At 42.5% G+C, this 511257-nt stretch overlaps 6 protein-coding genes and 1 pseudogene across 13 annotated transcripts; 5 read left to right on the forward strand and 2 right to left on the reverse strand.

The window, feature by feature from the left end:
* The first annotated feature begins 53686 nt into the window (after nt 1-53686).
* On the forward strand, nt 53687-155891 carry C1qtnf7 (C1q and TNF related 7). Its single transcript, XM_059275825.1, has 3 exons — nt 53687-54242; nt 148512-148757; nt 154805-155891. The coding sequence occupies exons 1-3, from the start codon at nt 54230-54232 to the stop codon at nt 155434-155436; spliced, it is 891 nt and encodes a 296-aa protein (XP_059131808.1). The 5' UTR covers nt 53687-54229; the 3' UTR covers nt 155437-155891.
* Nucleotides 155892-180432: 24541 nt separating this feature from the next.
* Cc2d2a (coiled-coil and C2 domain containing 2A) lies at nt 180433-260123 on the forward strand. Its single transcript, XM_059275826.1, has 37 exons — nt 180433-180547; nt 183332-183392; nt 185957-186040; nt 188251-188374; nt 197378-197466; nt 197792-197893; nt 199121-199222; nt 200304-200477; nt 201708-201870; nt 204504-204640; nt 205495-205626; nt 213283-213492; nt 214772-214878; nt 219498-219638; nt 220671-220827; nt 221356-221603; nt 223727-223904; nt 224423-224579; nt 227299-227446; nt 228856-228994; nt 230838-231041; nt 232848-232940; nt 233940-234031; nt 236715-236882; nt 238480-238585; nt 240028-240137; nt 241529-241625; nt 243107-243205; nt 244994-245170; nt 248776-248979; nt 251040-251129; nt 252453-252566; nt 254354-254488; nt 255157-255279; nt 256636-256694; nt 258481-258658; nt 259910-260123. The coding sequence occupies exons 2-37, from the start codon at nt 183354-183356 to the stop codon at nt 260096-260098; spliced, it is 4869 nt and encodes a 1622-aa protein (XP_059131809.1). The 5' UTR covers nt 180433-180547; nt 183332-183353; the 3' UTR covers nt 260099-260123.
* Nucleotides 260124-263059: 2936 nt separating this feature from the next.
* Fbxl5 (F-box and leucine rich repeat protein 5) lies at nt 263060-303809 on the reverse strand. 2 transcript variants are annotated; one of them, XM_059275828.1, is made up of 11 exons: nt 303705-303809; nt 294117-294332; nt 290516-290611; nt 288329-288515; nt 285607-285789; nt 283077-283202; nt 280939-281087; nt 279971-280053; nt 278351-279073; nt 269701-269849; nt 263060-263838 (listed from the first exon to the last, which is right to left on the reverse strand). In XM_059275828.1, the coding sequence occupies exons 1-11, from the start codon at nt 303705-303707 to the stop codon at nt 263762-263764; spliced, it is 1992 nt and encodes a 663-aa protein (XP_059131811.1). In that variant the 5' UTR covers nt 303708-303809; the 3' UTR covers nt 263060-263761. The 2 variants fall into 2 exon arrangements, with proteins under 2 accessions (XP_059131811.1, XP_059131810.1); XM_059275827.1 differs by lacking the exon at nt 303705-303809 and adding an exon at nt 302575-302752.
* A 38637-nt stretch (nt 303810-342446) lies between these two features.
* Bst1 (bone marrow stromal cell antigen 1) lies at nt 342447-355582 on the forward strand. Its single transcript, XM_059275806.1, has 9 exons — nt 342447-342625; nt 344031-344157; nt 345181-345316; nt 345852-345934; nt 349285-349361; nt 350299-350391; nt 351275-351361; nt 353412-353471; nt 355271-355582. The coding sequence occupies exons 1-9, from the start codon at nt 342447-342449 to the stop codon at nt 355374-355376; spliced, it is 948 nt and encodes a 315-aa protein (XP_059131789.1). The 3' UTR covers nt 355377-355582.
* A 27609-nt stretch (nt 355583-383191) lies between these two features.
* Cd38 (CD38 molecule) lies at nt 383192-422072 on the forward strand. Its single transcript, XM_059275042.1, has 8 exons — nt 383192-383494; nt 410576-410705; nt 411731-411866; nt 412434-412519; nt 416624-416697; nt 418147-418239; nt 418568-418654; nt 420435-422072. Exons 1-8 carry the CDS (start codon nt 383256-383258, stop codon nt 420496-420498), a joined length of 909 nt encoding a protein of 302 aa, XP_059131025.1. The 5' UTR covers nt 383192-383255; the 3' UTR covers nt 420499-422072.
* A 2638-nt stretch (nt 422073-424710) lies between these two features.
* On the forward strand, nt 424711-426206 carry LOC131920549 (DNA-(apurinic or apyrimidinic site) endonuclease 2-like; annotated as a pseudogene).
* Nucleotides 426207-490598: 64392 nt separating this feature from the next.
* Nucleotides 490599-502433, reverse strand: Fgfbp1 (fibroblast growth factor binding protein 1). Of its 7 annotated transcripts, XM_059275831.1 has the most exons (5): nt 502254-502431; nt 493757-493859; nt 493528-493603; nt 492133-492299; nt 490599-491707 (listed from the first exon to the last, which is right to left on the reverse strand). In XM_059275831.1, exon 5 carries the CDS (start codon nt 491685-491687, stop codon nt 490944-490946), a length of 744 nt encoding a protein of 247 aa, XP_059131814.1. In that variant the 5' UTR covers nt 491688-491707; nt 492133-492299; nt 493528-493603; nt 493757-493859; nt 502254-502431; the 3' UTR covers nt 490599-490943. The 7 variants fall into 7 exon arrangements, with proteins under 7 accessions (XP_059131814.1, XP_059131812.1, XP_059131816.1 ...); XM_059275829.1 differs by lacking the exon at nt 492133-492299 and having other exon boundaries at nt 502254-502433; XM_059275833.1 differs by lacking the exon at nt 493757-493859.
* Between the last annotated feature and the right edge of the window lie 8824 nt (nt 502434-511257).

Genomic DNA, 511257 nt, shown 5'->3' on the forward strand with positions numbered 1-511257 from the left:
GTCTTTGTCTCTATCATGAACTGTAAAGCAAAATATATTGCTAACTCAAAAGAGCAAGGCATCAAATAGTGTGTCCTATGCAACATCCACACACATGTATCCACAGAGACAAAGGAAGGAGACAGAGTCTCTTGAGTCTATAGGAGGAGAACCCTCAGAATCTTAGAGAAACAAAAATGACATTGACCCCATTGAAGCATTCAAGATTCAAAGTACTTTACCCACAAATGTATACATGGATGTTCACTTATATTTATGCTATTTCTGGGGGCCCTGTAGCTGACAGGAATACTCACTGCCCCTACAACTGCATGGATGTATATATAGGCTCACTGTGGGTAATTTCAAAGCAATCTTACTGTTGGTCTAAGATTCACTCTTTTTTTTTTCCGTTGTTACTGTTTTATAACCCACCAAACAACCAAAACTCCATTAAATCATGATATTAGAATGAGAAAAACCTTTCTGAAAATCAATAACTTTGGAACTAAATGATAGATCTGATCAGACACCAGTCTATTTATTTTTAAGTGTTTTGAAGAGGACCATAAAACTCCCTGGAATGATGCACAAGGGTGCAAACAATGGAGTAAGAAAAGAATGAAAGGAAACAATAGTTTCCTAAAATATAAAATGGATGGTGAAAACCTTGCGGTAGAGATCCTGCTGCTGATGCTGTAAGAAGCACTTTGTAAAGGTGTCCTTCAACTAAAGAGTCGGAGGTTCATGTGCTCTTTGGAAGACAGTCCCTGATGCTTTATACTAACTAACCTTCTGTGAAAATTAAACAGCTTTGATGTTCACTAGCTTTAAGTGAGCAGAGCCAATTTTAGCAATTCATCCCTAAAATCAAATGGAATTACACAAATAAAATGGGTTGACACAAGTGTTACATCCAGGAAGACATTTTGTGGCAGGGGAAGCAGTGAGCAGTAATGTAATAAGCAGCTTCTAGTCTCTTCTTGATATTAACTACATGTTTTTCATGGCTTTTTTTAAAAAAGGAGTACTTCCTAACTGTAAATAAATGATGGGGTGTTGCATAATCTGTTTTTAAGGAAGACCTGGAGCCAGAGGCAGTGAACCATGGCAGCCAAATGCATTTGCATCCTCAGGAACATTTCTGTCATGCCAATATGTGACTATCTGACAGAACACAGATGTGCCCTCACATCCTCCTTGTTGGAAAGAGTTTCATCACCACCAGGAGTAGTTGGTTCCTGAGAACCCCAGTTGCTCCTTACGTAAGTAATCTAAGGGGAGGGAGGAAGGGGAGGGAGGACTTGGAAGGGAGGGAGGGGAGATCCACTCCAGGATCTTTGTGCTCTTCCAGTCACAGGAGCTAGGAACTAACACGAGTCACTTGTACACTCCAGTCTCAGCATGTTTGAGAGGACATGGTTAGTCCTGCAACTAGATAAAGAGTCTCTTTCTAAGTTCTCTTTTGAAGATGACTCCATGATCAAAACTTCCAACCCCACATGCATCTCTAACCCACAGGTCAGAGCATCCTTCTCTCTCAAATTCCACAAGGACCTCTTAGGCATGACTCAGGACCGATTACTCCTCAGAAGCACACTATTATTTCTGGAAATATATATGGCTCTCTAGCAATGAAACAATGTGGTCTTTTCCATAATGAGAAAGATTTCAAAGGAAATGAAGTCTAAACCCCCCTCCTCTGAATCCCACAAGTTTAATACTACATATATATATATATATATATATATATATATATATATATATATTCTCTTAAGTTTTACCTGCATATTTTCATTTGGTTTAGGAATAGTTTTCCTAAAATTAATTCAATTTTAAAATAGAAAGTTTTAAAACAAATTATTTTATTGAAGTAAAATATAAACTGGTAAGAAACGCAGGATGGGCTGATATACAAAGCATATGATTTTGGCTACACAAGTTTCTAGGAACACTTTCATCCTACTCTTACCCTGAGCTCTAGAGAGGGATACAGGACCGGGACTGACTTATCACAGGTACTTCAGGTCCCTGGCAGAGGGACTGGGTCAGGAACAAACATTGGAACTAGGACAATACATGTCCTGTCTTCTCCAGGAAGACATTATAGACCTAGAGAGGTCGATAAGCCATCCTCTCTCCTCATATGGACATCTGATCTGGAGTGAATTAACCTTGAGAGAAAGAGAGATGTACCATGGGAAACTAGGTCCAGCCACAGAGGCCAAGTGGCCTTGGAGTTCCCAGGTATCAGACACAATACATTCCTTCTTTGGATGAAAGCCATTTGATTTCACTTTGAATGCTAGAAGGAATAGCTTACAAATGAAAGAATCCTGAATATAGAAGAAGTCCCATTGCACTTGAACATGAAAGGTAGGAACGCTTCTAGAGACTTCAGAATGATGCATAATCAAGACTCTAGAGCTTCAAAGATGTGCTCCCTGCCGGGTGGTGGTGGCAATCTCAGCACTCAGGAGGCAGAGGCAGGCGGATCTCTGTGAGTTCGAGGCCACCCTGGGCTACAGAGTGAGTTCCAGGACAGGCTCCAAAGCTACACAGAGAAACCCTGTCTTGAAAAACAAAACAAACCAAAAAAATGTGCTCCCCAAGCTCTTCTGTTTTCTGGAATCAAAACAGACACCTCAGTTTGATCTCTGCTTACATGGCAGAGACTTGTATGTTTGTGGATGCTCAATGTGCTGTACTGGGTTCTACATTCACTTCATCTTCGACTTCTCTGTGATGCTGGTGCTCTGATAACTGCCATTGATTTATAGATGAGGCAAGTGAAGGAAGGCAGCACTCATAACTACTTCCAATACCTCCTGTCTACTAACAGCCAGTGCTGGCCTGTGGTTGCAGGCATGACAAGTCATGAGTGTCAGGATCCCCACACTAGCTTCCCCCAGTGAACACCTGCTGAACACTCGAACACCAGTACTGCTTCAGTCAAGGGTTAGGGTTGCCCAGGGGTCATGTTCTGCAGACTTATAATCTAGCTCCTGGTTCAAACCTCCCACAGCTGCTCTGGCTTCCTTTTATCTTGATCAGTACTGTGTACTGAAACAGGTATGCAAAATAAGTTTTAGATCCCATTGTCATGGACATAAAAAGTAACCTCGCCTGTGTGTTTGTGGATGGCTATCATGGTAAGCTATCTTTCTTGGTCTTTAGGCATCATCTGATTCTATTCTCTTTCCCTCCCGGGTGCTGGCCAGGCCCTTCACTAATTGTGCTTTTCTCTGCCTTCAGATGTGGGGCTTGTTCTACTGAATATCATATCTTGGGATATGATAAGACATGAGAAAGGAATACAGGGTGATAAGTTCAGTGAAAAGTCCATAGGACACCTGCCATGTAGAGTTTGGTAAAGATCGTGGTGAGTCCTTATACAAAACAGTTAGAGAGGTCCTTAGTGTTTTAGTTTCATTCTGTTTCTGTGGCAAAAATTAAGATCAAAAGCAACTGAAGGAAGAGATGGTTCATTTACCGTTGTAGGTCACATTTCCTCACGGAGGGAAATCAGGACAGAACTTAAGTAGGAACTTGAGCAGAAAACCACGGAGGAACATTGCTTGTTGGCTCTCTCACAGACCCAGACTTTCTGTATAGCCCAGAACCACCAGCATAGGGAATGGAGCCAGACACGATGAGATGAGCTAGGCTCTGCTACTACATCAATTAACATTCAAGACAGTCCCCCACAGACTTGCCCACAGGCCAACCTGATGTGGGAATTCCCTCAATTGAAACTCCATTCTCAGGCAACTCTAGCTCAGTGGTTCTCAACCTTCCTAATGCTGAGACACTTTAATACAGTTCCTCACATTGTGGTGACCCCCAACCATAAATTTGTTTTCATTGCTACTTCTTAACTGTAATTTTGCTACTGTTATGAATCATAATGTAAATATCTGATGTGCATCCTCTGTGAAAGGACTACAGAGCATGTGATATTGGACTGAGTAGCAGCTTGCATTGTGATGTAGTACTTTTGTAGCTCTTCCATCCCCAGAGGCTCTTCCAGACTCTCAGGGGATGCCTGGAAAGTGAATAAGGGACACCCTTGAAAATCAAGAAACAGATTGCATTGGACTCCAAACCCACGAACAGCTCATCAATTAGAAGGGCTGTCCATGTAATGCCCTCTTCCCAGAATCACAAATAAGAACCATTTGTTGAAAGAACGTGGTGCTTACAGAATTTTCAAGCTTAGTTTCCAATGGAATCACATGATCATTTGCTTTCCCCCAGACCCCAGCACAGTGCCTCACACATAGAGGTGCTTAGTAAAAGTTTCTGTAATAATTTAGGGTGTAAACAAATGGGTGAGTGAGGTTGGCCTATGTAAATCTTCCTCAGAATAGCTTCCTTAAAGGAATGTTATCATTCCCATTTTATTAGTCTCAACAATGCTCTCAGAGCTTCCAGTAATTGGTCACGATTGAGATATAAATCCAGATCATTCCAGTCCAATCAAACCTGCAGGCTTTTGCTCTACAGTCCTCTCTAGAGACTAGTGTTCTAGGGGATTCAAGATCTTCCTGCTGGCAAGTAACAAAGGTTTTATATAAAATTGAGCAGAAAACAAAACTGAGTACTCTTTAAATACATTATTAGTTTAGTATTGTTCACAATATTAACGTGTACATTTTCCTTAATAAGACAAAGGTTATAAATTAGCATGGATTATAAATTATACATGATAGGGGTCTGGGATATTATTATTAGTTAGGTATCAGTTCCTGATGACAATGAAAGACTGATCAATATAGCACATTTTGTGCATTACAGAGCCATTTTAACCCAAATAAATGAAGCTGTTAACATGAGGTAGCACTTTTGAATACCAGAGAAGGTAGGTTGGAAAATAAGATTCTAAAATTGAATAATTATATTCTAGCTTCCCTTCTATACACCTCCTGTACTATCTCTGCATGTTCAAGCACAGAGGTAAAGCATTTGAAAACAAATTGCCTCTACACTGAACGCACACATAGACTTTTATTGCCATCACTCCATGGGAAACACAGTATAACAACTGTGCACCATGGTTGCATCACATTCAGCTCTGGATATCATCTGGAGATGGGTTCGAGATTCTGAAAGGATGGGTCGTAGTAGAGAACACCCAGCAGGCAGGCGGGCAGCTGTGGTGACGGAGCAGTGGCTGAGAGCTTACACTTGATCCACAAGCAAAAAGCACAGAGAGACTTAACTAGGAACAGCATGGACTCTTTTTTTAATTAGATTTTTTTCACATTCTGATTTTAGTCATGCCCCCCCAACTCTTCCCAGATCCTCCCCATCTCCTCACCAACTCAAATCCATACACTTTCTTGCTCCCTCTCTTTAGAAGCAAGCAGGTATATAGAAAAAAAGTAATAAAGTAAGGTCAAATAAAAATAAACAAACCTAAATAGGACAACACAAACAAACAGAAAAAGAGCCAAAGAAAAAGCACACAAAAAAACCCCACATATAGATGCAAAGACATGCACATAACAAGCACAGAACTCCCCTAAAAACACAAAACTGGAAACTGTAATATATAAGCAAAACCCTATAAGAAAAAAAGCCCAGAAAAAATATTATGAGACAAAAAAAAACCTACAAAAAACCCTGAGTTTGTTTTGTGTTGGCCATCTACTGCTGGGCATGGGGCCTGCCTTTCAGTTCAGTGTGGCTTGTATACCCAGTGAGACTCTATTTGAAAAAACTAAGTTTTCCTTTGCAAGTGGTCATCAATTTTAAGTAGCTTCTTGGTTAGGGATGGGGCTTGTGTCCATTTCTCTCATCACTGGGACCTCATATGGTGTGGACCTGTGCAGATCCCATGCATGCTGCCACAATCTCTGTGAGTTCATAGGTGCATCAGTCCTGTTGTGTCTAGAGGCCTTGTTTCCTTGTTGTCTTCCATCCCCACTGGCTCTTACAATCTTTCCACTTCCTCATCTGCAGAGTTTCCTGAACCCTGAGTGGAAAGGTTTGATGAAAATCTCCTATTTAGAATTGAATATTCCAAATCCTCTCACTCTCTGTACACAGTCAAGTTGCAGGCCTCTATATTTGCTCTGTTTTACTGCAAGAGATCTACTTCTCTGACAATAGCTAAGCAAGACACTGGTCTATAAGTATAGCAGAATGTCAGCAGGAATCGTTTTATTGTTTTATTGCTGTGTTCCTTTAGCAGAACAGCAGTATTTTGTTTTCAGTTAGGTCTCCTATATAGTCTCAGATTCTTGGCCACCCAAGCAGTGTCAAACATGGATTCCATCTCATGGGGTGAGCCTTAAATCCAATCAGATAGTGGTTGGTTACTGTGGTGTAGGCTTTTGAAAACTCAAAGCTCACTGCCAGTGACACATGCCCTCTAACAAGGCCACATTTCCTGCTCTTTCCCAAAACAATTCCACTGGATACCAAGTATTCAAACATATGGCGACCATTTCCATTCAAACCACCACAATCTCTTCCTGTAAAATTATATTATTTTATCTATTGACTAAGGTCTGCCATTGTTGGTTAAATTATAAGATTAATAACAGGAATCTTGATCTCCTTCTTTACTGGTGAATTTCTAATGATTAGAGCAGTGTTTTGCTGTAGTAAATGTGTGTGTTTGTGTGTGTGTATATGTGCATATATATTATATGCTAATAAATGGTTGGTAAGTAAAAAAAAACTGATGGGCAAAAAAAAGTTAACTCTAATACTGTATCATAACTAGACCTTTTGACACCCTCTTAGGCTTTTCCAATGTCTGTCATCTCAAGATGATGAGGCCATGGCTTCAAATGTAGACATCAAAACTTCATTTAAAGCAGAAGAAAAGGCGAAGGATACACTGTAAATTCTGCAGATCTCAACTTATTTTTCATTGCTGGAAATGTGTCAAATTACTTTATTCTAGTTCCAAGGATAGCTGGAAAATCAATCATTTTATTCTTAAAACCTGTGTGTGAGGCCACGGGAAACAGGTTGGGTTTGGAGCATGGATTAGTCAGGCTATGTGAGGAGCATCCATTCATTAGGAACAGACTTGAGTCCAAGAGGAAGGATTGCCAAACAATAAAAAGGTATATAACACCTTTGGGGAAAAGTAAAGATTTTACGTTTCCTAGAAGACCTTCAGGGTCATTCATTGCCTGTCATTCCAATTCATTCTGAAGAAAGAGATGATGAGCAGAAGTAGGCACACGGAAGAGAGCCCAGACATAAAGCAGAACACCATGTGATGTCATGGTCTGGCCTGGCTCAAGACAACAGCTGGAAAAGTAGTTTTTTTCTCAACAGCCCCCTCCGAAGTTGAATTCACTCCCAATAGGCTTTAATTAGGAATAGCAAGCAAACCTTCTTCCCAGTCCTAGATAAAACTGTTTTCCCTGCCTCCTCAGCTTAGCCCTCTTGAGACAAGATAAGAAGCAGCTGGCAGTGGGTGGGAGACAAAATACCATTTGGCCAGACGGCTGGGGCTGAGTGCATTCTCACTGGGGGTGCAGGAGACTCCAAGAAGTTATACAATGTTACTTGAATTTGAGTTCCATGACCGTGAAAATATAACTAAATGAATATACAACCTCCTGGCCACTTGTATGTATGAGAGCCTAAGGACAGGATTGCACAAATATTCCCATTAACACCATTAACAAGCATGTCAATAAAACAGTGGTTTGTTAGCAAGGCTCATTAAAAGCATGACTTTTGAAAGAAAGGATTTTGCAATGTGTCCTACTGAGAGAATGGATGGTTTTGTCGTGCAGAGAACTTGAGTTGGACAAGACTCAGCTCAAACCTCTTGCATGGGGTCTGATGATTCACTCTCCCTGACTGAGAGCTGTGATATGCGTACCTGGTGCTGACCACTGAGAGATGGGGGCAAAGGGAGCTTGGAGGGAGAGAACAAAGTCTACATCATGGGTTGGATGAATCTATTTGAAGACAAATTACCTGGAAACTTGTGCAATGACAAGACTCAGCTCATTCCAGAGCCAGACTGTAAAGACAAGGAAAGCCTGCTGGCTTAGCGGCTCTCTGGGCTTCAGCAATCAGGGTGAGTGAGCCTAGGCAATGGTACCAGTGGTCATTTGGGCATCTTTACCTCTGAGAAATTGGGTCTAATTTTCCATGTGACCCTAACTTTTCTCAACAAGACCTTAATTATGGTGATACTTCATGGCCTGGTACACTGGTTTATGGAAGTAAGGAAAGCCATCCATAAGTGGACACTAGGTTTCATGGCTCTTCCATCTACGATTCACTCTTCCTCCAAGGTGTACTGGCAGACAGGCTCTGTGTCACCTCACTAAACTTTGTAGCATGTAGAATTCCTGCCAGTTCTCTTTTAAAACTAAAGAATAGTCTATTCCTTCTCTGCATCCATCCATCCACACAGGGGGAGGATGAGCTATTACCTTACCCTGCAGTGTGAAAGCTGTAAGGGGTAAGGAGTAAGGCTTTGAAATAAGACCTGATGGTAAGACTCATTTCCAAATGCCCCTTTATTTACAAAATAAGAACAATACCCTTTCTGCAATTGCTCTGAAGACCCTAGATCATGTGCACAGTTCTCTAGGCACAGTGTTCCTAGGTGTACCAGGTACTTAAGCAATGGTATCTATACATATTCTTATTGCCACTTTACTTAGCTATCCTTTATTTCATTCTCTCTCTCTCTCTCTCTCTCTCTCTCTCTCTCTCTCTCTCTCTCTCACACACACACACACACACACACACACACACACACACACACACACATTCACATTTGGTGTATAAATTGAAGCACTATATGTATATTAACTGCTTTTTTCTTGAGTTGCTGATAAATTTTATGATACAAAATATGGGCTGTACATGGAAATAAAGCTCTAAGCTGTACTGAAGACTGCTTATCTTATGTAATATACCCATTTGCTTCATCACAGATGAAAGAATACTCCATTACAAGTCAGGATTTATGACTTTGCTTCTGCCAACATTGTGTGACCTGCACATGCGTAGTAGGAAATGCAGTATGTCCCAACCAAGGATTTGCATGAAGTGTCTCCTTTTCAATAGCAAAAGGGAGGGAAACCATGCCCCATCCTCTGCCCTGAGGGAGTCAGGAAGGCTTCACTAATGGGTGGTATCAAGTTAAGAGCACTGACTGCTCTGGCAGAGGACCCAGGTTCAATTGCCAGCACCCACATGGCAGCTCACGACTGTCTGTAACTCCAGGGTCCAACACCCTCACAGAGATATACATGCAGGCAAAACACCGATGCACATAAAAATAAATTTAAAAAAAAAAAAAAAAAAAAAAAAAAAAAAAAAAGAGAAAGAACTCAGCAGCAGCTTCATGTCTCAACTCCCATTAGTGGGCACCGGTCACTTCGACCCTCAATTTGGTAAGCTTACAGTGGAGCCCGTTGCTACTTCCTCACACGAAGTCATTCTTAGGCCAGGAAAGGGTTAGAGGGACCTGAGAAGCTGAAGAAGGTCATCAGCTTACAGTGTCATAAAGCAGGTATCATACCAGGGATGGTAAATGTTATGAATGGCCCCCTTAATTTCTGACAACAGACATTTCCACTCCCATTTTACTATACAAAGAACCTGAAGCTCAGGAACATTAAGTAAATTGTCCATGGAAGTAGAGAGAGTGGACCACAAAGGTAACATTGACCACAGGCTTTTAGAGCCCTAAGGCTTGACCATCCTGTACTGCCTACTCAGAGTGAATATAGACTTCCAACTTTCTTCACACAGCACAGTGAGGGACTGTAACCCCCTCTTCTTGGTCCTGGTTTTTACTTCTATAAAACCAAGAGCTTGGATTTGAAGACCAAAAATGAATTTGTCCACAAAATCAAAGGTCAAGGGATGGGGGTATAACTCAGTGATAGGGTTATGCTTCTAATGTGCAAGGGTCTAGATCTAACCCTCAGAACACACACAAAAATAGTAATGGAATTCTCTGATCTTTTTCTTCATTTCACACCAGTTCTTGCTCAGTGTTGTGAATTCCTGCGTTAAACCCCAGGAAAAAAAGGTAACATTGTATTGTTTTCTAAAACATAACATTAGGCATGGATGTGAATAAACTTTAAACCTGTCTATTAGTAATTTAAAAATAAATGAAAACAGTTAATAAACGGCCAATGAATATTTGCACAAAGTACTTTTGACTGTCATCACTATCTCATCCGATTCTGAAGTATCTCAACACGTATGAGGAACATCCTCAAAGTCTACTCCTAAACGACTGGAGGATGAGAAATGTTTTAGTTACTTTTCTGTCGCTGTGACAGAATACCTTGAAGAGAGGACACATAAAGCAGAGAGGGCTTCTTTCTCTTTTGGTTCTAGAGGGATGTTGTTCATCGTGACACGGAAAGTACCACAGCAGAAGATGAAACCACTTGGCCATCAGGAAGCAGGAGAGAAGTGGAGGTGGGGTCAGGCTATAAAACTCAAAGCTGCCCCTCCCCCCCAGTAACAAGTCTCTGTTTTCTGAAGGTACCATAACTTCCCAAGTGCCACTAGCAGGGGATCAAGTATTCAAGCACATGAGCCTGTGGGGGACACTTCACATTCAAACCACAACAAGGCATAGTAGCATAAACCCTGAAGCCAGAAAGCCTGCAATTAAGTGCCAGCTACTCCATTGATTTGACATCTTTGAGCCCCTGGTCCCGACCTGAGAATTTTAGAAAGTGTACCGACTTCATGATAGCTACAATGCAAATTATTTTGGAAACATGTCCAACACTATACAGATTATGTAAGTCAGTATTAATGAGGCAGTGTTCTTTTATCATTTAGACCGCAGATCCAGTGAAGAGTAGATGAAAGGTTCCAGGGAATGCTGTTTTGCATATAACTTGGTTACTCAGAAAACCTTTTTGGAAGCCTAGACATTCTGATCAAACAAGCTTGAAACGAATGGGGCTGAAGAGGTTGCTTCCTCAGACAGAGCTGAGAGATTTTCCCTGGGACTTGAGCTGTCATCAGGACAGGGATATTCTACCCAAGCCACCCAGCTGCTTAGCGTATCCCCAAAACGCTAACACTCTCTGTGCAGTTGAGTGACACATGTGTTTTCAATGTCATGCAACTTTGTGCTATGACGAACAGTTCCTATGTGGCAAAGGGATTAATTTAATTTGGAATATTTGGCTATTGGTCAGTCTCTCTTCCCTCTGCTGCCTTTAGCATATTGGAGATTGGTCTTCCAATGGATGCCTTGGAATCTTTTAGAAAATGTATTCCTTTAGGACCCTTAACCTTCCCTGAGAGAGCTGTCAATGTTCTGTCCTGTTTCCATTGCTCCATTGAGTCTCATTGCTCTTACTACTTATTATCTGTGAAGTCACCACAAATTGCTGAACCAGCAAATACCGAGTCTGTTCCCAGGCAAGAAAAAGGGTGTGTTCCTGCAGTTCCTGTGTTTCTGTCAAGCAGCCAAACAATCTTTTTTATGTATGTTTATGTTTTAAGTCATCTAGTATATGTTGTGATTCATTAACACTGAACTCTGACCTACAGCACTTTATTACATGCATGAAGGAAGCTTCACTACCACACATACTTTGTCTGTGAGGGGAATTATAGGCTTTTGTTTTCTTACAACTCAGCTTGATGACAATTGTAAAGATTTTTTTTTATTCTTTATTTTATGTGCATGAGTGTTTGCCTGCGTGTCTATAGGTACACCACATGTGTGCAGATGCCCGTGGAGGCCAGAGGGTATTGGATCCCACAGAACTGTAGTTATAGACAGTTGCGAACCTCCCAGTGTGGGTACTAGGAACTGAATCTGGGCCCTCTGGAAGAGAAGTACTAGCTCTTAAATGCCCAACCATCTCTCCAGTTCCTGTGGACCTTTTTAAACCTTAAATTCACTCCAAGTATGCAAAACAAAACCCACCAATTAAAAAGCATGGCTCTGAGGTGGAGCGAGGGTATTTGTTTATAGTGTGAGAGCGGAAACAAGAAGACAAGAAGGCAGAGTTCTAGGAACAAGTGACTCAAATATTTTGCTGTTCGTTGCATAGTCATGAATGGCTGTGAAAAGGCCATAAACACTGATGATAAAGTGTATGTCTGATGTAGATTGATGATAGTGTGTGTCTCATGTAGCCCCTACTGAGCTCTTGATACTATTGGTGTGAATGTTTATATTCCACCTTAAGCCAAACTTCTGGAGAAGAGATATTATCTCATTGCTTTTTAGGTTTTTTTGTTTTGTTTTGTTTTGTTTTGTTTTTTTGTTTTGTTTTGTTTTGTGTTTATCTTAGAACATTTTTCCATCCATTGCAGACTGAGTCTACCTACAGCATCCAGAAACCATTTTCCTGGATCTAGGAATAACTGTCATTTCCCAGATACCTGTAACTTATGTCTGGCTGATGCTTCCTTATTCCCCTGGGAGACTTTCCAAAACTACACTCAAAATCTCAGCCTGCCTTCACTCTGTTCTCTACAGATACTTAGAGCATTTTCGTAGATGAAAGTCATCTTATACAGAACCTTTGTCACTTTCATCTATCTCCTATTTTTTTCTTTTCTTAATGAAATTCATTTCCAGCCAGACATGATAGTATACTACCTTATAATCCCAGAACTAGGAAGATAGAGGGAAGAAGACCATAACCTCCAGGACATCGAGCTAATAAAAAAATCATGAGGCTGGAGAGATGGCTCAGTGGTTAAGAGTGTGGCTCTTCCAGAGGACCCCAGTTAGGTTACCAGCAACCACATCAAGCTGCATGCAACTGTTAACTCCAGCTCCAAGTGATTCAATGCCTTCTTCTGGTGAAACATATGGTTAAAAAAATTCTTCCAAAAATCCTTCTCTCCCTTTTGACATTTTTCCAGTTTTTCTAGCTCTTTGCCCCTCCCATTCTTTCACGTCACATCCTTTTGAAAGGTGGTTTACACTTTCGTCACTCATCTTGTGACTTCTCCCTTAAACCTCCAGTCAAGCTGTTTTCTTCATGGTCACCAAACTGTCACTATGTGGACTCATACCATCCATTCCTGTTGGTGGTTCTCCTCCTGCTGAAATGCCCCGATGGACTTCCATGAAGAACAAGTTATCTTTTCTGGTCTTTAATTGCTCTTTTACTCCATTTGGTAGAAGCAGCACACATCTGTACACCCAGCACTGGGGCTACAGAGGCAGGATGCTCTGGCAAGCTAGTCTACCTGAAATTGTGAGTTACAGTTTCAGTGAGAGACCCTGCCTCAAAACATAAGCTGGAGAGGCAACTGAGGAAGACAGTATGATGTCAACCTCCATATGACCCCACATGGAGCATGCCCACACATAACTACACACAGTGAATAAATCAAGCCAGTAGTGAATAAATAGTGGAACAGGGATTTGACTCTGTGTTTTCTAATTCCAAATGAGCTATTAGCTATTATACTGTATTGGCTCAATCTGATAAAATGTAAGACATTTTGGCAGTCAACTGCTTAAAAGTTTTCAGTGTCTCTATACGGTCTGCAGAAAACAACATAAAACAAATTCTTCCCAGACAAAAATGTAGGGCATTTCCTGATCTGGCACCAAATTTTCTTTCTAGATTTATCTTTTTAAAATAATGTCTCTTTCAAATGCTATGCTTCTGATGTTCCTCCTTCGGTGTCTCTCTACTTTGTGACTTCAATTTGAGATGCTATTCTTTCAGTACAGAAGGTTATAATCATTCTTCTGTGTACCTCACATGATAACAGTGGTAAACAAAAGGACCCAACACACAAGGCCTGTTTGAGAGCAAAGCATAAAGCATATGTTCTGCATAGGAATAGATTCTTTGAAGAAGAGGTAACATGGCATCTTTCCAGTTGGAGTTATGGTACTCTTAATACTCCAGTGATGTCATAGGGCACTAATTGTGCCTGTTACAAGGTTCTGTTGTAGTTGGTAGTGACGGAGGAGCAGGTGTTAGTATCCTATTATTCCTGCAAAACTGTGAAGAACTGTAAATGTGCAAAGTAATCTCAGTGTACCTAGAGTTTCATGCAAGTATCATTCAAGAATCAAGTTCTTTCAATTGAAAAAGTCATAGAAAACATTTTATTGATTACTTAAAATATATATATATATATATATATACATATAATATGTAAGAGTTGTGAATATGTTCTATCTATATATAATAAACTTATGAGACTTGGAATGATAATGCTCCCTCAAAGCCACAGATTATTTAACAACCCCACACCGCAGTCCCAGGCCTGGGAAACCTTCCTTTGAGTTGTTCATCAGGGGAGTCCAAGATATTTCCAAAACAATATAGTGTATTGCCACTGCCTTTGGCTTCCTACCAAAACTTAAAGGGAAGACCATATTGCTGAAGATCCCACACATTTTATACACAGGATGTGGAGGAATCCAACTGGAACTGACCTGAAAGCACCCTCCTGAGGACTAGCTCTCACAATACTAGAGGGTGTTATACAGGCTGCCACAGGAGAAAAGTGGTTCAGTACTTGTACCAAGCTTTAAAGCCTATGAACCACAACGACCATCATGGTAAGCTACTCCTAAGGGCACAATAGTTGCACTTATGTCTTGGGAGTATCCAACACCTATCTAACTGGACTTAAGACACAATCAATAGGAGGGAACTTGTGCCTGGTTCTAGCCAGTTCCCTATGGCTGGTGAAGCATGAACCCTCTAGGAGGAGCTGCTACTGCCTCTTTCCTAAACCAACATGGATTTCTAGCTGGGTTCTAAAGACTTATCCTTACGTCTACAGATAAGTGCAGCTCTCACCCCTCCTTAAAGAAGATGCTTTTGCAGTAGAAAAGGCCACTGCAAAAACCCAAAACTGCCAAAATGTGGAGAACAACTGACCACAGGATTCCCAACTGATAACATGCACACTGCAACCCCTGAATGTAAGTCTCAGGGAGCATCAAGGAAGAGGGCTGGTGAGAGCAGAAAGACTGTAAGACACGGAAGTATCAGGATGTCTGCTGTGAGATGATGTCTTTCACACATATACAGGGAAGCTGCAGCTGTGAAATCTGGGCAATAAGGTGAGCTGCACAATGTCCACACCAGTCCACGTGCCAGTGTGAATGGGGGAAGTATCAAAGGCCCCACCCACAGATGAAAAGCTGTAGACTGTGACTACCTGCTGAGAACAGGAGAATCAGTCTTCAGGGATGAGCCCCTGATAGATTATCCAATCCCAAATGGTCAACCCTAAACACATATACATATGAGCAACACTAAATGAACTCAACAAAATATGTGTGCACATGCATCCATATGTGTGTGTATGTGTTAATCATATTAATTAAGAAGTCATGAATTTGGAGGAGGGTGGGAGGCATGGGAGGAATTGGAGAGGGAGGGGTAGAAATGATGCAAATATAATACTCACACGTGAAATTCTCAAATTTAAATTAAAAATAAATAATGAATAAATGGCAGTAGGACCCAGACATTCCCAATGACTGGTCTTCGGCCATTTCTTCCATAGTTCTTTCATCTAGCCAATAATTTCTCTAAGTTTGTTTAGAGGCCCAACTGCATGTTTCAAAAATAATTTTGAATGCTTTTGGTCTTCCACAAAACTTCCTTTTCCAAAGTTTCCAAATCGTAAACCATTTTTTTCCTCTTACCAACCACAAAAGTTATTCCATTTGTTAAAGTTTTTGTATTATGTGTGTGGAAAAGGAAGGCATTTCTTGACAACATCACACTAATAAATATTTCAGAAAGTGAGAACAACATGATATTGGACCAGAAAATCCTAGCCCTCATGCCTCCACTTGGGAGGAATGTTCTTATGAAAGAGAACATGATCACAAGGGAGGCTTAGATTAGAAAACAGAAGAGAAATCATGAAATTGGACTTTTCACATAGTGACTGTATGGTGTCTTTGGATAACTCCTCTGAAAAATTAGAAAGGAAATCTTGCTTGATAGAAACTTCTAAGCCACCAATATGCAGACCAGGCAAATGAAGCCATGGGGATAATGCAGTTGCTTAAGCAGACATCAAGGGGCAAGAAAAACTATCCGTGGTTAGTTAGGGTTTAAAGAGCTCTAATAATTGTACATGGACAGAAATAGAAGAATAAACTTGTCAAGAAAACTAAAAGCTCAGGGTTGGAGAAACTGCTCAGCAGTTAAAAGCACATACTGCTCTTGCAGAGGACCTGAGTTGCATTGAGAAGCTCACAACCACCTGTATCTCCAACTCCAGAAGATCCAAGACCCTTCTCTGGTCTCCATGGATACCTGCTTTCACATGAACATATATACATACAAGTTGAAAATAAAATGAATCTTTCAAAAATTGTAAACAAATGTACTGTATTATTTGAAATAAAAAGAGGAGTTGTTTCAAGAATACAGAGTTCTTCCACTGTCAGATGAAATTGACAGTTGAACGTTCTTTGTAATTCTCAGTTTAGGCATCAGTGATGACCTTGAGCAAGCCCCATTCTTTGGAATAAAGGTCCAAGCTAGATTAAAGTTGCTGATCAATGAGATGAAAGGCTAATTAAAAATTATTTAAGAAGGGTGCCTGAGGAAGAAATACAGCAGCATGGCTTCGGTTGCAGAGAAACCCAACGACAGCCATGATCCTGACCTCTATCATGCTGCCCCTTTCTTAAAGCAATGAAGGTATCCTGTCTTGTATTGGTGTCTTTCTTTCCTCTTCCAGATACTTAAAAATAGAACTGAATTCTTTATCATCTTTTACTAAACACACTTTGGCTTCAGATCATAGTAGGACCTGTAGTTGAGCCTCAATTGGCCGTTAAAGAAGAAACCAGGCGGAGGAGGAAAGGAAGGAAGGGATGGCAGGGAGAAGATAAAGAAGTTGTGCACACGGATCTCTTCTGAAGGTGACGTAATGCTTAGACATCAACAGTCAAAAGCAAACACTAAGCTACTCGCTGCATAAATTGTACACATTACAATGATTTCTTCACACTGTTAAGGAAAAAATATTTTTTGAAAAAAAAACAAATTCTTTTTATGGATAATTACTATGATAATAATACATGATAGAAAGCGAAGTCCTGAAAAGCCAATGTAGAATGGACCACAGTCTTACTTGCAGCAGAAAGAATTTTGTGTGGAAGCCAAGTTCATGAAAAGGTGATAGGTGACAGAGCAATGTGATTTATGCCGTTACCATGACCAGAACTCTCTTTAATGTCCCCAGAGGGCTTGATTTCTGCACTTATGGACACTCTCTCCATCCAGGGGCTTTCCCCTGTGCACCTGTCTCCAGATCCCTCTGGAATAACAGGTCATTGTGGTTTATAAGGAACGTTGAGTCACTCTGGAAGGTCCCTGAAGAATGCACTTGCCTGTTTGGAAAACTCCATCCCTTATCTCATCGTTTCCAAAGCCATGAGTCTGCACACAAACAAGAGAACACATAAGCCAACTTTCAGACTCCTTGGCCCTTCTCCTCTGATCCCCATCACCATACCTCTGCACATGCAAGTTTAGAAAAGTGCCTCATAACTGGGATGAATTAGTGAAAATCATAAATTATATTCCTTTTGTTTCAACAACAAATGAATCGGGAAAACATTGTCTGGCAAGCAGAATTGTATTTACTGTGTGTTCCGATCATGTGGAGCAGATTAAAAACAATCACAGAATGTTTCAGTGTCTAATTTCTGGAGAAGAAACAAAAGTCAGAGTTACTCTTCCAGCAACTTTGTAAGAACCAGTGTATTCGGTCCACACTCCTTGGAGACTGCTCCTTCTAAGTTGTCAATACACTTCTGCCATCTATCAACTGCCTGAGAAAACACAATGCAAATTAGCCAGTTGTTTTTCTTTAAACAGAAAAGGGCATGTATAATGCAGTGAGGAGACAGTCTGGAATGTGAATTGAGGAGGCTTCCAGTGGTTCACCTTGACCACAGCCTCCAATTCACTACTCTGCTTTAAATGGCTTCACACTGGTTCCCAAGCTATGCTTCATCTTGTTAATTCATCTCCTACCACGTGCCTTACTTCAAGACTTCAGTTCCCTCAGATACAGTGCTAGAAATCTCTGTCCATTTCTAAATTTAATTGTTTCCTACTTTAAATCAGCAACTTGGAATTCATTGTTTCACCAAAATATGACTACCCTGGGTGACTGTCAGAATTTACCCAGTGCAAGAAAACCTACTTTGCCCTCCACACATTGGAGATGTATTGGTTTGGAGAAGAGAGACAGCAGAAGCAACCCAATGGAAAGAAAGCTTGTGGGCTCTGTGGTTTGTGGTAAACATGACCTCTATCTACACTGACATGTTCATCCCCATCTTCTGCAGATAGAGAAAAGGATTGTCCCAGAAAGGAAGAAAAGAGACCTTGTGCTGTATCTGACGTGACCTACAAAGCATGCTTTTTGGCTCCCCAGTGACCTTGGGCATCTCAATGTTCATAAACAGAACATTTCTAAGAGAGGGGTCATTTGGTACATCATAGAATTGGTTTTCTTGAACCAAGGAGCTACAGTTTTCAAGGAGCAAAATACACTTATCCCTCATCTATATGGGTACTGCTTGGAAAAACAGAGGTCTCCTCTACCATACTCATGGGCCAAGCATGTGGTTCTGCACTTGTTTAGGATATTTTTTTATGTAATCTCCAATGTTCAGATTGATTTGATTCAGTCTTGGGTAGATGCGTTCAAGGGACCAAACCCAGACCTACAGCAATGATCCCTTAACCCTCTCGCCTTTTTGAAGATTCTACCATCTAACTGGCAACCCATCCCTTCCTTTCCATGGGGACTATGATCAGGTGAGTGTAAGAGTTCAGGTCAACTATTACATAGGAAGACCTTGCAGAGCCAAAGTTCCATCTTTTCAATGATGATGATGGATGGAATACTTGCTATTCAGAAATAAGAGGGCCCCACCCATCCAAAAATTTATTTCTGATGTCAATAACCATCACACACACACACACACACACACACACACACACACACACACACACACACACATACACACACATACCATGAGGGTATGAAAAGGTTCAGCTTTTTGAAAGCTCACAGTCACCAAGGTGGTCTGAAGGTAGAAAGCAAGGAAGAAAAGGAGAATGGCCCAGAAGCTTTCACTGCAGCTTTTTGGGGGTTGAATTTCCTACTAGCTCCGAAGGAGGAATGACCTGGTGTTTCTTCTCAGTCTGCACAGATGAGAAGCAGACAAGAAGAAAGGTGAAGCTTCAAATAGTAGAAATGGATTCAGACTACAGAACTACAATACATCCTATGTTCAAGACTTTCCAAAGGTCTTTCATTAGCGTCTCCCTTCAAGCCTTTAAAGCAGTGGTTCTCAACCTGTGGGTCACGGACCTTCAGGGGGGTTGAACAATCCTTTAACAGGGGTCACCTAAGACCATCGGGAAACACAGATATTTACATTAAAGTTCTTAACAGTAGTGAAATTACAATTATGAAGCAACAACGAAAATAATTTTATGGTTGGGGGTCACCACAGCGTGAGGAACTGTGTTAAAGGGTCACAGCATTAGGAAGGTTGAGAACCACTGCTTTATAGCAATCGATTAGCTTTTGTCACAGATGAACAAGTCAACAAGTCAATATCCAGACAGGAGCAGAAACTTCCCAAAATCAGACAGCAGCTAGTGCAGAACCAGGAATGTGACCTAATCTGTCTAGTGTCACAGCCCATCATTTGATTTTTGGCCTTGACTAGGAAGCCAAGACAATCTGATAATGCCACCTGACAACCATAAGGGTGACAAATTTCCCAATAAGCCAGTCTTAGGTTGAATCATCAAACTATCTCCTTGTTAATATTTCTACAGAGTGTGACAATTATATTTCCAGTAATAAACTTAGTAGAGTAGAACCCAGAGCTCAAACAGGCAGCATATGGGACAAAGAAAATAAGGCCACAGGATACCTACTCACAAGTGAGTCCCTTTCCTAAACAGGTGAAGGAAGCCAATTCACATGTTTTTTGAACGCTTTGGACTTTGTTTTGGGAGTGAGTAAAACACAAATGTAAGTGCTTTGAGCTGTGTGCCCACAGGGCGGTGGGGGGAGAGGGGCATAAAACACATAGAAAGTGTGCTGATTGATAGTCCTGCAATTGTCTGAGCAGACTCACACAGTTTGTTCTGAGAACTGGGAAGAAATGACAGCACGTACTGTTTTCTTTTCCTCAATATTTGCAAAGTGGTGACGTGCTACAGGCCTGGCCTGCGGTCTTTTGGAAACGCACGAAACGGTCCTCATCCTGTCACAAGCCTTTTCCTCCCTGACAGGCATAAGTGGATGAGCAACTGCCTTCCTGCTGGCCTCTCGAGGGGCTGAGTCAGTGTTGCAGGCAGCATCACAATTTCAGGATGCTGTCCGCCGAGAGGCTCAACCTCAGAGGCAAAGCTTTACCCCCGAACTGTGAGGTCACTCACCACACTCCTCAGACCAGGGTGAAAGCTCAATTGTTGGAACTGGGTGGATGAAGATGTTACCAAATTTATGGTGCCTGGATTTCAAGAAGTTGTATATAGCCTATTGGGGAAGCAATGAGAATCCCTCAGACATCCTCCCTGGCAAATAGTAAGTTATGATGCTGACCTATGTTGACAAGTGGGGTTCTATTGAAGAAGCCTTTTAGTACTCAACGTTGCGCAGAAGATCTGCGATGGAACAGAAGGTTACACCACATTCTCCTTGAGCCACTGGAGCACTGTTATCAAGGAGCATGCTCACAACTGTGCTGTATTGAGAAGCGACACCATGCCACAACTGGAGGTCCCTAGTAACAGCATGCATGTGCAGGTGAAGTTCTGAGACCGCTCTCTCAGAAATAAAACAAGTCAGGACAGGGAGGAGGGACTGTGTGCATGTGTGCTGTGGTCTGTGTCTTTGTCATTGGTGGTAAGACAGCAATTAACTTTCTCAGGATGCCTCTATGCCCTGGCAGCTCTCTGGCATGAGCCTAACTTCATCGTAATGGAAAAAATAAGGTTCAAGAAACCAGCCCGGGCTGTCAGTGATGACAGATGACTTAGAAGGGATTTTATATTACCCAGGTTAGAGCTGTAATTGAATAAAAGCAAAGGTTGGAGATGGCGTCATTCTGGGCCTTGAATTCCCATCAGAAAGTGAGCCAAACAGCAGATTGAGCTAGACATGTTTAAGATTTCATAATGATTTAAATACATAAAATATCACAGTGATAATGATTCAGTGCCTACACTAAGACCTTGTATCTGGCAGGTATGCTGTATTCGTTATTTAAAGAAAGACTTAGTAATATATTTTTTTAAGTATTGTAGTATCCCCAAACCACAGAATGTTTCCAGACTTAAACTAATTGATCTTTAACAACATCCTGTGGATGCTCAAGAGAATTGATGAAATACTCTCTTCTTAATAGCAGAGGAATCTGAGATAGGAAGAAGTTAAGTGATTTGGAAAGATAAAATTCAACCAATAAATCATGGGTGAGGTGGAGAGGAAACTTCTCTCCAGCTCCCTACTTCCCTTCCAGGGAGCACGCTTCTCTCAGTGATTCATCAACCCCCTGAACAGAAATTCACTGTAGCAAGGCCCAGTGAGAAGCTCAACTTATCTCTTAGCTTTCAGGTTAGAGATGGTATCCAGGACAACTTGCTTCTCACATGGCTAACCTTCCACATCTACGCCTTCTCATCAGACTGTTGTACTCCTGAAAAAATATCCTACTGAAATAGGAATTTATACTGGATTATTGGCTTTACAAATTCTGTCCATTCTGGGTAAATGCCAGAGCCCATCAGCCCAGCCTGAGAATATAATTCTTTCTTTCTTTCTCTCTCTCTCTCTCTCTCTCTCTCTCTCTCTCTCTCTCTCTCTCTCTCTCTCTCCAGCAGAGCCAAAAAGAATAGGAAACAACTGGATGGAAAATGACCATGGGCTCTGTAAAGAAAGATACTGTCATGCCAGCATCCACTTGTCATCGTCTTCTGCAGAGGAGTGAAGGGGGTCTGACAGAAGGAAATGCGCACCCCCTGAAAGTGCTGCTGGATCCCCGAGGACCCTGAATATTTTCAGACTCTCCGAGAGATTCTTCGGAGAGAATGTAAACATTACATCATGGAATGAGCTTTCCTGAACCATGTGCTGTCCATTATGAAAGAAATCACCTCCCCCCACCTGTGTTTGAGATGAACTCAGCATCCAGATTGAGTGAAGAATGATAATTCAGGATTTTTAACAGTGTTTATCTTATGATTTGTTTAGTTCTCCATAGTAATACCCAGAAAGGAAAAGGTATCAGAAGGGAAGGCATGGGACTCCCTTATCCCAGCAATGCTGAACTGGTTGTATTGAGAGCTGTTCCTTATTATGGCTACAGCAATAGTTGAGCCGTTTGTCTCAAACCAAATAATTGTTCCATGCTGGAAATTTAGGACCCTTCAGATAAAGCAGAGATTCTCAAAATCTTTGGTTCAAATCTGTATTGAATGCCCGAGTTTGGCCAAAGCCGATTTATCTGAAATGAGATCTTTCGTGTCTTCTAGGCTTAAGGACTAAGGGAAACAGATCTGCATGGGCCTCTGCAGTGCTTGGTACATACAAAGGGCACAAAAAAAGCTGTTTCTGTTCCTGTTCACTGCTGCCACAACTTGGATATATGAAATGCCACCCAAAAGCTAACGTGTCTCCACGAGCTGACTTGGTTCCCAGATGGTGGATCCAAGCATTGAGCAGTTACGGGATGACAAAGCCTTTGGTAGATCCATAGATGGCATTACTGAGACATTGTAGAAAGGAAGAGGTGGGGCCTGAAAGGAGCAGCTCATTTGGGGGTGTGTCTTTGAAGAATGCATCTAGTCTCCTGCCCTTTCCGTCTCTCTATGTCTGCATCCTGGCTACAGTGATGTGAATAGCTTTTCTCCACCATGCCCTTCTACCATGTTGTTTCTGCCTTGCCACTTGCTTAAGAATTCAGTAACCTAACCATGGACCAAAGCCTCTGAAGGTGTGGACCAAAGTGAAATGTTTCCCCCTTTAAGTTCATTTCCTCAGATGTCCTGTCAAAGTGATGAGAAGGGCAAGTGACTCCCATGAAGTAAGCGATTTCCTCTCACTGGTCTAAGGAAGAAGAAGGTGCTCCTGATGACACAGTGGTTAGTGTCCTGTCAGAAACCTCGCAAGGAATCCATTCTCTTCTTGTAGGGCAAGGTGACCTGAGAGGCTTCTGTGAGCCGTGCTGGTATAACATCCCAGAGAGCACAGGAGCCACATTGAAGTCCTTAACAGTTACTGCCTCTTCTCATCTCTGTTCTTGTCTTTCCACAGTAATGAATGACCATAGATCCCTCCTGCCTGTGGCTAGGATGCTGCCTCTGTTGGTTGAAAGGGATCAAGCTATCCTCTCCTCTTCCCCATGAACCTATATGGGAGCTACAACTGGCAGAGTAGGAGAAGGCCCTGGATGCCACCTCCTACGTCAGTAGGTCTTTAGCACTAGGGTGCTCCAGAGAATATGGAGGAGGCTATGTTGGTAACAAGTCATATTCAAAGCCACATACTCATTATTTCATGTGTTATGACAGTCATGACACACATTTACTATTTACAGACTAGGTTAGGATCACAGATCTGACCTATAACTTTCTTCCATGTGGACTTGCAGAACTTTCCTAACCAATGTGTTTCTCAATGTCCTGTCATGTGAAATAGGTGCAAGACAAATTGTCTCATGGGGTTGTAGTTAATATTAGCAACAGCTTTAATGCTTATCAGGTGCTTCTGAGAGAGTCTGGCATGTGGCGAGCATTATGAATTGCACTTTTCTAAGACAATTACATAAAAATCATGGACCTACTCTTGGACCATTTTTAACCTCACAAGAGATTACATTGTTGCTAGATATACTAGTCTGCTCCAGTGTCTACCACATGCCAGATACTGTACAGGGTACTCAAGACACAAAGATAGGCACATAACGGGTCCTAACTATATGGGGTTAGGGCATCGGGGGAGACCCACCTAGCTGGAATTGTCTCCATTTGACTCTAAAGTACCATCTGCTGTATGACCTTGAGTAAAGAAATGGTACTAATCTTAAACAAATAGTACCCACCTTCTGGGATGATGTGGGCTTTGGGTGAGAGACAAAGTTCCAGAAAAGGATCCTACACGAGTTGACATGCTGGCAGCTCCTGCTAGGTACTTACATCAGAGTAGCAAATGGCACAGGAACAGGAGACCCAAGGTGCCATGGAAGCACAGTGGACAGGCATCTAGTACACAGAGATGGCATCCAGGATGCTTTCTGAACAAATGAATGTAGATAACTGTTGAAGGACAGCTGGTTACAACACTCAAGAACATTGTGAACAGAAAAACCATGATAGCTAAGAAATGTGCTGTGGTGTTTTCCAGCCCAGGTCAGGTAAAAGGAGATTGAATCACACTGGAGTTCAATAGCTAGCCTGAGTTAATTACCCACAAGAGATCAGGCTAACTTATAACATGGAGCCAAAGGCTACAGATTTATTTACAACACTGGAACTTCTGGATAAGGGTGGGAGATTGTCCCTTGAGCATCATTCTTTCTTCCACCTGTATTTGATATGAAACTTGACATGAACTAGTTCCCGACTGGGCAGATCTGGATCTGAATGGTCCAGATTTGAGCTACCCCATACTACTCTACGCTGTCTCTCAAAACAAAATTAGCTTGGCCACGATACCCAGCAGGAGGGTCAGCAGAGATTCTGCCTAAGAAATCAGTAGAGCTTAAAATACTGGCAGCCGCGCCCCAAGCCCAGGAAGATCATAAAGTCAGACCATAGTGCCAAAACCAGTTCCATTTCTCAGACACCCACTGCAGCAGAGAGGCTGGCTCTTCAGCAATGCTTGGGGCGCCGATAGAGACAACACAAAGTTTTCCGTAGCTAATGACCCAGGAAACCAAGTCAGTCCTCAGACTCCAGCCTCAGCAGCTTTAACCTACAAGTCACATATCTCTGCAAACCTTTCCTATCTCTCTGGTAGGGGGGGAGGGTGTCCAGACACAAGCTTCAGTTGGGAACAAATGCAAGAAAACAAAACGGGGAGGAAGAGGAGAAGATTCAGAGCGAAGGTTTTTACTATCCTTTAGTTCTGTGGGTCTACACAAAAGCATGCTGGGAATTTTTTCCATCCACATAACAAGTTTACAGAGACCATTATGATGTGTACAGACTTTCAGTCAAAAGTTTGTCCCTTTCATCACAGTATCTCACCCATCACTTCATTTGTAATGTTGAGGTTACCCCAAATTCTGCTCTGACACTGTTGAATGCCTTTATTGGAATATATTAATTATGTATTATTATGGGTTTCACTGTGATGTTTTTATACATGTATAATGTATCTTAATCATATTTGCTTCCCCACTGCCCTCTCTGGTCCTCCACTTCCTACTAATTCATTTCCTCTTCACAAGTAGTCCCAACTCAACTTTTTGGTCTTTTACATCAGATGAGTTTTATTTGGGTTGTTTATAGGAGCACGGTGAGAGGAGAAAATTGCTTTCTTCTCCCAAAAACCATTAAGATTAAGCACTTTCAAGGCACTGTGGGCCTCATGAGTCCCTTCATCCCATGAGTGTTGATGGGCCCAATCTTGTGTGGGCTCAATCTTGTGTGGGCCCAATCTTGCCCAATCTTGTGTGGGTTTGTGTAAGCAATCACAGTCGCTGTGAGTTTAAAAGTGCCACAACCATGTCATGCTCTGCCCTGGCTCTTGGTGATATTTTTCTTCTTTAGGTAAAGTCACCCTTCTCCTGGGATGTAGACCCCAGCGTATTTTTTTGTGTGAATGTCAGCTGGAGCTCAGATACGCTGCAGTAACAAATACCACCACCACCACCCCCAAAAAAATCCAGCAGCTTGAGGCAACAAAGTTTTTTTATCTCTCACACTAACTGCACTGGAGTACGGATGACTGTCCAGGTTGACTACCCTCCACGTGATAGTTCAATATTTCCCATTTGTGTCAGGATGGACTTCTAACGCTGCTGAGGTGGAAAAAAAAAAAAAAAAAAAAAAGGATTTCACCTGTATTACTTGATTTGCCTTGAAGTGGTTTCATCGCCTCTGGCTGTCTAAAATCCATGGTTCCACATACCAACTACCCACCGCTCTCTAGACCTCCACTCAACCCCTCTTTTGGACAAGGATTTCCAGGCTGGCTTTGGATGACAATGTCTTGCTTCCTGACCCATATTTCCTTCTCCTCTGTGAATATCTACCTCACCCCAGCTCCCAGGAGTACCTCACTGTACATACAGAGTCTCCTGGTCAGCAATGGCTTCACCATTCATTTCCAGCTTGTCTTTTCTCCTAGTTCAAAGCCGCAACACCAGACAGAACAAGTTGTAGAAGAGACAGGAACTCTAGAAGATGGGGTGTCACAGAAGGTGAGTACCACCCAACGGAAGGACAAGAAGCAGGTTGGAGGCAGAAAAGACCTCAGCAGGAATGTGTTCATTGGGCTGGAGGCAAAAGTTCATGTCTGGGGAACCGTGAGTAGAAAGACAAAGCCACAGTCCCACAAAGAAGACCTGAAGTGACAGGCTGACAAGGCCAGATTCCTATCTTCAAGGGAACAGAGAAATTCCATAGACTTTTCAAGTGATTCTGTGGAATGCAATGTGGTGGGGAGGGGAGTCCTAAAAGGCACCAAATGAATCTCACTAGGTTAAAGGGGCCTGCCACCGGGGTCTTGTAACCAGAACTAATGCAAGATGGAGAGATCCAGAGGACATCAAAGAGTGGTCGCAGGACATAAGGAAAAGGGGCACAGTGGGTCAGTTGGCCTGTGCTGCACTGCATAACCCGATAAACTCTCTAAGTGGACTCTTAGGCTTAGCCTTGTTAATCCTCACAACAGCCATGTGAGTTAGGAATGACTACCCTCCTCTCCAGTCAAGAACCCAGGCTCTGAGAGCTTTGAGAACTCGAGGAGGGTCACACAGCTGATTACGAATGGAAATGGAGCTCCAGTCGGTACTCACTCTGCAGCACTTGGTTGCACAGGTCGCCATGTGGCGCAACACCTACATGGTAACCACAACAGCAACAAGAGGACCTCAGCAGGGAGGCTTGCTTCTTTAACGGCCCCATGCAGCCCCAATTTAGGTATATTCTCCCTCCTCTGTTAGCTCAAAGGGAGGTCTGGCTTGGTCAGCTGCCCATCTGTAGTTTCATGGAGAATATTTGGAACGTTATTTCCACATATTCTGTTTTGTCTATTTCTCCCCCCACCCTTGTACCCCACCCCCACCCCGATCTCTGTCATTAGTTTTCAATTTTAAAGTTTCCCTTGCCAAGGACTCCTCTCTTGTTTGCGCTTCAGTTAATATGATTTTCTAACTGGGGCCTCCCTGCACTTGGTGAAAGAGGAGGGGGCCCCCCTTTTCTTGAATGAATCTATTATTCACATAATTAAACTAAACAGTTGTGTCCCTCACAAGATGCTTTCTGTCTCCCACAGTAATTTTCTCATAGCGTTCTGTACAGTCTGTCATTCTGGTCCTCTCTGCCCCTCTTCTTCCATCTTGGGAAATCCAAAGTCTTGCCCCCGATTAGCTTTTCTAACCACTCTGGTCAGCTCTTAAAGTCAGGTGTTTTTAGTTGGTCTGATTTTAATCACTGGGTCCTAGAGAGAGATGTGAGAGAATCTCTGGAGGGGTGAAGGGAGAAGGGCCCATGGGCAGACAAGCTCTAGAGACCAGGAAAAACAAAGGAGCCAGCTCCCCAAGTGCCCCCAAAAGAGAAAACAGCACTGGGAACACCCTGATTTTCACCCCATAGAGGCCAGTGTAAAATGCTGACCTACAGATATACGGAAGAACAGCTTTACATTGCTTAAGCCACTGTGCTTAAGAAGATAGCCTATTCACAGCAGCTATTTATAGGCACTTAAAGAGCTTATCAAATTATTGGTATATAACTCAACACACATCGGCTGATGGTTAGACTGTGATCATTTTCCTTATGTCCTATGACCACTCATTTCTTCTGAATCTAGAAAACCACTATGGTCCCTCAGGACATAATACACATTGATTTTAAAATCCTGCCTCAGTAAAATGAAATTCAAACAAACAAACAAAAACCATAGTGCAAGGCCTCCCTTGGTTACTAAAGATTGGCCACAAGAGGCTGTGCTAAAACTCTTCTGTCTAGCTTCCTAAGGTAGGTCTCTGTTTCTCTACTTCTGTGTTCTGTAAGGTACAGTGCATGCCCCCCACCCACCCACAGCTTTCTCAGCATCCAGGAACTCGTTAGAATAAGGAAGGAGAAGCCTGTTCACTTGCAATCTGCATGCTAATAAGTTTCCACAGATGATTCGACTGCACATTTCAGCCTGATGTGCCACTTTCTACATCTAAAAGTGATCCTAAAAATACTTGAAATGATTGATTGCTTTGCAGAAGTCAGTCAGCATCTCTTGACTCTGGGAACAGAATTCCTCAAGCTAGACAGCAACTTAAAATCATCTCATCAGATAGCTTTCAAATGAGTTCACCAGAAGAATGTAATTTTAAAGGACATCTCAGAAGCTCAGAATATGGAAAGATAGAAGTGGAGAGGGGTAGGTCCACAGGATAGTACACCTGTTGTTTCTACCTACTATCAACCTGTAAGAGTCTACCTTACCATTTCTAAGCAGATTTTTTGGCTAAATCTTTCTTGATAAGTGGAAAAACCTGTAAAAAAAAAAAAAGAAAAAGAAAAAAGAAAAAGAAAGAAAGAAAGAAAGAAAGAAAGAAAGAAAGAAAGAAAGAAAGAAAAAGAAAAAGCAAAGAAAGAAATTTATAGCTCAAACCAATTACTAAGTAAAGGTGGATTACTGTGGAATATTAGTTTAAAATGTGTTGCATTAATTTACACTGTGGAATTTGTTTAATGATGCAAAAATGCCTTGCATTCTTTTATGTTACATTTGTTTAACTTTGTGAAGCTATGTTACTTTGCCTGTCTAAAACACCTGATTGGTCTAATAAAGAGTTGAATGGCCAATAGTTAGGTAAGAGAGGGATAGGAGGGGCTGCCAGGCAGAGAGAAGAAGTAGGAGGACATAAATAAATAATAAGTAAATAAATATAAGTAAATAGAGAAGTGAAGATGGAGGAGAGAGAAAAGAAGAAGAAGAGGAGGATACCAGGGGCCAGTTACCCAGCCACACAGCCAGCCATGGAGTAAAAAGGAAAGAAAGACATATAGAATAAAGAAATGTAAAAAGCCCAGAGGCAAAATGTAGTAAAAGACAAACAGGATAATTTAAGTTAGAAAAGCTGGCTAGAAACAAGCCCAGCTAAGGCCAGACATTTATAAAAAAAACTAAGTCTCCATGTATTCATTTGGGAGCTGGGTGGCAGGCCCCCAAAGAGTTAAAAAAAAGTCTACAGTGGATCTAGAAGCCCAGAAGCTTTCTTCATGGATATGCTAATCACTCACCAGGTTTTCACAAGCACATGAGTGTTTCCTCTTAAGAAGCAGTTTCTCCAGCCCAGACTCTCCTGCAGAGATCCTGCCAGTCCTGCAGAGTCTACTAGTGGCCAGGGTCAATTTTGTAGTTCAAAATTCATTATCTAGCTAACTCTTCCCAACAACAGCAGAAGCCAATGGACTCCACAACCTGATGAATCTGCACATTCACAGAAGAGTTTATAAGTGACAAAGGGAGGCAACTGAACATTAAAAGACCTTTAATGTGACAAGGAGTGGGGGGGGGGGCTTATTGTCTTTGGAAGGAATGAAAATAATTCATTGTGAAACCTCGAGAATACATGAGCAGGTATGAGGATGTAACCCTCTGAGCTATTAAACATCAAGGATGGCGACTGTCTCCAGGAAAGAACTGGTTGGTGATGGGTTCACTAATGAGATGCAGGTAGCCTGTACTGAACATCTATGACAGTATTTCTCAGTCTATGGGTTACAACCCCTTTGGGTATTGAATGACTCTTTCATAGAGGTCATCTAAGATCATTAGAAAACACAGATACTTACATTACTACTCATACCAGTAGCAAAATTACAGTTATGAAGTAGCAATAAAAATAATTTTATGGTTAGAGGTCACCACAACACCAAGAACTGTATTAAAGGGTCACAGCATTGAGAAGGTTGAGAACCACTGCTCTATGAGGTAATGAGTCTCTATTCTTTTTTTGTTTGGTTGGTTGGTTTGGGTTTTTTTGAGACAGGGTTTCTCTGTGTAGCTTCGGTGCCTCTCCTGGATCTTGCTCTGTAGACCAGGCTGGCCTCGAACTCACAGACATCTGCCTGGCTCTGCCTCTTGAGTGCTGAGATTAAAGGCATGTGCCGCCACTACCATTACCTAGTGAGCCTCTACTCTTAAGCTTGATCCAGTCACAATCCATTTTGGCCCAAGAACATTTTATATAACTTCGGGCATATAGATATATAAAATAAGTATGCAAACCAAACATTTACTAACAAATTATAAGGAAATGTATTATAAAGCAATTCTTTGATATCTAACAATTTTGTCATTTATTAAATATGAAAGCAAATTTATATGCTAATCAAATAAATGTAGTTGTTTATTTTTCCATAAAGAAGTAAGTAGGGGGAGGGCTTAAGAGTTTTCTCAGTCATTAAGAGCACTTGATGCTCTTGTAGAAGACCCAAGTTCAGTTCCTAGCACCCGTATTGGGTAGCTCACAACTTCCTGTAATTCCAACTCCAGTATATCTTCCTCCCTCTTCTGACCTTTGTGGGCATTGCACACAGATGCACACCCTACACAGAAAACATACACATATATATATAATTAAAAATAAAAATAATAATTTGAAGAATGAAGTCTTGGATAAATATTTGATTCTGCAGAACATAAAATATCTTCAGCATTTTCATACTTACTCTATATCTTGATTTCAAATTCATAATACAAAATGGTAGTCATGTGTTTAGGGCCATTTCAGAAATAACTGGAAATTGCGTCCTAATCTTAAGCCAAAATTAATTTAGTGATGTTTATGAAGTTCAGGTCAAACTGGAATCTTTAAACCAAACATCCTAATGCAATACAATCTGAAAATATGGTAATTTGATACTTTATTCTGAGGAAGGATGGTGGAAAAATATTAACTTTGTTCTAATTAAACCATTATGTTTCTATTAGAGCAGAAACTTTGTGTGTACAGTAAAAACACGGCAGATAATAACATCCAATAGACTTGAGTTCCAGGCACTATTCAATAGCATTGCATGACATGAGAGCATGCACATTGCAAAGTGCTCAGATCCAAGGCCACAGAGACACTGCACTGTCACAACACAGGCACACACAGTCAGAAACATCTCAGAGCCATTATGCATTTGATTTTGAATTCATTTTTGGTCGTCGCATATTCAGAAACCTTTTCCTGTTGCCAGATTTTTTTCACAACCCAGCCATTTAGTTATGTGGCTGAAAATGAGGTCACAGCCCACAGTTTGAGATGCTCTGTGCAAGGGTGTGTTTACAAGCTTTGCATATTTGATCTTGACAGTAACCTAATGAAGGAGAGTTCAGTTCTACTCATGTTGAGATATATTCTCCATTCCAGAGAAAAAACAGAAGCCAAAGATCACATGGGCAATAAACAATAGCATGATCTTCCTGGCCCCAAACCCTGAATCCTTTCCATTAAAGCTTCTTTTTTAAATCAGACTATTAAGAATAAACAAGTCTGTCATCTCCTAGAAGCAGCCAGGCCTTAGTTCTGAAGGCTGCTAGTGAGGTAAAAGAGTTTCCTGTCACATTTACCATTGTGCTAGCATAAGCTGTCCATTTGCCTTCTCAGGCCTAGGAGCATCTCTCCACCACCAGGGCTTAGCACAGTTACCAGCAACGCATGATAAAGATAAGCTGGATAAAGGATGCTCTGAGTGTTGGAGTCAGCCTCAAATTCATATGTTAAAACTTAAATTTCAATCAGTTGGTGGGGACAGAAAGAGCAGCTTTGGGGAAGTGACTTAGTTATAAGGGCTCCACTTCACAGATGCACTTAGTGAAGGAGATGGAAGGGAGAATGCTCTGCCCTTCTGCTGTGGGGAGGGGAGGATGTTGCTCCCTTGCACCATCAGAGGCTGCAGGAACTTGTCATAAAGAAAAAAAGGAACCTTTCCCAAACACTGAATTTGCAGCTGGCACCTTGATCCTGCACCTCTTTACCTCTTAGTCCATGAGAAATTACTGTCATTTATAAGCTTCTGGTATATGTTCTGATTGCACATCAAATTAATAAAAAGTAATGAGAGCCAATGTTTATTATAGGTCAGACTTAGTATAGGCTCTGCCATTTCACCTTTTTCTGATCCTAATCTCCTACTTAATAAACTAATAGATGAATGAATACATGCAACAACGGTAGAGAGGCATGTGAGCAGGTGAATGGATAGACGGATGGGTCAATTTTGCATGGGTGCTTTTGATAGAAGGTAGAGAATCTATCAATAGTCTTCAATGTTTATTACAACTTGACCTCTTGTTGTAATTGCAAATACAGTTAGCAGAGTGAGGGTGTGAAAGCACCCCTGGGTGGTTTTGATCCCACCATTCTGGGAACTATTAGGCTCCCCCAGGAGGTGCTTTAAAAATACAGTCCCAAGATGAAGTTTAATGAGGCTACACCTGAATTCCAGTGTCTGGAATCTACTGTGGTGTGTAAAGGTCACTCTTCTGTGGCTTTTGAAGATTTTTTATTACATGTTCATTTTTTTTTTCAAATATTTTCTTCAAGTCTATTTCTTCACTATTTCTCACAATAGCTCTAAATATGCATATTGCAAGGATAATATTTTAGCTATCTCTTTACTCCACTCTGTAGCACAGAATCTGCATCACAGACTGTTTGGGTAAATGTGGAGGAGGTGAATGAACTTGATTGCTAACAGAATACATGACGACCGAGGACTTAGGAATTTATAATCTCTCAGCTGATGCTAAGGAAGACCCTGGTGTCCCCATGCCTTGTCCTCCTCATCACGAAGGAAACAAGAGGTGTGAAATAGACACAACTTCACCTTGGCCATTTAGGGGTAACTGGGAGGTCAGAAGTCTATTCACCCAGCAGAACTAAAAGCCACTGACAAGGTGTTAGTGAGTTGTGGCTGCTTTGTGAAAATCCTCAAATTGCTGTGTGTGACAGTTATATTCACCATCAACTTCCCTGAATTTAGAATCACCTAGGAAACGTGTCTCTGGGCATGTCTATGAGGGTGTTTTAGAGAGGCTTAACTGAAGAAGGAAGACATACCCTGAATGTGAGTGGCATTATCCCATGGGCTGGGGACCAAAGAAAAAGGAGGGCTAAGCACCAGCGTCCATCACTCCCGGCTTCCCGACTGCAGATGTGGTGTGACAAGGTGCCTCTTGCTCTTGCTAACATGCCTTCCTCACAGTGATGGATTGTACCCTCAGACTGTGAGCCCAAATAAGCCCTCCCCTCCTTAAGTTGCCTTTGTCAAGTATTTTGTCACAGCAGTGATAGAAATACCCTGCTAAGGATTTAAGCCATCATTCTAGAGGCTGGAATTATTTACTGAGGGAATTCACATAAACTGGTGAAGTTAGAGCTCAGCTGACAAAAAAAGGTAATAGCTAGGGAAAAAAGAAAGAAAAAGGAGAGAGCAAGTTGTTATTAGATTGAAAAATAACTACGTCTTTTCCTACAAATGTTTAGCCATGTTTGTGTTTGTTGAATTTTGTTTATGTTTAAATCTCAAATAGAAGAGCATTCATTATTTCAAGAGGAGGAACGTAAGTGTTGACACCACACAGATGCAATTTTAAGTGGATGCACTCTGATTAGACAGGTAAGAATCTGTCTGGGCCTCTGTGTCCACATCCACAAAATCAGATTTCCCATGGTACCACTTGCAAAGAACTGCAGTGAGGACTGAATGAATTGACTGATAAATGTGCAATGTTCAGTTCTGTGTATGGTGTGGTGTTACTACAGTGACTACCCGATGAGATGAACATAGCATCCAAGACATTGATGAAGCTAGCCAATGATTTACCATCTCATTTGAGATGGGTGTTTTACTTGATGCTGAAGCATGCATTCATTCAAAGACCTTTCTCAAGCTTTTATTAGGGACCTACCCTACTCTGGGATTGATATCTATCCTGCTTATGGCAAAGAAGACAGGGTATATTAAAAATTCAAGCACTGAACAAAACAGAATATGAACAAAAATCTGTGCTCTCAGGGAATTTCCATTCTAATGACACTACTTAATTCTCCTTGTGTGCCTCAGTCTCTCCACCTGTAAGACAGTGACGAGAACTGTACAGGGGATCTTGGCTGATAGCTCTGGCTTATTACTAACTAGGTCTTACAACTTAAATTAACCCATTTCTATTCATCTACATTTTGCCATGTAGCATTACCTCTCTTTCATCTTGCACCTCCTGTTTCCTCTCCGTGTCTCACTGGCTACTCTTCTAACTATCAAGCATGTCAAAAGCTACCCAGCATAGAGCATGGAATCCATAGGACTTGTTCAAAAATAGGTATGTCATTATTCTATTACTAATACTGTCACTATTAGTGTCACTGTAGAGTATGACCAACCTTCTGTTCTTGTGGACCCAGCTATGGAGCACACTGGAAAGAACCTCAGTCTTTTATAAAGAGGCTTGGGAGTTCTAGTAAAGTCACTTAGGAGAGTGCTTTTACACTTAATAAAGGCAGAGCAGAATTTAAGCAAAACTTGTGCCCCAAATTGACACTCTAACTCTCTCCACATGTTCCCCAGCTCCCTCACCACATACCCTAGAGAAAAATTTATTTTCCAGGCACTGACTAGCATCAACAGTTATATGATAGGCTTGTTCTCCCAGAGTCATCTAAGCTCTTAATAAATGAGCTTCCCTACATCTGTAGTGATGAATGAGTGAATTAGCAGTACCTCTGGAATTTTTACTCCCAGCATGACCTCATGAACCTTGCACAGAGCCCAGACAACACTGAGTAAAAGAAAGAAAGATCTTCAGGGGTAGGCAGTGTACTTTGATTACACATTTGGGATGGGAGTCCTCAGCACTGACTTTCACTGTATGTTTTAATACCAAACAATAAGACACTCGGATGTTCTGAAATGTAAGCAGGCATAATTTTGTCTTGTTTCCTTAAAATGACTTTTGAAAGTCTACAAGTTTGGTTTGCATACTTCTTGCCAGTAATGAATGTTCTAAACCATCTCCCTAAAGACTATTTGAAATCCCTTTTAATCTACAGATTAACACCTAGTGGGAAATTACATTCTTTCCCCCAATAAAAGGGACAAGCAAGACAAAGATCAATATTATATGTGGCAGAATTTCTCAAAGAGCTAAGTTCAAAGTGAAGGCTGAAAACTTCAGGGAGAAAATATGCAAAGTATACAAGAAGAAAGCTGAAAGATTTACAAAGAGAAAAAAATGGATTAATAAAGTCTATGCCAGGGCAGGAAATCAACCTCAATATATTTTATTTAAGCCTCTTGGCTCCCTTGTTTGACTTGAATTTCAATGGCTTTGAACTCTTTGTCTTTACAGCTTCTAAAGCTGTTTCTTACAGAAGGAGGAAGTGGGGTGAGAATGGGTTGGGATTGCAGGAGATTCATTAGTTATTTCAATTCCTAGCCTACTTGAAGTTTCTAGATTCTTGTCATGCATCTTTGCTGCACTTGGTAATGTACTGAGGAAGTTTATTAAAACTTGAGGCACCTCACCATCTTAGGTTCCTACTGAATTAGAAGCCTGGGTAGAGGTGTGAATGGGGGAGTGGGGGGAAAGCTTGGGTTTCCAAACAGATCACAGAAACTCTTAAGCTGGCTAGATGCCATAATTCCACCGTCTGCCACCTCAGCTAAAGCCCATGTTCTCACTTTGGTGTGAAAGCTGAAGCAGAGGGGAAGGATAGAGTTCACGCTAGAACTCTGAATTTTTATTGTGCACATGTAACATAGGATGTCACTGTTTCAACTATTCTTAGGTGGATCGTGCCACTGTGTCACCGTTCACCACCATCCATCTCCAGAACCGCTTGCCATCCCTACCGGACTCAATGTCTACTCAACCGTAGCTGCATATTCCCTCACATCTTCTGGAATCCACCATTCTACGTTCTGTTTCTACAAGTGTGAATATTTTAAGTAAAAAATAGAAAAAAAATTCATGCACTATTCATTCTCTTGTTTCAAGCTGACTCATTTAGTTTATCTTAAGGTCCATGCATGCTGTAATATCTGTCAGAATGTCCTTCTTTTTCAGATGGAGTAATATTCTGAGTGTACATGACATGCCCGTATTTCATAACAGAAAGTCTGAAAGTATATCTGGTTTGATTTCCTGCCCTAGCATAGAGTTTTATTATTTTTCCATTTTTGTTTTTAAATTTTTTTCTCATACATTTTGCATATTTTCTGTAAATGTAAATGAAACTGAAATTTTCCGTTTTAACTTTGAATTTGGCTGCTTAAGAAATACACACACCCCATCCAACGACTGAGGGATCTGGATGCAGAGATCCATGGCTAGGCCCCAGGTGGAGCTCTGGGAGTCCAATTAGTGAGAAAGAGGAGGGTTTATATGAGCAAGAATTGTTGAGACCAAGGTTGGATAAAGCACAGGGACAAATAGCCAAACGAATGGAAACACATGTAATATGAACCAATGGCTGAGGGGTCCCCAACTGGATCAGGCCCTCTGAATGGGTGAGACAGTTGATTGGCTTGATCTGTTTGGGAGGCATCCAGGCAGTGGGTCTGGGTCCTGTGCTCATTGCATGAGTTGGCTGTTTGAAACCTGGGGTCTATGCAGGGTCGCTTGGCTCGGCCTGGGAGGAGGGGACTGGACCTGCCTGGACTGAGTCTACCAGGTTGATCTCAGTCTGCAAGGGAGGCTTTGCCCTGGAGAAGGTGGGAATAGGGGGTGGGCTGGGGGGAAGGTGAGGGGGGCGGGAGGGGGGAGGACAAGGGAATCCGTGGCTGATATGTAGAACTGAACTGTATTGCAAAATAAAAAAAAAAAGTAAAAAAAAAAAAAAAAAAGAAAGAAATACACAAACAACACATGCACATAAACACACACACACACACACACACACACACACACACACACACACACAGAGGAAAAATACCATTTCCGTATAAACATACCATATACAGTAATTTAGATGTACTCGCACTAAAAAGTGTTGGCTGTCTGCTGTTCCTCTCTAACTGGTGCCCTGTGTTTTATTGGACAGCCCTAACATCCACAGTCAGCAAGCCACAAGTGAGAATACTCCTATTTAGAACTCTGAGTTGCAAGGGTTTTTGCCTTTGCACCATACCTTGAAGATTAACTTGTAGCAGGCAAAGGACAGTAAAGCACCGAGCCCTATGGCTCAGGAACTTTGCCTGCTGCATCACACCCTCTCCTAACCCTGCAACCACCATTTCATCTTCTAAATATGGAGGCTGGGGCTCTGGAAGACCTCAAAGAGTTCCCGGCCTCATGTGAATGGACTTAGGCAGTGACTGGGCTGGTCAAAATGGAGCTCTTTAAAGAGGAATATCTAAGAATTGCTGGGATATGGTCTTGGTTCACTTCTCTGTCTGTTCTGTCCTCTGGAACATTCTCTGGGGAGGGGGAAGGAAGGGCAGAACTCTTCCTTATTTCATGTCACACTATATCTACTGCCTAGAATAGTCTTCTCTAAAGCACATGGGTAGTAACTTGCCAAATAGCAAAAAGACAAAGAAGTGACTAACTCTCCTCCCCTGCTTGAACCATTTCGAAGGGGTTCCTGATTTATCAATTATGTTTGGATGAGCCAGGCAAAGAATCCCAAACTTCTGGTGAAATCTGAGTTTCACAGATTGCTCTCTCCAGCATGTAAACAGAACTCTGTGTGTGCTCAAATGTTCAACACACAGGCTGCCTTCTCCCAACTTCTCTCTCCACCACCCTAAGAAGGCAAGTCCAGGGAGCTTATGAACCCTGCCAAATCCCCAGCTCCTAGAGCAGAGTCTGGCATACAGTGGCCTCTTGATTAATGAAGACGGGATTTCTCCTGGCAGATAAAGAAATGGAAATGGAGCCTTCCTCCCTCTTGGACCAACACCCTACTCCACTCATCAACATTTACACACAGTCATCTCCCTTAATCATCACCCATGTGACTTTAGGCAAATGGAAGACCATTATTTTCAGGGGAAAAAAAAAACAAGTTGAGAACCCAGTTACTAAAACCCAGTCAATTATACTTTGGGGTCTGTGTGATATTATGTATTAAGAGTAAAGCTTTCCAATTATCTCTTTGGAACAAAAGCTCAGTCCCCTTCAATCCTTCTACCCCACCTCACACTGGGCAAACTTTTACAACAATGGGCATCTATAGAGTATTGTGGGATTAGCTTCTGTCTCTGTTAGGATTTCCATTGCTGTAAAGAGACACCATGACCATGGCAACTCTTATAAAGGGAAAACATTTCATTGGGGTGGCTTTTCGGAGGTTTAGTCCATTATTATCATGGTACGTCATGGCAGCATACAGGCAAACATGGTGTTGAAGAAGTAGCTGAGTGTCCTACAACTTGGCTTGCCCTCTCACCTGGCATAGACTCTCCACTGACCTCTATGCAGCAAGTGTGCTCAGCTTATTGTCCTTTCTCCTGCTCCAAACAGTAGAACGTGATCTTCTCCTATATGTGTTCCTGCACCTCACCATCAAGAGAGTGCAATTCATCGTAAAAATTCTTCTCTGAGCTACATTAAAATGCATAATCTTTCTCTTAATATAATTGACTTACTTTCTGAAACACTAACATCTCTCTTAGAATGCATTTACCAATCTCCATCTTCTTCCAGTCAAACCCACCCCTTCCCTGCTCTCTTCAGAAGCGTCTGAAGACACCCTCACTTTCCCATGAATCTCTGTCTAATCACTACATCTCCCCACTGCCTCAGAAAGGAAGATCAAAGAAAAGTCTCTGATACTCACAGGTGCTAGTGATTATGGCGAAGTCCTAGAACACACCAATAGCAGGGTCAGATGGCTGCAGCAAAGGAAAAGAGGCTATTCCTAAGACTAGACAAGATGGGTTCAGTCTAGGGTCTGTGTCTGTCCTGCTGAGCAAACTTGCACCGAGAAGCCCAAAGTCTCAGTACTTCCATGTGCTCATGTGCAAGTGAAGACAGCCATGCTTTACTCATACAAGTTAGATGAGACGATGGAACTGAAATTATTCTTATTTTGCAAAAACTATACAAATGTATAGATTGCTGCTGTTCTTCAATCTGGACACTTGCACAATGAAATCATCATTCCATCTTCACCCAGAACTGCCAAGCAATTTTCGGTCTCTTTGGTTTGTAAGCTGTTGACAAGCACACTGGAACACAGGTGTGGACAATGAGAAACAAAGACTTCAAAAGTGGTTCAGCATCATCACCATATCATGCTGCACGGCATTATTTCAGGAAGACGACTTCCTTCCTGTCTATTCCCTCCAGCAATCTCCTTCAGGGTCCTGTATGAAATGATCCCTCATTTGGCTGCTTGTATCAAAGATAACCATTGCTGCCATCTGTGATTATTGAAACCTGATAAAACTCTACCACCACATACTCTTCAAATGGGAGGGGCTTGAGGAATGGCTCAGCAGTTACGAGCATTTACTGTTCTTGCAGAGGAACTGGATTCTCTTCCCAAAATTCACATGGTGACTAACAGCTGTCTGTAACTCTATTTCCAAAGGATCTAATGCCCTTTTTTGGACTCCTCCAACACCAGGTATGTGTAGACAAATTTCTAAACAGTCTTATTAAGAAACACAGCCAAATACAGAGGTGCAAGCCATAGAGATCAAAGCAATAGCCACCAACTAACCTTAGCTTACCACCTCCCTGTAGCTTCCCAAGAGAGATTCTTTCTGTCTAACCTGCGCCTTTATTGCCTTCCTGCTCTGCCTTCTCATTGACTCTAAGCCCAACCACATCACTTCTTCATCACTGCCTGTCTATACAGACCTCCAGGTCTCTAATGGTTGGTACTGGGATTAAAGACGTGTGTCACTATGCTTGGCTGTGTCCTTGAACACACAGAGATTCTGCCTGCCATGTGATCGCATTAAGGGCATGTGCCACCACCACCTGACTTCTGTTTATGACTCGCTATGACCTCTGATCTCAAGCCAAACTTTATTTATTAACATACAAATAAAATGTCACATTTCAGCACAAATAAAATATCACCACAGGTATGCATGTGGTGCTTATATATCCATTCAGTCAATGTTCATACACATCAAAAATAAATAAATCTTTAAAGTAAGAAAAAGAATAAAGCACATCAGGGCTAGGTAGATGGTTCAATGATAAAGCTCTGACTGTGAAAGAATGGGGACCTGAGTTCAGGCATCCAGACCCCATGGAAGAGCTGGGCATGGAAGAGTTCACCTAGAACTCCAGCATAGTGGGGAAGGAGTCACATAGATCCTCAGAGCTTGCTAGCCAGTAAATCTAGCCAACCGTTCATCCTAGGTTCAATGAGGTGGAGAGTGATAAAGGAGGACACCCAATGTCAACCTCTGGACTCCACATACATCTTCAAACATGTCCTTGTATAGCCACACACACACACATTCACACACCCACACAGATGTATACATACAACACATATGGAAGAATTAAACATGTTGCCAGCAGATAAGATCACACAGGGAAACGCAGGGTTAGACTCCAGAAGGAAATCTTGCTGTCATGTTTCCCTTGATCCAGCTTACTCTGACACAGAGCAACACCAACTAAGACAATAATGAGTGTTTATTGACACAAAATAAGCATCTATAATCCAAATATACAAAAGACAAGAGGCCCAAAAGCTGGAAACCTCTTGCGATGGTCGTGATATTACAAGTGGAAAATTCCATACCTAACCTCACGTGATAGGCCACACTCTAATGAAAGTAGAAATGTGGACTAGGAGCTGGAGAGATGGCTCTGTGGGTAAGAGGGCTTGCTGTACAAGCATGAAACCTGAGTTTTATTCCCAAATACCTGTGTAAAAAGCCAAAAAGGGCCCTATGTATAATTTCAACCCTTATGCTATAAACTGGAGCAACTGGAGACAGCAGGGTAGCTCAACCCTGATGGCCAGCCAGTCTAGCCAAAATAGTGAGCTTCAGGTTCAGTAAGGGACCCTGTTTTGAGTAAATAAAATGGAGAATAATGGGACAGGACACATGACATCCTCTTCCTCAGGCCCCTGCATATAGGAGAGAGAGAGAGAGAATATTATATTACTTTCAGGATATGTCTACATAAGGTAGATGACACATAATGAATTTGTGGATTTCATCCCAAGTTATCTTATTATAGACATGCAAATATTCTCAAATCCAAGACACTTCTGGTATTAATCATTTCAGGACACTCTGTCTGCACTTCTTTTAACTGTTGTGTACTAGTCAGAGTTCTCCAGGGAAACAGAACCAAATAAATGGAGGGAGGTGAGGAGGAAGAGTCAGTCAATAACTTAGTGTAAGAGACTAGCTCATATAATTTTGGGCAAACGAGTTCAAATTTTGTTTGTCAGGCCTGTGGGCTGGAAACTAGAGCAAGACATCTATAGTAATGCCTGAGACAAAATTCCTTCTTTACTGGGGAGATCTGTTTCTCCACTCAAGGCCTTCAACTAATGGAGTGGAGGCTGCTCACTGGTTTAGTCATTTCATAGAAATGTTGATTCTATCTATAACATACCTTCCCAGAATCTAGATCAGGGCTTGGTCAAACAAGTGGTACTATAGCCTAGACAGACAGATGAATAAAGACTACCTGTGTATTAAGTCTTCATAGACCTATCAATGTGGAAGTCAAGTCTCTTGCCCTGATGAAGGGCACTGATGTCATTGCTTTTGTCATTCCTTCCCAATATGCTATGGAAAGACATCTTTTGTTAAAATAATAAAACTACACACACACACACAAAAAAAAAAATTTCCTAGGAAAAAGCCCTCAGGGCAAGTCTGGCTAAAGAGAATTCCCTGATTTCCTAAATGGAATATTATTGGTGGGGAAAAAAAAAGAACTTGATGTATTAATTGGCTTTCATCACAATAACAAAATATTTGAGATGACTAATTTATAAAATAAAATGTTTCTTTTGGCTCATGGCCTTGGAGGCTCCATTTCAGGATGCAATGGTTATATCCTTTTGGAACTGTGGCAAGATAGGACACCATGGGGAGAGGGCTACAAGGGCGGAATGGAACAACTCATCTTATGTCCCAGGAAGGAAGAGAGAGATAAGAAGGAAGAGATCAGGGGCCCACAGTTCCTGCTGAGGATATGCCTACAATGATCTCAATGAAAATAAGCTCAGGAGACAGGCACATTGGTAAGCTTGAAACATCTTCTTCTACAAGGCCTTCAAACAAGAACCCTACCCTGGTTTCATTCTTGTAAGACTCTGAGTATAGAATCCAGCAGTCTCCCAAACCATCCTGCCTCTGATTCTGACCTGCAGAGCTGTGAGCTCATGTCTTGGACCCTTTCCACCCCCACACACATCCTAGATTCCACCTCTTGAAGGTTCCATCACTTCCCTGGATCCCCACCCTTGGACCAAGCCTTTAACACAGGGGCCTTAAATCACAGCAACTGATTTCCTTGCAGTGCACATGTTTGGTCTTACTGCAGAAAATGTAATCCCTTGGCCAGCATATATTGACATTATTTGGGGTTTTGTTGGAAAAGAAAAGCCCCAGATTCCACCTACAACTGCTAAGTTGAAGTCATCCTAGCAGGAGCCTCCAATGCATTCATTTTCTAAATCTGTGGAACAAATTATCATAAACACACAAAGCAAACCAAGTCATGAGCTCACAGCTCTGCGGGTCAGAAATGGAAACAGGATGGGGTGGGAGACTGTTGCATTCTATACTCAGTCTAACAAGTATGAAACCAGGGTGAGGTTCCCGTTTGAAGGCCTGGTAGAAGAAGATGTTTCAAGCTCACCAGTGTGGCTGTCTCCTGAGCTTCTTTACATTGACACTGCTGAAACAAGATCTTTCTTCAGCAGTGGTAAGAAGACTTGCTCTTTGCTCCCAGAGGCACATTCCCTCTCAAGGTGCTGCCCTCATTCTCAAAATCACAATGCATATTTAGCAAACTGCTTTAAACCTTCATCTGCTCTCAGTCTCTGTTGCGTACTGCCAGAACCTGGAGGAAGTGCTCTGCTTTTAAGGACTTCTATGATGAGATCAGACCATAGATCATTTACCTTCAGGAGTTGACTGTGTCGTACTGTAAGACACGTACTACCTTCATGGGCTCCTGTGATTAAGGGTGGACACACTAAGGGTTCCACAAAGTCATTGTATAAGATAATTTACTCATTGCTGTGACAAAATACATTAAAAAGGCAACTTAAGGAGGGAAGGATTTACTTAGGTTCATCTGTTGAGGGTGCTGTCCATCAAGTCAAGGAAGTAGAGGCAGCAGGACCTTGAGGTGGCTCGTCAATTTGCATCTGTAGTCAGGAAGTACAGAGGGATGGATGCTGGCACCCAGCTAGCTTTCTCTTTTTATTCAGTCCAGGACTCCAGTCCATAGAATGCTGTGGCCTACATTTAAGGTGGATCATGCTACCTTAAATACCCTAATCTAGAAAATCCCTCACAGATGTGCCCAAGGACTTGTTTCTGTAGTGATTCTAAATTCCATCAAGTCAACAATCAAAATTAACCATCACCATCAACTGTAAATCCTATGCACCATAACAATGGTTCCATTAAGCACATTTTACTGTGGGTTTTCACACAAGCAGCTCTTGAAACATGTGACACAAAAAACCCTTCACATTCAGTTAATGTAGTTTATTTATATTGCACTTCTGTGTACCTTGTCCCATTAAATTCTCCAAATTGCTTAGTCGTGGTGGGGGATGCATTTATCTGAGCATAGAGAAGCTGGGGCTCAGAGAGTCTGTGCCCTACCCAAGAGGTTAAACAGAAAATACACAGGCACACACAGGCATACACACACACACACACACACACACACACACACACACACACACACACACACACAATCTAGTTTTGAACCCAATCTTCTGGTTAAAAGCAAGCACACTTCCTCCCTCTCTTTCTGTCAAATGGCATGTCTAAGTATTTCTGAGATACCAGTCTTGGTCAGTTATTAGAAAAGCAATTCTGTCACTAAGTTCATTTTTACTGAAGTGCAGGAGGCGAACAGAATGATTCATTAATTTGTTCAGTAATTATTCAAGGGGGCGCTTGCTGCTGCTGTGTGACAGGCTTGTTCTTTGGTGGCTGAGACCAGCGAAGCTGCTCTCTCTGCTAGAGTGGCATGTCAGCAGTCAGCAGTCAGCTGGCAGCGGCAGCTGAGCCCTGCAGGAGCTGGCAGCACAGGGTGACTGTGACTGGTCTGCAGGTTTGGGAAATCTCTGCAGAGAGCTTTGCAATTTGCAGCGTAAATATGACCAGGTGGCATTTAAGTCACCTTTAGAGAGACAGTCTTAGATAAAGGTACTTTCCTCTGAAATGTCTCAGCCCCACCCTGGGAGCGATACGGACATTCTCAGTGGCAGGAAACACAGATGAAGCCACCACCTTCATAGGGAACATCAATCACACACTAGCCCGGAGCTTGGCTTTGGGAAGCCTCAGTTGGAGTAAGGTACCTTTGCTGGATGCTTCTGCTCAAGGGTGTTATCCTAAGACACATCAAGAAGTTCTAAGGATGACCTCAGGAAAGGAGACAGCAGATATCAGCAAACCATTGTGTAGAAATGATCTTAAATTCTCTCTCACAGCCCCAGGCTCTGCTGTCAGTCACTGAGCAAAAGCTGGGAAAGCAGGTGGCCCCAGAGTGGGCCAAGAAGAGGTGGCCTGGAGGAACTCCATGCTGCCAACTTTCTGCAGTGTCCCACCTCATGCCTGGAGGCCAGCTGGGTTTGGTAATGGTGTGACCCCATCCAAGCCACAGACTTAGACAGTGAGCCAGATCTGTGTCTCTGGTGAGCCACTTTCTCTCGGACATTTTAACAGTTCAGATGGAAAACTCTTGGGGACCCAGTTCTTGAAGCCTGGCGAGACAAATCATCAAGTTAAGCGATGCCGCCTACATACTTTGTTTCATCTGGAAAGCTTTTCCAGTCTTTTTTTAAAGGAGTCTGAGCATCTGGCCACCAGATGCCAGTCAACACTCTCTGAATTACGTTGGCAGTTTAGCCTGGGGGTAATTTAATGACCAATCCTCACTGAGGTTGGTGCTCTGCAACTTCTAGACTGAACTTGGATTGTTATGCGGCATTTAAATCTAGGACAATGGAAGCCTTAAGGAAGAGGAGGTAAAGGTGAGCCCAGAAAACTGTCCTGGGAACAAAGTGATCACAGCCAACAAAACTCCTATAATTTTTCATTTAAAACACTGTTCCTAGAGTAAATAACTTGAAATAAGTATATAAAATAAGACCATCTTACAAGTAATAATTTAAAACAACTACCAAAATGCACTCCATTTCAAGACTTTTAACATTTATCAGAAACATATTTGTGTGCAATGAACTGAACTCATCCCAATTGACGTTTCAAACTCAATCAAGTCTTGATAATTGCCAAAGATTGCAGCATCCACTGTTTTGAAGAGCACACGTAAGCTGGAAGAGAGAGTCCAAATTCTCAAAATAATTGCAGAAATTATTTTTGAGAACTTATTCATTCGAAATCAACTTTCTTTCACATGTAACAAAAAAACAAACCTGTCACATGTACAGTTCAGAGCTGTAACAACTGTCTGCCATTTTAACCCTAACAACAATCAAGATATTAAGTGTTCCAATGACTCCACACTTGCCCTGGAGGTTCCCAGCTTCCAGCCTCTCCCCTACCCCAAGTTCAGTCAACCCATTATGTCTGATTGATCAGTGTTTTCTTTGCTACAGTTTCATGTCGTTGAGTCATTCCAGCAATTCTCCTTTTTTATCTGACTTCTTAGTGCTTTCATTTATCTGGGTAACATATGGCAGTTATCTGTTTTTTGTTCTGAATAGTATTAATTGTAGAGATTTGACACAATTTGTTTATTCATTCAACCATTACTGAAAATCTGGGCTGTTGACAGTGTTCTAGCTGAATAGATATAACGTAGATAGATGTAATATAGTATGCTGTAGATGGATATATTTATTTCCAGATTTTTTAATCATTAACTGGGCTGCTACTAATATCTTTAATTAGTTTCTTACAGATGTATTCTTTCAGTTGTTTGCAGTAATGTTATGGTTTGTTTATGAAGTACTACTTCCTACGAGGGCACTAATCCTGAATGAGGGTCTATTCTCACAGCCTCATCTAAACCTAATCCCATTGAGAACTAAGGCTTCAACATCAGAGTTTGAGAGAAAATATAATCCAGTCCATATTAGCCTCATAATAGCAAATTGCATTATATTTTGCAAGTTAGTGTATGAGTAAATATTCCTTTCTGGAAAAACAACAAGGTGTTACATAAAACTGCTTTAATCTCTTTTCGGGAGCAGCCACTGTTGAGCCAAGGAACTCTGAGAGACTCAGTCTCTTAAATTTCTACCACTTCCAAATGCCATCAGCCTGGGGACAAAGAATCTTTTGCATAGACTCATAAAGGTCACACGATACCTGCCTATAGCTGTGTGTGGCATTTGTCATCTCCATTACCTCACAAAACCTTCCAGAAAGCTACATTTCTCTGCTCTGGGATGTTCTGTATGTTGAATGTGTTGCTCTGATTGGTTAATAAATAAAACACTGATTGGCCAGTAGCCAGGCAGGAAGTATAGGCAGGACAAGGAGAGAGGAGAATTCTGGGAAGTGGAAGGCTGAGTCAGAGAGATGCTGCCAGCTTCCGCCATGACAAGCAACATGTAAAGATACCGGTAAGCCACAAGCCATGTGGCAACTTATAGATTAATAGAAATGGGTTAATTTAAGACATAAGAACAGTTAGCAAGAAGCCTGCCACAGCCATATAGTTTGTAAGCAATATAAGTCTCTGTGTTTACTTGGTTGGGTCTGAGTGGCTGTGGGACTGGTGGGTGAGAGAGATTTTTTCTGACTTTGGGCCAGGCAGGAAAACTCTAGCTACATTTCTCATCAGTGTTTGAGGTTGAATTTATGTTGACAAGTCCCAAGAAAAGAAGTTACCCAAGAAGGCTTCACCACATTCATGCTACCATTATTGTAAGTTTGATGACATTCAAAATTATACACTACCATACACCTCATGTTTTTGGACTGTTAGTTTTTCTCACAAATGCAGTCTAGCGTTTTGATTTGAAGAATCAAGCTTACACCACAAGATATGATGTAAACTTAAAGAGCCACTGTTATCAATGAAAATATATGATGTCAAGCTTTAGCTCCTTCTAAAACAAATTTGAACATTTATCCTCTCACAGGTTTATATAACCTTATGTCTTGGCCCTTCATGAACTAAAAGATTCACACTTCATAACCAGGAATAATTTTGTTCATGAAGGCAAAATAAAATTTGAGCCAAAGATCCTGTCCATCCCCAAAACTAAATCCAAGAAAAAATGTTTTCTTGACTGTCTTCCCATTTCCCCTTTCATTCTGGCAACAGACTGCGTCAGAATGCAATCATTTCATTTTCTCATCATCTATCTCTTCTTTTGTCAGTATTCATAACCCATTAGCATCCTGCCCCTAACATCATATCTGGTAGCACTTAGCAATTGTTTGAAAATATATAAAAACAGGCACTTATACCTAAAATTTGTCTCCTAAATTTGGCCACATTTTCGCAGCATAACCTTCCAAACAGTCTCCTTGTCTTGGTACACATAATAAATAAACCCCAGATATTATGTGAGGCATCATGGATATCAGAAAGTTACAAGAAAGTTTAAAACATGATCCTAGTCCTTGAAAAACATATGCTTTAGGACAGAAAAAAGCACACAAGGAGAGCTATGACACGAGGCAGAAAGTGGTAAGTATCCTCTGAGTGAGATAAATGACCACAGCTTGAAAGAATTGAGTGTCCTTGTAAGCAATTGCTTATTCAACCAAGAGAGCTAGGCAAGCAAGTTAGTATCCAAGTATGAAATAAAGCTTTTATTAATAGCTGAGATGGTGCCCATTAATACCACCTTTGTGCTGGGAGTAGAGAAGCTCTGAAGATGGTGTAAGAGCACAAGACCTGTGCTTTGACTTAGAAGTAAGCATTGTCTGTCCCTGCTTCCTGTTCCAAAATGTGTAAAGATACCAAGCCTAGTTTCTTAATACATTAGGAACACCAAACACTTAAAACAGAATGAAAGATTGGTGGGGTCATCCCCTGGAAAGATGGCTTTCTTGTATCTATAAGAAAACAAAGTTAAAAGCCTACCTCACCTGGAATGAACGTGACAAGAGGACTGTCTCATCCCCCGAAAGATACACAGTTCCTTGGTGTAGCCATAGAGAAAGAGAGTTCATCAGAGGGGCTATCGATCCCCCATTGTGATCCACTCACAATCCTTCTCTGATAGAGGACAACTGGGCAGGAGCAGGAGAATAATGCAAAAAGAAAATGGGCTGGAAATGAGCTGTGAGAAAAGGGGCAGAACTGCCCTCCCTTTTCTTTGAAAGTTATTTTCACTGTCTTTGCATCATGAAGAGCTTCTCAGGAGTGGAGCATGCATTCTGTCAAACAAGTGTTTGTTGAAAAACTCAGAGAGTTTTACCTATCAGTAGATTGAACATATCCCTCCTGCATCTGTGTCCTACAGTTTGAATGTGTCCCCCAAAGGACTGTGAGCTGGAAACTTGCTCCCAGTGTGAGAATGCTGTAGGTGCTGGAACCTTGAAGAGGTGGAGCCATGTGGAAGATAGTTCACTATCTCACTGAGGATATCACCGTCTGAGGAGAGGTAGGTGGTTCCCATGAGAGCCCAGTTAAGTCTCATGAGAATGAGTAATTAGGAAGCAAGTAAGTCTATCCTGTGTAACTGATTCCACTTCCATTTGCCTGTTCACTTTTGATTCTCTGCCATGCTATGGCAAGGAGAGGATACCAATATTGTGCTAAATGAGCCCCCTTGCCACCAGAATCACAAACCAGATGAACCAATTTATAAAGTACTCAAACTTATTCATTATGTTATAGCAACAAAAACCAGACTCATAGACCATGTCTTCGGTAGACTTTTTCACACTGACTCTGGGTATGAGACTGACCTGAATTAATCAGTCATCAGCAACTTACATAAGCAGTCTTGAAGAGACATCTGCTTATTTCTACTTTGAAATCCTCTTAGACTTATATAATTGCCTGAGGGGATATGTAACTGTCTGATGGAGGAGACAGAGGGGCAGAGCCAGTTGCCACAACCAATGACACTGTAAATTCAGTACCAGCCAGAAAGCTACTGTATATAAGTTGTCCTCATCAAAGAACTGCCCAAGCCGTGATGGATAAGATGAACAAATAATCCATGGTCTGCATTTTCAGTGACTAAGGTTTTGAAGAAGTTAATGTTGGAAATAGTTAATTGATGTACCCTCCTTGGAGATTTCCATAGTTATTTTACCAAATGTCCCTTATCATAGAACATTTCAAGGTTTAGCTTCACAGATCATACCCCAAGGAAACACTAGGATAATAAAAATTATGATAATTCAACTCCCCCAAGGACTCTGGATTTAGAGATACAACAAGGAAAAGATATTCAGGGTCTGATTGTGGAGTATGTGAAAAAAGAAGAAATGAACCAACAGTGTGTGTTTAAAATCCCAAGCACCTGGGAGGACTGTGCTGTTAATGACATATCAATACCACATCAATGCCCCTATGGAGGAGTGGAATTAAGGGAAGATAGTTTAGCTTGAAATATTAAACCTGAGGATTGCACTATTTCCAAGAAGTGAGAGCCAATAGACACCAGAAAAGAACCATGCCTCCCAGAGGGTGGGATGCTACTGTCCATTCTAAACAGTGAATAATTGACTAGGGAAAACGATTCTGCATAAGGACGCCTCAGAGTGATTAATCTGACCACATATTCTGAGGCCAGGGATGGGAGAGTGCCTTCTCAAGGCTGAAAGCAGAGTGAAGTATAACTCAAATGTTGATTCTTAGGTCACCTTACCATACCCCTCAAGAGACATTTAGCCATTAATTGGATATTTGCTCACTGGAGGGTAGCCAAGCAAACTGAGAGCCTAAATGAAATCATGTTTCTTAAAGAACAGATGCAAAAGCCAGACTCATTAGACTTGAGGAAAGATGTAGTTGGTGGGAAGAGAAGGCTAAGAGTTACTTCAGTGTATTTGAAAGCTTTTCATATGTGAGAAAGAGGGCAGGCGTATTTGATGCTGCTTGGAGAAATGTATTGATGCTTTGTGACATCGTGACTCCTTTCCCTGAGAAAAGTTAAATAGAAATAATGTGGACACTTGCCAAGACTGTGCTGATAACCATGAGTAGAGTGAAGGGATTAATTAGAATATCCTCAAGCTTTCTTCCCAAAATTTTGTCTTACAGCCTACAAAACAATTTTATCTATTCTTAGTCTATTGTTTTGACTCTACAATAAGCTGATCTGTTGTTACCCTTAGTCACCAGGACAGTGAATAGGTGCCTTCACATTAGTTCTCTCTGACAGTCAGGTTTCCATTACTGTAACAAAGTACCTGAGTTAATAAACTTATAAAAATAATAGGTTATTTTGTGTCACAGTTTGGGAAGTTGCCCTCCATGCCTGATTGGCACAATTTTGGGGAGGCCCTCGGCAAGATAGGAGGCACATGTGGTATAGCAGAACTTTTCACTTCATAGCTAAGAAGTGAAGTGAGAAAGGAAGGTCTAGATACCATAGTTTCCTTGGGGGAGGGGCAGGGGAGGACCTGCCATCAAAACCCTAAAGTTCGCACAGGAGGCTCCACCCTGTAAAGATCCCACCATCACCCTATAGTACTATCTTGAGGATAAACGTAGCAAGTAAGTCTTTTGGGGTCATTCCAGATTTAAACCACAGTACTCATCAAGATCAAAATCCACGAAGGGAGAGTGAGAGTCTGCAAACCCCAGAGATGACTGTGGCCCCTTCCCCAGTGCCCAAGAGCAGAGAGCATTATGTCAGCCTCTGTGTATAGCCCGACATGGAGGAAGGGTCACCCCTCCTGAGAGTCTACGCCTTGACACTGGGACTGGTCTTTCTCCACCACTGTAAACACAGATTGTGTAGCTCATCTCCGATTTCCAAACTTAACATCGTCCCAAGGGAAGATGGCGCTTCCTGACAAGATCTGTACCTCCCCCCAGCCTCTTTCTTCATGTCATGTGTGATTGATAGAACTCAGCAGAAATTTATCAGGAAATCCAGGTTTCATAGGTATACATCTTTCTCCAACCTCATCAAGATGTATATATTAAATATGTCTAGAATTCTGTCTGATAACTACATTTAGATCAAGGGCCTTACTTCCTGCATGTCAATTTCTCTCCACACATTTTGTTTGGTCCATGTTTTAATCTAGCAATCTAGACACTTAAACAGAAGCCTATAAACAAAATTGACAAATCCTTCCCCACCTCTTTCTATGTCTCTGTCTTTGTCTCTCTCTCTCTCTCTCTCTCTCTCTCTCTCTCTCTCTCTCTCTCTCTCTCTCTCTCTCTCACACACACACACACACACACACACACACCATACAAAAGGTACAGCAGCAAAAGGATAACCACTATTCTCATTCACAAAATTCTCATTCACAAAAGGGTGAGATCAGAGGCAGCAATTACTGATCCCTAGTCTATCCAGGCAGCTAGTATGGGCCCTGCCCCTTCATGGGCCAAAGAGAGTCTTGGATCTGCCCACTGGGAAATTTTTATGTTCATTGCTCTCTGCTGCTATCATCACTTCCTCCTGATAGCCCCCCAATTTCAATTTTTCCCTTGGTCAGAGAGGTGAGTATTGGGGAGTGTGCCTTCACATAAGCCTGCATTTCTTTGCATCTTGCCAGTAAAAGAAGTTGTTTTCACCCTTGAAAGACATTCTGAGTATAGACTTACAGAATTGCAAGCAATATAATTTGGTAACTGGCGTTTTAGCCCATCAAGATATTGATAGGCTCTTTCAAGCCATAAGATGGCTTAAACCCCTTTCACTGAGGTTTAAAACTTGACCATTTCTTTTCTGGCATAGTCTCATTCTCAAAACACCTTGCCAACTGCAACCAACAGTGGCCGCCACATGACGTGTGTCTTTTCCCATCGCTTTCCTCTAGAGTTATAACATTACCTTTCAAGTTACTGTTGCTATCAAGATCACCAAAGGTTTTGCCACTTCAGTCATGGATTGTTGCCTTTCCAGCCCCGCATCCAGCCCCTCACACTCACCTATTGCCATCTAATAACACTGGGTTAAGAGTTTTGATAGAGCAGCATGTCTATCACCAATTTTGGCATTGATCAGGATGGTCATGCTAGCTTCTGTGGTAAACATCATAAAAGGACTTACTAAATTCCTAACACATAGAAAGGCACCTGATTAATATCTATTAAATAAATGCTTTATGATATGCATATATGCAAATATATTGTTTTTGAAACATTTGTATTTACACTTTCATAATTACACTTTTTAAAAATAAGGCCACATATTCAGGATTACAGGGAATGTGGCTCCAGCCTATGAGTTCAGTTCCCCACACTGTCCACCATGCCTGGAGACCATTCCTCAGCAGAAACCCAAGCAAAGGAGGGCCATCATTCCACTGCTTCTCAGCATAGAAAACTTAAAGCCTATTTATTTCCTTGTAGGCTTAGGTCATTTCTGTTAGTACTTATTATTTATAGTACAAAATATTTTAAAAGCGACCTATTGTGTAATAGTTACTTGAATGAACTCTAAAATACAAGGGAGGGATTGATAGCCTTTGAAATAATGATGTTCTATCCCAGAACTTTTTTGAATAATTCTGTGCAGTGAGCATATTTTGTGGAATGTGTCCATGCCGATGTTTCCAGTCGTTCTTCAATGGTTTATTTGTCTAACCGATGTTTTCTATTCATTGAGGGGATTTTTATTGCACAGCTATTCATTGTTTTTCAAAGCCATACATTGGTCTATTTTGATTTCTACAGAAACTGTGACCTATTGACCGATTTGAAGGAGATTGTGCATGCAAATCAAAATTGACACAAACTGTTGATTGATATAAACATAAGCATTACTCCATTCAGTACTTACTGAGTACAGGTTACTTAGCAGGCACTAAGCAAGATGTATTTTTATGTATATAATAAAATATTTTTAAATCAACATTTAAACGTGTGTGTGTGTGTGTGTGTGTGTGTGTGTGTGTGTGTGTGTGTTGACAGTGGGAAGAAATGGATAGTAAAATGTACAACACATTCACCAATTAAAATGCCAGAAGATTTATTCTGATTACAGGCTAAAATATTAGAAGATTTATTCAATTACATAGACATAATTTGCAAAGTACCTGTCCTTCCTAGATTTATGATACACATGTGGAATAATGCTTAAACAAGACCAGTGCAAAAAACCTTATTTTATGTTTTTCCCTGTTTCGGGAAAACATTGGGTGCAACAGTTAAGGACAAGTCACAGAGAAACAATCCTGCTAACAAAAGTGCTGTGTGGACACGATTCCACTGGTTTAGCCCCTTCCCTAGGTTTGCTGCATAAACTTTCCAGAGTGCTTTCGTTACTTCAGGGAAATGATGCCAGTCGGTCTCTAGATACCACTTTAAAGGCTACAGCAATACGAAAAATCCACGTGGTACAAACAGCAATGGATGCAGAGGGATGGAAAAATCCCCGGATACCTGAGACCCTCGCTTTGCATCTGCCTCCATCTGGGGTTTGCAGAAGAACCTTGCCCACTCCTCCTCATGACTAACGAGTGTATATAGTAAACTCTTTGAAATGTGAGTATTATGGGAAGGATCGCAGTTGCTTTAAATTATAGAAGTTGGCAAGTGCCTGGGAGAAGGAGTGGGAGGCTGTTTAAACTGAGAAAGACGGTTGCAGAACTTCATCCGACAGCATGAGCCCCGAGCTTCGCACACATCCTCTACTTTCCACCAACAGACTTCTCTGCATTGTTGTGGAGCAGCTTCAATAGTGAACACAGTTCTGCTCTGAATACTTTTTAATGGTTTCTAAATTCATGGGAGAACCAAAGCGAAGAAGTCTCATGTTTGGGGGAGAAGTCTGAACCCAGCAATGCCCAGGAAAGGTAAGCTATGGTTTTCACTACAGTCTTTCTCGTTTCCTCTTCTGTTTAGACTTTATCAAAATACTTGCAGGAAGAACCACAGACAGCTACTTGTAAGGAGATGGGGGGACGTGTGGATAGAGTGTCAACAAATGATAAATCAGAGGATGGAAAGCCTCAGCAGCGGTATCTCTCCTACTTTCTATTCTGCTTGATGTGGTAAGCGTCTCTGTATGGAAATGCTGTTTCTCTTAGAAAAGGTGGGAGGGCTTCTCTGAAACGCCCGGATTTTCAGCATAGGCTGTCCAGTGGGCAGTGGGCTAATGTACAGTCAAGATCTCAGTATCTGTTTGTATGCAACTTCCCTCCCAGAGCTGAGCGTCTTAGAACTCAGGAAACCTTCTCATAGACTGTGGTAACATTCTAAAATGTCTCTCGGTCGTGGTTACTGTAATTGTTTTACGGAATACGTTTTCTACATTTAAGGATACCATTTGACTGTTTCTTGTAAGAAGCTGGGAATATATTACTAATATTAACTTTATCTCCCTAGAGGGGAAAAACAAACAAAAGAAAACAGTTGAACGTGACATGGCATTTTTAGCTTAAGTCAAAGTCGGCTGAGGGTGGTGTTAATCTGCGCAGGGTGACTGACTTTTCAGTGTGCCTTCAGATAGCTCTCAGGGTTTTTGTCTATGCATTGGTTTTCTGCGAAGCATCTTGGAGTGTAGGGTTGAGAACTTTCTGTGCATCTTTCTATTTCCTGGAGAAACACTCTGTTGTCAGTGAGTTCCTGTTTTTCAAGGCAGAATTCCAGGTGCAACCCCCGCCCCCACTCCCCGCGCCCCAGATATTCACTGAGATCAGAAGGTGGACCCTGCAGGCTAAAAGTTTCAGCAGAGCCCTGCGTTGATTGCTTCATGCGCACACATATGTATGCGCTCTCGGGTAGAGGTTAAAGAACTGTGGGTTTGAGTGAGCTTAGGTGGTTGGAATATGGAAGTAACCTCAGTCTGCAAGACCCACTGGTGTAGAAAGATTAGCAATCAAGGCAGTAAGGCCTGGGAGGGAACGGGAGCTATTGTGGCAGTCACTGTCTCCCGCTAAGAAAGCCTCTACCTTCTTGTTGTTTTTTTCCTCCTGTGTCAGTCTAGTTACATAATGAGTGCCTTGAGGTCTTGTTGATTAAGGTCAGAGAAAAGGCATTGCTGTATAAAAGCAAGGAGGTGACTATTAGCTCCTGGCAAGGTGGTAAAGGAACACCATTTGTTAGCTACCTCCCTTTACCCATAACTGCTAATGGGGTAAGTAGCCCATCTGTCAATCCATAGACTTCTCTATTCCTTATCTCCCTGCTTTCTTTCTCTCCCTCTACACTACCCACACCAGCCTACAGACCACTATCAGGGAGCAGGAGGTCAGACAGGCAAACTTATCACCTCCGCCTCTTTCCCAGTCCTTCCGGCCCACCCCTGGACAGTAGAGGAAGCCCCCACCCTATCTGGAGGGGGTCTCCAGTACCCCACCCATGACCTCATCGCAGGCAGCTAGAGAGCTGGATGGCCAGCGCTGGTATGGCGCCTGAGTGGGCCCTGGGGATGGGTGCGGCCTAAAAATGCGCAGTATGGCATGACGTGGTTTCCCATCACGGGCTCCCACAGAGGCCCGCTGTGTCTCTGGAAGTCAAACTTGCCAGGCCCCACCCCAGAGCCCAAGAAGCACACATACACACACACACACCACACTCTCCCCCCCCCCCCCCGCCTCCTACCCCCCACCCCACGAAAATGAAAACAAAATCAGTAAGGGTTGCTAACAAAAATCCCCAAGCCAGCTGACTCATCTGAGGCTCAGTCACGTGGCTTTTGAGACATGGACAGTGCCTTGGAAGCAACCAGTCAGAGCAGTCTCCAAAGGGGTCCTGATGAGAGTGACCCAAGGTGACCTAACTACGTCCTTGTTAGAGAATCTAGGAGAGAGAAGCAGCCTCATCCAGGAATGGGGAGAGGAGAATGTTAACTACTGAACTGCCAGAAAGACAGCAGCCACCTGTCTGACCTGCTTTGGTGTGAACCAGGTGTAGCCAAGAGTGTGGGCTATAGAATGGGTCTCAAGTCAGTAGTCCAGACTTGACAGCCAGGCTTAGGGGTCAAAGGTCCGAGGGCTACAGAAGTAATTCCATCCTGTTCAGCAAGTCTTTCCGGAGGGCCCCACTGTGTGCCAGGCACTTTAGCAATTTAAAAAGCAATGGTAACGTTAGCAGCAGTGTAGACAACACAAGGACACAAAGAAATGCCTTGTACCACCGTCGGCTTCAGTCTGAGAGAGAGTCCTATGGAGCGGCCTTTGAACTAGACTTCGGAGGCTGAGCCCCTTACCACAAGAAAGCCAAGGGCAGAGGTATAAAGATCACCTCAGCTCTCCAACAGGGACAGATTTGGGTCGTGAATCTGTTTCCCAAAGCCAGTTCCAAGGCAACTGGCTTCGTGGCTATAATACATAGTTCAACGTATTGCTTGGTCAAGCAGCTTTGGGAATGTGGGAAGCTATGCATCACAGTGAAGCGGGCATTGGGTTCCAACTTTGTAGATGTCTGACATCAAATCCCAGCCTTCACCCTGATGTATGAACCTGGAGCCATTCAAATGTCAGGGTTTTCACTTAGATGAGAAGAGCAAATACATCCATCTTCTGAGGGCATTCTGAAGATTGCCTTGGAGAGTCTGTGTGAGGGTCTATCTCAGAGTACCTGGCATGCGAGCTTGATAATGTCAGCTCTCATCAGCAGCTCAGGCTGGTTTTACTGCAGGACCTCTTCCCATTTTAGCTGGTTAACGTGTCTTCTGGCTCTCCGTGAGTGGGATCATAAGGACCTAATGTTTTCCAAAGTCATTAGACCGAGAAGCTTTTTTTTTTCTTTTTTTGGAAAAACAAATGAATGCATGTTGAAAAACCAGTGAGCTGAGAACAAGTGTCCTTAAGTTGCATGAGGTTTCCCAAGACTTAATAGAAATGTACCAATTCTCGCTGGCCACTTCACAAACTGCCCTCTCTGGAAGCCCAATGGAGATTCTCCTGTCCAAGAAAATGGAGTTATAGGATCCATTTTCAGCTTTTAGATGGAAAAGGGGCCGAAAACTAAAATAATGTTGTCAGTGAATAAACACTGGAAAAGTTGGTTTCTACCTCCTGGCCGAGGACCCACCTGAGCAGTGTCCTGGCTAAGTCAGCAGAAACTGCTATCTCACTTCCAGGGACTTCCAAAGAGAGAAAATAAAATGTGTACTTCAGATCTGAAATGCAAAATTCAATAATTGTCTTATGGAAAGTAAGAGAGACTCCAAGCAAGTGAAACTTCAAAAAAGAAGACCTCAATAATCAGAATAGTCAGCCACATTCCTTAAGGACTAGCATGCACAGAGCATCCTTCACAATATGGCTAGCCCATTCCTAACTTATCCCCACCCCCTCAGGTGGAAGCAGTTGACTCATTCCACACATGAGAAAACTGAGCCAGAAGAACTAAGAAACCCCCCTAACCTTTCAGAGCCTAAGTGCTAAGGGGGAATCTCAAACTGAAGTACATCTGATGCCTTGGCCCTGGCAGGGCAAGATTCCTCAAATTAGATAATATGAAACATGATCCTTAAAGATGAGGGAAGGGCTGGTGGGTGGGGCATTCCAGGCAGAGGGGGCAGGCCTAAGGGAGTATAGCAGAGAATTGGGGAGTTGCAAGAGGGCGGCCCTGACAGAAGGAAGTGCAGCCACAGAGAACAAAGCACCAAGGAAGATGAGACATTGGACTGGACCCCTCTCCCAAAGCCTTAAATGCAAGAACACAAGGTTTGATGTCTTCCATGGAATAACCATTAAATGTTTGTAAACAAGGAAGTAACATGATGAGAACACAGAGAAAACCATGTTAGAAGGCTAGATGTGTCCAGGCAAGACATGAGGTGCTGAAGCTCTTGCAGAAGTTATGGGGAGAAGAGGTACACGGAGCCCAGTCTACACAGTCCAGACCATCACCCTGGTCTTTGAGACAGCAACCCTCAGTCCTCACCAGATCCACTTCCCCATTCCGAGAGGGCCTCCTCAATTCCAGTACAGTGGACCAGGGTAAACAATGAGGAGTATGGGAGGGGCTGGCTGACCCAGGAGAGCCCTCCCAGTCCACACTCAGGAAGATAACATTCTAAGCACTTTTATGGAAATCATTAACTATACTGTTCCCTGCTCCATCACTGGGTTCCAGACTTTTAGCTCATATCAAGCAGGCATATTTCCAAAACAACCTTTGGATCTACAAAAGTTTTATGAGTTTACAGCTCAAGCAATTACATAATAATGGTATTGGCATGCAACGATGGGGGGGGGGTTGTTTTAATATATCCCTTCCGGAGGAACTTAAGTCCCTCTTCCTGGATGTCTGCCTTTTGCAAAAATAAACTCCCCTGTGTCTGGGAACTCTGACCACAACTCATACCACATTCTCAGAGTTTTTTGAATGGTATTACTCACGGGGGTGTTTTATGAGCCTCTGCAGCACCCCAGGTGATGGCATTCAGAGATCAGGAATTAATTCCCCTTGATTCCCCATTGCCTTACAAATAGAGCAGGCCTGGATCTTAATTTACAGCAGAGGTCTGCAAGAAATGTCACATTCCCCATACTTTCTTTAATTCAGCCGAAATCCGATTCCAAGAATCCACACCAGCAGGGCCTGAGCTTTAGAAATTAATGGTGCTGCCAGCTCTACCATCTGCTTCACCAGGATCAGACACCGATCTCAGGAGAACCTGGTTCACACCGGTCACACCAGCTCTTATCGAGAGTGCATGACCCTTCAGGTCTTTGGATTACACTTCCAAACCCGGGCTATGTACTGAGGATCATTGAAAAGACGGCAGAGCCTACAATCTGAGCATTACTAGACAGTCCTGGCCTCTGAGATAAGACAAGCCGTGCTGGATAGACACATTGACTTTTCATAGATTTGTCAACTCAAGTCTGCCAGGTCTGGGGAAATCTCTCATCAAAAGCCCTTCATTTTCCCCTCCCCCAAGTATACATTGAATCTGAAAACATCTCTTTTAATTAAATGATTTTTGTGTTAATTTTTTATTTTGAGGTTGTATTTTAATTACATTTTTCCTTGTCCTTTCCTCCCTCCAAGCCCTCCCATCTGCTCCTCCTCACTCTCCTTCAAATTCATGGCCTCTTTTTTCATTAACTGTTATTGCATGCATATGCATATTGGTATATACATATATATTCCTGAATATAACCTGTTGTGTCTATATAATGCTACTTGTATATACATTTTCAAGGCTGGCCATTTGATACTGAACAACTAATTGGTGTGCCCTTCCCTGGGGAGGACCACCTCTCCAGTTCCCAGCTTTACTCCGTTCTCTGTAGTACTCTGTATGGGGTTGGGGCCTCATGGGCTTTTCCCTTTGTATTTTGGATTGTCACTTGGTGTTGTCCTTGCAAAACTGGAACTCTCTAGAAAGAAAGGCAGAATTCTCTCTTTCCTTGAAACAAGGAAGCACGAGGGGTCTGCCCACATCCTTGAAACACCGAGGAGGAGATGGAGAACAGCACAGAAATGAACATTTCAGGAAGTGATTCTGTTCTGTTCCTGCTAAGTATTAAATAAGCACCCAGGACATGTGCTCCCCACTAGTTAATAAAACAAATTCTGCAAAGTGACAAGCTCCTGCCAAAGGAAGTATTTACTATGTTCCCCTTAATAGTGTCCTTCAGTTAAGTGCCCACTACATTGCCCGCACTGTGCATGTACTGTGGCCGCATCACCCTTGTTTTTAGGCAAGAGAAGGTGAGAAACTTGCCTAAGGACCTCTAGGAAGTTTGTGTGTGCACATGCTCATATGAGTGTGTGTGTATTTGCATGTACATGCATGCTCATGTGCGTATGCACAGGCAAGCGAGAGGACAACATGGATATTGTTCCTGAGGAGACATCCACCTTCTGTTTGTTTGTTTGTTTGTTTGTTTGTTTGTTTGTTTGTTTGTTTGTTTGTTTGAGAAAGGGTCTCTCATTGGCCTAAGTAGACTAGACTGGCTGGCCGCTAAGCCCCGATGATCCACCTTGGCCTCTTTAGCCTTGGGGTTACAGGAGCATGCCACCATGCTCACTCAGTACCATTTCTAGATTTTTAATCATGAGTGGATATTAGAAATTTGAACTGAAGTCCAAATTTTCATGGCAGGCACATTCCTAACTGAGCCATCTCTCCAGCCCATGGAGTAGGTATTTGCACTCATGTTATGTCTGTCTCAAAAAAATCTACACATTTTCTACTCTGCCACACAGGATCCCAGAAGAAATTCCTTTTTTTTTATTTAGCAATGAAGAACTCTGTTCTTAGCTAATCCTTCAGTAACTACCTCCAATTAAAATGAAATGGTTTCATTTTTGTTTGTTTTATGTGTATAGATGTTTTGTCTGGATGTATGTCTGTGCACCAAGTGCATGCCTAGTGCCTCAGGAGCCAAATGAGGGCATTGAGTCCCCTGGTATTGGAGTTGCAAACAGTTGTAAGCTGCTATGTGGGTGCTAGGAACGGAACTCTGATAATCTGGAAGAACAGTCAGCATTGGTAACCACTGAGCCATCTCCCCAGTCCACAAATGCATTTTAAATGGAGCTCTTCTGTCACTGTAGAGTTTATACTTTATGTGGTAAGATGCACCCAAAATGGCTGATTACCTAGTCTCATACATCACCTGTGGTAGATGGATGATCCAATCCCATTGAAGAGAGGGCAACAAGGTAGAGGATGTTATCCGATGCAGAGTTAATAAAGAGATCAAATTCCCATCCATTCTTCTGTCTTCTGCCTCTAACTCAGGAGAAGAAAAGTGACTCCCAACTAAGGAACAACTAACTACAGAGCAGCATCAGACTGATGCAGTTTGGAGCCTCCACGTTCTCCCAATAATGCAAAGCCAGAGCTGATCCTGTCGCCCTGAAACACATTGCTACCAGATGGTCTCAGACAAAACTCAAGAGCAGTCATTAAAACACTATTTGCTTGCTAATGGCCAACATCCTCCAAACAGCTTACCCTCTTAAATTAGGACAGTTTTTTAGAGTGTCGTGTTTTTTTTTCCTACATTAATTTATTTGTACAAGACTTTATGAGTAATTTCTATTTCATTCAACTCTGAACTCTAGTTTGACATTAACCTGGTTTGGCATTAACTTGTTTACCAAGGCATTATATCAGCTTCCAGGATCACTGCTGTTTCTTTGTTCCCTCTATAATAAAGAGCATGTTTCTGGGTGTGGATTTGGGGAATGCTATGTTTTCAGTGTGTTCCCCAAAAGAAGATATTGGAAATGAAATCCCACACAACAATGTTGGGTGGCAGAGCTTAATGGGAGGAATAAGGTCATGTGAACTCCCTGTCTCGAGTGTATTGATGCCCTCTGCACAGAGCTTCCTTGTGGTGAGTTCCATTGTACATATGCGCTCATGTTCTGTTGCTTTCTCAAATGAGATAAAACAGCATTGAGGCTTTTAATAGATAAGGGCTCTTTGACCTGAGACTTCCCAGCCTCCAGAAGTTAAGGTTTGTTACTTGTAAACTGTCCAGTCTCTAGTATTCTATCATAACAATACTGTAGCTGGAGTTTTCTCCAGTCCTGCCCGGGCCTACAGCTGCTCAGAACCAAATAAACAGAGGCTTATATTAATTAAAACTGTATAGCCTAATGGTTCAGGCTTCTTGCTAGCTAGATCTTACATCTTAAATTAACCCATTTTTATAAATCTACACCTTGTCACATAGCCTGTGGCTTACGGGTATCTTTACATCTTGCTTCTCATAGCGGCAGCTGACAGCATCTCCTTGTTCTGCCTTCACATCTTGCTTCCTCTGTGTCTGGCTGGAGACTCATGATTCAGCCTTCCTGTTCCCAGCATTTTCCTCTCTGCTTATCCTGCCTATACTATACTTCTTGCCTGGCTACTGGCCAATCAGCATTTTATTTATCAACCAATCAGAGCAACACATTCACAGCATGCAGAAAGACATCCCCAGCACAATACAAAGGTTATTGAAGTGGGAGCTTTGAGCATCTATCTCTTGAGTACTCTCCTTGTCACCTTTATGCCTTCCACTCTTCTCCATGAACCTACTCTTGTGAGCAGCCAGCCCTCAGTTCTTAAAGCAGTCCTTTACTAACTGAGGTCTGAAGAATCTGAGTCCATTTCCATTAACAAATTCTGTCAACCCATTCTATTATCTACCAAAGAGTTGCAATGTCATATGATCCCAATGTAATCTGGAGATATAATGTAAAACTCTTGTTTCTTGAAGAAATTTACATACTAGTGGTCCTGGAATACATAATGCCCCTGCAGTCAAGAGTGAATGCCATCCAAACGAACTTTTAAACTCCATCCAAGATACAGACTTTACTTTCAGCTTTAATACCAGCAGGAACAAAATGCTAATGCCTAGTAAAACCACCCCTTCCATGAAACACCACAGATGATTAGAAAGTTCTTCATTATTTCAGAATCTGGCCATTACTGGGGGCTTGTGATTGTCCTTATTCTTTCTTCTTACACAACAAGAGAAAGTTTTCTCTCCTCTGCCTGCCTTCCCCACCTCCCCAGGGTCTCTGTTTATTGAAAGAAAGTTTCCTAGTACTTTGTGGAACATTTACTAAGAATGTATGTGTGTTCTCCCTTTACACAGAACCCAGGCCTGATTCCAGGGTCCAAATGACCTCCACATCCCCTGTCCTAGTTTCTACTTTTCCTGTTACTATGACACAAGTATCTGACAAATGTAACAAGGAAGGAGGAGTTTAGTTTGTCTTACAGTTCAAGAGTACAGGCAGTCACAGCTGGGAAGTCAAGACAGCTAGAGTTTGAAGCAGCAGCTCACGTTGCATCTGTAGTTGGGAAGGAGAGAGCCACAACTGTTCATGGCCAGCTAGTTTCCTCCCTTTTGTTCAGTCCAGGACCCAAGTCCAAAGAACGGGGCCCACTCTAAGGGTGTGTCTTCTAACCTCAAATATCCTAACCAAGATCATCCCTCACAGGTATTCTGTAGGCTTATCCCAAAGTGATTCCAGATCCTGTCGGACTGATACTCAGTATACACACCAAATCCTCCCTTTCTAAGTCCTGAAGCACAGAAGCTACCTGAAGGCTTGCCCTGAAAAAATAAATAAATAAAAATAAAAAAAATAAAAATCTTATCCCTGATCTTGAGCTAGCAAGAAAACTCATGGCAGTCAATTCGTGGACATCATATGGAAAGTCAGATGTCTCTCAGGGTGACTCTAACTACCACTTAGGTTATTGTCTGGTACCCACAGTCCAGGGAGCTGTTAAGCTCTGTGACTCAAAGATCCTTCTTCTATTAATGCTAAATTTGCACCAATAAGCCCATCAGTAAAAAAAAAAAAAAAAAAAAAAAAAAAAATCAGCCAAAACATTCTGTTTCTTAAAATGGTTCTAACAAAGTTTGTTTACACCCATATTAGAATTGGTTTTTCTTTTGTTAGTTAACTAAAATTTATCAAAAATTAAGAATCTGAAATTAATGATCTTTTTATACGCCAATCTCAGCCCTGACTTTTTCCTCTTCTTTGATGGGTATGTAAGTCATTTGACCCGTTTGAGCCAATGTTCCTCCTTGAAAATGGGCCCAATGTATACCTCTCCCCCGCTCACTAGATGTATTGACTCACTATGTAAGAAAAAGTGGGTAGACAGGAAGGCAAACCACGTGAAGGAGCCTCATCCTTTAGGCGAGCTTGATAATTTCCCCTTGGCCACTTTGCTATGGTGGAGATCTCCTCTCTGGACAAATTCGCACCTAGTTTAATGAATCCAAGAGGAATGTAAGCACACCAGGGACTCAGAGAAGAGACATGTGTGAGAGTGTAAACACGTCAAGGAAGATAACTGCAGCCAAGCTGAACATATTTCCATGATGCTGTGAGGACAAAATGACAAGCACATTCTAGGCCGGCTCGCCTTGGCTTGATTTTATCATGTCATTCCTTTTTATCCACAGTCTCTCTTTCTACGTTTTCATTGTAGACCAGCCCCGTTCAGCAGTCATCCATGGCCTGAGAAGATTAAATGGAAAATTCCATAAATAAATAGCTCTTAAGTTTTAAATTATACAGCATTCCAAATAATATGTAAAACCTCCCAGCATCCTGCACTCTCTTTTCTGGAACATGGATTAGTCCTTTGTCCAGAGTATCCATTCTGTATATACTATCCATGGACTAGTCATTTAGTAGCCTTTCCAGTGTATTCCTTCAAGTAACCGTACTTTACTTAATACTAATCCCAATGTACAAACTTTTATTACAGGTTAATTGTTCTACATTGTTGGTTATTATTAATGCTGTTAACCTCTTACTGTACCTAATGTATAAAGTAAACATTATTAAAAATGTGTATGTATAGTTTTAAAACCCCATAATATACAGAGGTCAGTGCTATGTGAGGACTGGGTTTTAGACTGTTAATCTCCATAAAGAGTGAAGCATATGTGTGTCTGGTTTGGGATGATTTGTGCTTGCTATTTGCAAATACAATTCAACGCTCCTTCCCTGATGCTTCTGTCTATGAAAGAAAATATAACCATTTCTCAAAAATACAGTATCAATATGATACCAGCATATTTCTGGGCAATACACTGAGTCAGCAGCCACAGTCATATATCTACAGGAGTAACCAGGCACCACATACAAACGCATATGTCCTGGGAAGACTCCAGAGAGTGGGGACTACATGCTCTAGCTGAAGCAGGCAGGTCCCACATGCTCTGGGAATGATGTCCAGGGAAAAATACGGCCTAACAGTGCCAGGTCTTCAGGTCTTTTATTTTTAAATTTTTGTTTGTTTGTTTGTTTTTTTCCGTTTTTCGAGACAGGGTTTCTCTGTAGCTTTGCGCCTTTCCTGGAACTCGCTTTGGAGACCAGGCTGGCCTCGAACTCACAAAGATCCACCTTCCTCTGCCTCCCGAGTGCTGGGACTAAAGGCGTGCGCCACCACCGCCCGGCCTATTTTTAAATTTTTAAAGATTGATTTATTTTACATCCCAACTGCATTTTTTCCTCCCTCCTCTCCTCTCATTCCCTCTACCATCTCCCCTCTGCCCCCTCTTCAATCCACCCTTCCTCTGTTTCTGTTCAGAAAAGGAAAGGTCTCTCATGTGTGTCAAGAAAGCGTGCCATATCAAGTTGTGGTAGGACTAAGCACTTCCTCTTGTGTTAAGGTTTAATAAAACCTTTATGTCCAGATTTCTTAAGACACACAGACAAACAAATACACACAAATGCACACACACACACACACACACACACACACACACAAATGCTTGTGATGTGTTTGACCTACAGAAACAGCACTTATATGGTTCAACTAGCTATCATATAGAAAGATTTAAAAACTCAGTTTTCTTGTTATGTGAGAAATCCCAGGATCGTTCGCCACTCAGCATCATGTCCCGATTTAGCATATAGACATATGCAGATGTTCCCGGCTGCGGCCTATGCTGCAGCATACACTCATCTGACAGGAAAGTGCCAGTAGTCTGCAAACCCCTTAATATTCTACAACACCATTATAAGATTCACACTACACATCTGCCCCTGTGAGACCCAAAGCCTTACATCATCCAGAAGCAACAACTACATAAATGAATATGTAATCTGCTGGCTGATGGAGCTGTGTCTTCACCTCTTTTGTCGTGAGACTCAACGGGATACGTGTGAAATATGTTACACTGCCCGTTCCCACAGAGGTAGACAGTGGAACAAACGACGACAATTCTGCCATCTACTCTTGGCAACTTTAGTCTCCATACCCCTTAGTTCCTCTGCAGCGACTCAGTCTCGCCTTCATCTCCCTCTTTTCCAGTCTTTAGCCAGGTCCTTGTCTCAGACAGCCGCTTCAGCCCTTGTTTTCTTTCTCCTCTTGTCTCTGAGCCAGGCCCTGTCTTTCATTCTCTGGTTTCCGTTTACCCCCCTGTCATCACACATTCTCTTGTTCTTCCCAGTCCTTTCTTCCCAAGTCCAGGCCTTTTGATTTCCCTCAGGTACCTTCTCCAGGCACCCCCTCTAGTCCAAAGTATTCCTCCTCATTTTTATTTGTGCTTTTATCTCCTGCAGTTTCCATGTCCCTAGATAACTGAGGTTCCTAACACAGTACCCGGATTTTAGCAAAAATTCCAGAAATACCCGTTGGTCCTTTTGTATGTGATTTTAGACAATGGGGAAGAAATATGCAAAATAAACAATTGAAATGGGAACACAAAATCAGAGCCATGACAAGGAGAAGAAATAAAATATGTGAACCGAAAGGACCAATCTAGTTAGAATGATTGAGCGTGAAATTTCGCTTCCTGGCAGCCCAACCATGTATTCTCTGGTGCATGGGGGGTGAAGGGCCAAAGGAGAGGAAATGAATTCTCTTTTTGCCTTGACTCAGCCCTGCTTTTGGAACACATGTTATTCCCTATATCTCCGTTTTGTTTTCAGCAATCCATTAATCTCTTGCTGGACATCCGGCTCGTCACTGTGATTTGAGAGAGCCTCACTCAAATCCTGTTTAGAAGGCTGATCTCTATGGTAAATGCAAGGCTTCTGATGAGGACGATTTATGTTGATGCTGTTGCTATGGTATTGGGAAAGAAGACCTGTAATTCTTCGTTAATCAGCTTCCCGGATGCAGGTTCCAGATGCAGGAGGGTGGCTTAAGGAGGAAAGAATCAGATGAAAGAAGAAGGGAAGGAAGGAAGGAAGGAAGGAAGGAAGGAAGGAAGGAAGGAAGGAGGGTTCTTCTGAATTATTTTCCATTTTCTTCCAAAGCCACCCTATGCTTCCTCCTTCATTGTTTCTTACCCATCACTCTCCCTGAGACCCATTTCAGGTTACTATCTCAATCCAGTTGTACTGGCAAGCTTTACTGATGACTCGGTATTTAATCCAAAAAGCCATCAAGGTGAAGGCAGGCTCTGGAATTCAGCTCTTTCATTTTCTAGCTGGTATCGCTGGTGAATTAATTTTTAATCTGCATCTCTTTGTAAAAAATGAAGATGGGGGTGTACATTAGACTCACTAGATGGATGAGGCAAGTAGACATTGGGGTGACTAGCAACCCAGCCCCAGCTTGGTTTGAGCCACATGCACATTACTCTCCCAACAATGTCCTAGCCACCTGGAACTCCACCTGCTTTGAGCTACATTTCTCCCTTCTCCAAAGCAAGCTAGTCATGCCAACCCATAGCTCCCTAGCAAACAATTTAGTAAAACTCCTTTTGTGGCCAAAACACATCTTATAACTAAGGGTGGTGGGCCAATCCAGCCTAGACTAGTTTAGGCTGCTTGTGCAGGAAGGAAAACTCTTTATCTTCAAAATAAACATTTAGGGAGAAAAAAAATACTATTTACCATCTTATGCCTATGCATAATCAGCATATGATTACATATGTATAATTACACAAGATTAAAATCAGATGCATCATTGGAAAAACATCTCCAATGGCTTATATAAACTAAACCTATCAATCAAAACGGAAATCACCCATACTCCTAGCAACTAACTCTTCCTCCTGGAGCCACACACAGACACCTCTGGCAGCAATCAGAGGCTTCGAGTAAAGAGCTGAATTTGAAGTCTCTTGCTATTTGCCCTGTCTGTACTTTCGCTTCACTTCTGAATGAAACCCCTCAGTACTCTGCTAATTAACTGTGTGTGCTTCTTTGATTCTTTAACAAGATGCCAAGGACCTGCAAACCCTCAGTCCAGGGAGAGACCACTGGCAGCAGGGTTTTGGTGAAATAGTAAGGGGCTGTGTAAATAAATCATAGCTACTGTTAAAATCCTGTCTCCACCATTGGGAGTGGACTAGAGGATAAGCCCTTAGCAAGCTGGCGTTGACTGAATCATGGAGCATCATCAGGTTCTCTTCCCTTCCTTCCTTCTTCCTTCCCTTGGTTTCCTCTTCCTTCTTTCCTGTCCTTCTAATGGCCCCAGTGTGGACACACATTTAATGGGCATCCTAATTAAACACACCATGTGTAGACTTCACAACACCACTTCCAACTGTAAACCAACTTCATTACAAAATCATCACCCTTTTCTACCCAAGACAACATTCTGAGCAAGACATGGGTGAGATCCTGGGGAAGGTTCTGAAGTGTCTGGCAGGCTTTTTGGAACCTAGGGCCTATGCTGAGACACTTTGCTCAGCCTTGGTGCAGGGAGGAGGGCACTGGACCTGCCTCAACTGACTCTACCAGGCTGGGCTGACTCCCCAGGGGAGACTTTGCCTTGGAGGAGGTGGGAATGGGGCGTGGATTGGGGAGAAAGGCTAGGGGGGTGGGAGGAGGGAGGACAGGGGAATCCGTGGCTGATATGTAAAATTAAATTAATTATAAAATAAAAATATTTTTAAAAAAATAAATAAATAAAAAATTTTAAAAAAGAGAAAGTGTGTGACAATGCCTTATAACTAAAGGATGTGGGCATTCCAGGCAGTCACAAACCTGGCTGTACCTTAACTATTAACAAGGGGGCCTCAAACACCCCTTAAGTGAGGGCTATACCCACAACCATCAGAACTCAGAGGGTGGAGCTGAGGCTTGTATAATTTTTTAGAGGTCCCTCTGTGACTTTAAAGTGTAGTTATTGGGAAGAATCGCCGTTTTACGGAAAGTGACAGCCAATAGTGTAGAAAGCTGCTGAGTTCCCAAGGCTGTGTGTTACTCCCTTGATTCATGGACACTGGTTATTCTTTAGCCCCTGCTGAACCCTTCCAGGAACTTTGAAGGAAGGGAGATCAGGCTGTGGAAGGCATGTGTGGCTACAAAATGTCCACAGCATATCCAGCCTAATTCTTCAACAAACCTGGTGGACGGGAGGGAAGGAGGCTTGAGAAATTAGCAAAAACAACAGAAGTTGGCTTTGGAATGGCACTGACTTTTAGAATATGCAAGACCTAAGCATATTTAAGCCAGCATAAATCAAACCAAATCACATTACGTTTCCAAGTTAGTTTTTAAATAGTGAGAGTCTGTTCGCCTTCATCCACTAGATTTATCAGAGGATCTTGACCAAATGGGTCCCGACTTCACACCTCATCATATATTTCTTTTTAATTGCTATTTGAGAAACTGGTCAAGCGTGTCACGTCATTACCTCTCTTTTATCCTCACAGACATCCCACAAAATGGCTGCCCTCCATTTTACACATAAGGAAAATTTTTCAGATAAGTAAACAGGACTCACAGAGCACAAAAATTTCCCTAAAGTCAGTAAGAAGCCAAACTAAGAGGCAAGCCTGGGTCGCTATGACCCTCTAAAGCCTGTTTTTGACCCTGCTGTTCTGGACGTAAAGCACGGCCTCAATTCCTGCAAAGCTGCGCGTTCTTTTCCTAATCTGCAAAAAGATGAAAACTGTGCCCCAAAGGATATGGCACACACCAGAATCTCTGAATAAGAGGAGAAATTATCACCAAGTCTGTAGCTATCTCTTCAGGTCCAAATCCTTTCCGAGACAAGTGGAAGGGTGTGGAGTCTTTGCTCTCATTGACACAGATGCCCAGGATGGTGGTAGAGGAGCAGCCAGAATAGGAATTGTCCATAACAGCCACTAATCAGGAAAGGTTGCTCCCTCAGCTCTGGGCAGTCGGGCTTTGATGGGAATGATTGCGCCAAGCATCATTCATCTCCACCATCTGCTCATTCCTACTCTCTGAACAAGCAGTCCTTGCTGACTTCTGCCTGCCAAAGTGTCATGTGTGCCAGCCCATTTGGCCATCTCCTCTTGAGGAAAACCCAGTCTCCGCGTCCTTTGATGGCTCTGAAAACTGATTAGAGTCTGTTTGCAAGCCGCAGTCGCCTCCTAATGCCTCCAGGTGTCTGTGCTCCACAGGGCTTTGATTTCTGGTCTATTAACTTAGAAGAGGATTAAATCTAATAAAAATATAACATTAGCTCCAAATAGCTGCATAATGTGTGTCAGTGAGATGCTCTCCTCTGGTCTGCAGAACGCCAACATTAGTATGAGTTCTCCTTAGCAATGAGAGAGAAATGAACAAAATGCCACTTCCTCCCCATAAGAAAGGCTGATGCAATATTCCCTTGAAGGACTAAATGACACTTTATATTGCCTTAATAATAATTAAAAAAAAAACTCTTTAATGCTACATCTAAAGGGGGAAACTGGCTTGCAACTTCATCCCAGAACAAATTTAGGTTCCTTGAGAACAAATCTTAATAAGACTATGACTTTGACTGTTCAAGAAAAAAAAAGGCTAAAATGTCCAATAAAGCACAGATTAGCTAAGCATCTATTACTTTTTCATCTTTTTCAGCTCATCTTTCCTTTTTTTTTCAAAAATTATTTTAGCAAGAATATGAAAGAAGACATGTCATATGCCCATAAATACAATCATCTCAGATAGAACACATGTCTCAGACCAAAGTCTAGGGAATTTATGGCAATTGGGCCATGGCTGCTGTCCAGAATATCCACAGTTTATTACAAAGTTGTCAGGAGAAAGGTACTGGTTGAGCGTCCTGCCTAGAGAGGGTCCTCAGCTCTAACTGAGTGCTGGACTAGTATTATTCCCTAGAATTAGCTCCTCCCAGTTGTTTGGTATTGCCCTTTTTCCTAAAAAGAAGCTGAGGGAGATGGAAACATTAGACAACACGACCAATATAGGCTTGAGATTGGTGCCTAAGCTCGGACCTCTGTAGCTGTTCAAAATGTGTTTGAATCTATGAATCAACACATCCTGGAAAGCAACAGCAACCATGAAAGAAACTATGCAATGAATCTCCAAGCCCTGACTCTGGAGGCAAATGTCTCCCATGATTACAAGGCTTTCATAAGACACACCACAGCGTTCACAGCTGGGACAACAGGTTTCAATAGGCTTGCCCACAGCTGGTTGTGAAGGAAGTTTTTGTGGAAGACTAATGTATGCAGTTAATCACCATCAAAACCCACTTTGCAACCAGGAAAAATGAGGCACAGTGGTCACAGGAGAAAAGGGTGGGCAGGGTTGTAAAAGAATGAGAAACCCCACGTAGATTGTCAGGAAGAGGAAAGAAGAGACTTGCCTGTGGTATCCTTTGTGAGGGCCAAGTAGCTCTGTTTAGTCAGAAAGGAATGTTCTGGAAGAAAAACAGTGAGATGAAAGAAGGAGATTAGAAAAGGATTTGAATTGTGACAGGATGGAAATGGAGGAGAAGTGAGTCTGACTTTCTTCTGAAAGGAATGGGAAGCCATCAAAGGCTTTGGTGTGAGGGAAAGACATGTGGGGAGCAGAGTTTGGGAAGATTAAGCTGTTACAGTGCGGAGGGGAGGGACTTCAGTCTGGGGCCAGATGGAGGCCTTCCCTCATCACCCCACAGCTCTCTGGAGGTCAGGGCTGTGGGAGGCTCTATATGTCCTTTCAGCTCTGCTATTCTCTATCCTGGGTGCAGGAGAGTCCAAAGATGAGCCAGTGGCCACAGCTCGTCCTAATGTGCTCCATGCTGAAGGGTCTAAATGCCCATGGCCTTTGATGTGGAAATGTCATCAGTACATTGTGTAGTTCCAGGAACACGCAATACAAGAGGCCCCATGCAACCACATGTGGACCTCAGCAAGCAGAGAGATGGTGATGAGGGGAAAACCAGAGTGAAGGAAAAACAAGATCTTTTCTCCAACGCAGGAGGACATAAATTTAAATTATGGGTCCCAGTGCGGATACAATATGTGGAGCCTCACTTGAGTACTGCTGGTGCTGGCGGAACTATTTTCTACAGACGTTCTGTCCTTACCCTTTGACTGCTCATGCACTCACATGAGGCCCCATTGGATTCAGGTTGCTATCACAGCAGTCTAGAGATTGGAGACATCCTAACCAGGTCTGGGATTTGGAAGTGAAAGTTTTTTTTTTCATGCTGTTTAAAGGTTATAACATTTCAAGAAGGCTATGCTAGGGAGCAAGAATTAAACCTGAGTTCACTCTTAGCCATGTGACCTTGAGCAAGTACGCTCATCTCTGAACAGTAATGGAGAGACACAAGGGTCCAGTGACACTGGGGCTATGACAACATCTTACTCAAACCAAGGAGTTGACGTAGGAGGGAGCAGGGTCAGAACTCAATGTGGACACAGCCAGCCAGGAAAAGCAAATGAATCTGGTGGGATTCCTGAGAAATCAGAGCTCAGTGGCTACTTGCCTGACTCAGTAACCTCACTCACAAGGGAGCCACATGGAATAATTCATAAACACCTAGACCAGTTGAGAGAGACCAGAAATCAAAGAAGAAAGATTTACTGTGGCTTTTCAAACAAGGGGCCTCATGTTTTAATTTTGTACCAGGCCTATATTATATTGTTGGTCCTAGAAGTGAGATTGAGGAAGAAGGAATTTCTGAATCATACAATGGGTAGAAATGAATAAAAATAGATTAATGTTACCAATATTTGAGTGGTGCATGATTCTACCTTACATAGACCTCTGTAGGACATTGTGAGACACATGGCATCCCAGCCCCTTCCTGGCTCCCAACTGAACAAGCCAATCTCAGATACCTCCAAACAAGTGCTCTACCACAGTCCCATGCCCATAGTAAACCCACATACAGAGAAAACTAGGTTGTTAAAACAAATGTGAGTGTAAGAAACTGACTTGTGGAATTAAAAAATAAATTTCAGCATTGAAGGTAATTTATAGGTTGTCATTCAAACTTCTGAAAGCCCTAACAGGATAGCTGGCACCTCCTTGAGAACTCTTGGTGGCCATCATCACTCTTCAAGTCTGATTTCCAGGCCCAGGGATCCAGCTAGAGCAAGTTTCCATCCCTTCCAAGAAATGACTCTTTTCCCAGGAACATCCTCTAAGTGCATGATAAGGTCAGGCAAGCAGTGGTACCCACTCCCAGACTCTAAAGGCAAAGGAAGAGACAAGAATGGTCACCCTGCATAAAGCTGGGAGGTCAGGTGACAGCCCTACCCCTGTCCAGGTAGGGGTAAATATAGGCTGGCAGTACATCCCCATCCCAATAGACCTAATGTCGTCTGCTCCAATAGCCCCAATGTCCTCAGCTTTGGCCTCATCTGTCAAAGGTCTGGCAGGACTAACAGTAAAGGTCTATCCTTGGAAAAGGCCCCCAGAGGTCTCCACTTGAACAATCTGAGTAAGTAGAGCTTTGAGGCTGCAGGAGATAATTGGGCATTGAGAGTTCCTTTCAAAGGGCAAAAGGAACCCGTCAGTCTTTTAAACTGTTAGCCAACGGGTGAATTTGCAATTGTAGAATCTGTGACTAATGAGGACTATTTACAAATCACACACACACACTTGCCACACTACCAAATACAGTCAGTTCTCATGGCCCACTATAGTTCAGGATACAAAGTCCTCAGTAGCCTTGAACCAGAGCACTGGGCCACTGATGAACTACAGCTGCAGAGAAGTCTAGGGCTGAGCTCCTAAAAGCCTTCATTGAAGTTATAGTAATTGATCATTATAAAACCTCATCTTGGCCATGTTTGTCTTTAGATTGTACTGTGAAATCATTAACATTGAACTTCTTGCCAAGAGCACTGTAGTTTGTGTATGAGCAAAGTTTATCTGATACACAGTTTCCTCTGTAATACACAGCATTCTCTCAATTGGGAATACTGATAGCAAGCTATTGATTTCCATTTTTTGTCATGACTTCATTTATTTTTATTTTATGCGTATGAGGGTCTGTCTGCATGCATGTTTGTGTACCATGTGCATACAGTGCTCTTGGAGGCCAGAAGAGGGTGTCAGATCCTTGGGATTGAAGTTAGAGACATTTGTCTATGTGAGTGCTGTCATATGGGTGCTGGGAATTGAACTCAGGCCCTCTGGAAGACTAGCCAGTGATCTTAACCTCTTAGCAATCTCTCCTGCCCCCTCCATTTTAAATAGTAGGACTGTAAAGCGAAAGAAATGTAATAAACTTAACACTAAATTCACTGGGGAAAAAAAGAAGAAGAATGGTCATTTACAACAGGAGGGCCGAGCACAGAAGGCAAAATGCTGTCCTCTTTACCCTCAGCCATGCACACTTGCAAATAAAATAACTAGCAAAGCACTGTGAGCATCCATGTGTAGTTACAGATTTGTTAACCACGAGTGAATTCTTGGAAGTACCAGCATCTGTAAATGGCGAGGAGTGGTCGTCTATGTAGTCATCCACATTAACCCTGTCTAGCAGGTCTGCAGTGAAGTCACAGCTAGGCTTCTCTCTGAGGCCTGCCAATATTAACTAGCCTACAGAGGACCATGTGTCAAAGGGAAACACAGCACTCACGCAAAGTTCTCTTTTGCTTTGAAAAGATGAAGATCTCAAATCTTCAAACCTTTCCAAGATACCATATAACCATTTACATATTTCAGCATTCAATTAAGAAAATATTTTTCCGATGAAGGCAGACTCTTTTTTTAAATGAATTTTAAATTTATTTTTAGCTTGGTTTTGTCTAGGTTCATTTTGTTTTGAGAACTTACTATGGAGCGGAGGATGACCTCCTGCTTCTACCTCCTTAGTGGTGGGATTTCAGGCATGTGCCTCCATACCCTGTTAATGTGCTCAGGATGGAACCCAGGGGGTTTCTTAATGCTGGGTAAGCATGCTACCACCAGAGCCACATCCCCAGCCCTGTCTTTTCTATTTTTAATTGATACATGATAATCTGATAATCGTACATACTTGGCCAGGGGAGAATGAGGAACGGTGGGTGGCAACTTGGAATTTCCAAATAGGTATACAGCACACATTGAGCATAGAGTCACTAGCAGATGTACAACTTCAAACACTTACCTCTTTGTGTTGGAGACATTCATAACTTTCTTATATAGTTTTTTGAAACATGATTGACTATTAGCTATAGTTACTCTACTGACCTATAGACTACTAGGATGCAATTCTCTGAGTATGTTATAACACTTAGCCAGTGCCCCTTAGTCTCTCTCTTCTCTACGCTTCTCTGTTTCCATTAGGTACCATTCTAACCTCTACTTCATGCGATCAGTGTTTTATCTTCTGCATGTGAGTAAGAACATGCTGCATTTGTCTTTCTGCTTCTGACTTATTCCATTCAGCATATTGTCCCCCAGACCACGTAGATCAGACTCGGGAACCACTGCAAATTGGTCTTAGTTCTGTGCTTTGGGATGACACAGAACACGGTAACCCTCCTTCCACAGAGCAGCCTTTGAGACATTTGAAGACACTGCCCACTCCCTTTTCCCACTTCCAGCATCCTACTCTGATTGTTCCTCACCAGCCTCTCCAATTTCAATATCTTGGTCACTTTCTTGGGGCATGTTCTAATCTGTCAAAATTCACAGCCATCTCCTGCCCAGGTTCAAGAAAAACACTAGTAACATCAAACTTTGGACAAGGCAATTCATACAGAGCTTTTCTGGGGACAGATTTCTCAACATGTATGAGTCTATTTTTTTTAGATCATATCTTTCTGTGTCTCATAGTTATCCTAAAGGGAACTAATGAGATGATTCAGTGAGTAACGGCACCTGTTCCCAAGCCTGACTATGTGACTCACATGGGTAGAACTGACTCTCACAAGTTGTCTCCTGATCTTTACAAACACACCATGGCATGTGTGCATGCATGCAAGCACACACACACACACACATACACACACATAGATAGATAGATAGATAGATAGATAGATAGATAGATAGATAGATAGATGGATAGATAGATAAATGATTTAAAATATTCTGATGAAACAATCATATACATGCACCAAAAGTAATTTCACTACAAGAATGTTCACTATGGAGTTTTTATTGCTCCAACATGTGGATACAATTAAAACATCAAAACTTATAATGCTAAAAAAAACTGAGCCACATCTGTACAGCCACATACACTATGTAGTCTTTAAAGATGATAATGTCAGAAAGCGTTTATTGAGCTGCATAGGTATCTGTAGAATCATAGAGAGCTGTACAGAAGAATGAATACAACCTGATTACATTTTGATTAAAATAACCATCTATTCAAGATATATAGAGAAAAATATCCCCCAGAGGCTAACAGTAGCTCTCCGTATTTACCGCTTTTATCACTGTGACAAATACTTAAAAAAAAAGAAAACATGTTCAAAGAGTAAAGATTCATTTTGGCTGGAGGTGTCAGAGGTCCCTTTCAGTCCATGGTAGACAGGCTCCATTGCTGTGCATAGATGCACACATGCCATGGTGTGCTTGTGAAAATCAGTAGATGACTTGTGAGAGTCACTTTTCTCCTTCTACCATGCGAGTTCTAAGGACTGGACTCGGGTAGTCGGGCTTGGGAGCAGGTGCCATTGCTCACTGATAAAGCAGAGCTGCACAGTGACAGGGTGTGGCAGAGGAAAGTTGCTCGGAGCAGCCAGGAGATAGAGAGACAGGGAGGGGCTGGAGATATCTTTCAGGGGCCTGTCCCAGGGACCTACTTCCTCCAACTAGGCTCCATCTCCTTCTATTTGCATCTGCCAAAGTAGCATCCCAGCTGGGTACCACACCTTCTATACATGAGCTGGTGAGAGACATTTCATACTCATACCATGCGTTCTCTGTAGTTTATTTGATCTTATCTTCAATAAGAAACTTCATTTATAATAAGAAAAGGTTTCCCATTGTTAGTTTCCTATTACTTTCAGAATAAGAACAGCACCCTGGTATGGGGCTTAGGACTTAGGGTGACTTCACCTTCTCCTTATATTAGCACTTTCATTTTGTCCCAACACATCACCATGAATCCCCAGCTTCATACCACTGCTGTCCATCTGACACCTTCTGATAATTTTCTCTTACAGAACAAAGTCAAGCCAGGCAGTGGTGGTGCATGCCTTTAATCCCAGCATTCAATAGGCAGAGGCAGGTGGATCTCTGTAAGATCGAGGCCAGCCTGGTCTACAGAGTGAGTTCCAGGACAGCCAGGGCTGTCTCGAAAAATCAAAGGAAAAAAGAAAGAAAGAAAGAAAGAAAGAAAGAAAGAAAGAAAGAAAGAAAGAAAGAAAGAAAGAAAGAAAGAAAGGTAAAGAAAAAGAACAAGGTCAAGACACTCACTTGGGGGAGATGGCCCTCTAAATAAAGCTTTTGTCACTGAAACATGAGAAACAGATTCTGCTCCCCAACACCCACATTTTAAAAATGCGTAGGAATGGCAGCTACCTGTAATCTCAGTGGTTTTGAGGCAGAGAAGGGGGGAGTCCATGACATGCTACCTAAGTAGACCAGCCAACTTAATAATCTCCAGGTTCAATGAAAGACCCTGCCCCATCCAATGAAAACAGAGAACAATGAAGAAAGACACCCAACATCAGCCTCTTGCCTCTATATGAACTTCTATCCCCACACACGTGCAACAACACACGTGTTAACATGTACACCACAAACACATGCAAACAAAAAAACAAGGGAGCTTGGAGAAACTGTTGTCAATTACATGAATACCAAGAAGGCAATACCAATTTAAGGTCGTGTGTCTGCTCTGAGGTTGTGTCTCCCCAGAATCAGGATTGTACAGTGGGACTTTTCTATCTTTGTGCTATAATTGTAGCACAGGTAAATCACTTACATTGTCTACGACATTATCTAGGGAGAAATACTCTGAAATATAGTTTCTTCCACTGCCATGTCTACAAACAGTAAAAATGATTCCAGATATGTGCTCTTCCCCTTTCAGAGAATGACCTTGGCTATTCAGAGCCAGATATAAAAGTCCAGTTTGCAAACATATGCCCAGCATAGTCAAAATCACGAGTATGGTCTACTGTGTTTCATTATAAGAATTTAATATTGAATTACAAAACCCAAATGGCATAAATAAATTCCAGATGTCTTCCCAAATCCCTAAATCTCACATTTGACTAGAAAGAGACATTGCTGTGTATGAATGGTTACATTTAGTTCCCCACAAAGCCCAGAAGATCCTCAGCAGTTCTTCAGCCTTCTCCCAAGGAAATACGTGAACTCTTGAGCTCTCGTGATTCACAGCCCAGCTGTCTGACATGAGCTCCGCATATTTATCTCCCCTCCAGGGACAACAGCATCATGGTAAAGTACAGGGAATGGGAGCCAGGCTGCCTGAGTTCCATGCAGTGGGATAGTTTTGGGCAAGTTCCTCCATCTCCTCATTTGTACTTGAGGATGAACACAGCACCTACATTTCATGGTGCTCCTACCATGGTGCTAGTCACACAGTAAAGTCCTGGACTTGTTACTAAGAATTATGTGACATGGGAGATCCTCCAAGGCAGAGAAAGTTCATGCTCCCCTTTCAGCCCAGATAAATAGATCTGTGTCTCCTTAACTTTAGATTACAAAGAGTCTCCTTTTGTGAAAGGAGACTAATGAACTAATGACTAATGAACTGATTCTGATCATAGACAGTTCTAAAACCTGGCCAACCCCTGACTTCCCTTACTGGGGACAGTATTCCTGATCTGCGTGCTTAAGCCATGTCATTCTACCAAATGTCAGATGTGCAGAAACAAAAACACAAATGTTCTGCCCTCAGAAGGTTTGTGGGAATGGCTTCTGATCACCAATTAGCTTAAAGATCAAATCTGTGAAATTCCAACATGTTTATAACAATAATAATCAAAAGCTGATCGTTTTCTTCCTTCTTACTTGATGACCTCATTAATAATTGGCACCTGTGTTTATAAGGAACAATTACAACTATAAAAGGTCTTCATTACTGACTCCTAACAGAGCATTTACAGCCAGTAGATCCTTCAGCGGCTCAGTTCACACCTCCAGAGTGTGGGCGCACGCCAGACAGCAACTGCACAAGCTTCAGGCAAGTTCATACTTGGCCTGCCTCTTGCCTCTGAATAACCACAAAAGTGTGCACAATTTTAGTGTTTTCAGATTGCTTTCACATGCAACACCTTGCTTACTCCTCCCACCAGCTCTGTGTGAGGAGGTGTTATTGTCATCATCATCACCACCATCATCATCATCACCACCACCATCATCACCATTATCATCACCACCACCATCACCACCACCACCACCACCACCACCATCATCATCATCATCATCATCTCATCATCATCTTACCATGTTGCAAAGTAGAAAACTGAAACCTTGGAAGATGAGAATCCTTGTCTCAAATCACTAGCCAGAAAGAAATTTAGGAGAAGTTGGAACCTGGATGCCTTGAAGTGTGTGTGTGTGTGTGTGTGTGTGTGTGTGTGTGTGTGTGTGTGTGTGTTTTCTAGTTTCCTACTAAACTTCACTGGTCAAGTCACAAGACTGGCAACTGCAAAGCTTGAAGTAGTCCCAGGAACTCTTGGCTCTACCTCTTCTTCGTGTGTTCTTTGTTTATTTAAAGCTCTGATTTTCTTGTTTTGTCTAATGTTCCCATGGTTGGTGAGATAAAGCCAGGGTGCAGGCTAGTCCTTCAGCCAGGTGGAGCTGTCTCTGCAAGCTGTGACTGTGTACTGCGGAGAGGGGGCCATGTTTAATTGGTATTTTGTTGGAGCAGTATTTTGCTACACTGTAGCCAAATGATGCCTCATCTACAAAGAAAAATAAACCATTCCAGAGAATTTGTTCACAAAGAAGCCAAATCCTTTGCAACAAACAGCAAAGTATTATACTCAGCTCTGAAAGTATTCCTTATTGAGTCTAGGATGAAAATGTGAAGGAGGGACATGTCAGTGAGGGAGTGTGTCTGACTTTGGGCAAAAAAAATCAACCTCTTTGGCCTGGCCTAGTAGTTTTCTCTCTTAAAAAGCGATGTGTGGCTATGTAGTCAAGTGTTGGTGCAATGGTGTCTGACTTAGTTTGACCTCCTATAGCAGGATACCATTGACTGGGTGACTTAACAAATATTTAATTATCAGATATGAAGACTTAGTAGTTAATGACCTATGGATAGGCAGATCTCATGTACAGTGATGGCCACATCCATCCTTCATGCTTGAAATGCTCTCTCCCAGCAAAGAGGGAGAGATCATTGCTCTCAGGTTTCTTCTTATAAAGGGCACTAACTTCTTTCATGAGGGCTCCATCCTCCTGACTTATTTACCTCCCAAAGTCCTATCCAGCCATCAAATTGAAGGCTAGGGCTACAACACGTGAATTGTAGGGAAAGGGTCACAAACCTATACCTTCCTGCACTTATTTCTTGGTAGCAGCTCTCTGTTACTTCAATGTCATGACTTTATTTTGGACCAATGACAAACTACAAATAACCAAATCTGAGCAGGCAATATAGACTTAGTCTTGTCTCTTTTCCAGCAACCTCATCCATCAGCCTCTGCTCATGCACCATTCTCCCTAGTGGGTGGATCCCATGGCTGGGAGAATATGTGTGAGCTGATTTTACTGCCTCCCTAAAGAAGATCTCTGTAGTAAGAAAGAAGGAGGAAATAGGCATTGAGCAACATATGGGAAACTGCCATTCCCTGAAGGTCTGCATTGTGATAGGTACAACTCAAAACAGTACCAAAAAGAAAGACCACTCTCTTTCCATTAATCATCCAGAAAGTGAAATTCTGTGAAACGTAAAATGTAAAGAAAGATGTACTTTTCTTAGGAGATTGCTCTGTGGACTTTTTCACCAGACAATGAGTGACTGGCCCAGCACAGACACTCAAAAAATGGCTGCAAATGTTCCTTCCTCTTTTATCTCTCTCTTAATTGAAATTAGAGACGTCATGCTGCTTTCCACTTGGAATGGCCGCATATATTCTGCAAGTAAATAATCTGTTGTGATCTAGGTATGGCTGCTGTTGTCCAAATCCCCTAAACCACACAAGCACAATGTATTGAGGCAGGCAAATCTCTCTTGCCTCCTAGGTTGTCTCTTTTGGTTGATTCTAGAACTTTTGGACTATTGTACGTGTGTGTGTGTGTGTGTGTGTGTGTGTGTGTGTGTGTGTGTGTGTAATACTAGGGATTTAACCCAGGGCCTCACACATGCTAGGCAAGAGATCTACTACTGATCTATATCCCTAGACCCCTTTTACTGTTTGAGACTGGGTCTCACTAAGTAGTCCAGGCTGGCCTTGAAGTGTGATCCTCCTGCCTCACTTTTTTGAGTGACTGAAGTTATAGGCCTATGACACCAAGCCTGATTCAAAGGCAATTATTACACAGTATTATCTGCACTATAACAAGATAGGTTATCTTTCTAGTTTTAATTAAAATTAACAAGCCCTCCTGAATTATAATAACCTCACATAAAAATACCCTGGGAAAGAATGACCCACAAACTTCCCAGAATCGAAATCTGACTTTCATAGCATGGGGAAAATACCACCACAGAACAGAAATACTTCCCAGGCAAGCATCTTTCAGGTGCATCAGTAGCCAAGTATATAGGATGATGTGGTAAAAGAAAACTCCCAGAATGCTTATCTCACTGGCCCAGGGTGTTGGAAATACAGTAGGTTGGAGTTATGAGGAATGGTTTAAGTGTCTCTGTACTGCCAATGGGACTGGTGAAGAACCCCTCCTTTGTGCGGCTGCTCCTGATTGTCAGTGAACACCACAGTGAGTTTGGCAACATGACAGCATTGCCTCAAGCTTCCTCACCGGAAAAAAAATGTAAATCCACAGCAGAGCAGGATATCACATTCTATCTTTGCACGGACGTGTCTGTCTCCCTTCTATGAAGCAGCCCAGGAAACGGGGGTTTGGGAAGCAAACAGCAGGTGTCTGGCATCACCTATGAACATGGGATGTATGTCAAAATCTAATGCTAACTAGGATATCTCAAGAGATTTTTTTTTCAACAGTATAAACATTAGAAATTTACTTACAAGCCTAAAACTAAAAGTTGGATTTGGTCCCCAGGTCTTCCATGTAATAAATATGTAAGTGTGGACCCATTACTTACTGCCCCAGTTCTTTCTCTGCGTGTAAAAGGGAAATAATAACACTTCCATTGAACAAAATGCAAATCTATACTTAGAGGAAGTTGGATGTTGGTGATTTCACATGATTCATCATGCATATCTCTCACTGGATTGAATGGGGGGGGTGAAGAACTCATGTCTTTCTATTGGTTCCAACTCTTTGGGTTGCACCTGACAGGTACCTGACTCAGAGCAGCTTACAAAAAAATGGGAATGTCTTATCTCACGCAGTTAGATAGTCTTAGCTTCAGGCATGGCATAGTCTCCCCCGCCCTGCCCCCACCCCTGCCCCATGTCTGTTTCTGTGTGTGTGTGTGTGTGTGTGTGTGTGTGTGTGTGTGTGCGCGCGCGCCTCTGTGTGAATGCACATGTGTGTGTGTGCTTGTGTGTGTGTGCACGTGTACCTCTATGTGTCTGTATGTGCTTCTATGTGGATATCTGTGTGTATGTGTGTGCATGTGTGCCTCTGTGTGTCTGTGTGTTGTCTCCTCCTTCCTCTATGTCTGTGGACTTCACATTGTGGAGAAGATGACCAATGACTGAAAGGACATATGTTTCCCAAGGCTGTCTTTTTTGAGTCATGCATGCCACTGACCTTTGTTGCCAGATGTATCACGTGTGTTCTCCATGGCTCAACCTGTTCAACCTGCTCACGGTGCGGGAGGCTGTAGGAGCAAAGGATGCTGTATAAGACAGCCTTCTTTGAGCCACACAGAAAAGGAGGTCCCATGCAGGCAGAAAAAATATTTTCACTTCAGTTAGGACAGCACCATGGAGGCCCTGCCTCATGAAACATGGGCTCACATTACAGAGATTTCTGCACAAAGCTCAGAGGAAACAGCATACAAATTAGATTTACTGTTTGACTCAGAGATCAAATAATCAACGCTGCCTAATTTGCCTAAGAGTTCCCTGGTTTTTATCAATGAACTCCATGCTCTGGAGAACCTCTCAGCCCTGAGCAAACCATTTCTTGTGTTTTCTTTTTAATGTCGTATTTACCTTTCAAACAACATGTGATTTGCATTTGTTTGGATTCTCCAAAGTAGCTGTTATGAGTTGTTTGTAAAACAAGCCAGGACTCAGTAAACACAGGAATCCTGAATAATCTGAAAAGTAAGTGGAAGCTAATTGTTGATTAAGTCAAGAAACACGTGTGCAGTGGCTAGGGATGCTGATGTGGTGCACTTAGGAAGTTGGAGATGAAGATGAAGAACAAGGAAAGAAAGAGAATAGTCATGGTTTGGGATAGGGAGACTGAGAACTAGAAGTGGCTTGAGACAACATTGTTATTGGAGTCTTGGTTTTACTGTTGACAGAGAAACAAATTATCAATAAAGGAAAATGTTGAGACTCAGGACCTTGTTATTTTGAGTCATCATTTATGAAGTAAACCAGGAAATACCTTTTGGTCACAAACTACACAAACTAAGCTTTGAAGCTAAGCCTATCTTTGAAAATTTTTGATCAAAATCTTAACCTTAGAAAGAAGTCAATTTACAATCTTTAGAAGGATTGCTCTGCTGTGGGATGGTCTGTATGTCAAGTATGTTGCTGATTGGTCAATAAATAAATCACTGATTGGTCATTGGCTAGGCAGAAAATATAGGCGGGACAAGGAAAAGAATTCTGGGAATGAAAGGCTGAGAGGGGGACACTGCCAGCCGCCATCAGGACAAGGAAGATATAAGGTACCAATAAGCCATGAGCCATATGACAAAATAAAGATTAATAGAAATGGGCTAAATATAAGAGTAAGAGCTAGACAATAACAGGCCTGAGCTAATGGCCAAGCAGTTTAAATAATGTAAGAGTCTATATATTTATTTTATAAATGGGCTCTGGGACTGGCGGGACTTGGTGGCGGGAGCTGGAGAAAATTTCTCCAGCTACATTGCTCTCAATAGAGAAAACAGCTCTCCAAATTATAATCTTAAGAATAATATAGACCAGTGAGATGGCTCAGCAGATAAAGGCACTTGCCACCAAGCCTGAGGACCTGGGCTAGAATCCCCTGAACCCACACAGCAGAAAGAGAAAACTAACTCAATTAAGTTATCATTTGATCTGTGCACACAGTCCATGGTACATGCATACACACACACACACACACACACACACACACACACACACACACACACAGAGAGAGAGAGAGAGAGAGAGAGAGAGAGAGAGAGAGAGAGAAGTATTTAAAATAATAATAATGTGAATGACATTGACTTATGCAAATTAACTCCAAATTATAACGTCCCCTCAGGACATAGTTTTCAGCAACTCTTATATGATTTTTGTCCTTACCCACTACCACTACACCATCCATTCACTCTCCATTGTTCTATACATGTAATTAAACACAGGCTGAGCTGAATCAGCCAATCAAGCTCACTGAGGCACATTCCTATCAGAGTCCAGATGGTCTGGGCTAATTTTTAGACCCTAAACTTTTTGAACTCTAATTAGGAAGAAATATAATGTAACCTGCAATCAAACCAGTGTTCTTAGGTGGCATTGAGGATGCCACGTTACCTGGTTTCCATCCTGTTTCTGCCTTTTGATATCCTTCAGAGTTTATAAAAGTGACCTAAATTTTATCCTAGTACAACAGTGAAGATTAAATAAAATGATTCCAGAAGAATCCGTGAACTGTGCTAGCACATTCCAGTGCTGGCCATGATTCTCCTCTTAAGCCCACTGGCTGCAATAGAGAAGATTTACATAGTTCTTCAGGGAGGAGTCTATTTATCCTTGAAAAGCCAACCACATCATGAATGGCCAAGATCACCTTCAGAAACACAGGTTTTCAAGTTCTTATACTGCGTTGGAGAAAGTAATGTGAAAAAAAAATTGTTAGGGTCATGGTTTCCTCTCTACAAACCAGGACATTCTGAAAGGAAATGTGTACCAATTAGAAAGAGACAAAGGGTCACTGTGGCCAGAGACTCAGAGGGAAAATGAGAGGGAAAAACAAGTCTTTGTGATGATTTTGTGAGTCTCTGCATGCGAGTTGAGTTGATTCAGGCTCAGTGGAAAAAATAGAAACAAAACAAAACAGAAAAGCAGACAAGAAAATGTTAATGTCCCTCTTGAGGGACCAGAAGCATTTTGGACTTGTAGATCTACTTGTTAGTGTTTAACAACACTAACTTAAGAAGGTACCTGATACAGTCTGACAAGAAGTATATGGGCCCTCTTTATGCCATAACTACCTCTTACAGGCTCTGCCTCCCAATCTTGCTTTGTGTTGTTGTTGTGTGAGAAGGTGACTTTTGTGTATCAGGTTTGTATACCTAGTTTTTGTCAGGATGATGGGGTTATACCCGATAACTGTGAGATCACCTTTATTTCTTCTCAAACACGTACTATTTCTAATGGCTTTTTAAATTTTCTTAGATTAGACCATGATAGTGTACTTATATAGAGCTTTAGGTTTGATCCCCCAAACAGTGCTTAGACTAAACATAAACGTTATTATATAAACTTAGTGATAATTTTGCCTTCTCTAAGTAACTAGAGCTGTTACTTTTGCTTCTGACCTTGTTGACTATAAGTATTTAAGAATGATAGCAACAGAATTGCATTTTTGGTCTCCTCTGGTTAGGACACTGTCTTTCTTCATTTCCTATTGCTGCAACAAAACACCTAAAACCAAGCCCCTTATAAGAGAAATAAGTTCACTTTGATTTAAAATTCTACAGGAAAGTACCAGATAGCCACATCTTGTTAGAGATCCAGCCTGCCCTATAATGCATCAGAAGTCACAGGGATGAGTGGGCTGGTTCAGGGGAAGCCAGACTTAAGAAGGTACCTGATACAGTCTGACAAGAAGTATATGGGCCCTCTTTATGCCATAACTACCTCTTACAGGCTCTGCCTCCCAATCTTGCTTCAAGAGCTATAGAAGCTCAGCATGGGCTTTGGAGAAGACAAGTATTCAAACCTTCACACACAACTTCAGGTATAGAGCAAGCCCAAAGAACGCTAAATCTGCTGCTGTGGCCATTTGTACACAATACGATAATGCCAGACAAAGAAAATTAAGGAATAGAGTTGAAAAATATCAATAAGTGGTATTTTATTTCAGAAAAATGAACAAACACAATTGGATATAAGTAACAAAACGACTAAAAGGCTTGAACTCTGAGATATGCCCAGAAACCATTAATCCTGTCAATTAGCATCCAGTCAGAGAAATAAGTATCACTCCAGGAAGGGATTTAAGACAAGAAATTGAAGCCTTAAAAATACATTGAAAGAACAGAGAATTTATGCATGCATTAAATTCTACTGAAGAGCACAACTTACAGGCGGGTTGCTTCAGCCCCATTACTCCTTACGCTCGCATCCTTCCCTAGGCTTGCTGTTACCAGAAGATGTCATCAATAAGGTAGTTAGCTTAGTTTATTTGTTGGCGTTTAATGTTGTTGTTTCTGGTGTAACTGGTTCTAAATAAGACATTTTATTGAAGGGGCTTTGGAACAGCAACTGGAAAAACAATGATGCTGTTTTGCTGTAAACCCAGAGCACAGAGTAACAGGACACCCACACTAAGATGATCCCAAAAAAAGGATCCTGCCTTGATGCTCCCCAAATATCACATGACCTGACAGAATTTTCTGAGTTGGCAATTTTCTGAGTTGACAAATAATGTCCTCTACACTATTTCTGTCCCTGTATCCTCATGAACCTCTCAGTGGCTGGGTACTGGGGATTCTGCTTTGATGCTCTAGGTTGCCAGTTCCTGGAGAAAGGGAAAGGGAAAAAGGGGGAAAGGAGGAAGGAGAAAGGAGAGTAGAAAAAGAGGAGGGGTAGAGGAACAGGGGACAAAGAAGAGAAGAAATGGAGAGAGGGCGGGAACCAGCCGGGAGTGACAACACCGAGTTGGAAGCGTATTCTAGTTCACTGATGCTTAAGCTTCTGAGAGTTTATGATCTCGGCTTTGAAGAGAGATCAAAAGAAAATTCATCAAACTTTTCAGATTACAAATTACAGAATTACATAAGTAATTCAATTTCTAAGAATGACTCCTTAGTCTAATATCTGGTTATCTTCATCCAAAAGAATTTATAATAAAAATATTTTAAAGGACTTTTTTCAGTTTATAAAGCAATTCAATATGTGATTTCTCATTGGTTATCTAGGCACTAAAAAAATCGGATATTAACAAAGCATTTCATATGTGTGACACTTTCACTGCTATAATCCATTTTCCCCGAAGCCCACCAATAAAGCTGTGCTCCTCAGTTCTCTTAGCTCAGCATTCTGCAATTCATGCTCCTTGTATATACAATCACTTGGGCTGAAAATGTCTTTCCCTGTTTAAAAAAAAAAATGAAAAAACAAAGAAACAAAAAAACCTCCTTTCATGCTCCTACACCTCTTCACACCTCTTCATACCTCTTCACACCTCTTCACACACTATTCCCTCCAGGTCCTGCCCCCATCTCTTTCTAGAAAGAAACCAGTGGTGATGATGAACAGGTAGACCTATGATGCAGAAGATGAACTAAACTGCCCTTCCAGGAGTCCAGAAGTTGACCAGAATACCAAAAAGGAGGTTAAAAATCTAGTCCTCAGTTGCCTTTCTTCACCCTAAGGAATATGTCCTTGGGTAGCCAAACTAACAAGTCTGTGCAAAGTAGGATGAGAAGAATCCATTGAAGGGTACACAGAGAACTTAATACAGGGGATCCATGACTGTTCTGACAGGCATGTTTTTTGCTAGTCTTACTGCTGCTATGAACCCTGGAGTACCTTTCTATTGTTTATCTTCTTTGTTAGCTAGCCTGTATTCAGCCCTCCCTTTTCCCCTTATAGACAGTCATGTGTCAGTATAATGGATGAAGAAACCTTTAGCAGGAGTGTCCCTCAGCCTTCGGGGAACTTACAAGCAATAAGGCAGGCAGACATTGGGCACTTTATCTTGGAAGTGCATATGTGCTTTTCCAATTGCAATCATGGTGAAGCACATTTAAAAGGTTTTATAAAAAGGGGAAATTGTTATGAATGAGAAATATTGGATATGATGAGATACTGTGAAAAATAAGAATGGAGGTAATCAAAGAAAGCACCCCAAAAGAAGGAGCATAAGATCCGAGTTTGAACTAATTGTGAGAAAGGAAGCAGGGAGGTGGCAACCTGGGCAGTGTCTAGAGCTGTTACCTTCAGCTCTGTGGGACCCTGTGGGACCTCAGGGCTGCCCTCCAAGTGCCCTTTCTTCCCCTGGTGCTATGAAAAACTGTCTCCTCTCAACTGATCAGGGAATTAATGAGGGAAAGAGTGTCCGAACTGAGAATATGTAAGTGCAGGATGGATGAATGAGGGCAGGCCTCACATCGAAGGAGCAGCCTTTTGGCCATTACCAGCCACAGATGGTTATTGCCACTTACTATCTTTGTGACTCACGGCCAACCTCTCAAAGTTGTTTTAAGGATTGAGTGAGAAGGACACAAGTCAGCGTCCTCAGTATTAGCTCTGTTCTCGCTCTCTCCAGCCTCACTCACAGACTGGGTTAAATACTGCCAAGATTCATGTGTCAGGTTGAGCTCACTGAGACAAGCTTTAATTAGAAAACTGTTCTTGCCAAAGAGAAGAAGACATGGGCCTTAACCGAAATGACATTTAAAAAATGAGTTTATGAAAGGACGATGGAAGTCAATGGCATAATTAAATGCAAGTTAGACCTGGGCTGCGCACATTTTCAAGAGGAAAGCAGATCTCCCTTTATTCGGCATCTGTGGCTGCTGTAAGGATAAAGAGAAATGGAAAGACAGTTTGGACTGTGTTAAAGAAACCCAAAAGTGGCAATCATGGAGAGGCAATGAGGTGGATAACAGAGAAAGAAGAAAATTCACTCCTGACAAGAAAAGAAGGCAGGACAGAACTCAGGAGCCCTGGACCCAGGACTGTGAACCAACGCCGTGGATGAAGTGGGAATCAGAAGTGATCCTGGCCCACTAACCAGATTTTCTCTATATTCGATGCTGGAAAAGATTACTGCCTTAATTCAGTAGTCAAGCTATAAGAAAATGACACAGACCAGGTAATTTATGCACAATTTATTCCTCACAGATCTGGAGACTGGTAGGTCCAAGATCAAAGCGAAAGGCAGTTCAGCGTCTGGTGAGGATCCAGTCTTCGCTTGTGAGCTATCTCCTGCAGCTTCCAGAGACGTCCAATGTTGTGTCGTCACATAGGAGAAGGGTAAAAAGGACCCTCCAGGTCTTTTCATAAAGTCACTAATCTAATTAGTGTGGACTCCATCCCCATGACTTATTCACCCCCTCAAGGTTCTCACCACGGCAAAATGAGGGATCATATCTCCAGTGAGGAAACCGGGTTGGAATATTTAAGTTACCCCTTAGGCTTCCCTTGCTGGTAAGTATTCCAGGCAGTGGCTTAGTCTTGAATTTTCTCTTTCCACAGCCAGGATTCTCTCTGAGCAAATGTCTAGACAGGCTATGTCTCTTTGTCTGGCATAGCACGTTTTCTACATCTTGTCCCATTCTCTGACCAAAACTCAACTTTTTCGCCCAAAAAGCATCTCAGAGCCTTCTTCCAAAAAGATAATGAGAAAGAAAAGGAGAACAGAGGCAAGGGAATGGAGTCGTGCTGATGGAATTCCGTTCCATGGTACAATTGCTTGCGTCCTCCATGGAGCACTTTCTCAAGGATCACCACACTACACACCCATGCAAAAGCCACTAATATGACCATTTTGTAGCTGCCAGAGATGTAACTCTGAGACATAAAGAAACTTATCCGGTGATGTGTTTTCTAAAGGCCAAAGTACAGGTATCAAAACTCCGCATTTGCCTCCACCTCCCATTATGGACATAGTACCAAAGGCTAATGGGGCCTGAGGAGAGTCCTTAGCTCCAGATCTTCTACAAGCTGTGTGATCCTTGTGACGTTTTTGCAAACCCCAGCCTTCACGTCTTTCCATGGCCCACTGAAGGTGACGACATTGATGGCTGCCACAACTACTCTCTCTAGCAGCAATTAAGAAACAATAGCAGCTGGTCTTAGAAGATCTGTCAGAGAGCCTCAATTTCCCACACATGAAACGGGAGACATTCAACTTGAACTTTAGATATTATCAAGACTCAGCCCTCTTTCCCAAACATGATTTGGGGAGCAAGCCAGCAGATTAAAAAAAGGATATTTACTTTTTTGTTTGGGACGCTCCTTCAAACAGCCAGGCATTCTGTAGACTCCTGCACCACTGGATGCCCTGATCTTGCAGGCTCCCTCTATCCGACACCCTTTGAAGCCTGGGAGTACACGTTTGAACGCAAATCAGGAAAGCAAGTATCAATCTGAAGCCACACACACACACACACACACACACACACACACACACACACACACACACACAATGTGAGTGTTTTTTGCTTTCAAAAGGAAAGGGGATTTGAGCTAAAGTCCACATCTGTGCAGAGTTCCAAGCATCCAGCTGTTGGAAGTTCTTGCGAGCACTGTAAGTAAACAGCCCTCTCCCCTCTCCCCCCATTCATGCAGACATCTTCAGGCTATTTTCACCCTGGAGAAGACTCTTGACTTCTGTTGTCTTCTACTCTCTGTGTGCTTCTCTGATGCTCGGGGGTGTTTACTGACTTGGGCCATTGTCAATGAAACATTTCTGGGGGACACATGTGCCACACTGAAGAGAGAAAGTGAAAGTCAGGCTCAGCTTTGCCTGGGTTAGTTTTGAAAAGCCCCAGACGTGCTTTCCGCCCAGCAACAGATCAGTACTCTCACCGGGAGCATGGCACAGACACAGTGGGAGCAAAAAAGCCTCTGACCTCCCTGTGAATGACAGGATTGTCTGTGAGTCTGCTCCCGCTGAACCCAGGGTGAAGGTGCCTCCTTCCATTTGCTGTAAGATTCACTTAGTGGAGGAGGAAGAAACCCTCCAAGCCAACACTGCTCCTTATAGAATTCTTTGTAGTGGGATAGATCCTGCACTTGATTTCTGTTTTTGTTAAGAGTGCTGATTTATTTATACGGTCTGTTTTATGATTAAACAAATGTTCCACTCCATGGGGCTGTGGGCATAATGCAGGCCAAGAGCATAAGCATAGGGTAAAGGACGGACTCTTGTTAACAGCAACTCTAAGAATACACGGTATGATTTCATAAATGACGTGCTATGTGAACAAGCATTGCTTTTACCAGTATTTTAAATTGGATTGTGGTTTGTGAAACTGTATGTTTTCATAAGTGACGTGCTATGTGAACAAGCATTGCTTTTACCAGTATTTAAATTGGATTGTGGTTTGTGAGTTTGGAATCATGGAAAGAACATAACAAACTTCAAACTTCAAGGAAATCTTTTTTTTTTTTTCATTTTTTAAGCAAATTTTCTGCCATAAGTTTATACAGCTTCTTCAAGAATCCAGTGTCCTTTTTTAGGGTTCTCATAGTGGTTTGATGGGTATATGGGACTTGTATCCCAAGATCTCACTGCCTACCCCATTACCAGATTGTATCTCCCAATGTGTTTTCTTTTAAATTAGTAAGGTCCCACACCCTTGCCTAAAGTGTGTACTCCAGACTCCCTGGAATGTTCCCAAATTAACAAGAATAATCCCTCTTAATGCTAGCTGATAAAATCTGTCTTCTTGGGTTCACGTGATGGGATTCAATGATGATGATGATGATGATGATGATGATGATGACAGTGGTCTCATTCTTAATAAATCAGCAATTGCCAGCATACACTCAAAAGACTATAAATGTTAATAAAATTCTACAAGTTGTCAGAATTCCTAGCAGTCCAGTTCACGTGCATACATACCCCTAGTGAACAAACTACATTGACTTTGAACTTGGGGTGACCTCTAACCTTTCACCTTCACCTAAGTAGATGTCATCTGCCTACTGCACTGAAGGAAAGGCACAACAAATATCAACCCTGCTGAGACAGGCATGTTTGTGGTCATAACACAGCACAAGCTGGCTTTCATTTCACAGACTAAAGATGCTGGATGCTTACCGTTTGACATGTGTGCTGTACTGTATCATAAGACAGAGGGGAATGAAGTCAGTGTGTGAAAGGAGATGATGTAAGGGGGACTATTACTGGGCATTTAGGGTATTTTGGTCCATTACCTGGACATATTTCACCTGCTCTGTGGAGAAGGTAGACAGTTGCCAGGATACAGGATACAGGATCTGAAGCTGGAAGGGTCGGAGCATAAAACAAACTGGCTTCTGTGTGAGTGTGTGTTTACACAATGCCCCTGCACCTCAGTTTCTTCTCTATAATGTATCAGCACCATTCAAAGAAGGATCCGAGTTCACATTACAGATGCTTTTTTTTTTCTTGTTTATATATGAGACGACTAAAGCTAGGGAGGTGGCTAGCCAGGGTCCCATGAGCAGCTGGCCACAAGGACTAGAAAGAAAATTATCTGCTCTCATTATTGCAAAAATTCTACACTTTCTCTTCCTTTGGTTGCTGACATTCCTTCATGTGCCTTCCCTTAGTAGTTCTCGATGTGGCCTTCTGGGAAAACACTATGGACCTTGACTGCATGCAAACATCCTGAAGCTCAAAAACATGAAGAAACTCACCCAACACTACACGGCTCCATGTTAACAAGGATAGGATCCAAATAGGTTTTCTAATTCTACATCCTGTGTGCTTTCATTGACTCCACGTTCTCCCCTGCCCTTACCAAGCTGTTCAGGGGGTCATTACTGTGTCTCACCAGGAAAGATGGAGCCTGCTGTGGGTGCTCACAGTCACTATCAACAAAGTTATAACCATTCTCGGCACAGTGCTTCATTTGCAAACCCAGGTGCCCACGATTCCCTGCTAGCAAATCCTCCAGACAGTTCAGGTGTACATCAGAGTTCACCCATCGCCATGCTCAGCCAGTACTGTAGTTGGTGGGGGCAGGGTGGGGAGAAGCAAAGATTGTGTATCCCTGTGTATTCAGCGTCACCTTTACCTGAAGAAAGCAGAATTCTGTTCAGGACAAGAAACTGACCATTCTCTACTCACACAACTTGTGTCATGTCCTGTGGTCAGAGGCAATGGTAAATCAGGGTGACTTTCTGTCTCAGTTATGTCCAGCGAGTTCCTCCTCTTTCGGTGGGTGTCACCTTCTAATCCCTGTGACCGTCTGAACTTAGGTCACTAGTCACATTTGCTGCCTCAGACCTCAGCGAGCAGCAGAGCAGAAGAACGCTTCCATCGAACTTTTTTTTATTACAAATTATCAGTGCAATTTTAAACAATCACTTAAGGGGCTAGAGAGAAGGCTCCACGGTTAAGGGCACTGGTTGCTTTTCCATAGGACCCTGTTGGATTCCCACCACCGACATAGCCGCTCACAACTGTCTTTAACTGCAGTTCCAGGGGACCTAAGGCCTTCTTCTAGATTCTACAGGCTCTACATGCACAGGCTGTCAGTCATACATGCAGGCAAAACACGCATGCATGTAAATTAAAATATTTTTTTAAAAAATCAGTTAATAGATTTTATCAACAAATGAAAAGACGCATATGGTATCTATGTTGTGAGAGATTTACTTTGAAAGCTGTTATCTATCTAATGTGCTGAGTAAAATGTACTGGAGTTGTTACCTCTGCTGACTGCTGTAGTACAAGCCTATGAACACCAAAAAGGAGCAAGGCCAAATACATGCTCAGAAGCTGGGAACTTCAGCCCTGAGAAAGGGGTCATGGAGGCAGAGGGGAACAGGAACCATGGAACGATGTCAGGGATCAAAAAGAAATAATTCCCTCTTTATCACTTTTCAACTTCAAGACCCCAAGCATATCACATAGCTCTTAAGTTTGTGTAACAGACATAAACAGCTCATCCCAGCATTCTGCATGAGATGTGCTTAACAAGACCCCCTCGATGCTTCAGCCCTGGTCCTAATTGATCCATACACGTTTACTGAACACCCAACATGTGCCAATCATTACTCTAGACATAACAGGGAACAAGAACCAAGTGCTTGCTCTCATGGACTCTGTGCTTTAGAGGAAACGGCAGACAGAAGAATCACAAACCCCAATGTCCTTTCACAGACTATATGAAGAACAACATAAGTGAATGGACAGAGGGAAGAGCAGGTGCCATCCTGGCTAAGGCGCTCGGGGACTCATTTCTGATGAAGAGGCATTTAGCTCAGTTTCGGGTCATAAGGAAACACACGGAACTAAATCCAGGAGTGAGCAGTAGACTAACCACACGATAGTAAAGTCACTGAAAGTCTTTCAAAACTATTGATTATCATGTGTATATTCATGTGTATATAGGTACACATGTGTACATGCCTGAAGGGTAAAAGACCATCTCAGGAGTTCCACAGCCTCTGTCCACCTTTTATTATTATTATGATGATGATGACGATGACGACGACAACAACGACGATGACGATGATGACGGGGTGTTCCCTTAGCCTGGAACTTGCCATGCATTCTAGGCTGGCTAGCCAGTGAGCCCCAGGAATATACCTGTATCAGCTCCACCAGTGTTGGCCTTCAAGTGTGCACCTCCATGCTAGGAAATTTTACATGGGTCTTCCCTCTTCCCAGGCAAGTACTTTACTATCTAAACTATCTCTCCAGCTCCAGTGAAACACTCCTGTTAGACCTGATTTATGCATCGCCCGTGAGCCGCAGAGCTATGATAGATCCACAGGGTTTTCTTTTAACCTTGGAGCCCTGTTTTGGAGTTTACTTTTTCTTTCTTAGTATCACGCTAGGAGCACGTATGTGAAAAGAAGGAAAAAAGCCCCTGAGCCAGACTCCCGCAGTAGTCATTTGCTTCCTTATTCTATTTTCTGGGTTTTTAAATAATCTTCTTCCTCATCAGAGCTACATTAGGAGGTCTTAAATGAAGATTAAATAATCATTTCTCTTTCAAAAGCTTTAATCATCACCATTTCTAGGGATTAAGTTGTTTAGAGGAGACAGAGCCAGGACATGGCAGACTTTGGAATGGGGTGAATTGTGTGGCTCCATGCTGACTCCCTGTGCGGCGTCAAGTCTGAAATCGTACCTATGTTAATGGAGCCAACGTGCAGCATTGAGAGCAGTCAGCCAATCCACCCCTACTGGCCAAGAGTCGTGTGTACAGCTCTTCCAAACAACTGTTCTGGGATATTTCCTCACAGAGCTGAGACAGCACCTACCTGAAGAGAAGGTCCCCATGCAGAGAGCATGTCCCTGAGGAGTCTTTGTCTCTTAATTACCCAAACAATTGCAGCCAGGGTATTCTTAGCTGTGAGGATCCAGACAACTGACTCATTGCTGCATTTTGCCTTTGTTTCCAGGCTATAAATGTGAATTGTGGATCCCTAGCCCAGATGAGAACAGATGTGCGAGTTGGTTTTCAAGGGCCGATTTTGTGTTCTAATTTGGCTTACTTTATAACAACTGCCATCTTCCCAAATTGCAAAACATATTTCAAATTTTTGTTGTAGAAACAAGTTTCAAAGCTAAGATTCAAGGGCAGCAAAGAATGGGGAAAGAGGATGGGATCAGGGGGTTGGAGTTCATTGGCCCACAGTCCAGGAAACGGTACAAGTGGGACATTTTGGCAGTTTCGGCGTGAGATGAATGGTGAGCTGCTGTGGGGTGGGAGAGAGGACTTGGTACTGCTATGAAGCACGCCTTTTACAAATATCCCCAGCAGTCTATCCCGTAATTAGCTCTTTCCTGCGACTTTGGGGGGATGGGATGCAGCTATTGTACTAAGCTTATTTGAACAGAGTCATAGGAAAGTTTACCAACTAGTGTGAGCTGGTGAGTAACAGAACTCCAGCTTAACATAAGTCTTTCACTTTTCCTAGCCCATTAACTTCACTCTGCCTCAGACAAAGAGGGTGCTTTCTTTCCCACATGAATTACATGTCTATTTAAGTAAACCAAAAATTTACTGCAAGGTTTTCAGTGTTGATATGGTCTCCTGAGGCAAGAGACTGCGGAAGTGTCTTCTTTGGAGGTCTATTAAAACCACATTGGCTATCATATATGTCTGCTATGACTTCAGTGTGGTCCTTCCCCAAGGTAAAAACATAGACAAAGTAATCTCTCCGGGTCCTTTCTCACTCTCCAAAGGTCACATCTGTATCCATGCAAAGCAAAATGGTGGGTCACATGGAGTCCACTGCCCCCTCACTCACACTCACTCTATCCCAGATTGTCTGGAAGGATGATAGTCTCTTGGACAACGACTCTGTGGACTGTCATCCCACAATCAGGAAGAGGACCCCACTCTGCCCTAGTCTGTGCCCAACAAAATAAGCACCATTTTGAGAACTCTTTTGTTTAATTTCCAATATTTTTGAGACACAAATCCAGACAAAACCTGGCATGAACACAGTACTATGTTAGAAAACTGGAATTCTCTTAAAATTCTATTATGGGGATATGTTAGCATTATATTTGCCTGGGAGTATCATAAACCCAGTTTCTTTAGCAATTATGGGCTTTATCTCACCTCATATAACAAGAAGATGGTTAAAGGTGAGGCTGCTCAGGATGCCATAGGGAACCCAATCCCCTTGAAAGCTCTTGCCCCTCAATGTCATCGCATGGCTCTCATTTTTGCTGTAGCAATGGAGTTGTTGTGCCTCCAGTGTTGAGTTCACATTCCATTCAGGAAAGTAAAAGCTAATTCCCTGTCTGCTTGTGCCTTATAATTTGAGATAAGAAACTGAGATGACTCAGAGATTAAGAGCATTGGCTGCTTTCCCAGAGGTCCTGAGTTCAATTCCCAGTAACCACATGGTGGCTCACAACCATCTTTCATGAGATCTGGTGCCCTCTTCGGAAGTCTGCATGTTTTGCATTACAGTCTTTGATATAGAAAAGAAAAAGAAAAAGCAAGTGAAATAGGCTTTGAAATGGGCTTTGAATGAGTATTTATTAAAATATGTTATAAATTCCTACTTCTGAAAATAGTAAATTTAGAATGGGACATTATGTCAATATTTACTTTCTGTGTCTATTTGAATATTTAACAATTCTTCCAAGCATGAAGATGGTTTTAGGACAAGTAGGATAAGCAATAATGACAGACAGTGTCAGAATTTTACCTGGAGTAGATGAAATTGGAAAGTCTAGGGTGTCAGATCAAGGTCTTAACCCCAGCTCACTAGCTCTGGGGCACTTCTGGACCTCCATTTCTTTATATGTAAAATGAAAAGTCTGGGTCTGTAGCCCATCTGGTAGAGTGCTTGTCCAGGACAAAAAAGGTCTGGATTCCAACCCACAAGTTGCCTAAACCAGGAGTGGAGGTTCACACTGTAATTTCAGCAGACAGGAGTATCGTAAGATCAGGGTCATCCTTAGCTACAAAGATAATTGAGGCCAGCCTAGACTATTATGAGACCATGTCTAAAAACTATAAAATAAAATAAAAAGTTTAAAGAAAGGACAATCTTTGCAAAGAGTTAAAGAAGCTGTATAATTTTCATGAACCACATGAAGCGCATAGCAGGCATTCAGGAAAAGGGAACTTTCTTCCTGTCGCTTGCTTCGCATCTTTTATTCCGCGAACTTCTAAGCCTTCATGAAACCTAACTCAGAGCTAACAGTCAGAGCCTCCTTTTTACAAGAAAAGGGAGAAAACCCACTTGACAGTACCCAGGCTTTTGGTGGAGTGCACGCCAAGATCCTTTCATTTAGGGCATCATCATTTTATCTTAGCAAACCAAACAAAAATGCCTAAGCAATTTTGTTTTTTCCAAGATGCATCATACACTTCAAAGTGCCATCTGCATGTGACTTGTTACAAAACAGAGTCAACAGAGCCATTTGGTGACATTTTTAAACGTGACTTCAATGTTTGTTACCAAGGGATCTAATTCTTTGTGTTTGTGCAATTTGTCCTGTGTTGTTGGGATGTGAAATAAAGCCTTCACAGAGGCCCTGGGCCATTGCAGTGTGTTGTCCTCATCCTTACCCACAAAGCCAGGTTTTCAATTGGCTTTCTCTCAATTTTAATTATCTCCCTTGTCACTCGAATAGTTCCAGTCAAAGATGGATGCTGGAAACTTATCACCGCACACCATGACTGCAGAGTTTACAAAAGAAACAAATAAACAACCCCAAAAAAGAGCCCAGAGGTTTACATACTCCAAATTCTACCTATCAGCCAAAGTCACATTTCTGCAAGATGGCAAGATGAAAGCATTCGAGAGTACAGTTCAAAAGTCACGAAGCATTCTTACAAACTCTACCTTTGGAGAACTACCATTTGACCTTATTGTCTCCTTTCTAATCTACAACAAAAAATGAATATTGTGTGTCTCACACATCTCTCCTAGTTGATATGGAAATGACTGATATAATATGCCTGTATATAATTATTGGCATAAACGCACATGTACAAAACAAGACATAATTCCCCCAAACTTATGTTGGTACTTCCTATCTGCTGGAGTACAGTGTGTATGTAGCGAGCTGTTCCTCATAATTAATCCCATGCCCCTCTCATACTCCCCTTTCATTTCTCATCTTTTTATGCATAAGTTTTCTTATGGGAGGTCATTCATCTTTCACTGTTCTCTTCTCTTCCCTAATCTGGCTTTGCTAGATCCTTCCTGAATTTTAGCTGAGTCTCTGTCAGGTCTAAACAGTCTACTGTCTGCAGACCGACAATCTTCTCCTAACCTTCACAAAGAGAATTCCTTTTCTCATGTTTATTGGAAGAAAAGAAAACTGTTAGTACCTCCCGAGTGGACCAAAGAGACAAAAATCCCTGCTCTTCTGACAGAAGTACTTCATTCCTGATTCCTCAGGCCTCACAAGAAACACCAGCCACCGAATGGCATACTCTCCTCTTACAGAACAACCTGTTGGTGTCAGTGCTGAGCTCACCTTGGAACATAGTCCAATGTAACAAGAACTACTATGCAGAGGCAAACCATGGTCCCTAGTGTCTCTCTTGACATACAGCATCCATATAAATGATACAGGTCCCTGCTTCCCCAAATCTGGTCATCTTCATCGGCCAAGAGTTGTGAACTCTGGGGTAGAGGTGTAGAGTGCCGATTTCCCAGGTCATCTTCGTCGGCCGAGAGTTGTGAACTCTGGGGTAGAGGTGTAGAGTGCTGATTTCCCAGGCTGAGTCATGCAGCTCCTTATTTGCAAAGGCTCAAGCCATTACTGAAAGGTTTTGCTGAAAATATTGCTTGCACTGCCCCACTGAGCTTTCTCCGTCAGTCCTCAGATCCACTCACTAGAGGACAACAGAAACGACTTAGAACCTCACTGCTCACTCCTCATGCAGGGTTGTGCACTCTGTATCCCTCGCACTTCTCACTTTCAAGTCTATATCCAACTTCTAGTTTGCCTTAGCTAGAACATACCAAGGAAATCTGAAAAACATTTTAAAGCTTTATGCCTTCAAAGTGATAGTGTTTAGAAATAGTTATTACCAATACTCCATTAGAAGGTGGAGGTGAAAATTATTTCCAAACTGTATTTCTTTGAAGGCAGAAATTGTTGAGCAGGGGCATCTGGGTGCTTTCTTGTGTCAAGTTCTGCAGCATCCTTAAAAAGAGCTGGCGTGATTTCTTTACCCCTTACTATACTGGAGGCTACTTTTAGCATGTCAGGCCTATGTCCTTTTGGAAGGATAGGTGTGTGCAGTGGCTAGAGACAGTCAAAAGAGCCAAGTCAGTATTACCTTGGGATGGAAGATACTCAAACATTTGTATTAGCTGAAAACAATAACCCAGTAGTAGAATTTGAAGATATCAGAGAAGGAGGTAAAGTGAGTGTTCCAGGTGATCTGGGTATGTCAGGGGCTGGGGAGATGGTGCTGTGGATAAAGTGCTTCTTGTACAAGCATGAGAACCTGAGTTTAGATCCTTAGCATGCACTTAAAAGCCACAAATTATGGTATGCATGTGTTTCTCCAGGGCTAGGGGCACAGAGACCGGAGAATTGCTGTAGCTAGCCAGGCAGCCGGGCTAGCCTAAATGGTGAGCTCTGGGTTCTGTGAGATACCTGCTCCCATCCCCACCCCCTAGAAGTGGAGAGCAATAGAGAATAGAAGAAAATGCTCAGTGAAATTTCTGGCCTCTGCGTGCACACCTATGAATGAATGTACATACACATGCACACACTCACACATACAAAGGTGAGTCAAAACTGACACCCAGAGAGAGAATTTGGTATTGAAAACTGAGGTTCTGACTGATATCTGTGTCTCTTGACCATGAGAGATGCAACTAAGGAGAAAGAATGGTTGCGGGCAGAGGGGGCTATAATGACGTGACAGAGTGTTTTCCTCGGGAGGCTGGAACCACAAGCACTGTTTAAGATTAGGAAAGTGAGCTGCCTCCATATGCACTGAGAGAATCCATTGGGGTGTGCCGCAAAGTCTGCTCTAGAAGAGAAGATTGCAACTCCGCCTCCCTTGAAAGGCTGAGATTTATACCAAGTGTTTATCTATAAAATGCTTCACATAAAAATAGCCCAGGACACCACCCACATGTTTTGTCTTCTAAGGGAAACACATGAGCTTTCTTAAACTTTCAGCTACAACTTCTCTAAACTCATCTTAGTTTTGATCATAACTTGGCTCAAATGCAGAGACCCTCAAGGAAGCCTTCTGACCACGTATATTCTTTTGTGACCCACAGGCCTAGAGAGTCCTGGACCCTCGCCAGCAAGAGGTGTGCATATAAAAAAAACTGAGATCTTTAGCTTTTTTACTCAATGCAATAAAAATGGTTCTAGACATGACATGTGGGAGGAAGATAATCTAAAACAGGGGCTATTTTCATGTTCGGCCTTTGAAGATTTTAATAAGCGTGAGCCAAGTCAGGTTGTTAGCTTCAAATGTTCCAGATTTACACTGTCTTCCTTTGATTGTTTGAAATCATAGCGTTGTTTGAGGAAGTTCCCAGGCAGCTGACATACAGAACTCAGCAGGTAGTGACTTCTAGCAGTCTCCTTCACGTCACTCCATAACCCCTCAGCTAACCAGCAAGGCAAGAAACAAGAATGTGGCTAGATTGTTGAGTTCAGTCCAGTTCAGCCAGTTTTTCAAGGCTCCCAGGAGAAGAATGTTCTTCTGTGAATGATAGTTAGGAGCTTGAGGTTCCTTGAAATAATTTGTATTCTCCCCCATTCCTTCTTTCCCCATCCTCTCTTCTTCCTTATAAGCAAGAATAGGCCTCTTTGGCTTGCCTTTAAGAAATTCTCATGACCCACAAGACTAGCATATACATAGGGACCCGAGATTAAGCATTTAGTTAGGATGTGCCTGGCCCAGCACTCTTGTAGTCATCTAGGACAGATCTGGGATAACAACCCAACCCACAAGATCTTTTTCTCCTGGATCTTAGGGTCCAGCTGAGGAGTAGAGAAAGAAAGAAAGAAAGAAAGAAAGAAAGAAAGAAAGAAAGAAAGAAAGAAAGGCAGAAAGAAAGAAAGAAAGAAAGAAAGAAAGAAAGAAAGAAAGAAAGAAAGAAAGAAAGAAAGAAAGGCAGAAAGAAAGAAAGGCAGAAAGAAAGAAAGAAAGAAAGAAAGAAAGAAAGAAAGAAAGAAAGAAAGAAAGAAAGAAAGGAAGGAAGGAAGGAAGAAAGAGCAACAAGAAGCACAAAGGTGAGAGGACCTTGAAGTAGGGTCCTGTCAGATGGGCATAAAAAGGTTAGAGTCAGAGAGGGTACCATTGGCATGACGTGGAGCACTCTAAGAGCAGCATCAGCAATAGTGCTCTAGGCCCAGGAGTCATGGTGGGAGAGAAGACACCATGGGCCTTGCTTGTGCTTGTCTCAAGGACAAGCACCAGAGAGACGTGAGGTCAGAAGGAAGTGGTAGAAGGTCATTTGTCATCTTGGAGAACTTTGAACTCTACCTATGAGGAGATGGGACACTGTTGCAGGGTTTGGAGCAGAGGAATGACAGATGGACTCTGACTAGAATCTCAAAGTCTTGTCTGACTGCTGTTTGGAAAACAGACTATGAGGAAGCCAAGCAAGACGGGTCCATCATCCTCATTCTCAGCAGACTGGCTAGGCAATTTCAACAGCATGCTTATAGATGAAAATTTCACAGGCCCTAATCAAATCATACATTTAAAAAGGGAAGCCATAGGACTTATAGCTTATGTGTTATCTCAGCCTGAGCACTCTGTCTGAGGACAGACATACTGTGTCATAGCACGCCAGTAAAACGAAATTAATGTGACCAAGCACCATTCTATTTGTGGCATCTCATTTCATCAGCAGGAAAGCTCAAACACCAGAAAGTCATTTTCAAAACCAGAACTGGAAAGCAGAGTACAGAGCCATTTGCCTTCTTTCTCCTTGGGCATGCCCTTCCCCTCAGTGAGAAAGCTTTTTCACAGACAGCAGGGAGAGAGTCCCATCCCACGCTGGCTCAACAGTATTCGGTTCTACTCAGGAGTTTGTGGCCGAAGCAGAGACCTGAGGTCAGAAGGAAGCCGAGGGGGTCATCTGTAGTCTTGGTGGATGGTGAGCTCTATCTGTGAGGGGGAAGACATCTTCTGCAAGGTTTAGAACAGAAAAGTGATGTTCCCCTTCCTGCACCTGTGCATGTATGTGGCTTCTTAAGATCATATGGAGGGCCTGACATGAAACTATCTAGTAGAAAATTTAGTGTTGAGGTCAAGGATCACAGTCGAAGGTTGAAGAATCATCATTTGCAGCCTTTCATTCATTTTTCTGTTCAGGACATGCATGTCTCTGATGCACATTCATCCCTATTCTTGATGCTTAGGACTCAACCACAGAGAGGACAAAAATGCCAGACTTTGAAGAACTGCCTTTTTATGGAAAAAATACAAATGATGCAAAAAAAAAAAAAAAAAAAAAAGATCCAAATGTGAAGCATGCTGGATAATGGTGTGTGTGTAGTAGGGGAAAGGTAGTAGTGTGTAGAAAGGAAAAGGAGGGGGTGAAGAGTGGCTGGATTTGCGATCAAATAAGGAACAGTTTGAAGAGCTTCCCTGGGAACATGAAATTTGAATACATACATGAAAGAAGTGGCAGGGTATAACAACTGATGCACATGTAGCTATGTGACACAGGATGAAATAGATACACACATCAGACAAACCTATGCAGGAAGAAGACTGTACGGATATCCTGTGGTAGCAAGGTACCTAGCTGAGGAGCAGTGCAGCCAGCATGGTCAGAGGTGAAGGATCAGAGAGGAGAGAAGTGGAATAAGGGGACTCGAGGTGAAGAGATGCTCTCCTCAGGCAGTCCTGTGGCTCATTTTAAGCTTGCAGCATTAGCTTAGGGAAGCCATTAGAGATCCTAGAAGATTGTTGTCTGTCCAGTGGCTTCTCCAAGGACAGAAGCAGGAAGACTACTCAAGCAGGAAGCAACATTGAAAGAGACAAAGGTGGCAATGGCTGACATGGTGGGAAATGGAGAGATACTTGAGATAATTTTTAAGGAGATTGCAAAGGATGGTTATTGCCAGATCTTCAAAACAGGGCAGTCAAAGGGATTGTGAAGTGCTTAGCCTAAGCATCTAAAAAATTAGGCAGTATGAGCTATAGGTGGAGGAAGACGGAGGCCCACACACCATATGTGTGAGTTGTGAGCCTGCTGGAGAAGCACATGGAGACAGCTAGTGGCTGAGTAGATGTGAGCATGGCATTCAGAAGGGAAGGCTGGGCTAGAAATGAATCTTCCTAGCCCTGTAGCTAACTGGGGCTACAGGAACAAGTGGGGTGCAGACACTGAAGTGAAGAGACACAAGGGCAGAGAAGAGAAAGAAAAAAGAGTGGGAAAGGGACTAAGAAGGATTAACTGCGGTAGGGAAGCTGAGGACAGTGAAAAGAGGAAGAGGCACAGTCGAGTCCCAGGAACCGTGAGCTGACCACAGTTAGACACAGGCATCCATCCGTTGGTGATCTTGTCGACAGCAATGCCAATGGAACAGTGGTGCAGAAACCAGATGGAGTCAAATTAAGAGAAAATGGGAAGAATGAAACTAAATAGTGAGTAGAGGTCATTTATTCAAGGAATTTTTACTATACACTGGTTCATCAAATTAAATACTGAAGATAATGTGTGCATATGTAAAGAGGAAATATATACGCATTTCTACATGTATAATTTATACATTGTTTCTAAAAATACTACTATGTACATACACATTACTACATGTATTTAATATATATATGTATATACATGTGTAGTATATCACTATATCTACACACACGTAAGTGATCCTCTCAAGAAGAGGAAATTTATGGAAGAAAGAGAAGAAAATCTTGAACTTTAGTATATAAAGAGACTAGTTGTTGGTAAGGAAAAGCTCAATGGTATGATCATGTGACTGTAAGCCTATAGCTGAATGAAAGACAGGATCATTAGAAGAAAACCTTGCAACTTTGAGACCAGGACGTATGGACAGGTCTACAAATTAGACACTGAAATCATGAAGAACAGTAATATTCGAGAGAATGGCAAGTAACAAAGAGCTGAATTCTACAAGTAATGAGGGGTGGCAGGTATCCATAGATGACTTCTACCAGGATGAGTGGTGAGTTGTATATATGAATAACATGAGATCCAACACTGGAGCATAGATGGTCTGGAAATGGCAAGAAAGAGAAAAGAGGTTACTTGCTTCATGTAGTGAACAGTGACATGGATTAAAAAGTCACCATCTGAGTGGGCTGAAGAAGAAAAGGATGCTTCCTAAGGGCAGAAAGCCAGACTTTGGATATAATCAGGAGGCAGAGGATATTCAGAGGGAAGAGGAGAATGCAGCAGAACATTCTGGTGATTGATCTTGTGTTCTAAAATGCACCAATAAGAGATTTGAAGTCAGGAAGTGTGCAAGACAGGTCAAGAAAGTGGTCATAACCTAGGTGGTGGTGGTTCACACCTTTAATCCTAGAGCTCAGGAAGCAGAGGAAGGCAGATCTCTGTGAGTTCAAGGCCAGGCTGGTCTGCAGAGGTAGTTCTAGGATGTCCAAGGCTACAAAAAGAAAGAAAACCCTGTCTTAGAAAAAAGAATGGAAGGAAGGAAAGAAGGAAGAAAAGAAGGAAGGAAGTGAGGAAGGAAGGAAGGAAGGAAGGAAAGAAAGAAAGAAAGAAAGAAAGAAAGAAAGAAAGAAAGAAAGAAAGAAAGAAAGAAAGAAAAAGAAAGGAAGGAAGGAAGGAAGGAAGAAAAGAAGGAAGGAAGTGAGGAAGGAAGGAAGGAAAGAAAGAAAGAAAGAAAGAAAGAAAGAAAGAAAGAAAGAAAGAAAGAAAGAAAGGAAGGAAGGAAGGAAGAAAGAAAGAAAGAATGAAAGAAAAAGAAAGGAAGGAAGGAAGAACAGAAGTGGCCATAAGATATGAAAGTCCACTAGCCCAGCAATGGCCTGAATAGATATGAAGAACACAAAGTAGATTCAAAGTGTGACTAAACTCCCTGTTGTCTCACAGTTAAGCCTGCCAGTGAGCCTGTACATAAGAGGAAGGAGTGAGGCCAGGCCCACAAGAGCTATGGCAGGTCCACAGCTTCTCTTCACTCCTATCCATGGAGGATTAGAGACAGGAGAATGGTGAGCCTTGCGTGGAGCCCCCATAAATGTCCAGAGTACTCTCGGCTACCCTAGTACCTTGACAGGCACATTGGTAATCTCTCATCCTAAAATGTAAGGATGTTGCAGAGGGGTAAATGAGGCAGGCAGGTTATGGAGAGAACCACGTGACACCTAGCACACTAGGACCACTGGGTTTAGTGATGTGCCATAATTCATCTGGGACTATAAAGATTATATACTCTTCTTCTGCCACATAACCATGTGCATCTGTTCTGCCTACAGTTCCCACATTGTATACTATATCACTCAAGCAGAAGCCTGAAGCCAGCAGGAGACAGATGTTAAGACACCCACTGCAAAGACTTTGATTCTGTGAATGTGGGCCCTGGTTAGAAGTCTGAAACTGAAAGAGGGTACCTCCAGGAAGGAGAACTGGCTAGAAGTGTCAGGCAGAATCTGGTACTGCAGATAATGGGTAGAATTTCTCCTTTATCAGGGAGTCCAGGCCACAGTTCTACTCTTAATTCCTTTCAACTGATTGAATTTTGAAACTTCATGCAAAGTCAACAGATCATGGAACATAATCACATGAATAAGATATCTTCCCAGTAAAACCCAGATGAGTGTTTGATGAATGGCTGGGGACTGAAACTTAGCAAAATGAACCTATAAAATAAACCATGACATCAGTGATTTCTATAAACCCCATATATCCTCTGCTGGGGACTCTCTTCACAAGCAGAAAAGAATCCATGACACATTAGGGGGAAAGGGAGAGAAATTCCACCTTACAGTGGGGAGAGATTACATCTGCATGCTTACATGGTGAGCATTCTTAGAAAAAGGATAGAAAATAAACAGTACTAAAAAAAATATGACTTTGTCCATCGCAGATCCGTGTGAACTAGAGATGGCCTCAATGGGAAAGAAAACAAGGTGGGCAGAACCTCAGAGCAAAGTCATTCTAAATTTCCCTGGGCATCTCAAGAAAATAATTACTTCTCCAGCACATCAGGATATTTAAGTAATGGATCAAAATCCCCTGCCCAATCTTCCATTGAAATTATGATTAAGGAGTTGGCAAGCATTTATGACCACACAGGCAATGCCCAGTACTCTCTGGAAAACAGGGAGAAAAAATTAACTTATACTCATGATCCCTTCTTAGGGGTATATCAGAAAAATTCTTCAGTTAATGTCTTTCTATTGAAAGAGATAGAACACTCAACTCAAAATTCCTCAAAGCAAGAGAGCAGTAACACTTTTTAGTGCTAGGGCTGTCAGGTATTGTGGGTCTGACTGCAGGCACTGGGAACCCAAGTACTCTATACACATGCTCCAGATACCATTGTTCCATAACTCTTGGGTCTGCTTGTCTCTGGGGTGGCATCATTGTTACCCAGACCTTTCTTGGTGGTGAGAGGAGAGAATCACCTACAGTTCCAGGTCTATATCCTTACAGTTCAGCCACCTCAACAGAGAAGACTACTAGATCCTAAGTTTGAGTAGAACCCCAGGGCTGAACCTCAGTGGATCATCACGCTTGACCTCTCAAATTCATCAGTGTGATCCAAGAATGGAGTAGCTTGGAGCTGCTGGAGATGGGACCCCAAAGGAGCTTAAGTTCTATGAAAAGATGGAGGGAAAGTCACTAGGTGAAATAGGACAGACTCCCCCAGCAAAATGTGCAAGGCAGCTGACAAAGGGTGATGTCTTTTACCCAGAAGCGACAGTTTGAGCCGTAGAGACCAATGTATGGAAGAAGATAACTACATGGAGCCCCCATTCTGATTGTCAGTCTGTTCTCCATCTCTGAGGGGGTATGATAACTTTCTATCATGTCTCTCAGCCCCAAGTGCTATTGTAAGTATGCCTCTTGAACAATAATGGTGACATATATACATGTAAAGACTCTTGAATAAGGTAGGATGCTAGTCTGGGATGAAAAGGGAAATTAGGAAAAAACAAAAAGAAAAGTGATCAATACCCATACGAAGGCAGTGGATGCCACCGATAAAAGAGGAGTTTGTTCTGTTTTGCTAATGTAGCTAGTACCTGTGACCTAAGCATCTCTGACCTTAAGAGGTCCTCTGGAAACTGTGATGATCAGTGGTCTTGAGACTACCACTCGGAGTAACTTCCTTGCTGTGTGATCTGAAGAAATGCTGCTGTCCTCTCTGGGCCTATTTCTTCAGCTTTAAACGGTGGCAAAGATGCTCACTCTACACGGTAGGCTGTGATGAGTTGAGGACATAAGAGCATTGCCACCAAGACAGGCAATTCACTCACACGGTGCATGCTTACTGAAAGCCTATTATGTGCTAAGACTTTCCTAGACATGGGGACACAGCACTTAGTGAGACAGAAACTCTGCCACATAGACCTTACCCTCTGCTGAGGTCAGAGAGTCAGTTGGTAGCCATTCCCTACATCAGAGAAGAGCTATATCACTGAAAAGTGGAGCAGAGTGAGTGGACAGGTGGGGCCAAGACTGGAGGGTTCATTTCATACTCAGGGCCAGGGACGGGCTTGTGGATGCTGGCATATCCACGGGGCTCTGAGGGAAGTGAGAAAGCTACCCTGATAGGCTATAGGCCATAAGCTCCCAAGGCAGAGGGAAAGTCTGATGGGAAGGCCCTGAAGCAGGAATGTTGGAGGAAAGCAAGTAAATTCAGAGATTTCCTTGAGCTGATAAAGCTGAGTCAGAGAAGAACCCAAGGCCACAGAATGCAGCTTTGAAAAATAAGAACCAAGCTGACACATTACAGGCAACCAAACGAGGCACTTTGGCACATGCCCATAGTGCCACATACTCTGCAGGATGAAGCAGGAGGCTTGGGGGCTCAAGATCGGCGTGGGCAACATAGCAGTTCCCTGCTCAAAATGAACTGATGATTTTTTTTTTAATTGAAGACAACCTCACTATTCATTGGGATGAAAATGTCTGTATAAACTGTTCCACTTGTGCTAAAGAATCAGGACAGAGACAACCAGCCAACACGTGTTTCTGAGTACAGAAGCGTGTTGCAGAGAGCGGGCATGAGAGGATGCCATCTTAAAAATAAGTTTATCTCGCCGGGCGGTGGTGGTGCACGCCTTTAATACCAGCACTCGGGAGGCAGAGCCAGGCGGATCTCTATGAGTTCGAGGCCAGCCTGGGCTACCAAGTGAGTTCCAGGAAAGGTGCAAAGCTACACAGAGAAACCCTGTCTTGAAAAACCAAAAAAAAAAAAAAAAAAGTTTATCTCAATGGGTGCACATGTTTCTGCAGACTGAAAGAATGTGGAAGAATGTGCACATGAGGAAGCTAATGGGGGGATCTAAAGAATGGGGTTCAAAGAAGGACTTCTGCACAAAGAGACATTTGACTTTCATGAGAAATATATTCCACTGCTTTCAAAAGTACAAAATACATGCTGGACCCAAGTTAAACTAGACTGTGCACTCTTCACATTTGGGGATCACAACAGAGACAATGAAATCCCAGAGTATCTTATAAATCCTGGCTCTGACACCTTCTGACCAAACACATCTGCCCTAGGTGCCTTATGTAAGACATTCATGTCCCAGAAAATTCTAGTCACTAATAGCAAGTTGAACCCCTCATCTATTTACAGAAGGGCTGGAGCAGGGCTGTCTCGAAACACCCTCTGAAGATTTTAGTGTGTGGAATGACCACCCCCACAGCTTCATGCTGATGTAACACCTTAGGTACTCTCATTCTCTGGAATAGGGGACACATGGAGTCATACTGAAACACACACTGTTGAGGGGACAGGAGCAGGACAGGAGAAGGATGAGGCAGAGCTTTTCTTGTGGAACATAGAACCAAGGCAGGAAAATGGTTGGGCACTGGAATAATTGCAGCAGGCTCAGGAGCACAAGAACCACCCTGAGTTGACTCTCTGTAGCCTTGGGATGACTGGAAACAAGAGGAGTATTGGCTTCCTGGGCCCAAGTTCATCAGAAGAGATGGCTGTGGAGGACCTACAGGGTGGGCTCTGGTTGGTTGGTTTGCACAGAAAGGAAATGACCCTGGCTAAGCCTTTTTTGTTATCTCTTAGGCATGTCTATCCCTGCGTAGGTACCCTCTCCAGTCACATCAGCAATATTGAAAATGGGAAAAGGCAATTGACCCCAGGTGACCCGACAGTACTTATTCCAACTCTGTGGCCCTGTGCCTTGAGTCAGTTCCACCCTGGACCTGAGGCTTGGCTTCCCCTTGCCTAGAATGGGGGAAATAATAACAACGTATGTACAGTTCCCATGTGAAGGATATCCATGTGAAGACTCACGGTCAGCCACAACACCAGCTACCACGTGTCAGAAGGAGCTCTCACATCCTTTCCTTTGTTAGTTTAATTGAACTGTCCACTTCTTACCTTGTATAACTCTAAAACTGAACTGTCCTGCAGAGTGTCAGGTGTGTAGATACGGGGTGTCCAAGGGAGTGAACTGAGGTGTCACTCTCAAAATTTATAAGGTTCTTTCAGGTAGTTTATACTGAGGCTCAAGTCCAGGCACCACCCCAGAGCTTTCCCATCCTGTTAGCTCATCTGTGAATGCCATTATCCCCATAGGATTAAAACAGCTACTGCAGCTTTCATATTTTGATGGGGAATAAAGTTCGCATGATTTTCTAAGGACATGCCATTAGTGGATGGCAGGACAGAGATTTAACCACCTGGTATGGTTCTGAAAGGGACATCGCTGTAGCTCCAACATGTAGGCTATATTTGAGGGAAGTAAGATCCATGCTAAGACAGCTTCCATTGTTACGAGGCTCAACAGTCTCTCAAAGACGCAGAATGCCTTGGATTGTATTCACATTTCTTTTACTGTAAAGAGATTTTTTAAACCTGAGTGAGAAAAGGAGAAACATTTATAGACTATAAATTGCAACAGAAGGGGGCAGAGGCAGTTCCCGTGACCCTTTGGGAGATATAGATGATCACTGTCATCTATCATAAAGCAGCCTCATTTGCTCAGGATGGTAAATAACACTGTCAACAGCATTCGGTCAGTGCTTAGGAAGATATATTTGCAGTCAAGAAAGCAGAGAGAAGCAGAAAGGGATTGGCTTCTTTTCTGGTGAAGACAAGAAATCTGAAGCTCCCTGCAACCTGAGACTCTGACTTTGGATCTTCTCCACTTGTCTCCAGCATTTGCAGAAACCACTGGACCGGGTCCATTCTAGACGCATGATGAATGGTCTCCTCTGAGTCACACGTAGCCATCTTTCATGGCTACCCCATTCTCTGGCTTCTTTGAGTTTGCTACAGAAACCATTGGCTTTTCTTGCTTTGCTTAACAGTAGAAAGCAACAAATTCCAAAATTCAGTGGCTTCCAACAGAAGAAGTTTGTGTATTGATGTTACAATGTCCTGGTGAGCCAGCTGGGCCCTGTGTTTATCACTGGCAATCAGGGACTGGCTGCCTTTACCATCCTCCAATATCACCAGTGTGGCACAAGGCTTCAAGAGCTCACTGATGAAGGAGCAGAGGGTACTGATGAGTCAGGCTACTTCTGTTCACATTCCTTTACTATGCAACTCCTCAAGCCGTGCCAGACATGGCTTTCAGGGATGAAGGAGGACGACCCTTCTATATGCCTCAGAGAGGAGAGAACTGGCAGTTATGGGGAGCATATGGCCAGGACTACATAGCACACATAGAAGCAATCAGAATATTTCTATAAAAATCCGTTTGCACATTGCAGACCAGTGAAGGGGAAGGGAGTGGCTGATAACTAAGGGGGAAACCAAGAAATTATGTTGGCTTATGTTGTTTATGAAGTATCCCTGACTGGATTCTTGAGATAGAAAGTGATGAAGAGAGTGGGAAGTCAGGACCCCAGCACGGCAACCCAAGCTGTTCCTCTAAGGGATTGCTTATGAGTCACACTAATGTTCTAAATGCCAGAACCTGAGAGGGACATTTTACCCAGGCAGGTCAGGTAGAAAGACAGAGGAAGACCACCAACCTAACTGGACTCTGGTTAGCCATGCCTCCAACACATACACACACACACACACACACACACACACACACACACACACACACACACACACTACTGCTGATAACATTGCTAGATTCATCTGTTCATGAATGAGCAATGCCACATGAAAGAACTTGGCAAGGATATTGCAAGAAATAAACATAGAAGGCAAATGACAGGGAAAAAAATCTCATTCTATCCTAAGTGACTGATCACCATATAGAACAGAGGTTAGCTTGCATCGGTTAATGAGTTACCAACATTTTCTCAGAAAAAAAAAAATACATTCATAAAAGAAACAGAAATGGTCAAAAGAAAAATAAGATGAAGACAAACTGAAAAGTAGACTGGAAGGGCTCAAGAAATCAATGGATGATGAGATAAAAATAGAGAAATGGTTCTCAATTAAGCAGCAATAGAAAATAGACACATACCACCAAAGTACAGGTCACACTGAGGAAATCACAGTGAAACAGGAGGGAACAAGGACGTGAAAACAGCAGGCAATATAGACTGAAGACAAGGGGAGCTGATAAACTCGAAGTAGTATTCTGAACAGGAAGAGGAAGAAAGAAAATCTTAATATCAAAGGTTTCTCAAACTAGGAGAAACAAGTATTCCAACATTTGAAGTGCACACCCTGCCCCAGTAAAAATAAACCAAACTGATGATCTCAGATCCACATCAGGGAGCTGGAGATGTTGCTTAGTTGTTGGTAGAGTGTTTACGTAGCATGCACATAGCCCTAGAGTTAATCTCCAATGCCACATAAAACTGGATTTGGAGGTATACACTTGTGATCTCAGTGTTCAGAAGTGTATTCAGGAGTCTCAGAAGTTCAAAGTCATCTTCAGGCTATATAGTGAGTTTGAGGTCAGCCTGGACTGTATGAAACTCTGTCTTTAAAAATAATAATCTAGTCCATGAGACTCCAATATTCAAAGTAAGTGTTCTGTGTGGCTGTTTAAACAACATGAACAACAGGGGCACTGGCCAGGCCTCGCCATCACCTCCACAACACTCAAAACTAGAACATAGCAAACAGCATCCACCAAGTACTAAAAGGCATGAAAGCATGACCCAAGGGTTCTTTTTAGCCAACTTATGCTGTTAAAAGAAATATGTCAGCATTCTTAAACACAAGAGAATCCAAGGACTACATTAAGAATGCCCTTTTGAAAGTGTGTGATAATAAAACCCCAACATAACAAAACATGAATCAAAATTAGACACTCAGTGACTGAGAAGTCACCATAAAAAGGCTCAAGGGAATATTGGCTTCTTCTAAACATGGAGTCAAGACTAAACAATGATGGGAACTGGTCCACAGAACAAAGGAGAATGTTATAATTCTAAGAAGTTTAAAATTAAAAATGTAATTAGCAAAAAAACGGGAAGCTGATATAAAGGACAGAAAATACGCATGATCTCCTTTCGTGGAGGAAAGAAAATGTTATTAAAGATGAAATATATAATTTTTAAAAGTGAAATTTGGTGGCTAGAGAGATGCCTTGACTGTAAAGAACACTTACTATTCTTCCTAAAGACTCAGATTCCATTTCCCAGACCCCACAGGGTTGTTCACAACTGTCTCTAATTCCAGTTCCAGGGGATCCAATGCCCTCTTCTGATCAGTACCGGGAACATACATGATATACAGACATACATGTAGGCAAACACTCAAACACATAAAACAAAATAAATCTTTAAAATATTAGTGAAATTCTGCTTTAAACTGAGAACAGCCTTTTAGAAACCAATATCTCTTATTATACATAAATATTTACCTGAAGTTTGTTTCTCTTATGTTTGATTCTTACTTTATATTCTTCTGGTAAATTCAAGTAGACTTAGTGGGAACCATTTTTATAAAGTGGTGTGTGCACAGTGTGAACCTATGCATAACATCATTTCCACCAAGGCTTCTGACTAAATACTTGCCTGAAGAAGATCTATAACAATACTCGCAAATGTTGGCAAAAAATTTCTAAGTTTGTTTTATTCCATTTTCCCCCCTTTTCTATGTTCTTTTCTAAAACTATGAAATTTTTATAAGCAGTCACATTTTCTACAAATATAATCAGCACATTCTCACTGACATAAACACATTACTGCATATGAGATCCAACCCTGAAATCCACCACTACCTGAGCTCTGGGCTTCATAAAACCCTAGGCAGGACCAGCAGCCTGCTTTTCCAGGAAAAATGTGTCTGGCCTCCCCTGTTCTTCCTCATTGTGGTGAACCAAACATTTAATTCAGTGCTTCTCATTTCAAACTTCAAATGTTGTTTTAACTCTACCTCATCCTCTTACATGTTCAGGAATGCTTTATTGGTGTCCTGTTGCTGTTGTAACAAATGTTCACAACAAAGTTCTTGAAGCCAGAAGTCCTAACTCAAGGTCTGAGTGACGCTGGTTCCCTCTAGGACTCTTAGAGAGAATCACTGTTAGATTTTGGAGCGCAGAGTAGAGAGACTTAGAGGAAGAAAGAGACCAGAGTCTGACCTCAACCAATCATTAGTTTATTGAGCACTTATTAGTGCACACAGCAAGGGGAAGCCTCTCTTCTGCAGGAATGGAGGGATCTTCAGGGTGGAAGGGAAGTACTTAGAGTTTATGTAGAGGCTTGGAAATGAGGAAGTTGATACTTTAAGCTTCTAATGCCTGCCAACAGTTATGGGGGTCTTACATTGTGGGTGTCTCCTCCATTTTGCCTTCCTTTCTATCTTTTCCCTTATTCTGAAGACACATTTGGGTCTAGTGTGTGTCCTGATACACGACTATCTCATCTCAATTTCTGTACAAGCGTTGCTTCTAAATAAGGTCAAGTTCACTGGTTTGGGGTAATGTGTGTATTGGAAGACCCCATATAGGAGATTTCTGTGGTATAAACACAAACTGTGAGCTGCTCCCTTGAAGAAGTTCATTGAAGCAGAGAGCCATCTACTAAGTGGTTTCATATAACATTTGCTGCCCAAAGATGTCATGAGAGCACAGAGTGGTGTAGAACCAGGCATGCCTGTGATGTGGATTGGATGTGAGACATCCTCCACAGGGTCATGGATTTGAATGCTTCGACTCCAGTGTGTAGTTCTGTTTTGGGAGGCTGTGGATGTTTTTGCTCATATGGCATAACTGGCAGATACTGGGTTGTAGGAACTTGGCTGGAGAATTACAGGACAGCTCAAAATCCAGCCTAAGCTACCTGCTTCCTGCTCACCAAAATGTGGGTAACTGTGTTATCACACTGCCTTGAACTCTGCCTTGCCTTTTCCATATTATGAGACTGTACCTTTTCAAACTATGAACCAAAATAAATATTCCCTCCCTTATGTTGCTTCTATCAGGGATATGATCACAGTGATTTCAAAATAAGTAATTAATCCACTGGGTACTAATTCTTAATTACATATATTGGGGAAGTCATTTAACTTTTTTGGGTCTTGATTTTCATCAGGAAAATAATTTCTAGTGATTAAATCATGGTGGAGATTAAATGCAGGGTAGAGATAATGCCCATAAAGGATTTAATAAAGTATCTACAATGCAGCAGGCATTGATTATGTTAGTTTATAGACTATACTTCAGACAGGGTGTGGCAGGAAGAGTGGTATTGGTAAGCTACGTGGAAAAGCAGAAGAGCAAATTCAAAGATGTTTTCATGCATCCATGATCAGGATCACTTAAATTGTACGTTCTTTGATTTTTAATGTACGATTGGAACTTTAAAGCGATAAGGTTGGAGCAGAGTTGGCTATAGTAGTGTCTTTTGATTCTTAATGGGAACCAAGATCATGGGAAACCAAACTGAGAGAAAAAGATATCCCAATTATCTGCACCAAAGCCTTCAGCATGGCTCATCTCTGGCAAAGAGTATCTGTGGAAACTGAGCTTACATTAGCTGCCATTTTAATGACACATCCCCAAGGTAGCTGAAATCAAGAGCTCTAATTCTGCAACACACAGTGTTTTAAATTGAGGTCATCAATCATGCCAATTTTAATACATATTGAGGTGTTCAGAACACCAGTGATATTCCATGGGATGACCAAAGGAAATTGTTATGTGTAGCAGCTAGGAATGCTAACCTGAGTGGCAGAGATTGACACTAATTGGCATTGGCATTATTTCATGAGACAGGTGAGTGGTCATCACATAGGTTCAGATACTCATTAATGCCACCAGAGACTCAGGTTGCTTCTCTCTTCCCATTGTGTGACTTCAAATGTCATGTCTCATGATCACGCTTATCATCAGGTGATAGCATAGTGGCTAGACCCGTCAGACAACGTATCTGTGTCAGAAGCACACAGAGGAGACAGGTGTCTGCCACATGGCTCTGTGTCTTTTCATCAGGAAAACCCAGGCCCTCCAGACACCTCCAGATGAGGTGTCTGATCCTACCCTACAGGATCTGAAGGCAATGCTTTTATTTGTTGTGTTTTCCACTGCTTTCCCTCCACCTGGATCCCTGCTTTCGTAGGCCAGATGCTCAGTTAAATGGGTGAGGGAAAGAGCAGAGCTAACAACCCAGATGGAAAGTACCCAAGCAAAACCAGCAACAGGCATACAAATGCGGGGTAAGAGTTAGAGTAGAAACACACAGCTCACCCTTCACAGGCCTTGGCACTCCAGAAGAGGAAATGAAAAGAAACTATGAGTGCTCACTGCCCTCAAAGGAACTTGCATTCCATCTAGGAAGACAAATTAAGGAGCAAGAGAAGTTAGAGGAAAGAGGGTGGGGCTGAGCATGAGAGCTGCCAGCTGCCAGCTTCCCAACTGGAAAATGGCGCATTTCTCTAGAGGGATGCTTATTGCAATGTTATTGGTAAAAAGTCAAAAATTAAAGACAACTGAACATCCCAAAACAGGAAGTAGTGAAAACAATTCCAACATGTTCATTTGATCTGATTTTAAATTATGTTGCAAATTATGTTTTATTGCATGAAAATCAATAAGATTAGTAAAGGAGGACAGAACACGGAAAAGTGATACATGCTTGAGAGAATAGACATCCTTCCAGATGCAGCTCCCCAAATGATAACCAGGTCATTTAGGGGTGATCTGGTGACAGCTGGCTTCTGTTATTGTCCTCTTGTTATCTATATAGTTTTTGTCTGGTTGATGCTTTCATTGGACAAGATTTTCCCACATTTAAACAACTGAATTGGGGTCCACATATTAAAGTCTGTCTCTCCAGTGTGATCCTAGAACTCAAGAGTCTTTCCCTATAACAAGAGGGCTGCTTTTAAATATTGGTCCAGGAAGACACAAATGTTGGAGAGGCTCAGCCAGGCGTGGGTTAAGAAGGCTGTAAGGGCGTTCACTAATAGTACAACTGCCACGAGACCTAAGCAGCTTCTCATGTGAACAACAAGAGCACAGTGCAGACCTAGGAAACAACTGCAGTCAGAGTGCCCCTTGGAATGATATCCATAGCCAAAGTCCCTTATCCTCAAAAGTTACTGCAAACTAGATACAGTTTTTCTCTTTTAGAGATAATAACCCTAAGTTCAAAGAGGCTGAGTACCTCCCCAACATCCTGCAGAGAGTACACGGCCTGTTCTGCTGGATTCCCAAACCCTTGCTTGTTCTCTGCACTATAGTCAGTTCTGTTTCAAAATGTCAGCCTCGTAGCTGCGCTTGTGGAAGACCCTTGGTCAGCAGCTAATTCCTGTGCCAGACATCTCCCCAGGCTGCTGTTCTCAACCTCTGAATCCGAGGCTAAATGGATTAGACAGGAGACAAAGAGCAATTGCAGAGAAGCGTGAAATCTAGAGGATCTGGAGATGAATTACTATTAAACTATGAACAAAACACATGTAAGCAAACACAACCAGGTACAGATTTAAAAAAAAAAAAAAGTTGATCTTGTAGAACGGGGAGGAGAGCTATTGAGTTAGAAGCCCATCTGTTCGGTCACCAGCATTCCTTCACCTCAACACCAAAGAAGACTTAGGCTCTCCATGAGGGCATTTTGGATACCACTGAGTTGGACCCATCAGTTTAGTTCATAGCTCCCAAAGGGGAGGAACAATGCTATGGATCAAATGTTTGTGTTTTCCTCAGACTTTCATGTTAAAGCACCAACCTTCACGAAGATTGAGAGATGTTAGGATTAGATGGAGTCCTGGGGTGGGGTCCTAGTGATAGAATTAGTGATTCCATAAGACATGCTAGAGAGTATTTACTCACTGCTTGCACTCCTTCTCTCCCTCCCTGTCCTTCTCCTCCCCCCTTCCTACCCCCCCTCACCTAACTACCTGAAACACTAACAGTGATCCCTTACCAGGAAACAAAATTTGCCAGCACCTTGATCTTGGACTTTTAGATTCAAGAGAAATCTGTCTTCTCTTGATACCACCCGATCTAAGACAGCTGACTTCAGCAGCCCGAGTGCACAGAGACATCCAGTCCCTCTCTTGTGCTCCTCCAGTTACAATGTGCCACTCTAAAACTGTTAAATCTGGCAAGATCCAAGGAGAATTTCTCTCCTTTAACCGAAAGTCTATATCCCTGAATGATTACATACCCTAAAATAGTGTTCGAGGAAATGGACTGAGTCTTTCCTCATTTGCTTCAGTCACTGGGACATCACTGGAACAGTGATTTTTCAGCACCAGGCTCTAGGTCTACATTATCTGGGAAACTTGTTAAAAAACAAAATGAAACAAACATACAAAAATCCCTCCTTGCTCAGAAAACTTAGGAAAGTCTAAGTCTTTAAATCTTGTGAGTGGGTTCCTGGGATCTGTCCATATCTATTTAATGCTCCCATTTAGAGTAGTATTCTTTGAGTAAAAGACATGGAAAACAAAAGATGAGGTTAAGAAAAGAGGCATACTGACTGTGTATGCTTTGATAGCATGGATTTTTCAAAAAATCACTGTGTGTGATGTGTACAGCCATGAAAGGGAGCTATGAATCTGATGAGACCTGTAGGTCCTCTCAATAACAGAGTATTGCATAAAATCCAGACAGGACTTGTTGGGGGGAGGCGTCTGCTCAGCCACAGTTCCTACATGAGACAGTGGGCTGCAGAACCTAACAGCACTCCTTCTGAGGCAGCCCATGAGCTCATGCATGTGTTGTTCACTTTCCTGGGCATCTCATCTATAAAATCTATGAAATGAGATAACCATAGTCACCTCCTTTCTTACCTCGTGACACAATAACAGACAGAAGCAACTTAGAGAAACAGAGGCTCATTCGGTCTCAGTTTTAAGTGATATGGTCCATCAATCACGGTGAGGATGGAGGAGTGACTCCATCCACAGCCTCGGAAGAATGAGGTTACCACAGGTCACATCGTGGCAGCCAATCAGGAATCAGAAAGTAAAGCAGGAAGCATCCAAGAATACTGATAGAGTCTTTGTTATTGTCTGAAACCTTGTAAGTACAGCCTACCCACTCCTCTGTTGGCATTCTAGTATTCCAAGCTCTCATGAAAACAGCTCATTAAGCTCTGCTTACAGCATCCTAGTGCTTTCCTAGACGACGTCATCAAAATCTTCAACATTTTTCCCACAAAGCAGCTCCAAAGGCTTAAATACCATTTGGTCATCTTTATCACAGCAAAGATTTGCCCCTAGAGCACAATTTCTATATTAGTTCCTTTTCTCATCACAGGAGCTGGTCACATCACAGCAGCCAACTAGGGTGTGGACAGTGAATCAGAAAGCAGCCAAGGCTGACATACTTCCAAGGATAGTGATCAGTGACATAGACTCTCTTATAAGGTCCTACCTCCTAAAGTTCCCACAACCTTCAAAAATGGTATGCCAGCCAGGGAGAGAACAATCAGAAACAATCAAAATGTAACCCTATAAAGAACATTCCAGATTGAAACCATAACCCCTAGAAAACAGGGTATAAAGTCCAGTTAAGATGATGTGCATGTACATGAGCATGGTACCTATCATGGCACACAGCAAACACTCGTCAAATCATAGATAGGACCTTCTATCTCCCCCATATACTGGAAAAGAGGTTGTTAAAATGATCAGAACAGAACTCTCTGGGGATGCTAAACTCTTTCATGCCTCATGAAACCAAATCAGTCTACTGAAAGGCGGAAAGCTTATGCACCAGAACAATTTCCACATGCCGTGCTAAGTGCTGATGGCAGGATTCCTCCCCTGGCTTTCCTGTCATCACAACCAGTCAAGGAAATTAGAGTGCCTTGGGCATTTTAATTTAGAGTTATAAGTGTGCACATTCATAATTTTCCTGGATACCTTCCACACAATTTTGAAGTTTTGACTTACTGCTTTATGTTTTCATTTAGTTAATTTTCCCTTAGAGATGTAAATAACTAGACTGCTAAATATGGGAAAAATAAAGAAATGGGAAAACAATAATTCATGATTCTGCCACCTTACCAGAGTGGATGTTGGTACTTTGCAATATTTTCTGTTTATATGTGAGCTACAGTCATCAAAATCACAACACAAACAACCTTGCTTCCCATATTTCCTCTTAACATTATATTGCAAATATTTCCCTTATTATGTCAAAGTCACTTTAATCAACATTTTTGACTAGTTGTATAATATTCCAGTGAGCAACTACCACCAATTATCCAACAGTTCTCTATTTATTTCAATGTTTTTCTGCTACTTTTCAATAATGCTGCAATAAACATTTGTATATATAGGTAATTAACAATTAACCCCTGAGTCTAAATTTCATGAGGAATAAGTCTTTTGGAGATTAAAAAAATAATAGTAAGGAACACTATTTACTGCAAATATGTCATGTGAATGTGTTCCTCATTGATTTTGAGGACTACCAAGCGAGTAAGTTTCCCAAAGTAACCACAAGGCAGCCTGAAATGTGCCAGAGACACACAGAACTGCAAAGGTTCAAAGGTCAGCCCTTTATCTGGCTGCTAAAACTTCTCTATCAGTGGTTAATTATTACCAACACACAAAGTGGAGTTTGGGAAACCATTGCTCCCTCTCATCAAAAATCCACCTCTCATTCCATGTATGAACAGGAAGGACAACACACTGTCATTGGACCCCACTGAAAGAAACTCGCCACAATGCTAATGAATGTGTACACATCTAAAATTATCCTCCGATGCCATTTGATGGCTATTGAGCAATGTTTACCCATGCTTTAATAGCAAACATTCATTCATCTTCCATTATTTCAGGGAAATGGCAAATCCATTTCAATAAGAACTCCCTTACATTGGTGACTATTGGTATTTGTTGAGTGTCTTGGCCAAGGGGTGCAGTTCAGGGGTAGAATGTTTGCCTAAAACTCTTGAGGACCTGAGTTGGAGCTCTAGACCCACACATCCACACACATGCACAAAACAAACTTCTTAATGATCCCTAGAGAGTATATTCTTGTTGCTGCCTATAGCTCAGGCAAAGTCTCCGGGTCTCTGGGTTTCACCTGGTATATCAGTTTTTATCACTGCTATAACAAATTAATCCAGGTGCAGTGCCTCACTCCTGTAATCTCAGTACCTGAGAGACTGGGGCAAGATGATTACAGCAAGTTCAATGCCAACCTGGGCTCCACAGTGAGTTCTAGTCCAGCTTTAACCCTATCTATCTCCAAAAATAATTTACAAATTTAGTGACTTAAAGCAATATAGTCATTGTGCAATGCTTGATGGGTTCTCAGGACTATGTTCCTGTTGGAAGTTCTAGGGAAGAAGGCAATGTCTTATCTGTTCTGTCATCAAGGGGCTACTGCACTCCTTGGTGAATGGCTCTTCCCCGTCTTCTCTTCCCTGCACCCATCCTCACATCTCACTCTCTTATCTACTCCCTCTTAGCAGTCTACATCACTCGGCCCACTCAGACAATCCCAGATGGCCCCCCTTACCATGAACCTTTATACAGCCACATCTATGAAGACCCCTTTGCCATAAGACCGAATATTCACAAATACTGTGTGTTGGAATGAAGACATCTTTGTGCAGACAGCTTTGAGGGGCCGTTATTTGGCTTATCAGACTTGGGAACAAATATAGCTAAAAGAACAACCTGAAAAGACATGGTGTCCTTGTAGGACAACTTTCCTGGAGAGTCTGTGGGTGAGGAAAACAGCAAGTTACAATTCTAACCCTGCCATCAGAGCCAGAAGCAGAAGACACAAAACTCATTTAATGGACATGAGTTAACCCTCTCGGCACTTAAGCCCTTGATGGTTCCACGTGCATCATTTACCTTAACTTATTATTTTATTGTCATGACAACCCAAGCAAGGTGGCAGCATCCTTGTACCCAAAACAGAGATGAGAAACCCTAAGCTCCCATTCATTTAGAAACTCTCCTGAGGTTGCATCAGGCCTGTGACTAGGACCCACACAGTTCTGACTCCAAAGCATAGGCATTGTCCACCCTGTCAGGAAAACAGACATCAAATTTGATCAAACACACCAAGGAACTGGGTATGGTGGTATACGCCTGTAGTCCTGGCACTCAGAAGGTGGAGACAGAAGGTTCATGGGAAGTACACCAAGCCATGGGAACAGGAGATCTACAATGTTTACACTACTACAAGTGTCAGCTTGTCAATCATCTCCAGACTACCTCTCTTGTCTGTCATTGCCCTCTGCACAAAGGGAAGAATCTCATCTGTTGCTACACCAGCTATGAGTGTAGGAGAGGCACAGAATAGGCACTAAGTAAATGTTTATGTAAGAAATCAGAAACACTCCTTTATCCCAGAAATAACCAATGCAAACAAACACAACCATTGCATCATGGGGAGGATAGATGCTAAAAATGAACAAATGCTCGGGGGGGGGGGGGGGGGGTCTCCTCAGCAGCCAAAACACACAGCAGTACAGCCAAGTGCACGCATAATTTCTTTGGAAAATCCCGCCAGACCTAATCCAGAGACTGCATTCCCTTTTTAAAGCTGGTTTCTAGCCTGAGTGTTGAGCTTTTAGCTGCTCCACTAGTCTCGATAGAAACACTCAGACAAAGGCAAAAGGGGAGAGATTATTTATTTAAAATGGTGGAACCGTATAACACTGTACCATCTTAGCAGAATTCCAAAGATGCACCTAGTTGCATGCTCTGTGGGTAGAGATGAGGATGCAGAGAGGAGTGGTTCCTCTTCTCGGTGTGACAAGTGGCAAAGCCACAACCCTAATGTCAGGTCCTCCCTTCTTAGCCACGGCAAAGTGAGCATCTCAGTTTCCTTTCCTGTTACTGCTACAAAACACCCCGACAAAAGCACAGTGCCACAGGGGAAAGGCCTTCCCTCTTCTATTTACACAATTAAGATAATCCCCAATGGTCATGTCCAGAGACCCATCTCCCAGGTAATTCCAGATCTTAACAAATTGACAGTTGAGATTAATCACAGTGAATGTCTCTATGTTTTAGTCCTATGCTCTCCAATACACATGTAGCTAACAAAAATGATGTAGAGTCAGAAAGATACAGTACTTTCATGTGTGGGTAATACTGTGTGGGCATTTACTTGGTGTTTAGTTTTGGCTCTCAACCCACAAGGATAATCATCATTACCTTTGCCTTTAGGCTTGGACCTCAGATGTAGCTGCCTTAGAGCACAAATTCACGTCTGCCCTGTTCGTCTCTCTCCTAGAGTGCTATGAGATTTTCAAGGCAGACAAGTGGTCTAACCACTTTTTCAGTCTCTAAATTTAGCCATTGGCACCTGTGTGTTGAGTGAGTAGATGAAGCTTCAAAAAAAAAATAAAAACACAGCCAAAAAAATTTCAGCAAACAGAGAGGCACAGCGAACTTTCAGAATCATAACAAAACACAAGTAATATTGTGTTATATCTTTCCACCCTGTGTTTTGTCTTCTGTATTCAAAGCTATTTTGTTTTTATTTTTTCCCTTATAAAATCGCATGCATGTGCTCTTGGGGTGTGTGTGTGTGTGTGTGTGTGTGTGTGTGTGTGTGTGTGTGTGTATGTGTGTTTGGTTTTGTGCTGAACATTATAACATAAGCTCTGGCTCATGACTTCTTATAGTCCCAAAGCTTGATTAAAGCCGAAGAATGTCCTAATGTGCCTTCATTGAGTGTAGGATTAACTTCAATTCTGGAGTGATCAGAAGAGAATTTTGCCCACATCACAGCTGTTACAAATCAGCCTAAAGTTCTCCGACTCGACTAGAAAATCCTTTCGTTTTGCCTCCTTTAGATTTTAAAACCTGTGCCCTAAATTTGGAACCCCTGTGTCTCCCCACTGTGTGAGCTCTGATGGTCTTAGGGCCACCTCTAAGCTGCTCTACCAAGACTTCTTTAAGAAAACAAGGTGCCAGCCACTTTATCTAGTGTTCTATTTTTTTCTACTAACATAAATACTTTTATGAACTCACAAAATATTTTAGTCATAGCCATCAAGGAGTTCCAGCTGATGATTAAAAAACAAACTGGGCTTGGGATAAAATTCAACATGCTTTCCATACTCCAGATTCATTCCTAGTTGACAGAGAGCAGAGGCCAAAGCCTTGAAACCAAACATATTTTTATGAAACCAAACATCATAAAACATGAGCAAGAGAGGCCTTACATCACTCGGGCCACTAAGATGAATCGACATGCTGAAAGCATTGTTTCACACTTGCTCAACTGAACAAATACATCTTTTCACAAAACAAGTCCAAACTCTTGGCTATTCCAAGATGCTCATGATCTAAGACTCCATGCTTTCAAATTCCTCAATGAGAAAGTTTAGGAGGGGGGATTTTGGACTTGAACCAAATGCCCAAGTCTGGCACCAGCCAGAATTTACAATAGAATTGTACATTTAAGAATCAAAGCAGGGAGAAAGGTTAGGGGTAAATGAAGAAGAGGAAAAGTACCAGATAATATATTCTGAAGTCTTTAGTGGTGTTCGTATTTATTTCTTTTCATTCCTTCAGGATATTGTCTATTGAGTAGGTACAGTTGGTCCTCACTTTATGTAACATTTATTGATGTACTTCTAAGACTAAAAGGAGTGTGTTTATTGTCCCTTGCAGGAAACTTTAAAAGCACAGTCAAAGTGAAAGTAGAAAATAAACATCATCCATCACATGGCAATAGAGGCACCTTGGCATTCTGTCACTGTCCCTTCTCATCTTTATGTCTCATACACACATTATTTTTAGACCAGGATGAGTACTCAAAACTCCTTGGTAACCAATGTTTTTTTTTTTTCTTAAATGGCTTATTATAATTATTTGCTTTTGTCGTTAAATGTCCTGACAATAAGTTTTGATAGTTGCAAAATAGTTCTTGTTTTGACGTTCCTTTGACTTAATCTCTTATTGTGGCAGAAATAATTTACAACAGTGAAAAAAATAAACAGAGCCTGACTGTGGTCAATGCATGGGTACGTACAGCTTTTATCATGCCTCTTTTATTGTGTTCCGAGATATAAATATCAGGACAAAAGGCTTGTATGATTTTTCAGACTCTTGGTCTTTACCAAAGTAATAATAGGTTGCTAAAAGTACCTCAATTTGAGCCAGGAATGGCGGCACATACCTATAATTATAGAATTCAGGAAGCTAAAGCACAGGTTCAAGGCTACCCTGGACTCCATACCGAGAACTTGTCTCAGAACGCCAAAACAAGGAACAAAATGAAATAGAAACAGAAAAAGAACGACAGGAAGTAGAGAGAGATCAAGAAGGGAGAGGAGGATCATGGAAAGAGAAGAAGAGATGGAAGGGGGGAGAAGAGAAGAGAAGAGAGGAAAGGAGCAGGGAAGGAGAGGCTGACAGTTATAGGTTTAGTTGAAAACGGTCCACTTTGTACCTTTTTCCTGACCCTTAGGAAGCCTTTGACCTGAAGCTGGAGTGTTCCATTCCTGTGCATTCTTAATCATTTATCATTTGACTAGGTGAGTCAGACATTAGGAAAAAATTTCTTAAAGCATTTCATATATTAGCAATGTGGTACAGCAGCATCTCCATTAACACATGCACCCTCCCAGCACAAGTCCCTCACCAGCCCCATGCTCCACTCCATCCAACTCTCAATCAGCTTTCTCTCGCTGTGGACTTACCTATTCTGGACACATCACATAAATGTGGACTCACCCCATACAGGGCCCATTGTGACTTTCACTGAGCAACATGTTTTTAAGACTTATCCACGCTGCAGCGTATGCCAGTAGTCCATTCCTTCCTGTGACTCAATCACATCCATTAGACCAATGTACTGACTTTGGCTGAGGTTCACATACACCTACCTGCTGCCTATTGCCTCCTGACCCGGTTTCAGTTCTGTAACACTGCAAGCAAGGACCTGGCTTCCATAGGGTTCAAGCCTAGAGGGAGGTGCAGATGCTCACACACAAGGTTGTCACTGGCACACCTGGACCTGAACTCTACCATTACAAGCTCTACCATTACAATCATGGGAGTGCATTGATACCGCTGCTCTTGTTATGTCATGTCATGTTATGTTATGTTATGTTATGTTGTTACGTTATATTATATTGTTATGTTGTGTTGTGTTATGTTATGTTATGTTATGTTATGTTATGTTATGTTATGTTATGTTATGTTATGTCATGTTATGTTATTTCATCTATACAAAGGAGATGGAGCAGAAATGATGATGCCATGTGGGGTTGGAGTGTAGTTCAGTAGATGGTACCTATACTGATAAATAAAACACAACTCTGCAGAGTGATTTGCTCATAGTACATGATAATATTGGTTTCTTTTCTGTCGCTGTGATAAAATACTCTGATAAAAACAACATAAAGGAGAAAGGGTTTATTTTTCCTTACAGTTCCAGAGGGATGAAGTCCATCATTGTGGGGAGGGCATGACAACAGAATCTTGAGACTACCCAGTAGTCACGTGACTTCTTGACCACAAGATAGAGTGTGGGGTTGTTAACATTCTGCAGTTAAGAGCACTTACTGCTCTCCCAGAGAACTGGAGTTCTATTCCTAGCACCCATATCAGACATCTCATAACCTCCTGTAACTTCAGCTCCGTCAGAATCCAATGCCTCTGGTCTCCATGAGCACCCGCACTCACCCAGCCTCACACACATACACATGACTTAAATAAATAAATAATTTGGTTTTTTTTTTATTTTTAATAATTTTTAATTTAAAATCAAAAGCGTATAAAAAGTCCTGGGCTGAAGTGCTCTGGTGCCCCTGAGACATGGCCTCATCAGAGAGCACCTGCTGTGTTCCAACACAAAGCTAAATGGGATCCTGCTGATGCTGCTAATCTATGAAAAGAATGAGAGGGTAACATCCCCCAGGCCAGTGGTTTTAACCTGTGGATTGCAACCCCTCTGTGGTTTGAACAACCCTTTCACGGGGTCACCTAAGACCACCGGAAAATACAGATATTTATATTAAGATTCAGAACAGTAGCAAAATTACAGGTATGAAGTAGCAGTGAAAATAATTTTATGGTTGGAGTTCACCACAACATGAGAAACTGTACTAAAGGGTCCCAGCATTAGGAAGGTTGAGAATTGCTGCCCTAGACAGTAGGTGTTATCCTCAACCATGTCCAGTTCTGCCTACACACCTGCCATGAGCCAGGCACAGAAACAGCTGTATGAGGTTACAAATGAACAGGGCCTCGCCTCTACGAAGGTTGTGTGGCATTTGGGGGCATTCAAGAGAAATTACTTATGAGATGCTAATCCAGAGATGGTACAATTACAGTGGAACAGGCTTGGATGTCCCCCACAGTGGGGATTAGTGTCACCGTGGTAATGATTTCCAAATTATGGTACAGCTCTGTCCGTGCTTCAGGGACAAGGATGCCTGATGTTGAGGGGCTTAACAATTCTCTGGGTTTTGTTTTTATGCAGGAATGGGGCAGTGTAAATTCACACAGCCATTTGCAACGCCGTTTGGCAGCATGTACCAAGACAGACATAAAACATGCAAACCTTTTGACCCAGTAATTCCACTTCTGGGAAACTATCCCAAAGAAATAATCCTAAATATGGACGACGGCTTGTGCACAAAAACATTCACTGCAATCTCATTCAGGGTGGGAAAAATGAAAACAGCTCCACTGTGCAATCATAGAACAGAATATTAAATGAATTATAAAATGACTACTTTATGGATATTGTTTGGCTCCGAAAACTACTAGGAAAGAATTCTTGTGATATACTATTAGGTTAAAGAGAACAAACACAGTATACCAGTGATAGTGAAAGCTTTTGAATGAACACACACATACACACAACAAAATAAACAAAATAAACACGAAATGACAATGGTGGTTATCTGAAAAATAGAACTATAACTAATTTTACTTATATTTTTGTACCTTGTCCTTTTTATAAGTTTCCTCTAAGGAGGCTGTCTTTAAAATAAAATGTGATCAATTCCCTATGGCAATTATGCTGGGTCTGGAAAGCATAGAAGGTGAGTGTTGAGGTAAAAGGCAATATATGTAATTTTTGTCAAAAACTTTGTAAAATACTAGTAGGAACTATTAGAAACAAAGTACACACACACACACACACACACACACACACACACACACACACACCCCTCAAATGAGCCAAGTCTACAAGTGGCCTGTAACAATCCTATCACTTTAGAAGCAGAGCTGGTAGTTGGATGGTTTGGTTGCCAATCCTTGGCCAAGAGCGCTGCCTACCAAGAGTTCTGTCCCCTTCACCCCTGCTTCTTCCAATTCCTATACCAGATTGCAGCCCAAGAAACGGTTCTAACGTGTATGTGAGGTCTCCTTTCTTCCAGGCATACTGTTTGCTGATTTCTTATTGTACCTAAGACCAAGCCCAAGACCCCCCACAACTTTTCAATACATACAGATTCTCAGCCCCAGCCATGGTGTCCATGCACCACTGTCCCTCACCACTTGTATCCAATCTCTTCTGGTCTCTCTCATCTCCCCTCCCTCTTGCCAAAGTACTTGGTTGTCTTGACTAAGCACCAGGCTCTTATTCAAATTCTACCTGGAAAGACCATCCTACCTCATCCAAATCCATCTTCCTAGACACCTCACAAGGATGCTTCAGCTCTCAAGAAATTGAGAAGTATCCCTTGGGAAGTTTTGCTGACCACAGAGATGAAAGAACACATCTAGGTCCCAGGCAGAATGCTCCAAAGCCATGCATGCCCTATCCCTAGCAAGGGCGTAGAGGAATGCCTCTGACGTAAAGCTTGAACATATTACTCAGTGGTAGAATGTAGAGTGGTAGAGTAATGGCCTAGCCTTTGTGAGACTCTCGGTTGGATCCCTAGCATGGATTAAAAATTTTTCAAATGAGAGTTAAAGAGATTGCTCAGTGGTTAGGAACATGTACTGCTCTTCCAGAGGGCTGGAGTTCAGTTCCCAGCACCCACATATGGTGGCACACAGGCCACCAGTAACTCCTTTTTCTCTCTATCCATATGAGTCCCCTTTGCCCCCTGAGACAGTTTCACTTCCGTTTACATGTTACAGATACATGCATGATTTTATGTATCTATATGAGACCTAGGATCACAAAACAGAAAAAACGTATTTGTCTTTCAGAGACTAGCTCAGTTCAGCTAAGATGATTATCGCCAGTTGTGTCAATTTTCCTACAAATCATGTAACTTTAGTCTTCTATATGACTGGACATCACACACACACACACACACACACACACACACACACACACACACACACACACACAATGGTTTGGGCATTTTAAAAAATTCAGTTTATGGGAAAGAATACTGTTTCCAGAAGATAGAGCCATAACCTGAACCCTTTGCCCAAGGTCCCAAGGCTGACAATAATGACTTTGGCCTAACGCTGAGGGTCTCATGCTACCCACTGCCACAAGGAAATGTCCATGAGCAGAGAGAAGGCATGGAGGGTCTGCTAATCTAGGTGCCAAGAGACTACGCCACTGGTTTGTCTCTGTTGGTCTGTGATGCCCATCCCTCCCTGCCATGCAGTGAGTGTTTGCTGAGTTTCCCAGCTCTCCCCACAATGACACAGTCTGTGAGGACATTGTTTTGGCTAAAAGGATTGTTCATGCAAGAGATACCACAGGCTTCTAAATGTGCCTTTGTTGGCTCTATGGCAGCGCTTGACACTGCCCTTGGCTGCCACTCACGGGCCCATGTGCCAAGAGGCCTCACGTGTTTTTAGCAAGAAGCCAGGCAGGGACCATGTGTCTCTCACGACTGGAACAGCCATTTAGAAATACCAAAACATTTGAATAGACCTGAAATTTATGGAAAGAAATGAGTTTAATAGATTTTTATTAATATTATTATTGAACAGTAAATGTAAAGCATTACCTATATTGTTACTGTCCATATACATACTGTCATAAAATTCTCATTGTCTAGGTGATATCACTGAGTGACTCTCCTGTACCTGAGGAAGGGCCTCTGAATGATTTTCAGAAGGGGGGTGTTGCAGAAGAGACACAGACAGATAACAGCACTTAGCCAAGGCCGGCAGCCAAAGCTGTAGGGCAATAGTAACACATTTTAAGTTTACTGAGCACCTGCTATGTGCTGCGCACGAAGTGTCTCAGGTCATCGCTGCCCTCTATTACATTAAAGGGCGAGGTCTAAAAGGTCTGAGTCTCAAGGCCACGTCTATCTCTGCACAGCTGCAAGGCTTTGGGCTGTTTCTCTCATTGGGAAGCCTCCGCTTCTACACTGGCAGTAAAATGGTAATAAAACCTACTTCTTCCTTCTCTAAGTGGTCAGGATTGGCGGTGGTGTGGATCAAGAAAGTACTGCATAAACAGGTATTGCTAGATGTCTCAAATTGGGGATCCCAATAAATATGCAGTCAGTCCATTAGAAACTCCTTCCGGGTTGTGGCTGAAGCCCTTCACGTAGACCCCACCCTGGCCCACAGACAGAGTTCTCTGGAAGCCACCTATGGGCAATGCGGTGTCTATGCCTGTCCACAAGTAGAGGAGCTGACCCTCTCCCACAGCAAGTGGAAGCAGACTTCTGACTGCCAGTGTATTCGGGGGTCGAGGGAGGCAAGAGCAAAATGGGTCTCACATTGCACCCAATGCCACCTACATGCTGGAAAGCAACCCCTCTCCATTTGCACTTCTGGTTCTTTCCTTTACATTGGCCCCGTAGCCAGGTTTGCATAATGAGAAGCTCTGGAGCCAATCCCTTTTCATCCTTAACAAGCTGAAGTTTTTTTTGTTAGCTGGCTGCCAGGAGCTGCCGGTTTCCTGGCCCAGCTTGAGGTGAGATCCCAGGTTCCTCGTCCCTTCTGGCTTCTCTCATTTCCTTCATTGGGGACATTGGCCATCATCAGGTGTCATTCTGAAGCCAGCCTTGCCCTGCTGGCCTGGGAGGCTCGCCTCCTCTTTACCTCACCTAGAATCTGCCCACTGAGCCATGGCCAGAATGAAAATCCCAGAAGCATTTCTTGGCTGCCGGTGTCCCACCCACCATCTAGCTGGACATTTAGGAGAGGCAATTAGGATGGAAACTTGGGACCGTAAGATGTTTCTCTTGAAGCTCAACTCTTCATCTTGGCTCTAGCGCTTACCCCCCTGAAGCTACAGCTTACGTGGATATGCAATGAGAGTAATAATATTCACTTGTGGGTTACTCTTGGGCAGTGTCCTGTCATCTGTGCAGCTGGGAAACACGTCCTCTTTCCTTGTCCTCATGAAGGTTGAAATGGGGTACATTGACCTATCCAGCTCTTAGAAAAAGAAGACAAAGGTCATGACCTGGGTACAGTGCCTGGCACACAGTAAGCACTAAATACAAGAGAGCAGTCACCTTCTTCATCAATACATTATTATTATTATCAGCTTTATTATGAGTGGTTTTATCCCCTTAGAATGGGACTGAAGTCTCAGTCCAAATGCTTTCAAAACAGGTACCTAGTTTCAACCAGCACTTCCACACAGCCACTGACTAGTGAACTGTAAACCCACTAATAAAGTAAGTAGATGCCTACCAAATACTACCTACTCAACACCTTCCTTCACTGTGTGTTCTTTGTCATCATCAATTTGTATTTTCTTTGGGTCAAAAAAGATGGAATATATTTAATTATTAGAATAGTTTTTAAGTAGGCAAGTGATATTGTTAATTTATCAAAAGTCTGCTCTTTGGCTTCACTTTAGCTACAGACTTGAAGGAAAACTTTTGCCCAGATGGAGGACACAGTGCAGAAGCATCAGGTGAGAGGTAGCAGGCAGTTGCTATAGGAAGTAAAGTTATTTTCTTGATTCTTGATGCATGCTCATCAGAGGTTGCCTAGAAAGCCCACCCACCATCAAAGACTAGTTTTTCTGCTTGTATTAGCACATTTGATTAGAACTGGTCATTAACTCAGGCAACATGTATTGAGAATTCCTGAGCTCTAGTCTGTGGCTGCATATGAGTGATGTAAGAATGAATGGATCAGGGTTATTGTTCAAAGGTGCCCTTTGAAGAGCTGGAAAGATGGCTCAGTGATTAACAGTATTTGGTGCTCTTGCAGAAGACCTGAGTTCAATTCCTAACATCCGTGTCTGGGTGCTCATAATCATCTGTAATTCCAGTTTAAGGGGATCCAATGCCCTCTTCTGGCCTCCTTGTGCACCTACACACACACACACACACACACACACACACACACACACACACACACACAGAAATATTTTTCAAAAGACTCCCCTTTGTGAGGTGTACATGTTTTACCTGATCTATAGCTGGGAAAACTTAGGCACAAAAATCTAGTTTCCCATATCCGTCTGCAAATCCTTTGAAAGTAGAGGTTGGTTTTCTCACTTGTACTGAGGCTCCCAATAAATATGTTTCACCATTCCTGCCAGAGATTTACACAAAAAATCAGGAGATGAAATAGGGGACACATTGACATCATGTTGTAAAGACAAATGAAAACAACCAAATGAGGAAGGGTGAAGGCTCTTCCTTCAGAGCTGTACACGCATAGCTTATCTGTGTTTTCTCAAGAGTGATAGAAGAGTGGGAAGGTGCCATGAAAAGCAGAGGCTTCAAGCACTCCCTGGTGGGAGGCTGCTGGTGTTGGAAGCCATGCAGAGTGTGTGATGGTCAGAAAAGCAGACCTGATTTAGTGCAAGCTAACATTCAAGGTTGTAATGGAGGAGGACCTGGGATCCTGAGAAGACTGTAGGTCAGAATTCTGGATTGTTTTATTTGTGCAATTATTTTTATTTATTCTTTTAAATGTTTATCATGTTTTTAAAGTTTTCATGCAATATATATTTTATCATATTCTTTCCCCTCTCCCTAATCCTTCCAGATCGTCCCCATCTCCCTATCTATGAAACTTCGTTTTCTTTTTATCTCTCAAATATATATATATACAAACATAAATTATATATATATATATATATATCACCAAACCATAACAACAACAATATACAAAAATACCATTGAGTCCATTTTGTGATGGTCTTCTACTTCTGAGCACAGGCCCTGCCCTGGAGTGTGGTTGATAGACCCAGAGTCACTACATTGGAGAAAACTTACTATTTCTCTCCTAGAAGGTATCAATTACAAATAGTTTCTTGGTTAGGGGTAGGATTTTGTGTCCCTTTCCCCTTCTCTGTGCTGGGGCTTTGCCTGGCTTGAATCTGGGCAGGTCTTGACCATGCTGTCACAGTCTTTGTGAGTTCATGTAAGCATCGGCCCTATTGTGTTAGGAAGAAGATGTTTCTTTGAGGCCATCCACCACCTCTGGCTCTTATGATCTTTCTGCCTCCTCTTCTGCATAGATCCCTGGGCCTTGAGGAAAGGAAATTGATAAAGAGACCCAATTTAGGACTGAGTTTCACTTTCTGTGCATTTTCCAGTTGTAGGTCTCTGTATTATCATTTACTTCAAGAAAAAATTTCCCTGATAGGGGTTGAACAGTGCCCTGATATATGGGTATAACAATGTCATTAGGAGTCATTTTATTATTATGTTCCTTTAACCAAATAATAGTCATAGCTTTTTCCTCTAGGCCCAGATAGTCTCAGATTCTTGGCCACTTTCGAAGTATCATGCATGAGTTTCATCTGACACAGTGCGCCTAAAGTGGTTGGCAGGATGGAGAGATGGTTCAGTGGTTAAGAGTGTTTGCTACTCTTCCAAAGGAACTAAATTTGATTCCCTACACCCAGGGGATCTGTCACCCTCTTCTCGCCTCTGCACTCAGGTATACATACCCATCCACAGTCACACATGGACACAACACATGCAATCAACAATTAAAAACAGGGTTTTTTTTATAAAAAGTGTTTGGTTACTCCCATAATATTATGCCAATAATACTGCTTCAATTGGCTGAACATGTATCCTGCATCCCTTCAGTCTCTCAACATAAGTCTCTTAATCACCACACCAAAACTTGACTTGTGTTGATATAGACCTTAAGGTAAAACCTCCAAGTAAATAATTTCTCACTGTTAAACATTGAGATCCAAAGATTTCCTAGACAGGCTTACACACATATAGAAGGTGAGAAACCCCCTTATTTGTCTTCAAGTGGAAGACTCTAGAAGGCCAGTGAACTCAAATTTCTAAGCTCTGATGAGTTGATAGTCAAGATTCCAGTCCAAGTCCCAAGGTTTGAAAGCCAGGAGTACCCAGGTCAGAAGGAGATCAAAGTCCCAGGTCTATCAGCCAGGCAAAGCACAAATGCAACCTTCCTGTGCTTCTCTGTCCTCTTCCAGCCCTCAGTGGGTTGGTGGTGGATGGACACCACCTCAGTATGTCAGCTTTGAAAGCCACCTTCCTTCACATGGCATTGCTCTCAAGCACTGTTGGAGTGTGTGGTCTGTCACTCTATGGCTGAGTCCATTGTGTGTTTGTATCACTTGGCTTATCCAGTCTGGGGTTTGCCAGTCACCTAGCCTACATTACTTGTAAACTCAAGGTCAATGAGAGGTTCTGACTGTACAAACAAGGTGGATGAGGCCTGTTGAACAGCAGCTAAGGCTGTCCTTTGGTCTCCACACACATGCACACAAATATGCTCCTGCACGCACGTACACTTGCACATATACATGCTTATGTGCACTAAAAGACACACTCCAAAACTGGCATGCTCAAGTCTGTAGCTAGCCATACCTAAGGCCCTCAGAGTGATGCTGTTTGCCCTGTGAGCTTTTACGTTCCAAGATTTAAGGATGATCTGTTCTCCAGTGATTCCCAGACTCTCTTGAAACACTATGACAGGTTTTGTTATTAAAGTATAAGCTTGGACACTTGTTAGAAGCCTACCCCATCCTCAATGTGTCAGGGCACTGCAGATAAGCTTGGAACCGTGTTCCTTCCCAGAATCCAGAGTCCACAGTTAGGCCTGTAGTGAACCCAAGTTTCCCTGAGTTTTCTGTAATAAGTCATCAGAGAGCTTTCTTCCAGCACACAGAAATGTTTGCGGAAAAAATCTTGATAGCCACATAAAAATCACACTTCTGAATTTTTAGTGCACAAAAGAGTGGTTTATAAGAAAAGTGTTTTTAAGATGTTTTAAACCTTACTAGGACATGCTCAATTTTAGTTAAAGGGTCTCAAGAGCCAAGAGAGGTATGTGGTATTAACCACTCTATTGACACTCAAGATGACGAGTGTTTCTGGGCTTTATATAAATAATTATAGACAAAAACAATATGATGTCAGACATTTGCTTGAAAACAATTAAAATATAGGAAGGGTAAAGGCAATTGAGCATATGAAGGTGTTAAGCCAACAGTATCAGCCTTAGTCACAAATGAAGATGGGTGGTGGGGACATGAACTCACTGCTACAGCCTTCTTTCTCCTTTTGTGTATGTTTGAATTTTCCTGGCATTGTTTTTACAAAAATCCTTACAGATTGAATATGAAAAGTGATATTTTATACAAAGATAAGCATTATAACCTTAGCTAGATGCTATATTCACAAAAATGAGTATTTGTACATATCAAAAATGCCCATGTCTTCTACACGAGAAATTAGGAGCAGGGTCTTGGTGAGGCTGTGCTTGGTGGAGAGAAGCCTGGCCATCATGCTGAGACCCGCGCTCTAGTTCTGGCTTAGCATAAAAACATGGTGGGAGTAGGTAAAAGACCCCTCTTCGTTAAGCTGTTTCTTGTGTATGAATTGAGAAAATCAGACAGCTCTTTTCTAATACCCTTCCCTGGAGAATAAGGTAAAAACCCCTGCTGGATTGAAACTCGGCCTTTGCTTTCTCCTCTCAAGGCTGTATGCCCAGGGCCTGGGGCAGTTCCTGGCTACAGGAGGGGTCAATTATATTTGTTCCCTCAATGACTCAGTGTGTTGCCTTTTTCAAAACCCATTTTCTCATCGGAACCTACTTCTTCCCAACAATGAAAGTAGGACCAGGTCAATAGCCAGGCTGAAACCTTTCACTGTTTTCAGTCACTTCGTGAAGCCAGAAAATGGCAGCAGCCACCAGCTCCGCCTTCAGCAGCAGCATGGAGGGAAAGTCAACAGTCTGTCCCCAGTGCCTGCTCACTGCCCTTCAGGGGCTTCTACCTAACCCAAGATAAGGAGCAGAACCTTCCATGATGAGCAGAGTCCCACACGGCCCAGCATCACCATCATGCTCACTGGTCATTCCCAGCGGCCTCCATTCATCCTCTTCTACATCAGGCACTCTAATGTAGTGTTCTCTAAGTCTGGCAGTATTTTCCTGCTCCTCTGCCTGGCAGTACTTACTCCTGTTTCATATTAAGATCATATCATTCCCTTAGACAGATATCCTCTGGACCATACACTCAACTGTGTTACCTATGAAACACCCAGTACTCCCTTCTCTGTGTTTTCAGAACACTCTCCAAAGTTGATTGAGTTGATTAAAGTTCTGTTTTTCCCAATAAATAAAAAAAAAGTTCATCTTTCTCTCATTCGTTGGTTGATTCTTCCTTGCTTTTTCATGACCTACCAAGAAAATTCTTCAGCGTTCTGATAATATTAGATATAAGAACACTTCAGCTCGTCTGTCTGATTCAGCTTCAGATACTAAAAAAAAAATTGTAAAATCAATATCTAGTTCTCATCCAATACAAAACCTGCTCTTTCTCCATGGCTTCAGCTCGATGTGGAATTCTCTTCCACCACCTACTTCCTGCCCTACAACTCCCTCCCACTTCTGGTGCCTCTACACTCAGCTCAGAAAGTGTAACAGAGTTAGAAGAAAATAATCAAATTACCTAAGTGGTGCTTCTACACACACTTCCTGGCTTTCAGAGCCTGCTACATGCTTCAAGCATTCAAATGTTGATTCTGTCAACTAAAGTGCATTAGCAGGTCACCAGAAATATCCTTGGAACCCTATGCTTTACAACATCCTGGTATGGACAATTCACTTTCCAAACTGATGTCCAGTGAGACCCCCCCCAGACCAGCTCAGCGTCTCGTGTCCTGGGGGAACTCCCTGCTGTAATTGAAGGCCTGGTATAGATAGCCCAGATCTATCTAGCTTCTCAGTGCTTTCATGTCCTGAATACTTGCCTCTCCATAGCTGGCCTTGCTCTCTGCTCTCTCATTTCAAGTCAACCTTGGCCTTCCAAATGTTTACTGTCTATAGCCAAGGAAGACACCCAGACTGGGAGTCCACCTTCCTGCAGTCTCTGACCAGATACCTGCAAGACTGTCAGTCACCACTCAGGTGACATCAAATATGAAGGAGAGAACCAGGTTCCTGCTGGCACCTCCTAACCTGTCAAGTGATTTCTTTGGGGTTCTTGTCAATTGCACATTGAAAATGGATGAAAGTACATGTCAGAATCTTCTGATTTTCAGTCAACTTTCAGAAGGCACTTGGACACTTATAGTGCATTTTTCTCTGTCTTAGTTCAACTGAAATTCCAGGATGATGGAAATCCTTAAAATCCTGTCAAGCACAGTTCTGGGACTATTTGATGAATGCTTATCTTCTCCACTCAATTTTGACTCCATAAGCATTCACTGTGTTTGTTGAAAGTCAAGAATTCAGCCTCATACAGTACTAGAACAACAAGATGAGGTTGTAAATAAAAGAATAAGATGAGTGACAAGTGAAAGTTCCCAAAGCCAGCCTACCCATCAGTATCACCCAAAGAGCTTTGAAAAAATACAAAGCTTATTCTTATCCATTGGTGTGATAGTTTAGTAGCTCTGGTTTAGAAACATAGTGTAGCTAGAGTTTTCCTGCCTTGCCCACAGTCAGGACAAATCTCTCTCATCTGCCAGTCCCATAGCCACTCAGACCCAACCAAGTAAACACAGAGACTTATATTGGTTACAAACTGTATGGCCGTGGCAGGGTTCTTGCTAACTGTTCTTACAGCTTAAATTAATCCATTTCCATTAATCTATACCTTGCCACGTGGCTCGTGGCTTACCGGCATCTTCATATGCTGTTTGTCATGGTGGCAGCTGGCAGTGTCTCTTTGACTCAGCCTTCCACTTCCCAGCTTTATTCTCCTCCTTGTCCCGCCTATACTTCCTGCCTAGCCAATGGCCAATCAGTGTTTTATTTATTGACCAATCAGAGCAACACATTTGCCATACAGAACATCCCACAGCAACATAGAGCTAGAATTTATAGAAAAGTCCAAATAACATGTTAGGAGAGTTCAGGAGAGTCTCATAGTTACTTGAAAGTATCATGGAAAGATTCTGGGGAAAACAGTGATGAGAAAGGGCCTAGAGAGGACTTGGATCATCAGGACCTGAAGCCACAAGAAATATCATTAGCAAGACTCTGAAGCTAGAATGACAAGATTTGATTTCTAAGAGAGCTCGGTGCATTTGTGGAGAGGAGGAGAAGCCCAAATCTGTAAAGCCCATCAGACTTCAGAAACTTGAGTGTACAAGCTTGGTCTTGTGTAGTTAGCAACATCCTAGGAAGAAAATACGTATCATGGTGGTGCAGGGTAACTACGGATCAGGCTCCCCATGGTAGTTAAAGAAGGACAAGAAAATACAGTGAGAACTGAAGGACCTAATGCTTGCTCTCTGCTCATTAAATATCAGCTAGAACCATCTTTGTAAAGCAATTCTGTTACTAACAAAATGACATGTGCGCACACACGTGTGTGTGTGTGTGTGTGTGTGTGTGTGTGTGTGTCCAGTGGTGTAATGAACCACCTTAGATCCGCTGTTGAAGGCCAGTTCTGCACACAGCTTACCAATTTTGTATTATGTGAATATCATATTGGTAGCTTCAAATTGGCTATAGTGGAATATGCAAATGAAGGAAATTGTAGCAACTACAATTATGAATTTCATTTTTCTCTTTTTTTGAGAGCTTGAGTTACCAGAATGCTGTTTGGTATTCTGGGAACATTGGATGGACTTGAATGAGCTTAACTCAATTAAGTTGAAAAGTAAAAAAAAACTTTAAGAAAGTAATAGTTTGATCTTGGAGAAAAAAAAATAAACGCTTAGGAAAAAAAACAGAGTAAGACCTTGGCCTTGAGGCAAGTAGCAGGTAAAAATGGAATCTGAGGTGTTACTCTAAGCCAAGGCTCCCTTCAGCCTGTTTTCTACCCATAACTTTTTACCAGTGCTTCTGAAATAAGTGTAAAATAGAAATAGACCTAAAAAAATACTGACTACATGTGAGTTCTGAACATGCTAAGAAAGCATTTCAAAGATTTGTACTCTCTGGAGAGAAAAGTTCAAGGAAGGTATAGACTGTGTTAAGTTATCTGAAGTGAAAAGTGATTTTAGAAAAGACAAAAATCAAATATTGAATGGCATAAAAATACCATGATCTTTTAAATATATGATAAATATTTGCACATAAAATGTGGTAAACACTAGCCAGGTATAGTGGTGCATGCCTTTAATCCCAGCACTTGGGAGGCAGAGACAGACCAATTTTTGTGAGTTCAAGACCAGGCTAGTCTACAGAGTGAGTTTCAGAAAAACCAGGGCTACATAGTGAGACCTTGACTCAGGAAAAAATTATGGTAAACACAAGTGTGGAGGCTGAGGTCTGTAGTATCCAGAAGATGAAAAAGCAACGACTAGGTTTGATCAGAGGAAGATGTAGAAATACATGTGCAGACATGTGTAGAGATACCACACTGAACATCATTAATGATGACAGTTACTATGTGTTCACCAAAGATCTTTAATGCAACACTAGAAGGAAATCAGAGAAGTTGTGAATGGAACTGAGAGCAAATGTAAGTATCCATGAATTGTACCAATAAGTAGCTAACTGAAGGCAGAGGATAAGAATACACTTCCCAGCTGAGCAGGTCCCACACATCTTTAATCCCAGCACTGGGGAGGCAGAGACAGGTGGATATCTGTGAGTTCAAGGCCAGCCTGGTCTACAGAGTGAGTTCTAGGACAGCCAGAGCTACATGGTGAAACACTGTCTTGAAAAAAAAGTACACATCCCCAGTTACTTGTCAACAAACTAGTTCCTCAGCAGAGATTATTCCATTCCAGACAGTTGGAAAAACCCATTAAAGAAGTCATCACTTGGGAAAAAAACTAATAATTAACTAATTAAGAGGCTGGATCGCCTAAAATTAAGCTTGTCCGTGGCTGACACTGATGCACTCTGTTAGCACATGTCAAGAACTGTAAGAAAACATACAAATAATTAAGGACAAGCATTTTATTTGAGGACGAGAAGTAAACCTAGGCACTCTCTACAACTAGGAGTCTACACTGATTTAGAAAATGAAATACCTGGCTGATGTTTAAGACTTTGTTTGCACATGCAATGATGGTGTTCATGTTCTGAAAGTCGACAAATTTAAAGAACTATGCTCCAGCTCGGAGGATGGATAGTTAAAGGTAGTGTAAATCTCATAGGAATGGTGGTCCACTTACAATTTTGGCCAAATCTGTGATCGGTGTTCAATTCCAAGACTCTAGGGGAAAAAAAAGGAAAAAAGAAAAAAAAAACTCTTACAATTAGACAATTAGAATTCTTATTGTTGAGAAGAATTGAGAGGAAAACAGGATAAAAGCAAGCTTTTTATCACATAATTTCCATAAATGCCGTCATGTATTACAAATTGCTGTTGCCAAGGAGATATAAGAAATACACATCAGATGGGAACAAGGATGTTGATTACAGCAACGTTGAACTTGTCAGCCTTTAGAGACACACTCTACCTTTGGATTTGTTAGGAAATGTTGTCTATACAAGCAACAATGGAGTCTGTATATCCCTCTTTTAAAACACACAATCATTTGTCTATTCTGCAAAGAACAAAGAAAACATCAATACAGTTCTCACAGCCCTCTCTTTTGCAGTACAGAGAATAGAATGAATGGCCCACTTCCTGCCATATTTGCCAAGAGTAGGGATGACAGTCCTTGGTCCCCATCTAAAAACCCTCACATAGTAAATGATTCTTTTCTCTAAGCTAACAACCAATTCCAGTAGGTGAGTAATTCTTTTCCCGGAACCATCTTATAGGAAAATCAATGAAAAAGGAAAAAATTAAATAAGCAAATCTTTTAAAAAGGCCACAGCAATAGAGATGGTAAGCTTCCAAACTTACCAGTCAAGGAAAGCCGGCACTTACAGCTTGTCCCAAACAAAACCATAATTTTGACTGATCCCTGAGTTGAGCCTTGCTGGATGAATGACTTCCAGGGCCTCTGGCTCTTTGGGACTAAGCGAGAAGATTATTTTTAGCACAACTATTTGGAAATCTTTGAGAACTTGGACCTGCTGTTCTGTCTGGTACCAAAGCAAGTTTCTCACTGAGCTCTCAGGAAAGATCCTGACTTTTGTACATTGGGAATCCTGCAGCAATCCACCTTCCCAGAGCACGGTATGGTGTTTATTCTCTTTCTCAGAACTTTGGCAAATGTAGAGATCATGATCCATCTTCATTATGATGGAGTCTTTGACTCAGTGTGCAAGTAGCTCTTTAGGAAGGATGAAGGAAGTGAAGATCTAGCTCTGAATCTCTAACTGACACTGGCTTCTTTGCCATGGACAATGGTCTCTGGCCCTTGGCTCTCCTGCAGACCATCACAAAGGGGTCCATGAGTGGGTGATACAGACTAGGGCTTAGTTTGTAGACTCTAAAAATTTTTGCAAATGTCCAAGTTTCTTTTTTCACTGCTCCTCCATCATAGCACTTTACACAAAGCAGCCAAAACTGTAAATCAGGAGCTGATGTAGAAAATCCTAATGACTATGTATCTTTTCATTCAACTTTTGTTGAGATTCTACTGTAGCTCAGCCTGTCATATATGTCAAAAATAGGGAGTCTATGTGTTGCTAGGGAAATGAACAAGCAAATAGGTATAAAACCGGTTGTGTGTCCTTGAGGGGGTCTGCATAGGTCCAGGAGAAGAAGGGACCTCATTTAAATGTGGAAATCAATTCTACACAGGAAAATGGGACCTGCAAGGAGCTAAGGGGCTCATCAGAGAAAGAATTGGGTTTAGAAGCTCAGGTTTCCATCCTGTCCCAAGCTCATAGCCCCTCCTATTGAAGCGAGAAGAGATTCTGATATTGAGCAATGTCTACCTCAGAGGCCAAGGGGAGGTCGAGTTTTGGCCCTTCTCAGTAACCTCTCCTCTTCCTAATGATTTCCAGGCAGAGCATATTTGGAACTTGAATTAATTGAATCCAGTCTTCTGTCATGAGGTAATAGATGAACATCCAGTGTTTCTGACAAGATGTCAGTTCAAATCCTAGCTGCGCCATTTTGTGAATTATAAAAATTTTGTCTCTGTGAATGGGACTTGTCTAGGAAAGTTGAATAAAAGAAATCTTATAGTATCTGCCCTTTTTCTGACTTGAGTGTTTTATGATATAATGCCTTGAAAGCCCATCCATGTTGTGCATTCATCAATATGTCTTGTAATTTTCAAAGCTATCGCATATGTGTGTCACAGCTTATTTATCTGTTAGTTAACACTTAGGTTGCTCGTTTTAGTAGCTGTGAATGCTGCTGCCATGAACATGAATATGCAAATATCAGTTTGAGTCCCTGTGCTTAATTCTTTGTGGTATATTCCCAGAAGTAGAGTCCATACTTGACCATATTTTAGTCCTTGAAGTATTTTCTAGCATTTGTGTTCTCATGAATAATATTTTCTATTCTTAGAACTAAAATCACTCTATTTACCAAAAAATCTCAAACTGCATATATATTTTCCAGAGGCTCAATCTTTACATTGACTTAATCAATGCCTCTCTGAGTGTTTCTTATGGATAATTTGGCAAGAAAGGATTCTATGACTAAAAAATATGCATGCTACTATATACTACATCCTCCCTTAAAGATTCAGAATACATGTTTACATGAAAAATCTGGTATATACATGTGTTTTTAAATGTATGTTTTAAAATCTAAAAACCTGTCACTTTGTTATCCCTAGAGAAAAAATTGGAGTAGAAAGTCATTTACATTTAGCATTCAGAGCCTGTCTGAGATTAGCATTATATCCAGAGCTTTGATTTTCTAAGTCCAAAGAAGCATAAAAGTGGAAAAAAATACATGTCAGTACATATTCTACATAAATTTGCATAATTCAAGCCAATGCTTGAAAGCATATTGCAAGAGAGGGGACTGCTAATGGAGATGTTTTCTCCTGAGGATTTTAAACATATTCTAAGGTTGGATTATAATGTGTAGTGAGTCGTATACTTTGATTAGTTTTATGCTGTGCAAATTATGTCTTTTCAAGATGTCCAAAATCATTATAATGTAAAGTTTTGACTCGTGTGGTTTATTCTCAGTCAAAACAACTAAATTCCTTGTGATGCTTTAAATTCGGGGCAGTAGATGAAAATGGGATGTTCAGAAAATGGTGCTGGAAATGTGCAGGTGTATTGCTTCCTCACAGTTTTTAATCAGTAAAACCTGGTGGACCAAATTTTCATGTGTGATAAAATAAAATGTGAGAATTGAAATAAATGTAAAATTATGATTAGTATCCTGTAGTGGGGAAAACCTTCTAAACATAATAAATTAAACTTTAGAAAAGGTTTTAATAATAAAAACATTTTAAATGTATGTGAACACAGGAGCTGGAGAGATGGCTCAATGCTTAAGAGTACTTGCTGCTCTTCCAGAGGACACAGGTTTGGTTTATAGCACCCATGTCAAGATGACAAATGCCTATAACTTCAGCTCCAGGGGAACCAACATCTCTATCCTGTTCAGATACCTACACTCACACACATGTACTTACACACTGAGACACATAATAAAAATAAAATAAATCTTTTCAAAAGTGAGGAAAATCTAGAAAAACTTTTTTTGTATTTGTCATAAAGCATATGAGATAGGTAAATATAAATATTCATTATACTAATGTTTGTAATAGCAAAAGAAACTACCCCAAATGTCCACTGGCAGGACAATACTTAAATATAACATATGCATATGACTGATATCCTAGAGTCCCTGAACCAAAAGGAATGTGGTACATCTATGTGAAGAGATGTCAATATAGATAGATGCACTGAGTCCTCTATCCAAAGGTTCCACATGCTGGCATTCAATGAATCACAGAAAAACAGTAAGTAATAATTGTTTATTAATTATCTGCTGCGCATGTGCAGACTTTTTATTATTATTCTGTAAATAGTACAACTGTTTACAAACATTCTCGTTATGTTAGATATTAGAAGTAATCTAGCAGTAAACGACTCCAAGTATATAGGACAATGTGTATGGGTTATATGCAAGCACAACACCAACTTTTGTCAGGTCCTTGAGCCTCCTTGGCTCTTTGTATCTATGGTAGGGTGATGGTCTTGGAACAAATTCCCCACAAACATGACTCATGTGAGAGCAAACGGAGAATGTTATCTACAGAAAGCTAACTTGGAAAGGACACACAAGAAGTAGGGAGCAGGACTCATCTCCAGGGAAGAAACTAGTATTAGAGACAGAAAAACAATATTAGATTCACTTATAATTTTGTACCTCTTTCCTTTTGATCTTAAGAAAAACATTATTCATATACACAAAAAAAAAGTTTAATATGTTTAAGCCCTGTAGGCTATATAAAACTAAATCAGTTCATTCCTTAATGTGTAGTCTTAATCACAGCAAGAACCCATGGGTCTAGGAAAAACATTTCAACCTTCCTTTCCTTCTTTGTCTTATAATACTCTCATAATTTCTCATTAGTTTTTCTTCCCACAGAACTCATGACTCATCTTCCAAAAGTCTCTTCTCCCAACTTGGATGTTTGTGTTAAATGCTGTTTTGGTGATGGGACTCATCAATAAATAAGAGAAAGATTCATGTCCTTGTGTAGTTTGGATGCTGTGGGTCCTATCTAAAAGAAATACATATCACAAAATAAAGACAGGGATCATTTAGTGGGCTGAGATGAGAAATGCCATGGAAAACAGAAAAAAAAAATGAAGCAGGAAGAGGGAGGGTTGGGTGATAGAAGAAAGAGCTTTGTAATATTAAATAAGATGAAACTGGTTGTACTGAACAAGATGACATATGAGAAAGATCTCAAAAAAAGGGATAAGGAATTAAGCCATGTGGTCATGTTGGTGCAAGAGTTTTACTCAAAAGAAGACCGAAATGATCCTAAGGTGGGTTATACCAGGTGCCTTTGAGGGACACCAAGGAATCCACTGCAACTAGAACTGGGACTGAGGAGTAAAATGAAAGATGAAGTCACAGAATGTAAGGAGGGCTGTGAGGATCAAGCAGATCTTGTAGGCATGGCAATGTTGACTCTTAAAGGGAACTAAGAGCCACTGTGGTGAGAAGCCACTGTGGTTTCCCATGGTGACCAACACTCTCTCATCTTCATCCATGAACTGAGTCCTGAGACTTGCAAGGACACTCACCATCATGCCATGTCATGCAGTGAGTACCACAGCACCTTGTTCCTCCCTGCAGGTGACTGTTAATACACAATCATCTTGAGTGATGCTCAAAGGTCCTGAATGGAGCTGCAAGTAAGCATTTAGACTCCCGTACCAGACAGTTCTCTGGTGCTTTTGTCAAGGAAATACAGTCCATTCCTTCAATGATAACACTGTTTCAGTGGCCTTATTAATGCCTCCTTTGAGCATATGCTGCTGCTACCAGTGAAGTATTCTTTCTCCCAAGCACATTCCATACTGCCTGCTTCCTTTGTCTCCCATTAACCAGCTCCCCAGTTCACTCTTTTTCCATAATTCTCCTATGAAGACTTACACCACCGCCAGTGCCTGGGCTCCCCAGAGCTCCTTTTCTCCCAATACTCTCAAGTCCTACTCAGAAATACCTCTTGACTTCAATCTTCAGCCTTCGGTGTTCTGTATGTATATGGTTAAAAGCCTCCTCCTGAGCATCCTCAGGAACTGGCATTTTAATCAAGGCATCCAGTTTTAATGAGAGCAAAGATTGCACAAAGGATGCTCCTTCCATTATTTTTTGTCTTAGTCTTCTTCAAAACAGCTCATATCTTGTTTTTTTCTAAAATAAAAAAATCATACACAAGTATAATGCATTTTGATCATAGCCATTCCAGTTCCCACCATGCTCCCCCACATCTCTTTCCAATTCATGTTCTCTCTCTCTCTCTCTCTCTCTCTCTCTCTCTCTCTCTCATATATATATGTAGAGAGAGAGATAATTATATATTATATAGATATAAAAATTACTATGTATGTACATAACACACATATATGTGTTATGTGTGTGTGTATATATATATATATATATATATATATATATATATATATATATACATTAGTGTTGTCTGTATGTACATGAGTTTAGGGCTGACCATTAGGGCTTAGACAACATATCATGCATGGGGCTTGTCTCTTCAGAAAACTGACTTTCCCTCTCAGCAGCCATAGACTACCTGTAGCTTCTCAACTGGGGGTGGGGCAGGGACTACTGTGAGCCTTACCCCTATTCACATTTGGGATGTTGACTAGTGTGCTCTTCTGGGGGTCTTGGCAGGCAGCCATAGATGTTGAGAGTATATGGGAACAACACCCCTGCCATGTCCAGCCGAAACTCTCCTGCAGCAGTCCTCGGGTCCTCTGGCTCTTACCATCTTTCTGGTCCCTCTTCGTGAAGTTCCCTGAAGAGCTCCTATTGCTATCAGAAGCACTGGGTTTGTCAAAAGTACCTTAATCCTGTTTGAACGCTAGGATCAGTGGTTTGAGGTTGGTACTTGCCCTGTTTAGGGTGTGACTTAACACAATGGTTCCAGTGTTAGAAGTTTGATCCCGCTGTGGTGGTTGTGAGAGGCAAGGGAGCTCTAAGGGCTGGCATCCAGAGCAAAGTCACAAACCAGACACTCTCCAATGTTCTGGCTTCCTGTCTCCCCGCCCCTCCCACCTTGTTACTATATGCCATGGTGTGATACAGTCATGATGGCCTTTGAGAGAGCCTGTGCCATGTGGCATTTTCAGTCCTCAGATTTTCAGCCTCCAGACTGATAACTAAATAAACCTCTTTCCTTTGTGAACCCCTTGCCTCAGGCATTTCATTACAGTAGCAAAACACACACTGATAGAATATGGTATGACAGGTCTGGCACATAGAACATGACAAAAGTGTTTTAATCCTTGGATAGGAGGGTCTGGTAACACTGGATATATTATTTCAGCATTTTTGATGATAAGATCTCTAAGACTTGCAATTATTCCAAAATCTCATGTACATTTCTTAGGTTATTAATCCTGAGCTAGAGCAAAATTTTTGGGTATAGTTCCAAGATGTTACAATCTTTCCATGGGCACCATAAAAGTGGTGTGCCTTTTAAATTTTCTGGGGTGGTTGTCAAAAATGACATCTGATCACTTTTCCCACATTTTATTAATATTCCCCTTCAAAGAGTATTGTCCAGATCAACCACTATGAAGATTTGGTATGAAAACACAGGCCCAATCATTCAAAAACTATTCATGTACACAACCCACAGAAACACCTGTGTGCATTCTCCCATTAAAGAAACTGCTCATCCTAAGGATGAAAAACCAGGTCTCCCCAGCTTATGCCACCCTCCCGTGACTTTAGCCTGTTTGCCAGGGTGTCATACTAATAAATCATTCATTACTCTGTGCATCCAGGCTCTGTGGAGCAAGAAGCCAAGTCCTATTAGGTTAGACTTGAAGAGACCTGTATCTGCTTCACACAGTGCACATGGCCCTATGCATGGTTTAAGTTCACACAGCTCTTTAACCGACCCCCAGTGCTAACAGCTTAATGGGACACAGAGGCATTATAGCCTGCAGATTTTAAATTAAAGTTTCAGACTCCCCCGGGACATGCACAGTACTGTAATTAACACTAATTGGCATTACACATGATTAACAAGTGGAAAACATGGTTTTTCTGAAAATGCTTCTTTTCTCCCATGAATCTAAGAACCTGATGGATGCATGCAAAGATGAGTAGGATGATACCCAGCCTGTGTTACATTAGCACAACTCTGTAAACAACTTCTATACACGCAAGAGAAGAGAGAGAAAGACAGTAATTAACGTTACAGATGATTGGTCCTATAAGCGCTTTAAATGTTACACGAGAAACAAAGTTCTAAATCACAGGATTGGCACAATATCACTTTTCTCCACAACACAGACGCACACAAGACTAGAAATATGTATACACTGAACTATAAAGGACAATTAATTATCTCTGGGTAGTGGCATCTGTGCCAGTGTTTATCTGAGTCATTTGAGTGTGTTGTTTTATAATGCAAAAAGGACAGATTGTTTTGCCAAATCCATCCATTCCTGCAGAATAAATGCAGCAAAGAGGTGTGTTTAGAATGTTTTCATCCCTCATCTATGTCAGTCCCTGTATTAGGCACTGAGGATTCTGCGTCAATGATGGATTGACAGCTTTTTAAATCACGAGAGGAAGCAGGGTTCTCGACGTGAGGAAAATCAAATGTTGGAGGAGGCTGCTGCACACGCCCATCCTTCTGTTCACACCAATGCCGTCATGCCAAAGCCCCTCCCTGGAGAGTGCACTGATGTCTTTACTTCTCTTCCAGAGCCCAAGATGATTGTCCTGCTCTATGTGACAAGTCTTGCCATCTGTGCAAGTGGACAACCTCGGGGCAATCAGGCCAAGGGAGAGAGCTACTCTCCAAGGTACATCTGCAGCATTCCTGGCTTACCTGGCCCCCCAGGCCCTCCTGGAGCCAATGGCTCCCCTGGGCCCCATGGTCGCATCGGCCTTCCTGGAAGGGATGGTAGAGATGGCAGGAAAGGAGAGAAAGGAGAAAAGGGCACCGCAGGTAAGGAAAGATGAGGTTCTGCAAACACTCCCTCCACCCCTCCTTAAACCCCTCCCTTTGTCGCCTCTTCTCAGGGGGAACTGCTCCTTCAGTCACTTCTCTACCCCACCTTCCTTAATCGTAACAATTGGCTTTACCCTGCCTATGCTTCAAATGCTACTTTAACTCTTTGCGGCCTTAGTGACAACTTTCTCGGGTGGACATTGTAACGTTGGGAAGGTAAGAAACGCAAGCCTGGTTAAAGCACTGCAGGAGATGACATAGACGGGAATGCACTGCGCATGACCGCTGGAGCTCGACTTCCAACAACTGACTCCTGGAACGACGGGACAACGGCTGGATGTGTGGAAGTTTGAACAGACAGACAAATGGGCCAGAGCAGGGAAAGAATTGGAATTTGGAAACTCGGTTTACCACCCTGCTCAGAGTTAATATTCTAAACAAATATTCCTCAAGATATTCTAGATTTTTTCCATGTATACAGCTAGAAGAATGGTGTCATACAGCCGGCCTTTCCTTGCTCGGCACTCTCTCCCACCTGCCCTGCTACATAGCTCTTTACGATAGGAGAATTGTCCTCTAGTCCTCGATAATTTTCAGGCATTCCCTCCTACAGATAAGTTAGCCTGGGAAGCCTGCCAGACTCCACAGTCCCTCAGAGAAAACCAAATTGAAATTCTCCAGAGGTTGTGTTAACTCTACAAGAGGAAGGGATTTGGAATCAATCTTTGAAAATGCGCTTCTGAGTGTACAAGTTAGACAAAAGAAAAGAAGGAAAAAAAAAACATAGATCTAAAAAATATGCCTCTACCCAATCACCACATCTGATTTACTGGGGTTCTGTGCCACAGTGCCACAGTATATATCCAGATTATTGGCTAATGTGTCATTTCCAGACACTCCATGCGGAACGTATGGGTCGAATCGATAGCTGTCAGATGCGTGAGCATTGTTCAATATTAAAGAACCTTATGTAAAGATTCAATGTCAGATAAACCTTGGATTTGGAGCTTAAATGTAGTTATTCAAAGGTGGCTGTCTGTAAGGTAGCTCATGTGAATACAAATTATTACTGAGCCATGATTATAAATATCCTTAAAATTCTATGACACAGAAATTATAGTTCTGTATGACTGACCTTTTCAGCTTGCTGTGTCTGAAAGGAAGAGCGTAGTGGCTAATCATACAAGCATTGGCACCAGAGAAACAGACTCAAACCTTGGCTCTTTCAGTTAACTTTACTTAACATCCGTGGGCAAATAGCCTCTTTGAGCTTCATTTGTAAATTGGCAATAGTAAGGTCAATTGTGAAGTTTAAAGGTAGCCATATATGCAGAATGTCCTATAGAATATTGCCATGTGCTAAGTACTTGGTAAGTGTTACATATTGTTAATTATTAAATTTTGATCCACAGGTCAAAGATAAGTCTGTGGCCACCCAAAGCCACAGAGTAAACAAAAAAATGATTAATATATCCATCAGGGAGTTCCACTGTTATTTCAGATAGGATTTAATAATCCTTAAATGCTACAGTTTTAGCCCTGTGAGGTCAAGGATAGTCCTATATACATCAACCTATTCATCCCTCTATGTATCCATGCACTATTTATTCAGAAACATTTTTGTGTATCTCTAACTACCAACTTTTATTTCTAGAGAGTGCTTTTCAGCCTCCACACCAGTGTCATTTAGTGCTGAATAATTTTCATGGCAGGGTGAGGTGTTCAGTATGGTGTTTGACAGCATGTCCCTGGATATCAGTGGCACAACCCTCCCAACTGTAGAAACCAAAACTGGCTCTAGACCAGTGGTTCTCAACCTGTGGTCTGTGACCCCTTTGGGAGTCAAATGACCCTTTAACAGGGGTTGCATATCAGATATTATGCATATCAGATATTTGCATTATGATTCATAACAGTGGCAAAATTACAGTTATGGAGTAGCACCAAAAATAATTTTATGGTTTAGGGTCACTACAATGTGAGGAACTGTATTAAAGGGTTGCAGAACCACTGCTCTAGACATTGCAGACTATTCCCAGGGACTCAGCTGCTTGAGAAACTGTTCTAGTCACTGGTAACATAGATATTTGTCAGGGAGTGAAGGGAAAAGATCATCTAAGTACATCACTGCAGTAACTCTAAATACTGACCATCTATTAAGAATTCACTATGTGTTGGGAACTTATTATGTTAATATTCACCATTATAGTCTATAGTAACTGTAACATACAATAAAATAATGCTACAAGTAAAACCATTGAGATTAAAAAATAAAGTGACTTTTCCAAGCGAAGATTATGCAAATCCAACAGCCACACCTAAGGCTATAAAGGACAGATGGACCTGACTAAAATTGTGAAGGGATGCACATATCACTCAGAAAACACATTTGCAAAGTGGCTGGCAAATTGAGTCCACACCTGGGAAGTTCTGTCCAGTGCTTCCTCTCCAGTGACAGCACGGAGTCTTTTCATTTGTACACCCTTCTTCTTGGATACCAGACTGCCGTCACCTCACCAAGTCCAGGCAGAACTAACTGTATTCTTCTCCCAACTTTGCTACCCTAAGCTAGAAATGAAGAGATTATTACACCAAATTATAAATTCTCTGCAAAAACATATCTCACTGGTCTGTAGCAAGCATCATATATTTTATAGATAGATAGATAGATAGATAGATAGATAGATAGATAGATAGATAGATATTAATCATATTCAATTAAATCCAAATGCATGCTCATTCAAATATTGCTGCAACTATGTCCTAAAGCATTCTTATATCTTTTGGTTGCAAGCTTAGCCTTTAACAGCTGAGCCATCTCTCAAGCCTTCTTGAAGCTTTCTTCATTCCAGTTTAATATAAAGATTTTAGTATGTAACCGGGCAGTGGTGGCACACTCAGGAGGCAGAAGCACGCTGATCTCTGTGAGTTCGAGGCCTGCCTGGGCTACAGAGTGAGTTCCAGGAAAGGCGCAAAGCTACACAGAGAAACCCTGTCTCAAAAAAAACAAAACAAAAACAAAAAAAAAAGATTTTAGTATGTATAAGCCTATCACACTCTGCCCCTATCACATATGAGAGTAATCAGACATTACATGGTTCTAAACATAAGGTAGATGTATGGATGGATGCATAAATCCACTGATGGAAGGAAGGAAAGAAAGAAGGACAGATGGATGGCTAGACAGATGATGCATGGATGAAAGGAAGGATAAAGTCATTCTAAAGAGAAAATCTAGGTAGGCCCCTTTGAGAGAGAACTAAAGAAACTCTATATGGCTAAGCTTCAGTACATACATATGTTTTAATCCTTAATGCATAATGATTTATCCTTTGTTTTTCCTCCTGAGTACATAGTCTCCTGGTATATAGGAAAATTCTCCATATAAAAAAGGAAGAAGTCATATATATATATATATATATATATATATATATATATATATATATATATATATGTGTGTGTGTGTGTGTGTGTGTGTGTGTGTGTGTGTGTGTGTGTGTGTGTGTGTACATATATATATGATTTATTTATTTACTATGTATACAGTGTTCTGCCTGCATGTATGCCTGCATGCCAGAAGAGGAGGACACCAGATCTCCTTATAGATGGTTGTGAGCAATCTTGTGGTTGCTGAGAATTGAACTCAGGACCTCTGGAAGAGCAGTCAGTGCTCTTAACCTCTGAGACATCTTTCCAGCCTCCATATACATTATTACTACATTTACTCCATGACTAGGTAATTTGCAGTTCAGGGTATTAAATATATATTATAAGGAAAAAATTAAGCACTAAGATTGTAAAGAGTTCCTCATATTTATAATTTGCATTTCAGTATTTATGAGCTGTTCTCAATAAGTTTTCAAGAGGGTGAGACCTCGAGCAACCTATGCCAAACCTTTAGTTCAATGGCTGGGCAGCCTAAGCCAGGAAGACTTACACCTTCTTCAGATTCACTACCCAGTCCACAGCTGAAGTGGATTCTATCTCAGGCATGCTCAGTCAGTGTTGACTGTGTTGCCTGCTAAGTTGGAGTAGACTTATATCCAATGTCTCTGTGCTCCAAATAGAGCCCTTGAAGCCAGAAGAGGAGTGACTATCCCAGAATCTTATAAGCAGCATGATTTGAGTTTGTAACTAAGTCCTATGGTTAAAATTGTCAGTGAAACACGAATGGTTTGTATTGGAGATCCATGGTGAAGGCAGAAAAGGTTAAGCTACTATTGAAGCTCAAATCCAGATTTCAGACTTTGTAGTCTTTGATTCGTGAATGACAAAAGAAGTTTCTACTCCCTTTCTACCCCAAAGAATCAAGCACTGATGAAGCTCAGACTGTCAGGACTTTGTTTCAGGAGACACCTATCATGTGGGTTCTGCTTGGACCAGTAGAGTTTCAACTTAACAGGACCATCTGCGTTAAGGGGACATGACTGTTGTTGATAAGAATGCTGATCTTGTCTCACCAACAGCGGTGACATTCACTGACAATAACCTCCATGTGTCATAAACTGCTACACAGCCATTTCATAAGGATTAAAGCACTGTGCTTGACATTTTAAGGGAAAAGCTTTAATTCTCCTAAACTTTACATTACCAAGATATTTCCTTGTTAATCTTGCCAATTAACAGGAAAAAAGAATCAACTTATCACATGCATGCACTGAAGTATGTACAGCACTCCAATAATTGATAGCAAGGCACCAGCAAGATAAAGGGCTTAGCTGAGTAAGAGTCCCTGAGAAGAAAAACATGGTTACAAATGAAACTAGGCATTAACAATACATTTCCTGAATGACAAAATATATATATATATATAAAACTGAAGACCAACAATTTGGATACTTTGGATGGAAATACTATTATCCAAGTACTACTTGTGACATGGATTTGGTCACAAAATTAAAACCTTTTATTACATTAATTATTGCTGTTTTATAAAAGAAAAAGTCAATTTTGCTGATGGCTTTCAATTAAGATTATTTTTTCTCTATAGTTAGCCTCTAGTTAACCTACAGATGTAAAGATTTGGACATGCAGAAAATAATCCTATACAGTGACTTAAAATTGATTAAAGTTCTTTCACATCCATTGTTTTTTCTATATGTAAGGGGCCCCAGAGAGGTTAGGAGTTAAGTCTAAAGTGATACATTCAGTGGCAGAGCCAGCCGCAGGGTAGATGGAAGGGAGAAAGACACCATGAGGTTGGGAAGGCTTAGGATACTTCTAATCCTAATGCATAATTGAGTCCCTTTGCCTCCTCGGGACTCAGCTTTCTCCTCCCAAAGCAGAACTGCAGAAGGTGAAAGCAGCCATCATTTTTTAGTTATAATAGCATATGATGCCCCAATGTTCCAGGTTCACTTAAAGTTTACAGGGTCAACCAAACCCATTTCCCTAGAGGATGGGGTGCCCAGGCTCCAGAGTTGGGCAGGCATGTGTTCAGACTGCAGCTCCATCACTTAGTAGCTCTGTTCTCTTGATTCAGTTTCTTTATCTGCAATGAAGTTACCAATTCTTAGTTTTTAAAGTTGTTGTGAGATTTAAATATGATAATGCATGCAAATGAAACATTTAAATTGGTCCTGGTATATAAGAAATAGTTGATAAATAGCAAATTTGATTTTGATGAATTATTTTATTATTAACACTAACAGAGATAAAATGAGACAAAGACTAAGCTGTCTCCAAAGCATCGTCTGGTTCTGTCTCCCCTCAGGACTCACTGTAGGAAAAATACCAGCATGCTCTTTGATGTCTTTCTGTGGTGACAAGTATCTGGATATGATTAATATGCACCAGGTGATATGTCTTCAAAATAATAGTTTATTAGTCTAATTAGTCTAGGTCTAATTGAAGTCTCAAATACTGGAGAAAACCTACATGAAGTTTTTCTTTTTTAGTATATCAATGATTTCCAAATGCCTTTTAATTAGCAGGAAGCTGTTGATAGTTTACTAACAAGATATGGAGTATGTTAGCAGTGTGTAGGGATGTTGTGTGTGACTCTCTAGAAGAACTATTAATTTAGCTATGAATTGTTTTTGAAGGTCTAAAAGGTAAGACTGGACCGCTGGGCCTCGCTGGTGAAAAAGGAGACCAAGGAGAGTCTGGGAAGAAAGGACCCATGGGACCAGACGGGGAGAAAGGAGAAGTCGGTCCAGCTGGGCCTCCTGGGCCAAAGGGAGACCGAGGAGATCAAGGGGACCCAGGGCTGCCTGGAGTATGCAGGTGTGGGAGCATCGTGCTCAAATCTGCCTTTTCAGTTGGCATCACAACCAGCTACCCAGAAGAAAGGCTACCCATCGTATTTAACAAGGTCCTCTTCAATGAGGGGGAACACTACAACCCGGCCACAGGGAAGTTCATCTGTGCTTTCCCGGGGATCTATTACTTTTCTTATGATATCACATTGGCCAATAAGCACCTAGCCATTGGGCTGGTGCACAATGGGCAGTACCGAATAAGGACCTTTGATGCCAACACAGGGAACCATGATGTGGCTTCAGGGTCCACAGTCATCTACCTGCAGCCAGAAGATGAGGTCTGGCTGGAGATCTTCTTCAATGACCAGAACGGCCTCTTCTCAGACCCAGGCTGGGCAGACAGCTTATTCTCTGGATTTCTCCTCTACGTTGACACAGATTACCTGGATTCTTTATCAGAAGACGATGAGCTGTGACCCGGATTGCAGACATGAATGTTTCATCATGAATACCATGAAGGCTTACACTTTGATTCAATCTGGGGAGCTGGATGGTAGAGCAAGTGAGAAGGGGATTCAGAAACTCCTTTTACAGACAGCTCTGGCAGAATTTATCAAAACAAGGCAAACCACCGACCAGTTGAAATCACAACAAAACTAATGGTATAGAATAGCCCCAGACACAAAACCCTTGAAAGTAATGATGATAAATATTTAAGAAAATTAAAGATAATTTTAACAAATTTGAATGCCCTTAAAGATACAACCAGTGGGTAGTGACCCTGACTCATTAAACATTCATAAAACTCCAGTTTTGTTTATTATTTAGGATAATCATAACATTACAGACAAATTCTTTGACAATTCTCCAGAGTCAAAGAAAAGCAAGAGATACTAAGAATTTTCTAACAAATTAAAATGGAGTGATAAATTATTTATTCCTTTATTCTTTTATATGTACACTCCACAACTCTGTGTGTGTGTGTGTGTGTGTGTGTGTGTGTGTGTGTGTGTGTGTGTGTGCGTAAGCCAGAAGACAACATCAGCTGTCACTCCGCAGGTGCTGTCCATCTTGTTCTTTGAGTCAGAGAGTTCACTGAACCTGGAGCTCACTTATCTGGGCCACCTGGCTGACTAGTGAGCCCCAGAGACTCCCTGTTCTCATCTCTCCAGCACAAGGATTGCAAGCACATGTCACCATGCCTGGCTTGTTTTTACACGGGTCCTGAGGGACCAAACTCAGGTCCTTGGGATTATGAAGCACACATTTTACTGACTACGCTATCAACTCGGCGCTTAGCAGCTTTTTATTGAGACTATGTGGGGTAGACACTGAGTGCAGAGCAGACCCTGAGTGCTGATCAGTCCAAAGGCAGGAAAAACAATCGTAGCCTTATTTCAGGCAGACTAGTGTGTGGTGAGCACTCTGCCACAGTTGTATGTTATGAGCACCATGCCAACCAGATTGATTCGATGCCAGGGACACATAGGACCCATGATTTATGGGTTTAGAAGCCAAAGACATCACACACAGGAAAACACTAGGCATGCCAAGGTATGTTTCTATGGGTGCAATTAATGCAGAGGAAATAAGGGATCAGCTTCTGCATTCTCCTCATCCCACATGACATATCAGCATAATAACAGCATTGAAAAGGAGTGAAAGACAGAAACAGGGGAAGCCTGAGAAGGGAAAAGGAAGTAATGATTGGAGAGAAATGGGCATTAACCCAGTGCTTTAACCTGGTAGTTTTCTAGCACAAAGTAGGTTTCTTCCAAGCAAGGGCACCACTTAAATTATTGGGGGAAAATGTTTCTCTAGAATTACCTAGAATTAGAATGCAGCAAAGCACATGTCCCCAGACTTGTGAATGAGGTGGGATGGAGACTGAACAGGGAGAAGGGAGGCTGAATGTCGGCTATTAGTCTTCCAAGCCTCTCACTTCCTTATTAGCACTTGCTGCCTGCTGAGATTCTCTGCTTAATCTCAGCCATGATTCTGTCTTAAGTACCCCTCCTTAGGTCTAGAGTAATGATATTCTCTTTGCCTTTCCCTTCCTGTATTTTCTATGCATCCTTCTCCTTGTTCATTAAGGATTTTAATGCCTACTATGTATGAAACACCATACTGGATTCTGTGACAATGAGGGAATACCAAGATGGATGTAGCCTAGTCTCGACCATCAGATTCCTAACAAGACAAGAAATTGCATGCACACCCACACACACCCAAACACAAGTCCCTGTGCTCTGGAATAGGCCATGCTAAAACGTGCAAAGTGTTAAATGTTTACTTCTGAAGTGACAGAAGAGGGCCAAAGAAATTTCTACCCACCAGATCTTAAATGACAAAAGGACATGGAGTGGCCAGGTAGGGAAAGAGCAACACAGACATCTAATACTGTGGATGAAGATGAGAACTGAGACTGGGGAGAGGAATCAGTGGGTCAGCCCCAGGAGGGAGGGTACTATACTTATGGGAATGGGTCTCAAAGCGGGCCACTGCCTTCATCAAAGATGACACTTAGAATGATCACATAGCCTATGGATATGAAGTCCATGTTCAACCCCTACCTTGAGTCCACTGTACTCTGACTGCTGAACTCTGTCTCCTTCTTGCTCTCCTGAACCAATTCATAGGCCCAGGGGCCAACAGCACCAAGAATAGACAAGAAAGAGGGAAAGGTTAGTTTGAAACAGTCACCTGTCTATAGATAACAGCCACTGCTAGAATTCCAGGCAACATAGTATACAAAACAGCCAACAGAAATAGGCAATAAAATACAGCCCACTTGAAAGCAGATGAATTTGCTGGAGAAATTGAAATGGAGAAACTATGCAGGCGGTCTTGCCCCACAAGATGGTTAGATAATTAAAACTTTACTCTGACTGGGATCTACTGATGCAATTTTGAACAAGGTCTTGTTAAATAGCTGAAGATAAGATTGAACATTCGATCAGCTACCTCCCAAGTATTGCGATGACAGGCATGCACCACCAGGCCCAGGGTATGTGGTGCTAGTGATCAAACCCAGGGCTTTGTGCACACCCAACAAGCATTCTTCCAGCTGAGCAGAGTCCCATCCTAACAAAGGCATTCTTTTTCAACATTATCTTTTAAATGATTCTTCATTACAAAATCTATTTCCAGTAGATTTTTAAAATAGTTTCCTTCATTGGTCTTATGCCCAAGATGAATTTATTTTTAAATTATTAGCAGGGTGATGATGAGGGTTAGACAGCTGCTGTGGGAAATGAAAAGCAGGTTTCATATTAAAATGATACAAAAAAAAACTTCAGGAAATGATTGTGTCTTTCAGTCCTTAAAAAGTTCTTGGGCATCATTTTTCTACATCTGTGGATATTTTTGTAAAGAAGGAGAAGATTGGTTTTGTTTCTAAAAACAACTCAAGTTTCATTCCTATCCTTCTTGGTAAGGATTACCTTATAATGAATATGTATCAAGTCATATTTCTACTTTATATATTTGCTCATTCTAGAACGTCAGGAGCCCTCAGCAGACATTGAATCTGCCAGCAACTGACCTTGGACATCCCAGCCTTCCCAAGTATAAGAAATAAATCTGAGTCGTTCACAGAAACTTAGTTTGGGGTATTTGTTATAGAAGCCCCATTGGACAAAGACAGTCGTGATAGCAATTATGCCCTTATTTTACAAATGGAAAAACAGGGGGACAGAGAGAATCAGAAATGTATGAAGTAAATGATAAGTGCACAGTAGGCCCAGGCAGTCTGACATGGATTAGGAACACAGTCCATCTTCCTAATCACCACTGTGGAATGCTGACTTCACACTGGTTTCCCAATAGTGGCAGGCTACACTGTTCACACATGTTTTTGTTTGTCTATCAGATATAGAAGTATTCCTATCCATCTTTTGCTGTGGATGACTGATTGATAAATAAAGTGCTGCTGATTGGCCAGGAGCCAGGCAGGAAGTATAAGCGGACAAGGAGAGAGGAGAATTCTGGGAAGTGGAAGGCTGAGGCAGAGAGAGACGCTGCCAGACACCGCCATAAGAAACATGATGTAAGATGCTGGTAAGCCACAAGCCACGTGGCAAGATATAGATTTATAGAAATGGGTTAATTTAAAATATAAGAACTAGATAACAAGAAGCCTACCACAGCCATACAGTTTATAAGTCATATAAGTCTCTGTGTGTTTGCTTGGGTCTGAGTGGCTGTGGGACTGGTGGGTAAGAGAGATTTCTCCTGACCATGGGCGGGACAGGACCAGGAAAACTTCAGCTACAATCCTTATGTCTCAGAATTCTACCTGCCATAGTATGTGCTCAAGGAAACAGTGCTAAATTAATCAATGAAAAGTTCTTCTTCAGTGTAGTCTTCACACATCGAGAGAGAGAAAAGGAGAAGGAGAAGTGGGGGGGAGAGGAGAGAGGGAAAGAGAGGGGCATCAGAACCAAAAACTCGACAATCACCCTGTGAATTAATCCAGAGCTTTGGATTGCAGCTGCTAGAATCCAATATACACTAACTCAAGAAATACAGAACCAGACAAAGAGAAATTCTGGAACAGATCTGGTTACACAGGCATTGGCCCCCAAAATTGTATTTCTCCCACCTCAAGGATTCTCTTCAGTGCTAGCTTCAACTTTGGCAGGCTTTTCTTTTGTAACAAAGATGGCCACCAACAGCTGATGTTAGCATTGCTTTGTGATTTGCTTGTTTCTTGTGTGATAGGGCTGGGGACCCAGTTTGAATTTGCAGTCCCATGAGGGATTCTGGCAGAAGGCTCAGCTGTGATAGCAATCTGACTATGATTGGTCTTGAGTCTATCTCTCAACCAGTAATTAGCCAAAGGGATGCACAGTTCCCATCTGTCATGACTGCATCCCATCCATCCCTGGAGCTGGAAGGAGTCTCACTTAAAATTCCTGTGCCCAGGTTGGGAACAAGACCGTTTCTCAATGGAAAATAAAGGTGCTGAGTCGAAAAGACACATTCTTGGTGAATCAGCAATCAGCTATTTCCATACACAGTCAAACCCCCTTTTGTCTATGTGATGCACAATATGTGCGTCACTAGAATGGCTCTTCTCTCTGGAACACTTAGTTAGAATTGACTGGACACTTCACACAGTCTGACCTGGCGTCCGTGATGACTCAGTTCTGCTGTCTGTCATAGTCCTGGCCTCCACTGATACTTTAAATGAAATAATCTTATTCTCAACAAATCTCCCCAACAAATCACCCTCCCCCCACCAAGATCTGACTTTTTTACCTCAAGTTACTTGGAAGATTCAACAAGTCTCTTAAACACAGATTTTTTAAAAAGAGAGAGTGTTAGGGAGGCATCCTTTAAGATCAATTGCTTTCACCCAGGCTCAGGGTGACGTCTGGGCCTGGGCTGCTGCCTAGGGCCAAGTCTGGGTCCATGGTCCTACTGTAGTCTGGGTCTGTGTTGATATCCACGACCCATGTTGCCTCCAAGGCCATGGGAATACCCAGGGTCTAGGCCACCACCTGGGGCCATGTTGGTGTCCAAGGGCCATGCTGCCACTGGAGCCATGTTGATCTGAGTGGCCTGTACTGCAACCTGGAGCCATGGTAACATCTGAGCCCAGGCTGCTCATGAGGACCATGTGTAGGTCCCTGGTCCTACCACAGCCAGTGTCTGTGTTGATGTCCATAGACCTTGGTGCCATCAAAGGCCAGGGTCTAGGCCTCATCCTGTGGCCATGTTGGTGTCTGAGGGCCACGTGCTGTGGCCATGTTGGTGTCTGAGGGCCATGCTGTTGCTGGGGTCATTCCGATCTGGGTGGCCTGCACTGGCACACAGGGCCATGGTATCATCTGGGTCCCCTCTGCTGCCTAGGAATATGACTGGGTCCATGACCCAGAAATAGTCAGGGTCTGAGCTAATGTCCACCAAGAGCTATGCGGATGCCTGGGGTCTGGATAGTCACTTGAGACCATGTTGGTTTCTGAGGGCCTTGCTGCCACCAGGGCCATGGTGATGTCTAGGCCCAAGCTGCTGCTGAGGGTCATGTCTGGGTCTGTGTTCCTGCTACCGCTGGGGTCTGTGATGACGTCCAAGGCCCATGTTACCACAAGGGGTCATAGCAACCACGAGTGTTGAAATCTGAGAGCTATGCTGAGCCAGCCCCAACCCTCACTGGCTCTAGAGCTGGCCCTACTCCTCCCTGGGCTGCAGCAGGAGAGCTGGTCCTGCCCCTGCAAGAGAGATCTGCCCTCACCCTTCACCACAGGTGTGGGAGAGCTGGCCCAGATGGTATGGGCCTAGGAGAGCTGACTCTGGCCCTCATCTGAGGGGTGTGGTCCCAGTGGCCCAGACTTGGCTTGGCTATCACCCAGACCCACATCCTGGGCCTTGGGTTAGCCCACCCTAACATCTACCTCATCTATGACCTGCTGGAGAACATGAAGGGACTGGTCCTATGGAACAATAATGGCAGGATCCCCATGACTCAGGGCAGCAGCAGGATATCTGAGAGGAGTTTCATTGAGGGTCCAGTGATGATGGTGTGCCAGAGGCCTTGAACCAGACCAACGACTCACAGCAATAAACATTTTGTGGGTGGGGCTGGTTGGACAGAAGGTATACTGTGTGACACACCATAGCTCCCAATGCCACTGGGACAAATGAAGAGGAGCAAGATGAGGGTTTTGTTTTTGTTTTGTTTTTTTTTTTTTTGTCATGTTTTCAATTGATTTGGTGGGTTCTTTTGGGGGGGATGCTGCAAGGGTAAGAAGAGGGTATGGAAAAACTGGGAGGTGATTCCTAAAGAATCAATACAGAATTATGTTATAAAAACATCAATCTCTTTATAGAATCATGAGGGCCAGTAAATCCAGTTTATTCCTTGGAGAACATAACCCACCACTGAAAAGCCAGCCTAGGTCAGGAACTACCATGCCAGCTGGCCAGATTCTCTCTCTCTCTCTTTTTTTTTTTTTTTTTTTGAGAGAGAGAGAGAGAGAGAGAAGTCGTGTTAGCGACGGGATATGTTCTAACTTCCAGAGAGAATTCAATACCATACCACACCCACATTCCTCATTAAAAGAGCAAAGATGGTACGGACATGTTAGGCGGCTGGTGCTTGAGAATGCACGAGATCAACATCTCCTGAGGCCACACGCCAACGTCTCTGACATCTGAGCATATGCTATTTGAAGACCAAGCAGGAAGTAGCAGGGCTCAGTCTAAAGAATTTCTCTATGGAGACTTGAATGAGAGAATTGTCTTCAGAGGTGCAGACAGAGTACCAAGAATCAGGTAACGACCTTGAAGTTTCAGCCTCATCAGATGCCTGGAGGGGACTGAGAGGCAAAGGTGTCACTGAGCAGAGCAGGCAAAGCATTGAGTATTTGGAAGAGGGACCATGCCACAAGAGGTGTACCAGAACCACATAGAAGCTGGAAGTAAGATTCTTTCCAACTAGTCTTCTGCTCCCTGTCTCTCATTGGTCAAATCCAACAACTCCAGGGGACGAAGGACCCTGAGTGACATGGTCCACAGAAATGGGCTTCCTTAACACTATGCAACTGAGAGGGGCAGGAAATGGGCAGAGAAGTCTGGAGAGCCGGAGAGGGTGAATGGACAGAAACCAGGACAAGGCTTCCCTCTTAGACTGCCTGGCACTCCAGTGTTCCTAATATGCCATGCAGTGAGCACAGTCCACCCAGAAGGGCAGCAAGCAGACACCCCTTCTGCCGTTGCTCAAGGGTCCCACAACATGTAAGCAGCAGCCCTCAAGTCCCAAAAATAAGTCAGCTCTACTGACCAGGAATTTGTATGGGCATATGGAGTTACAGTTCTTGTGGAGACAGGAGACTTTGCCAGTATCCCCTCTGGAAGTCCCCTTTCAAAGTCACAGCAGCAGCAAAGAGTAGAACAGAGGTTCTCAATCTGGAGGTCAAGCGACCTTTTCACAGAGGTGTCATGTCAGATATCCTGCCTATCAGATATTTACATGATGGCTCATAGCAGTAGCAAAATTACAGTTATGAGGTGGCAACGAAAACAATTGTATGGTTGGGGGTGGGGGGGTCCCCACAACTTGAGGAACTGTATTAAAGAATGGCAGCATTAGGAAGGTTGAGGATCACTGCAGTAGACGGAGCATTCAGGGATTCTGAATCCCAGAAAAATAGCTTTCTCACATGAACTGTACGGCCTTCCCCATCCATCAGAGACAGGAAATCCAAGGCTCAGCAATGTGCCCTCTGCCACACCTTAGTGACTGGGGTTTTAACTCCTGACCATAGGCCTGCATGCTCAGGTGCTGTCACCAGCCCCGTGCTCGCCACTTCCACCTCCCAGGGGCTCTGCTTTACTGCAGTTTCACAGATGTATCATGATGCTGGGGGGAACCACTCATCCTCACTCCTGGTTTTTGACCATAGTAAACTCCAATATCCTCTGCTCAGCTGGAAGGCAGATCTGTCACCTTTGGGACTGGCTCATTCATGACTAGAATATTTCATTGCTCTGAAAACTCTGAGGGGAAGCAACCAACTGTCTCTCTCTTTTTTTCCCTGTGCAAAGGACAAAGGTTGGCCCCAAAGGCCCAGTGCAGATCCTCAGAGTTGTCATCTAGCTCTGACAAGGAAAATCTAGAAAAGAAATTTAGCATCATTAAATCATTATAGCTGTAAAAAAAAACACACATAGTCTGAATTCTCTCACAAGATAGCCCCATCTATAACAAGCATACACCTGTATGTTCTTTTCAGATTTAACCCTGACAGAAGCCAGGGACAAGTAGGAACACTTTCTCGACCGAGATTCACCCTGATGACATTTGATGATCATGTCCAAGACACATCAAATGTATTATGTAAGTGAAGTGTCTTTAGGGAAGAAAACACTTAGGAAATCTCCACTGCCACGCTGTGGTTCCCAAGAGACATGCTCACACTTTTCTTTTCCCTGTGTCGGAGTTTCTCAACCTTGGCACTGATGGCTTTCAGACAGATCATTCACGTTGTGAAGGGATATTTTGCACAGCATAGGACGCCTAGCAACAGCCCCAGCCTCTGCCCATAGAGATGGGAGAATGTCTCCTTGGTCATAATAATCAGCACACTTCATGCATTGCCAAATGTCCCTGCATGGAAAGAAACTGTCCCCAGTTAAGAACTAGTTCTCAGCCGGGCGGTGGTGGCTCACGCCTTTAATCATAGCACTCAGGAGGCAGAGCCAGGCGGATCTCTGTGAGTTCAAGGCCAGCTTGGTCTACAGAGTGAGATCCAGGACAGGCACCAAAACTACACAAAGAAACCCTGTCTTGAAAAACCAAAAAACCAGTTCTCCCCAATGTTGGCATGATAATGAAGACTGCTCAGTACCCACGGTCTCCTTTCTTGCCTGTAACCTGCTCCTAAGTGGCATTTGTATAGGCATATTCACACCATTGGGCATCAGTTCTCTCATAACAGCCTCCAGTGTGCCCACCCTGAAACCATCCAAGCAGCGATAAGAAAACTCTGCCCTCACCCCAATTCCCTCTTACTACAGACAGATTATTTTAGTCTGAAACACACAAATTGCAAAGTCTCCTGTTTCTAAGAACTTACTCCAAGAAAGCAATTAATAATATTTGCAAAGGTTTAATTACAAAGTCTTATAACAGCCAAACCTGTAAAATGAAAATTTGAGAAATAGCCTGCTTGTCTGATAATGGAATATGTGTTAAATGGACTGTGATTCCTCCAATGGAGGACAGGCATGAAAAAGGAGGATGGAAATACATTGGCACTTCAGATGATCATGAAATGTTAACAAAACAATGGTTACTGGGTGATATATTCAGTAATAATCCCATGTTAAAATAAACTTGTGCATGTGTATAGAGAAAGCTGAATAAAAATAAGTAATTAAAAAGCTGTATTTCTACCTTCTGACCTTTATTTTCAATTTATTATAATAAAGCTATTTCATTTCTTTTATGTGATACTTTTACATAAACCGTTGGAGTGGAAGGTAATTGCAAGCTGTTTTACTTCCAAAGAATTGCAGGGGAAATGCTCTAAGAGCACAAATGAAAACAAACTCCTTAAAACTGTGGGTTAAAGTGTGAAATGACATCACCTTAAAATTTCTTAGTGACATATCTGGATTTCTACCCCTAGAGGATTCTGCAAGGAAAAAACAAGGCAAAATAACTTGAGTTTGTAAGTATTTTTTTTTTAATTATCCCACTCTAACTTGAACGGAAAAGAAAATTAGCCTTGAGTTGGCATCATTTTATTCTGTTTTTTATTGGTCCGGAACCATAAACCCAGTGGGTTAGCCATAGCATGAAGTCACTCAGAACTCAGAACCAATGCGTTTGTCAGATGGTAAAGGGTTTATGAGCCACAGCAGGAAGAAAGAGTCTGTGGCTGCGCTCCATTGCCATCGTGGGGATGGCAAGATTTCTGAAAATAAAAGCCTGCCCAGTCTCATCAGAATCCCAGGAAATGATCTGAGAGCTGTGGGGGCAGAAAACCATAAACTCTAGGAGGGAGGGAGAGTGTAGCTGATTGAACATTACCAAAGTCTTTCCCAAGACTCTTTGTGGGGTGCTCCCTGGGCTGAACTATACAAGTAGAGGCTGTCAGATCTAGCCCCACCCAGCCTCACAGCACCTCAATCTAGCCCCACCCAGCCTCACAGCACCTCAATCTAGCCCCACCCAGCCTCACAGCACCTCGTCTGTTAATAATGAAATCACTCTGGGACAATGATAGGGGGTTGCAAAGGCTTTCTAGAAAACATCCAGGTTGTACTGTGTTCAGAACCAGAGGAATAGCTACCCAGGCATTCCAAGGGTCAGACTACTGCCAAATAATAAGTAGATGGTTGGCCTGTGAGATGGTCAGGACCCAGTGGAATATGCATCTGTACATCAAGATAAACGCACAAGAAGTCATTGCCCTTCTGTTTTATGTGGTGACATTGTGTTCCCCGATATAGTGTGCACCCTAATAAACTTATCTGGGGTCAGAGAACAGAACAGCCACTAGATATAGAGGCCAGAAAATGGTGGCACACACACCTTTAATCCTAGCATTCTGAAGGCAGAGATCCGTCTGGATCTCTGTGAGTTCAAAGCCACACTGAAAACAACCAGGCAGGGTGACACACACCTTTAATCCCAGGAAGAGATGGCAGTGAGGTATATTAAGGCATGAGGGACAGGAACTAGGGCCCTGTTAAGCTTTTAGGCTTTTGAGCAGCAGTTCAGCTGAGATCCATTTGAATGAGGACTCAGAGGCTTCCAGTCTGAGAAAACAGGATCAGCTGAGGAATTGTGAGGTGAGGAAGCTGTAGCTGGTTCTGTTTCTCTGATCTTTCAGTGTTCACCCCAATACCTGGCTCCAGGTTTGTTTTTATTAATAAGACCTGTTAAGATTTATGCCACAGACTCCCCTTAAGACTCCCAGATAAAACTCAAGAAACTCATGTGGATTTCAGATCACCCAACATTTAGCTTAAGTTACACTTCAATTCTTTTCCTGGGTGTCCAGTATTATTCTTTGCCTAATCTAATCACTCTCTTCTCCTAGATCTCACCTGCAAAGACACAATGGGAATACAGGAACCCTGCAGGAGTTCAAAGCATATACGATCTAATAAGAAGACCTAACTTCATGTAGGAGAAACTATGTGTGATGAGCAGGCATGTGGGTGGAGCCTGTGACTGGACATTGGGTTTCTTCCTCAATTTCTCTCCATCTTACGTTTTGAGATAGAGTCTCTCACTGAACCTAGACCTCTCCTTTTTGGCTAGGCTGGCTGCCTGGCCAGCGAGTCTCTGGGACCCACCTGTCCCTGACGCTCCATCCCCTAGCACTGGGGTTACAGGCATGCAATGTCACATGGGGCTTTTACACAGCTTCTAGGGATTCAACTCTGGTTCTTGTGACTATAAGTAGCTTACCCACTAAGCTATGTCCCCAGTCCCAGAAGAGTTTTCAAGCTACCAAAGTTAGCTGGATCAGAAAGCCGTAAGAGAAACTGGATAGAAACACAGTTGAAATTTCAGCCATCATCATGTATGTGACTTTTGGATAAGATACTCAAATTCTTTAACTAGTGGTAAACAAGATGTGACTGTCCTTCTGTGTGTGAACTCACTGGACAGATATCACAGTTGTAGGCTCAAATTTTCATAATTAATCCTTCCAAGGACCAAATGTGTTGATGTATGTTAAAGTGACCATTTTCACTAATTTCTCCTAAACCCAGAGCCTGAGGCAAGGATCAGAGTATAAGCAGTTTATTTGGGGCGGGGGGGGGGGGGGGAGTCCAGGAAATGCCACTAGTGTTAGGAGTGCCAGTGGTGGCTGATGCTTATCCCAAAGAGCAGTCAGTGGGGATGGGCTAGCACACACATGCGCACGTGCACATGCACACATACACACACACACACACACACACACACACACACACACACACAGTATTAACTTCCCCCAAACAATGCAGGCTGCAGTACTGAAGAACTGCTGGCTGAGATGTGCCTGTGCAGCTCTGGGGCTCTGCACACATATACATATGAAACCGGTGTGAAATATTAAACGATTTTTAAAAGAAACTTCTTAGTAGCTGCCTCTAGGTCTAGATCTCATTTGCCCTCATCTAGCCTCAGAGAGGACAAAGGTCTGCTTCACTCCAGGCCACACTCAGAGCACCCAAGACACACCACCCCTGCAGATGATTCTTTACCCATAGCTCATTCTGAACAGTGACTCAAAGCCAAGTGAGGCTGGACTCTCGGCCTCTCGCCAATGGCAGAAAGGACTCCTACTGTCTCCACTGGAAGGAGCCGTGGAAAGGTAGAGAGAAGTCACCGGCGACTTGGAGTCAGGACTCGGAATGGAATTTCTTAGGACTTTATAAAGGTTTGCTTTTATTATTATTTATTGGTGTGTGTGTGTGTGTGTGTGTGTGTGTGTGTGTGTGTGTATTCCATGTGTGTGAAGGTGCCCACAGAGGTTGTTGCTGGAGTTATTCCCTTGGATCTGGAGTTACAAACAGTTGTGACTATCCCGATATGGAAGCTGGGAACCGAATTCTGGTCCTCTGGAAGATCATCAGGCACTCTCAACCACTGAGCTGTCTCTCAAGCACCCTGGATTTTTTATTCTTTTAAGTGGTAGAATCGCAGGTGCAGGGGTGGAGGGAATGATGGGGGGAGTTGCACTGCATCTATGAGGAAAGAGCTCATCTGAACTAGTTATCTATCCCTTTGACTCTCAGTGATGGGCTAGAGAAGTATGTGTTAGAAATTGGTTCTCCGGGAGTCATTTTCAATTCCTGTCCACTCTGTCACTCAGATGTAAATGCATCTAGGTCTTTAAAGAGAGTACCCGTCCCCCAGAAGCGAGGACTATACCTTCTGTTCGGTTCTCATGTGGAGAGCACTTGGCCAGCGAAAGGAGCAGAGTCTGTCAAGTCTAAGACTCCAACATGTCAAAGATAGCCCTGTTCCAGCCTGGAGAGATGGCTCAGCAGCTAAGAGCACTGGCTGCTCTCCCAGAGGTCCTGAGTTCAATCCTCAGCAACAACATGGTGATTTACAACCATCTATAATCGGATCTGATGCTCTCTTCTGGTGCTCATTCAGAGCACTCAAACGAATTTTTTTTAAAGATAACCCCCTTTATTTGGGAATTTTTCTCCACAACCCAAATAGAATTTTTTAAAATGGTTATTTTGCTTTCCCTTCTAGGCTTACTTTGAGGGGAATAGAGTGGAATGTGGCCAGTTTACTTTTTAATGTGCTGACCTCTAGTGGCCAATGAGGGTAATAACATGACTGCAGATCACATTTTCTCGAGGCCTGGGGACAAACGGATTTCAGAGCTCTGGAGCTGTCTTTCTCTTTTTTCTGTACAATGGAGGGTACACGTTTTATCAGAGTCGCCTTTAAATCTCCAATACTATTACCTGCATCTGCCACATGCCAAGGACTAAGTAAACGTCAGCTGGGAGAATTGACGGGTGCACAGATAAACTTTCATTCAAAAGTAGACATGAATTCAAACCCAAAAACTGTTTGCTTTCTGATTCAATTAGCAAATGGAAGATCCTAGTCTTACAGTGAGCAGATCAGTTTTCTCTCAAATGCTACCATCTGGTAAAGACCCCACACTTGTCTCAGGGACCCTCCTCCCACTAGTAATAACCTTTATATCTCACCAGGTCAACATACCTGACTTAAGTACACATTATTTTTCAGACTCTCAGTCACAGGTTTTTCTTCTCAAATAAGAACCTAATGAAGATTTTTTTTTTAAATCATGAATTGGTTTGTTTCCTCGACATTCTGCATTTTCACAGAGTGTTCAATGCTAGGAAAGTCTCTGAGTAATGGGAGCCCAGTGGAAAGATAAAGGATGGGCAAGTATAATGAGTGGTGAGGACAAGAAGGATAGAGAAGGAAGCCTGGGTTACACTGTAACTCCTTCCCAACGTTAGAGAAGACTTGATTAGGAGAGCCTTCGACAGTGTGGCTGTATCAGCATCTTGCAGAATGTGTGAGTGAACCTGGGACGCCATGCTAAAATAACCCAAGTTATCAGTGAAGAGAGACTCTATAAACAAGGACAAAGTCTCATGCCACTGCCACCACACATATATTATTTCAAGAATCAACTTGCCCATGAGGATTTCAGCAATCTTCAGACATGCCATCACTGATGCCTGAAATTACGCTTTTACCTTTTACCGTGGTTCAGACTCTTTCTGTAGTTCTCCCACCTCACAGATGAGACGATGCTGGGAAGATTTTGATGTTGTCTCAGAAATGAAAAGGAGGAAGTATAGCACAGAGAGGCACTGGCTTGCAGCTAGATATTATGAAGCTAGATGTCCACTAGCCCTGTCTACCCACACGAGGTCGGCAGAAGCCCTCTAGGGCTCCATGCCTGTCTACTCCTGCATGAATAGCGTATGGCTGTGCCTATATTTTGCTCCTCCTCAGTGGAACCCTCTCTAGGATATTCCCCCTTGGAATCCAAGCCCAAAAAAGCATGCTGGTACATAGAGAAAATTAGATAACACTTTACCTTCTGTCCAAATGTCTATCTCTCAAATAACAAGAACACAAGCAGATATCAATTTACAGATGCCTTTAGTCCAGTTATCTGTCTGCCAGCCAGTTCCTCAAAATCTGCCATGATTTCCAAAAGTATCATCAGGAACTGAGGTCAGAGGCACGTGTGCATCTCTCATGTACCCTACACGTATCTCTCCACCTAAGGGGGTTAGACCTAACTTCCCAGCTTAACAGAAATCAAGAAGTGTGGACTCCTCTGTGTACTTACCCTATATCCTGAGTTGGTAGAGGGCCCAAAGTATGGAAGTCTGCCATCACTTTGCCTCACAAGGATCTATGGTTGTAACAGCAAAGTTCTAGAATCGTAAGATTTCCTTCTTAAACCAACTCTAGCAAATGACCTGATTCTTGAACATTTTAGCACTTGGTACCCTGGGAAAAAATACAATACATTTTGTGGCATCGCAGAACATGAGAAAATAATAAATGGATCAGAATGCTCCAAAAAGTATGACACATTTTTTAAATCAAGAGAGCTTCTCAGCTATTCTTCTGTCTACTAATCCCAGCAAGTGTCTTTGGAGATGATCTTGTTTTAATAAAGATTCCTTCAAGCAACTGTCTTGACTATGTTGGATGCTCAGAAACTTGGGGAAATTGAGACATCACAGAACTGTCTGTGACCTAACCAATGCTCCCCAAATTTCCAAGTATTGCTTGTAGTCCTTGCCATACACTGAGTAAGTATGTAAAGGACATCAGGAACCTCCTAAGGAAACAGATGGACTCAGGGACTGGCCTCTGTGCTGATGGGCATCATCAGGACCTCAGTGACTACCTTGGATGGCCGAGACTGAGACAGATCAGCCAAACAGATGCTTGACACCATGGGAAGCATTGTGACATGAGAAAAAGGATGTTGTGACCCAGGGACTCATAAGAACTGAGGTGATGTGGGTACTGCAGCCTGGAACTGAGTCCTAACCACTCCCGATGCTGGAAGCAGAAGAGGTCGTGCTGGGGTAAGCCACACTTGGAAAAAAAGTTCTCCACCAGTGCTACTGACATGTGGGGTCAGATAATTGGTTTCAGGGTTGGGACTGCACGCAAGGGGCTATCCTATCCACTGTAGGATGCTTAGCAGCAACACTGGTTTCTATTCACAGGATGCCATTAACATACCTACCTCCAGACTATTACAACTAAAGATGTCCTCAGGCTTTGTCAAGCGGCACATCCACACTGGCTGACATGCACTATCATAAGCTAAAAGAGTATAGCGATGAGTGTTGGGGACATGGCTCAGCAGTGCATCTAGAATCCTATAAATTCATGCAAAGGCCAGGCCTGCCTGTGATTCTAGCCTCAGAAGGCAGAAACAAGGGATCGCCAGAGCAAGCTGGCTAGCAGAATAAGCCATATCGGCAAGCTCTGGGTTTAACTAAGAGCCCCTGCCTCAATGAATAAGGAGGATGAACAATGGAGGATGCATCCAGACACCAACCTCAGACCTCCATGTGTACATGCACACACGTGCATCCACACCCACCCACATATGTGCTTATACATACGCAAAAATGCATACACACATGCATATTGCAAAAAAAGAGTAAAGCAAAATCAAAAAGCATAACTATAGGATTTCAAATTTGCAGCATCTGAATTGTCAGGCCCATTGGTGCAGCTAAGGATAAAAATGCCTAGACACCATGAGATGTCTACAGCCATTCCCAGCAGCAGCCAGCCAGACATTGCTTTTCTTCATTGGCCTTTAGCAAAGGGTTATCCTTTGAACCAAATAAGCCCTTCCAGATGTACAGACAACTCAAGGTGCAAAGGACCTTCAAGAAGACACTGGGTGTCCGGCAGAGAGGGCAAGCACGTCTTCAAGCTACCGGTGGGAAAAATGAAAGTTGTGTTCGGATCCATGCACTGAGCCAGTGCCAATGAGATGTACATAAAGGAAATAGCTGAGGAGAATGTTTATAAAACTGTAGGAAATTAACCTTTTCAACTAGAAAAACCTTAAATCCAGCACTCACACTTGAGCAGCAGTTTCTCCCCTTATTTCAAGTCACAGCCTGAGTGTCTAAAAGGAACAAATCTACAGGGTTTTTATTCTCAGTGGTTCTGACAGTTCTCTGGGGAAGGGAGAATGCTGTAAAATGAAGCAAATGACTGGAAAGCCTTGTAATTCAAAACAGGTTGAGAATCGCAGCGCTGCGGAAGGAAAATTAAATGCTTTGCTATCTACACAATAAAAACAGGCCACACAGCCGATAGATCTGCGTCAGTAAGTGCTTCTCTCCATTGACTGTAGAAACAAGAGGTTCCAACTTGCTGGCATATGAGCTATATTTCAGGGGAAGAACTATAAGCTTCAGTAAATTGGAAAAACATAAACTCAAAGCTGAAGAACACAGTTTAACAAAATTTATGACCCCAGGGTGAGGCTTCGGCTTTCAACTTGTGCCCCATCTTAGTAAGATGTTTTCCACTGTGATGCATTCATCACTCATGGGAATAAATGAGGTGCAAACATCAGTATTGTAAAGTTCAAAGGCCTGCGTGCAAACAACACCACTATCTGAAGAGGAAATTGTGTTGCCCATGCCCAGGTGAGAAAAGCATATCTGAGCCTATACTGATCTAAATAAGGCCACAATGCAGCTGGGAAAGCAAAGAGAAGAAAGCAGAAAAGTCTCAGTGTCTCCTGCAGATCAGGCTGGACTCAAACATCCTGAGTGCCACCATGACTGGTTTTATTCGGTGATGGTTGGCTTTAATTGTCAACTTGACACAACCTAGAATCACTTGAGAAGCGAGTCTCAGTGAGGAACTGTCTAGTTTAGGTTGGTCTGCGGGCATGTCTGTGGGGGATTGCCTCAATTGAATTCACTGATGTGGGAAGACCCGGTCTTCCGGGCAGTATCATTCTTCATGGGCAGTATCATTCCCTAGGCAGGTGTTCCTTGAGTGTTAATGAGTGAAAAAAAATCAATCAAGCTGAGCAGAAGCAAGCAACTGAGCATGCATGCATTCATGTCTCTCTGCCTTTGGCTGTAGATGTGATGTGACCAGCTGTTTTAAGTTCCTGTGTCCTTGGTTTCCCTGAAATGACAGGTTGTAACCTGGAATTGTGAGGTGAATATACTCTCCCCTAAGCTTTTTTTGTCAGGGTATTTTATCACAGAAACTAGAAGCAAAACTAGGACATATGCAGGGCTGGGGGTTGAAAATGGATTTTGTGCATGATCAGCAGACACTCCCCCAACTGAGCTACATCCCCAGCCCTACAGTTTCTTAATGTTTATTTCAACAGAAAGTTCTCATCTCCTAAGGCAGTGGTTCTTGACCTTCCTAATGCTGTGACCCTTTAATACAGTTCCTCCTGTTGTGGTGACCCCCGACCATAAAATTATTTTCATTGCTACTTTATAACTGTAATTTTGATACTGTTATGAATTGTGATATAAACATCCAATATGCAGGATATCCGGTATGCAGTCCCTGTGAAAGGTCTCTCAAGTCTCCACCCACAAGTTGAGAATCACTATCCTGAAAAGTTTTCAGAAGCACAGGTCTTCAAGTGGCATTATCTTTGAAGGAATCAAATGCATTTTCCAATTTATTCAGACCCTTAGCACATAAATGTCCAAGTCTTCCTGCAGCTTTGCCCCCACCTCCTCCCTTTCCAGTTCCTTGGCATCTGCTGGGGCTGCTGTAACAAACTGTCACACACCAGGTGGCTTGATACAGCAGGCAACTCCTTGTCTCATAGTTCTATAGACAGGTCCCAAATCAGGTACTGACTGGGTTAGTTCCTTCTGATAGCAGAAGGAGAATCTGTTCTATGCTGATGGAGTAGCTTTTGGCAGCCCTGGGGTGAGCACCTCGTGTTTTCTCATTCACTTCCTGATACAAATGTCTATCTCTGTATTTCCTTTTATGGGGACACATTTGTCATGAATTAAGTTCCACCCTACTGACCCCACTTGAACTCTTTTAACTTTGTGTCTTAGTGAAGATTACTATTGCTGTAATAAAACATCATGACCAAAGCAACTTGGGGAGGAAAAGGTTTATTCAGCCTACACTTCCTTATCACTGTTCATCATTGAAGGAAGTCAGGACAGGAACTCAAACAAGGCGGGAACCTGGAGGCAGGAGCTAAAGCAGAGGCCGTGAAGGAGTGCTGCCTACTGGCTTGCTCTTCATGGCTTGCTCTGACTGCTTTCTTATAGAACCCAGGACCACCAGCCCAGGGATTAGCATCACCCACAATAGGCTGTGCCTTATCCTGTCAATCAATAATTAAGAAAATGCCCTACATGCTTGCCTACAGCCTGATCTTATAGAGGCATTTTCTCAATTGAGGTTTCATCCTCTCTGAAGACACTAGCTGGTGTCATGTGGACATAAAACTAGCCAACACACTCCATAAGGACCCTATCTCTAAATAATGTCAGATTCTGTGGTACTGGGATTGAAGATATCAATATAACATGGGAGGGGTATGTCATTTTCTCAGTCCCATACCTACCTGCTCCCGATCACACACACCACACAAACATGCTGAGTCATGTGTACACTGCATACACATCTGTTAAAAAGTGAACACTGCATTCACTGGTATGCTGTGGGATGGTCTGTATGTCAAGTGTGTTGCTGATTGGTCAATAAATAAATCACTGATTGGCCAGTGGCCAGGCAGGAAGTATAGGCAGGACAAGGAAGAGAATAAAGCTGGAAAGTGGAAGGCTGAGTCAGAGACACTGCCAGCTGCCGCGATGACAAACAGCACGTGAAGATGCCGGCAAGCCACGAGCCACGTGGCAAGGTATAGATTTATAGAAATGGATTAATTTAAGCTGTAAGAACAGTTAGCAAGAAGCCTGCCACAGCCATACAGTTTGCAAGCAATATAAGTCTCTGTGTTTACTTGATTGGGTCTGAGTGGCTGTGGGACTGGCAGATGAGAGAGATTTGTCCTGACTGTGGGCCAGGCAGGAAAACTCTAGCTACACTGGTATGGTGAGACATGCAGACATAGACATGGCTGTCGTGTAGAAAGGTTATTTACACAGACCCCTCAAAGCAAGAAACATGTCTTATAATTGTACAGCAGAATATCATAATGGATATAAGTTTGTTTCTTGGGTGAGAAAATGGCTCAATCCATACAATGCTGCCCTGAATGAATACCTGACTTCAGGTCCCCAGCACCCACATAAAAAGCCAAGTGGCTGGAGGCAGTTATAATCTCAGGACTGGGAAGGCAAAGACAGGCTGAACCCTGAAACTCACTGGCCAGCAGTCTAGCCAATCAGTGAGCTCCAGGTTCCACAGAGACTCTTTCCTGGGACTTTTTTTCCCCTGGAAGGAAGGTTGAGGCAGGGTGAGTATGCAGGTGGGTTTAGAATCAGATAACTGGAATTATTTCAGTGTGTTCTGGATCACAGAGGTGCTCCCTAGTCACCTGACTCCAGAGTGACTTAGGGAGGGAGACATTGCTTGGTGGATGAGTTTGATAAAGAAGTAGTTGGAAATGCCAGCTTGAGGTCAGTTGCCATGTATCAACGGAGAATGTGTGCATCTCAGAGGAGCCATTTGCTGTCCATAGGACTTAGCTAGCCTCAGAGAACTGTCTATCTAAGGCCCAAGAGGTGAAGGTGAGAGGTTCAGGAACACAGAAAGTAGGCACAGGGGGATAGTTCCATTGGTAAAGGGGCTTGTCAGGTAAGCATAAGGACCTGACTTTGAAGGTAACTGATGCTCAGTATGGTAGCCCATGTTTGTTCTGTCAGCGCTGGGGGAGCTAAGACAAGCAGGCAGCTGGAGCTGGCTGGCCAGACAGCCTAGCCTAATCAAACCAGTGAGAGACCTGGTCTAAGAAACAAAACGGCAGGCTTCTGAGGAACAACATCTGAGGTTAGGAGGCCTTACTCTGTGGCATTCCTTGATCTGTGGCTGTCCTTGCTCTGTGGAGACCCTTTGTCGGCTCATTGGCCTTCTGTCTACTTTGCTTTATCTCCTATTTCCTTTGCTTTTTTTTTGTTTTTGAGACATTATATTTGTATCCCTACCGGTCATATGCAGTGAGGATTCAGAGAACCAGCAGAGGTTAGGCTATGCATCCAAGCTTCCCTGCACAGCCAGCAAATATCCTGACTTAACACGTGCTGGAGCCCTGAGGCCCCTTCACAGAGATGTCACTGCTGCTGGCTTAGACACCTCCTCCACGCAGCATGGACCGCCATGATTCTAAATCATTCTGCTTGTGAACACTTTCTGTCCTGTACCCCAAATGCCATGCAACCCAGTGACATGAGTCAGGGCACCATGCTGGGAGCCTGCTTCCTCTCTGCCCAGCTTCCCAGTGGCTTTTCCTTTGTCTCTGTTCAGCAGGTTATTTTCCTCTGCTTGCCCAACAAACGCATATTCCAAGACTTAAAAGTAAACTGTCACTTTAAAAGAAAAAAAAAAGCTGCCTAGTGACCTTCCTTGGGAACCGGTTGCTAAGCTGATGTTTTTGTCCTGAGACGTGGCTGCAGCTTCACAGGGAGCAGCCTCCCTTATCCCCAGCGCACCCCTTCGCTCATGTTTAAAAGATTCCCTGGCTTGACCCAACTGGTCTCTCATCACATCCCTCCAATCCCAGAAAGTTGGAACCTGCAAACTGCATTTTGTAGAGTGGACTAAGGTAAATCAGTTTTCAGCGGAAGCGGGGCTGCTGTCCCTGTGTCCTGCTTTCATCTCCTTTCAGTTCCGGCTTGGAGGTCAGCCCCTCCCTGGGTGCCATGAGAGCGGATGGAATGCCTTGGAACTTTAGGGACTCTTGTAGTTTTGCTTTCTGAATGGAAAGTAAGTAGGGGCGCTGCAGGAACAGCTTTGATTTCAGCGGTTGTCTGGTGTCGGGCTTGCAGGGGAACCGCCAGCTAGTGCCGTGCTCTCTGGCCAGTGCTGCTAAACACTGGCTGCATGTGGCTTTCAGGCCTTTAGTTTAAACTGTTCCAGGGGTGGGGATGAGGAGTACTCAGTATTGCAAACTTCATTTTTCTTGGTATTAGACAAAGAGCTCTGACCACAGGGCTGAGGGCTGCCAAGCTCCAAGGAAAATCTACCAGGCTGTCAGTTAAAGTGATTGCTTTCTTCTTTGCAAAGAGGTGCTATGAAAAAAAAAGCTAATAAAATCTAATGGGAAATACATTTTCTATAAATGTTTCTGCAAATAAGTGTAATGCCAGTATAATATACAGAGAGAAGGGAGGACTGTATATGGATAGAGGAGATGTGTGTCTATATGTATACATACACACATACATAGATATACATAGATCGATCTAGATACAGATATTTGACCTAGAGTTCATTTACAGACCTAGAGTTCATGTACAGAGTCATTTATTTGAGTTTTTATAGAGCATCAATAATGCAGCAGATGATGAATACAACTTTAAATTATAGAAAGATGACTTAGACCAGGTCCAATGCTGGGAGTTTACTGGGGAAGCAGATATGTGAACAGATAATGAGAGCACTGTAAGCTAGTGCCAAAAGAGATTTGTAAAAAGGTCTGGAGCTTGATGAACAGCAGGATGGTTCCAGGGAGGAACTTCCAGAACTCCCATACTGCTGGTTGAGCCAATCCCATGGAGCACAGCCTGTGTTCAGACCTGCACGCTGCAGCAAACGGTGTCATATCCATCTAATTAAATGACTGCACACAGCCATGTCACTAACCTTGTGCTCTAGAAGCTGTGGCTGGAATCATTTATTGTCACGTAGTTAATCATAAAAGAAGGCATGTGACAGACAGCTCCTGCGACGCCCCAGCTTTTAATGGGAGGGGTGAGAAAAGCCCCTTGTCTCTGAAGAGAGAAAGTGAGCATGGGTAGGAGGGCAGGAGGTTCCAGAAACACTTTGGATAGACAAAGAAAAGCCGGGCTGGAAGGAGAGTTGATTATTACCACCACAGCTTACAAAGTAAGGGGAGTGGGGATTCAATACCCAAAGACTTTTCTTATGATTCTCCTCTGTCCCCCAAGCTCTTTTGCCCTTCTCTAGCCCTTCCTCCCACTTTCCCTCTCAATCATGACCTCTTCCTATGACCATTCTGGTTTTAAAAAAGACATTCTAGAGCATTGGTTCTCAACCTGTGGGTCACGACCCCTTTTGAGAGTCAAATGACCCTTTCACAGGGGTTGCCAAAGACCATTGGAAAACACAGATATTTACATTATGACTTGTAACTAACAAAATTACAGTTATGAAGTGGCCACGAAAATGATTTCATGGTTGGGAGTCACCACAACATGAGGAACTATATTAGAAGACCACAGCATTAGGAAGGCTGAGAACTAATGCTTCAAAGAGACATGTGTGCCTCTCTTTTCAGCTATCAGACTATTAAAACAATGGACTCTAAGAATTGGATTGCCTCAGTGTCTCATGCTGCCAGAAGAAAAAGGCCTGGGTTCTGGTACCAACCTTAGGGAGGATTTGTCTCCAAGAAAGCCAGTTCTGACAGCTTGGCAGTCACCTTGCAGAAGATACTGGGGCAGAGACAATGATGTGTCAGTGATGTGCAGAACCACACCTCAACCAAGACTATGTATGTCTCTTGGTACCTTCTACTCAAACCTGAACTTCATGTCAGGACCCTGGAAGATGGACTTTGTGGTCACTGGACCCCTTTGTTCTATTTTCTAATGTAGATTGAATAAATCCCCTTTTTCGGATCTTTAGTTAGCCTACTGCAGGACTGATAGACAAGCCTATCTTATTAGGATTACCAAGGCTCAGGTTTTGACCCTAACTCTGGCAACATTTTTAATAATAAAACCATAAAGCCTACCAATACAGGGAGCCTGGTCTGCGACAGGTATTTTATTACATTTTTTTTTTTTTTTTTAGTATGGAGCCCATAATAAACCATCACCACTTGAGACAGGAAGTACGACTGTGATGTTACAGAACTGGCAATATTACTCCAAGATCACACAAGCTGGTAAGAAGAGGAAAATTTGAACCCAGGTCCATACTATTTTTTTTCCACAAAGCCCTCACTCTTTAAAACCATAACTTCTTTGTGGTAATTAATACACTATTCTTTGGGAGCAGCTATGATTGGGGGATGCCTCTTTCTCTCAGTCCTCTGCATCCTGTAGGGTCATCATGGGGTCCTGGTTTGTGACTCTGATTGGCTGATTTTAGAGAATGCGGTCAGATAACAGTGTGGGTGCTTTCCTTTAAAAAATGTGCTGGTTTTCTGTACTGTGTAAAATAGATTACTGGCCGAGGGATGTCTATGCCCTTCCTCACTGCTACAGTATTTGTGGCTTTGCATTGTAAGTATTTTCACAATAAGGAACTACTATACAATAGTGATGGTTACCTTGTTCAGCAAGACTTAGCTCAGAGAGTGTGGTGCCTGGGACTGGGGAGAACTTGGAACCACCAAGTGCCAAGGTCAGACTGTGAATGTGAGATTTGAAAACTGTGACTTTGAGCACATCACATAACCTTTCAAATATTAGTTTCCTTGAGTCTTAGTTGATATGTGTACAACTGAGAACTGTGGGAATGAGCAGAATGTATGTGTAGAGACTGCAAAGCTCTAGTTCCACAAACCAGGGCTCTTATTTTGATATTGTCATAGAATGTATTAACAAGTGGCCAAAGCAAATGCTGATGACAGGGGCTTATTAAAGCTGAGTCTTGTTTATTCATCTTTTCTGAACAGCAGTGTTCGTAAGAAAGATAAATTTTGGTGTCATTTGATTTCCTTCAAAACTCATTCGAAGGTAATGATCGGGAAAGAATGGGGAGAGAGAAAACAAGTCCATTACATTTGTCATTTTCCACTTCTACTTCTTTCTTCTGTATATGATTTTTTTCTTAATTTATGGAGAGTCTGTTTTCCACTTACTGAAATGCTTCACATTCTTTATTTCCAGTTCCTAAGGACTGGAGGTGTCTGTCAGACCCATCACCGGCTGAGGCCCTCCTTGTATGTTTCCTGCCCCCCTCCAATGCTCCCCATCCCTTTATCACCGGGTCTGCTTTTTTCATCTTTTCCCTTCCACTTGAGCTTTCTGAGGGGTCTGTATGGAAGACAACCGACTTGCAGATCGTTTGTGCTTCATTACCGCACTAATTCCCTGGGAGGGTCAAAAAACCTTGAACACCTGGGGTGAGCTGCTTACCTGGCCCAGTGCAGCTAAGATTTGCTGCCCATGGGATCAAGAAAGGCTTAAGATTTGTCAGCCATGTGCCTAATATTTCTCTTCATCTTCTCTCATTTTATCTTCACAACATCCTAGCGAAGCTTTGAAGGACTCCAGAATGTGCCCATGAAAATGGATCCAAGTAGCAATTGAGCCGTTTCTTTGACAATACATATGCACTGTCTACTGAGTGGCGTGTGCAGAGGCTGTGGGGATAACATCACACCAAGCGCAGTTCCTGCTCTCTTGAGACTCTATTCTAACAGTGATGGGCAGACATTGATGTACAATTACGAAAGCAGATTGGTGGTAAGTATTATAGAAAAAGAAGTCATTGTAAGGTACTCAACAAAATTCTTGGTGGGTTCATAACACAATGGGAAAGTTATTGTATAAAGAACTCTTAGGAAAGACCCCCCTGAAAGTGAACTGTTACCAAAGACCCAAAGGAACTGTGGTGTGTGTGTGCGTGTGCGTGTGTGTGTGTGTGTGTGTGTCTGTGTCTGTGTGTGTGTGTGTGTGTGTGTGTGTGAGAGAGAGAGAGAGAGAGGGAGAGAGAGAAAGAGAGAGAGAGAGAGAGACTGTCTGTCTGTCTATGTCTAATAGTGTAGCTAGCTTCTGAAAGAAAGTCCTAGGTAGAGGAAACAGCACGTGCAAAGGCCCTGAGGCAAGAAGGTCCAAGTGCAAAACCAGCCAAGGGAACTGTAAGGCTTTGACAGGATTTTGGATTTCACTTATTAGGCAAAGAAAAGTCATTGGAGGACTGTAGGTGGTGGAATGTCATGATCCTACTTAATTTCCAACCATTCAATCTGGCTTCCATGTTGAGACCACTAGAGATGAGCAGTGTGGAGAGCAAAAGAATCAGGAGGTTCCCAGGGCAGTCTGCAGGAGAGACAGGAGAGTGATGACGGGGCTTGACTTGACCACAGTGTTAGTAGCAGAGGTCTTAGGGGTATAGTCCCTGAACACTACTAGAAGGCTGGCAGATTTCTGGGAAATGGGATGCTGAATTAGCCAGAGTTTCCCAGGAGTAGAGATCTACTGGGGGAATTGTCTCCCCTGACTCTGGAGACTGTGAAGTCCACAGTGAGCAGTCTGCAGGCTGGGGACCTTGCATATTGATAGTATAGGACAGTCCAAGTCTGACAGCCCCTGTCCCAGAGAAGCCAATGATGTCACTCCAAGTTTAAGGCCAAAAGCCTGAGATGAGGGTGTGGGAAGTGCATTGGGAGCTGGTGTGAGTCCTACTACCTTAAGGCCAGAGGGCCTAGATGTCAGAAGATGGAAGCATCCTGGCTCTTAGGAGTTGAGGGATAGGCTAATTCTCCTTTTGTATTTGTTCTTTTTGGGTCTTGGATAATTAGATGGTGCCCCTCATTTTGGAAGTGGTTCTTCTCACCTGGTCCATTCAGATTCAAACACCGATGTAACTTTGGAAATATGCTCCCAGACACACAGAACTGTCATAGAATATTAGTTTAAGATGTGTTACATTCATTTACGCTGTGGAATATTTGTTTAATGATGCAAAGATGTGTTGCATTATTTTATGTTGCATTTGTTTAATTCTGTAAAGCTGTGTTACTTTGCCTGTCTAAAACACTTGATTTGTCTAATAAAGACCTGAACAGTCAATAGCTAGGAAGGAGAGGGATAGGCATGGCTGCCAGACAGAGAGAATAAATGGGAAGAGAAATCTAGGCTTGAAGAGTGAGGGTTGAGAAAAGGAGGAGAGGAGGACTCTAGGGGCCAGCCACCCATCCACACAGCCAGCCATGGAGTAAGAAGGAAAGAAAGATATATAGAATAAAGAAAAGTAAAAAGCCCAGAGGCAAAATATAGTTAAAGAGAAACAGGATAATTGAAGTTAGAAAATCTAGCTAGAAACAAGCCAAGCTAAGGCCAGTCATTCATAAGAATAAGTCACCATGTATTTATTTGGGAGCTGGGTCCCAGATTTTTAAGTATCCCTTGATCTAGTGAAGTTGACATATAAAGTTATGACAGGGATGCTATATCATAGGAGAGTGAAAACAGCTAAGGATGGCTGCCGGGGTTCCATTCTGGGTAGAATGGGTTTGTTTTGTACAATGGAAAGGCCACAGCACAGGCTCATGAGCAAAGGCCAACAGCTTCATTTAGGGCCAAGGGAGATGACCATGACACAGTCACAAACTGGATTCTAGCCTTCTGAGGAAGCGTCTAGACTCAGGGTGTTGATGTGGGGAAGATCCATGTATATACGGTATGTCAGTCCAAGAATTAAGATGAGACAGCCAGGAAAGCGAGAATGGGCAGAGCCAAAGCCCAGAGCGCTCCAGCATTCAGTACTTGAGGAAGAGAACTGATCATCAGACACAGCAATGCAGGACTCATTAACAGACCCCAGCAAGAGCCGGCACAAGGTGTATTAGACACCCCAAAAGTACCCAAAATAATAAAGATTAAGAAAAGAGGGAGTGTTTCTGGGGTGTTACTAAAAAGGCTAAAAAATAGAGCAATGCTACAAAGAGAGGGTGAAATGGAGAGAAGGCATTTTTGTATAAGACAGGTTATTTTTCAGGAATAAGCCTGCAGAGCAGGAAGAAATGACTGTCCAAGCAGCAAGGTTGGAGTGGGCGATTACAAGATCCTAGTCCTGGGGAGGGAAGTGATGGGACCCACTGACAGCCAAGGGCTGGGGGAGGTGAAAGTGGAGACCTCAGAACAGGAGCAAGTGGAAGCAGAGGAGTGCTGGGACCGGGGGGAGGGGGGGGTTACAGGAGGTGAGGGGATTTGGTGCCCTCTCCAGTCTTGTCTCTCTGCTCCTTGAAATGAGAAGGAGATTAAAAATTGAGACTTAGAGGGCAAGAAGAGAGAAAAGCCAGAAACGGTCCTTTGCAGCTGACTTCCAGCCAAGGTCCGACTGCCCCCCAGGGTGTAGGGGGCAGAGAACGGACATCCCTCCTTCTCTTACTTCCCCCATTCCTGGGGTCTGCAATACTTGTGGTGGACAGCTCAATCATGTGGATAAGCTTCAGTGTGCCTGCACCAGGAGCAAGAGACATTGATGATTTCACTATGCCTGACCTCTTCCTTGTCCTTTCTCAGTCTGGAAACCATCACAGCCAAGATGAATCCCAAGGAAGAAAAAGTGAAAATAATTTCAGAGGTAAGTCACTGCTTGGCTTCCCCTTGGAACCCTCTGTGGGTAAGGAAGTTCAATCTGGCAATCAGTACTTATTGCACGTGTTAAAAAGTGATGCTTCAGACTAATGAAATTCAGTAGAATGAGACGTTCTGAGAACCAGAAGAGGTGTGGGGGGTTCTGCACAGTTGCTGGACCCATGAAATGGTGACAGAAGTTCTAGAGGGTTCAGGTAGAGGTGAGACCTCAGGGTGCCTGAAGGGTTGCATAGCCTTCATCAGAAGTGAGGTCCTAGAAAAGCTTGCTTGACTGCAACTCGGGGTTGCCTTGCTTGAACATGTCCAATCATTTTGCTGGTCTGTGATTGACAGGGAACAGCCACTCACATTCTCCAAGACAGAAATATTTGTTAAAAAAAAATACACCCCCAGCTAGATTTTAGCTCATTTACATACTAAATTAACATTTGGTACATCTGCCAAGTACAGAGGCATCCTTGGGCCAAACTTAGTTCAATTGAACATATGCCAAAACACCCACTCCGAGTGTTCTCTGTCTGCCTTTGCTGGGGAAGGAGACAGATGATGAGGGATGTGCAACCTTGCATAGCCTGGGGTCTCACCTCCACCTAGATGTTCTGGAACTTCTTTTGTCACTTTTTTTTATGAGTCCAGCACACAGTAGGCTACTGGGCCCAGCTCAGAGAACACCAATTCTAATAAATCTAACCACTTCTGACTAATGTAGGTTATGAATGAAACCCTGTCCCTACAGCCTTGCCATTTCTGATTCCTATTGAACAAAAACTCAGACCAGACAAGGGAAGCCACCTGCAGTGGAAACTACAGCCCCCTTAGCAGTGCCCAGATCTCCCCAAACCCTGACTCCCCTTGAATTAAGGCTTGTGGGGTTTCGAAAATAGAAAACAAAGCCTTCGGACACTTTTTGTTTTAATTTATTTTTTATTTTATGTGCATTGGTGTTTTGTCTGCATGCATGTCTGTGTGAGGGTATCAGATCCCCTGGCACTGGAGTTACAGACAGCTGTGAGCACAATGTGGGTGCTGAGTATTGAACCTGGGTCCCCTGTAAGCACAGCCAGTGCTTCTAACCATGGAGACATCTCTCTAGCCCTCTGAGGGCACCCTTAATGACATCACACAGATTAAGCAAATTGTCGCGTGAGTGTGAGCCACACACACCTCTGTCTGTTGTTCATTCATTTAACAGTCTGAGGTGATGTAGCAGTGACAAAATTCCTGTAGCTTCGAGCATTCCCATAACTCCTAGTGGATGCTTTCCCAGTGACTGAGGATTAGAATACTACTAGAAAACAAAAGATGACCTAGATTTCTCAATGGTTTGTTCAAAACCAAAGAAAACTAAGAATTAGACTTTGAGCCACGCCTGCCCACCTGGACATTATCATCCCCTCAGGGAATCTCTGAACTAAGAGTGGTCCTTCACTGGCAGGTCTGGGGAGAGGAGTGAGGATGAGGCCTCTTCTCAGAACTCCAGATAGACAGAGCTCATCACAAAACCAAAAGCCTGAGCCAAGCCAATTCTCTGGCTGGGATCTCGGCTCTGTCCCCTGGAACTAACCTCTGCATCTTCTCTGACCCCAATAACCAAGGAGAAAGGGGAATAATAGTGGCGTGGACCAGTCATCTGTATCATGTTGCTATGAAACTTTACATCACTAACATCCAGGCTCTGCTTTCCAATTCTGCTTCAGTGGATTTGGTGAGGCAATAAAAGCCTTGATGTTTCTGTTTGTCCGTTCATCTATTGTTGAGATTGCCTTACTTTGTAACTCAGGCTGGCCTCTAGCTTTCTGTATAGCCCAGGCTGTCCTGGTCTTCCTGCTTCAGCTCCCGAATGCAGGGATCTCAGGTGTTTACTACACATCCAGCCACTTTGCAGTTTCTTGTTCACTCAGAAGTTCTGATGCCAACATTTATAAAAGTGCATTACTAGGAAATGTTTAAGTTAGAGCACCTCAGAGATTTGAGCTTAGGTATAAAATATACAATGCATAATACGAAAAAGAATGTGATGTTTACATTTTTCCCTTTCCAGAAAGATCTGCTAAAATTCCCTGCAAGTTGAAACTCTGCTGATTTGACTTATAGTGTTGTTTCCTTTCTTCCTTACCTGGCTATCAGCCTGAGAAGCAGCAAATGAAACCTCAAACATGAGTTCGCTGTCTGTCCCCGCCTCTCCATCTGTCTTGGAAGTTTTACTTCATCATCACCTTTCTTAGAATGAGAGTGGGGACCACATTGTATGTACACTATTGCCCTAGGACTTGGTACGCAGTAAGTGCTCAATAAATGTTGAAAGCATGAATGAGCATTTGCAACAATACCAATGGGAGCTTTAACCCCATTTCACTTACAGTGTCTCAGTTAGAGTGAAAGTTCTCCAGAGCCTGCCTATTTTGAGAAGAGTGGCTGGTGGAAGGCCACTTAGATTTTGTTAACTGTCCCTTTGCTCAACGCTGTGGTACCAGGTGGTAGAGAATAGCTGAGCACAGGGAGAAACTTCATACCTGAAGACTATCTTCTTTTCTTTGTGTTTTGACAAAGGAGTTTACTGGAGAGGATGTGGATGCAGAGGTGGGAAGACAGAAGAAGAATCCAAAGGTCCAAAGACAACATAGAAAGAAAAAGGTAAGAAATGATGAGAAACTGTATCTGCCCGTGCAGAATATTATTGATACATATCACTGATGGGAAGCCTGCCTGCACCTCTGGGAAGCCACACAGATCCCTCTGTGAAGGTAATCTTCATTGTCAGCTTGACACTCAAGGGAAGAGGGAAGCTCAACCAAGGAATTGGCCTATGGGATGTCTGTGGGGGCATTTTCTTGATTAATAATTGATGTAGAATGGTCCGGCCCACTGTGGGCAGTGTCATCCCTAGGTAGGTAGGCCTGGGCTGTATACAAAGAAGTAGATGAGCATAATCCTGGCAGCAATTCAGTAAACAGTGTTCCTCCATGGCATCTGCTTCAGTTTCTCCCTTCGGGTTCCTGCATTAACTTCCTGCCCTGACTTCCCTCAGTGATGATCTGTTACCTGGAAGTTCAAACTCTTTCTTCCTCAAGTTGTTCTTGGTCACAGAAATAGAAACTTAACTAGAATGCCAACGCAGATAACATCCCTCCCATGAGTAGCATCTCTTGACTTACTCTCGGAAACAGTGAGGCAGGGACGTAGGTGGATGGTGTAATGTGTGAGATGCTGGTGAGGCCGTATAGAGAGAGATGGCACTCCAAATAAGGCTATGGCCCATATTAAGAGTTTTTGTCTGTTTGTTTGTTTTCGTTTCTTTGTTTTGTTTTTGTATATGTGTTATCCTGTCTCTTCAGACTCTAGGAAGGAGGAAAGCCCCTGATTTGAGGGCTGCCACTGATGGTCATAGACTATAAGAGGCAGTAGATGGCAGTACAGGATCACAAATCTTAAGAGACTCCCGCTTTCTCCTACCCCCAAGTCCCAAATTCACAGTTAACTCCTGTCTCCCCAGCCTGCAGCCATTTCTCCCCCACCTCTCTGCAGGAGTTTCCCTCCTCTGCTGGAAGCATCCCTGCAAGGTAATCCAATTCCCTTAATAAGGAGCTGCTGTCCTGGAGAAGAAAGAAAGGGACAGTTATAGACAAGAGGCTTGCCTGGATTAATCGTTATGCCAGCCTGGGAGGGAGGGAAAGGGGAGCGCCATTTTGAGCTAGCAGTCACATGATGAGACTGCCGGGAGAGGGAGAGTAGACCTGGGAGGTGGAGAGGGGACTGAAAGAGTCAGGGACCAACCTTCCTGCGGGCTCCTGGGAACTCTGCCTGTTTCCATGAGGGAAAGCGGGCAAGACAAGCTCCTTCTACCTTCCCTACAGGCTGAATCCAGCCACAGGGGGAGGCGCAGGGGACTGAGGAGCTGCCACAGCACAGGAGCCAACCACTCTGTCCACTCTAGACTAGGGATATCCACAGCCTCAGAGTGTCCTGAAGCTCTTAGCAGTTCAGCCTGTGTGTTGTTCTGCAGCCTGGGCGGGGGTGAGGGACCGACCGTGTGGTGTCATAGAATCACTTAGTGGGCAGAGAGTGACCAAAGATGAAGCTGCCTGGCATCTTTGGACCGAAAGGGAAAGCCACAGGCAATGTAGCAACTCTTGGTGGCTGAGTTTCCAAAGCCCGACTTCACAGGCATCCTTGTGTTCACTTAATCTGCTCTAGAGCCTTGATCCCAGCCACCGTTTTATTCAGATGCCCCCATCCTTCTGAGTGATCTATTTCCATCAGGATCTCTGTGCTGCAGTTCCCTGTGCATAGCCACGAGTTTAGAGAGAGGGCAGAGCTGTGATTCCCAGTGCATAACAATGCTTTTACGGAGAAAGTAGGGATATGCTTGCCCAGGGCTCCTAGCCAGGCTGAGCTAGCTGTGAGCTTTAGTCTGCCTGGCACAGAGGCATCCTTACTCACCCTGCTTCCTTAAGACTTTGAGGAAGATACCACAGTGTCTTCTCAGGGGCATCCAGTGTGGAAACAGTATCAGCCCACATTAGCCAGTGACACTTGAACCGGCCTTTCCTGTCTATTTGGGGTTGGAGGTGAAGTATTCTTTTGTGATCCCCTGCATAGCTTTAAGCTTTTTCTCCCTAGCAAGTGTGAAAATTGTTTTATTAAGGGATACCCTGACCACTATGATGGGAAGCCTCCTAGCAAGCACTCAGGCTGACTTGAGTGACCTGAGCAACAGGGTCACCGTGCACAGCATGGAAAGTACTAAGGCGCAGCCCTTCTACAATGACCCCACCGCATCTTTAAAAAAGGGGGCTGAACTAGTTGAGGTCCAGGCATCTCAGAAACCTCTCATCTATTCACAGCCACCCGCCACTCCCCCTGAGGAAATGGTGTCAAGCAAATTCCAAGATGGTGGCCAGCAGGAGATGGTGGAGGAAGAGCCTGAGGCCAACCTCCTGAGCTTGACAGCCCGGCGGGGACCCCGGAGTGAGTATCTGGCTTGATCCAGCTGGTAGTTAGTAACTGCCAACCACAAACCCAGTGTTGAGCAGTATGGGGCTTGATCAGGGGTACTGTTTCTATGGATGACCAGGGGTAAGGCTGCCTGAATAGGACAAAGAGAAAGGGAATGTAGTAATTCTCAGAGGCTGAGCTTGGGAAGCCTCTCTTTAAGGGGGCTCCACTCACTTTGCCACACCTTTGTGGCTCAATTTCTAGAGTAGCATCAGACTAGAAGACAAGACACACAGTTAGGGGGCTTCACTATATCCAGGGAAGGTAGACAGTAGTAACTGAAGTAGGAATGGCACAGATAATCCAGTATGTCAGAATTTAAAGGAGAGTGACAGAGAGGAGACACACGTGTGAGTAGAGCAGAACACTCACCATACTGAAGAACGGAGGGGAGTTTTTGAGGCCACTCACCCTGCACAACACTTACACTCAACCGCTGCACACTAACTTTCTACTTCCGGGAACCGTGGCAAGGAGGCTGCGGAGGTGGCTCAGTGGGAAAAGCACTTAGCCATGCAAGTGTGAAACCTCGAGTTCGAATCCCCAGAACCCATGTAAAAGCCCAGCATAGGAGCACATATCTGTAATCCCAACACTCCTATGTTAATACCTCCTGTGAGAGGAGGAGACAGGAGAATCCCTCAAAGCTCACAGCTCAGCTAGCCTGGCACACAGGTGTGCAAACAACAAAGATACCCTGTTTCAAACAAGGTAGAAGGTGAGGACGGACACCTGTGGTTTGTGATGGCTTCACTGAGGCAAGCTCACACCTGCACTCAGACACATGGATGTGCACACACATATGTAAATATGATTTTTTTTTTTTTTTTAAAAAAGAGCCTTGGACAGTCCTTGGACTTCACAACGTTTGTCCTTGTCCATACAGTGAGCATCTCTCATTGTGAGCCCACTGTGGGGAAAACCACTGCCCTTCACTGGAAACCTTTCCGGCAAAGTGGATTAGATAAGAAAGTGCACAATCCTTATGCTCGTGCACTGTGGCAGAGCTGAGGAGTGGAGTAACCATTAGACATCAGAAGCCTTTGGAAGCAGCTGACCTAAGTCCAACCTGAAGAAAAGTGTGGCTCCAACAGCATGGAAGCAACATGCAATTAGAGCTGCCAGAAATCCCAGAAAAACAGACTAAGACTGACCCCCAAACAGCTGTTCTTTTTTCTACACGACTTTGTCAGCTTGGGCGGCCCTAACTAAATGTCACAGATTGTGTGACTTAAAATTCAGAAGCATATTTTGCTCACTGACTGCAACACGGGGTTCCCTTATTACCAGATAGAGTTGCACAAGGGTGGTTGGTCGCTCCGTGGCTTTGACTTAGCAACGGGGCAAGTGGAGCTGCCATTTTCAGAGGAAACGGGCAGCAGGAAGGACTTGTGTGAGGACCAGTAACCAGGAATAATGATGGAGAGTGTGAGCCGCTTCTTGGGTACCCAGGTGGACATGGATTTACAGACGTAGGAATCTGGTGGTTGGAGAGAGGGGCTGGGACTGGAGAAGGCTTCCTCAACCTTCCATCTAGAGCAGTCCTTTCTCCCCTCCACAATACATACAGTACACACCTCACCTCCTGAGCATGCTCCTGAGGGATGCTGGGAAAAGACTGCTCTGCTAGGACAGAATCCCCTTCATGGCAGACTCTGCACTGTGTCCACTCCATTGATTGTGTCATCCTTCTGTGCACAGAAGTTTTCAAAGTTTGATGTAGCTCCTCTTATTGTTTTGCTGTTGACACCTGACTTTTTAAAGAAATTTTATTTATTTTATGTATGTGAATTCTCTATCTATTTATGCCAGATGAGAGTATCAGGTCCCATCATAGATGGTTGTGAGCTACCATGTGGTCATTGGGAATTGAACTGAGGACCTCTGGAAGAGCAGCCAGTGCTCTTAACTGCTGAGACATCTCTCCAGCCCCCAACACCTGTATTTTTAGTGTCATTCTCCAAGAAGTCGTGGCCCAATTCAATGTCATAAAGCTTTTCCGTTACCCATTTTGAGTTAAGTTTTATTTATTGGGTAGAGATCCAATTTCACCTTTTATTTATTAATTAATTTAATTATTTACATTGTTGGGGGGTGCATGTTGTGCTTTGACACACATATGAAGATCGAAGGACAACTTGTGTGAATCAGTTCTCTCCCTCCACTCTAGGTCCCAGGGATAGAACTCAGGTTGTCAGGCTTGGTGGTAGGTGGCTTTACCTGTATCTTTCTTTTGTCTTTGGACATGAGTTTTCCTAACTTCGTATGTTGGATACGGTACTTTCCTAGAGAATGGTCTTGGCATATCTGTTGAGGATCATCTGACCATTTAGTCATGTATTTATTGCTGAGTTCTCTATTCTGCTCCATGGGTTTATATTTCTGTCTTTATGCTACTACCATGCAGTTTTGATGATGTTAACTTTGGAATGAGTTTTGGAATTAGAAAATGTGAAGCCTTTCAAAACTGCTCTAGCCATTCACAGTCCTCTGATATTCCTTAAGCACTCTAGGATAGACATTTCTATTTTGCAAAACAAAAATTATTGTGGTTTTCACAAGAATTGTGGTCAATCTAGAGATGGTTTGGGTAGTATTGACATTTTAACAACACTAGGTCTTTAAATCCACAAGCATACAGTCCTTCCATTTATTTTTCGCATCTTTAATTTCTTTCAGAATTTTGGTTTTGGGGTGTGTGAGCCCTTTACTTCCTTCACTGACTTCCTCCTGAATGTAGTACTTAGTTTTTGATGCTGTTCTAAGTAGAATTGTTTTCTTAATTTCATTTTCAGTTATTTGTTGTTGATATATGCAAATGCAACTGATTTTTGTGTGTTGGTTTTGTATCCTGAAACTTTTGCTGAGTTTGTGAGTGACTCTAACAAGTCTTTTGTGGCATCATGAGAATTCCTTTATACCAAATCATGTAATCACTAAATAGAGATCATCTGACTTTTTTTTTTTTTTTTTTTTTTTTTTTTTGGTTTTTCGAGACAGGGTTTCTCTGTGTAGCTTTGTGCCTTTCCTGGAACTCGCTTTGGAGACCAGGCTGGCCTCGAACTCACAGAGATCCGCCTGCCTCTGCCTCCCGAGTGCTGGGATTAAAGGTGTGAGCCACCACCGCCCGGCGAGATCATCTGACTTTTAACATCCCAATCTGGGTGACTTTTTATTTCTTTTTCTTGCCTGCTTGCTTTGTGTAAGAGTCCCAGTATTATGTTGAAATAGCAAAAGCCATTATCTTTCTTTGGTTCTGATCTTAGAGGGAAAAAAACTTTGAGAATTGAATATGATTGAAGTTCACTTTCTAGGTTATGAACATTTTTATACTGAAGAAGTATTAAATGTTGTCAATCATCTTTTCTGAATCAGTTGGGATGATCATGTGGTTTTGGTCCTTATTCTGTGGTGTGTTATATCAGTTGCTTTTCATGTGTTGGACCCTCTTTATATGACTCCTCCTGTCCCCTTTTTTAAATGTTATGGAGAAGTTGTATGTTTGCAATCTGAGCCCATGGGAAAGGCTTGTTAACTAGACCTAAAGCTAATGTTCCATAAATGAATTGTGAGGCTATTCTTCATAACTACTTAACAAACATTATTTACTGTATTTCCCGGGTGAAATCTCCAATTTTGTGTCCTCGCCAGCCCTGAAATGAAGTTTCACATTCATGGATAATGCTGAGAAAGCTATGGAACTTTTTGGTTTATCTGAAGCTTTTACTCTGGACAGAAGAGCCATGAGTGTGTAGAGAAACAGATATATCAGCTATGTCTGAAAATGTTAAGAATCTAAGACTGTTCTGAGCTGGGCAATGATATAGCAGGCACCATGCTAAGGCCTTTACATATGCTGTATTATTTAATTTTCTAAGTAATCCTGTCCTCGGGCATTGTTTAGTAGATCAAGGTCTAGGGAACGTTAACATCGAGAAGTGATGGAAGCAGGTTCCAGCTCTCATATGCTGACCTGTGTCCGTACTTGCTGCCTGTTGCATTGCTGTAGACCCACAGACTTAACCTGGGGTTATCTTTAGACTTAATAATTCAACCACATTCTATAAACCTAGCAGCAGTTGTTGACAACCCATGGGGAACTCCTAAAAAGGGGCACAGAGCCAGTTAGAATCTTCATGGGACTGTAAGCCAGCTGTTCCTGATCTTTTTCCGGAAAGAGTAACAGTGTAGCACGAATCTTAAAAGGTCTTATTAATGAAAACAAACCCAGAGCCAGGTATTGGGTGAATGCTGGAAGATCAGAGAGACAGAACAAGCCACAGCTTCCTCACCTCGCCAGTTCCTCAGCTGATCTCATTTCCTCAAACTGGAAGCCTCTGTGTCCTCGTCCGAATGGATCTCAGCTGAACTGCTGCTCAAAAGCCTAAAAGCTTAACCAGGCTCTAGTTCCTGGTTTTCACGCCTTATATACCTTTCTGCTTCCTGCCATCACTTCCTGGGATGAAAGGTGTGTGTCACCATGCCTGGCTGTTTCCAGTGTGGCTTTGAACTCACAGAGATCCAGATGGATCTCTGCCTTCAAAATGCTAGGATTAAAGGCATGTGTACTACCATTTTCTGGCCTCTATATCTAGTGGCTATTCTGTTCTCTGACCCCAGATAAATTTATTAGGGTGCACAATATATTGGGGAATACAATATCACCACATAACAGAGTCCTCTCCTTCCAAAAATAACACATTTCCTCTTGGATTGTTGTTGTTGTTGTTGACAGATTCTGCTCTGTATTCCGGCCTTGTTCTGGCATAGGTGTGCATGCTCACTTATCACTCGGAGCAGACTGTGTTCCACATCCTTCCCCTGGGTCTGTCCATCTAGATGGAAATGCGTGATTCTTACCAGGACTCTTTCCTTCCCAAACCTCACATAGGTCTGGACTACCCATCAGCACTTTCACCGTAGGGCCTCACCTTGACTGTAACCTTCCGTCGCCTCTCTATAACATTTGTACAGGTCTTTAAGTATTGTCAAGGTCAGACAACATTCAGAGACAGAGAGACCCATACCTATGACCACACAGCCTCTCCCATGCACATTTCTGTGCAGAAAAACTTCTGGCTTCTAACTTGCTCATCTAAGATACATATGGTCCTGATATTCCACATAAGAAAGAATTTCACTGAATGAACACCAGTTGCAAATCAAATAAGCGTCTAGTTTCAAAGTATGCATATCCCTCACGAGTCCACCTTGCACCATCTTTTAACAGAGGAACGATCAAATGTGAAGTCATTTCTCACAAACATCTGTTTTTTGTTTTCCATTCATTCTTACTAGTTTCTCTGATTAGAGTACCACTTTGGAACCAATTTCTCAGTACTAGTAGAAAAGAAAATACAGTGAAATTTGAGTCAATGAAATAGATGATTTATTGTAGACATGCATTTTCAAAGTCATCACGACCTGGAGAGACAGACACAGGAAACAAATTTTCTGATGTTAGAGTCAGGGGAGCTGCCTGAAGAAGTGAGGCTGGGTTACCGTGGAGTGTCTGGACAAGAGATGAGTATGCTAATCAAAGGAATCACAAAACATAGTTTCAATGCCCTAAAAATCTATGCTTCTCTGATTTCATCCCTCCTTCTTTAATCTTTAGCAATTGCTAATCTTTAAGACATATATACATTTATGTGTGTATATATACATATATATACATAGACGTGTATATATACATATATGTGTATATATACCTATACATATACATAGATGTGTGTGTGTATATATATATATATATATATATATACACATATGTTTAAATTTATGCTGGGAAAGACATTTAGAGGTTTTTAAGATTTTCTAATTCTGCTTGGTGGCATGTCATCTCCCCAGCTAAAATGTGAGCGATGTGATGGGAAGACCCTTGGCAGATGCTTTTGTATCTGGTCAATGGTAATGACCCATTAGTCAAAAGAGAGTATATACACATAGCTATGGGGGGCATTACACTTTAAAAGGTACTTCAACTTGTGAAGCATTCCATATTTTTGGGTAACAAGGAGTTCCCAAGGTGAGGATGCTTGGATCTCCCAGAAAAGGGGAAATAGAGGAGATCTCCTGGTTGGACTGAGGATGGGTATGAGAACTTGAGGGATCAGGTTGGGGGGTGGACAAAGGGGGAGAGTGCTGAGAGAGATGACTGGAAAGGGGAGCTTTATAGAGTCGGGTAGAAGCCTGATGCAAGGAAAACTTCTACAAGTCTACAAAGATGACCCAGCTAAGACTCCTGGCAGTAGTGTATGCATAGCCTGAATTGTTGATCCCCTGTGATCAGATTGTTGACTACCCAGATTATCAGCAGCAAGCCTTCATCCAGTAACTGATGGAGGCAGATTCAGAGACCCAAGGCCAAACATTGGGCTGAGCTCAGGGAGTCCTGCTGAGAAGCATGGGTAGGAATTATAGGAGCCAGGGGGTCAGGGACATCACAAGAAAACCCACATAAAGCTAGGCTGGCTCATGGGAACTCACAGAGTCTGAACCAAAAACCAGGGAGCCTGCCTGGGACCAACCTAAGCCCTCTGCACTTATGTGACAGTTGTAAAGCTTTGTGGAACTCCTGGCAGTGGGAGCAGAGGCTGTCCCTGGTGCTTTGGCTGGCTCTTGGGAACCTATTCCTCATGCTGGGTTGCCTTGCCCAGCCTGAATACAGGGGAAGGAGCTTGGTCTTATGGCACCTTGATATGCCATGCTTTGCTGATGCCAAGGGAAGGCCTGTTCCTTTCTGAGCGAATACCGAGGAGGGGTGGATTGAGGCGGGATGGAGAGGAGGTGGGAGGAGGCTGAGGTAGGGATGTCAAATAAATAAATAATTTTTTTCAAAAGGTACTTTAAGCAAAATAAATGTCACCATTATTTGAGCGAAAGCTGGTGGTAGCCATGACTGTTTCTTTGAGATATGTTGTGGCACCATTACTACCATGGTACCCAAGGAAAGCCATGGTGCTAATTCACTCCCTTTGACCTAGGGGTTAAGTACTTTAATAGTTGTTGTAGTACAATGTGGAAAACAGTTACTTTAAACCACTGTGAATACTAAACAGGTCTCCTAAGACATCTCCCCTGCCCAACTGATTGCCAGTTATTCTGTTTCATTAGTAACTTTCTATGCAGTCTCACACTGGCTGGGCTTGTGCTGCCCTGGGAAGAGAACGGACTCGCCAGCCTAAGGGGAGGCTGTGATTACATTTATGGGAAGATGACATTCGAAAACAGCTCACTGCTGCAGCAAAGAAAAACGGGCAAGAACAAGTTTCCATGTCTCATGTGCAGAGGATTGTTAGACGGCATGAATGAACTTACAGATAACGAGAGAAATCTAGGACTGAAACATAGTCACTGTCACTGTACCAGTGTGGTCGGAAGACTTGTTTCCTAGTAAACCCTTTAGCCTAGAGCAACATCAGCCTTGTGTTCCCAGATGGCTTCCAGACCTCTGTACTCTTTCCTATCATCTCTACTCCCTGTACCCCATTTCTTTCTTTATACATTCTTAATGCAACACTAGACACTTTCTATTTTTCTTTTTCCCTGGATAAGTGGCTCAGATATTTATGCCCACTGCATGCCAAGCTTCCCCCTGGAAAGTGCCAGCCTGTCTCCCTTCCTCACCTGTTTCTCTCTCGGTAGCATCACAAACTTGATGCTTCAGTCAACTCTTAGCATCCTCTCCTTCTCCTTTATTCTCTAGACCAGAGTCCTCCTGAGTGTAGTTGAAGCACATACTACTTGGACTTGCTCAGGTTTTGACTCACTAGGTTTGGCTGTGACTCACTGTATTTAAAAGTTCCAGACCTGGCTTCTCTCTCTCTCTCTCTCTCTCTCTCTCTCTCTCTCTCTCTCTCTCTCTCTCTCTCTCTCTCTCCTCCCTCCCTCCCTCCCTCCCTCCCTCTCCCTCTCCCTCTCTCTCTCCCTCTCCTTCTAACTCTCCCTCTCCCTCTTCCTCCCCCTCCTCCTCCCCTCCCTCTCCTCCCCTCGCTCCACTGACCTTCTCTCCTTATGGTATCACCAGGATGGTGATACACCAGCTGGTGCAGCTTCTGAAAACACTAGTGCCATCGACGCTGCTCCCTCCACCTGCTTCAAGACTTCTACAGGAAGCAGAGTCAAGACTCCTTAGCAGGACATTAAAGCTCCCCATCACTTCACCCCTAAATCCTCAAACTTACCTGCTCCAGGTTCCCATTCCAATGAGCTTAACATTCTACCCATCAAACACCATCATATTTCCTATATTTCTCTCAGGATGGTATTGGGTATCAAAGAACAGAACTGAGACCAAATCTTAAGCATTCTGTTTTCTAAGTATGTGGTCAGGGAAGCCAGTCATTTGTCACGGGTGACCTCACTGTCTTCATCAACAATGACACCCAGTTTTGATAACACCTGAGCTTGGAGTTATCATCGGGTGATAATCCAGCAAGGATGCTGTGAAGACTTATATAACTCATTCCATTTACAGTACTATACCCAACACATGATAGTTGTGTACTTGTTCAAGCGGTTTTCCTCTGTACTCAGTAATATCTGTGATATGTACATTATCTCAGTGACACAGCCAGGAGCTACAGCTACATCTTTAGGAAAAGGTTGCTGTGCGTGAAGAGGGGATTAAACCCTGAGACCTCAAATCAGCTACCCATTCACCCAAAAAGTGACATGTTGGAGTCCAGTGCTGACTAAGTCGGCAAGTATTTGTGTGCCTGTAACGGTCAGGAGCCACTCATTCTAGTCTTTGTTAAACCAGAGTGACAGTCCCTAGCAGGGCAGAGTTCTCCATGTCAGTCTCCAAGAGGCCAATGCATATACTTCCACCGTCAAAGTGGCTTCAGCACTGTGGCCTGTTTGCTTATGTGCAGATCTGTCGAGCAAAGTTACATCCCTTCTTATATTTAACTTACCCTGAGGAAAAATAGTGTTTACAAGTAACTTTACTTTGTTTGTTTGTTTATGTTTCAGGCTTACCTCCCATCCCTTCAGCATCCAGAACAGGCTTTGCAGAATTCTCCATGAGGGAACGCATGAGGGAGAAGCTTCAGGCTGCCAGGGTAAGAGAGGCAGAGTGAATGTTCCCTTCAGGGCTGATTGTAGTTTTCGGTGGTTTATGTTGCCTGCTTTGTATGCTCCAGAATGTGTGGAGCTGAGAGCCAGTCAGTCTGTCCTTCAGGTCCTAAATGTTAACACACTTCGCATTGGCACAGATGAAAAATGCGCCGGAGAATGGCGGTCGTTCTGCTAAACCATTTTCCTTGCTCTGATCCCTACAGAAGGATGGCATGTAATTGTTTTACTGACCTTTCTTTATTGAGATGGCAGCTAAGATTCTCCGATAATTGATTATATATAATAATACTTTCCTACTTGGTTTTTTAGTCCAAGGCAGAAAGCGCATTGCTGCGGGATGTCCCCACCCCGAGGCCCCGGCGCCTGCGCAGTCCCAGTGAGAGGGAAACAGAGACTGAATTTGGCACAAAGGTGAGACGTGGTTTCTTTCTACTTTGATGTGAGGTTTCTCTACTGTCTGGCCCTACTTTCCACTTCTTCACAATGGAACAAAACTACAAACGAGTTCTTGGTGTTGTTTATGGACTGAATTAGCATGCGTTAACAGTGTTTTCCGGTCAGTAACAGATACATAGTAGGTCCTCTCAGGTGGGACGTTTCTTAGTTTTCTTCCTGAACTGGATCCAGGGCCTTGCACATGCCAGACAAGTACTCTACCAATAGTTTACATCATTAGCCTCCCTTGGTATATGTTCTCTGAATATGAGCTGTTCTTACAGGCCTCAGCCAGAGAGATACAAATATTACAAAACCTGAAAAATAGCCCAAAATCTGAAACAACCCTGGTCCCAGGATGATAATGGGACCTGAGACTCAGTGAGAAGGATGGCCCTTGAGTCCTGGGTGCTATGCTGGACTTATACTCATGTCTTTCTTTATAGACTACAAATGATCTTCTGTGAAATGAATGATTTGTAGATTTACAGAATGAAACAAGACTTTTCATTTGGGGGCCTATTGAGTCTAAAGTTTTTGTTGCTGTTGTTGTTTAGTCTTAACAGAGCAGGGGGAAGTAAGAAAACATTCAACCTCCCCACCAACAGCTATATCTGAAGCCTGTGGCCACAGCACTCTGTAGAATGACAAGATGTTCAAAGACCAGAAGATAAGCTGTTAGAGGACCACTCTGGTTTCATTTCTGTGGCTGTTATAAAATCTCTGACAAAAAGCAATTTCAGGGCACAAAGGCTTATTTAGCTCATAATTCTAAATCATAATCCATCATTGTGGAGAAGTGAAGGCAGGAGCTTTGAACATCACATCCACAATGAAAAACAAAGAATAAAGGCACAGCTCCTTGATTGCTTGTTTGCTGTATATCATCAGCTAGCTTTCATATATAGTTCAAGACTCCCTGCCTAGGGGATGGTGCCACCCACAATGGACTTTGCCCTCCTACATAATCAACAATCAAAACACCCCACCCCCCCAACACATGCACACAGACATGTCCAGGCGCCCATCTGACCTAGACTCTCTAAATCACTAAGACTCTCTTCCCAGATGATTGATTATAGTTTCTATCAAGTTGACAGTTAAGCTAGGACAAAGGCTAACCCTCATTTTAGAAAACTTAGAATAACCTTAATTTCTGGATTTCTTTTGCTTTAATGTGTCATTTTTTTCCTCTTTACAAAGCCAAGTAAAGAGGTAGGAGGGACTCAACAAGAAGATGACTCCCAGAGCCATTCAAGATTTAAGCTCCGTGGTTCTGCACAAAAAATCAAGTCGAAACCCCAGGTTAGAAATTCTGTGTTTAAAAATCATGTTTCTTTCTGTTTTTCAAAAATACCTAATCACAGATGCATATCTACACAGCTGACCCCTGCTGCCATGCTGCCTGCAGATGGGGGGTAGGTTTCTACTTTTAAAGACCTAGAGGCAAGATTACAGTAGTGCCCCATTGTGGGGAGGGAGGAGGGGTACAAGGAAGGCAGGGAATGATGAGAGGTTGTTCCCCAGCTTTCATGATGGAGAAGGAATGAGGGTACCAACTCAAAAACCAAAACAATAACTGTCTTTGTTAAAAAGATGAAGAGAACCTACGTTATTATAGGTTATTATAATAACCTCTCATTATTAAACAAAATTATCTCTACATTGGTCCATAGAACAATGAATATACTGTTTGACACTTTAATAATATTTCCTGAAATGCTTACTTTTGTAAATACTGTATTTTCATGCTTACTGGGTTGTAATTACTCATTTTTTTTAAGTAGAGCAGGGGAAAGATGGCTCAGCTACTAAGAACATTGACTGCTCTTCTAGAAGGCCCAGGTTCAGTTTCCAATGCCCACATGGACATTCACAATCATGTTACTCCAATCCTAGGCAATCTGATGCCCTCTTCTGGCCTCTGTGGGCACTGCATGCACATAGTGCACATATATACAGGCAAAACATCCATATAAAATAATATTTTTTTTTAATTTTTTTTTTTTTTTGGTTTTTCGAGACAGGGTTTCTCTGTGTAGCTTTGCGCCTTTCCTGGAACTCACTTGGTAGTCCAGGCTGGCCTCGAACTCACAGAGATCCGCCTGGCTCTGCCTCCCGAGTGCTGGGATTAAAGGCGTGCGCCACCACCGCCCGGCTAAAATAATATTTTAAAAAGTAATTAGAAATTACTTATTTTAAATACTCAACAACTGCCTGGTGATCTTGTTAAAATTTGTAACCTGTAATTCAGTTAACCTTCAGCAAAGACAATACAGTCAACAGGCCTCCATGAGCTGTGTTAGCATCAAGCCAGCTGTCAGTTGATTGTGTGGGGTTCATTCAGTTTTCCCACCTAAGCTGCTTGCTGTCTGTTTCTCTGCAGCCCCCTCCTGGCTTCCCCTCTGCAGAAGAGGCCTATAATTTCTTCACTTTCAACTTTGATCCTGAACCAGAGGAATCAGAGGGAAAAACACAAGTAAAAGGTGGAGGCAGAGCCCATCAAGAGGACCAAGAAGGAGAAGAAGAAGCATGCACACAGGAGAGAGCAAAGAAAATGGTATCTGATACAGTGATAGTATGGAGGGGGAGCCTGGGAAAACAGATGAGGGAGAAAAGGGGCTGGGGAGGAGCCTGCAGCACCCCACAGGACAGGTCACCCATGTCTTGGTTGGAAGCAGGAAGACCACTATGCGATGAGAATTGACCTCACTTGACTTTCTATAGCCTTTGACACAGCCCACACATTGGGTAGCAAGGGCCTTCATTAAATCTGCCCATCTTCTCTTGTGAGGGAAGAAATGAAGAAGCTTGGTTTGAGGGTTTTCTTGCGAGACTGCACAGTGGTTACTCTGCATTTCATACTCAGAGTGCTTGGATCCAGAGAGCAAATGAGACAGACCTGCCTCTCTCCCACAGCTTGACAAGAAAGTTAAGTTTTTGTGCCAAATACCACCCGTGGGTATAAATTATGCTAGGTAACTCTGAGCCCAGGTTCTTTAAGCAAATGTTCTCGAATAAGCATCTTCAAAGGCTGGGAGCCCTGTTTGATTTTAGGATTACTGTTGTTTGGGTTACCACTTCTGAGGTACAGTTTTCCAGGTAGGTGGAATAGCAAAAAGCCACCAATGAAAACCCACCTGTGAAATATGAAAGGTCACCTTCATCTGGAAAGAAGCAAAAGGGAAATATAGTGTGTGTGTGTGTGTGTGTGTGTGTGTGTGTGTGTGTGTGTGTAAATGTGGGTAGGGATGTGCCACAGTCCTCGTGTGTAGGCCAGAGGTATTTAGGTGTTTCTCATCACCTTCCGCCTTGCTTGAGACAGAATCAGTGTTGTTTGTCCACTGTGTGTGGCAGGCTAGCTGGCCAGTGAACCTCCGGGCTTCTGTCCCTGCATCCCATCTCCCTGTGGGAGTACTGCAATTACAGATGCTCTCATTACACATCTAGCTTTTTTTTTTTTCAAGACAGGGTTTCTCTGTGTAGCTTTGCGCCTTTCCTGGAACTCACTTGGTAGCCCAGGCTGGCCTCGAACTCACAGAGATCCGCCTGCCTCTGCCTCCCGAGTGCTGGGATTAAAGGCGTGCACCACCACCGCCCGGCCACATCTAGCTTTTATGTGTGCTCTGGGGACTTGAACTCGGTCCTCATGCTTTACCCATTTACTTGGAAAATACAATTTTGTCCTAAGATGTGTTAAGTTTCATGGGTTTAGTATTAGTAATTGTTTTCCCAAGTCTGCCAAGGATCTTGGTGTAACTTTTTCTTGTTACTTTTCAATGTTGTGTAGGAAGAGGAAGAGCTGCTTGATGGTAAAGATGCCGAGGACTTCCTGTTGGGCTTAGATCCCGCAGCCCATGACTTTGTGTCAGTCAGAGCCGCAGAGTACGAAAGTGCCCACGTTCGGCTACAGAAGGAAAAGGAAATCCTCTTCACGCCTAGTCGCCTGACAGGTGCTCACTCTTTCCTTCCATGCTCAGCTTGGACACTTTCATTTCCTGCAGATGAAATATGCCTGGCATATAAAGACCACCCTTTCCAGAGCTGATTCTAGGTTTGAATATGATTTACTGATTAACAACCATCTTTGGGGGCTAGGGAGATGTCTCAGTAGCCTGCAAGCTAGACAACCTGGGTTTGGATTCTGTCATCCATGTAAAAAGGCGGGCACAGTAGCACCCACCCAGTGCGGGGAAGTGAAGACAGCAGGATCCCAGGAGCTGGCTGGTCAGGTGAGCTCTAGGTTCCGTGAGAGATCCCATCCCATCTCAAAAACTTAATGCACACATATTCATACTCACCTGAGCACACACACATATATTTGCTCTGTGGCCAAGCAGGAGTGGGAGAGCAGACTTCAACCAGGAGCCACTTCCCTTGGTGCCTTGGCTGAAGAAAGGAAGAAATAAAAATTGCATAAAAGATGACGTGGGGCATCACTGAGGAGATAATATGGGTGAATGGCCAAGTGCAATGACCAAGAGGCAAATGCCTCTGCCCAATTGCTGTTGCTATTGTAGACAACAGTAGTTTTTAAAGGAGCATGTGATTACCCTAGGAGTGCAGGAAAAGCACTTTTCCTTTTTTTTTTTTTTTTCTGGTCTTTCGAGACAGGGTTTCTCTGTGTAGCTTTGTGCCTTTCCTGGAACTCGTTTGGAGACCAGGCTGGCCTCGAACTCACAGAGATCCACCTGCCTCTGCCTCCCGAGTGCTGGTATTAAAGGCGTGCGCCACCACCGCCTGGCTGAAAAGCACCTTTACTAATTTACAGAGCTGGGACAGTAGTATATCCATGACAAATAAGGATACATATGTTGGATAAGCAAGCAAAACTATTTTAATGAAAACTTTCAGATGCTATCAGATTAGTGCTGACCTGCTGTTTTAGTATGAATGAAGGTTTTATTGAATGAACAAATGTTTTAGATGAATAAAGAATGATAAATAAGCTTGCCCCATGTTTTTGGAGTACCGAAGGAGAGTTTCCTAGAAATGGGTGTTTCTGGTTTTGAGGGTTGGACTATATAGAAAATACATTGTCTGATGGCCACACATAGGCAAGACAGCATCGTCTGGTACTTACTGTCATTCAGAGTGAGATAATTATGAGCCTTGTAAACATAACTCTTAGGTTTCATCCTGGCCCCACAGCCGTCCTATCTTGCCTTTTCTTCTGTCTTCTCTATGCCACTCTGTTGCAGCAGGCCCCACGGCCTTGACGGAATCTAAACTCTGCCGGAGTCCCTCCCCAGCACAGAGCCCCAAGCTCCTCCCTGTGATCTGAACAGTCCCCCTTGCTCTTCCCTGCTACCCTGTGCCCCCTCTCGATACACCATGGCATTCTGGGAGTGGGTTTGTTTCCCAATATGCACAGCCTTCAGTACTGTGATACCTGGCTGAAGGGTAGGGATGCATTCTCTGTGAAAGGTCATTAGGCGAATTTATGGTTGTGTGAATGTCACACCGTGTACTTATGCAAACCCAGGTGGTATAGCCTCATATCCATCTGGGTTGTGTTGTATAGCCCATGGCTCCTAAGAGAAGATCAGCATAGCTGGTCACCATGCTGATACTGTAGGGACTCTAGGCTAAGTACAGGGACGCTTGTACTGGAAAGGTGTGAGCTCCATTGTAATCTCATACAATTGTGGGCAGAACATCTCTGACGGAACCACTGTGCACTTCATGTGAAGGACTACACATGTCCCACCCTGGCAGGATGCACCCTCCTGCAGAGCACATCTCCCTCTTAACACTAGGTGGCAAGATGTCTGCAACTGAGCAGACTCCTTCTTGTATCTCGAGTTCATCCCTTCCCTCCCTAAGTTCCTATCAACCGCATGTCTCTTCATCAGATATACTCTCTAGTAGCATCCTGTAGACCTTGCCTCTGTCACTGCCTGTCGCCTCCACTGGCACCTAAGTGACTCCACACTGCATCAGTCTGGCCTGGAGCCTGAGTCCCATGAGCATCTGTCACTAGGAGGTTCTCAGCGAAGATCTACTTTTTATGAATGAAACAGAAAAACAGTGCACAGACGATCTAGGTCACTATCACTTCACTGAGAGAGACTTTTTGTCTTCAGTGCTGGGCATCATCCTCAGGTCCTTCCACATGTCAGCCCCAGTCTCTACACTGACTGCATTCCCAGGTGGTGAGCTTTTAGTTTGCAAAGTATTTCCTTGTACTTGACATCATCTAATCCTCCCAGGAATCCAGTGAAGGAAAAACTATTAGTTCTTGTACAAAAGAAGAGAGCTCCAAGTGCCTGGTCTGAATTCACTAGGCTAAAAAGCAGTAACTCAAACTCCATACCCTGGCCCTTCGCTCTGAATATCATGGTCTTCTCAGAACTGCTGAGCTCGGTCCTGAATCATTTAGGTGCTGTGTCTTAAGTACACAAGTCTATATGATACTGTAAATTAACATATTTATCTTTTCCTTGGTTCTGCTTCTAGAAATTAATTTGGAAAGTGTGTTTTTTTCCATAAACAAAATCTCCAACGCTTTAAACATTCCCCAAATGGCAGTTCGTAGGTTGAAGCTGGCACTCATGTCTGTTGTATTTGTTTGTGAACTCCCTAGTGCCGACCTATAAAAAGCTTCCTGAGAATGTGCAGCCCAGATTCCTGGAAGATGAAGGTCTCTACATTGGGGAAAGACCAGAGGTGGCACGCACCAATGAGAACATCATGGAGAACAGACTGCTGATTCAGGAGCCTGTGAGTGGGGATCTCACTCCCCAAGGAGCCTGGCACCTGGCACCATGGGCTGGACTCTTCCTCTATAGAGTTTGTCAAGAGAAATTGGTTCTTTTTTTTTTTTTTTTTTTTTTTGTCTTTGTCTCTCAGTACACTCTAAGACCCCCAAACAATACCACCTCTCAACTTCTCAGAACACATCTCCTGCAGAATAGGTGCCAACATTTTCCCAGTTCCCTCCCCCGAAATTTTTTTTGAGGGGGGGGTTGAGACAGGGTCTCTCCGTGTAGTTTTGGTGCCTGTCCTGGATCTTGCTCTGTAAACCAGGCTAGCCTCAAACTGATGGGGTTCTGCCTGGCTCTGCCTCCCAAGTGCTGGGATTAAAGGTGTGTGCCACCGCTGCCCAGTCCCCCCAAAATTTTTAATTGTCAACATAAAGAATGATCTCAATTCTGAGTTTTTCCCCTTAAATCTTTAACAAAGAGAACATAAGATTCTTGTTAAGCATTCAGTTATTTGTTGTCGTTTTTTCCCTCTTAGTTTTTTGAGACAGGGTTTCTCTGTGTTGTCCTGGCTGTCCTGAAACTCCCTCTGTAGACCAGGCTGGCCTCAAACTCAGAGAACTGCCTGCCTCTGCCTCCCAAGTGCTGGGGTTAAGGATGTGTACCACAATGCCTGGCCCATTTACTTGTCATTAATAGTGGGGGTGTTAGTGAAGAATCAATTTCATGGATACAGAAACTTTTAAAGTTCTTTTAGGGCCCAAGTGACACACGATATAACATAACCAAAACAGAAACTGTATGCAAATGTTTCATGACATATTTTCTGCCCAAACATAAAGGAATATGTCCTTCTCTCTGCTTGACCCACAGGGGAGGAAGTGGTTTGGAGATGATGGCAGGATCCTGGCACTGCCCAGCCCCATCAAGCCCTTTCCCTCAAGGCCATCCCTGTCCACACAGGAGCAAAGCACCAAGGCTGAACTGGAGACTTTGTACAAGAAGGTACACATGCCCTCTTCGCTTTAATCCCTTGCTAAATTGAAGTTGCCTGGCTTACGGAATAGCTGGAGTTGAGTTCATAACTTTCTACTTAGATCCTTTTTAAGTAAGTCATCACCTCACCCCGGAAGCCCGAGTAGCAATTGTATGAGTGAGTCTAAGTCTGCCCACCTGATCCCAACTCACACAGGTGTGAGTGTCCTGGCTAGGAAGGGCTGTCAGTATCAACATTTGTGTAATCAAGGTAGCTGCTCTTATCTTTCCATTTCTTTTGCCCCTACTTTTCTCTTTACTAGTTACCTGTACTGAAAGACTGTTTCTTCCTTCTCCCTTCTTATGATCTAAAGGAGGTTTTTTTCTGCTTGCACAAACCCCTTTACTGTCCTATCTGAAGCTCTCTACCAAACTGCCTGGTTTGGGTCCTTGTTTACCACTCATTGGGTGAACTTCATCCTCAATCTCTTTCTGTGCCTGGATTCTTTGCCTATAAAGTAGGATTAGCAATAGTGTCTATCTCCTAGAAATTCTATGGAGACTAAAGGAGATAATATGTGCTACTGTGACAAAATATCTGAAGCCTAGAATGTTATTAAGGAAAGATGTTTACTCATCTGACAGTCCTAGGGGTCAAAGATCATGGTGCCACCAACTACTCAGTTCTGCTGTAAGCCTCAGAGTAGTCCCAGTGATGGGAACATATGTAGGAAAGCTTATGTGGTAATAGTGGAAGCCACAGAGACAAATCAAAATGGCAGGACCTGTTTCATAGCAGTTCATCTCTTGAAAACTGGTCCACTCCATGTGACCAGCATTAATCCCTTCTGAGGACCGTGCCACCACGATCAAGCTACCATCTGCCACCCGTTAGATTTCTATCGTGTCAACAATCAACAAAACCCCAGGGATCAAGCTTGAAGAATTCCAGACTCTGAGGGACAAACCTCAGCCATCATTTTAAGTTTATTCCATACTGATGGAATAAAACAGAATGGGAATGTGGAGACCATTCTATAAAGTGAAGCAATGAGCAGAGAAGACTCAGTCCCCTCTCAGAGTGTGTGAGCAGACGTGGACTGCCTGAGGTACAGCTCTGGGCAGTTCCTTTGCTCTCTGGGCATCTCCTTCATTGGAAAGTAGGAATGATAATACTGAGACCCCAGGTCCTTGTGAATGCTGCCTCTTTTTGCACTTAAAATTTTTGTAAAATAGTTTTTAATAGGTAGGTGTTAATGAATGCTGCTTTGTGTAGAAGTGTGATCCTGGAAGTAGGTTTACACATAGGTCTCAGACAGAAGGGTTTTATTGTCTACTCACTTATCACAAGACAAAGATGCATGATATAATTAGTAATCAAGACAGCATGAAACATATGTCTTGTAACTCATCAGCCTGTCTCTTCATCCAGGCAGCCATCTAAGCATGAAGCACTAAAAAGTGGGTTAACATTATAAAACTGGGGTAGTTAATAGTGAAAGGGAAAGGCTCTTTGGGAGCCAGTGAGTCTGACCTGTGTTCCTTAGCAGTTCTAAGCTAATGTGGACATGCACTGGAGTTAAAGGGTCAGATTGTCAGTGCACCAGGGGTAAAACGGCCAAGGGAATGCCACTAGGACATGAGACCAGATGGTCCTATTTCATCTTCTGCCTGGAGACATAAACTGAGCTGCTAAAACTGGTGATTTTACCTTATGGAGTGCCAAAGGGATTACACCTATCTCCTAGAGACAGCCAAGACCTCACAGGCAGAGGTCCCGCCTCCCCTTGCCCAGCACAGACTTGTACCCAGGATCTAGGTCCAACAGACTCCCCAGTCAGACCCAATCTTCCCCTTCCCTTGGGAAGCACCCTGTGGGGGTGTGGCTAGAGACGGACAATACTCCCTTCTAATATAAATTTAAATTGGCAGATAATCTAGTTTCCGTCTGTTGCTATGACGAATACTCTTCCCAAAAGCAAGATGGGGAGGAAAGGATTTATTTGGTGCAGATTTCCAAGTCCTTGCCCATCACTGAGGATGGTCAGGGCAGGAACTCAAGCAGGAGCTTCCCTGAAGGCAGGCCTTTTTGCTGTTGCACACAACATTTCCTCTGACCTGGGGACTCCCTCACAGCCAAGGGCATTCAGCAGATACCATGGAGCTTGATGCCTCATAGGATCTTCCTCAGCTAACTTCCTTTTATAGCCCAGGACCACCTACCGCCCCAGGGAGTGGCACTACCCACCCTATACCAATTAACTATCAACATAGTCCCCAACAGACATACCCATAGGTATGACCTAGGCTGTCATCCCTCAATGGTGGCTCTCCACTCAGGTGACACTAGGTTTTGTCAAATTGACAGTCAAAACTAACCAGGACAACAAATAACATGTTTTTCTCATGTCCAGCATGACATTTGCAATATATATATATTGTAGAATGGTAGAATCGGACATTACTAAGCTATTACCTCATGCTGCCAGCATGTAACAGGTACTTTTCTTACCTTTTTCAAGAATACAGTAGGCCACCACCAAAGCACCATCAATAGATTCCTTGAAACTGACTCTTGCTGTCCATATGTATCCTCTGTCTAAGATCCTCCCATTTCCCTCTCACCACAACTGCTGCAGAACTGTTGATAGTAACCTAAAACACGGAACTAATCTGACTGACTATCATATGGATGAACAGAGATAGAAAATGTGAGATACACACAGTGAACATGTTAGTCAACTTTACTGTAACAAAATATCTGAAATAATCTACTTAAGAAGAGAAAGAGCCAGGTGTAGTGGCATGCCTTTAATCCCAGCACTTGGGAGGTAGAGGCAGGTGGATCTCTGTGAGTTCAAGGCCAACCTGGTCTACAGCGCTAGTTCCAGGACAGCCATGGCTACACAGAGAGACCCAGCTTCAACCAACAACAAAATGCTGTGTGCAAGTATATTCAGAAGTGTCTTTCTTTCTCCTCACTCTGGGACTCAGCTGTCTCTCGTGCAAAAGAGCTTTTTGGGGGGCCTGCCTTAGTTTTCTTATCAGATGATGAAAGTGGAGTCCCGCTGCTGGGTCAGGAGTCAGCAAGTCCTCGGGCTCTTAAAGGACTCTTGATGTATCACCCGGAGAGGACCCAACTCTGATGCTCACTCAGCCAGACAGAAGTGAGCCATCCCCCAGCAAAGCTATGCTCCTGTTAGTGAGACACACTGAAACACTAGACTAGCAATTCTAATGATGGATGTATGTGCACCCAAAGGGCAATTTGGGAGTGTCATTTAGAAGGTAGTTATTATTTAGCACTGCTATGATGAACATTCACTTTCATTACAAAGGAAAACGTCTAGTTGATTAAAAGTAAAATAATCTGCAGCTTCTGAATTGAGATGAAGACATTAATGATAAAGAAATGCAAACAGATACGTGAAGAAAAATGGTTAAACTTCAAGTAAACTATGCAATTTAACACATTTTAAGGAAGATCGAGTCAAAAAATTAAAAATACCAAATAGGACAAAACATAACAGAAAATGCAGTTTCCCTGATTATGGTAGCAAAGTGGGCTAGAGCAGTGGTTCCCAACCTGTGGGTTGCAACCCCCTTGGGAGCCAAAGGACTCTTTCACAGGGGTCCCCCAAGACCACCGGAAAACACAGATATTTACATTATGATTCATAACAGTAGAAAAATTACAGTTATGAAGTAGCAACAAAAACAACTTTATAGTTGGGGGTCCCCACAACCCAAGGAACTGTATTAAAGGGTCACAGCATCAGGGAAGGTTGAGAAGCTCTGGGCTGGAGTTACTAAAGAGCAGCCACAGCAGCCCCGTTCCTTCCTTCCCCTTTCCCTCCTGTGGTGTTCTCTTTAACTGGAAGTCTACTATGTGCTACGCTGTACTAAGTTTTGGGAATCCAAAGGTAGCAACATTCAAACTTGTCCTTAGCCTTTGTGTCACATGTGAGGAGACAGAAAAGGAGCCAGGGGCTACAGGTACTGTGTTGGGTGGGGGCTGCCTGTTCTATCAGAAGTGTGCCAGTTTGGGGAATTTGTCAGAAGTCCATTCTCCTCGCTAGTTACACTTGATGAAATTAGCACGTTCTCTGTCTGCTGTTCTTCCCAGCTTTTCACAGAAGTTCTGCATTGGTTGCAAATGGCAGAAACTAGTGTAAGGGGGCTTTGACGGGTCCCGAGACTGAGGCTAAATTATAAAACTGAACGAGGCAGTTTAGGAAGCTGAGCCAAAGACTGGGATTTTGGCTGGGTGCCAGGAGAGTCTCTGCTCCTCGGTCTTCCCTCTGGTTCTTGCCTTTGGTAAGACAGGGCAGGGTTCTCCATGTGCCGGGGTAGGGTGGGGGGAATGACCCTTGATGGACTGACAGATCCAGAGAAAGGGGGTGATACTTTCTACACATCTTACTCGATCAACACTAAGGACAAATGCCAGTGCGTTGTAAAGGAATTGTATACCCACCCAGCTCATAGTCCAGGTGGCATGGCATGGTCCTTGAAAATGAGAATGGTCTCCAGAAAGACCTGGAAGAGAAGATGTGGGATCTGTCTGAGGCTCTGTACTTGAGCATTATTATTATTTCCTCAGGACTATGTAGAAACTTATTTTTTTAATCCTGTCAATGTATTATATATATTTTAATTTCCTTTTTAGCTTCTGCTGAGAATACCAGCAGATCACTCACTAACACCTCCTCTTAGAGCCTTGCTTTTTACTTTTCAAATGAAGAATTGTGTCAACTTCACAACTCGAAATACACTCTGAAAATACTCTCTCCTTAGGGGAAATTGTTGCTATTTCTTTCATGATAGTTCACAGTCTATAAGAAATACAGGCAGATGGAAGAAGACAAGATCCAGGATTCTTTCTCCCAAATACAGTGAGGGTTAGTGAATGGCTGAACTTAAGGTAGAGAGACCAGTAAAAGTTACTGGAACATGAGCTCATCCCGAGTTGGGAAAGGAATGCATGGTAAAAGGTGCCCCGGGCAATACTGCAAGTCCATAACAACACTCTACCACAGGTTCCTACTCATCCCAAGAATACAGGCTGGAACCTGAGAACCACACCCTGAGCGGCTGTAACTCTGGAAACTCCCATGGAGAGGAATCAGTGAGACAGAAGTAGCAGCCAGAGAGGGAAGAACTCCCGTCACATCTGTGATTGACATTTAGTTATACGTGTCTTACTACAGTGAAATTAATTAAGGCAAATTTTCTGTGTGGTTGTAAGACTATGTGAATTTGATTGCCACTTCTCAGTTCCATGCGTTTTTCCAGATTAGTAGACGGTTAATGCAGCCGACACTGACTGAAGTCAGAGGTGTTGTTCTAAGACCAGCTGCTCAATTCTTTTGCAGGAAGGAGCTTTAGAAGCTATTTATGTTAACTGGAAACTTACAAGATCACTGTGGCATAAATGCTTTATTTGCATGTTTTGAGGCTAAATGAAGGTTGTAAGATCTCAAGGCAGAATTGATGCCCCATCCTGTACTACCTGTGGGGAACGTAATCAGTTAAACTCTCTCAGTTTAATTCCATTGCATGTCTCAGGTAGGGATGCCAGATTCAGGCCAGAAGCATTGGAATCTAGCCAGGCTCTACCCTGAACTTGCTTTGGGACCTTGGGCAAATTGCTGTGTGTCTCTGGGTCTCTGGATCTTCCTCTGTAGAAATGGCTGACTGAGGAGGAATGTTTAGTTGGCATTTGTCAATCATGTGGAGCATTGCAGCACTTTGCATGCACCATTCTCTTTATTCAACAAAGACTGATGGGTGTCTGCAATCCAGTGAAGTCCAGCATCAAGTAGCAGCTGATTTTGAGGGAAAGAAAGCCATTACCTGACAAGATGAGGCTTGGAATGTGCAGAAGAGGGGATTCTGGCATTAGAGAGCCATGGTTGTAATGTTATTCTACAGCTGACTAAGAAGAGAAAGGGAAACTCTACACTGTGTGTGCTGATTCTGTATGTGTGTGTGCTTTATCTCAGACATCCGTGTGTGTGTGTGTGTGTGTGTGTGTGTGTGTGTGTGTGTGTGTGTGTGTTTGGTGTGTGTATGTGCTGCATATATGCATGTTTGCTGTATGTGTGCTACATATTGTGTGTGCTGTGTGTCTGTATGCTGTGTGTTGTGTGCATAGAAACATCTCATTTGTTCAGTGGAGCCTCTGGTTTTGCATTTATTATTAGTTGTCAGCATAATTTCCTATATTTGTATTTCTGATGAAGCAGGCTCATATTTGCTGGTAAAGTTCTTGCTTCTTGGTATTGGAATTCAAAAAAAGAATATATAGTTGATTTCATTTTACCCAGTCAATTCTATGCTTTTTTCCTACATGAGTAGGCTATTGGTGTATCTTTAGGATTTGTGGCTTCTTATGAGACTTAATATAGTATGTCCTATATTTAATTACTAAAACATCCAGATTCTCCTTTAAAATGGCATTCAGTGTATCCTTAATGAGAAGCCCTACAAACTTTTCATTTATTTTTGAAAATTGCAAACATGCATGCAATGTATTGGGTTCATAGTTATCCCCATTACAGTCTTATATTTGTCCCTATTACACTGTCTTATCTCACTCCAGAAGGCCCCTTCTTCCTCCCACTTAGTTCCCCTCCTTCTTTCATCAGACTTTTTATTTGTAAACATCCTTATAAAAGTGATTATGTGTCTTAGAATATCATAATCTTGAATAGGAATAGATTAAGTCTTCCTTTGTACCTTTCAAAGCATGCTTTCTTTCCCAAATCTACATTAGCCTGTGTTCTAATAACTGCTGATGATCCCTGCCTTGAGTTCAGGTTCAGTTCAATCAAGTATGGAAAGCTTCTAGACACTTGGTAGAACTGAATCTCAGAGATGCCACTTCTCTTCCTACTAGAGAGGAAACCTCACCCCTTGCCTTCCGCCTGTTTTCTGCTGTGGTATGTATACGAGCTGTACTGCACAAAGGACTGCCATGTCAATGACAGGATGCTAACTTCACTGGACTTGCTTTAAGAATTTCCGGAAACCACAATGTCTCTGAGGCTCTGTACCTTCACCTGTAGATACAAGAAGCTGGGGGAGACTTAACTGGCATTTTGTGGGTTGCCAGACATGCTCCCAAGTTCCTCATCTGTATCATCTCATTGATTCTACAACTATGAAGAATTCAGAGCTCACCTCTGCAGAAAGCATTGGGTACTCTTTCTTAAAGCAGCATGCCCTGGTGGCAGTCTATCACTATCCAGGAGAGAGTGTAAACACAGGTGATGCTCATCAGCTTCAATAATCAGTGGCGACTGCTGAGAAATTCCTTGGAAGGGTTCTAGAAGGAAAGCAGTCTTATCCGATGCACTATATATCAAGGAATTCCATTACTGTTTTCTGCACAATGGACTCAGCTCTCCCACCCCTCTTCCTATGTTATTTCACATGATAAAATCTTAAAATCTTAGTTACAAGAGAGGGGGCATCTGTGGTTCAAATAGTGATTGGTTTGCAATGGACCCTACACTTCTCGCGTTAGAATGTATTTTCAATGTCATCAGCTGCAGAACCCAAGACTTCAAGAAACAGGGAAGTCCACATGCAAAAGATCCATGATAGTTTGCATCTGACGGCCTTTCATTGGAGAACAAGTGTGCACTGTTCTTTGAACTCACAGTCTGATCTCTTTGACAGGCGGTGAAATATGTTCACAGTAGACAGCATATGATTGGATCTGGAGACGCTCCAGGGAATTTCCAACTGGACATCGATATTTCAGGGTTAATCTTCTCTCACCATCCCTGTTTTAGTCGAGAGCACGTTTTGGCATCCAAGCTGGCCCAGTTGTATGACCAGTACCTTGCAAGACAGCAAAGAAACAAGACGAAATTTCTCACAGATAAGGTACTTGTGTTTTCCATGCTTGTCGTCAATGGGGCAGCTTGTTCTGATTAATCTAGTGAGGACGCTTCTAAAATCAAAATTTTCTGTCCCTATTTCACGTGTTCTCTGTCCAGGAGTATGACACTGTCCCACCTTGAGGAAAAAGGAGGGTGTCTTACTTCTTCCTGTTGCTGTGATAAAATGCCCAGACAAAAGCGACTTCAAGAAGAAAGGGTTAATTTGGCTCACAGTTCAAGATTCAGTCCACCATGGTGAGGAAGTTAGGGTAGCAGGAGCCTGAGGCAACTGATCACCCCCATTATCCAGAACAGAGAGCAACAAATGCATACTGGCTAGTGCTCAGCTCTTTCTACATTGTGGATAGTCCAGGATCTCTGCCTAAGGCATGGTGCTGCCCACAGTAGGTGGGTCTTCCCTTCCAAACTAATTCAGTCAAAAGAATCCCTCACACATATGCCTAGATGCCGACACTTGATTCTAGAGCTTATCAAGTTGAAAAATTGGGCTTACAGGAGAGCATAGACGGTATGCAGTTAGGGAGCCCAAATTCTGCAGCACACATTTGCCTTGAAGAGGAAGTGATGACACCCATGAGGAGTAGTGCACACCATGTGGTTCACAGTTACTACCTGATGAAGTGATCTTGGATCCTGAGACTGTTGGTGCCTTGAGAATGTGTCTGTCCTTAGAGAAATTCTCATGTTTATGTAGATTTTTCCCACAGTTGTAGCACTCAAACACAGGCCAACTACTTCAGCTGGTGCAGAGGAATGGCTACCCTTAGGATTCATTTTTAGTCTGATACTGTCCCATGGGACTTCTACTGGCAATTGTGGCTTCAGATAATTTTAGAATCCTGCCCAACCTTAAAAACCAACTGTCTGCTTAAGAGGCTCCCCTATAATACCTCCTCCGGCTTTGTGATTTCTTCATATCAAAAGACTACTATTATGTGTTAAGAACCCAGAAAGATTATCATTGAAAGTAAAAGTGTTTCTGAGACACTCAGTAAAATTTATATTTCTAATGAGCATTCTGATTATCTGGGTCCCAGAGCAAAGATGGATAAACACTGTTCCATAGACTTCCAGATTGATAAAAAAGAAAAAAAAAAAAAAAAAAAAAAAAGAGGCATCAGTTCTTTGTCAGTGTTGGTTTTGGTGGTTGTGGTGAAAGTCTGGAGATGGACGGAGCCTTGAGCATCCACAGAAGTGATCTCACCATTCCACTCAGGATTACAGAGTTTCTAACACAAAACTTCTACCCCTATCTTGTTAAGCTTCAAGCGCTAAGAAAAGCGGTTCAGACAGGACTTAACCCAGAGAAAGCTCATCAGTCTCTTGACACGACCCAGAAAACCATCAATGAATATAAATCTGAAATTCGGTGAGTAAAGTTTTCAAGGACTCCCCTTGTTCCCTATTAGACGTGTATTTACAGTTCCTATTTCCAGACTTTTTAAAATGCACTCAATTCATGTGAATTTCTGCCAAATGAAACAATGACACTAATAGTCTAACATATGAATGCAGAATTTGAAGTCTAACAGTAGCAACTCGGTCGTGAAGAAAGATTAGCAGTCAATCAAGGAAGAGGGAGGGGCTCAGAGGCCCTACTCCCTTGACCTCTGAACTGTCGGCTATATACAGATTCTGGGAGAGGAGGGCATCACTGTCTTTGGTTGTGTACCCACAGATGAGGCCACCAGGCTCCAACAGACAGCTCCAATCCCACAGTCACACAGACAGCCCTGGTTGATCCTGGGGGGCCACGGACATGATTTGTGGGGAGGGTACAGGGTGGACAGGGGAGATAGGGAGGTAAAAGGCGCAAGAATAAAAAGTGTATATATGTGAAATTATAGAATGATAATAATTTTAAAAATTGGTCTAGCACAAAAAGGTGCCCACCAGCTGGAACCCAGAGTTTCAGGGGTGTGTAACTCTCGGGAGCCACATGCCTTTTCACAGAGAGACACATGCCAGGATGTGTGCAGCATCATTCACAAAAGTGAGACTTAGAAATAACCAATGCTACCAGGATCACATCTGTGCAGAGGCAGACATCTGTTCCACAGTTTAAGATGGATGAGCCTGATAGCATGCTCCTACATGGCTGAATCTTGGAAGCAGCGTTGAATGATAAACACCATGGGCTGTTTCCTGTATGGTATGGCCCACAAAGCAGTGAGAACACATGAACAATATTCATTTGTCAGGGGTAACACTGCAGACAGAACAGGTACACACCCCATTCTTTATTCTGGGAGAGCAGGAAGGGATGTAAGGTTGGGGGTGGCGGGGGCGGGTCTTCAGTTGTAATTATTACATTTCATTGAAAAAAACTCCTGAGTAACTTAGAGGCAATGTCAGTGGGCAGCATCATGTTCAGTATCTATACTTTTCTATTTCTTTGAGTTATTCATAAATTTAAAATTTAAAACTTAAAGCCCCATCATTGCTCCTAAATAAGGAAACATAGAATATGAAATTCCTACCCCCTCAGGGAAAATCCTGGTGAGCAGTTTCTTGATGGTTCCATGTACTGTGAGTGTTTACACATGGGTGTCTGTGCGCACGTGTTTTATGGTTTTGGAGAATCCTTGCATATTCTATTCCGTCACGCACTTTTTTTATGTGCCCTGTATCTTGGTCCTTTTCCTTGCACTGCACATCTCAATCTCTGTCGTTCAAAGGCCACCATTTATTACAACAGATTTACTATGGAGTATGAAGTCTCTGGTGACAGGCGTTGCTGAGATAATATTTAAATTGTGCTATAATTAAAATCCCTAAATCTGTGTGTTAGTGTGTGGGTATTTCTACAGAACAAATTCTTACAACAGAAAACAATAAATCATGGAGTTTCAATGTGTGTTTTTCTTTCTCCGATCTAGGCATGAATTGGAAATTCTTCTCGCAAAGTGGGGATTAGTGCAGTTTATATACTGGAAAAGAATGAAAAGTATGCTTAAATGGAAAGTATTATTATTATTATAGTTATGTTTGGTGTTCATCGTTATATAGACAAACCTGGCCTCAAAGCTGTGGCAGTCCTCCTGCCTCAGCCTCTCAAATGCCAGAGGTACAGGCATATACGGTCTTATAAAATTATTTCTTATATTTAAAACATCACAGCCTCTACGTGAGGATTATTTTAGTCTTAGCATAGAGGGAGTATGAAAACAGTGATGTGCTTGAGAGAGACAGAGAAAGAGGAAGGAGAGAAAGATTAGGAAGGAGACAGAGACATACAGAGAGAGGTAGGGGGGAAAGTTTAGGAGAGAGACAGAGAGAAGAGAAACAATCACACTTTTCCGTAGAACTGTAGATAACTCTGAAAAGCAGCTGACTTGTATGTGAGGCAGAGTCACAGACACAGCCCACTCCAGTTACTCCACAGCCATCAGAGATGAAAACTTCTGAGCATCAGCATATATGATGCAGTAAAAGGAGGGCTTCACGCCGTCTTTGAGTTTTTACTAAGAGAAACTAAACTTGTATACATGGCCTATTCTAGGATAGCTTATTGAGTGGGCCCTTTCCTTAACCCTCTGAAACCAGCTGATCATCCCCCAACTCCCCTGTGGCTTCCCAAGCCGATGTCTGCTGAGCCCTGGGTTGGTACACTTGACCTGGAACAGTACAATCTGAAGCATTTTTCCATTTGACTTTTTCCCCTCACACTTGACTTTTTAAAGCAGCATTGTGACTCTGTTGCTGATCCCCTGATGTCATGTGTTACTAAGGCAGGGATCACGGATGCCATGTGTTGCTAAGGCAGGGATCATAGATGCCATGTGTTGCAGGGAGAGATTTCAACTCTCTACCGGGGCTTCACACTAGATGTGCTCCCTCTTGACAAATAAGAATTCAAGGGCTACAGGTGCCATCCGGCTAACCCTCTGTATCATAATTCCATCTGTGGACAAACTTCTGGAAAACACTCACACCCATACCATCTCCACTCGTTACTCTGCCCATGACTCACTCACCCTGCCTCTGAGGCAGATTTTGCTGCCTCCAGTCCCTGAGACCTCTACAGCTCTTTTGGCTCATGGACATTGACATTCAACCCCACATACATTGCCTATTTAGAAATCTCTTCCATGACGATGTAGTTGCCCTTACTCTCCCTGGTCCATTCTACCTTCTCCGCCTAGCTAATGAAACTGCAAAGTGCCTCAGGTGGTGTTGTCTTAGCCCTTTAAAACCTGTGTTCTCTCCTAAAAGGCATCCTCTCCTGTGGATTCACAGAGAGGTCAGTGGCTCTGCAAGCCTTCTTAGACCTGGGTACCCTGTCCACGCTGCAGACCCTGCTCACCTACATTCTACCCAGTACCCTACTCAACAATCACCCTTCTCTCTTCCTCCGCCACAGTTCTGCCACCATTTCTAACTGAATGTTCTTCTGGGACTCTTTGCCTATTTAGCTCATATGGCAATTATTTTTGTTGTTGAGAAAAGTTTCTGGTATTTCTGAGAAATTATTTTGTTGGGAACTGCCCAAGGAAGTAGGAAAAAAAAAATCTGAAGGTGTTACGTAACTCAGTAAACTAATTTGATATTTCAGTTTTTAAAAAATAAGGCAAAGGGAGTAGCAGATAATGGGATAAAGGAAGATCAGACCTTTAACAATGGCAGTCCTCTGTGGGATGGTGGCCAGGCTAGGGTCCACACACACCGTATGTGTTAACTTATCTTTCCAGCTAGCCTGCAAAGTGAGTTCTGTTAGCACACCTATTTTACAGGCGAGCGTGGAAAAGTGACGTAGCTTGTCCAGCGTTGGCTATTAGATGCCAAAGCCAGAATTCACAGCAGACTGTCACTCTCCTGCTTTCTAAGGACATTGGAGTTCCCTGAGTCTTGGCTTCCCAACAGTAGCTACCATGCCTTGCCACCCCCTTTTCCACCACCGTCTGCTGAACAACAAAGCAGCTAGACTGCCTTACTTCTCTGCACTGTCTCTACAGCCCAAGTCATTCCGAGGAGAACCATCGTTCCCTGGCCTTCCCATAGCCAGGAGATGCTCATTTCTGCAGTGTTGGGCCCTTTTGGATTCTTCGGGATGTTCTCCTAGGCAGACCCCATGTTACCAACATGTTATCACCCACCTGTATGTCCATCTTCTAAGCTAAACTGCAAACTGCCTGAGCACAGAGACACTACCTCTTTTCTAGACTTGTCTGTATCCCCTGGACTGGCACATGGCCCCTATTCAAAATTAATCCACTAGCTGATTCATGGTGTACTAGAGTGAATTGGGGGGTCTGAATTGAGCTACCATTTGTGAAGAGGGCTTAAAAAAATGTATTAGATGACTCCAAAACAAGCTAGATAACTGACATGAAGAGAAAGGCATTTTCAGCCTCTTCAGCTGAAACCAAAAACACTTCTCATCTCATTAGCACTAAAATCCCCCAAAGCAGGCAACAGCATTGCATCATCTCTGTGCAGAACTCGTGATGTGTGTTGACACAGAGGGACCTCAGTGCTTGGCTGCCAAGTGGGATGCCAGCATTCTTAATCTATGACAGCTACTCCTGCTAGTCCCTTCCTTTCATCACTACAAAGGCAGCTGTCAGTTGGAGGAAGCCTAGCTTGAAAAAGAATTTTAAAAGATAATTTAGTTTATCAAATTCAGATTCAGCTAGAGAGATTAAATAGGCGAACTTCCAAAACACAGATCTCATCCCATTGCCTTCCTTTTCTACTTCCTTTCTCAGCTCCCAGCAAAACAGTTTCTCAGAAATACTAAAAACGCTTAGCAGGAAAAAAAATTGCCATAGGAGTGAATTAGAGAACTGAAGAATCCCAAATTTACTTACAAACGGTGGCAGAGCTGGAGAGAGTTGATGTTAAGCACGGAGCTGGGCTGCAGTTTTGTAGCCCCGTGTAGACAGGAAGGTTGGATCTTACAGCTGTCAATGTGCAATCATGAAGTATTACTAATGTTTTATAAGCTAACACAACTGATACAAACACAACACTTATTACATTTCACAGGCAAACTCGAAAACTGCGAGATGCTGAACAAGAGAAAGATCGAACACTGCTTAAGACCATCATAAAGGTTTGGAAAGAGATGAAGTCACTACGAGAGTTCCAGAGGTTTACGAACACACCCCTGAAGCTTGTCTTGAGAAAGTAAGACTTCCCAAATATCGGGTTAATGGGCTGTATCAGGGAAGATGTGTAGTGCATAGATACAGTTTAAAAACTACCAGCAAACAGCGGCAGCCTCGTAACTGCTTCCTGAGCTGAGAAAGAGCATCTCAGGCACCTGACAGTCCCCAGCCTCTCTCCAGCAGCAGTAACAGCTGTCTGAGCTTCTGTGATTGTCATTTTCCTGGCTCTGTACATAACCCCTAAGAACACACACTATAATATTGCTTGTCTTTCACTTTTACAGAACCAATGTATAAATACAGTTACTTCTTTGTGCTTTGTGTATTTCCGTGGTTGACCGTGTGTGCCTATAGTATTGTTTTATAAAACCCTGCTATAGGAGCTGAGGCTTACTTGAGAGAATGTTTGCAGATAAGCATTAAGACCTGAGTTCAGATCCGAGCACCCATGACAAAAGCCAGGCATTCTTGCACAAGTTTGGAATTCTAGGCATGAGAGTGGGGATGGGGGGACAAATGGATCCCAGAAGTCCCTGGCCAGCCAGTCTAGCCAACTGATGAGAACCAAGTTCAGGAAGAGAGGCTGTCTCAACAGATAAGGCGGAGAACAATAGTGGAAGACATGAAACATCTATCTCTGGCTTCCAGATGTGTTCGCATCACACACACACACACACACACACACACACACACACACACAAAACTTCACTATATAAACTTTCAGACTTCCTTTTAGTGTGCATGCACCTAGGTTTCCAGACGTGTCCCTGGAAGGGAAATTGTTGAGTCCTAGGAGACACATTTCTCCGCTTGACATTCTGAGGGGTAATGCTGCTTAATGCCTACACCATGTTCCCGTCACCAGGTTAGGGTCAAACATCTGTTGGTATAATTTCTGTTTCCCTAACTGCTCATAAGGGTGGGCCTATTTATGAATTAGCCATATGTATGCCCTTTTTGTGAGATGCTTGAGGTTTGGTCAATTTTTAATGGCCTTAGATGCCTTATTTATATCTCCTTTACTTATTTGTAATTTATAAATTCATTTAAGGGAAAAAGTTGACCAGAAAGTAGATGAAGATGCATATGAAGCAGAGATTCAAGCTGAGATCCATGAATTGCTGGAAGAGCACACAGAAGAATACTCAAAGAAGATGGAAGAGTACAGAACATCGCATCAGCAGTGGAAGGCCTGGAGGAAGGCCCAGGTTGGCACAACATCATTCCTTCTGGAGTGGGGCTGCTTAGGGAGGGCCTGAGAGGGTGGACCCCTGAAACAGGAAGAGGGAAGCTAGACCAGCAGGCCACATGGGGGTCTCCTGCTGGCTCTTCTCTGTCTCTCTCTTACTCCCTTGCTGGGGGCAAAAGGGATTGACTGTTTAATATATTTGTTCAAAAACCCACCCCAACCCTGTGCTCTGCACAGACGCTATATTGATAGTGCTGTTTATAATCAGTAATGTACATGCTAAATGTGTCTTTTCCATGTGTGACCACCTCGAATGGAGGGTGTTGATGTCCCTGCTGAATGTTCTACAGATGTTGCCTCATTTCAGAAGCCCTGGGGTGGGAGGTGTTCTGGGCTTGTCTCCACTTGGTGAGAGAGCTAAGGCACAGGGAAGTGCTGGTGGAGACGGGCTGGGGTGGGGTGCCCTGGAGTCCCTGTTCTGAGCACCACACTCCTGAAGGACAGTCCTGGAGATCATTTGGAAACCAGGACACCTCTTACTCAACAGAGGGCCAAAAAGAAGAAAAAGAAGGAAACAGCAGAAGAGCACCCCAAGGAGGAGGAGGAGGGGGTCGAGGAGCCCTTTCCAGAGGAGGAGCTCACGAAGCCCATCCCCCCAGAGCTCACTGACCCAGCTGTCATAGAACAGCAGGTGCGGGAGCGAGTAGCCCACAGCAGGAGGAAGCCAGGGGAGCCCATGCTGGTCCCAGAGTTGAGTCTGGCAGGGAATGTGACCCCCAATGACCAGTGTCCCAGGTAAGCACATGTTCTGACCATACATGATATTGGAATGTCCCAGGTAAGCACATGTTCTGACCATTGATGACACTGGAGCATACACACATGTACCCATGCACACACATCAGCATACGGTGCGGTATGTATCTGATCACACTATACCATATGAACAGAGGACTCATGCCGCCACACACAGGCATGAGGGTAAACATGTGAAACTGCTTATGTATTGTAGTATTGTGTTCCCCAAAATATTGTGCACCCCAATAAATTTATCTGGGGTCAGAGAACAGACAGCCACTAGATACAGAGGATAGAAAATGGTGGCACACACGCCTTTAATCCCAAGAAGTGAGCCTTTAATCCCAGGGAGTGATGGCAAAAACAGAAAGATATATAAGGCGTGAAGACTAGAAACTAGCAGCATATGGCTGGTTAAGCTTTTAGGCTTCTAGCAGCAATTCAGCTGAGATCCATTCAGATATGAGGACTCAGAGGCTTCCAGTCTGACAGGATCAACTGAGGAATTGGCAAGGTGAGGAAGCTATGGCTTGTTCTGGTTCTCTGATCTTCCAATATTCACCCCAATACCTGGCTCCAGGTTTGTTCTTATGAATAAGACCATTTAAGATTCCTGCTACAATGTATGCTTGCTTTGGAGATTCCCTAGGGTTCTCCCACCTGTGCACCCCACTTGTCACTCAGGAGCACTCGTGGGAGAAGGGCCCCAATGCAAGCAGATGCCTGCTCTCTGTAGTGGCTGTCTGTACCCGTGCACCCTCCAGCTAGCACAAGCACTGAGGTGTTTCTTCATTTCTTGGTTCCAGGTCTGGATATGTCCAAACTGTGGAGACAGAAAACATTAAAACTGATACTCCATTTCATGATGACAAGAGAATTTCCATTAGGGATAATGAAACATTCTAGAAGTGTGTAGCACTGGCCATTGCACAGGAGTGTATTTAATGGTGCTAAAATGGAGATTTAAAAACAGTTAAAATGGTTGGGCACAGTGGTTCATGCCTGAAATCCCAGGACCTGGGAAATAGAGACAGAAGGATCAGGGATTTGAGGCCAACTACATGAACCCTGTCTCAAAAAAAAAAAAAAAAAAAAAAAAAAAAAACACACACAGTTAAAATAATAAATGTTATGTTTTACATATTTAGACACAATAGCATTTCATTGATATTCTACCACCTCCAAAACCTATATCTGTTTTTATTTTAATATTTAACTTTTTACTTTTGTCAATGGGCTGTAATTGCTATTGACTAGCAGTTTTTGGTAGTGTCTCTGCAATATACACAGTACGATTAAAGGCTATGCTTGGAGGCTCTGGTCTGCTTTCAACCTTCCTGGCTAAAGGGCTGTTGTGCTTCAGCTCTCTCCAAGTGCCACAATACACTGTTTTGTGATTCAGAAGATCTTTAAAAGTAAGACCTTCTCGGTGAAAACATTACGGAAAAGCTCAGATCTTAGAGAAAGTGACCTCACCTAAGTGCTAAAATGTGCTACTCAATTTTCTTTGTAAAACCTATTAGCTTAAACACGGGTCATTACTGGTCCTTATAGTTTAGCTCCTTGTTGGTGTTTATGTGTCTGTGTGTGTATGCCACATGTGTGTGGGTGCTGTGGAGGTCAGAAGGCATCCGATGGGACCCCCTAGAGCTGGGGTTACAGGCATTATGAGCTGCCTGACCAAGGTGGGTGTTGGCCACCGAACTCAGGTCCCTGGAAGAGCAGGACACACTCTTGCCCACTGAGCCATCTCTCCATCCTGAATTAATTCCATTGAACAGGGAGTGTGGTTATTAAGATTTTTTTTTATATGCGAACATAGTCTCGTTTAAGAAAATCGAGGAGGCTGTAGTACAACAGGGATTGGATTCTTGCTCTGTCGTCCCCGCCCCCCATGCCCTTTTCAGTACCTGTCAATGGCTTCCCCATTAGCTCCACATCACAACATTCAATTGTAGCAAGCTCCTTAAGACCTGTCACTGTTTAGGTCCAACAGGGACTGACATGACCAACAGAGTTGCCACTGAGTCCCTTGTGGTATTCAGTATCCACTTAATGAATCCGTGGTGATCCTTAGTAAGCTAACACTAACTACAGCTGTGAATGGCCTCATTTTGCAGGGCGGAGGTCTCAAGAAGGGAAGACGTCAGGAGGCGCTCTGTGTACTTAAAGGTGGTCTTCAACAGCAAGGAGGTGTCCAGGACTGTCAGCCGGCCACTAGGGGCAGATTTCCGAGTTCACTTTGGACAGATTTTCAATTTGCAAATATTCAACTGGCCAGAGAGCTTAATGCTTCAGGTACGTCCATTAACTATAATCCCCGCCCCAAGAATTTTGTGGTCACTGAAGTTATAAGACTGTTTTAAATCATCTACAGGCCCCTTAGATATCCAATGTCTCTTCATAAAGTCAGTGAAAACAGATAGGTCACCACACTCACTGTTTGAAAAGGCTGGTAAGGTAACTGCTGGGACCAGAGAGCTCTGCAGTTGATTTTCTGAAGAAATATTTCAATATGACCATCTGGTGGGATCCAGGCATGCTTTGTTACTGTCTTTTAGACAATGTTGATAATATTAATTATGTTGATAATATTAATTATCACAATGCCCTATCCCAGGAAATTAGAGTAACTCAGAATCAGGCTGTCAACTGCTTGGTCATAAAAAAGGTGAGTATAAGATGGTCCCCCTGGCACCATAATGACACAATTCAAGGCTGGGGCAGACCAGCACAAACACGGAGAATGTAGACGGATACCTGAGAGCACATTCCATTGGCACTGCTACTGGCTGAGTCTCTTCTCTGGGTTTCAGGTCTATGAAACTATTGGTCACAGTGGTACCACCTTGCTGGCTGAAGTCTTCCTGCCTATTCCCGAGACCACCCTTGTCACGGGAAGGGCCCCCATTGAAGAGGTGGAGTTCAGCAGTAGCCAGCATGTGACTCTAGACCACGAGGGAGTTGGAAGCGGTAAGCAAAGCTAATCGTCCTCAGTAGCTCATGGTTTTCACTGTCAAATTTGAATATATCTCTTTTCACTTCACAGAGGATTATAAATTATCATCAAATAATTATAAAATTGGCATCAAAAATTCAAAAGAAGCCAGGGATAGCGGCTCACGCCTGTGACCCTAGCACTCAGGAAGCTAAGGCAGGAGGATTGCCAAAGTTTGAAGTACAGAATAAGACCCTGTCTCAAAAAGGGGGTGGGAGGTGGAAAAAGGGCCAGCAAGATGGCTCTGCAGGTAAAGGCACTTTGTGCCAAGCCTGAGGGACTGTGAGCCTAATCTCCAGGACCCACATGGTCGTTCTTTTCAGTCCTTAACACATGTTCATAAGATACATAATTCTTTGCCAAGTCACTTTTCTAGGGAAACATGTATGACTGCACTACTATAAAGGATTTTGTAGTATGGATTTAATATGATCTTTGACGCCTTAATCCCACTTGTAATAGTCTTTTGTAAAGAAATAATTTGAAATGGAAATGAAGCATTGCGCATAAAAAGATATACCACAGTTATATAGATGTATAAGGCTAAAGATACTAACTTTAATCATTATCTGGAGATCATTCATTAACGTTCTCAATTCTAAATTCTAACATGATGTGTGATGGACCTTCTGCCCCCCTCCATCATGTTTCTTCTTTTTAACCTTTGGGATTATCTTTTTTGTTCACTGCTGGAGTCCTCCAAAGCCATCAATTCACTCTTTGGCCGTATCTAATCATTGAAATTCACCACCGTTTTCGCTTTCCACTTATTGTATCTTTCAGCCCTAAAAATTACTTAGTTATTTTCCAGTCATCCTGGTCAGTTCTGATTGCTTTTTACTTTCATTGGACTCTCGATCATTTCTTTTTTCATTCTCTTATTCATTCCCATTTATTTTATGTAGACACATTAAAAATTCTAAATATGTTCAGTATTTTAGCACACACCTTTCATCCCACTGCTCAGGAGGCAGAGGCAGACAGAGCTCTGTGAATTCTAGATCAACCTGGTCTACATAGCAAATTTCAGGACAGGCAGGGCTACATATGGAGACCCTGTTCCTCCACCTAATTTTTTTCCAAAAATATTCTATGATCATTCTAGTAACCGATCTCCAAACTTACTGACCTAATTCTGCTGCTTTTTATTCATGGTGGCTTACTCCCTCGTTTGTCTGGTTACTTCCTAATCTTTAGTTCATATCTGAAATTTCAACTCGAGAATTCTTTGAGGCTCCAGTTCTAAACGTCTGGAGATTCAGGCTTAGTTACAGGTGGGATAGTGACAAGCTACCATGACTTCGGGATTCACGTATCCTGTCTAAATACCATCTTCCTCACTCATAAAATACACCCAGTGGTATCTCCTTCCATGTGTAAGATAAGGGTGGCACCACATGGGGCAGCGCAATTGCCTTATGTTAACAACAGGAACTGTAATTCCAGACGGTGAAGATACCATAGTGCTTTAAAAACTTTTATTTCCTTTAGTTAATTAAACACAACTGTATAGACAGACTATCATTAATTTCCAACTTGTGGAGTCAACACAGTGAAGCCGTATATATAGTGCAGCCACACAGTTTAATTCTTAGTTTGCCTGTTGCTTGCCAAGTCTCCAGAAGTCTCTAATGCCTCACTTTCTTTCTTCAGAGACATTATGCAGAAAGTATTTCTTTTGTTTGTTTGTTTGTTTGTTTGATACAGAGTCTCTCTACATAACACTAGATATCCTGGAACTTACTGTGTAGATCAGTCTGGCCTGGAACTCAGTGATCCACCCTGCCCTGTATGCCTGGCCAGAAAGTGTTTCTTTCTTTCATTTTTTAAATTTTTATTTATATTTCTTTATGTATGAGTGCTCTTGCATGTATACCTGCATGCCAGAAGAGGGCATCAGATCCTACTGTGGATGGTTGTAAGCCACCATGTGGTTACTGGGGATTGAACTCAGGACGTCTGGAAGAGCAGCTGGTGCTCTTAACCGCTGAGTTATCTCGCCAGCCCCCAGAAAGTGTTTCTAATCAGGCTTCCTTGGCCACAACTTGAAAGAGTCCACACTCCTGCCCCCTACAGCATACACTTTCTTTGTATCACCCCTGTTATCTTCTTCCTTGGGGCTTACTGCTCACCAGCGTGCTAAGCATTTATCTCATTCACTAGCTTCATTATCCACACTCAAACATAAATATCATAAGAATGGGGCTCATTTAAAAAAAAAAAAACTCATACCAGCTCATTTCTTTTGATTCATTTAAATTTGTTTCTTTACTGCTAAGTTCAGCCTGAAATGAAGTAGGAACTCGCCGTAAATGTCTAAAATAAATGAACAAATACCTGCTTTTGAAATACTTCTTAGAAGAATGCTATTATTTCCCTTATATGTAAAAGAGCTACGGTTCAGAGAAGCTAAGTAATTCTTCAGAGTTCTCACAGCTGTGAAATGGCAGAACCAGGAGAGTGCACACCGATGGTATTAAGGATAGCACACCGTGGAAACTCTACTATCGGCTGTTAGAGAGCCTGATTCTGGGTAGCTTCACCTGAAAAAGTCTAGTGGTGTGGGCTCGGATCGTGTACTAGATCCCACCACCTCTCGCCCAAGTTCCATCTCTCTGTTCCATCAGCAAATCTTAGCAGGTCTGGGCTGTCTCCTTTCTAAACACCATCCTGTTGACCTTGATGTTCCCTTAGGAGTGCCTTTCTCCTTTGAAGCTGATGGCAGCAATCAACTGACTCTTATGACCTCAGGGAAAGTGTCCCACAGTGTGGCGTGGGCCATTGGAGAAAATGGGATTCCTTTAATTCCTCCACTATCACAGCAGAACATTGGATTTCGAAGGTAATGTAAATAGAATGAACTGGTGACCAGTGTCAGTACTGTTATTATAACACAGAGTAGGAAAGCTTGGGACGTCATGTTCTTTGCTTTTATTTCTAGCAGTCTGTATTTTTATAGTACTTTTACATTTTTTAAGATAAAATTTAGAATATTAATCACCTGACATACATAGGATGGCCATTGGTATCAGTTACACCAAAAAAAAAAAATTTTTATTTAATTGTCTCAGAGACCTTTTGTGCTCTTTTCTCACCTCATGAACAGGGAGGTGTGCAGCATATGGTTATATATTTCTGTCTCACTAAAGGTTATTTGATAGTGACTAGCAGAGCTTGCTGGATTTCCTACTCTCCTGCTAGATCCTCTCCACTGTGATGTGCTGTTGGTCCAGGCAGTCTGCAGCCTGGAAACCTGCATCCCTGTATCAGAGGCTCCCTCTGCCATCTCCCTATAGATACATCAGCAGTCAGCCACCTCACCATTCGGGCCATGGTTGCCTCATCTCTGAAGTAAAAGGCTATTTAGAACCAGGAAGATGATTCAGTGGATAAAGGTGTTTGCTGCCAAGCCTGACAACCAGTTTAATCTCTGGAATCCAATTGGCAGAAGAAGAGAATGGACTCTTGAAGTTTGTCCTCCATTATCCACAGACAGAGTATATATGCCCATAACCATATGTACACACATGCATACGTACACACACACACACACACACACACACACACACACACACACACACCACATGCCTACGTGTGAGGAAAATGATGTATCTCCACCATAGAGAAGACATTTTTCCAAATGACTGCAACATATGGGAAATCAGAATGAGTTTTGGGTTGTCCCCTTCATGTCCTACATATCCCCATACCAACCTGCCATAAGTAAATGCAGCTCTGTGCCAAGTCAAGAATCACTTCTGATGGAGACCTGGTTGTGTCCTGCAGTTAGACATTTTCTGATTTTGACACTGGAATTTGGTGCTGAGGATATCTCCTAAGCTAAAGCTTTGGCCCCTCCAGAAGTAAAGCAAGGAATGAGCAAGTAAAGTGTGCTAAATCCCCACCTCAGCCATGCTGAGCATGAATCTCCTTTGAGTTCTGTGTCCAGAGCTACTGTCCAAGCGGCCTGGATGTGAGGCAATCAGGGTTCCCTGGACCACTGGGGCTAGGATGTGAAGTGAACAGCACTTCACTGCATTGGGTAGAGTTGTGTCATTGGCTCACATTGGCACTCCTTCTATTCCTAGTTCTTTATTGCCCTGTAACATATTTAATAATCAAGAAAAGGAAGTGGCTAGAGTCTCCATAGTGTTTCCTCTTGCAGAAGGTAATGGCTTCTGTAGGCAGTGCTGACTCTGCTGGTCAAGCTCCTGATTGCTCTTCCTGTTTGTGTTTGTGCTGTTTTTCCAGTGCTTTGAAGAGGGCAGATGCCATCTCATCCATTGGCACATCAGGGCTGACGGACATGAAGAAGTTGGCCAAGTGGGCAGCGGAGTCCAAGCTTGACCCCAATGACCCCAACAATGGCCCTTTGATGCAGCTGATCTCGGTAACATGGCCAGAGATACCTAAACCATTTCTAAATTCTGACATGATATAATACCCTGCCCTTGGCATGCTTTTTTTTTTTTTTTACAGTTTTCTGTGCAGCTGTTGAAGAATGCAAGAACTGCCAATCACAGGTTTAAATCTCAGCTCTGCCACTTCCCTGGCTGTGAGACACAGTTGAGCATCAATGCTCTAAGCCCTGCGCTGCCCTCACAGTAGATGAGGAGGATATAAGCCAATGTACATAAACTCTTAGATGGGCACACAACCCACAAACAATAAATATAATTAGCTTGTTTTGTTTCTGTTTCCGAAGCCTCTGAGAGGCCCTTAAAGAAAGGTTCTATTTCTCCACTACACAGAGAGAAAACTAACTTTAGACTCAGAGCTGTTTGCTCACAACCACACTGATAATAACCAGATCCCAGAGCACATGCTCCTCTTCTTATGCTTTCAGTACTGATGGAGTATTTTATGAAATTTGTCTACAAGCATGTGATCCTGAACACACCCAACTCATCTTTCTTGGAATCAAATACAATGGGTTTGACTGTCTCAAAACTACTGTAAACAAGTAGGTGTCACCAGGCAGAGGTGGCTCACACCTTTAAACCCAGCACTCGGGAGGCAGAGGCAGGCGGATCTCTGTGAGTTTGAGGCCAGCCTGGTCTACAGAGTGAGATCCAGGACAGGCACCAAAACTACACAGAGAAACCCTGTCTTGAAAACAAAACAAAACAAAAAAACAAGTGGGTGTCTTACAGGGTGACCATACAATAATACATGCTCATCATCATGGCTTATCAGATAGATAATTATCAGTGTTGTGAAACTTTCATTTTCATCCCAGTTTCAAGACAAATCATTTTATTCAGTCTTTGTTCCTTACAGTGGTTCCTTCTGACATGATGCTGTTTAGTAAAGAGAATAGTCCCATCAAAAAGAAGAGCCTATGCCACCTCAAGTGCAGCATAGTTCACAGAACGTTTTCACGTCATGTCTTAATTACTATCCTGAAATCAGCAATAGATATACTTAACTATCACATCCTTTAATTTTTTTACCCATTAGTTTTTCCATGGAAAAAACAAAGCACAGGGGTTTCCTTCTAGTTGGCCTCTCTTTATGGACCAAGGGTTTCCCTAGCATAAGCAGGGTCCCCTTTGCCATCCTATGGCCCCAGAAAGTGCCTGCTCATTTCCCAGCTCTTCCTAGCAGGAGGTCACAGCTGGCAAAGCACCAAGCCTAGAGGCTAGCAGTGCCTGAGGGGAACGTTGCCACTCTGCCAGCTTCTCTGTGGTGTCCAGGAGCTGTCCTTCCTGGGCCCTAGAAGCTGGTTGGCCCATGTCCATCTCTGGCTCACTCTCAATGACCAAGGCCATGAGATGCTGTTGAGACGGGAGACCATGATGACCCTGGGAACTGAATGAAGCCAGCTGACAAGGAGCCTTGATCTACACATCTGCACACACGAATTTAAAAGTCACATACATTGGATACACACTGAATAATCTTATTCCCAGTAGGCACCTGATCAAGGCCCCGCAACCTGACACGAAGCTCTCCATTTTTACTTTGCATGTTTTCATAACAGGGAAGCACAGATACCAAAAATGAAATTAACTTCTTTTTTTTTTTTTGGAAAAATGATTTATGGTGATGTAAAAAAATAAAATCCACTAAGTATATACAGTAGCATCTGCTTGCCACCCTTGTTTTAATGTGACTTACCTTTCAATTTTGTTGGTCACAAACTCTTCAGCATTCCTGGAGTTCAGTCAGTGTCAGTGTCTTTGGAAAGCCTCTGCCGCTAACTGGAACCGTGTGTTTTCTTGTTCTTGGAGGTTGCTACCAGTGGAGAATCCTATGTCCCTGACTTCTTCCGACTGGAGCAGCTGCAGCAGGAATTCAACTTCGTCTCAGAAGAGGAATTAAATAGATCCAAACGGTTCCGGCTTCTCCGTCTTAGAAGCCAAGAGGTGCCAGAATTCCGGAATTATAAACAAATTCCAGTATATGACCGAGAAATTATGGAAAAGGTATTCCAGGTAAGAAATTGTCCAAAAAAGGTAGGTTGTGGTGTTGCATGCCTGTAACCCTAGCACTTGGGAGGCAGAAGCAGGCGATCTCTGTGAGTTCGAGGTCAGCCTGGTCTACAGAGTGAGATCCAGGACAGCTAGAGCTGTTACACAGAAAAACTTCGTCTCGAAATCAAGAAGAAATTGTCCAAAGAGCTTAGTGAACTGTCTGCTGTGGCATTGAGCACGCTGCTGGATATGCACCTTGTCACTGTTCTCAGCAATGCTGGATCCTCTCCTTCAGCACAGTTAGAATTGGGAGGTTGAAAACTATCTTCTGAGTTAATAGCTTTACTAATTATCCCTGCCTTAGTCAAGGATTCAGCTCCACTTGGGTAGGGTAAGTCTATGCTAAGCACACTCGAGGATACAGTGGCAAAGCACAGGGAAACAAGACGGGGAGGGCTTGAACAGCCAGGGCAAGAAGGAAGCCCAAGACCAGAAACAACATCTACGGGCAGAAGAGGATCAAAGGCTGGGCAGAGGACAGATCGCAGAGGCAGGTGGGACCTGGTGGCCCTTGAGGGATTATGGAGAATGGAATGTATTGTTGGAGCAAGCCAGCAAAAGACAGACACATCTGTGTGTGAAGAGGTCAGTGGAGAGGTTCCGGAAACTACTGTGATTTTTCACACAGGAACTATTTTTAGTTATTTGGTGCTTCCCGGAATTTATCTGAACCCCCTATTGAACCTCCTCAGCCATCAGCTGCAGTTGACTAGACAATGAAATCCCCTAAAAGTCTGAGAATAAGGATGGAGAGATAGGTCGGTGGTTAAGACCTCATGTCCTTGCAGAGGACCTGAGTTCAGTTCCCAGCAGTCCACATCCATAACTCCAGTCTCAGGGGATCTGATACCTTCTTCTGAACTACATGGACACTACACACATGGTGCTTATATGTACATACATGCAAACAAAATACACACATAAAATTAAATAAATCTAAAAACATAATTTTTAGGATTAAAAATAAAATTATGAGGATAGTGGGATGCATCTATACCTCAAGTCCTCCCGGATGCTCAGGCACTCATCTATCGGGTCTGGGTTTCTGGGATAGTGGTTTCCTTCTCTAGTTGACCACATGATCACTAGTATCATCCAAGTGTGTATCTGTGGGCTTTAGGCAATGGAGACAGAGGTGCCCTCCTCCCTCAGGTCCAAAAATCTTGAGGAACATCTCTAAGTCACTGGGTCTAGGTTAAAAGGCTCTGCTGGACATTCAACTATGATGGGGAAATGCATACCAAGTCGAATATGGTAATTCCTGAGGGATATCACACTTTTTATCTGTGTTAAAGGATAAGCCTCAGTAGATGGAAGCCAAAAGAATCTATTACTACCCTCCAAATAGCTGACCCTAGTCAGCTGTAGCCAGATGCCATGTGATAACAATATGGTTTTCACAAAAGCTTTTCACTATTTTTATAATTGCTTCACTTAACACTGACAAGTCAAAATATGAGGAGGGATTGACCAAGTTATATGGTTAGCTTTTGAGCACCCTGAATTATAACAACTTCCTCTGCTTCTCCCATGGTGTCTGTTCCTTCCTGTGTGAACACTTTAACTTAATAGTATACAGGCATTCCAACCAACAGACTTGGAATCCTGCATACTGTATCCGCACCAGAGGTCAGGAGGAAGGTGGAAGGAACATTTAGACCATGATTTATGACTTAAGCCACATGTGGTAAATAATTCCCCAACCCTGAGAAAAACATCAGAGAACACTTTAAAAATCATGACATTATGATATCCTTTTAATTTTAGGACTACGAGAAACGATTACGAGACAGAAATGTAATTGAAACCAAGGACCACCTGGATACTCACAGGGCCACAGTGGCCAAGTACCTTCAGCAAGTAAGAAAAAAAAATCACTTAAAACCATCTTCACAGGGGAGAGAGCCAGGATTTTAGGATGGAAGTGTCTCTGCCTTTATAAATGCCTATGGCATCTTATACAAGCCACATAGTCTCTCTAGGCTTATTTGCTCACATATATAAATAACTGATTGACAACTATGTTTACCTCTTAAATATATGAAACCATGAATCTATGCCATGGTGTATACTGAAGACTGTCATAAACAGGGCATGATTACAAGGGACTCCATTTCTGAGCCCTGGTTTTCCTGATTGCATCTATGTTGCACTGCTTTACAATAAGCAGTGTAAGAAAAGCAAGACTTTTTAACCCACATCTGAACTGTCCTTACATGCTAGAAAATTTAAAACTAGCTAAAATAGTCTTTTGTGTATCCTTTTCCTGTTTTCCTTTTAACCATCTTTTAAAAATGATTTATAAGAAATGCTATTGTAACTACAATGCATTCTTCCTATCTAGATAATCTACTCTATGACTTACGTACAAAAAATAATGCCTAACTGATGGTAACTAAGATGTTCCTTATTTAAATTAGAAGGTGAATTATTCTGGGTAAGTAACATGTGCTAACCAATTGTACCCCTGGAACTCCTGGCGAACCATTCTGAGTAAGAGAGAGCCGTAAGAATCTGTTCTCAATTGGACATGCCTCAAGACTGGTCCTATTGTTTTTTGTTTATTGTTACTGTATTCATTCAACAAAATATTGCTATCTTACATTTCAGAAACTTTTCAATGTCCTAAAAAATATAACAGTGAACAAGATGAAAACAAACAAAAGCTAATTTCTCAAACTCTGCCCTTCCAGAGTTTGCAGTCTTGTGAGGGGAAACTAGAGAGTTTATGGCGATAGAAAATGGGTGGGAGCGGGCTGTTAGAGGGAGGACTGTGTGGCATCAAGTCACTCAAAGACACAGAGTCAATGGTGTTTAAATAACGTAACCACCCTAAGTAACGCTGATTTCTTTTCCCAGGTTAGAGAATCAGTGGTAAATCGCTTCCTAACTGCAAAACACCATTTCCTTCTTACTGACTTGGTAGTAGAAGAAGAAGTCCCCAATATCAGGTAAAAATAATCAGACGAAGCTATAGCTGCCTGTGTTCTATCTTATTCCTTTACATGGAAGATGTATGTAAGATTTGGTCAGCACTGTCATGACCCAGTAATGACCATGTTAGTTGAGGGATTTATATCAGGGCAGAGCATCCTAGGGCCGCTCCATCAATTCCCAGCAGAGCCCATCCTGTCTTCCTCTACTGCCAAATCCCCCTCGGTAGCCCTTGTATTTCCCGTTGCAGTTAAACTAACTCTGACAGCATCCCCTCCTACCCAACCTCCCTGCTTTTCTAGTCTCCTGATACCAGGCTTCCCCATCCATCTCACACAGTGAAGATGGCTGAGACCACACCCTCTGAGGTTCCAGGATCACAGGGGACAGACAGCCTGGTTATACCACAGAGCTGAGGTGTATGTTTGCTGAGGGCCACATGGAAAAAATGGATATTTACCTGGAAGTTGGGCACTGGCTTACTTGTTTGATTCCCTGTTGGACTAATCTTCCGATAGTCTCAGTCAGGTGTGGGTACACGGAAGTGAAAAGATAACTTCCTATAAGGGCGGTCTTGGGGGCAGGGAGGGCATTCACTTCATGACCTTCTCAGTGGTCAAGCATCTGGCCTTGTGTAAAGGTTATTTCTAGGGGTTGAAGAGATGGCTCAGAAGTTTGGAGCACTTAATGCTGTCCTAGGGGACCTAAGTTAGGTTCCCTTCATCCACGTTGGGCTCTTCATAACCTCCTATAAGGCCAGTTTCAGGATATCTCTTCTGGTCTCCATGGGAACAAGTACATACCCCCACACAGACACACATTACACACAATTAAAAATAAAATAAATCTGCAAAGCTTATTTTCTCTGCATGCACTTCCTCTTCTCTGTCAAGCCAAGAAAGAAGACATGGTACTATCCATGGTGGCCCCTTGCAACCCCATCCATGTACCAAAGGGAACGGTGACCACATGAATAGCTGCCAAACCTCTCTTTGCTGTAGCTTTTCGTTGAATATTTTCAGACATAAAGTTATAGTTAGCACAGATGATGATGTTCATGCTGTTTTTTTTTTCTTTCTTTTCTTTCTTTTTTTTCTGCTTTACTTTCTGCATTAAGTTCTGAAGGCTCGGGGTATGTTCATTCTTTTTTTTTTTAATTTTAGTTTGTTCTTGGCTTTAAATTAAAATGCTCCCATTTCTGATAGTCTCAGTTGATAATATGCTCCTAGACTGGTTGCTAAGGAGGCATCAAAGTCTCACAAGAGCAGTCATGATGTGGGGAGAAAGCATTGGCAAGGCAGGGGATATGTCATGTCAGGGTGCCTGGCAAAGCTCTCAGGCCCCCATGTTTGGATGAGGTGACTAGAACATGGCCTGAGTTTAAACCCAATTCTCTTCCTACACTAAGCAGCCTTCAGCAATCAAGGCATCTATCAGAGTCTTGGTTTCTTTATCTGGAAAGTATGGTAAATGTTATAGTTGTAAAGACTAGAACTTTCTTATGTAAGGTTTCTAGCGCCCCTCTGACTAATACGGAAGATATTTACATATGGTACCTATTCTGTCTAAGACACTAGATACCGATCTGAGCCACTCCCGGAACCCCCTTGGCATTCCTTATGAGTCAGAGCAGCAGTGCTCAGACAGCAGCTGCAGGGCCTTCCTTCATCCTCAACCAGTGCGTGTCACTTGTAAAGAAGGCTCAGGCACGAATCTGCTGGGCCAGGTCATTACTTAGCAGAAAGGCAAAGAATCCGGACACAGCCTCCGGTGGCTGGCTGTGTCCTGTGGCGAAAGGCACGGTCACAAATCAGCTTCTAGGCACATGGTCAGGTCTCTTTTCCCCTTTAGTTCCTCCCATAGGTCACTGATTGCTGCTTCTGTCTGTAGGCAGTGTGTATATCACAGTCTCTCAGTGAAGGGCAGAGAGGCTTCATTTCCTCCCATCAGCTTTCAATTTTCTTCACCTCCTGCACAATCCCTCAAATGCTGGTCACTGCCATCCCAGCACTTACTCATTTAGAAAATCTAGTAAATGCAAGACAAGTGCCAGGGTGCTCTGCACCCTTCCTTCCTCACTAACCCTCTCAACCACTTCAAGATGCTAGTGCCCTCACTGTACACGTGAGGGAACAGACTCACAGAGGTGAAATAATTTGTCACAAGGCAAAGAGTGGAGCCAGGATTCACACTCAAGCCTGGATAGCCTCAGAGAGCAAGAGGCGATATCCAGAAACTTCCCGAGAAGGCCATGTGCACTGTCAGGTGAATGGAGCTGGCTAACACCGCTCTCAGGGCTCAGAGGCAGGGCTCCTCCCAGCAGATGCAGCTAGCTCTCTGGGGAAGGTGGCAAGACTAGCCTGAGGGAGGGTGAAGGGTGGAGAGCACAAGGCATGCTTCAGGAGCTGGTGAACAAGGCAGAGAACGAGGCAGGAGAGGCCAAAGAGAAGGGGGGATGGGCAGGCCTGACTTGACTTCCACTAATGAGTGGCAGCTGGAAAAAATAATAATAAAGCATGCAGTGGGAATCCCTCCCTATTCCCACCTGGCTTCGTAGAATTTTTAGAATCTTTCCACCCTCCTTCAAAGGAGAGTGTCCAGGGGTCTCTGAGAGACTTGAAGCAGAGTTAAGGAGGCCATGTGGTGGTTTTCTAGACCTTTCTTGTCCACCGAGTCCTAATCCTGTTCTGTAATCATTAGCATCTTGGGCCTAAGCCTTTTCAAGCTGGCAGAACAGAAGCGGCCACTGAGGCCACGGAGAAAAGGCCGGAAGAAAGTGACAGCCCAAAACCTGTCTGATGGAGACATAAAGCTGCTGGTGAACATTATCCGGGCTTATGACATTCCTGTGAGGAAGCCCACAGTGAGGTGAGCGCCCTAGGAACAGTCTCGGAATAGAACGCGCAGAACGCCAGACAACCTGGTCCTCCTTCAAGTTTTAATGCAATGGGACTTGACCATTCTTGCTGAAGCCCCACCCCCATTGTTCAGAAATAACAGTCAACTTAGGCTCAACGATGGGGGTGTGGGGGACATCCTGTGGAACCCAAGGACAAGTGGCACAGCCAAGCCACGTGATAAACTGTGGGGACCCAGATGGCTTTCCTGAGTCCTCCTTGTCTCTCCTACTTGCCTCCCTCTGAGTGTGCTTCGTTTTTCTCATGTGATGGAAGTACTATGCATCCACCAACTATGCATCACCTTCTCAGGAGAGAAGCTGGGTGCTTACCGGGGTCAGATGCTGATAACCCAAGGTCTGGTGAGCTGCAGCAAAGAGGTGGGGTCCAAGAAACAGGCCTATAACGTAAGAAGTGTCTGTCCATGGTTGGCCTCTGTTACCTGTTCAGGAAAATGAGTTATGACTGTGGTGGTTCAGCATATTGGGGGAAGTGGAGAGAACATGGCTATACTGGGGTCCAGTTTGAATTTCTTATAGAGGTAGAAGGATAAAGAATTGAAATTCTTTGTTGTGGGTACCCTTGTTGCTGTAACGGAAGAAAGTTGAACTTGTCCCTTCTCCATGTACCATGGTTGGCACATTCACATGCGTCATTTCATTTAACCCTTACCATTATTACTATCTCTATCTTACCAGGTGGAAAACAAACAGAGATGGCATATGTAGCCTGGCCCAGGTCATCCAGCACTATCAGATTCCAGAGTGCCAAGATAGCTTGTGGCATCTTCTTTCCTCTCCATCCCTCTGTCCTCTCACCCCATTATTTTGCCCTATTTCTCTTTTCCTATTTTGTGTGTACATTTGAATGCATGCTATATAGACACAGGTGTATATGGGTGCATGCACCTTTATGCTTGTGTTTAGAGGCCAGAAGAGGATGTCCGGTGTCCTGCTCTATCACTGTCTACCTTAATCCTCTGAGATAGGGTCACCCACTAAACATAGAGCTAGGCTGGTGGCCAGCTAGCCCTCAGCTTCCCTCCTGTCTCTCCTTCCCACAGTGCTGGAGTTACAAGTGCATGAACAGTCATGCCCAGCTTTTTATATGGGTGCTGAGATCCACACTCCCATTCCCATGCTTATGTAGCAAGAGCTCTTACCCCCTGGAATCTCTTCAGCACCTGCCCTTTTTCTTTACTAATTCTTCATCCTGTTACAGAACATCTATTGATACAGTGAAAGGGAGCCATAAGGATATGGAGCCAGGAGCTGCAGACAGGGTCTGGGGTTCACCATGACTCAGGCACCTGTGAGAGTGAAGGAGAGGACAATATACCCTTTCCTCTGCTCCCAGAGATACATGCAGGCTTGGGAAGAGAAGTTGGGGAAGGCCTTGGCAATCCTAAGGTGCCCCAGGATGGAGCAGCGCATACTCAAAGTCTTCTAGATGTCAACAAGCTTAGAGACAATGGCCACTATGAGAGCCACAGCACCTCACATCCTCAAAGGAACCATCCCAGTAGACAGACTTTGTCATTTACCCCTTTCATCCCTTTTCCCTCCTAGCAAGTTTCAGCAGCCTTCGAGATCTTCGAGGACTTTCAGTGAAAAGCAAACTGCTTCCCCCAGCACACACAGTCCAGTGCACAGCACAGATTACCCCCTTGGCCAGGTGAGAGAACAAGGCTGGGTTTCTGCTTTCCATCCTGTTCTGTACGTCTTTAAGGGCCTTGGCTATAGTTCAGTTGGTTTAGTGTTTGTCTAGCATTCACAAGGCCCTGGGTTAGATCCTTGGCATTGTATAAACTATAGTCCTTGCACTTGGAAGGTGGAAACAAGAGGATCAGAAGTTCAAGGTCAGGGGCTAGAAAGACATCTCAGTAGTTAAGCATACTTGGCTGCTCCTACAGAGGTCCTAGGTTCTATTCCCCTCCTAGCAACTCACAACTGTCTGTAACTCCAGTTCCAGAGGATGTGATGCCCTCTTCTGGCCGGCCTCTGGGGGCACCAGGCATACATTTGGTTCAGACAAACACTCGTGCACATAAAATAAAAACAAATATGCAGGCATATGCCTTTAATCCTAGCACTCTGGTGACAGAGACAAGTGGATTTTGTTTCAAGGCCACCCTGGTCTACATAAAGAGTTCAAGGCCGGCCAGAGTTACACGGTGAGACCCTGCCTCAAAATGTTAGGAACAAAGAATAATCTTGGTGTGTGTAGCACAAACAAACATACAAACTGAAAATAGTCTAGAAAGGCAATTTCTTTTGCAAAATGAGTGCACCAGAAGCCAAGAGGCTAGGGAACACACTGAGGCAGGAAGTCTATCTGGTTTTTATTCTAACAAGGTGGTGACTGTCTTTCCCCCACTCACAGTCTTTAAAGACTGACTAGTTTTAAAAGAATAACAATAGAAATGAAGGAAAGGGGAAGGGGTCCATCCCCAGGCCATCAGATTCCAGGATGCAGCAGAGGGGGTGACTTTCTGCAAATACAGGTTTTACCAGGTGGGGGGATTAAAGATGGGGGAGATGTGTATATATATATATATTTAAAAACAAAGTTCAACGTCATCCTCAGCTCCACAGTGAGTTTAAACCCAGCTTGGTGTGAATGAGACACCAGCCTCCCCCAAGAAATGGCTGGAGCACTGGGGACATCAGAGAAGAAAGTTGTCTCCCGGAGATTTACAACTTACAGACACCCTTGCAGGAGAGCTCTGGGGCTCAGGCAGCAGTGGGCAGCAGACCAGCCTTGGCCGATGCAGCTTAGTTGCACCTTTATCTTGTTTTCTATTTAAACCCACCCTTACCTCAAGATCCCAAAGACGGACTAAGAGGTGGTCACTGGATCTCTCTGTCCCTCTTCCCCATGTGACATTGAAGAAATCTCCCTTTTTTACTTTTCACCAAAAGGGAAAAAAAAGAAAGAATTACCTATAAACTCCTGGACAGACTTCTTGTTTCATTTTCTTCTGAAAAATACTATTTAATAAGCATGCTCTCCTTTGCCTAAGATAGAAAATAGTGACGTATGTGATAAGCATAGATCCTTCGTCAAGAACAGAGTAACTAATCATTACACCCTTGGGGTTTGCTCTTGACTTTCAGGTCTTAGTCCATCCTTTCGTAGAAGTCTCTTTCCAAAGAACAATCTGCCACACCACTACAGCTGAAGGACCAAATCCCAGCTGGAACGAAGAACTTGAACTTCCATTCAGGTAAATGGAACAGTCTTCTGTACGACACTGGAAGGGCTCAAGCTAAAGAAAGCACCCTGGCTGAAGGAATGGAGCCAGAACCTGCTTCTCAATGCCCACAGCTGGCTCTGCTCTGTGAGTGAGGTTGCCGGTGTGGTAGTGCACGCTTTTAACCCCAGCACTCGGGAGGCAGAGGCAGGTAGATCTCTGTGGGTTCAAGGCCAGTCTGGTGTACATAGCAAGTTCCAGCCAACCAGAGCTACATAGTAAGAAGCTGTCTCAAGAAAAACAAAACAAAAAGAGTGAAATCATGGTCGCTATTGGAACGGTCTACTTTCCTCCAGTTCTGACTTCCTATAGGCCAAAGGCTTTTATTAGTTTAGGACCTGAGATGACCTAAATTAACCCTCTACTTTCGTGAAGAAGAAATTAAAAGCCTTAAGAGGGGAGATGGCTTAAAGGCTTAGGCGGTAGGTGTGACATGTATTCTCTGTCCTTGTGCGAGAGGTCCTTAGGATGAAAAACAAATTAGGGTAGAAATTAGAAGTAATTAGGTCAAAAGAGGGCACAGTCACCACTATTATACATAACACAGGCAAAAGATCAGAAACTGAAAAGCAGATGAAGATTTTCAACCGTGTGATACCCCAGTCTCTGGCCTGGCTGTAGAGGGACATGTTTACATGGCGTGGTAATGGTCATGGGCCTGGTCTAGGAAAGGATTCTCACCCTTGTGTTGTTTGACTTTCACGTGAGGAAGTGAGGAGATGCAGCTGTCATTCCTCCAGCCATAGTCTAGCAGGAAGTTCATGACCGGAGGTGCTTAGAAAGGCCGTAACTCTGGTGTTGGCTGGAGATGTTGTAGCCATCCCCAGAGCTAAATCAGGCCCTGGCGGGCCAGTTTCTCTCAAGAGTTTGGGGAATATAGTATCTACCAGCATAAACCAATGGAGTGTTTGGATCTGCAGAGCCCAAAGTTCAGAACCAGTCCCATTGGAGTGTGTAATAAAAATGTATATTCTAGGGGCTAAAAAGATGGCTCAGAGGTTAAGAGCACTGGCTGCTCTTCCAGAGGACCCTGGTTCAGTTTCCAGCACCCACATGACAGCTCACAGCTGCCTGTAAAGCCAGTTCCAAGGGATCCAACACCCTCACACAGACATATTTGTAGACAAAACACCAACACAAGTAAAAAATAAATAAATAAATAAATAAATAAATAAATAAATAAATAAATAAATAAATAAATAAATAAATAAGGAAAAATTTATATTCTGTATCCTTGTTAAGAGATCCTTGGGATAAAAGGACTGCACGTGCTCCTGCTCGGTATTTTTCAAGCACTGACATTGAGCATTCATATTACCTGTTTGGCCTGTTTTCACGGTCTCTGTTCATATGCTCTCTCACAGGGCCCCAAATGGGGACTACAGCACAGCCAGCTTACAGTCAGTGAAGGATGACGTGTACATTAACATTTTCGATGAAGTGCTGTATGATATCCTGGAGGTAAGTTGTCAGTTTTAAGGGAGTCATCAGAACTCTGCATTCATTTTCCTATCTTCTACCATTGTTTACGCCCCAAGCACAAGGGAAAGTGGGGGAAAGGACAAGGAAGAAGAATGGTGATTTTACTTGCAGCGGAGTATTTCCTGTTCCAGGGTTGTGCTGGCTGCTTTAGATACGCTGTCTTATTCAATTCCAGAGTAATTCTATGAAGCAAGTTATTATATCTCTGGCTAACAATGAGAAAACTTACATTCAGAGAAGCTGACTTTCCTAGGGTGGCAAACTTAAATGTCTGAACCTAACCCACATGCTTTCAGCTAAAATCTTGCTGCTTTCTTACCTGCGAATTAATTACATTGAGGCCTTGGAGAAAGGTTCAGTAGGTAGAATGCCCACTGTGCAAGCATGAGCATGCAAGTTTGGAGTCCTAGCACACATGTAAAAGCCAAGTGGGATGGTGTGCACCTGCTTGAGGGTAGAGAATCCTGGGGTTTGCTGTCTAACTAGTCTAGCCGAAACAGGAAGCTCCTATTCAATGAGTGACCCAAACTCAAAGAATAAGGTAGAGAAGCAAGTATGGAAAACATACTGGCAGGAAAAGGGGGGGGGGGAGGGAAAGCATACTGGCGTTGATTTCTGGTATCCATATGCATAGCACAGTCAAGAACACCCATACATACCTGTTGTGGAATATTACTTTAACTAGGCAAAGATGTGTTACATGTGTTTATGCTGCATTTGTTTAATTATATAAAGATGTATTGTTTTGCCTGCCTAAGGCACCTGATTGCTCTAATAAAAAGCTGAATGGCCGGGCGGTGGTGGCGCACGCCTTTAATCCCAGCACTCGGGAGGCAGAGCCAGGTGGATCTCTGTGAGTTCGAGGCCAGCCTGGGCTACCAAGTGAGTTCCAGGAAAGGCGCAAAACTACACAGAGAAACCCTGTCTCGAAAAACCGAAAAAAAAAAAAAAAAAAAAAAAGCTGAATGGCCAATAGCTAGGCAGTAGAGAGAGAGGTGGCAGAGAGAATAAGTAGTAGGAGGAAGCTAGGCTTAAAGGAGAGAAGAGAGAACAAGAGAGAAAGAGAGGGAGACACCTGGGGCCAGCCAGCCACCAGCCAGCCAGACACAGAGTAGGAAATACGGAATGAAAGAAAGATTACAAAAAACCACCCAAGGCAAAACGTAGATGAAGAGAAACAGGTTAAATTAAGTTATAAGAGCTAGTGGGACAAGTATAAGATAAGGCCGAGCATTCATAACTAACAATAAGTTTCTGTGTCATGATTTGGGAGCTGGTTGGTGGCCCAAAAGAAAGCCTGCTACACATACCCATTCACATGCACATGCACACGCACACGCGCACGCACACGCACACAAACACACAGAGAGACAGAGACAGAGAGACAGAGAGACAGAGAGAGACACAAATGTAAATGCCTGAAGTTCTTAAATAATTATTACTTCTCCTGCTTTCTTTAGGATGACCGTGAAAGAGGAAGTGGAATCCATACCCGTATTGAGAGACACTGGTTAGGATGTGTGAAAATCCCATTTAGTACTATTTATTTCCAAGCAAGGGTAAGTAACAAAAGTCAGAATTACATGTGACTAGGAAACATCTCTATCCATTCTTCCTATTAAATTCTGAAACCTGTGAAAATGTATGTGCACAGCGCTTGGAAAAATAAAAATCACTACATTAAGTCATTGATCTTCCATTACTTAATGATATATTCATAACTCCTGTTCTTTTGAGTTAATAGCTAATGTATGACTACTTGAATCTAAGAACTTTAAAACATTTAAACAGAAGGAAAGGGTACGGGACAAAGTGAAAGTTGTCAAAATGATGAAGGTGGAGTGGATGGATGCCTGAAAGTAACTTGAAGGAAACAGGGCAGTTGACAGCCAATTTATCAAGTACATTCTATCAATATTTCTCAAAGTGTGCACTATTTAAAACGTGAAAAATCATTAACACAGGCATGCTTGACAAAGACACCCTTTTGCAGACATAACAGTTCAGCTTAATAGATCCATGAGGTTGACAGTTCTTTTCTAACTTTGTCACTCTACTGAGGCAGCTGAAGACTCTGGAATCTCTGCAGTATCCCAGCATTAACTCCATGGCGATAGGCAACTATGTGCTACTGTGACAGCTACACAGAGCAGATGCTGCCTAGACCACAGGGTTTCCAGCAAAAGACTCAAACCAAACCTCTGTTCTAAGAGGCTTAGGTTGGCTGTCAAGCATAAACTGGAATTGCAATCTTCCCTATGACAAAGGGACAGTCTAGTGATGTGCTTACCATGAGAATTATATTCCCCCATTCAGTAGATTGTAAAAGAAAAATAAGAGCACACTATCTTACAAGTAAAGCTGTCTGTAATGTTTGACGGTTGTTGAATCTCAGGTTTGGAGGTTATTTAGAAATCATTACACTGACTGGCCTAATGTGTGGAGCTCCTTTGCTTGGTGGCAGCAGCACCCATGCTCTTACAGCTCACCCCGCAGGAACTCATGCCCTCTGGAGGCATGTCTGCTATGTGCGTACTACCTTTAAAAACACAGCTATAGCCGGGCGGTGGTGATGCATGCCTTTGATCCCAGCACTCGGGAGGCAGAGGCAGGCAGATCTCTGTGAGTTCAAGGACAGCCTGGTCTACAGAGTGAGTTCCAGGATAACTGGGGCTGTTACACAGAGAAAACCTGTCTCAAAAACAAAACAAAAGAAAAAACACAGCTATTAAGCAGAGAAAGATGACACAAGAGGAGGCAATAGTCCCTTTTTGCAGAGCAATTATCTAGACTATGGCAAATACACACTACTAAAGTCAAGCAGAATATACTAAAACATTAGTGAAAGGAACAAGCTCTGTATGAGGATATACAGATAGCAAAGCAGTTCTGAGATGACACTAGACCTAAGCCTTGAAACACTGGAAAGATTCTGAAAGACAGAGAAGGAATGCTGGGAAATCAGAAAAGGGGAAGGCTGCCAGCCAATGAGCATGTACCACATGCCGGATATTGTTCTTAGTCCCTTAAGTCTCTTAGCTCATTCCTTGCTCACCACAGTCCTACAAATCAGGTCCTGTTATTTTTTTTCTTCTTACAAATGAGGCAGCTGAAGTACTGGGAGTTTAAGACAAGATCTGAACCCAGGAAACACTCATGACTAGTGCATGCTCTAGCAAACAAAGGAAAGTCAGGGAAGCAGAGAGCCCTTCCTGCTGAGAACTTAGGGATTCTAATCTGACCAAGCTTAAAGTTTATCTGATGCATTCAATTATGAGAAATGGCCCTTCCCTTTGAACTTGTTACAAAATCATCACAGTGCTTACCAAGTCATATTTTCTTCACAGATTGATGGCACATTTAAAATAGACATCCCTCCAGTTCTTCTGGGATATAGTAAGGAGCGAAACATTATTATGGAACGAGCCTTTGATTCTGCCCGAAGCCTGAGTGAAGGCTCTTACATCACCCTGTTTATTACCATTGAGCCTCAACTGGTTCCTGGAGAACCAATTCGAGAAAAGGTAATGGGGTACAATCTGGAAAGCCACCGTGGAAGCTGAAGCCTAAGACATGCTTGCTAGGCTAAGGATTTATAAACTTTGGACTATATAAACAGAAATTCTCCTCCTTTAATATCCATTCATTATGCTTTCAGCTAGGACCTAAGGTGGCAATGGACAGACATGTACATTTATCCTTCACAACTTCATAGTTAAGGCAATCATCAACACAAACTTTTAGGAAAGCAAGACAAATATAAACATGTTCTGCTTTTAGAACAATGTGCTCCACATGAATAAAATGGAGTATGACAATTAGAAAATCAGATTGCTAGTTGACACTTACTGGCACACATGCTAAGGACAGCTTTCCATCTTTGACCTCAGGTCCCCAGCTGTACTATGCATTCAGTCAGGTCACAGTCATACTCAGATGACCTTCAGAGATTACAAGGCACTTTATGAAAAAAAAATATGCATCTTAAATAGCTGTAGAAAACAGTTTATCATGTAGCAGGTATAGTGGTGCACACTTTTAATTCCAGGAGAGGGAGGTAGAGGCAGAGGCAAGTGGATCTCCGTGAGTTTGAGACCAGACTGGTCTACGTAAGTGAGAACCTGTCTCAAAACGACAACAAAGTCTACCATGCTTACATGCATGTATAAACTTAACTTTCAAGTTATTGTGTTATGTAACTTATCATATGGACCCCTGGGTTTCCAGTTGTCATTAAGTCTGAAATGGGGATGGAAACTTGAGCCTACTTCTGAGTTTTTCAGTGTTACAGCTTGTTTAGCAGAGAAAAATACTAGGTGTATAGCCCATCAGCAATGCCTACTCAGGAAAGGAAGGATTAATGGAAGCTCAAATGTACTTAAGAAGTAATATCAGGTCCTAAGCTTCATTGCTAAAGCCAAAGTTCTCAAGAAAACAGCACAGATTCATGTCAGATCATTTTCAGAAAGGAAAATCTTCTGAATGTCTATTTCTAGATGCAAGCTCAGGAGAAAAACAACAAGCATGTCCACACACAAATGCTCTCAGACTAAGGGCAGGATTGTGACTTCAAAGTTAACCTGGCAACCTGTTGCTGCCTTTGGTGACATTTCACTGCCCCTCTATGGCTGTATGCATTTTCCATTGACCTCTGACATGGCAGACAAGTTGATTGACAGGCTCCTGATATCCTACAAATGCAATGGTAGAAAGCCCCACATGATTCCCCTACACATTGTTCAAGAAAGAGAGGCTCTCAACCTGAAACACCAGGACCACAGCTTGGAAATGGTTTTCCACTAACTACAACTTTTTAGGATGGTGGATTAAAATTGTCTGTCTAGCCCCATCTTACTCCAAATGATTTTTTAAAAAGTATTTACTAGAACAAAAGTTTTGTACATCAGTAGCAACCCTGAACTTTAACATCCCTAACTTTACAATGTTTAGGTTAAAAAGTCTTTAAAACAGGTTGTTAATGCTGTTTTCCTGTCATTTCTTTTCTGTTGCCTATGGTAGATGAGTGGCATGCTTAAGAAGGTACTGAGTGTCTTGTTTTATAATCCATAGATCAACAGCTATGCTTTTACTAGCTGCTTTTGTCCACTGCCTCCAGGGAATAGGTGCTGGGTCCCAGTGTATGTGTGATCCCTTGGCAATGAACTGTAGATGCCTGTAGAGTCACAGAAAATGTCCAGTCATGTGTGTAGCGTGTGTGAGGCCCTGGGTACAACCACTAGTATAGAAAAAGAAAAGAATGCCTTTGGCCCCTTTGCCATTATATTTGTCAGCAAGTGACTTCATTGACTTTAAATGTCTCCTGCACGCTGGGAGCTCAGCTTCACTTTCCATGACTGTTTCTTAGAGAGGCAATGCAGATATTTCTTTCTAACAGTGATTTCTAGTCAGTTGAGGTCAACTGACCATTCAAAGGCAGGATGAACTCATTCTGTTTTCTGAAAATGTTTCATTAGCTGACAGGTCAAAGAACTGAACCACTTAAGAATCTTCTAAATTGCATTTTGAATAACCTGAATTTGTTAGTTCCATCCAAATTGCTTCAGGACAAACAATGCAAATTTCTGTAATATTTGGCTTTTCCATGGCACTCACTTCTCAATCACAAACAGCATACTTCTCCTTCAGTACTGGTATCTTAAATGCATATTAATGACTTGATAATGATTAGATGCCAGCATGTGTGTATTAGGTGCCAGGTATTGTAGTGATATATTGTGTACCCTAATAAAATTTGCCTGAAGATCAGAGAACAGAACAAGCCACTAGCTTAAACATAGATGCCAGGCAGTGGTGGCACACAGCTTTAATCCTAGCACTCAGGAGGCAGAGATCCATCTGGATCTCTGTGAGTTCAAAGCCACCCTGGACTACATGAGATTGACTCAGTCTAGGAAAGAAATAGAGCCAGGCAGTGGTAGCACACACCTTTAATCCCAATACTTGGAAGTCACATGCCTTTAATCCCAGCACTAAGAGGGAAGTAATATAGCTGGGTGAAGAAAGGTATATTAGGTGTGAGGAGACAGGAACTAAAAGCTTTTCGGCTGGAGCCTTTCAGGTGAGGACTCAGAGGATTGCAGTCAGAGGATCCATGGAGTTGGTGAGGTGAGATGTGGCAGTGGCTTATTTGTCTCTCTGAACTTTCAGCATTTACTCCAATATGTGGCTCTGGGTTTTTTATTAAAAGACCTATTTAAGATTTGAGCAACAAGGTATAGGAAGGAAAATGTCAAACACAGGTCCTGCCTTCAAGATACATAGCAGAGCATCTGAGTCTAAGCAGCTGAGACATTTTCTGCCACGCATGCCACCCTGAAAGGCCAACAGTTGTGCTGACTCAGCTCTTGTTCTAGACTGTGCCTGCAGATGCTTCTCCCACACCCTCTTAAGTCTCCCCATAGCACTCCGTAGAATCTGCTCCAATACTTTAACTGTTTGGCTGCTTATCCATGTTCCTTTCTAGACTAGAAATTCCTTGAGGAGATTTTCTTAATTGCGAATGTCTGGAATCTTTTAGACTCTTGGGAATTTTTTTCAAATGGCTACATGAGTGAGCAAATGACAAATTTAATAAATAAATTTAAAGGATTAAGAATGAATTCAATAGTTTTTCCATACCCTCATTCCATAATTTTCCACTTTTCTAAAATTACACCAGTTTCTGACTTGAGAGTTCTACTCTAGGCTAGAAATCTGTGACACAGTCCACATTTGAGATGTGGATTTTCCCAGCCCTCTTCCCCTTAAAAGACTAAATCAAAACACATATAAAACTCTATTGCTTGTGCTCATCACTCAGATTAGTATTTCATCATTTAATTTGTATAGTTTTTTATTAATCTAATAGTTTTCATATGGCTTGCCTATTTACTACTTTCTTTCTGTCTTATTGAATCTAAATTATATACTTAATGATCATTTTCATTCTTGAATTATCAATACAATTAAATAAAGCTGCAAAGATACCAAGAAAAATGACTTTATAAAGAAATCATTTAATCATTGCCTTCCAAACCACACATTCAGCTCATGGTGCCTGTGAAATCCGAATGTTTTCTGTTTGGTCTCCTGTAATCATATACACCCCATGAAGTATTTCTTTTTGAAGTTTGATAGCCAGGAAGATGAGAAGTTACTTCAGGCAACAGAGAAGTTTCAAGCAGAATGTGCCCTAAGGTTCCCACGGCGTCAGTGCTTCACAACAGTCATCGACATGAGCGGGAAAACTGTGTTCATTACTCGATTTCTCAAGCCTTTAAACCCTCCTCAGGAGCTCCTCAGTGTCTACCCCAACGACCCACAGGCAACTGCGGTGAGTGTGCCACAGACAATCAGTGACGTTTAAAAAACGTTTTAAATATCAATGTACTGCCAGGTTACCATATTTCATGATACTTAAGCTACTGAGTCCACAGAGATCATCAAGCATGAAAGTAATGATTCAAACTATCTTATTGCCACGAGGTTATCTATCTTTAGGGAAATCTGAAAGTACTAGAGATGATGATAATCCTTTGTTCATCCTTTCTATAAATAATTGAGTGTTTACTATACCTTTGGCTTTATACTAGGTGCTAAAAAATTAACATATGAAACTTTCAAAATCGTACATAAACATATATTAGTTATATATTCTCAATAAGTGTTAGGCATGTAATTTCTGCTATAGCAAAATAACTACTCAATATTCTGCTTAATTCTGTAAGCATCACTGACTTCAAATTAACAGCAGTTATTTGAACCACATGTATTTTCAATATTTAGCCCATCCTAACATGCACTCACATTGAGACATTAAATATACATGTACCAGCCACAGGCTTCAAAACTCCATACCCACCATAAAATTGTATAAAACTATAAGCCATATATATATCAAGCCAGTTTTAAGTGAATACTATGAACCATAACTGTTCTGAGGATATGGCTAATAAAGGGAGTAATTGTTTCTAAGTTGTTTTTTTTGTTTATGTGTTTTTGTTTTTCGAGACAAGGTTTCTCTGTGTAGCTTTGGAGCCTGTCTTGGAACTCACTCTGTAGCCCACCCAGGCTGGCCTTGAACTCACAGAGATCCGCCTGCCTCTGCCTCCCAGTGCTGGGATTAAAGGCATGCACCACCACCAAGCAGCTTTTAAGTTTTAATGTAGTCATATATGTATGTGTGTATTATATATACACATATATGACTTTTGTAGATATAAAATTCACTATATACAATTAGTTTCTATAGGAAGCCAAATAGGCCTTTGTGAGTTGTGGGTAGAGATTGATCTCAGGCCTCTGGAATGCTAGAGAAGTGTTCTACCACTGAACTGCATCCTCAGTGCTCATAATAGCAATTTTTGTTCTTCCTAGAATTGTAAATGTACATAAACTTCTCCCAGTAAGACTGTTTAGAATGGACAAATAAAATATTCCAATACTTTTTAAAGTTGTGGCTAAGATAGAACTGAGAGAAAACAAATCAAAGACACTGAAAGTGTTTGCTCTCAGGTTATCTGGTCACTCATGATGACTAGAGTTGGGTTTTGATGAGGCACATGGCTAAGGGAGAAAGCACTTAAGGCATGGGGAAACAGCAAATAGGCCATGCTTTGCCAAAATACCACAAAAACCGGGTATCTAACCTGGTTGCTAATATTGTTCTCTTCTGAAGCCTCTTAAGTTGGGACTCCACAGTTCACTTAGCTCTCAGCACACTACCATTTTTCTTCCAAGCTCCTAGCAGGATGACCCCTTAAGCTCTGCTTACAGTGTTCAACTACTTTTCTAGTTCAAAGTTTCAAAGTCTTCCACATCTATCCAAAAATACCTCACATGGTTCTATCTATAAGAGCAATAGCCCAATCCCTAATAGCAACTTCTGTCGTAGTTACTTTTCTATTGCTGTGACAAAACATGACCAAGAGAACTTAGAAAAGAAAGAGTCTCGGGGTTACTGTTTCAGAGGGTTAGAGTACACAATGGGAGAGTAAAGGCCTGGCAAGGAATGGCTGCGAGCTCACATGCTTATCCACAACTGGGAAGCAGAGAGAATGAATGGCTGCTTTCAGGACTAGGCTAAGAAAAGTACAGTACAAGATGATTCTGAAAGTCTTGCATGCCCACCCCCAAAAAAACAAGGAAATGCAAATGAGAAAAGAAGTGTGTGAAATAAGGACATTTCAACGGGACACCAGTGCTAATTTCTTCATAAGATAACCTTCTTCATGGCCTCAGGAGAGGATTAAGATATGAATGCATTTAGTAAACACTTTGTGAACATTAGTTTCATCCTCTACACATATATGAAGCTTCTTTTAGGAAATTAAATAGGGATGCAGCTTTCTTTCTTATTGGAAGTTATATTAAAAGTTCATTTTCTTTATACAGGAACTGGTAGCTCGATACGTGTCCTTGATCCCTTTCTTGCCGGATACTGTTTCCTTTGCTGGTATCTGTGACCTATGGAGCACATCCGATGTGAGTTCTTCTTCCTAGCTGGTTTACTGCCTTAACTGCACATCAGCTAGATGGCTTACATAATCTGAGATTGCATCATTCATTAGTCATTGCAAAAATCTACTTGGCCATCTGTTAGCAGTTTGAGCTAAATTCTGAAATAGTTTATTCCTGGTTCAGTTTTATCAAACTTCAAAAGTTAAAGAAAATAAGAGCTGGGGATACAATTCAGTGGTAAATGTTTGCCTAGCAGGTACAAGGACATAGGTTAGATCCTCAGCAACACCCCCCCACACACACACACAACAAAAAGTATTGTTTCAAAGGATTATTCACACAGAGAATGGAAATAACATTTCACCTATGTTGATGAGGAACTATCCTAATATTACATTAATAATATCACAGCTTTGTTTAGAAAACGTCTAAATCTCATTCTACAGTAAGAAATTGTATATTTCTTAATTTGTGAACTTCCTAAGGTATGCCATGTCAAACATTCTTTGCACTAAGTCAGGGATCATGGGTGGTATGAAGCAGAGCCAACCTTTATTACCACAGGTATTTCATGTGCTTCTGGATTTCAGGTTGTCTGATGTCTCCATAAAATTTAACATACACAACTTTCTTGGATGGAAGGTCCTAAATTGAAAAAAAAAATCAGTTGTACTTTCCCTTTTTTTCTCCCAAATGCATGTTGGCAACATAAATCTCAGCATTTTTAGAGGTAAAGCTGTTAGAGCCACAAGGGGTCTCTTTCTCAAGAAGATACATGAAAATATACAAAGAAGAAAATTGCATATCAGCAGAGCTGGACTAGGTTGCCACCTCGTAGGTATTACCACCTGATCTTTGCCTCTGTACTTCAGCATCTGCAAGGCTAATAAGGAGAGCAGCTGCTCTGGGATAAGTCAGTCAGTTCATGTAATGCACTTAGGAAATGTTTAGCCCTAGTGAACTATCAAATATACATTAAAGTGGAAATTTACTGTTTCTACACACTGCAATCATACTGATTCTAGATATTCATGCCATCAGCATCAATGCTAAAGAAAACATGATGTCCATTAAAGAATTGTCAGCATAGCGACAAAAATGTCTGATACTTTAAGGCACTCATCTTAACTAAGACATTAAATTTTGCATGAGAAGCTAATGTGATGAGGCATGCATGCCTTTAATCCCAGTCCTGGGGACAAGAAGTAGATATTGCCCATTCAGGGCCAGCCTGGGCTATATAGCAAGTGCCAGACTAGCCTGAAATGCAAAGCAAATGAAATCCTGCACGCATGGTCAATCTAGAATAAAACAGTCAATATAACGTTTTTTTTCTTTTTTTGTCAGCAATTTCTTGATCTCCTGGCAGGAGATGAAGAAGAGCATGCAGTATTGCTATGCAATTACTTTCTGTCCCTGGGTAAGAAGGCATGGCTGGTGATGGGCAATGCTATTCCTGAGGTACGGCCACATAAGGTGCTATTAACAAAAGAGTGTGGTTATTCATGGGCAGGGCTAATTTTCATGACAGTCCTTCTAATTGCTATGACATGGCAGAGACACCACAACAGGCAGAGAGAACCACGATGGATACCACATGGAGTGGCTTAACTGCATACACAGGGCCCTACACTTCACTTTAATTTTGGCAAACCTGAACATTTTACCACCTACAGCCCCTATTTAGCTGTTCTTTTATTATGCATTCTACTCCATCAATGTTCTCCACAATCTCATTCCTTTGGTAATATTATGCTAAGGGGTGAAGGGAATTCTCTCCGTTTACACTATTTCTTTCACTGCTTTTAATCTGGGAGGCAGTGGGGGGGACACCAGATGAAATGAAACACAGTAAAAAGATATGTTGGCAGCTCTGTTTTGTTGTTAATTGTCAACAAGTTACTAGTTTAAAGACTTGGTGACTTTCAGAGTACTTCATACCCCACAGAAAAATACTAACAAGTTTGAAGCATAATAGGTAATTCTGGGGCAAGGTTAAATAGTTTGTGTGGATAGTAGCAGCTGATCTAAAGTGGTGTTTGAAAGAAGCCATGAAGTTCTAGGAGTCCTTGGGAAGTATATACCATTAGTTACCTACCACCTGGTACAAGGAAAAGACAAGGCAAGCAATTCATGGGCCTGAGCTCAAGGTTCTGTGACCTGAAGCAAATCATATCATAACTCCAAGGCTATTTGTGAGCATCAAATTATGCATCAGTGTAGCTGGAGTTTTCTCCAGTCCTGCCTGGCCCACGGTCAGGACAAATTTCTCTCACCCGGCAGTCCTGCAGCCGCTCAGACCCAACCAAGTAAACACACAGAGACTTATATTACTTATAAACTGTATGGCCGTGGCAGGCTTCTTGCTGTTTTTATATCTTAAATCAACCCATTTCTATTAATGTATAAGTTGCCACGTGGCTCATGGCTTACTGGTATCTTAACATCTTCTCATGGCGGTGGCTAGCAGCGTCTCTCCACCTCAGCCTTCCACTTCCCAGAATTTTCTTCTCTGCTTGTCCCACCTATACTTCCTTCCTGGCTACTTGCCAATCAGCATTTTATTTATACAGAGTGATATCCACAACACATCGGCAATAAATGAATATTCATTGAATAAAAAAATCTATAATATATGACTATTCCCAGTAGGAAGGCGTGTGTATCCTTCCAAATCTATGTGTTCATGTAACTATAGACTGTGTACCAAAGGTAAGTTACTTTATTAGGAACTGAAAAAGTACTTTGGCATAACCAGCCTTCTAGATACTCAAATGGCAACTTTACTGGCTCTGTAAAGAGTCCCACTAGCAAGAGTTCTTCAGCAAGCCTTAAGATATACTGACTGGTAAGGAAAGTACCATCATTGATTACTGCACTCTACTAGTACCAAATCCAAGGTTTTTATAAAAAACCTATTCCCATTTTAAAATCCATTAGCCATGAAATTTAGGAAGCAAAGGTCCAGCTGAAATGAAGAATTGTTTCTGGGATGGGAGAGATGGATCAGCAGTTAAGAATACTTACTGCTCTCACAGAGAACCCAAGTTCAGTTCTCAGCACCCTTTTTGGGCAACTCACACCCTATGAATACAGCCTGAGGGATCTGTTGCCCTCCTCTAAGTCCTCAGGCAGCCACGCACGCACACACACAAAACACATGCCATTTTTTAAAAGAATTCTGTAAACTACTATTGACATTATTTTATAATTAATTGGAAAATATTTTAATGGCTATTTCTTTTCAGGGTCCAACTGCCTATGTGCTAACTTTGGAGAAAAATTATTATTTAATATGGAATCCCTGCAGTGGACATTGTTATGGACAATTTGATACATTCTGCCCCTTGAAAAGTGTGGGCTGTTTAATTGGTCCTGATAATGTGAGTATTACCATTTCCTCTTAAATATGTTTGGTTTTTTAAGTTGACCAATTTGTATATATATTTTATATATAGGTAAAGAATGTATAAATAAAAATACTTAAATGAGCAATTATATAAATGCAAGTAAGTTAGCAGGATTGGGAGAACTGTCCACTTTAATCTTAACTTTTGGTTTAATTAGTCATCAGACCTTCAGAAGCAGTACAGAAGTTTTTTAGACTCAGAGGATCCAGTTTCTGTCCTGGCTCTAACTTGTTAGCTTTCCACAACAGAGCTTACAATGCCTAGTCCCTTCTGTCAAAGCAAATTTGTCATCTGAGAAGATTGGATTTCCCTTATTTAAAAAAAAAAAAAAGTCAGTGTGTGTGTATGTGTGTGTGTGAGAGAGAGACAGGGACAGAGAGAGGCAGAGACAGAGAGAGAGATTAAAACAACTGAGAACTGATATCACTGACTGTAAAATTCATATAAAACCTAAAAAATTTTTAAAGAAAAAAAACGTAGCCTGTGTGAATCTTGGCTTCCTTCACTTTCTCTCCCTGTATCATATATACACATCTGTGTACACATCTGCTAACATATATCCTAATGTACTTCCTTTACTGCCTCTCCCTGTATCATACATACACATCTGCTAACATATATCCTAATGTATTTTTTTTTAGATTTGGTTTAATATTCAACACCATGATTCGCCACTAAGGATAAATTTTGATGTCACAAAGCCCAAACTTTGGAAATCTTTTTTTTCACGAAGCCTTCCATATCCTGGCCTTTCCAGTGTTCAGGTATAATTCTATTAACAGCCATATGTGGATAAAGTCAAATGAAATCTTTACATGAAAAAACTACCTATCCCTTGGCCCTCAATTCTACTCTTAGTTTAGTATACTAAATATATGTAAGATTTAAAACATTAGTTTTCTAATTTCAGACAAATTAACATGAAGCAGCATACATTCATATATATGAAAAACTGGTATTCACATTTTAGACATATTTGAAAGTTTTTATATAGGAAGTCCATGTCTTAAATAGAATTGCAAAATATAGCTAAATTGATCCGAACTGCTAAGGATGAAATCAAACTACAGGTCCAACCCACTGGAGGCTCATTAAAATTAGCTTCACAGTCTGACAAGTAGATTCTAATTTGTAAGCATGAACATTCTTTGTTAAAATGTTTGGACATACGCACACACACACACACACACACACACACACACACACACACACACTTACAAGAAAACAGCTGGATTGTGATATAAAGTACCCTTTTGTCATGGCACAAACCTTTCAAACCAGCTTTACATTGCCCTTCGGGAATTCTTACCTATCAGAAGGTGGTACATATGCAATTTTTCACAGCTTAAGAAGTGGAATAGTAAGAGACAAATTATACTACATGATGTAATACTTTGTAGCAGTCAAATGATTGCTTTGTTAAACTTAGCACTGTGAAAGTGTGGTTTTTTGTTTTTTGTGGTTTTTGGAGACAAGGTTTCTCTGTGTAGCTTTGTGCCTTTCCTGGAACTCACTTGGTAGCCCAGGCTGGCCTCGAACTCACAGAGATCCACCCACCTCTGCCTCCCAAGTGCTGGGATTAAAGGCGTGCACCACCACTGCCCGGCGAAAGTGTGTTTTTATTATCCCTAATATAAAGGCAGAAAAAGAAAGTTGCCTGTTCATAAAATTCAAATTTGGAAAATAGGCAAAACAGTGCAGACTGCCTAGGAATACACAGATGTGTAGTAAAATAATAAACACAATGTATTAGGTTACTTATCTTCACTTACTACACTGTAAATACAACACAGGTTTTGTTTATGGCCATATTTCTATGCCCATCACTTATGAAGGTGCTTAGCAACAGTTAAGTCCTCAATACTAGCTGAACAAAGGATCTGAAGAGAACTCCAGGTCGTGGTTACTTGTGTGGCAAGGGCTAAGGGAAATGAAACTGAGAAGGACTGACAAAGCACTGTAATTGTGGCACTTCCCTTACCCTTGGATCGACTTTCCTTGGCATCTCTTAGGCTGTGTTTTCTTATTCAGTCTCAAATTTCATTACTTAAAAAGAAAAATAGGGATAGATACAATAACTACAGATACAGTAGGTGCTGACTGAACTTTCTCTTTTATAGCCTGAAGAGCTAATTTATCAATGCACAGACAAAGCAGCTGCTGCTGAGCTACAAGACAGGTAACAAAATACCCACAAATCCATAGGCAATCCATCCCTAGAAGCATAATAACAAACTTTAAACTCTCAGCTTGGATCAATATGAAATGATCAGAGTTGTAAGACTTATGTATGCAGATACCAAGTACAGATATGATGTATAAGTCCCATGACTCAAATGAGGTGTCAGCATAAGCATGTTGTAGGTGAAAATACAGTGGTGAACATTAGTAACATGTAGTTCTCCAAAGACTAACTCGTTGAAACTTAACATCCTGTAATTATGGATCTTGGTACACGATAATCCTCGGCTTAAATATGCCTCTTTTGTCCAATTAGTGGCTTGTAGAACTTCATCTAGCTTGTGAACCTAACCCACAGAGAAGGCTGGTTAAAGCCTGTGTGTCTTTGTAATTCCAATGCTGTATAACTGAACCTACTCTCCGTTTCACAAATGTGAGAACTGAGGTTCAGAGTGGCCCACATACTTCTTAAATGTTAACTGAGCTTCTGACAGCAGACAGACCATTCTGATTTCAAAACCTGTGCTTCATTCCCATTGAGTCACTTTGTGTGAAGAACAATTTGTCAAATTATACAAGATCGAATGTAACCCTTTAAGACATTATTGCGAGGAACACCAATTTCCTCCCAATTTCTTCATAAAGCCTTTGTATGGGATCTCCATCTAGAGCAGTGGTTCCCAACCTTCCTAATGCTGGGACCCTTTAATACAGTTCTTCATGTTATGGTGACCCCCAACCATAAAATTATTTTTACTGCCACACTGTAACTGTAATTTTGCTACTGTTCTAAATAGTAATGTAAATATCTGTTTTCCAACAGTCTTAGGTAACTTTTGAGAAAGTGTCATTAAGACATGCCCCCAAGGGGTCGTGACTCATAGGTTGAGAACCACAGGTCTACAGAAACCAACAATCCTGAGTTTCAGCTAATGGCTTCAACACACTATTTACTAGACTCACTGATTTCTTCATTTTTGAAGTATTTGACAATCCATCCATAATTTACGCAGTCCAAAAGTAGACCCATAGCTCCTTAGCAAGGAGGAGCTGTGAGGCTCTCTCCAACCTGTACTTAAGACAGGCAAGAGGCTTTGGAATCAGCAGTGTTTAACTTTGGCACCCTGTCCTCTTCTGTAAAATTGGAATATCCCCTACATCAAAGCATTATTGTTGAGAATCAATCAAAATTTATAAAAGATAGTTAGCACTGTGCCTAGTAAATAAGCTTAACAAATGGTAGTTTTCTTTCATTTTTTGTTCATGCCTCATAGCCTATGAACCCAATGCAATCATAGCTGTCATTTTAAAAGGCAATTTTAAGGTAACTTAAAAAAAAATATTGTGAATGACTCAATTACAAAAATCAATATAAGGCATTAAGTGTTTTATAAATATTTCAGATTCCCAACATAATAAAAACCTTATGCCTGGGTATAATTTATCTGTTTATCATATTACCAATGAACAGAAAAATAAATTTTAGAATTAAAAAAATGTCTCACTGGATGTATTCGATTTGGCTAGGCCTGTGTCACCAGAGGCACTGTATTCCCATTTATCCTGTCTGTATCTATTCCCTGTTGCAATGCATACAATCTTCAAGAACAAGGATGACTTAGGCACTTGACCTTACGTAGCTGCTAATCTGTTTGGGAAAACACCACCACCAAAAATTCATTCAAGTATTAACCAGAACCCCATGCTGCAAACAAGTTAATTTTGAACATGGGAAAAGTTAAATAGCAAAAAATAATAAATAGATGTGTATTTTTTATGAACAGGATTGAAAAGATACTAAAAGAAAAAATCATGGACTGGAGGCCACGCCATCTGACTCGATGGAACCGGCACTGTACCTCCACCCTGCGGCACTTCTTGCCTCTGCTGGAAAGAAGTCAAGGAGAAGATATAGAAGACGACCACAGGGCAGAACTGCTGAAGCAGTTAGGAGACTACAGGGTAAGCACAAGTGTGGTAAAATGGCCAGTGGTGTTTCCTCATCCCCAAACTGGAAGTTACCCAGGAGTTATTTGGGAGGATCAAACTACCTACACAAGAAGCATATATGTAAGGTACCATACACCAAAAAAGAAATATGATGAAATGTTTTAAAACTCAGTAATTATCTTATCAATAAGATCGTATGAAAAGCCGGGCGGTGGTGGCGCACGCCTTTAATCCCAGCACTCGGGAGGCAGAGCCAGGCGGATCTCTGTGAGTTCGAGGCCAGCCTGGGCTACCAAGTGAGTCCCAGGAAAGGCGCAAAGCTACACAGAGAAACCCTGTCTCGAAAAACAAAAAAAACAAAACAAAAAAGATCCTATGAAAAACAATACTTTCTGACATGTATCCTAAGTAGTAAATAAAAACACCAGGCTAAAACATTAAACTCAACTGTACATAAAGGTGAAAATAAACACTTTTGGTTAAGTTTTACGAGTATGGTTTTATAATAATTGATTTCTCAGTAAAAGTTCCCACTAATAAACTATATATTCTGTCTACTACCTGTTGGTGGTTTGTCCTATATGTCATATCCTACAGCTGGGTAATAATTACCCAGTGTACTTAGTGCAGTAAGATAAACAGTATGGAAGCCAAAAATGGATGAGTCACTGAGTCCAATGAAGAATATCTTATTACAATGTCTTCAATTCATCAGTTTTAGCAGTCGAAAACTGTTCCATTCTCTGCAAGTCTTGCCACCTTGACGTCCTCCATGTGGTGACATTATAGAAACAAATGCTAGAACAAGTCCAAGAGACACATCTGCACACACTGGCCAAAGCAAGTGAGGGCATCTGTGTGTCACTGTCCATACCAAGTTTCAGATACTCACAGTGATCACATACCCAACTTGTAAACTAATTGTTGTGTTTGGGGTAGAATGCATAGATTAACTTTACCTGGGTCTGTAGAATTCCATGGGCCACGTGCATATCAAGAGATGGGAACAGTGAATGACTAGTAATGCATTAATACGCCAGTAACTATCAAGAGATGGGATATGACTAGTAATGCATTAATACGCCAGTAACTAAAACAAAATATTAAACCTTCCAAACCTTTCATTTTTATGTTAACATATAGTGAACAGAGAAACAATCTCATGTCTTAAGGATTCAATCTTAAGAATTATGTAATTTACATAAGGAAAATGTATTTTTTCTTCAAGATTTACTAACAAGTACAAATATGTTTTCTCCTCAGTTCTCTGGCTTTCCCCTTCACATGCCTTATTCCGAAGTGAAGCCTCTCATTGAAGCGGTATACAGCACTGGAGTACATAACATTGATGTCCCTAATGTTGAATTTGCTCTAGCTGTATATATCCACCCTTACCCCAAGAACGTTTTGTCTGTTTGGATCTATGTCGCTTCCCTTGTACGTAACAGGTAATTTTTCTATATGTTTTTTATATCACCTAAAGACTATTAGTATATACATTTTAAATTATAATGAAATCAAAAGAAAATATTTTGAAGTAATGAAATAAAATTATCTATTTTCAAACTGTGTAAAGCTGTGTGTGTCCTCCCCACCCCCCTTTTGGTTTTTCAAGACAAGAGTTTCTAAACTGTGTAGTCCTGGATGTCCTGGAACTCGCTCAGTAGACCAGGCTGGCCTTGAACTCAAGAGACCTTCCTGCCTCTGCCTCCCAAGTGCTGGGATTAAAGGCGGGTGATATCACTGCCCCATAAAACTTTGATTAGTCTGTCTCATCATGACACTTGGACCCAAACACAACTGAGTGTCTATGAGCACTAGCCTCCAGACTTCTGCACTTGCTTTGCCTTTGATACTCTTCACTTCTGTCTGTCCAGCAGAAAGGCAACTATAACTCTAAGACCCAGTAAGTTAACTCTTTACAACAAACATGTTTACAGGACAAGGAACAACTCTGCAGCATCAGATTTTATAAATGTTGGGCTAGCTCAAAAAATGAATGGTATGTTACAAAACAAAGGCAAGCACTTAAAACACATGCACAGCCACCAAAATAATATAGTGCTGGGGTGGGGGAAGGACTGTATTTAAATATCAAAAGGGATTTTAAAAAGAAAAAAACTAAGGTATGGCTACAGATTGAAAATCCATGTCCTACCTCATATCCTTTCCCCTAGCAACTCACACTGAAACCATCATCCCCAGTATTTAAAGAGAAGAGTTTTGGAGAGGTAATTAGGTCATGAAGGTTGAGCCTCTAAGGTGGCTTTACTGGGTTTTAGTATAACCCCACACTCACACACTCAGGTGCGTATACCATTGAATACACACACGGGGGTGGGGGATTAATATGTAAATATGTGTACTGATATGGAAAGATGTATGCCAAACAGAAATACCTAAAGCAGGACTTCTCAATTTACTCTTGGTGAAACGCTGCCCTATGTGTTATAAGATGTTTGACAGCAGGGGTTGGAGACACTGCTCAGCAGTTAAGGGCACTTGTTGCTCCAGGTTTGATTCCCAGCATTCACATGACAGTTCATAATAATCCTTAACTCCAGTGCCCTTTTCTGACTTCTATAGACACTATATGCAAACAAGGTGCATATACATTACATGCATGTAGGCAAAACACACAAAAAAGAAATCTAATAAAAAAAAATTTTAAGATGTGTAACAGTCTATCTGGCCTCTGCCCACTGGATGCTCCAGTTGAGTTCTCCTCAACCAAGTTTTGACAACCAAGAACATTTCCTAATGCCAAATGAACTATGTGAAAGAATGACTTCCAACAGAGAGCACTGATGGAGCTCTCATTTTCAAAGACAGAAGAGACTATCAACTTTCACCTTTGCTTTAGCTGAGGCGTTCTTCTACTAAGTTACATTGCAATTATGTTTGTCTCCACTCTGCTACTCTCATCAGCTCTTTAGGGACAGTTGCCTGACTGGTCCTTAACAGTTACAAAATAGTAACAAAGAGACACAGTAACACCATAGTTAAGAAGATGGAACTTTATACGAATCCTAGTTGTGCCACTTACTAGCTGGGTTATCAAGGGCAAGTTATTTACTTTTCCCATAATTACACTGAGAATGACCATATTACCATTCCATTGCACTATGTGAAGCTTACAAAGGCTAGCACATCTAAAGCACAACACTGGCCTTACATTTAACACCTAAAGTTTATCAAGTATGTGATGCAATGTACACACAACTGCTACATTTTATTCTCAGAAGAAAACACTCATAAAATCCCAAAAAATTGGAACCAATTATACAGTGTCATGTTAAACTATCCCCTTATATTAAGAATGAAAACCAAAATGTGTACATTAAAAAAAAATTCCTTACAACTTCAGAAAACCAGCTGGTCAAAATTAATTTAATAAAGATAGTCTCTAAGCCAGGTTCTTAAACACTTAGCCATTTTGCCTCATAAGACCACAGGGGGGGAAAAAAAATCTCCCTACAAACTATACTGTTTTCTGATTACCTGGGGTTATGATAAGCCTAAGTCCTCTTATGATGATTCAAAGCCATTGTTCTGTGCAATTTCAAGTTAATACTGAGAAAATGAAGTACACATTTGCTCGAGACTCATTCCTGAGAAATTTTCAGGCTTTTTTCTCAAAATGGTACCTGCTATCAACTTCACAAATAAGCTTTTTTAACGATTTGAGAAACAACTACAGTACATCTTACAAAACAGTCAAACTTTAGACTTGACTCTATACTCAATTTCTTTTCATATTCTCATAGAGAATGAGATGTTGTTTTTTTCCTCCTGCACATACTTACAGGAGGAAGCTAACTGTAGTGTCCACAAGACTCAATGACTTCCTCACAGAGGTAACAAACTCAAAATGTTCAAGTTAGCTGCTTGTACATGTGCTCAGCCCTATACCAAATCTGTAGGGTTTTGTTTTCAAATGATAACGAATCAAAATGAAAACTCCTGACAACAGGGTGATTCTTCAAAGGGAATGCCAGTAGATATGCCAGTGTTTAATTCAAATGTCAGTTGAACTGCAAAGTGTTCCAGAATTCCCGACTACGTTTCAATTAGTTAACGCATGCTTCACTCTTAGACACAGTCAGTCTCCTCAGCTCTGCTCCTTTCTAAAAAAGCAGGAAATACTTACCACAAAGAAGCTGATTGCAGGATTACTTCCTTCCACAGCTTTCTTTGCACTTAAGAGGAGAAGGAAGGAAATGAAGAGGCAGGGCACTATTTTCTTCATCATGGCATGCAATTACAATTAATTTCAAAAAGAAAATTTAACTCAATTGTATCTAAAACTGCTAATGTGGCAGAGTCATAATTTCATGGAGGCTCAAAAGACAAAACATTTAGTAAACCTGAATTCAGATTTAAAATAAAATCACAACACAAGATATTGCTTGGTAAAGTTCTCAAAGTAGATTTTTATTTATACATTTCTTCAAACAATTGTGGAATTTTTAAAAATCCCTCCCAAATTCGACAGCTTAGGGACAGTAGTGGAACCAGGTGTCTAAGCAAATACAAATAGACAGGTGCTTTTGCTAGCTCACTGAGCAAACACCAAGAGGCCAATTTATTCTACAATCTTAAAGAATCTCATTTCTAGATGTGTTTGAATTGGCCCCTGAGAATTGTTAAAATAAAGAAAATGTTAGGGAAAAAAAAGATTCATTTCTAAAATGTTCAGTCTTGAAAATAAAACTTCACAAAGTGTATCAGAAAGGATCTGCAAAACTTGGTACAGTGTTTCCACATAGAGAACCAATAACCTCCACTGACTAAAATGCAAAAGAATCTAAAAATACTTTAAATACCATGGCATTAGTGATATTCTTTAAAGCATTTCATTTCAAAGAAACCAGTAAGACTGTTCTCACCCTAATAAAAAATCCTAATCCCTTTCTAAAACAAAAATATATTTTGCAAGGAAAAACAACACTGTACAGTTCACTGCTAAATTAAATTTCTGAGACTGTGAGAAATGGGGCCAAAACAAGACACACCCAAAAAGGGGTTGTTAACACAAGAAATGTGCTGTAAGTAAAGTGCATGAAAGGAAGCCTGCTCAGCTAAATGAAGTAGACAAAGGTCAGAAGTCAAGGGTCATTCGCCAGAGCGGCAGCAGGCTCGAAAACCACACTGCAAATTCTGGCATCCACTGGCGGTATCAGCATGAGGACCTGTATGAAAGTAAAAAACATGTGAAAGGAGGAACTTCATGGAGTTCATGCAAAACAGTTCTGCCAACTAATCTAAAACTGTGTTTTATTAGCAGTTCATTGACATCACACAAGTAAAATCTTACAGTAAAAGCATTAAAAATTCAGACATAAATTGCCAATAATAGTCTGATTTCATCTAAAATATCCTCCATGGAAGATGGAATACAAATTCCCCAAGATTATTACAACTCAAGAAGAAAAGACAATCCATAGAAACAAAATTGCTAGATAATATAAAAACAAACTCTTTGAGCATCCTTCCTAGAAACATAATTAACACAAAGCATAAAACCCCATCTGAACTGTGTCAACTCAATAATGCAGCACAAACAATTAGAATAAATGTCATATTCAAAGTCTAAAACAATACACTATACAGAGATGCAATCAATATATGTAACATATTCTGAGCATTTGTAGATCTCTGAATGAAAACAAATGGTAGCTTTAGATGAAATTACTTCCCAAAACTGAATGCAAACTGAGTGATTATTAAACATCTAGAATATAAAATGGTGATTCACTTACAAACACTAATAAAACACTGGTGGAATAAGTGGGATTTTACCCCAGCTGCCCTATGCGACCCAGACACTAGATAAAAGATCTAGATCTATTCAGGAACATAGCTAAAAATCAGAAAAGTAACAAAGAAATCTCACAAAAGTTAGAGAGTGTTCTGAATAAAATGGTTTTCATTAGAAAAAACAAATGTAGAAGGGTTGTTTTTAGCATTTCAAAGACTCAGTGTAGCTGGCAGACTGAATTAAGGAGCAGTTCTTTCTGCTTTCACTGGGAAAGCCAAAGTTTGCAATTATGATACATAAAGGCCAAAACAAAAAGACACAAAACAGAACTTCAATATAGAATGTATCTAATGAACTTAACATCGCACTGTGACCTCCAGCTTAACTCAGAAATACAGTGTCCATTTACATCATTCTACTTTTTAAGAGCAGCAGTACATTGCAAAAGGAGGTGACTATGCTAACACCCCTATAAGACAGAAATCAGGATAGGAGCAACTAAACATAGAATACATGTATCACCAGAAGTTAAGCATTTCCTTTTATTCCCAAGACAGCACATATCAAAGAAAATAAAGAATTTCTTAGGATAAAGTCACTGAGATATAATGTCATATATTTCACTACGTAAATGGCAAATTATCTTTAAGAAAAACACTGAATTTCACATTTATGTGTAGAATTGCAATCAATTATAATTTCACTTATGTTTACATATTTAAGAATGACAGGCCTGGAATTAGCTTCTAATAGGGGAAATGGATATGACATAAAATTTGGAAAATAGGGTAAATTAAAAAAGATTGGCCTCAAATTTCAGTATAATTGAAACTAATTACACTTGTTTATAGGTTTAAAAAGTAGCCTGTAAAACTGGAGCACTATAGGTCCATTTTTATTTAATAAAAATTAAATCTTCCATTTTTAATTAGGTTATATGCTAAATATTTAAAATTTATTTAAAAAAACCTATAAAACAGCATTTTTCTTATTTTTCCTTAAAATAGGACACAAAGCTAAAATTAAAAAGGATTTAGTATAGATTTATAATTGTTAGAAATGCCCTGGTAAAAAATCCTAAGTTTAGAAATTCTTCCCACTGTCAGTCTTTTTTTTTTGGTTTTTCGAGACAGGGTTTCTCTGTGTAGCTTTGCGCCTTTCCTGGGACTCACTTGGTAGCCCAGGCTGGCCTCGAACTCACAGAGATCCGCCTGGCTCTGCCTCCCGAGTGCTGGGATTAAAGGCGTGCGCCACCACCGCCCGGCCCCACTGTCAATCTTTGACCAAGTTTTTCCTTGTAACATACTTCCAGTTTTCCTATACACAAGTCAATCCTCAACCACACACTGCTTAGCTTGCTTCACCCTTACACAGTACTGCTTTGCCACCACACATCTGATGTCTTTTTACCCATTCCCTGACAAACTAATTAATGCTCAGACTGCTGAATCTTAACAAACTATACCTATCTATCATTTATTGGTACATAATTCTAGTCTCAGCAACTGTGGAAGAATGAAATTTTTTAATTTCCCAAATAAAAGACCATTTACATTTCTTTATTCATACAACACACACACACACACACACACACACACACACACACACACACACAGTTTTTTGTGTTTCTCTGTTTTAAGACCCAAGGCCTTCTATCTTCCATGCCGGCTGTAAACTTCTAGGTTCAAGAAATCTTTGTGCCCTAGCTTCCCAAGTAGCTTTTATTTTTTGTGACAGAAAGGTAAAGAAGAAATATTATACTGAATTCTGTAGGAAATTCCATATAAAATTCAGTATTATTAAAAGGCCTGGGGAAAAAAACAATCAAAGCTAGAAACAGTACTCAACTGGTTTTTAAGGGAAAATAGTGAAGGGGCCTCAACAGTACAAGTGGTCAAGGATACTATTCTCCCAGTAGACTAACAATTCAAATACTTCCCTTTAAATATCTGACTTAGCCAAACAGTTAATATATCAGGCTAAATTATAGTAAGAATATAGAAAATTAAAAGGTGAAATCTCCTAATTGTTAAAGCAAAGAATACTATGTATTTTATATTTAGATGATACAAAGGTAGATAATTCTGTTTATAAAAATGATGTTTTTCCTCAGTTTTAAGTACTATATATTACTCATGCTGTGAGTATGTCTTCACTTACCTTCACTTACCTTTAATTCCTTTTTAACTTAAATTAGAAACATAAGAGAGCAAATCATCTGAGACTGTCACCTCCAGAACTATGAGCTAATCTATCTTAACTGCTAAATTATGCAAACTGAAATGCAAAGCAGCACAAGAAAGTTTACTAACATTGTTCAAATGTTCTTCAGAGCTCAAAACTAGGCCATAGAACAACTACTTTAATGATAAACACTTGTGTAAATATTATGGCTAAGACACCTTGAATATCCAAGTCAAGTAACAATTTAAAATTCATGGAGAATCATTCAGAAAATCAGAGTGTGTGTTTGGCATCAGAGCTTAGTACAGTATCTTGCTCAAAGTAGAAATGGAATAGCTGATGGCTAACACCTTCCCCAATGTCTGCCAGTGCTTAGGATGCAGGCCATTCTTCCTTTTCATTCACTGTTTAATCTAGTCTACGAATAACATTTATCAGCATTAAATTCTCATAGCTAATAATGTAGTAATTACGTAGATTTTCTTTAACAAAGTACATTTTAAATTAAATGTTCCTTTCAAATATGTATGCTTTCTCATTACTCTGAATCATGTGCTAGATCGTAACTACTTTCCAAAATAAAAATGAGGGCTCCTAAACCTTCACCAAGTATTTTCTGTACTATGCCAATGGTGTTACCTTTTACATCTGGGTACAATTTTAGCAGCTTTTAAGTTGTCCATATGTTCTTTTACAAAAAAGACTGACTCAAATTATTGCTTTAAGAGCAACTACCAAGAATCCTAGAAAGCATATGAGAAGTCACCCTGTAAACTTTAAAGGATTTCCATTTCTTCCAAATCATGCTCTATCAAGTTAAGAAAGGAAATTTAGTATTATTTCAAGTACTGTAAATACCTTTCAAAACTTTTTTTTTAAAAAAATCAGATCTCTCAAAATTTTCTACTAAAAATTAGAAATAAAAATTACTTTTAACAAAGGACTAAATAGCTCCTTTGGAATGCCAACAGTATATATTCAAAACAGATTAAGATAAAAATAATTTTGAGAAAGTACAAAAGATTTTAAGCACTTAACTTTTTCACCTAAATATTTCTCAAGAAGTTTAAAAACACTTAAGTACAAAATAAGTAGGCAGATAATAAAATTGAATTAAAATTCAATACTTCCCACCAAAGTATCTATATCCACTAAGCAAAACAAATTAGGTTATGAGATGTTTCCAAATACAACCTATACTGAAATTATATAGGCAATTCAAATGTAACATTCAAATAAAATATTTTATTTAAAAATTATATATTAATTTGTCTTAAACATTCAAATAAAATATTTTATTTTAAAATTATATATTAATTTGTCTTAAATTAATTTGTCCTGTAAGCCTTGGGAAACTTTCTTTTTAAAAGCTGTATTTATTTTTATTCTTTCAGATTACATGTCTGTGTATGGGTATATGTTCATATGAGTGCATTGGCCACAGAAGCCAGATAGACTGTTGGATCCCCTGGAGCTACAGGCAGTTGTGAGCCACCCAATGTGTCTGTTGGGAACCAAACTCTGGTACTCTATAAGAACAATGAGTCATCCACATAACCACTAAGCCATCTGTCCAGTCCCCTATGGCTTTATTTTTAATAACAAACAAAAACTTCCATTCATGAACATCCATTTGTTTTCCTTTGTACAGGTAGGTACAACCCCTTCCCCCCCCCCCCAAAAAAAAACATTCATTTTTTTTTCCACTGCCAGCAAGACAAACCAAAGATACTACCAAGTTGCTTTTGTTAAGAATATGTCAGCTCTTCCAGAAATAAAAGAGCCGAGATCTCTAGTCTCATTTATTTTAAGAGAAATCTAAATCCCAAGCAACAGGAAATTTTCTAACTTCTCCGCATGCTAAAATGTTTTTCTTCTCTTTAGTTTCCCTGGCTTCTGTCAATTGTTCTCCCTGAATAAACTCTGATCTTCTCTCTCATTTTAGAATAACTGGGCTCTCAAAAACAACAGTATGCAGTGTAAGATAGGTATATAATAGAATGGAGCTGTTAAATTTGTTTCTAGTTATGAATACAGGATGATTTGTTTTGTTTATTAATAACTGAGGAGCAGCTTTATTATGCTTCTGAACAATTCAGTTTCTACTAAACACGATCAAATGCCTAAAGAACAACAAATATAATTTGAAAATGCATGTTCTAACCAATAGACTTTTAAAAGGGGGAGGAGGCATGTTTAACTCTGTGTGTGTGTGTGTGTGTGTGTGTGTGTGTGTGTGTGTGTGTGTGTGTGAGAGAGAGAGAGGGGGGGGGGAGGGAAAGAGGGAGGAGAGGTAGGTTTTTTAAGATGGGGTCTCACATAACCCAAGCAGGGATGTCCTTGAATTCCTGACACTACCTCCTGAGTGCTGGCATTAATTACAAGCACAAGCTACCACTCTTGGTTTTATGTGGTGCTGAGGCTCAAACCCAGAGTTTCATGCATGCTAAGCAAGCACTCTTTCAAACAGCTACATCCCCAACTCCTTCTTCATGATTTTCAAATTGGTTCAGAGATCAGGAATCAACTTCTAAAACAGTACAGGAATTTTGGTCACGCCTAAGGCATCTCAGTCTTTTCTCAATACTGCATAATCTACTCTCCTCAGTCTTGAGGGAGATTAATATGAAACAAGACACAGGGCTTGTTCCTACTACCAAAGTCTTCCTTTGTCTATCTACCACACTGGTTAAGCAGTGCTGTGAGAAAAATGAGCCTGTCATTCCTAAGAAATCAGTGTGTCTAGAAAATCAACACTCTTAAATTGTTAATGGTGAGTGCTAGAATACTACAGCGGAAGTCCCAAAATCTTAAAATAATCTTAGTATTTCTATAACAACTTGTCATTTTAAAATGATTTAAACTCTTACATGCCAAAAAGTCTGTTAGAATGGATAAGAAAGAAATAAGTAAAAAATGTGTAGTATTTTGATTTTATAACCTTAGAGAACCAAATCATTTTATTAAATTTAAAGGAGTAAACCTGAAAGCAAAACAATTTGTGCAATTGGGAATCTAGAAAGAAAATAAAAACCATAAAAATTATTAGAACTGCCAAAAAAAATTATAAATGCATTCTTCAAAGTATCTCTCTGTTAAAAGGCATTACCGTTAATGTTGTCACAGTAGTAAAAGTATTCATCATTTAGGGAAGGACATGCTGAGACCAAATCCTGCAGCCCCGCACCAGTTACAGTAAGACAGCCAGAGAGATTAAGGTGCTCCAAGTAAGGCAGCCCTCCTCCCAGAGTCAAAACCCTGCAAGAGAAATAATGTGACAGTCAGGAAATACTAACCTTTGAAAATTTTAATATTGCAATGGCCTACTAGATCAACATTATACAGACCTCTCAATTAAAAATTTTTATAAAACACCGATAACTGACCCATCCTTAGGCAGAAATATATCTGACTCAAAAAACTCTTCTAAATTTTTCCTAAAAACTCCAGTAAATAAGCATACACATCTTTCTTTATAAGAACATTATAGTAACTCAATTCTCACATGAAGAAACACTGAGACCTAGAAATGTACTGTTCATTCTCCCACCACACTGTCTAAGAGAGTAAAAATTATCAAGAAAATTCCTGAAGTCTGAAACCTAATTGCTAGTTCTGGAGTTCCTCACATAACCTAGTGAGGGGGGTCCTTCCTGCAGGTGTCAGACAGGGAAGTGGACCAAACCACTGAAGAGTTAATAATGAAAATCCAGTGCAGATTGACATCGTCAACCGCTTCAAGGAGTCTAAAGCCAGGGAGTTCATTGTCAGCATATTTAAAACACAGTATAATTTGGGAAAAGGTTTCCAGGCAACTACCAGTCCAATTTCAGTTGCACAATAAAGCTTAAAGTGTGACTACATAGAAACTCTTTTACAAAGTACATGTGACCATGAGGGTGGTGTCTGAAGCTAAAAGACCTAGAATCTAGTGTTGTCTCTGATTGATAGCATAGAGATCAGCAGGCCATAAAGTACCTATGACATCTCCCCTAAGGATGGGTAATGGTCTAGAGATGGGAGAGTCTCAGATAATCATTCTGGGCAATTTGGATGAGGTCTGCCTCCACAGATAGCAGAAAGGTCACCAGGTCATTAACAAAATCCACTCTGAGTTTTTTGGATGGAATGCAGGTATTTGATTTTTATCCTTCCATTGAGGAGACACCCCTGTATGATTAACATTCCTGGTTCTCTTAGTGGTTCTCTGTGAGTACAAGGACCTCTGTGCCCCCAACAACCTAATAATTCCTACACATACAAGAGAACTGAAAACATGTTTATACCAAAACTAGCATATAAATGTCCACAGCAGCATTAGTCACATCAGAGAAAAAGCAAAAACACCCCAAATGCTTTCTGATGAATGGATAAACAAAATTCTCTATATCCACACAATTAAATGTTATACAGCTATGAAGTACAGACATGTTATGATCTGCATGACCTTTAAACATATTACAATATGTGGAAAAAAGCAAACATTAAACACTGCCATTTAACAATAGGTAAACCCACAGAGATGCTTGGTAGATGAACTTGCTGCCAGCAACTGAGGACAAGGAAGAACTGGAGTAACTAGTAGTAAGTATGGGCTTTTATTTGGGGGATGATGGAGATATATTAAAAGGGGGTTAGTGATGGTAAATTTAATAGTATGTAAATTCACTTCAGTGTTTAAAAAGAAAACCTAACATCATATTCAAGTATAAAACCACAACAGAGATTAAAATATATCAAGAATAAAATTGAGAATGTCAAATTTCTATGCAATAATTAAATAATTAAAACATGAAAAAATGGGATAACTGGAAACAGAAGAGATAAATTAAGAAACTAATATACCAAATTTAGCTTTAAAATTAATGCAGCTTAATAAATTAGGAACCAATGTCAGAAGTAAGTAAACTATTATGGAAATGAGAAAGAACTATGAATTTTTGTTGTTTTCTGAGACATTCTTTCCAGACAGTACTGATTAGCCTAGAAGTCACTGTGCAAAACAGATTGTCAATGAACAGCAGTTCTCCATCTACTACTTCCTAAGAGCTGGGATTACAGGCATATGCCACCACATCTAGCCAGGACTATGGGAATATTGATACTCAGGGAGGACACTGAATGGTAAGGATTGGAAAGGGCATGTTTTAAATCTATTTTATCTTACATTCTAATTTTAAAGAATTTTTCCCACCGTTTTGCCATCTCTATAGACATCAGGTTAACAATGGTAGTAGCTCAGAATCTATGTGGTTTGACAGGAATGAGGGAATTTTTTTTAGTCAGGATCTCACTATATAGTCTAAGCTGACCTTGAACTCACAGAGCCAAGGATGGTCTGGAATTCAAAATTCTTTTGCCCAAGCCTCCTAAGTGCTGGGATTAACTGGTCCAAGAAAGGTCTTTAAAGGAAAAAAATACTTAAAATTCACTAATTCATAAAGTCTAGGAACTTCAGCAATTCACAATAAAAAAAAAATGTACCTTTCAAAGAGTAGTCTAAAAGAGCTCAAATGGTGTCTGAATGCAAAACAAACGGAATGAAACGTAAAATGTTTCTATTAAAAGTATGCCTAAATCAACAATTTGTATAGTCACTGGCTTTACTGGCCCTTAGTGGGAAAACAAACAACTATGAATACAAACAAGCAATTATAATACCACATGAAGAATACTCTTCTGGAAATACACAGAAAGGTTTTGAGAAGTCAAAAAAGGTTTCACATAACGGCATAATGGCATATGCTATTAGAGAAATAATAAGCAGAATTTAGACTGTAGTCTATGTTACAAAGAGAAAATTCAATTAATAAAGACAAAAGAAGACAGTACCATAAAAAAATGAGAAAACAGCTATTTAGGGGTAAAGTGGAGTGTGTATGTGCATGAATGGCTCTCTCTCTCTGTGTGTGTGTGTGTGTGTGTGTGTGTGTGTGTGTGTGTATCTTTTAGGGGAAAGAATGAGAGTAGTAAAAATTAGAGATATCAAAATTACAAAGGTTAAAAGCAAAGGCTATAAAACTGGCTTTAACCAAAGGTAGTATAAATCAATGAAAGACTAAGAGGTATAGTAACAAACAACAAGAAAACGTATTCTAGAAAGATCTCCCTCATCTATGTCTTGCCACAAATACCTAAGTACACCAGAAGCAAGCTGAAATAACAAAAAAGACGAATAATAAACAAATTCTGCCCTCAACCAGGGAAAGGTGCACTTAAACAATAAAGCATACAAAGAGAAGAAAAAGCCACAGAAAAATGTGCAAGTTATAGAACTGATACAAACAATAGTGATTCAAAGGGAATAATTACTGAAGAATAAAACAAAGTCCCAAATTCAACAATATATAATTCAAATTATTTAGTACCCAACAAAAAACTGTTAAATATTAAAACAATCTGGGAGGAAGAAATGCATCAGTCAATAGAAACACAGCAATAAATTATTCAGATGGTAGAACTAGTAAACAGCAACTTTAAGAGTTTTGAGATGTCAGCAAGATAGCCAACTAAATGCCCCATAACCATTAGTCCCTCCCCAAAGAGAGCAAGAAAACCAATAAAAACTACACTTGGATGAAACCAACACAAGGAAAAGGACCAGTATGCCAGAAACTCTGCACACTTCAGAGCTCAGAGCAGCTTCATACAGAATGAAAGAGATTATCTCATCTCCACAGCCAAATCCACAACCAGCAACCAGGATGAATTTCTTATTGTAAAGGAAAAGTAAGGACCTCCAGCAACTCCATCGCCACCCAGAACACTTAAAGTCCTCATAAGTATTAAACAGAGCTGACAGAGCTAACTAGGGACCACACAGCTATGATATGCCACAGAGGGAGCCAATACTGTGTCCCATCTCCTATCCAAGCAGCAACTACATTATATCGTTTTGGAACCAAAAACAACTGCTGGAACATGCCCTGCTCCAGAGGGAAGTATTGATGGCATCCTTCTATCCCTAAGGCTTTGTGATTAGAGTCACCCCTGCTGGTGGCCCATGATTCTGAATTCTGAAGGATGCCCTTGTCACCATGATTATGCCCCATACCTTGGACAAAGTAGTACCCTCCAGAGAAAGTGGTGCCTTGGTCATGTTAAGCATTCATATTACTAGTCCCAGATTGAGATGGCACACTGTCTCCTGTGAAAACTAAAAATACTAGGTCCCTGGGCCTATGGTGCTGACAGGTGCCTCGGAGTCACTGACATTAGTTTTGGTTTTATTGTTTAATTTTATTTTATATGTATGGGTGGTTTGCCTTTGGAGGCCAGAAGAGGGCATCACATCCTCTGGAACTGAAGTTACAGAGGCACGTGAGTAGGTTTGGACATTGAACACAAAAGCGGCAAGTGCTCTTAATCACTGAGCCATCTCTCCAGCCCTAGACACCAGTTTTTTTGGCCAAGTCTGCCTCAGAGATTGACCCCCTTCCAAGACTCAAGCATCACACAGGTTTCTGCAATCCTAGCTCAGAATAGCTGCTCTCAGAACCTACACTCTGAATATGGCATCTCTTTCTAGTCTGACATGTCAAAGTCAAATGCTATGCAGCAGGTCTCTGGAAGGTTTTGGTGCGTGAATAGTGGCTCATCAAAGGGGTGAAAGAAGGAATAAATGACAAAGTGGTATGAATGAAGATTATGCTGTATTAGGGACAGTTATCCTCCCTATAGTAAGCTTTGTAATTTCTCCCCTACATGAAGTATACTGAAGGTCAAGATTATTCACTCAACTCAGGGCCTTTGAGCAGCCAAGTATGGCCCATTGAGAGGCAATGGGTATGTTACTCTCCTGGGGCCTGTAATAGCCCGAATCAGGCTCGAGTGGCAAGCCTGGGATGCAAGTGCACAACTCTGCTCCCCCTTATCCTATCCTGAGCCAGAGCAAGCAACATAAGCTTGCCTTGCCAACCCCATGGGAGGTGGCAAGATACCCAGCATCCCTACAGCAGCACTCCAGGAGGAAGCAGGGTGACTCATGAAGAATGTAGATACCCACAGCTTAAATAAAGTAATACCTCATATATCCATGCTCTAGTACTCAGCATTTTATTTCTGATTAAACAACTGACACACAATGGAATATTTTCTCGCTATATGTGAACTTACTTTTAGCTGCTGCATTCCATGACCAAATGGCACTTACTTAGAATGAATGGCAGTGGGCCATCAGAGATGCTAATAGCCTCTGTGAAAGAATTTCACTATGTGGTGCTACACTGAGTGTCTTAACAGATTTAAAAAGGCATCTGGAAGAATAGTGTAAAACAATAGAGTTTGAATGAGATGGGAATGGTGGCTCAGACTCCTGTGGAAACTAAAACCTAGGTCCCTGGGCCTATGGTGCTGACAGGTGCCTCGGAGTCACTGACATTAGTTTTGGTTTTATTGTTTAATTTTATTTTATATGTATGGGTGGTTTGCCTTTGGAGGCCAGAAGAGGGCATCACATCCTCTGGAACTGAAGTTGAAGGGGGTCAATCTCTGAGGCAGACTTGGCCAAAAAACTGGTGTCTAGGGCTGGAGAGATGGCTCAGTGATTAATCTGAGCACTTGACAGAGAAAAGTCGGGATCATTGGGAATTCAAAGACAGTTTTGGATACACAGTAAATCTGAAGTCAGCCTGGACTACCTGGGATTCTGGGTAGAAATCAATCCCTTACTCCCTGTTGTAGTTTGAATTAGGAGTGGCCCCCATGGAGTCACGTGTTTGAATGCTTGGCCCACAGGGAGTGGCACTACTAGGAGGTATGGCCTTGTTGGAGGAAGTATGTCACTGTGGGGATGGGCTTTGATGTCTCATATACTCAAGCTACACCCAATGTAGCTTGACCTGTGGCACACAGTCTCCTGTTGACTGCAGATCAAGATGCAGAACTCTCAGCTCCTTCTCCACCACCATGTCGACCTGCATGTCACCATATCCTGCCATGATAATAGACTAAACCTCTCAACTGTAAGCCAGCCCCAATTAAATGTTTCCTTTATAAGAGTTGCTGTGGTCATAGTGTCTCTTCACAGCAATAAAACCCTAAGTAAGACATTCTCCCACCTACATGCCTCCACACAAAAAAAAGAAAAAACAGTTTGAAGAAAGGCACCTTAAACATAAAGAGAAAGACACTCTCAAAAGTCACAGTACCCAAAATGGGTTACCTCTCTATACTTTGTCAGCCAGGGATGCCACTACTACAGTTTTGTTTAAATAAATGTAATGTGCCTACAAACTACATTCTACTAAACATTTGCATTTGTGCCCACAGATTACTGTGGCTGTCAATCTCAGTCATGGAGGACAACTTTTTTAATCAGTTTTCAGAGACTCAGAATTTGTCAAGCTGCTGAGATTAAGTGATAGCTGCTGCTGTAGCGGGTGGTATAATGAACACTCAGCCATAAATGGAGGAAAATAATCAGATTTCTTCATCAGCCCCTCCAAAACTCAGAGAGCATCAAGGGTGTGGGTATAGGCGGAATCAGAGAGTTCTAGGAAGGGGCGCTGTATACTATTTTTCCTAAATGGAAATAGCCTCTCTTAGAGCCAGAAGCTCAGAAGACTCAGTCAATTCATAAAACTTACTGGCTCAGGATGTTCACCACACTTAAAGATTCAGTTCATGATTCACAAGGCCCTTTCCTCACATCACACAAGCAGGAACTAATTGTAGAGGATGAGAAAATTCTTCTGTAGAGGTACCTGACAGGGAGCTCGAGGTGCAGCTTTTGTGACTCATGGTGGGTGGGCTTTTCAGGGACGCAGCTACCTTTAATATTCATATTTGTTATCAGGAGACTTCAGAGAGCCAAACAATTTTAAATAACACAAGTTGTAAGACAAATCTCTATTTCTAAACTTATTACACAGCTACAATCACTGAAACAGTACTGTCATTTCTACTTATGTTAACACTGTAAATTTAGTCAGATCAACTGGGTAAACAAAATGAAGCAAAGGCATCCAAACAGGAAAGTTATAATCAAAATGATCTGTTTATAAATGACATTTATGTAGAAAGCCTTAAAGAATCCACACACTAACTTAGGAGTATAGCGCAACTGAAGAGCGCTTGTCTGACATGTGCATAGTCCTGGGTTATCTCATTAATATAGGGAAAAAAAGAAAAAAAATCACATACAAAACACAGTTAACAATAACAAGTTCAACAAAATAGAGGAGTAAACAAAACAACACACAAAAATCAATTCCAGTTTTAAACAATTGCCCATTATGGTGGCATATACCTATCCCAGAAGTTGGGAAGCTGGAAGAGAGTTTTGAGGGAAACTCATCTCAAAACCAAATTATTTTCTATATTCTAGCAATGAACAATCTAAAAAAGAAATTAAGAAAGCAATTCCATTTACAGTAGCATCAAAAATACATGAAATACTAAAGTATTTGGCTCCATTTCAGCTTATTTTGAATTATGTATGTAGGTGTATGTTTCTGCATTTACTGCCTCTAACATTATATAACTGTGGCTGGAGAGATGACTCAGAGATTAAGAGGACTGACTTACTGTCCTTCCAGTGGCCCCAAGTTCTGTTCCCAGCACCCATATCAGCCAGTGCATAACCAACCATAACTCCAGGTTCAGAGGATCCACTGCCTCAGACCTCAGCAGACACCTCCACATATGTGCAAATGCAGAAACATGTATATATACACATAATTAAAAATAAACCTAAAAAGAAAAAGAATATTCATAACCTAACAGCTTTAAGTGGGTCCCACAGCATATGGAAGACCTGGCTGCTGAGGAGATCTGCCTCTCAGTCACGCAGAGATATTGAACACTTTACCCCCTCTTTTCTCTCCACTGAAAAAAGTGGGGGCTTTACCCCCCTTTTCTCTCCACTGAAAAAAGTGGGGGCAGAAGATAGAGGCAATTAGTATACTATGCTAAAGATTGTACTTATAGGGCTGGGATGTTATTAAGCTGCTAGTGTTCTTGCCTAGCATACACAAAGCTCTAGGTTTGATCTCCAGCAGTGCCAAAATTGGATGTGGTGTGCCTGCATGTATGTCTACACCAAGTCGATACCTGGTACCTGCAGAGGACAGAAGAGAGCACTGTACTAGGTCACCTAGAACTAGAGGTACAGAGGGTTTCAAACTCTCATAAACTTCCATGTAGGGGCTGGGAATAGGACTGCAGCAAGTATGAGGGCAGCCTGGGAGAGAGTGAGACCTTAGCTCAAAATAACAGCAAGTGTTGTCTTTAATCTCAGCACCTAGGAGGCAGAGCTGGGTGGATCTCTGTGAGTTCAAAGCCAGACTGGTCCACAAGGCAAGCAGCAGACCAGTCAAGGCTACTTACTGAGATTGTCTCAACAACAGCAACAAGCGGATACAGATCAACAGCAATTTGGGTCACTGGCACTTCACAGCTATAAAAAAATCACACCAAACTCTAACAGACATGCTTTCCAAAGTTCTCAATATAAAATTTACTTCTGTAATGTCCTTGAAACAATAACTTATACATCTACCCACCAAAATGTATTACAAAAATGTAATATGGTCAATTACTAAGCAATTAAACTTCTAATTGTATATTCTTCTATATTTCACAACGTATTTGAACTAAAATGAAACTTCATGTTGGATCAGATACACTATTGCTCCCACACTTTTAACAAATAAGTCACTTGCTTAAATAAGTCAAGTAAAAAACTGAGATTAAAATATAATATTCCATCTGAGAATAAGAACATGCCCATTTCTTAACAACTGGAACTGATCACTCACCTGAGACCATGGTCTGTGATCTGATAACATCCAGATAGACTGAGAAACAAAAGTACTCGTCCAGTCTCTTGGTCAGACTTTTCACTCCCAAAATAAATTAAGTCTTTTCCCCTGGGCAATGTAGTCCTTAATGCTTTTCTACACATTGCAGAAGTCGCTGGGAGTGTAGACATAGTCCTTAGAGCTGTCCCTGTGCAACAGAATGAATGGCCACAATATGCAAAGGCTGGAGAAGCACAATGCTGCTGCCAACAGACACTAGTCCTTAATCCCACAAAGTCCTTACTGTAACAACCAGATGAGGAACAACCGAAGTTGGAGGCTGTTTCCATTACACAGAGACTTTCAACATTTCTGTGCCTCCATTCTACAGCATCTTCAATATCAGCCAAATCTTCAGCATCTAGCATCCACACGTAAGGAGAAGTGAAACTGTCAGAAGACACAGGTTTAGTCCAAGTGTGCTCATTGTCTATTTCTTCACCAACTCCTTTGTCAGTTAAATTGTGCAAACAGGCATACTGCTTGGGGGATTGCATGGTAATGTCTTTATTTGTCCAAGGAGTTGAAGTAGCCTTGCCTGCACTTTTCAAAAAGCCACTCTGATGAGATGTCAGAACTCCAAGAGCTCTAGAAATCTTCTCTAGAGCCATATCTGTGATTTTTTCACATCCAGACAGATCAAGATGCCGAAGATTCTGGCAGCAACCAAGCCAAGACCAACTACAAGAGGGAGCAAGACTGTTAAATTCCTCAAAAGCATTAAACTACACACACACACACATACACATACATACATATACACACACACACACACACACACACACACACACACACACACAGAAGCCTTAGAACTATTTTAAATACAAAATCATCACTTAAACATTTCTGGAATTTCTATCATCGGGAAATATTTTTAGTGCTAGGAATACAAAAACGATACTAAGGCAAGTAATTAAAAAACAAGTATCATTGCTAACCGAGTAGAGGATAGGATGAGAGAAAGACATGAATGGAAGAGACTTAAGTTTCCTGTTCTAAAAGTAAGCAGTAGAGGAAAGGCAGCATACACATGAAAAAAAAAGTAACTACTACATAATGAAGACATAGAAGAATCAAACTGTAGAAATGGGTAGAAGAATCAATCTCTCTCTTCCTCTGAAATAAGATATTTCAGAATTGGAAGAAACAGGAAGCTAAAGCAAAAAGAAAACTAGCAGTCTCCAAGAAAGAATCATTTGCAAAGAATATGGCTTGAACAAACTGGTACTAAACTAGAAAAACCATTAATTAAAAGGGAGCTTTGACAAAAGGTACTCAAAAACTGAAATAAAACCTTGAAAACGGGTAATATTGATCTAGACAGTTACAAAGCAAGGTTCATAAGCTTAGGCATGACATACAGATGGCAGTACCAATGTTCTGGATCAGCTGCCATATGTGAACAAGAGGCAAAAACTTGGGAGTGTTCTATCAAGTTATAGCTATACATGGCAGGAATTTAGTAGGAATATATAATAGTATGAGTAAACAGTGATTATACAAACAAGAAAATAGGGAATATTTTTACTGATTTCATAGTCAAAATTTATTATATTTAGATATTTAAAAATAAATAACCTGTCAAATGCAGAATCAGAAATATCAGTCTGGGTAAGATCCAGATGTTCCAGGTTAGGACAAAGCTCTAAAATCTGCCTAACCTAAGAAAGAAAAGAAAAGTCACCATGAGGACATATAGAGCTTTAGATAAGCAACAGACAATACTAAATATAACCCACTGGTTTTTCCTAAGTCTATATGCATACCGAAGAAAAAAAATTCCCTCAAAGAACACATTAAAATAGACATACTCTGCTCAAATTCCTTTTTGGTTTGTGTGGTGTACGTGGAGACCAGAAGTTAATCCCCAGTGTCTTCCTCCATCATCTCTCCCTGAACTCTAAGGCCACAGGTTCTACTAGTGCAGCTGCCAATGAGCACCAGGAATCTGCTGTCTCTGCACCATTTCCCCTGGCCCCCCAGCACTGTGGTTACAGACACATGCCATTATACACATATCTGTACATGCTGGGGATCCAGACTCAGGTCCTTGTGCTTGCACAAAAGGCACTTTACTAAACAAGACATTTACCTCTCCAGTCCCTGAGCTCAAATTTCTAGTAATCTTCTTAAAGAGTCTTAGAAATTAGACCCAGAAAAGTCTGCATTTTTAAGGACTACCCAAGGATTTTATGTATGAAGTCTTTAACTTTTATAAAACTGGTTTCATCTCACTTGTCCATCTTGCCATGCCTTACATGTTATAATAAACTATATAGAACTAAGACTCACCATTTTACATCTATAAATCCAAATAAATGATTACCTGCCTAATTTCAGTTCCATCATCTATAGCACAGGCTATGATTCCTAAGCTACAAAGAATACTCTAAGAAATGAAATTATATGAAAGCAAGCAGTGTACACCTACCTACCCATGGGAAGACACTCTGTTCTTTCCCTCTTAAACAAACATCAATAAGCAAACCAAAGTTGTCTCACTGCTATTTTTCATAATACTCAAGCTAGTATTCATTTGTACATACCATTTTGCTGGAGACTGCAGAGCTGTATGCTAACACTAAAGTTTTTACAGAGGTACCAACATATGGCAGAACATTATGAATTAAGCCATGGAGTAAACGTTTTTCCATTTGTGCAATGCTGATAGCAATCGATTCCTCTGCAGACTCTTCTGTAAAATGAATTCAAACATCTAAGAACTAGATACACCATTGTAAGTAGGCCACCCAAAGGATGCATCAAATACTAGATAGGAAATACTCTATGCTGCCTTCAAACTCCCTTCACAAGCAATTTCACTTTCAGACAAGAAAAAGTTCTGAAGAGAATTCTGAATAGTCAAAGAACTGTAAAAATTCAAGAGACTACAATTTGTTACAAATAAATGATCTATAGATTCTTAAAGGTAGCATCAATTATTCTACCTAATTAAAAGGATACAGAGCTAGAAGAGATGTGAAACAACTCCATTAACCTTATCATCATGAATCTTCAAGCAAAAGAAGACACTTTCACTCTTAAGAAGTTAAACATGAGCATGGCCTTTTGCACTTGATTTTGCAATTTCTATAGAGCTTGAATGTTTATAACAAGTTATACCTCTCTAACAACAAACAAGCAAACTACAGCTTTAGTTTGACAAACAGTGTTTTCATAGGATGGGTGAAGGCCTGAGTTTAAGCCCCAATATTAAGGAAAACAAAAATTTCTACAACTCCAATTTTATAAAAAGAAAAGCAAACTATAAATGGACCTAAAATCTCTATCACCTTTCAGGATCCTATCTTTAGTATACTTACGTAAACTCTTAACCTGAATTATCTAAGCACAAAGCACCTTAATATATTAAAGATTTATTTAAAATAAAATAGAATATAGTAGCTAAAAGGAATCTATGTGAAAAGAGTAACAGCTAAATATTTTTTCAAGTATTTTATAAATAACTTAACTTGGTATTAAATGTCCTTTACTTGGACACTATCACTAAAAAAAAATCACTTCAGCAAACCTTATTTATTCTACCACACTTTTATTCCTAATTCATTCTTTTCCCCCCATGGCCCTCCCTACCTAGGTGTGCTTTGTTTACTATAAAATCTAAAATACACACTCTACTGCCTGCCACAGGTAAGCATATGATTGAAGCTAATGAAAACAGATCTCTTCCTTATTAAACAAATTTTCAAACTCCTGAAACTATACCAAAATGTGCCCTCTTCAACTCATGAACATCTGAAACACAGTAGCTGTCAAAGTAAAATCACTGTTGTTCTTATTTTCAACAAAGGTCATCGACCAAACCAGCTTACTTATTTTAGCTTTGTAAACAGAAACTTCTTAAAATTTCTCATTTATAAATTTTTCACCGTTTTATGATCTTTTAGAAAATACTATGTAAAATAGTATCTAAGACAGAATCTGCCTTCCTCCTCTATATTCCCAAGCATCATCTATGCATCTCTATTACAGGATTTTCATTTGTACCTTGAAGGAAGAACTATGTATTCTAAATTCTCCCTTACTTTTATTTATTTAACAGTAGGGATCAATTTTTATCTACTCTCAAACTCTCCCTCTCACAGTACTTAATGGGGGGGACCCCAAAACTGTGCAACACAATCTTCACAAATGATTTTTCTGTAGTGCTGGAGACTAAACCTAGGGCTTTACAATGTTATGCAAGTACTCTACCCTAAGCTACACCAACCCAGTCTCTCATACATATTATTTCTTAACTCTACAATAACCTTGAGGCAAATTATATGACTTTACAAACAGACGAAACATCATCCTGTCTCGCCTCAACCACAGATGACTCAATAAATGCTGATGAACTGATTAACCGAAATCCTAAATCATATATTGTAAGCTGTGAAGCACTATAATGAAGGTAGTTTATTCCTACATAAAAACAGCCATCATTTTCTGACTTTGCTATTTTAATATAAAAACATAAGAGAAACCACTCTATTTTAAAAAATACTTCTAACAAGAAATTCTAAATTTACTTGTTGTTCCTTCAAATTCTTCAGAGAAGTAGGCTTTTTAAAAGTCTTTAGAAAACATAAAATACCTGAATTTTTTGAGACCTAATAATTATGAACTAGAATGTCAATTATTTAAACATCATGTAATAATTTTCATTCCAAGCATGAAATACCAGATTCATCTATATCGGCATCTTCATCCCATTCCTGAAAAGCACGACTTTCATCTTTCCTACTTCTCACCCATTCCTCATCAGGCTCAGTATCAAGTTCAGTGGCAGGACCACTATACCAGTCACCTATACAATGAATAAACAAGAGGAACAAAATCAAATTAGATATAAGGTTATTATAAGAAAGAATATCCTATTCACATCTGAACTTCAGGCAATGGCTACTTTTAGAAATATTTTTTAAAACTACACATATATAAGCAAAGGATTCAATTTAAAACATACAAAAATAATTATGACTACATGAGTTCAATTAATAGTAGTAATTACTAACCAATAGTATTTCCCAGAGTAACCTTTCTCTAAAACTAAAGAAAAAGAACTTCAAAAGCTTATATAGTTTGCTGTACACTTGCCATGTATCTGTTCTCTTGGAAAAGTTTTCAATGATACCCTTTATAAAAAATAAGCTTAATGATCATAACTCAGTTTCTAAGAAAATAATTATCAGTATCTCTAGGTGCAATTTAAAAAAAAAAAGAAAAAGACTTTCCTACAGTAATTTCACTTTGGATACAGTAACAGCCTCATTCTGATGACAACTAATGAAGTATTCTGTAGTGACTGGCCAGCAGTGCACAAGTAGGTAGGAACAGAAGTCAAGGGGCACACGGGCACATTGAGGTAAAGTGAAACAATAAATGTATAGATACTACAATTACAGTACATGTATTACATGTTCATGTAGAGACAATAACATTAATTTATTAAATTCTTAAGATTACATAGGGTTTCTCAACCTAGACACCACTGACGTCTAAGGCTGGGTAATTCTTTGACTTAAGTTGCTAATCTATGGATTACAAGGTGCTTAGCAGCAATCTAGGCCTCTACCCACTAGACAAGTTGGTTCTCAACCTTCCTAAATGCTTCAGCCCTTTAATATAGTTCCTCATGTTGTGGTGACCCCCAACCATAAAATTATTTTCATTGCTACTTCATAACTATAATTTTGCTACTGTTATGAATCATAATGTAAATATCTGATGAGACCCACAAAGGGCTAAGTTCCACAGATTAAGAACCACTGCACTAGATGATGGTATAATAACCAGAACTAGGACAAGCAAAGATGTCTCCAGACTGTAAATATCCCTGACAGGGACAAAAATATTATAAACAAAAAGAATTTTTAACCAAAGGTTTGGTCTAAATATGTTAAAAACAGAAAAAAAGTGAAGTAGCATATTTAAGATGCAGTGTCTTCATGAAATTAACACAGCATTATCACCTTTGATGGTACTCACACCATCATTTGGATCTGTCTTAATTCTTCATTAAAAACAGCCTAACAAGAAAAAGCTGACTTATTCATATGCGTTATTTGATTTTTTTACTCAAATTTCACCATCTGACAATATGAAAAAATTAATCCATACAAAAATAATAATTCTGATCACTCCAAAAACATTAAATATCTAAGAACATCTTATTTTAAAACTTCTTCAGGAAGTGCCTCTAACTCCAGCACTAAGGAGTGTGATGCAGGAGGATACAGATTATGAGGTCAGTTTAGCCAATAGATTAAGACACTTTTCAAAACAGTGCTGGCAAAGGAAGAGACAGGTGGATCTCTCTGAGCTCCAGGCCACGGGCTATATAGTAAGAATCTGACTTTTTACCAAATAAACTGTTTTTAAATAAGACTCATAATTTAAAAGTCAAAATTTTGTTAAGAAATATGTATTTCCATTGCAAAATGTCCTATAAGGGGAAAGTATACTTAAGACACTATTTTAATTCAGCAACAAAACAATGTAGTACACAATAGCTGTAAATATTTCATGACTCTTTTATGTGCACATGAGAAGAAAAGTTTCTCTAAACCTTCAGATGTGAAAGTAACTTAGCCCAATGAAATTAATGTAGTTTAAAGAACAATACATTAACCAAAAAAAAAAAAAAAAAAAAAAGAACAATACATTAGCCACCATTGTAAAAAGCTATGTTAAAGACAAAACCAGAGTTGGTTACTTAAAGCCATGACCAAATAAGAACTGTATGTATCTCACCTTCATATTTTATAGAACTGAGTCTATGTTTAAAATACTTAAATAATCCAATTATTTAACAGTTCTAAAAATCAATTACATTTACTTTAAACTTTTACTATTGAAAAATTCTAACCATAGTCATATATACGAAGATATAATATAATGAATCTGTGTACCCACTGTTTATCATAAACAATTATCAACGTTTTACCAGTGTTTTTTACACTCTGTCTGACATATTTTTTCCTAGTTATTCTAAAGGAAACAGTAGCAATTATATAGTTTACTCACGAACACTTCACCATTGCTAGCTCTTCTAAAATACATACTAAAACCACATCAACTATAAAATTTGTTTTTTGGCCAAACCCTCAAAGTTTCCCTTCCCTGGCATTACAGATTAATGGCTGTGAGTATCTGTCTAGAAAGGCAGATTGAAATATTTTTTAAACAAATTGAAAGTCCCATTTACCTACCTCTGGCCCAATGAACAGGGTAAAGATGTCTCCACAAAGATCCTGTTTTTGCCAGCTGAGACCACTTAGTACTGACTTGACTGCATCGACACAATTCTTGAGGATTAAGATAACTGAAAATGGACAGCATTACCTCAGGAGGAAGATGGGTTATACCTGTGGAGTGTTCTGACACTTCCGCTTCTGAAATAAAAAAGAAAATCTTTAACATTAAGGCTGCGTGAGCAATGCAGTAAGAAATTATAATCACACAAGTAAAAGCCAGTGCCTGAAGTTAATTCCTTCCTGCTTGCAACATGTGAAAAGGAAATAACACGTATTAGAGGTAACATGGGGATGTTGAACTTGTTAAGAACCCGTAGGGTTAAACTATCATGGCCCAGATCATACTTCATCAGTTGGAGCTACAATAATGAACACAGAATTGACTTCCTCTTACAAAGGCGTCATAGAAAAAACAATACTCACTTTGTAGTATAAACAGCATCATTTGAAAAAGGAACCAAACAGGTTATACTGCTTTAAATCAGCAAGCATATACTCAGGCAGATTATTAGATCTACAAGGCATTGTTAATGACACACACGCTCATATTTGCTATTCATGCATTAAGGCTCCTGTTAGTTCCTTCCTAGTGTTCCCTCTTTGATTTTGACATTCCATGTAAAAGGTCTATGAAATCTGATTTTTTTAATATACAAATGCCTTAACCTATTTAAACTATGTGCCAATTCAATAAGCATAAATGTCCCTGGTGCACTGGTAAGAAATCTTTTGTTATTAAGTATTGTAGAAAGTCACTAGGTAATCAACTTCCTATGATCCTGTAATGTGGTAGCATTTTTCCAAAGAAAAATGAAAAAAAGAATGAGTTGTCTCCAAAGTACTATAAAGAATTTGAGAATCTTGTATATCTGGTTCTTCACAAAGAACACTTATACAAACACTATGATCAAACTACTTTAAACTGCCACTTCTGAAATGCCAAATATTTTAAACATAATGCTGCTATAATTTGCTTTGAAGGAGAGGGAAAATTAAATGTGTGTGATGCTTTTAAATTCCATCTTATAGTAACAATTAAACAAGACATAACAGGCTTTGGTGTGGTATCTAGGGCACAAGCTGTATTTCAAGAGTAAAGCTCATAAGCTTTATGGGTTTAGTCATAGCTTCAACTTATAAAATTATTTTTGTTTAAACATGAATCTGACTACTTTAGTATTGGAAAAATACCAATTTCAAAAAATTTTACAGGACTAACACTGTCATTACATATCTAGAAGCAGAAGAATTTCTGCTAGACTAAGGATGCCAACTATTTGGGTTCTTCTGTTTGTTTATCTTTTGTCTATGTAGCCCAGGCTGGCCTGGAATTTGCTATGTAGACTAGGCTGACCTCAAACTCAGAGACCTGTCTGTTTCTGTGCCTCCAGAGTGCTGGGATTAATGGTGTGCACAACCACACCTGGAACCAACTATATTTTTAATGTTTTAAAAAGCAAAGCTATTGAGATAAATAAAAATAAAAATAAGTAAACAGTCTATTAGAAAAGGTAAGCATCTATTTTATTTGCATTTCTTGTATGAATTCTTAAAGTAACTACACAGAAAAGCTTTGCTTTGCTTCTCTCATACTCACTATCCTGAACATTACTGGAGATATACTGAGAGAATGATAAACATCAGAAGATGAAAATAAAATTATAAATGTTCCTTTCCTTAACTCAAAATGAAGTTATATCCCCAATAAATCCATCCTAAGTTAAATTTGACCAGGAACAAAAGTGTATCAAAACTTAGCAACCACCACAGCTGTTGAGCTGTAGAGTTATCAACTGTTCTCCACGAACAACGTGAACGACATGGTTGACCCCTGGAATGGATATGGTTGACTAGGAACCATGGCTCACTGCTGCCTAGTATTTAGACATTTACCAAGTTTTATACTGCACATAAACTAGGCTGAAAAATGATCAAAATGCAAAACTGAAGTATACAAATCACTTTCATGCCATTATAAAGTCCAAAAATTCTACATTGAATCCTAAGTCAAGGACAATGCTCTTAAGTTAACTGACTTTGAAAACTGATGAAAATACACAAAAATAAAAGATGGCCAATGTAAAGCTGGAGAGATGGACCAGAGGTTAAGAACACTGGCTGTTCTAGAGGATCCAGTTTCCATTCAAAGGAATCACATGGTAGTGCACAACCAACTATAACTCCAGTCCCAGGGAATCTGATGCCCTCTTCTAGCCGATGCAAGCAGTGAATGCACATGAGATATAGACATACAACAGGCAAAACACCCATATACATACAATAGAAAGAAAAGGAAAAAATTTAAACCTGTCAGTATGATCAAGAGAGCTCAGAAAGCTGTCTGATACTATAATACTACTCTGAACATAGCAGTCCTGGATTTTCATTGGTCAAAAATAGTACTTATTTTATACCTACAAATTCACTCAAGAATCACTATACTCGAGAATCACTATACTACATGAAACCCAAGCCTACAAGATGGAAGACTATAAACACTAAATTTTACAATAGAAACTACTGTCCTCAATTATATTTTTAAGTAAAAATAAATGGCTTAAACTGACTATAGAATAAACCTGACTTCAACTGTTTCTTAAATAAAATCTATAATTTATAACAAAATGTCAATAGCACTACACTAACAAATAGTTCTGTCAAAATAGATGAATCTTACCTGTATCTGATTTTTCATCCACAGAATATTTGAAAAATTTCTGTCGCTCTTCAGCTTGATTCCACAGACTGAGACCTCTAAGGAGTTCTGCAGTGTCCTTCTGAGAGCAGTGCTGTGCAATCACTTTCTTTTTGATATCTTTAAGCTCTTCATAGGTAAAATATTCCATTAACATGGGCTGAAAAACCTAATTTAAAAGAATTTGTAGGGAAAGATTTTCAATTTACTCAAAACCCTTTACTAATGACTCAAGTTCAGTATTATGAACATACATTTCAAAGAGATAAAAATTATAGTTATTATCACTAAACTAAACTTTTTAAAGAATATTAAAAAAGGATCTTTTTCTATGATTTTGCAGGCCTCTATACAATTTTAAAGAACAAGATTTTTCTGTACCAAGCTTGTTAAACAGTCAATCACTTTGTTATTTATTGTTAGATATTTAGCCCAATACCTGCCTGTGGTGATTTGAATAAGAATGGCCCCCATAGGCTCACATATTTGAATGCTTAGTCATTAGGGAATGGCATTATTTAAGAAGGATTAAGAGGTGTGGTCTTGTTGAAGGAAGGGCATCACTGAAGATGTGATTCAGGGTTTCAAAAGGCCATGCCAGGCTCTCTGTGTGTGTGTGTGTGTGTGTGTGTGTGTGTGTGTGTGTGTGTGTGTGTGTGTCTGCCTATAGAACAGGATATAGTGTATAATATATAATATTATATATATATATATATATATATATATATATATATAATTTTTTCTTCTCTTCTTACCCTACAGGATCCTTTACATACATATTATAGCTTCCAGTTTGGTGTTTTTATGGCATTCCTGAGTGTGCAAACGAATGGGTCTCTGATTTTGCCTTCTCTTTTCCTTCTTTTTGTTTGGTTTGTGCAATTCTGAGGCGTTAAGATTTTGCTTTATATTATATTATTATCCCATAGAAGCCTGTTTGTTTTCTAATGAGACAGAAAGGGGGTGGGGATCTACATGGGAGGGGAGGTAGGGAGAAAGGGGAAACCATAGCCAGGATATATTATGTGAGAGAAAAAGAAAAACTTATTTTCAATAAAAAGAAAAAATGCTTAACCTTGATTTAAGCATTGGATACATATTACAATATAAAAACTGATGAGATACCATCAAGTACCAATGAAAGATCACCAAATCAATTCTTCCCATTCTGGGAAGAGTTTAGAAAATAGTTTGCATTTCTTTTTATTATCAAGCCGATTATAAGGTGAAACCATATTGCAAATCACAATGTATGATTTACAGCTAAAAAAAAAAAAACAGTATCCAGAAGCCAAAAAGTTGGCTTAGTGGGTAACAGTATTTGCTACCAAGACTGATGACCTGAGTTCAATTCCCAGAACCCATGGTGGAAGGGAAACAATTCCCAAATGCACAATAAATGTTTTGTTTTTCAAACTAGGGCTAGAGAGATGGCTAGTTAGTTAAGACAACTTGCTGCTCTTGCCAAGGACCTGGGTTTGGCTTCCAGCACCCATATGATGACTCAAAATCATCTGTAACCTCAGTCCAGGGAATCTGATGTCATCTTTTGGCACACAGTGCTCACGCAAACATAGAGATGAAACACTCATACATGTAAAATAAAAATAAATCTCAAAAAAACAAAAAGAAAGAAAGAAAGCAATAGTATCCAGTCCTCATAGGATAGTTTCTCTGTATCTTATGCTGGATACTAATATTACTGAAAGAAGAAAAATTGTTTGCCATGTATTTACTGATATGCTATATTTCATGTACATGAGGCACAACAGTGATAAATTTAAAACAACCATTTAATTACTCAAGTCTACTCACGAAAAAAATTCTAAAAACTCTTTCAACCTAGCATACATAAGATATTTAAAGATTTACAGAATTTTCTAAAGGCTTTCAAAAATTAGTGACAATTATGAACATGTATCACAGTGCCATCACACATAAAAATACATATTTCTTAAGTAATTAAAGTCATCCATTCAATCAAAGTAGCCACCTTTCTAAAAAAATAAAATCTCACTGGATTCCATTCCTGTTCCCAAAAAGAAACAGAGGATTCACTCCATCAACAGAACATTTTCTTTTTATGCATTATTTTAAAGAACCTAAGGCAAAATTATATTTTCTGTTAAATTATGACTATAAATCACAACAAAGAAAAACTCTGCTTACCTCTTCTTCTTCTTTCATGTGAGGAAGAAAATCTCTTGTAAAAGCCTCCAATCTCTCTTTCAGCTGTTTTGCATAATTTAACTGTTCATACTCATTCTAGAAACAAAAAATACACATTTAGCAGGAAGTGGAGACATATATCATTAATGCCAGCACTCAGAAGGCAGCAGCAAATAGATTTCTAAGTTTGAGACCAGCCTGGTATCACAGCAAGTTCCAGACCAGTCAGGGCAACACAGTAAGACACTCTCAAATATATGCAAAGGTCTGCCTGATTCCAGGAAGTCAACTTAGTTTTCTTTTAGCATAAAGATGTCCTTAGAGCTAGGATGCAGCTCAGTGCCGGAGCACTTGCTAACATGTCTGATACTGTACCCTCAGCCTTGGCACCACCTCCCACTCACAGCCCTTAAAATAATAAGCTTTAAATTCCTTAGTAACTCTAATAAATTAATTTTATTAAAATATAGCAAGTATATTTTAAATATACTATAAAAAGTTTTTATAATATATTTTATGTTATCCTAACAGGCAACATATATTACTATCAACATTTCTAAAGGCAAGAAACTCACATTTTAAAGTAAATCATTCTAATTCTAGATACCTCTCAATAGTCAAACATTTCTTCCACATATGAATTAAAACCACATCTCCCTGCAACTTATCCATCTTTTCTCTCTCCTCAATGTAAAACTATGGGAAACTGACAAAATGATGAAATATTTAAAAATATGCTGATACTGTGGTGATTTGAATGAGAATGTTCCCCCAAAGGCTTTGGGATTGGAATTTTGGTCCCTAATTAGCGGCACTGTTTGGGGAGACCTAGGAAGTGTGGCCTTGCTAAAAGGGCAGAATTTGAGGGATAAAAATTCTCATCATTTCCTGTTAATTTCAAGCTCAGTCTCTCTACTTCCTGCTTCCTATTGGTGATTTAAGAACTGAATACTCACTCAGCTCTCAGCCTCTAGTTCCCATCACTACACCTACCTGCTAACACTCACACACACACACATACACACACACACCAGGCACACCGGGATGTTCATGGACTCATCCCTCTGGAAATGTAAGCTCCAAATAAACCCTTTGATAAGTTGTCTTGGTCATGGTGTTTTATTACAGCAATAAAAAGTAACTAAGACAACTACTATTTCATTGCTATTGTGGCCAGCTTTTTCGTTTAGATAATGTATTCAATTACTTTCCAATATTCAGTTCAATGTTGAATTCTGCTGAGATTTTATACATCCTTTAAGCATTATCCAGATGTATGGCTTCCAATTACACTTGTATCCTAATAATTATAAAATTTCTTTTTCGCACTAGTTCTTTCTTTGTGCTCTTCAAATTCATCAATGCCTTCTCTTCCTATTAATAAATACACACTTATATTACATAAATAGTTCAGAATAAGCCTTAATCCCTAGCCTTCTTGCACATACAAAGTCCAATACCATTCTCACTCCTCTTTCTCTTTTCCTCTACCACTTTATATAATTACAGTATTCCATTGGTCTCATATCCTACTGATAGGTGACGTCATACTGTATGCTGTGAAAATGTGTTGCTCTGATTGGTTGATAAATAAAGCTGTTCAGCCAATGGTGAGGCAGAATAAGGTTAGGCGGGACATTCTAAAGAGAGAGAGAGGAAGGAAGAAGATAGAGCAGGGGAGACGCTGCCACTGCCAGAAGAAACAAAATGTAAAGACACCGGCAAGCCACGAGCCACATGGCAAAGTACATATTTACAGAAGTGGGTTAATTTAAGATGTAAGAACTAGATAACAAGAAGCTTGCCATGGCCATAGTTTAAAATATTAGCCTGTGTGTGTTTATTTGGGTCTGAGCTGCTGTGGGACTGACGGTGAGAGAGATTTGTCCTGACCACGGGCCAGGCAGGATACAGGAAAACTTTCAGCTACATCCTACATCATTTTCAAGCATGTCCCTTCACCTATATTTTTAACAACCACTACTTTGGTTCAGAAACACTGACTACATAATACATGAATATGATCTAAAACACCAAGAGTACAAGGAGTACTCAATAGAAAAGTAAATCTCCCTTCTGCTACTATCCAGTATGATTTCCTCTACTAACCAACCACCTCCCCTCTGGATATCTACCAAGTGTTCCTTCTTCCAGAGACTACTGGTAGAATTTCTTAATAATGGTCTTCAGTTTGAGTGTTCTCAGTCCTTCAAAATTAATCCTCCCTCTTACTGAATCACCTTTCTAAAGCAAAGTATCTAAGTAAAGGGTATAAGATGGCTTGATGGAGTTATAAGTTACTCCTATGCTTCATTGAACTGAAAAGGTTAAACAAAGTTTAACTTTCAAATATTTTTTAAGACAAATATTATTAAGAAAATGTACATACATCCTTATCCTAAACCATACTCACAAATGCATTTCATTTTCTTGTTCAATATTAATTTGTTTTTGAGATAAAAAATCTCACTATGTACCCTAGGCTGGTCTTGAACTAGTGACTCTCCTGCCTCATTCTCCTGACTACTAGAATTTCAGACAAGTGCCATACAACTGAAATCGTTGTCTTTAACCATTCTGCTTCCTACAATAGGGAAAAATAAAATCCAGTAAACACTATAGCTGCCATTCCATTTTTTCCCACTGTTACAGACTGGAGACAAGGCCTTGCTCATGCTAGGCAAGAACTCTACTACTGAATTATATCTTCCACCCTCAATTTTATTTTGTTTGAGAAAAGGTCTCACTATGTAGCCCTGACTGGCCTTGAACTCATAAATACACACTTTCTTCTGCCTCCAGAGTACTGGATTAAAGATATATGCCTCCATATCTGGCCCCATCTTTAATTTTAAATAAAATGTATGGAACTGAAGTGTTACCCTAAACAAAAATTATACCTTTAGTCATCAGTACCCACATTGATAGCTTTTTTTTTTTTTTTTTAAGAATTTGGCAAATGTTTGTAACAATTTCATGGTAATTAAAATTCCAACTTACAACACTTTAAAATTTGGTGGTCAGTATTCACCAAAAAGAAGACTTCACTAGGCATTAATAAAGAGCCAGTTTCCAAAGACTGTCACCATACCTGAGCCAGATCCTCTGAACCCATTTTCAATTAAATGGGACCTTAGACTCTGTCCTTAGCCTCTCAGTTCAATTTTGGGAAGAATCCTACTGAGTCAGTTTAACAATCATCATCTACTTTCAGTATGTGACTATGGCAGTATCTAAACAAATCCCTCACTACCCCCTCAGCCTCTACGATTTAATACCCTGGCCTATCTTCAGCAAAAATCCTAAAGAGTTAATGCAATAAGAATTCTCCTGGTCCTAATCTTTTCTCTCAGTAATTTTCCATCTACTAGCTCTTGTGACTTAGCTCTTAACTCCTGGTTTTTCTTGCATCCAGAGTTGAACTTTATCTCTCCGCCTTACTACAAGCCTCCACTGCAACCATTCTTGATGAACAGCCTTCCTAGGCATCATGAATAAATGAAATATCTTTAAAATAATACCATTTCCTAAAGTTGCTAATAAAAATTACAATGACAGGTTGGCACTATTTCTAATAGTTACATATGAATTTTCAACTCACCTTAACATTCTTCAGCCCCTTTTCAAAGAGACTAAGCATCTCAGAGAGTTTATTGTCAGAATGGACATTATAGATGGTCTGACTGCGTTGCTGAAGTAAACCAATAATGTATTCATTTTCAATTTGCTCATGCATTTTAAACTCCTTGAAAGTAGCATACAAAGACTGGAGAAGAGCACGGAAGTCATTGTTGTTGGAAAAGTTCGTTTTAGAAAGCTGAATAAAAATTTAAAAAGACATAGTAAATAGATGTAAACATAAGACAATGTAACAAGAAACATTCAAATGTATACCTAAATTTTTTATATAGCAAGATAGTTCCTTTACATCAATTATGTCATAGTACAAATAAAGGAAATTCATTAAAAAAGAATAATTCATAGATGTATAATTTTAGAGTCCCCTACACTAAGAAGATGTTGGCTGGCATTCTCAAATAAATACCTGGTGAGAAAGGAAAAAAAAGTCACATAGTTTACCCAAATAAAAATGATCAGACCCAGTTCCCTCCAAGTCTAATTTTCAATTACTCTATCTGTATCATAAATCATACCGAAGACACCTACATTAGAAGAATAAGCTTAGGATAATGTGGCTTCCTTTTCTTTGTTCAAAATGTTTTTCATGTTATTATACTACTACAATTTAAAACTGGGAAAATATTTCACTGTAAGTTTTAGTGTCAAGATGAAACTGATCTGTTTAGGAAGTAAGTATAAAATATAGAGCTATTAGATAGACTATTACTAGATAATTTAAGAAAACTGTACATATGTACACACACACACACACACACACACACACACATACACACACATTTTCTTTTTTGAGATAAGGTCCCTGGTTAGCCTGGAACTCACTATGTAAACCAGGCTGGTCTCGAACTCACAGAGACCTACCTGCCTTCTGTACCCCAAGAGCTGATGGAACTAAAGGCATGAGCCACCACAACCACAGGAGAAGTATATTTTTAAGAAAACTGACATAAATATGTAACACCTTAAGTATGCCATCATTTTTTAAATTCTAGCATTCAATTGGAGAAAAATTCCCATTCCAGTGTAATTCCAAGCTTTCACACTTAATAAAAAAATTAAATTCTAATACTAAAACACACACATCAAGAAATTTGTTTCAAAATTCAAAGTAAGCTGAGCATGGTGGCACAGGCCTTTACTCTCAAAATTTAGGGCAGAGGTAAGTGGATCTCTGTGAGTTCAAGGCCAGCCTGGTTGTGGTGGTTTCTAGAGATATGGCCCCCATAGACTCATATGTTTGAATGCTTGGCTCATAGGGAGTGGCACTATTAGGAGGTGTGACCTTGTTGAAGCAGGTGTGGCTTTGTTAGAGAAAGTGTGTTACTGTGGAAGCAGGCTTTGAGGTCTCATACATGCTCAAGCTATGCCCAGTGTGCCAGTTCACTTCCTGTTGTCTATGGATCAGGATGTAAAACTCTCAGCTCATTCTCAGTACCATGTCTACCTGGATGCTGCCATGTCTCACCATGATGATAACAGACTAAACCTCTGAACTGTAAGCCACCCCAATTAAATGTTTTCTTTTATAAGAGTTGCCATGGTCATAGTGTCTCTTCACAGCAATAGAAACCCTAACTTAAGACACTGGTCTATATACTGAGTTCCAGGATAGCCAGGGCTATGTACCGAGACCCTGCCTAAATAAATACACAAATAAATTCAAAGCAATATTCAAATATCTCATTATCTATATTAAATCTAACTTCTAGTGTTCAATTCTAATTACAAAATTCATTTTAAATGGGAAACGATTAGGTTAAATACAACAGGTAGATAAATTAGAGGGCAAATGTTACTAACACCAAACTTGTTAGGCTTCTTTCCAAAGTGTGGTTCTGTCTTCTTGAAGAGGAGTACATTCTAAGCTGTCTTACTAGCCTTTCACAGTAAGAACTGTGATGGAAGAACACTGAAAAAGGTGGCATTAAGACTGAAGTAAAGCCAATCTACACAGAACAGAAGTGACTAGGTATCTTCTTTAAAAGGCAGTAAGTATTATCATAAGAATCACAGAGATCCATAGATTCTGATTCTCTAAGAGACCCGGCTCTATCATTTATTTAGCTAGGGAACTTTTGTCTCTCAGTGTCTTTGTTTCTACTTTGTGTTAATTGGGAACAAAATGCTTATACTTCACAGGGTTACCATCGCTTACATATTCACTTTTATAAATTCAGATACTTCTTGCTCTATTTCAATAACTGGTGAACAGCTATGATGGGCTAGATACTGTCTTGGTACGTGGGAACACACAGGGAACAAAATAAAGACCTCTGCTGTCATGGGGTTGACACTCTACTGAAGAGAAGACAACAAATAGTTAACCATAATACATGAGTCAATCATCTAGAACAGGGTTGTCAACATTTCTGTAGAGCCAGACAGTAAATATTTAAATTTTCCCAGACTAGAGGCCTACACCAAATACTCAACTCAGCTGCTACAGCCCAAAGAGGAATCACAGATGACACGTAAGCAGATGACTGTTAATTTATTTCTATAAAATTTTGTATTTAAGGACACTGAAGTTTAAAGTTTCATACAATTTTCACATGTCACAAAATATGTTTTCAATGTAAAAATAATGCTTAGCTCCTTTTCATATTAAAAACAATTATGTACAACAGACTTGAAGCAATTCACACTTTAAATTTTAAGAATGTTCAGAAACATCATACCAGATTACAACAAGCTTCATTAGTGGCTAATATCTGCAAATAATACCATGGGTAATTTTGCTTCAATCAGGGGTGGGGGTGTTACGGGTGCTTAAAAAGTCTTAGTATAAGAGCATAGGGACATACCTTAGCAATAGAAAGCCATCCTAACAAGCAAAAAGCTATAGGTTTGTTCTCAACCCCAAGATGAAAAAATAATTCTTAAAAAGCATTAATAGCCATTAAGTTTTAATGTCCAAAAAGTACACAATACACTCATGAGTTAAGAAAGTCGTTACAGTTAACAAGCTAGTCTGTATTTGAAAGTTACTAACAGAGTACATCTGAAGTGTATTTTCTTCTATCTATACACAAATTATAACTATATTAATGGATGGGTTAATCAATTAGATGTGGGTAATTATTAAACAATGTAAATGTATACCATACCACTGTATATCTTGAATATATATAATTTTGTCAACTACATTTTAAAGCTGGAAAAAAATATTAAGATCTGAAAAGTGCTTTCTGGAGAAAAAAAATATTTATACAACAGGTGAAGAAAATAGCTTCATTTGTATTAAATAATTTGCCCTAAATCACATAACTATGCAACAATGGAGATTTAGCTTCTGTAACTAACATATGTCATAGATAAAATGTCTATCCCACACAGAAAGCTATCTTTTTGGATGCAAGACAGTAACTGGTCAGAACAAAAAAAGGTCTCACTGTAATGAACACTGTCCCCCAGGAGATAAAAAGGGAAGGTCTAGGGACAGTTTAGTTTGTCACCAATGGAGAAGTGCTAGTGACATAGGGTGAGTATGAGCCAAGAATGTGACTAAAACATTTTACAATGCAGAGGGCAGCCCCCACAACAAATTCTGTAGCCCAAATGTCAACAGTGCTTTAGCTGAGAAATGCTGCTCCAGCAAAGTGTTTCCCTAATACTGTTTATTACAAATGATCTTGTCAATCCCTCACTATATAAAATATGGTGAAACAATGTAGTGAAATCCAGAGAACAAACACTTCAAAGAGAATTCAGGAAAAACTATCTCCCTCTGTACATTTACATGTATTTACATTTCCACTTTCCTTTTTCAATGATATTTCTCATGCACAATGTTGATTTAAAACGAGTCATAAGATATACTGTGAAAAACAATGCTCTATGATAGAATGAAGGCTCACTAGTAGCCTACACAATAATATACACAGTCAACAAAGAACCTACATATAACAAGACACACACAATCAACAAACAGTAAAACAATAACCCGGTATTTTTCACATGAAAATGGATAACTGACTTGTAGTGTAGATATACACTCAATGAAGAAGCTTTTGTATGCCCTAGCCAAATTTATAGATGGAAAAATGACCTATAAATAAACTGTTTTGCATAAAAACAGTAATAACCAACAAGTGAGGAAGGCTAAAAATCATGGCTTTCTGAGGGAGAAAAAAATTTCTAGGATTAAAATTTAGGCTCTACTAATTGCTGAGTGAGCTAGGTAAGTTATTTAACCACTAAGACTATTTCCTCACTTTTAAATGAGGGATAACACTTGTCTTACAAAGCTCTTGTAAGGATTAAAGAAATAATGTCAGTATGTAGTAAGAATCCATTAAACTCCCTTTCCTTCCTGTCAGCTCAAAATTCAGTATTATGTTCACTAAGTCAACTGTCCAAATGCCAGTACATTTTTATTAAAAAAAAAAAACCCAACTGACCATAAAGCTACATTCAAGTTTCTGAAAGTAATCTATTCAACTCTGCGTTTACTTCTTCTTAGTTTTATAAAATACCCTTTTTTATAAATGATAAAAGTATATGACATTTCTTAATATCCTTATTTGAAAAACTTAAACACCCTCTAACTGCTTTCACCACTTAATTTTTTCAGGGGCTGGGGATGTGTTGCCTGTGGGTATGTCTATGCACACATGCCTATCTGATGCCCATGAGGATAGATGGGAGCATCAGATCCCCTAGAACTGGAGCTACAGGCTGTTGTGACCTGCCATGTTGTGCTGGAATAGAACCTGGGTCCTTTGGAAGAACAACTTGTGCCCTTAATTGCTACGCCATTTCTCAAGCCCCTCGCTTCAACTTTTCTATAACCTGTCTATGTATACATCTGGAGATCTCTATAGAAACCACTTCAGAGACGACTCCTCGTGTTCACTGTGGACTTGACCGTGGACTTCCTTTTGCTCCCACTGCACTCCTCTTGGACTTCTGTATTATCATAGATGATAGTGTGTACGAAACTGTGAACTCCTACTGTGAACTCCTAAGAACAGCAATCACATCTCACAATGACAACAGAAAAAAATTAATGGAATTAAGTCCTGAGGATTGAAGGGAATGCTGAAAATTGGGAAGAAAGTAGGGAAAGGATTATAAACCATTTGGTGCAAATTTTAACTACACATCCCAATTTGGGAGGTCAGTGAATTATGAAACAAGACTCTCAGAAGACTGTTACAAAACAAATCAAAAACTACTGTAGCTTTAAATGAAGAAAATTAAGTTGGGAGTCTTAATACTACTGACTTGGTGGTTATGGATCTATCACTAGTTTACATAAGGCCTCACCCAAGCAATCCAGGCCTACAAATCCCCAGGTATAATACAGAAACAAACAATAGTTTTACTTACACCAAAGGCCTGCTGTCTGCATAGCAAAGATAAAGAAACCTTTCCATACTACATATTCAAAACCAAATTAACAAAACCAGTAAGACAAAAATACCAAGACAAAACAAAAACTGCACATACACACACTATAGTCTGTTTTGTGGTTGCCAACTACCCTGGGCAAAGAGAGTATAGTAGATATACCCAGTGACAATCCATTAGAGAAAATCAGGTATCAGTTGCAAATGGCTTCTAGGTTAGGGATTTTGCATCCACTTCCCCTCCTCCAAGCTTATATTTTGTCTGGGTGACTTTTTTTATACGAGAAAATCCACAGGCAACATATTAAGCTATTATACAGAAATATTTAATGTAATCTGTAACAACTTAATAATTTGCTCTAAGTAAATTACTCAAAACATAGAAAAACTGATTTGATACTCCTAAAGAAAACACTTTTTGAATATACTGTGTTTTTACAAGTTCAATACTGGGAATAAAACTGAAATCTCTATGGTTTCTGGACATTCTTAATCAATATTTAGAATACAGTGAAATAACACACTTTGTAGCACTTTAGTTTCAACCAAAGCCTAGTTCTCATTTTGCAGTTTTCCTGGAGGTTGGTTGGATCAGATACCCTTGATCTATACAACCAAAAGAAAGATGACGACAGCAAATCTTGAAACGACAAAGTAATCAAAACAACCCTTCATTCTTTAAGGCTGTTCTACCATCACAAACCAGTTATTTTCCTACTTTTGCTCACAAAAGACATCCAGAGACCCTTCCACTGATGATTGGCAACGAGAAAAAATGATGAAATCCCCATGCGGTTCTTTCTCCTTCACTAAATTACCCTGGTCACAGTTAAGAAAACTGAAACCTTCAGTATTCTTGATGAATATAAGTGATAAGCTCATTAACCACATGCAATTAATTCAGAATTAGTGACTTTTTTACAATGCTGGGAATAAATCAGTGGCAATTTTGACTAAAGCCATACCAACTTAAAAACGCTTCTTATTAAACTGGTTATACAATAGGGAACATTTCACTACTGGAAAAGAATCTCATTTGACTCATTATTTAAGTCAACTGCATTTTCAAAATTTGCTCAAATGTTCTCAAACACCAAAAAGAGACACAAAAATAATGACTGTTCCCCGTTGGGTGACAAATGCCTGTAAATCTTGAACCTGGAAGGTGGAAGCAGGAAGATCAGGAGTTCAAGGCCAGTCTCTGCAATGTAGTGAGTTCTCAAGGCCAGCCTAGACTAGGGAAGAAAACTGTCCCCAAAACAGTATCAAAACAAAAGAGTAATTTTTTTAAAAGAGCCTGGGTAGTACATTACAAATTTTGATTATTTGGGAAGGTCATAATCCTTTGGCAATCTGAAACATCTTAAGTACTAGAAAGCTCCTAGGAAAATGTACAATTTGATAAAATTTCCCCTTATCTGGTCTCTGGACTATCTCTCGCCAAAACAAACCAGAGAATAGTCTTGGATTCAATCAGTCCTCATTAAATTCCCCTTTTGCTTTTTAAGAAAATGGAAAAAACAAAACAAAATAAAACTTTTTGTCCTTGCCTGAAATTAAAGGATAGTGGGAGGGAAAAGAAAACCCAAAAGGTGGAGATTATCAAAAGAAAACCACTAACTGAAAAATGCAAGATTATACTCTTCGGCTCAAGGCTTAGCCAATCATTAAGCTTCTCCCGGGTACAAGATAATCGCCCTCGCTGTACCCCCTCTCACCTGAGACCTCTAAATTACACTTGATATCTGGGTTCTACGTGCAGATTCCAATACGAATGGGGGTCCAGGCACCAAGATTTTAAAGAGCTTTGGAGTTCATTAAGAAGCAACTAAGTGGAGAACCATGATCCTAAACAGTCCTGGTGTTTAAAAGTACACCTGAGCTCTGACTAGGTTTGGTTTTTCGTTTTGTTTTTCTTTTCCCAAAATGGAGGGAGAGAAATGGTTGTGGGACAGGAATGCTAAAATCTAAAACTTCAAACTGCTGGTCTTCCTGTGACCTACCAGTGAATACACTGGGTTCTTTCCAAGCACCTCTCTGGGTTGTAAGACAACTCTTGTTTGCTGTTAACAGTTGTATACATTCTATGTAATTTCTGAAAACTCAACGTAATTCTATGTTTAAGAAATAATTACTTAACAGCTATTTATTTGATTCATTTTTACAAAACACATGACTACCAGAGTTTACCCATCGATGACCTTCCAAACACAAACTGACAATTGGGAATTTTAGGAATCATTAGAAAAAGGCCCTTAACTCATCTCCACAACAGTACTTCAACTTAGGCTACATCAATGAAAAAGTCCAAAACGCGTTCTACAGCAAACCAACTTTTCTTAAGAGCCCCTCTCTTCTGATTCCAGTTGAAAAGTCCCAACAGGGGAACAGCTAGCTGTCCTGGAACAAAATCTACAGGGAATAAATATTCAGGAAAATAAAAAAGCTGGAAGAGGAAAAGATAAGCAGAAACGTGGAGTGCAAGGCTTCCCCCAAGTCCCTGCACCGGGCTTGCACACGGAAGCAAACCAGTGCAAAGCTGGAAGGGCAAACAAGCCGGCTCCAGGGAGGCTGGAAGCCGCTGCCCGTGGGGCCAGGAAGCAAGTCACAGGTCCAGGCGGAGGATGCAGTGTTTGCAAAGCGACTCCAAGAGCCCGGAGGGGCCGTGCGGGCAGTACTGCGGTGGGCCACCGCAGAAGCGGCCTGCGGACGTGACCCGGAGCCCCCGCGGGAGGCCGACCCCGGGTCCCCACAACCCTGAAGGGCCAGCGGCGGAGGCTGCGGGGAACCGGGAGCGCCCCTCACCCCCGCACAGGCCAGACCCGCCAGCAGGACGCTGGGCAGGCGCCGCGCGCCCCGAGGGCACGTCCCAGGCCGCGGCCCGCCCGGGTTTCCCAGGGTCCCCGGGCGGGAAGGTGCGGGAGCCGCGCCGGGGGGGGGGGGGAGACGGGGACGCAGGCGGCAGCTCGCACGGCGCCAACGCGGGGGGTTGCGGGAGGCTCGCAGGCCAGGCCGTCCCCGGAACCCGCCCGTTCCTCCGCGCCGCCCTCCGCCCCGCGCTCCCGTTACCTTGTCGCAGTAGCGCCCCACCAGCTGCTTCATCCGCCAGTGCGGGGCGGTGAAGACGTCCACTTCATCGGGGAAGGGCGCCATCGCCGCTGCCTCAGCGTCCGCCTCAGCAGCCGCGGCCGCCGCCTCTCCATAGACACCCTCGCCGCGGGACAGAGGCGGCGCGCCCCCCTGCGCATGCGCCCGCCCCGTCGGCGCGCGCGCCCGGGCTGCTCCGTGGGGCCGGGGCGCGGGGGCGCGCGCGGGCCGCCGCCATGCGGGGCTGCCGCCCACGTGACCGGCCGGCGCTGAGGCGTCGGGCTCCCGCCTCCCCGCCGCAGGCTCGTTCCTGGTCCTCTCCCTGTGCTGTGGGGAGGCCTGAGCGTTCCATGGTCTCCTCAGAACGCACTGTCTGAGGGCGGGGGTCCTCAAGGGCCCCCCTCCGTGCCCTAAGGCGGGGGCAGCCGACCTGCGTGGTCGGGTCGAGCCTAGGCGCCCCGGCCCGGGTGACTGTGAGAGCCTCGGGGTTAGGTAGCCCGGGGCTGCTCGCCCTGGGCCTTGGCTAGCCTGGCCTCCGCGCCCTGTGGCTGAGTGCTGGGGACGCGGCAACGTCTCCTCACGCCACGGCGCGTGGGGAACTGGAGAGGCCAGAGGGAGGGCAGACACCTCAGCCCCCCGGAACCACAGCCCCAGAGCGGCCCGATGAGCCTGGTGGGGGAAGGGCGAGCCATCATGGCGGTCTAATGGGGAAAGAGCCTTAGCACAAATCCCGCCATTTTAAGCCGAAGAGGCTCAGACACAGGAAGAAGGCCTTAAATGAGGTCACTGCTCAGACAGAGGCCGGGAGGTCTCGCCCCTACACTTCACCTGGCCTCGTCTAAGCCCTCCAGGAGACTTTTCCCACCTGATGGAAGCAGCTGTCATCTGGGGCTTTAGGACTGATGGAGAGAGGAGGGCAAGGCTGAGAACCCCGGGAAGAATGTGTTAATAGCCATAAACTTCGGGACAGTAAGCAGAAGACTAGCCATATTCACCTTTTTATCTCCTACCACAGATTCATGGCAACGGGTAAAAGTAATCAAACGTTCAAAAGTGGGTTAGAAGGAGGTGAGAAAGAACCCTGGAGCGCATCTGTGTAGTTCTAATCTTACCATTTGATGTTAACATGCAAGGTGAGCAGGAAAACACGACTCCGGAGATGAAAATTAGGTTCAGTTTCACCAAACCCTAGTTGTACTAACTTAGGAAAGTTCCAGGACTTCTGTGTTCCAACCTCTATATTCTCTTCCGTAAAATGTGTGTGTGTGTGGGGGGGAGATACATTCTTCATAACATTTTAAGGAGAATTAAATACATATATTTGAAGTGCTGATAGGAGTATCTGGCTCAACATAAATAATGTCTGTAAACAGTGTTAGAGAAAACAACTATGAGGTAGGAAATAAAGACATTGCCCAAGGTTTCACACATCAGTAAGTGAAAATTCTGGCCACATGAATCTAGGTCTGACAGGAAGTTCACTCCTGTGTGCTGTGGTAGTTGGGAAAAAGAGGTGGCTGAAGAACTGGAGGGCGGGGGTGGGGGGGGGAGGCTTACTGAACTGAAAAATTCTTGGTAGATTTCTCCTTTCCCTCCCTCAGTTTTCTCAGCCTGTTTTCCTCTTCTTTTCTCTGCTGTTCTGTAAAGCTTTGCCTCTATGTTTTAATAATTCTCAAAGGACATTTGCTTACCCCTTATTTATTTCATCCTCATCTTTCACTCTGGCTATCTTGGAATACAGACTTCAAGTGTACCAGTTATATAGAGCGAGATGTTCTAACCAGCAGTTAGAACAGGGTCTATCAGAATAAAGAATGAATGAGGGAATCACCTAGCATTCTTGTGATTTTTCTATTTTAACTATGAATACACCATATTGTGTGTGCCATTCATATATTTGTGTCCCTGATTGCTAGCACATCTCTAGAACAAAATACACTGGATAGGTATATAACAACAAAAATAGCCACCTACAAACTGAGTTGCACTCTAACCCAGATTAGAAGGTTTGTAGTCTGCTAAGGAAAATAACAGTGACTCTGGACTTTGACTATTTCAAGGAATTTATTTCAGGGACTAAAACAAACAAAATAAGTGATTAAAAAATGAGGCCTATGGGTCATTTTCCTCTTCAAGGAAGTTGTTGTTATCCCCATGGGCTGACAAATGATAATAATCATATGGGTATAGATATGGTTAATCCATGTTGAACTTTGGCTTAAGAGACAAGACTGATTAGTGTTATGATGTCACTGTAAGTTACAACCACAACAGATGGGAATTGTTACTAAAGTCCAGGCTGGCAGTGTAGTCATCCCTCTGTGATCTCTTCTGTCCACTTACCACCACAAAGAGGCCGGATAATACATGTGAACAGAGCCATGAAAACCCACTTGACAGAATACCTCATTAGACTGGTAGCTTTCTCTCACTCTCACTCTCATTCTTAGGAGAAACAAACAAACACTCAGTGAGCAGGGTATCAACTTGTTCTCTAGAAAACTGAAAAGATATGGACACAAGGCCTTTTCTGAACATTTCCAGCTGTATTTTTAAAGGCTTAAAGAATTCCTAGTCAGAATCTGTCAATTCTAAAGCATATAACTCAGCTTACTTGAATATGTGACAGTACTTTCCCCAACAGAGGGTTGATTTTGAAAATAAGCACTGAAAAAAACAGGGTTGCCATTATGAAGCAAATCATAAATGTTAGGACCCGCCCAGTGTCCTAACATCATCTTATGCAAAGTCCCCCTTAAGAGACCCCCCCATCTTTTTCTCTATTCCCACGAGGTGTGCACCTCCCCTCTCTCTCTCTCTCTCTCTCTCTCTCTCTCTCTGTTCCTTTCTCCTTCCCTCCCTTCCCTTCTCCCTTCCCCTCAATAAAACCTTCCATATGGATGCCATGTCTGCATGGTGTAACTTTCCACCATGCCCCTTTGTCTGCCAGCAGCATGGCATGTTTCCTCCACTCAAACCCACCAAGGCTGTTAGGATTATGCCACTCAAGCTATGTGACTGCATGTGTGCAGTTCAGTAGCTAAGTAAGGGATCTTACGTCTCTAGCCAGAGATCTAGCCATGTGCCTCACTCCAGTTTACAACCTGCCTCCTGGCAGGTCTTCCTAAAGCTGTCCTCAAACCATCAAACTATCCAAAAACAAACAAAAACAAAAAACAAAAAACTTAATTCAAGATACAGAATAAAATCTGTCCTTGTCTCCCACAGCTCCTCGACATTAGGGATAAACTTAAACATCTGGAAAGCAAGGCTCCTAACCCCACAGGCAGAAGTTCCAGCTGTGGCATTCAAGGTGTACCATGGGAGAAATGAGAAAACCCATGAACAGAATTGCCAAATGTTGGCACACGCTATCCAAGCAGCAGCTGCATAAGGGCTTCCAGGTCCCTGTTTTAGAAGGCCACAAGAGCTAGTGCGTGCCCTGCCAGGCCATCAATTAAGCCTTGTTCAAAGTGCCACCTAGAGAGAGAACTGGTCAGCTGACTGCCCTCCCTTTGTGCACCTCATGGCATGGGGACATCAAACAAAGACCTCCAGCAGACCTTCTAGGCTTGGCCACCAGCTCACAGGGAACCCAGGATACAGCGTGGGGAGATCCATTTCCTTCCTGTTGGACACCAAGCCACTTACTCAGTCCTGAGGGAGCTTTGGGATACTACCTCTCCTTCTTGTTTCCCTATTGTCAGGGTAGGGGGACAGCCTTACCCACCTCACCAGACTTAATTGTACTTTCAGGGTTACTTAATGAGGAGAGATTTTCCAGCTAAGGTAGGAGCTTTCGGTTCATTTGCTCCCTCCATGGGCCTCACTCTAGACCAGTCAGCAGTGCTTCTCATGCACAGTGACACAGACAGGACCCTGCTCTCTCTCAAGTTCCAGAGGACATCAGGATCCACTGGCTTGTCACTAATTCCAGAAGAATGAGGACTCACCCCACGAGCTTTTCTCTACCTGGTTCCCTCATCTAATTAACTACTCAGCTAATTGTTACAGAATCACCATAGAGCTGGAGTCCAAGGATCATCAGATATATCCAGGTGGTAAGGAAAAGGAACAGTAACAATCAAAAGGTATTACACCCCCAGACCAAAAAGGGTCTGGGCTCTGCAAAAACAGACTTTAATATAACAATCTATTATTGTTAAATGCTCTCAAAAATTGATCACCTGTGTCTCCTGGATGCTAAACTAGTAAAGGAAACAGGTGCCTTGAAATAATCCGTCTCTGATAAAGCTTATCTCAGGTAAAAATTAAAAACATGTTCTAATTTCTCTCTCTCTCTCTCTCTCTCTCTCTCTCTCTCTCTCTCTCTCTCTCTCTCTCTCTCTCTCTCATTAACACTAACCAGTACAAGCAGAGTACTAAACACTACAATGGTCACCAGCCCAAGACTTTAATTTTCTCATGGCTCCTGCTTAATATGTTCAAAATTTCTCTGAGTTCCAGAGAATCTACCTGGACAGATCAGTGAGCTCCAGAAACCAGCTTAAATCCATCTGGACAGGTCAGATCTCACACATTACATAGAGAAAGAGGGGGGGGGCTCCCCCAAATGTTTACTTTCTTTGCTTTAATGAACTAACATTATTTCCCCTTTGGTTCTTACTATACAAGTAAAGACATGTTGCTGTATGTATTTGTTTACTAGGACTGACATAACATAATGCCACATCATGGATGACTTGAACAACAGAAATTTATTTTCCCACAGTTCTGGAGGCCAGAAGTCCAGGATCAAGGTGACAACAGGTTTGTTTTCTTTTGGAGCCTCTCATGGCCACCACCAACTGTCCACAAATAGCTTTTTCTGTTAAGTGTACATGAAGCCTAGCCAGAGGAAGTGAATCTACGGGTGTTGGACCTCACTTCCTGTGCTGACTTGTCCTACTGGTCTGTGGAACAGCTTTGAGTGCTCCAGTGCTGTGCCTTTCCCACCATGATAGACTCTGCTCTCAAAAAGTAAGCCAAACCCTTCCTCACTTAAGTTTTTTTCTTGTAGCTGCTCTTTCTTGTCAGACTTTCTTTAGGGCCACCAGCCCCAAAATTAATGACATGGAGCCTTGTATTAATTATGAAAGCTTGACCTTAGCTTATACTTGCTTCTAACTAACTTTTATAACTTAAATTAACCCATTTGTATTAATCTATGTTCTGCCACTTGTCTTTTTACCTCTCCTCCATTCTGTATGTCTGACTCCCTCCATGTCTTGCTAGTGTCTTTAAAATCCATATGACTGTCAGAAGGTTGGGGGCATGCTTCACCTTGGACATTTTCCTAGCTGGGGTCTCTTTTGTGTGCACATTGATCTTGGTGTCTGTTTTCAGAATTTCAAGTTTTTTCAAATTGCATTTGCTGTGATTTACCTAAGTATCCTTCAGAGACCATGTGTTAACAGTCCCCAATTCATAGTGCTTTGGAGAAGTTGTAGAAACTTTAAGAGGTATGTAGTCAGAAGTTTTCCTGTGCTCACCTGGCACCAAGGTCCCACAGCCACTTATAAAATTCCTATGTCCCACCTGGTCCTGCAACTGCTTAGCCCCAAGTAAACGCACAGAGGCTTATATTATTTTTAAACTATGGCCATGTCAGGCTTTTTGCTAGCTAGCTCTTACATCTTAAATTAACCCATTTCTATAAATCTATACTTTGCCACGTGGCTCTTGGCTTACTGGTATCTTTACATCTTGCTTCTCCTGGCAGTGGCTAGAAGCGTCTCTTCTGCTCTGCCTTTCTCTCTCTCTAGTTAGAATGTCCCACCTAACCTTATTCTGCCTCACCATTGGCCAGACAGCTTTATTTATCAACCAACATATTGGTTGCATATCAGAGCAACATATATCCACAGCACACAGAACAACATCCCCATCAGAGGTAGACCCTAGTAGGGTTCCTCCAGTCATTGGGGAGTATAATCTTAGAGGGGGGACACAGGAACTCTGGCTTCTTCTTTCAAGTCCCTGCCATGTGTTGAGTAGTTTTACCACCCACTGCCACCATGGTTACAGCAATAGAGAGCTGACAGATGGAGCGTGTCTGCAGCACATGGTTCCCTTCTCATATGAAGGATAGCTCATCAGATTGGAATACAGGTACTGCATAGTGTGCCCTTTTCTGAAGATGTGGAATCCTGTTCCCTAGAGGTAGCTCATGTAGATGTAATTCTGAACAGTCTTATTAAATAAGAAACACAGAGCCAAATGCAAAGTTAAAAGCCCAGAGATTGAGCAGCAGCCAAGAGTTAAGACTACCTTCTTAGCCCTTGCTGTTGCTGTCGTCCTTCCCCTAAGAAAGAGACTTACTTCCTGTGTGTCTGTCTTTTTATTGACTTTCTGTTCTGCCTTCTCATTGGCTGTAAACCCAACCACATGACCTCCTCGTCATTGCCTGTCTATACAGACCTCCAGGTCTCTATGGTTGGTATTGAGATTAAAGGTGTGTGTCTCCAAGCTGGCTGTGTCCTTGAACACACAGAGATTCTGCCTGTCATGTGATTGGGATTAAGGGTGTGTGCTACCACTGCCAGACTTCTGCTAAATGGCTTGCTATTAGCTCTGACCCCCAGGCAACTTTATTTATTAACATACAAATAAAATCACATTTCAGCACAAATAAAATATCACCATAAGCTCACTGATATTCAGAGAAATAGTTGGACATATTCAAAGGCATAAAATAAGAAATTCAAAAAGAGAGGAAATAGGAAAAAGGTCAGATCTGATAGAAATAAAAAGAGGAAGAAGAGCCAGTGAGATGACTCAGCAGGTAAGGGTGCTTGCTATCAAACCTGATGACCTGTATTTGACTGCTGGGTCCCATGGTGGGAGGAAACACTTGCCTCCTGAAAGCTGTCTTTTGATCTCCACAAGTATGCCATGGCATGTGCATCCACACACACGTGGATAAATAATTAAAAAAAATTTTTTTTAAACTTTTAAAGATGAGGGAAATCAGAGCAGGGGACAGAATACAGGAAAGAAAAAAATACATAGGACTAAAAACAGTAATTGCAATACAGCAATGCATGCCTCGGGCATTTATGTTGTTTTCCATGTGATCATATGTAATTTCATGTCAATGGTTATATTTTCCCCTCTAAACAGAAAGGGAAGATGATGTTCAAAGACAGTCATTGGCTTGTCCGATATCAGAATTAGTGAGCGGACAATATTAGGGTCTAAATTCATGCCTTATGCATATATTTGTAACCTTATGCTCAGATAATTTCTGTCATTAGTTTATATCTACATATTGCATACTTAATAATATGTGCTATTAACCTCTGAACTGGAACCAAAGTTGAGTGTTGTTGGCACTTAAGAGAGTAAGTCCTACTAATAATGGAGTAAGCACAACAAAGCCTTGCTCTGGATTCCCGAAAGGAGCAAACCATACAATAAATTACTCAGCATCCAAATGTGGATGGTCCATTATTCCTTAGGACACCTTGCTCCCCTCCTGTTTTTCTCTTTCTTAGGACAGAGTCTGGCTGTATAGCCCACACTGACCTGGAACTTGTGGCAATCTTCCTGCCTCAGTTTCCTAAGCACTGGGATTACAAGCATGCACAACCATGCCTGCCTTTTAGATCTCCTTTTGTTGAGAAAGCTTAGACAATAAACCATGGTTTGTTTGGCTTCAAATCTATAGATATGATGTGTAGAGAGGCCCATGTTTCCTCGCAAACACTCCAGAAAAGATCCTTCCATTTCCTAAACATATCTGTGTGTCATCTCTCTTAGGCTTTTTGTTGTTGGTTGGTTCTTTTGTTGGTTGTTGTTGTTGTTTGCTTGCTGACTACTAGAAGTCTGTACCCCATACCCCCACTCCCTGCCTTGTTCAGGGCCTCCCATGGATATCAGCCAGCCACGGTATATCAAGTTGCAGTGAGACTAGGCACCTCCTCTCCTATTAAGGTTGAATGAAGCAGTCTAGTAGGAGGAGTAGATCCCAAAAGCAGGCAACACAGTCATAGATAGCCCCTGCTCTCGCTGTTAGGAGTCTCACATGAAGACCAAGTTGCAAAACTGTATCATATGTGCAGAGGGCCTAGGTCAGTTCCATGCAGGCTCCCTGGTTGTTGGTTCAGTCATAGTGAGCTCCTATGAGCCCAGGTTAGTTAGTTCTTTGGTTTTCTTGTGGGGCCCTTGACACCACTGATTCTACAATCCTTACCCCTCCCTTCCACAGGATTCCCAGAGATCTGCCTAATGTTTGGGTGTGGGTCTCTGCATCTGTTTCCATCAGTTGCTATGTGAAGCCTCTCTGATGACAGTTGACCTAAGCATCAATCTATAAGTATAGCAGAATATCACTAGAAGTCATGTCATTGATTTTTCTCCCCATTCATGTTTGGCTCTCTCCTAGATCTCTGGGGTATCCTGCCTCTGGGTTCTGGCCCTCAGGGGTGAGCGTCCTCTCAGGGTATGGGTCCATCATTAGTTGGTCACTCCCACAATTTCTACACCTACTTTACCCCAGCATATCTTGTAGGCAGGACAAATTGTAGGTCAAAGGGTTTGTGGCTTGGTTGGTGTATTAGAAGCCTTGCCTGGTTATAGGGGATGGCTTGTTCAGACTCCGTATTCCCCATTGCTAGGAGTCTTAGCTAGGGTTGTCCTTATAGATTTCTGTGAGTCTTTCTTTGCTAGGTTCACCCTCATAGATTGCTGGGAGTTTCCATTGCTCTAGGTTTCTAGCTCATCCCTGAGATGCCCCTAGATTCCAGTTGTCTCTCCCCGTACTCTCTCCCTCCATCCTCACCCCACCTGATCCCTGCTGTTCCCATCCCTATTCCCCCTCCCAGACCAACCCCAGTCTACTGGCAATATCCATTATATTTCACCTTCACAATGAGATTCTTGCAACCCGGCCCCCCGCCCCCCGCCCTCTTTGTTACTTAGCTTCTCTGGGTCAACATGTTATTTACTCACTCATAAGTGGATATTAGCTGTAAAGCAAAGGAGAAACATCCTCTCCTTTTCTTAATAAATGTCAACAACTCAATACCAGCTTGGACTTCCAGTCAAAGCATCTGTTGTGGACTGTTTTGCAGGATGTGTTGGCCTGAGGGAAGGTGACTGGTTTCAGAGCCAGCTCAGCCCAGCTATTTTACCTTGTAGTAAGAAGTATCACAAGCAGCCAGAATGAAAGAGCGATAGATAAGCTTCCTGTAAATTGTTGGATTTAGTCACTGTAATGATGAAATCTGGCAGGTAATTGCCTAACCCCATCCAAAGAGGGGAAAATGTTTACGGAAATACCAGTCTATTTTCTCCCTCACTAGCTCTGACTGAAGTGGGGACGGACAGAGATACACACACACACACACACACACACACACACACACACACACACACACACACGTCAAACCAGAATTCAAAAAATATAATTATATAAAGTAACTGTCTGAAAATTTACAAGGCTAAGAATCACGTGGACAAAAAGACTAGGATTCCTCTTTCTTTCCCATACTCATTCTTCTTACTGTTACATCTCCCAAAGCCTGACCTCCCAGAGGCTGACTTCCTCAACAGTCTGTTATTAACCAAAATGCCACATATCCACACTATTCTTCCTTTGCCTCAATTATTTCCACCCCTATGTAAGTCCCTCTCCTCTACTTCCCATATAACCTAATACTCATCACTGGTCTCACGGTGATTGTTTACCTCTTCTTCTTCTCTTTTCCTTTGCATTTATACTAACATATTACTATATACAGTATCATTAGGGTCTCTTTACTCCCCAACTAATCAGTACGTACCAAGAATTTGCTTTGAAGTCCCCTGCTACTCTATTATCAGAGTGGGTTAACTACTGGGTTGTGATGGTTGCTGCAGACAGAACTCAACCCATAGGGGCAGAATGAAGATAAAGCCAGATGCCTGGAATTCCAGTCTAAGGGGCTGAAATATCATCACAACTATATTACAACCCAGTCTCTCTTGAGCCCTGAAAATTAATCCACCAAAAGAAAAGAGGCAACTGTAACGGGTAGCCATTCCAGCTTTGATCTGGAAGTTCCAACCACCATTGAGGCTTTGGTAAACTGTCACACCTACAAGGAGGGGCCAAGAGAGGACCATGAAGACCCGAGATCCGGATGCTCGGGCTCTCTTTGTTCCTGGATGCTGGACACTGGAGGTAGACCGAGCAGAGTTCTCCAGAGAACACTGCCGGACTGCGCTACACCTTTTCCAGACCCTGTAAACTATCCCTTCACTTGTAAGTTACCCCACAAAATAAACCTCCCTTTTAACTACGTGGAGTGGCCTTAATAATTTCACCAATAGGCAACCTGAATTAAAAGAACAAAACCGACAAGTCTTAGCTAATGATCTAAGCTAATGATGATGGTCAGATTCTAGTGTAAAGACACAGTAACATGAAAAAAAAAAAAAAGACAATCATCTCCTCCAAACTTTATAAAGCCCATACTAATGACCCCCGATTAAAAAAAAAAATTACATAGATAAAATTCCAGAGGCATGTGTTGCTATTCTAACATATGACAAAATAGACTTCAAGCCAATTCTTTTATTATTATTATTATTATTATTATTATTATTATTATTTAATATTTTTCATATAATACATTTTGATCATGCTTTCCCTTCCCCTAAGAAATAAGTCCTTCCTTTACCCATAGCATAATATTTGTATTTTATTCCTCTCCAAAGCAAAGAGTGCATTATGCGCTGGTGATAGACACAGCTGTTGAAAGATTGGCCATACACTAGCAGAATGTTATCTTATGCATTTAAAGTGGGTTCTGTCAACAGAGGAGGGAACCTAAATTGAGATGGGCAGTAGGGTTTAGTCAGTACTCTCCCGTATCATAATTATTACATGTTCACTTCTCACTAAAAACAGATCTGACCATGTAGACTTGCTGAGCTATGTGGTCATCAGTGGAAAGGGACCAACCATAGCAGAAAATAATGCTTGACGTAGCAGGAGGCAAAGTACATGCTGTTCAAAGTTCTTATCCACGTGCTTGCCCTCAGCTAAAGTAATGATAGCTTGTAAGAACTGAGATGTGATAAACTCTATGGCCCTGAAAATGCCACTGTAATACAACTTTACCCAGAAAGCGTAAAGGCCAAGAATATTGACCTAGCATCCTTCAGACTGAGCCTCAAAGTATGAACCACATCAGAACCCACATCAGAACCTTAAGAGCCTTAAAGGATGTGGCATCTGAGTCTCATCCAGGTGAGTTAATGCATTTTGAGCAAGTCCCAGGATTCTATAATGTTGCTTTGTAACTAAAGTTTGAGAAACACCATTCCAGTTACTGATGATGCTTCCATAATTAAAACTTTTCAAACCTGGTAAGTAGTTGTAAAGCATACTGAATACGGATACCATAAGTACAGTAATTGGTTCCAGAATAGCTTCTCTCACCCGACTCAAGGATACCAAAATCTCCAGCTATTCAAGCTCCTGTATAAAATGTTGTCGTGTTTGAATTTATACTTCCGCACATTCTCCTGTATCCTCTAAATCATCCGTTAATATTTCTTTTCTGCTGCTGTGACAAAACACCATGACTTAGGGAAGAAACTTGTAGAAGGAGTTTGTTCTGGCTTACATTCCAGAGAGCTGAGACCGTCATGGCAGGAGGCATGACAGCAAGTGGCAGGCATGGCAACGGAACAGGAAGTGGAGAGATGACTTCAACACAAACGTGAAGCCGGAAGAGTGAGCTGGAAGGGACGAGGCTATATAAACTCTCAGAGCCCACCCCTAGTGATGTCCTTCCTCCAGCAAGGCTGTACTATTCCCAAAGCTGCAGCGCAGCTGGGGACCAAGGGCCCGAACACCTGAAACTACAGGAGACATTATTCAATCCATCACACTTGTTTGGGAAATAATGAGGAAAAAGGAGTCTGTACTGTTCAGTGCAGAAAGGATCTCACCCCCACAACAGTAGACACAGGCAGACATATATACACAGAGAGACATAAATACTTGCAGTTCATGGTTGAATGAATCCGTGAATGTGGAGTCTACAGGAAGGAGGGCTAAATATATAATACACTAAATTTAAAAGATCAGTGTAGAAATAGAAAAGACTAAAGAGACCTGTGTTCAATCCTCCTCTGCTGCATATACAACTGTGGGCATGTTTCTAAACCTCTCTGAACATTAGCTTCCACATACTTCAGGAAATCCATGATTATAATTCCTAGCATAGTGGCCACCCCAAAACAGTCGCAAATTAGTCAGTCACTGTGACAAATCCTGAGAGAAATAAATTAAGGGAGGAAAGAGTCATTCTTGCTTCCTTGTTTCAGAGGCTTTGGTCCATCATGGCAGGGAGGGTATGGCTCACATCATGGCAACTAGGAAGCAGAGAATACCTGGGTTAGTGAGCTTCCTTTTTTCCTTCTTCCATCTAAAGACCCAGCATACAGGCTGTGCTCCCCCCATTCAAGGGAGATTTTACCTCTTTGGTCAATCTTCTCGAGAAAAACCCTTATCAACACATACCTAGATGGGTGCTTTACTAATGTTCTACTGGGTGCTTCTTAATCCAAGTTGACCTTAAAGATTGGCCCTCACAATAGGTATGTTGATGACAGCACACGTAAAGCTATATGATAGGGTACTCTCTCTTGTTAGACTCCAGTATTAAAATTGTAAGAGCCAGGAGGCACATTCGGATCGAACTATAGTGGTAGCTCAGCACATTACCTTGGACTCCAATTGTCCGTGTTCAAATTCGAGCTGGTTCACTGTCTCACCACCAGCAGAGTAAATCAGAACACTTTACCTCCTGAAACAAGGACATTGCTAATATTGTCAGTCCACAAATATTGTGTTACTAACTGACCAGTACCCGGCACTTAATTTTGTTAAGTGCTTTCAAAACAAAATATGTGTTCACTTCTGTTATTACTCAACAAACACAATGTGACTCACCATTTTTCTGTCCTCTGACTTTGCTAGGTCTTCTGTGTTTCCATATCCCATCTTATTGACTTTTTAAGATTTTGTGAGGTCTGCTAGGTTGCCTATGCTGGGCTTGACCTCCATTATGACACCATCTTCTTCTTGACTTCTGCTTATTTGGGGGGGTGGGGGTTGGTTTGTTTGTTTAGCTGGTTGGGTTTTTTTTTTTTTTGGTTTTTGTTTGTTTGTTTGTTTTCTAGTTCTGTTTGGTTGGTTGGTTTGGTTTTTCGAGACAAAGTTTCTTTGTGTAGCTTTGCGCCTTTCCTGGAACTAGCTCTGTAGATCAGGCTGGCCTCAAACTCACAGAGATCCGCCTGGCTCTGCCTCCGGAGTGCTGGGATTAAAGGCGTGCACCACTACCACCCGACTGTTTTTTGTTTTTTGTTTTTTTTTTTTTCAGACAAAGTTTCTCTGTGTAGCTTTTGGAGCCTGTGTCCTGGAACTCGCTCTGCAGACCAGGCTGACCTGGAAGTCACAGAGATCCACCTGCTTCTGCCTCCTGAGTACTGGGATTAAAGGTGTACGTCACTGCCACCTGGCACTGATTGGTTTTGGAGGCAGAATATAGTTCTGGTCCTCCATTCTCTACCTCTGAAATGCTAAGATTAGGCATGCACCACCAAGCCTGGTTTTTAAGGAGAGAGGGGCTCACTGACTTATATTGTTGTTCATGTATTTGCCCTAAATGAAATAAGGATAGTAAATAAACCTGATTACAAGGCAGTTTTCTAAGGACTTTGGGAGCATGAAATCATTTCTACTCACGGAATAAGTACTGAAGTGTTGATAATTATCATATGGGATTTACAGATGGAAAGAATAAAGGAGGTCACATAACTTGCCAAAGACTGTAACTAAACAAGCCTTTACAGAGTTTCCCACCTTACCAACAGGCATCTGTGACCTCATGGACACTTTCCACATACTCAGTCATAGATATATCACCACTATGGTTATGGTGATGCCCTACATGAAAAGTAAGCCAATGTGTCTTCCCCATTCTTCTGAGTCCTGCATTCTCATGCAGTCATTGTGGGCTTAGGTAGCAAGGTAGAAAAGAATGGCTTACTCTTTTGTGAACATATTGTTAAGAGTCCCAGTGGAGGATTGCTTTAGCCTACATGTTTAGTGACATAGTTTGCAGTTGCAGTCACTTAGAACCCTGTAGTTCTTTGGGTATTGAAATACTTTAAATGTTCTGAAACTTCAGGGTACTCAAGCGCAATCCTAATTAGACCCAACAATAAAAACCCAGAGTCAGATTTGGAGGGTGAAAGCTGAAAGATCAGAGAAGAGCAGCAGCCACTAGAGACTTCTTACCTCTATGAAATCTGGCCTACTCTCATGTGAAGAGTTCCACCATGGACAGAATTATTCCTGTCAATCATGTCTTCTTCACCCTAAAGGACTGAAATCCATCTGAAAATATAAACAAAAATAAAGTCTTGCCTTAAGTTGTCTCTGTTAGGTATTCTGATCACAGCAATGCAAATTTAACCCAATCAGGAAAAAAAAGATACCAGAATGGTGGGCTCATTTCTGTGTCAAAACCTTACCATGTGGTTTTTAAGACTTTGGAATTAATCTGTGTGAGGAATGTGGGGGAACTTGAATGTTTAGGCTAGAGAAGTCCTAATATGCTGTGAGTTTTGCTTAATGAGCCATCCTGGTGAGAACTCAGAAGACCAGAATACCAATAGGAATGTGGGAAGTAAAGGCTGCTCATTAGGTTCAGATGGTGTGGTGGTTTGAGTGTAATTGGCCCTCATAATTTCATAGGGAGTGGCACTATTAGGAGGTGTGGTTTTGTTAGAGTGGGTATGGCCTGGTTGGAGGAAGTATGTCACTGTGGGGGTGGGCTTTGAGGTTTCTTATACCCAGGATACTACCTAGTGTCTCAGTCAACTTCCCATTGCCTACAGGACTCTGAGCTATGTCTCCAACATCATATCTGCTTGCATGCCGCCATGCTCCCCACCATGATGATAATGGACAGAATCTCAGAAGCTATAAGTGAGCCACCTCAATTGAATGTTTTCCTTTATAAGAGTTGCTGTGGTCATGGTGTCTCCTCACAGCAATAAAAACCCTAAGACAGATGGGAGTATGGACTTATTGGGAACTGGACTACAGCCTATTCATGATACACTCTAGAGAAGAATCTGACTGCATTCTGTTAGTTTCCCAAAGATTTGAGAGAGGCCAAAAATCAAAAGTAGTAGAATATTGTTGGTGGAGGAAATTTCAAGATAGAATAACATTCAGACTGTGTCATGGTTATTGCGTCTTGCTTTTATACAGTATTTCTGTGAGAATTTCAGCAAAAGGTCGAGGGGACAGATTTTTAAAATGTGCAGTTTTGTTGGAGAAAGGAGCACAGGTGCTTTAACATCTGCAGACAAAACATCTATAAGGTAAAAGAGATTAGAGCCATTGAAAAGTAGCCTACAAACAAACACTGCACTAGGGCAGTAGGGGGAATGCCCCGAGGGCCAGACACCACACATTAAAGATTCCAAGATGTGAAAATACAAATGTATGTGAAAAACTGCCTGGAAAGAAAGCCACAGAAGCACACTGCAAGGAAAAGCTGTCTCAGGAAGTGTCTTCCCAGGTCAGACATGCAGGTACTCATAGATGTCTACAGCCAGGGTCCAGGATGCTTGCAGAATTCAGCATCATCCTTGTGGTGCTGATTTTGCAGGCCTGCATAATGCAACAGCTATGGGGTCAAGGCAGCTTGCACCAAGATTCCGGGGCCAGACAATGGAAAATGGGGTGAGCTTTCCTGAATGGAGGCCCTGAGCAGGTTGTTTATGAAGCTAAATTGCAATGGAGAGCCCAAGAAGTGGAGATGCCAGGATCAAGAGATGTCTCCAGAGGAAAGCTGAAGGCCCTGAGTGGAGCCAGCCCAAGTGACAGGCCACATGTGCAGCAGGTCAGAGATATGGGGGCAGAGCTAAAATGATGGAGCTATACAATCTGTTGTTTAGCCGTCTGGTTTTGTTTTAATTCACTGTTATAGGATTGGCTATAACAAAGATCTTTGTAAACATAACCTGAGGGTAAGAACAGTTTCTCTTGTATTTGGGGATATATTCTTGAAATTGTAGAAAACAAATGAGGAGGTGTGATTTAACAGTTATATTTTTAATATTTAGATTTTATATTTAAATAGAATTTTAAATTTTTTTTGCCTTTTTTCAAAACTGAAAATAGTTCTTTTTCATACAATATATTCTGATCATACTTTGGTCCAATCTTTCCTGGATATCCTCTGACCCCCTCCCTTTTGGAATGGGAATTTATTACCCTGTGCCACTGAATATTGGAAGCGTATAACTACTTCTTCTTTTTCTTTTTTAAACAAGAGTACACAGCTAAGTGATTGGTATAAATTTTAGCAGATACTTTAGACTTCAGACCTTGAACAGTGTCATTGGTTAAAACTATGATAGTTTTTAAGGTTGTGCTAATGCCATTTTGCAGTTTGAGATGGCCAGAAGCCTTTGTGGGGCTGGGCTAAACTGTTATGGTTTGAATCAAGTGTCTCCACAGCCTTGTGTTTTGAATGTTCATCCCCTAGGTTTGGACTCATGTGGAGTCTTTAGGAGGTAGGGCCCATGTGTGAGAAGAAGGCCACTAAAAGTGGGCCTTTCAAGGATTGAAAACAACCCTGGCTCTGGCCACAGTCTCTGCTTCCTGGTCTACCAAGACACAAACAGCTCTACCACTCACCCCTGCCACCATCCTTCACCATGACAGACAGAAATCCCTGTGACGCTATGAACCCAAGATGTTCTGTTAGTTTTTTGGTAACAGTGATGTACAAGTAGCTAATATATCACCATAATCACTTTCTCCTCCACTCTAGCAATAGCTTTATTACTGACTCAGATAATTTCTTCTCATAATCTGCCTCAGAATAATTAGTACTTTAGCTAAAAGGTTTGGCAAAACTTCATGAGGTCATCTACAACTCTACCAAATATATCTAAAATTATTTGAATCCCCAAGTACCCATAGTTAATGTTTAGGGTATGTAATTGTTCACTCCTCCCCACCACTTCCATTGCCTACCAGAGTTCTGTGTGTATCAAATACCCCATGAATGTCTTTTAACAAGTAATAAAAAAAATTACACCATTGGAGTAGAACTAATGCTTATGTGAGGGAAAGACACAACTCAAAAACTGCACAGGAACCCTGCAATTTAAGCAAATTAGGGGGGGGAACCAGAATGTGAGCTCAGTCTACCCACATTTATGTTCTAGAACCCTCTGAAAGAATCTAGGTCACAAGTAAGTGAACTGTTCAAGACCACATGACACACACTCCTCTGAAATGAAGCAAGAGGAAGCTGATTCACTCTCCTTGTGGTTTGATGTACAGAATTGCCTCATTTTCCCAGCAATGGTATTTGTTGTTGTTTTTTTCCCCAACTTGCTCATGTAGTAGAAATCTTTTCAGTTGGTTTGACTGTTCCAATTTTAAAGCTACAAGTGTTGTGTTTATGATGTTTGCTGTTGCTATTTATATTGTAAATATAAATTGTTCTTTGATAAAAGTACAGTTTATTGGGGAATAAAGTATGAATGGATAAAAATCACCCACTTCTTACTAGATTATGACTTCAAACAGTGGTAATATTTTAATCTGTTGTTATTAAGTAAGCTTCATTTAGAAAAAAATTATTTTAAGACAAACACAGAAATGTAAATGATGCATGCACATACTTACATATAGATTCTAAAAACACTTAACTGGAAGTACAAAGGCTGGCCGGGGGAAGAAGATGGGAAGCTGTTGACCAATAGGCAGAGTTTCAGACAGAATGAAGAACAGATCAGATGTTGCAAAGAATTGTGGCTATGGTCAGCCATACTGTATTTCAAAATAAGTAAGAGTAAATTTCAAATGGCTCACTGTAAGAAATATAGGGAAGTGAGTTATAATTTTATTAACTGATTTAATCATTCTATATTGTATATGTCCATGAAAAGTCTTCATTATACTCCATAAATGTATATAGGTATGAAATGTTAATAAAATAATGGAAAATAAATCAGTTGTTGAATATTTGCAAGTTTAATGAAATTATAAACCATGTTGGTACTTTTAAAAATTGTACCTAATACATAACCTTAAACTTTCATCCCACTCTTACTGCCTGGAATCACGAGGTGGTACAAACGCCTTTGGATAAAAGCCATAGTCCTTGGATTCTATTACTACTCTTTCACTACATACGGTCTTTTAGACTTCATGGTAATCCAGAGAAAACATGTGACATGCCTAGCATGGTACCTGACACCTCATACAGGCAGCATTTAGCAGTTATTAAAACAGGAGATCATACTAGATAGATCACTGCCTTTGTGACTTACACACTAGCCACAGTGCCCTCCTATTTGTCGGAAGGCCGTAAAGGATTTAAACATCAAGTTAAACCATTTAAGATGCTATATTCCAAAACCTCCGGTCACATGCTAAATATGGATTGGAAACAGTGATTCTCCCATGCACACTGAGAACAGAGGTGGACATTATTGGTGTCCTGCTCTATCTCCACTTTATCCACTTGAGATGGGGTCTTTCAACCAGGGGTAGGTAGGTAGCCAGTAAGCCCCAGCAATGCCCCTATAGCTGCCCTCCAAAGCACCGAGGTGACAGGCACTCTGGATTTTTTCTGTGAATGCTAGTGGTTTGAGTTCAGGTTTCCATGCTTAAGCTGTAAGTGTTCTTACTGGACGATAAACCCACAATTCTTTGTGACAGAACTCAACAGAACAATTTACTTGAGGTTTTAGCAAGGACTCCATTCTGACAAATACCATAGCCACCTGCAGCCACTATGAGAAATAATTAATGAAGAGGATATGTTAAATAAAGTGGGAGTTGACAGGCTATTTTGATGGTTGTCTTCTCAGTGGAGTTCCTGTATGTCAATATAACTCTACTTTAATGGAAACGCTAACAGCTGTACAATTACATTTGTAGTTAGTGTAACTCAATTAGCTGCAACAATATCTGAAGGAAGTTCATTGCTGCTGACCAGAGTCTCACGACAGAAAAGGTATCATTTATGACGGTCCAGTATATCATACTGTACATATACTACATAATGTATTCAAAGTATATTATACCTTTATAATGTTTAATCAAACTAATGTAAACTGTAACCAGACCTTACTTTCTTTTTTATTATTAATTAAATGTGTATGTGGGGGTGTGTGTGTATGTGTATGATATATATGCTCTGTGTGTGGATGTGGGCAGTTGCACATGCACAGCGCAGGGAAGGACATAAGATGGACTGATGTATCATTCTCCACCACATTCCCCTGATACTGGGTCTCTCACCTCAAGTTAGGCTGGCAGCCAGCAAACCCCATGAATTCTCCGGTTTCTGGATGACACAGCAAGGGGTCATAGGTAAATATAACTGCCTGATCTTTACTGGTGCTGAGATTTTGAGCTGAGATCCTTAGACCTGGGCAGCAAGTATGCTCAGCCACTGAGCCATATCTCCAACCCCAACACTCTACTTTTAAAAACAAAAATAATACGTATGAAAATATCATAAAGAAATATTAAAGGCTAATTTTAAAAGTTAAAACCATTTCAAAACTTAATAAAGAATGTAAAAGAAAAACAGTGTTTAAATCCAACTGCTGGATCTAATATGTAAAACTGTGGAGGCTCACAGAGGCTTCCTAGTGAGACCTTACTCAAGGTCAGAGAATCTGAGCTTGCTTTACCCAGCAGGGCTGCATAAAGGGATGATTTGATCATAGGTGTGTTTACCAGGTGTTTTGAAGGGTCTACATTTGGCTGTATGTTGTGTTTTGATCTTGCAAGGGGGAGGTCTTTTGCCTCTCCACCAGGTAGTAGATTAAAAAGCCCTTTGGAATAAACCTCGAGGCGGCAACAGGGCCCTCCCAAAGCTCTCCTGTGTTATCTCTTTCTTATCATTTCCTTCTATCTTTCTTTCTAATACTTCCTCATTCCTCTCTCCTCCCCCTCAAGAACCCTTCAACAGGTTGGAGCTGGACTCCCACAGACTTCCACATAAAGTAAGTGACCACATAAAAAAAAATGTTCGAGCCAGAGGGATGGCTCAGCGATCAGAGGCACCTGCTGCCTACCAACCTCAGCTTGAATCTTGGAACCCACAGGGTGGAAGGAAAGAGTCAAATCTCAGCAGCTGTCCTTCACACATGCACTCTCACATGTGTATGCCGCCCCATACATAATTTTTTAAGTAAAAAAGAAAAATGTTGTCATAGTATACACAAAACCTGCTCAAGCTCAGGCCAGCCAAAGTCCTAGTATGGAGGAGGAAAAGTAGGCATCAAGTCCCACCTCTAGTCAAGAAGCAATTTGCAACTGATAGCTGCCAGGACAGGAAAAATCACTGTCCTTCAGTAGAGTGACATTGACTATATCAAACACACTCTAAGGCGGCCCTGTGCTTAGGAGTGATGGTCAACATAAATTGGACTCCACAGTCTTGTTTTGTTTTCTTCTTTGTTTTCAGGAGAGAGAAAGAACATGAACTTGGATAGTAAGGGAAGTAGGGGAGGATCTGGGAGGAGTTGGGGGAAGGGAAAGAATATGATAAAAACCTATGAAATTCTCAAAGAATAAATCAAGACATTATTTTTAAAAGTTTATTTTAAATAGCAAATTCTGACTCCAAAGCATATTCTTAAAAAGAGGTAAAATATGGGGTGGCAGAGGCACACACCTTTAATCCCAGCACTCGGGAGGCAGAGGCAGGTGGATCTCTGTGAGTCTGAGGCCGGCCTGGTCTACAGAGTGAGTTCCAGGACAGCCAGGGCTACACAGAGAAACCCTGTCTCAGGGAAACAAAACAAAACAAAACAAAACAAAAACAAACAAACAAAAACAGAGAACGAGAGAGAGAAGAAGTAAAATATTATAATGGAGATAATTTAATCTGTGAGTTCAAGTGTGTCAATGGTATTCTTGAGAGAAAGGTTAAAATATTAAAAATTAGAAAGCTACTTAGGAACTGAGGGTTGTAGCTTACTGTTAGAGCACGTGTGCAATGAGTGCCAGGGCCTCCAGAATCTCTAGCACTGATGAGGAAAGGGAGAATATAAAGAACTCAAGAAGTAATCTTAGAGAGTCCCACGAATGCCGGGCGGTGGTGGTGCATGCCTTTAATCCCAGCACTTGGGAGGCAGAGGCAGGTGGATCTTTGTGAGTTCGAGGCCAGCCTGGTCTACAGAGAGAGATCCAGGAAAGGCACAAAGCTACACAGAGAAACCCTGTCTCGAAAAAACAAAAAACAAAAAACAAAAAACAAACAAACAAAAAAGAGTCCCACCTAACTTCTTAGTCAGTCTACCACTGTTGTCAATACAATCCTATTTTCATCGAAGACCCACCATTGGACAGAAAGCAGCTCACGTGTTCCCTTACATGTTTGTAGATGTAGGTATACCTTGATATCTCAGCTAATTAACCAAAAGTTAGGCAGAGTAACAAACAACCCAGCTCATTCACTTTTTCTTCTTTTTAAAGTATGTGCTGGGACTCAAATCCAGCGCATTGCACATGCCAGGAAACCATTCTACCGCTGATCTGCAGCCCCAGTATAATCTTATTTTTATTTATTTATTTATTTATTTATTTATTTATTTATTTATTTATTTATTTATTTGGTTTTTCGAGACAGGGTTTCTCTGTGTAGCTTTGCGCCTTTCCTGGAACTCGCTTTGGAGACCAGGCTGGCCTCGAACTCACAGAGATCCGCCTGGCTCTGCCTCCCGAGTGCTGGGATTAAAGGCGTGCGCCACCACCGCCCAGCTCTTACTTATTTTTTTAACCATTGCAGAACATTTAGAAGCAACACTTCCAAGCTGTAAGATTTCATAATCCAGCTTTTGAGAACAAGTTACATAACACTTTGCTAGACATATGTAGAAAGATCAGTTGTAAAGAACATTATGTTGTTTACACATGACACACAAATTTGAATTAGATATAACGAAACATTGTTACTTGCTACAAAATTTTTAATATCTAAAAGAATAACTAAGAGACATTAATTAAAAAACAAGAAATATAGATAACACAAAATCTGTGTTAGTGGTTTCTTCTAGTTAAAAGGAGTACAGTCTGAAAGGATCACAGGAGACTTAAAAAACTACCTTAACATTCTGGTTCTTAACTGAATCACACATGGCAGCCCAGGCTGGCCACTAACTCATGGAAATCCTACTACCTCAGCCTCCCAAATGCTGGCATTACAGGTATGTGCTACTATCATATCTCTGTTTCTTAACTTGGAGGTTAGGTACACGCTCTCATTTTATTATCCATTTATGTAGCACAATAATGATGATGATGATGATGATGATGATGATGATGATAAAAGGTACTTGATCTTTGTGCTGGGTTCCTAGTGCAGAACCATTTAAATCCTTGGCATTTCCTGATATTAATCCTTTCATAATTCACTCTTTCAATCATCTCTGAATTTACACTAGAGAGGTGACACATGAAAGATGGACTATAGAGGAATCTTACGTAGCTCCAGGCTATAGAGTAGTCCGTAGAATAATCAACTAAGTATATGGAGTTGGATTCTTCAACCCATCCTTCTACCTCTAAGAGTAGGAGAGAGCCTTGGGACAGTTGAGCATAGGTATCTAGGAAAAGCTCATGCAAAACCTTTCAAACAATCACATTCGATGACTGTCCAGTTTGAAGACACAGATGTGTTGGGAGAGACGCACACACAAAGAAGGCATGAAAGCTTTGTACCCAGACTCCTATAGCTTGCCCTGTGTCTTTTCCATTTGGTGTCCCCAAAGTTGTATCCTTTACACTAAAACTGTTATTTTATGTATAGCACTTCCTCAAATTTTGTCATTATATTATATTATCAAATCTTTCAGAGGGAGAATAAGAGTAGCCCCCAAACTTAGAGTCAGGCAAACCCTCAAAAAACAAACAAAAAGGCCAACAATACCTCCCATTCTCTGCTGATGAATGTGTAGAAAGGACTATATTCTGTTAAGGAAAACTGTTCACTGATCTTTTAAAGGATTCTTTATGTCTGTATGTGTGTGACTGTGTTTGATTATGTGCACCTGTGCAGGTGCTGTTGGAGGTCAGAAAACGGTGTCAGATGCCCTGGAGCTGGAGCTACAGGTGATTATGAGCTGCTGGATGATTGTGAGCCATCCCATAAGTACTAGGAACCCAACTCCAGTCCTCTGCAAGAGTAGAAAGTGCTCTCAACTGTTGAACCATCTCTCTAGTTGATTATTAGTATACAAAGAAACAAGTTTCATTTTGACATTTTCATGTTAGTATTCTTTGTTCTCATTTGTACCTCTTCCCTGTGAAGGGCAAGTGTCAAAATTATCACATTTACAAATACATCTCTTCTTGGATCCAGCAGTTCTAAGAGTTAGGCAGCTATGCTCGCAAATTTAAGAAATAATGCATTCAACAAAGTATGGTTTCTAATATTCACAGACTAGAAATGATACAAATGCCCACATAGGGCTTTGATTGTATTGACAAAATGGAATATGTGACGGGGGAAGGGGGGAATGTGTAAGCTTAATTAAATACCAGTAAAGAGGAATATCTATAATACACCAAGTCTATAAAAAGTGGTGAATAATACAGGAATACTGAAAGACAGATGGAGTGAAATAAGAATGCTCATTCTGGGGCTGTAGAGATGGCTCTGAGGTTAAGAGCACTGGCTGCTCTTCCAGTGGACTCAGGTTTGATTTCTGGCACCCACATGATTCACAGTCATCTTTACACCAGTCCCAGGGGATCTAAAGCCTTCTTCTGGCCTCCATAAACATTGTTCACACATGGTATACAAAGATACATGCAATCAAAACACTCAAACACATAAGAAAAAAGCTAAGTTAAAATAATAAAATTGTGATAATAATAATTGATAAAAATAATTTTTAGAGACAGTAGGATTGAGAGTTCAAGATTATTCTTCGTTTCATAGGGAGTTCTAGTTCATGAGACCATCTCAACAAAATAAACATAAATAATATATATTCTCTTTTGCTTGTGTCTACATAAGAATGGAAGAAGAATGGAAAAAAAAAACAAGACATTAATTGAAAATGGTTACCTGTAGAAGACTATCAGGAATAGTATTGGATGGTGTAGTGGTTTGAATGAGAATGTCCCAATAGGCTCATATGTTTAGTTGGCAAAACTATTTGGGAAGGACTAGGGGGTGTGGCCTTGTGAGAGGAGACATGTCACCCAAGATGGGCTTTGAGGTTTCAAAAGCCCATGCCATTCTGAGTTAGCCGCCCCCCTCCCCCGACTAGTGCTTTTGGATTAGATGTAAACTCTCAGTTACTGCTCCAACACCATGCCAGCCTGCTGCCATGCTCCCCACCATGATATCAGATCATGGGCTTATCCTTGGAAACTATAAGCAAGTCCCAAAATAAACTCTTTCTTCTATGTTGCCTTGGCCACAGTGTTTTGTAAAGTCAATAAAAAATAATTAAGACAAAAGTGGAATAGAGGAGGTTGAGTCTTCTCAGTGAATTTCCTTTTATATAGTTTGGGACATGTAAAATAAATATTTGCTAATCAACAAATGGTTTTAAAAATCAAAGAGCATTTTAACTTTTAATTGACACACAGTGGGTATGTATTTGTAGAGTACACTGTACTATTTCAACATGTGTATACAATGTGCAGTGCCTAATAGATTGGGGTTAACTGGTGTCCCTTGCAGTAAACATTTACTATTTCTTTGTGTTGAGAATGTTTGAAGTCTTCTCTATGAGATATTGCAAAGTATGCAAATACTGTCAACCATAGTAACCTAACTTATTTTAGAACATTAGAAGCTTTTAGACTTCTGTGCAGTGAACCTCTCAAATTATGAAATTAGCAGCTCAAGAGAAAGAAATGCTCGAAAGCTCATATGAAGTGTGAGTTGAGATTCAAACTTCTGTGCCCAACTTTTTCCCCCCATTTTTAAAAGTGTGTGTGTGTGTGTGTGTGTGTGTGTGTGTGTGTGTATGCCTGGAGGCCAGAAGAGAATGTTAGTGGATCCCTAAGAATTGAAGTTACAGGTGGTTGTGAGCCATCTGATGGTCATGCTGGGAACCCAACTCAGCTCTTTTGCAAGATCAATACATGCTCTTCATGGCTGAGCCATCTCTCTAGCCCCTCTACCTTTTATTTTTTTTCTTTATTAAGACATTTTTTATCCATTTTACATACCAACCACTGATCCCCCTCTCTTCCCTCCTCCTGCTCCTCCCACCAGCTCTCTCCCCCCAACCCATCCTCCATCCCCTCTTCCGAAAAGATAAGGCCTCACATGGGAGTCAGCAAAGCCTGGTACGTTCAGTAGAGGCAGGTCCCCCTGGCAGAAGGATCAGAATCTATCCCTCTACCTTTTAAACAGTAGTAAAAGCCTACAAATAAGTCAACCAGAAATAATATGGGTTGTGACAGAGATGCATTATTTGCACTTACTTATTTGTGATTAAGAAATGTGTTTTATGGCCGGGCGGTGGTGGCGCACGCCTTTAATCCCAGCACTCGGGAGGCAGAGCCAGGCGGATCTCTGTGAGTTCGAGGCCAGCCTGGGCTACCAAGTGAGTTCCAGGAAAGGCGCAAAGCTACACAGAGAAACCCTGTCTTGAAAAACAAAAAAAAAAAAAAAAAAAGAAATGTGTTTTATTAAAATCATTACAGGGAAAAATACGTATGTATGTCTAGTTAATATATTTATAGTTTATTTTAAAAATCAATGGTCGACTTAACCTAAAAGAGCACACAAGTCTACTGTGATTATTAAAAACGCTATAGCACTCTAAATAAGTTAACAAGATAAACAGGATTTTAGATATCAAAAAAATCTCCACGATGTTTGCCCAAGGACTGTGGGTTACTCTGGGATTTATCACCTGGCTCGCAGCTGGACCCGGAAGCGGAGCAGGGTCCAGTCAAGCGCCACCATCAGCCTGGGTGCCTCCTTCACGGGTAGCTGCTGCTCAGCCGCAGCCACAACCAGCGACCACCTCGTATTCTAGTTTCCCGCAGTCTCCTCAGACTCAGATCTTGAAAGCTCTGTCACCGCCAGGGCCTTCAAAAACCTCCCGCGAGAGGAGGAAATACTGCGACAACATTGCCAGAGCCTCTGGATCCTTAGAGAATGGGATCCTTGCCTGCCACTCGGAATCGCACATGCGCAGAGGGTCAGTCCCGGTTTGCCCCAAAGGTGGCATTTCAGGATGAGGCAGGGCCTGTTGAATTGCAGCGACTTGGGTTAAGTGTGAGGTCGGCAGCTGGGGGTGTGAAGGAAGAAGAAAGGCAGGAGGATAGACCAGAAAGAGTGACCTTCTGGGTTTGCTCAGGGATGGATTAAATTCTGCTGTGAGAATGAGGCAGCAGTCGGTATCTCAGGGGACATACACACAGATCGGCTCATTTAATGAGGCTGAAGTCCTTGGCAGTCCTAGCTGGGTCCCTGGAGGTCAAGAGGCAACCAGTCAGGAATCTCTTGAGAGGATGGTTACATTCTAATACACCTGCAGCTGGTACCTGGAAGTTTCTATCTTTAAGGTTTCGTGTATAACGGCAACATAGGAAGACGGAGCGGAGTGCAGGTGATGGAGGGCAGTTTTAAGTTAGTGGTTGTATGACAGATACGCATTGCTTTTAGGAAGGCACCAAGTCTTACGAATGCCTTAAGACATTGTAAGACCATTTTAGAAAAAAGACAGAAACAAACAAACAAAAAGTATGTGTACTCACCCAACGGGAGAAACAATGTTATATAAACAACAGAAGTCAGTTGTCATTTCCACCTGGTCCCATTATTTTGCTCATGAACCTCTTACCATAGTCATTACTTTCCACACACCTTTATGCTTTAATTCTTAAGTTATATATCTTGTGTGGGGTTTTTTTTTTGCATAATTTTAGTCAGGAATTTTTATTCTCTGTACAGCTATTCTGTTTACATAGCATTATTTTAAAGATTAGTCACTTAGCTCTAGTTCACACTAACTGCTGAGCATATGTCTATTGACATGAAAATATTAATTTTGTTTTGTGTCTGTAGTGCCCAACACCTTAAGTACTTAATTGTTGAATTCTATAGCATTTGAGCTAGGTTGTAAACCATGAAAAGGATTTCAAATTGTCGAGAAAGCAAGAAAAGGCCAGGGATAGTGGTACACACCTGGTGGAATCCAAGTCACTCAGTAAGTTGAGGCAGGAGGATCACCAGTTTGAGGCCAACCTGGGCAACATAATGAGATGTACCTGGAAGAAGACAAAGTATTACATGCAAAAGGGATATACCAGTCAGAACAAGGCTGGCCATAGTATTACTTTGTGTTGTGATTCTTTCCTGTCATGTCTGTGGTCTTACACAGGTCAAGCATGCACTCAAAAAAGTTCTGTGAAAATATATCACCAACTTCAACCAGATAATTGACCTGACCATGGAAAACCTCACTGTATTCTCACTAGATCCAACGGTAACAAGCAATCTTAAAACTCTGCCATCTGAAGGCATCAGCGATGAAAATCTAAGATGCATTCCAACCACTTCAAAACGTTCCTAAGCAAATATGCAATGTCCAGCAGATCTGTAAATCTCTCTTCATCAAATGGACACTCAAGTAGCAGACATCACAAAATGTCATTGTATCAGTGTTTATGTCTTTTTATATCACAGTATGTCTTTGACTCATTCTTGAGTTTTTAAATCAGTTGTTGGCCATATGATGAACTTTTCAAAAACACACACACAAAAAAACCACGAAGTACCAGAATGTTTTGCATAAATCCTCTGCCTGAATTTTGCACATGCCCAGGATTATTGGGGTCAATTTTAATGCAATAGAAAAGAATGAGAGACAATGACTACACTGGCTAAGAAATGGTTTTCAGCAGCTTGCCTATGGATGTCATTCAGTATTCATGAAAGCAAAAGTAATGTTGTGAACTCTCATTTTCCATCACCATGACTTGTAAGTAGAGGTGAAGTCTAAGATACCCAACAGATTCAGTTGCAAACCTTAAGAGCATGTTTGGAACTGTTATTTAAGCTGTTTTGTTTGTTTTTATTAGTGGCAACTATGACATTTCAGTTAAAATGAAAGAACTACTTTTAAAATGAGTCATTTCTTTATTAAAAGGAAGAGGAATACATACACACGTGTAAGTTCAACTTCTGGATCTGTGAGTATGAATGCTGGCACTAAAGGAGAAGAATAATGATTTTAATTTTCTAGCTTCAACTTCAATTGAGCCACATTCCAGAAAAAAAAAGGGAGCATAAAAGGTTATAATGAAGATTACTTTTTTTTTTTTTTTTTTTTTTTTTTTGGTTTTTCGAGACAGGGTTTCTCTGTGTAGCTTTGCGCCTTTCCTGGAACTCACTTGGTAGTCCAGGCTGGCCTCGAACTCACAGAGATCCGCCTGGCTCTGCCTCCCGAGTGCTGGGATTAAAGGCGTGCGCCACCACCGCCCGGCTAATGAAGATTACTTAAAGTGGGTCTTTATCAAATGTACAGAACCCATTGAAAATGAAAGACCTCCATGTATTGTTTGTAATAATATTCTTGCAAATGAAAACTTAAAACTTTCGAAACTAGGAGGCACCCAGAAACTTAGAATGCTGAACTTAGTGGTGAGCCTCTCAAATGTTTTCAAAGAAAGGTCACAAAGCTATCAACCCAGTTGCCCTCCCTCTGGGAGTGAGAAGGCCTTGCTGTAAGCACACTGTCTGTGTATCTCACACATGCTGGAGGAATTCTTCCAGCATGTTTGGCTCTGGTGTGGACAATTTCTGCTGATGAGTCAGTAGATAAGCAGAAAACTCTACTTAGTGATAACATGACCACTCTTCAAATTTGTACTATTGCAGAATATTTAGAAACAGTGTTTATTATTCAATTACAATCCAGGATAGATTTCGCAATCCAGCTCAATAAAAATACCAATAAGACAAACTGCACACTTCATAAGCTTATATCAGATATGGGTGACAAGAGGACTTTATGAAGGATTTTTGTGCTTTTTAAATTTAGCCTCACAACTCAGTCTGTAGATACTTTTAAAGAACTAGAAAAGTGTATAGTTAGTCAATAGAAGTTAACCTGAAAATTACAAGTGACGGGACAGCAAGCCTCACCGAGAACATAGCAGGTTAATTAACAAAATGCTAGAAATGGCAGTATCAGTTCAGTGTGGACCTGTTGTGTCATCCACTGGGAAGCTTTTGTATCCAGAGAAATTGCACAGGTATTCATGGAAGCAGTGAAACTGTTTACCTTATTAGAGGAAGCTCACTGAATAGCTGATTTCTCGAAACATTTGGTTCAGAAATTGGAATGACTCATATCCACCTACTCTATCTAGCACGGTTTGTTGGTTTTCCCAAGGGAAAATACTAAGCAGAGCTTATGAATGCAGGAATGAGAGTCACATTTTTCTCACTGAAAAAAAGAATCTCACTTAGGAAATAGGGTTGTTTTTTTTTGTTGTTGTTGTTTTTGTTTTTGTTTTTTGAGACATGGTTTCTCTGTGTAGCTTTGTGCCTTTCCTGGAACTCACTCTGTAACCCAGACTGACTTCGAACTCACAGAGATCCGCCTGCCTCTGCCTACCGAGTGCTGGGATTAAAGGCATGTGCCACCACCGCCTGGCTTCAGGAAATAGTTTTGAAGATGATGTTTGTGTAACAAAGTTGGCATATTATGCTGCCATTTTTTGCATTTCTTAATGAACTGAGTTAAATACTGCAGAATTGTTACTGTACCAAGCAAGGGTTAGAAGTGAATCCTAGTTACTCTGTTTCCAACTTACATATATATATATATATATATATATATATATATATATATATATATATATATATATATATAAATATTGAAGAGGATACTGTTAATGAAAACACTTTGAAAGCAATAAAGTAAAAAATAGTGCTACATCTCTCTTCTCTGGCTGAAACTTTTAACCATTTCTTTCCAGAAAAGAAATTTCAGTGCTTAGGGATAAGAATTAAGTTTCATAAAAGAACCATTTATTTTTTTTGTTTTATTATTTTATTTTATTTTACAATATAATTTAATTCTACATATCAGCCAATGATTCCCTTGTTCTCCCCCCTCCCGCCCCCCTCCCCTTCCCCCCAACCCACCCCCCATTCCCTTCTCCTCCAGGGCAAAGACTCCCCCAAGGATTGAGATCAACCTGGTAGACTCAGTCCAGTCAGGTCCAGTCCCCTCCTCACAGGCTGAGCCAAGCGTCCCTGTATAAGCCCCAGGTTTCAAACAGCCAACTCATGCAATGAGCACAGGACCTGGTCCCACTGCCTGGATGCCTCCCAAACAGATCAAGCCAATCAACTGTCTCACCTATTCAGAGGGCCTGATCCAGTTGGGGGCCCCTCAGCTATTGGTTCATAATTCATGTGTTTCCATTTATTTGGCTATTTGTCCCTGTGCTTTATCCAACCTTGGTCTCAACAATTCTCGCTCATATAAATCCTCCTCTTTCTCACCAATTGGACTCCCAGAGTTCCACCTGGGGCCTGGCCGTGGATCTCTGCATCCAGTTCCCTCAGTCATTGGATGGGGTTTTCTAGCACGACAATTAGGGTGTTTGGCCATCCTATCACCAGAGTAGGTCAGTTCGGGCTGTCTCTCAACCATTGCCAGCAGTCTATTGTGGGGGCATCTTTGTGGATTTCTGTGGGCCTCTCTAGCACTTTGCTTCTTCCTATTCTCATGTGGTCTTCATTTACCATGGTCTCCTATTCCTTGTTCTCCCTCTCTGTTGTTGATCCAGCTGGGATCTCCTGCTCCCCCAAGCTCTCTTTCCCTTGACCCTCGCCCTTCATTACCCCCACTCACACCCAGGCTGTTCATGTAGATCTCATTTATTTCTCCGTCATTGGGCGATCCCTGTGTCTTTCTTGGGGTCCTGTTTTCCAGGTAGCCTCCCTGGTGTTGTGAGTAGCAGTCCAGTCATCCTTGTTCCACATCTAGTATCCTCCTATGAGTGAGTACATACCATGTTTGTCTTTCTGAGTCTGGGTTACCTCACTCAGGATGATTTTTTTCTAGATCCATCCATTTGCCTGCAAACCTCATGATGTCATTGTTTTTCTCTGCTGAGTAGTATTCCATTGTGTATATGTACCACATTTTATTTATCCATTCTTCAGTTGAAGGACATCTAGGTTGTTTCCAGGTTCTGGCTATTAAGAAAATGGGCTATAGAACTAAACAGAGAATTCTCAACAGAGGAAACTCAAATGGCTGAAAGACATTTAAGGAATTGCTCAACATCCCTAATTATCAGGGAAATGCAAATCAAAACAACTCTGAGATACCACCTTATGCCTGTCAGAATGGCTAAGATCAAAAACACTGAAGACACCTTATCCTGGAGAGGATGTGGAGCTAGGGGAACTCTCCTCCACTGCTGGTGGGAATGCAAGCTTGTACAACCACTTTGGAAATCAATATGACGTTTTCTTAGAAAATTGGGAATCAATCTCCCCCAAGATCCAGCTATATCACTCTTGGGCATATACCCAAGGAATGCTCAATCATACCACAAGGGCGCTTGCTCAGCTATGTTCATATCAGCATTGTTTGTAAGAACCATTTATTTTTAAACCCAGAAAACAAGAACTGAGTTAAGCTTGAAGGAGAAAGTGACTTATGTAGTGGGTAGCCATTCCAGCTTTGATCTGGAAGTTCCAACCCCCATTGAGACTTCGGCAACTGTCACGCCTACAAGGTGGGGCCAAGGGAGGTGCCTGGAGACCTGAGATCTGGATGGGCCTGCGCTCTCACTCAGTTCTGGGACCCTGGAAGGTGGAGGTGGGCCAAGCAGAGCTCCAGAGAACACCAACATCGCTGGACTGAGATACACCTTCCCCAGACCCCGTGACCTACCTATCTATCCCTTAATTTGTAAGTTACGCCATTAAATAAATCTCCTTTCAACTACATGGAGTGGCCTTAATAATTTCACCAATAGACTTACTACAACTTCTTCATATTCTCTGAAGAACAATTACTAGATCTTAAGTTCCTGGGCTCTATGCATTAACACACTTTCCTTTGCCAAGTAGGAAGAGGCTCCTGCTGTTGCTACCATTCATAACAGCTAGCCTGGGCGAAGTGGGGTTTTCAGTCTTAACCCAGTTAAGACCAAAGGAGAGAAATAGAACAAATGATACCACAAACACATGAGTCATGCAACTTTCCTGTGTTCTAGACTGGAATGAGCTTGTGAGCAGATACATTCATGGAATCACCTGAGATCTTACCCACCTTTTGTATCATTTCATAATGTTAAATGTTATTATGTTACCATTTTTGTTACACTGCTATTAAGAAAGTGTGATAACTTTTCTGGTTTAATTTTTGTCAAATTTCAATATTAGTAAAATCAACTGATTTTATGTTGATTGGACAACAACAATAAATATTAAATGCAGTTGAAATTGAAGGCCAGAAGCTTTCTTGGAAACATTTGGGGTACAAAAGTAAGTGGGTGTTCAACATGCCTCTGACACAGAACAGATGAACCAGTGCTTCCTAACGGCTGTACTTTACAGTCATGTTTACAAAGTATATGTGTGTAAATTCTGGACTTCTTTTAAAAATATAACCCCAGGCTCAGTGTAGCTCTGGCATGCCCAAGGCCCTGGGTTTGGCTTACATTACCAGAACAAACAAACAGAATAACCATCTGATTATACCCAATAGCCAGTATACACATCCAGAATGGCATTGCCTGCTGTTATATCCTCATGATGTTGCGATTAGGCAAATTGTATTACATAGTATGTCTTCCTCAAGTGAATTTTAACTTTACATTTCTCCCATGCCTGGCCTTATTGCAATGTTGGATTTTGCAGACCTTGTATTCTCTTAAAAGTAAAGGATAATGGACACACACACACACACCACACACACACACACACACACACACACACACACACACACACACTCAGATTATACCACAAATACAAAAAGATAAAAGCTTGCTCCCCAACCCCACCTGCCTGTAGATATTTGGTAAGAATTGTTTTCTTATGTCCCAGGAATAATGAGTGACTTGTCTAGAGATAAAACTCAGTATATTAAAAGGTGGGCTTCCTCTGTGGTATAAGCCACTGAAGCAAAGGTTCATTGGCCTGCATTGTGTCACATGGAGGGATTTGAAACATGGGGTCCAACACAGAGCTGTTGTAGCTGCTGTTTTGGTGAGAGCCATAAGTCATATTTCAAACGCTGAGGGGTTTGGCTCTTTGATATATATACATATATTATATTTGATATATTATATATAAAAACTATATTATATATTTGATATAATATATATATATATATATCTCACTTTTGCAAAATCTACTACCATGTAAGGCAACAGTCACAGGTCTCCAGAATATGAGTTTAGACATCTTTGAGAGGCATTTCGGCTTGATTGTAGTTAATCCTCTGGCTTTCAAAGACTCACATCCATCCCACATGATAAATACCTTCACCCATCCTAATGTCCTCCACAGTTCTGAACTTATTTCAGTATCAATTCAAGTCCCAAATCTCGTATCTGTACTGCCTAAATTACAAATGGGTGTAGCCCTGACCGTACTGTGTTCTGGGCCAAGGTTATCTGTGCACTTGTGAAGGCAGACAGCAAGGTTTTTTTTTTTTGTTTTTTTTTTTAAATTTTATTTTACAATACAATTCAGTTCTACATATCAGCCACGGATTCCCTTGTTCTCCCCCCTCCCGCCCCCCTCCCCTTCCCCCCAGCCCACCCCCCATTCCCACCTCTTCCAGGGCAAAGCCTCCCCCGCAGACTGAGATCAACCTGGTAGACTCAGTCCAGGCAGGTCCAGTCCCTTCCTCCCAGGCCGAGCCAAGCAATCCTGCATAGGCCCCAGGTTTCAAACAGCCAACTCATGCACTGAGCACAGGACCTGGTCGCACTGCCTGGATGCCTCCCAAACAGATCAAGCCAATCAACTGTCTCACCCACTCAGAGGGCCTGATCCAGTTGGTGACCCCTCAGCCATTGGTTCATAGTTCATGTGTTTCCATTTGTTTGGCTATTTGTCCCTGTGCTTTATCCAACCTTGGTTTCAACAATTCTCGCTCATATAAACCCTCCTCTTTCTCGCTAATTAGACTCCCAGAGCTCCACCCCGGGCCTAGCCGTGGATCTCTGCATCCAGATCCCTCAGTCGATGGATGGGGTTTCTAGCACGACAATTAGGGTGTTTGGCCATCCCATCACCAGAGTATCTGTGCACTTGTGAAGTCAGACAGCAAGTTCTGTGCTCCGGAATGAATGAAGCTGGAGTAGGGCGATGTCCATGGACTCTGCCCCACAAAGGAAGAAAACGAAAGGCAGAGCCGAGTTGCCAGACAGCCATGTCCAAAGTCTACCCAGATAAGGCTCAAAGCCTAGGAATAACCTGTCATTCTTGTCTGTGCCCTCTCTACCTGTGGCTTCATTCAAAGGCATCTGTTTTTATGAAGGGTAGCACATGTCTGTCCTGGAATGATCCTAATAGTCTGTTTCCTGCCTGTAGAATTTTGGTAGCCCACTGCCTTCCTCCCCCGCCCCCAGGTCTATTTTTAAAACCATTTCCTTTTCTCTGTTTCTTCAGTCCTACTTAGTGTTTCTTAGTCTTGAATGCTTTGTGACTCACAATGATTCACTCCACTACAAAGAGAGCTTCTTCCATAGAGCTTGCTTGTGGGGGCCCACAGAGGTTTCCTAGTGAGATCTGAGCTTGCTTTACCCAGCAGGGCTGCATTAGGGGATGGCTTGACCATGGGCGTGGTTACCAGATATTTGGAAGGGTCTGCACTTGGCTGTGCTAGGGGGAGATCTTTTGCCCAGCCCCTTGGCATTCCTATAAAAAGCCCTTTTGAAGAGACCGAAAAGGCTGATGGATATTGATCCATGTCCTCCCGAAGCTACCCTGTGTTTCTGTCTGTCTTCTCCACATTATCTTTCTATCTGAATATTTCTTTATCCCTCTCTCCTTAAGAGCACCCCAGGGAAAAGTGGGAGCTGGCTCCTCACACTTTCCTAAACAATTCTGCACTGTTTTTGTTTTCTGAGATGTGTGAGGGATCTATGCATCATACCACTCTTCAAAACACCCACTGTTATGACTAGATTTTTAAAATCTTTTTTATTGATTCTATGTGAATTTCATACCATGCACCCCAACCCCACTCATCTCCCCATCCCTTTATACCTGCCCTTTGCCGTTGCAACCTCCCTGCCAAAGGAAAAAAATAAAAATGACCAAAAAAAAAAAAAAAAAAAAAAGAAAGAAAGAAAAGAAAATTTAGAAAAGGAAGAAAGAAAAAAACAGCATCTTGCCATGGAAGCTGCAGTGTGTCACCGTGTCAAAGTATGTCGCTCTGTCTGCTCTTTTGCCCGAAAAGCTTTACTTGCAAAGGTCATTGCAATGAGTCATTGGTGTGGTTCAAGGTCTCTGGCTTCTGCTACACTGTCAATACTGGATTCTTGGACTCCTCTCAGATATCCTGCTCTTGCCCTGTGTCGTGGAAATCCAGCAGCTTTGATTCTGCAGGACTGGCCCCATCACATGCTCCAGCAGTTCTCAGACGGGGTAGATGTTGGAGTAGGCCAACTCAAAGCTCTGAATCTGGGCCTGGGTAGTAGTTGAGTTGGACAGTCCACCCACTCTCCTAAACCCGTGCCGCCAGGGACAGCTCTCCTGCTTGCCCAGGTAAGGAATGGGACCAGCTCTCCCACAATGGACCAGGCAGGGGATGGAGTCAGCTCTCCCCAGTGCCAGCTGGTGAGGGGCGGGGCCAGCTCTGCACAGCTCTCAGACATCAGCCAGGTGGAAGGTAGCCCAGACCACGGACAGCCCAATGGCCTTTGGTGGTAGCATGGGCCACAGACATGGACCCAGACCGCTGCTGCTGCTACTGCAGGACCACAGACCCAGATAAGATTCTTGGTGGTAGTACGGGCCAGGGCATCTCTGTGGCCTTAGGTGCAGCATAAGCTGCTCACATTGGGCTGTTCCTCACCACCCTCGCAACGTCAGTTCTGCCTATCTTCACAGAGCCCAAGCCATTCCGTTTCCCTTTCTCCACCATGAACTTGCTCACTGAAGTGGTGCCCACTCCGCCTGTGCTGCATGGCTGCAGGCAGCACCTCTCCAGTGTCTGTCACACCTGGCCAGCGCTGCATGGCTACAGGCAGGGATATCTCTGGTGTCTTCTGCCCTGCCTGTGCCACGTGGCTGTGGGTGGGGGCCTCTCCAGTGTCTCTCATGCCCGGCCCATATAACATGGCTGTAGATGAGGGCATCTCAGGTGTCCTCTGCCTCTCTGGGCCTCGCAGTGCCAGTGCCAGGTGGGCCCAGGGGTATCTTCTACCCACCCAGGCTCAGCAACACCAGGTGAGCCAGTGGGTGTCTACCTACCCGGGCCTGGCAGTACAAGGTGATCCTGTGTGTCAGGTTTTTCTTTTTTTTCTCTGCCTTAGTTAGGGTTTCTATTGCTGTGAAGAGATCCCATGACCACAGCAACTCTTATAAAGGAAAACACGATTTGGGGTTGGCTTACAGTTTTAGAGGTTTAGTCCATTATCATCATGTCAGGACGTGGCAGTGTGCAGGCAGATATGGTGCTGGAGAAGGAGCTGAGAGTTCCATACCTTGATCCACAGACAACAGGAAATGAACTGACATATTGGGCATGGCTTGAGAATAAATGAGACCTCAAAGCCCACCTCCACAATGATGCACTTCCTCCAACAAGGACACATCTACTCCAAGAAGACCATACCTCGGAATAGTGTGTGGGCCAAGCATCAGACACATGAGTCAATGGGGGCCATACCTATTCAAACCATCACTTTTACCAAGCACTAAGATAATGATGCTCATACTTAAAAATGGCTAGAAGATAAATTTTATGTATGTCTTATCACAGTTTAAAAAGTTTTAAATATATATTTCCAAATAAGAATGCCCAGCCACACAACTGTCTTCTTTTTGCTACCCAAAGTATGTGTTCCCTATGGTGGACCTCAACCTCAGCATCTTTCACAGTCTGGACAGGCTTAAAAACCCCCCAAATTGCTACTCCTGATTCTGTTTTTATAGTTTTTTTTTTCATTCTATACTTTATTAAAGCAACAAGAAAACATACCTTCAGTGTTTGACTTGGAAATCTAGAGTTACTATATAAATTTGTTAAATACAAAGTGTTCCCTATATAATTGTAGAAAAAAATCCATCTCAGTTTTCTGTCACTATATAACAAGAACCTCCTGTCTTCCAGTGTCCAAAAATATGTTCCTCGGTTTATTTTGGGCCCTTCCTAGCAGTACTTTTGATATCTGTACTTCTACAGTTTATGATAACTTAGATATATCATATGATAAGATGTTATAGAGTTTTTCATGCTCTTCGCTTCTTGTTGAGCCTTCCCCTTTGATATCCAAATTTTTATTAACCATTGAAGGCAAATTAAGCTTTCTTTTTTCTCTCATGTTCTCGAAAAGCCTTCCTGGCTATATAACAGTTACTCAAATATTTTCAGGATTTGTGAAGACAGTTTGGGGCTAGAAAAATATTTTCGACTGACTGAATTGTTCTCCAATGTCCTTTCAGTTGGAGAGGGGCTCTTCATGGTCTGATTGAAACTATCTAAGTGTGATAGCCTTGTTTTTGTTCTGAAGGGAAAGGGGATAGAAAGTTTGTGGTGCCAACATCTGTATGTAATCTCCATTGGTGGCATATTTATTAATTTAGTGGGACACATGCATGTGCACACATACACACATACACATACACACACCTTCCCCTTTGGATGTCTGAAGTCCAGAGTGAGTCTTACTCTGCTAAAGATGTGAGAGCCCTTTATTTCTGGTTGCTCTGGGGAAGTATCAGTCTCCTTCCTTTCCAACCCTGGAAAGCCCCATGTGCATTTGCAGAGCTGGTTTGGGACCTACCCAGGCTACACAGTGCTTTTAAGGCTGGTGGCGGTAACTTAGGGATACTGTGTCAAAAGAAGGCTAGAAATATAGCTCAGGGTTGGAGCACTTGCCTAGCCTAAGTGATGCCTAAGGTTCAATTCCACTAGTACCGTAAATTAATAACAAACAACTAAGTGAATAACTAAATAATAAGCAAAACAGTGAATGGCCCCACCACTGGTTACCAAGATACCGAATAAAAACCGTTCTCCAAATTCACCTCTGAAAATTCATACTCCACATGATTAAAAAAAAAAAACAAACTACTGGATCAGGATGTGGTAGATAAACAAAAAGAAAATGGTTTTTAAACTTTGAAGGGAAATTACTTCCAATTTAAAATTCTACATACTCACGTCTCAATCAGATGTGTAAAATAGTGATTTTTCTGATATGCAAAAATCCCAGAGACTTCCTAGTATGTTCTCAAGAAGCCATTAGGAATTGTGCTTCATGAAGAGATCTAGAAATGAGAGACAGGACACAGCAGAGAAGAAAGACTAGCAGGGATGGATGACAGGCACACAGCCAAAAGCAACATGCTCATCCTGGAGCAGGAAGCTGGATATTCCCAGGGACGGCTGCTGACTGGTGGTTTGGAATAAAAACATTTACATGGCTTACAGAGTGTGGACTGTGACCTTAAGTGTACCTTGAAGCCTAGAATACCAAGCCAAGGTGGGGAAAACGAGTCCAGGAGAAGTCATTTACCACCTCTTGCTACTAAGGAAATAAAATGCTATACATCAGCCATGAATAATGTTCACAAGTTCATAACAATGCAGTATGACAGGTTTATAGCTGTGTTAACACCCTGTTGGGAGGATGAAGGGTAAAAAAGAATGGAGCGGGGGAGGGATGAAGAGGGAGGGAGGAGATACAATCAACTTTTCCATAGTAGAAAGCCAGGAGATAACATCCAAAACAAAACCACCTAGAGATAATGGATACACACCTGTTTAGAAATGTGGAAGCAAACCGGATGGAGAGGATGGATGCTGGAAAAACTGAAAATACCTATCACTGGACTGTGACCTTCTACTTAAGAAAAAGCTAGACAGGTTACAACAAAAAGGGATTCAAATAAAGTCACACACACACACACACACACACACACACACACACACACCCCTCTCGTGTGTATCAAGACTGTTCCAGCAGTCTGAGTTCACAGCTGTTTTTGAGGTAAGGTCTGAGGACTTGGCATTCCACGTGGGATTCTCTTCACTCCTGCTCTCTAGATCATCTTTAGGGTTATCTAGGAGTGAGATTGAGACGTTGGAGAAGTTAATTAACTTTCCCAAGTCTATTCATCTGGAAACTAAAGACGGTGTGAAGGTGTGAAGGGGAACTTAGCTTAAGCTTGCTTGGTGCTTACGTGGTAAAAGATGGGTGATTTCTAGGTGTGTGTGTGTGTGTGTGTGTGTGTGTGTGTGTGTGTGTCCTGAAAACAAACAAATTTCACCCATATTTGGCTCTTGGGAAAGAGGACACCTGTCAAGGGTGTTGCAATTTGAACCAAAAAAGTTTTTTTTCCTCTTCTGTATGTAACCTTCACGTCCTTCAAACTCCTATCTCCTTGGGGGCCCCTCCTTGAGGTGCCTTTTACCAGACGATGCCCCATGGTTAGTGTCTGTCGGAACAGAAGAGGAAAGGGGATGGAAGGGGGCCTGCCATGGGTTAGGATGAGCTTCCTGCTAGCGCTCAGCTAAGGGGAACCGCCTCCGGGGCCGGAGAGAAAGAAAAAAAGTGGGAGGAGTCCAGGAGGTCGTTGGTTGGAAGACTCAAAGTCTCCTCGATGGCCGCCCAGGGATGCGCGTTGTCTCTGTGCCTGTGGCTGTCCCTGCTGCTGCCGCTGCTGCTGGGGGCGAGAGCTGCCGCAGCGCGGTGGAGCGGGGAGGGCACCACTCCGCATTTGCAAAGCATCTTCCTGGGCCGCTGCGCGGAGTACACCACGCTGCTGAGCCTCCAGCCCGGGTAAGCGCTAAGCCAGAAAGTGAAAAGGGAGAGAGGGGACTTTGGAAAGTCAGGCAGAGGGACTAACGGGTCTCCATGCAGGGATAGGTAAGCGATTCTCAGGGCCAGGGGCCAGAGTGCAGGGGATCTCCAGGTCCAGGAGGCGATTGCAGATGAGGTTGTCCTGCGGTTGTAGAGGTGAGAGAGGTGCGGGTGGGAGCCACAAATACCAGTCTAGAGGTGAGTTTGAGTGACTGCCTCGCCAGCCTGCAGCCTGCAGAGGTCTCTAGCAGCAACTGCTGAAGTGCGCGCCCTTTGGCAATTTCAGGTCCTCTGCTCTAGAGGACTTAAGTTTTTTCCTCCTTATGGCTGAAATCCTTACGTCCTTCAAACTCCCACCTCCTTCAGGGGACCTGCTCAAGGTGTCTTTTGCCAGACGATACTCCAAGTTTAGTGTCTGTCTGAACAGAAGAAGAGAGGGGACGGAGAGGGAGCCGGGCGGCATTAGGATGAGTGTCTAGAGCACTCTGGTTTCCTCTGTCTTGCGCACATTGTGCTTCCTACTGAAATTTTTTCCTCCTTTGGACCCGCTTTTTGCGTTGTTATACTGTCCCTTTCTTGTGCCAGTTGTATTTAATTGTTATACATTTCAATCAGAGAGAGAGGGAGAGAGGGAGGAGAGAAGAAGGGGGAAGGAGGGAAAGAGGGAGGGAGGGAGGGAGAGAGAGAGAGGAGAGAGAGAGAGAGAGGAGAGAGAGAGAGAGAGAGAGAGAGAGAGAGAGAGAGAGAGAGAGAGAGAGAGAGAGAGAATAACATAAGGAGCTAGTCATCACTCACCAAGAGGAAGAAAAAGTGACCATTGCATAGGAAGTGATTTTGAAACAAGGTGGCTTGCACCTCAGGAGAGAAAACTGTCCCTGGAGGACATTCTGCCTCAGCAGAAGAAGCCACTCCCAGCACTTGTCATCCACTCTGTCGTCCCAAGTCTTGCCTCCTGACCTGGCCTCACGGGTGCAGAGACCTGCCCTCTAATGGACCTGAACAACGGGCCCCACTCTGGTGTCTAAATGACAAAAGCAAGAGATGTGGCCCTTGATATCTCTCTCTCTCTCTCTCTCTCTCTCTCTCTCTCTCTCTCTCTCTCTCTCTCTCTCTGTGCCTGTGCCCACACAGAGGCCAGAGGGGGACACTGGGTGTCCTGCTCTATAATTTCTGGCTCTATCATCTTCTAGTCCGAAAACTAGAGCTAGCCTGGCAGCCAGCCAGTCCCATCACCCTCCTGTTTCCTCTTCATGCAATGCTGGGGTTTGAGGCACAGGCAGCCACATGGATGGGGGTGGGTGTTGAACCCAGGTCCTCATGCTTATACCACAAGAGCCTTGTCTTCTGAAGCATCTCCCCAGTCCTGACTGGCACTTCTGCATAGGAACAAAAACTGCACAGCCATCTGGGAAGCCTTCAAGGTGGTGCTAGACAAGGACCCCTGCTCTGTGCTTCCCTCAGACTATGACCTCTTCATTAACCTCTCCAGGCACGCCATTCCGAGAGACAAGGTGAGGATACCTACCTCAGATATGATGACCAAAAATGTAATTTTTAAGTTTATGCTGCATTTTTTTCTGCTTCTTTGTTGGTAAAAAGCAGATGCATATTTAAAATTATACATCTCTCAGAAGTTTAGTGAGCTAGTTGATGAACTCAATAAATAACTTACTGGAATCCTTCTGTGTTCCTGGTGTTTTATTAAGGGTTAGGGACGCAAAAAAAAAAAAAAAAAAAAGATCTTGTAGCCTTTCCAGTCTACAAAGAGACTGGACTATTGAGGACCAGATGAGATAGTCACCGGGAATATTGTCACCTGTGCTGTATGAAGACACTATTTACCCTGGAAGGCACCAAGTGTACTGTAAAGAATGCGGTGTTTTGAGTCACCATGCACTCTAGGAAGGGCATCACACGATTTCATACCGTCCCAATCACAGCTACAGCACAAGGCCAAAGGCTTCTGCTCCTATTTTCCAAACCAAGGCACAGGAAGATGAAATGCCCTGGTCAAAATCATACATCCAGCATGGGACAGAGCTAGGCTTGCAGCCCTGGCCCCTTAATCATTTGTAATGCAAGGCTCTTGACAGTGGTTCATGTGTTTTTATACCGCTGGGAATATATGTCATTATTGTCTATGTCGGTGGTTCTCAAGCTATGGGTTGCAACCCCTTTAACCAACTTCTATCTCCAAAACATATTTACATTACGATTCATAACAGTAGCAAAATTACAGTTATGAAGTAGCAATGAAAACAATTTTGTGGTTGGGGTCATCACAACAGGAGGAACTGTATTAAAGGGCCGCAGCATTAGGAAGGTTGGGAACCATTGGTCTACGTAGTGTGTTTGCAAGACAGGGAGGAGAGAGGCAACACACTTCAACCGTGCAGTAGCAGCAAGGAGAAGGGAAGCAGTAGGCTCGCAGTGGATCCCCATGCCATGAGGAGTGGCTGCTGACTTGTCTTGATGACGACCGCAATGCGCTTTCATTTTCCCTCACATTTTAACTCCTGGCTGTTTCTCATCAGTCGCTGTTCTGGGAGAATAGCCACCTACTCGTTACCAGCTTTGCAGAGAACACCCGTCGCCTCACGCCCCTGTGCTACGTTCTGTATGGCAAGGTTGGAGATTTTCTGAGTTGGTGTCGACAGGAAAATGCCTCTGGTAAGACTTTTGCACACGTCACCACAAAGTAACAGCTCCTCTACCTGCGAATTGACCTTGGATGCTGGATATTTTCATCTATGTTCATCTCATTTCATCCTTTCCAAATCCTCTGAAGTTGGTAGCATCTATAGTAGTGGATAATAACAATATGGGCAGAGTGTACTTACCTTTGCTGCAGGCTGTTGCAAGTCTTTTAGACACATTAATTCTAGAATCCACACATTATCCTCTATGATCCTATCATTATTCCTAATTTGGCAAGCATGGAAACTGAGGCATGGCTTGATTAAGGGAGTGGCTTAGGAACGTATATCCAGTAAGCCCTGTAATCTCACAATCAGACCTTGGAGCCTATGATTCCAATCCAGCAGGACTCTGCCTTCATCTCTTTATTTTCCAGAGGGGAAACTGAGTCTTGAAGAAGGTAAACGCACTATACACATTGTTAGAACTCACACCAAATATGGAATTAGCAAATACTTTAAATGAATGCGTTTCCGATATGAAAGGCATTTGTATACTTTTCTCTTAGGACTTGATTACCAGTCCTGTCCCACATCAGAAGACTGTGAAAACAATGCTGTGGACTCCTATTGGAAAAGTGCATCCATGCAGGTAATCCTGGGATGGGTGAGTGCGTGTTGAGCATGTGTGGAATCTATGGACTGGACCCCAGGCTGTTACCTAATTTCTGTGACTCCTCCTCTTCACCTAAATGATTTCTCTGCCTCATTTCCTTTGCTCCACAAAGTTGTGAGGGTATAAGGAGATAAAATAATAATGCAGTGGCTGGTGCAGAGAAAAACATTTGGCAAATGTTAGCTATATATACATGGGGATAGTGCATTATCAGTATTTCTGTCTCACTGTGATTATGTGTGGTGCTTCAAAAAAAAAGCCCTGAAACTTCCTAGTGCTGTGTAAAATAGGAATAATCTCTACAGAAGAGCCTGGGACACCGGAGACTCGGATATGGGTATCAGAAATGTCCATAGAGTATCATTAACGGGAGTAGAGTCGGTAGGCTACCAATAAGCTGGTGCCACAGAAATGTTCCTAAGGCATGTCTGTATCTCAGAGGATATTGCCACAGAGTTGATGATGCTGTCAGTAGCTATAAAATGATGTCATTTATAGATTACATTCCATGCCTTAAGCATTGGGATAAAGATTAGAAATAAGGAGGGTTAAGTCTTTAGCTAAGTGCTGATGATTAACTGTCAATTATGCTGATCAAGAAGCAAGTAAAGGACAGGATACTTCCAGTCCTCCCCTTTCAGAAGTCATGTGTCTCTGCCTCCCATCATCTACTTTGCTCTCCAGGTGTTCAGTGGGTCCACTGACTGGGTGAAGTGGCTAAGCAAAGGGCCTCCTCCAATCCCAAGGCCTCATGTTGAGCACTGTGTACTCCTGCCAGCTCCAGGGGGAGCAGTGTTTGTTTCTACTTTCCCAGGGCTTCATCTGAAATACAGGCTCCAGGAGCTGCCAAAGTTCTTATTGGAGAGCGGAGGGCTTAGCACCTCTATAGAGGTGTCATATCAACACTCTCTGTAAAAGAACTGTAACGGGCTGGAGAGATGGCTCAGCAGTTAAGAGCATTGGCGGCTTTCCCAGAGGACCCAAGTTCAAGTCCCAGCACCCACAATGGCAGTTCACAACTGTCTGTAACTCCAGCTTTAGTCAACCTGACACCCTCATACATACATGCAGGCAAAACATCAAGGCACATAAAATAAAAATAAATAAATCACAAGAGAGAGAGAGAGAGAGAGAGAGAGAGAGAGAGAGAGAGAGAGAGAGAGAGAGAGATCTGTAAACAGGTACTAAAACTACATTTGAGCTAGGTAGAGGCAGAGGCAAGCAGATCTCTGTGAGCTCAAGCCAGCCTGGTCTACAGAGCTGGTTCTAGGACAGTCAAGGCTACACAAAGAAACCCTGTCTCAAAAAACAAAAACAAACAAACAAACAAAACACACAAAGAAAGAAAGGAAGGAAGGAAGGAAGAAAGAAAGGAAGGAAGAAAGGGAGGAAGGAAGGAAGGAAGGAAGGAAGGAAGAAAAAAAGAAAGAAAGAAAAAAGAAAGAAAGAAAGAAAGAAAGAAAAAGAAAGAAAGAAAAGAAGGAAGGAAGGAAGAAAGAAAGCAAAAAGAAAGAAAGAATTGTAGTACATGCCACTGTGAATCTCCCTCACTTTAAGGTATGTGCTCCATCTGGGTTTTGTTACTGGAAACTAGTATCAGCACCTCCAATTTTTAAGCCCTTAGAATACACTAGGTGGTTGAAGCAGGAGCAAAGCTAATCCAGTACAGTAATGACAGGACTGGAACCTTGTAAGTAGTCAGTCAATATTGTTGTTAGTATTATTATTTGTGGTGCTGCGGATCAAGCTTAGGGCTTTGCACATGTCAAGTGAAGGTCCTACCATGAGCTGCATCCCCAGGCTAAATGTTGTTATGATTTTAAACATTTCATCTTGACAGCCTTCAATCCTCTGAGGTAGCTGTTTGTTCAGACTTGGAAAATGAATTGCAAAGAGGTCAAAGGACTTTCCTGAGTCTAAAATTGTAATAAGCAGGTGAACCAGGATTTGAAAACAGGCTTTCCAGCTTCAGAGACTGAATTTTCAGCCACAACTTTCTGCAGCTTCATTGCGTGTATACCCACGAACTTTTCAATTTTTTCCCATGGTCAATGCCATCACTGCTGGTGATAGAGAGGGGCAAGGTACAGGAAGACAAGTGAAATCACCAATGATGTTCCTGCTGCCCCAATGCTACCTCTTTAACACAGAGGTTGTCAGATGTCAGCATTTGAAGACTTAACTCCTACTGTTAGTGCCTTTTGGAAGCAGCTGGAGACAAACAGCACAAAACACATCTCTGCTTGGGAGCACCAGGCATCAGGTGTCATCTTATTAGTGAGTAAACCTGTCCTGTGAGGCTCAGTGACCCATAATTCATCACCACCTACGCTTTATTCTAAAACAGTCATTTTAAGAGGGAAATTACGTGTTCCGAACTAGAGCTCTGAGAATGAGACTACCTACACACCCACTTTTTATTTGTTTATTTAATGATACCAGAAACTGAACTCGAGGCCTATTGCTTGCCAGCATGTCTGAGCTACACCCTGAGCCTCGCTCAATTATATTGTGGCAACGTGCATCTTCTGTTCATTTAATCTTGAACTTTGCTTTGAATGTAAGCACTACCTATGATATTATGTAGCCTCTGCAGATTCTTACTAGCAGCACATTAATAATTAGGACTTCAGTGTTGTGTTGGTATGTAGTGGGAACTGTACACCAGTCCCTTGCAGTTCCAAGCTGGTGAGCATGTTTTCGTCTTGCAAGCCATGCCACGTTGCACATGCTTGTGTGCGGCGCTTGTGGTGGGACTTTGCGTTGGTCACCAAAGACAGCTGGCTTATTTTCTGCACCTGTGGTTTGTAGTGCTTCATGCAGTTATTTACATGTGACTGACATGGGCCAATGAGAGGTGAGTGAGAGTGATGTCACTGGCCCTTCTCCCTTCCTGGCAGTTAACAACTTCACAGGTGTGGAGGCTTCCTCATAGTGAGAACACCAATTGCCAAACCACCAAGAGCCTCTGGTGAGTGTTCAGTGGGAGCATAGAGTGAATCTTTGTGAGAAGCCACTGCAAGGTTGAGGCTGTTTGTCATGTTAGCTCAGCCTAGTTTATTCTAGCTGACATGATGTCATGCATTCCAAATCACATCCTTAGGCTAAGGTACCTAACATGGAATTACTGAGTCTAGGAGTCAGGGACTTTAAAGGTGATTTGCTTCTCCTAATAAACCAATTTGCATCTCTACTAGCCATGTGAAATGCCAAATTTCCCCCATTGAAAATTGTCAATAAAAAAAAAACAAAACAAAGATGCTTTTAAAGCTTAAAAAAAAATAGGATGTGACTTCATTTTCTCAAAAAACTGTTTCTTCTTGCAGTATTCAAGAGACAGTTCTGGGGTGATCAATGTCATGCTGAATGGCTCAGAGCCCAAAGGAGCCTATCCCGTGAAAGGGTAAGAATTGAAATACCAAGGGCACCATAGATGATACCAAAGTAAAAGCTGGAGAATCAATCATCCCAGTCCCACTTTAAAGCTTGCTTTTGTAAAGTCAGGTAAAGTAAAACAGTTGAGTGATGTGGTCATTAGAGCCGTGTCTATACAGTTAAACTGTTAAGAGCTACAAACACACGAGCAAGTACCCGAATGCAGCAGGTGAGAAGAGCAGCTGGAGGGACATAGGTCACAAGGACCCAAATGTAGCAGGTGAGAAGAGCAGCTGGAGGGACATAGGTCAGTGGGAGTGCTTGCCTTGCACACACGAGGACCTCTGTCTGAGTCCCAGAACTGAAGGGAAAAATCCGAGAGTGGTGGCACATTTGTAATCCACGTGCTGGGGCGGCAGAGACAAGTGGATCTCTGGGGCTCACTATTTCAGCCAGCCTAGCCTCCTGGGCCAGTTCCTGGCCAGTGAGAGACTGGACTGCACCCAAGTTTGTCCTCTGGCTTATGTAGGTATGTACACACACGCATGTGCTCCCTCATACACACAAACATGTGCATGTACACCAAACGTAAAAAGAGCCCTAGAAACGTGTTTGGGGGGTGGGGTGGGGTGGGACAGGGTCTGTCTGAATAGCCCTGGCTGTCCTGGAATTCACTATGTAGACCAGACTGGGCTTAGACTCAAAGAGACCCACTTGCCTCTACTTCCCGAGTGCTGGGTTTAAAGGTGTGCGCCACCACATCTGACTTTCCTAGAAACGTTTAAAAAAATTAATGTCTAAACAAACTAACAGACCAAATGGACAGTTATCATACTGTGTTAAGACAGGAAACGTTCTCCTAGGCTGGAGACGGGGCTTGACATCAGAGAGTTTGCCTAGAATGTACTGATTCAACACCACGGAAGAACAAAAAAATAAAAATAAATGTCCTTTCTGTCTCCCAGGTTTTTTGCAGATTTTGAAATCCCATACTTACAAAAGGATAAAATCACAAGAATTGAGATCTGGGTCATGCATGACGTCGGGGGACCCAAAGTGTAAGTTATGGGGCTTGAGGTGGTATATAGCTCTGAGGTCTTGCTTTGCTTGGATATGACCTGACCAGGGCCCTTTTGCACTTAGTTTTAGGGACCTGCCAGCCTTCTGCTTCTAATGTGGCTGGTAGAGAATGATGATGATTGGGAATGCCAGTGCACTCCCAGCAGACACCATGCTGATCTTTATGAGTGGCATGGGAGCTTCAATAAACGAGCTTCTTACACATCTGTGAGGGTCAAAGCCAGTTTCTTTTTTCTTCTCTCTTGAAGGCTTGATACCTTCACCAGGGTTTTCAAAATCAACCCGGTGCTCTCCATAAAGCAACCACTTCTGCAACTAGGTGCTGGCTAATCAGTGAGGACCAGGACTTTGAAGAACTACATTTTCTCAGAAACTACCTGAGTTTACATACAATCAAGGGTGGAACTCATCTTTTTCATGAATGAACGCCACTGCCGAGCAGCCTAAGATAACGCCCCCACTTGCTTGGCTCCTGGTTTTGCAAACAGTTCTACCCTGTGGCTTAAATAGTGCCAGATAAAAAAGTTAAAAAACCCATTTGGTCCCGAAGCTTGGCGATGAGGCCACACCCTGTTTCAAGGCCGTGCAGGAGCTTCAGAGGAGAGCTGGTCTCTGTTCTTCAGAGCCTTGATGCTTCATGAAGAATATTGCCAAGCCCTGCGGCCTCATCTCTCTCTGCTTGACTGTGTAGTTTCCCAGGAGCCACAGACAGCTCCTGAACCAGAACTTTTCCCGTGTTCCCCTTGAGAGAACATCCGGGAGTGGCCGAAAGATCTTTGGTTGACACTGAAACAGAGTCTACTACGTTTTCCTCCTTCTTTAATCTGTTTGTTTTAAAAGATACATCGGTCTGTGTTTTAGGGAATCCTGTGGCGAAGGCAGTGTGAAAATCCTGGAAGACAGACTGGAGGCCCTGGGGTTCCAGCACAGTTGTATCGATGACTACCCGTAGGTGGCGCTGTGTGTAACCACTTTGACGGGTTAGAGCGATTCAAAGGGTTGGTTTCGCAGGTGTCCACTCCAAAGGCCATGATGGTGACTTCTGAGTTGCTTATGGATGTGTGGGCAGGGGGAACCTTCCTGAGTCCATTTCAAGGACAGCTGGAGGATACTAAAAGCAGAAATTTATCATATATCTATGTCCACTTTCTCCCTCCGGCCTTGGTTGTTGTGTGATGATTGGAGACCAAGGGCTATGGTTCCCACATCTTCAGATCACAGTACAGAAGCTACTGAGATGAGTCACATGGGTTAAATAACTGGCCCAAGGTCAATACTCAAGGTCAAAGTTGATTTTTGAGCCCAACTTTGTGTAGCCTTGAAGCATGTATCCCCAAGCACCTCTACTAATGTCCCTGCCTGAGTCAAAACATTGGTATTAGAAATACATCTAAATAGACAATTCTTACTGTATTACAGTTCAATGATAGGGACAGTTGTGGTTACAGATTTCAGAGTTACCACCACTTTTCTCTGGCCCAAGAACTCTCTAGAAAGTCTCTTTCTTCAGTCACCAGGCCGTGCTGTATCAGTCAGGCCAGACCCAGAAGCCTCCTCCCCATCACAGCTGTCCTGGGTCCCAGCCTGGGTCCCCCCCCTCTCCCGGGATCCCCAGTTCACTTTGCTGCTGGTTCTTGGACTCCAAGCCTCACTCAGCTCCCACTGGCTGCTGTTCTGTGTTAAGGCTTCTCTATGGCTCGTGTGTAGCATAGAAAACTGCAAAGCCTAGGCAAACAAGGGCCAACACAAATGTAGGGAAGGGTCTCCCAACCCTCAAAATTCAGTGACATCACCTTTAGTCTTGTGTCAGCTAGAGGTCACATCAGGGTCCTTGGTGATACTGGCGGAGTGTTATCTCTCCATAGACTTTCTCCTCCTGGTTGGTTTCTGCTAAAACCATGTTAGATTGTATTTGGTGAAATCCAAAGCCTGTCTTTGGTAAAAGACAATAACAGCTACATTTATTTTTTGTAAATATGTATGGACAGATGGCATCTGTTGTCCCAGGCACTCATGAGGCCAAGGTGGGACGATGACTAGAGCCCAGGAGTTCAAGACCAGCCTAGGCAACGTAGTGAGGCAATACCCCCCAAACCACTACTAATAAAATGTATGTATGTACAGTAGACTTCACCGCAGCACAGGTGAGTCTAAGCAGGGACCACAGAGCATGCACCGAGTGATGGTGTACCTCCCCCATGTCTCTCAATTCTTTCCAGTTGTATGATCATAGAGGTGTTGTTGTAGCCTTGTCATTTATATCCCGTGTGCCACAGTCACCTGATCCTGTTTCTGTTGCCGTTTTCCTTCCCTCCTGGTTGCCCTGGAACTTCGTATTTTCTGCCTCGATTGTACTAGACAGTGGAACATTCTTTGCTGAAGCCAGAGCATGGCCATCACCACTCGTATTTTAAGTCCAACCTTCCGTCCAAAGTACACATCCAAAAGGTGTTCCTAATAAAGTAGGATGTGCAGGCAGAACGGGTCTGGATGAGCCTAAAGGTTCAAGGTTAGCTCTCTAACTCATCATGTTTCCCATGTTGTGAGGGCATGGGAAAACCGTTGTGGTCAGCTTTAGCTGCAGCAGATTGCAGTTGAAAATAGGACCAACTCCATTGATGGTTGTCAGGTTAAATGACGAGATCTGAATAAAACACACAATCAACATTGCTGCTACATAAGTGCTTGATAAGTGCTAGCTCTTGTGTGGAAGGTATTGAGACAGGGTCTCACTGTGCAGCCCTGGCTTTCCTGGAACTCCCTACATAGACCAGGCTGGCCTCAAACTCACAGAGACCTGCCTGCCTCTGCCTCCCTCCCCAGTGCTGGGATTAAAGGTGTACCCCCACTCCCAGCCTACCATAGTGTTTAGAAAGGAGTGGCTTATGGGATCTTCCGAGATGCATGCTGTGTTTCCAGCACTTTTCAGGCGCGTCATAAATGTTTAAGGGGTGCAAGTTTTCTGGGTAATCTCTTAAAGACTGTTTTCCTCCTGTAGACCGGTGAAGTTCTTAATGTGTGTGGACCACACCACTCACCCGGACTGTGTCATGAACTCGTAAGTAATTGGCTGGAATCAGCAGCACCCAGGTGAACTGCAGTGTGATTCTCCATGCATCTCCTAAATTGTCCACTGCACAGTAGGTTGTTTCTGTACTGCAGCCTCCTCCACCTCTAAGTCTCTGAGCTAGGCCAGTACAAGTTCCACAGATATCTGCAAGCTGTGCCAGCTCTCTCCAGGCTACCCAACACCATGCTGGACCTAGCACCACTTCAGCAGACGTTCCAGAAGTGGAGCTGCAAGGGGACCTTGGAACTTTTTCTTCTTAATCCTAGTTTGTCTTTAAGTTAATATACGTGCTTGAAACAAAATTTGCAATTATAAAAAGGTCACAGAAGTGAACCCTGTTTTTCTTTACTCCTATGCTAGTCAGTTTCCTTACTCAAAGTAGGTAGACCACTGTTTCTATATTCTTGTGTGTCCTTGTAGATTATGGCATTCCTGTCATGGCACATGTGTGCATCTATACATCTGCATGGACATGTACATGCGTGCACGCACACACACACAACACAGACATAGATATCTTGTATTAGTTATAGTAAATGATACTATAGATACGATTCTGGGATTTGCTTTTTTCATTTAACAGTATGTCTTGGAGATGTTTCTATACATTTTTAAGAAAATAAATTTTAGGGCTAGAGAGATGGCTCAGTGGTTAAGAGTACTGGCTGTTGTTCCAGAGGACCTGGGTTTGATTCCTAGCTCCCACATTGGTGACTATCTTTAACTCCAAAATATGCCAAACCAACACCTCTAATATAGACTCAGAAATATAGTGCAAAGAGAAACAAAGCTGTGTGTTTAATTTGTGGATGTTAATGGGGCAGATGGCAGAAATGGGTCTGAGAAGATGAACTCCAAATCATAACTTCTAGATAAAAAAGTAAGAATTGCAAGAAGATGAGGGGAGATCCTCATAATGTCTTGCATTTTTCTCTGTGTTATTTCATTTTGTTGAAAATAAATTAAATGTATCCAGATATTAGCTAGTTAATTATTTTAAGGCAAAAAAAGTGGGGATGGACATGGACTGAATCAGAAATGCAGCTGTATAAATGTCCAGCAGGGCGAGCCATTGGCTAATAAGAAAAAGGGACTCAGCCTCCTAAGGAAGTTGTCTGTGGGTAAGAACCTGGCCACTAGACCAGAGCAGTAGTATTGTTTCTGAACCAAGATAAGATAGTTTTATAACTTTAAAAGTTCATGATTTAATTGTTTGAAAATAATTCAGTAATTTCTGTTTCAAGAACTCCCAAGATCAGACCTTCTTTAGTTTAAATGGGATTTGGCCAGGTCTCTGCTGGATAGTTTAAAGTCAGAACAAGTTTTTCTCAATCAGTTAAACTCTGATGATACACTATTCACCAGTAAGGAACTTGGCTAACACTCTGAAACATTTGTACAATAAGAACTCATACACAAGGAAAAATAATTGACTCTGTGTGAACCAGGATGAACTATGTCCAAGGGGTGGGGTCAGGCAAAGGAGGCAAATTGCATTGTGTGTATTTACACAAAGAGGTGTGTTCGTGTGTGTAAGTGTGTGTGTGTGCGTGTGTGTGTGTGTGTGTGTGCGTGCGCGCGCGCGCGCGCGCGCGCGCGCCTGTGCTTTCTTGAAAGGACAACTGGAACTATTAGCTGTAATTCTCTGGGAGTAGGGAAATGAATAATTTTTACTTTCGGCCTTATGAACTTTCTGCTCTATCTAAACACTTCTGTAGTGTGCATGCATGATTTTGAAAGCAGATGTCACACACTGACATTATCTCTGTTTCCCTTTTTCTTTCCAGAGCCTCAGCATCTCTGCGGAGGGAGAGAACATCTTTTTATACGACAGGGGATGCCAGCCTTGTCATTTCTCTCTTAGTGGCTTTGGCTTCAACTTCTCAAATGTAATTTGAAAATCGCCGTGCGGGTCTAACAGAAGCCAGCCTTGCATCAGCCTTGACCAGTCCACCCTGTTCTGTGTAGACCAAGGGAGCCCCGTGTCTAAAGATACTTTCTTCTAGGAAAACAATGTAACCAGACAGTAATCCTATTATACTTATGCTTATGATTCAAGAAATAAGACATTTAGCCAGTCTTGCTTACCAGGCAGAATTTGCTACCACAGAATTAAAGTTATTATCTTTTATTTTGATAATAACACAAAATACTGTGACCTGGAGTGTTATAGAATCTCATATAATTAAATATATTTTTGGAAGTATCTGTATTTTCTATTTTCTGTATGTTCCTGTTCCAAAAGACACAATACATGCTTGTTAAGAGCTTCAGATACCTGTACAGTATATATATATAATGCAAAGATGTATATATAACGATGTCTTTTTAATGACTACTTATGACAAGGGAACAACCTAAAATGTCAAATACACACACACACACACACACACACACACACACACACACACACACACACACAGAGCTGTTGAGACCAGCTGCATGAGGTTTTGTATATCCATAGGATGGAATATTTATTTAGCAAGTAAAAGTTATGTACATCACCTGACTGATAAACAGTTAAATAATCTGTGGTGCATCTGCATTGGGGAATATTGCTCAATGATCCAAAGTAACTAGTATCCATGTATGTAATCATACACATGGCATTGTGCTAAGCGAAAGAAGCCAGACCAAAAAGCTGCACACTGAAAGGTAAAGATATAGAGTTCTGAAAAAGACAAAGCTATGGGGAAGAAGAGGAATGCAGTAATTCCAGGGTGGCTGGGACGGGTGTATGAAGAAGGGGGTGAGGATAAATTAAAGGAGCAGTGAGAAGGACCAAGGTCCAAGGACAGTCTTATGTGAGCCTGGACTTCTCAAAGATCTTAAAGCTGTGTATCAGAAGGGGCAGATCTCACTGGATGTAAGTTTAAAATCTCTGTCTCCAGAGAACATTTAGTCACATAAGAAAATGTTAATGAGTGTGAGAGGTGGGATATAAAACTACTCATAGTATGATGCAAATGTTATGAAATATAATAGGAATATAATAAATCCTGTCATGGATATGTGTTTGTACAACATGCATACACTGTAAATGAATAAAAGAAAATAATCCAAAGGGCAGTGCAGTTATCTCTGGATAGTAACCTCACAGTGATTCTATTTTTGACCTTTGGCTTCTTAATATCTTTTCAAATTTTTTATAATATATTACTTTTATAATAAGAAATTTTGTCTAAACAAATAATATTTCCAGAAGACAAAAAAAAAACAACCTAAAAAAATATTGTTGCAGATACTTCTGTTCTCTACCTGTAGCAAGCAGACCTGAGAGTTCCCTGATACTGATATGGGGGTGGGGTAAGTGGGTGGGGTGGGTGATGTGTGGAGGTAAGGTAGCATGTGGAGCATCAGGAGTTCCCCAGACTGTCTTGGAAGACCTAGTAATCCCTGCAGACCCAGAGAACTGCCCAGGCAGTCAGTTCTGAGGTTCCATGCCCCACCCTGCAGCGCTGAATGCCTGAAGTCTTTTCTGGCTGAGGTCACTTGATCTGGGTGAGACCCACATACAGGGCTAATGTTTAATTCTTGTGGCCTCTTGAGCAAACATTCTCTGTAAACCTGGGACTCCACGTACTTTAACATCACTGCATTCAGCAGAGAGTCACAATTCAGCCTCATGACTGTGGACTATGGAGGGTCAGCTCAGACCCTCCCTAGGCTGTCTCTCCCCCTTCCCCCTCCCTCTTTCTCTCCCCCTTCCCTCCCTCTCCTCATCTCTCTATCTCCCTTCTTCCCCAATCTCTCTAACTTCCTCCCTCCCCATCTCTTTTCCTCCCTCCCTTCCTCAGTATGTGTGTGTGTGCGTGCGTGTGTGTGTGTGTGTGTGTGTGTGTGTGTGTGGTGTGTGTGTGTATGTATGTGTGTAAATTTTTTTTCTGTTTTTTTTTTCTTTTGGTTTTTTGAGACAGGGTTTCTCTGTGTAGCTTTGTGCCTTTCCTGGATCTCGCTCTGTAGACCAGGCTGGCCTCGAACTCACAGAGATCTGCCTGCCTCTGCCTCCCGAGTGCTGGGATTAAAGGCGTGTGCCACTACTGCCCACCCTATGTGTGTAAATTATATAATCACTTTCTAGCTTCCTCAGCCTTCCTTCTCTGACTCCTGACTCTCTTCATTCTCTACCTAACTCTGTCCCTTTGGAATCCACACACAAATTTGCTCCATAAGGCTCAATCAGGGGTTTTTCCTCCAATGTCAGGAGACAACAGGCTGCTTGATCACTGCTACCCCTGTGGTTTTCTCTGGGGACTCATGCAGGAATTTAATATTCGAAGTTTTATGTTAGTAAATTAAATAAAGAGAAATTAATCCAACTATTGTGTTCAGAGTTACGGTCTTTGGGAAGTAGATTAGGTCATTGATGACTAAACGTGGGTGGCTCTCTAAGGGAAAAGAGAAAGACCATGTGGTGCTCTGATGAGAATGACCTCCATAGGTTCATTTGTTTGAATACTCAGTCATCAGTTGTTGGAACTGTTTGGGAAGGATTAGGAGGTGTGGACTTTTGGGAGGAGGTGTGTCACTGGGGGTGGGCTTTGAGGTTTTAAAAGCCCATGGTACTGCCATTCCCAATTAGCTCTCTCTGCCTCCTGCTTGTGTAAGGCTGTAAGTTCTCAGCTACTGCTCCAGGGCCATGCCTGCCTGCCTGCTGCTGAGCTCCCTACCGTGATGATCATAGACTCACCTTCTGAAACTGTAAGCTCCCTCAAAACTGTTTCTTCTATAAGTTACCTTGGTCGTGGTATTTTGTCACAGCAATTGAAAAGTAACTAAGAGAGCACATAGATATATAGATGCACACATGTTCCCTCCATGATAGGATGCAAACTAGGAGACTCTCAGTAGAATTTGTATCACGATGCTAGGACCTGATACTCCTAATGCTTTGAGCCCAAATAAACTTTGTTTCTTTATGAAGTAGCTCCCTTAGTTGTGTTGTAGTATTCAAAAGATGGGTACCTCTACAGCCACCTTCATCCTCATCACTATCATCATGACTATAGTCAGCATTTGTTGAGTTATATGCAGCATGCCTTCCAGCTTTTATACTCAACACACACACCCAGGCACCTGGGAGGCCCATGGATCCCCCCTTTTATTCTAGGGCACTCTGCGACTGATGAGTCACAGCCCAGATAGAAGTGGAGGACATGGTCAAATTCAGGAGGGTGAAGAAAACAGATTGTGAGAAGTGAGGCAGTGTAGAGGAACAAAAACCTCATGGTAGAAAGTTCATGTGATGCATACAGTCACCACTGCTTATTGTAAAATGCTTCTTAAGAAAGCCATGCCCAGCTCAGTATCACCTAAAGCCTCAGACAAAAGAGGAGGAAAGGGCTCAATTTACCTTGGGACCAACCAGCTCCTCAGGCTGATCTCAGGGATGCAGCATCCAAGGGGTGTCTTAGGCTGGCTTGGAGAGCACAGTGTTCCATCCTTCGGGTTGCCTGGGTTACAAGGGCCTTCCACAGTCACCCTCAGCACACTAACCTGCGACTTAATTAGAAGCTGCCCTTTGGGATTCTGTGGAAAAGAAAAGACTTTTCTTTTTCTAAAACTAAAAGTAGTGTTTCTCGTTTTCTGAACATGAAGATCACTGCCCACTTGAAAAAAATTCCAATATAGAAAAATTGGGAAAAAGACAACAAACAAATATTATCTGTTAACCTATGCAATGTGTCAGTTCTCCCTGTGTGTGTTCATATGTGCTTACATTTTTAAATGTCTGTAGCACTGACATCATGATGACAGCCTAGCACAGACTCAGTTTCTGGCCCTTAGATAACCTACAACTCTACCACTGAGCTACACGCCAGCCAGAAGTCCATACTTTTTGCTTTGATCTTGGTTTTAGGGGTTCTTGTTGTTGTTGTTTGTTTGTTTGTTTGTTTTCAAGACAGGCTTTCTCTGTATTAACAGCCCTGGCTGTCCTAGAACTCTCTTTGTAGACCAGGATGGCCTCGAACTCACAGAGATCTGCCTCCTGAGTGCTGGGATGCCACCACCAGCTGGCCAAAAGTTCATCCTCTGTAGTTGATATATTATACACCCTAATAAACTTATCTGGGGGTCAGAGAACAGAACAGCCACTAGATTAAACATAGAGGCCAGACAGTGGTGACACACATGTCTTTAATCCTATCACTTGGAAAGCAGAGATCCATCTGGATCTCTGTGAGTTTCCACACTGGAAACAGAGACAGGCAGTGGTGGCACACACCTTTAATCCCAGAATGTGAGATCTCATGTCTTTGCTTGGGAAACACACATGCTTTTAATCCTAGGAAGTGATGGCAGGAAGCAGAAAGGTATATAAAGCATGAAGAAACAGGAACTTGCTCTCTTGAGGCTGAGGACCAGGAACTAGAGCTTTTAAGCAATTCAGCTAAGACCCTACTGGGTGAGGATTCAGAGGCTTTCAGTCTGAAGAAACAGGAACACTTGCTCTCTGGAGGCTAAGGAGTTGGTGAGGTGAGATTGGCTGAGGCTTGTCCTATTTCTCTGACCTCTTCAGTTTTCACCCCAATATTTGGCTCTGTTTTTTTTTTTTTTTATTAGTAAGACCTTTTAAAATTTGTGTTAGAATACTCTTAAGTCTAGTGTTCAAGATCATCCTCCTATGCTCTTAAACCACCTTTCTAGCTGTGTGCCTGGGAGGGCATTCACCCCCACATGCCTTCTTTCAGTTCCCCATTCTTGACACAGCTTGCTGTCCCTCTGTTAGCAGGCAAGGGCTTCACCTCAGTCCTCACAACAATGAAGTCAGCCCAGCAATTCAGCTAAGACAAAACAGAGCTAACACTCAGAGAGTGGGAGGCAGGGTCTGAAGGGTATAACATTGGGCTGGGCACTGTGGATTTTTAGGAAGTCTTAGAATTATTTATGAGGTGAGTGGTGTATTTATAGGGTAAGGTGGCCCTCCTCCCTTCCCTACCAACTCTCAAGTAAGGGATAGACTGGATATGGCTACTGGAGAAATTCTTCCCATGATCCTTTGGAAAAGCCCTCAAGGGAGGGGCTCAAAACCACAATGTAAATGTTATTATAAGGAAGCCAGAGGCTCTCTGAGAATGCAGATTTTCTGTGTTGCAACTGGGAAGTGCTTGGGCATCAGCCTCTGATACTAACCTAGTTCAGCTTCAAGGTTGTTTAACCACAAAAGAGCATTGGAGTGTCAGGAGACACAAAGCTGCAGTCTCCTTGGTTACCTCCTACTGTTTAACCCCTTCCTCCCCATCTTACATCAGGTAATTTTGTCCCTCTTGTTTTAAGTAAGGATTGTAAGAACTCATGACCAGACAATGTGTATAGTCGACCCAGAAAAGTATGAGGCACGTCTTCAGTACTGTGCAAGTGTTGGTGGTTGGTTTTATTGCTACAGATCTAATTGCTTTATAGTTGTCTAGACACCACCTGCCAGAACAGCACACAAGTGAGCTGCTACTTGGAGTGTGTATGGGTGAAGCGTCTTCACATATGGTCCACTTAACTTCTTTCTTAACCCTGTGAACATTTTGCAATTATGATGCTATTTTACAGAGCAACATAACAGCATCTCAAAGAGCCTATTACTTGCTTGATCAAGGACACCTCCCATGGCCTCTGCTTTCCCTCCCAAGGCAGAGGGCAGCAAGCCTCAGTAGGAGGGAACCATCTTTGTTAATGGACGTGTCTCAGCATCAGCAACACCCTGACACACAGTGGATGTATGCTGCAGAGATGCTGAATGAGTGAATGTGTGACAAGCATTCCACCCAAGGAGAAATGCTTCTGGAAGTCCCCAGAGCATAAGAAGGTGACCAGTGGACACCTGCTAGAACTGAGTTCTTGTTTTGTTCCTGCTGTGGCCACCAGGTTCCCTTCCTGGTCTCCCTACACTTGACAGTCTTCCCTCAAACACAACAGACTTGATAGCAAGAGACTCCAAGGACCTAATTGAGGAAACTGTGGGGCTGTGATGGTGAAGCTGCTGAGAATGTGAAAATGCCTTCAGTTCTCAGGGAAGCCCTCAGAGGTTCTGGTAGAAGGGTACTCAATTGCATGCCTTCCTACCATCGTCTGACCCATGTACTGCAGGCTTGGTCCTCAGTCTATTGGCACCACTGAGAGGTGGTGGAGCCTTCAAGGAGTATAGCCTAGTGGAGAGAGATGGGCTGTGTCCTTGAGGGGATATTCTGAGATCTTGACCTCTTTTCTCTTTTTGCTTCCTGGCTACCATGAGATAAGAAGTCTCTTCTACCTTGTGCTTTCATCAGAGTGTTCATCACTGGTTCCGAAGAGATGGTCCAGACAAACCGTGGATGGAAATCCCTGAAACCTTTTCTCCGATGTAAGCTGATTGCCTACAGCATTCTGTCCTAGTGACACTTCACTAACAAATGCAGTCTTCCCTCAACGCCATATATTGTTGTAGCTGCCGTAGCAAACAAATAAAACGATGAATATTTCCCCAGTGAAGTGTAGGATCGTGCCTGTGCTAAAGTGGCCCCTTTCTCAATTCCCATTAATGTCAAGATTTGCAGAGGGTGTGTGGAATGGATGTGAATGGACCAAGCATCACTTTGGAAAGTAGTCACGTTTCACTCCAAGGCAAGCTGAACTGGCCCCTGGGCTTGTTTTCCCACTGATGGAGGCTATTCAAAATTCTTCAAGGCAGAAAGCAGAGCCCAGGAGAATGAGTCTTGGTTGAAGACTTTGCAGTTGCTGGAACTCGGTAAATAGGCTTGCTTTGAAAGCTAGATCTCAGACTTTTCCTTCTCAGGGGACTTTTGGCACCAAGGAAGGGGCAGACTGAAAGACGGCCAGTGAGGAACAATTGTTGAGACTGGGAAACTGCTTTTCAAGACCTGGTGAGGACTCTGGAGAGCCACATTAATAACCAGCAAGGCAGGTTGTAGAGTCTGAACTGTGCTAATTCCAACACAATCTCAGTGACTTGAAGCTGTTTTCTTGGTAAAACAAATGAGATGCTATCCTAGTAGTAAGAAATAGGTATTGCTAAATTCTTGGTATTTTGTAGTTTGTTTGGTTTTTTCCCTCAAAGATTCAAAATGCATCATTTTTCTAATGGACATTTATTCATGATTATATGACTCTGTCCTTGAGAAATTTTGTCATGTGGCAGCTGCTAAAATTACCCAAATTCTCCAGGAGAATTGCTCATTTATTTGGGGGAAATGTATGTTGAAAAGCTGATCCAGGTGTGTGTGACTTCCCCATACCAAAGCAGGGTGGCTTACTTTGGCTTCTTCCAACTTAACCTGCATGATTTTGCACATTTTAGAAAATGCAGCACATTAGTCCTACCTAGATGGTGTTTTAAAACTTAACAATTTAAGACTAATCTCACACTTACAAGCTTTAAGAGCACATTAAGCTTGTTTGGGTTTTGTGAAATACAAATTTACAAAAAATTGTAACTGAGGGAACACTATTTTTTTTTTTTAACAATTGCTGTTACAAATGTAATTCAGGAGCAGAATGAGCAGGAAGCAGGTGGGGGGAGGTGGGGCTAACATCCTCTAACGGGTAGTTAACCTAGCAATTAACATCTTTTTATGTAAGTAATGAAGATGGCCCAGGGAGCATCAGAATTCAGAGTGGAAGGCTCAGCTCAGACTAGCATGGGAGAAAAGCATTGCAAATAAAGTGATGGAGACTCGACAGGTGTACATAGCCAGAGGACAGAGCAGAATGAACAGAGTGTATGGGACACCAATGTACGCAAACTTTTGTGTGCTCAGATGCTGAGTTTGTATGAAACATTTTTACATTAACAGATTTACTCAGACCAAATTTACTGCCTGTTTTGATTAGAAATTTTGGGAGGGGTATGTAGTGTTATGGTAGTATTATATCCAAGGACATGACACTGAATTTGGCCTGCCAGTCATCCCTTCTCCAATGGAATTGCCTAATAAAGTCGCTGTAGACTAATAAAATCATAGACTAGAATTCAGTTCTTAGTGTTGCAGTTTGGATTCTGATTGTCCCCCTAAAAGGCCCCTGTGGTAAGAGCTTGGACCTCAGGGTGACACGTTTAGAATATTGTAGACATTTTTAAGCAGTGAGGCTGAGTGGGAGGCCTTTAGGTTATTGGGGTACTGGCCTTGAGTGTGGCTGTGGGACTCCAGCCTTTTCCCTATTCTCTTTTGCTTCCTGAACACAAATGAGGTGACCAACTTTGTTCTGCAGTGTACTACACGGTGCCCTGCCTTGCCACAGGCACAAAACCATAAGACCAATCACTCACAGATGATGCCTTCCCAACAGTGAGCCCAAAGAAACTTTTTCTTTCCAAAAGCTAATTATTCCAAGTATTTCACTATAGCAATGGAAAGCTATCACAATTATTTAATAGCTAGGTATTTTTAACTTTGCACTAGGGCCTATTCCTAGTTGAAGTGGCTAGGCCAGGGATGACATTATACTTATGATATGATACCCTTGTCCAGTTCTAAAGGAGATCTTGATCCTTAGAATTCTAATAGAATAGGTGTTCTTCTTAATAGGGGTGGCTGGTGAAAAGAAGAGAGTCAAGGCCCTTAACCAGGGGCAAGCTACTGAAATATCCTGTTTACATCCTTGGACATCCTCATGAAAAATCACTGTGATAGGGGCTGGGCTCCCCCAAGCTGCAAAGCAGCTTATAATGCCATGTTGAGTGAAACAACATAATCAACAGTAGAGTGTACAAGTCAATGGCCCATGTGGTGGTTTGAATAAGAATGGCCTCCATAGGCTCATATGTCTGAATACTTCGTTTGCAGTTGGTGGAACTGTTTTGGGAAAGATTAGGAGGTGTGGTCTTGTCAGAGAAGGTTCACTGGAAGTGAACTTTGGAGTTTCAAAGGACCATGCCAGGCAGGCTCAGGCTGTCTCTCTCTGTCTTTTTCTCTGTCTGTATCTCTCTGTCTCTGTCTCTGTCTCTCTTTCTCTGCTTCAGGTCTGTAGATCTTTTGTAAATTCTCAGCTACTGCTTCAGTGCCATGCCTGCCTGCCTGCTGCCATGATCCCCACCATGATGGCAATGGACTCTAACTATCTGGAACCATGAGGCCCAAATTAAATGCTTTCTTTTCTAAGCTGCCTTGGTCATGGTGCTTTGTCATGGCAATAAAAAAGTAACTAACACAACCACAATGATCAGAATCTACTCATTACTTGCTTTTGTTTGCCTGGAGGCTATGAGGTCAATTTTCTTTCATTATTTTAAAATTACATTTTTAATTAATTAATTGCGCACTCGTGTGTGTGTGTGTGTGTGTGTGTGTGTGTGTGTGTGTGTGTGTGCATGTCACATGCTTGTTGAGGTCTGAGGACAATGTTTGGGAGTCTATTCTCTTTTTCTACCATGTGGGTTTTAGGGATTAAACTAAGGTCACCAGGCTTGGTGACAAGCACCTTTACTCAGTGAGGCATCCTTTTAGCCTGTAAATGGGTTTTACATCTTGAAATGACTGAAAAAAGTGTATAAAGAACACCAGTCTATGGTCTTTAAGAGTCCCTGAGCACAGTTTGATTGGAATGCGGACACATTCCTTCCTTTTGCATCATTTAATAATGCTTTCTGCAGTGTGGATGAGATGCACAGAAACTGCGAAGCCATCGACACTGAAATTACTCATTTCCTGTCCAGAAAGTGCTTGCTGACCTGCAGCCTAAGGGAATGAGGAGCTCAGTTTGCTGGGTCCCATTTCCTACATGAGGAAAGTAAGCAGAGGTCAGTGGGGGTGCAAGGGCTCCCTGCTGCTGCTGCTTTACCCTCCGCCAACACACAGGAAATTATGCTTCCTGTCAGCACACTCAGCTAGGCTGCCATCACTGGGGCAAGCCAGGGAGCAGTGTCTCTAGGCTTGGGGATGCCCTTCCCCCACGCCAATCCTCAGGAAATCCCCTTTAGTCCTTAAAGGATGAAATTGTGGTCAGCTGTCTGTTTTCAGAAACAAACCTTATGACAGACAGTAAGTCCCCTGGGGGAGATAAGGGGGGAGTGAGTCACTCAGAGCAGGAAGCCAGAGCAGTTCATGGTACCTTTATCACAAGGCAGCTGAACCTATTTCTGCTGCAGAGTTCTGTGACAATGGAGCTCACACCTGACAGTTGCTGCTCCTGAGACAGGAAGAGCGTGAGAGAGATGGTCAAAAGACCAGCCACCAGACTGCTCATCTGACTCCAGAGTACAGATGAGGTAGATATCCACACACAAAAACAGACTCTTCACAGGAGGTTTCCCACGAACCGATTATTAACAAGGAAGGTGGGTTCAAAAATACACCAGACTTGGTAATTTAAGGTACAGACAAAGAGTGCATAAAGGGGCCTTTTGGAATACATACAGATCACAGAGCACAGAGGTTTGGGCTTTCTACTGCAAATTATAGTGCCTGAGCGAATAGCAAATGTCATTGCCTAATTGTACACTTCAGATTTTACATTCAGTCTTAGCAAGCGGTTTGCATGAAGTCGAGTGTTCTTAGAGAACTTGTTTCAAGCCATCGGTTCTAGGAGCACAAAAATTTGTATCAAGACCTGCTAGATTTGTTCCAATGCCATAATGTGTGTGTAACATGACTTGTAAGACATGTAACAGCAGAAAATCCTCTTGGACTTCAAAATTATTAACTATATTGGTGCTTTTGTTGAGCATCACTTCCAATTACACGGACTGTTAATTATGGTGGTTTAGATGAGAGACGTCCCCCATAGTTCAGGTATTCGGACACGTGCTCCACAGTTGGTGGCCCTGTTTGGAAAGTCAAACAGCCTTGGAAGAGGTGTCTGCATCACCTCTTTTCTGCTGTGCTCTGGACTGGGCCTCTTCTCTGCTGTGCTCTGGGGTGGCAGCAGAAGCTGGAATCCCGAGAGGAAGGAAGTAGCTATCACTGTGTTGTGAATATCAGGAAGAGATCACACGCGATCCAGAGGGAATCTACTCTGCTGCAGGTCTCTGAACTCTCAACAGTGGGTGTTTACAAGCTTGCCAAGTGACCGGAAGCAAAAGCTGGTTTTCAATAGCCCATTGTTATTGTATGGTACAAACAAATAGATTTGCTTAGATTACATCTGGTGATCTTTAATGTTATTTTTGGAAAGCTAAGATGCACATACAGTTAAAAGACAAAAACCATTGTAAAAACACATTTCATCTATCTCAGTTCCTTGTCTGTGACTGTAGAAGAATACCATGCTTGTAATCTCATCACTCAAATGGCTGAGGCAGGAGGATTGCTGTAAGTTACAAGTCAATTTTGGCTACCTAGCAAGTTCCAAAATAGCCTGTGCTACAGATTGAGACTCAGTTACAAATAAAAAAAAGTGAAAAAAAAAACTAGCATGCCAAAAAAATAATAAATTATGTGGCTCATGTTTCTGGTGGCTGGGAAAGTCAAGAACACAGTATCAGCTTCTGGTGGCGACTTCTGTTATGTCATGACGTAGCAGAAGGGACAAATCAGTACATGCAGACAGAAGAGGAGTCAAGATCTCTCTTTCTCTCTCTTTTATCAGGAGCACACTGGACTGTAACTAACTCCCACAGTAACAACCTCTGCTGACTTCCATGACATCACCACACCCTAAAAGTCTCACCTCATTTTCTTTAAATGGCAAGTAACTTTCAACGTGAGTTGGGGAAGCCACAGCCAGCCTGGAACCTCACTTTCATTACCTCTTCTGATATGTACCCTGGTTACCACTTGTTTAAAGATTCACATGGCCTATCTGGGGTTTCTTTGTGAAAATGTAAGCAGATATGAACACACCTTTTGCTCTTCATCTTTGCCTACATAAAGAAGAAGGAATTCGGCACAAACCTCTGTACCTTTTATTTCTTCTTATTAAGGTGTCTTAGAAGTTGCTCTGTGCCGACACGGAAATTTCTCACAATATTTATGTCAGGAGTCGCCCAGCTGTAAAAACAAGAGCGGTTCTTTGTTGGAACCCTCTGTTGGCTATCAATAAACTAGACAACTTTACTGTGAGCAAGCAATCCCAAAGAGAAAAACTAAGTGGTGAGTTCAGTCACTGTTGAGGGCTGTGCACCTGCTTCAGTCACTGTTGGTGGCCACATACAGCTGACTATGTCCATTTTTATGCAAGTCTGTGTGTGCTCTTGTGTGCACTTTGTAAATCCACCAGATTATTATTATAAATCAACACCCCGCCCCACAGAAGGTAGTTTCTTAATACAACAAAGACGGAGCTTTTCTGTGCGCAGTGGTCTGCCAATTCTTTTTTTCCACAGTGCTCAGTTACTCGTGCTCAGGACCCATCACCCTTAAATATGATCATAGGAGACCAAAATATAATACCCCAAGTATAGTTGGCATGTTTGGGGCTGGTTATTGTGAGAAACTGCAGATATAGTAGTAGTTCTGACAAGCTTGCCTTTTGTGAAGACAGATATCTGTAAAGGAAATGTACAAGGATAAACTCTGTGTCAAGTAGAGGGCAATGTCCAGATCAACCTTTCTTTCTGGGAGACTTATTTCCAAGGCAGGCAATCAGGGCATACTTCCTCCTCTCTCCTAACATGCCTTAGGTAACTGCCACTTCCCCAGGAGCCTCAAGCCCCCATCTCTTTCTGTAATGAGGATGTGTTACATAAACTTTAACCATCTGCTCTTTCTTCAAGTTACATATTTTTCTGGGACTTGTTAATCTGTTTTTGTCCATTTCATTTATAGTCCAGCCAATGAACCCATGGTGTGAAGGGAAGCTAGCTTACCATCATCATCTTCTGGGCGTTACTCTGGGCTCAAGGTTAAACACCAACCAGTTCCGCTGGTTGTGATGATTAAATTCAAGCTTTTGAGGTCGTGGGATATCTGCAATAAAAAGACCAGGTACAGGGACATGATTATACTACTTCCGGCAGTAAGGATGAGGGCAGCTGACAAACGTCCAATGGACCAGAGTTATGATCAACTTTTAAGAGAGGAGATATGAGGGATTCAGGCTTAGCTAGTGGTTTTGAACCTACACTGGCACAGATAAAGGTTGTGGGATTATGTGACGTGAGCATGGGGTCCCAGAAGGTCAGGAAGGGAGGACAATCCCTTAGAATCATTTGCTGCTTCTGGATTAGTTGAGTTGTGAGCAATCATGGTGCTTAGGGGCTCATGATGGGATTTGAAGTACAGTTTTAACATACATTCAAGAATATGAAGGTTATTTTGTTCTCAGCCCATAATTTACTAACTTATTAACACCCATATCTCTCTTCTCTGCCTTCCAACCTTTGTAATTACACTTAGGCCACCTCAGACTTTTTTTTTTTTAATCAGGACTTTAACTGAACAAGATGATCCCCTGTCTTTACAAGGAGACTAAAGCTTACTCCTTCAGGAAGTTCTAATCATGTGTATATGCTTGCATGCACGTAGGTGGGTGCACACATGTGTGGTACTGGAAATTTGAACCAGCACCTTGTAAATGCTAAGCAAGTGCTCTATCACTAGGTTATATATCCAGGACAAGAATTTAACTCTAACATGTATATATCTGTATGTAAGCTTCTCTCTTCACACACACACACACACACACACACACACACACACACACACACACTTAGAAAAATAAGCATGAATAATGTGATTGTCTCAAGGTCCTTCAATTATGGTGGTTTTTACTCTGTTTTGTGTAATGTTGTGTATCTCCCCTTTTTCTTGTGGTTGTGGGGATTAGACCCAAGGCTTTGCATACAAGACAAGCCGCCGTCACTGAGCTATAGCCCCAGCATTGCCTATCTATTTTTAAAAATGTATTCTATTACAAAATACTTAGTAGACAAAGACTGGATATACTTGAGGTGTGCAAAGTGCTGACTCAGCACACACTATGAGTGATTATCAAAATGAAATCATCAGTGAGCCTACCAGCACCCATGTTGAACACACATTCATATCATAAGTCAAAGTCGGCTCCTTTTGACCAACATTTCCCAACTCCCCCATCCCCCAGCTCCTGATAGCCCCTATCCCACTCTCTACCTCTTTGACTTCAATGATTTTTAGATTCTCCAAGTAAGTGAGATCATAAAGTATTTGCCTGGCATATCTCACTTGCATAATGTCCTCTACGTTATTTTGTGCTCGTAAAAACAGCAGTATTTCCTTTTTTGTGGCTGAATAATGTTTTATTGTATACATGCACCTCAATTTCTCTAGTCATTCATTCACTGATGTTCACCTTAATTGTGCTTCTTGATAATTGTGACTAATGCTGCAGGGATCATGGGTGTCATTTCCCATTATTTTGGAAAAGAGGTGTAGTACATTGCTATATGAAATAAATGAAAATTAAAGCATATGCAATAAATGAAAATTTGAAAATAGAAGTAGTAATGTTTCTGTGGTTTTTTGTTTTGTATTTTGAGACAAGTTTTTATGTGGTCCAAGGTAGCCTTAAACTTACTATGTAGTTGAGGATGACCTTGAATTCCTGCTCTTCCTGTCTCTGCCTGTTGATTGCTGAGGTTACAGGTGTGCACCACCATATCCTGTTTTATGTGGTACTAGGAATCAAACCCAGGGCTTTATGAACAGTGGGCAGGCACTCTATCAATTTCACTATATCCTCAACATTCCCTGACTTTTAGATGCTTAACTGTTTCTTTGTTCAGTGCTGGGGGTCAAATTCGAACCCTCAGGCTTGGCAGGCAAGTGCACTAACACTGAGCCATATCCTAGGTCCTTATGCTCTTGTAATTAATGTACCTTAAATCAAGCTATGTCTTCTTTTCTGCATGATTTTTTTAATAAGTAAAGGTTTGAACATTTTAAACTTCCTAATTCCTTCTAAGTTTTGTCCCCTCTCTTCTAACAACAAAATAACATTTTTATTAAAATTCCAGAAAATTACTGTAAGAAAACTATAAGGGGTTAGTTGCTGGAAGTTATATTTAGGATGTAACTATAGCACAGCAAAAGACTGGGAATATTCGAAAACAAGATGGTGATTAAATAAATAACCACACAGGATCATTTACAATGAAAAGTTCTACTTATGAGGGATATCTAGATAGAAAGTAAAACATTTGTAATATTAACTTAGAATGCTAGGACCTAAATTTCCAAAAATTACATTTTACACCAAAATATTAATATTACTATTACTTATTTCTGAGTGAAGTTACATAAATTTTCCCTTTATATTATTATTTTTCCAGTTATGTATGAATCCAAAGTTGTTATTACAACTTGAAAAAAATTATCTGCAGAGCCTGCCCTTGCTTAAGAAAGTGTATCTTTTTAAAATACAAGTTTAAGTTTTACTTTGATTACTGACTACTTAATAAAAATAAGCAGGATTTTATAATTTATTAGGTTGGCAAAATTTTAGTCCCAGGAGAAAAAAATAACCAAGATATCCTACTGTAGATGATGGAAAAATAAGCTGTGGTATATCCAAACAATGCCAGAAAGAAATGTACTCTTTAGTCGTAAAAAGTCAAAAGTGGGATGGGATAAAACAAAGGGGAGCCTTAAATGCATAGCTCTGAGCAGGAAACCTATCTATAAAGACAGCCTGCTGGGGCTGGAGAGACGGCTCAGCAGTTAAGGAGTACTAGCTGCTCTTCCTGAGGGCTGGGCTGGACTCCCAGCATCCCACATGGCGGCTCACAACTCACTGTAACTCCAGTTCCAAGGGAATCTGACCCTCTCTTCTGGCCTCCATGAGTATTAAGCATCTAAGTGGCCCACAGACATACATGTAGGCAAAATATTCATACACATGAAGGAAATCAAATAAAAAAAAAAACTTAAAAAGGCAACCTATTGTACAACCCGAACTGTAATATTACAGAAAAGAGAAAACTATCAAGAAAAACAATGGTTCTCTGAGATTGGGGGGGGGGGGGGAGGCAGCATGGTTAGGTGGAGTGAAAAAATGGTAGGTACACATTATTACACCTCTGTGCAAACCCACAGAATGTAGGGTGACAGGACCGAGCCTGAGTATAAACAGTAGACTTGGGGTGATTATAACGTATGCATGACAGCTCATTAACATATCCAGCTACTTTTGTGGACAATGTTGATGTGGGGGTTTTAGTGACTTCTCTCGTTGCTCTGTCAAAAGCAATTAAAGCAAGGAGAGGTTCATTTTGACTCAGGACTTGGGAAGGAATCTGGTCACCATGGACGGACGATGTAAGCACCCGAGTGTGAGGCAGCTGGTCACACTACCTTCACAGTCCGAAAAATGGGAGAGACGGGTGTGGATTTGCAGTCTCGTTTTCTCTGACTTTTCTTTTTCCCTTTTAATTCAGTTCCAGACTCCATCCAGGCTATGGATGGTGCCACTCACGCTCAGAGTGAGTCTTCTCTCCTCCGTTAGATCTTCTGGAAACTCACAGATACATCCAGAGGTATGTTTCTTAGATAATTCTAATTTCAGATAAAGTGATAATGAGTATTAATTAGTCTAGCAGGGGCTTGCATGGGTCGAGCTCACATGGGTGGGGGAAATGGGGGGGCATGGGTGGAGCTCACATGGGTGGGGGGCATGGGTGGAAGGATAAAGGAATGTGTAAGAATCCTATTTGCTGCTCATTTTTGCTGTGAATATAAAAACCTGCCTTAAAAGGAAGTTCACGGTTGAAATGAGAGTTTAAACACCAGTGACTTATATTTAGGGTCAAAGTCTTCAAATGGGTTCCATTTGGGACTTTCTCATGATGTTTATTTCATTTTTGTTTTGTTTTGTTTTGAATTTGCTTCGAAATGATACTAGGCTGAGAGTGCATTCATTGCTCCTCAGCTATTCCAGAATTCTCCAGCTAAGATATTTGACCTTCAACCTTTGGTGGTGAATGTAAGAATGGAAAGCATAAATATCCCCAGAAATGAAGTAAACATCTTATAAGAGAATCTGTTGGGAAAAACATTGGCACACATTGGTGTTCAAAGTGGTTTGTGCGTGCGTGTACAGAATGGCTAATGTGTAAACTTAGCGCATGTGCCATGAGGGGGCTACATTTGACATTGATGAGTCTGCTCTTTATGATATTCAGCATCAGAGCACCCTTTTCTAGTGTCCATAACCTGATTTTCCTCCAGGGAATATTTCCTTACCCACAATCCACTTGGGGCTCCACTTCCAAGGGCAGGCTATAAGATTTGCTCATATTTAACATATCCATCACACTCTAGCCGTTGACCAAGTGATAGACGCAGAAATGGGCTGAAAGGTAATGCTAGGATTTTAGTTGTTAGAACGAAGCTCCAGGTGTGTGCATGTGTGTGAGAGACCTCACTGTGCTCAGCCACAAGGTGGCATAGTGTAGAGGAGCAGGCACTCTGTGTCCATACCATGGGTTTAAATCCCAGTTCTCCTGCTAGACCAGCTACTGGTGAGTCAGTCTTTCTTTCATGACCTCTCTCATCTCCACAAGCATAAGTGTTTGTGTTCTCAACATTTTTACTTGTGGAAGTCATGGGCTTCCCAAACTTGGTCACCAAATAGATTTTCCTTTTTCGGTCCTTCTCAGCTCAGCAAACGACATCTTTATCATCCCAGCTGCTCACATCGTCTCTAGCCTCCCAGCTGCTCAAGCCCAAATCATGGTTGCCTTTGACACTACTGTCTATTCCAGCAGCCAGTCCTTGTAGTCACACCCAGAATTTAATCAAATCTGCTAAAGCTAACCCAGTTCTAGACACCATTGTCTCTTGTCGAGATCCAGACACCACAGACTCTTAAATGATCTAGCTGCTTCTGCTTCTGGCCCTATTTCTGTTGCTTTTCAGTAAGGATTCTAATAAACTCTAAGTCAGTAGGTGCCACTCCTCTGTATACATGTCTGCTTGCCACTCACTGCCAACACACAGGCAGTGGCATCCCTGTTCTTGGCTCCCACTCGTCTTCCCTGGATCCTGGCACCAGGGTCCTCTAGTTGCCCCTTGCTGCTCCTTCAGCACACCCGGCTTTCTTCTGACTTCTGACCTTTTGCCTGCTCTGTATGTCTGTGCTACGTGACTACCTCACCTTCTCCAGATCATTACCCAATACTACCTTCCTCGTGAGACCTTCCTCAGTCCTCTAGGACCAATCTTCCAATTCCATACTCCATCCCCTGTTCAGCTGGTCTTCTGACCCTCGTCACTGCCTCTTCTGTGTTATGTATGGCTTACTTTTGAGTGCATCTATGACATGACTGCCTCTATTAGACTACAGACTAAATATTTTTGGTTTCTGAATACCTGGTACTTAAAACAGCTCATATGATAGAGTAAACACTCAATGAATAGCTAATGAATAATAGGGTGAGTAAGTAAACAGAAAGGGGAAATAACGTTGCAATGAAGTATATTTGTTAATGCTTTTTGTAGTGCCTGCTAGATACCTGTGACTGTCTAGTCCCTAGGGACGTAATTGAAACAAAGACTGCTTTGGTGTCCATCCACAGACTTGTGGAGGAAGGGAAACTTCCAGAAATCCAGGATGGGTGTTGGAGAGATGGCTCGGGAGCTAAAAGTACTCACTCTTCTAGAGGCCTGGGGTTCAGTTCTCGGCACCCACATGGTAGCTCACAGCTGTCTGTAACTCCAGTTCCAGGGCATCTGACACTGCTCTCTGGCCTCCCCAGGCACTACAAACACATATGTGCAGGCAAAACACCCAAATACGTAGAACAAGTTCATCTTTTCAAGAATTCAGGGAGTATAGGGTAAGCATGAGAACACATGACAAGATCTTGCTGCCCATAAGGGAAAATCATACAACTTGTCAAGACGGGCAGTGCATCTAAGGGGTCATCTGAAGGTTCAGGAGAGCAAGGGCCTAGGGAGAGGATGCAGAGAGAAGGAAGCTGAAATGTCACTGAATTACGTAGGCTGAGGTTAGTGCTTGCCCAGGAAGTGGCTACATTGGCTTTCATGCACTCTGAGCTCTACTCACATCAAATAAACAGGCATCCTACAAGGAAGAGCAGGAGGCCCAGTGAACTGGAAATATTTTGAGGCATTGTGTCAAGTCCTGTTTACCCTTGTTTCATTGAAAATCTAGAAAAAAAAAAAAAAAGTGCCTGGGAGATTGGGCCTTGCTCAGTTCCAGGATGTGGGAGGGGAAACATTGGCTGTCCTCTTGAGTCTGCTAGAAATAAAAGCCAAGGTTGTGACCTGATAGGGTCAGTAAAGAGGCTTTCCTGTTGTTTGTGAAGCTCAGCGTCTGTCTCTTCATGGTCCTCCTGATTCAAAGATGCACAAAACATGCTGAAGAGACAGATTCCTACCAAGCAAAACGATCAGCCCTGAGCTTTCCTAGGTCACAAAGCTCCTCACAGCTGCCAGGAGCCACAACCCAAGAATGTCCTCAGAAGTGTCCACTTTGGACCACAAATCCTCTTCAAGGGCACAGTCAGCTTGTCCACTCAAGGTCTCTGGTGTCTTCCCTATGACCCACCATTCATAAAATGTCTCTACATTGGCTTTATTGTTCGCAAGGTGTTCGACACTCTAAGATGCTGGCAATCACTGATGAAAGAGAAAAAGATAATTACACAGCTGGTTGTAGCATCTCTGTCTTCTTCTCCATCCCTCTGCTCTACTTTCAGCAGATGAACAGCAGCAGGTGTTTGTCATTAGATGGACTACAGCCGGAGAACTGAGGAAGAACTTGGATTTGTGGACTAACGCTCAGCCCAGTGCTGTGAGCTAGGCAGTGAGAGAGGACTTCCTCCCACAGGTATTGCCCAGGCGGCAGTCACATGCTGGGCACTGTCTTGGTACTGGGGGAGCAGTGTTCTTGTGATGGTTTGTGAACCAAGGCAAGCAACGGCCGGCCCTGTCCTAGAGGAGGAACCTGCCAGTGAGAGGACCGATGAGAGGCACCACCCATTTCTGGAAACTTAACCCAGGAGGTGTATCTGCTCCTCATGTGCATGTTTTTACAGCCACCCTGGGAGGTGCAGAGACTGTACAGGGCACTCATGTTCAAGGAGCTACTGAAGAGTGAACCTGGGTTCTTCTGTTTCAGAGGGGAAACATGCCGGGTAGGGACTATATGTGCAGCACACACATTCAGAAATATGTATAGTTAAAGAACATATCATAACTACTTTTCACCTTTTTTATTATTTTTTTAAGTTTTATTTATTTATTTATTTTTATTTAATTTTCCGGAGCCGAGGACGGAACCCAGGGCCTTGTGCTTGCTAGGCAAGCGCTCTACCACTGAGCTAAATCCCCAATCCCTTTTTTAATTAAAATATAATTACATCATATCCTCCCTCTCCTCCCTCCAGCTCCTCCTACCACCCTGCACTCCTTCCCAAACTCACAGCTTCTTTATTATTATTATTATTATTATTATTATTATTATTATTATTATTATCGTTTTACACACAAACACACACACACAAAATATATAAGGACAACATGCTGAGTTTATTTAGTGTTGTTTGCCTGCATATGATTTTGGGCTGACTGATTTGTATTGTATAGCCAGGTAGGGAGTTCCTCCCTGGGGAAAATTAACCCTCCCTCTCTCGACAGTCCTTGGCTGCCTGCAGTTCTTTGTCTGGAGACAGAGCCCCATGAGATCTCCTCCTTCCATTTTATCATGTCTATCTATGCTGTTGTTGTTCAGGTCTTGTTTAGGCAGCCATATTGTTTCAGTATCATGAGTATTTGCTTTGCTGTCATTTCTAGGGGACACAATTTAGCAGCAGACTTCATGGTCCTCTAGCTTCATAATTTAAAAAAATGCTAAATAGAGAGATATCAAAATGTTGATGAGTATTGTGTATGGCCTGCATGAGTAACTCCTCTGCCCATCCCTAAGGCATCCTCGGATCCACTCCATTGCTTGAGGCTGTGTTTAGACACCTGTCCTCCTCTTCTACGAGCTTTGCTTGCTATCCACAGCCTAAGGTAGTAGCTTGTCTTCTCTAAGCTTCTCTTAAAGCTGCTGGGACTTACGGGCGTCCCTCGTGCCAACCACCCAGCTGCTGCAGCATCCGAGCTTACTCTTTGAATTCGTGTTGGAGGTGGTACCTGGGGAAGGAATTCTACGGAGTCCCAGGATTAATCTCATAATACAAAAGAGGCATCTGTGCTTCAGAGCAGATTTATAATCTGCTGGAAAGGCTGAGCCCTCCTACCTGACCACAAAGTCTGTGTTTTTCCACTGTGTGACACAGTGATCAAAGCTCCTTTTCTGGGCTCTCAGCACCTAACATAGTGCTTTGCTGGTGGGTCCTCAATATTTGTCCAATAAATGAATGAATGAATACTGTAATACGCTATGCTTTGAGTCTCAGTGTGTTAACCATGTCCAAATAAGTCCATCATAACAAGACTCTGTCCATTTTAGGTGTGTAGATTCTCTCCCATCAGCCCCCACTTCAATTTGATTAGACGCAACATGGGGACATGTTGAAAAGATGAAAAGATGAAGGGAACCAAGCCCCAGTCATATTACAGCAGTATGCTGTAGGTGGAAGAGATGGACAGTTTTTGTGCAGATGTATTTTTCTTCTCTAAGTATGTTGTACCAGTGTCAGACACTGTGGCCATCTTTCAGAAAGATAAAACACAAACTGAGAGTGCTCACAAACCAAGTGAACTAGCAGAAGTCAAGGGTTACAGGCTCCTTTCTGGGTTCATTCTCTCCCATGTTTGTTATATTAACAGAAAGAGGAACTAAAAGCCAAAGTTTCCTCAAATCATTGAGGATTAATTACAAGAAAGGAAGACATTGAAAATAACAGTTTTACTCATGTGAATGTCGGGAAACCCACATTCTAGACACAGCGTGCATGTCACTGGTACAATCTTTTTGGCTGGCAATATCTTCCAAAATTATATTTATACTTCATGCCCTTTGACCTACAAAGTCTATGATCTGGAGAATGTATACACTTGGATATAGAAAAATATTTTAACACAAGGATGTATACTGTAATGTTTAATATAGTAACAGAGGTATAGAACACCTAAGTGCCCATGAGTACAGGTCTAGTTAAGCAAACTGTGATGTACTGGAATATCAGAGACCATTGAAAAGATTTTGGTTCAGCAGTCAACTTATTGAACGCTGCCAGTGTAAGCAGCATGGGAAGAAATCCAAGTAACAAAGAGAACATACTATGCTTTTGTGACATAATGAAGATCTGTCTATATATGTGTGGATGCACATGTATATGTTTATATATGTGTATATATATGTAAATATGTCTTATTTGTTCATTAACAAGAAGAGGCTAAGGAAGGAAAAAATAATTTTCTACATCTATCATTTTGCTCCATGTGTATGTATCATATTTATTGTCAAAAACAATCCTTAGTGCAAGAGAGATGGTTCTGTGGTTAAGAGTGCTTGAGAGAATCTGAGTTCACACACCAGACCCCACTTTGGATGGCTCACAGTCATCTTATAACTCCAGCTCCAGGAAATCTGATGCCGTCTCTGACCTCCACAGGCTCCATAAACACAAATAGGCTCACATACACACACATACACACACACACACACACACACACACACACACACACAAATAAAAAAATAAACATGTCTTTGAAAAAATTAGCAATAATCTTTGTAAAGGGATGGTTGTGGTTGGGGGGTGGGTCTCATTTTGTTTTACAAGCAAGACCAGCATTTCATGTGCCACTTTCATATCTGTAGTTTAGATCTGGCATGTGGGAATAACTCCAGTTCTCAGGGGCAAAAAAAAATGGATACTTGGAGTAAACTGAGGGAGTCAGGCATTCATTTGTTTCACAAGCACTTCAGGACTTCAAGCTGAATTCCAGGATACAAACAGGAAAAAAAATCAATTGTTACTGACCACACCCTTAGCAACCACCTGATCTAGTGGGAAAGAAGCCTAGAAGAAACTCCAAAGTTGTGTTTGGTGGCTGGGTAGTTCATTTCTAAGCCTCTGAGATCTGTCTTGTTTCAGGAGATCTGCTGGCGTCTGTGTTATTCATCTAGGAGAGTGCACAACTTGGAGACCTACTGTAATGGTTAATTTTGACTCTAAAATCATCTAGGAGACAAGCCACTGGGCATGTTTGTGGGGGATTTTCTAGATAGGAGATTTTCTAATTGGGGTAGCAAGATCCACCCTAAATACGTATAGCGTCATGCTATGGGTTAGGATCCCAGTCTAAATGAAAAGAATGTGAACTGAGTGCTAGCTCTCTTTGTTCTGTGCTTCCTGACTGAAGATGCAAGAGGACCAGCTGCCTCATGCTACCTCCATATTGTCTCTGCCATGGTGGGCAAGGCTTTCAATAAGCTCACACCAGCCTTCCTATTCTTGTTCTTGTCACAGCAACCACCAAAGCATCTAATACACCTGCCTCTGTTTGGGAAGGCTTCCTGGAGAGTGTGTACGGAGACTGAGACCTGAATGCTCAGCAGCATAGGGTAACTGTGAAGGTCAAAGACAGAGGAGAGCTTGGGCTGCCTGGGGACAGAGAAGACCAAAAGCACTGGAGGGCCGTGGAGGTTGGGGACCAAGTTGACTGTGGAAGAGGGATGAGATGAGAGCGGCCCACAGGCTGTAGGAAGTGTCTGGAGCAAGCTGGGAAGTGTGAAAGACAATTACGTTGGGAAAATTATATTGTAAAAAATGACATCTGGACCACCTCCCCAGCTGTGATGCATAGAATGCATGGAGACGGGGCAGGCTGGATTTGGGAAAAGAGTTGAAAGCCACTCTGAGGTGAAAAAGAGAGGGGATTGTTGAGTTGGAGAGGAGAGGAAGAGCATCGTATTTTGTGACTCATTTGCAGACAACAGGGACCAACCCCCCCCCCCCAGGGTTTTGTGTGGTGAGGGAGAGGGAAGTTCTCAGTTTGAGCAGTTGTGTGTCCAGGATATTGATGCTTATTACTTAAATAAAGAAGACCAGGAAGAGTGCAGGTTGGAGGAGAAACTTAATGTTGAGTTTGACCTACAAAGTCACACAAGCTTAGACATTCCGGCAGTCCCATCAGAATTGTGGCAGTGACATCTTGTACATTCTCACATTCTCACTGTTTCTCATCTTCCTTTGGCTCTTACTTCAGCTTCTATAGGACTTAGGAGCCATGGCTCACCATTAAAGTCCTATCCTTGCTCAACCTTTCTGCTCTCAGTGTGTACTCAGTGTGAGGGACTGCAGGGTTTCGTAATGACTCCCACAATTCTTAGCTCTAAGCCCTAACCCCAGTGTCTCTGTGGAGACAGCTCCATTACCTGTATAGAAGTAATTAAAATGAGATCATTGAGGGAGGGCTCAAACCTATCACCTGGTGTTTTCATACAAACTGGAAATTAGGTCACAGGCTGTTACAGAGAGACCTCCTCAGCTAACACAGACACAGAAGAAGGGACAGTCTAAAAGCCAAGTGGAGAGGTCGAAGAAGGAACCAGCCATCAGACACCTTGACCTTGAACTTCCAGCCTCCAGAATTGTAAGAGATGAATTTCTTTTGCTTAGCCATCAGTACATGGTCCTTGTTATGGCATTTCTAGCAGATGACTGACCCAGCGGCTACTGTCCTTTTTCCGGTTTTTGTCTAAGCAGTGGGTGTGGTTGGACAAACAAACACTAGTTCACTAACTGGCCTTTCTTTGAACTTTTAGCATGTACTGACGCCCTGAGAACTGGTCCACTCCCCAGCCTGGTTAGTCTCCACCGGTACTCTACTGTGCCCACAAGAGCTTTCTTTTTACTTCATGTAGAAGAAACAATCAGGAGAGAACGTCCTTCTGTCGTTATCATCAAATCCTCTGAAGTCTCACCCCCCCCTCAGCCATATTCTCCAACTCTTTTTTGTGAGGGCCAGAGCTCCTGCCCACACCCCCACCATGCCTCGGATTCCTCTCCCCCTCTCCTGCATTTGTCAAGTGTTACTGGACTAGTGAGTCAGCTGATGAGCCTTCAAAAGTGCTGCAAGAGTCTAATCTTGGAACAGGATGCTCTTTCCTGTATCCCAGGGTTACTTACTTTCTCATTGTGAGAAACTAACCAGCAGAATAACTGAAAAGAGAAAAAATTCATTTTGGCTTAAGTTTTACAGGGTTCAATTCATGATCTCTTGGCCTCATGCTTTTGGGTAGAACATTATGTGGCTTAGGAGAGTGGCTCACTTCATAACCAACCAGGAGGCACAGAACTGGACAGGAAGTTGCCAGGGATAACACAGTACTAAAGACCCATATCCAGTGACTCAATTCCTTCATTGCAGTCCCTCCTCCTAAATGTATACAATTTTCCAAAATAGCACCCCTGCCTGAGTACTAAGAGTTCGAAATCAAGAACCTGTAGAGGATTTTACATGTCCAAATCATGATGCCCAGCAGTGTCCACTTAGGTCTTTATTTCTCTGTTCCCTTTGAGGTTAAACAAACAAAACAACTCTCCTTTTGAATGCAACTGCACTCTAACTTACTGATACCACATTCACACTCTCTTGTACCTGCTGTGCTGGGTTGTACCCTTCCCATTCTCTGAGAATGCTCCCTCTTGAGGATGGGAAGAAGGGTCAACTTTTGCGTGTTTGCTACTCTTGCAGAAGACTGGAGTTGGCTCCTAGCATCTACATCAGGCAGCATCCAAGCATTTACAGCTTCAACTCTGGGGGACCTGATGCCCTATTTTGACCTGTGTGGGCACCCCACATATGAGCCTGGATACACCACACAAAACACACACACACACACACACACACACACACACACACACACACACACACACACTGTTCTGCTTTGTCAAGAAGAACTACTGAGCTGCTCTTCTCTCTTGTTCAGGAGTCACCCTTCCAAGCTCCCTTTGCTGGGATTCCTGTACTTTTCTGGCTTCTGCTTCAAGCATGTCCCACAAGACTCTGAAACTTCTGCCCGCTGTCTGTTACACAGTCTCTCTGTGACCTTATGATCCTCTTTACAAGCCTGTGCTGAAGCTCAGCTGAAGAAGCCTCATGTACCAGGTCTACAACACTGGTCCCTTGTCATCACTCTGGACTTGTACCCAACTCAGTGTCTCCTGTTTGGGATCTCAAACTTAACTCCATCTGAACAGAGTTCTCCACTTACACTTTTTCCCCCAAGCTGAAGCTACTTCATTCCAGCCTTCATATTTCTATACCCAGCGATAGGGTCCATCCTTTGATCCCTTCTCAGACCAAAAAGGACTGTTGGTATCATTGACTCCTCCCGTCCTTGCAAAACACATGGCAAATCCTATCACTTCTACTTTGGAACCATTTCCACGGTCTGATCATTTTTAACTTTGCCATTCTGTTACTACTCTACAGGTAAAGTCATGATGCCTGGTCCCTATGTTTCCATCTTTGTTCTCCAAAGCCAGACTGAGCCTTTCTCTTGGCATACCAGGTGACTCACTGACCTTGAATGGTTTAAAACTGAAAGGTGGGCTGGTGAGATGGCCCAACCTATACAGTCCTCTGCAGCTGTCAGGTCTAATGACCCAAGTTCAACCTCTTGGACACCCATGGTATAGGGAAAGAAAGGATTCCTCAAAGTTGTCCTTTGACCTCCACTTACACACACACACACACACACACACACACACACACACACACACAGATGCATACCAAATGAATAAGCAAAACGGCAGCAAAAATTTTAAAATATGAAATGCACTTAAAAAAAATCCTCCTGTTTTACAGAGCTGCAGAGACCTGCTCTCCTGCTACCTTCAGAACTATCCCTTATCCATTCTCTAGTCTAGCTATGATGGCTGCCTTTCTGCACCTAAAAACAGAACAAGGGGCTTTCTGGCCTCAGTTTTTTGCATCTAATATGTCCTCTGCCTGGAAAATGACTGTCCCACGGAAATCCTGTGTGATCCATTATGTTGCAAGCCTCTGCTTAAGTAATAGATGTCCTCTTGGGAAGGGGGAGGGCAGGAAAAGCCACTGTATTTTGGGGTTCCCACTTGGGGTGAAGTATTAGTGCATATGAGACATGTTGCAAACATCAAGTATGAAATCCCATCTCTTCAGCAGCCTCCTAGAGGAAGCAGTAATAACTTACATTTATTCAGTAATCACTTATCATGTCTTAGGGATTATGTAAACACCTAGGAGATATCAACCCATCTAATCATAGCAAACCCTGCTGGAATGAATGTGAGTCTGCTTCAAGTCAGTCTAACTCAGAGAGGCCAGTTAACTAGACAGCACTTTAACAGCCAGGGCTGGGTTTGAACTGAGACCTCCAGAGAGGAGGAGCAGACTGAAACTGCCACTTTAAAGATCTTGGGGCAGGATTTTACAAAAGCTCCCAAGTAAGAGGTAGGGCATTCATTGCTAGCCATTGGGTAAACAGAGAGAGAGCAGGGGGAGGGAGAGAGGGAGGAAGGGGGTGGAGGGAGAGAGAGAGAGAGAGAGAGAGAGAGAGAGAGAGAGAGAGAGAGAGAGAGAGAGAGAGAGAGAGAGAGAGCGCGAGTTGGGCAGACTTTACCCTCCAGGGAGCACTTGCAGTCAAAGTGTCAAATGTACCAGTGACAGAAGGTGCTGCCCAGGAGTATGCCCAAGCTGTTTGTGCACCTGAAGAGGCTAAGGTGCCGGCTTCTCCTGGAGAAGGAGGCTGCGGAGTCTGGAAGGAAGCAGCTGGAGTGTCTGTTGACATCCTTAAAGCCTTATTGGTTCAGTTATGCTGTGGAACTTTGAAGCAGGGGTAAAGGCTGGGAAAGGAAGCATATAAAGGGCAAGTGAAAGAAAGGAGGAGGAGGGGCGGGCTCCGACCCAGCCAGCGCTGTGCTCTCTTCTTGCCTAGCCGGCGGCGGTCTCCAGGAGCCCCATGGCCAACTATGAATTTAGCCAGGTGTCTAGGGACAGACCCTGCTGCCGCCTCTCTAGGACAGCTCAGATCTGTCTCGGAGTGAGTCTGGTGGTTCTGATCTCGGTAGTGACCGTGAGCATACTTCTGTGGCCGCGCGCACCCCTGGTGTGGAAAGGTAAGCCTACCACGAAGCACTTTCCTGAGATCTTCCTGGGACGGTGTCTCATCTACACTCAAATTCTCCGGCCTGAGATGAGGTGAGTTGGCATTTGAGGCACACACACTGGGCACGGTGCACGGCTGGACACCGGGGAGGCAGGCTGTGACCCAGCTGGAGCTCGCGCGGGGGAGTATCCAGACTGTCCCAAACAAAGAATCTTGTGTTGCGGGTCAGCTGGGAGCCAAGGGGCAGTGCCCAATAGGAATCGGATGAGCCCTAAGTCCCCTGAGCAAGTTACCAGAACACCGCCTCCACCACCAACTCGGGGTTTGCGTTTCCTTGCAATGGGGGCGCTGATCTGTGCAGAGCTCCACAAAGCTGTTCGCCTCCCACAGCGGGTCTTGAGCTGGGCCCTTGGGGTCACCCTTGGCCACAGCTGCGCTGCAGGGACAGACTATGACTCGCAGGCTCAGGGACTTCACAGTGTCATTTGGCTTGTGGTTTCGATCTGCAACCATCCATGCCCAGAAAGTTATGCTCACAGGCGACTCTTGACAAAGTGGCTTACTGAGCATGCTGTGGGGGGTTGAGGGAGTCAGAAAGGACAGACGTCTGCCTGGAGTTTTCTTTGTCTGTATAAAACAGCACCCTAAAGTGGTAGTTCATGCGTGTAACTCCAGCGCTAAGGGGACTGGTACAGGAGGATTGCTGTGAGTTCGAGGTTAGTCTGGGCTGCACAGCTACATTGTAAATTCCAGGACAGGCTCGAGTTGCAAAGGGAAACCAGCCTTAAAATAAACACATTAATTAATTAAAACACACACCACAAAAAACAAGCCCAAACAGCATCCCGATTCTTTTCGCACCTGATCTTTAATAAAACAAAGCAAGACAGACTATAAAAACTGAAATAGTACTCACCAGATAAGCTGAATCCGCTTGGTGAACCCGTGCAGACCTTTGGGAACAGTGCCTTCATCAGCTCATAGAAATCAGCCCTCATACCTACTTCCACCTACCGCATGCAGCTAAGAAAAGGAGGACTTGTTTCTATCCCCTCAAGGTGTCTTAGTGTAGAACTGACATCTGAACTCAAACAGAAAGCACAACAGCCTGGGGAGGCATGCCCAGATGCCCAATTTCATTCTGTCTTCGGATGCACAAGCTTCCCAGATGCTCAAGCTTCCCAGATGCTCAGTGGTTTGGGTCCTGGTCTTATTTGAAAATGTTCATGTAGGAAGAGTCTCAGGGTCCAGATGAGTATTTTGTTTACAAATTTTTAATTGATCTTGGTTGTTCAATCATTTTGAGTAATTCACTGCGCTTAGAGAACTGGATGTGTGGAATTGGCATGATGTGTACTTAGTATTAACCCTGTGGAGGGTCAATTCTGACAAGCACCTGTTCAACCTATCTGCTCATGTGTATGCATAAGCATTCAGCAAGTATTAATTACTTGTGTTTGTCAAATCACAATCAATCTAAAAATAACAGGATTGATTGAAAATTGTACATATTTATTTCATTTTGTGTGTGTGTGTGTGTGCATGCACACGTGTGCATATATGCACATGCATGTTTCACTGTATACATGTGAAGGTCATGAGATCAGGTCTCTCCCTCACAATGTAGATTATGGGAATCAAATTCAGGTCACTGGGTTTAAAAGCAAGCATCCCTGAAGACTGGTCTACCTTATTGGCCTAACCTGTTAATTTTGTGAGGTCATCTTTTCAGGCATCACACAACACACACACACACACACACACACACATTTTATATGAATAGATTAGTGATAGGTACTTATTGTGTGCCAGGCACTTAAAAATAACCAATTGTGCCAGGCAGAGGTGGTGCATGCCTTTAATTCCAGCACTCGGGAGGCAGAGACAGATGGATCTCTAAGTTTGAGGCCAGGCTGGTCTATAAAGTGAGTTCCAGGACAGCCAAAACTACACAGAGAAATCCTGTCTCAAACAAACAACCAAACAACAAAAAGTTTTAAAAAACCAATTGTGTAGTCCTTTAGCAACCCCACAAGCTGAGGTGCAGCTCACTGGAGGGCTCCTGCCTAGTTTACACAGTGCCCTGGGTTCATCCCCAGCATCGCAGTAAATGAATGAGTGGAACAGAATAGAACGGGACAGAAGACAATCATACACAGGGAGTTACGACTGGAATCTGCACTTTACAGATAAGCAAACTGAGTCCGAAAGTTTGAGTAAACTGTCTACATGTGGTTGTATGGATTGAACTCCCAAGCCACTAAACTAACTGCCTATGCATGTTTTATAGGAAGAGTGGCTGTGAGGTTTATAGGGTTTATAGGCCATGTATAGAGAGAGACCTTTGGAACAGAAAAGAAACAACAATTATAAGCATAATGAGTCAACAAGTTTAACCTGACCACATGGCACCTTATCCTCCCATGATCTGAGAATGTGGACTCTGAAGCCAGATCATTTGAGCTTGAGTCTTGGCTCTGTTGCAGTATGACCTTGGACCAGCTCCTCAATGTATCTGTGCCATGGTGTGTTCTCTCCATGTAAAATGGTGACATTAATGACAGCACCCAGCTGTCATTAATTAAGTATGGTGGCACACAGGCAGACATAGTGCTTGAGAAGGAGCCGAGAGTTCTACATCAGGATTGGTAGACAATAGGAAGAGACAGAGAGATAGTTGGCCTAGCTTGAGCTTCTGAAACCTCAAAGCCCACCTCCAGTGACACTTCCTCCAACAAGGCCATACCTACTTCAACAAGGCCGCACCTCCTAATAGTGCCAGTCCCTAAGAGCCTGTGGGGATTATTTTCATTCAAACTACCACAGTACCTATTTTCAGTTTTAATGGTTTTTGAATTCCAGATGTTTCCAAATCCTTTCTGAAATAGCTTTATTATTTCACACTCCCACATCAGTCTACAGGCCCCACTTACAATCTGACCATTATCGAATGTCTTACACTCTTCTTAATTATGAGAAGAATAGAAAAACAGCATCTAAGTTTCCCTGTTTGCCAGCAAGCCTTAGTTCTTGTTTGGCTTTTGTCCATTTCAACTTTGTTCAGCTCTTCATCCTTTCTGTTGAGTTACTTACATATATGTTTGGGGGGTTCTTTATGTTTCTAGATAATATTCATACACACATACACAAAGTGTCCCACAGCCACGTCACTGAGAACTCTGTCCTGCAGACACATTTTACTGACAACATCCTGAGTTTCATTATCTTGGAGTTGTTTCTTATTTTGAAACCCTTGTCAAGAAACACAGAATGACAGCTTAATTTTCAAGCATAGCAAATTTGAAGCATTTGCTCTCAATTCTGCACTAAGAATCAAGAATTCTTCCTTCTCTGTGTCTGCACTTTCTTTTGTACAACTAAAAAGGACAAAAAAAATGACTGGACTGTCAGCATTCTACTCTAAGGCTTCTGTGACAGCCTTAGGTTCCTGAGGGGTGTTATGCATCTTTACTTTTGTGGTTGACAGGGTTACAACATCTTGTATCACTTCTGCAAGGTGATACCTTTCTGCCAGCCTCCAATAACCACTTCCCATGTGTCCATCAAGTCAACATGAACAGTCTCTCCCTGTGTCAGTACTGATGTCTTAGGGTCTCCAGAGAAATGGAAATGGTGAGGAGGGGTGGAATTGGTCCATGTAATTGTGGAGTTTGTCAATCTAAAATATCTGCCATCTAGGACAACAGGTTGGAAGCTCTAGAACTGCTGATGCTATAGCTTTAATCTGAAGAAAGTCTGGCAGGATTCCCTTATCTCCTGGAACCTTAGTCTTTTTCTTAAGGCCTGATAAGATGTGACCCACTCACAATTATGGTGGGTGACGTCCTTTCTACCAGGTCCATGTTTTAATGTTACTTTCATTTAATAGAACACCTTCCCAGCAGCAGGCAGATATGTTTGAGCACATATCTGTGTGCCGTGTATGGCAATGGCACTTCCAAAAATCTTGTTTCAAGATTTTTTATTTTTATTAAGAATCTTATTGCCAGGTGCCATTTTTTTCTATGTCTCTATAATAAACCACTATTTCCCAATCCAATGACTTACATCAGGGATCATTTAAATTTCATGCTTTTGTGAGTGGACAGGGATCATCTGCTTCACTCAACGTCATCTGGGTCTGCCATCACTCAAGCCATCATTCAAGATGCCTTGCTTTCATGACTGACAACTTGGCTCAGCAGAGATGCCTCTCTTTCTCTTTTTGTTGTCTCTGCATGGTCCTCTCCACATGGTCCTTCTCTATTAGACCAGGGTCTCTGAAGGGTTTACACATTCTAGCAGTACAGTCTGCTGGGTCCTCCTAAATCTTTAGGCTCATAACTAGTATTGCGTCACTTCCACATGTCACAAAGCCAAGGCCAACTCAGACTTGAGGGCAGGAGAAAGAAACTCTACTTCTCAATGTGGGGGATAACACATTTGGTGGGTACCCTCAGCTCTTCACATTTTGCATGGGAGCATCCTTGTTTCTGTTACTATTAGCCTTTTGTTGTGATTACTCTGTTACTTCTTTTGCTGCCCTTTACAACCTTCTATAACTACATTCATAATGAAAAATAATCTACCATGTGCCTCCTGCAATGTTACCCTGTTGAGTTTAGGAATTATCATCCAGTGATATATTTTGAGCTCTCAGATTAATCCTTGAAATATAATAAGCACTAAATATTGAGTTGAATCACATAAATGGCATATAAGTCAGTATATCACAAATAGTATAAACAAAGCCATAATAAATATATCTCCCGATATCACCACACTCAAATCTATCAATTTGTGTTTGGGTTATATAGACTGGGGGAAGGGCAGACAGCTTCTATATAGGTTGTATGATTTTGTGGAAGGGAGAGGCAACAGTGCAATTGCTGTAACCAAGACAACTTAGGAAAGAAAGCATTTAATTTGGGGCTTGTCTTTGTTACTGTTCTATTGTGTCAAAGAGACACCATGGCCAAGGCAACTCTTATAAATGGAGGTAATTAATTGAGGGCTTGCTTATAATTTCAGAGGTTTAGTCCATGATCATCTTACTGGGAAGTGTTCAGGCATGGTACTGGAGTAGCCCCTGAGAGCTTAATATCCTGAACCATAGGTGACATTGCCGGGGGTGGGGTGGGATGGGGGGAGGGGCTGGCATGGGATTTTGAAACCTATCTAAAGGTGCATCTCACTCTTAAAGCCCACTCTTAGTGACACACCTTCTACAATAAGGCCACGCTTCCTAATCCTTTCCCAAGAGTTCATCAACTGGAGCACAGGGGGCCCATTTGCTTAAATAAGCTATCACAGGGCTCACAGGTTTAGAGGGTTAGAGTCCACAACCATCATGTTGTGGAGCACGACAGCACGAAGGCAGGCATTATGCTGGAGCAGTAGCTGAGAGCTCACATCTGGAGACACAACCATGAGGTGGAGCGAAACAGACACACTGGTAATGGAGTGAGTTTTCTGTAACCTCAAAGCCTGCTCCCAGTGACACACCTCCTCCAACAAGGCCACTCCTCCTAGTCTTTCCCAAAGAACTCCACCAACTGGGGACCAAGTATTGAAACATATGATTCTATGGGAGCTATTCTCATCCAAACCACCACAAGCTTGCTAAATAACCTTGATTAGCTGGCCAGTGAGCCTCAGGGATCTGCCTGTCTCTGCCTCCACCACATTGGGTTTTAACAGGCATTGTGGAGATGGAAGTTTTAACAGGCATTGTGGAGATAGAACTCAGGTCCTTATGCTTGCAAGCCAGCACTTTACCAGTGGAGTCATCTCCTCAACACTGCAGCTTTTCTGATTTTTATCTTTCTTACCTGCTCCTTTCCCTTCCATTCTTTGTAAAAATTTTCTTATCCTCACAAAACTCATCTCCCAGCTTCTCTGTGCTGGTTATAAGGGTTAACATCCACTATCAACTTGATTGGGTTAAGTTCTATTTATAGCATTAGTAAGATGTACCTTTAGATGTTCTCTTTTCTTTTGTTTGTTTGCTTTTTTTTTTTAAAGAATTTCCAGAGAGCTTTAACCAAGAGGGAAGACTCATCCTAAACATGTAGGTGGAGATGGGGCACCATCCTATGGGCTGGGATTCTGGGCTGGACAAAAGGCAGGAAGGGAGGTAAAATATCAGCTATGTACTGGCTTTACCCTTCCCCTTTCTCTACTTATTGGTCAGAGTCAAAGGTTAAGCTACTCTCCTGCCTCCATGCCTTCCCTGCCATGGTGGAGTGGGCACCGAATCAGCTAGGAGACAAATCTCTGGGCATCCCTGGGAGGGAGTTTTCAGATTGGCTTCACTGAAGTAGGGAGATCCAAAGTAAATGTGGTTAGTATCATTCCAAATAGTTTGACTGGGGACAGGATAAAGAGGAGAAAGCCAGATAAGTACCCACATTAATCTCACTATGCTTTCTGACCGTGGAAGCAATGTGACCAGCCTCTCTCTTCTGCCACCATGATAGACTATGCCCTCAAAGTGTGAGCCACAAGAAAGCCTTCCCTTTTAAAGTGGCTTTTGTCAAGTGTTTTCAAAAGGAAATCAAGAAATACATCAGTTATTTGTTCTCAGTGACAAGAAAAGTAACTTATATACATGGGGTTTGAACCTGGACTCTCGGTGTGCTAAGCACACACTCTGTGGATGCACTACACTCCCTGCCCCAGGGGAAGATGAATATCAAAGCTTGGCTTTGAAGATGAAACTCAACTCTCTAAGTTGATCCAGGGGCATCAGATGTAGAGTACGCTTGAAGAATCACTGTTAGTGTCCCTATCTTGAAGGCTACACTTAGAAGCTATCTTCTGACTAAGATGGCCCTAGATATGCTGAGAGACACATGTCACCAGAGTGTGCACAGGCTGTCATCACTGACAGTAGCTCTTGGCACTGTGGGAGAGTGTTAAGTGTTCATGTGACAGTCAGTGCTCAGAGTACGTGCAAAGTAGGAGAGAACCTGAGGGTGGAGTGGAGATCCAGCACACAGAACTAGATGGGTCTCTAGAGAGGGGCCTGGTTGGTATGACTTAAATCCCACGATTCTCCCATCTTGGTGAAGATCAGCTTCCCCCATAGATTTTGGGGATGTCAGCCTCTGATGACAGTTGCAGAGACTGGAGGTACAGGCAAGAGTACAGGGGTATAAACAGCATGCATATGAAAGAGCCCTTCATCACAGCCACAGAGGATACTGAGAGCCAAAGAGGTAGGGTTCTAATTCACCTTATGACCCCTACTTACCTCATATGGTGTCCATCATATTCTGGTCTCTTTGTCAAAGCCTTTCAAATTGAATTCACTTATGTCATTATCAAGATGGCTGGACCCAAACGTCAATGATAAAACAGTCAGAGAATATTCTCCTCTGTTCTTCTGATTCACATCTTTCTCATGTTGGCTGGCTTTTCTGATCCCTTTGTTTTCAGGCTACAATTTTTAAAACTATCCTTCGCTTCTGCTTTTTCAAATTTTCTGGGTTTACTAGGATGCCCAGTCTGCGCATTTTACTTCTCTATGGTTTGCATTTTGATAGACTCAGCATTTTGTTTAAGTCTTGATGAAAGTAAAAAATTGGTACAAACACAGGGTAAAGACATCCTGATCTTGGACAGAAGTGCCAGACCACTGTACCAAAATAAACCCGTTCTTTTTATGTAAGAGTGTGTCAGGCATTTCATTACAGCGCTAGAAAACTGATTAATCAGAGAAAAGTCTAGAACAACCACAAGATTCAACAGCAGACGGCCCACTTTCTCACAATCTGGAACCGTTTTTCAAAGTGTAAGTTTCTACAAGAGTGTGGCTTTCATAGCACAGAGATCTGCACACATTGGAGAGTCACTTATTCATTTGTGACTGCCTTGAAAGTGACCAGGTGAAATGTAACTACAACAGAACTTGGAGCCAGAGAGATCTGGCTTTAAATCTTCATTTGTGATGAAGTCAATCAATTGATAAATTCACTTCAAAGAATATTTTTGAGGCACTTTGTATCCACTAGTACTTAAAATGAATATTGGACATAGATAGATAGGGTAGACATAAAACTAGCTAATGTTCTAGAAGGCAGTATGAAGCAGAAACTCCATGATTATCTTATTGCACAGAAATTATTTGTATCTCTAACAGTCAAGGATGACAGACTACCCTCTAACTTAAAAGGTTGGAGCTATAACTTCAGATGAAGGGAAGGAAAACCATGTTTCACTAGGTAATTGTCTTTTGAGTAAATCTTTCCAACAGTGCCTGTCTTAGTTTGTTGCTACTAGTATAATGAAGTATAGGATGTCTGGAAATAGATGAAGGAAGAGAAAAGTTCAGCTCACAATTTCAGAAGTCTGAGAACATGGTGCTGCAGCTCCTGGGCTCTGATGAGGACTTTCTGGCTACATCACAGCATGGCAGGCGGCATCATGATGATGATAATTGCAGAAGATATCTCTCAGTCACACAGGAAGCCAGAGACTAGAGAGGGACCACCCGATCCTCACAGGAACTAACTCCCACCTTCAGAAGAGGATTAGTTTATTCTGAGAGTGATTACCCATGACTTAAACATTTTCTATGAGGACCCATCTCTTAAAGGTCCCACAATCTCAACACTGCCACACGGTGGGCCAAGCTCCCAGCATGGAAACCCTTCGGAGTACAGACACAGACCATATTCTAACTATGGCAACGCTACAATATGACATTGCAAACAAATGCTGTCTATCCTTTAGGCTTAATTTTGTCTTCCTTCTAAGTTTTGAGTATTTTGTAACATATTTATTCATGAATATTGTCATTCCTTTGTACCTATGGGGAGCTGGTCTTAGGATTCCCAGGACTCTCAGAAGGCTACCAAAATCTGCGTCCTAAAAAACTTCTATAAATCCTGAGATATTTGCATATAATCTTCACTTTTGTCACTCATATTTTATGTCTTCTCTGGGTTTCTTAAAAACTTAATACAACACAAATGCTACATTAATTGTTATTATGTCATGTAGTCCAGAGAATGATGTCAAGAGGGAAAATGTATATGTGTTTGGTATAGAGGTAACTTATTCTGAATATTTTCAATCTGCAGTGGTTTCCATTCACAAGAGTGGCAGCCACATGTACCGAGGGCCAGCTGCGTTTCTGAACTCTTGCAGATCCTTCTGGTTTCTAACAGTGAACAAAACACACAGGATTCTTTTAGTTTCCAGAACTTATAGTCTCGCAGGCAGAGGTAGGCATGAAACAAAACAAGAACATGTACACTGTAGGCAAATGGTGGGAAGAGCTGTAAAGAATGTAGAAGAGGGTTTACACTTTCAATTCTGGGAGGAAAAGGGCAGCTGCCCTGCAAGGTGACATTTTAGTAATGTCCAGCCTGTGTTTAATCTTCCAGGACTTTCTTAAAGACACAATATAGCTTGGATGTGTTCTAATGCAGAGTCATGTTTTACACTGTACAGAGTACAGTAAGTTTTCTTTGACTTATTACCATTTTCTCTCCATTTACAGATATCAGTTAGTATATGGAACAGAACGGCCATTTGGCTTAGGATTTTTCACCCTCTGGGTTTGGATAGTTACATTCTTGTGGTGTTATTGGTTTATTTTATGCTCTGATTTATTATTACTGAATGTATGTGCATGATGCATGCGAGTGCACATATGCATGGGCACACATGTGTCATGGAGCGTGGGCGGAGGTCGGTTTTCTCCTTCCATCTTCATGGGGGGTTCCATGGAGCACACTCAGGTTGTCAGGCATGTGCAGCTCATGCTTCGATCTGCTGCATCACCTCACTGGGCTCTGTGGTGCTGTTTAACATGCTCTTCTAGAAGCAGTGCTGTCTAGAAACTGACAGCCAGGTTCAAGTCAGTTAGACTTGGGGACGGAGAAGGAATATCTCACAGAGGTAGCTTTCATTGCCCATCAAAAGGCCCATGATGTCACATCGTCCCACAGTTTGAAGGTTATCAGAGCTGGGTGCAGTATGCCTGGGCCATCTGTTCTCAGGTTCCACAGTGACTTTTCATTGCATTAGTTTGGTGGCATCTGATATCATGGCCAAGATTGATCAATTCCACGGGGGTTAGTAAATCACTGTTTTCTAACTGGAAGAGTCCTTTGCTGTGTATTTACTTTATTTCTTCTAAGGAGAGGGGTTTCTCTACTGGTTGTCCTAAAAGAGAGTTCATAAAAAAAAAAAAAGGCTGATAGTGCTTAGCTCTTCCTCCTTTACCAATCAGGAAAAACATATTAGTCAGGGCTCTTCATAGAAACAGAGCCAGTGAAAAGATGTGGACGGGTAGACAAGGGGGAATTTGCTAGTAGAAGTGGCTTGTGTAATTATGATGACTGGGAAGTTTCACAACAGACCTCTGCAGGCTGGTGACCAAAGGATACAAACAGCATGGCTCAATCCCAAGTCTGAGGCCTCAGAGCCAGAGTAGCCAATAACGTGACACTTAAAAATCTGGGACCAAAATCCAGAGGATCAGGCTGGCTACCTGTTGAAGGCCTCGACTCCCAGGGCCATAGAGTCTGGACCGCCGATGCACAAGGCAGGAGAGCACACTCTCAGGGCAAGACTAAGTCTCAGTGCTCAGTGTTCCGGGCGTATCTTGTAACTGTCCTGCCCTAGAGAAGGGATTGTCTACTATTCTGAAGAACCCTGCCCACTGTTAATAGAAACAAAATTTAGAGTGTGTGTCAGGGCTACTCACTATAGTATGGCATGATTTTTTATTGACATTAGTGGATGGTTCTAGAGGATAGTATTTTTAATATTTTAGTTTTTGAAATTATGTGTTTATGTGTGTGTGTTTGTGCATGTGAATTCAATGTTCTTGGAGGCCAGAAAAGAGTGTTGGATCTCCTGAAGGAGTTACAGGCAGTTTTGAGCTGCCCGACATGGGTGCTGGGAATCAAACTCAAGTCCTCTGGAAGAGCAGTACATGCTCTTTAACAGCTGAGTCATCCCTCTGGCCACTAGAAGACATAGTCTTTTAAAGGAGAGACATAAACGTTGTGAGTTCACATTTATAGCTTCAATCCAGAACAAAAGCATAAGGCTTTAATATTCATAATTTTATGTTTGTGTTTCATTTCTCTTATACTGAAAACCTTCCTCCTAGTAACAATATAATTACGTGGTTGCTTTATCTCTGGATATGTGATATGTAATTGTTTCATATTTATTTTATGTTTATGACATTGTTATTGTTAGCACACTATATTTTAAGTAACATAAGATATCTTTATGGTCCTTTCTTGACCTTCACAGTCAAGATTCATGCCACAGTGATGTGTATTGAAAGTACTATGTACTGGAATGTCACTGCTTGATTAAGGAAAAGCTCATGCTGGCTGTCTCACTAAGAACTGATAGTAGCAAGACAAGAATGGAACTAAGAAGGCCATCCAGAGGCTCTTGAGTTAATTTTTCTTTAGTCCTTTTTAGCATCACATCTATTCACCTTAAACCAATTCTATCACACTCATCAACCTGATGTTATTTTCCTGTCTTTGTCTCTCTTGACCAATCAGAATCACTAGAAAGAGTTGACTTCACACCCTCCTTGTGAAACGTTTTCTTCCCTTCATCTCTCAACACACCATTGGCTTCCAAATTCATAGCTTCACCCAAAACCTCACAGCCCCAAGACTGACACAACCCAACTTCCTATTGAATGGCAGTGAGGGTTACAAAACTCATTTTTACAAATCCAAATGTCGGGTGCCTTTCTCAATATGTTTCACTCCATTCTTCCCGTATTTGAAATAGCAACTTATTTTCCAGTCACTCGACTAACAAAATCTTGGCATCACTTCTCTCTTCCCCCCCTCCACATTTCATATACAATCATATACTTGATGAAATGAGTTCTACTATGAAAATATATCCAGGCTGGTGTGGGTGCATATGTTTATCCCATCATTAAGAAGCCAAGGACCACTGTTTAAGATTAGCCTGGGTTATATGGTGAGTGTGAGGACAGTCCGGGCATGAGTCTTGTCTGTCCCCTGTCCCAAATGTACATCCACTTCCCACCACATCTATCACTATCTATCCAAATCATAGTCATCTTTCATCTGTATTTTTCTGGGAAGAACAAAAATAGGTAAGAGCTGGTAAGCACAATGGAAGAAAGTGGGGGAGCTATTGGAGAGGCAGAGCCTTTTAAGTGGGCTAAGAAATCATCTAAGTGCAGAATGCCTCCAGAAATCTGTAATGTCCAACGGTCATTACACCTGGCATTTCAATATCAAGTGCAGCATTTTTTAAAATACACTCACACATGGTCATTATTTACCAAAACAACCCCTTAATCTTCATAGGAAGTATAGTTTTTATTTGTCACTTACCTAATTTACTTACATACAATTTAATGGAATTATATAATTAAACATACAAAGCATAAACATATTTACAAAAAGGGTAAATACACATCCAAGTGGGTGGGCACAGAAATTCTTGCCTGTGCTCCGGAGATGTCTGGGAGCTGAGGTGAAGACCACTCCTTTTACAGAGAAAGTGTCAGACAAGGTATATCCACATGGGGGGAGATGGGGGGTCCATATATGACTGCCCTACTTTGCTTTCTGTTTACCATGATCCACAGCAACTTGGAAAGGAAAGGATTTATTTCACCGAATCACTGTGGAGTAGGACATAATTTTCTGCCAAAATAACTCCATAATTGATCAGCTATGATTCTTGTTCTTTGAGAAACTACTTGGAAATTGATCAGATCAGGATATTGAAAAGATCAGTTTTCTCAAAGGAGAGGTGGGTGGCAAGAACAGATTTAAGATGCTGAGAAAAAAACAAAACAGGAAACAGAGTGAAAGATGAAGAATCGGTTTCCTGTGCACATGTGTTATGAAGGGCCAGAAAGGGGAGAAATATGGAGTCAACCAAGCGAGAGACTATTTTTATTTCTTTCAATGACTGATGTTTTTCAAACAATGAAAATGAAGCATTCTCTTGCTTAGAAATTTAAAATACAAGATGAAGAACGTGAAACCTATTAACCCCCAGTTAGAATCCTAAATAGTAGGTAGCCCCACCATTTAAAAGTACAAGTTTAAAGTGAAGGACAAAAGCAACCTATGCCTTCTTAAACAGATTGCTCCCATGTTAAACAGTTTAAACAATGCAGTTAAAATATTTTGTAATGAAAATTGTTTTTAATTGTTGTGGTGTTTTCTCCTTGCCAGAATGTGTCAGATGGGCTATACACACTTGGGAGAAGTCTGACTCTAACATATATTACTGTCTTAGTTTGAGTTCTGTTCCTATGACAAACACCAGGACCAAAAACAACTTAATGAGAAGAAGGGAATATTTGTTCTTCCAGGTCACAGTCCATTACTGAGGGAGGCAGGAACTCACAAGGAACATCAAGGCAGGAACTGAAGCAGAGCCATTGAGGAGCTCTGTGCTCTGGCTTGCTCTGCTCTCTTTCTTATGCAGCCCAGGCCCATTAGCCCAGGGTGGGACTGCCCCCAGTGATCTGGGCCCTTCCCATCAATCAACAGTTGAGAAAACGTCCCATAGATGTTCCCACAGGCCCAATCTAATGGAGGCAATTCCTCAGTTAAGCTTCCTTCCTCCCAGGTATGTATAGCTTGTGTCAAGTTGACAAAAACTAACCAGCACAATAATTGATCCTGGAATCTTTAGAAACGATTAGGCTAATTTAGTTTGAAGAAAGAACTTCATCCAAGGTATACTCAAGGGGTACACGCCTATGGCTACCACCCAGATTCTCCCTGACGTTGTTCAACTGCTCTCTCTCTCTCTCTCTCTCTCTCTCTCTCTCTCTCTCTCTCTTTTCATCTTCTCTTCCTCTTCCTCTCTCCTCTCTCCCCTTTCCCTCCCTCCTCTTATTATGACTAACAACAAAATATTATGAAGTCATTTCTGCATTCATAGGTTAAATAGGGTGAAATTCATAGTAAAGTTGGTCATTTTGATTCCTTAAGGTAAGAGTTTATTACAGGTTGAATTATCTGTTGAGGCATCTAAGTTGGCAGTGATGAAATCTCCTTGAGAGTCCTTCAAGGACAGAGGCAGAAAACACACACAACTGATAGAAATTTAAAGCCACAAAAGGATGCTGAAACAGAGGTAAGGACAGTCGACTGTAGTTTGGGACCTACTTTCTTGCTGTAACCTTTTTTTTTTTTTTCAAAGGCATTGTGCAATTTCAGGGTCCAAGCATATCAATTCACAGCCAAGAACTGAGTGTTTCTCATTTACCAAGTTAGCTTTTCATCACTCTCAGTACACTAAATGATTCATTCCTCATTGCGTGCACCTCAACCTATACCTTCTGTCACTGTCTTAAAGCAAAAGAAGTTAAATCATGAATATTTTATTTTATTTTATTTTTTTGTTTTTGTTTTTGTAAATCATGAATATTTTAAACACATTGGGATGTCCATGAAATATTAGGAACTTCTCTTTTTTTTTTTTTTTTATCAAGAACACAATAGGAAAACTTGCCAGACTGTGTCATAGTTTTCAAAGTAGTTAGATACAGATGAATAATTACAAAACTATCTCGCTCAATTTCTTTCTCCCTTTTTTCAGAGACTAATCCTGCCATTTGTTTCCTCACATGGCTTTCTAGAAACTTACCTAGCACAAGGCAGCATATACTCTTCAACAGGTTTTCTCTGTGTGTCTCACTTCCCTCTTCCTCCACACTTAACAGTGTGCTTGACCATGAGCACAGCTGGTTCTCACTTCTACAGTTAGTAGAGCCACACTTGATGCATTTACTGTGCGCTAGATTTACATACAAGGACATTTTCAGGGTTTTAATATTTGCACTAATTCCTAAGCAATGCTAGGATAAAGTCCGTGTGTGTGTGTGTGTGTGTGTGTGTGTGTGTGTGTGTGTGTGTTTAAGACAGAATCCTAGGAGTAAATTATCTAAGTTAAGACATATGTCATTTTTTATTTTGAAGAAAACAATGCCCAGTTTCTCTTCATGGGGCACTTCTTTTCTTGACACAGGAAGTGTTTCCGTTTCCTCACACCCTGACTGACAGGTGTCCCCAGCTTGCTGAACACCAGTATGGTAACAGAAAACATCATCTCCAGGCTGCTCTTAATTTGTGTTTATTGCACACTTTCCTTCTGTTGGAATCAACTGTTTTTTCCAGGGAAGGGAATTTTACAATTTCAATGGCATTTATCTATGCACAAATATGAGTCACTGAATGTGCCATGGTTTCTTTCACTGGCCTTTTGATTTTATAGAGCTGCCATAACAAGGTACTTATTATATGTGTGGCTTCAACAACAGAAATAGACTATTTGACAGTCTGGAGGCTGGAAGTCAAAAGAGGAGATCTCGGCAGGGGTGGCTCCTGCCAAGACTGTGAGGGACTCTGTTCCATGCCCTTCTCCCAGCTCCTGGGGTCTTTAGACATCCTTGGCTGGGTGGGAGGGGTTCCCTGGGGGTCTTCATATTGTATTCTCTCTGTCTATGTCTATTTTTACATCTAACTTTTCGTGTATGTGTGTGTGTGTGTGTGTGTGTGTGTGTGTGTGTGTGTGTGTAATAGGCCAAAGAACAACACTGGGTATCTTTCTCTATTGCTCTCCATTTTATTTTGTGAGATAAGTTCTCTAACTGAACCTGGGATCTTTGTTAGACTGGCTGGCCACTGAGGGCTGGGGGTCCTTGTCTCTGCTCCACATATGTAGCTGTGCCTAGCTTTTACATGAATACTCAGGTTTTCATCCTTGCATAGCATACACTTTACCCACTGAGCCATTTCCCTAGCCCCAATTTCTTCCTTTTTATATCAGCCCAGTCATATGCCTCAGTGACTCATAAATACACACACACACACACACACGCACACACACACACACACACACCAAAGGTTATGTGTGTGTGTGTATGTGTGTATGTATGTATGTTCTACAAAGATCTTATTTCCAAGTAAGGATACATTCAGAAATACTAGGGTAAAGATTTCAACATCTTTGTGGGGACACAGTTCAACTCATGACACAGGGTATACCAATTAAATGGCTTTGGGCTTCATGCAACAGAGACTCAAAACAGGCTTTACGTGAGAGATGTATGATCTATATATAATGAGATACCCAGAAGAGAGGTGACCCCAGGGTCAGTAAGAGTCAGGCTCTTTCTTTCTAGTCTTTCATCTCCTGAGATGTCTTTTATCCTCAAGCTTCTTGTCAAAGAATGGCTGCAGGATTTTTAGCCATTGTGTCCTCACATAAGCACATCTAGGGAACGAAGATCAGGGAGACAGGACTTCATTTCAGGCCTCTTCTCATCATACAACCATGTTTTTCCCAGAATCTCCTTCACGCTTCTGATGTCTCCTTAAATTTCATTGGCCAGAAGTGGCCTGCATGGTGTAAGGAGGTGTAAGCCCAAGGTGTAAGGAGGTTTGGAAAGTATTTGATGTTTTGGAATCTTCATTGGAGACATGCTATCCGGAGAAGAAGGGTGAAGGAAATCTGTTTGGTTAGGGCCAACTGTGCTCGCCCCATCACATGGGGACAAAACGTTGACATCTATTTTCAAACTTGCAGAATCAAGTCTCTTTGCATGATCACTCTGAGCTTTCTTTTGAATTGTGACACGGAGTTTTGGTTTCATTTCCCCGATCAATTAGGCCAACTGATCATCTTTCATGCGTTCATTGGCAGTCCCAACTTCTTCTGCTTTGCCCATCTTTCTACATTCAACATCCTAATCCCTTGTCACTTATATGGATGGCAAACATATTCTCCCCATCTGTGGCTCCATTCTTGACTTTATTTGTGGTCCCCTTCATCCTGAAAATCTAAATGTCATTGCAATTATATTTTTTTATGGATGCGCCTTTGTATCTTACTTAAGAATGGATTTTTACGTGACATTATAAAGAGTCACATGGGTTTAAACATGTTAATCTATTACTTTTCACAGTTAAGTCCTTTAGCTATCTGGAATTTGTCTTTGCGTATTATGAAATTAGGAAAATAATTTCATCCTCACCTTCAGGTGTGTAATCAGTTATATGAATGCTACATATTAATATTTCACTTAACCCAGGGTTGATAATGCCACTTCCATGGCCCATTTGAGTTCAGATCCCAGTACGTGTGTGAGAAGCTAGATGTGGCTTCACTAGGGCCTATAACCCAGAGCTGTGGGGAGTGGAGACAGAGGTCAATGAGGTTTTCTGGATATAAGCCTGGCTCCAGTTCAGTGAGAGACCCTGTCTCTAGGGAATAAAGTGGAGAGTCACAGAGCAAGACACCTTGTTCTCCTTGAGCCTCTGTGAGTGTACATAAAAGTGCATGTGTCTGCACACATGTGTATATACTTTACACATACATATACCATGCTTGCACATGTACATACACATACTTTATTTTAAAGATTGGTTTTTTTTATTACTAAGTCAACTGTATGTATATACCACAATTTGTTTATCAACTTCTTAGATGATGGACATTTGGCTTATATTCACATTTTGAATATGATAAATGAAGGTGTTCTGGATATTGGTGTATAAATTAATGTATGGGCATATAGTTTCTTCTGGGGGTGGCAATATCCAAAAATAAAGAGCTGGGCCAAATGGCAGATGACTGTTTAACTTTTTGAGAAACCACTAAACTATTTTGAATGGTGCTGGGGATAGTTTTAAAGGTCTGGATATAGTTTTAAAGGATAATGTTTTAAAGGGAATAGATAAGGTTTGAGTATATCGCCCAGGCACTTGTGCTCAAAGCTCAGCCCTCATTGTGGTGATGTAAGAGATGGGAAAGCTTTTAGGAGGCAGGGCCCAGTGGAAGGTGGCAAACTCATTGGGATACTGCTCATAGAAGAGACTGTGCCCATCTCTGCAAGGGTTAGTTCCTAAGATACTATCATAGAAAGAACAAGACTATGGGCTGGGGATGCAGCTCTCTTAGTAGCATGCTTGTCTAATATGCACTAAGCCCTGGGTTCTGTCTTGAGTACTCCATAAAACTTGATATGGTGTAATTCCAACACTTGGGAGGTCAAGGCAGTATAGTGTAAGTATAAATTTGTGAGACTGGGAAATTGTTGTTGTTTGTTTGTTTGTTTGTTGTTTGTCTGTGTAGCCCTGGCTGTCCTGGAACTCACTCTGTAGACCAGGCTGGCCTTGAACTCACAGATATCCACCTGTCTCTGCCTCTGGAATGCTGGAATTAAAGGCATGCACCACCTCCAGCCGGAAGACATTGGGAACTTATAAGAGAAAATGATAAATAGGTTTTAGAGAATACAGGAATTTGAAGATGTTATAAATGACTGTCGTAGAATTGCTAAGCCTAAAGCTTTTTGAGGCGTCATTCCTACCAGTGACTGGTAAGGAAGCTTACTTATTATCCTAAGAGAAAACATGCTAAGCTTTGAAATGGGCAAGGAATATGAGAACATGGAAGATGGGTTTGGACCTGTTGCTTTCTTCATGACATATGTATATTATGTTTAAGTGACAGTAGTGCCCTCCCAAATAAGCTCTCAAGATACAGTATTTGACATAAATGGAAGAAACAGATCCTCTCCACCCCTGCATTACATGTAGAAACGATGCAGTTCTTGGCAGAGCTTCCTTTCCAATACTTGAAATGGTCTTGTCTCAGTCTTCTTCTTTTGATATCGGGAGGACCTGTCACTGTGGAGCACTTCCTTCGTGTTGACAGATTGTGTTCACTTAGCATGTGTCACAACTGTTGTGGCCCACAGAGACTATCTAGTGAGACCTTACTCAGGGTCAGAGAATCTGGGTTTGCTTTACTCAGAAGGGCTGCATAATGGGATGATTTGGTCAAAGGTGTGTTTACCAGGTGTTTGGAAGATCTACACTTGGCTGTACATTGTGCTTTGATCTTGATAGGCGGAGATCTTTTGTCCCATCCCTTGGCATTTGTACAAAAAACCCTTTTGAATAAATGCCTGGGGTGACTGGGTATTGACCCAGGGCCCTGCAGAAGCTATCCTGTGTCTCTCTTTCTTATTGTCTCTTTCCATCTTTCTCTCATTTCCTCATTCCTCTCTCCTCCACCCAAAAACACTTTGAAAGGTGGGAGCAGGTTGGAGCTGGATTCCCTTCCACACAAAACCTTCATTTTGCTTTTTGATGTCATCCATGTTTCCCCTGCCAGTGTCTTCATGTTGGCATGCCTCAAAACTCAGTCCTTCTACTGAGCATATCATTATCTCTTCTTTGTCCTTGTTACATGCCCATTTCTCTGTTCTGTGACTTCCTTTGGATGTCTTATGGGCATGTCAAGCTCCAACTATCCCAGATTGAACCTGTAGCCAAGGCCACTTCTTCTGGAAACTCTCTTCCAGTTGATGGCCACTCCATCGTTCTAGTACTTCAGCCACAAGTCTTCTAGTTACTGACTCGATAATTTGTTCAACACTATATACGCAGTCCACTAGAAATCTGTGGTGATATACTGTGTAGCTCAATATATTGTTTACCCTAATAAACTTACCTGGGGATCAAAGGACAGAGCCAGCCACTAGATTAGACATAGAGGCAAGACAGTAGTAGCGCACACTCTTAATGCTATCACTTGGGAGGGAGAGATCTGTCTGGATCTCTGTGAGTTCAAGATCACACTGGAAACAAAGCCAGGTGTGGTGGCACATGCCTTTAATCCCAGCACTTGAGATCTCGTGCCTTTGCTACCAAGTATTTGAGACGCACACATGCTTTTAATCCCAGCACTAGGATGGAAATAAGATGGCAGGGCACAGAAAGATATACAAGGTGTGAATAAACAGGAAGTCTCACTCTGGAGGCTGAGGAGTTGGTAAGGTGAGGTTAGCTGCGGCTTGTTCTGTTTCTTTGATCTTTCAGCTTTCATCTGGCTCTGTGGTTTTTTGTTTGTTTGTTTGTTTGTTTGTGTTTTAAGACTTGTGTTTGAAATTTGTGTTACAGAAATCCACAGTGAACTTGGAATATATCATTTTTTCCCATCTTATTTTTTCTTTTCCTCTTTTTTCCCCCTCTGTGTTAGCTCTGGCTGTCCTGGAACTTGCTCTGTAGGCCAGGCTGGCCTTGAACTCAGAGATCTTCCTATCTCTGTCTCTCGAGTGCTGGGACTAAAAGTATGCATCACCACGCCCAACTACTTTTTCTCACCTTGACCGATCTTCCCTTTCCCCACGATGGTGCAAAGTCAGCTCCTGTCAGCAGTACTGATCTACCTGCCTCTGTCCCCACTTCCTTCCAGACTACAGCCAGCAAAGAAAGCCGAGAATTCTTTTGAACTTAAGTGATGCCTTCTACTTCCTGTTCACAAAGTCCACCGTTGCCCGCAACTCTACCATAAATAGAAGTCCACGGTTGAAGGTCAAATTTACTTCTTCCTTGTTTCCAGCAGCTCCTCCTTGCTTGCTTTGCTCCAGCCAAAAGGCGTCTTTCCTGGTACACATCAGGTACCAGGACCTTCTGTCCAGAACATTATTACTTGGATGTTAGTGCTCTCAGGTTCTGTCTTCCTTCAGTGCTTTGCTCCGTGCCATCTAATGGCCCCACCTTATAGGATGTTGAACACTGCTTGTCCCCTCCCCCCCACACTCTCATCCTAGTCATTTCCCCCCATGTTCACACAGAACTTGTAGCTTTCTAGCACGTTCTATAACTTTCATAGTTTTTATCTTGTTTTTGGGTTTACCCTCTGCACTGAGCGCATGGCAGATTTTAACTGTTTTCCAGCTTTGTGATTTAGCCATTTTTTAAAAAAATTCTCCCATTTATTACATCCTGACCAGTTTCCCTTCCCTCCTCTCCTTCTAATCCTCCCCTACACACACCTCCCCTCCCCCCATCCACTCCTCCTTTCCCTCTAGAAAAGGGCAGGCCTCCCAGGGATATCAACCAAACCGACATATCAAGTTATAATAAGACCAGGCAAATCCCTTCATCTTAAGGCTGGATGAGGCTACCCAGTAGGAGGAAAAGGATTCCAAAAGCAGGCAAAAGGAACGGAGACAGCCCCTGCTCCCACTGTTAGGAGTCCCACAAGAAAACTAAGCTAGACAATCATAACATATGCACGGAGGACCTAGGTCAGACCCATGCAGGCTCCCTGGTTGTTGGTTCAGTCTCTGTGAGGCACTACGAGCCCTGGTTGGTTGATTCTGTGGGCTTTTTCCTTAAGACCCTGTTTAGGAACTCATCGCTTCCGTGTGTCTCACCAGTCACTCACTTCGCCCACAAGGTGGCAGTCTTTCCTTTAAATAGGAGGCTGTAGCGGCCTCCAATTCAAGAATCACGCGGGTAACAGAGCCTGCAGTTTCTCTTTGAGCAGAGACAGCATGACCTGGTGGACCAGATAACTGAGTTCATAGACTGGGCATCCCTACTCCTCGAGAGCTAAATGTGTTGAAGGAACGGGGGTTTAGGGTGTCAAAGCCTCCCACAGGAGTGGCACATTATGAAGGTGGAAATGTGGTTATTATGGGAGTGGTACAAATTTATAATGGTGATAAAAGAGTTCTGATACAGTGCAGGCTGTCCACATAAAAACCAGGTTTAACACACACACACACACACACACACACACATATATATATATATAATATATATATGTCCCCCCATCGGGATAAGACTTACCTTTTCCTTCCCGACTCATGGTATTCTAGCATCTAGAAATGACTGCCCAGTTCTAATCTTGGATGTCTCCTGTGATCTAGAGACACAACTCTTCAAGGGATCATAACTTTCTTTTCTTCTAGGAACCACTTTATTTGGAAAGTAGCTGCATAGTTTTGATTTTCCTATGGGAGGCAGCATTGTCTAGCAAAAAGAGCAAGATCTGGCCTATAAGGCAGTTCTGGAGCTGGCTAATTGACCTTGGACAGGGGCTAAGCCGCTCTGAGCTCTGGTCTCTTTACTTCTAAGAGACTAGAATTCCCCCTCAGTGGCTGGTGTGAGATTTTGATGTAAGCACAAGTCATTGGCATCATGTGCAGCATCTAGCTCAGAGGGAGCGTAATGGCATGGTCACGACTGCCCCTCTTTGCCTCTCTTGCTGCTTTCCACCTTTGGCCACTAGGAACCAACCAACTCCGAGGAACTTAGCAGAAAGGGGAGCCATGAGGGGTAAACTGTAATCAGTGGTCTATGGTTATAGGAGTAATAAAGTTAGGAGCAGGGGGGTAGAAAAGAGGAGTGCACACCACTGACCTTGAGTCCTGACATGTGGGCTAACTTACTCTATGCCAAGCCTTCAAGACTCCATTTTGGAAGGGAAGAAAAAAAACTTCCCTCAGACCAAGATTCTCCTCTGCCAGAACAACCTTTGTTCTCGCAAGTCAAAAGGTCGATAGGGGCTCCTTATGAAACTTCTGTTCAGTTGACATACTCGTGAATGCGTTCCCGTTGTCATAGGCCTTTAGATTCTCCAGTGCCCCAAGATTGTCCATTACTGTCTAGACCTTTACCCAGGACCACTGGGAGCATCCTATAATGGTGTGAGTTGAGTTTGTTGCTCTCTGTAAGAAGGGAAACACTCCCAACAAAAGTTGGGGCATTTTTTTTTTTTTTTGGTTTTTCGGGACAGGGTTTCTCTGTGTAGCTTTGCGCCTTTCCTGGAACTCACTTGGTAGCCCAGGCTGGCCTCGAACTCACAGAGATCCGCCTGGCTCTGCCTCCCGAGTGCTGGGATTAAAGGCGTGCGCCACCACCGCCCGGCGATCTGGCTCATTCTTAAGAGTTTAAGGGAAGATTCAAGGAGGCTGGCTTTACCTGTACAGTGTCCGGGAGCCAACAGGATGGGCCCAATTTTCTGATATGAAATCTTAATAAATTCTCTACACCAGGCTGAAAGCATAAAGCTGAGGTTGGTACAGGTTAAGATGCAGCCGTCACTTCTATCAGCTACGTGCAAAGATGGTTCTACCATCATTTCTTTGTGTTTGTGATTTCCTTTCTGTCTGTGTTCGAATTATAATCTACCATTGCTTTATCTGACGTTGGTGTTCTGTGGAATTGCTCGTAGTGAAATGAAGAAACTTAAGATGCGGTTTAGGTATGAAGTCACACTGTTCAGCTTCTCTGAGGGCAGAGCTGTTTGTTTCTCACCAACACCTCCACAAACAACCTATGCATTTCCTGTCCTGGGGAGGAGGAGCTAAGACCCAGCCTGCCACCAGTGACTCTGTCGGAAACCAGGGAACTTACTCAGTTTCCTTGTCATCTGGACCTTGGGTAGACAGACTGACCGTAGCAACCAGAACAGAACCTTATTTCGTTAGGACCTTAGCAGGACGCCCTTGAGTATATTACACGTCTAGCATCATTTCCAGAAAATATATTCAGAACCTGTAAGGTATGGCTTTTAGAAAAGTCACACAAAATGAAGAACTCTAGGGGAATGAAACGGAGCCCTTTTCTTCCGGCAACATGAAAAACCATATGCTGTTACCTTCTATTCCAGTTTAAAAAGCGTGTACCTTATGCAGGAAAAAAAAAAAAAAAAAAAAAAAAAGGAGAACTCAGGGGACTTAGCAGAGTGGATCATCTTTTCTTTGTTTTGTCTGAGATTTTTCTTTTTCTTTTTTTGATTTTCGAGACAGGGTTTCTCTGTGTAGCTTTGGAGTCTGTCCTGGAACTCACTCTGTAGCCCAGGCTGGCCTCGAACTCACAGAGATCCACCTGCCTCTGCCTCCCAAGTGCTGGGATTAAAGGCGTGTGCCACCATGGCCAGGTGAGATTTTTCATTATCCATCTCCTTGACCTTGTTGGCAAAGTCAGGCCCTGGAGTCTATCTGGGGTTTGTGTGTGACTTAATAGGGAATTATTTTAAAGTTGGAGGGAAAAGTTCATTATAGAATGTTTGCAGGCCTCCTTCACCTCAGAGTTCACATCATTGGGCTTCAGGATGAGAGATGGACACCTATGCTCAGTATTAGCTGATTCTGTGGTCCTTAACCCAATAATGAATGTGAAAAGATAATGGATTTTGGAACCAAAGACCCTGTGGTGAGAGCTAGCATTCAGGTCAGGACCAAGTGTATTTGCAACAATACTGGGTTGTGTTATTCTTGTCTATGTTCAAGTGCCCCATGGACAGAAATGTTTATCTTGATAGCAGCTGGGACACATTGTAGGACTTATGGCAGCCTCCCAGAAAATATGGAATAAAAGAATGTATAAAAGAAACAACCTACATGCCCACTGACTGATGAGCAGACAAACTGATGTTGTTATAATTGCACAATGGGATATCTAATTCAGCCTTCAAATGGGAGAAGATTTAATACACACTATGTGGTGTTTTAAATGTGAATGGCCCCTATAGGCTCATGTTGGAATGTTTGGTTCCCAGTTGGACTGTTTAGGAATGATTAGGAGGTGTGGTCTTACTGGAGGTGTGCCACTGGGGGTGAGCTTTAGGGTTTCCAAAGCCCAATGCCAGACCCAGTCTTGTTCTCTCTGTGTGCTGCTTGCAATTAGGATGTAAGCTCTCATCTACTGCTCCAATACCATGCCTGCCCACCTGCCACCATGCTCCCCGTCATGATGGTTATGGACTCACCCTCTGAAACTCTAAGCAAGTCTCCAGTTAAAAGCTTTCTTTTATAAGCTGCTTTGGTTATGGTGTTTCATCGCAGCAATAGTAACCCTGATTAAGATAAAACACAGCATGACTATCCTCAGAACATAATGCTGAGTAAAGTCAGCCATATGTAAAGATTCCACTTTCATGAGATACCCAGTATAGTCAAATTGAAACAGAAAGAATTGTGGCAGCCAGGGGCTGGGTAGAGGAAGGCCAGGGTGTTAATGCGAATGGGTTACAAAACAGCATAACTGTATTTATCTGTACATTTAAAAATAGTCAAGATGGGCTGGAAGGTGAATCTCAGTGGTAGAGCACTCGCCTAGCACGTGTGATGCTGAGAGTTTAATTCCTAGCATCTCAAAACCACATTGGAACTACCCAGTGCCACTACTGTCGTGGGGTTATATGCCTGTAGTTCCTGCTACTCAGAAATGTTGTCACTGTAAGAAAAGCGGAAGTTTGCATCTTGGTGAGTGCAAATGACAGACAAGCATAGCTGGGAAATAAGGTTGGAGAAAGGTTCACTGCAAACAGCAAGTTCCAAAAGAAAAAAGGTGGTGCACACATTTTGGGGGCATACTTAGGTAAAGATTGTGAACCATATGTTTGCAAGATTAAAATGGTGGACAGGAGCACTTTGGGGCCATACTCAGCTTGAATGATAAAGATGGCAGCCAGTAACACCTCTGAGCAAACTCACCTTTCTTTTTAAAAAAGATAGAAAAACAACAACAAGAAGTTTTAGTTGGTGAAAAGAAAAGACACTTCTAAAGTGGGTTAGTGTAGGAGTTTGCCCCTAAAACTTTAGTCCTAACATTATCTTTATTTTGCTGTGAATGAAAAAAGGATAAAGAAGACTTTAAAAACAGTATTTATGATGTATGCAAGATGATGCTTTTGTTTTTCTCTTCGAATTACAAACTCTTCCAAGTAGAGTCCACTCTTCCAAGTCAGGTTCAACAGTATTGCTCCAGTCTCCCCTCCCGAATAAAGAACTCTCCTCAAATTTTAACCTGGGGTTTCTTGAATCTTTACTGTGATTTGAACTGGAATATAAGACCTAAGAGAAGCATAAAAATAATTTGGGAGCATTGTGAGTTTTGGTGATTAAATAAGGGCTTGCTGATGAAAAAGCCTGATGTGTGGCAGGTTCTCAGTGCTGGATAACTTCTTTCCACCAGGCCTTTTTCCAAGTGGAAAACACTCCCAGTCTCCCATCCTACTCTTCCTCAGTCTCCCATCTTACTCTTCCTCAGTCTCCCACCTTTCTCTTCCTCAGTCTCCCACCTTTCTCTTCCTCAGTCTCCCACCTTTCTCTTCCTCAGTCTCCCACCTTTCTCTTCCTCAGTCTCCGATCTTACTTTTCCTCAGTCTCCCATCTTATTTTGCCTCCAGTCCTGCAGACGCTACCAAGGGAAAAAGCAGAGGAGTTTTACAACATTTAGAATTTAGAACAGAAAGTTCTTGAGAAGGCCACTGCATTAATTACTGGAATTAAGGCACAAACCCTACTGAAAGCAAAGTGGCCGCCAAACGTCTACTTTCTAAATTGCCTGTGATAGTACCCCATAAATTTTGATTGACACTAAAGTACATGGCCTCATAACTTTTTCTTTTTGTGTATGTAAAAGGTATAGAAAGAAAGATCACTAAGGGGATCCTGGCATAGTTTTCAAAGGCAGGTGCTGATGAACTTAAACTACTCTGTCTAGACTTTGGAAAGAAATGCTATTTAACCTTTCCCATTTTCATTTATATCCACTGATTTTCAAACATAACCAGGGTCAGAATTGCTGGGGGGCAAGGGAAGCTATGAATGCACAGACTGTGGAACCCTGCCCTACGTTAACAAGTCCAACTGCAATAGCCCTACTTATTTAAAGTTTTAATTGACACGTAGCAATTGGACATATTTATGGGCACAACACAGCATTTTGGTCCATGTATACACTACTATATAATGACCAGATTAGAGTTATTGGCATGCCTATCACCTCAGGCATTCATGACTTCTCTGTGTTTGGAACATTTAGCCCTCTCTATTAGGTGTTTTAAAATCTTGTCTTTTCTAAAGGCACTGAGAAAACTTAAGTGCTTTTATATAAGATGTAGGATGAGAAAGAGAAAAAAAAAACTAGTTTTCTTCCTATTTTCTCCTTAATTTTATCCAGCACTTGGGTCACTTTAACCTCACGGAGCCTCAGCACGGAGATTGGTTTGCATCTCAGAGGAATGTGCTGCACATATGATAGAATGATGTAGAGGACTGACTGACCCTGAGTATATGATTCCCAGATGAAGAACATTTGTTGCTGTTATCTGTGCTCCAAAAATATTTTTAAGGTTTATTTTTATCTTATGTGTATCATTGTTTTTCCTGTAGGTATGTTCATGCACCATGTGTGTGCAGTGGCCATGGAGGCCAGATGAAGATGTCAGGTCCTCTGGAACTGAACACACAGTTGTGAGCTAGTTGGGTGCTAGAAACCAATCCCAGGCAGCAAGTGCTCTTCACTGATGAGTCTTCTCTCCAAAATACTTTAAAAATCTGTTTTCTGTGTTTCCTTTTATAGTGATCAGGACTGCAAGAAGATATTGAGTACATTCAAAGGAGCATTTGTTTCCAAGAATCCATGCACCATCACAAGAGAAGACTACGAACCACTGGTTAAGTTGGTCACTCAAACCATACCATGTAACAAGGTAACATGTTATAACTTTCAGAATTGAGAATCAGAGCCAAAGGGAAGAGGTCCCAGGCCCAAAGTTAGGATGCAGGAAGAGAGGAAACATTGGCATTAGACATCATTTGATATGGTTGGTGGGGTAGTATTGGTAGAGGATGGGTTTTGGAGAACTAGGATACCATCAGGGTTTAGGATATCTGGGGAAGGAAGATCAGAGAGAGATGGGACACAGAGAAAAGAATCTAGCATCAACCCATTCCACACAAAGAGAAGTAACCCAGACTTATATAATTATGGGACATTCCCCTGGCTTCTGATAATCATAGACACGTAAATGGTAACACAAGGCTGACTTATATTTGATGAGTGATTTTTGGTCTTTACTCTCCTAGCCCTTGCCTTCTTAGTTTTTTAGAACCATTCTATGGGGTAGGCAAACCAGGGGTCAGAGTCTTTATTTCACCACCAGGGAAGCTCAGGCTTGGTGAAAAGAAATTGCTTAAGTATAAAAGGCTTTAAAGTAGCCAGGTGAAATGTAAAAGGAACAAGCCCTGGGGTCAGAGAAGCCTGGTTTTCAGTCCTTTGAATATACTAGGAAAGGTCTGTCATGAGGTACAACACTTTCAAAGTCTGTGTTTAAAGCAAAATTTCACATGTCTGAAACTAAGTGAGGCCCTCCAACCCATTCACAGTTATCACCTCTCATCCTGTTTTCAGTGAACTGGACGTTGCTGTGACTCCTCCCTGAGGAGTACCGAGTACAGTGCTCTGAACAGAGGAGGTTGATGGTAGACAATAACCAAACTGACTTCTCTGAATATTTAGTGTGTGTGATTTACTCTGATAGTTTCTGCTTTTTTTATTTATAAAAGGTAGATTGATCAATTGATTGATTAATTGATTGATTGACTTATTAATTGATTGAAGTTCTGGGGATGGAACCCAGAGCTTCATGAATATTAGCACTCATTCCACTGTTGAGCCACATCCCCAGTCCTTGGATTTATTCTTGGACCTAATTAATTGTCTATTCTTTCTCAGACTCTCTTTTGGAGCAAATCCAAACATCTGGCCCATCAGTATACCGGGGTCCAGGGAAAGATGTTCACCCTGGAGGACATGCTGCTGGGCTACATCGCTGATGATCTCTGGTGGTGTGGAGACCCCAGCACTTCTGGTAAGGATCTGGATCACCTGGGATGGCTCGAGATGCATGGGAATGGATCCTTGAGGTGAGCAAGGAACTTTGAAAGGTCAATGGGCACCCTAATGCCATTGGTGCCCTAAACGACAAGTCAGGCTCTTAGAAAATAGCACCTGAGCCCCCAAACTTCTGGAGGTTGAAAAGGGAACTCTCCATGAGAGAATTTCCGGGAACCAGAGAAGTGTCTGGTGAATGAGTCTTCTTCCCGAAAAGGCCTGGCCTTCTCTCTAAGTGTTCCTGAACTCCAGGGGAGTGATGGGGGCTGGTCTCTTTGGGGTAAACTTCTGTTGCCATTTCCCAGAATGATGAGTCAAAACCTATCACACTGTTCCTGTCTGGGATCTGGAGGGGAAGGCAAGGAGTTGGAAGGAATTCAGGGACACTTAGTTAAATTGGGTTGAGTTGTGTCCATTCTCCAGCCTCTGCCTTGGCCGCAGATGTCATTGGAAAACACTTCCACTGTTATTGGACAGCCAAGAATGAGCCCAAAGGTACAATGCCTTTTCCACTTAACTGTATCCTATAAACTATATGTTTTAGACATGAACTATGACTCTTGTCCACATTGGAATGAAAACTGCCCCAACAACCCTGTTTCAGTGTTCTGGAAAGTGATTTCACAAAAGGTAAGTTCCAAGCAGTTAAATTCTAGAGTTTCGGCTGAAGATGCTGTCTGGTCACTGGTTGGTTAATTTTGACCCTTTTTGTGGTGTGAAAGTGTGGAAATCTTTGCTGAGAACAAAAGCTCAGAGATACACGCTAGAAGGTTTTCACACACGACTTCAGAACACCCACAGAGGCTTTGCAAGCTCAGAGAAAGAATCTATATACCCAATGAGTGAATAACATTCATTGGCTGTGTCTGTCAGGAAGCTAGGTTTGGCTTAATCCTGCTCCCAGGTATTGATTCGATTTCTGGAACAGTTTGAATACTCTGCATTTGTAGACCACTTAATATGTGCCCAACCCTTTGCAGGAGTTAAGAACTCTATCCTCACAACAACTGTATGAAATATCATGAATACCATGGCCACTTTGGAGGTGGCAAGATGGAGGCGCAAGCGAACATGGGAGCTACTCATGGATTCCAGATCTCGAATCTGGGTGGAGAAACACTAGCTTGCTCACCTCACATCTGTGTCTAACTTCACTTGAAGTTGCACAGGCATTATTTACTTTTCCCTATTAGTTGTCTCTCTGCAAGAAAAATTCCTTTGTAAGTAGACCACAGTAGGAAAAGAATGAAAATAATGAAGAAAAACTAGTGAAAGGAGAAGAAAAAAGCCCAAACATATTGATTATGTATTCAAATGAAGTGCACATCTGAGGAGGTGTGACAAATAGAAACAAATTTGTCAATACATGTGCCTTAGTCCATTGGCCCTGCTCTAACCAAAAGCTAAGGCAAATTGTGTAATTTAGAAAGAACCTCAGTTGGGTTAAGTACCAGCAGGTCAAGGTGGTAGCAGGTTTGATGTCTAATGAGGGCTGTTCTGTGTTTCTCAGATGTCAACTCATTGCTGTGTTCCCACATGTCAGAAGACAAAAGATGCCTAGAGAATTTCCCTGAGCCCCTTCACAAGAGTACTGATATCATTCATGAGGGTAGAGCCTTTATGCTCTTACCAACCCAGTTTCCAACTTAAGACTTAGGAGCTGAGAGTGGAAGAGCACACATCCAAACCATAGAAGCATACAAATTTCACAGTCGACAAGTCCCATGTCTCTATGTCATTCCCATTTCTCTCTCCAGATAGATAGTATAAGAATTGAACAAATTTTCACACTAGAGGTGAAGACACTAATATTCTTAGCTTAAGAGACTAATTGCAGAAGAAGGGGAAGAAAGACTGTAAAAGCTGGAGGCAGTGAATGAATACCAAGAAACCGTGTCCTCTGCACACAACAGGAAAGTTGCACATATGAACTCCCAGCAGTTGTAACAACATGTACATGACCTGTACCAACCTAGGGACAACTCTCAGCATGGAGAGGGGAGGTGGACACAAAGTTCCCTCACTAGCAGGGCAACTCCTGGCGACTGATAGCTGCTGGGAGAAGTCAGTTTTCTTTAAGAGTGTTGCCATAGGTAGGTCAACCATGCTCTGGGGGCAGGCCACACATTCATGAATATCTAGCCAATAGAAGTAGGACTTGATGGGTAGGAAAAGAAAAGAGGACACAAAGTTGGGTGGTGGTGGTGGGTAGATCTGGGAGGAGGCGGGCAAGTGGTGAATATGTTCAAAACTCGTTGTGAAAAAACTCTCTAAGAACTAATAAAATTTTCTTAAAAGAGACTAATCCGAGGTCATTGGCTGGTAAGCAGCTGAACTGAGGTCCTAGTGTAGGTCACCTAATTTTAGAGCATTAGCCTTGACTTCACACTGTCTGCTTACTGCTTATGTCTTTTAAATGGCAGGTTAAGAGTCAGGAATTAGATCAGTGGTAGAACACTTGCATGAATGCAGGTGTGCTCTTCTTCACCTCCCTGTATCAACTAAATTGCTACCTCAAGGGGACTCAGGAGTGGAGTGGTATAGGGAGACAGAGGATTAGCATGGAAGTGAAGGGACACTTTTTTTTTTAGTAGTAAGTAGGTTTTTTTTTTCATTTTGTTGAAAATAGACTCTTTTCTCATTCAGTATATCCTGATTGTAGTTTACCATGCCTCTACTCCTATCAGTTCCTCCCCACCTCCCCCACCTGCCTCTATATCCATTCTCTTTCTGTCTCTTATTCAAAAAGAACAGGCTTCTAAGAGATAACCAACATGACGAAATAAAATACAAAAGATAAAGTGAAAACTATTACATTGAGTCTGGACAAGGCAACCAACAGAAAGAAAAGAGCCCCAAGAGCAGGTACAAGAATCAAAGACTCATTCATTCATGTAATTAGAATCCCATATTAAAAAATACTAATCTGAAAGCTCTAATACATACCCAGAGGACCTGGTGTAGATTCATGCAGGCTCTGTGCTTGTTGCTTGAATCTCTGTGAATTCATTCGAACCTTGCTCAGTTGATTCAGATGGCCTAATTCTTAGGGGACACATTTTAATAGGCAATTTTCTTAGACATTCTGACCATAGATTCCTCATTTTTGTCTCCATCAAATGGAGATCAACATATATGTGTTCTAGAATGTTGCTGCTGCATTTAAATAAAATACTATTATCTTGTTAAGTAACAGAACCTATCCATTCAACAAATATTTGTTGAGTACTTACTACAAGTTTTGAAAACTCAGAGACACTGCATATTTTTGTTTGCTTGCTTTTTCAGAGAATGCTTTTCAGTTACGTTATCACTCTGGGATATGTTTTACAGACACACTATCTCCAAAACCTTCTACAGCAGGTCACGTTTTATATATACTAAGTGTTTTCTTGTACTCCCATCTCAGCCCTTGGTACTAAGAGTTCAATGGTGAGGGTGACCAAAGGCACCCTGCCTTCTGAGACACAGTGGCACCCGCACCTTGATCCTTGCCAGACTCTCATGGAGGAAGGCAAACAGACTAGTCCCTATCATTAACAGTAAGGATTGTTCTTCTTACAGGTTTGAATCTCCAGATCCTCTTGCTGCTAAGTCATGTGACCTTGAGCCCTCAACTGAGCCAATGTTTATCTTGTCCCATGGGACTCATGAAACTTCTACCTTGTGGGGTCCAGTGCTCTTTTGAGTCATTGTTTAATGATTATCATAAGGATCAGGGGTCTGTCCATCTCTCTCCATAGCTAGACAAGCATCACTGGACTTCATAATTCAGCTCCAAATCTTCCAGTGGTGTAGAGGTCACCTGCAGAATAATGTCCAATTTCCTCAATGAAGCATTTGGCCTTCCGTGATTTTCTCCACTAACACCACTGTTCTCCTAGACCCAGGGCCCCTTCCAGTCACAGCTTCTTCACGTGGTGGAGTCCCTCCTACTCTTTGGTGGGGACAAAGTACAGCTTTTCCTTCCTTGGAATTTTACTGAGCAAAACTTATCCTCTGCCATGTACTAGATATAAATCACTGAAGACTCCAGAAGAACCTGGGAAGCCAAGCTCTCATTTCTCACAGATACCTTCATACTGATGGCTAAAGCTGTTCAACCTATCATTACAATGTATGAATTGGGTACTATGCACAGATGTCACAGAAGGAGACCTAAGTCCCACAAGTCTGGGTCTGTCTCCAGAGGAAGCTGGACCATACTCTGTTCACATTGTTTACTCCAGTTCTTAGCAAATTTTCCAGATGAAAATTGGTTGCATGAAGAAATAAAACTCTCTGTGTGAGTCCGAGGCCAGCCTGGTCTACAGAGTGAGTTCTTCAAGCAATCTCCCTTTTTCTTTGTGCCTTTTTAGCGCCTCAGGGTCCCTGTCTCTTACCTAAGTTTCTCTTTCCACAGTATTCCATTTCCCTTACCCCTAAATTGTCCACCTTGATTCTGCTAATTAAGATGTAGCCTCTACAGCACATGATACCAGGTGAGTGCCTTCCTTTCCTTCCTCTAGAGATACTCTGTTTCCCACTCTAGACTTTCAGCTTCTGCATCATTTACAGACGGGCATGGCTGTGTCAAGAGCTCATGCAAAGCGCATACTTCCAATGGCTTAGACCATTGGATAGATTGAGCATTCCTGTGCTGAAGGTGTAGAGCCTATCCTCTCCCTCTCTCGCTAGTACTAAGTACTCTTTGGAATGGAATTGCTGGAGAATAATGATGGACTTCTTTTTAAGTTTGCAGAAGCTGCCTGTGGTGTGGTCCAAGTGATGCTCAATGGGTCCCTCAGTGAACCGTTTTACAAAAACAGGTACTTCTTTCCTTGCTTTGTATCCTGTTTGCAAGGGTTGGTTAATTGCAGTTACCATAGTCTGTTGGACCTGGCATTCCTCGAAAGGATGTGCCTTCTTTCATGTACTAAAGAGCTCAGCTTAAAAAGGGCAAAACGTTTGTATTCTCTGAAGATATTTTTATTCTGGGTCAATGTTAGGTCTGGTTTCTCCTTCGTCTAAAATCCTCCAGTGTTCCTAAGAGCCGCTACATGGTTTCCAGCCATCACTCTTGACTTTTTGAGGTCTCACATAATTTTCGCAGCTTTCTTTCCCCTTGAATTCTCTCCTCCTATTTCACCCATACTCTCTGGCCTGCCTTCCCACTTTTCCCTGTCTGCATCCTCTCCGTCCAGGAATAATGGCCCACTTCTCTCTCCCCCGTGAAGAGGGAGAATCCCACTTCAGCAGGAGAAGCATCCTGGGCCATCACCCTCTCTTGTCAGCATTGTCACAAAGCACTGTAGTGGCTTCACAGGGTGGACAGCAGAGGTCATTGCACATACGGGCACCTAGCCTCTGGGAGTCCCTGTATACATAAATGATACGATGAGGATGCTGTAGCGATAGACGGAGATATACTCTGAACAGTGCTGAGCTCCATGCCTAATGAAAACTCCCCCAGTGCACATCAGCTATTATTTTCTCCTTTCGTCTCGGGACTGAATTGGTCCATACTCAAGCCTCCCATCTCTGGCCTCCTTCTCATCTTAATTTCCATCACGTCCATGGCCTTTGTTCTCTAATTTTTCTCTGACAAAAAATACTTCTGAAAATGGAAGCACATATTAGTTTTCTCTGGGCACTCTAGGTACCCTCAATTAATTGTTCCTCTCTTCTGTTTTAATATTTAAGCAAACAAAGAAAGCAATATTAACTCTTTTGTCTTCCTCTGACCCTCTTTTCCTATGGGCACTCAGAATCTTGTCATCTGATAGCAGAGAGCTAAGTCCCTGCCACAGGAGAGGTAGCTATTCACACTAAGAAGGAAGAATCTAGAAAAGTGTTAGTGAGCAGAGATTCTATGGTTGTAACCGACTCTCTGGTAATGCTACTCTTTGAACATCAAGTATCTTAGATATATTAATCATTACCAAAGAATAGTTAAAAATCTTATCTTAGGCTGGACAGTGGTGGCTCAAGCCTTTGATCCCAGCACAGGAAGCAAAAGCAGGTGGAGCTCAGTGAGTTCGAGACCACACTGGTCTTAAAGCAAATTCCAGGACAGCCAGAGCTGTAACACAGAGAAACCTTGTCTTGAAAAACAAATCTTGAAAATCTGGTAACCAAGAGTCATGTTGAGTGAAGAAAGGTGGGAGTCAAGGTAGGTTCTACTCAGTGGTGTCCCACTGGCTGGATTGTGACAGGAGGTATGGATGCCCTGCACTTTGGCTTGGAGTCAGTGATGTTATTTATCTCTTCTGTTTTAGCACCTTTGGAAGTGTGGAAGTCTTTAATTTGGACCCAAAAAAGGTGCATAAGCTACAGGCCTGGGTGATGCATAACATCGAAGCAGATTCCAGGTATGTGTCTACTTTGTAGCAGAGTGATAGGATATGAATCAGCCTGCGAAGAAATCCAAGATCACAAGAACATGCTGGGAACAGACAGGCTTAGCAAGTGAATGGGGCTTGCTCTGCACTTAGCCCTCCTCATAGTCCCTTAATTCTGTCTCCACAAAGGACAGTGACTGCTTCACACCTTCACTCCTGCTGACCTGAGACCCCCAGAGGTGGACTTGTGAGTCACCTCTCTTCAATGCTATTCCCAGGAGCAGTTATGCAGAGAAAGCAAGACACTCAGAGAGATTCTGAAAGATCTCATTATTTGAATATTTTCTTTCTTCCCTAGTAACTCATGCTCAGGCTCCTCCATAAATGATCTGAAGTTGATTGTGCAACAAAGGAATATCACTTTTGCCTGCCAGGATAACTACAGGTAATTGATTTCTTGTGAACAAAACAGCTGTGTGAACTGAGAGGGCTTCAGGGATCCCTCCCAGGCCTTGGTGGTGTGTGATGTATGATGCTTTCTGCCCTGCCACCAAACCTAGCTTGTTTCCCTAGTCAGTGGCTTAAATCTGGCTGCTTGCCCATTCATCCTCGTCCTCCTTCCCTGCCATCCCTGAGCAGTGACTTGCCCCAGAAGCTGAATGACCCTCAGGGGACGCACTTCTTGCTTTACTGCTGCTGGGCTTCAGGGGAACAGAAACATGTCTTGCCAACCAAGATTTTTCTCCCAAGTTTTAAAAGTCTGTGACTGGCTATAAATTTTCATGTGAAATCTCCTTAGTTAGTTAGATTCAAATGTAAATGCCTATTATTTGGTAAATTTCCACATGGCAGTCTACAAAGATTTATCTTTTCTAGATTAAGAGCCAAACCAATGTAAATTCTTAACAAAAATTTACCATTAACCTACGGGCAGGTATATATCTTTAAAGTCACCTCTAACTCCAAAACTGGGGGCCCCCTCGTTGTTTGTAACTGGTTGTGGCCAATGATACAGGCAGGGACATCTACCTTCACAAAGAAGCACTTGGGGAGCTTTTCTTGTGAGGAATAGCTTCAGCTAAGACTAAAGCATAGAGAAAAGGCTTCCTGAAGTATATACAAGCTGAAGAGATGGAATATTTTGTGTCTCTTCACATCACCCACCACATCTCAAAGGCAGAAGGACAGATTTAAAAGATGGATGGCTCATTTCCCAGATGACCTGAGTTTCCCATCAATCAGCTGGCTGTTCTTTGGAAACTGCCAAGAAAAAAAAACCCATCAACATGCTGCAGAAGTTAAATGCAAAAAACAGAAGAAAGGAAAAGATTAACTATAAAAGAAAGTCTGTAGACCACTGACTAGGCTAAGTCATTCAAAGATACTTTGTGTGGGGAAAAAGTACCGGCCGACTAGGAGAAGGTTGCAGAGCAGAGTCTCTATGGTTTTGTTAGCTTACATTTATGAAATGACAGTCTTTTTAACTGACCAGTTAGATACCTGAGCATGCTATGTGTAGAGGAAGCATGGTCCTCTGACAGTGGCATCCAAACCTCCTAAGGACGCTCCCTGAGTTCTGTGCTGTCTCATGCCTTCACCAAAAAGTCATCAGGAAGCTTCCTGACTACGGAAAGCAGAATCCTCAGGAACTGTGGGTGGGCCTGGTCTCGGTGGCCACATCTACTGTCTCATGATCATCAGCTGTCACATGCTCGGTTTTCACCTCCATACATTTCCATCACCCGCCCTCCTCGGTATTTATTTTTATGGTCTTACAAGTGAACTGCAAATAAATTGGGGCAGACTGTCAAGTCACTGACTCCTGACTTAGGCATTTCTCAGTGTTGTTGCTGAGGAGAGGCATGTGGGTGGATGCTCATCTTCCTTTGGTTGCCAAGGAGGGTCTTCTTTCATTGACGAGTTGGAACATAGGTGCATCATTCCGTCTCTTCCCTCTTAAATTTTTGTTACATTTTTTGTTACATTTATATTTATTGTTTGTTTATTTACTGTATGAATAAGCATCTGCACATGCATGCACATACCATAGCTTTCATGTGGGCCTCTGAGGACAACTTGTAGGAATCAGTGCTTTCTTCTACCACATGAATTCTGAGACCAAACTCTCAGGTCACTGGGCATGGCAGTGAGTCCCTTTACCCTATGTTCCATCTCGCCGGTCCTCATCCTGTCCCTTGATTTCCTTTCTTGCTTCTCTCCTACAGGCCTGTCAGGTTTGTTCAGTGTGTGAAGAATCCGGAGCATCCATTGTGTAGTTCTAATATCTGAATAATTTGGATCTTAGACACTCCCGCAGCATACATCAAGATGAAAGACTCAGAAACCACACTGATGCAAAGCCGAAGCTGTCAGGCAGAGGTCTCTACTACAATGTCAACACCAGAGATGGAAGGACTTCCCAACCAATGATGGCAACATTGCATGATCAGCTTAGTTTGTACTGCATACTACCAATACTCAAAAAAAAACAATTACTCCACCGAAGCAGAGTTCAACTTTATATTGTTATTTCATTTTAATTTTCTCATGTGGTGCTTTTACATTGTTTATATATTACTAACTTCTCTTTTTTTCTCTTAATGAAACTGAGAATCAAACCTGAGAACTTTTACACATGGTAGAGAAGCCTGTACACCATTGAGCTACATCCTCAGCACAGCTGGTAACATTATTTTTATTGAAAAATTGCCGGTAAAACTTCCCCTGTTAGAATGGACAAAGAAAATAAAATGTCAAGCTTTTCAAAATGAATGATCTTATTTTCTGATGATTTTGCATTTTCCCTACAAATATTCAAATAGTAAACCTGAGATCATGGGTCATTATGGGGAAGATAGTCTGTGGGAACTTGAACTTGCTTGGTGCTTCAACCTGTCACCCTTCCAACATGTCCCTAGTAAGTTTGGCTATTGTTTTCCTTTTTTTAATATGAGGAAATCGAGCTTCCAGAGAGGTTATACATTTTCCTAAAGTCATATTCTTAGGATCATGGTTAGAGCTGGGATCATGGTTAGGGCTGGAGTTGACTCAGTTCTGTCCAAGTCCACAGCATATGGTATTTTTTTCTTTTCTAGGCCTTTACTGTCAAATTGATAGTAGCCTGTGTTATCGTCCAGCAAATGTTGTATTAAATTGAATGCAAAGAATCTGAAATCTGATTTCTATGGATGATTTCAAAACTAACTAATTGCACCCTATTTCTTTTCCTTCTCATACTTGGTGCCTTTTATAGGTAGTAAAATATTTTTGTTGAAATATTGAGTTAATGAGCCAGGCAGTGGTAGCATACACCTGCAATACCAGCACTCTGGAGGCAGAGGCAGGCAGATCTCTGAGTTCCAGGCCAGCCTGGTCTACAGAGTGAGTTCCAGGACAATCAGGGCTGTTACACAGAGAAACTCTGTCTCAAAAAAGCAAAACAAAACCTCCCAAAAAAAGAAAAACATTGAGTTAAATTTTGAGGTAAGCCATATTTGTTGCTGATACTGACAATTTTTTTCTGTCCTTTTTTGTTAGATCAGTCTTGCTTTGGGATTACCAATTGTTGTTGTTGTTGTTGTTTTACAAAGCTCCAATCTTTATTTTTCCTCATTTATTTTATTTAATTGAGCTTTTTTTTATTTTTAGAAATATAGAAATTTCTTATTTTTTTTTAGTTTTCTTGAAGATCTTCATTCAACTTTTTGCAACAGATGCTTAGGTCCCTGATATTGCAACCTGTTTTCTTTTCTTATACATGTATTTTAGGACTATGAATTTTCCTCTGAGGCCTGCTTTTGCTGCAGCACTGAAGTTCTGTATGTCTCCACTGGTTACCATTCAGTTTAAAATAGTTCTCGATTCCATCGTTATTTAGAAATCTGTTGTTTACTTCTCAACATCCAGAGAATTTTTTAGTTGTTTTTTTTAAATAAGTGTGTTTAGTAGATATTAATAAAACTAAATTGATACAGTTTCAAAGAATTTGCTTAGTTTATTGAAAATAGCATAAATGTTGGAGCCAGGTACTGCCCAAGTCCCAAACAAAGATGCTCTCAAAAATCAAGGTGGAAGGTATCTAAGGAATGACAGCTGAGTTTGTTCTGTAGCCTCTTCATGCATGAGTACATATGAACCTGCACACACACACACACACACACACACACACACACACACACACAGATGGTGTTAGACTGTATGATAAAAATTGGCAACGTGTCACAAAGCCTTGACAATTTTGGGTTGCATTAGTCAGGATATATGCATTCTAATAAAATACACACACACACACACACACACACACACACACACACACACACAGAGGGTTTATTAGAATGGCTTGGCTTACAGGTTGTGTGGTCCAGCTGCTCCAACAATGACTGTCTATCAACAGAGGGTTCAAGAATCCAGTAGTTGTTCGGTCCATGGGCCTGGATGTCTCAGCTCATCTTCAGTATATGCTGGAATCCCAAAAAAGCAGGCTCTAATGCCAGTGAAGGAATGGTCTTGCTAGTGAGAGCAAGAGCAAGAAGGCAAGGAGAGAGCAAGCTTCCTTCTTCTATGTCCTCTGTTTAGGCTGCCAACAGAAGCAGTGGTCCAGATTAAAGGATCTTCCCACCGCAAAGGTCTGTATTAGAACTGGGTCTTCCTACTTCAAATGCTTTAAGAAAAAAAAAATCCCTTAAAGATGTGCCCAGTTCTTTAGGTTTTAGCTAATTCCAGATGTAGCCAATTTCACAACCAAGACTATCCATCACAGATGTTTCTCTTAGTCTTCCACTGGTTGAAGATTTAGTTTTTTTAAGAGCTCCTGAGGCTATAGCCACAGGTAGGCAGCACAGGAATTCCTCACTGACAGCTGGACCACTTATTCATGCTTCTTGGGAATTTAGTCTTGGCCTGACAAACCAGTTCTAACAGGGATTCAGATCGGCCCCAGCTTTCAAGTAGCTCCCACTACTGAATGTCCTCAGAACCAGATCCCTGCCAGTCCAGCCTGCAACCTGGGGATTTTGCAGAAGACTCTGCCTTCCTTACTGTGAAGGTTGGTTACTGGAGTCGGGATTTACTAATGTCCTTGCTCACGAAATACTTGGAAGTGGCTGCTTGTGTCAGAAACTACTGGGCCTTCACATCCCCTCCCGCGATGGAGTGGATAGAACAGAAATCAACTTGGAAGGCAAGCCCGTGGAGACTCGTCTGAGGTCAAGTTTTAAGCCGGGAGAGATCTCAGAGGAGGCAAATCACAGTGTTTTCAGATGATGCTGAGGAGGGTCCTCGTGATGCTCAGAGGTAGCTTAGGGGCTAGGATGTTCTTTTTTACTCCCTCCCCCCACCTTTTATCACCATAACACGCTACCCTGAATCCATTCTCTCTGTAGTTCTTTGAGCATCTATACCATTGACCTTGCAGCCATCTCCAGCCCTAAGGACTTGATGGCCTACATACACAAAAGGTTATACATATTCCTCTTTTTATGTGACTGCTGGATTACTGTGCGCTCATAGACCTTCTGTACCCTCTCTCCACACTCCACTTTGCTTTACAAACTTCTTCCACCTCTCCTACTGTGTCTTCCATGATAGTTGGCCAAGGGCTGTAGAAATAAGCTGAGATCTAATGTCTCTCTTCTAATTTCCTTAGACTCACCCTTTTCCTACTGTGGTGACTTGTGACTTTACAGTATCTGAAGCATCGCTTCAAAGAGAGTTCTGAAATGGTAGGCTGAGTGCTTGACAGGGTGTGTGTGTGTGTGTGTGTGTGTGTGTGTGTGTGTGTGTGTGTGTGTGTGTGTCTGGCAATGCACACTAAATTATGTCAATCAGTGTTCTCAGCTGACAAGCAAAACTACCAAATATTTGGACAAAATACGTATTTTTACTTAGCTTTGTCTCAGTTACGTCTTCAGTGGCTTATGTCTTTTGAAAAAAATTCCCATGTTTATAACTTGTGTGTCTTGCGAAGACTCCACTTGGTTGACTGTTAAGTGTTTGGAAGAACACTGTTTTGCTTTGTAGTAATAGTCTTTGGAAAACCAGCTGTAACTAACCTGATGCATCAAGGGGACTTTTGAACAGAGGAGAAAGGGAATCAGGAACTCAGGAGTTCTTGTGCATCCAGAAGAAAAGGACCATCACAGATGTTCCTCTCACCATGCACTCTGCCCTGGTTTTTGGACAGAGTCTTGCTATGTAGCTCAGGTAGGTCTTGAACTCACTGCAAACCCCTGCCTCAGTGTCCTGAATGCTGGGGTTACAAGCATATACAACCCAGCTTTCCTTCCTCTTTGGGATCTGCACCACCCTTTCAGTTTTCACCAAAGTTCATCTCTCACCAAAGAGAACTGAACTTGAAGCCCCTGTGAGCAGCCCAGTGGTTTGGGGGGATGAGAATGCCTGAGCGCCTGAGTAAACGCAGGAGGAAGGAGGGAGCTAGTTAACTTCTGGCCAGCAGTTTGCCTAGGCCTATACATTCTTTGTGAAACAGTATAGTTAATCAAAATGTTGGGCATGGTAAGCTGGAATATCAACGAGAACTGGAGGCCCCTACAAGGTCTGGGATGCCAGGTACCCAGTAATTGTCCAATGGCCTTGCGACATATTTTGGAAGAGCTGGATGCTGATATTGTCTGTCTCCAGGGGACCAAAGTGACCAGACATGCACTCGGAACCCCTGGCTGTTGTTGAGAGATATCACTCCCATTGCAGCTTCAGCCACAGCTGGAGTGGCTGTTCTGGTGTAGCCACTTTCTGTAAGGATCGTGCTACTCCAGTGGCTGCTGAAGAAGGCCTGAGTGGCCTGCTTGTCGCCCTGAACCAGCATGTTGGTTGCTATGGAAACACGACGGAGTTTACCCAAGAGCAACTACAGGCTCTGGATAGTGAGGGCCCGGCTCTCCTTATACAGCACAAGATCTGCACGAGGGAAGGGAAGGAGAAACCCTTGAGCCTGATCAACGTGTACTGCCCACGTGCGGATCCTGGGAAGCCTGAGCAGCTGACCTTTAAGATGCTTTTCTATCTGGCTGCCATGTGATAATCCTGGGGGACCTAAATACAGCCCACCATCCCATTGACCACTGCAATGCTGGCAGTCTAGAGTGCTTTGAAGAAGACCCAGGGTGTAAGTGGATGGATGGCTTGCTCAATGACCCGGAGTACCAGGCTGAGTACCTTTTATGAATAGCTACCATTATTTCTATCCCAAACAGGAGAGGGCCTTCACTTTCTGGTCAGTGATCACTGGTGCCCGCTGTCTCAACTATGGTACCCTATTTGACTATGTACTAGGAGACCATAGACACTTTCCAAACTGCCTTCCTGCTCCCTGGAGTGATGAGCTCTGACCACTGCCCAGTGGGAGCTGTCTTGCATGTGTCCTGTGTACTATCAAAACTGTGCCCAGCTCTGTGCACCATTTCCTCCCTGAGTTTGCAGGCACCCATATCAAGATTCCTGGCTTCCTAGTCCCTCATGAACAAGAACCTATATGAAGGCAGCTAGTACTATAGCCCTACCATCAAATCCAGGCCCCCAAACAGCGAAAAGCACAGGCCCACAGGCACTCATCCAGGCCTCAAAAATATCAAGGTGGCTCCAGAAGACACAAGGAAAACTGGATGAGTTATTTTCAGCCTTCTGTTAGTCTTTCCCAAACTTCTCCTGATGTAGAACTACCTAGGCTGCCTCTGGTGGGCATGCTTGTTATCCCAAAGACTCCAGAAGAGGATGTGATAGCCACAACGGTGGACGAGCAAGCCAAGTTTCTGAGGTCAAAGATAAAAAAGAGGTACAGACCTTGTTCTGGAAGTCTGTGCTGAGTGGGTCCCCGCTCTCACCCCTCTGCAGAGGTCACAGGGAGCCATATGTGGTGCAGATTGTGAAAAAAAACAGGATCCAACCTGGGCTGCCGTTTCTATATATGTGCCAAGCCACAAGGTCCTCCTAAGGACCCCTCCTCAAGCTGCAATTTCTTCCTCCAGAGCAGGCCCAGCTGAAGCACCTGAGGCCTAGGGATGTCTGGCCTGGTCACCCATGCACAGGGTCTGATGTCAGGTCTCCACTTCCTAAGTTGCCTTCTCCCCAAGGCTTCCTTTCTTTCTTCTGCTTTCTCTTCTCCTTTCCTTGCCATAGCTTCTTCTCCTCTTCCCCTAAGGCATTCCTCTTCTCACTCCTCCCTTTCATCCTCTTTGTCACACAAGAACCAGCTACCCAGAAAGTTGTAACTTTAAACCCCTAATGCCTGTGATGTGCAATGGATTTGTTCATAAACAAAATCTGTGTCTTTGTTTCAGTTTTTTTTTTAAGTCTTGGTTTTGAGAATCTTGCAATGGCAGATCTGTTCTCTACAAAGAAAATTCACCTATAACCCTCTAAGGATGTCATATAATGACATAACAAAATATGTGGTTCTTGCTAAATGACACAAGTGTGAGACAACACTTAAAAACTTGATGCAAAGAACAGACCAACAAAGAAGAGAAAATATCAATTATTGCAGTAGGCACTCCACACAGCATAGCCATCAGAGACCTCCATTGCAGTAGCAGAATGCAACTTTGGGTGTATATAAAGATTCTAAATGCAATTTGGGTTTTATGGGTTCTCCAGGAGGGCAAGGAACAGATTTGGGAGTCACCCCGGCAAAAATAACATCCCCAGTTGCTCCACTATCCAAAGCTGAGGTAAAATACTCTTTGCTTGTCTTCTAGACACTGGGCTATCCTTCAATGGTAGAACACAGTAATGGCTATGTCTGGGAATAGAATTAACAGAGGTGGATGGCAGGTAATGCATGGTCCTGATACTTGATTGCTGTATCAGTCTCAAATTTATTGCCAGTGGTGACAGCCGAGGGAAGCCTGTGGCCCTCCTAGTCTTTGCAGTTCACTTTCATGTCACATTTTATTCTTCCTTGACCTATCATCTCACTCTTTCAGTGCTGTGATCCCTCAGCACACAGTGCTCTCTGCCTGACACACTCCTGTCTGGCAGTAAAATTCCTTGCTCAAGTAAGACCAGGTTTGGATTCCATTTGACCTGTACGAGTGTGGCGTTGGCCAGTGTACTTAGCTTCTCTGCTCTTTGATATTGTTAATCAGAACGTGGTGCACACTGCAGGCCTTAAGAGTTGGAAAAGCCCGGCTTTGACTGTCATTGTTTTCAAGAGCTTGTTCTGTCGTGCACTGAGCAAAATAAGGGTGAGAGTGAGAAGAGAGGCATTAGAGGGCAGCAGAGAACCTTGTGGAATGCAGCAGTGCTCGGTTTGTGAATGGCAATGCTTCTACCGCACAGGCCAAAAGCTTCTTCACTCGCCATAAAATTGTACAACGCCTGCCTTGAACGGTTTCTGGGATCCAAATAAAAGCTAATAAAGACAGGGTAAAAAACATAACAACTCATAATCATTGGCTAATACCAAAAACCATTGATGTCTCTCTCATGTTAAAAGGCCCAGAATTATCTTATTTCCTATTCAATTAAAAAGATAGGCTATTTTAAGCCATAAAAGCCACAGATATTTCTACTCCAAAAATATCATTCCAAAGAGTATATACCCCAATCTATAGCAACAGCACAATTTTATTTATCCTTCAAATAGTCTAAAATGCCTGGATGACTCCTTTATGAGAATGCTTTGTGGGGCACACCTTGCCTCATAAGCACAAGGACTAAGAGCAAGAACACTCAGAACAAAGTCCTCCTGGGGAAGTCATTCCTGGTGATATCTCTATTTTATCTATCTATCTATCTATCTATCTATCTATCTATCTATCTATCTATCCATCTATTAATCTATCTATCATCTATCTACCTATTAATCTATCTATCATCTATATATCTATTAATCTATCTATCATATCTATCACTGATATCTATCTATCTATCTATCTATCTATCTATCTATCTATCTATCCATTCATCCATCCATCCATCCATCTATCTATCTCTGTTCTGAGGATTCAACCAAGGCCTTTCATATGCAATTCCCTGTTAGTCCCTCTATGAGCCAAGTGCATGTACCTAGATAGTAATAATGATGATGTTAATGGGTATTTACGTATATTTATTGAATAGTGGCGATTCAATGGTAGTCATGGGCCTGTTAACTTAACTATTTAGCAACACCTATCCTCACCTCTGTCTAAAATAATGGCATGCTTATCTAGTTCAGAACAAAGCCATTTGGCCTCTTCTATGGCTGGGTAAATTCACGTGGGTTTTACTGAACGGTGTTAGTAGAAGTGTCCTAGGAAACTTTCAAGAAGCTTCTTCAAGAGACAAGACAGAATTATTCTTTGGTTCTCTGTCTTCCTTTCCCCTCTTTCTTGTTACTTGGACTACAGATGTGATTCTTTTTTTTTTTTTTTTTTTTTTTTTTTGTGGTTTTTCGAGACAGGGTTTCTCTGTGTAGCTTTGTGCCTTTCCTGGAACTCGCTTTGGAGACCAGGCTGGCCTTGAACTCACAGAGATCCGCCTGGCTCTGCCTCCCGAGTGCTGGGATTAAAGGCGTGCGCCACCACCGCCCGGCACAGATGTGATTCTTAGAAAGCCGTTCTGGACCCTGAAATCAGAGGACAGCCCTGTAGTGGTGTGGTAGGTAGCTGGGTTTCTGAGGATCCTACCTGCCCCAAATCATTGGCAGTGAGAGAATGGTCAGGCTATTTTATAGTAGCAGCCCCTGTAAGTCCTCAACTTGAGCTATTCAATAGAAAATACTGTACTAAACACAGGGTCACCCACTTGTCCCAATTTTCTCAGAACTGCTGTATTTTAGCACTGATAATCCCATATTTAGGGAGTACTTTTGGTCAGGTGGATCAGTTAATTACCTAACTTGAAGGCAGAGCTTGGTGTACCATTAGCTAGCTGTTGGAATCTGGGTATGTCACCTTGTTTCTCAAGGAGAAGGTAGCCACATTCTCCCGGGGCTGCTGTGGGGGTCACATGTGGGAACTGTGTCTGGGGTGGAAGGACAGCTTGTGCTAAAATTCACATCTACTATTGACTTTCTGGTACCAAGAAAGGCTGTGCTCCAAGATGGGCTCTGGTCCACCCCTCAGAGAGGTAGGAATCCCTCCCCATCAGATATGTGTAATCCAAAGTCTCCTTTTTCTTATTTGACCAAAGAAACTAGCCTTGCTAGTTTAAGGTGTTGTCCAACTTGAAGCCTGGCATCTGGTTATGCATGTGAATGAAACTTGTGCTTGATTGTGAGGCTGTGGTATATGGCTGAATTTTTAATGTATGCAGTATCATATCAGCAAGATTTATGAGACAGGCTACTGATGCTCAGTCATTCTCAGAAAACCATGCTTTCGGATTACAACACAGGTGTCACTTGATTTTCAAGAAAGTCGGGAGAGGCCAGGCCAAGTCTCAACCTGATGAAGGAAATTGAGGGTTTTTTTTTCTATTTTCTGAATCATCAAGGCAATGACCTGGGTTCAAGTGAGTCGTAGAAGATTCGTGACCTGGGAGCCTTTTTCCTGGTCTGTAGACAAATTGCTAAATGGTCTTATTACATAAAAAACATGGAGCTAGATATCTGGGTTGACACCTGAGAGATCAGGGGAATAGGAAAAGCCACAGCTAACCTTAACCTCACCAACTCTGCAGCTTCCCAAGAGAGCTACTTCCTGCATATCCACACCTATATGCCTTTCTGTTCTGCTATATAATTTGCTCTCTCTATCCAACTATATCACTTCCTCTTCCTGCCCAGCTCTGTCACTTACTGTCTGCCTGTACAGACCTCCAGACTTCTATGGTTAACTAGTGTTGGTATTTAAGGTGTGTGCCACCACACCTGGCTCTGTTCCCAGTGTGGCCTTGAACTCACAGAGATCCAGACAGATCCCTGCCTCCTGAATGATAGGATTAAAGGCATGTGCTACCATTGCCTGACTTCCATGTCTAATATAGTGGTTGGCTTTTTCCTCTGATCCTCAGATAAATTTTATTGGGGGGCACAGTATATTGGGGAGACACAATACATCACCATACTGGTTTGCTGAAAATAATTGGGATTGGCATGGAAGGGCAGTTGGCCAATTTTTTCCCCATGCCCTATATTTCATTATTGAAAACTAATAATTACTTTCCAACAAAAGCATCTAAGGTGAAGACCTGGAAGAGGAGAGGACAATTGCAGCTGAGTAGATGATCCATACATATGGGGATTTGGCATGAGAACATGTTAGAAAGGTAAATCTTACCTCATTTCTTTAGATCCAAGAAGCTCGCCCATTTCACAACATCATGTTTCAACTGGGGATGTCTTAAGATAATGGTTTCTTTAATTTTTTTTGAAAAGCTGTTATTTATTGAGTATGCATCTACTAATGACTAGCTGGGTACTATCCTAAGTACTTCTTAAATAACTTACTTAGTTCTAACAAAAATTGCCGTGACTATCAGCATTTTGCAGGTAAGGCCACGATGGTATAGAAAAATTGTAGTTTAATGGGGATTTTAGAGCTAGCACAGGGTGTAACCTGACTTCAAACCCAGTAGGTCCAGCTATACATTCTAAAACTCTTAGTCTACATGATGCTTCCCATTGCACTTGGGACTATGTGGTACACTATTTATGTGAGTCCTTGGTTATTTTCTGTCTCCTCTAATTAGAATGTGAGTTCTAAGAAGACAGGGGTTCCTGTTTGTTTTATTCTATGCTATACTTCTAATGCGTACAAAAGCCCTAGCATGTAATGTACTAGGTGTCCAGTAAGCATTTAGTGAATGAATTAGTAAAATAATTAATTAAACTACACACCAAACAGCAGATAAGGCCCATGAGGGAGGGACTGCCCATTTGTCATGAGATCTTAATATCTAGACAAGTATTTGGTCTCAATCAGACTCTCAGCAAATATTCCTGAACCAATGGATAGGTTTTGTTGTTTGTTTTTTATCAGTGAGTGGATTCTGCCAAACATTAGCCTTTGTCTAGCCCTTCGGTTCCTAGTGAGTGACAATGAATTAATCTAAGGTCAAAGGACTGTGTCAGAGGAGCATCAGATGGCTGTGTGGGTTGCATTGTGGGTGAAAAGGGAAAGGGACAAAAGTCACAGGAGGATCCATGTGAAATGCAGAGGAGTGTAGCTGCAGAATTTGAATTTTTCTCCAGCTCCTACCGCCAAGTCCCACCAGTCCCGGAGCCCACTTATAAAATAAACACACAGACGCTTACATTATTTAAACTGCTTGGCCATTAGCTCAGGCCTATCATTGTCTAGCTCTCACTCTTATATTCAGCCCATTTCTATTAATCTTTACTTTGCCACGTGGCTCGTGGCTTACCGGTACTTTACATCTTTCTTGTCTTGGCAGTGGCTCCAGCTGGTCCCTCTTTCCTTCCTCCTTTCTCAATTCTCCTCTCTCCTTGTCCCGCCTATACTTCCTGCCTGGTCACTGGCCAATCAGTGCTTTATTTATATAGAGCGATATCCACAGCACTTCCCCTTTTTTTTCTTTTTCAAAAAGGAAGGTTTTAACTTCAACATAGTAATATTACATATAACAAAATAATTATCGAGTAAGAATTATAGTTACAATATAAAAGAAGATATCTATCATATATTTGTGAGTTTAAGGTTTTATATCTAATTTATCTTTTATCATAACTAAGGAAAATTGCAAGTATCTAATCTTTAACCACATCAAAGACCTCAGAAGGATATAATACTACCTGAGAAATGGGAGAAGGATGCAAGCAACTTTCGGGAGTCTTGTAGGGTAGACAGAGACAGCTGACAGCCTGGACAGTCATTCAAAGTTTTCTTGTACAGTTGGGGCATCTGTCTTCAGCCCACAGGCTTAGAGTCTCTTATTCACTTTTTTCTGTGTCCTGTAGAATGTCTGGCAGTTTCCTCTGTAAAGCAGGAACCTGAAGGACCATTTTGTCAAGCAAAGTTCAATGGTCACCTTTCTATGGGTCCTGCATGTCCAGTTGATCAAGCAGTCCGGCAAGAACAGTTTCTTGCCCAAATGACTATTTTTGTCAAGGTGAATATAAACTCCATATGGAGTGTCTTTGATGCCCTTACTCCTCTCTGAAGTAAATCGGTGCTGTCAGGAGCAGACATGTCTCACTGTCCAGAAAGTCTAAATTTTTAAAACATTTTAAATGCCATATTCTTTAGGTCTTTGAAGTGTTTTAAGACTACCTATCTATCTGAAATATATCTATGTATATTTAAGAAGACTTAACTAACATGGCTACAAATATGATTATCATAGATGACTAACTATTAATCTATTTTTTAATTATCCATTACAATTTTAAATGAGTTACATTAACATAATACCTCAAACAAGAATATATATACAGTATAACAAAATTAAGTTTAAATTTGTATCAATAAACTAAAATCTATAGCAATGTAAAACATTTTAAACAAGTTGTTGCTCTTTAAAAGTAGGTTGATTAATCTACCCTTTCATCCTATCATATCTAAACTATCCCTTTTTTTTCTTTAGAAAGAGATTGTATTTATAATCAACCTGCTTTAAATAAAAATATTGGTTTTTCTCTGTCCCACATCAGAGGGCTCTTCTGATTTGGGACACAAGAATCTTTTAACCATTTTTTTTAAGCAATATGTCAGGGTTTAGAGGGGGAGTGAGCCAATTCCATCTCTAAAGCCAGCTTGGTATATTTGGGAATTTGGGCGTAACTTCTCTTGCTATTTCCTGCTGGAGGGGGGCGCTGTATCTTATGGGGACACAAAGAAAATTTTAGGATTATGGAGTAGTCCATGAGGGTGTATCATCTGAGCCAGTTGCCTGAAACCATTTTAGATGTTGGATCATCTGTGCCATGGTGTCATTGGAGACCTTTTAGGGGGTCTTGGCTGGTCAAACCTGATGTATCTGGAACAAATCCATAGCCTCTGGCTTTCTGTGGAAACAAAAGCAGAGACTCTTTTCCAAAGCAACATATCCTTATATCCAAATTTTGAAGTCAAGGTACCTTTAAAATTTACATTTTGGCGTAACTCAACAGCTTTTACAATCAAATGTTTTTCTTCAGTTACGAATATCAAAGACAACATAATCCAGATTCTCTGTGTGATAGCCATTTTTATGTGGCTTATTACCTTTAATGTTTCTTTAAAGACTTTATTTTTAAAAACTATCTATTTGTTTATATAACTGTATATATTCCTTTTTTTCTCTTTTAAGCCTACATACATTTTACACACATTGTAAAGTATTCCATCTGAATCAGTCTTATTGTGAACCTACTGCTTTAAACTGTAGCATTCTAAGACTGAAACAGCGCTGTGGCTGCTGGCTCCACCCACTTCAGCTTCCCAACATGGTGGTGGTCCGTTTTTCCGCCAGCTCTGGGAGCTGTAACTCTCAGAAATAGTGGGTCTAAGCTTTTATCAAAGTAGCGTGTAGCCCAGAAACCTCTTTTATATATATAGTAGTAAAGACTACATCTACCATACAGCATAATGTGCTGCTGGCAGACGCCTTATTTCCGCCATACTGTCGGTCAAACGCGCAGGCCAGGAACCCGCCAGTAGTTCAAACCCTTGTTTTGCGGCATCTAGTTGCCATATGAGACATGAAGCAGGAACCTGGTTTTGGCTGTTTAGAATTGGTTATTAAATATTCTCAGGTTTAAGGTGGAAACTCAAGCCGTTGGGCGCCATTTGTAGCTGGAGAATTTGAATTTTTCTCCAGCTCCTACCGCCAAGTCCCACCAGTCCCGGAGCCCACTGATAAAATAAACACACAGACGCTTACATTATTTAAACTGTTTGGCCATTAGCTCAGGCCTATCATTGTCTAGCTCTCACTCTTATATTCAGCCCATTTCTATTAATCTTTACTTTGCCACATGGCTCGTGGCTTACCGGTACTTTACATCTTTCTTGTCTTGGCAGTGGCTCCAGCTGGTCCCTCTTTCCTTCCTCCTTTCTCAATTCTCCTCTCTCCTTGTCCCGCCTATACTTCCTGCCTGGTCACTGGCCAATCAGTGCTTTATTTATATAGAGCGATATCCACAGCAGAGGAGAGATAGATGGTAGGAATCTGGGCAGTCTGCTTTAATCTAAGTGTATCAGTTTACATGTAAAATGTTAGCCACAAAAACTCGTACTCTCACCATCCAAGATAATGTTTGACTACATGTGGGCATTATGACCCAATCAAACAGGCACCAAAACATAACCCATCATCAAATCCCACCATCTCATTCTTACCAAGACCCAAGGACATAGATTATCTTAGAGATGAGGAAACTGAAGTTGTGTGATTTACACAAAAACCCAGGAAGGAACAAAGCTGGGATTTTGCACAGTTCAAAGCTCACCTTTGTGCAGTTTTGATATTTTATCATTCTAGAAATCAATGTTGCTATTGATGAGGTTCTGGAGAGATGGGTCAGTCTATAAAGTGTTTGCTACACAAACATAAAGACATGATGTTGAATCCCTAGCACCAGGTAAAAATCCAAGAATGGTGGCAAATACCTACAATTCCAGTACTGGGGAGGATTCCTGGAGCTTGCTACCAGTCAGTCTAGCCAAACACAAGAGCCTGTCTCAAAAAATAAGGTGGAAAAGAGACACCTGACATTGACCTCTGGCCTTCACATAAATGCTCACAGATACATATACACAAATGTGCACACTCAAAAAGAATAAGGCCTAAGTTGTGTTAGATTCTAGAATCAAGAGAGGCTACAGAAGCCAGGGCCCTTGTGTGGACAAGCATCAAGCACTCCACAAGTGAAATATCAGCATCCACATTCCATTTCCCTAGACTGCAGCATCAGAGCTGCTTCCTCAGAAACAGCATCCTGGGAAGGGAATTGTATGCCTACATCTGGAGTGTTTTACACTCTGCCTATATTTCATCCATAAGATTCTGGGTGTTTCCCACATGCAGCCACAGCACTAGGGCTATGGATCCAGTCATGTATAGAACATATTCTTGGCATCAAGCAGCCGTGAGTCAAGTTGGTAGTGACTCAAATGTAAAAGCAAATAAAGAGCTGTTCGTGGAACCCCATGGGTGGATGGCCTCTGGTCCCTTGGACTCTAAATTCTTGGTATCTCCTTGGATTTTCTAGCATTGAAGTCTAGCACACTTTCTACCCCTTTCATAATAGGTATTCAATCAGTGCTGAATGTCTGCATTAGGAATGGTTACATGGAAATTGTGTGTCAACATGTCTGTACCTTTCCCTAGATTGTAATCTCCTTATGAGCCACGAAAGTAGCCAAAAACAAGGTCTTGACTTGGACTATCTGACGTGAAATCCTGCCTACTCCTTTTTACTAGATGTGGGCAATGACCTTGCCCCAGCTATTCAGCTATGAAATGGTACTCATCAGGAGCCCAGCCACACAGCCATTGAGAGCATCAATGGGATGATGAAATGAAAGTAACTAGTGGAATGCTGGCCACAAACAGATTCTTAGTGAACAGTGACCACAGCATTGCTAAAGTTATTACTGATTTCTGAAGCCTTCCTGGCACACAACATAATAATGGTGAATATACAGATAGGTCAATGAACAAATTCATATGGGGCTGCTGTAGCAGGTTTTCTCAGACCACCAGCCCCCAAATCATAACATGGAGACTCATTATTAATTATGAATGCTTATTCTTAATTTAGGCTCGTCCTACTAACTTTTATAATGTAATTTAACCTGTTTCTCTTCATCTACGTTTTGCCTTGGTGTAGCTGGAGAATTTTTCTCCAGCTCCCACTGCCAAGTCCCGCCAGTCCTGGAGCCTACTTATAAAATAAACACACAGACTCTTACATTATTTATACTGCTTGGCCATTAGCTCAGGCCTATCATTGTCTAGCTCTCACTCTTATATTCAGCCCATTTCTATTAATCTTTACTTTGCCACGTGGCTTGTGGCTTACCGGTACTTTACATCTTCCTTGTCTTGGCAGTGGCTCCAGCCGGTGCCTCTTTCCTTCCTCCTTCCTATCACCCTTCCTGCTTCACCTTGGGGCCTTTTTTTTTTTTTTTTTTTTTTTTTTTTTTTTTTTTTTTTTTTTTTTGGTTTTTCGAGACAGGGTTTCTCTGTGTAGCTTTGCACCTCTCCTGGAACTCACTTGGTAGCCCAGGCTGGCCTTGAACTCACAGAGATCCGCCTGGCTCTGCCTCCCGAGTGCTGGGATTAAAGGTGTGCGCCACCACCAGCCGGCTTTTTTTTTTGTTGTTTGTTTTTTGTTTTGGCCTTGGGGCCTTTTACCTTTCTTTCATTCTGTATGCCCTATTCTGTGTCTGGATGGCTGCTGGCTGTGTGGCTGGTTGGCCCCATGCATCTCCTTCTCTTTCTCCCTTGTTCTCTCTCCTCCCCCTGAGCCTAGATTCCTCTTCCTTATTCTCTCTGCCTACCAACTCCACTTATCCCTCTACTGCCTAGCTATTGGCCATTCAGTTTTTTATTAGACCAATCAGGTGCCTTAGGCAGGCAAGGTAAAGCAGCAACACATCTTTACATCGTTAAACAAATGCAGCATAAACAAATAAAACACATCTTTACATAGTTAAAGTAATAATCCACAACAGACTACTGACAATGTGGGTGATGAAATGGTTATTTTGTTACTCCCAGTGTTATTTCACCTCATCTCACAATTAAGTTCTCCTCATGGTCAACCCAGAAAACCCCTGGTGACCAGAACATTGGAATGCGACAGTGTTCAAATTTCGTGCTGTTGTTAGGACAAAAACACTATGGCCAAAAGCAACACAGGGGAGCCCAGGATTTATTTGACTTACTGTTCCAGAGGGATAAAGTCCATCATGGCAAGGAAGGCACAGAAGTGGGAATGTGAAGCTGGCCCAGAAGCTAAAAGGTAGGGATACCACATTTTAAATGCACACAAGGAACAAAAGAGAGAATAGGAAATAAAGCCAGGCTATAAAACCTCAAAGTCCATTCCCAGTGACATACTTCCTCTACTAAAAGCTCCATTTCTTAAAGATTCCATAACCTTTCATAACCTTCCCCCAAAATGCTACCAGCTGGGGACAAAGTAATTAAATGCATGAGCCCGTGGAGGACGTTTCTCATTTAAACCACCACAGGCAGTGAGGGTACAGACACAGTATGTTTCATAATCCTTTCCTTGTTTGTTTTTACATGGTTGCTATGTTTTTCTTATCTCCACATGAGTCTGGGAGCCTACAAGAAAGTAGGGAATGCCTCCAAACTTGAAAAGAAAGTAGGCAACCTCTCTATCTCCCATGCAGGCGGTCACTCCACATTTCCACCACTACCCAAAAGACAACCATTAAGAGGAATTCAGGCTAATTTAGTCCTATGTGGGACAGGTCAATGCTCTACTGGTGGTCCCAGCTTAAAATGGCTCAACTTTTGGGTCTTTTGACTTCCCCGTGGTGTAAAAGTGATATGCATTCAGGAGAAATTGTGCTTCCACTTTGGAATTTTGATCTTTTTGGGCTATTGGTAAGGGATATGGTAGTCTCTTAGGATGAAACAATAGTGAGCCCAGAACCCATTCAGCCACACTCTTACAATGAGAAACAATTCATCTTCACTCCATAATAAGGACACTGAGGACTCTGAGTGGAGCTGTCCTTGAGGATGACATGGAGGCTGGTTAGCTTTGAGGCTGATGAAAAGATCCTGCCATGTAGTTTTGGACAAGTCACTTCATTTCTCTAGGGGTTAATTTTTAATCTAATGAAAGAGTCAGGCAAGACGATTTTTTGAGTCTTCCTTGTTGAAAGATTTTGATAACTGTCAGCCCATGAATACAACAAATTGTTGACCAGAAAAATATGTAGTTTTAGGGAGATTCTTTCAGCGGTGGCTTGTAGGACAGAAGAGGGATCTAGAATTGCAAACTCCATAAAAGAGAAAGATGTGGGTAGCACACTATATTCAGTCAAAGGGCCCTCTCCTGTGCACCATCAAGGGACCAAAGCACTCAGCCCCGACTCACGCTCCCACCAGATAGCTGAGGATACATGAAGTGCACAGCAATGACAGCCATCCTCCTCATAGGATGCTCAACTCGGGTGGTTCTGCGTGGGAAACTGTAATAGCCTTGAACATGATGAAAACTGCTAATTTCCAGAATCCTTGCTAGGCTTTTTATCTCAAGATCAAGAAAACTGGGAAAAACTGTTTAATGAGGCTCAGCCAGCCCTCTGGGCTTCTCAGTTCTGATTTCCCTCCCTAGCTACACTTTGTTCCATTAGATCAGACAGTGCTACCCAGAACATGGCTTGGCATGAAATCAGAATAATGACAAGTCTTGTCTTGTAATGTGGAAGGCGTCCGCGTTATCTAGACTTTCTTTTGGCTTGACAGAAATTCGTCAGCAACTGAAGAGCTTCTAGAGAAGTGTTCACATGTTGCTAATGAATTTCTGTCAAGACTAGTCATTATTTTTGCAACAGAGATATAGTAAAATCTATTTACTCTTGCCAACAAAAAAAGGCAAGACAAATATAGTTTGGAAAATCAATAACACCCTAAAATATTTTGTTCACAATGTGTCTGTTTAGTCTTAGATTGACAATATAAATCATTTTTACCTCTCTAAAGACCAGAGCAAACATATTCAGTAAAGAATACATGTGAATGAATAGGTAGCAAAATACAATAACTGATTATAATGTTTGCATGTCAGTTTCCAGATTGGTTCAATAAAGAATGTCAGAGTATTTGAAGACTGGTCACAAGCTGTCAAGCCCAGGCTGTGCTTTCTTGCTATCTACAGCATCCTTGTCAAAGACTTCGTGCTGGGAAGCTTCTATTTCTTCTGTCATTAGCCTGAGGTTGATGAGAAGCAGACAAGTTTGTTTTCCCAGATTCCACATGCAAATGATTCATTAAAAATATCAGGCTGTTTCCTTTCAGTACCAGAGAGTTACTGACAAGCCTGAACATTACAAATCCTGGAACACTCAAAGCCTGCTCTTAGACTCCTGCTGGAATGACATCTTGTTTTTCTAGGTCCTGAGCTTTTTTGGAGCATAGAAATAATTCAGGGCACATGCCCTACAACAATCACAAAATATATTTCCTGAAATGTTGTAATTAGATTTATTTATGTAAGGTTGATCTCTAGGGCCATTCTCATAATTTTACCCCTCAAATAAAAAATAAAATTTGGCAAAATTTGTAAAAAGAGTGATAGGAAAGTAAAAATCTCTCTTGTGCAGAATTAAAAATCACTTTTGTGGGTTTTGTGTAATGACTAACTAAGTGCCTGGGAAAATATAGGATTCCAAGAAAACAGTAGTTTACTTTGTTCTCAGGTAATTATGAATTTATATATATATATATATATATATATATATATATATATATATATATATATATACACAATTATGTGTAGGTGTTTGTACCTATGTGTGGATATGTGCACATGAGTGCTGGTACCTATGAAACTCAGAGGTTTTGGATCCCCTGGAGCCTGACTTGGGTGCTAAGAAACAAATTCAGGTTATTTGCAAGAGCATCATGTATTCTTAAGCCCTGAGCCTTCTCTCCAGACCCAGAATTCCTATTTTCATAAATATCCTTTTCGTTAGAATTCAGAGCATGTGAATTGTTTTGTAATCTACTTTCTAATATGCACCTCAAAATTACAAGCCAAATTGGGGTTCTTGTTTTAAAACAGAACTCATGGGAGCATTTTCATGACTTCAGACAACTGAGCTCTAGGTGTTTCCCTGAGAAACAGACTTATAGAAGATCTGAGTCCAAAATGGATCATCTTTTTTCTTCTTCTCCAAAGTAGGAGTAAAACAGACCAAGGTGGGAGTCTGCATATGTATTTTTAGCTTAAGGTGAGCACTTTTCAGCTGGGCGGTGGTGGTGCACACACCTTTGATCCCAGCATTAGGGAGGCAGAGGCAGGCAGATCTCTGAGTTCAAGGGAAGCCTGGTCTATAGAGTGAGTTTCAGGACAGCCAGGTCCACACAGAGAAACCCTGTCTAAAAGACCAAACACGCGCGCGCGCGCGCGCACACACACACACACACACACACATTGTCTTTATATGTGAATTTTGTCTTGGTATGTAGAGTGAAATCTATGAAGTTTAAAGGGTGTTCAGTTGCGTGAGGACATATAAACACACAGCTTCTTGGTTTGCTACCATTGAAAGTAAAGATTGAGAAGGCAGAGAGCTTCTCTGGGTTTGTGTTGTGGGAGGTCTCTCCTTTGGCCTCAATCCCATCTTTTTTTTAGGAACTCAAATATTCATCTTGAAACAGTAAGATATACATACTTACCAATTAGGAAATCCCCGAGACAACACTATATGATGCTCAGAAATCTGTAGAGAATTCTCTTTGTTCCTTGTTACTCAGATACCTACTATGCACATTTATGTTTTTATTCCTTAATTTTACTTCCAATTTAGTACTTAAACAATCACTTATGCAAACTTACTCATCAGTCCCTTTAGCAAGAGTTTCCACTTTCCATTTCTTTATTGCCTCCAGGCTAAATATCATGAGCAGTCACTTAGCAACAGGATACTGAAATCCTTGATAGTTCTCTGTCACGGTTGGTTCTCTGCATGCTTAGAAGTCTGAAGGATCCCAAATACTGTGTTATACCTCAGAACTGTGGTCCTCACAGCACAAAACAGAGAGTACATTAGGTAGATTTCCAATCTAGATTACCAACTGTAGGGTGAGTTTATTCTTCATCTGCCTGACTTCCTTGGCTATTTATCAACCTGGGAGATATTTCTTGGAACACTAGAACCTGTTACTAAAACAAACAAGCAAACAAACCCCATAAAAAACAACAAAACAAACTGGAAATCTTGGAGAAACCCAATGGAGGAAAAGCATCCATAGTGTCTCTACCTAGTGACCTTAGTTTGATATATTTTATTTTAGAATAAAGATAAATAGACTTTTTCTCTTTATGAACTAACTTCCTACCATAAAAAAATCCAGAAATGTATAATAAAAACAAAACTAACTGTAAATTGACCTTTGTTGGTATTTATTACTATCTATGAATTTTTGAATCACATTTGCAAAACTGAGGTAATTACTACACACAATTTTCTGCTTAGTTTTTTAAATGACAGTTATGGCTTTTTTTCTGAGTTCATAGATATGCACAAGTGGAATTGGGTTTCAAAGCCTTGGAACAAACCCCAGTTTCCACCTCGCCATCTTCCTTTTCTCCTGTACAGAAGTCGATGTCTTCAGCCCTTTCTTTGTATCTCACAACAGATATGGCCTTGGAGTTTGCAGTGGAGCTGTATATCAAGAAGGTCTTCTACAGTCAAGAATTCTGGTCCTGGGGACGTATTTCTGATATAAAAATGTGTCCAAAGCCCCTAATTTGATCCCCAGTACTGCATAAACTTGGCATGGTCTGAGCCCCTTCGGAGGTAGTGGCAGGAAGATCACATGTGGCTGGAGAATTTCTCTCCAGCTCCCACCAAGTCCCGGCAGTCCGACAGCCCACTTATAAAATAAACATACAGACGCTTATATTATTTAAACTGTTTGGCCTAATGGCTCAGGCTTCTAGCTATCTAGTTCTTACATCTTAAATTAATCCATTTCTATAAATCTATACCTTGCCACGTGGCTCATGGTTTACCAGCATCTTCACATGCTGCTTGTCATGGCGGTGGCTGGCAGTGTCTCCCTCCTCAGCCTTCCACTTCCCAGAATTCTCTCAATTCTCCTCTCTGTTAGTCCCACCTATACTTCCTGCCTTGCCACTGGCCAATCAGTGTTTTATTTATTGACCAATCAGAGCAATTTGACATACAAGACCATCCCACAGCAATCACAGGTTTAAGGTTGTCCTTGGCCCCATCCTGAAGGATGTGAGCCACTAAGGAAGTGAGTCTTTAATATACCTACCTTTAAAGAGGTGCTTAAAGTGATGTTGTGTGGATGCAATGAATGTGCATGGTTTTCTCTTAAGAAGGGACAATCAGGACGCAGATGTGGACATGTGAAAACCCAGAGAGAAGACTTAGGGGAGGAGGAGGACCACAAACCAAACAACCCAACACAAAACAGAAGGAAAACTGAAAACCAACCCTACTGACCAGAAGTTTGGACTTTCATACTCCGGAATTATAAGAAGACAGTTACCGTTGTTTGGGGTACCCACTCTGTGTTCTTAGCAGAGTGGTGCACTACCAATTGCTCAGAGGGAACTGCTGGAAACAGAGAAGGGAGCAGAAGCCTTCACGAGAATCAGTGGAAATCCTCACAGTGGCTCCCAGAAGTTACTCCTCCCTCCCTGGGTTAAGGTTTGAATGAGAATAGGCTCATGTATTGAATGCTTGATCCCCAGTTGATGGTACAGTTCAGGAAAGTTATGGAACTTAGGATGTGGAGCCTTGATGGAGGAAGTCCGTCATATATGACCTCACCCTGCTTCCAGTTTTTTGTGTGCTTCCTGAGACGGCTGCCTCTTGCTGCACCTTCTTTGCTGTTATGGACCAACCCTCTGCAACCATAAGCCAAAATAAACTCTTTCTTCCATACACTGTTCTTGATCATGGTATTTTATCACAGCAATGAAGAGTCACTAAACACTGAGATATGTTTTTCTTAATACAAAGCAGGGGATCCATAGACTTGGGTAATAGGCACATAAGAAAGTGCTGGTGTTGGATAAGAAGTTAAACTTGTGCTCCAGATGCTTCTGTTCCTCACTCAGTGACCAGAATATTGAAGCATGGTTTCATGATGACAACATCTTCAGGAGAGACTTAACAGAGTCTTCTCTGGAGTATTTGTGAAACCCAGAACATCAGAAGTATCGTCAGCAAACTTCCAGTTACCTTAAAGTGACGCTCACTTTCAGTAAGTACCCCTCCTAGGAGCTCACATTTTTTGACACAAACTTGTACTTCCAGCTACTCCTGAGGTTGAGGTAGGTGGACAACAGGTTGGAGGGTAGCCCGGGCTTTGCAGAGACTTAATGATTTAAAAATCAAATAAAAAAAAATCAGCACCCTCCACCACCTATTCTGAGAACTCCCAAGTCACATTCCAGTGCCTTATTCTATACCATGAGCACAGGTGGTAGACATCGGTATTATTCATAAATAACTTTCCCATGCCTCTTCCTGAGGGAGGAGTAATCGTCTTGGTCATGTGGAGCCCATGTGACTTGCTCTAACAGATTGAGATGTGAAAAGATGAAAGGTTTTGGGCTTGGAGATCAAGGATAATGCTGGACTGCCATTTTAAAAGAGATCTATTAGAATAGACATTAATATCAGTAACAGTTAACAGCCTGTCAGGGGAGAGTTCAACTCTATGTGGTGGAGTGGGAATCTTTTCTTATAGTTTTCTACGGGAAGATGGGTGGAAAGGAGACTGGAAAGTTTCCTTCGGCAGTTGTCTTTGCTAGGGGTCACCAGTGAGTGTTCAGTTACAGAATGTTAGGTGACCAATAAAAAAATCTCTCCTGGACACTTACTACTATCGCCCCTCTAGCCAACAGAGTTAGGAAGGCAGGAATCTAGAAATGAATTCCTGTAGTCTTGGAAATCAATTTAGTTTCTGAAGGGAAAAGGGGCTGGTAGAGAAACACACCTTGACCCTGGAGCCCAGAATTAGGGAAGGATGGCTCAGATAAAGCCAGTGAGAGAAACACAGTTTAGCCCAGATCAGAGCCATCTCTGTCCCTGTCCAACTGACTTGTGAAAACAACCAATCACAGAGCAGGACAGTAGAATCCTGGCCCTAGGGCCCAGAACCAGCGAAAGAAACACCGCCTGTGTTTAGGACCTGAGCCAGAGAAGTGAACACTTTATCCCCAAACCCAGAACCCAGAAAATATGCCCTGACTCTGAGACTAGTACCAAAATAACACTCTTGGCCCCTAGAATCAGAGTCAGTGAAAGAAATGTGCCCTGGCCTTAGAGGTAGTGTCAAAAAGCCAAGAAAGGCCAGTGAAAGAAACACAGTTTGGCCCTGAAATCAGGGCGATCTCTGCCCCTTGCTCACAAAACAGGCCAATCCCTGGGCAGAAAATAAACTAACCAATCACAGTTGACTCCGCCCCCTAGACAGCCTATATAAACCGTCCTGCCCGGTCAGTTGTGAGCTGTTGTTCTCTCCATCCTGGTAGAGGCAGTTACTCTCCTGGACACCTTCCCAAATAAACCTCTTTCTCAAAAGAGTATTAGGTGAAGACCTTCATTGACTGCTGAACAGAAGAGCCTTGCTGGGAAGTCCCATAGTGGACTGAGCAAGGGGGAGCTGAACAGAAGAACCTTGCTGGGACGTCCCATAGTGGACTGAGCAAGGGGGAGCTGAACAGAAGAACCTTGCTGGGACGTCCCATAGTGGACTGAGTGAGAAAGAGCTGGTAACACTGAGCCAGAGATTGTGTCTCTCCGGGAGAGGAGCAGGATTGCTGTGTCCTGCAGGGAAACCATCCCCCATCATACCATCATACCAGGTATATCCTGACCTTCCCGAAGAGTCAGGATACCCCAACTTTCCTGAAGAGTCAGAATACCCTTGCTTGCTGAAGCAGTTCCAGGCCTGACTCTCCCGAGAAGTCAGAAAACCTTCCTTTCCAAGGTTGGGCTGTTTCTTTGCAGTCTCAGCCATCAGAGCTGTGCTAAACAGCTCCAGGTGTCCAGGACACCTTCAGGGCAGAGCTCTTGTCCTAAGTAGCTCTGAGGTGTCTGGGATACCTCGCCCTCTAGGGTTGAACTGTCTCCTCACAGTTTCAGCCATCAATTTACTTACATTTGGTGCCAAAACCCGGGATACCAAACCCAGAGCTTTTGCAGTTTACTAACATTTGGTGCCAAAACCCGGGACACCAAACACAGTTTTTGCAGTTTACTAACAGTTTCATTTTCTGAATTATCACAGTTCAACCAAAACAGGAACTTGTCAAAATGGCATGATCATAGCTATCAAGATGCCATGTTTGTCGCTCCTGAAAAGAGGCTTTGAGGGTCAGTGTGAGCTCTCTTGCCTCCTAGGGCACACAACCATAAACTGACATGGGACATGAAGCATCTTATACCCTTGAGTGAAGACACTGAAAAACAAAACAAAAAACAACGACAAAAAAAAAAAAAAAAAAAAAAAAAAAAAAAAAAAAAAAAAAAAAACGGAACAAAACAAAGAAAAAAAGCCCTTACTAGCTTTGGGTATGCCCCATGAGTGAATATGAAAACAGTAATTTTAAAGCTGTTGAAGTTTCTAGTTTGTTTAGGAATGCACCCTGAGCTAGTCACCCTGATGGGGTAAACAAAATAAACAGAGATCACACTAAACATGTGAGGAAACTCCCTAGAATGAGATTTAGACACCCAGACCAGCAGAAAAATACATGGAGGACAATCAACAAAAGACGAAAACGTAAGGAAGACGAAAACGTAAGGAAAAAGTCGATATATTTAGATACAGGAAAATAAAACAATAACAAGTTACTATGGTGGTGGTTAATACTGTTTGTCAGCTTGTCAAGCTCCAGAATCACCTCTGAGACGAACCACTGGGCATGTCTGTGAGAGAGTTGTGAGACTGAGATTCTAAATGGGAACAGCATCATTCCATGGGCTGGAATCCAAGACTGAATTAGAAAGAGAGTGTGAAGTCCCAGCATTCTGTTTCCTGACTGTGGACACAATATGACTAACCACCTCACACTCTTGATACCGTGATGGGTGGTACATCAAATCTGAATTAAAATAAATCCATTCTCTCTTCTAAGCTGATTTTGTTTGGGTATTTTGTCATAATCATGAGAAAAACAATGGATACAGCTAATTTTGTAAAGGAAAAATACTTAGACCAAAAATAGAGTTGGAAATAAAAACAATATTATAAAAGTATAAAAATTCTGCGGAAGGAGTAAAAGGTCATTACATCAGTTAAGTCGGGAAGAAAAGGCATTGGAAATGAGACAGGAAAGAAAATGAGGGGACCAAAAGGCCAACAGCTTATCAACAAGACTGTGGGAAAACAAGTACCCTCAGAAGACGGTGAGGGAGGAAACCACAACTAAAGGAGCCAAACATTTTCTTTCTGAACAGAAGGACGTGAATTTCAAAGTCTGAAGAGGATATGGAGTTCCCCAAATGGAGAGGAAATAGGCATTGAAATTCTAGAAAGCCGAGAACACCAAAGACCTGGCAATTGGAAGAAAGCTGGCTTTCTCGGGCAGAACAATATGGAAGGAGGGGGAGAAACCTGATCTCCTGGCTTTGAGGACCTCAAGTTCTGTGACATCTCCTTTTCAACAGAGAATTGAGCTCTCACTTTGCTCACTGAGGCAGAAGATGAAGAACCAGTCTTTCCCCCCACATTCAAGATGGAATAAGAAGGGTGGAGGCAGGGTCCTCCCCCATCTCCAGGGCTGCTTTTCTTGTTGATATTTTGTTTTGTTCTTGGAACACTTCATTTTTGGCAAGAAACTAGCTTACCTTGCAACAGATGTTACGAAGAACACGTTTATTGCTGCCATTCATTTTATACACTCCTGATTACCTGTAGGACCAAAAGGCTGAGCAGCATAGACTACTGTGGACTAGCACAGGATTCGAATTTTTCTTTTCTTCTTGGTTTTAGATAGGCAAGGCATTTACAAGATCTCCAAAGCCAAACTATTTAAAAAGACACATATAGAAAAGCCTTATTTCTAATCTGCCTTCTCTCATCTTCCCTCCTATACCTACAGGTAACTATATATATATATATATATATAGTTATAGTTATAGTTATAGATATACATAGTTATATATATAGTTATATAGAGATTTTATATATAGTTGTATATAATGTAATATATTTCATATATGTATATGAAGAATCCAGAGTATGCCACAAGACATATCATATGTGTATATACACACACCTTTATACAGACGTGCACAAGTTATATATAGATACACACACAAACACATGTAAATACGTACATGTTGTCATCTCTGTTTGGTTCCAGTAAACCTATGCACACCAACATACATAAATGTTCAACTCAAATCCCTTATTCAAAATGACAGTGTTTGTATAGGATACATTTATATCATTCCAAACACTTTGATTTCTCTCTAGTTTACTTATAATACATAATAAAATACAAATAGTTGTCACATTGAATATCAAGGGACTAAATAGAAAAATGTCTGTACATTTTTTATTTGTTGTTGGTTCAGTCAGTAGATTAGGGGCTCTCAGACATAGAAGGCTAATTAGTGTGTGTGTGTGTGTGTGTGTGTTAGAGAGAGAGAGAGAGAGAGAGAGAGAGAGAGAGAGAGAGAGAAAGAGAGAGAGAGAGAGAGAGAGAGAGAGAGAGAGAGAGAGAGAGAGAACTTACTGCATAGAAGTAAACACTTTGCCTTTTTGGTTGAATAATAGACCCATCATTTCAATACAAGGAGACAAGCCTCATTATTTTTTGATGACTATAACACTAGAACTTTTTTGCTACTACATGCCTTGTTTAAACAGTTCTTTTTGCCAGAAATTCAGGCTGATTTTATTCCTGGCTTTTCTGAAAGTTCCTCATCAAATTTCCTTGTGCACAAGGCATTCTTATTTATCATACACAAGTACTATATGTGAATTCTAAGGAATGAGATTTCTGGATTAAAGGCTAAATGTGAGTATAACTTTGGAAGATACAGTGAAACTTTCCTCATACAAATGGTATCATTTTTCATTATCACTAGTGACAAATGAGTAATGAAGGATTTTTGTTTTTAAATAAACTTATTTTTGAGTGTGTGCACTGATAGATGTGTGTGTGTGTGTGTGTGTGTGTATGTGTGTGTGTGTGTGTGTGTGAGTGCAGGTGTGGTGTGGGCAAAAACCAATTGCCCTCTGTATTGTTTATTTGTTTGTCTGTTTAGAACAAGGTTGCCCACTGAACCCAGTGCTCCCTGGAGCCAGCTAGCCGGCCACAAGCTCAGGCATCCTCTCAGTGTCTCCCATGCTGAGATTCCTGGTGCACATCACTACAGGAAACTGATTTTTAAATACATGCCAAGGATCCAGACTCAGGTGCTCATGCTTGTGCTGCAAGCGCTTTAGCGACTGAGACGTCTTCTCAGCAGGCCCTCCCCCATAAGCTTGTTTATGGTTTAAAAATGCAGATGGCCATATGAAATACTTCTAACTATATAATAGCCAGGGAGGATTTGGACTTTAAAGAGACCGTGCAGATGATAAGGACAGCTAGTTATGGAGAGCATAATGCAAGCAGGTCGGTTATATAATCTCAATAATCTGCCTGCTATAACTAGCTGTTTTCATATGACTAATTACTCTTTTGTTTAATGAGGATTATCCACCCACACTGCAGTTCAGAGTCTTTTAAATTAATCCCTCAGATCTCGAAAGCTTTGCCTTCATCAGATCTTACTGCCTAGACAGTGGCTGCTCTTGACTGCCTGCTGGTCACGTGCTACAGGAACACTGGGGACACCTTGGTACATAGATAGAAAAGACAGTTTGTTGTGGGTTATTTCCACTAATAGCAACAACAACAAATCTCTATGTAGCATTGCTTGTCAACCACACACTCTTATGTGCCCGTGCTAATAACTGCAAATGCTGCAGGGCAAACTTTCTAAATGCATTGCTTTGAAACGATCATTGTATAAGTTTAATTCATCTTCAAAGTGGCTTTATAAGGAAAATGTGGTCAGTATTTCTCCCCACCAGACAGCAAAAGACATCATGAGTTTGAGTATCTTGCGTTTGGTCTCAGAAACAGAAATAGAAGGCTTGGAGTGTGAATGCCTATAGTCCTCTGACCCTTGACAATCATGAAAAGTAGGTAAAGAGGGTCTTACAAATACTAATTTCACAGACATGCAAACTCAGTTTCAGGAGATCAGAGGATTTGCCCAGCATCCTCTAGCTAATGAGATAGCGATCGGAGGAGAAGCTAAATCCTTCTTCTTCTTGTGATGTTAAGTCTTGTCACTAGTGCTGGCTTATCTGTCAGACTCTTAAGATGATATCAGACAGTGATAACATTCAATTGTTAGAACTAACCGCATACCAATTACACTTTCATTTTCTAGGACAGAGATGGTCTTCAATGCAGAAAATCAATTTACTGGAAAATCCCGGGTCCAAGGAACAAATACCCAGTCTGACTTTAATTCTCATCACTTTGGGTGGATTCTATGTGAGAATTATTTATAGTCTGCTTGTTTAAAGACAAAAGAAAAGCCAGGCGGTGGTGGTACATGCCTTTAATTCCAGCATTTGGGAGACAGAGGCAAGAGGATCTCTGAGTTCTAGGCCAACCTGGTCTACAGAGCTAGTTTCAGGACAGCCAGGGATACACAGAGAAACATTGTCTCAAAAACAAAAAAAGAAAGAAAACAGAAACATTGGTCTATGGCATACACAAAATGTTATGATGTCTAAAGATTTATTGCTTTTTAAAGTACTCAGTTGCTGCTGTTATCTGTCTTTAGGGAAATGTGCTAAACGTGCCCTGAATGTTTAAAAATACATTGACATGGTGAGCTTAGTTCTCAAAGTGCATCATAAATGGCACACGTGGAAGAAGGCTGGCTGAGAACGTCCAACAGTGATGTGAAGACCGATGAAACCCAGGCAGCAGAGACCTGTGGGGCTGTAGATGGGGTGTGAATGTGAGCGACTCTGGCGATACTGCTGGCTGTCCACACACTCTCCACTCTTCTATTAATAGACCATAACTGCTTTTGCTAAGGTCACAATGTGTTCCTCGCTCTCTACGTTTAGGAGTGAATGGACGAACTCAAGTTTCTATGAAAAGAGAAACTCTTTATAAGAAATAGATAAGCTCTGTTTTTGTTGTTGTTGTTGTTGTTGCTATTTTGTTTTGTTAGACAGGGAAGGGAAATGGAGGAGAAATGTATCTGGGGGAGAGAGGATGCATAGGGCACTAGGAGGAGGGGAGGCTGCAGTTGGGATGTATTGTATGTGAGAAGAATATAAATAAAAAGGAAAAATAGATAAGCTATCCATAGCCTCCATCTTTCTTTCTCTCCTGTTATGGTTTCAATATGGCTTGTTTTCTCAGACCTAGTGTGAAAGCTAAGTCATTAATGGAGCAGTGTGGGTTGTTATTGGGACAATGTTAGGCAGTGGCATATAAGGGGTTGTGGGTTCTGGATCCTCACAAATACACAAATGCCTATTTCAACTGAATGTCCCTGATAGCCAGGCTTACAAATAAGACTTAACATCATGCTTTGCTTTGCTGATACAAAACACAACTCTTACTCCAAAGGGAACTGAGTGGTTATTCTCTGTCAGATATGAGAATGACCCAAGAGCACAGACTCAGACTGTACCTAACGACATGTTCCAGCATGCAAGTGCTTACCTAAACTTTTAAAGTCACAGACCAAACAACAGACACATATTAGTGCATTTACTAAATACATCAGTGAAGACCTTAGGTAGGCAGGTTACAGCAATGTCAGGAAATGTCTGCTATCTCTTTGTTTCAGGGGCTGACAGTATCCTTAGCTTTCAGTTGGTGGAAGTCAGTGGTCTGCTGAGATAATACATTTAAAGGTCTTGCCTGAGAGTTGAAAGGGTGTTAGGCCAGACACAGAAGTTGTGAGACATGACTATTAGGGGTACTAAAGATACTCCAAGATGTTTTGGATCCCAACCAAACTCTCCACAACCACAGAATCTCCAATTGGTCCATCTGTTTGTAGAATCTGCAACAGAAGAGGCCGGTTCTGAGCGGGAACTTCAACTCAACCCTCCTCTCCTTGTCATGGGCTCACTTCCTCCTCCTTTTTTTTCTGACATAAATTAATGTAGCATGATTCCCTCACTAGCTGTGGCTGCCTGACCTTGAATTTCCCAAGTCTCCAGAATGAAGAGTGAAAAGGGGGAAAAAAAGGTTTTTTGTTTGTTTGTTTGTTTGTTTTTATAAATTATCTGGGTTCGGAGACTTCTACTGTCTTCAAGAAAGTGGCATGTAGGGCACTCTGGAAGATGGGCAGGAGTAAGGTTAAGATCCAATAGCACACACAATCAAATGTGGCTGAGGAGACGAATCTCCTGGAAACTCTTGGGAAAGTTCCTCAGGCTCACTGAAGGACTTTGGCATCATTGTGTCATTTTGCTTGTGAAAGAAAAGGTAGACGACTATAATAACACCTATTTTTCTCATGAAAGTCACTGCATTGACCCATGAACCCCCTTCCAAAAGAAATATGAGAAGAAAATACACCAAACTTGCATATCCCCTGTTAAATTCTTATTTTAAAAAAAATAAAGTTTCATGGTTGAGAGTTTCAGTGTGATGTTAGAATTCCATAAAGAGACTGGCAGGAGGATCACTGGGTTAACTGGCCACCAGTCTAGCTCTTGGTTCAATGAGAGACCCTGTCTCCAGGGTGAGAGTGACAGGGAAGGACACCTGACATCCTCTCTGGTTCTGTGAGGCCATATACATACATGCAAATATCACACACACACACATGAATACACACACACACACACACACACACACACACACACACACACGCTAAGTAAAACTTGTAGAATTAGAAAGAATGCTCATTCTCTGGGACAGAGTAGGACATGGTGGAATGGAGATAGCTGTGGGTATAAAATTACTTTCAAATAGGAGGAATGTGCCCTGTCTGGTGTTCTAATGCACAGCAAGGTGACTGTGTTTACCTTTTCCATCTTATCCATCATTGGGGTAGGGAGTACGGAGATACTCAATTGTGATTTTCCTTATTGTTGGTACTGCTGTCATCTTCTACAGTACTTCAGAAACCAATGTCATTAAAATTCTTAAAGAAATTTTCAGTTGCCCTCAGGGAGGGCTGAAACTATACACTTTCTACCTACCACCCTCCACACGCCAGGTTCTTTTCTGGGTGACAATGAACACCTGCTATTCCAGCCCAGCCCTCCTCCTGCTGATGCTTCCTCCTTCATGGTGTAGTGGTTTATTGTGTGCTGACACCCCATTTGCTCATTAGCCTTCACCAGCTCTTTGAGGACAGGTGTGTGTGTGTGTGTGTGTGTGTGTGTGTGTGTGTGTGTGTGCGGTTGTCATCACATATGAACTGTAAATGTTGGCTAATGAATGAATAAATGAAAACATCAATGCATTGACAGAGGATATTTAGGAAACTTGAAAAACAAAACCAAAAAGACAGAGATTGACCTAAAACTGATTTTTATTGAGGACCAGGATGGTGAAGATGATGATGATGATGATGATGATGATGATGATACAATATCCAGTGTCATCTTTAGCTCATCTGACTCCAGCAAAAGATTGACTATGGAGAGTGTAACAATGGGTTCTTTACTCAACTAATTGTCAATATTGAAAAGTTGTTTCAGCTGATCTGGGCATATGTAAAGCTGACTTTTCTATTGTTTGAGGCATGATCCTATATAGCGCAGACTAGTCTCAAACTCACTATGCAGGTAAGGATGATTTTGTACTTCTGATTCTCCTGTCTCCATTTCCCAAGTATTATGATTGCAGGTATGTACCACCATGCCCAGTCCAAACTGACTTCCTTTAGTCATCAAAGTTATTCAGGAACATGGGCAAACTTATACAAACCGATGAGTCAATACAGAATTTCCTGATGGGCAGAGGTTTGATAACCTGTCAGCTGTCTTCATGTTCAAACACATTCAATATGCTTGATTGCTCGGTATTTCCCTCTACATTTCCTAAACAGGGAAGTTTCCATAATTTGAGAATCATCTGTAGAACAATAGACCTCCAATGGGACATCTGACTCATCCTTATATGTCAGAGCACTGTGATTCTACGAACAGTGATACATGAGTTGACAAATTCTTGGTAATGATGATGAACCTGCCACCATGCTCTGAAGCAGCTGCTGATGCATATCACTGATACATGCATTAGCAAGCAGACATTCATCCTTCTTTGTTTCATGATGGATGTGACATGACCAGCTCTTTCAAGATCCTGCTGCCCTGACCTTGCCACCAGGATGGACTATCCCTTGAACTGGAAGCCAAAATAAACCATTTCTCCCTTTAGGTGCTTTTGTCAGAGTATTTTGTCACAGTGACAGGGAAGAAAATAAGGCAATAACATTCTGTTGGCTCATGATACTGCAAAGAATCCAAGTCTAGGCTTGGCTAGGTCCAGGGACTCACACTATTAATATGGACGTACAATTAGGGAACGATGTCACTTCGTTCAGCCTCCATCACAATTGTTACCAGTTTTCCTTCTGGTCCCCTAGTGTCGTGCCATGAGTTTCATTAATCTAATTGCTCACATGCATTTCAGACATGTCTGATGGACACTTCCTGCACCTAACTTCCTATGGTAGCTCTCAACTTGACACAACCTAGAATCAACTGGAAAGAGAGTCTCATCTTCCAAAAGAACACAGCCTCCAAGAGGACAGCAACTTTATTTCCCCCATGTGAGACCACTGTGAATCTACAGCTCTGATCAACTCCTGACACAAGCTAGGCCCTGATCAAAACCTGAACACAACACTGGTCTTGGCCTGCCCTGAAAGATGGTTGGTCTTTGGGTTGGAACCCCTGCTGGTGAGGCCTGGGATTACATCTCATGGCCATCAGGGCGATGGCCAGGTCTTTCCGATGCCTTTCCTTACTCTTTTACCAGCCAGTGCTGCGAACATCTCTTCTGACCTGATCTACTGTAACCCAGAAATGGATCGTCTCCTCGGAGGCCGGCCTGAACTCAGAGGAAGTGACACCTGAGTGCTTGCTTGCCACGCGGGGAACTCTTTCCCTGTCTTCTCCTAGGGCTTACATTAAGATTTCTACAAAGAGGAAGTAGTCAGCATATCTTTGCTGAGTGTGTGGATGGAACAAAAAACATGGAGCAAAAACATAGAAGAGAGGGTCACCAACACCCAATGTATGACAGTTAGAAGCTCAGCAGTTCTTTCTTAAGCTAACACCTAGGTACCAGCGGGCTCACACCCCCTTCTGGAGGTGCTGAAGAGTATCCCCTCCTGTTTTCCACTCTTCAGAGCAGTTCTCAACCTGTGTGTCATGACCCCTTTGGGGTGGTTGAATGACCTTTTCATGGGGTGAGGGGGTGTGAATATCAGATATCCTGCATATCAGATATGTATATTATGATGCATAACAGTAGCAAAACAACAGTTATGAAGTAGCAAGTGAATAATTTTATAGTTGGGGTCACCATAACATGGAGAACTGTATTAAAGGGTCACAGCATTAGGAAGATTGAGAACCACTAGTTTAGAGGCTGACCATTTCCCTCAGTTACAGCCCCTTCATCTTCAAAGCCCTGCACCTCTTTCTGGCCACCCTTTCATAGGCGTATTTTCCTTTTAACCACAGCTAAGTAAGATTCTCTCTCAATCTCCTGTGATTGGCTTGGGCACCACTGGAATACCACCTCCGCCTCAAGAACGCCATTCCCATCTCAGGTTTTTCACCTTCATCTGCAAAGTTTCCTTTGCTATGAAGATGACAGCCTCTGCACAGATCCCAGGAAGAAGACATGAACTCTTTGGGACAAGGAGTGCTACTGTACTTCAGATGTGAGCCGGCATGTGTTGCCCTGTCAAGCTCCTCAGGAAACCAGCCCTCTATCAGTGAATCTATGTTTCGGAGAGTTGAAAGGGAATTTGAAGAGGGAAGTAGTCAGCAAAGCTATGAACCCCAGAAGTCCTTTCCTGTAAAAGTTACAGCTGTCAGACATTCGGATTCACTGGCTGGGTCTGGCTGCCACCTCCTTAAGTCTTTGAATGTGAAATTAGGACTTGAGTATGAAAATTCTCCCATAGGTATATATGTTAAATCCTCAGTCTCAAGCTGAAGAGAGTGTATAGAAACTTCAGGACACGGATCTTACCTGAAAAAATGTAGGTCAGTGCAAAGTGGCTCCTTAGGAGTATCTTGTTCTCTCTCTCTCTCTCTCTCTCTCTCTCTCTCTCTCTCTCTCTGTCTTTCTCTCTCTCTCCTTTCTTTTACTACAGGGGGGAGCAGCTGCCACTATAATAACTTGTCATGATATTTTATCCAAACTCATGGGGGTCAAATAACCATGTATTGAACCCCATAAAATTGTGAACCCAAAATAAATCATTTCTTCCTTAAGTTATTTTCCCCAAATATTTGATGAAAAAAAGTAACCAATACAGTCCTCTTGTCTCATTCAAAAATTGATGATCACACTTGTACAAGCTCAGGGCCTAGCCCTGAAGGAACCAGGGCAGAGACTTTTCCTTGTGGTCTGGCCTTCCAGGGACATCAAAGTGGTAGAGTCACTTTCTAACTTGTTACCAGTCACCAGCAAGTGCTAACATGCAGACAGTCACATGGGTGAGTTCCTTTAAGGAACAAGCTGCTGACAGATTTCCTCTATGGGTGATGTCAGTCTGCTCATTCTGTCCAAATATTGTGGAAAGACTCAGCAAGGCCTCTTGCTAGAGTCTGTCTCTTTTTTTGGTCCAATATTTGGCATTTGAATGATACGAATATATGTTATTAATTTTTAATAAAAACATAATACATGAGCAGAAGTTTGAAAAACACCAATGTGTACAATATAAACGATAGCCGGGTGGTGGTGGCACACACCTTTAATCCCAGCTCTCTGGAGGCAGAGGCAGGTGGACCGCTGAGTTGGAGGCCAGCCTGGTCTACAGAGTGAGTTCCAGGAGAGCCAGGACTACACAGAGAAACCCTGTCTCGAAGAAAAGAAAAAGATAAGCCACCTTCCCCAGTTTATCTCTTTGGCAACAGTGGCTGTTACCAGTCTTTTATGTTTCCTGCTAGGAATATACAAATATATTTATGGAAACATGTTCACTGATTTTGAGACAAATGAGACCATTTTGTTGTATTCAGTGTGTTTTCACTTTTTTCTGTTGGACCTGGTTTCATGCCAACACATAAGACTGGCTATATTACTTTTTACAACTGCAAGGCCTGGCTGAATATATGAGACTAAGTTACTTCTTCACTAGTAAATGTTATGACATTGTTTTCAGAATTTGCTGTCACAGACATGGCACTATAACCAGCTGTGTATAGATGTTCCTCTTCTGGCTGAGTTTATTTCAAGGTAGAGATCTAGAAAGAGATTTTTTGGGATTTACTCATTGAAAAGTTTGACAAGGATGCATCCTAAAACTGAAAGAAGTGGATGTAAGCCTCCCTCTGCAATCCAGAAGCTAGTTCCAACTGATAATCACTTGCGAATGAAATAATTTTCTCCAAGGGGGGGTCTCACTTGGGAAACAAACCACTCTTAAGGGCAGGCCTCATGTTGGCAGTAGATGGCCAACAGAAAACAAACTCAAGGGTGTCTTTGGAGGTTCCCTGTCTTAGAATGTTAAATCAGTACTTTATTATTTTTCCTACCTTACAGGTCCCTTGTGTATACATTATGGCTTCTGGTTTGGGGTTTTTATGGGATTTCTGTGTGTGCAAATCTGGGTGTCTCTATGTATTTCTTGTGCTTTTTCTTTGGCTCTTTTTCTTATTTGATTGTTAAGTCTATATCCAAGCACCCTATTCTGAGCCCATTGGAGTCTAGAACTGGACTCTGGTTTGGGAGGTGCCATCTCCGCGGGCTCAAGCTTTATGAGTCTGGAGGAAAGCGCACCAATCTAAAACTCCCACACTCTGGTTCTGGCTCTCTAATCCCCTAAAAGACTTTGGACAAGTTACTTCCCTTCCTGAGAATCAAGTAAGTGTCTCATCAGCTCGAAAGCCCTTTGAACTATAGACATGTTGATCCTGTGATTCTAGATCTGCAATTTCCATCTGATGGGTCATGCCCAACCTTACAATATAAAAGTCTGCATCAGAGAGCACTGCTTAAGTCTCACCAGTGAGCTGAACTCCACATTTTAGAAGCCCTGTGAGGTACAATAGATAAAGTGGGGGTATCAACCTTTAAAGAGAAGGTAACAATCCTAAAGCAATTAGCCAGCTACAAATGATTGCATGCAATCAAGTGTCCTACTTTATGAAATGGACTGTGAGGCCATCTGGCACCAGACACTGAGTCCTATGGGGAGTTCATAAAGAAGATGCTGCTTGGGACTAATGGGATGGTTCAGTGGGTAACTATGCTTGCCATGTAAACTTGGTACCTGAGTTCAATTCCAGGAACTTACCTAAAGGTGGAAAGAGGGAACCAGCTCCACAAAGTTAGCCTGTGACCTCCACATGCACACTGTGGCACCACCTCATCCTGTTTATGCACACTGTGGCACATGCAGCCACACAGAACTATCACATACACACAACAATACAATAATTAATACACAAATTTTTAAAGATGCTGTTTGCCTAAGTTGTTAAATACAAGTAGAAATGTATCTAGCAGTGGTTGAGGACTGGAATCAGGGCACATACTGAGCAGCAATACAAAAGGGCTCAGGGGTGAGAGTTCCAATTAGCATATTAGAAGAGGTTGGAGAGTGAGCAAACCTCTCACCCGGTGTGATTGCCCTTGTCACTTGCACACACAGTTGCTGAGGAACAATAAAATTGTCATCCCTTCTACCAGCATTTCCTGTCTCAGGAGACGCCAGCTCCATTCTCTCAGTTTCATCGAATCTTCAGACCACCTTCCATTCATGTCTTCATAACTCATGCCCAGCCCATCAAATTCTACTGTCCCCAAACTTCGAAATATATCCTCAACTCCAGTCCTTTACCTACCCCTTGGTCCATCCCTCATCTCTCAACTAGATCACTAGCTAATGGATTGCTAGGAATAGCTCCTAAATGGTCTTTCCCCCAACCACCCCCACCCCTGTGACTCCCTGTTTTCAGTGCACAGAGTGAGCCTGTGAAGACAGGTCATTTCTCCAGCGGCCACTCCTCACACCAGAGTGAGTAACAGTGATTACAGCCATCAAGGTCGTCCAGGTCATGCTCTGCCCTGACGGTGACATCTCACCCTACCCCCCTTTCTCCTGTCTCACCTGCTGCCCTTCTAGTTGTTCCAGCCTCAGAATCATCACATCAAACTGTAAACTGAGCCCTGAAACCTTATTTAGAAATGCAGTTTGAGGGGCCTGTAAGGTGGCGACTGAACAAGCAAAGGCACTTGCTGTACAGGCCTGACAACCTGAGTTCGATCCCCAGGCCCCCCAAAAGGTGGAAGAAGACAACCGACTCCTTATGAACAAACTGTGGCATTCGTTTACACACACACACACACACACACACACACACACAGCTTTGGGATGCAACTCACTCTCACCTACCCTGCTCTTTCAAATTCCCCATAGCATGCTCTGCTTTTCTTGTTGCCCACGATTTCTTATACAGTTGTGTGATGGGAGCCATAAGCCTAAGTGACCCTTTACACTCATGCCGCCATATTTGGGCTTCTCTCTTCTTTTCCTAGATCTAGGCCTTGCTTAAGTCTCCATAGCACCAGAACCTCTTCTCACAGATACCAGAACCTCTTCTCAGAAATCAGGTGACTGCACTGCAGTTAGGCAGTTAGGTAGTTAGGCAAGAGTAGATAGACAATCCCCAGAGCAACATTCTCTGCTGGCTGAACAACCCATGATTAAAGTCCCCTCCCTGCTTGCACCCCCATTTGCCCCCGCCTATATATGCCTTAAGAGGAAAATCAATTTTGGAGCTTGATCAGACATCCTGTCTCGCTCTCATTCTTTGTGTCTCTTGTCCCTCTCATTCGCCGGCCCTCCCTTCAGGTCCCCATTGAAGACCCTGCTGGCGGGGACAGTTGTGCTCTTATCATTCATCACCTAACATCTCCAATCCCATAAATGACCAGTGCCACAAACGCACCAATGTGTGCTTCGTGGTCTAGCCACACTTTGGAGCTCTGCCTAGCTCAGTATATTTGTTGACTGAAGGAATAAATCAATGTGAGGGGAGAGAGGTATCTGATGAGAGGCTGTGACAGTGACCTGGGCTGGGCGGCCACCACTGAAAAGGGTATTTTCTCTCTCTCTCATCCTGTTGCAATGCCCTGGGCCCAGGAAACGGGTACCTCCAATCCCCACTCTCAGTTGTCAACTGATGTGTTAGGGGTTAGGAGACACGGACCAGCAGAGTGGCTTCACCTAGGGCTTTGCTTCCTGGCTGTCACTTTACCTGCGGTGTAAGACTACCGCCCGCCCTGGATCTCAGGTTCCTCACTTGCAACTTGGGAGAAAGCACAGACCTCCAAGGAGATGTAAAATGAGATTGCACCTCAGCAGGGTCTAACAGGGGTACCTGCCAGTTTTCAAAAGGACAGACCTTACCTAACTAATATAGTATAACAGAGGCCCCCAGGGGTGCCCCTGGAGTGTGTCACAGTCACATAAGCAACCTGGCTCTAAGGAAGCTCACAATGTAATGGGAAAGGGGGTGGAAGTCTCACACACACACACCCAGGCTCCACATCAGGCCTATTTCCTATTCTCTCCCTCACTGCTTTTAGTCTTTCTAACTTCTTTTTTTCCCCCCTCTAGTTTTTCGAAACATGGTTTCTCTGTGTAGCCTTGGCTGTCCTGGAACCCGCTTTGTAGTCTATAACTTCTTAAGAGGCAAAATAACAAATTTGGGGGCCAACCCCCTTAAAAACAATGATGAAACCGTCTCCCTCCCAGACTTAGGAATTTAGGCAGCGGCCTCTCCAGGGCAGTGGGGTCTCAAAAGGGATGAGCTAAGGGAAATCTTGTCAGAGCTGGGGTGCAAGTTCCCAGAGTCAGGGCTGGAGGAAGAATGGACCCGCCCGGTCCCCGCCCAGTTCGCTGCTGCAGAGGCCCTTACCCGGTACCTGCTGAGGTGCCCGCGGTGCTGATTGGCCTGGCGCACATGGGGCCACATCAGGCGGTGGGCCGGCCCAGCGGAAGCAGGGGCCGGGCGGGCTAGCCTGCGGGCGCCATCGCTCACCCCGGACGTGCAACAGGCTCCCTTCTCCTAGTGTGATTAGGCAAGCCTGTAAATAACCCAGACCCGGCAGCTGCCAAGTGGGTGACTAAGAAGCCTGCGGGAAGCGGGTGGAGAAAGTGAACTTAGAAAGAGTGACAAAGGTTTCCTGTCCAAGAGGTGCATGGCAACCTTCAAAGGGAGTTCCCCAACTCCGCTCTGCAAGACTATGCCATGCACTTAGACCCGCCAGGCACTGTGTATACAGCAGGCTCATAAAAGTTGCGGCAGCTGGATTTCACACCCCGACGAAATGAGAGCTATTTTTAATTCCCAATTTATAGACAAGGAAAAGGCAGCTTAGAGGTTACAAGTATCCACTCAGTAAGTAGCAACATCAACCTCCCCTCCTGCCATCGTTTACCTGGACAGAAACAAAATCACCACTACCCTCGACTTTTTTTTTTTTTTTTTAAGTAATATAAACTCAGCCTGTTGAACATCTGTAATCCCTTGGAATCCTGAGACGGAGCCATGGTTTGGAGAGTTAGAGGTTAGCCTGGGCTCTCCAGTTAAACCCTGTCTTTAAAATGAACAAATAAAAGAAGCAATTAATGCTGCGTCTTTCTCCCAGATTGCCTCGGGTAGTTTTCAACCAACTTCCTGCGTTGTAGGTGGTGTCAGAACTCTCTCTGACCTCACTTCCTTTCTGGGAAATCCTTTATTCCCTGCCTGCAGTCCTTCCAGTGCTGAAGCAAGTCAGACATACAGAGGTCCTCCCAGCCCATCACTGCTCCACTTCTCCCGTCAGCCCAGCTTGACCTCGCTGTCATGATTCGGAACCCACTCAATGGGACCCTGCCTTGTTCTCCTCCTCCTTATACAGTGGTCACAAGTCTGTTGGTCACAAGATTCCTTTGCTGTCTTAAAAAATTATTTAGAACTAACCAAAGCTTTTGTTTCCATGAGCTCTGGCTACTGACATTTACTGGAATTAAAACTAAGATAGAAAGCCATCATCTAAGATGAGTAATAGGCTTGTTGGTAAAGTGCAGGACTTAAGTTTGAGGCCCAGGACTCACATTAAACAAAGCTGCTTGTGGTGGTGCTCAATTTGTATGTAACTCTGGCACTGGGACGGCAGACACAGGTGTGTTCTTAAGGCTCCGAGGCCAGCCAATCTAGTCAGTTTGATGAGATCTTGGTAAAACCGAGAGTCTCTGACATACATGTGCATGTACACCTACACACATATCAACACACAAATAAATGAATATAATGAAATAATAAACACATAAAATGTTTACAGAAACTGTTTTGTGTGTGAGATCATTGTATCTTCCAAGACCAAACATAACTATAAGAGTGACATTGCTTTATGTTTTTTCCAATTCTCCATGTCTGGTCCAGAGAACACTAGCTGCATCTCATCCATCAAATCCCATCAAAGCTATTGGAAAACTCCACTGTTCCATCCAGGAGAAAGATAAATGAGGCACATAATATTTGTATTTAATAAGACAATAGCTATGACCTCAAAAGCCCTTAAAGGGGTCTCAGAAGGTCCCGGACATCAGGGAAAAAACGGTGGCCTTCTAGAAAATTTAGGGATTTTTTTTTTTTGATCTTTAGTCTTTTCATTTCTAATTCATTTTCTGCCAGACATTTCTACTCTCTGCTGATGGTTGATGGTAAAAGTTGTTCACGCTCTAGATGCCAAAGAGCAGAGCATAGGCTATAACCTAAAGCAGGGATTCTCAACCGTCCTAGTGCTGTGACCCTTTAATACAGTTCCTCATGTTGTGGTGACCCCCAACCACAAAATTATTTTGTTGCTAGCTAATAACTGTAATTTTGCTACTGTTTATGTATAGTTATTGCAAATATCTGATATGCAGCATATCTGATATGAGACCCCCAAAGAAAACTGAGGCCCCAAAATAAAACAAAACAAAACAAAACAAAAAAATGAAACTACTAAAAAAAAAAAAGTACTTTTTTCCTTATGCCAGTTTGCTTCCTGTCCTACCTAATTTGTTTCTCACTAAGTATGATAAAACACCGACCAAAGCCCATTTGAGGGTAAGAAGAGATTTATTTCATCTTACAACTCCTAAGTCATAATCCTTCATGGGGGAGGTTGGGACAGGAACTTAAGACAGAAACCTGGAGGCAGGAACTGAAGCAGAGATTGTGGAGGAACACTGCTTTCTGGCTTGCTTCCTCCGGCTAATCAGCTGATTATCTTATATAGTTCAAGCCCTTCTGTCTAGGGATTGCACTGCCCAAAATGGGCTGGTCCCTTCTTCATCAATTAGCAATTAAGAAAGTCTCCCACACACATGTCCACAGGCTATCTGATGAAGGAGATTCCTAAGTTGAGGTTTTCTCTTCCCAGTTAACCCTAGTTTGTATCAAGTTGACCAAAACTAACCAACACATTTCCCTACAACAATATAATCAGAAAATTGTTACTATCCATAAACTGATATATCCAAATCCCATAATTATTACCATCTGCAAGGAACCACATACCAGAGCAGGAATGTATTGAACCTATGGTAACAAAGTAATACCCTACCCCTAAGAGGCTCACATTTTTTATCTTTTGGCACCCATGAATATTCTCACTTAAATGACAAAAGGACCATGTAGATAGAATTAAGCTTAAATGTCTTGACATAGGGAAGAGCATCTTGCATTATAAGGTGAGCCCAACCTAATCACATTTATCCAGGAGAGAACAGGGACTATTTCCTAGCTGTGATCAGATGGCAGAGGGAGGGGATGGTGCTGGCTGTGAGGATGCAGAAAGGACCAGAGCCAGGAGCAGGGACAGTCAGCTTTCAAAGGGTAGAGAAGGCTAGATTAGAGAGTCTCCTGGAGCCTCCTAAAAGGAATGCCGTCTTAGAGATGGTTTGATATAAGCCTATTGAGACCTGTGTGGCCTCTGACCCAAGAGATAATGCATTTGAATTGTTTTTAGCCACCAGGTTTGTGGAGATTGGTTTCAGAGGCAATATAAGCTCAACACATTGCCTTAAACCACCTGAGTTGGCCTTTGTCCACCAGGGGGTGCCGGTGGGGCCCAGGGGTTGTATCCACAAAGAGTTGGTGCTCATTTTCCACCCAGACGCCTTTTGGGAGTACCCAAACCCTGGAATTTATTTGTATCCTGAAACTACTGTGTCCAACCTGTATGAGTCTCCCCCTCCCAAGAATGGACCTGCTGTTAATGCTTACTTCCTTAATCTTATAGGTGGCCAGGAGTATGGAGTGATTGGGTTTAGACAGGACCTGGGTGTGAGCAGGAGGGTCTTCAGTGTTGGAACCCATGGGTGAGAAGCAGAGAGACAGGCTGAGAGCTACTAGACAGACCTGAGCCGAGACAGAGAAGGCTGCGGAGGAAGCAAATCTCTGTTACTGGGAGAGTTGGAGTTCACTTTGGAAGGCTCTTAGTCTCACTAATAAAAGAATTTTGAAATGGACTCAGAAGGAAGTTTGAGGACAATTTTATTAGAGTTGAGATGATGATGATGATGATGATGATGATGATGATGATAATGATGATGATAAAATACAGAGCACATAGCTGTGAATCTCAGCAGCTGTCTGGAGGAGGGAGATATGTAGACAGAGAGAAAGAAAGCCATACCTTTGGATCTAGGGTCCCTTAGAGGAGTCAGGTCCAGCAGTGGAGACTGGCAAGCATCCCCATTGTGGACTAGCAGCTTGTGGCAGAATGCAAGATGGCTTTGGAGAACACGTGAGAAATCCTAAAGTGTCCAGGAAAGCATGCATATGCTTTGGGCCAGTATTTGAGGGAAAAGAATAGAAAGAAGAAAGGGAAAAGCTATGCTTTCAGAGTAAAAACTAAGAAAAACACACAGGCTTAGCATCACTGCCCAGAGAAAAGGGCTGTAATTGACTGAACTGAAGGAGGATCTTCAGAAAAATGTGAGTATATTATTTCATTAGGGGATAATCATTTCCCCCACCTCCTCAGCATAGCTTTAGGTGAATCAGGTTTTCTGAGAGGTGGTCTCCTGACCAGGTGATTGACAGGGACAGCTAAATTAACTCTTTTTTTGTTTGTTTTGTTTTGTTTGAGACAGAGTTTCTCTGTGTAGCTTTGTGCCTTTCCTGGATCTTGCCCTGTAGACCAGGCTGGCCTTGAACTCACAGAGATCCACCTGGCTCTGCCTCCCTAGTGCTGGGATTAAAGGCGTGCACCACCACTGCCCGGTCTAAATTACTCTTAAGAAAAGAGACACTAGGCAGTGGTGGTGCACACCTTTAATTCCACCACTCTGGAGGCAGAGGCAGGCAGATCTCCATGGGTTTGAGGCCAGCCTTGCCTACAGAGCAAGTTCCAGGACATCCATGGCTACACAGAGAAACCCTGCCTCAAAAACAAAACAAAACAAAAAAACCAAGACAAACAAAAGGCAAAAGAAAAAAAAAAGAAGAAAATAAAAAAGAAAGAAAATAGACAATAAAATGCAATGTTCTAATATTTGAAGCAAATCAGAATGTTATGTCTCTACCCAAGGCATTCCATTCTTTTGTTCAGTTGCTTAAAGAGGGGCAGGTATAACGTGGCAATAACTTCATATGCATATATAACAAACTTACCTGCAAATACATTCTTGAAAATGGTCCAAATTTTATAGGTTAGATTTGTGTGTTCTGGCCCTATGTCATAGACATCTATGAAAGCTGGAGGGAGAACTATAGTTCATTGCTTGGGCATTTGTCTAGCATGTGCAAAGCTCTAGGTACAATCTTCAGTACAGGAAAGAAAAGAAAGGAAGGAAGGGAGGAGGGAAGGAGGGAGGGAGGGAGGAGGGAGGGAGGAAGGAGAGAGAGCAAGCTATGGGTTTTATGGAAGGAGTTAACTCAAGTGTTGGAATCTGACAAACCACTACAAGCTCAGGGCACATGGGAAATTCTAAAGCTGGTTCTGACTCACCTCCTTACTCTGATGCAGTTAATCACACGGAAGCAGAAGTTTCAAGACATCAAAAGAGTGAGAGTCATCGGAGACCTTCCTCCCTCTAAGACAGCTAAGCCGCGTTGAGATGCTGCCCAAATGACTTCTAGCCTTCTGCACCAAGCAGATGTTTACAATGTAGGCTTAGAGGCCTGAGGAAATGGCTCAGTCAGCCAAGTGCTACCCATGTGAGTCTGAGAACCTGAGTCCTGATGCCTGGCACCTACACAATAGCTGGATGTGGACATAGGAGGATTTCTAGATTGGCCAGCCAATCTAGGCCCAATGTGTTGGCGGGTTCAATGAGAGTCTCAGAAAATAAGGTGGAAAGCAGTGGAAGGTAACCAGTGTCAACCTCTGCCTTCCACCTGCATGCATATGCATGTAAATGGAAATACACACACAATGTATATTTAGTTAGGTTTGGTGGGATCAACAGATGAGGTGATTACTGAGCAATGGCTCGTTATTCACAGGTCCCAAAAGGAGCAGACATTTCACACCAGGTGTGAAGCCACATGGGAAAACAGTGTGTGTTGGAGGGAAGGGGGAGCTGTCAAGGTGCAGATTGATTTTTGTCTACTTGACTCAAAGTAGAACCATCTGGGAAGAGGGAACCTCAACTGAGGCATCCCTTATATCATGTTGGCCTGTAAGCATGTCTGTAGGGTGTTTTCATGATTAATGACCAATGTGGGAGGGCCCAGTCCACTGTGAGGGATGCCACCCCTGGGTAAGTATCCTGGTTGTATAATAAAGTTGAGCAAGTCATGAAGAGCAACAGTATTCCTCTGTGGTCTGTTTAAGCTCCTGCCTTGAGTTCCTGCCTTGGCTTTGCTCAGTGACGGACTGTAGCCTGCAAGTGAAATGAATCCTTTCCTCCCCAAAGCTGTTTTTCACCATGCTTATCACAGCAACAGAAAGCAAAGGAGGATAGTCAATGAAAAGTCACGTGGTTGGGATTCAAGGGGGACACTGAGGCAGGCTGTCTTCTTGAGTGACATAGTTATTAGAAGAGTTAAGGCCATGGAAAGACAGCGTGGCCAGAGCTCTGAGGAGGGACAGCAGGCCCACAAAATGTGTATGTTGGAGGGGGTAATCCCTTCTTATAGGTCTCAAAAGAAGAGGAGAGTTTTATGCCTTGTAGTTGATGATTTGATTTGTAGTCAGATTCTCTCTGACCCCTGGTGGTAGAGAAGAGAGAGGAGAGGTTTTAAAGGAATCTTATTAATGTGTGACTTAGAGGATATGAGGGGAATGGGGAGGAGAGATACATTTAGTTGAGTCATATCAGTTGTACTCAGTACCCTTCTAATACAGTGGTTCTCAACCTGTGAGGCGTGAGTCCTGTGGGTTCGAACGACCCTTTCACGGGGATCACATATCAGATATCCTGCATGTCAGATATTCACATTATGATTCACAACAGTAATAAAATTAGTTATGACGTAGTAACAAAATAATTTTATGGTTGGGGGTCACCACAACATGAGGACCTGTGTTAAAGGGTCACAGCATTAGGAAGGTTGAGAACCACTGCTCTAGTATCTTGGAAGTTCATACCCCAAGCCTATAAACTTCCCCTGGGAAACTGATAATCACAGGTCTGTTATTCTGGAATCCGGGCACCTGAGGAGTCTGTCAGATGGCTACAGATTCAAAGACAGGCTCTGAGTAAAAGACTTGCCATTTCCTGTAACCTAACAGTTAGAAGATGGATAGGGCAGAGGAAAACGTGGCAAATGTCTTTACTATGGCTTCATGGGAAGTGCTAGTATAAAAAATCAAAACAAATAGCAACAACAAAAATAGTTCTCACTTTAAAGGGAATAAGAGCTAATTTATTCTGGAGCCATTTGAAGTGACTGTGATCTGGGAACACATATTGAGGTTACTCCAGACTCCATGTTCCAATGCGGAAGAAGTTTCATAGTTTTACAGAACAAAGATAGTCATAAATCAAGGCAAGTTTAAAATACATTGAGGCAGTTATAGTAAGATGAGGGAAGCTTTTCTTTAGGCAATGGAGTGGCTGGGACAGGAGAATATGTAATGGAGCTCAGGAGGAGCCTAGAAAAGCTCTTGAAAGCTATAGAAAGCAGGTGCCTTAGAGAATAATAGTTTCTTCATGTCCTTAAGGGTTTGGTTCCAGGGCCCTCAACAAACACAAATCCTCTCAGATGCTCATGTCTCTTATATAGAACAGAACAGCTTTGTATGTGACCTACAGACATCTTGTATACTTTACATTTGTCCTACATTACTTATAATGGTCAACATTATGCAAATTTATGTAAATAGTTGTTATACTGTATTGTTTAAAGAATAATGACAAGAAAAGTCTATACATATTGTCTATACAGGATATTTTATTCATTTATTTATTTATTTATTTAACATTCCAGCCATAGTTTCCCTTCCCTTCTCTCTTCTCAGTTCCTCCCCCCACTCTACCTCTCTTCCCACCCCCTAATCCATCCTCCTCCATTTCTGTTCAGGAAAGGGCAGGTCTCCTATGGATATCAACAAAACATGGTATATCAAGTTGTAGTAAGACTGAGCACCTTCCATGTATTAAGGCTGGCAAGGTGACTCAGTATGAGAAATAGGGTTCCAAAAGCTAGTAAAAGAGTCAGAGACAGCCCCTGCTCCCACTGTTAGGAGTCCCACAAGTAGATCAAGTTACACAACTGTCACATATATGCAAAGGGCCTAGGTCAGCCCCATGCCATCTCTCTGGTTGTTGGTTCAGTCTTTGTGAGCCCCTGTGAGCCCAGGTTAGTTAATTCTGTGGGTTTTCTCACAGTGTCCTTGACCCCTCTGGCTCCCACAGTCCTTTCTCCCCTACTTCTGCAGATTCCTTGAGTGTCACCTAATGTTTGGCTGTGGGTTTGTGCAGGACATTTTTGATTGGTTTGGTTTCAGCTTTCCAGTGGAGGGAGGGGCTCAAACCCAGGGCCCCCTGAAAGCCACACAAGAGCTCCACCACTTGGACACAGCCTTGAATGTGAAAGGAGCACTTGCAGTGAGTGATTTGCTCTCTCTAGTATCTGGGGCTTGGGGGAAGCTAGCTCAGTTGATGATGTACTTGCTTAGCAGCCAGGAAGCCCTGGGTTTGATCTCATGTAGCCCAAAACCTAGTCACAGTGGCACACACCTATAAATCCAGCACATGGGAGGTGGAGGCAGAAGGGTTGGAAATTCAAGGTCATCTGACGTAGTAAGTTCAAGGCTAGCCTAAGCTATATGACATCATGTCTCAAACACACACACACACACACACACACACACACACAGACTTGTCTGGGGGTGGCAGTCTTTCCTGGTTCAGCAAAGGCTACAAGAAACCAAATCATCAGAAAATAGGAAAAACAAAGGCTAGCTAGCATCACATGGGAGTGTGCTTTTGGTTCTAGATAGACCCAGGGCAACAACAGGTCTGCAATACACAGCCAAGAGCTCTAGCCTCAACCAGTGCTGCCCTGCAGGTGTGAGAGGTCCTGAGCTCTGCTACGTCCTCGTTGTACCATAATCCCCACTTTTCTACTTTGTGTACAACACAGGGCAACAGGGTGAAGTCTTCCTGTTCTCTAGCAGAAACACAGTACTCAGCCAGCAGCCGCCAAAACAGGGGGCTGTGTCCAATGGGCTATGCAGAACCAAGGGGCTCTGAAGAACCAGGGGTGTGTGCAGAACCAAAGGGCTATGAAGACCCAGGGGTGTGTGCAGAACCAAAGGGCTATGAAGACCCAGGGGTGTGTGCAGAACCAAAGGGCTATGAAGACCCAGGGGTGTGTGCAGAACCAAAGGGCTATGAAGACCCAGGGGTGTGTGCAGAACCAAGGGGCTATGAAGAACCAGGGGTCTATGCAAAACCAAGAAGCTGTGCTGAACCAGGGGATTGTGCCAAATCAGGGGTGTGTGTGTGCAGAACTGAGGGGCTGTGCAGAGCCAGGGGACTGTGCAGAATGGAGAAGACTATGCATAACTGAGGGGGCTGTGCAGAGCCTGGGAGCTGTGCAGAGCCAGGAGGCTGTGCAGAGCCAGGAGGCTGTGCAGAGTCAGGGGGCTGTGCAGAGTCAGGGGGCTGTGCAGAACTGGGCAGGAGGCTGTGCAGAGCCAGGGGGCTGTGCAGAACTGGGGAGGGGTGCTGTGCAGAACTGGGGAGGGGGCTGTGCAGAGTCAGGGGGCTGTGCAGAACTGGGCAGGGGGCTGTGCAGAGCCTGGGAGCTGTGCAGAGCCAGGGGGCTGTGCAGAGCCAGGGGGCTGTGCAGAACTGGGGAGGGGTGCCACGCAGAGCCAGTGGCCTGCTCATAAGAACTTCTGCAGGCTGCATTTTTTCCTTCTTCCTAACTGCTTTGACCTGTGTCTACCTGTTTGTTTCCAGGAAAAGACCACACAGGGCTTGAGGCCTAGTTCTAAATTCTGTTTTCCATTTACATCTAAGCTGAGGAGCTGTGTCCACAGCTGTCCGTGGAGCTTGCTCTAAATACTGAGCCACCCACCCCTAACTCTGCTAAACAGTCTGGCTGTTTACAATGGACAAGAGCTCTCACCCTGCTGGGCAAGGAGAGGCCAGTAGAACTTTCTTACATGTGCTTCTTCCTGACAGGAGGGGTTTGTGTAGGTTTCTCTGAAGTCTGACATTAGCCCCATAAGGGCCATGTCGCTATTTCAAAGGGTTGATGTGTGAGCTTCCTCCCCTGGAGGGACTGGGCACGAGTCAGAGTCCAGCCAGTACTTTGTATCTGGAATAGGTGGCGTGAAAGCAACTGAGCATCACTTGGCAAACTGACATCTTTCAAAAGCATGTGCTGCATCACATCACTGCACAATCAACATTGTGTATTCCAAGATGCCAATAATATTTAATAATCACTGTAGCATGATCAAGAATAAGCTTCTAAAAATGAATAGTCTAATTTTTATTAAGCATCAATTCTGACTATATAGCAGTAGCATCCTAAACTGGTTTCCCATTGAGCATCTGTGGGAAAGGCCTCTGCCCTCTGACCCCAGGGCCTTGGAGACCCACCAGCATTGTAGAGAGGCAGAAGGGTTACAGACTCCACAGCTGGCTAGTTCAGCAGAAGAGGACTGGCAAATTCGCCTTATTATAATAGTTTTATTTATCAACTTGACACAATCTAGAATTCTCTGAGAAGGGTGTCTCAGTGAGGAATTGGTTGGCTTGTGGGCATGGCTGTGAGGGGTTTTCTTTGTTGGGCTAATTGAATTGGGGGGTGATATGGGAATACTGAGGTGTCTTTGAGAGAGATGGAACATTTCTCAGCTCTATTTGTGCTTGGCTGGGGGAGCTAGGCTCCTTGGAACTTGATGGATAACAAAGCTGCCACAAGCCAGAGGCTTTTTAGTTCCTGCCTTGTGAATTCAAGAAATAGAAGTCATGGATCCCAAAGGGTGAGTTTTGGAAATATTTTATTATAGGAAGCTTAAGAGAGAGAATGAAGGCTGAGCTCCTGTATGATAGAGGGTCCCCTGCGGTGTGATACCATTGAGCTTAGCTCTGTTGGAGTTAATAGATGGAGGAGGAGGGAGTGGGGTCAGTGTAGTGCCTATTCCAGGTGTCCAGAAGTGTAGCCTGGAAAGGATTACTCCTTTAAGAGAAAATAGACAAGGAAAGGGCAGATCCCGCTTCTGGCATCCGCAGTCTCTGGCCATTGTGGAACAGGAGACATTTCTGGCTTAAATGCTTCTGGAAACTCGGAGTTGAGTGTTACATTTGTTGGGCATCCAGTGAGGAGAGGGGCTGATCTCTCCAGGTCAAATCTGCTTGGTTCATATTTGTCTCACCAACAGGATGGAGTGACACAGCAGTGAACTTGCTCTTGGCTATCTTAGACTGTCTAGTTGTGAGAACTCTACCGAACACAGAGTGGGAGACCAGTTACTACCTGGTGCAGAAGCATGTGTCTGTAAATTTACGTTTTCTTCCGTCTTGAGTCTAGACTACACCTGGGTCTCATCTTTGTACATCCCTCCATTATAGGTGCACCCCACATTCTGCCACCATAGTCAGTGATCCCCAGAGTCACTTTGATTATAGCTTTCACTGTATGACCACACTTCAGCTCTTCCATCCTTCTCTTTGGTAATCTTGCAGGACTCCCTGTCTGTTAGAATTAGATCTAAGTTTTTAGTGAGAAGTTCCAAACCTTACAAAGGGGTACTGAAGGTAAAAAGGAGCTCAGATATACGGAAAGTTCTGGTAAAGCCCTCCAGATGACACAGTTTCAGGAACTCATGGTGATCATTTATACCACCATTTTTTACCCATCCAGATGCTTCAATGTAGCCACTGGGTTTGAACTGGCCAAACAACTGGGAATGGGTATGTCACTAGGTGGAAACTTCAAAAACCGTGCCTGAGTTGCCATGGATAAGGCATCTTTCTTTTCATGGATAAGACTTTCCATCAAATGAAGTCCTGGGCTGAGAGAGCCTCACAAAGGACTCCCCCTCATACCTGCTCTGAGACAACTAGGTAGTAGGAGCTATCGTTCCCATTACATAAAAGGTACCATGATGACTCCATATTTCAGGGGAAAGAGAAAGACAGAGTGGGTTAATCCTTGCCCAGGCTGCCCAGAGACTATAGTATGAAATTTAGACCTCCAGAGCTCCTGGAGAAGATCTCATCACCAAGCAAGCCTCTCCAGGAAGGTCCAAGAGCTTTGTCAGATGTTGTTGCAACCTTTGACTTTCTGCTTTCCGAAGAGTCCCAAATGACAACTTCAAAATCTCCTCTGAGCACATAGGAAGAATGAAATGAGCTAGAATGGGTGTGAGAGACCAGGTGCTCTTCCAGACTGATGTCAGCACCAGCAGTTACATCCCAGCCAACAAATGCAATGTATGTACCCTTTAAAAGGTCCCTACCATCATGGCCTGCTCTCTCACATGCTCTCTCTCGTCCCTGCTCCAAGGCAGCCTTCCTCCAACCCCACCTCAATAAATCTCTTGCATGAGATCTGTTGTGTGGTGTGATCTCTGCAGCATTTCTTGGCCCCAACTCACCAAGATATCCGTCCTTCCACTGCATAAACCCTAACAATAGGAAGGCGGGGCAGTTGTGTAGGGATTCAGACAGGTAACCTTGTTTATTCCCCAGGGTTTAGCTCTCATCTTTGTCCCTTGGGTTGACAGCACACACCCACACCTCTGAACTCTTACTACTCTTTCCAACTTCAAATCCCTCCATTTTCCTATTCTTCCCCATCAAAACCCAGCTAAAATGCCATTTTCCACACAGCCTCCTTCCATATTTATGTTCTCCCCTGTCCCCAGCCTTTGCTAGCACAGGGCACTGTATCAGGAAGGTGGCCAGAAAAGTGTCTGGCTTATATCTAACTACACTAAATAAATAAACAATTAAGAGTGCTCTCCAGCCAGCTCTCAGCTTCCTGCACCTCTCTTTCAGCTTGGTCCAGTCCCAGCAAGTGGCCCTAGGGACTTGCCCTTCATCTTGTCCTCTATCTGATCCCTCCCTCTACATGTGAGGAACCAATACTCAGTGAATAAAGTAAGCCACACTGAGTCTGCATATGAGAAATGATCCACAGAACCTATCTGGATTTCTTGCTCACTTCCATGGATTTGACCTGATACCTAGGGCTTAGCATTTTCTGTGGTAGTCATTAGGATCCTGAGTGAATGACATGCATACCTGAAAATGCAAACATTGATGATGCATAACTTAACTGGCAATAGCTAATAAAAATGATTTGTTACTAATAACCACTACTTATGAGTCAGATATTATTCTAGAAATTCAGAGAAGTAGGTTAGAAGGGCCTGGTTCTCAGTTTGCTTCAGGAACAAGCCATCCAATGCTCATTACACCAACTTTCTTCTCTATGAGCGTGTTAGTTTCCCACATGAAAGAACCACAATCATTCTTGTAGTTACCCCAAATTCAAGATGTTCTGCAGACCACTCAGTGAGCCAACACATACTGTTTCACTCGATCCAGAGTATAATACATTCTTTGGTTTGTTTGTTTGTGTTTGTTTTTCAAGACAGGATTTCTCCATGTTGCCCTGGATATCCTGGACCTTACTCTGTAGACCATGAACTCACAGAGATCTGCCTGCCTCTGCCTCCTGAGTGCTGGGATTAAAGGTGTATGCCATCAATGCCTGGTCTGGCCACAACACATTCTTTTTTTTTTTAAGATTTACTTATTTACTACGTATTTCAGTGTTCTGGCCTGCATGTATCCCTGCAGGCCAGAAAAGGGCACCAGATCTCATTACAGATGGTTGTGAGCCACCATGTGGTTGCTGGGAATTGAACTCAGGACCTTTGGAAGAGCAGCCAGTGCTCTTAACCTCTGAGCCATCTCTCTAGGCCCCAACATAATATATTCTTAAAAAGGGACTTGTTACTGCTCACTGATACTGTCCAAGGACTGTGAACAATGTGTGGCATACTATGGAAAGCAATTTAATGCACTCCGTTTTTTCAGATAAGGCTGTGTGGGTTTGCCCCTGAGGTGGGAAATGGGGAACTGGCACCCAAGGAGTGAGTGCACTTTGCCCCTCTCTCTGTGTTATTTCTCCAAAGAAATATCAGCTCTTTGTCATCCCCATTTATCTTTACTTCCTTTCCTAAATTACCACATTTTCCCTTTGTGTGCTAGAAGCTTCCTTGTCAACTGCCACAAATTGACTTCACTGTTAATCCCGTCAACTATAGTCCCAAGATACTCCTACTGCCTCGTGAGAGGGGTGAGTCCTGGAGACTGCAATTCCCCAAGCTCTTGATCCAACAGAACCAGAACATCCTCCTCAGCACACGTGGCAAGTGGCTAACCCCTCAGTTGCTCTGGGGAAGCAGTTCAATTGAAAACAGAGTAAATGCTTTGAGGAAGAATCTCGCTCTTGCCCCTGCCAAGACAAACAGCCGCATACTACAACTGAATAGCCACTTATACCAAATTAGATAAGCTAATGAAGAAAAAAAATGGTGCCATTAAAATGCCCAATTAATGTAAACAGGAGGAAGACGTTGGTTTCCAGTCTCTCTGATTCTAATCCAACCGCACAGACCGTCCTCTACCCTGATGGTGCTGCCCCCGTTGCTTTCCTCACTACAGCCCATTATCTCGCTAACATCTGCAGCTCTGTTGGATGGATTCCTGTTTTCAACCTTGGCTCTTTCACTAAAGTTACAGAGTCTTTGCCAAAAATGTGTCTCTTCTTTCTGATTTCAGAGCACTCCACCCATCCATCACTGGGTCATCTGTTTACACAGCAAACATTGGTTGAGCATGCCAAGCAGTGCTCTCTAGACAACCTGGTCCACTTCACTGAATACTCCTTCCTGGAACATCTCCACTTCTGTAGTTTTGACTAGAATTTACCCACTGATGGTTTTCAAATATAAATCTCCAGACCGAGACCTCCCAATTAGTTATTTGCAAGCCTGAATGTCTGTTGGACATCTGCAGTTTGATGTCCAATGAACAGCCTACACTCAACTTGTTCCAAACAAAACTCATCAATCACCTTCTCCAAACAGGCTGCTCATTTCTCCTATAATTTTAGTCACTGGCCCAAAAAGTCAGTTGGTCATCTAAATAGAAATTCTCACTTTTAATCTTCACTGAGATCTAGCCATTTCCATTTGTCTTTAAGTCAAAGATTAATCTTATCTTGGTCCATGTCCCACATCAGCTCACCTCTTATCTAGGCGGACTCTGCCTCCTCCTATCTTCACTCTTTACTGTGTCCTGCCCTTAACCCTTCATTTCCCTAGTTGATCACTCATCATCCACACTGTGATGACTGATTCCCTGATGAATTCTGTCCTGCCTCTTTTGCCATAGAGAAGTGGATGGCTCTTTGGCCAATTGCTGTTAGTTTGAGTGTGTCTTTACCTGTTGTTTCTCATTTGCTCTGCCCACATCCTTGGTAATGGTATCTCCCATAAATGTAACCCAGTTCCCCATGTGATGTGCATGTTTCCTGTCAGGATTCACTGATTTGCTGTCACATGGTGTTTTCTGTGGCTCAGCCACTGCCTCATGCCCCCCATTCAATCTTTAGGCAGTGTATTCAGCATCACCCCATTGCTTCTACTCAGGGGGTGCCCTATGCCTCTTTGCCCAGGCTAACCCTCAAGCTGTTGGGCTCCTCCCACTGTTCTTTATTCTAAGATTTCTGTCTTAGTTAGGGTTTCTATTGCTATAATAAAGCCCCTGACCAAAAGCAGCTTGTGGAGGAAAGGGTTTATTTGGCTTACATTTCTTTTTTTTTTCTTTTTTTTTTTTTAAGATTTATTTATTTAGTATACAGTGAGTGTTCAGCCTGCAGGCCAGAAGAGGGCACCAGATCTCATTGTAGATGGTTGTGAGCCACCATGTGATTGCTGGGAATTGAACTCAGGACCTCTAGAAGAACAGCCGGTGCTCTTAACCTCTGAGCCATCTCTCCAGCCCCCTTGGCTTACATTTCTATATCACAGTCTATCATCAAAGGAAGTCAGGGCAGGAACTCAAGGCAGGAACCTGAAGACAGGAACTGAAGCAGAAGCCATGGAGGAATAACGCTTACTGACTTGTCCTCACAGCTTGCTCAGTTTGTTTTCTTATACAAAGCAGGACCACCTAACAGAAGGGAGACTGCCAATGGTGAGCATCAATCATCAATCAAAAAAATGCCCCCCACACTTGCCCACAGGCCAGTCTGGTCAAGGCAATTCCTCAACTGAGATTCCCTCTTTCCCGATAGGTCTGGGTTTGTGTCAAGTTAACAAAAGCCAACCAGGACGATTCTTCTAGACATTAGGTCTTCCTAGAAGAGTTTGTCCATCTCAGGCAGGTTTAAAAAACTTGTGTTTTTACTAAGTCCCTTGACTGTCTGTCTTATCCCTCCCCCGCCCCGCCTTTTTTGTTTGTTTGTTTGTTTTGAGACAGGGTTTCTCTGTGTCCTGGCTGTCCTGGAACTCACTTTGTAGACCAGGCTGGCCTTGAACTCACAGAGATCCACCTGCTTCTGCTTTCCTAGTGCTGGGATTAAAGGTGTGTGCCCCCATACCCAGGTTGACTGTCTTAGTTCTTAGGAGCTGAACATTTAATGACAGTCTGCTTGGTTCAAACCCCGAACCCACTTGGTTCAAAACTTGATTTTCCCCTGTGAAAACTTTAAGCTCCCACCATGTAGTACTTCAGTACTTCAGTATGTGAAATTGTATAGCACAGTGCTGGCATATAGGCTCATTGGCAACTACAAACTGGTCATTTCTGTATGCCTTTTGCTCTTGACCATGACCTCCATGAAAAAAAGGGACTTTTTATTAATCAAATCTTATTCTCCCGATGCAGTCTAGCTCCTGGTATAGAGTAGGAGCTTGATGAAAAGGTATTGAAAAGAAGAAGGAGGAAGGGATAAAAGGAAGAGAGTTGGAGAGAGGGAAGATGCCAGAGAAGGAGAAGGAAGAGAGTAGAGGGAGGGGACGGAATGTAACAAAGGAGTCTTCAGTGAGGGAGGCAAGGCAGTCCAAACAGAAACAGATGCATGGTGAGAAGCCAGGGCCTCTGGGAAGGGGAAAAATTGATCTCTGCTGGGCAGTAGTTTCTAGCAGACGCTTGAAGTAGTGGCAGATAAAAGACTAACTAGGCGGGGTTCCTGTAATCTGTGTTCACTTGGATGTGTTTGAAGGCAATAGGGAGCTGCTGGAGGCTTAGAAGTAGGGGATGGTCTGGTGAGATGTACCGCTTGAGGCCCCATCTGGTCCTTGAATATTTGCCCCCCCCCTTATACCTACCTAGCACTGCCCAGCTGACACCATGCATCTTTAGCACTTGCTGCATCTGGTATGACTGTTGGGTTCGGCACCACCGTAGCATGGTCTCTTGACCTCATTTTCCTATGAAACAGGCCAAGTACCACCCCTTCCTGATGAGGTTGCTGTGAGGCCAAGCATGGAAGGCACTTGGTGCCCACCATTGCTCTCTGCATTTCCCGGGTTCTCTCTACCTTCTCCTGAGATATACTGTCCTGGCTGAAGCATCTGAGGGTACCCTGGGTGGCTCCTGCTGAACCTGAACAATTTCAGTCACTCATCAGAGGCCCCTGGAGTCCCTGGCAGCCTCTGGTATGTAAAAGGCCTGGGGGAGTTTTTTATTATGAACTCTCGGGATTGCTCAAGTGTCTTTTTACATCTCTGAGTGAAGAAAAATGCATTAAGCTCCACGAGCATGTGCATACACAGTATGCCTGAGAAAGACTGACAGTTTACTTCCTACCTCATCCTCTGCCTTTGACAGTGATCAGAGCTGACAGAAAAGCACAGCCAACACTCCCTCACTTGTAGATACCACAACGCTGTGTTGAGAATTGCCAAGATATGCATGTACAGTCATTCTTCAGAAGTCATCCGGCTCCGCCTAGTTTAGTTCAGTTCTTGCTTTTTTTAAAATTGGCTATTTTTTTTAAAGGAAAAGAGACACTCTAATTTAAGCTACATAAAATTGCTTGGTCAAAAATGATAGGATGTTGATTGCATATGATTATCCTAATACCTTTCTATAGTGAGCAATTCAAAAAGTATAAAGAGTTCAGAGGGCTCTCTCCTATTCCAGCCTTCTGCCTCTTCTCCTAATAGCCAGTGGTGATGTGAGAAGCAATTAGCTATCACATAAGAACTATGTTACATGCATATTAATTTATAAAGACATGGAAAGTATATGTTCCCACCTTTACTTACTTACCATCTCCCTTAGAAATTGTTCCAATGAATCCACTGGTGTTGGTAACCATTCCCTAAGATTCTGTCCACTGTTGCTGGGCTTTTGACACTGTGGGTACTACTATAAGGAACATCTAAGACGTGGCTGATCTTCATGGAAATGGAATGACGTTTTCGGTTTCCATCCTTGTACTTTCCCTGGAGTGACTTCTCTCTTCAGGACCCCAGGGGCAGCCAGCAGTGGCTCTGCCAGGGTTCACAGCCTCCACCAGGCGCCCTGGCCCCTGGCTCTGTGACTCTTCCTGCCTTCCCTTCTCTTTCATCCCTTAGCAGCTCCAGTGACGTTCTGGCTGTTGAATTGCCTCTCTGCATCATGTTGTCCTGTTTAGTTTTTTCAGCATCGTTATAACTGTCCATTTCTAGTCATCTCTGTTGGCTTTCAATTGTTTCATCCCTACCCATCTCCATACTGGACACTGAACTGTTATGCTCAGAGTGATGAGAGTAAAGAGAAATGGCCACATTCTTACACTGCTGGTGGGAATGGGCCTTGCTGTAAAAGTCCTTTGGCATGTAGTTTGGCAAGAACCTTAAACATGAGCAAAGTCTTATCTTAAGAAACATGCATTGACATGTTTGCAAATGAAATAATCTGAGGTCTCAGACTTGCTTCTAAACAAACTAGTGAGTGAGGGGGATGGTACATAGATGCCAGGAGACTGGCCGTGATGTGGCAGTTGAATAAACTAATCTGCTTAAACACTGACCACAGCCATCTCTTTGTTTGTGTGTGTCTGAATTTTTCAGTAATAAAATGCATTCTTTTCCATTTATCACAATTAAAAATTTTTAGAGACCGTCTCCTATAACCCAGGCTGGCCTTGAGCCCTCTTCTTTTTTGATTGGTTTGTTTTTTGCTCTTGTTTGTTGGTGTCTCCAGGCTGACTTGGAACTAGCGGTGTAAACTCTGCAGGCCTCAAACTCATGGAGATCCACCTACCTCTGCCTCTTGAGTGCTGGGATTAAAGATGTGTACCACCAGGTGTGGAAATCATTTTGTATCACACAGTCTGAAACTTCTGATCCTCCAGCCTCCATCTCCTGAGGGCTGGGATCACAGATGTGCATCATCATGCTCGATTTTATGTGGTGCTGGGGATGGACCCCAGCTCCAATTAGATTTTCATACATGCTTAATAGAGAGCTGAAAGGACACCCTGAAGCTCTACAGTGCGGTCCAGGTGGATGCGGCTGTTGGTTTTCTTCTTTTGATGTTTTTTTTTTTTTCCCTAGTATCCCTTCCTGCTAACATGCCATGTATGACTCCTGAGTTCTAAAACAGAGTGAGCGAATCTCTTCTTCCCCTCATCCTTTCATGTCTTCCTGAAAGCGCGTCTGCCCTGGCAGCGGGTGTGCGAGTGTTGGCGTAGACAGACCGGGTCTCCCTTCAGCTTGTTTTGAGCAAATGCCAAGGATGTTAAGCTTTGTGAGGCAGGAATCAGAGAAAGTGTGTCCAGGCTGGTGACAGAAGGAGGAAGTCAGGTGGCCCCAACACTTTCTTTGCTTTTCTGAGGACGTGATTAGCCACTTGCAAGCTTCAGGGTGACAATGTGCAGTGGGCAGAGGGTGGGACCTATGTGTGTGGCCCCTCCTACACCCTGGGTGTCCTTGGGAGTTGGGCTTTTACATTTGATTCTTGATCCCGGACATTCAGCATATTAAGAGTTCTAGTTTGGAGGGGGACACACACATTCTCAGCACCCAACTTGCAGGCTGCATACCCAGGTTTTGACAGTGTGGATTCATAACAGGGACACATAAAGAAGCACCCTTGTAAATGCCAGAAGTATTTTAAGACGAAGCTGGGAGGCAGCTCAGTTGGTAAAACGACTGCTTTGCAAGCTGGCCAGGGTAGTTCACCCTCATAATCCAAGTGCTGAGGAGGCAGGGACAGAGAAACCCCTTGGGCTCACTGGCCGGCCAGCCTATCCGTTTTAGCGGATTCTAGGCCTGCGTGAATGCTTAGAAACTCAGGCTCTGAGAGCATGCTGCCTAGGGAGACCCCAGCCTCTGTCTCTCAGGAACACAGTGTCCCTGGCAAGCAGCTAGACTCCCTGTAGCCCTGCCCTTTTATCTTAGGACAGGCTTGACAGTGAAGTATTTGTGGAGATAAAATGAAGTAACACCATAAAAACACTTGGATCGGCACCCAGCAGAGTGTAGCTCCACCTTGGCACCCGTGCCAATCACCTCGGATGCCTCAGGAATCATTGAGCCGTCCCCAAGCCATTTCAGTGTGACTGCTCTGGCTGTCATCTGGGTATCTGGGATTTTCAAAAGATTCTCAGATGATTCTGACCTGCAGCCAGTATTTTGCATGAGAAATTACCTAATAAATATGGACATGGCTCCTTTTTTTTCCCTCCCAATCTTCACATTGCCTACTGATCTGGAAAAAATGAGTACCCCTCCTCATCCTCAGCAGTGTCTAGCTCCTGTGAGTCCAAGGGCTTCAGCCATAAGCCTTTCTAGCACTGGTGCCTGTGCTGGCTCTAGCCAGTTACCCCAGCACTCCAGCAACTGGTACTTGGCTAAGAACAATCATCATGCCCAGTTCTAGGAAGGACCGTTCCACAGCTTCTGCATTAGTGGAAGTAGGGGCAGAAGGAGGTAGCATCGTCTGGCTTGGGAGATACCTACGCGCCCTGTGCACTCTAAGAAGAGCATCCTGTGCCTTGTCTGATCTCAATGAAGAAAGCGGACATTGTGCTTGATTTTGCAGCCAGTTCTGGTGGCAGATTGTTGTAGAATACTATTTTAAGCTGTGTTACTTTTGTTTACGTTGCATTTGTTTAACTCTGTGAAGCTGTGCTACTTTGCCTGTCTAAAACACCTGATGGTCTAAGAAAGACCTGAATGGCCAATAGTGAGGCAGGAGAGAGAAACAGGCAGGGCTGACAGGCAGAGAGGATAAATAGAAGGAGAAATCTGGGAGGAGGTAGAAAAAAGAAGAGGGAGTGAAAGAAGAAGGAGGACTCCAGGGGCCAGCCATCCAGCTACATGGCAAGCCACGGAGTAAGAGTAAGATTTATAGAAGTAAGAGAATGGGAAAAGCCCAGAGACAAAAGGTAGATGGGATAATTTAAGTTAAGGAAAGCTGGCAAAAAAAAAAAAAAAAAGCCAGGCTAAGGCTGGCCATTCATAACTAAGAATAAGCCTCTGTATATGATTTATTTGGGAGCCGGGTGGCAGGTTCCCCCAAAAGAGTAAAAACCCCCAACAACAGCTGATGATAGCAGAAGAGCCACTGGGTCTCACAGAGAACATGGTAGTCAGCTTTAGAGGCAGTGCCTGAATCTGTAAAATGGATTTTAGTCTAAATGACGTTTCTTAATTTTGGCTGACATCATCAGCCTGTATTTAGAGCACACCATAGTTTGAAAATGGTTTGTCTTCTCCCAAGCTCATGTCGAAATTGAGTCTTTTGTGAGATAGTGAACAATCAGATCAGTTAGGACCTGTTAGAGGAGCTTAGGGCTCTACTCTCATGTCTGAATTATTTTCCTCACATCATTAGTTTATCAATGGTCGATGGGTTATCTTGATAGTGGACTTGCTATAAAGGCCCGTTTGGTTGGGTTTCTCACCCTCCTGCATCACCTGAAGATTCTGCCCCCGAAAGTCATCATCTGTATGACCCCTTGACCTTATTAGAACTGTGAGCCAGTCTCCTCTCCACTGCTTCAACTCACTAAGCTTTGGTAAGTATTATTGCCAATAAAGGATGGACTAGGGCAGAACACAACTGAAGCAGGTCAATGGGCGACAGCCCACTTTCCATCTCATGCTCCCCGGCACACTTTGTTTGCTTGTTTGTTTCTTTGTTTCAAGACAGGGTTTCTCTGTGTAGCCCCGGCTGTCTTGGAACTTGCTCTGTAGACCAACCAGGCTGGCCTCAAACTCACAGAGATCCTCCTGAGTGCTGCGATTATAGGTGTGAGCCACCACCGCCCAGACCCAGTACACTTTCATTGTAGCCCATGCTCAACCCACTTCTTCGCAGAATCATACCTTCTTTCTTCCCTCCCAGAAGAACACAGCAGTAGCCGGAGGGACTTGAGGAAGGGTGTCATTACCCCACGCCCCAGTTCTTCTCAGCTGGGAATGAAACTACCTTTAGAGATGTTTAGAAACTTCTGGAGGTAATTTTGACTGTCCCAATGGAGGCAAAGGTAGCTGTAGGCCCCTGGTGTCTAGGCCTTGGGGATGCTGTTCCCAACTGCACAGTTACTCAGTACCAAGTGTTATCAGCTCTCACTGTAAATAGCACTAAGGTTGAGAAACCTTGCCGCAATCTCAGATCTCTTGAACAGCTGCTAGGAGCCAGGTGGGTACTAAGGCCCAAGAAGAGACCAGGAAGCTAGAAAGACTCATTTCCTGTTCACCTGTGCCCCACAGCAGTGGCCACCTGATTCCTGTCAGTTGCTCCACCAAACACTCGGCCTAAAAGCAGCACAAATGGAGGCTTCTGTACCCACAGAAATGTCCCCAGCCCACTTCGGATCCACTGGACCTGAAGATACAACCTTCTTATATAGACCAGGCTCTAGGGGATGGGGCATAATATCACTATTGGAGACCATATTCTGGCTCCTTTTATCGTAGTTCTCTCTAAAACTGCGTGGGCTGCTCCCTGATTCTTGGTTTCCCCAAGACAACCTCACTCTAAAAGTCTTGGTCCAGTAATTCCCTCTTCAGAGAACCCTCCACTGACTTTGATTGCTGCTTACCTTTCCTCAGATACCTGATGTTCCTTTCTGATTGTAACCTGTCATCTTAATTTTATATCCCAATTACGAAGTTACGTTGGATCTCTCCTCCTCCTCCTCCTTCACCATTCTTTCTGCCTCCTCTTCTTTCTCTTTTATCACATCCAACTTCTTGAGGTCAAAACCAGGGACCTGCATGCTTTCAAACCAGCTAGGCTCCCAGCCTTCAGCTTCTTGACGGTGCTATGTGGTCAACAGCAAGGTCTTTAAGACCGTAATGCCTGAATTTCCCTTCCATCCTGGTATTTAATAACTATGACATTTCCTATCTCTCTCAGCTTCAGCTTCATTATGAGGATGAAGCTGGCTGTCATGAGTATGTTGTGTCAGCAACATATGTGGATGGCCCTGTGTTTTCCCATAATGTCAAACTGTATTAACTATAAGTTGACAAGGTATGTCAGGTTCCATTGGCTGCCATTTGTCAAGTACTTTTGGAATTTGCCTGTGAGACATTGGAAATCGTAAGTTCTTTCATTTCAACCTGAATTACTAATCCTAACTCTCAGACCACACATTAGACTGTATACAAACATATACACATTCTGTAGGTTACGGAATGGCTAAGAAAAGATTAATCAGCTACAGAGAGATGAGACAGATTGGAAAAGAAAAAAAAAGAGTCTTCACTCTTTTTTTTTCAAGTTCCAGAGTGGCCAATGTATGTCTCAGTGGCTGGTTATTGACAGTGTCAATCTGAAGTGGGGTAAGCGTCACAACAAGAAAAATTGCCCTCCAGCTGGAACCTGAGGACTGAGGCAGAGGTCTTTTGTGGGACAATGTTTCTGGATGAGGCTCATGACAAGTGGCCAGGAAATGAATCAGCACAACTGACACATCTCAATCTTGGGGTGCTTTTTCTCTTAGGGTCCCAGGGGAGGAGATTTCATCAGATGTGAATCATAAGCTCCTTCTTTCTTCTTCCACTTCCCCAGTGTAATTTGGTTTATTCACAAGCATCAATATTTACTGACACGAATAAATCATTTATCAGCATGTGTTTCTTAGTGTGCTGGCCAGTGATGGTTGTTTAGTTGTGTATACAATGTGCAGAGTCATGCTTTCTTGGTACTTACACTCAAAATGGTACCATTCATGTCAAGACTGTGGCTTTTTAGAGTGAATTGTGGCCAGAAACTAGTGCTTTATAAAATATAGGGTAGCTGTCGCAGACTCCCTTCAGCAGCTCCCAAAGGGGAGGCTGTGAGAAGCCGTGAGGTCATTTCTGAGTATAGTAGGCATCTGGCCCCTAGGGACCTGGCCCATGACTCTGGATGTTCTTGCTGTGCATATGTTCACCAGTAGCCTACATATGCTCTAACACTCAATCATGCTTGTTGAGGGAATAAAGCCAAGTCTTGTCGATGTTAGGGAATGTGTCCAGGATTCATGAGGCCAGTAAGTAGCTGAGCCAGCATCTGAACCCACACCTCTGTTGCTGGAGGCCACATCACTGCCTGCCACTCCTACTCCATGCCTCCTCTGCCTTGCCCAGCTCTTGTGAGCTACCTGGAGAAAATGACAAGTACTTGATGGAGCTCTGAGCTTGCTAGGAAGATCTGGCACAGCCTTTGAATGGGGACCAGAACTTTCTGTCTCCTGCCTTCTGAGAAAACAGCCCTCCCATTCCCACTCCCTTTGATTTAAGGCAGGTGTCTCTCTGCCATCAGCCCCTCATTCTCCCCCTACCCTTCTGCCGTCTAGAGCCCCTTTATATTCCTGCCAGTTCATTCCTTTAATTTGATCCATGTAGTGGTGACTGGGATGAGAAAAGCAGAATAGGGTTGGGAACTCAGGTGGCTTCAGAGAGAGACCTGGAAATGGTGAGAGATTTCTCCTGGTACAATGTCCAGAAGGTAGAAAGGGGTGTGCTGGGCAAGCTTCAGGAGCAGCATGGAGCAGAGCAACCGTGGAGTTATACATAGCGGGTAATGCTGGCAATCAGTAAGGGAAGCCAGGTCACGTAGCTTTGTAAAGCATCAACATCAGAAAGACCTTTCTGGTGTTTATTCTGAATGAGACATTGAACCATTGAAAGGTTGTTCTGAATGAGACAATGAACCATTGAAAGGTTGTTTTTTTTTGTTTTTTTTTTGTTTTTTTTTGTTTTTTTTAGGAGAAAAATATAAATGACAAGGTAGAGAAGATCAGAGTGTTTTTCTCCCCACGGTGCTAAAGTGAACTCCCAGAGATAAAACCAGAAACATGGAGACCCATCAGGACACTATCACAATTACCCAGGTCAAAGAGGCTGGGCTGGGACAAGGCTGGGTGGCAAAGGGTCATGGCTGGGATCTTGAGTTGTGGTTTAAAGGTAGAGAGGACAGAACTTGAAAGTGAATTGGACATGAAGTTTGAGAAGAATCTAATACAATCCTGAAGGGTTCTGACTGAGCAATTGGAAGGTTGTGTCATGAGCTGAACAGAGGAGAAACATGATATCGAGGGGCGGAATCTGGCTGGAGTTAGAAGTGTGAATGTCACCCACATGCAGACAACAGAGAAAGCAATGGACTCCTGAAGAGATGGGCTAGGGAGCCCTGGTAGATGGAGCCCTGGTAGATGGAGCCCTTAAGCTCAGACTCCTCAGGGTTGGAAGGAGGAGGCAGAGGAGGAGGAACTGGTAGACTGTGGACAGAAAGGCGCAGAAGGATGTCTCCATAGTTGCCTTCATAAGCCAAATTTGTCACCATTTTGCTCCTAGATCAGGGACAACGTTTCTGTCCCTGGCAGGTATGAAGGGGCTACTGAGGACTATGAGGTAGAGAATACCCATCAGAAGGTGACTTGGGGCAGCCAGTTTTTGTTAATAGGCAAGAGAACCCTGAGGTTCGCTTTCCTAAAAGCCAGCCTTATTGCCTCTTGTCTCAACTGTCTACTCACCCACAGCAAGTTCCTTCTTATGATATTCCCTGTGTATGCTATTAGTGCTTTTGATATTAATCACTGATCATCCTTATCAAATGCATTTCTCCTACTCCCGTTTTACGGGTGAGAACATCAGATGAAATAACTCCTCCCAGCTGACACAGCCAGAAACTCAAACCCAGTTTTCTCTCACTCTGAAGTCTATCTTTGTCCTTGCTGTGATTTCTTCTCTCATTCACTCAGGCAAGGCCTGTGGCAAGCCTTGCACTGAGTGCCAGCTCTATGCTGGTGGGCCAGATGGCTGGAGCTCTGCATTATCATACACATTTCCAAGAACATTATGAAAACTTGTCCTGGAGAGCCCAGATCCAACCTTCCAGGTCCCAAATCAGCCATTTTAGAGAATTGCCCACCCTTCCTGAGTCCTTAGCTGAATGGACCCCTATAACTATGTTCTTGTATATGTTTGTTGTATGACATATTTGTTGAGGAAGACATACAAGGTGCATAGAGACATTATGAAAACCAGGACACCAGAGGGTGGCTGGACTTGTACTTGGGAGGGAGATTTAACCCCTGACACTTTGTATCTCTTGCTTATTCTGCTAAAAGCAATTTAGTGGGGAGGTTATGAAAGAAGGTGGATGGGAAGGCGGCCAAGTGAGCTGTGCCTGATTCCAGACATTCAAGTCCGCACTAGTGTTGTTGTGAGTTACCACACAGAGTTGAGATGCCGGAGGGAAGGGGCCCTCCTGGCAGATAGAGACGACTACTCCTAGTGGCTTTAGGGGATGCAGCCATGCCTTCAGTCAGCTCCCCTTGCACACCTAAAGGCTCGCCATCTGTTGCAGTCAAGGGAAATCCTATCTTAAATCTCTCTCTCTCTCTCTCTCTCTCTCTCTCTCTCTCTCTCTCTCTCTCTCTCTCTCTTCCTCTCCCTCCCTGTCTGTCTCTGTCTCTGTGTCTCTGTCTCTGTCTGTCTGTCTGTCTCTCTCTCTCTCTCTCACACACACACACACACACACACAGAGAGAGAGAGAGAGAGACAGAGAGACAGAGAGACAGAGAGAGAAGCCTCTCTATTTTATATCCGGAAAGTTCTCAGAGAAACTCTACAGTGGCTATGAAGGTAGAATCCAACATAAAGCCTGGATTATCTTTTGCTTATTTTTTCTTAAAGTTTTAAAACCTTCCCTCAGGATATGATTAGGATGAAAAGTTGAACACAAATGCAAGTGTTAGCTTCTAGAATTTTCTATTTGTTAAAGTTGGAAGGGAGTTCATGTGGGAAGGGAACTAATTGATCCTGTTCACATCCAGGTGTGGCTGGTATCTGAATAACATAACTGTCAGTCTTACCCAGTAAAGAAAAGTCTCAAGTTCCCCAGTTTGCAGGACTCCTGAGTCCCTCAAGCAGGTGTTCTGTCAACAGGCTCGCCTCTTCTTGTCTCGTGTCCTCGGAAGCTCCTTAGCTTTCCTGAGTCTCAGTCCCTTCATTTAGGACACAAGGCTGAGAAGTCCTGTCAGGCAAGGTTGTTGAGGGATTAAATGAAAGAATGAGGACAATGTCATTGTCATCTTGCAGGTGATCATTAATGGTGGCACCTGGCCACTTACTATTCTATAAAAATACAACACCAAGACAAACATCTTGATACATGCCCAAATTCCCAATACTGGGGAGACTGAGGCATAATCCATTATGAGTTTGAAGCCAGCTTGAGCCACAGACTGAGTTTATGGACAGCCTGGGCTACATATTGAGACTACGTCTCAAACAACAGTTAACAGCAAACAAACAAATAACAACAAAACTAAAGTCAAACTTAAATTAAAGAGAAGAAAGCCAATTCCCACCATCAAACCATCCAAGAGCACTCACTCATTACAGAACTTTCTCCTCTGGGTACAATCTGGTTTTACACTACAGACTCTAAACGTCTACTTCTGAGGGCCACCCACTATCTAAAAGGAGGGTGTAATGGGTAATTTATTTATTTATCTTACTTTGGCCCTGGGGTTTGAACCCAGAGCGGCATGCATACTAAGCAAGCACTCTACAATACAGTAACAGAAAAGGTCTGTTTTGGCTCCTGGTTTAATAGGTTCTGGTCTATGACCCCTTGGCTCTGTCCTTTAGGGTCTGTGGTGGCTATGATGGGATCAGCTGACGGCCAGAAAGCAAAGACAAAGAGGCTAGCTTTCCAATGTCTCCTTGAGGGACACATCCCTGATGGCCTAACTCACTCCCACTAAGCCCTACCTCCTAAAGTCCCACCTCCCAATAGGGCCCCATGCTCAGGGCCAATCTTTGAAAGAACATGTCCACCCTACAGCTAAAGCAGGGAGAGTCCAGGAGGTTGGTTCAATTCCTGAAGTTGATGGTTAGTGAATGAATAAAAAAATAAAAGAAAGGACATGGCTGTTCCTGAGAACATGGTGGAGGAGAGGGTTTATTGTAGACAAAGGGGAGAACATAATCAGAGGCAGACATCTGGGACAGTCCACAGTAGACATGAACCTGAGCCATGTGAGAACAGGAGAGGGGAGAGAGGGGATTCAGGTGCAGCAGACAAGCAGGCAAAGGTACAGAAAGGGATGGTTAGATAATACAGGGAAGAGCAGCCCAGCCCCCTGGGCTGGAGAGTTCAGGGTAGGGGGGAGGGTACGTAAGCCAGAAGGACCCTGTAACAGGTAGGGGCTGAGGGATGCTGGGAGAATCTGGCAGCCAGGTCCACTTTGATACATTAAATAGGCACCTCAGCCATTTGTCCCAGGGTTTGAGACTTGTCAGGTTCTCAAGCCAGGCCCAGGGCCCCATCTTGTGATGGCACTCCAGTCTTTGACATTCCGTTAGTGTGTCGAGCATGATCCCTGTCATGGAATACATCATAAAGATGAAGATACATTTTCTCCTGTCCTGACTGTTAGTTCTAGAGTCTGGAGGAAGGCCTGGGAAATAGTGTAAACTTAGCAGAGAACAAAGAAATCATCCATGATGTCAGACCGTTTGCTCTGACAGTTCCTTCTGGAACATTCTTAACACTGCACATCACCTGGCTCCATCCTTCTCTTTAGATCTATGTTCAAGTTTTACCTCTAGAGAGAGGTCCCTGACCAGTGGTGTAAAAGTTGTTACCATGTTTCTCTTCTACCAGAAGCTCTCCCAACTTCCCCTTCCTTCTCTAGCTTGTAGAACTATATTTATCACCACTCTCCCCATCGGTGAGAGCTGTAACAGCGGAACAGTCATCTGTGGGACACTGCTGTGTGCCCAACACCTGGAACTCCTGGGAGGAGTCCAGGCTCCATAAACCACATGTGGATGAACGAGACAGTGGGTGAATGGGCATAATTATGGGCGAGTCTTGGCACAGAACCAGGCCCATAACAAGTGAGTGACTTTTTTTTTTTTTAGTCTTAAATTTGTTTTGATCATATTTACTCCCCTCCCCCAACTACTCCAGATCTACCCCACTTCCCTGCCCACCCAACTCTGTGCCCTCTTTTTTTTATGCCCATCAAGCCCAAGTGCTGTCCTTATACTGTTGGGTGCATGACCTTTCAGTGGAGCGTGGTTGACCTACCAAGGGCCACCACCCTTAGAGAAAACTCCCTGCAGCTCTCGGTTGATAATAGCTCTTCACCTAGGGCTGGGACTCCCTTCCCACCTCCCTCTCTAGGCTAGGATTTTGTCTGCCATGAGCTTGTGTAGGTACTACTTATATTATCACAGGCACTGTAAGGTCATAGAACTCTTGTTAGCCTTACAGAGTTGCTGGTGTCCTCCTAATGTCACGGTGAGGCCACCTATATAGCCTGGGAGGGTGACAATAGCAACAGCCTCTGTTGGCATCAGACCTGCCATTCCTCTCTGCCACCATCAGAAATGCTAAGGGTGGGGCTTTTACCCACTTTGACCCTTTAATTTCCCCACTGGGTGAATGTAATAAGGCAATAGGAAGTTCTTTCTCCCCAGCTCTGGACTCAAAAATAACTTCAGCCTTTTTCTACTAATGTCTATGTAGCTAAGAGTAGTCTTGACTATGTATGTCAACCCAACTACCTGACCACTCCCAGATTCTGGGACTTCACATATCTTTGCTGTAACATGTGCTATCATGTTGAAGGTGTCTTACTCTATGTCATTTTATTCTTTTTCTTAATTATTAAGATTTATTATTTTGTATGTATGTTTTGCCTCCATACATGTCTGTGTATTAGAAGCAGGTGTTGGATCCCTTGGACTGGAGTTATAGATGGTTATGAACTGCCATGGGTGCTGGAGATCAAACCCAGGCCCTCTGGAAGAGCTGCTAGTGGTCTTAAGTGCTAAGCTATCACTCCAGCCCCTCCATCTCATTATTAAATATGCTTTCTCCAGAGCCCAGCTCTACCATTGCTTCCCTGTGAAGATCAACCCACATCTCCCACTACCGCATCTCTGGTTTTCTATGCAGCACTTACCTCCTTCTGTTACAGCTGTTATCACAGGGCACTGCTGACCAGACCTCTGTCCCCAGTGGGCTCTGTAAGGACAGTTCTACATATGGTGAATGGGCATGGGGAGTTCTGACTTGAGTCCTCAAGCCTATATTCTCATTGGCTATAATTCCTGGGTCCTGAGGCTAGTGGGATGGCCCAATGGGTAAAAAAGCTTGGATCACAGGGCTGATGGCCCATGTTTCACTTCTGAGATCTGTGTAAAGATGAAAGCAACCCTACAAAGGTGTCCTCTGGCGTTCACATGCATACCATGGCATGCATGTACCCTTATACACAATAGTAATAATAATAATAATAATAATAATAAAATTAATTTAAAATATTCCTAGTTCCAAGGAATTATTGCCTTTCTCTCTCACCATCTGTGACAACTTGACAAGTCACAACAAGACACTATGCATAGGAGATCCCACTGAAAACAGATCCTGGTGGTCAGTTTTCAATAAATATCAAAGAATGTGGGCAGCAGGTACAGAGAAAAAATAGGATGGATTGTCTGAGGAGAGAACTTTGGACAGATGGACCCTAAAGCCAACCTTACATAGTTCATCTACTCATAGCTGGAGGCGTGTTGACAATGAGCCACAAGCTCTTTCAGAACAAGAGGTACAGAAAGGAAACAGTAGTTGGAGGTATTTCTGAGAATGCTCAGAACTTTATTATCCTGGTAAATACAGCCAAAAATTCCTTGCATGGAAATTATCACTTGGATTTATCCACTCCTCATATGCACCTAGACTTGTGGTCCATGGAAGAATACACTGAGGTAAAGAGTCTTTAAAAAGTACATCCAAGGATGTGAAAGAACAAAGCAAATTCTAAAACACAAAAATAAAATTTACAAAAACGGTTTAAATACTTTGCTGTGGTCCGGTAGCACGAAAGTTTGTATCTTGTATGGAACCTGCGGAGCTTTGTAGCAGACACTGGAGCTCTGACACCTCACTCTTAGGCTGCTCCCTCTCACTTCATCAGCATGATGTGGCCTGTAACATGTTGAGGAAGAACCTGCAGAAGGAGCTCCAAGATTCCCCACAGAATTCCAGGGCAACCTTCCTCTGGTTGAGCACGTCTGGGTCCTCCAGACACTCCGGATCTTTGATGGACCCTGTCTGGGTCACAGCTGGATGGGGGGCAGTGTCCCCTTTGACCTTGTTTGGCTCCATGGTGGAAGCTTCTTGGACTTTATTGTGCTCCCTTGAGGAGACCTCTGCTTTCTCCTTTCTGGGCTTCATGTTCCCATGTGCACTGGGGTTTACCAGTTTGAGGTTAGACTCTGGAAACTTCTTTCTGCACACTCTGGTCTTCAGGACATTCTTGGAGTTCCCACAGATATCCTTCTGTTTGCGAAGTGTGCGGGCAATTTGTTTCCAGTAGATCTGGTCTTTGTCGTGCTTAAGGCAGCCGGTTGGATCACCAGCAAAAACACAAGAAAACTCACGATCTGCTTGAGTACATTGGACATTCACGTTGACACCCAGCTCCTCCTCAGTCACAGCCCATCTGCAGGTGGCGTGGTCTTTGGTGACAAACTTGCCATGGGTCATGGATTTGGATGCCCTGCTTCTCTGCTTATTCTGGGCCTTGCCCAAAGGGGCAGATGTACCCTCCTCTGTTACGCTGTGTGGTGCATTCTTGGCTTTCTTTCTGATCTTTTCTGAGAGCACCTGAGTAGCCAGAAGGAAGGAGAGCAGGAAGAGGCTGTGGATTCTCATGGCTTCCGCTGGGTGGACACCTGTTTGGCAAAGGCGGGTGAGTGAGTTTCAGCAACCAACCGATGGGGCAGGACTGCAGGCTGCCTCCCTCCACACAGGTTTGCCCACTTTCAGGTCTGCCAGGCAGCCTGACTGCTCTCATTTCCACTTCAAATAAAGTTACAACTCACCCATGACCCTTCTCCATTCACTCATGACTCCTGCATTTTCTCACTTTCTCAGCCCTTCATCTACTCATGCAACAAGCATTGCGTACCTACCTACAACATAACAAAATAATGAACATTTTCACGGTGAGTGAGAAAGCCACAGGTATCTTAAAGAGCTTACAAGATACAGCTGGAGGGATTTAAATAGCGTCAACTAGGGACTCTCTTCTCAGCCGTCAGTTTAATCTTGGAAAAGCCGCTCTTCCCCTCTAGAAATTGTTGAAATAATCACCTACCCCTTTTCTAGCTCCAGAGAGAGCGGGGTTTCCACCCCATAATCTACACGGGCACCAACAATCACCGATTGTGAAAGGATGTAGCAGGAGTCATAGAAGTGTCATGGAAAGGTATGTTGACTCAGAGTTGAACACGCACAAGGTTTGACACTCAGGGCTGGGTGTAGCTGTGGGGACAGAGGGGGAAATTCATGAGGAAGAGCCGGGAAAGGCAAGAAGGTGGGGGAGGCCATTGAACTTGATGGGGTCAAAGGAAACAGGGTAGAGAGGGAGGAGTTTCACATTGTTCAGACTGCAAGACTGAAGGATCATGCCTGAGCTCAGTGGCACAGTGCAGGGCACACGGGAAATATTTACTTAATGCTTTTTTAGAACAAAAAAAGAAAATGACTGTCAATGGTGCATTAAGCAACATGTTTTTTTATGAGGTAGGAAAGGTAAAGGCAGACGAGAAGCCCACGTTTCTTTGCCATCTACGAGGTGTTAAGCAGCCCACCAGCATTGAATTCTCACCCTTCCTAATCCACAAAAGAGCCTTGCACAGAGCTGTTAATGTAACACCCCCAGGCAACCACTGGGACAGTTAAGGCTCAGGCTGATAAGACACCCCAGGTAACCACTGAGACAGTTAAGGCTCAGGCTGATAAGATAAGCAGAGACAGGTGGAGTGGGAAGCCAGAGTGTGTCTCTCTATCATTACTTATTTCTCACGTGTTGCTTTTCATCTTTACTCTGCTTTTCAAAAAATATCAATAAGAAACAATAAAATAGTGAACTGTACAAGGTTTGGTGTGGCACCAAACACGATGACTGGACAGCTCATATCATTTATGCTTTAAAAAAAAAGAGATTTTTTCTGAAAAATAGGAAAAGTCCAGGAAACAGCTATGAATTCGTTTCTGTCCAGCACTCTGCCCACCTATAGGGCTTGAAAAGGAAAAGGCTCTCAGAGAGTTTGGGCTAAAGCACCGTGCAGTTGAACAGGAGGCTAGATAAGCCAGGGAGAGACCTGTTTCTCCTGGCGTTGTGATCGAACTTTCATGGCTCCATAATGTGATCCAGATCCAGGTAGGTCCAGCAGCTGAGAAGTCGTGTGTGTGTGTGTGTGTGTGTGTGTGTGTGTGTGTGTGTGTGTGTAAAACCCCTTTCAAAAAGGGGGCTGACAGGATGGCTCTGAAGATAGAGGCACTCGCCAAGCAGACCCAATGACCTGAGTTCAAATGAACCCGAGTTCGATGCTTGGAACCCATGTAAAGGTGGAAGGGGAGACCCAGCTTCTACAAGTTATCCTCTGCTCTCACCATATAAGCCCCCTCCCCTGTAATCATACACACAATAACAACAGCAACAATAATTACATATATTTAAAGAAATATTTAAGAGACCCAGGCTTACCTCTCTGCGAGTATGCAGGTCCAGGTGTGCCAGGGAGTGCAGGTTTCCAGTCCTCGCAGCCAGGGTGCAGGCTGGGCTATTTATATAGGAGCCCAAGCCGGTTGAGTTTTTATAGCTCACATACTTGTGGCGCTTTATCCCCACTCCTCCCAGCCACGCCCCTCAGAGTGAGCTAGTTCCTGGAGGGAAAGTGCTGGACGAAATCCAGGGAGCAGGGGTTTGTATTTACCATGAGCCCTCTGCCTTAGAAGTCCTTCCTCTCCCACCTAGTGGCCGTGATCAAAGTGCAGGTCAGCCTTGCAAGGATGAGGCAAGGATCCCAGCAGTGGCGTCTATGAACAGAACCAAAGGACCATGCCATTTAATTGGAGCAGCCAAACCCTGAGCCCGGCTGCTCTAGTGCCCTGCCATAGTCTCCATCTCCAGCAGCTCTTCCCATTTTAAAGATGGAGAAATTGGCACTTGGCAATAGTAAATGGGTCTGGGCTCACAGAGCTGGCAAGAAGAGATCTTAAATTTAAACCCAGGACTCCCAACAGCTGTAATCTGACCTCTTCCCACCTGGCTGTCTCAGAGAATATTTGGAGAATGAGTGACTGCAGTTGCTGAAACCTGTTTCTGAGTTCCTGTTTGCTTGGATCCAGGTGGACTGACTGTGTAGGCAGATGGATCTGTGGGCCCCAGGGGCTGGTGAAGAGATAATTCTCATAGTGGAATTTCATTTGAAAAATGTTGCCTTCAGCTCATCAGAGGGAGCTCACACAGGTCATCCTGCGCAGGTAGAGTTTCATTCCAGACACATCTAGACAGGGAATCTTGGCCACTGTGTGCTCCGAACTGTGGGACACTGTACTCTCCAATCTCCTGCTCCAGCCCCCACTTGCCCATGTTGTTCACAGTGTGTGTATAACAGCAGCATCTCACTGCAGGCAGCCCACTGGAGTCTTTCTTGGAGCTGAGCTGTTTAGGTTTGGGCTTCTAATGAGATCTGAAGCTGTTTTCTTTGAAAACAGGCATTTGTATTGTTATTTATGTTACACAGCAGGTGTTTTGAGAGTGTTCCTCCTTTTTGAATGTGGTGTTTCTAATAAGATTGAAATTCTAATTCTAATCATTATTGATTGAACTCTTCATCAAAGAGTTTAAGTAACAAATGCAGCTTGACTTTTGGTAGAGCTGAGCAATGAACACAGTGGGTGATACTGATGAATTGGTAGTGGCCCACCAGTAAAGGCTGGTGACTGGATGCCTCTTTTCATCCAGGCTGGTCACTTGGGAGAGGATATCAAGTTCAAAGCTGGTTTTATTCACATGCTTGTTACTACAAATAACTCCTTGACCCACAGTGCTTGCCTCGCTGGGCTGGTGTGGCCACCAGAGATTGTGTGAGTGGGTGTATTCAGGCTCTGAGGTGAGCTTTAGCTCAGGTCCATAGTATCAAGCCAGGCTCACCCAAAATCAACCTCCTTCTTCAGAAGTGACCTCATGAAAAGAAGAAGAAAATGCTGATTCGATGCATTAAAGCAGTATTAATCTGCTGGTCAGATAAGTACATGGAAATTTATTTAATGTCAGAGGAGACAGGGGGCTGGCTAAACAAACAGTAAGAGCCAGTGAGCAGGTACTCATGTCGAAACTATGAGGGGCATGTGCATTCCAAGTTTTAACTGAGGTTTCTGAACCCCTGTTTAGCAAATCAAAAGACACCTGCTGCTAAATCTCTCTTTTTCAGAGCAAGAAGAGACAGTGTTAATGCTACAGCTGTGAATAGGAGAGATACTGCCTTAATCTTCTGGAGAACGGACTTTTCAAAAACACTTAGTTTTTTCAAAAACTCCTTCTGTTAGATATGCTCAATTGTTTCAGATTCTGAATCAATCTAAAAAACAACTTAGTTTTATTTTAGACTAATCAAAAAGAAATTATCGGGTTTTTTTGTAGGTTATAATGCTTAGAATACCAGTAATTTTAAATAAGACAACTTAGCTTTTTCTCATGTAACAGTTATTACAAACACTACTCTTCTTTCTAGAAAAGTTTTCATGGTGGTGATGGAGATGGTTGTGGTGATGGAGGTGGTGGAGGTAGTGGTGATGGTGGTGATGGAGGTGGTGGAGGTGGTGGTGATGGTGGTGATGGTGGTGGTGGAGGTGGTGGTGGTAGTGGATGTGGTGATGGAGGTGGTGATGGTCATGGTGGCCATGGTGGTGGTGGAGGTGGTGGTGGTGGTGGTGGTGGTGATGGTGGTGGAGGTAGTTATAGTGGAGGTGGTGAAGGAGGTGGTGGTGGTCATAGTGGCCATAGTGGTGGTGGAGGTGGTGATGTTGGTAGAAGTGCTGGTGATAGAGGTGGTGGTAGAGATAGTAGAGGGGGCAGAGGTTGTAGTAGAGGTGGTGATGGTTGTAAGGGTAGTGGTAGTGGAAGTGGTGGTCATGATGGAGGTGGTGGAGGTGGTGGTCAGGATGGAGGTGTGGAGGTGGTGGTCATGATGGAGGTGGTGGAGGTGGTGGTCATGATGGAGGTGGTGGAGGTGGTGGTCATGATGGAGGTGGTGGTCCTGATGGAGGTGGTGGAGGTGGTGGTCCTGATGGAGGTGGTGGAGGTGGTGGTCCTGATGGAGGTGGTGGAGGTGGTGGTCCTGATGGAGGTGGTGGAGGTGGTGGTCCTGATGGAGGTGGTGGAAGTGGTGGTCAGGATGGAGGTGGTAGTCATGATGGAGGTGGTGGAGGTGGTGGTCCTGATGGAGGTGGTGGTCCTGATGGAGGTGGTGGAGGTGGTGGTCATGATGGAGGTGGTGGAGGTGGTGGTCCTGATGGAGGTGGTGGAGGTGGTGGTCCTGATGGAGGTGGTGGAGGTGGTGGTCCTGATGGAGGTGGTGGAGGTGGTGGTCAGGATGGAGGTGGTGGTCATGATGGAGGTGGTGGAGGTGGTGGTCCTGATGGAGGTGGTGGAGGTGGTGGTCCTGATGGAGGTGGTGGAGGTGGTGGTCAGGATGGAGGTGGTGGTCATGATAGAGGTGGTGGAGGCGGAGGTCATGGTAGAGGCTGTGGTCATGGTGGTGGTGGGAGTGGGTTGTTTGTTAGTTTTACTCTTTTGTGATCAATTTTCCCCTCAAATCAAGCTATTTTATCATCTCAGATTTTTTTAAGTAAATTATTTTTAACAGCAAATATTCCTTAAAGGAGTTTACATGTTTTAATTTTTTTCACAGCCTATCTCTGCATCTAATTATATACATATATGCACACACATGGTCTGATGGTATAGAACACATAGAAATACACATGTACAAAATGCCCACATTCCATCATATTATCTTAGAGTGGAAGATAGTTCTAGAGAGTCTCTGATTTGAATTTATCCTCTCATCCATGTGTTACTAAAATTTCTCATTGCTGCTCTGGAAAGGCGGGAAGGGAGAAGGAAAGTGACTCTCTCTCTGTGGTGAGACTGTCACTGTGCAAGCTGCCATGTGACCACGCTCTTCACATAAACACTGAAGATGTTTGGGTGAGAACCCCAGAAACAACTCTGAAAAGGCCACTAAAGGCACAAGGACTCACAGATTCAAGACATGTAGGGTGCCACATCAGAGAGGACGGGGGAAGAAGAACAGTCGAGATACTTCATTCATTCACCATTCATTCATTCCACCACTGAATCATTCTTTCCTTGCTTCATTTCTCTGAAGACCACCCAGAAAATGCCTGCTCTTGGCCAACAGGAATGTAGTCAATGCTGCTGTAGTCCTTGCCCTCAAGGAAGTGGTAGACAATAAGGGGGTAGGCTTCTATCAGATGACAGTCCAGAGGTTAATTCCTAGGTTGGAGGGAAGCCTGGGATTCTACAAGTGGGGACATCTCTCCTAGCCAGAGGTAGAGAGGAATTTCTCAGGAGCTCATAGAGATGGGGCCTGGGGGTGAAAGTCAGTGATCTTGTCATGTAGTAACTATTCTAGGCAAGGTAGAGTATTAGGCATTCAAGGGAGTGCCAACATGAGTCTGATTTGACTCCTGTCCTCAAGGTCTGGCAAGTTTGGCAATGCCTGGCTCTTGGATGCTGATAGCTTTCGGATCACACTGGAAAGCCTTAGAGTCACGTGGTCTGAGGCTATGTCATATCTAGTGATGAACTTTTGAGACAGCACAAATGTCCTCTGCGATTCCCTTTCCAAGCAAGCCCCTACTAGAGCTGATGGCCATCTTAGTATTTGTAAAGGGTCTATTCAGTTTGTTTGTACATTACTGCTTAGATCATTTTTTTTAGTGTTTATATTTTTGAGTTCTTTATATTTACGTGTTCTGGATTTTAATCCCTTATAAGATGAACAGCTGGAAAATATTTTCTTCTATTCTGTGATGTCCTTGGAGGACCCAGGCTTCTGGATTGTAAACCAATGAAAACATCCAAATGAGAAATAATCAGATCAACAGCCAACCAAAACACTCTATAGGTGCACTCAAGGTTTTGGTTGTTGTTTTGGTGAAAGTTGAGGTTCAAATAGATCACATGAGCAGATACTTGGCTAGTGGACATTTATAATTCATCAATCTTAGGAGAGTTGGTCTTTCTGGTCCTTATATTATTGGGGGAATATGACAAGTTGGAAAATTCATAAAGAAAGTTTAAGTCCTAGTGGAAAGGTTAGAACTTTTAAAAAGGAGTTGTCTAAGGAAACAATTAAATCCTCCAACTAACGTAGGACATGAGCATCCTATTGAATGAATCTTCTTCTGGTAGTTATACCTTTGGTGTTCTGAGAGTGATATGGATACCTTGGTTATTGTTAGTAATGCCTATAACTCCAAAATGAATTAGGAGTGCCCTGAATAGCCTTGTGTTATGAGCATGATACATGTAGAGATGTGTGATTTTGATTTTATATGTTGAGTATCTGGGAGGTGGAAAATTCTCCAAGTTTTTCAACCTGAAGAGAACAAATGTTAGGTGATGGTCCAATGATTTATAATAAATGTCACGATAGAGCCACTTGCTAGTCTGGTAACTCATATGAAGATGAGTGTTTAAAGTTTAGTCAAGTGAATTGTTTCCTGGGTTCTGCCCTTCATCAGAGACACCACAGCTAAGGGCCAAAAGTAGCCACATTCTGCAGAGCTCCATGATGTATGATGATGAGAAGATCCATTTGCATAGTCTGTGGCATTCCACCAGCCAGTACAAAAAGGCTCCTCAGGTAACTGACGGGTCTAGGAGAAAGGTGACCTCCTACAGCATCATAGCATCTGGCAAGAGACAGAGCCACAGAACTCATGCTCCTGCAGGTGGAATATGCTAGAAGGCTCAGTTTCCACTCCATCCTACCTGGAAGACCCCAGCAGCTGTGCTCTGCATGGACAACTAGATGGGGAGTGTCATGGGCTGGGTCCGAAACCATCTCTACTTTCAAGATAGTCTCTGGGTAACCAGTTATTGCTGTTTTAAGGGTAGCCAGCATGAGGGATTTTGTTTTTAATGGCAAAGCTTTCAATTTTTATTAGTATATAATAATTATGCAAAATAATGGACTTTATTGTGACATTTTCATGTATCCATAGAATGTTCTTTAGCAATATTCACCCTCTATTATCTCTTCTGTTCCCACCCCGCTGGTGCTCCTCCTCTGCCTTAATAGTCCCTTTTCTGTTTTTGACCTTTTCCTTGAGCAGATTCCATTCATGTGGAAGGAAACATGTAATACTTTTCTTTCTGAGTTTGGCCTATTTCATTTAACAAGATTATCTTCAGGTACACTTACTTTTCTGCAAATGACATGATTCTACTCTTTATAGCTGAATGAGACTCCATGTTGACTTACCTGTTGCTGGGTATCTATGCTGATTCCATAACTTAGCTACTATGAATGGCGTCACATCATACATGGTATGTGGGTCTATCATATACTGACTGCTTTCTTTGGATGTATACCCAGAGTGGCTGCTGGATCATATAATAGGTCTAACTTTAGTTTTGATTATATAGGTATCAAAATAGATTATATAGAGATCAAAATAGATATATTTTGATTATATAGATTAGATAATCAAAGTGGTTTGCATAATGGACACACCATTATGCAACTGTCTCACCAACAGTATATCAGGGTTGTTTCCTTTCCCGACCTCACCAGCGCTGGTGTTTAGTTTCAGAATGACAACCAACAGGAAGATGGGAAGACAGAATCTCAGCATAGTTCTGAAGAGTTCTAAGTTGCATTTCCCTGATGGCTAAACATGCTGAGCATTTTTTTCCATGTATGTATTGTCTATTATACCTTCTCTCTTGAAAAGGGTCTATTCAGGTCATTTACCCATTTATTGACTAGATTTCTTGGTTTCTGATATTTAATTTTATTATTTCCTTATATATTCTGAGAATGAATCTGTCAGATAGACAGTGAGGAGAGATTTCTGCTCATTCTGTAGGTTGTCTCTTCACTCTGTGAATTGCTACTTTCTTGGGTCTCTATGGAGTGTGTTCAGAAATTAATCATTGTTCTCATATCTTGAAGTGTTTCTATAGTTGAGAGGTCTAAACTTCCTCTGTTTTATAAGCTGGTCTAAGCTTCAGTTTCATAAACAATGAGCTTTTAATCAACAACACCCCTGACAGCAGGGAGGAGGGAGAGAACATGTAGAAGCCCTGAGTTAGCCCCACAGTATCTCAAAGCATTGACCAAATAAGGACAGTTCCTGCAACGCCCCCTCAAAACTTACCCAAGTATGTCCAAAGATTAAAAAAACCTAAAATCTCAACCTATCAAAAATGCATTCATATAACTGCAGTCTGTTTAACCTATTATGTTTGGAATGACTCGGAAAAGGATCTGAACACCTTTGTCCTGGGTCGCCATTTTTGCAAAGATAGTTGACCCCATATGCTGGTAAATAAATGCTCTTTGCTCTTGCATACTATTTGAGTCTAGGATCTTCTTTAGCATTTTCATGGACCCCTACATTGTCATGGGGTAGTTTCTTATATCAGCACCATTGGCCATTTTGTAGCCAATGAGAGGCATGAGAAGTTGATAAGACATGCACACTTAGAGGGAAGAGCTCTCAAAGGCTCAAGAGGTACCCTTGACTTTTCCATTGAAATAAACATTTAAATTAAGATGTCTATTGCCATCAGAATGTCCAAACCTCAATAAATACTTTGTTTGTATGTTCATAATGAGTATGTCCACAAATCTCCATGGAGGAGAATATTATCAAGAGGCATGCCTAGTGAAAGGTAGAGGCAGTTAAGACAGTTAAAGGTAATAAGCGATGAGCAAGCTGGTGAGGACCTGGTGGCCTGGATGGTTCCCCTGTACCCCTCTGGAGGCAGAGGTCAATAGCACACAAGATGCTATTGAGACAGGCACTGAGAAGAATGCATTGGCCAAATCTTCAAGTGCTGAATGAGCTGGGAAAAGTCAGGAGCCATGAGGAAAAACGGGGTGGCAGAGGGGAGGAGCAGTACTACACCCTGCAGCTTTGCTGGAGCATCCCTCAGAAACATCTTCAATCTTTGTCTCTGTCGTTTTCTTTTTTGTTGAAAAGTATTTAGATGGTGGCCATTTCCTTCCTTCCTTCCTTCCTTCCTTCCTTCCTTCCTTCCTTCCTTCCTTCCTTCTTTCCTTCCTTCCTTCCTTCCTTCCTTCTTTCCTTCCTTCCTTCCTTCCTTCCTTCCTTCCTTTCTCCCTCTCTCCTCTTCTTTCTTTCCTTCCTCCTTCTTTCTCTTACTTCCTTCTCCCTTCTCCCCTTTCCCTCCCTCTCTCCCTCCCTCTCCCTCCCTCCTCTCTCTCTCTCTCTCTCTCTCTCTCTCTCTCTCTCTCTCTCTCTCTCTCTCTCTCTCTCCCTCTCTCTCTCTGTCTCCCTCCCTTCCCTCTTCTTTCTCCCTTCTTTTGTCTCCTTTCTGTACCACTTTTTCTTTTGGGCATTTACCCGCTAAGCTTCTGGTTGCCCCGATGACTAGGGTCTGCCCCAAGAGGCAGTTTGCAGCATTCTGATAGACAACAATGTAGTTGTAAGGTGAGCATCTTAACACACTGCGTAATGGTGGGCTCAGGAGGCCCCAGCTCACTGGCCAGGAGATTGACAAACTAGTCTAAACTAGAGACACTCTCCAGGTGCGTCAGAGAGAGCAGGAATAAAAGTTTTCTCCCTTGGTTTTTGTTGTGAGGCTCTGGGCCACATTTACCTAAGGATGTGAGGCCTCCTGAGCAAGGGACTAAGGGCAGCAGCAATCAGGCAATGACAAAGGCAGGTGCCCTTCAAGCCATCTGTATGGTTAGGAGTCATCATTTTCCCTGGGGAGGGTCTTAGAGCAGGCTCCTAAATACTAGGGCGTATATGGGGGGATGTCTCCAGGGGATAAGAGTGTCAGAGGCCCAAGTAAGCCAGTATCAGTCCCTAGTGGACTGCCTACAGAAGGGAGACCCGCCATTTACCATGGACTATTTGCCAGCCAGAGTAAGGTGAGATTTGTTCAAACACAGAATCCTGCTCAAGGCAAGGATACCCGCCTCCAGAGCCTTCTGTGGTGCCCCCTGTTGGTGTTCTATAATATAGCCAGGCCTGGTCATGGCTCACACTGCCCTCAAAGGTTCCCAGAGGAACCACTCCATGTCTCCCCTCTCTCCAGAAAAATTTGCTCATCAATTAGCCCCAGAAGCCTCTTGACCTCACATCCAACAGAATGCTTTCTCAACCATACACTGTCTGATGGACTCCCCAAAGGATTACCCTTGAAAGGAAGGAATCTGCAGTTCTCTTCTGGCCTGTGAAGGGCAGGATAAAGCAGCTGTGTCCATATCACAGGCACTCTCTGTAGGGAGAGCTTGTTGGTGGGTAAAGTCTGTGACTGAAGCAAGAGCAGAGAGATGCTGGCTTTCCATGGAATCCTGAGCCACCCTGATGCCTGACGGTTGTCTCACAATGGGCCTACAATACTTTATGATGCGAACTGAGAGGTCCCACAGAGACTAATGCCACGAAAAGATGGCTCCCTCACTTACCTTGCAATGAGAGGTGGCATGCCATACCACACAGGGTCACAGTAATGTATATGAAGCCCTGGTGATGTCAAGAGGTGGGAGTGGGAGTGAGGAAGAACGTTAGGCCACAGCCTTAGTTGTTTGCAGGGGGAATTCAAAGCTAGGGGGATGTAGCTGCTGTAGAATGGACTGAAGCAGACGTGGGCTTGGGATCTAGCTGTCCAGGGATGGTTTAAGAAGGGGGAAATGGGCTTGGATTGTGAGGGTTAGACAGAAAGTGTGGCTGGTTTGCACAGGAGGGGTCTGATCCCAAGTGAGTTGTTTATCTTCAGTAATTAGCTGACCCTATAAACAGATTCTGTAAGTCCCCCGAAGATACCGTCAGATGATATAAGGTATTAAGCTGGAGAGATGGCTCGGTTGGTAAAGTACTTACCGTGAAGCATGAGGACCTGAGTTTAATCCCAAGAAAAAACACTTTGTCATACAAACACTGGGGAGTCAGAGGCAGGGGGAGCCATGGGGTTCGCTGGCCTGCCAGTCAAGATGGACAAGGAGCTGTGTGAGAGAGAGCATGCAAGAGACCACCCGGGCTTCGTCCAGATGCTTTAATTATAGTAACACCTCCATTCAGACCAGGTGAGTGCTAAGGGGTCATCACAACCCTCAGGCATTTAATCAGTGTGAGAGTTCAAGCAGCGGCCGAGTGCGTGCATTTTTAGGATGCATCTGGAACTTGTGAAATAACTGTGGGGTAGATTCAGGGACCTACGGAGCTTACTGTGAGTTAGATGTGAGCTGAAACTCCATGGGTCATTTGACCTTTGTTAGCATCTGCTTTGACCTGGGAGAGGTTGGGGGTGGGGAGGGCACAATGGCATTTGGAATCTTCTGGATCATTGTCAGCTTAGAGCCTGTGCCTACTGGTTCCTGAAAGGACTGGCTATGTCCTTTTCCCACACGTGGTTACTACATAACCACGTGGTTACTACATAACCACATTTGTTGATTATCTAGATAAAGAATTTTGTGGGTTTCCCATCTTTTTCACTCCTAGAGTCACCATGAACTAATCAACACATAGGTCACGAGAGTCAGCCGCGTCTGGTGATCATGTTGCCTCTGCTGTCCCGTGAGGTCTCCCCTTCCACCTTGTCTCCAGTGACTGAGTGCTGCCTGCTGGCCTGTTTCCCCGGGATCCAATTATCCCCAGTTCTACGGCCCTGGTTTCATTTCCCTCACTATGATAAAATACCCAGACAAAATGCAGCATAGGAGGGAAGATTTCTTTAGCTCCCAATTCATCACCGTGGGGAATTAATTCACAGTGGCAGAAGCTTGAGGGAGTTGGTCATGTTGCATCCCTAACCAGCAATGGAGGGCAAAGAATGCACACATGCCAGCGCTCCTCATGCGTGACAGCCCTCTGCTCCACGTTTCCTGTTTTATACAGTCCAGGACCCAGCCCATTAAATGGTGCCCCACGTTCAAGGTGGCCATTCTCACATCAGTCATAACTCAATTAAGAAAATCCCTCCTAGGCATCCCTATAGGCCAACGTGATCTAGCCAATTCTTCACTGAGACTCCCTTCCCAAGTGTACACTGTGTCAAGTTGACAGTCAAAGCTAACCAGACAGCTGCCCCTAAAGCCTGGAGAGACCTTTTTGGCTTCCTTTAAGGATACCCATGGGAAGAGTGTACATCCCTTAAGTGGAACAATACGGGCTGGGGTCTATTCACCAGTATTAGACTACGTATAACAATTTGGCCACTAATACAGTGAGAAAATGGGCTTCTAGTGCTTGCCCTGGAGACTAAAATACTCTTCCAGGACTGGTGGTGTCTGTCTAAGGGTGAACAAGGACCCCTTAACTCTGGCACTTGCTCCTCATGCCTAGCAAATAGAAAATTTGGTGCTCTGCTGCCATCTGGTGGCTACCACTGCAGTGTGGGAGTATGTGGCACAGGGTCATAGAGTTGCTTTCTCTGAGTGACAGATACTGGACACAGCCATGGTAGCACCAAGGTTGAACTATCTCATGCTTTAGACCACGTGGTTTCACTTACAATCAGCTGATGCTGACACAAGATTACCAATAGAGACCTAATGGATAAGACCCTTAGATTTCTCAGCTGGTGGTGTCAGCAAGTGTTGGCGTGAGCTTTGTGACTTGATTGAAAGAGATGCTGGACAGATGGTACTATCTATTTGTGACCAGAGCATCTTGGATGGTGGTGTGAGCAGCCTGCTGATGTGCAGAGATGACTCAATCCTCAGAGAAAAGGGAAGGTCACTGACTCGCGATTGTTCGGTAGCCACTTTGTGAAAAGTACAGAGATGGGCATTTAAAAGAATGCAAAGGTGAAGCTGACTTGGCTTCTGCTTTGCCACGTGAGCTCCAGGCTCATTCTCTGATCCACGATACACTGGTGACTGCTCATCCCTCCCAAGCTCCAAGCTTGCACTGGCTCTCTGAACTTGTCCTCACAGGAAGGTCCGTATTTTTAAATGTTACTCAACGGACTTTCCTAACCCTGGTCTCCTTTCGGCTCATTCCCTGTAGCTTGTGCACAGGCCCTGAGGCTCCGGATGGCTGTCCACTGCTCTCCCCACAAGTCAAACTTCTCAGGACACTTTGTCTTTGCCAAACTCTTGTCGCCTAAATCCCCTTCTCTGCTTGTCTGCCTGGACAGCTCTCCTCCGGACTTGTCTGCTTGTAGTAGCTCTCATGGTTCCTTCAACTGGATCCCATAACTTTCAGGTGCTGTTAGCCTTCACCTGATTGCTGTCCTCTGCAGTGTGGCATAATGCCATGCTCAGAGCCCTTCATTGTGATTATTGCATATCTTTAATTTTTTTTTAAAAAGATGCACTTTATTTTGTTTGCATGAGCATTTTGCTCATGTGTATGTGTGTTTACCATGTGCATGCCTTATGTCCCTAGAGGTCAGAAGTGGGTGTTATGGAACTGAACTTATGGATACATGTGGATTCTGAGAACTGAACCCAGCCCTCTGCAAGAACAGCAAGTGCTCTTAACCTCGGAACCATTCTCTAGCCCCAGATCTTTATAACACTCTCTATGGAATGGCCATTATTTCTACCTAGATTCAAAGTGAAGAAAAAAAAAAGCTGAATTTGTTGCAGACACCAAATCTGCTCATAACTCTTCCATTCCAAGCACAACGTTAGTCCTTGCTCTGTAGTAAAATATTAAAAGTGGCTCAACACCACCCAGCTGAGTTAACAGCAACCGAAAGCTGCAAAGAGAAAATTCTGCAGAGATACCAGCTTCAAGCACCCAGTGTAGCGTCTGGAGGCAGAGAGGGCAGAGGACAGAGAGGAAGGAAAGAGACATTTCTCAGGACCTGTGAGATAGAGGGTGATGAATACATTTGCATGAACTAGTCACTGTCACCCACTAGTTCTTAATCTTTCTAAACTCTAACTTCTAAGGTGTCAATAGACACATAATAGCTCCAGAGAAAACTCAAATCCAAATGCTGTTAGAGGAGCAGCTGCCTGACCTTTTGTATGCTCCAGGATGACATCAGATGTAAGCTGTGCAGGTGGGAAGTATCTTTCAAAGGGATGTTTTGTGTCAATCAACTGTAATTGCCCCTGGGAACATAGATCTGAATCTATTTGCAAGGAGCACACTGCAAAACCTTCCATGTTTGTGGTCTGCTTAGCTCTTCCATTCAAAGGTGCCACACTCAAACCACACTGGGGTAATTTCTCTCCAGTTTCTCAAACCTGCCTTTAAACCAGTGGTTCTCAACCTGTGAGTTGCGACCCCACTGGGGTTGTTGAATGACCCTTTCACAGGGGTTGCCTATCAGATATCTTGCATATCAGATATTTGCATGACAAAGCTTTGTAACAGTAGCAAAATTTACAGTTACGAAGTAGCAATGAAATAATTTTATGGTTTGGGGTCACCACAACACCAGGAACTGTATTAAAGGGATTAGGAAAGTTGAGAACCATTGGTTTAAACAGAACAATAGTTGTTAAGAGGCTCAACTGTACCAGTGCCTAAGTGAAAGTTCAAACAAAAACTGAACTGCTGAACGTGAGAAGACACTGAAATGTCTCAATTCTATCACACTGGCAAATATTTACTGAGTGCTTAAACACGCCCAGACAGCCTTGGGCTATGTGACTTCCACTTGTGAAGTGGTAGAGAGCATATTGTTGTATCATGTTAGTTAATGTGATAAATGAATAAATCCCAAGTTCTGGGGGCTTAGCACACTAAAGACTTCCTTCTGCCTCACATGAACTCCAAAATGGACCTTTCTAATCCAAGGTGACAGTGAACCATCACCAAACATATCTGTTGTCAATAGCAACCAACCAGAGTATGACAAATGGCTAGGTTGATTGCAAAGCTTGGTTATGACCAATGATTGCTCTTCATCTCCCTGGATCAAAGATTACTGTCTTAGTTAGGGTTACTATTGCTGTGAAGAGACACATGACCACAGCGACTCTTATAAAGGAAACATTTAATTGTGGTGGCTCGCTTGTAGTTCAGAAGTTCAGTCCATCATGATGGGAGCATGGCGGCATGCAGGCAGAGGGGTACTGGAGCTGAGACTGCTACATCTTTCAGATGTAGCAGGAAATCAGATGTCAGGAAATCAACTGACAGTCACACTGTGTGGTACCCAAGCATAGGAAGATTCAAAGCCCACCCCCACAGTGATGCACTTCCTCCAACAAGGCCAGACCTCCTAATAGTGCCACTTTCTATGAGATTATGGGATTTGGGGATTATGGGATTATAGAGGCCAATTACATTCAAACTACTACAATTACTTTCCTGAACTTGCCAAACTTGCCCTTCCCCCAAAACGCAGAAATATTTCTATTTACCATGGGAGGATGGGTGAAGACATGTGACAGCCATTCTCTTGAGCGATACCTTGCTCACAGGCTCCCCCAAAACCCAGGTGACAGACTCTTCAGAGTAACTGCTATCCTATAGAAAAGCACAGATGTGGCTTCGTAGAGGACCTGGCTGTTTGGGGATGCATAGAAAGCCCTTAGGATGAGGTTGATTCCTGAGAGAGTCAAGGACGTCATTCACCTGACTGAGCTACCTATAATATGGGAAGCCTTGAACTTATTTGCACTAATCAGGAACAGGAGATATGATGCATCTCAGGCAGATATTGTTCTGAGCTCTAGCCACAAATTAGCTAGAAACTCAGCCTAATTTATCTGAGGGCCTGACAACAGGTGCTTTAGATACAGACCAACCGTCTTTCCCTTGGGGACCATAAACTTCAAGGACCCATGTGAACTTTAGGTCTGTGCGATAACCGTGCTGAGTGGAGCCCCTGGCACAGGTACAGCCTTTGCCTTCAGTTACCCATGGAGACTTTGATCTCTTGAAATACAGCTCCATTACAGCCTGCTAGAGAAACCTGCTGGAGCACTGCTGGGCACTCACGGAAGCGGAAAGTGGCCAAGTGGACCTCCAGTTATCATTTCCCTCAGACATCCCTCGTATGCTAATGACGGGGTGGGAGATGCCAGCAGATTTCTCATAGTACTTAGAAACGACTAGCAGCAGCAGCAGGAGCAATAGTTCTTCCTCACACCCCCATCTTCTCTCTCTCTCTCTCTCTCTCTCTCTCTCTCTCTCTCTCTCTCTCTCTCTCACACACACACACACACACACACACACACACACACACACACACACACACACACGGAACCAGATGCCATTCTAGAATGTTCCATTTCTATGTAACATGAGAAATTCACTCTCATTTCCTACCACGTCCCGAGCATCTGAGGGGCCCAACACCGGTTGGGGATGTCTAAGTGGTCTAACCAGCAGTTCACTATGGACTTGAACTGATGTGTTAAAGACACTTCTCCGAGATGAAAGCTCTGAAATGCGGGTAGTGCAGGCTGGCCTGACACTCTTTGTACCCCGACTTAAATCTCAAGGGAAGCATGGCCACCCAGAGGAGACATTGGCCGTTCTCTGTTCTTTTAACAGCAACCTCCCTGGTGTTGTAAAGTGGAATCCTGTCACAGTTTTGTTGTGTGTGTCCCCAGTTGCTGGTTGTCCTGAGCACTTGTTATTTGCCTATTCCCCATTTGTAGATCGTCTTCGGAGAAATAGATTTTCAAGAACTTGCTTGAATTTATGAATCTGGTAGTTCGCTGGCTATGTTTTAGAAACTGGAACTGTTGCTCCATTACCATTGCGTACACAATTCGGAAGCAGGTGTCCTTCGGTTGTGTTAACATTGCCCTTCAATATACAAGGTTGTAGCACCTGGGGCAATTCCTCAGCCTTGGCTGCAAGGTAAAATCACTGGTGGGAATTCGAATCCCACCCGATGAGGACCCGCCCCTGACCAATTCCGCTCTAATCTGTGGCTGGAGCCCAAGCTGCAGTGCTTGAGAAAGGTCTCCCAGATGGTTTGAATAGTGAAGGTGGGGCTTGGCTTTCTGGACCAGCTAGAGACAATTCAAGTTTACAGTCATGAAGTGCTATGTGTTCTTAGACCAAGACAAAACCAAACTTGGGGGAATGAGTCACAGTTTTGCTTGTGCTGGGCAACACTTAATATTTTGATCTTTCTGATTTTGTTAACTTTATTTGGAACATAGAAGTCGGTTCCTTCTAAGTCCATGCCTCTACTGTTTTGACAGTGTGCTACTTCTGTACAGTGGCTGCCTGCGCTGGGTTGAATAGTGTCTACACAATATTCATGTCCGCCCAGATCCTGGGATTGTGACTTTGGAAACAGTGTTTACATACGGAACGGAATTAAGATGAGGTCATTCTTGTTTAGGATGGGCCCCATCCCTGTAACAAGCGCTCCTCTAAGAGGGAAATTTGTCAGGCAAAGGAAAACTCCATGTGAAAACACACGGCACCACAGAAGGATGTGTCCAGAAGCCAAAACCACCAAGGGCTGCCAGTGTCGAGAAACTGGGAAGCAGAATGAAACAGGGCTGTGTCGGACATTCAAGAGGAGCTAAGCCTTGAGACACCTACAGTTTGGACTTCTTGCCTCCGGAACTGGGGAAGAACAGGTTTTGTTGCTTTAAGTCTTGTGGTTTGCACAGTTCATGAAGGCAACTGTAAGAAAATAACACTGTAGCTTAATGGATTGCTGTGACATCAAGGTATGTAGTTTGCCAAGAGATCAGAATCCTATTCCCTCCCCTTCTCCCTTCATTTCTCCTTTCTCTCTTCCTTCTGCCTCCCCTTCTTTCCTCCCTTCCTCTCTTCCTCTTCCTTCCCTCCCCTGAACTCTCTATATGGACCAACCTGGCTCACACTTACAGTGAACCTCCTGCCTCTGCCTCCCAAGCGCTGAAATTACAGGTGCACACTCGCATGCCAAACCCAAACTGTCAATCTTCCAAGGCCATTCCCTTTCTCACAGGGCTCCTTTCTGGATTTTGTTTAACAACTCCACGTTCCCTATGCAACTAAGGGTGACAGATTTCCCAGCTCCTTCTCCAGCACCATGTCTGCCTGAAGAAAATGGACTAAACTGCTAAAACTGTAAGCCAGCCCAAATTAAATGGTTTCCTTTGTAAGAGCTGCCGTGGTCATGGTGTCTCTTCACATGAACAGAAACCCTAAGCCACCATCTGCTGAACCCTGAGCTGTGCTTATATGGAGATGGGGCTTTTAGGCAGTGAGTACTTCTGAGGTGGTCAAAGTTAGAGATTAAAATGGCATTGTCAGGGAGATAGAATCCTACCAGACTGGTGTTCTATAAGAGGTAACTGGGACACAGACACCCAAAGGAAAGAGCTGTGAGGACACTAGGAGACAGGCACCTGCACGCCAGGGCGAGAGGCCTCACACGACACCAGCCTACCAACACTATGACCTTAAACTGCTGGAGCCTGAACTGCGAGAGAAGAAATTCATTGCTAAGCCACCCTGTCTGTGGTGTGTTTGCTTTGGAAGCTTTAGGGAGTTAGGGCAGGAGCCACAGGCACAAAGGATGTAAGATAAAGATACTGCCTCAACTGCCAGTCTGGAGAACCTGTCTGCAGACCGCATCTGCTTCTGTAAACAATGATGCATCTCTGAGATGCATCTCTGCAGGCAGGGACTGTGGCTGATTTTCTCTGTACTTTTCTAATGCGTTTGAAGAGTGTGTGTGTGTGTGTGTGTGTGTGTGTGTGTGTGTGTGTCTACACACAGGTTTGGGCTTGAGTCGTTTACATTTTTCCATCTATAGGAAACTTTTTCTATAATTAATTGCCTCTTGTATGAGCACGGGCTCCTTTACCAGCAGTAGGGCTAGGTAGCAGAGGTTTCTGGACACGGCTGCTGCCCTAGAACTCCTGCTGTTTCTTGTTGTGGTGCCTTCCTTGGAGGCCTGTCGATTTAATTCATCTAGAGGATTCTGAAGTCCTGTGAGCCCAAGGCATTGAGATGGCCAAACAAATGCAACAGACAGACAAACAGAAAACCAGAAAAAAAAAAAAACCAACCAAACATCCCTGAGTATAACAACAAAGGAGAGAGAGGAAAATAACAGGGCACGCTGTATAGGAAGGACTGAGAGCCACACCCGCAGTGCTGAGCAGCACTCCGGCCCGGTTGAGAGGGACAGCCTCTCCACAGCAGAGCTCAGCACCAGCTGAGTGATACCCAACTAGATATGATGAATGTTGTTAGCCATGTGGCCTAAAATCTACTTCAGACCACGAGATTTGTTTTTAATTCAAATGAAACGTACTGCATTCTA

Source organism: Peromyscus eremicus, chromosome 10 (assembly GCF_949786415.1).
Source record: "Peromyscus eremicus chromosome 10, PerEre_H2_v1, whole genome shotgun sequence".
Lineage (NCBI taxonomy): Eukaryota > Metazoa > Chordata > Mammalia > Rodentia > Cricetidae > Peromyscus > Peromyscus eremicus.

Coding starts and splice junctions, on each gene's coding strand:
- Cc2d2a (XM_059275826.1), top strand. CDS start 183,354: ATGAATCCCAAGGAAGAAAAAGTGAAAATAATTTCAGAG. Junction 227,447..228,855: donor CAGAACATTGGATTTCGAAG/GTAATGTAAATA, acceptor CTGTTTTTCCAG/TGCTTTGAAGAGGGCAGATG. Junction 241,626..243,106: donor TGCTGTATGATATCCTGGAG/GTAAGTTGTCAG, acceptor TGCTTTCTTTAG/GATGACCGTGAAAGAGGAAG.
- Fbxl5 (XM_059275827.1), bottom strand. CDS start 302,658: ATGGCGCCCTTCCCCGATGAAGTGGACGTCTTCACCGCCCCGCACTGG. Junction 290,612..294,116: donor AGGGGCTGAAGAATGTTAAG/GTGAGTTGAAAA, acceptor TTTTGTTTCTAG/AATGAGTATGAACAGTTAAA. Junction 283,203..285,606: donor CCCTGTTCATTGGGCCAGAG/GTAGGTAAATGG, acceptor TTCATTGTATAG/GTGACTGGTATAGTGGTCCT.
- C1qtnf7 (XM_059275825.1), top strand. Junction 148,758..154,804: donor AGGAGAAAAGGGCACCGCAG/GTAAGGAAAGAT, acceptor TTGTTTTTGAAG/GTCTAAAAGGTAAGACTGGA.
- Bst1 (XM_059275806.1), top strand. CDS start 342,447: ATGGCCGCCCAGGGATGCGCGTTGTCTCTGTGCCTGTGGCTGTCCCTG. Junction 344,158..345,180: donor ACGCCATTCCGAGAGACAAG/GTGAGGATACCT, acceptor GTTTCTCATCAG/TCGCTGTTCTGGGAGAATAG. Junction 351,362..353,411: donor AGTTGTATCGATGACTACCC/GTAGGTGGCGCT, acceptor TTCCTCCTGTAG/ACCGGTGAAGTTCTTAATGT.
- Fgfbp1 (XM_059275829.1), bottom strand. Junction 491,708..493,527: donor ACCTGCATACTCGCAGAGAG/GTAAGCCTGGGT, acceptor TTTGCCAAACAG/GTGTCCACCCAGCGGAAGCC.
- Cd38 (XM_059275042.1), top strand. CDS start 383,256: ATGGCCAACTATGAATTTAGCCAGGTGTCTAGGGACAGACCCTGCTGC. Junction 411,867..412,433: donor TGGAGACCCCAGCACTTCTG/GTAAGGATCTGG, acceptor TATATGTTTTAG/ACATGAACTATGACTCTTGT. Junction 412,520..416,623: donor GGAAAGTGATTTCACAAAAG/GTAAGTTCCAAG, acceptor CTTCTTTTTAAG/TTTGCAGAAGCTGCCTGTGG.